This window comes from Somniosus microcephalus, chromosome 6 (genome assembly GCF_052327205.1).
Source record: "Somniosus microcephalus isolate GS21.2 chromosome 6, FLI_Smic_1.0, whole genome shotgun sequence".
Taxonomy (NCBI): Eukaryota; Metazoa; Chordata; class Chondrichthyes; order Squaliformes; family Somniosidae; genus Somniosus; species Somniosus microcephalus.
The window spans coordinates 48,415,101-48,849,566 of NC_140992.1; the positions used below are offsets into that span (position 1 = coordinate 48,415,101).

Below are 434,466 nucleotides of genomic sequence, written 5' to 3' on the forward strand. Positions count from 1 at the left end.
CCCACTCACTTAACCTGGCTATACCCCTTTACAGGCTTTTTGTGTCCTCCTCACATCTTACTTTCCTACCTAGCTTTGTATCGTCAGAAAACTTGGATATATTACACTTGGTCCCTTCATGTAAGTCATTAATATAGATTATAAGTAGCTGAGGCCCAAGCACTGATCCTTGCGGCACCCTCCTAGTTACAGCTTGCCAACCGGAAAATGGCTAGCTTATCCCTACTCTCTGTTTTCTGACCGTTAACCAATCCTCCATCCATGCTAATATATTACCCCCAACCCCATGAGCTCTTATATTGCGTAGCAACCTTTTATGTGGTACCTTATCGAATGCTTTTTGGAAATCCAAATATACTACATCCACTAGTTCCCCTTTATCTACCCTTCTAGTTACATCCTCCAAAAACTCTAATAAATTTGTTAAACATGATTTCTCTTCCATAAAACCATTTTGACTCTGCCTAATCATATTTTGATTTTCTAAGTGCCCTGTTACCACTTCCTTAATAATGGATTCCAGCATTTTCTAGACAGCTGATGTCAAGCTAGCTGGCCTGTAGTTCCCTGTTTTCTCTCTCCCTCCTTTCTTGAATAGCGGGGTTACATTTGCTACCTTCCAATCCACTGGGACCATTCTAGAATCTAGGGAATTTTGGAAGATCACCACCAGTGCATCCACTACCTCTACAGCCACCTCTTTTAGAACCCTCAGATGTAGGCTATCAGGTCCAGCGGATTTGTCAGCTTTTAGTCCCATTAGTTTCTCAAGTACTTTTTCTCGACCGATCTTAATTACTTTAAGTTCCCCACTCTCATTAGCCCCTTGGTTCCCCACTATTTTTGGTCTGCTTTTTGTGTCTTCTACTGTGAAGACAGGTACAAAATATTTGTTAAAAATCTCTGCCATTTCCTTATTCCCCATTATAATTTCTCCCATCTCGGCCTCTAAGGGACCAACGCTTACTTTTGCTACTCTCTTCCTTTTTACATACTTGTAGAAGCTCTTGCAGTCTGTTTTTATATTTCTTGCTAGTTTACTCTTTTTTCTCCCTTTTTATCAATTTTTTGGTCCTGTTGGGAATGCTGTGTGACCAGCCAACCCTTAAATGATAATAATATGGATACATGAGTTTATTGTTTTAATTATCATTTCACTTGACCGTGAAAATATCAACTTCAGTCTTGCAGTCTACATGATGTTTAACACAATGAAATGGTATTTTCAGCTCCAGGACTAGTCTGGAGTGTTCATTTTTAAAAAAAAACAGTAACCCTGATGGCTTACTCAGTAAATGTACCACACATTAAAGTAATAAATCACACAGACCAGCAGGTTTGATTCCCTTTCTGTCCTGAGTTAGCTGATTTCAGTCAGGGCACTAGCTACAATTGGCCTTCGCACCCCTTGCTCTTGGAAGGGCAGAAGTTAGCTAGGGTTCCGACTCTGGACTATCCAGTGACTCTTCCTGGAAAGTTCTGAACACTGCGTGACGACAGACCCAGCTTTGCTGTGACATCCTCCGCAGTCAGTGGTCATTGAGAAGCACAGTTTATGCTCTGGTGTAGCAGCTATTGGACTAACACAGAGTTGGGTAGGTTTCCCCTTGTGTAGTTTTCCGGCGGGAGCCACCAGATAGTGCCAACGGGAGGCCCAGTCCATTTATGGGGGCCGGACCTCATTAACATACTGCCAGTGGGCTGAAAACGAATGACTTGGGGCTCCAGCCACCGCAATATCGAGCGAGCCAGCCGGGTAGGTCTGGAGAGGGGGCTCTGTTCTCGGCATGGCATGGCTGTGGCACAGGTTATTCATGTGCAGTCCAGAGGAACACTCCTGCTCCTCCTGGTCCATCAAAAATAAATTAAAAGTTACCTTTCTGGGTACCTCTTCAGCTGAACCACTAACAGAAACTGTGCAGAGCATGCAATTGAGTCTTAAAATGTACCACATAGGATCCCGATTTACATATTAAAAGGGCTTGCCACCAGACTCCAGCAGGCACTCTGGCTGCCCAGCGGTAGGACCTTGAGTAAATAGCATTGGCCACACCGTCAGGGGGAGGTAAATCATTCCCCACCATTTTGGGCTGCTACTACCCTATTTCTGCCTGACAGGAGGCCTCAAAATCACAAATCCGTAAGTGCCCAACTATCTATCAAAACAATTCCCTGAAACAAAAACATACAGGTCAGAAAGGTCACTTTATGTATCCCACCATATGTTTTCTGGGAACAAAGAGGTTGAGGTGGTAAAAGCAATGGGCAGAAAGGATCCTAGCACTATGCCATAAATACATCTGCTACATTTTGTACCAAACAGTCATACATTGTGTTTATTAAAAAGTGAACTATTGATTGATGCACATTGACATTTATTTTTTAAATTACCCAAAATAATTTTAGGGTTATTCTATGTAGGTTCTGTTGAAATGTTCATCATGTTTTAATCTTTTTTTTATGATAACACCCTGGTGACTATATTTGCATAACATACAAAATGCACTTCATAAATAAAAACAGAAAGTGCTGGAAATACTCAGCAGGTCAGGCAGCATCTGTGGAGAGAGAAACAGAGTTAACGTTTCAGGTCAATGAAACTTCATAAATGTTTGCTATAATTTTAAAAGTTAACACCAAGACCACTGAAATACTACAGCATTACAGAGTTGTGTTAAGAGTTGTTTAATATAAAATAATGTTCTACAGTGGTGGTAAGCTCAGGAATATTGTTCTATTTTGTCATTTTTATAATCTTTTGTTGTTTAAGTGCTTACGTGACAGAGTGAGCAGTCTGCAGAATCTGCTGGATGAGGCACAACAAAATGATGCTCTGTACGTATCAGTTTAAACTAAATGTTGATACTTCTATCAGTTGCTTTAGATATCAGTCAGGAACCATCACAGAATTTAAACACATTCCTCTACCAGATTCAAGACCTATTACTACAATTCACTGTGCAAGCAAGTCAAATTGGAACAATGTATCAGAAACATTTGCATAAAACAACTTGCAGAAATTTAAACAATTATCGCAGTGTTTCAAACTTGAGGATATGGAATTTTTAAAAACTTTTTAGAAATATGCAGTAATTACATAAAATTGCAGCATATTTTGAAGACGTGTCTTCAGAACTGATTTGCAAAAAAATTACCAAAATATTATTCTCGACAAATTTCAAGTACTGCCACAGATTAAATACAGAATTTGTCAAACATACTGGGCTGGATTTTGCTACGGGGGCGGGTTGGGGTCGTGTTCCCCACATTTCGTGTTTCCCACACGAATCCTGAACGATGTGGGAAATTGATGCAATTTTGATTTTATAGCCCAATTGATTCCCCACGTGTGGGAACCCCTAGCCAGTGAGCTTTTCAGGTGGGAAGCTCGCCTCCGATGACATCATCACTGCTGCTTCATTTAAGGGCTTCCACAAGCCTTGCTCACTTCAGCAGACTGCCAAGCTTCTGGCCCTGGCAGCTGCTGCTACCATCATCAATCATGGCGACACATCGGAGTAAGGCATCCCCCAGATTTGACGAGGCAGCCCTCCAGGCATTGGTGGAGGGAGCGACAGAGAGCAGGGAGGTGCTCTTCCCCTCCTCGGGGAGCAAGAAGCCACCCCAGCAAACCAAGGCTGTGTGGCTGAGGGTGGCAGAGCAGGTGAACGCCAGCTCGAATACCAGCAGAACATGGATCCAGTGTCGGAAACGCTTCCATGACCTTCTGCGCACTGGAAAAGTGAGTATGATGTTCCCATCACTCTTAATCTGATCCCCATTGCCTTTCCTCACCAGATCTCAGCTTTACCAATCTCTTCCTCCACATCCCACTTGACACTGACATCCATGCACCCTTTCCCACTCCCTCTCTCTCTATGGTCACATTCACCTAACTAATGGACTATGCAGCCCTCACACTCCCTATCACTGTCATGCTATGAAAACAACTTACATCACATAGGGAGGGCCCTTGGTCTTGCCATCTCACTCCATCTTTCTCTCCTTCTAAGCATCTATGCCATCGATTCTCTACACTCACTCCTTCATTCTCGCTCAAACTCCACTTGTCTCCCCCATTGCAGGAAAAGAGAGCTCACAACCGAAGAGAGCGAGCCAGGACAGGTGGAGGGGCAGCCTCCTTAGCCCAGCTGACCCCATGGGAGGAGGCGATCCTGGAGATCGTCGGCATCCAGGACGACACACAAGTGGGGGATGGAGAGACCGGTGCAGCAGAGCAAGCTGGTGACAGAAGAGTTTTCCAACTCTCTCAATTGCATTGCATGACTCGCTGATAATGACTTGGAAGCTCTAGCAGATGGACCTCTGATCATCTGCAATAAGCACTGTGCAGGTAACCCTGGCCTCTCATCTCTGACACTTTCCTTTACTCCCCCACAGGACCATCGCAAGCTCCCGTCTCCAGGACGCAGGAGGAGGTTCAGCCTCAGCATCCAGACTCCTCAGAGGAAGCTGCAACCTCTGAGGGCGCAGCGTCAGCAGAAGGCAACGCACCCAGCACCAGCGCAGACACTCACACCTCGGTGGGACCTTCGGGACATAGAGTAGTGTTGTCACCTGGTGTATCACAGCTCACAAGTGAGCCTCCGCAATTGGTGGAGACAGGGACAGCAGTGGAGAGTCCTAGTCGGAGGGCGCAGCACTCCCAGCTCGGCTCAGCTGCATGTCGACCCATTGCCTCTGGGTCCATCCACAGTATCAGCGGTGATGGCACTCCAGGAAAATATGCAGGAGTCTCTGGCAGGTTTTGTCTCCAGGGTTGCTGCGAGTGTGGAGCGAATGGAGGAGTCCGTCGCTAACATGAGCAGAGCCTTTGTGGAGTCATTGGCGCATCAACGCATTACCACGGAAAGGATGGCAACCTCCGTGGAAAGGCTGGCTACGGCCATGGAGGAGATAAGTCGCGCGAGTGTTGAAAACATGGTGAGTGTTCAGACTAGACTGACATCTCTGGAGGAGCGATGGGCAGCTATTGAACAGAGAAACCAGACCTTCATGGCAGTCCCTCGGAGAAGGACTGCCAGTCCCGACACGGGTCCCCATGGCTCCCCTGATGTGCAGCAAGGTGCTCTCTCGCCACTTGCAAGCGCTGAGGGGGACCTGACCCATGAGAGGGATGATGGTGGCAGAGAACAAGGAGGTGGGGGCTCCTCTCCAAGCGCTCAAACTTCCATGCCACTGACAAGTCCTCGGTCAGAGCCCCACCTGAGTCAGCACCCAAGTGAGATCGGCGTCTCAACCCCTGCACAGCCGCAGGAGCAGCAGACTGTTGCGCAGCCCTTACAGGCTCGCAACCCCAGAGGACGCCCGCCAAAGGTGTCCAGACAGGAGCAGCAAGGAAGTGAGCAAGGGGCCTCCACATCTGCTGATGCCACTGGGGAACCACTACGTAGGAGCACACGTAAGAGAAAGAAACTGCACAAATAGTCACAAGGGTAGTCACTTGGGTGGAATTTAATGTGTTATGGTTGAAAGCCATCAGAATAATGTTAATAAATCATCTGTTGGCTACTGCTGTAGTTGTGGCGTGTGTCATTTCGCGAATGGGACTTTCACTTTGAGGTCAGTATGGTGGTCACATCGCTAGAAGTCAGCTGGTTCCTGGCTACTGTCAGTGCTCAGGTAAAAGGATGCGAGGCAATAGTCCCTCATGGGCGAGGCTCAGCAAATCTGCCCAATATGAGCGCGTTCCTTGCATGCCGGCCACCAATGTTCTCGCGCACTGTTGCTGCTGGTTGATGAGCCTCTGCAAGATGTTCGTCTTCACTCTCCTCCTCCCCCTCATCATCTGAGGAGGATATGTCAGGAGCCACTTGGTCCTCGGCCATCTGCAAGCCACGACGCTGTGCCATGTTGTGAAGCACACAGCAAACCACAATGATTCTGGAGACCCTGGCTGCTGAGTATTGCCGGGCTCCACCTGATCTATCCAGGCATCTGAAGCGCATCTTCAGCAGACCAATGGTCTGCTCGATCATGGCTCTGGTGGAAAGGTGGCTGGAGTTGTAGTTCTCCTCAGCTGCGTTGGATGGGCTCCTCAGCGGCGTCAATAGCCACGTCCTCAAGGGATAGTCCTTGTCTCCAAGTAGCCATCCGTTAAGTTGGTGTGGCGGACTGAATAGCGGAGGCACAGTAGACTGGCGCAGTATGAAGGAGTCATGGCAACTGCCAGGGTACTTGGCACAAACATGCAAAATTTCCTTCTTGTGGTCACACACCAGCTGAATGTTGAGGGAGTGGAAGCCCTTGCGGTTGACAAAAATACCAGGATTGCGATGGGGAGCCTTAAGGGCCACATGTGTGCAATCAACGATGCCCTGCACCCTTGGAAAGCCTGCAAGATTAGCAAATCCAACCGCTCTCGCCATGACACTTGCTCGATCCTTGGTGAAATGGATGTGATTGTGCGCGATGGCAAAGAGGGCATCGGTTACCCGCTTGATGCAGGTGTGTGCGGCCGCCTGCAAGATGCCGCTGATGTCTGCTGCTGATCCCTGGAATGAGCCTGAGGCAAAAAAGTTGAGTGCGATGGTGACATTGATGGCCACTGATAAGGGGTGTCCAGCTGCTCCTCTGGGCTCCAGGTCTTGCTGCAGCATTGCGCAGATGTCAGCCACTATCTCTCGCGAAAGTTGGAGCCGCCTTTGGCACTGCTGCTCAGACATGTTGAGGTAGCTGACCCTGCGTCTGTAGACCCTGTTTGGGGGGTATCTCCTGCGCCGACGGCCTTCCATACGCTGGCCCCTTCTGGCCTGTGCATCCTCGGGTGGGGCAGCAGCAGCTTGGCGCAACTGTTGTTGCTGCTGCTGTTGGGCGGCCTCATGTAATATCCAGAAGGGCAGGACAAAAATGGCTCAGTTGAGGAAGCGCTCAGTGAAGGTGGCGAGAGGGGTTTCCCAGGAGGTCACACTGGAGATGGTTGTCAGGCTCCAAACTTCCAGAGCTGTGGGTATGCCTTCTGAAAGATCCCCCAGACCTGAGAGAGCAAAGTTATGCCACCTGCAATTAAAGCCTGTTCAAATCTGCCATTTAATGGTTGAGCTGCAGCTGCTACTCCGCAAGCCAGTTGTGCTCCCGCCAGGTTTCAGATGTGTGTTTCCCACCAGGCGTGTTTCACGTGGGAAAACGAGTAAACTTGCAAGTGGTTAGGAAAATGGGATTATAGAGCCTTGTTAAGGGCCTTAAGGGCCTATCCCGCCTCCTGGAGGCGGGACGGAGTCGGGACCAGCAGACACGAATTTAGGAAAATTGCATGGAGGCGGGTTTGGGCCCGCACGCCAGTTTTGCGATTTTTATCCCCCACACGCCTCCAATCCCGCCTCCCCGGCCCTAGCAAAATCCAGCCCACTGTCTTTTTCCTCGCACATTTTGATTAAGGGCATGCGAGGTCAACTAAAAGTTTTTGCAAAGTAAAGCTGGCATAGTAAAATTGATGACCACTAAACGTGAACATTTACAGCAGTTATCATGCTCTGCTGTTCATTTGCCAATAATTTCTGATTTGTATCTTATATATATTTTCACCAAATCAGAAGAAATGCTTGGGAAGGTTTCTCTTACCGTGTTTAGACACAGAGGATCACCTGGGCAGAAGCATATAGAGGAAAATCGGCGGGGGGAGAGGATCAAATGCCTTATATAGCCCACCCATATTTTCTCCCACTTAAACTAATGGGTGGAACATTGAGTTTTGTATCTGATTTTCCTCTATGTTCTCTGCCAAGTGTTTGGTGGTTTGTTATTTTGTTTGAAGCTGTTGAAGTCTCCAGGGAGTGGTGTGGCAGGTGACTTCAAGGCTTCTGCTCAGACCAGTTGCTCCCAGACATGGGTGCAGTAGTTTGTATCCCCCTTGGCCTGCAGCATGACGGGGAGAATGAACAGAGGCGACACAGAGGAGGACAAGCTGCTCGAAGAGGGAGGAGGAGGAAGTGGAGAAGGGCTCTCAGCAGGAGTCCATATTCACCCAGGGTCTTCAGGGAGCAATTCTCCTACCTCGACCTCAGCGAAGAACAGTGTATGTGACGTCTCCACTTCGCTAAGGAGGTGCTCACTGAAATCTGCCACCTGTTGCAGGCAGAAATGCAGCCTCAGAGCGGGGCGAGGATGGCATTGCCAGTGGCTGTGAAGGTGAGTGTTGCCGTGAATTTTTATTCGTGGGCTTCTTCCAGGCTGCAGCAGGTTTGCAACATCTCACAGTTCACCGTTGCATAAGGGAGGCCACTGAGGCTCTGTATGCAAAGAGAGGTGAATACATTTCATTCTCTCTTGCCAGAGAGAAGCAGGCGGAGCAAGCTTGCGGCTTCCCCATGGTGCAGGCCATTGACTGCACACACTTTGCTTTGCGGGCACCGCATGTTCTCGCTCAGGCCAACATCCCCAGCATCGAAGCTTTGACCACGCTCGATCAGCTCCGATGGACGGGTCACATCGTCCGCATGCCCGATACGAGACTCCCAAAACAAGCGCTCTACTCGGAGTTCCGACATAGCAAGAGAGTTCCAGGTGGGCAGAGGAAATGCTTCAAGGACACCCTCAGAGCCTCCTTGAAAAAGTGCATCATCCCCTCCGACACCTAGGAATCCCTGGCCCAAGACGGCTCAAAGTGGAAGAGAAGCATCCGGGAAGGCGCCGAACACCTCGAATCTCTTCGCCAGGAGCAAGCGGAAGCCAAGTGCAAACAGTGGATGGGGCGCACGTCAACCCAAGCACCCCACCCACCTGCCCCTTCAACCACCGTCTGCCCCACTTGTGACTGAGACTGTAGGTCCCGCATTGGACTCATCAGTCACCTGAGAACTAATTATTAGCATGGAAGCAAGTCATCCTCGATTCCGAGGGACTGTCTAAGAGGAAGAAGAAGACACTTTGCTTTGCGGGCGCCGCATGTGAAGTCGGAGATGTACCGCAACCGGAAGGGATTCCACCCCCTCAGTGTCCAGCATGAAGTCTGCATGCTGCCTGCATCAGAAGGAATAGGTGCAAGGTGCAATTTCTAGTCCCTTGGGTCACCCGTGAATTTGGATGAATGTCTGAACAATATAATGTACTTTATTTACTTTTTAAATAAAGGCAGTCTCCCATATTGGCTTAGCGTCCCTCTAAAGTAATTGACCCTCATTCCACATCACTTGAAGTGACAGGTGCGATTGTAAGCATGTTGTTGTGTGAAACTGGATTAATCTGGTCAAGAATGTTCACTTGCAGTTTGCTTAGATAGCTTACATTTGAATCGATGGCTGTGGCAGGGTAGCAGGAGTGCTGTTTTACTTGAATGTAATTAGCAAAAGAAATTGGCAGACATTTCGTGGTTGAAAAATAGGGTTGAATTTTAATGGGTGGGGCCGTGAGGTGGTCGGGAAACCCGGAAGGACAGGTTTCCCGCAGGCCCTGCTGAATTTAACGGAAGGGCCTGATTTGAATGGGAAGCCTCTGTTTCCCACCTGCAGTCAGCCAGATGGAGAGGCTGGCTGGCTGCGGGCTGGTAGGCCTGTGGCAGTAGGCCGCAGAGAGGTCAGAGGGAGGGATCGGGTGGGGGCTGGAGGAGGATCGGGGAGTGGGGGAGAGAGGATCAAGGCCAGAGCATCGGTGGGGTGGGTGGTGAGGGAGGAATGGATCAGGGCTGGACTCTGGCGCACCGGGGGTGGGGGAGGGGGGTGGTGGGGGAGGGAAGAATGGATCAGGGCCGGACTCTGGAGGATTGGGGGGGTCGGGTGGAGGGAAGCATGGGTTGGGGCTGGAATCAAAACAGAATGATTTGTCTTGAAGATCTCGCTGATCTATGAGCTGAATTGCGCCAAGATCTGGGACCAATCACCAGTTAACCCCTTTCTTATCCATAGCTGCAAAGTTGCCAGATGCCAAGGGGCAGGGGCTTCCAGCAGAAGAAGGGAGAAAAGGTGGCGAACTGGAGAAAAATAGAGAGAATGCGAGATGACAGGAGGTTACCCAAAAAAAGTTTTGGGAGGGATGCAGCTCTCTGGTCTGAAATCAGCACCAATTGGTACTAAAAGGGAGATTTTCTGTTTTGGGAACCTTCACTTCCCTAGCCTGTAATTTTCTATCCATTAAATTAAGCAGAAATCTCCCTTTAAATTCAGAGTGAAGGGAAAATAGAATGTGCATATGCTCCTTACTACTCCAGTGGTATAGTAAGGAGTATTCTTCCAAGGTTCATTGTTGATGTAAACCTGTGTTTGGGAGCAAGATGAAGATTCAAAAAAGGCAACCAAAGATTTCAAAGGCAACTCTTTGGTGAAGTTTATTGATGCGGTTTTAGCCAATCACAGCATTGAGTTTAATCTCTCTTTGATCTGCTGTACCACTGTACATTGCTGTAGTGTAAGACACAGTTCGCACACAATGGCAGAACAGAGAATCTCATTGATAACTGTTCAATGATACTCAGCCTCCAGGATTAACCCTAATCACCAGCACATTTCACCCTGACTGATGTGGATTTAATTGGCTTGAGATGTCATTTTCTGCAGCGAGATTAGATAAGTGTTTCGTTGTTTGCAAGGATGCTTGGCTCCGGATAAGTACCTCACCCAGGCATGAGTCTAATCCAAGTATATAATGGCAGATCAATTCATTTCTAACTCATTCTCATTAAAGGGGCTATTATTGAATTGCACTGCTGGCTTAAATTTCAGAAAGGGAGCTATTGGCTACAACCACCGTAGGTGTAGGGAGGGATCGGGGAGTGGTTGGGGGCCGGAGGAGGATCGGGGTCGGAGCATCGGTGGGGGGTGGGGAGGAAGAGAGGATCGGGGCTGGACTGAGGATCATCGTGCGGGGGTGGTGGTGGAGAGAGAGGAACGGGGCCGGACAGGATCATCGGGGGGGGGGGGTTCGGAGGCCTCATGGCGGGGGGCGGGGGGGTCTCTGATCGCGGGGGGGTGGGTTAGGCAGGGACCCTGGATCCAGGAGGTTAGTGTAAAGGCACCTACCTCCTGGATCCAGCAGTACTCGCCTTGCTGTAGCTGGCGAGTTTTACGAAGTGTGCACAACCTGACCAGCAACAGTTAAACACATTATAATATTTAAATAGATAGCCCGCCTCCTGGCAGCGGGTTGGCTGTCCGCCCTTGTCCCGCCCCACCTCCCGCCTCCGTTAAAACCAGAAATGGGCGGATTGGAAGCAGGTTCAGGTCGGGATAACAACAGAAATTGCTGGAAAAACTCAGCAGGTTAGGCAACATCCGGGTTGAAACCCTTCTTCAAAACTGGAAAGAAAATAAAATAGATCGAAGGCAGGGCTGCGATCGAACAAAAGAAGTAAAAGAGACAATAAAAGGTATTCGAAACCAGACGAGATGGTAATAGGCCAGAGGAGACAAAAGACAGCTGAGATTAGGTGTGAAGTGTACTGGCAGGTTAGGAAACAGCAGCTAGGTGGGAGAGAGAAACAAAAGGAAAGGGGGGGGGGACAGGAAGACCTAAAACAAAGGGGTGGAAAAAATTATAAGTAAAAAAGTAATAGGGGCCGAGGTTATGATCTGAAATTGTTGAACTCGATATTGAGTCCGGAAGGCTGCAAAGTGCCTAATCGGAAAATGAGTTGCTGTTCCTCGAGTTTACGTTGAGCTTCCGTGGAACAATACAAGAGGCCAAGGACGGTGAGGTCCGAGTGGGAATGGAGCGGTGAATTAAAATGACAGGCGACCGGAAGCTCGGGGTCACCCTTACGGACTGAATGGAGGTGTTCCGCAAAGCGGTCACCCAATCTGCGTTTGGTCTCCCCAATGTAGAGGAGACTGCATCATGAGCAGCGAATACAGTATACTAGATTGCAAGAAGTACAAGTAAATCGCTGTTTCACCTGGAAGGGGTGTTTGGGGCCCTGGGAAGGGGGGAGGTATAGGGGCAGGTGTTACATCTCCTGCGCTTGCACGGGAAGGTGCCAGGCGAAGGGGAAGGGCTGTTTGGGGTGATAGAGGAGTGGACTAGGGTGTCTCGGAGGGAGCGGTCCCTACGGAATGCTGAAAGGGGAGGGGAGGGGAAGATGCGTTTGGTGGTGGGATCACTTTGGAGGTAGTGGAAATGGCGGCGGATGATCCATTGAATGTGGAGGCTGGTGGGGTGAAAGGTGAGGACAAGGGGAACCCTATCGTTGTTCCGGGAGGGTGAGGCAGGGGTGAGGGCAGAAGTGCGGGAGATAGAGTGGACACGGTTGAGGGCCGTGTCAACCACGGTAGAGGGGAATCCTCGGTTGCGGAAAAAGGAAGACATGTCGGAAGCATTGGTGTGGAAGGTGGCATCGTCGGAGCAGATACGGCGGAGACGGAGAAACTGGGAGAATGGAATAGAGTCCTTACAGGAGGCAGGGTGGGAGGAAGTGTAGTCCAGGTAGCTGTGGGAGTCAGTGGGCTTGTAGTGAATATTGGTCGATAACCTATCCCCAGAGATGGAGACGGAGAAGTCGAGGAAGGGAAGGGAAGAGTCAGAGATGGACCATGTGAAGGTGAGGGAAGGGTGGAAATTGGAGGCAAAGTGAATGAAATTGGAGGCAAAGTGAATGAAATTGTCTAGTTCGGGGCGAGAGCAGGAAACGGCACCGATACAGTCATCAATGTATCGGAAAAAGAGGTGAGGGAGGGGACCTGAGTAGGATTGGAACAAAGATTATTCCACATAGCCCACGAAAAGGCAGGCATAGCTAGGACCCATGCGGGTACCCATAGCAACACCTTTGATTTGGAGGAAATGAGTGGAGTTAAAGGAGAAGTTGTTCATTGTGAGAACAAGTTCAGCCAGGTGGAGGAGGGTGGTGGTGGATGGGGACTGGACAGGCCTCTGTTCAAGGAAGAAGCGGAGCGCCCTCAGGTCATCCTGGTGGGGGATGGAGGTGTAGAGGGATTGTACGTCCATGGTGAAAAGGAAGCGGCTGGGGCCAGGAAACTGGAAACTGTTAAAGTGGCGGAGGGCGTCCGAAGAGTCGCGGATGTAGGTGGGAAGAGACTGGACAAGGGGAGAAAAGATAGTCGAGATAGGAAGAGATAAGTTCCGTGGGGCAAGAACAGGCTGAAATGATGGGTCTACCAGGGCAGTCCTGTTTGTGGATCTTGGGAAGGAGGTAGAAGTGGGCTATGCGGGGTTGGGTAACTATGAGGTTGGTGGCAGCGGGGGGAAGATCTCCAGAGGAGATGAGGTCAGTGACAGTCTTGGAAACGGTGGTTTGATGTTCAGTAGTGGGGTCATGGTCCAGGTGGAGGTAGGAGGAGGTGTCGGAGAGTTGGCGTTCAGCTTCCGCTAGGTAGAGGCCAGTTTGCCAAACAACAACAGCACCACCCTTGTCAGCGGGTTTAATGACAATGTCAGGGTTGGATCTAAGAGAATGGAGTGCTGCAAGTTCAGAGGGAAGTAGGTTGGAGTGAGTGAGGGGAGCAGAGAAATGGAGACGGCCGATGTCACGGCGACAGTTAGCGATGAAAAGATCTAGAGAGGGTAAGAGGCCAGGGGGAGGGGTCCAGGTAGAACGGGAATTCTGCAAGCGGGAGAAAGGGTCAGTCGTGCGGGGGGAAGACTCCTGGCCAGAGAAGTGGGCACGGAGATGAAGGTGGCGGAAAAAGAGCTCAACATCGTGCCGAGCTCGAAATTCATTGAGGTGGGGGTGTAAGGGGATGAAGCTCAGGCCTTTGCTGAGGACTGATCGTTCGGGGTCAGAGGGTGGAAGGTCAGAGGGGATAGTGAAAACGCGGCGGGGGTGAGATTGGGAGAAGGGGGGTCAGAGGAAAGTGAAGGGGAAGAAGGTTCCGGAGGGGCGTTGTGTCCAAGAGTTGATGAAGCTTGCGATCCTTGACATCGGAAAGGAAGAAAAAAAGTTTTTTGAAGCGTCGGATGAGTTGAAGGATGAAATGGAACTGTGGACCCGGACAGCTTTGAGATAGAGTGCGCCGGTGTTGCTGAAGAGAGAGGTCGAGAGTGTTCATGTGGCGCCACATGGCGTTGAGTGTGGATCTCAGGATGCGGCGAGAGCAGTAGTCCGAGGAATGATGAATATCTTGGAGATATTTGTAATCCTGGGTGGATCCGAAACATGAAGGGTGGAAGTTTAGTTGGAATCCACGTGGAATAAGTCGGAACCGGAGACAGTTGCTGAGGAAAATGATGTGGCTGTGAAACCGAGTCTTGGCAGATACCTGATCAAACACGAGAAGGGAAACTGAAAGTAATGAAGATGAACAAGGTTGAAGAGCCAAACGGAGATCCCGTCGAAGAGAAGAGCAGAACTTCTTCAAGGTAGGCATTCCTAGAAGAGGTGTGGCAGTGAACCAAACACTAGTACGATCGCAAAATACTGCAGATGCTGGAAATCCGAATTCCGGGATTCTGGTTTTTAACACTTTAACTACCCCCATGCCCCTAACCCACCTGTTTTTCTTAGGTTAAAATTCCCCCATTGTATCAGCACAACTCAAGTCAGTCAGTAAACAGGAGGTAAGTTATTCACAGAAAAACTCTCATAGCTGTCTTATCACATGATAGAATATATTGTCAGTTTCTACAATTTAATAGCATGTTCAGTGTTGTGCCATATTACAGATTTAGTGGATCTATGTTAACATATTTCAGTATTTTGCTTTTACAGATGCATTGTGAATTGTACATCATAAGTAAATAATTCACTTTTTAATATATTGAAATCACCTTCCTAAATAGATTTTTGACATAGCAAACACAACACCTTGTTGAGCTGGCTACATGAAGTAGAATACATTTTATGGAACAGATTTTAATACATTTGTACTGAATTCCACAGCCAAAGATTATATACTGAGGAAAAGAAAATCATCAACCCATTAGTCATGAGTTCAGGGATCAGTAACTCCCTTTATAATGAAATAGCAGAAACTGGAGAGGTAATTAACAGTTTTGATGTTGTATCTGTGAAATGTCAAAATGAAATGTCAAAAACATATCTGCAAATAATTTATGAGCTAATGAATGTGTTGCCTTGCAAAATTAGTTCTGGCAAGCTTTGCCAGTGGACTTATTCCACTGCTGTCCATGTTTTATTTTAAATGCTATTTAAAATACATATGCTTAAAATGCAATTTTAATAGGTATAAGGTACCTCTTAATGTTGGTTCTAAGTTTTTAACATAAATGGTTTTAGCTCGAAGTTGACAGCCCGAGTTGGCAATCCAGGGTTATTAGTGCAGAAAGCATGAGTAGCTGGGACTGTATGGTGCATCAGCCGCTGGACTGTGGTAGAAATAGGCAAGGGGAAATAAACGCCATGGGGAGGAAAGGAATGTACAAAAATGGGAGGTAACAGAATGCAAAGAGGATGGGGGAGGCCCAGAATACAACAGTAGAGCACAAGTTGAATGCAAGGGAGAGGGCAGAATGCAAGACAGAAAATGGGTGGGGAATGCATGGCAAAGGGGGAAATGGACTTGGATGGTGAGAGAGGAAATGATAGGGAAGCGATGACATTGAAAGAAGTTAAGAATGGAGACAATGGGAACATTGATGGCAATGAATGGCTACACAAGTGGCACTAGAGGGAAAGGGAAAATGGTAATGAATGGAAGAGGGAAGGGGAGAAGATGGGAGTGGTGCTTTGGATGGGGGAGAAAAGAGAGTGCCAACATGTTTGCGGATGATGTTGCCAAAAGGCAGCATTTAGATGACGAAGAGGAGGGGGCCTAAGTAAGAGATTCCGAAGCTAATAGTGTAGGGGAAAGAAAAGAAGCCATTGCTGGCTACGATTGGATAGGTAAGAGGGAAACCAAGCAAAGACCGTCTCACTGAGCTGGACAATGGAGAGAGGAGATGGTGTGGTCAATCATATCAATGGCTGCAGAGAGGACAAGACGGATAGTGCACCATGATAACAATCACAGAGAATGTGACTTTGGTCAGGGCTATTGTGGTGCTGTAGCAGGGGCGTAATTCTTTGCAAAACCATCTGCCTGTGGCTTGCCTGTAAATGAGAGTGGGTGGGAGCAGCCAATCTCTGTAGTTTCCCCCGTTAGCATGCCTAACCCGACCACAGTATGAGCATCCCTGAGACAGGTACCGGATCGTGAAGTCCATTGTTGGGAAATTTTATTGCATCTTTGTGGAGCATTACTGGAACATTTTGCTGGCCAGAAATTGGATATTCTGTCCACCCTCAGTCAGGATATTGATGGTCATTTAGAGTCATAAAATCATGCAAATTTATGGCACAGAAGGAGGCAATTTCAGCCCACTGTGTCTGTGCCGGCCGAAGAAGAACTATCCAGCCTAATCCCACTTTCCAGCTCTTGGTCCATAGCCCTGTAGGTTTTCAGGTGCATATCCAAGTACTTTTTAAATGCGATGAGAGTTTCTGCCTCTACCACCCTTTCAGGCAGTGAGTTTCAGACCCCCACCACCTGCTGGGTGAAAACATTTCTCCTCAACTCCCCTCTAATCCTTCTACCAATTACTTTAAATCTATGCCCGCTGGTTATTGACCTCTCTGCTATGCGAAGCTGGGAAATGCATATCCTCCCCCCTGCCCCCCGGCGATCTCTCCCACCGCCCCCCCTCCACCGCGATCACTTCCCCCCGCGACCTCTTCCCTCCCCCCCCCACGCGACCTCTTCCCTCCCCCCCCACGCCACCTCTTCCCTCCCCCCCGCGCCACCTCTTCCCTCCCCCCCGCGCCACCTCTTCCCTCCCCCCCGCGCCACCTCTTCCCTCCCCCCCCGCGCCACCTCTTCCCTCCCCCCCCGCGCCACCTCTTCCCTCCCCCCCGCGCCACCTCTTCCCTCCCCCCCCGCGCCACCTCTTCCCTCCCCCCCCGCGCCACCTCTTCCCTCCCCCCCCGCGCCACCTCTTCCCTCCCCCCCCGCGCCACCTCTTCCCTCCCCCCGCGCCACCTCTTCCCTCCCCCCACGCCACCTCTTCCCTCCCCCCGCGCCACCTCTTCCCTCCCCCCGCGCCACCTCTTCCCTCCCCCGCGCTATATCAAGAGGGCGTCTCTATGAACTGTGGGCGAAGAGAGTGCCTCTGAGAACTCTATAAAATGGCAGAGAGGAATTTGGTACGAGTGCTGGTAAGATACCTTCACCACCAATAATTTGTGCTCTTGTATGTCCTTTTGAATTTTGTAAAATTACATTTTTTTATATTTTGTCTTCGCCGTTTTGCAGATTCCACAAGGCGTAGATAAAATCTGCACAGATGAAATTAACATAGCAGTTGATGTGAATGAGCACAAATACATTGAGAAAAGGTAGGTTGTAGTTTGGTGAATGCTGCCATTTCCTGTGTGCCATTAATTTGCTATTATACAATGAATGCCAATAGAACAACTTGCATTTATATAGCGCCTTAATGTAGAAAAATGTCCCAAGGCACTTCACGGAGGCATAATAAAAAAAAAACGGATGCCTAGCCAAAGAAGGATATTAGGAGGGATGACCAAAAGCTTGGTCAAAGAGCTGGGTTTTAAGGAGGGTCATTAAGGAGAGGTGGAGGGGTTTAGGACGGGAATTCCAAAGTGTGGAGCCTTTGTGCCAGAATGGAGATTATGAGGGTTGTAAGAAATAGCTGTTAGATTCAAAGATGGGTTTTAATTCTTAGAACAGAGACTGACAACATGCAACCGGGAACAGACAGCATAAATGCCAGTAAAGTCGAATATCACACATCAAAAGACAAATAGAAGTGATAAGGGAATTGTAAAATGCAAGGAAACAGGGAGGATAGCACCTGCTAGATAACAAGGAGCCACGAAGCCATAAAATGCCCTTGAAGAAACTTGTCAAAACATTCCTCAGAAAGATAAGAGGGAGGCCTCGTCAGTCATGCAGAAAGGGACGGCGAGGGGTGCCTTCCCGCTTCACAATTGGACAATAGGATGGGGGTCAAATGATTGACACCAGGTGATTACCAGCCCACCGAAATAACTATAAATATAGACGACCGAGAGAGGAAATCAGGCAGTCAGGGGCGAAGGCTTCCCCAAGGTGGCTACGGCCTAACACCTTGGTTAAGTTTAGCCTCTGAGGTGGCTGATGGCCTCATACCTCCAACAGCTTGAGAGATGACCCAACGGAAGTGACCACTGCAGCAGACTGCAGGAATCCATCTAATCCGAGACCACCGTACTGCCTCCCTGTCCATCCGGTCGTGGCATTCCGATTCGGGAGTCGTAGATCGCTCCTACTGTCACGGGTTGTATGTCTATTATACTCGGCTTAAACCATATGTAATATCTGATTATGCTTTAAAACTGTAGCTCTTTAATAAAAGCCTTGCAACTTCTAAAACCCTGTTGGGTAATCTGTGTGAGCCTGTGATCCTAAATCTTACAGGGTAGCTGTAGGGCTGGAGGAAGTTACAGATATAGAGAGGGTCCAGGATATGGAGGAATTTAAACACAAGAATAAGAATTTTAAATGTGAGGCATAGGAGGAACCGAGAGCCAATGTAGATTGACAAGGACAAGAGTGAGATGTGATGCGGGATAGAATATGGACAGCAGAGTTTTGGATGAGCTGAAGTGTACGGAGGGTGGAGGATTGGTGGAACAGTTGGTGGTAATTTTAACTTTTGCTGATAGTGTAAAACAGGTGGTATTGGATCAGCTGCCCGTTATATATTCCTCCCAATTTTCCTTGAAATCAATGGAAAGGAAAATCGGGAGCGGTGTATAACGGGCGGCTGATCCAATATCGCCTGTTTAACAAAATCATCAAAAGTTAAAATGACCCCTGCTGAGTCTGGAGGCGACTAAAGCAAGGATGAGGGTTTCAGTAACTGATGGGCTGAGGTAGGGGTGGAGGCAGGTACGTTTCCATCCAGAAAAGCTTTTCATTAAAATGTTACAAAACTGTCACGTCGTTGCTCTGTTCACAGATTAGATGATACCTCAGAGAAGATAAACCAGTTGTGGCTACAAGGACCAAGATGCAGAAGAATAATTCGGTCATCTGCTGCCATTATGCTGGTGTTAGGATTGCCCCTGAGTCTTGTAAACTCTTTTTCACACGTATCGATCAGTGACTCTGCATTGCATCTTTGTAGTGCCTCATTCTGGTCTACTCTTCGACAAACCTTTTTACCCTGTTGGGGCCTATGGCACCTGACTCCCCCACCCGTGTGATTTCACAGCTTTACTGGTTTCAGATTTGTCACAAAGATAGCAACAAATGTTAAATGAAACATATTATCCTAAAAGCTCTAATTTAATTAAATTAGTTCTATTTCACTTACGTTTTGAAAATACATTCTGCCAACATTTATCCCTTATAAAATCACAAATGGAGTTTTGAATCATGTAGTTATGTCAGTACTGTTTAGCATTTGTAACTTCTTATTTTTGTGTGTTTTTTGTTCTTTTTATAAATAGAGTTTATTAACATCTTTTTAGGTGTCTTTCCCTTTATTTTTCCTGTTTAAACTGCTCTGGGTGCTCAGTTTGTAGAAGTGGATCCTTCGAGATCACCTAGTGAGTAGTTGAGCCATACAGACCAGGAAGGTATAGTGTTGAATCCTCAGTATGTGCTGAGATAGGAAATATCAGCTGCAGTACAAATGCTACAGTTGGCTTCAATGTCTTGTTTAGGGAGGTACAATAAACCAGAGTTCTTGCTCCTGACTGTTATCCAGTGACCCTCACTGGAAATGTACATATGCAGTCCCTGCCCCCATTTTTCATGCAGTATGATTTTGCCATTCCCATTTGCAACATTTTCACAGCATGTTCTTTCAATTCCTTCCTCCCCTCCTAAACCCCAACCCCCTGTCTCTGCACCTGCTTAATATGTTACAGTTACAGCTTTTTCCAGTTCTGATGAAGGGTCCCAGACCTGAAACATTTTTCTCTCCCCACGGATGCTGCCTGTCCTGCTGAATATTTCCAGCATTTTCTGTTGTTATATGCAGTCATTAGGTGGTGACACAACTGCAGTTGAATAGCCTGCTAAAAATTGAGTATCTAGGGTCACCCATGAGGTAAGGGAGCAGCTGGCGCCAATGGAACTATACCCCAGCAAGGAGTCAACATCTTCAGGAGGGGAGAGGAGAAAATTGGTGCAAAAAGGAAGGAAAATTATTTTTAAAAACCAGTATTTTAACATCAGTGGTTTTCAGAGGGAGTGAACCCTGAGGCAATTGTAAATTATTCTGTCCCACTCACTGTTATATAAGTTCTCTACTCAAAGTATTGCCATTGAGGATGTTGTATTGTAAATAATTTAAAACCAGCTCACAGGCAATACTGTTGATTTTTTTTTTAGTTAATTTTTAAGTGAATGCCAGCCTATGCCTGGCATGTGAACCCAATTAAAAGTTTACTATACGTTTACATTTACTCCCTTGTTGAAAACAATCAAAGCAGTTATGACTGAACGACTGCCCTATACAAAAGTGCTTGCTGTGAAACTTGTTCATTCAGTGTATAACATTGACTTTCCATCCATTTTTTCCACAGGCAGAAGGTGCGCCTAGAAATAATAATATATGAGCAAAGCAGTTTTGCATATTTGAAGCTCTGCTTTTCTGAAGCGGAATGAATATTCTAGTCTTTCATTTAACTATTTAAAATATCAGGGCTGCAAGGGATAGTTGAAAAATTTTCCATTTGGAATGGGGAAAGAAAGGGAAATGGGGAACAATTTAGTGAAATACTAGCCTATCACCTGTGGCATTTCTCCTCAATAGTCTCTGATCTGGAGCACGGCTCTTAGGTTTTGCTGCTAAGCTGCAGCTGTGTTTACTTGTCCTGTAAGTTTAAGGCCACTGCTCGGGTACTCGGTGAGGAAATTGGCATTTTCTGAGGTCAGTTAGAGGCTTATTGTTGAGGGAAGTTCCTATACATCAGCAGCTGCAATGTAAATCTTCAGCTCCTGCCCTTCTGAAGTCAGACTATCAAGGTCAGAAAAAAAAGTTGCAAATTGCTTTTTTCTCTTAAATATTTTTGATAATTTTAACGATGTCTGATATGTAACAAATTCATGTTAGACCCAAGTATGTTGAGCAGGTAAAGCATAAGAGTGTGATCTACTGAATTTACATTTTGAATTTTATGCTTCTCTCGGAGTTCCACTCTGATATTGCTACTTGGAGATAGGATTGTTTTATAATTGCTAAGGGGACCTGGGCTGTGAAGGCAATTTCATCCAAGCCTACTAATGGTATAATTGTAGTTGTTCAAATGGCCACTGGAGGGCTATATTGTCAAATAGTAAAATGCGTATCATTATGGAGCAGCCAATCCTAAAGGTTTTTAAGCACCCACTCGGAAAAAGTACCTAGTCCAGTAGTAATATCTTTGTTAATATCACTGTAGAGGGATATTAATTGGTTTCCAACATAATTTTTAAACCAGTTTACTCAAGAAAATGGAGGATCCAATTTTTTTTAAGGGTTTCATTTGCAGAATAATTCACTAGGATTAAAAGGTATGAAGGAGAATACATTTAAATTTACTGTCACTTATTAGATGTAGTGCATTAATATTTAATCAAAGCAAAAACAGAGTGTGCTGATGGCAGATATGAATTTTTTGCTGTTTTGCTCAATGTTCCTCATCTTTTAAGTCTCTGGAAAAGTACAGTCTGTTAATGACCTTTTTCTACAGAAATGCTTTAAAATGCAGCATTAGAGTCAGAGGGCTAGATTTTCAGTCGCTTGCGCCAGCAGTTAGCGCCTTAAGAGAAGTGATTTCCGGGCGCTATGCGTGTAGCGCCCGGGCGCAGCGCAGTTTGCACCCCGCCCCAAATTAAGTTGCCCGTTAGCGCCGGCGCAAAGTTTAGCGCCCGCCCGGATGCGCGCGCAGAAAATGACGTCACATCCTCGTGCAACGCCCTTTGGCCGCCCCGATTCCAAACTTCAGTCGGACCGCCCCATTGTGCGGCGGGCGGCCGGAGCGTTTGGAAAAAGGAACGCAACACAACCAGCGCAGGCCCCGGGGGGCGCTAGTTAAAGGGAACGTCCTCTCCAGTATAAAGGCCAGCCTTTTTTCAGAAAACAGTCTTGTGCAACGCATTTCTGGAGACACAACAAGGAGGATAGCTAACTGGTTTCAAGCAGCAAGAGCCAGGTATTTTTGGACTCAGGCCATAGCGCTGCAAGTGGCCATTTGGAAATTAGACTGTTTGCCAGGATTTGATGGGGCCTGCATGGGGTGCCAACGCGGAGCTGCAGCGCCATGTCCGTAGGGCTCGCAGACGCATTGTGAGAGGGGCAGCCCTGGCTAGAGGCAGAGGGGGCTACAGGCGTCGGCCACGTAGGCCTTACCCAGTCAGGCTATACCGCCAGCAGCGCTCCTACCTAAACATGAGTGCCGCGCGATGTGTTAAAAGGCTCCGATTCCGAAAGGAGGTGATTGCAGAGATCTGCCACCTGCTTCGCCGAGATCTGCGGCCAAAGCTCAGGTGCAGGACGTCTCTGTCGGTGGAAGTGAAGGTGACGGTGGCATTGAACTTCTATGCCACCGGCTCCTTCCAATACGCTGCTGGGGACATAGCAAACATCTCCCAGTATGGCGCGCATCGCTGCATCCGCCAGGTGACTGAAGCACTGTTCAGAAGGAGAAGCCAATTCATCTCCTTCCCCATGGCCCTCGAGAGCCAGCATCAGCGCGCATTGGGATTTGCCAGACTCGGGGAATTCCCCTTGGTGCAGGGCGCCATTGACTGTACGCATGTGGCTTTGCGGGCCCCTCTGGAGCATGGCGAGCAGTATCACAACAGGAAGGGCTACCATTCTCTGAATGTGCAGCTGGTATGTGACCACAAGCAGCGCATCATGGCAGTCAATGCCAGCTTCCCAGGCAGCAGCCACGATGCCTTTATCCTGCGGCAGAGTACTGTGCATGACATGTTCCAGACACAGCCTCCCCCAAGAGGATGGCTCATCGGGGACAAAGGCTATCCTTTGTGCACCTGGCTCATGACCCCGCTCCGCGCGCCCAGGACCGCTGCTGAAGAGGCCTACAACGAGAGCCATCAAACCACCCGCAACATCATCGAGCTAACTATTGGGGTCCTCAAGCAGCGGTTCCGCTGCCTTGATCGCTCTGGAGGAGCTCTCCAGTATTCGCCGGACCGGGTCTCCCAATTTGTGGTGGTTTGCTGCATGCTACACAACCTGGCTATCCGCAGGACTCAGGCACTGCCACCTGACGTTGGACCTGCACCTCAGGAGGAGGAGCAGGAGGAGCATGAGGAGGAGGAGCAGGAGTACGTTCCCAGGAGGGAGCGACCAGGGCCAAGGGCCGCCGACGCCACCTTATTACACGGTACTTCTAAGCCCCCTGTCAGGGAATGGCCAGGGGCCATGAGGGAAGATGAATGCAGCCGCTCCGCAAGCCCTCAGCCGGCGAAGCCAACAAACACTAAGAACAACCATGGAGACTGCATGAATAAAGATAATTTTTTATTGCACAAAAATGAAAAGCCCTTCCCACATGAATCCCCAAAAACAATAAACGGGCCCCACAAAAAGCCCAACAAACGACTCACTCCCACAAACTGGGGAGGAGTCACTCCACCTTTCTTCAAACCGGGCCTCAACGTCGGCCTAACGCAAAAAATAAGCCCTCCAGCAACACAACCATGGGCAAAATAAAGATGGCCACCGCCATATTAAAGGAAAGCTGCCCACACCCTCTGCTGAGTGGCCCGTGAGGGCGAGACCTTGGCCAGCCTTTTGCCTCCCCTGCCCGGCCTGCTGCTCCTTCGCAAGCTCTGCCCAGTGGCTGCTGCGAGGCTGGGGGAAGGCGCCTGAGGCTCAGATGCCCTTCCGCCAGATGCCGCTGGGGGGCGGCCTACACGGCGTTTGGGCCTCGAGGGGCCGTCTGTTGAGTGGCGCACCTGAGCCTGGCCACCATCAGCTGCAGCCGCTTGCCCTTGATGCCCCAGTGGGGGAATGGCGGCGACGGATGGCGCAATGTGGGCCAGCTGGCGTCTGGGATGCGCTGGCTGGTGCTGTGGCGCGGTGGCACTCGGCTGGGCCCGCACTACAGGATCTGCAGCAATCAGCCGAGGGGCGGCTTGCTGGGATGGTCCAGCGCGGCGGCTGCCCTGGCGATGCCTGCCTGAGACAGCGCATGTGGCAGCAGTGAGTGCCCCTGTGGTCCTGGTGTGCGCGCGCATCACAGCCGCCAGGGTCTTGACGGCATCAGTCAGCATGCGGCCACTCGCGGCAGTTGCTGCCCCGAACTCGCGCACACTGGTCGCCAGCGACTCGATGGCCTCAGGCATGCGCCCCACCACGCTCATGAGCTCCGTGTGGCGCCGGTCCGAGTCCTCGGCCATCTTATCCAGCTTCCGCACCTCCTCCGAAGTGAAGGTGTCCGGACTGGAGTCGCGACTCTCCCGCTGGGGAGGAGGGGGCCGAACTAGGGGACCCTTGCCGCGTTGGTGGCGGCGAGTGTGCCGAGCAGCAGCACTCCCCTCTGATCCTTCCCCCCTTTGGGGGGAAGGCCGCGGGCCACGCGCACGGCTGCTGGGTGGCTGGACGCCACTGGTCCCAGAAGCTGCATTGCCCTGCGACAGTTCCTCCAGGCACTCGTCCAGTGAGGAGGTGTCAAGCATTTCCTCCTCTCCTGCGGGACGTGACTGTTCCCCCGAAGGTCCGGCTTGCTCCTCCTCCTCCTCCTGGTCGGAGGTGCTGTCACTGGCAGCTTCAGGGTCCTGGTCGTCACCAGCTGAAAGCAGGAATGCACAAGAGTAGCTTCAGAGTGAGGAGACGGCGTCAGCGAGGGAGTTAGGACTGGTGGCATTCAGCGCATTGGTGGGACAGTGGCAAAGGAGGTAGCTCGGATGGGCCAGTGCGACGCGAGAGGGCCAAAAGGCGAGGTCCTTACCATTGCCGGGCAGTGGAGGGTCGGATACACCGCACGCTGTGGGAACAATCACACGGGCTCCCATGAGCACACACACGCGCTCCTCCAGCCGAGTGAGCTTCTGCAGCTTGGCGCGGCCACCCCTGGCACGGGCCTGGCGATTAAACGCTACTTTAGCCTGCAAGAGAAAGGACGGGCTGTAAGTGCGCAGTGAAGCCCTGATGTAGTGTGCACTGCCTCCCATGGTGGAATAGCTTGGACAGAGTGAAGCCCTGATGTAGAGTGCACTGCCTCCCATGGTGGAATAGCTTGGACAGAGTGAAGCCCTGATGTAGTGTGCAGTGCACTGCCTCCCATGGTGGAATAGCTTGGACAGAGTGAAGCCCTGATGTAGTGTGCACTGCCTCCCATGGTGGAATAGCTTGGACAGAGTGAAGCCCTGATGTAGTGTGCACTGCCTCCCATGTGGAATAGCTTGGCCAAAGTGTAGAGTGCCGAATGGCCATTTGATGCTCATGACTGTCCCAATGCTGCTGGCTGAGGGCTGGCCAATAGGACTTTCAGCTCCCTTTGCCCATCATGTCAGGTGTACATGCAAGAATGAGGAGGAGACTGGAAAGGCTACTCACCTTCACAATCCTGGTCAGATCGTTGTATTTTTTACGACATTGTTTGTGGGTCCTGGGGGCATCGCCGGTGAACGTCACCCTCTGGGCGATCTGCTTCCAGGCTTTGGTGTAGTCATGGTGGGTTGGATTCCTCCCACTCTCTGGAAACAAGATCTTGCGCCTCACCTCCAGAGCTGTGACCATTATGTCCAGATCACCCTCTGAGAAGCGCAGGGCACGCTGACGGGCCTTCTCTGGCGTTGCCATGACTCCCTGGGGCTGAGCAGCAGTGTTGAGGCCTCTTTGCAAGGCTGCAGTGTGCAGGGCGTGGCAGCAGACCAATTCGTCCCTTCCCCCTTTAACAGCTGGTCGGCACCACGGGGTCTGCTGTCAGTGCAAAAATGACCGCACCCGTGCTGCGCCCCGCCTGGGCGCTATCCCTCTGGACCGCCGGCTTAGCGCCTAAAGGTAGGAGTGGAACGCCTCTTTTAGCGCTCCACCACTCTCTTAGGGCGAAGCCACTGAATTTCCGGCAACGGGGCGCTACTTTGGGGCGGGCGCTAACTTCGGGCGGGCGCTAAGGTTAGCGCCCCAAAACTGTCTATACTGAAAATCTAGCCCATAGAGTTTTACAGCACAGAAAGAGGCCCTTCGGCCCATCGTGTCTGCGCCGCCCATCCATCCCTGTCCAGTCTAATCCCATTTTCCAGCATTTGGTCCATAGCCTTGTATGCAATGGCATTTCAAGTGCTCATCCAAATGCTTCTTGAATGTTGTGAGGGTTCCTGCCTCTACCACCCTTTTAGGCATTGAGTTCCACATTCCAACCACCCTCTGGGTGAAAAAGTTCCTCCTCAAATCCCCTCTAAATCTCCTGCCCCTTACCCTGAATCTATGCCCCCTTGTTATTGACCCCCCTACTAAGGGGAAAAGTTCCTCTTTGTCTACCCTATCTATGCCCCTCATCATTTTGTACACCTCAATCAGGTCCCCCCTCAGCCTTCTTTGCTCCAAGGAAAACAACCCCAGCCTGTTTAGTCTTTCTTCATAGCTGAGGCGCTCCATCCCAGGTAACATTCTGGTGAATCTTCTCTGCACCCTCTCCAAAGCAATCACATCCTTCCTATAGTGAGGCGACCAGAACTGCACACAGTACTCCAGCTGTGGCCTCACCAGCGTTTTGTACAGCTCCATCATAACCTCCCTGCTCTTATATTCTATGCCTCGGCTAATGAAGGCAAGTATCCCATATGCCTTTTTAACCACCTTATCTACCTGTTCCGCTGCCTTCAGGGATCTATGTACATGTACACCAAGGTCCCTCTGACCCTCTGTACTTCCTAGGGTCCTACCACTCATTGTGTATTCCCTTGCCTTATTTGTCCGTCCAAAATGCATCACCTCACACTTTTCAGGGTTAAATTCCATTTGCCACTTTTCCGCCCATCTGACCAACCCGTTTATATCGTCCTGTAGCCTGAGGCTTTCCTCCTCGCAATTTACCACCCCACCAATTTTCGTGTCATCTGTGAACTTACTGATCATACCTTTTACATTCTCATCCAAATCATTTATGTAGATCACAAACAAGGGACCCAGCACCGATCCCGGAGGTACCCCACTGGACACAGGCTTCCAGTCACAAAAGCAACCTTCGACCATCACCCTCTGCCTCCTGCCACTCAGCCAGTTTAGGATCCAACGCGCCAAGGCTCCCTGGATCCCATGGGCTCTTACCTTCTTGACCAGTCTCCTATGCGGGACTTTGTCAAAAGCTTTACTGAAGTCCATGTAAACCACATCCACAGCATTTCCCTCATCCACCCCCCCGAAAAATTCAATCAGATTTGTCAGACATGATTTACCCTTGACAAAGCTATGCTGACTATCCCCGATTAATCCTTGCCTCTCCAAGTGGAGACTAATTTTGTCCCTCAGAATTTTTTCCAATAATTTCCCTACCACAGATGTTAGGCTCACTGGCCTGTAATTCCCTGGTTTATCCCTGCTACCCTTCTTGAATAATGGTACTACGTTAGCTGTTCTCCAGTCCTCTGGTACATCCCCTGTGGCCAGAGAGGTTCTGAAAATTTGTGTCAGAGCCCCTGCAATCTCCTCCTTTGCCTCCCACAGCAGCCTGGGATACATCTCGTCCGGGCCTGGGGATTTATCCACTTTTTGGCCTGCTAAAACCGCTAGCACCTCCTCCCTCTCGATGCTAATATGTTCAAGTATGTCACAGTCCCCTTGCCCGATTTCTATGTCTGCATCGTCTTTCTCCATAGTGAACACAGATGCAAAAAATTCATTTAAAACCCCGCCTACATCATCTGGCTCTACACACAGATTGCCACTTTGGTCCCTAATGGGCCCTACCCTTTCCCTGGTTATCCTCTTGCCCTTAATATACTTATAAAACATCTTAGGATTTTCCTTTATTTTGCTCGCCAGTGTCATTTCATGGCCCCTCCTCGCCCTCCTAATTTCTTTTTTAAGTATGCCCCTGCACTTTTTATACTCCTCTAGGGCTTCTTCTGTCTTTAGTCTTTTGTAACTGCCAAAAGCCCCCCTTTTATTTCTAATGCATTTTTGTATATCCCTTGTCATCCAAGGTTCCCTTTGCTTGTTGGTCCCACCCTTGACCTTTACAGGAACATGTTGGCGTTGTACTCTCTCTATTTCCCTTCTGAAAGTCTCCCACTGTTTTGATGTGGATTTTCCTATAAGTAGCTGCTCCCAGTCCACTTTGGCCAGATCCTGCCTTATCATATTAAAATCGGCCTTCCCCCAATTTAGAACCCTTATTTCCGGGCCGTCTTTGTCTTTTTCCATGACCACCTTAAATCCCACCGAATTATGGTCACTGTCGCCAAAATGCTCTCCCACTGATACTTCCACCACTTGCCCGGCTACATTCCCCAGAATTAGGTCCAGTACCGCCCCCTCTCTTGTAGGACTTTCTACATGTTGGCTCAAAAAGCTCTCCTGGATGCACTTTAAGAATTCTGCACCCTCTAAGCCTTTCACACTCTATCCCAATTTATATTGGGGAAGTTGAAATCCCCCACTATTATTACCCTATTATTTTCGCACTTCTCTGAGATTTGCCTACATATCTGTTCCTCTATCTCCCCCTGACTGTTTGGGGGCCTATAGTACACTCCCAGCAAAGTGCTTGCCCCCTTTTTGTTTTTAAGTTCTACCCATATGGCCTCATTAGAGGAACCCGCTAATATATCATCCCTCCTTACAGCAGTAATTGACTCCTTAATTAATATTGCAACACCCCCTCCCCTTTTACACCCCCCTCTGTCTCGCCTGAAGATTCTATACCCCGGAATATTGAGCTGCCAGTCCTGACCCTCCCTCAACCATGTCTCCGTGATAGCAACAATATCGTACTCCCATGTGTTCAACAACAACTTCAGTTCATCCACCTTATTTGCAAGACTCCTTGCATTAAAATAAATGCCTTCCAGCCCTGCCATATTCCCTTTTGCCTTCACAAGCATTCTGACTTTACATGCAACAGCAGGAACTGTGTGCATTAGAACGAGCCTGGAACCAACCTCACAATATCTTTGGATGGCAAAAAATATTCTTCAGTAACCAACACAGTGAGATTGTAAGACATTCAGAGTGTTTTATTAATGTGTATATAAATTCTGCTTTAATGCCACTCTACATTGATGTTTCCACAGAAACTGAAGCAATCAACAATCTTTTCATGATAATAAGGCTTTTCTGACAGCATGACATTTTCAAAAAGAAACTGGTTGGATTCAAAGATTAGTTGCCCAAAGAGATAGTGTAGATTAAAGATTTGGAGCACACAACTCAATGTCTCAACTATTAGTGTGACAGTGAATCAGACTAATGAGACATTCTAAACTGACAGCATGTCTTGGGTTCCAGATTTAAATAGAAATAACACTGTTAAAATCAGGTGTATCATCACAATACATGCATTTCAAAAACAGTGGTATAAAATTTAGTGGTAATTTTACGACTTCATGCTCTCAATGGGAAGCTCATAGTGGAAACTTGGGCAATTTTGGCAAGCAGTATTCCCTGCTCGAGCACCAAGTCAGAAACCCTTATGTGCCATTATTCTAATCTTGAGATAAATCAAAAACTTCTGTAGAAAAGAAAACAATGACGGTATGAAAAGAATAATATTCGGCTTAAAGCTTGTTAATGTAATCCAAGGTTCATGATTTTTTATCTAGTCAATTTCGACTTTAAAACAATTGCTTAACCCAAGTCTTTCAATTATATAATTTTTCAAAAGCCGCTCAAATACTTTGTAAAACTTATTATTGAACGTTTAGTGTGCTAACAAATAACATCGTTGTACTGCACTTGTGCACTAACAATGACAATAAAGTTGATTATTATTATTTGAAAGAAAGATTGGCTGTTTCAGACATTGATCTCAACCAGTAAATGTTAAGCAGCACAAAGTAATAGTTACTAGATTTTGTATGAAAATACTAAACTTTTATAAATACAACTATTGAATCAATGTTTTACATTTAACCTGTTTATTGCATAAAATATTGATGAGTAGAAATGATCATCTGTTGTAATAATACTTTTTTCAGATTTCTGACAATCATGGCCATTCCTATTGAATATTGTACTTGGGAAAGCAGGAATTCATGAACCTGAATACATTTTAGGGTGGAAATTCCAGCCATCAGGGGACAAAACTGGAGCATAATTCCATGGGAAGAGGGCCACAGCTGAAATGGATTCCAGGTCCACCAGGTTTTTGCCCCAAATATCTACCCTGACAAATTGCACTGGGGAGTTGGGGGCAGGGCAGGCTGTTCTATTAAAAACCAATTTTAGTGGTTATGTTTGGGGCATTGCCAAGCTACCTTGGGAATTACACCCAACTTATTCCTGATAGCCTCAGCAAGGCCAACAGCCGTTGAACAGAGACACAGGTTTCATTGTGGTCTTAATAAAGACCCCAAAAAGGAAAAAGTACAAGGCTGTCCCTCTGGTCCGGGGGGGCGATGAGGGCGCCTGTTTTTACTTCGGCGCAATTGGGGCCTTGGGTACCTCCTTTCAGAACTGTCGGCCGCCGCTCTGCCCCATTAGTGGTCCTCCTCAAAGGGGCGGGCAGAATTTCCACCCTATTATGTAGAATGAATGTCTGGGGTAAATTATAGACTTTTAGGTAATCTTGGGGTCAGCATCAAATCAACATGCAAGCCAAAAATCATTGAGGGCTTCTCTGTGTCCTCACAGTATTGAAATCAAAACTTACTGCAGTAACTCGGTCTTTGTTTTATTAAGATCTGCTTATAATCCCTCAGTCTTTTCTTCCTCCTTCAAATTCACAATTTAACTACCACGTTTGGTGTAACTTAATAATTACTTTATGATTGAACTCCTACTCTTTTCAGCTTTGGTGGTACTCTGCATTATATGTACATTGGTCCTTCACCTATATTTCTCAATTTTTAAGAAAATGTGTTTACTGCATTCTTGATGATTGATTATTTTTGCACAATAAATGCATTTATTTTAACCTCTTGTTCACGAAGAGTCCCTAATTTTCCATGGTGGTGAATTGTTTACAAATAAAGTAAGCACTTGATGAAACAGAATGGTCAGGTAACATCGCAGTAGAGACTTGTTGGATGTGTAAAAATATAAGGGTATAAATCCCCCAAAAAAGCACAAATTGGAACATTTATGTGTGTGCATCTATAATCAACTAGAAAAAATGTACTTTATTGGCCCTTAAGGCAAAGTAGCACAGTGCATTGATGCCCAGCTGTACTGTGGAGTTGTATGATTTGCACCAACAGTCCTCTACAAGCTCAGTTCCTGGTCTTAGCTGTGCTATTATGGAGAGGTTCCAGGTAGAGACAAGACATTTTCCTGCAAAGAGGAGGGGGAAAATAGCAAGATTCACCCTGAAAAGCCTTTCTGCATTTCTTGACGGCTTACTTTAAATTGGCAGAGGTGGAGAAGCAGACTGCTTGCTTTCTCCTAAATGGTGTAAAGAGCGATGAGACTTAAAGTGCAAGGGGAGGCAAAATCTCTTAAAAAGTTAGAAGTCTCAGCTTTAAAAATTAGACCTCTTAAAGCAGAGTGGTCCTTCAAAGAAAAATTATCCTCCAGACATAATGGTATTGGTAGTCAATATAAACAGGAAATCACACAGGATATCCCTTTAAGGAACTTAATATCCTGAATTTAAATTACACGTTCTCAGCCCTCTACTATTCCTCTGACCAAAGCAGCCAATCGGTATGAAGTAGTATGTCTTTGGTTTTATGAAGTAAACTTTTGACAGAAAAGGCAATTACATAATTAGCCATGATCTTAAAATAATTAACATTAAACATTATAGACTTGATAACCAAGACAGTGGGCCAGTAATACCTGATGAACAACTATAAGTTAAATCTCTACAGCCACGGTCAGAAGGGAAGGAGGATAGGCAATATAGTATGTGAAGGATAATATAATTGAATAAAGGATAATTCTGCCCAAAACATAGAAACATAGATGATAGGAGCAGGCCATTCGGCCCGTCGAGCCCACTCCGCCATTTAATGAGATCATGGCTGATCATCCAAATTCAGTACCCTGTCCCTACTTTCTCCCCATATCCCTTTAGGATCAAGAAATATATCCAACTCCTTCTTGAATATATTTAATGAATTGGCCTCAACTGCCGTCTGTGGTAGAGAATTCCACAGGTTCACCACTCTCTGGGTGAAGAAGTTCTTCATCTTTGTCCTAAATGGCTTATCCTTAGGCTGTGACCCCTGGTTCTGGAATCCCCCGCCATCGGGAACATCCTGCATCTAGTCTGTCTAGTCCTGTTAGAATTTTTTAAGTTTTGATGAGATCCCCTCTCATTCTTCTAAACTCCAGCGAGTACAAGCCCAATCGACCCAATCTCTCCCCATACGTTATTCCTGCCATCCCAGGTATCAGCCTGATGAATCTTCGCTGAACTCCCTCCATGGCAAGAACATCCTTCCTCAGATAAGGCGACCAAAACTGCACACAATACTCAAGGTGTTGTCTAGTTAAGTAAGATCAACTGTTTTAAGTTCAAGCTTAAACTTAACATTTTTAAGTTTCTTCAGGCTAAAGCAGAGACAAAGAAGCAAGATCTCCTGCTGGAGAGCTGCGGTAGTCAGTTAATTAGCTAAATGGATTAAATTGGTTCCTGAAACAGTAGCAGAGCAGTGGTGACTCATCTGAGTCACAAACAGTATAATTACAGGGGCCTGTGAGTGCAGCCATCACTAAGTGCAGCGAACACAGTGTGAACAACTGGGAGTTTGGTAAGTGTGCGAGTTCAGTGAAGTGGAGGAAGGAGTTGCTTGCTTTTCCTAACTTCTGCAGAGCGGCGGTGGACCTGAACGGGAGTAGACCGAGGCCCGAGAGTGGGGATAAAAGCAGCAACAGACCTTTCCAATCTTTACTCACGACTCTCCATATTTCATGGGTAAGTCACATAATGGTACTGTATTAAGAGGAAGAGCGGACCAATATATCTCAGCTCTAATGTAGAGATGAAGACCGCTCTAACAAGCTGTGTGCATTAACAGCCAGATCTAAGCAGTAATGTAAAAGACAGTGGATTAATCAAAAAAGCATTTCTCACAGTACAAGTGGTAACCACTGCATAACTATCTTTGGGCTTGTGGAAAAAAAAAATCAATAATGTAGTTATACAATATGCTGTACGTTTTTCACATCTACCACCTAGGTATCGCTTTTAAATTACTTACTTTGAACCATCTTCCTAATGAGGGTCTACAAATCCAGAATGGCAATGTAATTTTTATCTTTATCAACTCCCTGTAATTTCAAAAGTAGCTGCTTTCTTGCAGTGCCTTTTTCTAACATCATCTGACCTTCTTTAAGATGGAAATCTGCCTGGCCAATAAGATAGATGTTCCAGAGATGCGAATCAACACACTATCATGAAGTGCTGCATAGAACACCTCAGGCGATAATTGGTGATACCCACTCATAGTGTAGGGTGTGATTGAAGAGCAGCTCTGGGTAGCAAAGCAAAGTAAAATTCATATTTTCCATTGTGTTTTAATTTTTCCATTCAGTTTGGTCTCCTTGCATATTGTTATTATAATGCCAATCAGTCTCTGTTGCCTTCTACTGTTCATAATCTTTTTTCCATGATCTTCCTTACAACTTAACATTACAGGATTCTTCAAAGATTCAGTTATTTTGATTGCCTTTCAATCTTTAATATTTTTTTCATATAGCATTTAATTTAAAGTGAGATTATTACTTAGCAAAGATTAAGGTGACGTTTTAGCTATTTCTGTGATTATTAATTTATTTGCTTTTGACAATGTTAAGAATTTCTTACTTCACTTTGGATACAAAGTGTGCCTGTCTTTCATTTAATTACAGAATTCTCTTTTCTACTGTTTATCACAATCTGAATTTGAGCACACATACACAAATTTCTACAGTGATGCAAACTACCAGTATAACTTGGTCTCCCTGCCTGCTCTGTTACAGTATTAGCAAGGCTGATATAATAAAGCCAAAGTGGGTTTCAGTACCTAAGCTTCAGTACCACTGCAAACAATAGATGATACAAAATAAATTATCATGATGGGCTAAGATGGTTATTCAGTTTCGAAATGTTTGCCATAATATCTAATTCACAAGGACCAAGTACTATTTATTTTCAAGTTATTTGGGGCAATTTTGTTTTTGCGTGGCACTGTAGAAATAGACTTAAGACTTAACACAGAATATTACAAAATCTACCCCTAAGTGTGCCAATCAACAGGCTACAATTTTCAATTGATGGTACTAAAAAACCACGGCTTCAAGGTATTCTGTAATGATATGGACACTGTCACTCTGCATGGGAAACAAGCATGGATCTACAACCCATACCCTGGATCATGTAGATCTTCTAGAACACAACAAAATATTTCACCCTTATCTCCTTAGAAAGAAGCTATAGATTGTTCTACCGTATTAAGAGGTTAGGTTTTGTGCACCACAGGCTAGTGAAACACACAGACATGTACTATGTATTTTTAACATTTAATAATCTTAACATCTGTGGTACAAAAAAGTGCGTGATATAATGTATGTTTTCTTAGGTCAGTGTTTCAGTATATTTTTTCAATTTGCTGTGAAAACTATCCAGTGTAAAGTTCCATCGTTAGGACATCCACAACTACCACACTTCACATTGCTTTCCAGGATTCATTGGGGTCCCCACGGGACAACTGAAATGTTCAGCAAAGTCTTTGGAATTTGATAATGTTCCAATAACCCGAAATTTGGCTGGGCTGTGTGGATCTGTAATAAGGCCTTCATGTGCGCTCTCTGGTGTACGCACTGAGCACCACACCTGTTAGGTAATAGAAATTAAATCCATCAGTGTTACATCTCTATAATAACTTAAAAAATCAAAAGTGCAAATGAAATAATTCAGGAAACTCTTTTTTATCCGGCACCGGCGTGGTGCCGGTTGATCAAAAAGTCCGGATTACAGCGAGGTATATTTACTATGGTACGAGAGCCCCGTACACGGCCACAGATCCGGGCGTCCCTGCTGCATGGGCAACAGGTGCAGGAACCACGGTTACACGGCCACTAATATGAAGTAAAACTTACCTGAACCTACTCCTGAATTTTGCCGGTTAAGAGATTTCCGGTTATTTAGGTGCCGGTAAAGAGAGTTTCCTGTATAAGTACTATCACCTTGTATAACAAAACTTTTAACATTTAAAATGCCTATGAACCCAATTTCACTACAGCAATGTTACAATAGTCCACTGAGTTTAACTAATTTCTATCATACTTTCCTTGAAATTATACTGTATGAACATTAGTACAGTGATTATGACTTTAGAAAGACTCAGGTATTTCTGTGATTGTTAACTGCTTTTAACAATAGTTAAGTTTATAACTTATATTTCTTACTTCACTTTGGATACTATCAAGTGTGCCTCAGTTTTTATTTAAGTACAGAATTCTATTCTGTTTTTAATCACGATATTCACTGTAGTGAAATGTCATACCTTTTTCAAATCCCTCTCCCTCATAGTTGAAAGTGGTAAGTGCTCTACAAATACCTTTCAAATGATCCTCCCTACCCCCATTAATAGTTGACAGAGCAATTGTATACATTATCTGGAGAACATAATTGTAAAGTGGTGTGATTTTTAAACAGGGTTTCAAAAAAAATATTCAATGTAAAGTTTAAAAAAACTCAATAACAGTACTTAAATGTGGAGAATAAAGTAAGTAAAGCAATTTTCTTGCAATTTATTGACTTCACAATTCTTACTTGTGCAAACCCTACAAAAAAGAGCTGGTGGTTGGTCAATTCAACAGCAGGCAATATTTTTTCTTCTCCATTCTGTTTCACCCAGGTTTTGTAGGCCTGAAATGTGTATAGAACATAGTTAAGCTTACAGCCAATTTACAAATTTATCAAACCACACTGATAACATAAAGATGTGCAGGAATGTAACTATTTAAGAAATTAAAAACTAGATCCATATTAGATTTCTCATCCCCTTCTCAAAAAACTCACGCTCAAGTCATCTGCCCTTTTCACTGCCAACTGTCTCCCATATCCCATTACTCTCTAAGATCCTTGGATGTTTCCTTGCCTCCAAGCTCTGTGCCAACCTCACCCAAAACTCCTTATATGAATCCCTTTAGTCTGGCTTCTAATCTGCTCACAGGTCACTATATACCAAGCAGTTGTCCTCACATTCTACTTTATGGATCGGAGTTGTTAATCTGCTACCGCCCTCACATCAAGTGACTTGATCTTTTCCACTTGTGCTATGATGTTTCATTGGCATCAATTGGCAGAACAGGGTGCATAACACTGATGTCTTCGAAAAGGTTCAGTTGCACCGGTCTGGACATGTCATTCACGCGCCTGAGCTGCAGTCCGTATATCGTAACAGGTGGGCAGATCAAATGCTGCAAATTCACATTAAAGACCACCCTAAAATCCTGCAATATTACTAAAGACACCTGGAAGACACAGCCACCAACAGACTGCAATGGCATCACATCTGCTAGGTCAGTTTGAATTAATTTGAGGCTGCAAAGTTACGAGATCTGGCTGTCAAGCGCCTGGCATGCAAGGCAACTCATCCCGTCGCCATATCTGGCTTTCAGTGCAATATATGTGGCCGTATATATACGTCCATGATTGAGCTCTACTCCTATCAGCACAGTCACAACCACTGAAACTCATCTATCAACTCAACTGTAGACTCCATCATCAGTCTTCTTGAAGAAGTAATCAGTGTCATAAACACTGGGAAAGGTTGGCCACTTGCAATAGCTCCCACAACCTCTGCTCTCCTAACCCTTTGGAGAAGAAAGCCTTGAAGCCTCTGGAGAGACAGAGAGGATGTGGGAGATGGGAAAGTCAGAGGGCAAGTGGCAACTGCAGTTCATTGTTACATTTAGCTTCTCTTCCTTCTCATGCTGATGCACCACATATAATGTGACGGTGAACTAGATAATTAAACCCAAATGTCATTCCTACTGCAAGTCACATGTCAACTTAGTTCCTCAACAACCCATTCTGATTTCTTCTTGCTCTAGATGTGCTAATCCAACAGGTGTTTTCTATCTCCGCTTCCAGCTTTAAAGATCTATGGGGTAGAAATTTGTCGTGGGTGGTAGCACTAAACAGGCGGTATCGCACCGGCCGCCTGTTAAATGCCCCTCTTGATATTTAGTTCTATTGAAGGCAATGGGGCTGAATATTGGGTGGGGAATATAATGGACAGCTGATACTATATAGTCTGTTTTGTGCTACTGCTCAAGAAGAATTTCTACCCCTGTGTGTCTGCTCTCTTTGCAAGATCTATTTCATCATGTTATTAAGAGTTTACTGTTCAGGATATACTTCCTTTCATTGTTCTTTCTCCCAAAAATGTAGTATTTCACATTACTCTGCAATGAACTGCATCTGAGACCTATCTGACCATTCCTTTAAGCTGTCTGTCTTTTTACACAACAGATGTCTTAGATGGTACTTTATCAAACACCTTCTGAAAATGAATTGTGTGTAAGCAATACTGGATATATTTACAAGGTATTATTTGTTTCACATTATGTGTAAAAATATATATATTTAATAAAAATGATCAACCTACATGATATGCAGCTTTGAGGCCACCATTGTCTGCAATGTTTTCGCCCAATGTCTGCTTTCCGTTGATATGTTCTCCATTTACTGTGTACTGGTTGTACTGGTTAACCATACATTCAGTTTTGTTCTTAAAAGTTTCAACTGAAGAATTTTGCCACCATGGTCGTAAATTACCATCTTTGTCATATTCTCTGCCTGCACAAGAAAACTTCTTGTTATATAGAAAAAATTAAGTTAACATTACACAACCATTACAACAAAATACTGTGGCCTAGAAATTCTGTTCTTTTATGTGGTGGAAATCATCGGAGTGGCAGGAAATTGGGGCAGAGGCATTTCTGCCGGATTTGGCTCCTTACTCGTTATGAGAACTTCCGACGGAGGGACACGTCTTCCGCTCACCCCCCTCTGTCCCAACATTACATATATAGGTGTGTCTGTTTGGCTACCCGGGCTGCTGGTCAGTTACACCTTTCATACAGCAAGCGACAAGTACATTTTCACAAAGCAGGTGTTCTTGCCATACAAGGCTGCATGTGGACCTCTCAATGCCATATCAAATGGTAATTAATTCCAGATAGATCCTTTGCCATTTGAATATGGGGCCCACCTCTAAGGGAGCAGCAGCAATGGATGATTTTATCATACAAGTCTTCTGTGAGCTTGGCCCGTGCCATCCCCAATGGAGAGGGATTGCACTGCTCCAAAACTATGCAGGTCCATAGTGCCAGTACTGGTACGGGTGACCACCCCTAATACTTCAATAATCGCGTCACTGGGATTTGGGATGGGGTCACGGCGAGGCCAGATGGGCGCCGCAAGTTCATGCCTGTAAAGTTCTGCCGGCGCCATTATGTTGCTGGAATTTCTGGGCTTGTATCTATTGCTGTACCTTGGTCATCAAAGGCATGTGTTAATTCATGACCCATCACCACGCCAATGCCACCAAAGTTCAGAGACCTATTGTTAAAAAGAAAAGAAATATTGGTTATTTGATCTGATCTTTATGTGATGGACGTTTAATGGAGATATGGCATGGGAAAAGACAAGGGGAAGTACTTACTTTGGACTGCTTCTGGCATAGAATGGTGCTTGCAAAATACCAGCAGGAAAGACGATCTCATTTTTCGTTGGCAGATAATAGGCATTTACAGTAGGAGGTGTCATGCTCCACCTATAGTCAAAAGGAAAGCATAGGATTAAGTATTTGAACCATCGTTAATTCCGGTTCATTAATGTACAATTACCAGTCACTTGCAAAGAAAGAAAGAACTTTATTTACATATTGCCTTATCACGTCTCTCAGAAATGTCCCAAAGGCACACAGAATTAATTACATTGTGCAGTTATCGTTATTATTTAGGTAAGTTCACTCTCGGTGCATTCTGAAAAAATATTGCTTGCAGTTCATTCTTCTAATTTTAGCCACATTTTCCCATGAGCAAATTCTGTATCAAAACTTTTTTTAAATTTCTTTCCAGCTCATACATTAGTTTAAATATTAATGCAAAACTTAAAACATTACTGATATCATAATTATAAAAGTTTCACAGAAAACATATTCAATATTTGAGTCGTTTCAATAAACATAAACATCTTAAACCTCTTACTTTTATCTGCATCTTTCAAAATGTACATGTAAGTGTACATTTTATGAATTTGTGCTCCTTGCCCCTAGAGTGCATACTGGGAACTCGGGCATGCATGTCAGTGGGCTCTACAGTAATTTCTGGCCATTAAAAGTGCAGAAAATCCTGCAGGGCCCACTGATCTCCACAGCTGAATTCTCAGTACAGGAAACTTTCGATTTACCAGCACCTAAATAACCGGAAATCTCAGTTAACCGGCAAAATTCAGGAGTAGGTTCAGGTAACTTTTATTACTTGCCTTCCTCCATTTGTTGCTGTGCAAGGGTGTGGCTGCAGCTGTTGCTAAGCTACAGAGACGCTTGCAACTTGTGGCCATTGTTCTGAAGCTGCTGCTAAGCAACACGGTTTGTTGCTTAATACGGAGCTCTCAGCTCCGTATCTTTTACTATAGCTTTCGGTTATCCGGAATTTTTGATGAACCGGCACCACGTCGGTCCCGTCCGTGCCGGATAAAAAAAAGTTTCCTGTATGTGCTCCCAGCATGTGAATGTGAAATCCACTCCCATAATATTCAACATAAATAAACAGCACACCATTAACCAGCATATTGAAATTCCTCAGCAACTTTTAAAATGGGCAATTTTATCAGAACATTTGCTGGAGAAAAAATTACAGAATTGTACATCACTTTTCTTTGTTTACAGTATTATCCAGGCAATTTGGTTAATTAAAACACCATTTTAAAAAAAGCTTACAAGCAAAAGGGAATCTCTTTACTGATAACATTCTTTACATGTTATTTTCTCCCTTTTTTATACATAAAGAAATAGTATTGCCATGTAAGGTGAACAGAAATTTCCAAACACCTACTGGTCTCGGTTAGGTGGTTTCCGAAGCTGGTCAGCCATAACCTTGGCTGAAAAGTTGTAGAAATTCAACATATTTTGAAAGAACGAATCCTCTGATACTTCATACTGGTGCAAAAATGGAAAGACGCAAATTATTGGAAGATGATAAGTGAATTTGAAGAATGTAGCATACTAAATTTACACGGAACTAACCTTAATTTGTAATTCACTGAATACCATTGACGATTCTTAAACAGTGGGATAGGTACAGTAATGTGCCCGATTGGAGCCACTGGGACGGCTGCTCCCCAGGTGATGCACGCACCTTCGCCCCAATGTGCTGATCTCGCACAATATTGCAGTTAGCTCATTTAAATATTTTTGTGGCACTTTGGTGCGCTATTGTGGTTGGGGGCTGGAAGGTGGTGCGCTATTGTGGTTGGGGGCTGGAAGGTTGGGCGCTATTGTGGTTGGGGGCTGGAAGGTGGTGCGCTATTGTGGTTGGGGGCTGGAAGGTGGTGCGCTATTGTGGTTGGGGGCTGGAAGGTGGTGCGCTATTGTGGTTGGGGGCTGGAAGGTGGTGCGCTATTGTGGTTGGGGGCTGGAAGGTGGTGCGCTATTGTGGTTGGGGGCTGGAAGGTGGTGCGCTATTGTGGTTGGGGGCTGGAAGGTGGTGCGCTATTGTGGTTGGGGGCTGGAAGGTGGTGCGCTATTGTGGTTGGGGGCTGGAAGGTGGTGCGCTATTGTGGTTGGGGGCTGGAAGGTGGTGCGCTATTGTGGTTGGGGGCTGGAAGGTGGTGCGCTATTGTGGTTGGGGGCTGGAAGGTGGTGCGCTATTGTGGTTGGGGGCTGGAAGGTGGTGCGCTATTGTGGTTGGGGGCTGGAAGGTGGTGCGCTATTGTGGTTGGGGGCTGGAAGGTGGTGCGCTATTGTGGTTGGGGGCTGGAAGGTGGTGCGCTATTGTGGTTGGGGGCTGGAAGGTGGTGCGCTATTGTGGTTGGGGGCTGGAAGGTGGTGCGCTATTGTGGTTGGGGGCTGGAAGGTGGTGCGCTATTGTGGTTGGGGGCTGGAAGGTGGTGCGCTATTGTGGTTGGGGGCTGGAAGGTGGTGCGCTATTGTGGTTGGGGGCTGGAAGGTGGTGCGCTATTGTGGTTGGGGGCTGGAAGGTGGTGCGCTATTGTGGTTGGGGGCTGGAAGGTGGTGCGCTATTGTGGTTGGGGGCTGGAAGGTGGTGCGCTATTGTGGTTGGGGGCTGGAAGGTGGTGCGCTATTGTGGTTGGGGGCTGGAAGGTGGTGCGCTATTGTGGTTGGGGGCTGGAAGGTGGTGCGCTAACAGTCAGTGAAGCGCTGCCGTTTTAGAAAAAAATACAATTAAGGGCATCCATCTCCTTTCAGGAATTGGCCATTGATGGCTAAATTAAGGTTGAGGTAGTAAAGAAAAGTGCTCCTATAACAAGGAGAAGGCCAACCAGGTCTAAAATTGTATTTTGTTTTATGCGAACCCAACCCCCCGCACAGTCATTCCAGCTACGCTCAGGTCTTGGTGGAGCATTCTATTGGGATGCTGAAACAAAGGTGTTGAGCCTTGCGTACAGTTGATGTGCAGGGTCTTAACACCTCAAGTGTTTCACAACTATTTTTCATTGCCTCAAATGCACAGTAGGCTTTAGGCCTTTGTACCCAACAATACAGGACCTTGGCAGTCGAAGTTCTAAAATATTATCAGATTCATTTTCCCTTTAAAATGGACAGAAAATCTTGTAGCACAATCAACATCACAATGTTCCTGAATTTTGAAAAAAAGCATGCAGAAGCAAAGGGACTACTTCTGAGACATGAAATAGTGTTTCTCACTTTTGTAATGATTTGTACACATAAAGCTTGGCTTTCCTGTGGTAGGCAGATGATAATTAAAAAAAGAACCATCAAATTTATATACAACAGGACCAGTACTGTGCAATTCTGGACCTGCTAACAATGTTCTTGTGTATCAATTCACATTTAGTTGAGTTTAACATGAATACAGATGGATATTCTAAATCACATTGACAGAGGTATCAGGAAATGCTCACGTATATCAATTTCTGGCAGTTTTTAAAAATTGTATATTTAGGTAGTAATTTTAAAATATCAAGTCATAGTTGGTGGAATAATGTAAATAAATGTAATTTTTAAAATACTTGTTTTTGTCCACGTATGTTTGTATGATCACTTGCAGTTACTAAGTGCAATCCATTGTTAACCATTGTACAAGGTAATAAGCAGTTTTGTATACAATGAGCATAACTGCCATTTTGTTCATTTCAAATCTTACAGAAACCTTACATTGGTTCTGACCTTTCTTTCCCCATCAGCTAATGGCCATTTTGGTTAGTGAAATTAAATTAAACATTCCTCATTCCTAAGGGCTATCAGACTGACTAACTGCTGCATTATATATGCAGAAGTCTTTTTTGGACAGACTCAAAAGTTTTGGACACAGCAAAGAAAAATGACAAATAAAACCAACAATAAAAAAAAATCGGTCAGTGTCTCAATCCTTTTAGGATATGTTTACTCACACCATCATAAACTTCATCCAGCTCCTTTGTATCTAAAATGAAATCTGGAAAACCAATCATGTCATAGATGGCATCAGCCTAACAGAAAAGAAAATTTAAAAAAACAAAATGCATTAGTTGAGTACTTGATAACATATACTGTAACGAAGTAACCATTTAAAACAAGTTAATAGCTGTGCTAAAACAACTGGATGGAAACTGAATTTCAGATAAATACCTGTATGCTAGTATTCCCGTGGCATAACTTCACAAGAAAACCATATTGTTTTCAAGAAATAAACAATTATTTCCCTTATGCCAATGGGTATTGTTAGTCATTGCCATCTATGGTAATATTAGTACCCAAAGCTAAGTCACTACAGTATGTAAGAAACAAATGACCCATTCTAATTTCTTCTGGTAACAGAATAGCTACTGTACTGATAGAAGCATTATAAAGGGCTCGATTTTGTCAATGGGGAGCTTTTGGAGGCGGGACTCCCACTTTTTATGTTGTAGTCCCACCTCCATCGACTTGTGGCCAACCCACGCTATTTTCCCTTGATTGACCTTGTTAAGCCCGCCCAGGGGGCTCAGCAGGCTAATTAAGGGACACCTGGTTACTGGTGACGTCAGCGATTGATGAAAAATCAGCGTTTGACAGCTCTGTGAAGCTGTCAAACACTGAATCTGTTTTCTAACTTGAGTCCTTCTACTCAGACTCAGTTAGAGATCTCTCCAGACCAGAAAGCAGAATGCTGCAGCTTTTGACATTTCAGCGGCCATTCTGCTTTCTGTGCCGGTGAACTGAGGGACTCCCGAGAACTGAAGGAAGGAAGCCTGCAGGAGAAAGTAAAGGTAAGTAAAACTTATTAAAACACTTTACACTTACCTCACACACTTACCTCTGCACACATGCACCCATCACTCACCTGCACAACGGACATCTCGACCCCTCCAACCCCTGCAGACCGACGGTCCGCCTCACTAACTTGGCGTGGTTCGGAGCCGTCGGACAGCCCACACTTCAGGGCTAAAAATAGGGATTAGGCAAAAAACTGCCGGTTAACTACCTGTTAACAGGCAGTTAATTGGCACTAATCCCCTTCCCGCCTCGGGGAGGCGGTTCCCAGCACAGGTCAGGTACCCGCCTCCTGGGACATTGGCACGGAGGTGGGTTGGGGGCGAGATGGGTTCCTGCCCCCCAATTCTGCAATTTTCCCACCACTCCCGCCTCCAAACCCGCCTCCTCGGGGCTTGGAAAATCGATCCAAAGTGTCTGCTGTAACAGTTTTCACTAAGCCAGACTGACGAGACACATGGGGTTCTTCCACGCAACAAGATATGTATTAAATTTCTCAGCCTACAGTTCACCATAGCATCATGTAGGTAATTTGTGTGGTATGCTGGGTTGAGTGACTTTATTAACATCCTTGTAGAAAACAGCCAGCAGCATAAAAGAGCCTTGCACTTTTACGAATGTTGGCTTTTCCAAAGTGCAGGGCATTATTGATGGCACATGTGTCCATTTGGGCTCCAGTGCTGTCAATCTTTATGAAAAAAAGGGCTTTTGTTCCATCAATGTGCAGCTCCATTAAATTATATCCGCCACAGGGTTCTTCCAAGCAACAAAAGGTGTTAAATCTCCCAACCTGAAATTCACAGGTGCAACATGCAAGTAACAGATGCCTTGCGTGACCACAGAGAATCATGTCCATTTACGCTTGCTACCCTGGTAGTTCTCATGATTTGTTCATTTTGTGATCAGTAATGGTGTCACCATTATTTGAAGGGCTAGTAAGACTGGATTGGTGGCCACTAGGAGACCACTGCCTGGCAAAATAATTCTTTGAAAAACACACGGACAAGAGCTGGGGAGAATGAGGCACATGCAGCCACTCAGGTCTTGGTGGAGCATACTATTGGGATGCTGAAACAAAGGTTTCTGTGTGCTGACAGATCTGAGGGTGTATCCAATGCAGCCTGGCCAAGGTCCAGGTTTATTATAGTCTGCTGTGTTTTACACAACTTCACCCTGCAAAGGGGCACTGCCCTGGAGCAGACTGAAGAGGAGAAGTAGGCTGAAGTAGTGACAGAAGAGGAGACTGACCAGGAAGCTGAAGCAATGCTTGCACAGCCACCCATATAGGGGGCAAGTGGAGGCTCAGTAACAGAATACCGTTTCAATGGTGCACCTTGGAAATGCAGCAAAAATAGTGGTCTTGATCTAAATGCCAGCTGCTACTCAGTAACTTTTAACAAATAAATTACAAGAACCTGCTCTTATTTAGCACATATAAATGTCTCAAAGTGCTTCACATGGGAGTGGAAGGGTGTGACAGAAGGCATGGTTAAAGGAGGAGGCAATGTTGAGGGGGTTAGGAAGAGAATTTCAGAATTCTCTTAATGAAGAGGCCAGGCACCAGGAGGAAAAGTTGGTAGAAGTCAATCCAGGCATCTCCCTGTGGCTAGCATTCTGCATTGTCTGTCTATTTTCTCAGCTAGCAAAAGAAATTGCCTGTACCTGATGGCTAAAGGTTCAGTCACTCAGTCACCACTGATAAAACAGGGTGCATGCTGGGATGCAAGGCTGGAGGATATGGTAGAGGTAGGGTGGGATGAAACATTCAACATTTAGAAGATTTTAAAAAAATGAGTAGGGTATTTTTCAATGAATAGTTAAGGATAAAGTCACTATTGGTATGTATCTTGGAGCATTCCTTTAACTTTCAGCAGGCTCTGATACAATAGTTCAAGGCTAAGCACATGTGTTATGTTAATTATTTGGAGAGCCATTTTTTATTTGCAGTTTACGTAAAAATGTCAAGTTGTCTGAAAGTTACTTTCTGCAAAATAGATTCATAATTGTATGGCAATCCACTGAATAATGACCAACTAGTTTGTTTAAAGCAAGTCTTTTGCTAGTTTAGCATTAGGGTAGTGTTTGGTTTAAACAAAATTAGGGAATAGTGAAATTAAATATCTACTGAAGCACCTGACCTTACCAAGAGTTTATCTTCTTCGCAGTAGTATTAATGTTCTAATTCTAATGCGATTTTACACAAATCAAGCTGCTGACATCTAGTGACAAAAAAAATGGTAAATGGAACATTCTGAAATAAACTACGATTGCTATAAGTTTGCTGATTTTTGTTGCATTTGCTGTTCCTGAATAAGATTTAAAATCAATTTTAAATTTTAGTGTCTGCAGATGAAAACAGAACCAATTAGTTCTTTCCTCTTTCAATCCTGCACCCCAGGTACATGCAATTGCTTTTGCTAGCTGCGAAGAGGCAGACAATGCAGCATGCTGGCCACAGGGAGCTGTCTGGATTGACTTCTACCAACTTTTCCTCCTGGTGCTTGGCCTCTTCGTCATGCCTCCCATGTTGCACAGCAGACATCAGAAATTTGCTATAATGAAATTTTGCAAAAATATCTTCATCAACAAACATAAAAACTAATAAATGATTAGGAAAAAAAAATAAAGCAACCATAACCACAGCGCTGAAGAAAACTAAAGTTGCTTTTCATTACCCAGAGCACAAATTAGGAGACTGAGAGCTTGGCTGCAATTATGAATCTTTTCCAATCACATCAGTGATGAAGCAAAGCAATTGTGACCTGTAGTGCTGTGCTCCCACGTTGGTGCGTTATTTATTTATTAGGAATCATGCTATACCCATCCGTTCAGCTGTGCTAGCAGCAACCTTCTGAAGCTAGTTAAAAAGCTGTGGTAATTCAGTTAGGTTTATGGTCAAGCTTTCCTCAAACGTTACTGTCAAATAGTGGAAAAAAAGGTTCCGTCTCTATCCCAGAGAAAGCAATTGATTTTGTAAGTTGACAGACAAAATACAATTTCCCATAAATACAGCAACAGATCAAAGAAAACTGAATAAACAAATGGAACAATATCAGAAAATATAGATTTAAGCAGATTGACAGACAGCATTTTCTCTCTCGGTACAGAACTTCCTCACTATAGTTTAATTTTTCAAACTAAATATCCATACAAATAAGAACTTCCAGAAGAAATTAAGACTTTTCTCTAAATATTTATGTACTCCACATGTGTGGTCCTGGAAACTACGATTTGCACACTAAGGACATCAATTATTCAACTACTGATGCCTACGGAACAAAATTTGGATCTGCAGCACCCATTTTGGGGCGCTATGAGTACCCTTGGGGTCCAAAATGGTGTCCATGGCACACGCACACATTTCTGGTGAGTCACGCTGGATGCCATATTAGTGAGGGCGTTAGTGTGCGCACATTGAGTGTCCGGCATAAGTATGCAGAGTAGGCAGATCATGACGTCAATCAGTGTTTAACGCTGATTTGACACCAGCTCTGCCATTTTGGAATACAGCATGACTGGGAGAATGAGCAGAGGCGACACAGAACAGGGCAAGTTGCTAGAAGAGGGAGGGGGAGAAGGGCTCTCAGCAGGAGGCCGTATCCACCTAGGCTGCTCAGGGAGCAATTCTCCTACCTGAATCTCAGTGAGGAACAATGCATCAGACGTCTGCGCTTCACTAAGGATATTGTATGGATTTGTATGGATATCTGTCATCTGCTGCAGCCACAACTGCAAAATCTGTTTCTCTCGCCACAGAGACTGCTTGACCTGAATATTTCCCGCATTTTCTGTTTTAATTTATGAACTTTTATGCGTCGGGCTCCTTCCAGGCTGGAGCTGGAGATATTTGCAACATGTTGCAGTTTGCCATCCACTGTTGCGTAAGGGAGGTCACTGAGGCTCTCTATTCCAAGAGAGCTGACTACATTTCCCTCTCTGGCCAGAGAGAAGCAGGTGGAGCAAGCACGTGGCTTCACGAGGATTGCAGGCTTCCCTATGGTGCAGGATGCCACTGACTGCACGCATGTCGCTTTGCGAGCATCGCATGTCAACTGAGATGTACCTCAACTTAAAGGGATTCCACTCCCTCAATGTCCAGCTGGTGTACGACCATACTCAGCACATCATGCAGGTCAATGTCCAGTATCCTGGCAGCAGTCATGATGCCTTCATTCTGCGGCAGTCTGTTGTGCTATCTGCATTTGAGCCACCACGACAAACCAGAGGGTGGCTACTGGGCGACAAGAGCTATCCATTGACGACATGGCTCATGACTCCAGTGCGCAATCCACACACACGTGGGTAGCATGCATACAATGAAAGCCATGTTGCCCCACGAAATGTGATAGAGTAGACCATTGGCATGCTGAAGCAATGCTTCTGCTGCCTGCACCGCTCTGGAGGAGCTCTGCAGTACTCGGCAGAGTGCGTGTCAAGATTTGTAGCGGTCTGCTGCATACTGCACAACCTCGCTGTTATAAGGGCACAGCCCTTGCCACCAGCAATACGGCGACCAGCTGAGGAACAGGAGTATGAGGAGGAGGGAGCGGAAGGGAGGAGGTAACCCAGAGAGTTCCTTTCTGGCCAGGCTGTTCCTGACCGACACATCCGACTACGATACTAGTAAACGCAACCCCAATTCCCCACCACCAACAGTGGCACAACTTATTTCCCCCGTCACTGAACATCGCTTGACCACAATGCAAAAATAAAAGCTTCTGCAAAATAAACATTCCAAATCAAATTTATAAATCATAACATGCCATATTGCATACAAACATCAACTAATCACCCTTGTGCATTCCCTTAGTGCCTGTCTTCCGTGTGCCTTTGCCTGTCCTAGTGCTCCTACGCAATGCTACCCCAATGGCTGCAGCATGGCTGGCGGAAGGCTGCTGACTTTCAGTGAGGGAGACTGCAGATGGCCTTGGAGGACGAGCTCGAACAGCTCTGGGCCTAGAAGGCCCAGCTTCGAATTGCACCACCTCAGCATAGGCGGCAGCAGTCTGGGCTGGCTGGCTAACTGGCAACAGTAAGAGCACTGGTGGAATGGCAGTGGTGGGAGGACGAATGCTGTCATCCTGAGAGAGGACAGCAGGTTCATGCTCCATGGAGCCACTGCCACTCCCCTGGGGCGGCGTCTCAGCAATCCTAGTAATCCGTTGGAGGACAGATTGTTGAACTACTGTGACACCCTGCAAGGCCCTTTGAACACTGGTATTCGCAGCCTTGATGGCAGCAAGCTGAGCTTGCATGACAGAAGTCTGAGCTTCCACTGCAGCACCCAGACGTTGGGTGGCTGCTGCTTGTGCTGCAATGGAAGCTGAGACCTCAGCCATCAGGCGGTGCATCATGGTTGGGTCCACAAGAGTGCTAATGGAGTTGGCTGCCATTTCAACGCTGGAAAGGATGAGTTCCAAGCTCTGCGCAAAGCCCTGTGCAAAGCTGGTGCCAAAGTCCTCCATGCTACTTGACATTGCACGCAGGCCTGCCAATGCACCAAGCATTTCATTGTGCATACTCATCAGCCTTCTACCTGACGACTCCCAGTGATGCAGAGACACAGAGTGCCCACAGCATCTGGTCTACACTCAAGGCCTCCATAATCAGCACCTGTGAAGAGGCGCTCGGTCACTCAACCAGGAAACATCAAGACTGGTTCGACGAGAATGACCAGGAGATCCAGGAGCTAATAAGCCGCAAGCGCAAGGCATTTCTGATCTGGAAACAGCAACAGAACTCGAGAGCAAGAAAGCAGCTCTACAGAAGCCTGAAGGCCGAGGTCCAACAAAAAACTTGCGACCTAAAGAACAGATGGTGGGTGGAGAAAGCGCAGGAGATCCAGCAGCTAGCTGACAACCACGACGTGCGTGGATTCTTTAGCGCAGTCAAGACCATCTACGGCCCAAGCACCCAAGGCCCTTCCCCACTGCGAGCCAAGAACGGAGAGGTACTCATCAAGGACAGGGAAGCAGTCAGTGCCCGCTGGAAGGAGCACTTTGAAGATCTCCTTAACCACGACTCTGTCTTCGACATGAGTGTCCTCAACTCCATCCCACAGCATGTTATCTGCCACCATCTCAGCACAACCCCAGTCCGGCATGAGGTTGAAAAGGCCATCCGACAACTGAAGAACAACAAGGCCTCAGGAGCAGATGGAATCCCCGCCGAGACACTAAAGCATGGCGGAGGAGCACTACTGGCGCGAATTCATGAACTCATTTCTCTTATCTGGAAGGAGGAGAGCATGCCAGGGGATCTCAGAGACGCCATAATTGTGACCATCTTCAAGAAAGGTGACAAGTCCGATTGCGGTAATTACAGAAGAGTTTCCCTGCTATCTGCCACAGGGAAAGTCATCGCAAGAATCCTCCTCAATCGCCTTCTCCCAGTGGCCGAAGAGCTCCTCCCAGAGTCGCAATGCGGATTCCGCCCACTAAGGGGCACAATGGACATGATCTTCACCGCACGTCAATTACAAGAGAAATGCAGGGAACAGCACCAACCACTACATGGCCTTCTTTGATCTCACAAAGGCCTTCGACGCTGTCAACTGTGAGGGATTATGGAGTGTCCTCCTCAAATTCGGCTGCCCTCAAAAGTTTGTCACTATCCTCCGCCTGCTTCACGACGACATGCAAGCCGTGATCCTGACAACGGTTACACCACAGACCCAATTCACGTACGAACCGGGGTCAAGCAAGGCTGTGTCATCGCACCAACGCTCTTCTCAATCTTCCTTGCTGCAATGCTCCATCTTACCCTCAGTAAGCTCCCCACTGGAGTGGAGCTAATTTACAGAACAAACGGGAAACTGTTCAACCTCCGATGCCTCCAGTCCCGATCCAAGGTCGTCCCATCCTCTGTCGTCGAATTACAGTATGCAGACGATGCTTGCGTCTGCGCTCACTCGGAGGTCGAACTCCAAACCATCGTAAACACCTTCACCGAAGCATACGAGAGCATAGGCCTTACACTAAACATCTGTAAGACAAAGGTCCTCTACCAACCTGCCCCCGCCACACAGTGCTGCCCCCCGATTATCAAAATCCACGACAAGGCCTTGGACAACGTGGACCACTTTCCATACCTCAGGAGCCTACTATCAACAAGGGCAGACGTCGACGACGAAGTCCAACACCGCCTTCAGTGTGCCAGTGCAGCCTTCGGTCGCCTGAGGAAGAGAGTGTTTGAAGACCAGGACCTCAAACCCGGCACTAAGCTCATGGTCTACAGGGCAGCAGTGATACCTGCCCTGCTGTATGCCTCAGAGACATGGACCATGTACAGCAGGCACCTCAAAGCACTGGAGAGGTACCGCCAACGCTGCCTCCGCAAGATCCTGCAAATCCATTGGCAGGATAGGCGCACCAACGTCAGTGTTCTTGCTCAGGCCAACATCCCCAGCATCGAAGCTCTGACCACGTTCAATCAGCTCCGATGGACGGGTCACATTGTCCACATGCCCGATACGAGACTCCCAAAACAAGCGCTCTACTCGGAGCTCCGGCACGGCAAGAGTGCCCCAGGTGGGCAGAGGAAACACTTCAAGGACACCCTCAAAGCCTCCTTGAAAAAGTGCAACATCCCCACCGACACCTGGGAATCCCTGGCCCAAGACCGCACAAAGTGGAGGAGAAGCATCCGGGAAGGTGCCGAACACCTCGAGTCTCTTCGCCGGGAGCAAGCGGAAGCCAAGCGCAAGCAGCGCACGTTTACCCAAGCACCCCACCCACCCGCCCCTTCAACCACCGTCTGCCCCACCTGTGACAGAGACTGTAGGTCCCGCATTGGACTAATCAGCCACCTGCGAGCACATTTTTCATGTGGAAGCAAGTCATCCTCAGTTCCGAGGGCGAGGGACTGCCTAAGAAGAAAAAGACTGTAGCCTGCCCCATCTAAGTACTCATCTGAGTCCTCTGCAGCAGAACTCATGTGCGACCTCGCCCTCCGGGGAGCTGGCACCCGTGCTACCCTTGACTCCTGCCCTGCCTGCGGGTCACTTGTGCCCAGTGTCTCACCAAGTGCCAATCCCGCCTCTAAGCTATCCTCTAAATTATGCGCAGTGGTTGTGAGTATGAAATGGAGTGACGGTGTTTCTTCATTATCACTGTCTTGCTCTTCCACTTGTTGCTCTACCACCAGTGCCTGGCCAGGTGGCAGTCTTTGGGTATCTGGGGTATGGTTGTGGTGAGGGGAGGGGGAGAAAGCAAGATATGCATGTTTACACCATCTGCAGCTTGTAAATCAGAAAAGATTGTGGGATGAGGGGAAGTGGGATGCGAGAAGGATTAGGTATGAGGATTCCGTCATCTTCTATCGTTTCAGCCCTGTCGCTGGCCACGGTCTCTTTACTGGCCAATGATGGCAAGCACCGTCTCCTCCAAGGGGGTAAGAACATGCAGGCGCGACCGTCCCCCACCGGTTAGCTCCTGCTGCCTCTGGTTGTGCGCCACCTTGTCCTGCAAGAGAGAGGGAAGTGTGTCAGTGAGTGTGGTGCAATCTGTTTGGATGATGCAGCTGTCATGGTTGAATAGCTGGCAGTGTGTGCATGCTGTGAGATGTGGATGTGAGGCTTGCAGCAGTGCTAAGTGTGTACGGGTGAGGTGAAGCTATGAATGTTCGGTACGAGTCCAGATTGATAGAGATTGTTGGTAGGTGAGTCTTCTTCTTAGGCAGTCCCTCGGAACTGAGGATGACTTGCTTCCACATGAAAAATGAGCTCGCAGGTGGCTGATTAGTCCAATGCGGGACCTACAGTCTCTGTCACAGGTGGGGCAGATGGTGGTTGAAGGGGCGGGTGGGTGGGGTGCTTGGGTTGACGTGCGCTCCTTGCGCTTGGCTTCCACTTGCTCACGGCGAAGAGACTCGAGGTGTTCGGCACCTTCCCGGATGCTTCTCCTCCAATTTGTGTGGTCTTGGGCCAGGGATTCCCAGGTGTCGGTGGGGATGTTGCACTTTTTCAAGGAGGCTTTGAGGATGTCCTTGAAGCGTTTCCTCTGCCCACCTGGGGCTCTCTTGCCGTGCCGGAGCTCCAAGTAGAGCGCTTGTTTTGGGAGTCTTGTATCGGGCATGCGGACAATGTGACCCGTCCATCGGAGCTGATTGAGCGTGGTCAGAGCTTCGATGCTGGGGATGTTGGCCTGAGCAAGAACACTGACGGTGCGCCTATCCTGCCAATGGATTTGCAGGATCTTGCGGAGGCAGCGTTGGTGGTACCTCTCCAGTGCTTTGAGGTGCCTGCTGTACATGGTCCATGTCTCTGAGGCATACAGCAGGGCAGGTATCACTGCTGCCCTGTAGACCATGAGCTTAGTGCCGGGTGTGATGGGGGTGTGGTGCATGGAGCATTTGCTGAGGCTAATGGTGCAGTTGGCAGAATATGGCATTTGAAGATACATTCACTGACCCTGACCACTCATGTGAGGTCATTGAACGTTTTGCGGCACTACATCCAGGTCCTCAGGGCTTGACTCCTGGCATTGACTGCCACGGCTATCTGGTCTCACTGCCTTCGCAAAGTTTGTCTGGAGGGCCTCCTGGGCCCCTGTGGATAGAGCACATCTCTCCTCCTCCTCCTCCACCAAGGCCTCCAGTGCAATGTCGGAAAACCTTTGAGCCCACCTGCTGCCCTGTTGTGCCATAATTATCCAGGTCAAAATATCTTCCAGCACCTGCTCCCACCACAATGCACCTCCCCTTTAAGAGGTGCAGGCTAACTTTAAGTAGTGCAGGCTAACTTTAAGTGGTGCTAGCCTTTCACAATTTTGCGCCCCCTGCTCAGGCATGCAGCCACTCAACAGCGCATTTAGCGCTGCTGCAATCATGTAAATTAGCAGGCAGCACAAAGTTTGTGCGCTGCCTGCATCGGAAGCAACAAGCGCGGGTTAATCCCACATCGAGATCCCCGTGCCTGTTTTCAGGCCCTGTTCAATTTAGCCTCACTACTTTCTTACTAGGCCAAGTTTCTTTTCTAGGACTCTGGCCAAGGCTCAATGTCCTGGGACTCTTGGGGGACCATTTTGAGGTCCAGGCCGTGTTAACATGCTCCAGTGAGCTGCGGACAGTAAACAACGCCCTGCTGCAGTTCGCTGGATCTGGATGGGAAGGAAATCGGTGGAAAGCTATGCTGAGCCAGCAGGCAGGATGGGCCTGAGGGGTCATTATCCATGGCAGCAAAGGGTACAGCTCATCATTGACAAGCCATCCGTTCACATAATTATCTTCTTTGAAGATCTCAGGCAGGATGATTGCATCATGCAAACTTCCAGCAAATCCTGCATTAACATGGAGGATTCTTCACATGTTGTCATACATGATCTGGACATTTAAAGAGTGGTTGCCCTTTCTGTTCAAGAAGTTGAGGGGGTGAACCACAGGAACTCACAAAGCAATGTGGGTGCCACCTACTGCTTCCTGCACCTTGGGAAACTCAACAATGCCATAAAACTGGATGGCCTACGTTACTGCTGCCTTTTTGTAATGCCAAATTGGATGAATTTCTCAGCTCTCTGGGGGGGTGTCAATTACAAGTACATGCCCTGATGGCACCATGGCTGATATTACACTGTACCCCCGTGGCTGCCTGAAAAGACACAGTGGCATAAAATTTGAATGCAGTTGTGACCTTCATCCTTCATGCAGTAGCTGGCACCGTTCCCCTATCGCCTCTTTGGTGATGCACATTTTCTAACTGACCTCCCCACTAAGGTCTTCATAGGACCTGTGTGGCTGATATTACACTGTAAATTCCTTGGGGAGGGTGATATCTTGAAGAGTGCATCCTCCTCATTCTGCCTCCCCTTCTTTCTCCCATCCTCTCCTGCTGCTCCACTTCCTCCATTATAACGACAAAGGAATGCCTATTGAGAATCCCATACCGGGTGTCCTCAGAACCTCTCACTGTGGGTGAGGGCAAAAATATCCTAGGGGTCTCATAGTCCCACAGTCCCACATTCAGTCAAAGGCCAGTCCTGCACTATCTAGGTGAAATGCCATTAATTCATAGTCAAAGTTTCTGCTCGCTTTAGGCTCAAATGTTCCTCACTTCCACCAGTTTCAGTTGATCCTGATAACAGGTACACCTTATATATCCTGTTCTAATTTACCCCTGCTGCATTGCGAGCTTACTTTGTGGGATTTCAGCACACCAATGCCACGGGCCCTTATTTACATACATTTAAAGCAGCTCCGTGGGAACTTGGCAGACAGATCGTGAGGCGGCCCAGACGGTGATCGGGCACTCGGGCAGAAAACTAGGGGAGATGGCTACTGCACCAATAAATCAGATTTCACCAATTCTGTGGCACAGGACTGTCGAAAGCAGCAAGGAATGTTGGGGCCAGAGTGTTTGGCTTTCGGATATCACCAGCTCCTCATGCATGGATCACATGCAGCCAGCAGCACATGAACAACATCAAAACAGCGCAAGTGTAAAGTTCAATGAAAACAAAGAAAACGACTTTCTTTTCCTCATTCAGGCAAAGTGAACAGTTGGCATGGTGCCATTACTACGAAGTATACAACAGGCCAACATTTCTGTAGGTTTTACAATTACAATATACTGGCCATGGATTTCAAAAGGTCTAAATTTTCTCTGAATTTAAGAAATATGAACCTTTTCCTCAGCAGCTTCTCGGGTCTTGTCATCCATCCATGTCAGCTTTTCCAAACCATCTTTAAATGCTGTTCGAATTTCATTAATCATTTCTTCCGCCTGGATGTCAAAACAGGAAGACAATTAATCAAAGTCATACAACAAGCTAAGTCGCCACTCAGTTTAACAGCTAAGCTTAGTTTACACTGAAACTGCAAATCTAGAGGACTTGGGCTAAAGCTGAAAGTGTAAATAGTGCAGAGCTATTTGTTTTTACCCTAGTTCACAGTCAGTTTCCAGTTACTGCACCAATCCAAATCCAACTAAATATTGTTGTTAATTAGAATTAAAATAGTGTAATCTGTCCACTTCAAATCCTTGCCACCTTTTGGCCCAAGGTGAATGCAAGACCCACAACTGCAGTGTATTCATCAAGCTTGTAACTAAACACTGTGTACTGCATTAAATGAGTCATGGCAAAAGTATATATATTGAGATATCACATTTAGGATTGAATGAAAGTCACAAATGACATCCTTTGTGATTGTGACAAAGGTAAACTATCCCTCCTCGTCCTTCTTGACTTGTCTGCAGCCTTTGATACGGTTGACCACTCCATCCTTCTCCAACGCCTCTCCACTGTCATCCAGCTGGGTGGGACTGCACTCACCTGGTTCCATTCTTATCTATCTAACCAGAGAATCACCTGCAATGGCTTCTCTTCCCACTCCCGCATCATTATCTCTGGTGTCCCCCAAGGGTCTATCCTTGACCCCCTATTTCTCATCTACTTGTTGCCCCTTGGCGACATCATCCAAAAACACTGGGTCAGTTTTCACATGTATGCTGACGACACCCAGCTCTACCTCTTCTCTTGACCCCTCCACGGTGTCTAAACTGTCAGACTGCTTGTCTGGCATACAGTTCTGGATGAGAAAACATTTTCTCCAATTATATATTGGGAAGACCGAAGCCATTGTTATCAGTCCTCGCCATAAACTCCGTTCCCTAGCTGTGAGCACAGTGAGTAGAAAATTAACCAGCCTCCAGTAAAGCAAAGCAGAGATTGGAATTTTTTTCTCCCCCACTAGCAGACTGCCAGAAAAAGCAGCTGAAGCAATGATTACAACAACAACTTGTGTTTATATAGCGCCTTTGATGTAGTAAACCATCCCAGGGCGCTTCACAGGAGTATTACAAGACACAAATTTGACACCGAGCCATATAAGGAGAAGTTAGGGCAGATGACCAAAAGTTTGGCCAAAGAGATAGTTTTTAAGGAGCGCCTTAAAGGAGGAAAGAAAGTTAGAGAGGCGGAGAGGTTTAGGCAGGGAATTCCAGTGCTTCGGGCCTTGGCAGCTGAGGGCACGGTGATCTATATAATCATAGCCAGGGAATCACCTGAAATGGCTTCTCTTCCCACTCCCGCATCGTTACCTCTGGTGTCCCCCAAGGATCTATCCTTGGCCCCCTCCTATTTCTCATCTACATGTTGCCCTTGGCGACGTCATCTGAAAACACAGCATCAGATTCCACATGTACGCTGACAACACCCAGCTCTACCTCACTAATTCTTCTCTCGACCCCTCCACGGTCTCTAAATTGTCAAGACTGCTTGTCCAGCATCCAGATCTGGATGAGCAGAAATTTTCTCCAATTAAATGTTGGGAAGACCAAAACCATTGTTTTCGGTCCATGCCACCAACTCCGTTCCCTAGCCACTGACTCCATCCCTCTCCCTAACATCTGTCTGAGGCTGAATCACACTGTTCGCAACCTTGGTGTCATATTTGACCCTGAAATGAGCTTCCAGCCACATATCCACAGCATAACAAAGACCACCTACTTCCACCTCCGTAACATTGCCCGTCTCTACCCTTGCCTCACCTCATCCGCTGCTGAAACTCTCATCCATGCCTTTGTTACCTCTAGACTTGACTATTCCAACGCACTCCTGGCTGGCCTCTCACATTCCACCCTACACTGGCTCCCGGTTAAGCAGCACCTCGATTTCTAAATTCTCATCCTTGTTTTCAAATCCCTCCATGACCTCGCCCCTTCCTATCTCTGTAATCTCCTTCAGCCCCACAACCCCTCATCTGCGCTCCTCCAATTCTGCCCTCTTGAGCATCCCTGATTATAATTGCTCAACTATTGGTGGCCGTGCCTTCTGTTGCCTAGGCCCTAAGCTCTGCAATTCCCTGCCTAAACCTCTCCGCCTCGCTACATAGAAACATAAAAGATAGGAGGAGTAGGCCATTCGGCCCCTCGAACCTGTTCCGCCATTCAATGAGATCATGGCTGATCATCCAAATTCAGTACCCTGTCCCCGCTTTCTCCCCATATCCCTTGATCCCTTTAGCCTTACGAAATATATCTAACTCCTTCTTGAATATATTTAATGAATTGGCCTCAACGCCCTTCTGTGGTAGAGAATTCCACAGGTTCACCACTCTCTGGGTGAAGAAATTCCTCCTCATCTCTGTCCTAAATGGCTTACCCCTTATCCTTAGACTGTGACCCCTGGTTCTGGACTCCCACGCCATCGGGATCATCCTTCCTGCATCTAGTCTGTCTAGTCCTGGTAGAATTTTATAAGTTTCAATGAGATCCCCTCTCATTCTTCTAAACTCTAGCGAATATAAGCCTAATCGACCCAATCTCTCTTCATACGTCATTCCTGTCATCCCAGGTATCAGTCTGGTGAATCTTCGCTGCACTCCCTCCATGGCAAGAACATCCTTCCTCAGATAAGATGACCAAAACTGCACACAATACTCAAGGTGTGGTCTCACCAAGGCCCTGTACAACTGCAGCAAGACATCCTTGCTCCTGTACTCGAATCCTCTCGCTATGAAGGCCAACATACCATTTGCCTTCTTAACCGCCTGCTGCACCTGCATGCTTACCTTCAGCGACTGGTGCACAAAGACACCCAGGTCTCGTTGCACTTCCCCTTCTCCCAATCTATTGCCATTCAGATAATAATCTGCCTTCCTGTTTTTGACACCAAAGTGGATAACCTCGCATTTATCCACATTATACTGCGTCTGCCATGCATCTGCCCATCACCCAACCTGTCCAAATCATACTGGAATTTCTCTGCCTCCTCCTCACAGCACACACGCCCACCCAGCTTTGTGTCGTCTGCAAACTTGGAGATATTACACCTAGTTCCCTCGTCTAGATCATTAATATATTTTGTGAATAACTGGGGTCCTAGCACCGATCCCTGCGGTACCCCACTAGTCACTGCCTGCCACTCGGAAAAAGACCCGTTTATTCCAACTCTTTGCTTCCTGTCTGCCAACCAGTTCTCTATCCAAGTCAGTACCTTACCCCCAATCCCATGTGCTTTAACTTTGCACGCTAATCTCTTATGTGGGACCTTATCGAAAGCCTTCTGAAAGTCCAAATACACCACATCCACTGGTTCTCCCTTATCTATTCTACCAGTTACCTCTCTTTCCTCCTTTAGGGCACTCCTTAAAACCTACCTCTTTGACCAAGCTTTTGGTCACCTGCCCTAATTTATCCTTGTGGCTCGGTGTCAAATTTTTTGTCTTAAAATACTCCTGTGCAGTGCCTTGGGACGTTTTTCTACGTTAAAGGCGCTATATAAATACAAGTTGTTGTTGAATCATTTGATTCCCTGGAGCAAAACACGTTTAATAACAATTCATTCAAAGTACTATACTAAAATATAAATCGGGAGACACAAGGTGGCACTTGTCAATTTCTGTTTGTTGTTCAGAGAAATGAACTCACACAATTTGTACTTTTTGTATTTTGCAGCCTGTCTATAGAAACTGTAAACAAGAAAACAAACACCAGTGGTGTTTTAAGGTTCTAATCATGCTGCTTATTCTTTTCGTTGCTTTTTTTTCACTAGTCAGGCTCTGCAAGGTCTAGCTAAAGCTGTTGCTTAGCTACAGAGACGCTTGCAAGCTACGGCCGACTGTTTAGAAGCTGTTTCAACAGGGTTTGTTGCTAGATACGGAGCTCAAAAGCTTCCGTATGTTTTAACATTAGCGCTGGTGTGTCCGGCAGTTTTGATGGGACGGCAACAGCTCGGTCCCGTCGGTGCCGGATAGCACAAAGTTTCCTGTAATGAGGTTTCTTTGATGAGATATTGCCTCTGTGTGCTATATTTAATAAAATAGTAATTTTTTTTAATAAAGAATGTTTGTGTTTCATATAGCTCATAGAGAAAACCTTTGCCTAACGTGTGTTGATTAAGTTTGAAACACAAGAACACTTACTATGACTTTGCTGTCTTTGTCAAATGTAACTTTTACAAACAAAGCTCCCAAGGCAAATCCTAGTGTGTCATCTGTGTTTCCAATGCAGGTCTGCCATCGAGGAGTACAGGACTGAAAAAGATCAGATGTTAGTAATGTAAGTGTTGCTTTAATTCATTTAATGAATGTAACCTGAAATGTATTTGAAGTGTTAAATAATATTTGAACCAATTCCTACAAAAAATGTAATAGTGCTATTTAGAACAGTCATTATAAAACGACGCCGAGATCTTCTGATGATAAAGATTTATTAAGATCTGTGTTTCTTTTTGAACCAATTAACTAACTCAGCTTAAACAGTTTGTGGTTTCTGAGCAATTCTACAATGCTTTTCATTCTGTTGTTTGTCAGTTTCCATGTTGACATATTTGGCGCTGTAAGACTGCTGTGGGCAGATATCCGGAGGCAGAAATTCCTGTCCACTAATTCTAGCAAAAAAATGGACATGAAATCCCGCTTTTAATTTACGTTTACTTTTTCACTAAAGCTAGCAAAAACAGGAATTTGAGCATTCTTGAGCAGCTAAGTTGCCAGCAGTGACATCAAAGTTCTCCTTCAGTAATATTCAGGAGGTCGCCACAGGGAAGTTTCTCACAAAATGGCCTCTTATAGATTAGCTCTGAGCAGTTTACAACATAAGCAAAGCAATGCCGAGAAACACCAACAACAGGTATCTGGCATTTAGGATTCATTTTAATTCTGATTAATTTTGTTCTTCTTACAAATCCTACTGTAAAGCAACAAAGGTCACTTAGCCTCTAATAAGTCAAGTGAATTTTCACCAAAGATATGATGGTACTTTAAGCAGACTTTGTATTCTTTGTATATAGTTCACATAGTAACTATGCTGTTAACTATGACATAAGGCATGAAAAGATAGGATAAGTCACTTGGTTTAAAACTGAAATATGGATGTGTTTATTTTATCCTATGGCCCCGATTTTAACTCCAGGTGGATTCCCCACTCAGGCCTGAGTTAAAATTACAGTCAGATCTCAATGATGTCATTGGGCTGCAACATGCATATGTAAAGAAGGATCCTGTTGGCTCCGGGCGTGTGTCCTTGCTGCCTGCTCAGGAGAGCAGGTTAAAATTGCAGATGCTGCGATCATGGCGGCTTTCGGACAGGTAAGAGCCAGGGCGATTTTAACTGCCCACCCGCCAGGTTTCTGCTGAGCGAGTAGGGTTAAAATCGTACAACTGTTTCTGTGCAGCATCAGACAAGTGACTCATGGTATCATTATCCAGCGACTTCTCTGAGGCTGAATCAGACATAACATGAAATGCAGCACTTTATCTCTGGAGAATTTGTAAACTCTATAACCAGCAGTCAAAACAAGGCAACTATGGGGAATGTTTTACATTTAAGAACAAAGAGTGCAGTAATAACATGGCGCACTTTGTAGCTTATTTCTCCAAACAGTTTTTGATTGAGAAAAAGCTAAATTTACTGTAGATTATTTTGAATAGTTTTCAGTTTCAATGGTTATTCTAATGAACAAGTCAAATTTTTTTAGTTGCATAAATAAACTAATGTTCAATTTAATAACGGACTCTTAAGCCTGTTTCCTGAAGTAGTGTGTGGGTGGTCTAGCACTTCCTTCAATATTCTACATTATATAGAGTAGATTTTGGAGAAAATGGTACATAATTTATGAAGCTTTTATATTAAAAAAAAATTGTATACATTTATTTTCTTTTTCATTGGTCAATTCTGAGAGTGTTGTCCTGGAAGTTTGTACATGAAGTACTGGTTGTGGTAATGTTCATTTTCCAATAATGTTTTATGAAAATTTGTGTGTGAACAATTACCAACACCAGTTAATTACCCACATAAGAGACTGGATTCAATTGGATCAAACAGAACCACAACAAATTAAAAAAAACAAAAAGGAATTTGTAAATGTAGTACTGTGTGCAGTAGATCCAGAATAATTGTTAACTGGGGACTATGTGCATAGTAGCACAGCCACAAGTACACACAGTAACTAAAAAGAAATGTCTTATTGCATAGAGATCTCAAATACAGATCTGAATATTCTGTAACTGTGTCCATATACAAGGTTATCTTTGTGCAGTATCCTGTTTAGAATAGCACCACTGCAAAGGTAGTATCAATAGTTGGATGGTATCTGAAGTGCAGTATAGAGTTTCCCCAAAGGGTATATGCACCACTTAGTAGCGAGTCATCCAGACCAGGAGGGTCCCAGGTTCAATGCTTGATTTGTGACTCGCCATCTCAGCCAAGGCAATAGTGGCGGTGCTGATATTAGCCTTGGTATTTGCAGACTTGGGAGAGTAAAAATTGGTCCGGTTTCCTGTTCCAGTTCATGTCCTAGATGTGTATATATGTGGATGTTGGGTGTGGATAGTATTGGGGTTGAGTATGAAGGCTTCTATAATTGAATAGCCGGCACTCACTGTACAAATTCACACATCAAAATCAGTCACATGCACAAAGCTGTTACAAATACAATTGCATAGAATCATAGAATGGTTACATTACGGAAGAAGGCCATTCGGCCCGTCAGGCCCGTGCCGGCTCTCTGCAAGAGCACTTCAGCTACTTTCACTCCCCCGCCCTTTCCCTGTAGCCCTGCAATTTTTTTTCCTTCAGGTATTTATCCAACTCCCCTATGAAAGCCAGAATTGAATCTGCCTCCACCACCCCTTCAGGCAGTGCATTCCAGATCCTTACCACTCGCTGAGTAAAATCGTTTCTCCTCATGTTGCCTTTGGTTCTTCTGCCAATCACCGTAAATCTGTGTCCTCAGGTTCTCGACCCTTCTGCCAATGGGAACAGTTTCTCTCTATCTACTCTGTCCAGACCCCTCATGATTTTGAATACCTCTATCAAATCTCCTCTCAACCTTCTCTGCTCTAAGGAGAACAACCCCAGCTTCTCCAGTCTATCCATGTAACTGAAGTCCCTCATCCCTGGAATCATTCTCGTAAATCTTTTCTGCAAAGGCCTTCACATCCTTCCCAAAGTGCAGTGCCCAGAATTGGACACAATACTCCAGTTGAGGCCGAACCTGTGTTTTATAAAGGGTCATCATAATTTCCACGCTTCTGTGCTCTATACCTCTATTCATGAAGCCCAGGATCCTGTAATCTTTTTTAACTGCTTTCCCAACCTGCCCTACCACCTTCAACGATTTGTGCACATATACCCCTAGGTCTCTCTGTTCATGCACCCCCTTTAGGATTGTACCCTTTAGTTTATATTTCCTCTCTTCATTCTTTCTACCAAAATGTATCACTTTGCACTTTTCTGCGTTAAACTTCATCTGACATGTGTCCGCTCATTCCACCAGCCTGTCTATGTCCTCTTGAAGTCTATCACTATCCTCCTCACTGTTCGCTATACTTCCAAGCTTTGTGTCATCTGCAAATCTTGAAATTGTGCCCTGTACACCCACATCCAAGTCATTAATATATATCAAGAAAAGCAGTGGTCCTAGAACAGACCCCTGGGGAACACCTCTGTATACCTTCCTCCAATCCGAAAAACAACCGTTCACCACTACTCTCTGTTTCCTATCACTTAGCCAATTCCGTATCCATGCTGCCACTGTCCCTTTTATTCCATGGGCTTCAACTTTGCTGGCAAGCCTATTATGTGGTACTTTGTCGAACGCCTTTTGGAAATCCACGTCAACCGCATTGCCCTCATCAACCCCCTCTGTTACCTCATCAAAAAACTCAATCATAGAAACATAAGATAGGAGCAGGAGTAGGCCATTCGGCCCCTTGAGCCTGCTCCGCCATTCAATCAGATCATGGCTGATCATCCAAATTCAGTACCCTGTTCCTGCCTTCTCTCCATATCCCTTGATCCCTTTAGCCTTAAAAAATATATCCAACTCCTTCTTGAACACATTTAATGAATTGGCCTCTACTGCCTTCTGTGGTAGAGAATTCCACAGGTTCACCACTCTCTGGGTGAAGAAATTCTTCCTCAACTGTCCTAAATGGCTTACCCCTTATCCTTAGACTGTGACCCCTGGTTCTGGACTCCCTGACCATCGGGAACATCCTTCCAGCATCAAGTCTGTCTAGTCCTGTTAGAATTTTTAAAGTTTCAATGAGATCCCCTCTCATTCTTCTAAACTCCAGCGAGTACAAGCCCAATCGACCCAATCTCTCCTCATACGTCATTCCTGCCATCCCAGGTATCAGCCTGGTGAATCTTCGCTGCACTCCTTCCATGGCAAGAACATCCTTCCTCAGATAAGGCAACCAAAACTGCACACAATACTCAAGATGTGGTCTCGCCAAGGCCATGTACAACTGCAGCAAGACATCCTTGTTCCTGTACTCAAACCCTCGCTACGAAGGCCAACATACCATTTGCCTTCTTAACCGCCTGCTGCACCTGCATGCTTACCTTCAGCAACTGGTGCACAAGGACGCCCAGGTCTCGTTGCACTTCCCCTTCTCCCAATCTATTGCCATTCGGATAATAATCTGCCTTCCTGTTTTTGACACCAAAGTGGATAACCTCGCATTTATCCACGTTATATTGCATCTGCCATGCCTCTGCCCAATCACCCAACCTGTCCAAATCATACTGGAGTTTCTCGGCATCCTCCTCACAGCATACACGCCCACCCAGCTTTGTGTCGTCTGCAAACTTGGAGAGATTACATCTAGTTCCCTCGTCCAGATCATTAATATATATTGTGAATAGCTGGGGTCTGATGTGCCAAATAACTGCCCGAATCCGAAGTTAAAGCTTAAGACTGAAGCCTTTTATTAAATAAGAATCATGGCAGAGTTAACAGAGTCCATCATCGACCGAGCCCTTGATAGAACATACCAGAAGAGCGGCGGAGCCAGGGAGGACCATTAGTGGTTCCCCCTAGTGGAACATTCCAGACATTACAAGTGCAAGTACAAATATCAGGACACAGTTATTTCATCACATTCACCCCCTGCTATAGATTCAGTCTGTCAGGTGGTCTGATAATCCTCTGGGAACGACGTAACTCTTGCTGAGGCTCCTCCCGGAGCACTAACTCCGGTTCATTCGAATTCCCAGAATCATCAGTATTTTCCACACTGAGGGTTTGTGTCTCTGAAGGTCCAATACCACGATTGAAAACTCTACTCTCAGAGTCGAACTCTTTTCGAGCTCCAGCAGGTGCAAGATCTTTAATAGAGACCGTATCCTCTCACCCATCCGAATATTGAATATACGCATACTGGGGATTAGCATGGAGGAGTTGTACTTCCTCCACCAGTGGATCAGTCTTGTGGCCTCGCACAGGTCTGCGCAACAACACAGGGCCCATGGTCGTCAACCATGTGGGTAACGATACTCCATTAGTAGCTTTTCTTGGAAAACTAAACATCCTTTCATGAGGGGTGGCATTCGTCGCTGTACACAAAAGAGACCTTATGGAATGCAGCACGTCTGGCAGGACATCCTGCCAGCGAGAGGTCGGCAGGCCTCGTGACTTCAGAGACAGTACGATAGCCTTCCACACTGTCACATTTTCTTTCTCGACCTGTCCATTACCACGAGGGTTATAGCTGGTAGTTCTACTCGTTGCAATCCCCTTCGATAACAAAAACTGTCGTAATTCTTCGCTCATAAAGGAAGAACCCCTATCACTATGTATATAGTTAGGCATGCCGAACAAGGAAAACAGTTGGCAGAGGCATTTAATTACAACAGCACTAGTCACATCCGGACAGGGGATAACAAAAGGGAACCGAGAGTACTCGTCTATAATTTAAAGAAAATAGACATTACGGGCGCTCGATGGAAGGGGACCTTTAAAATCGAGACTCAAACGCTCAAATGGTCGAGTTGCTTTAATAAGATGAGCTGGCTCGGACGGCTTATAGAAGCGGGGTTTGCATTCAGCACAAACATGACAGGTTCTGGTCATTGTCCGGACCTCCTCAATAGAATAGGGTAGATTGTGGGACTTAATGAAGTGGTTCATTCTGGTAACCCCAGGGTGGCAGAGTGCGTCGTGGAGACTTTGAAGCTTATCTGTACCTAGACTAGCACATACACCTCGTGACAAAGCATCCGATGGCTCATTAAATACTCCAGGCCTGTACTGAATATCATAGTCATATGTTGACAGTTCTATTCGCCATCTTAAAATCTTATCATTTTTGATCTTGCCTCTCTGCTTAGTGTTGAACATAAAGGTCAGTAATGAGCGTAAAACGTTGGCCAGCGAGATAATGTCTCCAATACCTGACTGCTTCAATAATTGCCTGTGCCTCCTTTTCCACTGAAGAATGTCGAACTTCTGGTCCTTGCAATGTACGAGGGAAGAAGGCTACTGGTCTACCAGCTTGGTTAAGAGTTGCTGCCAACGCAAAATCAGATGCATCACTTTCCACTTGAAATGGGATCTTCTCATCCGCGGCACATACCACTGCCTTCTCAATGTCCCGTTTGATATTAAGGAAAGCCTCCTGAGCTTCCGCCGATAGCGGAAAAGACGTCGACTTAATAAGAGGTCGGACTTTATCTGAGTAGCTAGCCACCCACTGGGCATAGTACGAGAAGAATCCCAGACACCTTCTTAAGGCTTTTACAGTGTGAGGTAAAGGTAATTCCTTAAGTGGGCGTAATCTTTCAGGGTCTGGCCCGATTACCCCATTCTCCACAATGCAACCAAGAATACACAAACGTGTAGTATTGAAGGTACACTTGTTTTCGTTGTAGGTCAGGTTTAACCTCTTTGCAGTCTCTAGGAACTTCGCGAGATTTTGATCATGCTCCCGTTGGTCACGCCCACAGATGGTAACATTGTCCAGGTACGGGAATGTTGCTTCCAATGCGTATTCATCCACCATACGATCCATCTCCCATTGGAAGACGGATACCCCATTCGTCACTCCAAAGGGCACCCGAAGGAATTGGAACAGGCGCCCATTAGCTTCGAAGGCCGTATAAGGTCGGTCTTCTATTTTGATGGGGAGTTGATGGTAGGCAGACTTTAAATCAATGGTGGAGAACACGCGGTACTGAGCTATCTGGTTCACCATCTCAGAAATACGAGGCAAAGGATAGGCGTCTAATTGGGTATACAAGTTTATAGTCTGGCTATAATCGACCACAAGTCTTTTCTTCTCATTCGTTTTAACCACCACCACCTGGGCACGCCACGGGCTACCACTGTGTTCGATGATTCCCTCCCGTTGAAGCCTTTCCACTTCCTCTTTTATAAATGTTTTATCTTCTGAACTATACCGTCGACTCTTAGTCACTATAGGTCTACAATTAGGAGCAAGGTTCGCAAACAAAGAAGGCGGGCTTACGTTTAAAGTAGAAAGGCCGCAGGCTGTGAGCGGAGGGAGGCTGGGATCCACCATACTTAAGGGTAACGCTCTCATGCTGACACTGGAAGTCCAAGCCTAATATTAAGTTCACACACAACTGAGGTAATATGAGGAGTTTAAAATCCTTATACTCCGTATCCTTAACGGTCAATGTGACTTTACAATATCCAGTTACCTCCGAAGTAAGGGATTTGGACGCCATCACAATTTCACTTCGAGTAGGATACACCTTCAATGAACAGGAGTTAACAAGGTTGGGGTGTATAAAACTTTCAGTACTGCCACAGTCTATCAAACACCCAGTAGGACGACCATTAATCTTAATGTCCATCATAGATTTTGACAAGGAACACGGTATGGTCTGGTCAACCGTAGCCGAGGCTAGAGTAAAACGATAGGCGGCAGCAGAGAAGACATCGGGTACAGGATTACCCTTACACACTTTACTAAAATGTCCCCGTTTCTTACATTTAAAACAGGTAGCCTCTCTGGCTGGGCAACTTTGCCTGGGGTGTTTAGATTGGCTACAAAAATAACACTTAGACCCATGGGGCACAGCCGCAACAATAGGATTAAGTGGGGGCTCCACTGGTGTTATGGATGCCTCCATACTCGGAACACACGAGGCTGAGAGAGATGCATGGGCTGATGCATACACTTCTGAATTCTTCTGGGCTACATCTAACGATCGAGCAGCAGCGACAACCGTTTTTAAAACTAACGAGTCGTTCTCGAGGAGTCTCTGTCTAATATAATTAGATCGGAGGCCAGATATGAAAGAATCGCGGATGGCTTCTTCCTGATACACTATGGCAGAGACAGCCTTGTAGTTGCAACCCTTAGCCAAAGCCTTAAGGTCCTGCAGGAAATCGTCCAGAGATTCCTCGGGTAATTGCCTGCGAGTAGACAGGAGATACCTGGCGTATACTTCGTTAACTGACTTAAGGTACTGGGCTTTAACAGCTGCGAGGGCCTCTTCATATGTAGTAATATCTTCAATTATAGAGTAAGTTTGATGACTTACCAAGTTGGTTAGAAGACCCAACTTGTTAACCGTCAGATCGGTCGATGATGCGATGAAGTGTTCAAAACATCGGAGCCAATGCGTAAATTTCTTCGACGCATCTGCCGAATGGGGATCGATATCCAGACGCTCTGGTTTCAAAAATCGATCCATCTTCCAAAAGTTGTTATTTAATAAAATTGATGTGCCAAATAACTGCCCGAATCCGAAGTTAAAGCTTAAGACTGAAGCCTTTTATTAAATAAGAATCATGGCAGAGTTAACAGAGTCCATCATCGACCGAGCCCTTGGTAGAACATACCAGAAGAGGGGCGGGGCCAGGGAGGAGCATTAGTGGTTCCCCCTAGTGGAACATTCCAGACATTACAAGTGCAAGTACAAATATCAGAACACAGTTATTTCATCACAGGGTCCAAGGACCGATCCCTGCGGTATCCCACTAGTCACTGCCTGCCACTCGGAAAAAGACCCGTTTATTCCAACTCTTTGCTTTCTGTCTGCCAACCAGTTCTCTATCCAAGTCAATACCTTGTCCCCAATCTGATGTGCCTTAACTTTATACGCTAATCTCTTATGCGGGACCTTATCGAAAGCCTTTTGAAAGTCCAAATACACCACATCCACTGGTTCTCCCTTATCTATTTTACCAGTTACATCCTCAAAAAATTCCCCAAAAAATCAAGTTGGTTAAACACGATTTGCCTTTAACAAATCCGTGCTGGCTTTTCATAATTAATCCACACTTGTCCAAGTGACTGTTAATATTGTCCCTGATTATTATTTATAAAAGCTTCCCCACTACCGAGGTTAAATTGACTGGCCTGTAGTTGCTGGGTTTATCTTTACACTAGTCCTCTGGCACTACCCCCATTTCTAAGGAGGTTTGGAAGATTATGGCCAGTACCTCCGCAATTTCTTCCTTCACTTCCCTCAGCATCGTAGGATGTATCCCATCTGGTCCTGGTGGCTTATCTTCTTTAAGTATAGCCAGCCTTCCTAGTACCTCCTCTATCATTTTTATTCCATTCAGTATCTCCTCCTTCACTATGTCTATGGCAGCATCTTCTTCCTTGGTGAAGACAGATGCCAAGTACTCATTCAGCACCTCAGCCATACCCTCTGCCTCCATGGTCCCTAATCGGCCTCACCCCTCCTCATACTACCCGTTTACTATTTATATGCCTATAGAATACATTTGGATTACCTTTTATGTTGGCTGCCATTCTATTCACATACCCTCTCTTTGCCTCTCTTATTTTCTTTTTCATTTCTCCTCTGAACTTTCTAAATTTAGTCTGATTCTCAGATGTATTCTCAACCTGACATCTCTCATATGAGCTCTTTTTCTGCTTCATCTTACTCTCTATTTCTTTCGTCATCCAGGGAGCTCTGGCTTTAGTTGCCCTACCTTTCCCCCCTCGTGATAATGTACCTCGACTGTACCCGAACGATTTCCTCTTTAAAAACAGCCCATTGTTCCATTACAGATTTGCCTGCCAATCTTTGATTCCAATTTACCGTGGCCAGATCTGTTCTCATCCCACTGAAATTGGCCTTCCTCCAATTAAGTATTTTTACTCTAGATTGCTCCCTGTTTTTTTCCATAGCTAATCTAAACCTTATGATACTATGATCACTGTTCCCTAAATGTTCACCTACTGACACTTACTCCACTTGACCCACCTCATTCCCCAGAACCAATTTCAGCAATGCCTCCTTCCTTGTTGGGCCGGAAACGTACTGATCAAGAAAGTTCTCCTGAACACATTTCAGAAATTCTTCCCCCTCTCTGCCCTTTACACTCTTACTGTCCCAGTCTATATTAGGATAGTTGAAGTCTCCCATTATCACTACTCTATAGTTCTTGCATATCTCTGTAATTTCGCTGCAAATTTGTTCCTCCATATTTTTCCCGCTATTTGGTGGTCTATAGAATATATCTAGTAGTGTAATGGCACCTCTATTATTTCTTAACTCTAGCCATATAGATTCTGTCCTTGACCCCTCCAGGGCATCCTCTCTCTCCAGCACTGTAACATTCTCCTTAACCAATACTGCCACACTACCTCCTATCTTTCCTTCCTTATCTTTCCTGAACATCTTATATCCAGGAATATTTAATACCCAATCCTGCCCTTTTTTGAGCCAGGTCTCCGTTATTGCCATGACATCATATTTCCATGTGGCTATTTGCGCCTGCAGCTCACCAACCTTGTTTACTATGCTTCGTGCATTCACATACATACACTGTAAACCTATCTTAGACCATCCTGTGTTCTCTCTTAGTCTGACCCCACCAAATATATTACTATTTCTTACTTTAGTGCTATCTGTCTCTCCCAATCCTTTATTTCTCCTTTCTAATGCTACATCCTGGTGCCCATCCCCCTGCCAACTTAGTTTAAACACTCCCCAACAGCACTAGCAAACCTCCCCGCGAGGATATTGGTACCAGCTCTGTTGAGGTGCAACCCGTCCGGCCTGTAGAGGTCCCACCTCCCCCAGAACTGGCCCCAATGCCCCAGGAATCTGAAGCCCTCCCTCCTGCACCATCTCACCAGCCACACATTCATCTGCTCTATCCTCCTATTTCTATACTCACTTGCGTGTGGCACCAGGAATAATCCAGAGATTACTACCTTTGAGGTCCTGCTTTTTAATCGCTTTCCTAGCTCCTTGAAATCTGCCTGCAGGACCTCTTCCCTCTTTCTACCTATGTCGTTGGTACCGATATGGATCACGACCTCTAGCTGTTCACCCTTCCCCCCTCAATGTTCTGCAGCCGCTCGGTGACATCTTTAACCCTGGGACCAGGGAGGCAACATACTATCCTGGAGTCACATCTGCGGCTGCAGAAACACCTGTCTGCTCCCCTAACTATCGAATCCCCTACCACTATTGCTTTCCCTATCAGCCTCCTCCCCCCTGTACAACTGAGCCACTCGTGGTGTCGTGGACTTGGCTTTGGCTGTACTCCCCAACGGAACCATCGCCCTTACCAGTACTCAGAACAGAATACTGGTTGGAGAGGGAAATGCACTCCGGGGACTCCTGCACTCCCTGCCTGGTCCTCCTCTTCTGTCTGGCGGTCACCCATTCCCTCTCTGTCTGCACACTCCTTAGCTGCAGGGTGGCCACCTCCTAAAATGTGCTATCCACGTAACTCACAGCCTCGCAGATGCACCGCAGTGACGCCAGCTGCTGCTCAAGCTCCGAAACCCGGAGCTCGAGCTCCTCCAGCTGACGACACTTCCTGCACACGTGGTTGTCCAGGACATGGGTAGCGTCCTGGATTTCCGCCCTGCCATGCCTTTATTTATTTGACTATTAACTAACTTTACAGAAACTTAAGACTAAGGTATACCTAATTCAAGTTATTAATAATATATTAAGTTACTAATTTAATGTATTTTTAACAGTTACCAATCTCCAAGCTCCTGCTTTATCCCTAACCAGCTATTTAACCCCGGCCCCTAACTTGAAGAGCCTCTCTCCGACCGCGCTCTTTAGCAGAACTTAGCAGAAATAAACTTAGAACTTAAAAAAAAAAAAGGGGGTGATTCGTGTATTACATAGTGGTTAGCACTGTTGCCTCACAGCGCCAGGGACCCGGGTTCGAATCCTGCCTCGGGCGACTGTCTGTGTGGAGTTTGCACATTCTCCCCGTGTTTGCGTGGGTTTTCTCCGGGTGCTCCTGTTTCCTCCCACAGTCCAAAGATGTGCGGGTTAGGTTGATTGGCTATGATAAATTGACCCTTAGTGTTAGGGGGATTAAAAACATGGGGTTACGGGGATAGGGTGGAATATGTGTTGGTGTAGGGGTTACGGGGATCGGGTGGGATATGTGTCGGTGCAGGCTCAATGGGCCAAAATGGCCTCTATCTGCACTGTGGGGTTTCTGTGTGATTTCTGTGTGTGTGAAAGGACGGTCAAGAAGAAAAGTCCTGGCAAGAAAAAAAATACATCACAATGCACAGCTAATGAAAATTCAAATGTATCAAAAAGTATGAACTTGTGTATTTCATTAATTTACATATGATATCACAAGTATAGTAAAAGAAAATTGAGTCAGATTATTTTCTGTGATACAGGAGGTAAGAATATTGGAAATGGGGTAAATTGACATAATTTTCTTAATGCTACTAACCAACACACTCTACAGGCAGTGCTACGTATTTTGCTGAGTGTATGGCTTATTTTGCTGAATTCAAACTGTTAACCTTTGACTAGTTACTTACCCTTGTTACCCTCACTGTGTGAGGCAAAGCAATTATATGATAAAAGAGGAACAAGAGCCTCAAAAAACAGAACAATAATCCAAAGATACTGATAATACTAGGACAATGATGAGATAGCTAAACAAGTGTGGTCAGACAAACTGGCCAGCTTGAAATACATCCTTGCAAAGATTTTGTGGGTAGATGAGTAATATTGAACAAGTTGACCATCTTGAATTCTTTGGAAAACAAGTTATTAATAAGGATCTTGTGAATAACAACCCCATTTCTGGTGTGAGGTTCCTGCCGGAGTTGGGGGGTATAAAAACCCAACGTCTTCTGAGGTTGTGGCAGAGGCATCAGTGAAGACCATCCAGCTGTCTGAAGAACACCTAACTGTCAGAAGACTACACAGCTGTTCGAAGAACACCCAACTATCGGAAGACTGCCTAGCTGTCAGAGAACTTGAAGTGACCACACCGCCACCTTGATTCCGACTTCTGTCCAGGGATCAAACGTTTTAATCTCTAATATTGGTGCGGGAGCCTAATGTTGTTTTGATTTCTGTGTTATTGTAATTGTCTTCTAATGTCTTGATACTTTTACATATTTGCTTTAACTATCAATTAATGAGACATTGATTACCATTTGGCATCATGTCCGAATCTGTTACAAGGATCAGCAGAAATTTACTAATTGAATAAAATTGGAAAAAACATCCATGCCAAACACTCATGCAAACACCGGAAATTATATTTCCAAAGGATGATTATATTTGTTGCAATCACCTAAGTGATCATGCAATTTAGTGTAAAGAGTGGAACTGCACCCTATGTCAAGACGTAACAGCTTATGAAAATGACAAACAGGCTCAAGTGACCAGTTCTAGGACACAAGACCACAGTAACTATGGAGATAAACTTTCACTCTCATATTTCGACTGTTTAATCTCTACACCTTATTAGTTGAAAACTCTCAACCTAGATTCTTAGGCCGGAATTTTGCGGGGGGTCAGCAGGCGCGATCGGTGGCAAGTCAGGTGGAAAAGTGTTTTTTTTTCCACAGCAGGTTGGGACCCCGCTGTGAACCCACCGCCACACTTCTTTCCCAATGTCGGGTCTGTCAGCACTGAGCAGTGGCAGGGAACCCAATTCAGGTAATTAGTGGCTTGTTTAGAGCCACTTAAGAATGATTTTCAGCTTACCTTTTGCATTTGACAGTTTGCCCATGGGGTCCATGCTGGTCGTGGGCCACTTCTGTCAAGCTGAGGCGGGAGTTCAGTGGCCATTGAATCAGCTGTTGAGTTGACAGCTTCAAATGTACAGTAAAAGCTCCCAATGTACAGAGATATCTTCCCTCAGCCACAAGCTCTTCCTCACTGCATTTCCACAACAGATTCACCATGCTGCAAGTCTTTACACAAGTCTTCATCCAGTCTGACCTCATTACCTCTCAACATTGACAATCACTTCAGTCATCTCTACTTCACCTGCCATCTATTCCATCAGCATAGGTGCCCTTTATACTCTCTCATCTTGGTCCTCAGAATCCCACCACGATCAGCCCCAACACCAGCAATACCAGGCACACCAGCAGCACCAACAACACCAACCTTCAACTGATACTGTACAGGACAGAGGGCAACAGTACCCGACCACATTGCTGCTCGGGAGGCCAGGGACGGCCTCACCATGGCCAGATTTACTTCACTTGACACTGTACACCCTGGCTGCCACATGATGCGCCAGGTTAGCACCACCCTAACACCATAAAGCATCCCTACAATGCTCAAGCCATTCCGTTCACACTCATCACCATTGCGGTGGGTACCGTTATGTCTCACCATTCACTGCAACTCACAAAAACACTTCCAAAGGTGAACACAGATCTATACAATAAGGCAAAGTGCTGAAAATAAAGGTTTCAATGTTGGACACCATATTAACAGAAAATTTACATGAACATTGCATAAAACACCCAAGTGCCTACTCTTGTGTGTTGTTAGTTGGTATGATTGCACTAGGATGAGGGTGAGTGTGAGGGGTGGCTAGTGAGATGGAGATGTGATAATATAGATAGAGAGGGATGGGTGGAGGTGCAAGGTAAGTTGGTGTGAGTAAGGATGTGCAGGAGTAGGGTAGGGAAGGCAGAGGCACAGCAGGGTGAAGTTGAGTGTAGCTTTGTATTAACGTTTTGTAATCTACTGAGATCACTGAAACGTCTGCGGCACTGCACCCAGGCCCTGACCACATCCCTGCTTGTGCCCTCCTCTGCAATGTGCAACCAGGCTGTGTTGGTGTCCTGGGGAGGTCTCTTCCACTCATGGGAAGGGAAGAGGACCTCCCTGCGTGCTGTGACTCCCTCCATAATCATATGGAGGGAGTCATGGGAGAGCCTGGGTGCAGTCCTGTGCCTTTGTGCGGTCATTGTCAGTGTTTGCAGCACCTCAATGCTGTAGAACACTGACAGCACAAATGTCAAAATAAAGTTGGCCATGGTCCCTTTAAGGAAACCGGCTGATGATGCGTCATCAAATGACATCACCAGACCCGCTTCCTCTAATTGGCTGGGAAACACGCTGGGCAGGCTTAACAAGCCCCATCAGGGGAAATTCATTTCACAGAGCGGGATGGAGCCAGCAGCGGGGTCGGGACCCGCCACAGGCCCTGCCGAAGTTAGTAAAATCCCAGCCTTTATCTCACCTTCTTTGTACCGTACAAAGTCTCCAGAAGTTTTTCCTGTGCATTTTCAAACCGCTGATCCAAGTTGGATGCTGTCTTCTGCACTAAATTCCACATCATGTAATTGTTCAAAATGCTAAGTGATTTAAAACATTGTTAAAAACTTAATGATTTAAGCTTTAGATACAATATATATCACAATCTAAATCACATAACTAAATGTTTCTTTTCTAAAGTACATCAAAATTTTCATCCAAGAGTGAAGTGCACAAGTATTATTTAAATATCTAATTTGAAGTATAATCATTTTAATTCAATTCTGTATTAATTTAAAACTCAGAATTCACATGACTCCTTCACTATTTGCCTTAATGAGCAAACCAAACACATAGACCATGCTCTAATATGCAGCATTTGTTCCACAAAATCTAACTTATATTTATTTACAACATAGTGTTTACTGCCATATGAACTGAATGATCTATTTACTGCAAAACCCAATAAAGGAACTGCTATTTACTAATTGATACTAAGAAAACATCTAAAATTTCATAAACAAGTAATTTTAATACAATTTTGAACACAATGTAAGATGAAGAAAAGAATAGTCACCCATCCACAAAAAAAATCAGCGTAGAAACATTCTTTATAGGCTGATAAACTGAAGTAATTTAATAGACCAGACTCTTGAGAAGTAATGGAAAAGTACAGTTGACACTTGTATTCTTGTTTTATAGTATATGACTCATGGCAGATTGCTAATAAGCTGTTCAAAGAAGGAATTTGGGGGCACGATAGTATACTGTCCTCACTTTGCTGAAGCCTGGGTTTAAAATCAAACTGGACCGATGAGCTCATCAGAATTAACTGAATGTCTTACTCAGCGAGGTCAGCAACAGAAGAGTCAGGCAGGACTGGGCCCCAACGCCCTCAAGTTGATAAACCTTCTGAGACTTGGGCCTCGATTCTAACCGCCATTCCATCTCCCCCCCACCCCCCCCCCCGGACCATTGCGCAGGAAAGGACTAGACAAGTGTTTAAAATCATAAAAATCTAAATCCTCCTACGTTCCTGGCTGGCGTAATATTTACTGCGGCGATTCAGGCCCTGGGTGAGGCTCCCACTAAAAGGTGGTCTACTCCCCCCCCCCCCCACCCCCTCCTGGGACACCCCAACCCCAGCATCCCCCGATCCTCGAGGAATCCTCAGCCCTCTCATCGTCCATCCAATCTCCAATCGCATTGCAAAGAAGAAATCCCCAGCCCTCGCAGTCTCAGCACAAACAGGGAATCCCCAGCCCTTCTGAATCTTGAACAGATGCCAAGGGAACCCCAGCCCATTGACTGGTGGGGACCGTTTCAACATGGCTAAATACCTGCTCCTGCCTGCTGGCCTGGTAGTGAATCTGGCCAGGTGTTGGGTGGGAGTCCAGGAAGTTTTATTTAAATGGTCTTAATGGCAGGGCCTCCACATTCCTGACCTGGCCAAGTGCACTACCGGGCTCGCACACACCCTTCCCGCCCCCCATAAAAATCGAGACCTAACTGTCTAAACATGGTCAAGAATGCATCAGCAAACAACCACTACCCATGGAACCATAACCCAGTGTAAGCTAGCAACTTCAAGAGAAGAGAAAAGCCCAAAAAAATCAGGGAGACAACTGTGTGTGTATAAAAGAGCATAAAAGTGTAAAAATCTTAATTGCTCAAGACAGGTAATGTAAAGATTAACCAAGGGAAGATTAAAAATGAGTCAAATGCAATACCGTCTTGGTAGAAAAGGCTAGGAATGACAACTATGCGCTATATACACATAAAATCTTAAATGATAGAACTGAGAAAAAAATGAATTAAAACAATGGTGTGCAACTTACAAATATTAGTTTTATATTTTGTAATGTAGATCAGTTTGGTTTCTTTTTTATATGTATTATTAAAATTGTTTGAATGCTGAGTTCTGAGGAACATTAAGAACACCCCAATCACAGTTTGCGTTGCTGCTTCAACTCCACTAAAACCAATTCAACTACATGGCTCAGAACTGAAGTATCTCTACGTCATCTGTAGTTTAATAGCTGGAGCTAAGACAGCACCAAGAAACCAATGTACACCATGGCATCAGAGTGAGAGGACATGCATTGAAATCATTTTGTCTACTTTAGTGTGTGAATCTGACCCTTTCCAAATACAGGAAACTTTGTGCTATCCGGCACTGAGCTGTTGCCGTTCCCTCAAAACTGCCGGACACACCAGCGTTAATGGTGAAGCATACGGAGCTTTTCATCTCCGTATCTGACAACAAACACTGTTGCTTAGCAACAGCTTCTAAACAGTCGGCCCGTACCTTGGAAGCGTCTCTCTGAAGCTGTTGCTAAGCTACAGAGGCTTTGCAGAGCCTGACTGTTGGAAAAAAAAAACTAACAAAACGGCTCCTGATTTTTGCCGGTGGCTCGAGCTTGCCGGACATTTAACCTCCGGATAACACAAAGTTTTCTGTATAGATAAACTTGTACATGTGGTGTATGTGCCTTTAAGAGCCCCCTGTGTACTGTAATGCCGGTAATGGCCACTCGGGCTATATAAGCCTGTATATTGTCTTGTATCTGTTATTGACCTCCAGACTTTGTTCAGTAAACACCTGTGAAACCAACTCCTGCCTTCCGTGTCTCCATTAACACACGGATACAACAGTGGCGACGAATTGGAAACGGACTTACCTGCAATTCGGCAGCACCTCAAGGAGATCGATTCCTCAGACGAAAGTCGAAGAAAAGCAAGCAAGAAAAAAAAAACACTGTGGTTTCACCAGCTAGCCGAGCTGGTGGCAGGTACTGCAATAATCCTTCCTGGGCGGCGGGTTGGGGCTCCATCGGCTGGCTCTGCAGCGGGGCCGAGCAGCGAAGGCAGAGGCAAACAGAAACAGAGGGGGGGAGCACTCGGGAGACGGCCGGCGCTGCAAAGCAGGTCGGCGTTCGGAACAAGCAGAGGGAGGGAAAAGTCTCAGAGAGTCCGGCGGGAACGAGTCTCCACCTGTAAATAAAAACCGCGGAAAACAGCGTTGTCAGCAGCAGCAGCGGCGGGAAAGTGCGGGAAGCGCCATTTTTTTCTGCAGGGAAGAAAGGAAAGCGTGGGAGGCGCCATTTTTTTTTCAGGATGCCTAAGGCTGGCAATATTAATGCTTTCGATAACGATATAGAGGATTGGACCACATATGTGGAAAAAGTGGAGGTATATTGCACAGCAAATGAAATAGAAAATGATAATCTAATGGGCGCAAGGACATAAGGGCTGTTACGAAACTTAATCACTCCAGCCAAACCAAAGGACAAGAATTTTAAGGAGATTGCTGATACCCTACAGGAGCACTTAAACCCAACACCGCTGCTGATAGCGGAATGATTCAAATTCTTCAAGAGGAATCAGCACAAGAATGAAAGTAACGCTGATTACCTCACCGAATTAAGGAAGCTATCAAAGCACTGCCAATTCGGGGCAGGACTGGCAGATTCTCTTCGAGACAAATTCGTCTGCGGTCTCCTAAGTGAAGGAACACAGAAAAGGCTACTTTCTGAGAAAGATTTGACACTGGACAAGGCTCAGTATGGCTGTATCATACGAAGCAGCCGCAAGAGGAGCTGCAGAGATGCAGCAAAAGCCACAGGACTTCGGCACCCATGAAATGACACAGGGTTTCGAGAGATGTTATTGTTGCGGCAGATCCACCCATGACCAGAGGGACTGCTGGTTCAAGGACAAAGCATGCAGGCAATGCAGAAAGATTGGACACATTGCACGTGTATGCCAATCTGGACACAAAAAATCCACGGACAGGAAAAAAATCAATAAGGAAAAGTACAGAAAGGTACAAATGATGACGGACAGTAGCTCCGAAGACCAGAAGAGCGATAGCGACTCCGGAAACAAGAGACTAAGCTGTCTCAAATTACATAATGTAATTGCCAAAGAAGATTACCAGACCATTTGGGTTACCCTCACGATAGCGGGGTCCCCAGTTAAAATGGAGCTAGATACAGGATCAGCTCTGACCGTCATAAGTCGACGGGATTACGAGCGGCTATTTCCGCATACACCTTTGAAAGACACATCCATTATCTTGAAAACATATACGGGGCATAAAGTATACCCCAAAGGGAAAATAAGGGTGCCTGTTGTATACAACGGCAAGGAAATACATAAGTTGTATTTATACATTCTGCAAAATGGTGGTCCACCGCTGTTGGGACGTGAATGGATCAGGAAGATACGTTTAGACTGGCACTCCATTCAGGCACTGACGGTGACCAGTAAGAAAAAAAATGATGAGGTCATACCTGAACGATTAAAAGACATCTTGGCCAACGCCAAGGAAGTGTTTCAACAGAAACTAGGAACCTTGAAAGGCATCACCGCCTCAATAAAAGTGGAAGATGCGGCAATTCCCAAGTTTTTTAAGGCAAGGCCGGTGCCATACGCAATTCGTCCAGCAGTCGAGGCAGAGCTGGAGAATTTGGAAAAGGCAGGCGTATTATCCAAGATAGATTGGAGCGAATGGGCAACACCCATCGTCCCGGTCATGAAGAAAACATTGAATAATTATAAATCTGAAGAACAGAGAAAAATTCGCATCTGTGGGGACTTCAAGGTGACTGTAAACCCGGTCCTTCACACGGTACAGTATCCTCTTCCGAGGATAGAAGATATTTTCGCCTCACTATCCGGAGGGAAACGTTTCACCAAATTGACTTGGCACAGGCATATCTACAGATGGAGGTTGAAGAGGCCTCTAAAAAGTATCTCACGATAAATACACACAAAGGCCTGTACCAGTACAATCGACTGGTTTTCGGAGTAGCATCAGCTCCAGCTATCTGGCAAAGAGCTATGGAGCAAGTCCTCCAAGGGATTCGGGGACTCAATGCTACCTAGACGACATCCTTGTAACAGGAGAAAACGACAACGAGCACCTTGCCAATTTGGAGCAGGTGCTCACTAGGCTGAGAGAACGGGGCCTACGAGCAAATCGCCCCAAGTGCGAATTTTTCCAGAAACAAATATCATATTGTGGCCACATAATTAACGAGGAAGGGTTGCATAAGTCACCTGAAAAAATTGAAGCGGTCATAAAAGCCCCAGCACCTGAAAATGTCTCACAATTAAGGTCGTTCCTGGGATTGATAAATTACTATCATAAATTTTTACCGAACTTGTCAACTCTTCTGCACCCTCTTAACGAACTGCTACAAACGGGAGTAATTTGGAAATGGAGCGAAGACTGTAAACGTGCCTTCCATAAATGCAAAGGCTTGATCACGTCCAAGGAAGTTTTGGCTCATTACAACCCATCACTGCCAATCAGACTGGTGTCGATGCATCCCCTTACGGCGTAGGAGCGGTATTATCGCATAGATTCCCTGATGGCTCGGAGCGGCCGATAGCTTTTGCGTCACGCTCATTGAACTCAGCTGAGCGTAACTATGCCCAGATCGACAGGGAAGCACTCAGCCTGGTATGGGGAGTGAAGAAATTCAACCATTACCTACACGGACAAAAATTTACCTTGTTGACTGACCATCAACCCCTCGTCTCCATATTCAATCCTAAAAAGGGTGTTCCCATTATGACAGCGCAAAGGCTACAGAGGTGGTCCCTTTTCCTAGGGGCACACCAATATGACACAGAATACAAAGGATCAAAACAGCATGGGAATGCTGACGGTTTATCGCGCCTACCGTTGCCAACGGTAGAAGAGGCACCTACAGTAGACCCAGTGGAGATGTTCCACTCAACCATAGTGGAATGTCTACCAGTAACAAATTCTGCCATTGAAAAGGAAACGAGAAATGACACGACTCTCTCACGAGTCTACGATTTAACGGTGAAGGGATGGCCAGCACATGGCGAACCACTGTTGCCTGCATTCTCGCAAAGAGGAGAACAGCTGTCAGTGTGCCGAGGAACCTTGATGTGTGGATCCAGAGTGGTGATTCCACCCAAACTCCAGGATAAAGTGCTAAAGGAGTTTCATGAGGGGCATCTGGGTGGAGTGAAAATGAAGAACCTAGCCAGAGCGTTTGTGTGGTGGCCAGGTATCGATGGAGACATCGAAGAAATGACCACGAGCTGCCTAGGATGCCAGAAGGTCCAAAACGCCCCACCACAAGCCCCTCTACATCCATGGGAGTGGCCCTCATCTCCATGGCAAAGGGTACATATTGACTTTGCTGGTCCATTTATGGACTCAATGTTCTTAATCGCGGTTGATGCACACTCCAAGTGGCCAGAGGTAATAAAGATGTCCTCCACCACCACGGAAAAAACCATCACAGTATTAAGGACCATATTTGCCAGGAATGGGCTGCCTGAACAGATCTGTTCTGATAATGGACCGCAATTTGTGTCCGAAAATTCAGGAAGTTCTTAAAAAACAATGGGGCTAAGCACTACACGTCCGCCCCATACCATCCCGCCACCAATGGATTGACTGAAAGGTTTGTCCAGACCTTCAAGAAGGCCATAAAGGCCATGGGTAATGAAGACATAAAACTTCAGCATAAGGTAGATAACTTCTTGTTTGCATACAGGAATGCAACACATATGGTTACAAACCAAACTCCCGCCATGATGTTCTTCAATAGAAGCCTAAGATGCCGGCTGGATTTGATCAAGCCAAACATCAGAAGGGACGTGGAGAACCGGCAATTTCAAGGCATGAATGAAAGGCCAACTAGAACCTTCCAGATAGGTCAACAAGTTTTGGCCCGGGACTACCGTACCAAGAAATGGCAGCCTGGAACTATTTGCACACAACTAGGACCGCTGATGTATACCGTGGACATTGGAGAAAGCATAATAAGGCGCCATGCTGACCAGATCATAGAGTCATCCGAAAAGGGACAACCTACACCACAACTCTATACGCCTAATGATGAAGTAGAGATACCCATAGTATCTACCTCCGATCCGGTGATACTGGAACCAGATGAACCCGACACTGGCATTCAAGCTGAATCAGCCTTGCCAAAAGAACCTACTACACCACCAGAAACTACTACACCACCGAGGCGTTATCCGGACCGAGTCAGGAAGCCTCCAGAGAGACTGACTTATAATTGATTAACTGCAGCAAATGTGTAGATTATTGTTATTGTAACATGTTAATTAATGATTACTTAAAATATTATGTACTGGTTGTCTAAAAGGGGAGGAATTGTGGTGTATGTGTCTTTAAGAGCCCCCTGTGTACTGTAATGCCGGTAATGGCCACTCGGGCGATATAAGCCTGTATATTGTCTTGTATCTGTTATTGACCTCCAGACTTTGTTCAGTAAACACCTGTGAAACCAACTCCTGCCTTCCGTGTCTCCATTAACACACGGATACAACAGTACAGGCAAGTTCACTGAAATGTGACTCTTTTAAAACAAGCCGCTGACACCTCTAAACGCAGATACTTTATTAAAATTCATTCACGGGATATGGACGTTACCGGCAAGTCCAGCATTTATTGCCCACCCATAATTGCCTTCTTGAATACAACTGAGTGGCTTGCTAGGTCATTTCAGAGGGCAGTTAACATTGCTGTGGTTCTGGAGTCACATATCAGCCAGACCGGGTAAGGACATTAGTGAACCAGATGTGTTTTTACGACTATCCGGTAGTTTCATGGTCACCTTGATACTGATACTAGCTTTTTATTCCAAATTTTTTATTTAATTGCATTTAAATTCCCCAGCTGCCATGGCAGGATTTGAACTCATGTTTCCTGATCATTAGTCCAGTTCTCTGGATTACTAGTCCAGTAATATAACCAGTATAAATTGTGTATCCCCGATCCTCCAGTGGCGAATTCACACCATAATTTGCTGGAAAACTAATTAGAATACACCACAGTGAACATAACAGCTAATCGGGAGCGACGTGGCCAATGTCTGATACACATTGAAAGTACCGGGGCACGACACAGAACGCAACAACAGGTTATTTAACAGCAATGCATTTAGGAGCAATTGCTGCGATCTGATAACGTGGGGATGGGTTGCAGATAGTACGGACAGAATGTCCAGGTTGGGCGTAATTTGATTGATGAGTTTATACTAAAACCATAGTATATATATATAACTATATAAATAAGCATTAAGAAGTGACCCATGTGCATAGGGTTGTCTCCCGAACTGCATGCAATCCTTAGCCATATTTCTTTACCGGTTGCAAAACACGCTTAGCGGGCTAGCGCACAAGCTGAAATATTAATATAAAAATACTATCAGTTGGGGGAAAATCAAAACATGCTTGGCTGCCAAAACATTTATTTTATTACTTAACTGAGATTTACGGTTTCAATTAAGTCCCTGGAACAAGTCAGTAAAAATCTTACCCTCGGGCAACCTGCTGAGCGATTGAATACTTTACTGATTCTGAGTTCTCTGGTGTCATTCTATACTGTTCTAAGTGGATCACAGTGGTGTCAATGCAGTTAACTCGATCTCACCATTGATTTTAATTGGGGGCGAAGCTAAGCGCAATAGTCCCTGCAATTTATGGCGTGACGCACGTAATGGCATAGGTCACTTGCGCCATAATTTGCTGGAATTTCTACACCATTACTAAGGTGCACATTTTCAGTATTTTCAGGTCAAATGTCATTGCACATTTCAACGGCAAACAAGGCAATACTGTACCTGGGCAATGTAACCGTGTAAGCACATATGAGGTGTTATTGTGTGATGTACTTCACTCATCATGAACCTTTAATTGTAACAAGAGCATTGTAAAGATAAAACCAAATTAATCGCAATTCCTTGTAATACTTATTTTTAAAGGGTTGCTGATGGCAGGTGAGCAGTTAAAATTGCAAAAATTCGACTTACCGTCCCGTTTCCAGCGACCACCATTTTAACTCAGCAGCTGATTCAGGTGGCAAATGCACCTGTTAGAAACAGGCAGGTGCCTCTTGAATAAATTCATATCAGGGTTCTATGATGTCATCAGGACCCCAACGCAATTTTAACTGGTCAGGTTTGAAGTCCCGCCAATTGGCACACCTGCTGAGTAAAACCTAGTGGTGTTGGCTTCACAAATGACTAATGATATGACTGGAAGCTGCATGTCATGAGGCAGTCACTTGCAGGCACTCAGGTCATTAGGATCTACGTGCTAGTGTAAAGGGAGTTCTGAGCTGGCAATTTGCTTCTTTCTGGCTTTTTCCCCTTAGTTACCCTCATTAAGCACTCACTGCTTATCATGGGTGCTTCATATGCTTCTTGCAAAGGAACATTGTAACAGGAGTGGGCCATTCAGCCCCTCGAGCCTGTTCCACCATTCAATTAGATCATGGTTGATCTATAACTTAACTCCATTTACCTGCCTTGGTTCCATATTCCTTAATACCCTTGCCTAACAAAAATCCATCAATCTCAGTTTTGAAATTTTCAATTGACCTAGCCTCAATGGCTTTTTTTGGGGCGGGGGGGGGGGGGGGGGGGGTGGGTGGGGGGGAGTTCCAGATTTCCACTACCCTTGGTGTGAAGAAGTACTTCCTGACATCACCCCTGGACAGCCGAGCTCTCATTTAAGGTTATGCCCCCTTGTTCTGGACTCCTCACCCATACTTTTAGCCGTAGTGCTGAAACTCCTTGCTTGGCCTTCCAATGCCTGATATAACTGCCTATGTGAAGCAAACAATTTTCTTCTCATTGCTGAGCCTCTTAAGTCCATATCTCCATCCTCCTCAGCAAAGCTGGGAGAGGACCTCACCACCAGCGCGCTGTCTCATGGGCCACCAGTACCTGCTGCTTCTCACCACATGCAGATCCCTCTAGCTTGCAGAAGGGAATGCAACTTTGCTTTAAGTGATGCAATGTCGCTTTAAATAGGCCTCTGCCGTTCTTAAAGTGAGCGGGTTTCCCATCGTGTCAGCCAATCAGGTGGGAAACCTACCTATGAGGTTATAATAACGCCAGGGAGTTAACATATCCCAGACCTGTTTTATGGAGTGTCGGCTGAGTTTATTCTCCCCTGCAACCCACCTCCCAAAAACCCGCCCAGAGTTAAAATCAGGTCCTTAATCTTAATGAAAACCTAAAAATGTTCTTTGTGGGGGTGCTTTATTTAGCAAGCTTTTGCTTTCAAAATCTAGTCTGGGGACATTTTATTTGTTATCAAGTAATTACACAACTACCTTGATAAGTTCAGTTGTCTTAATTCGTACAAGAAGGGGACAAAATGAACACAATTAAACAAAGCGCCAGGTACCAACTAACAAGTTATCTGCAATTACCTCTTGTCAGTATTATTAATAAGGTCAGACACCGACTGCAGATATTCCTTGGCATAGACAACTACAGGTTCTGTCTCATTCAGGTCCACAGGCGCCAGTCCAAATAATAAATAATCCAACCAATCAATGGCGGGCGCTAAATTCTGAGAAAAAAAACACAAGTAAGCCCCATATTTGAAAATGTATACACAATTTAAACAAGATCCATTCCATATTACCAAATTGGACCCAACAGAAGTGAGTTTATTGGAGTTGATAACTAAGTCATTTGAAACCATTTATTCTACTGTTAATAACTGTTAGTTAGTTTTTTCCATTAATATACTGTAGTTATGAACAAATCGTGTCAAATTATCCAAAACTCACATTATACCCAACTTCAGCAATTGCTGAACTCATTGGACTGTCTGCCAGAGAACTTCTAGAACATGTCAGAGGGTATTGTCGCATCCACTACCAACTTGTGTGTGTGGTTCCCACGAATACCATCAACACTCTGCAGTCAACCATGGAGCTTATCGTCACCTCAGTGGACAATGCCATTTACCCTGTTTGTCCAGGGGTTTCACCAATCTCACACCAAAGTTATATTGGGAAATTTGGAGAGTCCTTGCAGAATTTCCAGGCCTATATATTTTTTAAAGTACATTCAGATCTGGGGGAATCATCTAATTAAAAGGAATCCTGAGGCAAGGACAGACATGGGCTGGCAAACTGACAACCTAAAGGGTTTTATAATGGCTTGTTTCTGGCGACCCCAGGGGACATCCGTTACATCATGCAGTTCTCAATGCATTTGTATCGGGGAAGGGGCAAACTCCGTGTTTACAAGGTGCAACACCTTCATCAATTTCCTGTGGAAATGACAAAGCATCTGGACAGAACACACAGCTTTCACTGGATGGTAGTGTTTCATGAAGGCAAAAATGGTACTCATGTGGGCACCAGGGCTTACCCATCAATACCATGGCCTTCATGAAGCAAAAATGGTTTGCAATCAGTTAAAAGTGAGGTGGTATTTGTCCACAGAAACATTATCGTGCATGTCTGTAGTCATTATCCAGGAAACAGCCATGATGCTTTCACTGTCCACAGCGTCCACATTATTTGAAGCAGAAACACTGGTTGGGTGGCTCTTAGGAGATAAGAGCTATTCTTGGCATCCATGGTTGCTGACCCCACTGAGAAAACCCCTAACAGCAGAGAAGCACTTCAGTTTGGACCTGTCAGTACCTATTGGCTGATCCACAAGAAAAGTGTGCCATGCAGCACAAGCAAAATTAAAGATCATATGCAAAAGAGCAATGGTAGTGTGCAATGCTTGCAAAAGTACCTTTCAGAGAATGCAAAAGTTACAGGCATAGGTTTGAGCTCCACAAGAAATGTGAGCAAAATGGAGGAGTACAGTTATGTTCACCTTCCTCCAAATACCAATAAACTTCTTTCCCATTTGCGGCCAAGTATGATGGACCTGGGTAACTGCATTGACTGGATTGGCAATCTCACTTCATGGCAGCTACTATATATGCTTTTGCTGGAAGGTGCCCTTCAGCCCCAAATAGGATCCCTTCTTTGACGCACCTCCTACAGCAAAACCTTCAACTCTTCTGCATCAAATGGAGTAGTGTTGCCCACATATTGCTGCTGAACAATTAGTCAACTTTCCTGCCAGTACCACAATTTCACCTTTTATTGCGAGCAGCAGCATTCAGGAGATTTTTTATCCAATAATACAGGGCCCCATTGCTAGAAACACTGACATTTGGAGCACTTGACATAGCATTATCGGTTTAATACAATTAAACTGAAACTATGCATGACAAATGTGGAATAACACTTTAACTGTACTCTGTGTCATACTAGAATGGTTTTAGAATTGCTTTTCAAATACAGACTTTCCTGTAATTTTACTGTATCAATTTGATGCAATTGTTCCTTAGATTTCTAACTTATTGCTGTTGTTCGGCTATGTAACGTAAAATATCTCATTCAATCCAAAGCTATTGTATTTAGTGTACCTGTAAATCTGTAATGGTCATCTTGTGGTATATTTTCTCTTCGTCCCTACGTTCATCCTGGGGAACTGTGATATTTGCAAGAATAGTTTCAAACTCCAATATTTGCTGCATCTGAGTGTATGTTGAATTATATTCTCCTCCCAGAAGTACACACAGTTCAACCATGTAGTCCAGATATGCATTCAGTACCTATGAAACATTTGAGAAAGTGCAGCATTACAAGATAATCTGAAGGGAAATCGGGACATCGATACATCTGTATTTCATTTAGTCAATAATCTAGCAGTGGAGAAAAGCGGGGCTGGTAATTCCCTCGGAGCTGTTCTTGCTCCAACGCCGTAACTTTGCCGAAAGTGCAGCAGAAACCCTGTTTACAAATGGGGTTTCGGCTGTACTTCTGGCAAAGTTACGGCAGCAGAGCAGGAGCAGCTCCAAGGAAATTCTTGGCTCAGGATTACAGTAGTTTAGTGCAAGCAGCTGTCCCTTCCCCAAAAAAGATCAAACCGACTTGGAAGAAGTGGCAGATCCATGGCCATCTGCAGCATAACCCATCATGACAGAGGCCATGGTGACAACTCAGGCAGCTGCTATACAGGCCTAGGGCTGCAATCTGGCCTCCTCATTGGGCAGGGTAGCAGATGAGCTTGCCCAAAATGAAGTGCGACATTGGTAGGGACTTCCATGATATCACTGCTGCCATAGGATCTACTCACCCACAGCTCAGCGCATGCCTGCCCAGGAAAAGGGCCTCCGCGGGTGGAGAGTTCCACTTTCTGCACAACCTCCGCCCGCTGAAAGCCTTAAAAAATATTACGCCTGGTAAAAGCAGCGTAAGGCCTGCTTTTACCAGCATAAGAGTTTTAAAAAATTAAAAAATAATTTTTTTCCACTCATTTATAATTTAATACTTTTAAAAAAGGTACTTTTTTTAGCCCCGAAAAAACTTTAATTATTTTTTCAAAATTTAAATTGTTTAAAATATTTAATTTAATGTAATCTTAATTAATTTTAAATGTGATTTAAAAAAATGTTTTTAATGTTTAACTTTTTTTAAGTGCTCTTCATTCATACTTTTGACAGATCCGTGCGAAGAGAACTGTCAAGTGTGAAGGGGGATTCCCTTCGATTGGTTCCCCATGGCCCACGTGATCCCACGGACGCTTGCGAACCGCATGCGCCCCTGGGATACCTGGGCCTCTGTACATTTCGTAGAGCAGAGGCCCAGGATTGGAAGTATCGGGACCTACAGAGCCAGCAGGAAGCCTCCGATTGGAAATTCAGGCCCAATATTTAAATTGACGTCCCACCTCCTGGGAGCGGGCTGGTCGCCCGCCCCTGTCAAAACCAGAAGTGGGCAAATTGGTGGCGGGTTCACGTCAGTAATTCCATTTTTAACACTTTAACTATCCCCACGCCCCCAACCCACTCATTTTTTTTAGGCTAAAATTCCCCCCACTATGTCTGCGCCTAGACACTACAATCAGCCTTTTGATGGTCCATCATAGTTTCAACTCCCAGTAGTGCTTTCCTCCCCTTACTGAAAGCTCCAAATGGCACAGTGTGGCTGGTAAAATAAGAAATGGGAGCAGGAGTAGGCCATTTGGCCTCTCGAGCCTGCTCCGCCATTCAATTAGATCAAGGCTGACCTTCTACCTCATCTCCATTTTCCTGATCTATACCCATATCCCGTGATTCCCTTAATATTCAAAAATCTATCGATCTCTGTCTTGAATATACTCAATGACTGAGCCTCCACAGCCCTCTGGGGTAGAGAATTCCAAAGATTCACCACCCTCTGAGTGAAGAAATTTCTCCTCATCTCAGTCCTAAATGGCCGACCCCTTATTCTGAGACTGTGACCCCTGGTTCTAGACTCCCCAGCCAGGGGAAACATCCTCCCTGCATCTACCCTGCCAAGCCCTGTAAGAATTTTGTATGCTTCAATGAGATCACCTCTCATTCTTCTAAACTGTAGGGAATATAGGCCTAGTCTACTCAATCTGTCCCCATAGGATAATTCCCCCCATCCCAGGAATCAGTCTGGTGAACCTTTGTTGCACTCCCTCTATGGCAAGTATATCCTTCCTTAGGTAAGGAGACCAAAACTATACACAATACTCCAGGTGTGGTCTCACCAGGGCCCTATATAATTGCAGTAAGACGTCTTTAATCTTATACTCAAATCCTCTTGTATTAAAGGCCAACATACCATTTGCTTTCCTAATTACTTGCTGTACCTGCATGTTAACTTTCAGTGAATCATGCCCAAGGACACCCAGGTCCCTCTGAACACCAACATTTCCCAATCTCTCACCATTTAAAAAGTACTCTGCTTTTCTATTTTTCCTACCAAAGTGGATAACTTCACATTTCTCCACATTATATTCCATTTGCCATGTTTTTGCCCATTCACTTAGCCTGTCTATAGCCCCTTGAAGCCTCCTTGCATTTACCTTTTTTCTTTACTATTGCATATCAAGGTCTATTTTACAAATTAATACTCAAGGTAAGCTCATCCTGAAATACTTCTTCAACTGAATTTTCCAAGTCCAATTTTACATCACACTGGTCAGCTGAATCGTCCTACAATTATCTGTATACAATGGGCAGGATTTTCATTGGGCCATGGAGGCGGGATTGGAGGCGTGTGGGGGGTTAAAATTGCATAAACTGGTGGGCGGGCCCAAGCCCGCCTCCAAGCAATTTTAAATAATTCGTGTTTAGTGGTTCCGTCTTCATCCCACCTCCAAGAGGCAGGATAGGCCGTTAAGACCCTTAACAATCACTAAATTGGCTCTATAATGCCATTTTGAAAGGCCTTTGTGAGTTTAACCCTTTTCCCACATGAAACACGCCTGTTCTGAAACACGACGGTGAAACCTGGCGTGAGCACAAGTGCATTGCTGACTATCAGCTGCAGCTCAAACATTAAAGAGGAGATTTGATCAGCCATCATTTGCAGGTGGCAGGACTTAATTGTCTCAGGTCTGGGGGAACTTTTAGAAGGCATAACCACAGCTGTGGAAGTTTGGAGCCTGACACCAATCTCCAGTGTGACCTCCTGGGAAACCCCTCCCGCCACCTTCACTCAGCGCTTCCTCAACTGAGGCATACACCAGAAGCATGGGAGCCATTTATTTCCTTCCCTTTTGGACATCAGATGAGGACGAAGACCAGCATTGGCACCAGCAGAACCAGGAACAACAGCAGCACCAACAGCAGCAGCAGCAACAGGAGCGCCAAGCTGCTGCTCACCCAGCTGAAGCTGCACAGGCCAGAAGGGGCCAGCGCATGGAAGCCCGTCAGCGCAGGAGATACCCCCCAAACAGGGTCTACAGACACAGGGTCAGCTACAAAAACATGTCTGAGCAGCAGTGCCAAAGGCTTTCGCGAGAGGTAGTGGGTGACATCTGCGCAATGCTGCAGCAAGACCTGCAGCCCAGAGGACCAAGTGGACAACTCTTACCAGTGGCCGTCAAAGTCACCACCGCACTCAACTTTTTTGCCTCAGGCTCATTCCAGGGATCAGCAGCAGACATCAGCGGCATCTCCCAGGCGACCGCACACACTTGCATCACGCAGGTAACCGATGCCCTCTTTGTCATCGTGCACAATCATATCCATTTCACCAAGGATCAAGCATCACGGCGCGTGCGGTTGGATTAGCTCATCTGGCAGGCTTTCCAAGGGTGCAGGGCGTCGTTGACTGCACATATGTGGCCCTTAAGACACCCCATCGCAATCCAGCTTTTTTGTCAACCGCAAGGGCTTCCACTCCCCCCACTTCCTTGATGTCTGCCACCAACTTCCCTCTCATGGGTCAGGTCCCCCTCAGCGCTTGCAAGTGGCTTGAGAGCACCTTGCTGCACATCAGGGGGGCCATGGGGACCACAAGAAGGAAATTTTGCATGTTTGTGCCAAGTACCCTGGCAGTTGCCATGACTCCTTCATACTGCGCCAGTCTAGTGTGCCTCCACTCTTCAGTCCGTCAGACCAACTTAACGGATGGCTACTTGGAGACAAGGGCTATCCCCTGAGGACGTGGCTAATGACGCCATTGAGGAGGCCAGCCAATGAAGCTGAGGAGCGCTACAACTCCAACCACATGTCCACCAGATCCATTATCGAGCAAACCATCGGTTTGCTGAAGATGCGATTCAGATGCCTGGACAGATCAGGTGGAGCCCTGCAGTACTCAGCAGCCAGGGTCTCCAGAATCATCGTGGCTTGCTGTGCACTTCACAACATGGCACAGCGGCGTGGCTTGCAGATTCCTGAGGACCAAGTGGCTCCTCACTTATCCTCCTCAGATGAGGCGGAGGAGAGCGAAAACGAACATCTTGCAGAGGCCCATCAACCAGCGGCAGCAGTACGCGAGAACATAGCTGCCCGGGATGCAAGGAACGCACTCATCTTTGCCAGATTTGCTTAGCCTAGCCACTCAAGGACTTTTGCCTCGCATCTTCTTACCTGAGCATCGACAATGGCCAAGAACCAGCTGACTCCTAGTAATTTGACCACCATAATGACAATTCCAAGTAATCCTAAGCCCTCAATGTGAAAGTCCCATTCGCGAAATGACACACGCCACAACTACAGCAGTAGCCATCAGATTTTTTATTATTATTGATCTGATGGCTTTTTCACATAAAACATCAAATTTCACCCAAGTGACTACCTTTGTGACTATTTGTGCAGTATCTTTCTCTTACGCGTGCTCCTACGTGCTGCTTCCCCTGTGGCTTCAGCAGATGTGGAGGTCCCTTGCTCACTTTCCTGCTGCTCCTGTCTCGACACCTTTGGCGGGCGTCCTCTGGGGTTGCGAACCTGTGAGGGCTCGTCAACAGTCTGTTGCTCTTGCGGCTGTGCAGGGGTTGAGACGCCGATCTCAGCTGGGTGTGGACTCTGACCGAGGGTCTGCAGTGGCATGGAAGTGTGAGCGCTTGGAGAAGAGCCCCCACTTCCTTGATGTCTGCCACCAACTTCCCTCTCATGGGTCAGGTCCCCCTCAGCGCTTGCAAGTGGCTTGAGAGCACCTTGCTGCACATCAGGGGGGCCATGGGGACCCGTATCTGCACTGGCAGTCATACTCAGAAGGACTTCCATGAAGGTCTGGTTTCTCTGCACAATAGATGCCCATCGCTCCTCCAGAGATGTCATTCTATTCTGAGCACTCACCATGTTTTCTGCACTCTGGCGACTTATCACCTCCATGGAGGTTGCCATCCTTTCCATGATGATGCGTTCATGCGCCAATGACTCCACAAAGGCTCTGCTCATGTTCGCTATGGATTCCTCTATTCGCTCCACACTCGCAGCGACCCTGGAGACAAAACCTGCCAGAGACTCCTGCATCTGTTCCTGGAGTTCCAGCATCGCTGATCTTGTGGATGGACCCAGAGGCAGAGGGTCGACATGCAGCCGAGCCGGCAGAGTCCTGCGCCCTCCGACGAGGACTCTCCACTGCTGTCCCTGTCTCCACAATCTGCTGATGCTCACTTGTGAGCTGTGATACACCAGGTGACAACACTACTCTATGTCCCGAAGGTCCTACTGAGGTGTGAGTGTCTGCGCTGGTGCTGGGTGCGCTGAATTCTGCTGACGCTACGCCCTCAGAGGTTGCAGCTTCCTCTGAGGAGTCTGGAAGCTCAGGCTCTTCCTCCTGGACAGTGGGGACGGGGGCTCTCGATAGTCCTGTGGGGGAGTAAAGGAAAGAGTTGGAGATGTGAGGTCTAGGTTACATGCACATTGCATATTGCAGATGATCATAAGTCCATCTGTTAGAGCATCAGAATCATTATCAGCGACTCATGCAATGTCAATGAGAGAGATGGAAAACTGTTCTGTCACCAGCTTGCTGTGATGCACCCGTCTGTCCGTCCCCCACTTGCGCATCATCTTCCACTCCGACGATTTCCAGGACCGCCTCCTCCCAGGGGGTGGGCTGGGCTACTCCTGTCCTGGCTCTTTCCCTTTTATTGTGAGCTCTCTTTTCCTGCAATGAGGGAGACAAGTGGAGTTTGAGTGAGAATGAAGGAGTGAGTGTAGAGATTCCATAGCATAGATATTTAGAAGGAGACAAAGATGGAGTGAGGTGGCAAGACCAAGGGCCCTCCCTGTGTGTTGTCAGTTGTTTTCATAGCATCACAGTGATAGGGAGTGTGAGGGCTGCATAGTCGAATAGTTAGGTGAATTTGAGCATAGAGAGAAAGGGAATGGGTAAGGGTGCATGGATGTCAGTGTCAAGTGGGATGTGGAGGAAGAGATTGCTAAAGCTGAGTGCTGGTGAGGAAAGGCAATGGGGATCAGATTGAGGGTGATGGGAAATGCATACTCACTTTTTCAGTACACACAAGGTCATGAAATCTCTTCCTACACTTTATCCAGGTTCTGCGGGTAACCGTTAAAGAGTTGACCTCCTCTGCCACTTGCAGCCACACAGCCTTAGTCTGCTGGGGTGGCTTCTTCCTCCCTGATGAAGGGAAGAGCACTTCCTTATGAGATCTAGCTCCCTCAACCAGAGCCTGCAGGGCAACGTCGTCGAACCTGGGAGCAGCCCTAGGTCTGTCGCTGGCCATTGTGACTCCAGGTTCCTCTAACAGTAAATGCCAAAAGGTTGGCAGCCTGCAGAAGAAGCAAGGCTTGTTGCAGACCTTAAATGCAGCAGCAATGATGCCGTCATAAGATGCGACTTTCTGACTGGAAAAACTCATTTGCCATGGGTTCCCACACGCTGGAACTCAACTGGACAATTAAGTTAAAACAGCATCAATCTCCCACATCGATTTATATTCGTGTGGATAACACGAAATGCGGATTTCATGACACCAACCCACCCTAAATGAAAATCCAGCCCAATATATTCATTCATATACTTAATTTAAAAAAATAGATGGACCGGTTATTTGACACAAACTTTTTTTTAAAACTTCCCAATCACTTGCTTACACATTGTAACAGGAATCTTGTCAGTTAGTAATCAATTGGAAACTGCATGCCAATTAGTTAGACACAAGATAAGGTCACCAATATAATTAGACACATGGTCAGAACTATGTCTAACTTACACATTTAATCTTAAATCAAAGTAATTTTTTATTACTGCATGCATCCACCTCCTCCTTTCCCCACCCAAAAAACCTTCAAGATGAAACAAAAGAAAAAAAATAGAAATAATTTTGCACATTAAATTTGCTATGGTACATTACCTTTTCATTTGCTGTTTTGTTTAGATAGTAATCACGAGATGGAAGAAACAAGCCTGACTGATCAACCTGAAGGAGAAAATAAAAGCCACAACAATTTACCCACTTTAATGCTAAAAATGAACTTATGGTGGTATAAAAAAAGTCTAAAGGCAATTCTGTGACATGTCACTGCACTAACGGGATCTGGTACACAACAACTCATCATAATTGGGCTTCCCATGATGCCATTACACATCTCTTAATTTCCCCGTAAACTGAGACAGCTAATTTATTCCATGTTGAACTGCAGGCATAAATTCGCAGTCAAATATAACCATTCCAGTTAACCATCTCCATTGATTTGGTATTTATACTCAGATTAGTCTGAAAAGTTAACAGTATGATATCTTGTAGAGATTATACTATTGATAGAAAGTGTTCTGAAGTAGTTAATATGGGCAATAAATTCTTCTAGCATCCCTGTTAAAATGAAGAAAACATTTATAAAATGAGTTATATTTCTTGAAGTGATCGAGATTTATCTATAGACAAATTATTAGAAATTGCTGGAATAGGCATACAAGTAGCAATTATTGTTTTTTTGATCAAGAAATTTAAGTTAAAATCCCAGTCTGAAACTCACACTTGGCCTTTCCCATCAGCAGTGCTTGACAACCTGTGCCAGTTTACATAATATGGAAACAATCTGGGGTCGATTTTCCCGAAGCTGTCGGGAAGAAGGCGGGACTACAACTTTCGGGTTTTAGACCCGCCTACATCGACGTCCGGCCAATCCGCGTGATTTTCCCTTGATTGACCTTGTTGAGCCCACCCAGCGGGCTCAGCAGGCCGATTAAGAGCCACCCGGCAACAGGTGACGTCACAGACTGCAATTTCATCTGTCAAGAGTTCTTGACAGATGAAATATCAGTGTTTCACAGCTGTTTGAAGCTATCAAACACTGACAGTCTGAGTTCTAACATGAGTCCTTCTGCACAGACTCAGTTAGAACTCTCAGCAGCACTTAAAGCTGAAGGCTGTCACTTTTCACAGATCGCAGCCATTCAGCTTTAAGTGCCGGCTGAGTGATGCGCTCCCGACGCCTACAGGAAGAAAGGCTGTTAAGGTAAGTACAGGTAAGTAAAAGTTCTTTACACACTTTAGACACACCAAACACACTTACCTTTGCACTCATGCACCCATCACTCACCTGTTCACCGACATCGCGACCCCTCCAACTCCTTCAACCCGACGGCCCGCCTGCTCTAACCTGGCGTGGTTTGGAGCCATCGGGAATCCCACACGACACCCCTCAAAATAGGGATTAGGCTAAAAACTGCCTGTTAACGACCTGTTAACAGGCAGTTAATTGGCTCTAATCCCTTCCTGCCTGGCGTCGGCGGGTCCCTGCGCGGGGCAGGTACCCGCCACCCCTGAAACTTGCGTGGAGCGGGGTTTTGGGCGGGATGGTGTCGAGACCCCCGAATTCGGGATTTTCCTCCACCACACGCCTGAAACCCCGCCTGACGGCTCCAGGAAAATCGACCCCTCTGTCTTTATTCAATCAACCATTAACTTAAGATCTGCATTTATGAACAGTACACTGCTTCATGCAATGTCCCTCCAATGAGGAACCTGTTTTGAGAGATCACCTTTTCACGGCAGAATGGGTGGTCTTAAATGACAGGTTACATAAGAACATAAGAAATAGGAGCAGGAGTAGGCCAATCGGCCCCTCGAGCCTGCTCCGCCATTCAATAAGATCATGGCTGATCTGATCCTAACCGCCAATCTACTATCACAGAACCATCTCCTGAATCTAACAGAATTAGACACACGAAATAGGAGCAGGATCAGGCTACACGGCCCCTGGGCCCGCTCCGCTACCCACAGGGCCATGACCGATCCGAACCTAGACTCATGTCCATATTCCTGCCCACTCCCCGTAACCCTTAATTCCCTTTACTTCTAGGAAACTGTCTATTTCTGTTTTAAATTTATGTAATGATGTAGCTTCTACAGCTTTTTGGGGCAGCATATTCCATGGACCTACCACCCTCTGAGTGAAGTAGTTCCTCCTCATCTCAGTTTTGAAAGAGCAGCCCCTTATTCTAAGACTATGCCCCCTAGTTCTAGTTTCACCCATCATCGGGAACATCCTCCCCGCATCCACCCGATCCAACCCCTTCACAATCTTGTATGTTTCAATAAGATCGCCTCTCATTCTTCTGAACTCCAATGGGTAGAGTCCCAATCTACTCAACCTCTCCTCATATGTCCATCCCCTCATCCCTGGGATTAACCCAGTGAACCTTCTTTGTACTGACTCGAGAGCAAGTATGTCCTTTCTTAAGTATGGACACCAAAACTGTATGCAGTATTCCAGGTGCGGTCTCACCAGTACCTTGTACAACTGAAGCAATACCTCCCTATTTTTATATTCTATCCCCCTAGCAATGAAAGCCAACATGCCATTGGCCTTCTTAATCACTTGCTGCACCTGCATACTAACCTTTTGAGTTTCGTGCACCAGGACCCCCAGATCCCTTTGTACTTCAGTACTTTCCAGTTTCTTGCCATTAAGATAATAACTTGCTCTATGATTTTTCCTGCCAAAGTACATAACCTCACACTTTCCAGTATTGTATTCCATCTGCCAAATCTCTGCCCACTTACTTAGCCTGTCTATGTCCCCTTGCAGGTGTTTTATGTCCTCCTCACTCGCTACTTTCCCTCCCATCTTAGTATCATCTGCAAACTTTGATATGTTACACTCGGTCCCCTCCTCCAAATCGTTAATATAGATTGTAAAGAGTTGGGGACCCAGCACTGACCCCTGCGGAACACCACTAGTTACTGATTGCCTGTCTGAGAATGAACCATTTATCCCAACTCTCTGCCTTCTGTTAGATAGCCAATCCTCTATCCATGCCAGAATATTACCCCCAATCCCGTGATTTTTTATCTTAAGCAATAATCTTGTGTGGCACCTTGTCAAATGCCTTTTGGAAGTCTAAATACACTACGTCCACTGGTTCCCCTTTATCCACCCTATATGTTACTTCCTCAAAGAACTCCAGCAAATTTGTCAAACATGACTTCCCCCTTCATAAAACCATGCTGACTTTGTCCTATTAAATTATGATTATCCAAATGTCCTGTTACTGTCTCCTTAATAATGGACTCCAAAATTTTACCTACCACAGATGTTAGGCTAACCGGTCTATAGTTTCCAGCCTTCTGTCTACTGCCCTTTGGTGTGTTACATTAGCAGTTTTCCAGTCTGCCGGGACCTTTGCTGAGTCCAGGGAGTTTTGGAAAATTATTACCAATGCATCCACAATCCCTACCGCCACTTCCCTCAAGACCCTAGGATGTAAGCCATCAGGTCCAGGTGATTTATCCGCCTTGAGTCCCATTATTTTACCGAGTACCACTTCCTTAGTGATTTTGATCCACCGTATAGATTTATCAATAAATGCAAATATTGACAAATTTTGCATACTGAGTAATTTTGAACAGTCTCATACATTACTAACCTGGATGACATTGCTGTTGGAACTTTTGGAGTCTGCACTAACATAGACTGTGAAAAAAGGAACTGCTCTGTATGTCCCAGAGACTACTTTCAGCACTTCGATGAAGTTGTCTTTATCCCAAGGACCCGTGATATTCCAGCCACCTGTCTGTATTAAAGAGACAATATTATGAACTTGATTAGTAATACTGACTTCTCTAATATAGGGGATATTTTCTATTGTTTATCAGCAACGATGGAAGATGTGGGCTTTAAAATTAGCAGAAAAATTGAGAGATAAGTTGAACCCAATATTTTTTTCCCTTTAATACTCCATGTTTTCTGCTCAGAAAAAGTAAGAGTAAAATTGGCATTTTTTTCCCAAAAATCTTTTATTGCTGGTTAAGATCTTGTTAATGATCTTTTAGAGAAAGAGGCAACAGTCTTGCACTGTAGAAAATAAGAACAATCAGGTGGAATGAGCTCACACACTGAACTAAAGTTTATTTAACGCTGCAGCAGCTAAACCCTTTAGCCGGGTACTTGTTCAATATGGATTTTGTGTAATTGCTAAACTAACTGTTTCAGTACTGCTATTGGTGGAAGAGGGCTTCCGCCAGGACCGGCCAAATATTCCACCCTACAAATTGGCAAGCTGCTAGACAATGCTGTAAATGTGTGGACAGCTCGCCTACGAGATTCAAATGAGGCCCGACAATCAAAATCAACCCCCATGAGTGCACTGTGGAACACTGAGTGCAGGCACGCCTCTAACAGAATCCTATTAATCAGCCTCAGAAAGATATCTTCAAAGCAATCCCAACGTACTTATTGCACAGTAATTAATGAAACTCCATTTTTGGGATATTTCATATAAAGCAGATAAAAGTTCTAGCACAGAAGTTAATTTGTTTCTATTAAGTACCAACAAAGATCAAAGTGCTTAAAGCACCAAACAAAATATTTACTGATGTTAATAGTTAAAACTATTCTTCGACATAGGAAGAAAAGAAAAACAGGATGTGCTGTATTGGTCTTTCAGTAATGGGATAAAAAGGTTGAAAATTACATCTAAGGAAAGAATGCCTGAAGGCAACAGTGAGATAACATTTCTACTGTGCCCGCTCCTGCCTTGCTTCAGGGGTACATTTCACAAAATTGAGCACTCCCAACCCATAATCTTTTAATTATAGACACAAAATTGCAGCTGAAGGTGCACAGTTGAATTTTTACTCCAAACCTTTATGGGCTGGCATTCCTGTTGTTACCAACATTAATGAATCACTAATGTAATCTTGGGAACTCATTTTTGAAATGGCTAACAGTAAACTGGTCAGCTCTGTGGCAAATGTTAGAGGGAACTGTTAGAGGGACCAGAAAAGAAATGAGAATGTGTTGCATAACATAAACTCAAAGATAAAGCAGCAGTCCATATGCATGTGATGGAAAGGTGTAAGGTGTAAAACATATCTGCAACAAATGCTGTACTGACTAGGAGACAAGTTAATATAGCAAGGAAGGGATTAGAAATTAAAATAGGATTATGCAAACTATATTATACTTATGATAGCAGACAGAATGTACTGCAGGAAGCAATTTCTTGGGGTACTATCTGCTGTGAATCATGTTTCTCTTTACTCTCTGTGCTCCCAAGGCAACCTCTCCTCTTCTTGCTCCACTGCGATATATCTAATAATGGCCACAAAGGCCACTCTTTGACTAAAAAAAAATCTTTGTACTATTCACCTCTCAACATTTCCTGCTCACTAAGCTTAACAACAGCAGGTTTGATCTGCAGTAAAATGTTCACTTTTCACTTTAACTAGCTTCCTTTGGGAATGGGAGCCTCCACCTGCACTAAACTTCTGCCAAAGTGAGACACATTCACCTTTCTCTGCAGACATGAGCGTGTGGATATCACAGTGGATGGACACAGAGCACCTCTCGTGCACCTCTTGTTGCCCTCTGTTGTCTCCACTTTTCTTCTTCCAAACATGTCAGATAGAGGGATTCCCACTGGAAAACCCATTTGTGCCAGTAATAATGCAGGGGGAGGGGGAACAACTGGTACAGAGGCTCAGGGAAATCTAAGCACCAGCAGAAAAAACAAACCAGAAAGAGTGAAGTAAAATTATTAGGAAATGGATTTAAAACAGCAGAATCAATTTACTTACTGTGCACTTTAAATCAACCACTCACAACTGATCCCTTACCAATCCTGGACACCCATTTCAAAGGGGCATCATTTGGAAACAACAGCTGCATGTTAGAATGTCAGGAAATAGGATGCAAGACATCCCTGTTACATTTTTGGGTTTTACACCAAATATTCTACTCAGGCTCAGAGTCACCAACCACTCCCATAAACTGACCTTGTGCCCATATAATCCACAGTGGGTTTTTACCTGTCTAGGTAAATAATAGTGAGGCCCAAAGATCAAACATAGAACTTATTAGGGTGTACCACTTGCTGGCTTGCGATTGTCCTCACCTTCAGTAGGCAGACTGAGCCTTAACATAGACTAGGTAAATGTATCTATATATATATAAAAGGATACTTCTGTCTGTCATTCCGTCTGTCTTTCTGTCTGTCTGTCTTGATTTAACTCGAAAGTTATAGAGCGTACCTACACGTGCGTTACGTCGAAAGAAAGCTGACGATTCCAGAACCGTCCTAAGCGTATTTACGTTTCGGCTGGACAAAAATTGCGCCCGCGGTATCCAAAAAACGTTCAACATTCCGCTCATTAGCATCTCATTATCCGCTCATTAGCGACAGAGTGCCCTCGAGGTCGACCAATCGTACGCCGGGTTCCTGGCGCGTGCGGATGGGCCCTCCTACAGTCGAGTGACGGGACGATTGACCAATCCTACGCTTCGGACACCCGACGGTCGACCAATCGGTGCGTGTGTGGGCGGGCCTTATCGTTCTGAACCGAGGTGAGTCGCCGCCATCTTGATTCTAAACTTTTCATTTCTTTTTCCCGCTTTCTGCGTGTTTCTTTTCAAATCTACATTTCCAGCAAAAAAAAAGTTGCTTTTAAAACACAAATTGTTTTAAAAAAAAGTTAATTAATTTGTAAATCTTTTCTCTAACCTCTATAATTCTCCTACCTTTCACCGTTTTTCCAGGCCCGGGGCCTAGGCTTCTCCAACTGCCAGCAGTGCAACTCTAAACCCAGGCTCCCGGCCTAGGCAGAGACAAACACTGGCAGAGGAGAGAGGGTGTGCTGCCTCAGCTCCATTCCCAGGGTCAGTAGGTGGGGAGGCTTCATAAGCAACTGGGGTAGGTCGCAAGCCCCGAATAATAATCTGAAGATCCTGTTTGCAGCTGAGGAAATTTCTTCTGCAGACAGCCCCAGGTAAACGGCAGCCATCTTTGTCAAGGAGGGCGAAAAGTTTCAGTGCGACGCCATTTTGATTCAGTGTGTAACAGAGTGCCTGCGCGGCCATCTTAGTACAGGAACATAGAGTAGGTGGGGCTTCTGTGCTCCAAATCGGGTCCTGGTGACCGAGACAGACAATCGGCTGTGTGGGCGGGGCCTAATCTTTCCAACTGAAAAGCAAGCGGCGGCCATTGTTTGTGTTACAACACTGACAGGTGAGGACCCTTTTTTTAATAAAAAGATTGGTGAGGTTGTAAAGTGTATGTTATAGAAAGATTTACCAAAAATGTTTTATAAGTACAGGAAACTTTGTGCTATCCGGAGGTGAGCTATCCGGCAATCTGGAGCCACCACAAAAATCAGCAGCCGTTTTTTATTCTTTGTTTGTTTATTTTCCTTTGTTTGAACAGTCAAGCTGTGCAAGGTCTGTAGCTATAGCAACAGCTTTAGCTGCAGAGCTTTAGGGCCACACCCAGTGTTTAGAAGCTGTTGCTAAGCAACAGTGTTTGTTGTCAAATACGGAGATAAGAATCTCCGTATCTCTCAACATTAACTCTGGAGACGGTGGGTGCCGGATAGCACAAAGTTTCCTGTACTTTAAGTATATCTCCCCCCCTCCCTTTCCACCCCCCACCCCCGCCTCCCCTTCCCATCCCCTCTCTCCCCTTCCCCCCTCCCACTCTCTCTCTCTTCCCCCCAGTCACTCTCTCTCTTCCCCCCCAGTCGCTCACTCTCTTCCCCCCCAGTCGCTCTCTCTCTTCCCCCCCGTCGCTCTCTCTCTTCCCCCCCGTCGCTCTCTCTCTTCCCCCCCCCATCGCTCTCTCTCTTCCCCCCCAGTCGCTCTCTCTCTTCCCCCCCAGTCGCTCTCCCTCTTCCCCCCCAGTCGCTCTCTCTCTTCCCCCCAAGTCCCTCTCTCTCTTCCCCCCAAGTCCCTCTCTCTCTTCCCCCCAAGTCGCTCTCTCTCTTCCCCCCCCAGTCGCTCCCTCTCTTCCCCCCCCCAGTCGCTCCCTCTCTTTCCCCCCCAGTCGCTCCCTCTCTTTCCCCCCCAGTCGCTCCCTCTCTTCCCCCCCAGTCGCTCTCTCTCTTCCCCCCGTCGCTCTCTCTCTTCGCCCCCAGTCGCTCTCTCTCTTCCCCCCAGTCGCTCTCTCTCTTCCCCCCCAGTCGCTCTCTCTCTTCCCCCCCAGTCGCTCTCTCTCTTCCCCCCCAGTCGCTCTCTCTCTTCCCCCCCAGTCGCTCTCTCTCTTCCCCCCCAGTCGCTCTCTCTCTTCCCCCCCAGTCGCTCTCTCTCTTCCCCCCCAGTCGCTCTCTCTTCCCCCCCGTCGCTCTCACTCTTCCCCCCCCAGTCGCTCTCACTCTTCCCCCCCAGTCGCTCTCCCTCTTCCCCCCAGTCGCTCTCTCTCTTCCCCCCAGTCGCTCTCTCTCTTCCCCCCCAGTCGCTCTCTCTCTTCCCCCCCCAGTCGCTCTCTCTCTTCCCCCCCAGTCGCTCTCTCTTCCCCCCCCGTCGCTCTCACTCTTCCCCCAGTCGCTCTCACTCTTCCCCCCCAGTCGCTCTCCCTCTTCCCCCCAGTCGCTCTCTCTCTTCCCCCCAGTCGCTCTCTCTCTTCCCCGCTCTCTCTCTTCCCCCCCAGTCGCTCTCTCTCTTCCCCCCAGTCGCTCTCTCTCTTCCCCCCCAGTCGCTCTCTCTCTTCCCCCCCAGTCGCTCTCTCTTCCCCCCAGTCACTCTCTCTCTTCCCCCCCAGTCGCTCTCTCTTCCCCCCCAGTCGCTCTCTCTCTTCCCTCCGTCGCTCTCTCTTCCCCCCAGTCGCTCTCTCTCTTCCCCCCCAGTCGCTCTCTCTCGATCTTCCCCCCCAGTCGAGCTCTCTCTTCCCCCCCAGTCGCTCTCTCTTCCCCCCCAGTCGCTCTCTCTCTTCCCCCCGTCGCTCTCTCTCTTCCCCCCCAGTCGCTCTCTCTCTTCCCCCCCAGTCGCTCTCTCTCTTCCCCCCCAGTCGCTCTCCCTCTTCCCCCCCAGTCGCTCTCCCCTTCCCCCCGTCGCTCTCTCTCTTCCCCCCCAGTCGCTCTCTCTCGCTCTTCCCCCCCCAGTCGAGCTCGCTCTTCCCCCCAGTCGCTTTCTCTCTTCCCCCCCAGTCGCTCTCTCTCTTCCCCCCAGTCGCTCTCTCTCTTCCCCCCCGTCGCTCTCTCTCTTCCCCCCCGTCGCTCTCTCTCTTCCCCCCCAGTCGCTCTCTCTCTTCCCCCCCAGTCGCTCTCTCTCTTCCCCCCCCAGTCGCTCTCCCTCTTCCCCCCCAGTCGCTCTCCCCTTCCCCCCGTCGCTCTCTCTCTTCCCCCCCAGTCGCTCTCTCTCGCTCTTCCCCCCCCAGTCGAGCTCGCTCTTCCCCCCAGTCGCTTTCTCTCTTCCCCCCCAGTCGCTCTCTCTCTTCCCCCCAGTCGCTCTCTCTCTTCCCCCCCGTCGCTCTCTCTCTTCCCCCCCCGTCGCTCTCTCTTCCCCCCAGTCGCTCTCTCTCTTCCCCCCGTCGCTCTCTCTCTTCCCCCCCAGTCGCTCTCTCTTCCCCCCCAGTTGCTCCCTCTCTTTCCCCCCCCAGTCGCTCTCTCTCTTCCCCCCCAGTCGCTCTCTCTCTTCCCCCCCAGTCGCTCTCTCTTCCCCCCAGTCGCTCTCTCTCTTCCCCCCAGTCGCTCCCTCTCTTCCCCCCCAGTCACTCCCTCTCTTTCCCCCCAAGTTGCTCCCTCTCTTCCCCCCCAGTCGCTCCCTCTCTTCCCCCCGTCGCTCCCTCTCTTCCCCCACAGTCGCTCTCTCTCTTCCCCCCCAGTCGCTCTCTCTCTTCCCCCCGTCGCTCTCTCTCTTCCCCCCCAGTCGCTCTCTCTTCCCCCCCAGTCGCTCTCTCTGTTCCCCCCCAGTCGCTCTCTCTCTTCCCCCCCAGTCGCTCCCTCTCTTCCCCCCGTCGCTCCCTCTCTTCCCCCCAGTCGCTCGCTCTCTTCCCCCACAGTCGCTCTCTCTTCCCCCCCAGTCGCTCTCTCGCTTCCCCCCGTCGCTCTCTCTCTTCCCCCCCAGTCGCTCTCTCTTCCCCCCCAGTCGCTCTCTCTCTTCCCCCCCAGTCGCTCTCTCTCTTCCCCCCCAGTCGCTCTCTCTCTTCCCCCCCAGTCGCTCTCTCTTCCCCCCCAGTCGCTCTCTCTTCCCCCCCCGTCGCTCTCTCTTCCCCGTCGCTCTCACTCTTCCCCCCCAGTCGCTCTCTCTTCCCCCCAGTCGCTCTCCCTCTTCCCCCCCAGTCGCTCTCTCTCTTCCCCCCAGTCGCTCTCTCTCGCTCTTCCCCCCCAGTCGCTCTCTTCCCCCCCAGTCGCTCTCTCTCTTCCCCCCCAGTCGCTCTCTCTCTTCCCCCCCAGTCGCTCTCTCTTCCCCCCAGTCGCTCTCTCTTCCCCCCCAGTCGCTCTCTCTCTTCCCCCCCAGTCGCTCTCTCTCTTCCCCCCAGTCGCGCTCTCTCTTCCCCCCCATCGCGCTCTCTCTTCCCCCCCGTCGTGCTCTCTCTTTCCCACCCAGTCGCGCTCTCTCTTCCCCCCAGTCGTGCTCTCTTCCCCCCAGTCGCTCTCTCTCTCTCTCTCTTTCCCCCCAGTCGCTCTCTCTCTCTCTTCCCCCCCCAGTCGCTCTCTCTCTCTCTTCACCCCGTCGCTCTCTCTCTTCCCCCCCCCCGCCAGTCGCTCTCTCTCTTCCCCCCCCCCCCCGTCGCTCTCTCTCTTTCCCCCCCCCCCCCCAGTCGCTCTCTCTCTCTTCCAACAACAACATGCCCTCAAAAGTCCCTCGGCACCGCCGGGCACTTCAGCTAGTTCAATACAAATCAGTGTATTTAGAGTAATTTCAAAACTTTTCTATCCTTCATGATGTATCAAAACAACAAAGGCACTTCCTCTGAGCTATCGTTTAACATAATTAGATCCCTGAAAATTTTGTAGATGGGAAAAGACCATCATGCAGTCAAGCTAGCCCAGACTCTATGCTGGCTACAGGCTGTAGACTGACTAGCTGGGCTCAGGCAATTTCAGATACATCCACTACCAGAGGCGATAGCCACAGAGGGCTACAGTCTTCTCAAAACCTTCTCAGATCTCAGACACAACTACCAATCAAAACCACCATTCCAGGCTATCTTAGTTCTTTGATCTGCATCAGACAACTGGAAATATCTGATGAAAAGTCCTCAACCTGAAATGTTAACTCTGTTTCTCTCTCCACATGTGCTGCCGTACCTGCAGAGTATTTCCAGCATTTTCTGTTTTTATTTCAGACTTCCAGCATCTGCAGTATTTTGCTGTTGAACTGGAAATATCTGTTCAAGGACATGTGAAGACATGGCAGAGCAAATTACATGAACAAACTGTAGCACTTTTAATTACACGAACAAATTGGCTGTCATTTCCAATATTCAGAATATGCTTGCAAAACAAGTCTGAATTCGTCTGTGGTTCTGAAGCTTTTAAAATAAAAAGCTTGGCCATTTAAACAATTATCATAGTAACTTCTCTGTTATACAACACTAAAGAGAACTCAGATACATATTATTTGCCTACCAGCTTCCAGGATAAAGTGTATATTCCTGTACCTTGCAAAAACAGCCCACAGAAACCAATATTAGCCCTGTTTCTTAGACCCATGAGAAGGTTTTGAGAAGACTGTAGCCCTCTGTGGCCATGGCCTCTGGCTGTGGATGTATCTGAAATTGCCTGAACCCAGTTAGTCAGTCTACAGTCTGTAACCCACAATAAAAAACACAATTGATAAACTAATCCAGAAAAAATGCTTCCTTTTTCTCAGTGTCCACCCCAAGTAAATACTTAAATTAACCTCCAGCCTGTTTGACACTATTAATCTGTCAGCATTCCTCGCCCACAAGAAATTGTGTGCAACAAAAAGTGGGAGGACATCTGGTTTGATGGAACTCTGCCCAATTTTTTTGTTGGAAAATGCAGGCTTATTAATTCACTAACAAAAGAAATAAGACTAAAAAGTCTGTAATTTCATAGCTTATCCCTTTCTAAAAAAAGGAGTCACATTTGTCACACTCTAGTCCTTAGGCACAATTTGTGTTTCCAACTTTGTAAATTGCCAGGTGATTGTAAATTTCTGGCTTCAGGTCAGAAAAAAACATCATAGCCGGAATTTTCTGTGGTCTGTGCAGGTGCGCAATTAGAGGCGGGTCGGGAAGGAAATTTGAAATATCTTGCAGCGGGTCGGGAACCCGCCGTCATACACCTTTCGCTCGGGCGGTTTGCCGGCACGACAGCGACCCGAACGGCAGAGGCCGGCAAGCTAATTGAAATCATTATGAGGTATTTGTCAGACCCTTAAGTGCCTTTTTCATCCTACTTTTCACATTTCCCTGGATGAACACGGGAATCACGCAGCTCAGGAACCACGTCTGTGAACCTGAGGCAGAAGTTGAGTGTCTACTGATCCAGCTCATTCGTGCACAGCATGAAAAGTACAATAAAAACTCCCACCTCACAGCTGATCACTTTCCTAAGGCATATGCTGTTGCTGACTGCATTGTCAGCACAGATTTAGATTTCTAGAGGTTGCAAGTGTTTCCAGCAAAGTTGGCATCCATTATCACCTCATTGGTAGAACCTTTCACACATTGCTTCTGTCATCTCTACTTGACCTGCCATCTATTCCATCAGCATGCGTACCATTTATACTGTCTCACCCTGGTCCTCAGAATCAGACCACGATGATTCCCAACACCAGCAGCACCAACAACACCACCACCAACCTCAACCACCTGATGCTGCACAGGTCAGAGGGCATCAGCGCAGGGCTGCACCGTGCCAGAGGAGATACCCCCAACACAGGGAATACAGGCAAAGGATGAGTTTCCTCAACATGATGGAGCAGCAGTGCCAAAGGAGGCTCAGGCTATCACGCCAGGTCATCACAGACATTTACACATTGCAGGAACAAGACCTGCAGCCCAGAGGAGCGGGTGGACACGCCTTACCAGTGACTGTCAAAGTCACCGGTGCCCTCAACTTCTTCGCCTCAGGCTCCTTTCCAGGGATCTGCAGCAGACATTTGCAACATCTCGCAGTCGGCCGCCCACAGATGCATCACACAGATCACCGATGCCCTCTTTGACAAGTCAGCCAATTATATCAACTTTGCCACTGATGAAGCCAGTATTACTGAGCGGGTGCTTGGCTTTGCCACCGTGGCTGGCTTCCCACGGGTGCAGAGCATCATCGACTGCACACATGTGGCCATCAGGCACCCCATCATCACCCAGGAGTCTTTGTCAACCACAAGGGCTTCCACTCCCTCAATATGCAGCTCGTCTGCAACCATAGGAAGATCATCATGCATGTGTGCGACAAATTCCCTGGCAGCTGAGATGACTCTTTCGTCCTGCGCCAGTTCACCCTCCCTCAGCTCTTCGCTCCTCCGAACAGACTTTCCGGCTGGCTGCTTGGAGACTAGGGCTATCCACTGAAGACGTGGCTCATGACACCCTTGAGGAGGCTGACATGAATCTTGTCATTCATGTGGAAATGGCTTATGAAATGATACTGGGCGGCCTGCTGGTGGCGCTGTCCAGGGAGAGTATAAATAATCGGGCATGGGCCCAGCTTGCTCAGGACATTCTTTAACAGGAACTAGTGAAGGACACAACTAGATCTCCATGTTGTAAAACAGTTGATTAAAGCCTTGTTTAATACTCAGACCAAGTGCCTAGTAGTTTTCTTACGTCAGAGGCCACGTACTGAGGCCCAGGAGAGATATAGTGAAAGCCACATTTCCACCACATGGGTCATAGACCAAAAATAGGCATGCTGAAAATGCGCTTCAGATGCCTTGGCAGATCTGGAGGAGCCCTTCAGTACGCACCAGCCAGGATCTCCAGAATCGTCATGGTCTGCTGCGCCCTGCACAAAATAGCGCAGCAGCGAGGATTAGTGCTGCATGAGGAGCAAGGCACTGAGTGCACAGCCTCTTCAGAGGAGGGGGAGGAGGAGCATCAGCTGGAAGATGAGGAGGAGGAGGAGCAGGAGCTGGAGGAACCTGCGTTCCCGATCCCACCAGCACCTGAGCACATTGCTGCCTGGGAGACCAGGGATGGGCTCATCATGGCCAGATTCACTTAACTTTACATACATATGGCTGCCACATGCTACGCCAGATTGGCACCACCCCACAGCATGCCTACAATGACCAAGCCATTCCTTTCACACTGACCACCATTGCTGGAGGTAACATTATGTCTCACCATTCACTCCAACTCACTAAGCCACTTCCAAAGGTGCACATAAATTTGTCCATGACTGGAAAGTGGTGAAAATAAAGATTTTTATCCGTGACACCACAGTAACGGAAATTTTACAGAAACATTGAATAAACGACCCAAGTGGCTACCCGTGTGAATTCACTTGTGTGTCATCTTCCTCTTACATGTGTTTTTATAAGGTGCTATCCCTGTGGCTTCAGCAGAGGTAGAGGCAGCCTGCCAACTTCCCTACTTTTTAAAAAAAAATATTTGTTCCTGGGATGTGGGCGTCGCTGGCAAAGCCAGCATTTATTACTCATCCCTAATTGCCCTCGAGAAGGTGGTGTTGAGCTGCCTTCTTGAGCCGCTGCAGTCCGTGTGGTGAAGGTACTCCCATAGTGCTGTTAGGAAGTTCCAGGATTTTGACCCAGCGACTATGAAGGAATGGCGATATATTTCCAAGTCAGGATGGTGTGTGACTTGGAGGTGATAGTGTTCCCAAGTGCCTGCTGCCCTTGTCCTTCTAGGTGGAAGAGGTCACGGGTTTGGGAGGCGCTGCTGAAGAAGCCATGGCGAGTTGCTGCAGTGCATCTTGTAGATGGTACACACTGCAGCCACAGTACGCCGATGGTGAAGGCAGTGAATGTTTACGGTGGTGGATGGGGTGCCAATCAATTGGGCTACTTTGTCCTGGATGGTGTTGAACTTTTTGAGTGTTGTTGGAGCTGCACTCATTCAGGCAAGTGGAGAGTATTCCATCACACTCCTGACTTGTGCCTTGTAGATGGTGGAAAGGCTTTGGGGAGTCAGGAGGTGAAATACTCGCCGCAGAATACGCAGCCTCTGACCTGCTCTTGTAGCCACAGTATTTATGTGGCTGGTCCAGTTAAGGTTCTGGTCAATGGTGACCCTCAGGATGTTGATGTTGGGGGATTCGGCGATGGTAATGCCGTTGAATATCATGGGGCGGTGGTTAGACGCGCTCTTGTTGGAGATTGTCATTGTCTGGCAGTTGTGTGGCGCGAATGTTAGTTGCCACTTACGAGCCCAAGCCTGAATGTCATCCAGGTCTTGCTGTATGCGAATGGCACTGAACACTGTGCAGTCATCAGCGAACATCCCCAATTCTGACCTTATGATGGAGGGAAAGTCATTGAAGAAGCAGCTGAAGATGGTTGGGCCTAGGACACTGCCCTGAGGAACTTCTGCAGCAATGTCCTAGGGTTAAGATGATTGGCCTCCAACAACCTCAACCATCTTCCTTTGTGCTAGGTATGACTCCAGCCAGTGGAGTCTTTCCCGATTCCCATTGACTTCAAGGAGTTAGATATGTCATATGAAGAATCCATTATGTACATGATGAACATTCACTGGCTGCTGACATCAATCCCCATGTGAGTGACTGATGTATGCCAGTATGATATGTAATTCTGTCACCAGGTTGCCAAGATGTCCCCCTTTCTCTGCCTCCCACCTCCAGCTGCTCGACGACTCCAGAGACCTCCAAGGAAGCCTGTTCTGCTGATGTTCGGGTGGCCAATGATGGAGTGCCACCTCTGGTTCTCTCCTTCTCCCTCTTATTGTAGGCTCTCTTTTTCTGCAAGGAGGGAAATAAGAGAAAGTTGAGGGAGAGTGATGGAATGAGTGTAAGGAATGAATGGGTTACATCTGTAGAGGGTGACGATGATGAAGTGGGGTGGCAATGCCAAGTGGCCTCCTTGTGTTTTGTTAGTTTGGTATGATTGCATTAGGGTAAGGGTAAGTGTGAGGAGTGGCTAGTCAGATGGGAATGTGATAATCTAGATAGAGAGGGATGGGTGGGCGTGCAAGGTATGTTGGTGTGAGTAAGGATGTGCAGGAGCAGGGTTGGGAAGGCAGAGTGATGTGGCTGTGATGAGAGGCACAGCAGGATGAAGCTGAGTGTGGCTTTGCACTCACATTTCCTGATCTAATGAGATGATTTAAACGTTTGCGGCACTGCACCCAGGTCCTCCTGACCACATCCCTGCTGTTGACCTCCTCTGTAATTTGGAGCCAGGCTCGGTTTGTCTCCTGGGGCGGTCTCTTCCGCCCATTAGAAGGGAAGAGGACCTCCCTGCGTGCTCTCATTCCCTCCACAAGCATATGGAAGGAGTCATCGGAGCACCTGGGTGCAGCCCTCTGTCTCAGTGCAGTCATGTTTGGCACTCTTTGTAGCAGTCCAATTGTCCAGTGTGTTGCCTGCACACTCCGAGATGAACCTTCAAATGCAATGTGGCCATGGCTCCTTTACATATCCTGGCTGAAAATGTGTCATCAATGACGTCAGAGACCCACACCATTTAACAGGGCCGGGTAACGCGCAGGGCGGCCTTAAGAATGGGGTCGCGACCCACTACGGCATCCGCACGCAACCAGGTACAGAAAATTCCAGCCCATATCTTTTTTGACTTTCTTTAATACTTTAGACACTTTTAAGTGTGACATCTGAATTGTAATGGATGTTCTAAAAACATTTATACAAATACTAGTGCATCTCCTGTGGCATTACTCCTGATCGCAGAGCATGCACTATTTTATAAGGACAGGAAGATTGTACCATGTAAAATGCAATTATTATTCTGCTGTCAAAGTGCAAGTGTTTGTCTCTTTAAAGCTACAAAACCTAACCGATAGTTAAACACTGAGTGAGCTAACCCACTAGTCAGTTAAGAGGCAGCAGACATTGTGGCTCCAGTATTTTCAAATAATTCCAAATAATCTGTGCATTCCAAATGATTACTGACGTAAGAAAACTACAAGGCACTTGGTCAGAGTATTAAACAAGGCTTTAATCGACTGTTTCACAACATGGAAGTCTAGTTATCCTTCACTAGTTCCTGTTTACAAAATGTCCCTGAGCAAGCTGGGCCCGTGCCCGAGTATTTATACTCTCCCGGGACAGTGCCACCAGCAGGCCGCCCAGTATATTTCATAAGTCCTTTCTACATAAATGGTACGACTTATGTCAATTACCTTTGTTGCTTTATACTTTTATTAAGTGTGACATAGAAATTTACATTGGAGATGTGTAACATCTGAAGCATGATTAACAGGAAATGTCTGTATACATAAATGTCTTTAATATCCTGTGGCTTTGCAGGAAGCAGCAGGTAAATGGTTTTAAACCAAAGGATGGGACCAGATTTTTTAAAGAGCAGACAGAATTAGAAAAGTGGACAAAATATTGATTTTCAAGACAGGCAATATAGCAATTTCTGTGTAGTACAGGCTGAAGAGATGGGAGTCAGGAAACAGGAGGTAATACAGCAGCAGTGATGGGAGGCCTGTAACCAAACTGTGACAGTGAACATTTGACAGGGAAATTGCATTATAAATGTTAACACAGTAAGTTTATGTTGTAAATAGTGATATAAAAGCATAAGCAAAAATCATGACTACAGGAAGTAAGGACTGCGAGCAGGAAATGTGCTCACCCATTCAAGGTTTTAATATATTGGTAGGAGAAAGGCTTGCACCTGAGAGTTAATAGATTGACTGAATTGCCAGTGATCATTAGGAAGATTGGGTGAGAAAAAAATCCTGGTTGAAGATAGAAATATTTGTATTAATCTATAATAAAATAAATAACGACTCATGCTGTATTGCAGTTTTGTTTAACATCTGTGGCAAAAATTTAATTCAAACTAATTGTTAGGCTTTGAGGCCCAGCAGCACATATTAAATTGGCATAGAAGAAAAATTAAATTTCCTCAAGATGTTTGCAGTTTCTGCTAATCCTGATATTTGCATCCCTTTCTATATACCAAAATGATAATGAAGCAACATGTTTTTATTCATGTGTTATACCATCCACGCAAGTGATATAAAAACCAGCTTCTCAAGCAGTTTTGTAATGTACATGAAAAAGTGAATACACAAGGGTCATCAGAAAGCTTCTTACACAATGTGAGGGGGAAACTCTAATCTGACAAGTTAACACGCCTGACAATTCAGTTGGCATATTATACACTATTAAAAATAAAATCTCAAACCCATGTGTTACAAATTTTGAGTCTGCCTCACATATTCTCTCGGGTTCAGCAGTACCGTAAGCAAACACCATGGGGGGAATTTTACCAGTCTTGGGGAGGCGGGACTGCCGGAAAAATGACAGAAACTAGGAGCGGGTACCAAACCCACTCCCAACCCGCCTCCGTGCCATCTTCCCAGGAGTCGGGAAGGGGATTACAGCCAATTAACTGCCTGTTAGTTAAGAGGATTATCCCCATTTTACGCACACAAGTGCGGGCTTCCCGACGGCTGCGAACCTCACCAGGGTCAGTGAGGCGAGCAGTGGATCTGCGGGGGTGAGAGGGGTCGAAAAGTCCGCTTTGGAGGTGAGTGATCGGTGCAAGTGTGGAGAGGTTGAAAGGATATTTACTAGTCCTAGCCCCTTTGGGGCTATCCCAGATCGGGCGTATTTCTCAGATGTTCACTTTCAACTAAAGTTTGAGGTAGCCGAATCCTAAAGGCGCTTAACTGGGTCTAAAGGTCTGGGCTATCCCTCCCTAAAGGAAAAGAACCCGAGAATGCTACCATCCTCCAGATAGCTAGACTGTAACGTCCCGGATATTATGAGGGCCTGGAAAACTCCCCTCAGACATGTACCTCTCCACCAAAGAGTGTACAGAGATTGAGTTCGTGAGTTATTGATACAAAAGACTTATGTGAGACAATTCTAAAAATATATAGAGATTTATTAAAAGAACCGACATGCAATTTACAGTTGGTGAATCAGTCAATCGCAATGTTAACAGTTCTAAAAAGAGAAAAAATACAATCTTATTATTAACAGAGAATCTTACTTTTAAATCTTAACTTCACTACAGTATTGCAGTTCTTAAAGTTTTCTATACAGGATATCCATCAATATCAAATACCTTTGATCCCCGAGGTACAAAAAATGGAAGACCACAGAGCCGCCTCTGTAGTCGAGAATCGCTTTGCCCGATTAAAGCGAGTCTGCTATCTCAGTTGAGACTACAATATTTATACCCTTTTTCAGTTGTATTTCCTTTAAAGTTTCTGCTGATGCAAGTTCATTATCACTGTTCATCTTTCTGCTGACCTCTGTAATTCTTTACTGCCACATCAGCTTGTAATATTCCAGAATTTTGTCTCATCTCCAGGTGTTCTGGGTTCACCATATAAAACGGTGTGAAGGGCAGGTGTCCCTTATTTTATGCCATCTTTACGAGGGCAGATGTTCCTTATCTTATGTGCCATCTTTACGAAGTTTAAATTAGAACACCTTATCCAGGGTGGACCATTGTTTTTGTTCCCAAAATCTAGCCCCATGGTTCTTACATTCAGGAGTTTGTCTGCAACTGCCCAGTATCTAGTTATGTAATAACATGACCTGTTCTAGGAGATCACATGGGCCCTCATTCACAACACAGGGTACCTACCTCTTGTATGAGGTGATCTTCACGGCTTCATATAGTGACACCACTACTTCCGGCTAGAATGGAGATGATTGGGTAATTCCCCCGTCAATCACATCTGCAGACCACACTGCTATAAATGACTGGGATTGATTTTACGCACATAATTTGTATTATGTAACGACCCTCCACTCACTGAATTTTGCTGACGAAATCACCCTGCTTTTACCGAGAGATGTTGCTGTAGTTTTGGTCATAAGTTCTGTTTGCTGCTGTAGTTTGTAGAGACTTTTAAAATAGACTCTGCAGACTTTGCTGTAGTGCACTATTTAAATACTGTTTGCTGGGTAAATAGATTTTGTTTCCTATAAAATAGACTATTTGCTGCGAGTCCTGCCTTAAGTCCCATCCCGCCTCCGACTCATTGGCTGACACAGTGCAACACATTAGATTACACAGTGGTGATAATAGACACTCTGGATCTCCGCCTCAGCTCTCCCTCGAAGGAATACAGCAAATCAGAATTCACCGCACAAGCTGGCAACCTGTTCCACAAGTCCACTGTTCTCTGGAAAAAGATGAACCGCCTAACATCCAATCTAGTTCTGCCCTTACATAACTTGTAAGCATGACCCCTTGTCCTCCCTAACCTACTGAAATGAAATTCGCATCAAGTTCAATGGAAAGGGACATTTCAAACCCCTATGGTATGAATGTTAACTTGTTGCATCTAAGACAAGAAAACAACTCCCCTATTGTACCTAATTGTTATGGGTAACAGATTAAATGTGCAATCATGAACAAGCCCTCTGTCAGTACCTCCAGCATGCAGTTATAAGATGGCTTTTAAGCTTTTACAATCTCAAGTTAATTTAAAACTAACACTTTAACATGAATTATATCCAAATCCTTTCTGTGGTAAAATTGTCGAACATCCTGAACCACAACACCATGATAAAATCAATCTTAAAACAGAGTTCACTTCAGGATTTCTGATGGGTTATAGATGGTTACACTATCTTCAGACAGTAACAAAATTAATTGATGCTTTCAAAACTTTTCTTTAAAAAAAATTTAAACTGGAAGGAAAAAGTGGTTTACATGTAAAGCTTTAACAGACACTAAACAAAGCATTAATGTTTATGACCTTTCAAATACTCCCAAATAAGGCTTACCCTATTAATGAGGTCAATCAAAGGCTGTGCTCCCAGCTCTTCAATTCTTTGCTCATTCAAGCAGGACAGATAATAGTGTTGGGATTTCCGCTCTGCCTCACTGCTGGAGTTAAAGGTGGAGTTTTCTGTGAAAGATAAAAGGAACTGTCACAAATCTAAGGAATGGGCACTTAGTAGGTATGAAGACATGCTACTATCAGAAGGACTACAGTTTCCAGAAAATGTGTTAATACATTTCAAAAACTGAATAATTCAAAGCTTTAAAAAGAATTCAAAAAATACAAATGCCTAGTGTCAACTAACTTGCAATAAGCTGATACATTAGCATTAATTAAAGAAACAATACAGCAATTTTGGTCACATTCCCAAAATTGCTTTGAGTCCCAAACCTATTTAACAGACATTAACATACAGAGTCAACATTTTTTTAAGCACCAATTAAAAGGTGAACCTGCACCCACTATAAAGTTGCCAATAAAGCAACCGAGGTCCAGCAAGGAGCAGTACTTGAGACAATGTGAAGTGCAACTCAACTGCTTCAGGCCACACAACATATATATGACATGAGTAAGGCTTACTAATAATAGAGGTGGGCCAGGGGCATCTGAGATCATAGTAGAAAGACCACTAGAGTCCATAAGTACTGCAGATAACAGTTACATTGACCTCAATATGAGCAATGTGCATGAAGTTTACACTTCACCAAAGAAGCCACAGGTAACTTGTGCCATATCTTAGAATTAGACCTTCAAACGAAGAGCAACATAAGCAAGTAGTGTTAAAGATGACCAAGACAATTAACTGTTTTGCCACAGACCCCTTGCAAGCAATGGCAGGAGGCTTGGCAAGAAGGATACTGTAAGATCTTAATGGTCTCTCAGAGTTCTTGGACAAGACACAAATAGGCAGCAGCCAGTATGTTTGAGCAATAGATCAAGATTTATTAAGCTTACAGTAATACAGTATACTTAACAACAGGCGATAGTTCAACGAGTAGCTCGCAGCCCTTGGTCTCTAGACCATCTCTGACACAGGTGACGTCGCCTTCAGTCTGTTCCTTTGTTCTCGCAGTAGGTCTGTGTGAAGTTGTTCTTTGAGTATCGAGGTTTTAACCCTTTTCTTATCAAAAGTTCGTTTGGCCAGTGTCCATATATGGTCTTCAACAAAATCACCTTTTGACGATACCCATGTGATCCTTCAAGTACTTAAGCAACATTCATCGACAGAAAATTATACCATCCCATGATTATCTAAAAATGGTCTTCATAGAATAGTACTGCACAGAAAGAGAGCATTCGGTCCATCAAGTCTGCGCTGGCTCTTTCGAAGACCAATCCAGTTAGTCCCACTCCCCCACTCTTTCCCCATATCCCTACAACTTTTTTCTCCTTCAAATATTTATACAATTCCCTTTTGAAGGCTACTATTGAATCTGTATCCTCCACCCAATCAGGCAGTACATTCCAAATCTTAACCAGTCGTTGCGTAAAAAAGCTTTTCCTCATGTCGCCTCTGGTTCTATTGCCAATCACATAAAATCTGTGCCCGCTCGTTATCGACCCATCAGCCATTGGAAACAATTTCTCTTTATTTACTCTATCTAAACCCTTCATGATTTTAAACACTGCTATCAAATCTCCTCATAGCCTTCTCTGCTCCAAGGAGAACAACCCCAGCTTCTCTAGTCTATCCACCTAACTGTAACACGTAACCTCATCGCTGGAACCATTCTACTGAATCTCTTCTGTATCCTCTCCAAATCCTTCACATCCTTCCTAAATTGTGGTGCCCAGAATTGGGCAATACTCCAGATGGGGCCAAACTTGTGTTTTATATAGATTTAGCATAACTTCCTGGCTTTTGTACTATGTGCCTCCAATTATGAATCCCAGGATCCCATATGCTTTATTAACTGCTTTGTTAACCTGTCCTGCCACCTTCACGGATTTGTGCACAAACACTCCCAGGTCTCCCTGTTCTTGCACCCCCTTTAAAATTGTACCATTTACTGTGTACAGTTTATCCTCATTCTTCCTACCACAAGAGAACCTCACACTTCTCTGCGTTGAATTTCATCTACCATGTGTCTGCCCATCCCACCAGCCTGTCTATGTCTTCTGGAAGTCTATTACTATCTTCCTCACTATTTACTACACTTCCAAGTTTTGTGTCATCTGCAAATTTTGAAATTTGCCCTGAACCCCCAAGTCCAAGTTATTAATGTATATCAAATGTCTTCAAACACCACCAAATATTAATGCATATGAATATATGGTTCCTAGGGCTACTTGTGAGACCCATATCTGAAAACAATCGTGGTGAAGAGAAATTGAACAGCTGGCTCCTTCGAGATTGACTCAGTATGTGGCTCAAGATGCTGCTATGCCAACCTCACAGCCCCTAGCTAAGAACATAGAACAAAGTACATTTGAAAGACAGAAACAACAGTCTTGATGTTTGGACTGTATGAGGGCAGGGTTGTTCTACAACATGATTCCTGAGAAACTTAGCAGAACAAGTGCCATGCTGCATGCTTAAAACATAGCCGTGGAAAGACGCATAAATCTGCTTGCGGAATAAGAGCAGCAACAAGCTGAATCACATGAGAATGATGAGGGGCAGGTGAATGCTGAGGTACTAGCAGAAGCTCAGCAGCATGGGTTTACCAGGCTCTAACTGAACTGTTCTTTCCTTGAAACCTCTCTATACATAATGCATTAGCCTTTTTTTTCCCTAAGAGAGTATGAGAATAGACTGGCAGCTAACATAAAAAGGAATCCAAAAGTTTTCTATAGACATATATAAATAATAAACGGGTAGTAAGAGCAGGGGTGGGGCCGATGAGGGACCAAAAAGGAGGCCTATGCATGGAGACAGAGGTATGGCTGAGGTATTAAATGAGTACTTTGCATCTGTCTTTACCAAGGAAGAAGATACTGCTAAAGTCAGAGTGAAAGAGGAGGTCGTTGAGATACTGGATGGGCTAAAAATTGATTTAAAAAAAAGGGAGGTACTAGAAAGGCTGGCTGTACTTAAAGTAGATAAGCCACCAGGACCGGATGGGATGCATCCTAGGATGCTGAGGGAAGTAAAGGTGGAAATTGTGGAGATACTGGCCATAATCTTTCAATCCTCCTTAGATAAGGGGGGGGGGGGGGGTGGGGAGGTGCCAGAGGACTGGAGAATTTCAAATGTTACACCCGTGTTCAAAAAAGGTGTAAAGATAAACCCAGCAACCACAGGCTAGTCAGTTTAACCTCGGTGGTGGGGAAGCTATTAGAAACGATAATCTGGGACAAAATTAACAGTCACTTGGACAAGTGTGGATTAATTAAAGAAAGCCAGCACAGATTTGTTAAAGGCAAATCGTGTTTAACTAACTTGATTGAATTTTTTGATGAGGTAACAGAGAGGGTTGATGAGGGCAATGCGGTTGATGTGGTGTACATGGACTTCCAAAAGGTGTTTGATAACGTGCCACATAATAGGCTTGCCAGCAAAGTTGAAGCCCATGGAATAAACGGGACAGTGGCAGCATGGATACAAAATTGGCTAAGTGACAGAAAGTAGTTTAGAGGTGAACGGTTGTTTTTCGGACTGGAGGAAGGTATACAGTGGTGTTTCTCAGGGTTCAGTACTAGGACCACTGCTTTTCTTGATATATATTGATGACTTGGACTTGGCAAAATTTGCAGATGACACAAAATTTGGAAGTATAGTGAACAGTGAGGAGGATAGTGATCGACTTCAAGAGGACGTGGAAAGGTTGTTGGAATGGGCAGGCATGTGGTAGATGCAGAAAAGTGTGAAGTGATACATTTTGGTAGGAAGAATGAAGAGAGGCAATATAAACTAAAGGGTACAATTCTAAAGGGGGGTGCAGGAACAGAGAGACCTGGGGGTATATGTGCACAAATCATTGAAGGTGGCAGGACAGGTTGAGAAAGCGGTTTAAAAAGCATACGGGATCCTGGGCTTTATAAATAGAGGCATAGAGTATAAAAGCAAGGAGGTTATGATGAACCTTTAAAAAGCACCAGTTCGGCCTCAACTGGAGTATTGTGTCCAATTCTGGGCACCGCACTTTAGGAAGGATGTGAAGGCCTTAGGGAGGGTGCAGAAAAGATTTACATGGATGAGGGACTTCAGTTACGTGGATAGACTGGAGAAGCTGGGGTTGTTCTCCTTGGAGCAGAGAAGATTGAGCGGAGATTTAATAGAGGCGTTCAAGATCATGAGGGGTCTAGAGAAAGTAGATAGAGAAAAACTGTTCCCATTGACGGAAGGGTCGAGAACCAGAGGACACAGATTTAAGGTGATTGGCAGAAGAACCAAAGGCGACATGAGGAAAAGCCTTTTTGCGCAGCGAGCAGTTATGATCTGGAATACACTGCCTGAAAGGGTGGTGAAGGCAGATTAAATCGTGGCTTTCAAAAGGGAATTGGATAAGTACGTGAAGGAAATAAATTTGCAGAGCTACGGGGAAAGGGCGGGGGAGTGCTCTTGCAGAAAGCCGGCACAGGCTTGATGGGCCGAATGGCCTCCTTCTTCTGTGCTGCAACCGTTCTATGATTCTAAGTCAGCTATTCATCAGTAGTTCAGTTAATGTGGAAATTATTCATTCCAAAGGAAAGCAATGGCTGTAACGTTGGAGGGGATTGACAATAACAGTGAAGGATAAGCATGTTTTTTGTTTTGTGTGGTGTTTGAACCAGTGTGCCGTGATATTTCTACTCTACTACTCCTACTTGTACTACTGAAGGAGTAGGTATTCAAATTTCCTGAGAAGTCTGTTGTGAAACTGCTTGACATTTAACATATCCAGACCATCCTGCCTTACGCCATGAACGTTTTGTCCTATTCCAACTGTAGGGGCTAGCATCCTTTTGGGTGCTTCTGCTGTCAGCTATAGGCAAGAGACTGTCAGTAACTTGAAAGTCACCTGTTGTTCCTGTGCCTCTGGAGACTACGGGTTGGATTTTACCAGCCTTGAGGAGGCGGGTTTGGAGGCGGGACTGCTGGGAAAGTCAAAAAGAATGGGAGCGGGTCCCGAACCTGCTCCCAACCCGCCTCCAACCAATCCTTGCGGGAGTCGGGTCCCCGATTTGCGCAGGGACCCGACTCCTAGTGGCATGAAGAGCATTATAACCACTTAACGGCCTGTTAACAGGCTTTTTCCAATTTTTCGACTTCTGCTGCGGGCTTCCCGATGTCGGGGAACCCCGCCAGGGTAAGTGAGGTGTGTTGTGCGTCTGTTGTACTGTTGCTATACAGATGACAGCTGCAGAAGCGGTGTGAAGGATGCAATGGGACACTGGTGAGTATCAGAAGTAAGGAAATGTTGGGAAAGTCATTTTTAATGTGTTTAGATTTTTCTGTAGGTGACAAGTTTTGAAGTGTTTGTGTGGCCTCACCTCAATGGGAGAAGTGACAGATCGCTTCTGTACCCTCACCTGCAGCTGCAATCTGTTTTACCCTAAGGAGTCACTGGAGAGCCTGGGTGCAAGGGCTCACCTTTGTACAGTGATGGTCAGTGTTTGATAGCACCTCAATGCTGTCAAACTGTCAAATCATCTGTCAAAAATATATGGTTATTGTGCCTTTAAGAAAACCGGCAGATGAAGTGTCACCAACTGATGTCATCTCACACCGGCTTTCCCTTAATTGGCCAGCAAGCCCTTAGGGCGGGCTTAACAAGGCCAATCAGGGGAAAATAGCGTCTGTGCATCGGATGTCACTGAGGACGGGACTAGAACCTGGAAGGCAGCAGTCCTGCCCCCCAACTCGTCTCGGTGAGTAAAATTTAGCCCATGGTCTTCATAGCAGCCACTTATGTATTCAAACACATTGTGGAATGCAACAACGTCTTGGAATTTTTCATTCATGATTTCCTGGAGTCTATCTTCATGCATGTAGGAGCTGTCCATCAACAACATAACAAGCAGCGCACATCAACATAAATGTCTCAACATCATCAGTGGAACTATTCCTGAGAGATGCTCTAATTGTGCTCGTCACATGAATGCCTCAGGGCTCTCTTGCTGATGCTGCCAGTTAACTAATGGCAGACTGCAAAGCAGAAGTCCTTTGCTTCATAACAGAATCTGCAAATGTACAGAATCCAGTGTGCAGCATGGCCTCAAGAAAGCAAGTGGCTGAAGCACTGGTTCATGAAGTATCCTCCATTCATAGCTGAATTGAGGTTGGAATCACAAAACAACTCACCAGGGCCCAGATTGAAGCAATGTCTCGATCCAGCAGCAGCCAGTCCTTCTTCAACTTCTACTTCGACCAGTTCCACACCCATGTGAGTTGACTCACCTTGAAATCCTCTCCTAAATCTTTTATACCCGCAGGAGTGCTGGTGCCTGCTTCAATTGGTGATTATGTTGAGTGCTATGACGAGACCTGTTGCTAGCTGCTTCTTGGGTTATATTATACCAGTAACATGAGGATGGTACAAGATAAGTGTGTGTGTTGCTGCTGTGCAGACAGTACAATTAGTATTTCACACTGGAACACAGTCTCTGCCTTATACATCAGAACAGAGAAACTATGCAATTATAATGATGCTAACTTGGGAGTGTATACCTCTTCCTCAGCTTACACATTATCCATGCCATGTATGGCAGGTGAACTCCATGATAGCATCTTCAAAGGGGGTAAGGAGTCTGTACTGCTGAGACCCTCCAACCTTTGGGGCTGTATGCTTTATTGTTTATTAGGTGGGCTATTTTGGTAAAAGGATAAATATGCTCCAAATGAGTGAATAACTTGTGCAATGTATCTTAGTCAACAGTACAGTTTTATGACCTTAAGTGCGAATAATTCACAAGCTTCTTTGTCATTAAGATTGAGACTATCTGTTAGGCTGCCTCTGCCGCAGCCTTCATTTCCCCTCGCCCACCAAGACAAACTTCCCCAAAGATTTCCCAATGCCCCCAGCTCTAAACCCATATCTTCCTTTAGTTTCTCTTCTAGCTCCCCCCATGCTCAGCTTGTCCATGAGATCCACCTCCTGCTCTCTCAACCCTATTCCTACTAAAATGCTGATCACCTAACTTCTCTTCCTGGCTCTGAAGCTAGCTAACATTGTAAATGGTTCCCTCTCCTCAGATATTGTCCCCTGCCATTTCAAACCTGACATCATCCCCTTCTCAAAAAAAACATCTTTAACCCCATATCTTACAAACTACCGCTCCATTTCTAACCTCTCTTTCCTTTCCAAAGTCCTTGAATGTTCCATGTTTGAAGCCCTCTAATCAGAATCCACCCCTGCTCGATCACTAAAACGGCTCTAGTCAAAGTCACGAATGACATCCTCTGTGACCATGGTGCACTAACCCTCCTAGTTCTTCTCGACATCGCTGCAGCCTTTAACACGGTTGGCTGCACCATCCTCTTCCTACTCCTCTCCTCTACTGTTCAGCTGAGTATGACCGCCCGCACACTCATCTATCCAATTGTAGCCGGAGAATCTGCTGCAATGGCTTCTTTGCTCACCCCACACCGTTACCTCTGGAGTGCTCCAAGGATTGTCCTTGGCCCCCTTCTACTCCTCATCTACATGCTGTCCCTCAGCAACATCATCCTAAGACATGGCATTCGTTTCCACGTGTATAAGCCAGCATGCAGCTCTACCTCACCACCACCTCGCTTGACCCCTCCACTGCATCTGTGTTGTCAGATTGATTGTCCGAGATCCAGTCCTGGATGAGCCACAATTTTCGGCAATTAAACATTGAAAAGGCCAAAGCCATTATCTTTGGCTCCAGCCACAAACTCCATACCATTGTCACCGATCCTATGCCCCTCTCCGGCCACGGTCTCAGACTGAATCAGACTTTTTGCAGCGTCGGTATCCTATAAGATCCTGAGCTGAGCTTCCAACTTCATTACCTCCCCATCACAAAGACTGCCTACTTCTACCTCTGTCTCCACCTCTGGCGCAGCCCATTTGCTGCTGAAACCCTCATCCATGCTTTTGTTATCTACATAAATCGACTATTCCAATGCGCTCCTGGCTGGCTTCCCATACTCCACCCTCCATAAACTTTAGCTTATACAACATTCTGCTGTCCATATCCGCACCATGTCCTGTTCACCCATCACTCCTGTCCTTACTGACCTACAATGGACCACTTTCCATACCTCGGGAGCCTACTGTCAACAAGGGCAGACGTTGATGACAAAGTCCAACACCGCCTTCAGTGTGCCAGTGCCGCCTTCGGTCGCCTGAGGAAGAGCGTGTTTGAAGACCAGGACCTCAAACCTGGCACAAAGCTCATGCCTCAGAGACATGGACCATGTACAGCAGGCACCTCAAAGCACTGGAGAGGTACCACCAGCGCTGCCTTCGCAAGATCCTGCAAATCCATTGGCAGGATAGGCACACCAACTTCAGTGTTCTCGCTCAGGCCAACAATCCTAGCATCGAAGCTTTGACCACACTTGATCAACTCCGACGGACGGGTCACATCGTCCGCATGCCCGATACGAGACTCCCAAAACAAGCGCTCTACTCGGAGTTCCGACATGGCAAGAGAGCCCCAGGTGAGCAGAGGAAATGCTTCAAGGACACCCTCAAAGCTTCCTTGAAAAAATGCAACACCCCCACCGACACCTGGGAATCCCTGGCCCAAGACCGCACAAAGTGGAGAAGCATCCGGGAAGGCGCCGAACACCTCGAGTCTCTTCTCCGGGAGCAAGTGGAAGCCAAGTGCAAGCAGCGCACATCAACCCAAGCACCCCACCCACCCGCCCCTTCAACCACCATCTGCCCCACCTGTGACAGAGACTGTGGGCTCGATTTTGCCAGTGTGGGCGGGCTGAGGCGTGTCAGGTGGGAATCGTGTCAGGACCCCGACTCCGAAGTGAAATCTTGAAAATCTGTGATTTCCCCCTAATTAGGCAATTGATTTCCAGCGCGTGGGAACCCCTGGCCCAATGAGTCTTTTCATACAGAAAGTCACCTCCGACGACGTCATCAATGCTGCTGGATTTAAGACCTGCAAGCAGCCTTGCTTCTTCTGGAGACTGGAAACGCTTTGGAAATTGTATGAAGGACTTCATTTACCGACCATGTCCACCAGCAAGCAAAAGTGTGCACCACGCTTTGATGAGCCCGCCCTCCAAGCTCTGGTGCAGGGAGCAAGATCTAATAAGGAGATGTTCTTCCCTTCCTCAGGGAGAAAAAAGTCACCCCAGCAGACTAAAGCTGTGTGGCTGCAAGTGGCCAAGGAGGTCAACTCCATATCAATGAGCCGCAGAATCTGGCTGCAATGCAGGAAGAGGTTTCATGACCTTCTCCGCACAGGAAAAGTGAGTATGACTTTCCCATCACCCTCAATCTGATCCCCATTGCCTCTCATCACCAGCAATCTGCTTTGCCAACCTCTTCTTCCACATCCCACTTGACCCTTATATCCCTGCATCCTTACCCATTGCCTCTCTCTCTATAGTCACATTCACTTAACTATTCGACCACGTAGCCCTCACACTCCCTATCACTGTGATGCAACAACAACTTACAACACACAGGGAGGGCCCTTTGTCTCTTTCCAAGCATCAATGCTATGCATTCTCTACACTCAGTCCTTCATTCTCACTCAAACTCCACTTGTGTCTCTCATTGCAGGAAAAGATAACCCACAATAAGAGGGAAAGAGCCATGACAGGAGGAGGGCCACCCTCAGTAGCCCAGCTCACCAGCTGGGAGGAGGCGGCCCTGGAAATCGCCGGGATCGAGGAGGATTCCCAAGTGGGGGGCGGACAGACAGGCGCATCACAGCAAGCTGGTGACAGAATAGTTTGGCATCTCTCTCATTGACATTGCATGAGGCATCGATAATGAATCTGATGCTCTAACAGATTGACTTATGATCATCTGCACTATTCAATGTTCATGTAACCTTGACCTCACATCTCTAACACTTTCCTTTATTCCCCCATAGGACCATCGAAAGCCCCCCTCCCCACTGTCCAGGAGGAACAGCCTGAGCGCCCAGACTTCTCAGAGGAAGCTGCAACTTCTGAAGGTGCAGCGTCAGCAGAATTCAGCGCACCCAGCACCAGCGCAGACACTCACACCTCGGTGGGACTTTCAGGACATAGAGTAGAGTTGCCACCTGGTGTATCACAGCTCACAAGTGAGCATCAGCAGATGGTGGAGACAGGGACAGCAGTGGAGAGTCCTCGTCGGAGAGCGCAGGACTCTCCCAGCTCGGCTCCGCTGCATGTCAACCCTCTGCATCTGGGTCCATCCAGAAGGAGAGCGATGCTGGAACGCCAGGAACAGGTGCAGGAGTCTCTGTCAGGTTTTGTCTCCAGGGTCGCTGCGAGTGTGGAGCGAATGGAGGAGTCCATCGCGAACATGAGCAGAGCCTTTGTGGAGGCATTGGCGCATGAACACATCACCACGGAAAGGATGGCAACCTCCGTGGAAAGGATGGTTACGGCAGAGGAGAGGATGGCTATGGCCATGGAGGAGCCAAGTCAACAGAGTGTTGAAAACATGGTCATTGTTCAGAATAGACTGACATCTCTTGAGGAGCGATGGTCAGCTATTGAGCATAGAAACCAGACCTTCATAGAAGTTTTCTGGAGTAGAACTTGCAGTGCAGAAACGGGTCCTCACGGCCCCCCTGAAGTGCAGCCAGGTGCTGTCAAGCCACTTGCTAGTTCTGAAGTGGGGCTGACCCATGAGAGGGATGTTGGTTGCAGAGAACAAGGAAATGGGGGCTCCTCGCCAGGCGCTCACACGACCATGCCACTGCAAAGCCCTCAGTCAGAGCCCCACCAGAGACCTCACCCAACTGAGATGGGCGTCTCAACCCCTGCACAGCCGCAGGAGCAGCAGACTGTTGCCGAGCCCTCACAGGTTCGCAACCCCAGAGGACGGCCGCCAAAGGTGTTGAGACAGGAGCAGCAAGAAAGTGAGCAAGGGGCCTCCACATCTGCTGAAGCCACAGATATTGTGTTTATTTTTGAAATGCCATCAGTTGCTTGTTGTGATAAAAATTTCTGATGGTAAACTGTTGAAGTGTGGCCTGTGTCAGTTCGCAAACGGGACTTCCACATTGAGGGCTTAGAGCGACTTGCAATTGTCAGTATGGTGGTCAGAGTGATAGGAATCCGCAGGTTCTTGTCCATTGTCGATGCTCTGGTAAGAAGGTGCGAGGCAAAAGTGTTTAATTGTGCAGGTTATGCAAATCTGGCCAACATGAGTGTGTTCCTTGCATCCCGGGCAGCAATGTAGTCGTGCTCTGGCGCCTTCTGGCCTGTGCAGTTTCAGGTGGGTGAGCAGCAGCTTGGCGCTCCTGTTGTTGGTGCTGCTGTTGTTCAGGGTTCTGCTGCTGCTGCAGCTGGTCTTCGTCCGAATTGATGTCCAGGAGGAAAGGAAATAAATGGTTCCCCCATTCTTCTGGTATATACCTCGGTTGAGGAAGCGCTCAGTCAACATAAGAACATAAGAAATAGGAGCAGGAGTAGGTCAATCGGCCCCTCGAGCCTGCTCCGCCATTCAATAAGATCATGGCTGATCTGATCCTAACCTCAAATCTACTTCCACTCTCCATCCCACCCGAATCCATGTGATCTCCCGGGAGAGGCGAAAAACCAGATAAAAACCCAATGACCAATTTGGGAGAAAAAATCTGGGAAATTCCTCTCCGACCCGATCAAAACTCGTCCAGGAGATCACTCTGTCCTTGTATTTCCTGCAGTACTTACCTTCTGTAAAAGATGATCTCCACCCCAGCCAGGAACAGGCCCAATTTACTCTTGAAGGACTCCTAGCTGGCAGCCTGTTCCCGAGGTTTCCACTAATCCCTGTGAATAGAACCATCTCCTGAAATCTAACACAGAATTAGAACACAAGAAGTAGGAGCAGGACCAGGCTACACGGCCCCTGGGCCCGCTCCGCCACCCACAGGGCCATGACCGATCCGAACCTAGGCTCATGTCCAATTTCCTGCCCGCTCCCCGTAACCCCTAATTCCCTTACTTCTAGGAAACTGACTATTTCTGTTTTAAATTTATTTAATGATGTAGCTTCCACAGCTTTCTGGGGCAGCAAATTCCACAGACCTACTACCCTCTGAGTGAAGAAGTGTCTCCTCATCTCAGTTTTGAAAGAGCAGCCCCTTATTCTAAGATTATGCCCCCTAGTTCTAGTTTCACCCATCATTGGGAACATCCTCACCGCATCCACCCGATCAAGCCCCTTCACAATCTTATATGTTTCAATAAGATCGCCTCTCATTCTTCTGAACTCCAATGAGTAGAGTCCCAATCTACTCAACCTCTCCTCATATGACCACCCCCTCATCCCCGGGATTAACCGAGTGAACCTTCTTTGTACTGCCTCGAGAGAAAGTATGTCTTTACTTAAGTATGGACACCAAAACTGTAGGCAGTATTCCAGGTGCGGTCTCACCAATACCTTGTATAACTGCAGCAATACCTCCCTGTTTTTATATTCTATCCCCCTAGCAATAAAAGCCAACATTCCATTGGCCTTCTTGATCACCTGCATACTAACTTTTTGAGTTTCGTGCACCAAGACCCCCAGATCCCTTTGTACTACAGTACTTTCCAGTTTCTTGCCACTAAGATAATAGCTTGCTCTATGATTTTTCCTGCCAAAGTACATAACCTCACACTTTCCAGTATTGTATTCCATCTGCCAAATCGCTGCCCACTTACTTAGCCTGTCTATGTCCCTTTGCAGGTTTTTTATGTCCTCCTCACTCACTACTTTCCCTCCCATCTTTGTATCATCTGCAAACTTTTATATTTTACACTCGGTCCCCTCCTCCAAATCGTTAATATAGATTGTAAAGAGTTGGGGTCCCAGCACTGACCCCTGCGGAACACCACTAGTTACTGATTGCCAGTCTGAGAATGAACCATTTATCCCAACTTTCTGCTTTCTGTTAGATAACCAATCCTCCACCCATGCCAGAACATTACCCCCAATCCCGTGATTTTTTATCTTGAGCAATAATCTTTTGTGTGGCACCTTGTCAAATGTCTTTTGGAAGTCTAAATACACTACATCCACTGGTTCCCCTTTATCCACCCTGTATGTTACGTCCTCAAAGAACTCAAGCAAATTTGTCAAACATAAAACCATGCTGACTTTGTCCTATTAAATTATGTTTATCCAAATAACCCGCTACTGTCTCCTTAATAATGGACTCCAAAATTTTACCAACCACAGATGTTAGGCTAACTGGTCTATAGTTTCCAGCCTTCTGCCTACTACCCTTTTTAAATAAGGGTGTTACATTAGCAGTGTTCCAATCTGCCGGGACCTTTGCTGAGTCCAGGGAGTTTTGGAAAATTATTACCAATGCATCCACAATCCCTACCGCCACTTCCCTCAAGACCCTAGGATGTAAGCCATGTCAAGGTGGGGAGAGGGGTTTCCCAGGAGGTCACACTGGTGATGGGTGTCAGGCTCCAAACTTCCACAACAATGAGCAGACCTGCTAAAAGTTCCTCCGGACCTGAGACAACAAAGTTCTGCCACCTGCAAATGATAATTGCTGAAAACTCCTTTTTAATGGTGGAGCTGCAGCTGTTACTAAGCAATCCACTTATGAGGCCGCCAGGATTACCTGGCGTGTTCCAGAGGAGGCGTGTAGGATGGGGGAAATGTCTAAAAATCAGAAAGGCCTCTCAAAATGGGATTATAGAGGCAATTAAGTGGTTAAGGGCCTATCCCGCCTTTTGGAGGCGGGATGGAAACGGGGTCTGAAACCCCGATTCGGAGAAAATTGCTCGGAGGCAGGATGAAGGCGGGATCGGGTCCGCACGCCATTTTTTGCGATTTTAACACCCCACACGCCTCCAATCCCGCCTCCTCGGCCCTGGCAAAATGGAGCCCTGTAGGTCCCGCTTTGGACTCATCAGTCACCTGAGAACTCATTTTTAATGTGAAAGCAAGTCATCCTCGGTTCCGAGGGTCTGCCTAAGAAGAGAAGAACAATGGGTCCTGGTCCTCCAATGCCTCAAATTTAAAATTCTAATCCTTGTCTTCAAATCCCTACACGGCCTCGCCCCTCTGAATCTCCTGTAACCCCCTCCAGCCCTACAACCCTCCGAGAGCTTTGAGTTTCTCCAACACTGCCGTCATACGTATCCCTGACTACCTTTGACCCATGATTGGCAGCCATGTTTTCTGTCATCTAGACCCAACGCTCTGGAATTCCCTTCCTAACCTCTCCTCCATTAAGATCTTCCTTAAAACTTACCTCTTTGTCCAAGCTTTTAGCCAGCCCTCCTAACAGCTCCTTCTTTGGCCTGGTGCCAATTTTTTGTCTGATTATACTTTCTACATTAAAAGCGCTATATAAATGCAAATTGTTGTTGTTGTTCTTATGCATAGTTTACTCAAATCTAAAATATCTTGTGCTACAGCTTGAGAGCTGGCTGAGTGCATTCTACTTGTCACTGTGTGAATAATTATAGTCTGCCTTTAAATTTGCTGAAGTGTATTAGTCTAGGTTCTCCTCTTCTGGACCTACTGTACTAGTTCTCAACCTTCTTCATTACTTCCCTATGTATTGTATTTCGGGCGCATTACTGACTCAAGGCACTCAAATTAATACAATTGACACCAGTGACTTATTTTGATTGCAGCAGTGTCTACCTACATATAGGGCTGCCTCCATAGATGGCATGCTACAATTACTCATCCTCATCTCACCTTAGCAATTTTCTTCAAGGCTGAAATCATTCATAGTCTCTGCTGTGTTGACCTCTAGTGTGATGACCTTCCATGTCTAGATTAAAAAGATAAAGCGCTGCCATGTTCCTATGTGTGCTTCAGAATTAAAGCATCACATATTCCCTGGAAAACATGCATTGATGTTTATATTTTTCTGGCAGGGTTGCATACCATTCCATGATGATCAAATAATTGTCCTTTCGATTTTGTCAATTAGAGGGTTGACAGTGGGTGTGCAAATAATAACATATATACAATCGCCGATGCTCTATATCTAGGGGATGGCACAAATTTGGTAAAACTGTTGCTACTTGTGTTACTGTTTGCTCCTAAAGCTCATGTGGCAGGGTGCACGGTGAAACAGGGCTCATTTAACCTTCTTAGCGTAGTACAGGAAACTTTCTGGTATCCAGCACTGACGGGACCGAGCTGGTGCCGTACCATCAAAACTGCCGTAGAAACCAGCGCTAATGTTAAAACATACGGAGCTTTTGAGCTCCATGTGAATCAACAAACTCTGTTGCTTAGCAACAGCTTCAAAACAGTCGGCTGCTGCTTAAAAGCATCTCTGTAGCTAAGCAACAGCTAGACCTTGCAGAGCCTGACTGGAAAAAAAAAGCAACGAGAAGTAAAAAAACTTATAGGAAACGGCTCCTGAATTTTGCCGGTAGATAGAGCTTCCTCCGGTTAAACGAAAGTTTCCTGTACGTGGAAAAGGGGCTGGCTCCTGAGATGTCTCATATTTGTGCTTGGAAGTTTACTGCTGTATAAACATTGAGGTCAATGTTGACCTTCACTGCCACTGGTGGTGAAATGTGGATGGTTGACTCTCCATGCAAATCTTCTTGATTTGGATGGCACAGCCTCCAAGCAGAGCCTAAACCTCCTTGTGTACTGCTTCTCTGTCATGCTGAGGTAGCTAACTATGTTGTGACAGATTTGCTGCCAAAGTAATACCTGCTCCGAGCCGAGAGCTTCCTTCGCTCTTTGTGCTTCTGTGGCACCCGCTGCTTCTCTTCTTGCACTTCAAGAACCCTGGCCATGTCTACTGTACTCTTTCTTGAGCAGAAAACGCCACTGTTCTAGTCGCTTCTGTCTCTACTGTAATGCTATTTCAAACTCTTTCCCTTCAATAATTACACTGAGATGGTACAGCTATCTCTCACAGCTCGCTGCAATATAATTTAAGGATATAATTTTAGGAACTGTTCTCTCTTTCAACAGCCTTGCCCACTTCTTGTAACATGACCTTGTGTCCCCTACAAAGTAGAAGCTGCAGCCTCACATTTTTCTGCTTGTGCAGAAACCTTGTACCCTTAAGAACTCACATATTCCTGGATCACTAGTACCCACTGCACTTTATTTCTCTACAAGCCTCTCTGGAAGACCATAACATCAGCACATTGCATTCATACTTGGTTCAGGTTTCCAATTAACTGATTAGAATTATTTGCAGAAATTAAACAAGTAGAGCACATACAGAACAGCACAAGCTTATGTACAATGACAGCAGTAACTGACCTGAACTGTAAAACTATGCTTTGGCCCAAAAGAAATGAGAATGCATTAAGACTCTTTCCAACAGTTTCCCACACTTCCGTGGTTCAATCTCTCTCTCGCCAAAAGATTTTAATGTTCCATTAGCATTTACGCAGCAGCTTTAATTTTACACAATGAAATGCACCATTGTTTATTAAAGTCAGACATTTATTAGGGCTTTCTGATTTGCTCGACATGGTTTGAGAAGTAGTACTGTAGCAAATATGGTCTATACTGAAGGAATCTGGTGAAGTATTTCCAAGTCACTCAGAGGAGAGTGATGGAACATACAAGATTTAATTTGTCTTAGTACTGGCAGGTCTGCATAACTTTATTCAGGGCTCCTTCCAATGCACAACTGAAAGGCCAATCAGAACTTATCTGAAATAATGCTGCTAGGCCACTTTTTAAACTGCCAAATATGTGCTTAATAAGCTCAAACCTGCAAATATTAGCCAGGTTGAAATCGTATAATGTGCCTCAACAGGAGCTATGTTAGGAGTGAAAAAATCTATCCTCTGACACATAGAAAATGCAATGAAATATTTGAATGAAAAATCTGCAATTGTTGGAAATCTGAAATAAAAGGAAAAATGCTGAATGTACACAGCAGGTTCCTTATCATCTGAAAAGAGTAAAAAAGGTTTAATGTTTTGGGTAGATCCCTTTGCTGGTTCTGATGAAGTGTCTTCACCCAAGATGTTAATCTATCTTTTTGTTTTTCAGATGCTGGTTGGCCGGCTGTGCATTTCCAGCATTTCTACTTCTTTTCCAATGCAACTCAGTAGTGCAAGTTATAATGGGGATAGCTCCAAAACTCAGGTGCATATTCATAATGTCAATATTTTGCACTGTACATAATAGAAAAGTGATGAAGCACTTTTAAACTGTTCTTAAACAGGCAATAGTAGTAGCCAAGTTCTGTGCTTAATTCAGAAAGAGTCGTTTTGACACATCACAATCTGGAAATGCACTTGATGTTTTTCCGAACCTGAATTTGAATATGTATCTAGTTTGGAAAAAACATTCAATTTCAATTATGTCATGCTAACAAGTTAAATGTCAGCAGATGTAGTAGATTTTGTTGTCCCCATTAATAACATGCTGATCGCCAGTACATAATCCATCACAACGCAAATTTAACTTTTTAAACATAATTTTGTGCTGCTACTCTTTAGTTTTGCTTTCTCAAGTGCAGGTATGCTATATCACAATAACATAAATAAAGGCCCTAACATCAATGTCATCACTTGGCCTCTACATCCATATTGGGATGTTTGCAGCATGTGGAGTATATTGCCATTCCCGGAGGCTCTCTGCACTCTCCTTGCCACTCTATGCATTTAATTGTTTCACCACTGTCTCACACACTGATATGTCTGTTTCAGGTCACCCACCTTCCTGTTCCAACTGCTGCTGTAATGTCCCTTCCATTAAAAATCAAGGCTTAAGATTTTAGGAAGAAACTTTTCAAATACTCTTTAACAAGCCCTTATGAAGCAAACGGAGCATTAACATGCATTATACTTGTACAGGAAACTTTTTTTTATCCGGCACGGACGGGACCGACGTGGTGCCGGTTCATCAAAAATTCCGGATAACTGAACGCTATAGTAAAAGATACGGAGCTGAGAGCTCCGTATAAAGTAACAAACCCTAGCTTCAAAACAATGGCCACAAGTTGCAAGCGTCTCTGTAGCTTGGCAACAGCTGCAGCCACACCCTTGCACAGCAACAAATGGAGGAAGGCACGTAATAAAAGTTACCTGAACCTACTCCTGAATTTTGCCGGTTAACCGAGATTTCCGGTTATTTAGGTGCTGGTAAATCGAAAGTTTCCTGTACACTCACAGGGACAATTTTAGTAATGTGGGCAAAAGTTACTAAGTGTCATATTAACACTAACACACACAATTACTATACCTCAGCACACATTTAGTAAATGTGGTAGCTCTAATGCACAGAGCAAATGAACTCTAAAAATTTATCAAAATCATTGCAGTCTCCTCTATCAAAACCTTGTGAAAGATCATCACAAGGTGGAAATGGAGGAATATGTAGAAATGTTTTCCCCTCACAATTGTGATACCACTGCAGAATGCTTCTTAAATTAGTTGTCAGCCTGGTTTCCGCAACTGAGTCAGAAAGCAGAGATTGCAGTTCCAAGGGATCGTCAAAATCCGTTTTAGGATAAAACATTAAACAGAGGCTTCTTCTACCTGTTCCTTGGGTGCAGTGGACATTAAATCCCCATGATACTTTTCAAAAAAGAGCAGGGAATCCTCACTGCCATCTACATTCCTCCCTCAACCAGAACCACAATAACTTATTAAATAGAATTACATAGAGTCCACAACAAAGAATCAGGCCATTCCTGCCCCTCTTCATCTAATCTTAAAAGCATATCCTTCTATTCCTTTCTCCCTCATGTGTTTATCTAGCTTCCCCTTAAATGCATCTGTGTTAGTCGCCTCAACTATTCCTTGTGGTAGCGCGTTCCACGTTCTAACCACTCTGCGAATAAAGCTTCGCCTGAATTCCCTATTGGATTTATTAGTGGCTATCTTATATTTATGACCTGTAGTTTTAGACACCCCCGCCACACCCCACACCCACAAATGGAAACAATTTCTCTACACATACCCTATCAAACCCTTACATAATCTTAAAGACCTCTATCAGGTCACCCCTCAGCAATCTCTTTTCTAGAGAAAAGAACCCCAGCCTGTTCAGCCTTTCCTGACAAGTATATCATCTCAGTTCTGCCATCATCCTTATGAATCTTTTTTGTACCTTCTCCAGTGCCTCTATATCCTTTTTATAATATGGAGATCAGAACTGTTCCCAGTATTCCAAGTGTGGTCTATAAAAGTTTAATATAACTTCTCTGGTTTTCAGTTCTATCCTCTAGAAATGAAACCCAGTGCTTGGTTTGTTAATGTTGTTTGTGGGATCCTGCAGTGTGCAAAAAGGCTGTTAAATTTACCCACATAACAGTAACTGAATTACAAAGTAATTCATTTCATGGGGGCTGTTTAGAAATGGTTCTGAGAGATAATGGTAAGATGCTACATAAATTCTTTGTTAAATATATCCTGTTTGATACAGCTGAAGGTTGCCAGCTTCTTATTTTGGAAAGTAGCCATGGGATCCATTTCTGCTTAATACCATCTGTTAAACATCATGTATACTATGTCAAAACAAAAGCTATGTTCATGAGCTTGTACACAGTCACATACTGCAGGCCATAGATATTGAACAGAGATACTTTATAATGTTGACTTTCTCAATGTACACTCCAGGTGTAGAGGCTCGCCTTCTGGGAGCATATATCAGAAATTCGTGGCAAATCACGTGTGTAATTTCCCAATATGCGTTCCCAGTTGGTGATGCTCCTCGCCAGGAGGACACAATCAGAAAATCAGCCATTAAGGTCCTGTCACCCCAATACCACGTTTGTTGTCCCACCCAACAATAGATCCTGTACATTCCTTGACAGCTGAATTTGTTCCCCTTCTGGTAGTATGTCCAGTGTCAGGAGAGACATCTAAAATCAGTCACTGCTGGAATGTGGAAGTAAGAAGACAATGGAAGTGAGAAGACAATGGAAATGAGAATCCTCCTTATTAACTCCCAACATCACTGAACCTTTATGCTTCAGCCAAGTTATTCAAGGCTGAATGATGTCAAGAATTGTTGGAGTTGGACAAGGACAATGTCCACTTAAGTCAAATCTTGGTTCCACTGCGCAGACTTCCTTGGATCAATTCAGGACCCAAGCTGTAATGCACCTTAGATTCCCAACCCTCTGAACCCTTTTGTAAGCGGTGATTCTATCTGGTTCCCTGAGCTGGGTCATTGGAACACAGGGATGCAAGAGCTTTCATTAAGCAGCAAGCAACAGGCCACTTTAGGAGTAAGGTGCTCTTAAGATGATTTTTTCATCTTTCCAAAATTTTAAGCATGTCCTCAGCCTGATCCTTAAAGAGTTGCTTCCCATCATATTAATGATTTAATAGCTTTACCTTGAGCTTGACAGGTAGACCAGAGATTCTCAGCAGGCACATCTGCTGAGTAAGATGTTAGCTCCAGACTGTAATTGCAATTTGCAAGAATGGCTCAAGAACACGCTTCTACTTGCTTATCAATTTAAACTAAGAGTGGTTGGATCTTGTTAGTTTTGAATGGTACATATAATGAGATGAAAATGGTATGGCACAGACTATTGTAATTTAGTGTTTTATTGCCTTGTAAGCAGATCTAGTTCCCTACGATCATTTGGAAACTATAACTTTTCAATTATATAGCCCTGGAGAGTGCACAGACCAAGTATTAGCAATTATTCTATCTGTAATAATCTGTTCACTAGATCAAATGTAGGCTAGCAATATGTTGAATACTTTTTAAACTGGTGGATATTGTACAATGATCAGAGTTTTTACAAACTAAAATGATTAGTCATTTGCTTACCAGAAGTTTACAGCACAGGCGAAGGAAAACATTCAGCCTAGTCGATGCTGGCTCTTTGCTAGAGCAATCCCAAACTAGTCCCACTTCAATCCTCTCTCTCCATAGCCCTGTACCTTGCTTTGCATCAAATAGTTATCCACTTTTCCCTTAAAAGATGCAATAGTTTTTGCATCAACCATTCCGTGACAAGACTCTCAATGCTCCAAAAACCCTCATGTGTAAAGAAATTTCTCCTAACGTCACTCTTCATTGTTCTAGTGACAGATTTAAATTGATGACCCATTATCACAGATTCCCCAAATAGAGGATTCATATTTCTACTTAATTGGATAAACATGAAACATAAAAGAATTTGGCAAATACTACAGCAGAGAAATAGAATGAGCAATATCCATAAATTGGTTAATTACTCTTTTCAAGAAATGTCTTTGGATAGTAACAAATCTCTGGTTTGGCAAATCCCATCTGTTTTCAATCTCTCACCCCCTTTCAGTCTTGGTCTTGAATGGAACAGAAACATAATGTACGTTATGTGTGCTCACATTACTGAGTCCTCTGTTTTACCAAATCCCAGAATTGAGAATGAATTGCTGAACTTAACCTCAGAGCCCTTACAAAAAGAAAATACTGCAGATGCTGGAAATCTGAAATAAAAACAGAAAATGCTGGAGATACTCAGCAGGTCAGGCAGCATCTATGAAGAGAGAAACAGAGTTAACGTTTCAGGTCGATGACCTGTCGTCAGAACTGGAAAAAAGCAGGAGCCCTTAACCTGTTAAGCTTCAATAAGAAGCTTATGAGTGAATTCCCTGGTAAACAGATATTACTCAATGATATTATACTTCAAAAGTACTAAAGACAATCAATAATTCAAATACACACATAGGCATGTGTCAGCTCACAGGTTTCTGGATGTCAATAACAGATAAACGATTAGCTCATAAAAGGAAATTCTGCTGCTTTGCATCTAGGCAACATTAGCAATTCAGAAGTACCAGATTAACTTTATTTTATAAAAGCACGAGTAAGATCTATACTTTTGTAACAAAGATCCTAACTTCTCATAAAAGATTCTGAACTCAAAGATTTGGAAACTGAATAAATTGTGCTTAATAAAATGGCAAAGCAATATTTAACATCATAAAAAAAGTGTGAAAATGCCCAATGAATCAACCTTTTGCTGGACAAGAGTCTTAATTTTATAAAATGTCAGTGATGAAAGAGCAATTTAAAAAACATCCGACAGCTGGCTAGACGCCTAGTTAAAACATCTGAACATAAATTAGTAAGAGCTATTCAGTAAGGATCACATACTTATTATTCAGACACTGGCAAAATAGTAATTTTAACTTTATATATGCTGTTTTGTACAACTTCTCACTCTGCTTGTTTTTTCTTTAAATTTCAGTAAACAGTCTAAGTTTCTTTTCAAAGCTCCTAGAGATAATGTGAGCACAATTTCCAGAGGACGGGGTCAGCACTATGGCAATAAGCAGTGAAGATTTACCAAGATTTATTGCTTTCAAAGCCCCACAGAATGACAATTGTTATCGAAGCAGAAAGCAACATGAGCTCTCTTTTACTGTGTTATATAAAAAAGAGATGGGATTTGCCAATCCAGAGATTTGTTACTATCCAAAGACATTTCTTGAAAAGAGTAATTAACCAATTTATGAATTTTGCTCATTCTATTTCTGTGCTGTATTACCATTAAAAAATTACTACATTTAACATTACAATTACATTGGTCAGCCAAGTGTCTGACACACACAGGTCTTAAACACACCATGCATAAGAGTTTCCAAACCAAAATATTGAGAAAACCATATACAGTAATAGAGATTTTATTTGCTTGATATAGAATACACATACTTTCCCCAGCAGGACAAGCACCACTTGCCTAAGCCCAGAAAGCTTGTGCGCAGATTAGCAATAACCAAGGTAAATAGCAATGGAAATATTATAGGGAGGAAAAAAAACACTTTCCTGCAGAACTTGTACAGGCAGACCAGTGTGGTTCAGTTGGGATGCACTATACGAAGTATGTGGTGATAGCAATACAAGATCAACTGCAACACAGTTAGATTTATACTGTAGAACTATTTTAAACGTTGGCAAAAACATTTTGGGGGTGCACATTATTGAGACAAAAGAAATTACATTCCAAACTCTACTCAATACAGTCTAAATAGTTGCAATTATAGTTTTATGAACCAAGTTCCTCCATGAAAAACACAAATTTTATGATTATAATAATCATTTCTACAGTAGCATACATTTATGCCAATGTTTGATACAAATGTGAAATACAGAAGCTGCTATTAAAATGAGGCCGGCATAAAGTATTTACTTTAATTTGTTTTTCATGTGAACTTTATGTACAAGATCACATTTCCCACTGAAAATGATGCACTGAACTTTGGGGTTGTAGCAGCCTACATTTCTGGCTTCAGAACTTTATGATCACATATTCACTATTGCCAGGCGTTGAGAACAACGGTTCTGAAAAATAGTAAAAGCGTGGCGTGTGGGTGCACTAAAGTTAAAACACAGTTGTCGCACAGAATTTGGAAAATTCACATTCGTGAAGTGTTACATCTTCAAAATCAGTGCTCCAGTTCCACTGGGGTGAGAAATTGGTCTTGGGCAGTAGCACAAAATGGGCGACAGCGAATCGGCAGCCCGTTTTACACACCACCCGCGTTTCTTTTCCACTGAAGTCCTGTTTACTGATAGCACCTCTGCGGGGATATGAATCACATTATCTCAGTGAGCCTGAATTCTTAAAGTGCATCCAGGAGAGCTTTTTGTGCCAGCATGTAGGAAGTCCTACAAGAGAGGGGGCGGTACTGGACCTAATTCTGGGGAATGTAGCCGGGCAAGTGGTAGATGTGTCAGTAGGAGAGCATTTTGGTGACAGTAACTATAATTCGGTAAGATTTAAGGTAATCATGGAAAAGGACAAAGATGGACCGGAAATAAAGGTTCTAAATTGGGGGAAGGCCGATTTTAATATAAGGCAGGATCTGACCAAAGTGTATTGGGATAAGCTACTTGTAGGAAAATACACATCAGAGCAGTGGGAGTCTTTCAGAAAGGAAATAGAGAAGAGTACAACGCCAACATGTTCCCGTAAAGGTCAAGGGTGGGACCAACAAGCCCAGGAAACCCTGGATATCAAGGGATATACAAGAATGGATTAGAAAAAAAGGGAGGCTTTTGGCAGATACAAAGGACTAAAAACAGTGGAAGCCCTAGAGGAGTATAGAAAGTGCATGGAGGTACTTAAAAAATAAATTAGGGGAGCGAAGAGGGGGCATGAAAAAACACTGGCAGGCAAAATAAAGGAAAATCCCAAGGTGTTTTTATAAGTATATTAATGGCAAAAGGATAATCAGGGAAAGAGTAGGGCCCATTAGGGACCAAAGTGGCAATCTGTGTGTAGAGCCGGAAGATGTGGGTGAGGTTTTAAATGAATATTTTGCATCTGTGTTCACTACGGAGAAGGACGATGTAGGCATAGAAATCAGGCAGGGGGATTGTGATATACTTGAACAAATTAGTATTGAGAGGGGGGAGGTACTAGCGGTTTTAGCAGGCTTAAAAGTGGATAAATCCCCAGGCCCAGACGAGATGTATCCCAGGCTGCTGTGTGAGGCAAGGGAGGAGATTGCAGGGGCTCTGACACAAATTTTCAGAACCCCTCTGGCCATAGGGGAGGTGCCAGAGGACTGGAGGACAGCTAACATAGTACCATTATTCAAGAAGGGTAGTAGGGATAAACCAGGGAATTACAGGCCAGTGAGCCTAACATCAGTGGTAGGGAAATTATTGGAAAAAATTCTGAGGGACAGAATTAGTCTCCACTTGGAAAGGCAAGGATTAATCTAGGATAGTCAGCATGGCTTTGTCAAGGGGAGATCATGTCGAACCAATTTGATTGAATTTTTCGAGAGGATGACTAGGTGTGTGGATGAGGGTAGTGCAGTTGATGTAGTCTACATGGACTTCAGTAAGGCTTTTGACAAAGTCCTGCATGGGAGACTGGTCAAGAAGGTAAGAGCCCATGGGGACCAGGGCAATTTGGCACATTGGATCCAAAATTGGCTTAGTGGCAGGAAGCAGAGGGTGATGGTCGAAGGTTGTTTTTGTGACTGGAAGCCTGTGTCCAGTGGTGTACCGCAGGGACGGTGCTGGGTCCTTTGCTGTTTGTAGTGTACATTAATGATTTAGATATGAATGTAGGAGGCATGATCAGTAAGTTCGCAGATGACACAAAAATTGGTGGAGTGGTAAATAGTGAGGAGGGAAGCCTCAGGCTACAGGATGATATAGACGGGTTGGTCAGATGGGCAGAACAACCCTGAAAAGTGTGAGGTGATGCATTTTGTGAGGACTAACAAGGCAAGGGAATACACAATGAATGGTATGATCCTAGGAAGGACAGAGGATCAGAGGGATCTTGGTGTGCATGTACATAGATCCCTGAAGGCAGCAGGACAGGTAGATAAGGTGGTTAAAAAGGCATATGGGATACTTGCCTTCATTAGCCGAGGCATAGAATATAAGAGCAGGGAGGTTATGATGGAGCTGTACAAAATGCTAGTTAGGCCACAGCTGGAATACTGTGTGCAGTTCTGGTCATCACACTATAGGAAGGATGTGATTGCATTGGAGAGGGTGCAGAGGAGATTCACCAGGTTGTTACCTGGACTGGAGCACTTCAGCTATGAAGAGAGACTGGACGGGCTGGGGTTGTTTTCCTTAGAGCAGAGAAGGCTCCTGGGGGACCTGATTGAGGTGTACAAAATTATGAGGGGCATAGATAGGGTAGATAGAAAGGAACTTTTCCCCTTAATAGAGGGGTCAATAACCAGGGGGCATAGTTTCAAGGTAAGGGGCAGGAGATTAAGACGGGATTTGAGGAAAAACTTTTTCACCCAGAGGATGGTTGGAATCTGGAACTCACTGCCTGAAAGGGTGGTAGAGGCAGGAACCCTCACAACATTCAAGAAGCATTTAGATGAGTACTTGAAATGCCATAGCATACAAGGCTACGGACCAAGTGCTGGAAAATGGGATTCGAATAGATAGGGCTTGATGGCTGGTGCGGACACGATGGGCCTCTTTCTGTGCTGTATAAATCTATGACTCTATGAATCACATCATCTCAGTGAGCCTGTATGAATCCAATAAATTGTGGGCAAAATCTAATAGTTTACCTTTTGGTATTGTGTCTTTCATGTCTCATCCTAGCCCTGAAACCAATGGTAGTGGCAGCCAGTGATATTTTATCTAACTTTTAAGTGTCAGTTGATTAATTGAGCACCTGTTGTAGAGACACAATGTGACGTAATAAAACTCACTACGCACTTGGTTTGAGCATAAAGCAAGGCTTTAATCAACTTGTTTCAGAACATGGAGGTCTAGTTGTACTTCACTAGTTCCTTGTCTTACAAAATGTCTCTGGCAAGCTGGGCCCACACCCGAGTATTTATACTCCTTGGACGGCGCCACCAGCTGGCCGTCCAGCGTTATTTCACGAGTAGTTTCTTGAATGATGAGATTTATAACACATTGGTTCATCTTTTGTTTAGAAGACAAAATTGTAAATCAGCTAAGAAGCACAGCACAGGAGACTTTGGTTTATCCGGAGGTTGTATGTCCGGAAACCTCGATCTACCGGCAGAAATCAGGAGCCGTTTTGTTAGGTTTTTTTTCTTCTCGTAGGTTTTTTTTCTTCTCGTGGCTTTTTTTCCCAACAGTCAGGCTCTGGAAAGTCTCTCTGAAGCTGTTGCTAAGCTACAGAGACGCTTCCAAGGTACGGGCCAACTGTTTAGAAGCTGTTGCTAAGCAACAGTGTTTGTTGTCAGATACGGAGATGAAAACCTCCGTATGCCTCAACATTAACGCTGGTATGTCCGGCAGTTTTGATAGATCGGCAACAGCTCGGTCCCGTCGGTGCCAGATATAACAAAGTTTCCTGTATATAGATACATTTATAAAACTACAAACTTTATACCATCTTAGGTTAGTCCAGACTTAATCTATACTAACCGTTGAATTTTCTTCTTTGACAAAGTAAAGCTGCTTATTTGAAAAGAACATTGTGATGTCTATTCATCATCACAAAATGTCAATGGAGATGAAGGCAAAGGACACATCATGAGCTTTTGTAATGAACAGACGATACCCATGACCCACTTTTAGGTCCAATTAATTTCAAGAACCAAAGATACAGAATATAATTGGTTCCGAATCAATAAAAGACAAATCTAGGAACAAGTTCTTCTTTAATCTGGAGTCAGTCATTTAGTGGCTTCATGTCAATCTCCCAACATTCACAAGCCATAAATATAAGAGTTGCAGAAGTGTTGACATGAATAGTGCAGATCATCAATACCACGCAGTACACATAACTCAATTTCTCACCACAAATGAATGGTGTAAAAGGGTGAGGCAGCCACAAGAAAAGTTTTTCTATGCTAGTGGCTCCAAGGTGTAAGAAGCACAATTTTCAAAATGCAGGTCATCCTACAAAAAGCCTTCCTTTGAAGTTTACCAATTAAAGGGTGAAGCTTAGGGTTGTAATTTTGTTGTGATTAATTTTGGGAAAAACAATGACAAACCATGGTAAAAATGCCAAAAGTCAGGGAGATCATAGTAAAAGTCATCAACAGTCATGGAGGTGTTTTCTGTGGATGTTCTCTCTGGTGCTGTGCTTGGGGGCAGTGGATCCTGCTGCCTTCTGAGAGTTATGTTGGTTACTGACTAATGCATCTGGGGTTTGGTAGATGGGGTTGCTGGAGATACTTTTGTATACTGAGATGGAGGAGGGCCTTGTATGTCTCCAGGTTGGATTCAGAGGAGGGGGTATAATCATTCGGGATGTGGGGTGGGGGTACTGCCAGCATGCGGTTCAGCAGTACTACATGAATCCTGCGGGTGGTTTCTCAGGGCTACATTGCTGCTGAGGCCCAGTTCAGTGTAATTGATGCCTTTTTGGGGAGAAGGGAGGAATCAGGTGCTAAAGGATCACTATGTGCATTCCTGTTATAGGTGCCAGCTTTGCTTGAAATGGACTTATTCAAGTACACATGCTCGTACATAAATGTGAATTCAATTTGGACGCACTCAGCATTTCTAGATATTACACACACACACTCAATTCAATTCAATTCAATTCAAATCGCTTTATTGGCATGATAAGGTACATCTTATGTTGCCAAAGCATCAAAATACATTTATGGTTGAACACATAAACGCAGTTCTATTCATACAGTGTATAAACAGGTATATCCCTGAGTGTATAAATATACATTCGCATTATTTATATATACTCTTTTCTTAGGTTTACTGGTTGTCCCTCTGTTCATGGCAAGCTGTAACATAGTGTGCCGCCAGTGCTACACAGCTTCTCTCCCCCACTAGGTATGGGAGTTTTTGGTCGTTATTCAGATTTCTGGAATCAGGGCATATTTGTGAGAATTTTTGGTAGAAATTCTCCCTGATGTCCTGATATTTTCCACAGGCTGTGAGGAAGTGCATCTCTGTCTCCACTACTCCCTGACTGCAGTGAGAGCATATCCTGTCCTCTCTTGGCAGCCTGGTCTGCCTGTGTCTGCCTTTTTCGATCGCTAGGCTATGTTCGCTAAGTCTGTACCTTGTCAAGGTTTTTCTCAGTTTGTTATCCTTTACCATGGTCAGGTACGCAGCCATGTTGTATTGTCTGTTTAGGGTCAAGTAGCAATTGAGTTTGCTTTGGGTTTTTGTTGTTTCTGCCCAATATGACAGGTATTTTTCCTTTTGTTTAGTGACAATTGTGTTGGGTCGAATTCACACTCCTTAATATGAATTGTACAGCCTCAGCTGAGTGCTACAAATGGAAAGCATTGAATCTGCTGGCAGGGTTTTGCTATCGAACCACTTCTAGTTTATAGCACTGAGCTGAGCTTCAGAATTCACAATCAGAAGTACCATGTACAGATCGAATGTAGAAATTCTGTGTAAATGCAAATTACAAATGTACCCCAAAATATGCAATCTAAATTCAAATCTATGTCAGAGTTAGCGTACCCTTAGTATGCAACAACAGAGGCGGATTTCAAATCTGCTCGAGGAAAGTAAAATAGAACTGGAGGTTATAAAGGTCCCCAGAGAGTGAAAATCATGGCTTTTGGACACCCGTGACAAAGGTCATAGTCATGCCATAGCAAACTTTAATGCTGGTAGATAGTATAGCAGATTCCTGCCACCAGGTAGCATTATGTTAAATAAAACTAGGATTACAATGTTAAGTACTTGCTGCTTTTTGTACAACAGAACTCTGGTACAACAACAGAACTTTTAAGTAACTAACTCTGTTTCAGTGGCAATTATCCAGCATTGTAGCAATGTTTAAAAATTTGCAGCAAGACCTGAACAGCATCCAGGTTTGGGCTGATAACTGGGAAGTAAAATTTGCATCACACAAGTGCCAGGCAATGACCATCTCCCAACGATAGAGACTAACCACCTCCCCTTGATATTTAATCACATTATCACCAGACTCCCCACCATTAACATCCTGGAGGTCACCAGTGACCAGAAACTCAACTGGGCCAGCCACATAAATGCCGTGGCTACAAGAGCGGATCAGAGGCTGGGTATTCTGCGACAAATAGCTCACCTCCTGACCCCCCCACCACCAAAGCTTCTCCACCACCTACAAGGCAAGAGTGTTATTCTTGAGGCTAGAATACTGTTCTAGATTGGTGCAGCTGCAACAACACTCAAGAAGCTTGACACCATTCAAGACAAAGCATCCTACTTGATCGTCAGCCCATCCGCCACATGACGCACCCTGTCTGCAATGTGTACTATCCACAGGATGCACTACAGCAACTCACCAAGGCTTCGACAGCACCACCCAAACCCATGACCTCCATCACCTAGAAGGACAAGGGCAGCAGATGCATGGGAATACCATCACCTCCAAGTCACACACCATCCAAAGTTGGACATATATCACCATTCCTTCATCGTTGCTAGGTCAACAACCTGGAATTCCCTACCTGACAGCATTGTGGGAACACCTTTACCACACAGACTGCAATGGTTCAAGAAGACCCACCACCAGGTTCTCTGGGCGACTAGGGATGGGCAATAAACGACAGCGACGCCCACATCCCTGGAATTAATTTTTTTTAAACTTAAGAGAACTTTCTCATGGTTCAAAGTGAAAAGGAACAAAAAGGCAAAAGTGATGGGGAAAGGAGTTTAAAAAGTTGAAAAAGAAAATTATAGTGAAACAAATAAAATGAAAATTCATTCTTTATAAACATAGCAGGAAATTCCAAACTTTTATTGTAACTTTCCAACCAGTGACACAGCAACAAAGTTCGATTAACAGTTACATTTGGAAGGCAACCCAGCTACCAGCTTGGTCCAACCATAACCTTGTTTACTCACCAACATGTCAGAGGTATGAAAGACCTTTTAAAGTTATTCATAACGTCAACAATATGGGAGACTCATTCCATATCACCAGTATAATTTTATATGAAGTATACAGTTTAAGCTAAATTCAGTATCTCCCAACTTGGAAATGGATAAGAAACTTGATAAAGGGTAGAAATGAATGGGCACCTCCTTTACTCTCCAAAGTTCTTGAGTGTGTTGTTGCCTCCCAAATACAGGCCCATCTTTCCTGCAACTCCATGTTTGAATCCCTCCAATCAAGTTTCTGTCCCTGCCACAGTACAGAAACGGCTCTCATCAATGTCACAAATGACATCCTGTGACTGTGACAAAGGTAAACTATCCCTCCTCATCCTTCTCAACCTGTCTGCAGCCTTTGACACGGTTGACCTCTTTATCCTCATCCAACGCCTCTCCTCCATCGTCCAGCTGGATGGGACTGCCCTCGCCTGGTTCCATTCTTATCTATCCAGTCATAGCCATAGAATCTCCTGCAATGGCTTCTCTTCCCACTCCCGCACTGTTGCCTCTGGAGTCCCGCAAGGACCTATCCTTGGTCCCCTTCTATTTCTCATCTACATGCTGCCCCTTGACAACATCATCCGAAAACATAGCTTCCACATGCACAGCAATGACACCCAGCTCTACCTCACCACCACCTCTCAACCCCGCCACTGTCTCTGATGTGTCACAGTGCTTGTCCGACATCCAGTACTGGATGAGCAGAAATTTCCTCCAAATAAATATTGGGAAGACCAAAGCATTTGTCTTTGGTCCCCGCCACAAACTCCATTCCCCAGCCACCGACTGGCAACTGTCTGAGGCTGAACCAGACCGTTCGCAACCTTGGTGTCGTATTTAACCCCGAGATGAGCTTCCGTCCACATATCCACTCCATCACCAACACCGCCTACTTCCACCTCTGTAACGTCACTCTACTCCACCCCTGTCTCAGCTCATCAGCTGCTGAAACCCTCACCCATGCCTTTGTTACCTCTAGACTTGACTATTCCAAAGCTCTCCTGGCCAGCCTCCCATCTTCCACATTCCGTAAACTTGGAAGTCATCCAAAACTCTGCTGCCCGTGTCATAACTCGCACCAAATCCTGTTCACCCATCACCCCTGTGCTCGCTAACCTACATTGGCTCCCGGTCTGGCGACACCTCAATGTTTTCAAATCCCTCCATGGTCTTACCCCTCCCTATCTCTGTAACCTCCTCCAGCTCTACAACCCTCCGAGATCTCTGCAATCCTCTAATTATGGCCTCTTGTGCATCCCCAATTTTAATTGCTCCACCATTGGTGGTTGTGCCTTCAACTGCCGAGGCCCTAAGCTCTGGAATTCCCTCCCTAAACCTCTCCTCCTCTCTATCTTCCTTTAAGATGTGCCTTAACACCTATCTCTTTGACGAAGCTTTTGGTCATCTGTCCGAATATCTCCTTATGTTGCTCAGTGTCAAATGTTATTTGATAATGCTCTTGTGAAGCACCTTGAGACGTTTTACTACATTATCAGCGTGTTGTTGTTGTACCAGTTAGTGGGGTAATGTCAGGGTTGGGGAGGGTAATGCTAAGTTAGGGTGCCTCAAGGCTCAGTGTTGGGACTACTAGGCCTAGAAATTCGGTGGGCTGCGCCACCAGTTAGCGCCTAAAGAGGGCACTCAGTGGCTTTAGCGCCACTGGCCACGCCTCCCGCGATATTTAGCGGGGCGCTAATGGCGGCGTTAGCCTGTAGCGCTGCGCCGCCACCGATGACGTCATCGGTGTGCGCAGCGCCCCGCTACTGCCCCGAGCGCGATATTTGGTCGCGCCCGCCTCTGTAACGCCGGTCGCAAATCGCGACTGGTTCACAGGGCCTACCTGTGGCGGTAGTGGCGCAAATTAAGGTGGAGGTGCGGGGCGGCCATTTTTTCCGGTGGCTGCCTGCCAGCACCTCCTCGCGCCGCCCTCCCGATCCGCCCCCCCCCCCCCCGCAGGCAGTGCCGGCTGTGTCCCAAAAGCCCGGCACTTCTCCTCAGTGTCGGGCTCTTTTGCTGGCACTCGCGATCGGTGATCGCGCTGGTGCAGGCCCCTCCCCCTTAAGAAGGGGAGGAAGGCCTGCAGTACAGCAGCGCGCCATGCCGCAGCATGTGGCACTGCGGCACGTAGTGCTGTGATATTCAGTTTGAGCGCCCCAAGCGGGACGCGGGGAGCCTCGAGCAGCGCCCCGAGTCCCTCTTGGGGCGCTCCAACTGAATATCGGGAGGGCGCAAGCGGCTCTGCCCGGAGCACAAATTCCGGCGCCCAGGCGAGCTTGGCGCCCCAAACGCGGCGCCACCGAATTTTTAGCCCCTACTGTTTTAATTTACATCAATGACTTGGATTCTGAAGCTCAATTAGTTACATTTTCAGATACCACCAAACTCAGAGGGGCAGTGGAATTGAAGGAGGCGAGCCAGAAACTCAAATGAACTAAACAAAATATTCAATTGAGCCGAACAATGGTAGATTAAATTTAATGCACAAGTGTAAAGCATTGCACACATACAAGAAAAATGGACAACATGCATACTTTATGAATGATGGTAAACTAGCCAAGGATGAAGTTGGAAGAGACCCAGGCAAAGCCAATAAGAATGTTGAACTATATAGCCAAAACAGTAGAAAACAAGTCAGAGGAAGTCATGATCAAAATGTAGGTTGCTGGGCAGAACACACCTTGAATCGTGTGTCCAGTTCTGGTCACCAAGAAACAAGTGCTGGAAGCATTGCAGAGAAAAGCCACAAGACTGAGCTGGGGTCTAAGTCATAAGGAAAGACTGGAGAGGTTTGGAGGTAGATTTTCAACATGCTGCCTGAGTGTTAAAAACTGGTGTTGTGTTGCAGGTCAGCTGCGCATTATAGAAACCGGCCAATTTTCATTGAAGTCAACGGAAATGAAAATTGGGCGTTTTCTGTAAGGGACTGCTGATCTGCAACACCAGTTTTACACCTGGATGGCAAGTTGAAAATCTACCCCATGGATTTTTCAGCCTAGAATGATCTTAGCGATATGCAAGATATTAAATGGTATTGAAAAACTTAAGCCAAAATTCTACTTTAAACTGTGGGAGAAGGACAAGGGAACACAGGTTCAAACGAGTAAACGGTAACTTTAGGACTGATAGCAGGAGGTTCTTCCTCATGCAGTGATCAACCCTTGGATTGGGCTTCAAAGCAGATGGTGAAGGCAAAACCCCTGCAATCATTTAGATGAGGGGAGTGTAAGGTTGTTCTGGATGGATACATTACAATGGGCTAAATGGCCTAATTCATCCATAAGTACCTTGTGAGACAACAAAAGAAATGAAATGCAGACAGAAAGGTAAATGTTTCCTTCCCCCCCACATGAACAGGAAGTTAACAAGCTCCTGTCCCCAATAGGAAAGGGATATCAAATCGACAAAGGTTTTACTAAATATTAAGATAAAAGCACCAGTTTGAGTTAAACTTTCCTATGTCAACACTTCAACACCCACCTTGAATACAAATGCACACTCAGACAATTTAAACAAAAGTGCTTCTATATCTATTTTATTCCTCTTCTCACCAGAGAAGATGGCAAATTTACACAAACCCAGAGAATTTCATGAGGTGCTGTGTTTCTTTTTCCTATCCATGTTCAAGGCAAAAGTCGGCGCAAAATCAAGCACAAGGACCAATTATACTTTTTAGCCACACCCAGCAAAAAAAGAATTCCCTTAAGCAGCTCAATTCCATCTACACCGTGGAGTATGTACTACAATTTAGATCATTTCCAAGAAATTGCAGATGTGAAGTATCATTTGTTGACTTCTAGGAAGGCTGCATACTCACAAGGGGTTGCAGTCAGATGATGTGTATTGCAACATTACACTAGATATTCTTTACGCTGAGAGACTGGTGACAGGCTACTGCAACATCATACTCATGCATCCTATATAAAGGTAAGCTACAAGTGAGCAAGTGCTAGTAGAATTAGAAAGTACTGGAAGAAACTTTCTTTTTTCAAGTGTTTGTGGTAATGTATTACAGCTACAACCATCCTGCACTCTAATTTGAATTCTACAAAGCTCATACATTGGCTGATAGAAGCGCATTCAAAGGTCTGTTCAGTGAGTTAGCAACAACGACGAGCTCATTTGCACTTTACTGCTGCTAAATTACATCACAGCTACAACAGACAGATTTGCTTTCTGTCTTATTTATGTTTGAAGTGAATTAAAGCTGTGAAAAGTGCTAATTTCCCAGAAGGGTCAGCATTGGTATACATTCTAGATTTACACACTGTTGACCCCTTGCTTAATGGTGTTTGGGATTTATGCTTGGCATGATTAAAGCTTCCTGTTGCAAATAACAGTGGGAAGGAAACTGGAACAGCAGCAAAACAGGAAGATGGAAGTGAGCCAGGACAATACAGCACAGACAACGGTAGGACTGAGATATTAATCAGAACAGCTGGCACAAGGCAGATGAAAATGAAGACAAAACATAAAAAATAGCAGTGTATACTACAGTTCACAGCTGAGCCTACATTTAAAATAGTTATTGTTGCGAAAATTTTAAATGTGATGTGTCAAAAATGCAGTACAGAAACGGTGGTTCAAATACATAACCAGATAGTTTCATAGCTGCTCGATGTTATTTTCTGAGCAATAAAGTTTTGAAATACTTTGCTTGCAAGACCCAAAGGGTGAACTTTTCAGAGGCACCATGCCACCAGCAAGGACTCGCATGTAGCAGACAGCGCATCAGAAAATCACAGGGGCATTGCCTACGATTTTGCTCCCATCAATGTCAATGGATAGAAAATTGCAGCTAAACCACCTACAATTTTCCAATATCACCCACTGCATAGGGCCTCCAAAAGTTCCATGCATCATGTTTACCATTATATAATACAACGCCAAGGGGGAGAAATTCGGTATCACCCCGTTAGGGGCGCAATTATCGGCCGGGCGCAAAGTTTAGCGCCTGCCGCTAATTATCACCTCCGACTGCAAACTTGGCTTCTATTGCCCCTGGAGGTGATTGGAGTGCTAAATCAGGCGCTACACACCTCTCTTAAGGCGCTAACGCCGAGGAGCGAGGCGCTAACTCAGAGCGCTGGTGAAGCTCATGTGGTGTCAGTCAGCAATGGAACACAGACACACTGGCGCCATCCAGTTCTTAAAGGGGAGGGTCGATCTTGCTCTCCATCCACACCCTGCTCATTGCAGCCTTGAATCTCGGCCTGGAGAGACCTGCACATCAAATCTGCTGGAAAGAACAATGAAGAGATCCAGGGAAAGAGCTCAGAGTGCAGCCCCCATAGTCTCTTCTAAATCGATGCAAGAAAGGACAAATCAAAATGAACCTGCAATGTGCAGCTCATTACCCAAAACTCCTTCACACAGCGCTGAATCTCTCCAGAAGTCTCTCTCTCTCTCAGAATGCGTGGTGCAAAAATGTCGCTGACAAAAAAGTCAGGAAGCAGTCGCCTTTAAATAGCGCTCCCCCAGTCCCTTTCCAACTGCAAAACGTTCCCCTCAACCTGTCGTTGCTAGCGGCAGGCAGTAAGGCAGGGGGCGCCACTCAATATCCGTACAGGGCGCTACCGGGGTGATACACGCTCGACTGACGTCACAATCTGTGGGCGCAGGAGATCGTGACGGTAGTGTTTAGTGCTGCTGCAAAATGTCTGGTCAATTTCGCGAGCAGCGCAAAAATCGCCGTGCCCGGGCGCTAGTTTTGCTTTGCGACCCTAACGGGAAGCGCAAAGCAACCAAATTTCTCCCCCCTCCCCCCCCCCCCCCACACCCCAAGTACCTAGAGAGAAAATACTTGCTGAATAACGGCTAGGTTTAACACTAAGTGGGCCTGAAAATCCAGGGGGTTTTTTGGTACAAAAGTGGCATAGTTCTTGGTGCAGGGGATTAGAATTTGGGATTTAAATCAAATATACCAGAATTGCAACTGCCTTTAAATACATGCTAAATTCTGGTAAGATTGGCTGCTGGCAGATGTGCCCATCCCCACATTTTTGCATGATAATGAGGACAAAACCTGTTGTCCCAGGAATTCTGCCATTTACATCAGAAATGCACCTGACTTAAGTTATGCTGTAGAAGAGGGGTAAGTTACCTACATGACTATCAAACCAGAATGGCAAGGTTCACAGGCTTTAATGTCTGCAAACTTTGTCTGAAGCTGCAGCTTTGACTAAAGTGATTACAAAAAACTGTCTCAGCTTGCTGTTAAAATAGGATTGTGATAAGGTAAAGAAGAAAGACTTGCATTTATATAGCACCTTTCACAACCTCAGGACATCCCAAATTGCTTTACAAGCAATGACGTACCTTTTGGGAGTATAGTCACTGTTGTAATGTAGGAACGGCAGCAGCCGATTTGTGCACAGCAAGCTCCCACAAACCGCAATGAGATAATGACCAGATAATCTGTTATAATAATGGTGGTTGAGGGATAAATATTGGCCAGGACACCATGGAGAACTCCCCTGTTCTGCTTCCAATAGTGTCATGGGATCTTTTACGTCCACCTGAAGGCAGACAGGACCTTGGTTTAACATCTCATTTGAAAAACAGAGCCCCTGACAGTGCCGCACACCCACAGTACTGCACTGAAGTGTCGGCCTAGATTTATATGCTCAAGTCTTTGGAGTGGGACTGCAGCCTCCAGGAACCACATAAATCAGATGTTATTTTCTTCCACTGTTGGTTGCATACAAACTTGAAACAAAATGTTTTAAACTGAGCTGATGTTTCTAAGAGTCACAGTTAAAGGTATGTTTGTTTAGCATCTGTCCCTAAAGAAGTTGCTAAATAAAACCTTTTTTATTTTCTTCAAAAAGAACTTTGTGGGGAATTGTCAAATGGCCAACTAGTAACTATCCTCATTGGCGGGGGGGGGGGGGGGGGCGGCGGCAGGGGTGGTGAAAGAGAGGCAATTGGGATTTCTCTGAAGTTAATGGCCCTGAAATTAGATCGGGGGCTTGCCGTGCGTGCAAGCCCCCGATCTGCACTCACCCTGCGCGCCGACATCTGAAGCCCGGGCCTGCTTGCATTTCCTGTCACAGGCCCGGTTCAGCTGTCGGCGCGCTGTGCTAACCTGATCCAGCGGCATAGTTAGTGCGATGTGCCGGCTGGGATCAGGTGAGCACTGTGCAGCCAATCAGGGGAGGGGAAACTCATTCATGAGTTTGACAGTAAGAGCTGTCAAACTCATGAAAAGTATGGGCTGCCAAAACACTACTTTAACTTTAAATAAAATTTTTAAAAACATCCCACTGATTATAATAACTATAAATAAGTTTTTAAAAATGTTTTAAACAATTAATCAATTTTTTGAAAAAAATAAATTAAAAAAAAATAGGGTCTAAAACTAAAAACTTACCATCCTGTAAATTCTTTAAAAATAACAAACCTGTGGAAAAAAAATTTCTACATTGTACTAAAAGCCCACTTACCTGAAAAACTAAATACTTACGTCTTGTTTTTCCATGCGTAAAGACCAGAGGCCTTTACACGCGCGCAACTTTGAAAAAAAAAGGAATTTTACTGCGCACGCGCTGCCTGTGCAGTCGCGCGCGTTCTGCCTCTGAACCCCTTCGTTCAGAGGACAGGAAATGCCGGTTTTCCCCGCATGCGCTGTGCATGCTGAAAACCGGCATTTCCTCCGGCCAGACGCGTGAGTACCCCGACCGTACTCACGCGTTGGGACAGGAATTACTGGCCCAGTGTCTCCAAGATGATACACCTGGCAATGGTAGACTGGAACCATGTCATCCCTCTATATTTATCCTTCAATCAACAGCACTAAAACAGATTATCTGGTTATTATTACATTGCCGTTTGTGAGAGCTCTCTGTGTGCAAACTGGCTGCCGCATTTCCTACATTACAACAGTGACTACATCTCAAAAGCTCTTCGTTGGCTGTGAAGCGCATTGGGACGTCCGGAGGTCGTGAAAGGTGCTATATAAAAGCAAGTCTTTCTTCTTCTTTATGGCAGACTCAGTAATCCAATACCTGAGCCAAGAAGGTTTGCAGTACTCCAGGACACTTGATGATCGATCAGCTATCCTGGCTCATTAAGGGGATCTGGAAGGGTAAACTGGGGGCTGGGTTCTTCCTGCTCAGCTCCAGATCATCCTGTAAACCAATGCCTTAACACATAGGGTGTTCCTGGTAAAACAAGCAGCAGGAAGCTTACTGGTAAGCTACGTTATTTTAGCTGGTTAAACTCCAGCAGTACTCCTGTACAGAATTGGAAGTTCCTAATGTTTGGCAGTTGACAAACTGCACCCAAGCTCTCTGGACTCTCTGATAAGTGGTTGTGTCCCTATGAGGAGAGAGTGTGTATCTTACATCAAGCAAATGGAAATGCCATCTGTATGGTCTTCCTGGTAGCTTGTCTTGGAGTTTCTTATAGCCAACATTAAAACTCCAGAGATCCCATTTAATTTCCTCTCCCAAGGAGGATAATCACTAGTTATCATTTGACAATTGGCAACAGCCAGCCATCCCCCACAAAGTTCCTTTGAAGATAATAGAAAAAGGTTTTAAAAGCTGCATTTTAGCAACTTCTTTGCTGTATACAACCTCTTTGGGGACAAATGCTAAGTAAGCACAACTGCGACTCCACGTTATCAGCCACCCGGTTGAACAAATAAATGGTTCTCAGACTAACTCACCGTTACCAAGCAGGAATTTCAATTAATGCTTTCTTAGAGGAAATATAGCATTGCCAATAAAGGAATTGGATTTTTAAGCTAATCGGTTTCAACTTCCTCAATCAAAAAGTATAGCAGTTTAGTACCTAAAGCAGCATTACAAGCTAAGAAACACAAATAGCCCAAATGAAAAGTATGACAGTGTGTCTAAAAAATTAGATGAACAATATACAAATCAACACATCCCTGTTACTACTTTACAGGAAACTACACGATGAGACATCATACAAACCTTTTTGTTTTAAATGGGCTATTGTTGCTGTTAAAATAGTGGGCAAAGGAATTTGATATGAATGTGTTAAGCATTCATATGATAATATTACACAATGTATTTTCCAGGTCAAGACCACTACAAAGATCAACGACCATAGAACTCTTTTCCTGCCTTTGTTTACTACATCCCAAAACAATCATCTGTACATCCTTTTAAGGAATTAGCTTTTGACGTACTGGTAGCATTCCCACCCTAGTTGGAAGATGTTGGGTTTGAACCCCATTCCAGACAGCCACGGCAAGTGGAGACTAGAATATGGTCTCTCAATACTAGGTTGACAACCAGCAAGGTACTCGCATCCGGACAGAGTGACCACTGGCTCAGTGATAGTACTTCTGCCTCTGAGTCAAAAGGACTGACTTTTGCAAAATCACCAACTACAACGGTCGTGAAAAACTAACATGAAGCAAATAAAAGAGCTTGGATTAAATTAAGTTTGTGTTTTTCCAAGTAATCATAATTTTTTTTAAATGACAAGAAAATTCACTAATTTACTGTACCTTTGGGCTATTGGAATAACACTACTAGGTTTGCATAAATTCTTATTTCAAAGTACAACTTATAATTTATTAGGGTAAATTCAATGATCCCATGCTCCCAGTGCTTGAAGGGAGAATCGGTATTCCAGTATTATAGCTTATCTCCTACCAACGCTCTCTTCAAACACACAATTGCTGAATTTACCCCAATATGTGTTTTTTGAAACACATTTGTCAGAATGTAAAATACTTAAGAGGTACTAATGCAAGTTATAACAATGAAAGAATGTCAGCTTGTATAAAATCAAAACCTGACAAACTACAATGGTATTTAACAGACTTCAAACCTCAAGTACATATCAAAAGGGCTTTGGCACAGCTGGTAAAAGTTGTTACAGGTACAAAAAGTAATTTAAAAAAGGCTAATGGTATGTTGGCCTTTCTCTCAAGAGGCTTGGACTACAAAGGGGAGGAAGATATGCTTCAGTTGTGTAGAGGTTTGATAAGATTAATTAAGAAAGGGAAGATAGATTATGAAAGTAAACTAGCAAAAAATATAAAAACAGATAGCAAGAGTTTCTACAGCTATATAAAAAGAAAAAGGGTGGCTAAAGTGAACGTTGGTCCCTTAGAGGATGGGACTGGGAAACTAGTGGTGGGGAACATGGAGATGGCAAAGACGCTGAACAAAAATTTTGTATCAGTCTTTACAGTAGAGGACACTAAAAAATATCCCAACACGGGACAAACAGGGGGCAATTGGGGGGGGGGGGGGGGGGAGGAGCTAACAACGATTAAAATCACTAAGGAGGTGGTACTCGGTAAAATAATGGGACTTAAGGCGGATAAATCCCCCGGGCCTGATGCCCTACATCCAAGGGTCTTGAGAGAAGTAGCGGTAGGGATTGTGGATGCATTGGTGATTATTTTCCAAAACTCCCTGGACTCAGGAAAGGTCCCGGCAGATTAGAAAACTGCTAATGTAACACCCTTATTTAAGAAGTGAAGTAGACAAAAAGCTGGAAACTATAGACCAGTTAGCCTAACATCTGTGGTTGGTAAAATGTTGGAGTCCATTATTAAGGAAACAGTAACAGAGCATTTGGATAAACATAATTTAATAGGACAGAGTCAGCATGGTTTTATGAAGGGGAAGTCATGTTTTGACAAATTTGCTCTAATTCTTTGAGGACGTAACATACAGGGTGGATAAAGGGGAACCAGTGGATGTAGTGTATTTGGACTTCCAAAAGGCATTTGACAAGGCGCCACACAAAAGATTACTGATCAAGATAAAAAATCACGGGATTGGGGGTAATATACTGGCATGGGTGGAAGATTGGCTATCTAACAGAAAACAAAGAGTTGGGATAAATGGTTCGTTCTTGGGCTGGCAATCAGTAACTAGTGGTGTTCCGCAGGGGTCAGTGCTGGGACCCCAACCCTTTACAATCTATATTAACGATTTGGAGGAAGGGACCAAGTGCATCATATCCAAGTTTGCCGGTGTTACAAAGATGGGAGGGAAAGCAGTGAGTGAGGAGGACATAAAAAACCTGCAAAAGGACATAGACAGGCTAAGTGAGTGGGCAGAGATTTGGCAGATGGAATATAACATTGGAAAGTGTGAGGTTATGCACTTTGGCAGAAAAAAATCAAAGAGCCAGTTATTATCTAAATGGAGAGAAACTGCAAAGTGCTACAGTACAAAGGGATCTGGGGGTCCTGGTACATGAAACACAGAAGGTTAGTATGCAGGTACAGCAGGTGATCAGGAAGGCCAATGGAATCTTGGCTTTTATTGCAAGGGGGATGGAGTATAAAAACAGGGAAGTCTTGCTGCAGTTATACAGGGTATTGGTGAGGCCACACCTTGAATACTGTGTGCAGTTTTGGTTTCCATATTTAAGAAAAGATATACTTTGCTCTCGAGGCGGTTCAGAGAAGGTTCACTCGGTTGATTCCAGAGATGAGGGGGTTGACGTATGAGGAAAGGTTGAGTAGGTTGGGCCTCTACTCATTGGAGTTCAGAAGAATGAGAGGCGATCTTATCAAAACATGTAAGATTGTGAGGGGGATTGATCGGGTGGATGCGGTGAGGATGTTTCCACTGATGGGTGAGACTAGAACTAGGGGGCATAATCTTAGAATAAGGGGCTGCCCTTTCAAAACTGAGATGAGGAGAAGCTTCTTCACTCAGAGGGTGGTAAATCTATGGAATTTGCTATCTCAGAGAGCTGTGGAAGCTGCAACATTAAATAGATTTAAAACGGAGATAGACAGTTTCCTAGCAGATAAGGGAATTAGGGGTTACGGGGAGAGGGCAGGGAAGTGGATGTGAGTCTAGGTTCGGATCAGCCATGATGCTATTGAATGGCGGAGCAGGCCCGAGGGGCCGTATGGCCTACTCCTGCTCCTACTTCTTATGATCTTATGAAAGACAAAAAGAAAAACAGTGAATCCTGAAATTAAAATCAGAGGGGGCGAATTTGCCAGCCCTGGGGAGGCGGGTATAGAGGCGGGTATAGAGGCGGGTCTGCTGGGAAAATGGCAGAATTTGGGGGCGGGTGCCAAACCAGCCTCCATGCCATCTTCCCAGGAGGCGGGTAGCCATCCCGCACCAGGTCCTGTTTCCTTGGAGACGGGAGGGGATTAAAGCCTATTAACTGCCTGTTAACAGATAGTTAACAGGCAGAAAATAGGATTATCAAATCAATCAAATCAACCAAATCAAATCAAATCAAATCAACTTTTATTGTCATTGTAAGTGCACAAGTGCAGTACAACCAAATGTAGGCTTGCGGCTCCCGAGAGTGTACATTTAGATTAAGTCATTTAAACATTCAACATACATTTGGCTTGTAATACATTAACATAAACATAACCATAATAAAGTGCATTGGCAGATGTGCAGGCTTTAGAGTTTATTTGTGGAGTTCAGTAGGATGACAGCCCTGGGAAAGAAGCTGTTCCTAAATCTGGTCGTACGGGTGCGAATGCATCTGTAGCGTCTCCCAGATGGCAGGAGGGCGAACAGACTGTGGCTGGGGTGGGTAGGGTCTTTGATGATGGACTGTGACCTCCGTAAACAGCGTTTCTGGTATATGTGCTCTATGGTCGGTAGCCGGGTGCCGGTAATGCGTTGGGCAGTTTTGACTACCCGCTGCAGGGTTTTCCGGTCATAGTAGCTACAGCTGCCATACCATACTGTGATACAGTTCGTCAGGATGCTCTCTATTGTGCAGCGGTAAACGTTAGAGAGGATCAGGGGTGACAGGTTACATCCCTTCAGCCTCCTTAGGAAATATAGGCGCTGCTGGGCCTTCTTCACCAGAGAGGAGGTGTTGAGGGACCAGGAGAGGTCTTCCGTGATGTGGACTCCGAGGAACTTAAAGCTGTCCACCCTTTCCACCACAGCCCCCTTTCTGCCCTCACAAGTGCGGCCTTCCTGAAGGCTTCAAAACCCGCCAGCTCAGTGAGGCGAGTACTGGGTCTGCGGGGGTCGGGGGGGGTGCAAAAGTGTGGTGTGAAGGTAAGTGATGGGTGCAAGAGTGTAGAGGTGAGTATCTGAGGTAAATGCGAAGTGTTTTTAAAAGTGCACTTACTTTTGTTTCTTCCTGCAGGCTTCAGTCGGTTTGTATGCGGAGAGTCTCGCACCTCCGTGTTGCAGATGAGAGATGGCCGTTGCATTCTCAGATGCAACAAACATCTCATTTCTGTAAAAGAAAGAAGTTTGATGAGGTCTTGTATGCAAGACCTCATCAAACTACAGAGAATGTCACTGTTTGACAGCTTCACAGAGCTGTCAAACGATGACAATTCATTTGTCAAAAACTTTTGACAGATGAAACGTCATACGTTGACGTGCTCTGCAACCGGCTTTCCCTTGATTGGCCTAAGCCCGCTGGGCGGGCTTAACAAGGTCAATCAAGGGAAAATAGCGTGGGTTGGCCACAAATCGATGGAGGCGGGACATCGACCCGACAAGCAGCCAACCCACCTCCAACGCGCCCCCAGTCACAAAATCGCCCCCAGAGAATTTCCCCTCTCCACTTGGTTTCCTGGAAGGACTGCTATCTCCACAATACCTTCAATTACTTTTCCATCGTATCCACTGGCTACTCTTCCTGACGCACTTTTCCATGCATCCAGAGCAGATGCATCATGGCAATTCCCATACCACTGTCTGGCTCCCCTAACACTTGAGACAATGATCTACATGTACTTCCTATAGTCTAATATACAGTATCTGGTGCTCGTGGTGGTATTAAGCCCATTAACAGCCTGCTTATAATCGTTGTACTCAACTTTTTCTTTCCCATATTCTGTTTTGATTAGTGCTACAAGGGAAAACCTTTAACTAGTCCTTTCTCTTTTCAGATACTGATACACCTGCTGCATAGTACCAGAAATGTCTACATATTATGGTTGCCAACTCTAGTTGACATATGCCTGGAGGCCTGATCACATGACATTTGATCGCATGGCATTTGAGATAGGGAGTAAGGTGAGTGAGACCAAACCCTTATGACCTAGAGTTTGGAAGAGGAAAGTAACAAACACTGTAGTTGCAGTAAGATCAGGAATAAAAGTACTATTCTGTACCAGTAGTAAATACCAGCAGCATAGGTCATGGGTTGTTAGAGGACCATCATTGCTCAAAGCATCTAGCCTCTTTTCATGTCCCCCATTAGTCGGCACCTCGCTTCAATTACTACTGCCCTGTGATCAGACTATAAAGTTAGCAACACATGCACAAACAAAACCAGGCCAGGTCAGTGTTGTCCAGAATCACAGACCTGATTTTCAGTTCATTATTACAATTCTAAATTTTCAGTTATATTTAAAATACAACAGAATGAATTCTTATTTCACTGTTCTTAAGCTTACTAAAGTAGTGGCTGAGGTAAAGACTCTCAGGAATCTTTTGCTTTATATATTATCACTCCACCCACACTCCTTCCTCCAGATGTGCTTCTCTCAGTGAAACCGATCATGAAACACTCATTTTTCATTCCGTAGTTTATTTCTTTCAATGGAGGTGCACCCTATCCAGAATGCTTTGCTAGGCAGAATATGTCCTAGCTCTATTAGGCGAGTTCAGTGCTCAGGCATAGCTGAGGCTCATTGCCCGAGAGGGGAGAAGAGGGGGTGTGTCTTGACCATGTGCTGTGCGGACCGAAGGACACGGTAGGAGGGGAGATGCATCTGGAGCAGGAGACTATTAAGCGCCCATTCCGGGAGACTCCTGGACAATCCAGGTGTGTTGGTAACCCTAGTATATATGCACATCTATAAATATTAAATGTAGCACTCACTTTCTGTAAGTGTCACATTACTTCCTTTAACACTTTCCCTAGCACACTTTGTTGGTAACACCCCTATTGTTATAAAAAGCCAATAATCTAACTCAGTGAGAAATGCTGCAGGATATTTGTAGTATATACTCAGTACAAAATGCAGAGCTCTAATAATGAAAACAGATACAGATGTATTGATTGAGTTTGAGATCGTGGTCTTTTTCAACAGCTCTAAATTGAAAAGGCTGGATGAATATCAAGTGTTTGAGGGATTGTAAACATGAGGGTTGATGGTCTGTGCATATGCCCATTAATGTTACTCATGGTTTCCATGCACAAAGGGGAAAACCAGGCCAGTCTCATACTGTAAGAAAGGGGGGGGGGAAACTCATTAAGCACCCCATACATAATGCTTCATCTTTGAAAATGCTCGACAAAGTACAGCAGGAGGAAAGAAAGACTTAACGGACCTTGAAGAAATATCTAACACAAAATTACATAAATCTGCCTGGCCATGAATTAACCATTTACCCTCACTGGAATAGATTTTCATCAAGTCTCGTCTCCTTTAAAGTACAATGGATTTCTTATCTTCTGACATAAATGCCAAGGATTTTTTTTGGTTTTACTTTAACTTCATGAAAACACTTTTGCCAAGGTTGTTTTATTGTCAAGATAATTTCAGATCATTTTAGTAATTTTCCACATCATAATTACAAATATAAAAACGGACAATATGCCACATTCCTCACAGTAAATAAATTATTTCAAACCTTCAGTTTAAAAAAAAAACTTTAGAATAAACGTTTTTCATCGATAACAACTTTTTCTTAATTTGAAAATTAAGGAGAAAAATATTACGTTACACACAAACTGTAACAGTTAAAAATATTTTAAGATTCACGATCTTCTGTGTTAATTAGGCATAATAGTTTCCACTGAGCAAAAGTAATCCATGATATTGACAGGGCACAGACATTATACTGAGAACATGTGTTTACTTCCCATTCCATATGTTTATTGTTTGAAGCTTGATAGAAAAATATTCATGTTGCAGTATTTCCATAAGCTGCAATTACATAGCTTTTCGTTTAACTTTGAGATTTTTGCTGACAAATCTGCACTAAATGAAAATGAAAAAGTGGTGCAGCAGTGCACCAGTGCTGCACACCTACCAACCAGAGAACACTTATGCAGGTGAAGATGCAGTATTGTGCCAAAAGATGCAAGGCATAGTTCAATTAGCTAGGGATTCAGAGATTGCTTTGGGGCCCCAGCTTTGGATCACCACAAACTCTTCATCTATTCCATCTGATATATATATATACTTTTTATTCATTGATGGGATGTGGGCGTCGCTGGCTAGGCCTGCATTTAGTGCCCATCCCTAATTGCCCTCGAGAAGATGGTGGTGAGCCGCCTTCTTGAACCGCTGCAGTCCATATGGTGTAGGTACACCCACAATGCTGTTAGGAAGGGAGTTCCAGGATTTTGGCCCAGCGACAGTGAAGGAACGGCGATACAGGTCCAAGTCAGGATGGTGTGTGGCTTGGAGGGGAACTTGTAGGTGGTGATGTTCCCATGCGTCTGCTGCCCTTGTCCTTCTAAGTGGTAGAGGTCGCGGGTTTGGGAGGTGCTGTTGAAGGAGCTTTGGCGAGTTGCTGCAGTGCATCTTGTAGATGGTACACACTGCAGCCACAGTGCGCCGGTGGTGGAGGGAGTGAATGTTGAAGGTGGTGGATGGAGTGCCAATCAAGCGGGCTGCTTTATCCTGAATGGTGTCGAGCTTCTTGAGTATTGTTGGAGCTGCACTCATCCAGCCAAGTGGAGAGTATTCCATCACACTCCTGACTTGTGCCTTGTAGATGGTGGAAAGGCTTTGGGGAGTCAGGAGGTGAGACACTCGCCGCAGAATTCCCAACCTCTGGCCTGCTCTTGTAGCCACAGTATTTATATAGCTGGTCCAGTTCAGTTTCTGATCAATGGTAACCCCCAGGATGTTGATAGTGGGGGATTCAGCGATGGTAATGCCATTGAATGTCAAGGGGAGATGGTTAGAGTCTCGCTTGTTGGAGATGGTCATTGCCTGGCACTTGTGTGGTGCGAATGTTACTTGCCACTTGTCAGCCCAAGTCTGAATGTTGTCCAGGTCTTGCTGCATATGGACACGGACTGCGTCAGTATCTGACGAGTCTCGAATGGTGCTGAACAGTGTGCAATCATCAACGAACATCCCCACTTCTGACCTTATGATGGAGGGAAGGTCATTGATGAAACAGCTGAAGATGGTTGGGCCTAGGACACTGCCCTGAGGAACTCCTGCAGTGATGTCATGTGATTGAGATGAATGACCTCCAACAACCACAGCCAACTTCCTTTGTGCTAGGTATGATTCCAACCAATGGAGAGTTTTCCCCCCCGATTCCCATTGACTTCAGTTTTGCTAGGGCTCCTTGATGCCACACTCGATCAAATGCTGCCTTGATGTCAAGGGCAGTCACTCTCACCTCACGAGTTCAGCTCTTTTGTCCATGTTTGGACCAAGGCTGTAATGAGGTCAGGAGCTGAGTGGCCCTGGCGGAACCCAAACTGGGCGTCAGTTAGCAGGTTATTGCTGAGTAAGTGCCGCTTGATAGCACTGTCGACGACACCTTCCATCACTTTGCTGATGATTGAGAGTAGACTGATGGGACGGTTATTGGCCGGGTCGGATTTGTCCTGCTCTTTGTAGACAGGACATACTTGGGCAATTTCCCACATTGCCGGGTAGATGCCAGTGTTGTAGCTGTACTGGAACAGCTTGGCTAGGGGCGCAGCTAGTTCTGGAGCACAAGTCTTCAGTACTATTGCCAGAATGTTGTCAGGGCCCATAGCCTTTGCAGTATCCAGTGTCTTCAGCCGTTTCTTGACATCACGTGGAGTGAATTGAATGTAAGAAGTCACACGACACCAGGTTATAGTCCAACAGCTTTATTTGAAATCACAAGCTTTCGGAGCGCTGCTCCTTCTTCAGGTGAAGTGGAGAAATGCATAAAGACACAGCTTATATAGTCAGAGAATCATGTCAGATGTTTACAGGTAACCTTTCCAACTGCCATTTATCACACCTCGGCAGAGAGATAATCACAGCAGTCAAAGGTGTGAATGGTGTCCAAACAGGTCAGTCAGGGAAACATTACATCAAAGAACAATGAGGTGGGGTCGTGATAAATGGCAGTTGGAAAGGTTACCTGTAAACATCTGACATGATTCTCTGACTATATAAGCTGTGTCTTTATGCATTTTTCCACTTCACCTGAAGAAGGAGCAGCGCTCCGAAAGCTTGTGATTTCAAATAAAGCTGTTGGACTATAACCTGGTGTCGTGTGACTTCTTACATTTGTCCATCCCAGTCCAACTCCGGCATCTCCACACCATGAATTGAATGGGCTGAAGACTGGCATCTGTGATGCTGGGGACCTCAGGAGGAGGCCGAGATGGATCATCCACTCGGCACTTCTGGCTGAAGATAGTTGCAAATGCTTCAGCCTTGTGTTTTGCACTCACGTGCTGGGCTCCACCATCATTGAGGATGGGGATATTTTTGGAGCCTCCTCCTCCTGTTAACTGTTTAATTGTCCACCACCACTCACGACTGGATGTGGCAGGACTGCAGAGCTTTGATTTATAAAATATACCAGTCAGCTAAGTAATGATATAAGTGTATCTTTATATAATAAAATATTTGTGTCTGTATTGTCAATAATTTTTTTTTTTTTTTTTTTTTTTTTAAATGGTTCCTAATTTAAAAATTAAATGAACTAGATTTCCTGCCCGTTAGGCACTCAAGTGTGTTCTGCCTGAATCACTACTGCATTCTGGAACATCAAATCCTGGTCCCTATCCTCAGGAAGACAGCTCCAAGGTGAGTTAGCAATTTCCTGCACTGAACTCAAGGATCATTAGCCTCCCTGTCCTCTTTACCTACAGCAGCTTTTAATATTTCATCACAAATACCATCCAAATCTGCCACTCTACTGTTAGCTAGACGATACAGTATACAGTCCATTACCTTCCAGCAAGCTGGCTCGATAATGCTTTCACCTCCCACACACGTTTCCAACCTGCATGCAAATTGCACTCACTGGATGAAACACCAACTCATCATTAATGCTCTCTCCAGATCCTGAGAATGCCATTGTGCATTTGTTGAAGAGCCACAAACTAGTCAGCCATTGGCACTAGGCCAGAGAAACCTTTCCACCCATAAATTAATAAAGATTTTAGCCAAAGGAAAAATGATTTTGGATAATTTTTGTGGAATTACACACCCTTGCAGATGAACACAACCCACTGATCCCACTTCATTTCTTTAATGACTCTATTAGGTTCAAGACGTGCTGCATCATAATTTAACCTAGTAGCATCCTTTGATTGCTCTGAAGTGGCTTCAAGTATTACTTCAAACACTACTCTCCTTTCTCCCCCTCACCCCCCCACACAAAGAGCTCTCCTCCACTTCGGTTACCTTAACTGGACCCTGCTTACTGGAGGAACAGCAAACAGGATCTTGCTTCAGTTTGTTTACGACTTCAGTTGCAGAGGCATGCAAATGACTGGCTACATCATCTGCCATTGAATCTGCCCTATTATCAGTCATACAGACCAGGCTTTGTGTTGAAATTATCTTGGGATCATCTCTTTTAGCACAAAGGCCATCAGCCACTCCAACTTGGCAGGCATTGCTTGTCACAAGGCCAGTATCTTTTGCAATACAGATAGTCTACTGCAACCCAAAATGTTGAAGAGTTAGTTACTACTCTTATTTGGATCAACATTAAATGAAGTAGTTTAATAATGCCCACGCTGTAAGAAGACTTAAGAATGTCTTTTATATATGTGAATGATAGACTATAGTTGTATCAATCACATGACTAAATTCAAGACTTTAAAAATAAATCTCATTGTACATACAGGGTATTTTAATCATAAAACCTACTCTATTCATAATCTTCCTAAATACCATTTTCTATTTACAAACAATAAAAATCTTAGCTAAAAAGTCATAAAAAGTTTATAATGCTAAAATTAGTACAATTTTGTCAAGAAATTGCCATGTTAAATGCCTTTACAACTTATTTCTGTACTCTTAAACTTCACAGTATTATCTTAGAATTTCTGCTTTGCAGGAGGGAGTTTTACAAAACTTTGTTGTTTAATTATGCACTGGAGATTTTTTTTGAACATGTTTGCAATAGTTCAGTGCTGGAATCTAGTGCTGAAAACTGTACTGAAAATTGCCATGGAAACTGGACCTTTATTTAACATGTGCATTCTCGGCACCTTTCTGCTGGTTAGAAGTGTCACAATGACTTATAACCGAGTATGCTTTGCAGTTAGAGCTGCAGAAAATATTATAAAACCTAAAAGTAGCTTATGTTACTATCATAACTAAATCACATCAAAGTGATGCTTTAAATGGAAAAAGTGTCACTTGCTGTCGAGGTGAGCACAAAGAGTAAGGGAGGCCAAAAACCATATGCTTATTAAATTAATCTGTAATGAACATACATGCGAACAGGATATTGTTGCATATGTCCGCATGATACCTTGTCAAAACAACTTTCAGTAGTTAATTGTATCTGTTCCCTTTTACATACCCAACAGGTGCTTCATGATGGCCTGGTTCTGGTCCCATAGACTATTGAAAGTATTCCAACGTGACCTTCCATCTGGCAATGGATTTTTCTTTATCCATCCGCCACAGGCATATTGATAAAAGTCATTACAAGGGTCCACTGTACGGTCTAGGGATTCTGTTATCTTAGCAGCCACCATGATGCAAGTTTCTGAGAGACAAATTTTACGTGAAGGATCTGCAAAAAAAAAATACATATAGACTTTACTTTCATAATACAAATTTATAATGTAAAATAATAAATTAATCTTAAATTTTTGAGGTCTGGTCCTTTTTCCTGAGGTGACATTGTTAAACAGAATTGAAAAACTGTCCTCATGACCCTCATGCAATGCACCATTCAACTCAGCGAAATTGTAGATAAGGATGGAGCACGTAGTAAAAAGTGAAATTGAACTTAAAATAATGAAAGAGAGAGAATAGCAAAGATAAAATGAGATTTGAAAGATAGGTTAAGTAGTATTTGATTTTTTAAAATTATTTTGGGGTAATTTTTATAGTGTAATGTTCATATTACAATAAATCTAGACTGAAATTACTGTAATATTAATGTTTGTTTCAGCATTATTTCTGAGCTGAAACATCAACAAAGACTTAAATGTCCCTAGAATGCTGAAAGCCTAAGGATTAAAAGCAAGAAAGAAATGAACTTGCATTATATAGCATCTTTTATGACCTCAGGACATCTTAAGAGTGGTTCACAGCCAATAAAGTACTTCAGAAGTGTAGTCACTGTTGTAATACAGGAAACTTTGTGCTATCCGGAGGTAAGCTATCCGGCAATCTGGAGCCACCGGCAAAAATCAGCAGCCGTTTTTTATTCTTTTTGTTTGTTTTTTTTGCTTTGTTTGAACAGTCAAGCTGTGCAAGGTCTGTAGCTATAGCAACAGCTTCAGCTACAGAGCTTTAGGGCCACACCCGAGTGTTTAGAAGCTGTTGCTAAGCAACAGTGTTTGTTGTCAAATACGGAGATAAGAATCTCCGTATCTCTCAACATTAACTCTGGAGAGTACGGCACTTTTTAGGCAACGGCAGCAGCTCGGTCCCGTGGGTGCCGGATAGCACAAAGTTTCCTGTATAAGGAAACATGTTATCCAATTTTTCGCACAAACAGCAATGAGATAAATGACCAAATATTTTATTTTTAGTGGTGTTGGTTAAAGGATAAATGTTGGCCAGGACACCGGGAGAACTCCGCTGCTCTTCTTCGAATAGTGGATGTGGCATCTCATAAAGCGACCGAAGAGGGCAGACTGAGCCTCAGTTTAACACCTTATCCAAAAGATGACACCTTGGTCAGTGCAGTACTGAGCCACGGCTGAACTGGATTATTGGCTTGGTTACTTTATGATTGCAGGGAAGAAACTTTGTAAATGTGTTCTTAGCTTCCTATTGCAGGGAAGAAACTTTGTAAATGTGTTCTTAGCTTCATTGGTTGCAATTAACATTCTTCAGGAGATTAAATTTGTGAATCTGGCTGAGTGCGCTTCCCATTCTATCCTTTTGGAGTTTCTGGTCTACAGTGAGTACATGGAGGGAAACAGGTGGAGATGTGAAGAAGTCACAAATCTGCCATTATCTCGTACTTGAGAGTGAGGAATTGGCAGAAATGCTTTTTTGTCTGTTTTATAGAGAAAAGATGACAGTGGGACCGAAAATGGGTAAAGCATTCTACCCCATAATATTGTACTTAATGCGCATGAAGTAGGCCTCATGTATTATTCATATGCTTATATTGTAAATAAAAATTCTTGATTTGGATGTCCAATTTACCAAGGAAAGGAATAGGAAGAGTAAACCACTGACCATTCCATTTTTGGATTTTCAGTTACTAAAATGATTATATGGGCTCCCCCATGTAAATGAGGAACATTTTCAATTAAAAAAAAGTATTCATATGCATTATTGGTTAATCCCCAGATTTATCCTACACTAAACTTACCCTGGAATACACTGTTGCAAGTACATATGAAATCGCAATGGTGGAAAATGATTCCAGTTATAAGTAAACACTTTATAAGAGTCTAAGGCCGAGATTTTGTCAGCGCCTTCGCTATTTTCCAACATTTTCACTGGGATTCATGGCGTTTGGAGATCACGCCAGGTTAGTGTGTCAGGAGTATATGCGAGCTGCATAGTTCACAGCTGCAACTGCAGTATAAAAGCTGAACTCTCACATATGTTCACTTTCAAATGTCAGAGGTGTCTGATTTCAGGATTTGGATGACACATTTGATCTGTCTGGAGGCTGCAAATGTGAGGTGTTAACTCTATATGCACGGTCACCTCCTTGGAGCAAGCTCGCTCACCACTGACAGATCGCTTCTGCCATCTCAACTTCAGCTGCTATCTATTCCAGCAACATCAGTGCCCTTGAAAAAAATCTCACCTTAGTCCTCTGAATCCGTCCACGATCAGCCAACATCACCAAAAACATCTACCTTCTGCGCAATCACCTGATGCTGCACAGGACACGGCATCAGCAATCGACCATATTGCTGCCCGGGAGGCCAGGGATGGCATCACCATGGCCAGATTTACTTCACTTGACGCTGTACACCCTGGCTGCCACATGATGCGCCAGGTTAACACCACCCCACACCAGCACCATAATACATTCCTACAATGACCAAGCTGTTCCTTTCACACTCATCACCATTGCAGGGGGTTACCGTTATGTCTAACCATTCACTGCAACTCACTAAGACACTTCCAAAGGTGAACACAGATCTGTCCAATAAGGCAAAGTGTTAAAAATAAAGATTTCAATGTTTGACAACACATTAACAGAAACTTTACATGAACATTGCATAAAACACCCAAGTGCCTACCCTTGTGTGTTGTTAGTTGGTATGATTGCACTAATTGAGGGTGAGTGTGAGCGATGGCTAGTGAGATGGGGATGTGATAATATAGATAGAGAGGGATGGGTGGAGGTGCAAGGTAGGTTGATGTGAGTAAGGATGTGCAGGAGTAGGGTAGGGAAGGCAGAGTGATGGAGATATGATGAGTGGCACAGCAGGATGAGGTTGAGTGTGGCTTGGCAGTAACGTTTCGTGATCTACTGAGATTATTGAAAGGTTTGTGCCACTGCAGCCTGGTCCTCCTGACCACATCCCTGCTTTTGCCCTCCTGTGCAATGTGTAACCAGGCTGTGTTGGTGTCCTGGGGAGGTCTCTTCCGCCCTTGGGAAAGGAAGAGAACCTCCCTGCATGCTGTGACTCTCTCTATAAGCATATGGAGGGAGTGATGTGTGAGAGCCTGGGTGCAGCCGTGCACCTTTGTGCAGTGCTTGTCAGTGTTTACAGCACCTCAATGCTGTAGAACACAGACAGCACAACTGTCAAAATCTATGTGGCCATGGTCCCTTTAAGGAAACTGGCTGATGACACGGCATCAAATGACGTCATCAAATTGCTTCCTATTAATTGGCCGGGAACCCCACAGGGCGGGCTTAACAAGGCCAATCTACGGAAAATATTTTTCAGAGAGTGGGCTGCAGAAGGGAGCGGGACCGAACCCGCCAACCAACTCTCCAGCCGCCATCCCGCCTCCACAGGAAAAGTCCTGCCCTAAGACTCTGAATCCTGGATTTTCCACTGCAGTTCACTCTATTTTGGGGTGGTAATGGGGGGCCAGGAGCAGAAAGCAGTTGGGAGCTCCTACTCAGTTAGTACAGGAAACTCTTTTTTATCCGGCACCGACGTGTTGCCGGTTGATCAAAAAGTCCAGATTAAAGAGAGGTATACTTACCAAGGTACGAGAGCCCCATACACGGCCACAGGTGCAGGAGCCCCGGTTACACGGCACTTGTGCAGGAGTCCCAGTTACACGGCCACAGATCCAGGAGTCCCTGTTGCACGGCCATGGGTGCAGGAATCCCGGTTACACGGCCACTAATATATAGTAAAACTTACCTGAACCTACTCCTGAATTTTGCCGGTTAAGAGAGATTTCTGGATATTTAGGTGCCGGTTAAAAGAGAGTTTCCTGTATTTCATCCATTTTGCTCTCCAACAGTTTCCAGTGGGTGAGACCAGTAGCAGTGGAAAATGGCGATGTTACATTCAAATATTAGTTTGGGACACTGTCCTGGTGTGAACGACGTCAAAAATTTATAATTTCCATGACATGGGTTTCCAGGGTTTGGAGATAATGGTAATAATAATGGAGGTCATAAGAACATAAGAAATAGGAGCAGAAGTAGGCCATTCGGCCCTTCGAGCATGTTCCGCCATTCAATGAGATAATGGCTCATCTTTTGCCTCAACTCCATTCACCGGCCCTATCGCCATATCCCTTGATGCCCTTACTAGTCAGAAATCTATCGACTTCTGTTTTGAATATACCCAATAACTAAGCCGCCACAGCCCTCTGGGGTAGAGAATTCCAAAGATTCACCACCCTCTGTGTGAAGAAATTTCTTCTCATCTCAGTCCTGAATGGCCTACCCTTTATCCTGAGGCTATGGCCCCTGGTTCTAGACTCCCCAGCCAAGGGAAACGTTCTCCCAGCATCCACCCTATCAAGCCCTGTAATAATTTTCTATGCTTCAATGAGATCCCCTCTCATTCTTCTGAATTCAAGAAAATACAGGCCTAGTTTACTCAATCTCTTCTCATATGACAGTCCCGCCATCCCAGGAATCAATCTCATGAACCTTCGTTGCACTCCCTCTATGGCAAGTATATCCTTCCTTAGGTAAGGAGACCAAAATTGTACACAGTACTCCAGGTGTGATCTCACCAAGACCCTATAGAATTGGAGTAAGACTTCTTTACTCCTGTACTCAAATCCTCTTGTAATGAAGTCCAGCATACCGTTTGCCTTCCTAATGGCTTGCTGCACCTGCACATTCACTTTCAGTGACTCATGTACAAGGACACCCAGGTCCCTTTGAGCATCTGCATTCCCCAATCTTTCACCATTTAGGAAGTACACTGCCTTTCTGTTTTTTCTACCAAGTGGCTAACTTCACATTTCTCCACATTATATTCCATCTGCCATGTTCTCGCCCACTCACTGAGCCTGTCGAGCTCCTGGCACACCTACTTTGCAATGACTGTGGGAACTATGTTTTCGGGGTCAGCAGAGAAGCGGATGCGGAGCTGTACAATCTGCTGTAAGGACACTTATAACTATCATGTACCAAAAGACTGCCATATCCAGTGACCTGTAATGTCAGCTGTGATGTGAAACTTGGCTCCACCTCTTTGTTGGTACGCTGTAATTCTGCCCCATGAAGTGGCATAGAGGGCGGGCCACTGTCCTCAAAACCATCTCATGCAGCACCACCGCCATTTCAGTAACAAAACAGATTTGATGCTGTACTGCTCTGTCACCTGCTTGCACGTTAATGCCCGCGTCTTGGGTTTCTTTTCCCTTCATTTTTGCTTGTCTCTTCTCGAGTCCCCCATCCCTTCAGCTTTGGAAAAAGATATTGGCCCAAAAATTGCTGTCAAAATAACAGCTAGGTTAATAGTGCTCACCGTTATTTATGCGCAATGCCACAGCAACTTCAGACGAGGGCAGATGCGCAATTAAAAGCTGTTGTCAGAGATGCGCTGCTCCACCATTAGCTTCACGAAAACGGCATTTCAGTGTTTGGCTCCCCATTCAAATGCATTGAACGGTGTGAAGTCCCTGAACTGCATGGTAGATATGAAGTAAACTTGCCCTAGAAAGTCAAGTCATTTTAAGTCTAAGTACCAAGACCGCACAAAGTGGAGAAGCATCCCGGAAGGCGCTGAACACCTCAAGTCTCTTTGCCGGGAGCAAGCGGAAGCCAAGCGCAGGCAGCGCACGTCAACCCAAGCACCCCACCCACCCGCCCCTTCAACCACCGTCTGCCCCACCTGTTACAGAGACTGTAACAGTCCCGCATTGGACTCATCAGTCACCTGCGAACTCATTTTTAATGTGGAAGCAAGTCATCCTCGGTTCCGAGGGACTGCCTAAGAGAAGGAGGAAGTACCATTTTAACGGCGTGAGAAGTGTTATTTACTGCCAGTCAACCTCTGTAGCACAGAAAATTAACCGTTACAAGTGTGGTGTCTCATTCCTTCAGGTTTTAATAGTTGGAGATTTTTATTTTTATTTAAATTTAAAATTAAATTTTTTTCACTTTCTTTCAGTCGCTTTTCTCTCTCTTAATCCAGTCTTTCTTTCCTTCTCTTTATTTCTCTTTCTGTACCTGATTTGACATTGAATTCACTATTCTAATATAGACTTTCTTGTTCAGACTGTTCATAATCCTTCAATCTGATTGGTTAAGGAGTTTGCCCTGTTCACTCAGATCTCAGATACCCTGTAGAGGGCACCACGCTGTTTCCATCTCGCACTTCCAGCAACTTGCAGGGCAAAATATCATGGCAATTAAACAGGCACGGGCAAGTCTAACTAATGGCAGCCACCGTTCATTGGGCTGCTACAGCAATTTTTGAATCAATGTGTTGAGATGCTTTTTGAGGCACTTCAAAGACTTTCAGAATTTTTGCCACCCTATTGTGACACTCCCCTCTAACTGTCCCCATTCCGTTAAATTTTATTTGCACACATATTTTCACAGCAATGTTGAGCATGTTCCCTACACCTATCTGAATCTGCACCTAAAGTTATGCTGACCATGGAATTGAGTGTAAAAAGCACACTTTCATTTGCGTTTGTCTAAAAACCAATAGCCATTCAGGTCCAAACTATGACAAGAGTGAAAATTCTAGGCATAAGAGACTACACAGCATCAGCTGCTTGTACATGTTACTGTTTGGTAAAATAATTTGTGGCAATTCAGTTCTGTGCTTGTTTTTTGGCTTTTCTTCTTCCAGCGCAGAATGTGCCTAGGCGGGAGTCTTCAAAGTCCATTACCAAGAGAAGCTCAGTAGTACCACCACTGTCCAAGCCCTGAAGGACATAACTGCCAGACTAAGCTTGCAGCAGGTGGTGGGAGAACCAACACGAGGGAATAACCTACTTGACCTGGTCTTCATTATTCTACCTGTCGCAGATGCATCTGACAGGGCTGGTAGGAGTGACCATCGCACCATCCTTGTGAAGATCCGGTCCTGTCTTCAAATGTGGACACCCTCCATTGTGTCGTGTGGCACTTCCCACTATGCTAAATGGGACAGATTAACAACAGATCTAGCAACTCAGAACTAGGAATCCATGAGGCGCTGTGGGCCATCAGCAGCAGAATTGTATACAAACACAATCTGTAACCTCATGGCCTGGCATATCCCTCACTCCTCCATCATCAAGCCAGATGACCAACCCTGGTTCAATGAAGAATGCAGAAGAGTACTGCTAGGTCTACCTGAAAATAAGGTGCCAACCTAGTGAACCTACAACACAGGACTACATGCATTGCAAACAGTGAAAGCAGCAACTCTACTCCTGTATTACTCCGTTATCAGTTCACTCCGTGGTGTGCTCTCCACCCGAAATCCATGCAGAAACCTCTGTTTCAATAATATGCATTAACCCAAATTTAAGAAGCGCATCCTTAGTTGTCAATTTCTATTTCTTACTCTAGCCATCCTTGAGGTTTAATTTCCTGTGATGTGCAATGGTTAACACATTTACGTAAAATTCCATTGGGCTAATGAATCATAAAAATTGCAGCACAGGAAGCAGCCTTTTGGCCCATCATACCAGTGTCAATGCTAGCTCTTCAACTAGAGCTGCCCACTCTAATCCCATTTTAGCCACATTTCCTCATCATATTAAATTCTTCCTTTTCAAATCCTGAGAATGTAGAATAAAAAAAACATAACCCATTCCATTTAAAATAATGTTCTAAGGACTGAAAATCCTTCCCTTCCAGCGTACATCCATCAGAACTCCAGCAGGAGTGTGGCAAAAGACTCAAAATATTCCTCGTAAATTATGGACTTTCACCCACTAAGAACAGAGTTGGGGCTGCCCAACCCATTTCACTTATGATCTTCAGCCCAAGGCATAAAGTATATACTGTAAAAGCCAGTTTTACAGAAATTCTCATATATATCAATAATTGACAGAAACGTTACATCTGCCTTCCCATGTGGATGTAGAAAATCACATGGCACTATTCGAAGATGAACAGGGGAGTTATCCGGGTGTCCTGGCCAATATTTATCTCTCAGCCAACATTGCTAAAACTGATCATCTCGTCATATATCTCATTGCTATTTGTGGGACAGTGCTGTGTGCAAATTGGTTGCCGCATTTCCTACATTACAACAATGACTGCATTTCAAAACTACTTCATTGGCTGTAATGCGTTTTAGGATACCCCAAAGTTGTGAAAGGCACTATATAAATGCAAGTTTGGATTTTTTTTAATGTTAATGACATTTTTTTTTTTTTTTAAAAAGAAGTATCTTTAAGAATAGATGAAATGAAGGAGAAACAAAACTCATATTTCCAAAAACATTAGGTTGAAGTAACATTAGGTTGCCATTCAGACCAATGATCAGATAAAACTGAATGGATTACTCAATCTTTGCTTACCTTGGGTATTTTTTATTACCAGAGTAATAATACAACCAATCAGGGCCATGACCACAACCAAGAGGACTGCTAACAGGGTCAGTTCCAACTGTGTTCTTGTCCCAATTGGTCCCAGAGAAAGCGATTTACCTTTTCTGAAACCAACCTATTGAAAATACAGTTAAAAAAATTAAAGACAAATAGTATTTTTCCTTTCAACACAAATTGACTTAGTACCATATGTCAACAAGCCTTGAACAAAAGACTGGTTTTAAACTGGTTAGATGTTTTAAGAAGCACCAAGACTAAAAGTTAGTATAATTTAAACTAAAATTATACTTGTGAAAAAAGAATCAACATGTACATCACTTAAAAATGCCAATAAAAGCCACCACAGAAAAATTCACTTTACTGAGATTTCTTAATCTGAACCTGTCTACTAGGGAAGCTGCGGAGCAGAAATAACAAAGAGTCAGGAGAAAATTAAAAACTACAATATGTAAAGTATTTCATTGACAATAAATTAAACATTTCTGTCAGAGTTCATTTTAAGCCTGTATATACACACTCACACAAATAATTATTGAAAGATGTTAGTACTTAACAGTCTATCATATTACAGGTTTTTGAGCATTTAAAGGCTATTTAAAATTAAGAAATTAATAAAATAAACCCTCCTTCCCTTCTGCTTGTGTATTCAGTTCAGGAAACACATTGCCAAGACGGACAAGAGGAAATAATTCTAGCCTACATATTTCAAAAATTAGAAAAATATTGCTTATCATTGAACACCAGCCATCTTTAAATTTATGGGGAATTTCTGAATCGGGAAGAGATTAAACTGAGGAACAAATCCAAGTCATTAAAATGTTAACATGAAAGAACATGGGGTGAAAATTACTGGTTCATCCAGAACTATGCATTAATAATTATGGTGAATAATTGAACAAGTGTTTGTTCATGTTTGAGTTAGCTCTCTTACATTCCAACATAAACCTACTTAATAATTTACTATCAGTCAAATCAAGTAGGACGTTTCATGCTTGTAATGACAGTTTCACATGTTGTTCTTTCCGATATGTTCATCTGAACTCATGCACGTCCAACTAAAACCATCAACTGATTCAAAACAGACATTCTGGTATTGCTACCATCCTGTCAGCAAACTTATGTAATCTGATATAACACTTACTTTCCTGGAAACATCACTGGATCATTAACTGTAAAGGATACAGTCCGTGTTAGGTTAGATCTTCTCTCCGGGGAAAAAGGTAGTGGTGAACTTTGCGAGGAATGCATTAAAAGGCTAAGAGGATATGTAGTACAGGTTTTTTAAATTAGGAAGGGTTTTGAAAGATGGAATAGGGAAGGCAATTTCCTCTAGTTGGGGAATCACTGACCGGGGCCATCAATTCAAACTGTTACTAAGAGACTGGAGATAAAAGTTAGAAGAAATTTCTTTGCTTTGTCACAGGTAGTAGTTGAGGTAGTGACCACTGCATCTTTTAAAAGAAAGAGTAGATAAATATTTTGGAGCAGAGGAATACACGGTTATAGGAAGAGAGCAGGGCAGTGGGATTCAGTTTGGATTGCTCTAGCAAAGATGTCAGCCTTGGTGCAATGGTAGCATTCTCGCCTCGGAGTCACAAGGTTGTGGGGTCAAGTCCTACCCCAGAGAATTGAGCATATAATCTCGGCTGATACTTCAGTACAGTAGTGAGGGAGGGCTGCACTGTCGGAGGTACTGTCTTCTGGATGAGAAGTTAAACCAACTAAGGCTGCCCTCTCAGGTGGGCATAAAAGATCCCATGGCACTACTAAGAGCAGGGGAGTTCTCCCCAGTGTCCTGGCCAATGTTTATTCCTAAACCAACATCTCTAAAACAGACTATCTGGTCATTATCTCATGGTTGTTTGTGGGAGCTTGCTGTGCGTAAATTGGCTGCCGAGTTTCCTACATTACAACAGTGACTACACTTCAAAAAAGTACTCCATTGGCTGTAAAGTGCTTTGGGACGTACGGAGATCGAGAAAGGTGCTATATAAATGCAAAATCTTTCTTTCAAATAGTTGACACAGACCCGATTGTCCAAATGTCCTCCTTCTGTGCCGTAATCATTTATGGTTCTTTGGTGTTCGTATGCTAATATGCTAACCAGTAATTTCTAAGCTGTATTCTTTATTTTGTTGAACATCTTTAAATTTCAGGAAGTCATGATGTGGGAATTCATATTTTGGTGTATTTAGTGGTCAAAGTGAGGAATGTACATGTTGTGCAATATACAGGAAACTCTTTTTTATCCGGCACCAACGGGACCGCCATGGTGCCAGTTTATCAAAAAGTCCGGATTACAGAGAGTTACAGTTAAAAGGTACGAGAGCTCCGTACTCAGAACAAATCCAGGCTTCCCTGTTGCTTAGCAACAAGTGCAAGAAGCCCGGCCACAGACCAAGCGTCCCTGTTGCTTAGCAACAAGTGCAGGAACCCCCGATTACACAGCCAAGAATCAAGAAACGGCCATTAATATGAAGAAAAACTTAACTGAACCTACTCCTGCATTTTGCCGGTTAACCGAGATTTCCGGTTGTTTGGGTGCCGGTAAATCGAGAGTTTCCTGTAGTATTTTTTCCACTTTTAGCACCTAATGCAAGTTCCAAGTATCCTCACTAGTATGAGATTTTCTATTTCCCACACCAAATGATTTATGCCTCATTGAGTCAGTTTGCCAATTTAGTCTCAATTTGTGCAAAGTTTTATGTTTTATTTAAGTTTTTTGGAAAACAGTGACAGGATCGGACAAAGTCAACATGGATTTACAAAAGGTAAATCGTGCTTGACTAATCTACTGGAATTTTTTGAGGATGTAACTGGTAAAATAGATAAGGGAGAACCAGTGGATGTGGTGTATTTTGACTTTCAGAAGGCTTTTGGTAAGGTCCCGCATAAGAGATTAGCGTGTAAAGTTAAGGCACATGGGATTGGGGGCAAGGTATTGACTTGAATAGAGAACTGGTTGGCAGACAGAAAGCAAAGAGTTGGAATAAACGGGTCTTTTTCCGAGTGGCAGGCAGTGACTAGTGGGGTACCGCAGGGATCGGTCCTTGGACCCCAGCTATTCACAATATATATTTAAGATCTAGACAAGGGAACTAGATGTAATATCTCCAAATTTGCAGACGACACAAAGCTGGGTGGGCGTGTGTGCTGTGAGGAGGATGCCGAGAAACTCCAGGATGATTTGGACAGGTTGGGTGATTGGGCAAAAGCATGGCAGATGCAATATAACGTGGATAAATTTGAGGTTATCCACTTTGGTGGCAAAAACAGGAAGGCAGATTATTATCTGAATGGCAATAGATTGGGAGAAGGGGAAGTGCAACGAGACCTGGGTGTCCTTGTGCACCAGTCGCTGAAGGTAAGCATGCAGGTGCAGCAGGCGGTTAAGAAGGCAAATGGTATGTTGGCCTTCGTAGCGAGAGGGTTTGAGTACAGGAACAAGGATGTCTTGCTGCAGTTGTACAGGGCCTTGGTGAGACCACATCTTGAGTATTGTGTGCAGTTTTGGTCGCCTTATCTGAAGAAGGATGTTCAGCGAAGATTCACCAGGCTGATATCTGGGATGGCAGAAGTGACATATGAGGAGAGACTGGGACGATTGGGCTTGTACTCGCTGGAGTTTAGAAGAATGAGAGGGGATCTCATTGAAACTTATAAAATTCTGACAGGACTGGACAGACCAGATGCAGGAAGGATGTTCCCGATGGTCGGGGAGTACAGAACCAGGGGTCACAGTCTAAGGATAAGGGGTAGGCCATTTAGGACAGAAATGAGGAGGAATTTCTTCACCCAGAGAGTGGTGAGCCTGTGGAATTCTCTACCACAGAAGGCAGTAGAGGCCAATTCATTCAATATATTCAAGAAGGAGTTGGATATATTTCTTAAGGCTAAAGGGATCAAGGGGTATGGGGAGAAAGCAGGGACCGGGTACTGAATTTGGATGATCAGCCATGATTGCATTGAATGGCGGAGCGGGCTCGAGGGGCCGAATGGCCTACTCCTGCTCCTATCTTCTATGTTTCTTGCATTCACCATGAGCTGGATTACAAAGGTCTCTTACAAACAGGAGAAGAGATTTTCACTATCGGGATTTGAACTTAATATGATCAAAATGAAGCAGCTGTGTCTTATTTTAGCTTTATAGATGTTCCTTTAAATCAATCATTAATTATAAGCATTTTTTTAATATCTAGCTTCAGTCAGAATCTTGTCCCAAGCTTAACTTGATACACATGTTTTTAGGTTTTATTTATTTCTGCAAAGCTTTAAGTAGTAGCTAAGCTACTATGGAACAAACAGAGAGGAGTTTTCATGCTGCTGTGCGTGCGGGATTGGAGGCGGGTCGGGAATAAAATTCACAATAAATGAGAGTGCATTGGGACCCCGTCGTCATCCTGCCTTTAACTCGGGTGCGTTTGCCAGCGCGGCACGGATCTGAACAGCAGAGGCGGGCGACCTAATTTACTTCATTAATGCCTTGTTGTCAGACCTTTAACTGTGTTTTTAACCAAACCTTTGGATTTCACTGCATGACCACGGGATTCACACAGCTCGGGAACCACATCTGTCAAGCTGAGGTGGAAGTTCAGTGGCCATTGCTGGAGGTCATTACTGCAGAGCATGGAAAGCACAATAAATACTGCCACATGACACCTGCTTACTTGCCTAAGGGAAAGGCTCTTGCTGAGTGCATTTTGAGCACAGATTTAGGTGGTAAGAGATGTAGCAGTCATCCCATGTATTCTCCAGAAAACAATTTGCGATCAGAATTAGTTCGAAAGACCTGTGCTATGCTTACTTCAGCAGAGGCAGCCTGCTCACTTCCCTGCTGCAACTGTGTAAACACTTTTGGCAGACGTCCTCTGGGTTTTGGAGCCCGTGGATGGACCCGCCAAAGTCTGCTCCTCCTGCGACTGTGCAGGGGCAGACTCGACCATCGCAATCCAAGGAGGCATGTGGGGCTCTGACTGAGGGGGTCGCAAAGGGGGAGAAGTGTGAGCGCTTTGAGAGGAGCCCACACTTCCATGTCCCGCCTCACCATCATCCCTCTCATGGGACAGCTGCACTTCCCTGTTAGCAAGGAGCTGGAGAGCACCTTGCTGCACAGCAGTGGGGCCATGAGGACCCAAGTCTACACTGACATCCCTCCTAGAGAAGGAGGTCTATGAGCCTCTGCCATCTGCTCTCCTAGATAGCATGTGCTCATGTGAGTGCCGCATTAGCTGCTCCATGCAGGTGGCCATCCTTTCCAAAGAAGAGCCTACAGTCGCCATCGCCTATGGCACGGTGATGCTCAAGTTGGAGATGGACTCCTCCATTCTCTGTACATTTGCAGACATCGGGGTCGCAAAACCTGTCAGAGCCTCATGCACTTCTTGCTGCACCTCCAGGATCACCCTCTTTCTCAATGGCCCCCAAGGCGGAGCGTCTGCATGCAGCTCAGCAGAGCTGGGAGCATCCTGTGCCCTCCAGCGAGAAGTCTCCACTGCTGTCTCGGTCTCCACCATCTCCTCTTGCTCACTTGTGGCTTGCGAAACACCAGGTGGCAACACTACTCTATCTCGCATAGGACCCACCGGGGTGTGCGTATCTGCGCTGGTGCTGGGTGCGCTTAGGTCTGGTGTCGATGTACCCTCAGGAACTGGAGGCTCCTCTGAGGAGTCGTCTTCCTCCTCCACCTGGACAGTGTGGGGTGATCTTGATGGACCTGTGGGAGAGTAAAGAGATGATTTAGAAATGTTATATCAAGAATGGGTAACGATACCATTATGCACATGATGAGCATTCAGTGGCTGCTGACATCAGTCCCCATATGAGTGACCGCTGTATACCATGTGGCTGTATGAGATGTAATTCTGTCACCAGGCTGCTGAGAGGTTCCCCCTCTCTCTGTCTCCCACCGCCAGCTGCTCTGCAACTCCAGAGACCTCCAGGGTGACCTCCTCTGCTGCTATCAAAGTGGCGAAGGATGGAGGGTCCATGTTATTGTTGGCTCTCTTCTCCTGCAAGGAGGGGAAAAAAAGAGTGAGAGTGATGGCATGAGTGTAAGGAATGTGTGGGTTACATCTTGAGAGGGTGACTATGAGGGTGTGTGGTGCCAATGCCAAAGTGCCAATGCCAAATGGCCTCCTTGTATGGTGTTAGTTGGTATGATTGCATTAGGATGAGGGTGAGAGTGAGAGGTCTTTAGTCAGATAGGGATGTGAGTATGTAGATAGAGAGGGATGGATGGACGTGCACGTTATGTTGGTGTGAGGAATGATGTGCAGGAGTAGGCTTGGGAAGACAGAGTGATGGGGATGTGATGACAGGCACAGCGGGATGAAGTTGAGTGTGGTTTTGCACTCACCTTTCCTGATCTCATGAGATCATTGAAGCACTTCCGGCACTACACCCGGGTCAGCCTGAACACATCCCTGCTGTTGACCTCCTCTGCTATTTGGAGCCAGGCTCTTTTAGTCTCCTGGGGAGGTCTCTTGCACTCATCAGAAGGGAAGAGGACCTCCCTGCGTGCTCCGAGTCCTTCCACAATAATATATAGGAAGTCATCTGAATGGGTGCAGCTGTCTCTGTGAAGCCATCTCTGCAAGGCTCAGCAATAACCAGATGGTGATGTGTACTGCCTGTACATTCCTAGATGAACCTTTAAATGCAATGTGGCCAAGCCTGCTTTAAATATCCTCGCTGCAAATGAGTCATCGATGACATCATCAGACCTGCACCATTTAATAGGGCCGGGTAACGCGTAGGCCTGCCTTAATAGGCACCATTAACGGAAAGTCGCTCTAAGTGGGATGAAAAGAAGAACGGGGTTCCAAGCCGCCATGCCGACCGCCCGCGCCTGACCTGCCTAAGTAATGAAAATTCCGGCCAGAGTGTTATTTCTTTCGTTAGGTGTATGACAGCCAGATATTTTCAAATTCACTTGAAATTCAGGTAAGTGCTAACCAAATTAGAAGCGATTTACACCTGGGGGGTGAAAATCGTCCCGTGTGTTTTTTCTTGAGTTTGCCAAGAGGAACTGGGCAAATTAAGGACTTTTTTAAGCGGTTATTTCAGTTATTTATATCGTGTATCATCACTGTGCTATATGGTATTTTGCTTCTAATAATGATTTTTATTTGTAAATGAATCTGGACAGTATTGTAATCTGTACACAGTCGTCCAACAGTGTGAATATTTTCCACCTTCCAAGTTGGTAGGAAATGTAGCAGTCATCCCATGTATTCTCCAGAAAACAATTTGCGATCAGAATTAGTTTGAAAGACCTGTGCTATGCTAACTCAGTGCAGCAAGAGCAAAAGACACAGGTTTCAGTTCATAGGAGACTTGATCTGCTTGCAGAAACTATCAATCGGTTTACGTGAAGAAAAGACACTGGAAAAAACTTGAACCGTTAATGCCTGCACCCTGCTAATCCACAACACAGTGCAATGTATCACTTCAGAACTTTATTTCATTTGTGCAAGTTGAGTCAGTTCTGAGCTACAGCACAATATAAAATTTGGCATGGTAGTAATCCCATTTATAATAGAACACAGGGGTCATAACTGACCCAAAATTGAACCTCTGTTTACCACTATAGAACTGCTTGAATTACATATTCCAAAATTGGCACCAGTGTAATCCAAGTTCATCTCAGTTACAGGTTTCATGTTTGTGCCAATTCAAAATACTGCTCTATAAAGTGTCTACATACTTGCAAGCAGTACAACTCCTTTCTCCTCGGACACCACATCCCTGCACCCACTCCCCCATTCCTCTCCCCACCCCCCCCACCCCCAATTCCTCTCCCCACCGCCCCCTCCCCCCCAATGTCGGTTATCTATTGTTACAACATTGCCTACACATGGTTATTGGGTGGCACAGTTCATTAGAACACTGTCCTTTGGCCTAAGCCAAGAGCAACAGTTAAAAGTCTCCTCTCTGTCATCTTTGCCCTACTCTAGAATCATCTCCCTAAAACCCTGCATCTTGCTATTTCTCTCTGTACTTTTAAAAGCCTCTTAAAACCTTCCCTTTTCATCCATGCTTGGTCATCTCTCCTAGCTCACTTCTGTGAACCAATTGAGGATTACTATTACTACTACTACAGTAAAGGCACTATATGATACTGTGAAACTGACATCTACCCGACAATGTGGAAAATAGCCACGGTTAGACCCATCCACAAGAAACAGAACAAATCTAGTCTGGGAAACTGCTACTCTATCAACCTCTTCCCAAAGTGATGGAAGAAATCAATAATAGTGCCATCAAGTGGCATCTACTTACCACTAACCTGCTCACCAATGCTCAATTTCAGCTCCGCCAGAACCACTTGATTGCAAACTTCATCAAGGTGTTCCTCCAGATATGGATGCAAGAGCTGAGGTAGCAGTGGCAGGAGTGTAACTATAAAAGAGGTAATTTCAAAGAAATGAGGCAAAAACTAAAGCTACTGGATTGGAGGTGGAGCAGTTCACTACAAGACAAATGGAAAACTTGTAAAGGAATAATGCTGAGCATGTAGGACAAATATATATATGAAATATGCAAGATCAGCAAACTCAGTCTAAACAAGCATAACCCTAAATGAATTAGCAAGCAAGTTTAAAGTAACATTTAGGGTTTGCAAATACTTCAGGGAGAAAGGGGAAGGGGATCACTGGGATGAATACAGGAACATGCAGAAACATGTCAAAAAGGTGATCATAGGGGCAAAGAGAGAGGTAGAAAGAAGTATAACTACAGAGGCAAAACATAACAGTAAATAAATCCTGGAATACTACAATGGCTAGAGGGATGTCAAAGAAGAGATGCAAATATTAAAAGGTACAAATAGGCTTGAAACAAAGGATGAGCATGAAATAGTAAATACTGAAGTATTCACAAGGAAAGACATGAGCAGCATGCTCTCCACACCCCCCAAAAAGAATACAATGACAAAATTCTGACTTGAATATAAATGGGATGGAAATTCTACATAGGGCCAGGAGTAGTTGTTCAGCCCCTTGAACCTATTCCACCATTCAATTAGGTCATGGCTGAACTGCACCTCAACTCCATTTACACATATATAAGCTGAAAGGGCTTAAAGTTCCCATGGTTAGATGGTATTTAACACAAAAGTACTGAGAAAAACTATGGAGATTGGTGAAGCATTGACAATCATTAAGAGAGTCAATGGACACTGAGGATGTACAGGTAGATTGGAAATAGATTAATGCCGTGCCCATGTTCAAAAAAGGGCAACAAAACAAACACAGGCAGCTACAGACCTATTAGTTGTATTTCAATTCAGTGTCACAATAATGGAATCGATTATCAGGAGCAAACTTAAGCAGTATGTGTACAACAACCTAGTAACTACAGTCAACATAGCTTTAGACGGGATAAATCCTGCCTGACCAACCTCTTTGATTGCTTTGAGGAAGTCACAACCCAAGTGAACTGCAGTAAGGCCCATTATGTTGTGTGCTTAGCCTTCCATAAGGCATTTGATAAAGTTCCACATGAAAAGCTACTAGTTAAGCTCAAAGCTGTGGGGATTCAGGGAAAAACTTGGCAATGGATAAGAAATTGTGTGAAGGATAGCAAACAATGGGTACATGTTTAGAGAAGTCATGTTGAGGTGGTGGGGTGGGGAGTACTAAGTGAACTCCCAGGGCTCTGTGTTGGGATCAGAACTGTTTCTAACTTGCATCAGTGACTTGGATGCAGAAACTAAATTCAAATTGGTGAAATTTGCAGACAACGCTAAACTAGGAGAGGCAGTAAAATCTAAAGCGTTAACTTAGAAATTATAGAATGAATAAGTCAAACCAAATAGCTGAATGAGCCAAACAGTACATATGAAATTGAATGCAGACAAGTGTAAAGTATTGAGCATTGAAAGAAGAATGGACAATGTGTAGTCCATAAACAGTGTAGAAATAGCTACGGATAAAGTACAGAGACCTCGGAGTCTCAGTAGACTTAACCATCAACAAGTCCAACAATGCAGAACATTGATTAACAAAGTCAACACAATGTTGAACTATATAGACAACAGTAGAATACAGTCAGACAAAATCATCATCAAACTGTACAGTGCTCTGGTCTGACCACATCCTGTGTCTAGTTCTAGTCGCCAACAAACAAGGAAGATACTGAAGTGCAGAGAAGAACCTTAAGGCTGATCTGTGCTATCAGTGATCTGAGCTATGAAGAAAATCTGGAGAGTCTGGGACTTCTGAGCTTGAAAAAGAGATGTCTAAGATGTTATCTGATAGAGGTCAGTTTAACGTGAGTTGTGGGGAGGTTACTGAATATATCGTCAGGGACAGCATGACTGAGCAGTTCAAGTATGAGCCAACCAAAGAGAGTCAGCATGGATTTATGAAGGGTAACTAAAGGCTGACTAATCTAGTTGAATTTTGTGAGGCAGTCACTAGCATGGTGGATAGGGGAGTGTCTATGGATGTTGGCTTTATTGGATTTCCAGAAGACATTTTATAAGATCCCGCACAAGAGATTAGAAAAAATAAAAACACATGGGATGCGATCTTGCCAGTCCTGGGGAGGCAGGACTGCCAGGAAAATGGCAGAATTTGGGTGCGGATGTCCAACCCGCCTCCATGCCATCTTGCCAGGAGACAGGTAGCCATCCCACGCCGGGTCCCGTCTCCTTGGAGGTGGGAAGGGATTACATCCACTTATCTGCCTGTTAACAGGCAGAAATAGGATTATCCCCTTTTTGCCCACACAAGTGCGGGCTTCCCGAAGGCTCCGAACCCCGCCAGGTCACCGAGGCGAGTAGGGGGTCTGCGGGGTCCAAAAGTGTGCTGTGGAGGTGAGTGATGGGTGCAAGTGTGGAGAGTTGAGTAACTGTGGTAAGTGCAAAATGTTAGAAAAAGTGTACTTACCTTTGTTACTTCCTGCAGACTTCAGTCGGTGAGTATGGCGGAGAGTCTCGCACCTCTGCGGTAGAGATGACAGATGGCTGTTGCATTCTCCAATGCAACAACCATCTCATTTCTGCAAAAGAAAGAGGTTTGATGAGGTCTTGAATTCAAGACCTCATCAAACTACAGAGAATGTCACTGTTCACAGCTTCACAGAGCTGTTAAACGATGACAAATCATCTGTCAAAAAGTTGACAGATGAAAAGTCATACGTTGACGTTCTCTGCAACCGGCTTTCCCTTAATTGGCCTGCTAAGCCCGCTGGGCGGGCTTAACAAGGTTAATCAAGGGAAAATAGCGTGGGTTGGCCAGAAGTTGATGGAGGCGGGACTGAAACCCGACAAGTGGGAGTCCCGCCTCCAAAAGCTCCCCATCGAGAAAATCACCCCCATGGAATTGTGGAGGTAACCTTGTGACATGGGTTGGTAATTGTTTGAGAGATAGGATAGAGAGTCAGGGTAAAGGGAATGTACTCTGATTGGCGGGATGTGACAAATGGTGTTTCCCAGGGATCTGTACTGGGGCCTCAGCTTTTCACCATATATATTAATGACTTGGATGAAGGAAGAGACAGTTGTATATCCAAGTTTTTAGTTCTCTTGCAGACTTCAATAATTAGGAGGCACAGTAAGTTATGTAGATGAGAGCAGAAAGTTACAAAGGGGCATATACAGACTGACGTAATAAAACTCACTACGCACTTGGTTTGAGCATAAAGCAAGGCTTTAATCAACTTGTTTCAGAACATGGAGGTCTAGTTGTACTTCACTAGTTCCTTGTCTTACAAAATGTCCCTGGAAAGTTGGGCCCACGCCCGAGTATTTATACTCCTTGGACGGCGCCACCAGCTGGCCGTCCAGCGTTATTTCATGAGTAGTTTCTTGATGATGATGAGATTTATGACACAGACTAAGTGAGAGGACAAAAGAGGCAGATGTTGTTCAATGTGGGAAGTGTGAGGTCACCCACTTTGGATCTAAGAAAGACAAACTGGAATATTTTCTTAATGGCAAGAGATTCAAAACTGTGGCGGAGCAAAGGAATTTGGATGTCTGGGTACACAAATCACTAATGGAATGTTGGCCTTTATCTTAAGGGGGCTGGATTACAATGGTGAAGAAGTTATGCTTCAGTTGTACAGAGCCTTGGTCAGACCCCATCTGGAATACTGCATTCAGTTTTGGGCACCGAACCTCAGGAAGGGGTACAGCACAGATTCACCAGAATGATACCAGGGCTGAAAGGGTTAAATCGTGAGGACAGGTTGCATAAACGTGGGTTTAGACGGTTGAGGGGTGATCTAATTGAGGTGTTTAAAACATTAAATGGATTCGATAGGGTAGTGAAGCTATTTCCTCTGGTGGAGGAATCCAGAGCAAGGGAGCACAATCTCAAAATTCGAGCTAGGCCATTCAGGAGTGAAATCAGGAAGCAGTTCTTCACACAAAGGGTAGTGGATATCTAGTGGATATATTCACTACAAGCCCACTGACTCCCACAGCTACCTGGACTACACTTCCACCTCGCTTCCTGTAAGGACTCTATTCCATTCTCCCAGTTTCTCCGTCTCCACCGCATCTGCTCTGACGGTGCCACCTTCCATACCAGTGCTTCCGACATGTCTTCCTTTTTCCTCAACCGAGGATTCCCCTTTACTGTGGTTGACACGGCCCTTGACCGTGTCCGTTCTATCATCCGCACTTCTGCTGTCACCCCTGCCCCTCCCTCCCAGAACCACAATAGAGTTCCCCTTGTCCTCACCTTTCACCCCACCAGCCTCCACATTCAACGGATCATCCTCCGCCATTTCCACCACCTCCAACGTGATCCCACCACCAAACACATCTTCCCCTCACCTCCCCTTTCAGCAATCCAAAGGGACCGCTCCCTCCGCGACACCCTGGTCCGTTCTTCTATCACCCCCAACACCCCTTCCCCTGGCACCTTCCCGTGCAAGCGCAGGAGATGCAACACATGCCCTATACCTCCACCCTTCCCACTGTCCAGGGCCCCAAACACCCCATCCTGGTGAAACAGCGATTTACTTGTACTTCTTGCAATCTAGTATACTGTATTCGCTGCTCACGATGCAGTCTCCTCTACATTGGGGAAACCAAACTCAGATTGGGTGACCGCTTTGCAGAACACCTCTGTTCAGTCCGTAAGGGGGACCCCGGGCTCCCGGTCGCCTGTCACTTTAATTCTCCACTCCATTCCCACTCAGCCCTCACCGTCCTCGGCCTCTTGCATTGTTCCACTGAAGCTCAGCGTAAGCTCGAGGAACAGCACCTCATCTTTCGATTAGGCACTTTACAGCCTTCCGGACTCAACATAAGAGTTCAACAATTTCAGATCATAACCTCGGCCCCTATCATATATATATTTTTTATTATCCATACTTTTTGTTTGTGTCTTTTCTTCTCTCCTACATGGCAGCTGTGTTTCATTCTGCCAGCATAATTTACACTTCATCTAGAGCCATCTTTTGTTTCGTAACCTGTCCCATTACCACCTCCTTTTGCCTTGAATATCTCTTAATGTCTCTTAACCTCGCCTGCCTTCTATCCTATCACAGACCTTCCCTTTTGTTCTTTCATCCCCTCCCCCCCCTTTCCCGGCCCCTACACTTGCTTAAAAATCTGTTCCATTTCCTGCTTTTTTCCAGTTCTGACGAAACGTCATCGACCTGAAATGTTAACTCTGTTTCTCTCTTCACAGATGCTGCCTGACCTGCTGAGTATCTCCAGCATTTTCTGTTTTTATAGTTGATATCTAGGATTCTGTCCCAAAAGACTATCAATGCTGGGGTAATTGAAATTTTCAAGGCTGAGATCAACAGATTTTTAATAGGTAAGGATAGCAAGAGATATGGATCAAAGGCAGCTACATGTATTTGAGATACAGATCACCCATGATTTAATTGAATGGTGGGACAGGCTTGAGGGGACGAATGGGCTACTCATGTTCCCATGTAGGAAGAGACTGCATCAAACAGCACACCCCCTGACCCCCTCAAAGCCTCTTTGCCATCTATAAGTCTCAAGTCAGGATTGTGATGCAGTGCTCACCACTTGCCAATATGGGTGCCAACTGCAACAACTCAAGATGCTCAACACCGTCCAGGACACAGCAGTCCACTTGATCAACATCCCCCCTCTCCACCAACGACACACTGTGGCTGCAGTATACCATTTAGATAATCCACTGCAGCAACTCACCAAGCTTATTTTGACAGCCCCATGATCTCAAATACTGATAAGGACAATAGCAGCAATGTCATGGGAACATCATTACGTCCAAGTTCTTCAAGTTACACACCACCCTGACTTAGACATATCGCCATCATTACTGTTTGATCTGGATTCCAGAATTCCTTACCTAAAACCATCACAGGAGCACCATCACCACAGAACTGCAATAGTTTAAGAAAAAGGCCTACCACCACCTTCTCAAAGCAAGTATGCATAGACAATTACTTCAATGTTGCCAGCATTGCCAGTCATCCCCAAAAAATATATTTAAGTTGTTGTTGTTGTGTAATGTTCTCATTAAATCTCAACCCAGTTTCTCAAGGGATAAGTCCATAGTACCAAAATGCCTGTAATTCAGCACTAATATGTGACAGGCTCAATCAAGTGAGCCAAGAGTGACTGGCATACAGAATGGAAGTACCACTGGTGCATCTGGGGTTCTTCTGAGGCTGGGGCAGTATAGATCAAGCTTACGCAAGCATCTAATTTATGCCTGACCTGTAAATGATTGTGCTGCTACTGGGTGCTTAAAACAAGTTCAATTCACTAGCAATGAGGTCTTCATGATAATGTAAAAACCACTCCAAAGCAGTCAATAAAAAAGGGATGGCTTTATAGCTGAAAAACATAAAAAATTGTTCCGATATGCTGTTCATCTAGAACTAGAAAGCGCCAATTGCATGTTTTCAGTGGGGAACAGCACTCACAAAGAATGCATGGTGAGAAATCGTGAAGTATCACCTCAAACACAACATTAAAAACATCAGTCTATCAGGAATTTGCCCAATTTCAGAAGCAGATAGCAAACACTTCAAAAAGACTAGCTTCTCAAAGTGCACACATAGTACAGAAAAAGTCATAAATATATCAGCACTTAGGGACTTTGTTTTGCTTGTAAGGAAACATAATACATGTTACTGCTTTCTCCACCGGTAAACTATTATAATCAAGACTATTCCATCAGACATCACAAAGAAGAAATTGTTAGTCACTATCTTTTAAAACCAAAAGAAAACATAAAAACAAAGGATACAATGTGGCTGTTCTTGATTATGTTACAACAGTAACAGCACTTTCCTGTGTACATTGTTACTGAAGAAACTGGGACAGCGTGAATACCAAATCATAAAACAACTTCCTAAACATTCATCATTTATACAAATAAAGGAAATGAGCACTGGGTTAGACAAGAAACCATGATTTAAATAAAAATATCAGTTTAAATCAGTCAATTCTACAAACCTCCACACTTTCTGGTGAGGCATTGCCATCTGCTGCAGTATCTGTGACATCATCATCTTCAAAAGTTGCACGCTTGTAGTTTGACATCTGCGAGGTTAAGAATAAAAATGATTCTCTTGATTAAAGGTGATCGCGAATAACTTTCAGCTACCAGAAATGTTAGATATGGCTTCTTTATTTTATGGAATCTATACACAGCATTCATGAACCACAGTCAAAAACCTTGTAAACGACTGATTCTACTACGCGCAATGACAGAATTACTTAGAAAATTCTTCTTTTATTCACAAAGGGTTTACTTTCAAATCAGGCTGCACAAAATCAAAAGAAAGTGCCAGACATACACAGCAGGGCAGTCAGCATCTGTAGAGAGAAAAGACAGGTTAACATTTCAAGTAGAAGCCTTCTTCGGAACAGAGAACAGAAAGAGAAACAAGTGCAGAATTCCTGCAACTTGCTGAAAGGAAAAGCAGGACATTGTTTGATGAAATAAAAGATAATCTCAGTGGTGTAATGAAACAGCAAAAGAACATGCTAAAAGCTAAGATAGTGACAGGCCCATCCAAAGAAAATGGTGAGAAAATGAGGGAAATTGAGGGAGGGAAAACCCACCAAAAAAACTACAGGTGTAGATCGAAAATGAAAACTGAAATGCAGGAACACCAAGATAACAGTCCCCACTCTCAATATTCAGACCAGAGGGATGGCGAATGATCAGGAGTAAAATTAGGTTTAAGGGCCAATTCCCCAAACAGACACTCCTGAAGAACAGCAGCAGTTGCTGGAAATAGGAGAGTTAAAATGGTGAGCCACAGGGAGCGTGGAGTCACACTTGCAAACAGAATGTATATGTTCAAAGCAGATACCCCATTTGCATTTGGTCTCCCCAAGGTAGACGGAATCACATGATGGGCAGTAAATACAACATACTAGACTGGAGGGAGTACACATAAATTACATGTCTCACATGGAAGGAGTTTTTAGAGCCCTGGACAATAGTGTGAGTGAATGGGCAGGTGTTTCACCAGCTGCTGTTGAACAGGGAAATACCAGGAAAAGAAGTGGAACAAGAGTATGCTGGTATGAGCAGTCTCTCCAGAAAGCAGAGCAGGAACTACGACTGTGATACCGTGCTACCAGTCCAATGCTGGTAGCTAAACATCAACTTTCACTTGGTATTACTTAACTTACATTCCCTGCTGGAACCACACTTTTGTGGACAGCTCTCTGCAGGCATGCTTGTATCAGTGCATAAAGCTTCTCTCCCACCTGGGAGTAGGCGCAGGAGTGTACACATACTCAAAACATTGTTTTTTTAACTCTTAGGCTATAAAGTGCTCAAAATATCAAACGGCACTCTTTAAATGCTGTTTGGCAGTTTTGTACTCCAAGACAAAGTGGTGCGAGATGGTTTACCCATTGGGTATCACAGAGCTACTTTCTAGAGTCAGATCAAGACCTGACTCGAGAGTGATACCGTCATTTATTCATAGCTGTAAAGTGGTTTCCATGTCACATCAATGGAAAAGTGTCACTGTACCTGCATTCTAACAGAGAGACTATGGGGTCAATTTTTCTGAATGAGAGCTTGGGCAATACCTATTCCCCAGGTACAATAGTCAAGAAAGAGGGTAGAGATTTGTGATGCCAGATCTCTTCCCCTGGGATTTCCAGGGCTTCCTGCATGAGGTGGGAGAGGGCTTTCCCACCTAACTTTCCTGTGGTTTCCCTTTTGGGGAGGCAACAGAAGAAACAGGCCTAAAGACCTTGCCCCCAACACTTTCCAATCAATCAGAGAGTCTAACAGGAACAGGTAGTAGGTCTGTCGACAAGTCTCTTGTTTTTTTAGGAATGTCAGGCTAGGAATCGGCTGGAGGCCTTCTAGATGCTGTAGAAGGTGCTGACACCCCAGCAGCCAATTTTCCTGCCCCACTTCCTGGCACAGTGGGGTGATAATGACACAGTCCACCGAATTCAAGTGTTCCAGGGCCTCAACAGGTGCAAGGCCACCATGAAAATTGGAGTAAATTACTGAGGTCCACAGCCATTCTTTATTCCAACACGGTTACAGTAATCTCTATTAACAAGTTCCTTAAACACAATGCAGTGATTCAGCAACAGAAGTGCATTTTTAGAAACAATTCATTGTTTCCTAGTGTATACAGAACATGCAAGCAAATGGAAATCCAGTGTGTGTAAAGCTTATAGGAATCAAAACCTACTGGAACACTGAAGGTCCAAAAAGTGCTGAGATCTGCATTTTGACAACACCTCTACTTTGTGCAACCTACTGTAGGTGTTCACTGTAAACCTGTTTAAAATAGACTTGCATCTGAATAGAGCCAATAATTAGTAATAAAGCTAGTTCAAAGTCAATCCTGCCTTTTTTTAAATTCATTCATGGGATGTGGGCATTGCTGGCAAGGTCAGCATTTATTCTCCATTCCTAATTGCCCTCGAGAAGGTGGAGGTGAGCCGCTGCAGTCCTTGTGGTGAAGGTACTCCCACGGTGCTGATAGTAGGGAGTTCCAGGATTTTGATCCAGCGACGATAAAGGAACGGCGATATATTTCCAAGTCAGGGTGGTGTGTGACTTGGAGGTGATGGTGTTCCCATGCGCCTGCTGCCCTTGTCCTTCTAGGCGGTAGAGGGTCGTGGGTTTGGGGGGTGCTGTCGCAGAAGCCTTGGTGAGTTGCTGCAGTGCATCTTGTAAATAGTACACACTGCAGCCACGATGTGCCGGTGGTGGAGGGAGTGAATGTTTAAAGTGGTGGATGGAGTGGAAATCAAGTGGGCTGCTTTGTCCTGGATGGTGTCGAGCTTCTTGAGTGTTGCTGGAGCTGCACTCATCCAGGCAAGTGGAGAGTATTCCATCACACTCCTGACTTGGGCCTTGTAGATGGTGAAAAGGCTTTGGGAAGTCAGGAGGTGAGTCACTCACTGCAGAATACCCAGTCTCTGACCTGTTCCTGTAGCCACAGTATTTATGTGCCTAGTCCAGTTAAGTTTCTGACCCCCAGGATATTGATGGTGGAGGATTTGGCAATTGTAATGCTGTTGAATGATAAAGGGAGGTGGTCTGACTCTCTCTTATTGGAGATAGTCATTGCTTGGCATTTGTGTGGCACAAATGTTACTTGCCTCTTTTCAGCCCAAGCCTGAATGTTGTCCAGGTCTTGTTGCAGGCGGGCACAGACTGCTTCATTATCTGAGGAGTTGCGAATGGAACTGAACACTGTGCAGTCATCAGCGAACATCCCCACTTCTGACCTGATGATGAAGGGAAGGACATTGATGAAGCAGCTGAAGATGGTTGGGCCTAGGACACTGCCCTGAGCCATGCCTGCAGCAATGTCCTGGGGCTGAGATGATTGGCCTCCAACAACCACCTTCCTTTGTACTAGTTATGACTCCAGCCAGTGGAGAGTTTTCTTTCCGATTCCCATTGACTTCAATTTTACTAGGGCTCCTTGATGCCACACTCAGTCAAATGCTGCCTTGATGTCAAGGGCAGTCATTCTCATCTCACCTCTGGAATTCAGCTCCTTTGTCCTTGTTTGGACCAAGGCTGTAACGAGGTCTGAAGTCGAGTGGTCCTGGCAGAACCCAAAGTGAGCATCAGTGAGCAAGTTATTGGTAAGTGCTGCTTGATAGCACTGTCAACGACACCTTCCATCATTTTGCTGATGATTGAGAGTAGACTGATGGGGCGGTAATTGGCTGGATTGGATTTGTTCTGTTGTTGTGGACAGGAAATACCTGGGCAATTTTCTACTTTACTGGGCAGATGCCAGTGTTGTAGCTATACTGCAACAGCTTGGCTAGAGGCACAGCTAGTTCTGGAGCACAAGTCTTCAGCACGACAGCCGGGATGTTGTCAGGGCCTTTGCCATATCCAGTGCACTCAGCCATTTCTTGATATCACATGGAGTGAATCGAATTGGCTGAAGACTGGCATCTGTGATGGTGGGGACCGCAGGACGAGGCCGAGAGGAATCATCCACTCGGCACTTCTAGCTGAAAATGGTTGCAAACGCTTCAGCCTTGTCTTTGGCACTCACGGGCTGGGCTCCGTCATCATTGAGGATGGTGGTATTCAGGGAGCCTCCTCCTCCCATTAGTTGTTTAATGGTCCACCACCATTCACAACTGGATGTGGCAAAACTGCAGAGCTTTGATCTGATCCGTTGGTTGTGGGTTCACTTAGCTATGTCCATAGCATGCTGCTTCCGCTGTTTAGCATGTATTCCTGTGTTGTAGCTTCACCAGGTTGGCATCTCATTTTTAGATACACCTGGTGCTGCTCCTGGCATGCTCTTCTCAAATCAAATCAAATCAACTTTTATTGTCATTGTTAGTGCACAAGTGCAGTACAACGAAATGTAGGCTTGCGGCTCCCAAGAGTGTACATTTAGATTAAGACATTTAAACATTCAACATACATTTGGCTTGTAATACATTAACATAAGCATAACCATAATAAAGTGCATTGACAGATGTGCAGGCTTTAGAGTTTATTTGTGGAGTTCAGTAGGATGACAGCCCTGGGAAAGAAGCTGTTCCTAAATCTGGTCGTACGGGTGCGAATGCATCTGTAGCGTCTCCCAGATGGCAGGAGGGCGAACAGACTGTGGCTGGGGTGGGTAGGGTCTTTGATGATGGACCGTGACCTCCGTAAACAGCGTTTCTGGTATATGTGCTCTATGATCGGTAGCCGGGTGCCGGTAATGCGTTGGGCAGTTTTGACTACCCGCTGCAGGGCTTTCCGGTCTTCATTGAACCAGGGTTGGTCCCCTGGCTTGATGGTAATGGTAGAGTGAGGGATATGCCGGGCCATGAGGTTATAGATTGTGGTGGAATACAATTCTGCTGCTGATGGAACCACAGCATCTCATGGATGCCCAGTTTTGAGCTGCTAGATCTGTTCTAAATCTATCCCATTTAGCACAATGGTAGTGCCAAACAACATGATGGAGGGAGTCCTCAGTGTGAAGTTGGGACTTTGTCTCCACAAAGACTGTGCGGTGGTCACTCCTACCAATACGGTCATGGACAGGTGCATCTGCGACAGGTAGATTGGTGAGGACAAGGTCAAGTAGGTTTCTCCCTCGCGTTGGATCCCTCACCACCTGTCGCAGGCCCAGACTGGCAGTTATGTCCTTCAGTACTCGGTTAGTAGTGGTGCTACCGAGCCACTCTTGGTGATGGTCATTGAAGTCCCCCACCAGAACAGTACTTAATGATACTAGCATTTTATTTAATTAACTGAATTCAAATTTACTAGCTGCTGTGGTGGGATTTGAACTCATGTCCCCAGATCATTATTCCAGGCCTCTAGATTACTAGTATCCAGTATCATAACCATTATGCTACCGTACCCTGACAGCAGCTCTCTGTAGGCTTTGAATGCAGCACTGATAAATACTGGGATATCAGTTGTCTTAACTGTCCACTGTGTCTAAATTGTCAGACTGCTTGTCCGACATACAGTTCTAAATGAGCAAAAATGTTCTCCAATTAAATATTGGGAAGACCAAAGCCATTGTTTTCGGTCCCTGCCACAAACTCCATTCCCTAGCCACTGACTCCATCCCTCTCCCTAATATCTGTCTGAGGCTGAACCACACTGTTTGTAACCTTGGTGTCATATTTGACCCTGAAATGAGCTTCAACCCACATATCCGCAGCATAACAAAGACCACCTACTTCCACCTCCATAACATCGCCCATCTCCGCCCTTGCCTCAGCTCATCCACTGCTGAAAGCCTCATCCATGCCTTTGTTACCTTTAGACTTGACTATTCCAAAGCACTCCTGGATGGCCTCCCGCATTCCACCCTACGTAAACTTGAGGTCAACCAAAACTCACTCGGCTGCCCATGTCCTAACTCGCACCAAGTCCCGTTCGCCCATCACCCCTGTGCTCGCTGACCTACATTGGCTCCCGGTTAAGCAGTGCCTCCATTTCAAAATTCTCATCTTTGTTTTCAAATCCCTCCATGGCCTCGCCCCTTCCTATCTCTGTAATCTCCTTCAGCCCCACAACCCGCACCCACCGCTATATAAATACAAGCTGTTGTTGTTGTTGTTATTATGAACATAAATTTTCCATTCAGTTGTAAATTTATACATACAATTGAATGAAAATGTAAGCTTTTTTGTAAAAATATTTTGAGAGTATTTTCAAGAGTGCTATGTTACAGTATCTCCTACATCATTTTTATACTTGTAGATGGAAATAGTATTCCTCCACATTTTCCTTCTTTAATGGAAAGTGTTTTTTCTAAAGTTTTAAGTATTTTTTGTTTTAAGAGAGATTGCCCTTTAGATTGATTTTGTTTGGCCTAAAAATGGACCTCGCAAGACTTTTCTGGTAAGGATGCTCATGATGAAGTATATATCATAAATCTTATATAATAGTCTTCTTCTTACTTCTTAGGCAGTCCCTCGGAACCGAGGATGATTTGCTTCCACATTAAAAATGAGGTCGCAGGTGACTGATGAGTCCAATGCGGGACCTACAGTCTCTGTCACAGGTGGGGCAGACGGTGGTTGAAGGGGCGGGTGGGTGTGGTGCTTGGGTTGACGTGCGCTCCTTGCGCTACCTGCGCTTGGCTTCCGCTTGCTCCCGGTGAAGAGACTCGAGGTGTTCGGCGCCTTCCCGGATGCTTCTCCTCCACTTTGTGTGGTCTTGGGCCAGGGATTCCCAGGTGTCGGTGGGGATATTACACTTTTTCAAGGAGGTTTTGAGGGTGTCCTTGAAGCGTTTCCTCTGCCCACCTGGGACTCTCTTGCCGTGCCGGAGCTCCGAGTAGAGCTATATAATAGTAAGGCTTCAGCAAGATGACTAAATCAATATTCCGTTTCAAAAGACTTTTTTGCGGAAGTGATCGAAAATGGTATTGCATTTAGTTCTTCACTCTGTTCCTCACTCCACAAAAAGTTTGTTCTCTTGCAGACTTCCATAACTTTGACTTAGCAAATAATCAACTGACACAATGAGCTGAATGGCCTTCTTCTGTGCTCTAAACTTCTATGGTTACCTGCATTATTTTTCTCTAGCCATGAGACTTTGAAGTTTAGGTTGTAGATTTCTCTATACAACAAAAACTTGCATTTATATAACACCTTTAATGTAGAAAAACAACCCATGGCACTGCACAGAGGTGCAACCAGAATAAAATGGACATTGAGTCAGAGAAGGAGGTATTAGGGCAGATCAAAAGCTTGGTCAAAGAGGAAGGTTTTTTTTAAAGAGGGTCTTAAAAGGAGAGGGATGTGAAGAGACAGAGGAGTTTGGGGATGAGAGAGCTGGGGGTTTAGGCAGTTAAAGGCATCACTGCCAATGGAAGGGGGTATGCACAAGAGGTCAGAGAAATGAAGAGTTTGGAATAGGGAGAACTATCGGGCTGGAGGAGCTTGCAGAGATAGGGAGGAGCAAGGTCATAAAGGGATTTAAACACAAGGATGAGAATTTTAAATTTTGAGGCATCAGGGGATGGAGAGCCAATGTAGGCCAGAAAGGACAAGGGTGATGGGTGAATTGAATTTAGTGTGGTATAGGATACAGGCAGCAGAATTTTGTGATGAGCTGAAGTTTGTCAATGTGGCTCTTTATTGAGTAGATATGCAGTTGAGTTCAAGTGGCATGAGCCACATAAGATTAGACTAGTCTCTTGTCCCCAAATATGATGGATAACTTTGCTTTCATCTGATGCACCATCAAATAAACTAGTTAAGGAAGTTTTCTGAATTATCAGTTACAGCAAAATAAGACTGTTACACTATGCTGAGACAAGAATGATAAAAACAACCCTGCGAAAGATTAAATGTGTTTCTCCATATTGTGTTCCAAGAGACAGGGGAAAAACCATGCACACAACATACCAACAAATTCCCTACAAAGGTTCCATGGTCACAAAGACAAGACAGAGTTATATTTTTGCCAGACATAGGCAAAGAACAAGAAAGACTTGCATTTATATAGCGCCTTTCATGATCACCGGACATCTCAAAGCGCTTTACAGCCAACAAAGTACTTTTGAAGTGGAGTCACTGTTGTAATGTGGGAAAACTAAATGCACACCACTGTCAAATAAGTATGTCCCCACCACAAGAAGAACAAAATGCACTACTGTACAGGAAAGTGCCCAATGGCTCCAGCTTTAGGCCAGTGTAATCTGCATGAGAGCACCATAAGTGGTCTGCTAATTTATGAATTCTCAGGAGCTGAAAATGGCCATCCATTCGCATTTTGCATGAAAGCCTTAACAGACCAGACTTATAGATTCCTGCCCAACTGCAACTTTGTTGCAATTTGACTCCATTTTCCAGGCTGTAGATGCTACATTTCCAGGCAGAATATTAGCATCGTTGATCTTGCAGACTGGGTGTTGGAAGGCTGGATCAGGTGGATTATTGTGGCGTTGATTCTTTAGCTAACTTTTTACTTAAAGATATAAAATTAATTTCTAAAGATTTTTAATCGCACTTTTGTAAGAAAACATTACGTTTACATATTAAAATTAAAAGATGCTTAACAACTCACGCGTTATTAAATCATTATAAACAAATGCATCTCCGTCAAAAGTTCCAACAAACTTTAAAGCGCGATTACGCAGTATTTGTCACTGACTGTTTTGCAAACAAATAACCAGTGTGTTTTTAACTTTGAAATATCATCAAAACGTCAATGTTAGCAGCAGAGATAGAAAGACGAAATCCTGATGGGAATTTCGGAGCACGGCCGATATTTTTGCACAAGATTGCATTACTCGCGAAATACTTGAAATCGAAAACGATTAAAAGTTTATTATTACCATAAGCGGTTCTACAAAACTTTCCTCTGAAGACAGCTGCATCCGGAATACTGCAAATGAGCAAGAAAGGATTGACACCGCACAGCTGCTAATTACCCCTTTCCCGCCGTCTTCATCGGTGCCTGTCAGGGCGGGCTCGAAAAAAATCAATTTGATGCGATGGTGGAGATTTTTAACCCTCGAATTATCTCGAACTGTACATCGTTCTGCACGACGAAGACAAGTCCTCCCCCCCCCAAAACAGGTTTTGCGAAAATGAAAGGCAACCCGCCAGGCGTATTTATTTGTGTGTGTGTTTGTGTGAGAGAAAGACAGCCACCCATTCGCTGGTGCCAAAAGCAGATCACACGCTTGCAGACACCAACTGCATTCCATAAACATCCTTCCTGTTGCCGCATGTTTATAGAGGGAAAAAAACCTGTACAATCTGCGCCCAGAGCCACTAACCCAGCCAATCTCATTCAAATGATTAGGGAAGCAATACCTTGGCGTACAGCAGCTGTCCCCAGGCTGCGTGGTCCGAAAACACGGCACTATAAACAGTCTCAACACAAATACAGCCCACTTAAAGCAGCAGACACAATGCATCACCTTGCTTTTCTGTACGGATTTGTTATTTGCATAGAGCTCGACACAACTTGGTGGAATTTTAAGATAAATCCAAATGTTGCAAATACACAGCAAGTCAGCCGGTATCCTGGGGTTTTCACATCATTTCGCGCCGGGCGCTTTTTTTTTTATTGTTCCCGCTGGGACAAAGCTCGCGGCTATTTACCCCCGGGGGAGGAACAGGCGACCGATTCATGGATTGTAAGGGGTATTCCACCGCTGAGGATATATGCGAAGAAATATGCAAGAATATAAGTAGACGGGAAAAGTGTTTCAAAATAAATATGTCTAAAATACAAGCATTTGGCCCCGGCAACCCTTCGCGAGCTGGCTGTTCTGGACTCCCGAAACACGTGCAGCGTCCGACTCTCCCGTTATCGCCGGGGAGCCTGCAGCCAGACACCCCGCGGAAACCAGCACAGGAAGAACATGCTTTCTTTACAATCCATCCTCTGCCCGGTAGTCTTCATTCAGTACATGCCGATGAATGTTAAATATCTACAGGCAAACCATGCTCCCTTGCAAAGCAAAATAGAAATGTCCCCAGTGTTTTATTTTTTAAATCGACGCTTGTACAAATGACACAATCTGCTGTTAATGAGAAGGTTCGACACTCATTGCATAACTGTGTTTTATTATCTTATATAAGGGTGACAAGTTAGCAATAAATGTAGGCGAGTGAATGTTCCCAGTGACAGGTAGGAGGTGATCGCTCCACTTACCATCTCGAACTGTCTGCGAGGAACTCCGGGTGCTGCAAATGTTCTTACTTCACTCTTGCTCCAGGTATACTGACACGAGGGGAAAATTAACAAATTCCTAGCACCCAGCTATTCTTTCGAAATAAGTCACACTGGTCCCAAAAGAGTATGTGGGTTTGGTTTGGCCCAATGCCTTTCATTAGCTTAATGCAAGCAACAGTAGGAGAGGAAACCCTTCCCTTTTCCCGGCTCCTCGGACTTATCCAATGGGCTGCGAAGTGGCGTGCAGCACTGCAAACTATTTCTTGTCTTAAAGGGAGAATGCACTCTTGGGAGCGGGAAGCACGCAGTGACTCCTTGTGCAGTCGAGTGATGAGTAATTCAGAAGTCCGCAGAGACGTCTCGTAGAATGTACTATTTTGCACCACAAAATAAGCTGAAACGTCTAAACTCGAAGTAAAGTTTTGGAGATCTTGTACATTAAAACTGTCCAACCTGGGAGGTGAAATTAACCTGTTAGTATTTTTACCACTATGATGAAGCATGAAGCTTATCAAATGTGATAATATTGCATATATTAAAGGTGAAACTATTTCCTCCTCTTAGAATTCTTAAGAAAATGTTACTGTTATGGTGGTAGTACAACACTGGTGGCAGTGAGCTCTGGAGATCTTGTACATTAAAATTGTCCAACCTGGGAAGTGAAATTAACCTGTTAGTATTTTTAACACTTTATTATATTATAATATTCCTCTGTGCACTTTTTAAGGGAAGCATATATTTTAACTGTTGGTACTCTAAAACTACCAACAGTCATTTAAAATCACCATTTCTTTTGTGAGCTTATGTAGGAGAGCATGAGTATGAAACTTAGGTCATTCTCGGTACCAAGTTTATTGGCCTATTGGTCATGAGAGAGGGCATGAGAAAAGTACTGTAGAAGTCATACAGACTATATGCTTGGCGCAGAGAAGGTACCACGAGGAACAATGCAATGCCCAATTTAATCCATGCAAGAAAAGACAAATAGCCAACTAGAGAGGGAGTTGAGAAGGATTTTGCCAGCAGTAGAATAAACTGGGTATCCAATTGTTCCCCCACCCTGTACAATATGAGGATAATTATTTTTGAAAACTGCTCTAATGGGAATCGTGGCAGTCCTCATGCTCTCCGACATAAGCTCACAAAAGAAACGGTGATTTTAAATGACTGTTGGTAGTTTTAAAGTGCCAACACTTAAAATATATGATTCCCTTAAAAAGTGCACAGAAGAATATTATAATAAAGTGTTAAAAATTCCATCAGGTTAATTTCACTTCCCAGGTCGGAAAATTTTAATGTACAAGATCTCCAGAGCTCACTGCCACCAGTGTTGTACTACCACCATAACAGTAACATTTTCTTAAGAAGTCTAAGAGGAGGAAATAGTTTCACCTTTAATATATGCAATATTATCACATTTGATAAGCTTCATGCTGAATGCAGTGCATCCAAAAAGTGTTGTACAAATACATAAACACTTTCAGACTACAACAATTTATATTTATATATCACCTTTAACATAGAAAAATGTTCCAAGGTGCTTGAAGACTAATACTTACATAAAGTTAACAAATCGTTTTCACTACAGAACCCCATCTGCAAGCATCCTGAAGAAAAAAATTGCAGGGCGATGGGGAAAGGGCGGGGGAGTGGGACTAGCTGAAGTGTTCTTGCAGAGAGCTGGCATGGGCTCGATGGGCCAAATGGCCTCCTGTTCTGCAACCATTCTATGATTCTATAGCCAAAATGTTGCTCTCCGTGGCGCGTCCCGACCCCGTTGCTGGCTCCATCCTGCTCTGTGAAATGATTTTCCATTGATAGGGCTTGTTAAGCCCTCCCAGCGCATTTCCTGGGCCAATTAGAGGAAGCGGGTCTGGTGACATCATTTCATGAAACGCCATCAGCCGGTTTCCTTAAAGGGACCATAGCGAACTTTCTTTTTAACATATGTGCTGTCAGTGTTCTACAGCATTGAGGTGCTGCAACCCCTGACAATCACTACACAGAGGCGAAGGGCTACACCCAGGTTCTCCCATGACTCCCTCCATATGCTTATGGAAGGAGTCACAGCACACAGGGAGGTCCTCTTCCCTTCCCATTGGCAGAAGAGACATCCCCAGGACACCAACACAGCCTGGTTGCACATTGCACAGGAGGTCACAAACAGGGATGTCGTCAGGATGGAATGCAGTGGTGCAAACCTTTTAATGATCTCAGTAAATCACGAAATGTTAGTACAAATCCACACTCACCTTCATCCTGCTGTGCCTCTCATCACATCCCCATCATTCTGCCTTCCCTACCCTACCCCTGCACATCATTACTCACACCAACTTACCTTGCACCTCCACCCATCCCTCTCTATCTACATTATCACATCCCCATCTCACTAGCCACCCCTCACACTCACCCTCATCCTAGTGCAATCATACCGACTAACAACACACAAGGGTAGCCACTTGGGTGCTTTATCCAATGTGCATGTAAACTTTTTGTTAATGTGGTGTCAAACATTGAAACCTTTTTTTCAACACTTTGCGTTCTTGGACAGATTTGTGTGCACCTTTGGAAGTGGCTTAGTGAGTTGCAGTGAATGGTGAGACATAATGGTACCCCCCTCCCCCGTAATGGTGGTGAGTGTGAAAGGAATGGCTTGGACATTGTAGGGATGCTTTATGGTGTTGGTGTGGGGTGGTGCCAACCTGGCGCATCATGTAACAGCCAGGGTGCACAACGTCAAGTGAGAGGGCTTTAAACTAACTAGTGGGGGGGAGGTTCCTAGAGAGCAAATAATAAAAATGATGACAACAGAGAAGGTCATAGACTTAGGTAGCAGTGGGGAAATTAAAAACCAGAGCGTGTCAGGAAGGGGCAGAAGGTATGGAGTAAAAGGTAAAGTAATAAAAAGGGCAAAAGCAGGAACTAATTGTCACAAAACATATTTGAAAGTTCTCTATCTGAATACACGTAGCGTTCGTAACAAAATAGACGAGTTAATGGCACAAATAACTACATATGGGTATGATCTTGTGGCCATTACAGAAACATGGCTGCAGGGTGACAATGCCTGGGAATTAAACATACCAGGTTATTTAACAATCAGGAAGGACAGGCAGGAAGGAAGGGGAGGTGGAGTGGCTATGTTAATAAAAGAAGGAATCACTGTAATACAGAGAAATGATATTGGGTCAAAAGATCAGGATAATGAAACAGTTTGGGTGGAGATAAGGAATAATAAGGGGGAAAAAACACTAGTGGGCGTAGTCTATAGGCCTCCAAACAGTTGCAACTCTGTTGGACGGAGTATCAATCAGGAAATAGTTGAGGCTTGTAATAAGGGAACATCTATAATTATGGGGGATTTTAACTATCATATTAATTGGACAAATCAAATTGGGCAGGGCTGCCTTGAGTGTTCATTGAGTGTATTAGGGATGGGTTTCTTGAGTAGTATGTAACTGAACCGATCAGGGGGCAAGCAACCTTAGATCTGGTCCTGTGTAACGAGACAGGATTAATTAAAAATGTCCTAGTAAAGGATCCCCTTGGAATGAGTGACCATAACATGGTTGAATTCCATATTCAATTAGAGGGTGAGAAGGTTGGATCAAACAAGCGTGCTAAGCTTGAATAAAGGAGATTATGAAGGTATGAGAGCGGAACTGAGTAGAGTGGATTGGGAAAATAGATTAAAGGGTAAGACGATACATGATCAGTGGTGTACATTTAAGGAGTTATTTTACAACTTCCAAAAAATATATATTCCACTGAGAAAAAAAGGTGTAAAAGAAAAGACAGCCATCCGTGGCTAAGTAAAGAAATTAAGGATAGTATTCGACTAAAAACAAGGGCATATAAGGTAGCCAAATTAGTGGGAGGATAGAGGATTGGGAAAACTTTAAAAGACAGCAAAAAATAACAAAAAGATTGATTAAGAAAGGGAAGATAGATTATGAAAGTAAATTAGCAAAAAATATAAAAACAGATAGTAAGAGTTTTTATAGTTATATAAAAAGAAAAAGGGTGGCTAAAGTAAATGTTGGTCCCTTAGAGGATGAGACCGGGAAATTAATGGTGGGAAATATGGAGATGGCAAAAACACTGAATGAATATTTTGTATCAGTCTTTACAGTAGAAGACACTAAGAATATCCCAACACTGGACAAACAGGGGGCTATAGGAGGGGAGGAGCTAAACACAATCAAAATCACTAAGGAAGTGGTACTCGGTAAAATAATGGGACTCAAGGCGGATAAATCACCTGGACCTGATGGCTTACATCCTAGGGTCTTGAGGGAAGTGGCGGTAGGGATTGTGGATGCATTAGTAATAATTTTCCAAAACTCCCATGACTCAGCAAAGGTCCCGGCAGACTGGAAAACTGCTAATGTAACACCCTTATTTAAAAAGGGCAGTAGACAGAAGGCTGGAAACTATAGACCGGTTAGCCTAACATCTGTGGTAGGTAAAATTTTGGAGTCCATTATTAAGGAGACAGTAACAGGACATTTGGATAATCATAATTTAATAGGACAAAGTCAGCATGGTTTTATGAAGGGGAAGTCATGTTTGACAAATTTGCTGGAGTTCTTTGAGGAAGTAACATATAGGGTGGATAAAGGGGAACCAGTGGACGTAGTTTATTTAGACTTCCAAAAGGCATTTGACAAGGTGCCACACAAAAGATTATTGCTTAAGATAAAAAATCACGGGATTGGGGGTAATATTCCGGCATGGATAGAGGATTGGCTATCTAACAGAAGGCAGAGAGTTGGGATAAATGGTTCATTCTCAGACTGGCAATCAGTAACTAGTGGTGTTCCGCAGGGGTCAGTGCTGGGTCCCCAACTCTTTACAATCTATATTAACGATTTGGAGGAGGGGACCGAGTGTAACATATCAAAGTTTGCAGATGATACTAAGATGGGAGGGAAAGTAGTGAGTGAGGAGGACATAAAAAACCTGCAAGGGGACATAGACAGGCTAATAAGTGGGCAGAGATTTGGCAGATGGAATACAATACTGGAAAGTGTGAGGTTATGCACTTTGGCAGGAAAAATCGTAGAGCAAGTTATTATCTTAATGGCAAGAAACTGGAAAGTACTGAAGTACAAAGGGATCTGGGGGTCCTGGTGCACGAAACTCAAAAGGTTATTATGCAGGTGCAGCAAGTGATTAAGAAGGCCAATGGAATGTTGGCTTTCATTGCTAGGGGGATAGAATGTAAAAATAGGGAGGTATTGCTTCAGTTGTACAAGGTATTGGTGAGACCGCACCTGGAATACTGCATACAGTTTTGGTGTCCATACTTAAGAAAAGACATACTTGCTGTCGAGTCAGTACAAAGAAGGTTCACTCAGTTAATCCGGATGAGGGGATGGACATATGAGGAGAGGTTGAGTAGATTGGGACTCTACTCATTGGAGTTCAGAAGAATGAGAGGCGATCTTATTGAAACATATAAGATTGTGAAGGGGTTGGATCGGGTGGATGCAGGGAGGATGTTCCCGATGATGGGTGAAACTAGAACTAGGGGGCATAGTCTTAGAATAAGGGGCTGCTCTTTCAAAACTGAGATGAGGAGGAACTACTTCACTCAGAGGGTGGTAGGTCCATGGAATATGCTGCCCCAAAAAGCTGTAGAAGCTACATCATTACATAAATTTAAAACAGAAATAGACAGTTTCCTAGAAGTAAAGGGAATTAAGGGTTATGGGGAGCGGGCAGGAATTTGGACATGAGTCTAGGTTCGGATCGGACATGGCCCTGTGGGTTGCGGAGTGGGCCCAGGGGCCGTGTATCCTGATCCTGCTCCTATTTCGTGTGTCTAATTCTGTTAGATTCAGGAGATGGTTCTGTGATAGTAGATTGGCGGTTAGGATCAGATCAGCCATGATCTTATTGAATGGCGGAGCAGGCTCGAGGGGCCGATTGGCCTACTCCTGCTCCTATTTCTTATGTTCTTATGTTCTTAAGTTAATCTGGCCATGGTGAGGCCATCCCTGGCCTCCCAGGCAGCAATGTGCTCGGGTGCTGATGCCCTGTGTCCTGTGCAGCTTCAGGTGATTGCGGAGAAGGTTGGTGTTGTTGTTGGTGCTACTGGTGTGCCTGGTGCTGCTGGTGTTGAGGCTGATTGTGGTGGGATTCTGAGGACCAAGGTGAGACAGCATAAAGGGCACCCATGTTGATGGAATAGATGGCAGGTGAAGTACAGATGACAGAAGCGATCTGTCAATGGTGAGAGAGTTCTTCCAAAGAGGTGATACTGGATGGAGAGTAGAAAGTGGAAAGCCTGCAGAATTTGTGCTGGAAATGGACTGAGAAACAGCTTGTGGCCGAGGAAATTCAAGATCTGTCAGGTGGGAGCTTTTACTGTACATTTGAAGCTGTTAAGAAATCAGCTGGAGCAATGGCCACTGAACCATCGTCTCAGGTTGACAGGCGTGGTCCCCGAACAGTGTGGTTCCCATGGCCAGGAAGTTAAAGTGAAAAGGTAAGTTTAAAAAGCTGTTAAGTAAGCAATAATGAGATTAATTGGGTCACCCGCCACTGCCTGTCGGGTCTGCTCAGAGCTGACAGATCCAACATTGGGAAAGGCGCGTGGCAGCAGGTTGATAGTGGGGTCCCGACCCGCTGTATTAAAAAACACTTTCCCACCTGACCTACCACCGATCACGCCCGCTGACTCCCCGCAAAATTCCGGCCTATGATTCTAATAGCCTTCAGTGAGGGGCATTTGTGGGGAACACAAGAAAGGCTGTTTACCCTTAGATTATGGAATTAATTGAGATTGCGTATTAAAGTTCTCAGCCTTGGGCTTTGGTTGTCATAATAAATTATTTCTGTGACTCTCAGGATGATAGTTTACTGTTATTGCTCTGAGCTGCAGTCGGTATTTATATATATATATACTAGCTGAAGTGCCCGGCGGTGCCGAGGGTTTTTTGAGGGCATGTTGTTGTTGGAAGAGAGAGAGAGAGCGACTGGGGGAAGAGAGAGAGCGACTGGGGGGAAGAGAGAGAGCGACTGGGGGGAAGAGTGAGCAACTGGGGGGGAAGAGAGAGAGCGACTGGGGGGAAGAGAGAGCGACTGGGGGGAAGAGAGAGTGACTGGGGGAAGAGAGAGAGCGACTGGGGGGAAGAGAGAGCGACTGGGGGGAAGAGAGAGAGCAACTGGGGGGAAGAGAGAGAACGACTGGGGGGAAGAGAGAGCGACTGGGGGGAAGAGAGAGAGAGAGAGACGGGGGGAGAGAGAGAGAGAGAGACTGGGGGGAAGAGAGAGAGGGGGAGAGAGACAGAGACAGGGGGAAGGAGAGAGGGAAGGAGAGAAAGGGAAAAGGGGTGGGGTGGAAAGGGGTGGGGGGAAACAGGTGGGGGGGAAGGGGTGGGGGGGAAAGGGGTGGGGGGGAAGGGGTGGGGGTGAAGGGGTGGGGGAAAGGGGGGAGGGGAGGGGGAGGAGGGAAGGGGGTGTGTGGGGGGGAAGTGGGTGTGTGGGAGGGGGGAAAGGGGGGGTGGGAAGGGGGTGTGGGGGGGAAGGGTGGGGGAAGGAGGGGAAGGAGGGGGGAGCCAGCAGACCCTCTCCCCTCTGCCAGTGTTGAGAGTTGCGCTGCCGGCGGCGGTTGGAGAAGGCAAGGCCCCGGGGCCTCGGGCACCCGCACTGACATGGCCCAGCCGAGCGCCCCGGTCAGCCCGAGCTCCGCAGCCGCCGTTCGGCCGCAGGCCACAAAGCACCCGAGCCCAGCGTCGGCGATGGCTCCGCGGAGCTCCGTGCCGCCCCCCCAGGCTTTAGAAAGATGGCGGCGGTGGCTACGCTCGGCTCAGACCCGCCCAGCCCACAAAGCACCCGAGCCCAGCGCCGGCAATTGCTCCGCGGAGCTCCGTGCTGCCCCACCAGCCTTTAGAAAGATGGCGACGGTGGCTACGCTCGGCTCAGACCCACCCGGCCAGCCTTTAGAAAGATGGCGGCGATCGCGGGCCGCTTGTTGAGTGGGACAGGAGGTGCCTAGCTTGGGCGTGGCTGGGGAACAGAGGCCGAGGCTTCGAAGCCTGGAAAAACGGTGAAAGGTTGGAAAATTAATGAGGTTAGAGAAAAGATTTACAAATTAATTAACCTTTTTAAAAAACAATTTGTGTTTTAAAAGCAACTTTTTTTTAGCTGGAAATCTAGATTTGAAAATAAACACGCAGAAAGTCGGAAAAAGAAATGAAGAGTTAGGAATCAAGATGGCGGCCACTCACCTCAGCTCAGAAGGATTAGGCCCGCCCACACACGTACCGATTGGTCAACCATCAGGTCACTGAACTGTAGGATTGGTCAATCATCACGTCACTCATCTCTAGGATGGCCCGCCCGCACACGCAATGAACCCGCCCCCATGACGCAGCGATTGGTCAACCGTCAGGCCGCTCGACTTTCCGATTGGTCAACCTTCACATCACTCAATGCTAATGAGCGGATAATGAGTGGAATTTTCAACGTTTTTTGTATACCGTCTGAACAATTTTTGTCTGACCAAAAAGTAAATACGCTTATGACCATTCCGGAATCATAAGCTTTCTTTTGATATAACACATGTGTAGGTACGCTCTATAACTTTTGAGTGTATGGAGGACATACAGACAGACGGAAGGACAGACAGACAGACAGACAGACGAGCACTTTTATATATATAGAATGCTGGCTGGAGTGCCCGGCAGTGCCGAGGCTTTTTCGAGGGCATGTTGTTGTTGGAAGAGAGAGAGAGAGAGAGCGCGACTGGGGGGAAGAGAGAGCGCGACTGGGGGGAAGAGAGAGCGCGACTGGGGGGAAGAGAGAGCGACTGGGGGGAAGAGGGGGAAAGGAAGGGGGGAAAGGGGAGGGGGAAGGGGGAGGGGGAAGGGGGAGGGGGAAAGGGGGGAAGAGAAGGGGAAGGGGGGAAGAGAAGGGGGAGAAGGGGAGGGGGGAAAGGGGAGGGGGGAAAGGGGAGGGGAGTGGGGGGAGGGGGGAAGGGGAGGGGGGGAAAGGGGGGGAGTGGGGGGAAAGGGGAGGGGCGGAAAGTGGAGGGGGGAGGGGGGGAAAGGGGAGGGAAGAGGGGAGGGAGGGAGAGAGGGGAGGAAGGGAGAGGGGGGGCAGGGAAGAGGTGGGGGGGAGGGAGAGAGAGGGAGGGGAGAGAGGGGGGAGAGAGAGGGAGGGAGGGGGAAGGAGAGAGGGAAGGATGAAGAAACCGGGCAGCCCAGATTAAAGATGGCGCTGTTCAGGCCCACATTGAAGTTCCGCCATGATCAAAGATGGCGTCACGAGGAAATTGTCGTGCCGCCAGGGTCAAATATGGCGCTGTGGTGTCGCTGCATTGAACTGCTGCCAGGATGAAAGATGGCCGGGCCCAGTTGCCGGGGTAACCCTCCTCCCCTCCCGATCTCCAGAGCCGGTTGCCGGGTTAACCCTTGAGAGGGGGGGGACCGAGGAGAGGGGATAGGGGGCAGGGGCAGAAAGAAAAAAAAGCTGTCTGCCAGCCTTCAGGGCGGGTGCGGCCAGCCTTGAAGGTGCGTGAAGAAGCCGGCGGCCATTTTCTCATGTCGGTTGGAAGCACGGAAGAAAAAAAAATTCTTAATAAAAACTGCAAAATTTCTTTACTTTTAAAAAAAGTAGCTGCAAAGTACAAAATCGGAAATCTTCTAACTTTATATCTTCTTTCCTTAAAAAACTTTCGCCTTTTGAAAACCGAAAGTTTTTTAAGGAAAGAAGATATAAAGTTAGAAGATATACAAAAGCTGAAAGTTTTTAAGGAAAGAAGATATAAAGTTAGAAGATATAAAAACTGAATTATTTATTCTCTCTCTCTTCACTTACGTTGCAATAGTTGCTGCAGTCACTCCAGTGCTCGCAAAGACTAAAGTAACTTTTATTTATTCTGTCTTATTAAGCATCAGGCCCCGCCCACACACGCCATAGGATTGGTCAACCATCATGTGATGGGGGAGACCGAAGGGGGGGGTGAGGGGTGGGAGGAGCTTGCCACAAACCAATTGCCGAGGGTCCAGCATGGCTGGCAACAGACGCCCAGGCTTAGAGGCCTACCTGCAAAAACTGGGAAAGGTAGGAAAATTAATGAGATTAGATAAAAGATTTAGAAAGTAATTAACTTTTTTTAAAAACAATTTCTGAAAGTAATTAACTTTTTTTTTAAAGAATTTCTGTTTTAAAAGGAACTTTTTTTTTAAAGATGCAGAAAGCGGGAAAAAGAAATGAAAAGTTTAGAATCAAGATGGCGGCGACTCACCTCGGCTCGGAACGATAAGGCCCGCCCACACCCGCACCGATTGGTGGACCGTCAGGTCACCGAAGCATAAGATTGGTCAATCGTCCCGTCACTCGACCGTAGGAGGGCCCGCCCGCATGCGCCAGGAACCCGCCGTACGATTGGTCGACCTCGACGTCACTCGATGCTAATGAGCGGATAATGAGCGGAATGTTGAACGTTTTTTGGATACCGCGGGCGCAATTTTTGTCCGGCCGAAACGTAAATACGCTTAGGACGGTTCTGGAATCGTCAGCTTTCTTTCGACGTAACACACGTGTAGGTACGCGCTATAACTTTCGAGTTTATTCAATACAGACAGACAGACGGAATGACAGACAGACAGAAGTATCCTTTTATATATATAGAAGATAGATAGACTAGCTGGGGGAGCCCGGCTTTGCCAGGGCTGTTTTGGGCCGGGCGGTTTAAATCGAGTCCCAGGCTTTGGGGCCTGTCCGTCTGTCCCTGTGTGAATCTGCTGCCGGGCAACGTTTTAAATCGAGTCCCAGGCTTTGGGGCCTGTCTCTGTGTCCCTTTGTGAATCTGCTGCCGGGCAACATTTCTACCTTTTAATAGCTTCAAAGATGAAAGTGAAAGTACTTATAAAACGTTTTTGGTAAATGTGATGTTATTTTTAAAAGAGATACTAACTTTTTAGAAGCTGGATTAGCAGATTTTGAGCTGGAAGTAGTGAAGCAATGGCTGCCCGATGCCTGAGTTGAAATGCATTAGTCCCACCCACAGGCGCAGCGATTGGCCAACCATCAGGCGACTGAACTGTAGGATTGGTCAATCGTGACGGCACAGGATTGGTCGACCTTGATGTCAGTCAATCAATGGTAATTAGCAGATAATGAGTTTAATTTTGAACGTTTTTTGCATAACGCGCGAAAAATTTTCGTCCGACCGAAAAGTAAATACGCTTATGACGGTTCTGGAATCGTAAGCTTTGTTTCGACGTAACACACGTGTAGGTACGCTCTATAACTTTCGAGTTTATTCAATACAGACAGACGGAATGACAGACAGGCAGATGTATCCTTTTATATATATAAATATATTATAGTCGTATACTAAACTTTCATGGGGTTTAAACTATAAGGAACAGAATATGTTATTTGTTGTTGTAAAATGTTTCATTATAAAGATACTGTCCACATGGGAGCTTTATGATCCTTCTGTAGAAGGAAATTATCAGAAGATATACCAAAAATGTGTTGCATATAAAAATGTCATCTCAAAGCCTTAACGGTAATTTAAACCTGCATCAGCTCCTTTTTTTCAAGATGCTGGGGTAGATTTTCAGCTCATGACTGCACTTTAGTTCTGGTAAATGGGCACCAAGCCTCCATATTTTGCGTGGGGATCTCTCGTACCTGATGTCCACTGGTAGTGTGCCTGACACCATTTTGAGTTGGGCACGTTTAGTCATCCAGGGCGCCCACCCAGAAATGAGGGCCCTGCACCTGTTTCAGGACCCTTCTGCCACATTTGACTTCTTGAGCACTGGATTCACCTATTCTAAAACCACCCTGTAGGCTGTACCAGTGCTATTTAAAGCCATCCTCAGCTGCAGTTAGGTAAGTTTTGACGAACGGTCATCGACTTGAAACATTAACTCTGTTTCTCTCTCCACAGATGCTGCCTGACCTGCTGAGTGTTTCCAGCATTTTCTGTTTTTATTTCAGATTTCCAGCATCCGCAGTATTTTGCTTTTGCAGTTAGGTAAGTACCTGGTTAGTCGTTTTAGACTGCAGATGGCTTTTATGCCTATTTCTGGCTGTGTTGGCTGCTGTAGCTAATTGGAAAAATTGTGGCAAGTTGTTTTTTTGAAGCTGGGGGACAATTTCAGCCCAGGGCTCTGCACAAATGTCCTCTGGCAACATGGGTGTGCTACTCGGTCTTCCATTGTGGCTTGAGGAGAAAGAGCTGCAAGCAAGAGACCTGCAGCTGCTGGGAGAAGAGAGTGAATGAGGGGAGGACGCAGGAGGCCTTACGCCACATGAGTTTACAGGAGATGAACATTGTACCTCCAGTTAAGTGAGGAGCAATGCACTTGGTGGACCTGCTTCACCAGAAAAACTGTTACAATGCCATGTCACCTGTTGCAGCATCAACTGCGGTCCAGCTCCAGGTCACACACTTCATTGCCCTAGGCTCTGAAGGTAACTATGGCCTTGAATTTCTACACCTTGAGGTCATACCAGGCTGCAACAAGTGACATAAGCAACATTAGTTAATTTGTAGTGGATGCGCTCTTGCCCAAAACAGATAACTTCATCTTCTTCCCTATGGAGGCAGAAAAACAGGAAGACCTGGAGGACAATTTCTGTCCCAGGATTGCAGGATTCCCTTAGGCACAGGGCATAATTGACTGCACCCACATAGCCTTGCATGCTCCATATAAAGACCCTGGATTATACACAGACATGCTTCCACTCGCTAAATGTGCAGCTAGTGTACGATGACAGGCAGCGCATCATGCAGGTCTGCACCTAGTTTCCTGGCAGTTGTCATGATGTCTTTATCCTGCAGCAGTCCTCAATTCCCCAATCTCTTCCATACAGACCATCAGGTGTTAGGCTGGCTGCTTGAGGACACGGGGTATCCCTTGAGTGCATGTTTCATGACGCCTGTCAGGAACCCACACAGACACAGAGCAGCATTACCATCAGAGCCACGACTCTACCAGAGCTCTGATTGAGCAAACCATCGGCATCCTGAAATAGAGGTTCCACTGCCTAATAGGTCTGGAGGCGGCTGCAAAGTAACTCTGAGAGATTTTCCAGATTCGCTGTTGCATACTCCATAACTTTGCACTGCAAAGGGGAAAACCTGAGCGCCATCTGTGGAGGAAGATGTAGAGGTGTAGGGGCAGGAAGAACAGCAGGGTGCTGAGGGGAAGCAAGGGCCACCAATCTTCAGCTGCCAGCATGGGTATTTCTGTCACATCACATGGCACGGTTAACAAACACCAAAGAAACTGCACAACAAGAATTTGGTGTAAAACAGTGATTTTAAATTGCCATCAAACAAATTCAAAAGCTATAGGTCACCCTTGTGCAAACCCCTAGTGCTTGTCTTGGGTGCTTTCCTGCCTAGTCTAGTGCTCCCGTGTTTATCTCAGTGGTTACAACACTGGAGGTGGAAGGCTGGTGTTCAAAGACATCTGGCCTGAGAGGGCCTGGTTACAGACTGCAGCATCTTGGCTACAGCTAGGGCATCCTGACCCAGCTGACTTCTGGCACCAACACATGCACTGCTTGAGGAGATGGAAGGGGAGCTGGCACGCTGTCATCCCGAAAGAGGATAGCATGTGCCTCTCTCGTGGCACCACTGCCACTCACATGGGACTGCACTTCAGTAATTCTATTGTTCTGTGTGAGAACAGAGTGTAGAAGTGAGGTGATGGTTTGGAAGATGATATCCATGCTTTCCTTCCCACAGAGCAAGCTGGAGGAGATGATGGAACCCAATGGCAGCAGTCTGCGCTTCCAAGGCTGTTTCCATTGGCTCCATAACTGAGGGCCCTGCTGCAGTGTGCATAGAACTAACCACACGTTCCATGGTTAACTGCATTGATTCAATACCATGCGCACTGACCACACACATGTTGCAGGTAGACTCCTTCACACTGTTCGACATTGTGCGCAACCTCCTTGCAAGCAACCTAATGCAGTGAGCAGTTGGTGGTGCACAGCCATCAGTCTTCTTTTACAGGCTGGGCCATGGAGGTTTCTTCAGTACCATCTGCAGCAGAGCTAGAATGCAAGCTCACCCTCTGACAAGCTATTTCTTGAGCTGTCCTTTCTCCCTGCCCTTACTCCTGCACACTTATGCTCCATGAATCTCCCAGTGCAGACCTTTCTAGCTGACTTTCTACATTAAATCCCATCCATTTTATTATGAGTACTTGGACAATGATGCCAGCTTTCGACATTGGTGATTATCATGATGATTCTTTCTATCTTACTTTGTTATGTTTCTTCTAGCTCTTCAGAATAGACTGCTAAATATCTTAGCTTTGTGGCCTCCAAGTTATGTAGCACTGCCTTGTACACTGTTTTCAAAGCAAATAAATAGCTAATTAATAGTATGTAGCATGACATTACCATTGTATTTGATAGACCAGACCAATTAACAGACAGTACTAAAAGTTCAAAGACTTTTTGATAAGTTTCAACAAATCAGTTGAGCAGACTTTAGATGTTAATATTTTCACTACAACCATCAATAGAATTTTATTTTATTCAAGAATAGCAAATAATGATGCGTGCTCCTGACTTGTTTTTTCCATTAAAAGTTCAGACTTCCAGAGTATTGCAGTTTTAATTTCATTGTAGAGTACGAATTAAGCTTTAATGACCAAATTTTTTTTTTTTTAACTTTATGCTGCCAGATATATGGGCTACAGTATAGATATGTGCATCAATACATTTTGGGTTTTCCACAATAGTCGATTTTTTTTTGCTTGTTTGCAAAAAAGAAAGACTTGCATTTACAGCTGCACATGTGTATGCTAGTCTCACACAGAACATAAATAGGGTGGAAGTAAGAACATAACCTATGTCAGCGATGTATGCATTGTAATAAAGGGGAAGAGTTGGCTCTAGGCCCTAAGATTGTGATGGAGTGCCAAAATGTGTAACTTAAGTGGCTATGGGACTGTGAGTGAGAGAACAAAGGGACACAATGTACATTTTGGTGTTTCAAAACTTGAATTTATTGTGGCAGAGGTTAAAGAAACAAAAAGCATTATTAGGCAGCAATAATGGATGGCCAGAATAAAATGTATAATCACAATTTTACTGAACTATCCCCACAAATTTGCTCTGATGTGTTTGAGAAGGGGATGGATGAGGTAGCACTACAAAAAATGGAATGACCTGAAGTAGAGGAACAGCCTATGTAAACAAAAATATGTCTGGATTTGTGTTGGGTGTGAAGGGCCATATCCCTCTATCAAATAGCACAGAAGGAAAGGAATGGGCAATATTTTGTTCTTGGTCTGGAACAAAAAGAGGGAATTTGTGGGCCTAATACATCAGCAGTGCTTGCCACAGGGGTCAAACCAAAACATATTCACATGACCCCTTTGCTTATGATGCTTAAATTGCTCCAGGCATGTCATAACTGGCTTAGTAGCTTGGTAAGGGGATACTGAGGAAGTCATTACCATGACAGGATCTTTAATCAGGTGCAAGATGAGAATATGTAATCAGAATGTCTATGACCTAGAAATTCGGTAGCCCCCAAAAACGGGCGCAGGGATCGCGAAGCGATAGGAACCTGCGCCTGTTTGGAGGACTGCAGGCAACATGTAAAATTCATGCTGCCTGCTACTTTGCGTGATTGTAGCATTCAGCCGATGCTGAACGCGCTGCTGAATGGCTGAACGCTCAGCAGGGGGCCCAAGTTCATGTGAGGCTAGCACCAATTAAAGCTAGCCTGCACGACTTAAAGGCAGTCTGCACCTATTAAAGTGGAGGTGTTTTCTGCCTGCAAAAGGTGGTGGAAGTGTTTGTGAAGGCAGCTATCAGAAAACGAATATTGAGTAACGGCTCAACAGGCCAGATAAAGTGCTGCAAGATTCTCTGATGCAGCACTGGAGGCGTTGGTCCAGGAGGTCAACTTTAGGACTTAGTGCAGGAAGAACTTTAATGACCTCACATGCGTGGTCACAGTCAGTGAATTTATCTTCATATGCCATATTCCGCCATCTGCACAACCAGCCTCACACACTGTTCAATGCACTACACCCCCATCACTCACCTACCAACAATCTCTACCAAGCATGACTCATACCTCACATTCATAGCTTCACCTCACCCGCACATATTTACCGCTGCTGTAAGAGTAACACCCACAACTCACAGCTTGAACACACTGTCAGCTATTCAGCCATGACAGGCACATCACCTAAACACATTGCACCACACTCGCTGACACACTTCCCTTTCTCTTGCAGGAAAAGGTGGTGCATAACGGACCAACAGCAGACATTAACCGGTGGGGGACAGGCTCGCCTGCATCACCTCACCCCCTTGGAGGAGATGGTGCTGGCCATTCTTGGCAGGGGCATGGCTGAGCCCATGGCCAGCGGCGGGGCTGAAGGAATTCAAGATGCCAGTACCCTTATACGTTATCCCCCTTCTCGCATCCCACTTCCCCCTCATCCCACAATCTCTTCTGATTTACAGTCTGCACATGGTGTAAGCATGCAGCTATTGCTTCCCCCACACCCTCACCACAGCCCTACTCTTGTGCCTTTCTCATTTCAGACGCCCAAGAATTGCAGCCTGCCCAGCCAGTGGTCGAAGAACAAGAGGGAGAGGAGAGTCCAGATGTAATATTGGATGGATATATGGAAAAAGTATGATTGGAAAGTTTGCATTGTGGTGGCTTTTATTTCGGCACTGTGGCCAAGATGACACTGTGATGGGTCAGTAACAGAGGGAAGGTAAGTTGTGGAGCTAATATTGAATGAGGAAAAGGGGTTGCGTTCAATCGTAGTGCAGGCGGATGATTCAATCCCGGATATCCTGGCCAGAAAGGGGCTGTCTGGATTGCCTTCTTCCTTCCGCTTCCACCTCCTCCTCCTCCTCTTCCAACTCCTCCTCCTCCTCTTCCTCCTTCTGCTGCCGCTGAGCTGGTGGCTGTGCCCTCATGATGGCCAGGTTGTGGAGGATACCACAGACCACCACGAATCAGGACACACGCTCCGGTGAGTACTGTAGGGCCCCTCCACAGCGATGCCAATGGTCTGCTCTGTGAACTTTTATGTGGCAACATGGCTCTCGTTGTATGCATGCTGCCCACATGTGGTTGAATTGCGGAGCAGAGTCATGAGGCAGGTGGTCAAGGGATAGCCCTTGTCACCCAGTAGCCACCCTCTGGTTTGTCTTGGTGGCTCAAAGACTGAGGCAACAGCGTACTGGCACAGAATAAAAGCATCATAACTGCTGCCAGGATACTGGGCATTCACCATCATGATGTGCTGAGCATGGCCGCACACCAACTGCACACTCAGCGAGAGGCAACCTTTGCAGTTGCAGTACAACTCAGCATTTATATACAGTGCTCGCAAAGCCACGTGTGCAGTCAATGGTGCCCTGGACCATGGGGAAGGCCGCTATCCTGGCAAAGCCACGTGTGCAGTCAATGGCGCCCTGGACCATGGGGAAGGCCGCTATCCTGGCAAAGCCACGTGTGCAGTCGATGGCGCCCTGGACCATGGGGACGTCCGCTATCCTGGCAAAGCCACGTGCATGCTCCGTCTGCTTCTCTCTAGCCAGAGAGAAGACAATGAAGTCCCCTCTCCTGGCATAAAGAGCTTCTGTCACCTCTCTTATGCAGCAGTGGACAGTGAACTGGGAGATGTTACAGGTGTCGCCTGCTCCAGCCTGGAAGGATCTCGGCATAAGGAAATTCAGGGCCACAGTCATATTCAGACACTGGCAGCACTGTCCTTGCCCTGGTGTGAGGCTGCAGGTCTGGTTGCAAGAGGTGGCAGAGTTTTGTGAGCACCTCCTTCGTAAATCGCAGGTGCCTCAGACACTGCTCCTGGCTCTGGTTGAGGTAAAAGAGTTGCTCTCAGAAGACCCTAGATGGGTAAGGCCTCCTGCTGAGAGCCCTTCTCTCCCTCCTCCTCCCTCTGCAAGCAGCTTGTCCTTTTCTTTGCTGCCTCTGCTCCATCTCTCTGTCATGCTACAGGCCAAGGGGGGATGACAACTAGAGCACCCATGACTGGGAGCAAGTGGTCTGTCCAGAACCCTTGAATTAAGAAGCAAGGCCTTCTCCACTTGCAGCACCACTCCCTGTCACCTCACCAACATTAAATAATTCTAGAAAGCTCCAAACAGTTCCACAAACTTACATAGAGCCAGTAGAAATCAAAAAGCAAGTTACCTGAAAGTTGTTGATGATCCCTTTAAATATCGCTGGTGGTCAGTTCTCCCTGCTGCTGAACGCATGTTTAGCTATGCGAGAGGGCAATAGTTCCAGCAATTATGACGAAAATGGCATTGCTAGCTTTAAATCAGCATTGCACGCTGATTGACGTCACGATCTGCCTACTTACCATACTTCTAGTGCATGCTCCTAATGGCCGCCCTACCGCCCTCACACCAGAAGTGTGCGCACGCTGCTCAGAAGCCATTTGGTCCCAATTCGGCACTCAACGGGCACTATGGAACCAAATTTTTAGGTCTATATTTTGTACATTTAAAAGTTGTTTAAGACCTTGTTTCGGCCTCATTTAGAATACAATGTTCAATTTTAGTCCCCTCACATGATGGATGATATGGAAGCCACAGAAATGGGTCAAAGGAGGACCACTAGATTGATATGAGGCTAAAAAGCCATTAGTTACCAGGATAAACTTAGAGAGCAGGAACTTTTTACTCTAGAAAAGTTTAGACTTCAAGGAGATTTAATTGAGGTCTTTAAAATACTGAAGGGACTAGACTGCGACCATATGGATAGAACATTTTAATTAGATAAGTTAAGGAGAACTAGGTGACGTGTATAAGTTATGTAACCATAGAACTAGGTTACGATGTCAGGAGGTTTTCTTTTCATAGAGGGTATTAAACCTTTGGAACAAGTTGCCAGTGCACTGAATACAGATTCACTACAAGCATTCAAAAAAGTGCTGGATGAGTTCCTGATATCATAGCATACAAAACGTAAGTGAGGTATTGGGTGATGTGCCTCATGGTTATTGTGGTATTCTCAAACTCATTTCCATTACTTTCAGGGGTCATAGAGGAATTTCCCAGATTTCCTCCCACCCCGAATTGGCCTTGGGTTTCTCATCTGGTTTATCAGTTTTTTTGCCTCTCTCGGGAGATTACGTGTCTTCAGGTGGGTTGGGGGGGGGGTGTTAAAAATGATGATGCTCAGTTGCACAATGTCTGTATGGAACAGTTTGATGAATCAGCTGGTCTTTTCTTGCCCATCATTTTTGTGTTTTCTTGTTTACCCTCGCCCCCACCCCACCCATTCTCCATTCCTATCTTTTAGTTCTTTTATTTTACTGTTCACAGAGTTACAGGTACAGCCTGTTGTCAACTAGCAGGGGACTCAACATTCTGAGAAATAATTTGAGCCACATGTGACAGTTGTATTCAATCACCCTCATGAAAATTATTGTATATTACAGCTGTAGGATAGGGTGTATCTGTATGATTTAGTCAACATTTTTGTATAACTATAATATGTGAAATTGTATGTTAAAAACCTAAAAGCCTGTATAAAATGGCAAATGGCTGAGAGAAAAGCAGGATGGGAAATTATGTCAACCTGACTGAAACTGCTGTGTTTTCAATTACTGAAGTAACGGAATGTAGTGCTAAGTTTATGGAGACTGTCAGGGACGTGGTATTCGGTAATGTTATGGAAAAGAGATAAGAGTTAGAGAAGAGAGATCGGAATTGGAGGCATCCCTCAGTGATACCACTATAAAATGGACAGACTGTTTAGACAACATCTTGAGAAATGGTCTTTGAAAAGAGAACATCTAAAGATAAGGGCACTTTGTTATGCACAATGGGAGACCTAGTGGAATCAACAAGGTCATAAAATGTCATGAGGTGACTGACGAGGAAAGGAGGGACATTTACCAGGTGTCAGAGAGCTGATTATTGTCACATAGGCAAAGGAAGAGAAAGAGTATAAAGATACAGATATTGAACACTGAAAGCAGCGCATACATGTAATCAGAGTTGAAGGAGCTTCAGTCAACAGAACACAGCAAGGACCCAGAGAAGTGAGCTTCAGTCAACAGAACACAGCAAGAGAATAAAGAGACCACGCCACAGTCACTCGGAAGGAATGCCGGGGTTCGAACGAACAGACTGTGACTATCTCCTTGTTAAGTATTACTTCTTTGTACTGGATGCTTAATGCTTAATATGCTTAATGAACCTGTTTTACTGATACACAATATACCTGGACCCAGAGTGGTTTGTGTAGTCACGGACAAATTATTATATGAGCTTTTGAAAGCTACAAATTGGCGCCCAACGTGGGGCATACGCGACTATTAACTGAAACCAGATCTGTTGTGCATAAAGCAGGCGTTTGGATTTTCGCTTGGATTTTCGTCTGATCAACGAGGATCCTCGTGGAAAGTGAGGTTTTCTAACAGATAGTGTCTCTTTAATGTACAGCAGAATGTCGAGTGAGAATTTTCTTGTAGACTATAAAGCGAAGTTAATGAAGAAGTGCGATGAGGCACAGTTACAGACGTTAGTAGAATGTCTAACAAAGGATACGAAGCTACTTTTCGAGGACGTTGTGGAAAAGGAAAAGAAACGGAAGCCGGATAGGGCAGCGCAGCTAATGGCCTATGCCGCAGTGTATTGTGTAGAACAAGATAAAGAAGCCTTCCTAGAGATGGAAGATGATCAGGATAAATTAGAAAATGACAAACTACGGCTTATACAAGCGAATCTAACGTTACAGGGTGAAAAGTCAAAATTATAACGTCTTATAGAAGAGAATCTAACGTTACAGGGTGAGAAATTAAAATGGGAAAAAGAAGCTGTAGAATTAAACAATAAACAAGAAGTCCTTCAAGGGCAAATCAGTGCTGCAACAGCAATAATACAACAGCAGAGTATTAATGCAGTGCATGCCGGCGCTGCAATACAGAATCTTGAGGAGGCTAAAAGCTGTTGCGTCCGTGTATAATAAGACACAGACTGCGGAGAACGGTACAACAGGTGTTTACTCAACGTGGCTCACACTGCAACTGATCTGTACAGATTACTACTCAGGGCTATATACAGGTGTGGTCACTGCCGGTACTGCAGTATACATGAGCTGTAAAAGATAGTTCCCCCCTTAAAGGTATATACATTACAATTCCTCCCCTTTTAGATTAACAGTACCATAACACTCATTTAACAATTAAATATCAAACTAATTACAATTAACACTTTTAACATGCAACATTAGCTGAAAATAGTCTATTTATATATTCAGTCTTTGGGGAGGCTTCCTGATCCGTTCTGGATAGCGCCTTTCCCGAGTGTCTTGCTCTTGGTGCGGAGGCGATTCTGGCCCCCTGTCATCGGTTGGTTCATCAGCTTCCGATGCTACTGTTTCTGGGGTAGATGTGACCTGTACGTCAAGTTCATCACCAGGTACGTATGGGCAAGGCATGGGGTTGACTTGTTCCTGTGACTCTAGGATCTGGTCAGCATGGCATCTCACGATGCTCTCCCCAACGTCCACTGTGTACATTAGTGGGCCCTGCCGTTTGCATATCGTTCCTGGCTGCCATTTTTCTGTTCGGTAGTCGCGGGCCAAGACTGGTTGCCCTACATTGAAGCTCCTTGTTGGCTTCTCATGGATGTGCTGGAATTGCTTACTCTCAACATCTCTTCGTACGTTTGGTCTGAGCAAATCCAGGCGAGATCTTAACCTTCGGTTAAAGAGCATCATGGCTGGGGCCTGGTTGGTGACTGCATGTGTCGCATTCCGGTAGGCGAACAGGAAATTGTCCACCTTGTGCTGCAGCGGAATGTTGTCATTGTACATAGCCTTTATTGCCTTCTTAAAGGTTTGTACGAACCTCTCAGCCAATCCATTTGTGGCTGGATGATACGGGGCGGATGTGTAATGCCTTACCCCATTCTTTTTCAAGAACCTCCGGAACTCTTCGGACACAAACTGTGGTCCGTTGTCGGAGCAAATCTGTTCTGGCAATCCATTCCTGGCAAAAATGGTCCGTAGGACTGCAATAGTTTCCTCCGTGGTGGTGGAGGACATTTTGATGACCTCAGGCCATTTTGAGTGCGCATCCACGGCTATTAAAAACATTGAGTCCATGAATGGACCAGCAAAATCAATATGCACCCGTTGCCATGGAGATGAGGGCCACTCCCATGGGTGTAGAGGGGCCTGTGGTGGTGCATTTTGGACTTTCTGGCATCCTGAGCAGCTCTTGGTCAGGTCCTCGATTTGTTTATCGATTCCCGGCCACCACACATAAGCCCTGGCTAGGCTTTTCATTTTTACCCCTCCCAGATGACCCTCATGAAGCTCATTGAGCACTCTATCCCTTAACTTGGGTGGAATTACCACTCGGGATCCACACATCAAGGTCCCCCGGCACACTGACAGCTGTTCTCTCCTTGTCGAGAATGCTGGCAACAGTGAGTCGCCATGCGCTGGCCATCCCTTCACCGTCAAATCATATACCCGAGACAGTGTCGGGTCATTTCGGGTTTCCTTTTCGATACAAGCGTTAGTTACCGGTAGGTATTCAACTATAGTCGAATGGAATATTTCGACAGGATCCACTGCTGGTGCTTCCACCGCAGTCGGCAGTGGCAGGCGTGATAGCCTATCAGCATTTCCATGCTGTTTCGTGCCATTATATTCAATCTCATAGTGGTGCGCCCTAGAAAAAGTGACCATCTTTGTAGTCGTTGCGCAGTCATCACCAGAACGCCCTTCTTCGGATTAAAAATGGAGACAAGAGGCTGGTGATCAGTCAGCAAGGTGAATTTCTGCCCGTGCAGATAGTGATTGAACTTTTTCACTCCCCACACTAGGCTGAGGGCCTCCCTGTCAATCTGGGCGTAGTTACGCTCGGCTGAGGTTAGTGATCGTGACGCGAAGGCTATTGGCCTCTCTGACCCGTCCGAGAATTTGTGCGACAGCACCGCTCCAATGCTGCAGGGTGACGCATCACATGCCAACCGAATTGGTAATGCCGGGTTGTAATGGGCCAATACCTCTTTCGATGTGATTAGTGTTTTGCTCTTCTGGAAAGCTCGTCTACATTCGTCACTCCACTTCCATGGCACCCCAGTTTGCAGTAGGGTGTTCAGTGGGTGTAGTATTGTAGACAAATTTGGCAAGAACTTATGGTAGTAGTTTACCAGCCCGAGGAACGACCTCAGTTGTGACACATTTTCCGGTGCTGGAGCCTTGACTACTGCCTCAATCTTCTCTGGGGACTTATGTAACCCCTCTTTATCGATAACGTGGCCACAATACGAGATCTGTTTTCTAAAAAACTCGCATTTGGGGCGGTTAGCTCGGAGCCCATGTTCCTGCAATCTAGTGAGCACCTGCTCCAGGTTGGCAAGGTGATCACTGTCATTTTCGCCCGTGACCAGGAGGTCGTCCAAATAACACTGGGTCCCTGGGATCCCTTGCAGGACTTGTTCCATTGCCCTCTGCCAAATAGCCGGAGCTGATGCTACCCCGAATACCAGACGGTTGTATTGGTAGAGACCTTTATGGGTGTTGATTGTGAGGTATTTTTTTGATGCTTCTTCTTCCTCCATTTGCAGATACGCCTGGGCCAGATCAATCTTAGTGAAGCGTTTCCCTCCAGATGGCGAGGCGAAAATATCTTCAATCCGCGGAAGTGGATATTGTACGGTGTGAAGGACCGGGTTCACTGTTACCTTAAAGTCCCCACAGATGCGAACCTTCCTTGGTTCCCCAGGCGTGCTGCTCAACGACTTTTTCATCACAGGGACGATGGGAGTAGCCCACTCGCTCCAGTCTACCTTGGACAGTACACCTGAACGTTCCAGACTCTCCAGCTCTGCTTCGACGGCTGGGCGGATCGCATAAGGTACCGGTCTGGCCTTAAAAAATGTTGGGCTTGCGTTTTCTTCAATTTTAATCGTTGCTGTCATGCCTTTTAGTGTTCCGAGTCCTTGCTGGAACACTTCTTTCGCATCAGTTAGGATCTTTGACAGTCGTCCAGGTGTGACGTCGTCATCCTTTTTTCAGCCACAGTCAGTGCCTGTATGGAATGCCAATCCAGTTGTATTTTCCGGGTCCATTCACGTCCCAGTAATGGTGGTCCTCCATCTTGCAATACATACAGGTCTAGTTTTGGTGTTTCCTTACCGTTATATATAACGATCACCCTTATTTTTCCTTTGGGGTAGACTTTTTGCCCCGTGTACGTCTTCAAAATAATTTTTGTGTCTCTCAAGGGTATGTGTGAGAATAGCCGCTCGTAGTCCCGTCGGTTTATGACTGTTAGGGCTGATCCTGTGTCCAATTCCATCTTTACCTGGACTCCTGCTATCTTGAGAGTGACCCAAATGGTTCGGTGATCCTCCGTTGTGATCACATTATGTAGTTTCAGACAACTCAGTTCCCTGCTTTCGGAGTCGTTATCACTCTTTTGTTCGTCTGAACTAATCTCCGTCATCTTATGTACCTTCTTGTACTTTTCTTTGATAGGTTTCTTATTGCTGGTTTTCTTTCCCGACCTGCAGACTCGTGCTATGTGTCCTACTTTTCCACACTGTCTGCACACTTTGTCTTTGAACCAGCAATCATTCTGGTCGTGTGTTGTTCTGCCGCAGCGATAGCACTTCTCTGTTCTGCATGACATTTCGTTTGTGCCATATTCTTGCGGTCTCTGTTGTATCTCTGCAGTGCCCCGTGCTGCTGCTTCATATGATACCGCAATGCTGAAAGCCTTTTCCAGCGTAAGGTCCTTTTCAGATAAAAGCCGTTTCTGGGTTCCTTCACTTTGAAGCCCACACACAAACTTGTCCCTTAAGATATCTGCCAGTCCCGCTCCAAACTGGCAGTGTTTCGATAGTTTGCGCAGTTCTGTTAAATAATCAGCATTGCTTTCATCCTTATGCTGGTTCCGTTTGTGAAACTTGAATCTTTCTGCAATCAGCAGCGGTGTGGGGTTTAAATGTTCCTTTAGTATCGTTACTATGTCTTCAAAACTCTTTTCCATTGGCTTCGTTGGGGTTACTAGATTTCGTAATAAACTATACGTCTTTGCACCCATTAAATTTAACAATACAGACGATTTCTTGTATCTGACACCTCATTTGCCTTGCAGTACACCTCTATTCATTCGACATATGTCGTCCAATCTTCGACTTCATTGTCAAATGCGGTGATACTGCCACTCTTCGGCATTTTGGGTATGGTTTAAAATGGCGTCTCCCAATGGCTTAAAATGGCGTCTCCCGCGCTTTCCTTCCTCCCCCGCTGCTGCCAACGCCTCTCCCGGCGGTTCTCATGGCAATGGCGGCGCCCTGTAGGTTTTGCGCGCTTCTCCTGCGCTGCTGCCAACGCCGCTCTCGGCGGTCCTCGTGGCAATGGCGGCGCCTCGCAGGTTTCTGCGCGTCTCTCTCTCCCTCTCTCCGACGCTGCTCGGCCCCTGAACACCGGCTGCGCCCTGTGCGCTCTGCCCTCTCTCTCCCCCGTCGACGCTGTTCGGCCCTTTGCTGTGCCGCTCGGTCGGGCTCTAGCCCGCCGCTGTCTGGGAAGGGTCTGCGCACTACCTGTTGCCAGCCTGTTTCGCTGGACCACCTCGACTGGAAAGCCAAGCCTGGCTCTCGACAGCCTCCCCCGCAATTCTCGAGTCTCTGCTGGATGACTGGGTGGTTGCCCGTGGTCGACACCCGAGTCTCTGGCCTTGACCTCCAATCCACTGATCTCCAGGAACGAATCCCCGGGAGGTGATGCAGAGTTGCAGGTAGGTTCGAACTTGCCTCGTCGTCAATGTTGCGTCCGTGTATAATAAGACACAGGCTGCGGAGAACGGTACAACAGGTGTTTACTCAACGTGGCTCACACTGCAACTGATCTGTACAGATTACTACTCAGGGCGATGTACAGGTGTGGTCACTGCCGGTACTGCAGTATACATGAGCTGTAAAAGATAGTTCCCCACTTAAAGGTATATACATTACAAAAGCCAAGTAGCCTTCTTAACAAAAGATAATGACCGTCTGATCAGCCAACTAAATGATTCACGAGGGGCCCTGAGAGAGGCTCTTCAGCGCCCCCACAGGGAGTTAGACCACAAGCAATGTCAGAATACTATACAACAGTTAGAAAACCAGCTGGGTAAACAACGGGCTGTAATAGCGGCAGTCATGGGAATAGACCCCCCCACAAGTTGTGATAAACAATGCGAGGGGTTAAGCGAGGAGCTATATTCTCCCATGATATTCCCTTCCCGTGAGGCCCCCGTCTCATATGCCACCATCGACCTGGCTGAAAGACCACCAGCCTATGCTAATAACAATATCATCAAAACCTCAGCGGACGAACTTGCGCCCGTTAGAGCTCCGGTTAATGTCCTGACTTGTACCCAAGTGATTCTTAACGCGCCACCAGCTGTTGAGGGGGACCAGCCACAAGTAGGAGCACAACCAGCGGCACCTCCAGGAATACCGTGGGCAGGTACTTATGAAAAGTCCCAGAATTATGCAGAACTACAGGCATGTGCCCAACAATTCGGACCAGTTAACCCACAAACATGCCCTTTAGAGCTGAGGAAACGTATAGTGGCATTCCAGAATTACCATCCTAATTTTGAGGACAATGACATGAAGAATGTTGTACTGTCTGTCCTGACTCCGGACATACGGACTAGTCTCCCCTTTTTGGCCTTTAATGTGGGGAACACTCTTGAGTATCTTAATCACATATATACAAACAGCTTTAGGCTTGGATACTGTAGTGTATGTGCCTTTAAGAGCCCCATGTGTACTGTAATGCCGGTAATGGCCACTCGGGCTATATAAGCCTGTATATTGTGTTGTATCCGTTAGTTCCCCTCCAGACTTTGTTTAGTAAACACCTATGAAACCAACTCCTGTCTTCAGTGTCTCTATCAACACACAGACACAACAGTGGCGACGAAGTGGAAACGGACTTACCTGCAATTCGGCAGCACCTCAAGGACATCGATTCCTCTGGCATCCAGAAGAATCAAGAAAGTGAAAGAATCTGTGGTTTCACCAGCTGGCCAAGCTGGTGGCAGGTACTGCGCGAATCCTTCCTGGGCGTCAGGCTGGGGCTCCAGCGGCTGGCTCTACAGCTGGGCCAAGCAGCGAAAGCGGAAGCAAGCGGTAACAGACGGGGAGGGAACACTCGGGAGATGGCCGGCGCCGCAAGCAGGTCGGCGTTCAGACCTAGAGAGAAAGTCCGGCGGGAACGAGTCTCCAACTGTAAATAAATAAATTTAAAAAAAGAACGGAAACCGCGGGAAACAGCGTTGTCATCGGCAGCAGCGGCGGGAAAGCGCGGGAAGCGCCATATCTTTTCTGCAGAAAAGAAAGAAAAGCGCGGGAAGCACCATATCATTTCTAAGATGCCTAAGTCTGGCAATATTGATGCTTTTGATAACGAGATAGAGGATTGGACCACATATGTGGAAAGAGTGGAGGTATATTGCATTGCAAATGGAATAGAAGATGAAAAGAAAGCTTCAGTACTGCTGAATCTGATAGGCGCAAAGACATACGGGCTGTTACGAAATTTAATCACTCCAGCCAAACCAAAGGACAAGAATTATAAAGAAATTGTTGATACCCTACAGGAGCACTTAAACCCAACACCGCTGCTGATAGCGGAACGATTCAAATTCTTCAAGAGAAATCAACACAAGAATGAAAGTAACGCTGATTACCTCACCGAATTAAGAAAGCTATCAAAACACTGCCAATTTGGGGCAGGACTAGCAGATTATCTTCGAGACAAATTCGTCTGCGGTCTCTTAAGTGAAGGAACACAGAAAAGGCTGCTTTCTGAAAAAGATTTAACACTGGACAAGGCTTTCAGTATGGCTGTATCATACGAAGCAGCCACAAGAGGAGCTGCAGAGATACAACAAAAGACACAGGACTTCGGCACCCATGAAATGACACAGGGTTTCGAGAGATGTTATCGCTGCGGCAGATCCACCCATGAACAGAGGGACTGCTGGTTCAAGAACAAAGCATGCAGGCAATGCGGAAAGATTGGACACATTGCACGGGTATGCCGATCTGGACAAAATAAATCCACAGACAGGAAAAAAAAAATCAATAAAGAAAAGTACAGAAAGGTACAAATGATGACAGACAGTAGCTCCGAAGACCAGAAGAGCGATAGCGACTCCGAAAACAAGAGACTAAGCTGTCTCAAATTACATAATGTACTTGCCAAAGATGATTACCAGACCATTTGGGTTACCCTCACGATAGCAGGGTCCCCAGTTAAAATGGAGCTAGATACAGGATCAGCTCTGACCGTCATAAATCGACGGGATTACGAGCGGCTATTTCCGCATATACCTTTAAAAGACACATCCATTATCTTGAAAACATATACGGGGCAGAAAGTATACCCCAAAGGAAAAATAAGGGTGCCTGTTGTATACAACGGCAAGGAAATACAAAAGTTGTATTTATACATTCTACAAGATGGTGGCCCACCGCTGTTGGGACGTGAATGGATCAGGAAAATACGTTTAGACTGGCACTCCATTCAGGCACTGACGGTGACCAGTAAGAAAAAAAACGATGATGACGTCATATCTGAACGATTAAAAGACATCTTGGCCAACGCCAAAGAAGTGTTTCAAGAGAAACTAGGAATCTTGAAAGGCATCACCGCCTCAATAAAATTGGAAGATGCAGCAATTCCCAAGTTTTTTAAAGCAAGACCGGTGCCATACGCAATTCGTCCAGCAGTCGAGGCAGAGTTGGAGAATTTGGAAAATGCAGGCGTATTATCCAAAATAGATTGGAGCGAGTGGGCAACACCCATCGTTCCAGTCATGAAGAAAGCATTGAATAATGATAAATCTGAAGAACAGAGAAAAATTCGCATCTGTGGAGACTTCAAGGTGACGGTAAACCCGGTCGATCACACGGTACAGTATCCTCTTCCGAGGATAGAAGATATTTTCGCCTCACTATCCGGAGGGAAACGTTTCACCAAATTGACTTGGCACGGGCATATCTACAGATGGAGGTTGAAGAGGCCTCTAAAAAAATATCTCACGCTAAATACACACAAAGGTCTGTACCAGTACAATCGACTGGTTTTCGGAGTAGCATCCGCTCCAGCTATCTGGCAAAGAGCTATGGAGCAAGTCCTCCAAGGGATTCCGGGGACTCAATGCTACCTAGACGATATCCTTGTAACAGGAGAAAACGACAACGAGCACCTTGCCAATTTGGAGCAGGTGCTCACTAGGCTGAGAGAACGGGGCCTACGAGCAAATCGCCCCAAGTGCGAATTTTTCCAAAATCAAATATCATATTGTGGCCACATAATTAATAAGGAAGGGTTGCATAAGTCACCTGAAAAAATTGAAGCGGTCATAAAAGCCCCAGCACCTGAAAATGTTTCACAATTAAGGTCGTTCCTGGGATTAATAAATTACTATCATAAATTTTTACCGAACTTATCAACTCTTCTACACCCTCTTAATGAACTGCTACAAACAGGAGTAATTTGGAAATGGAGCGAAGACTGTAAACGTGCCTTCCATAAATGCAAAGACTTAATCACGTCCAAAGAAGTTTTGGCTCATTACAACCCATCACTGCCAATCAGACTGGCGTGCGATGCATCCCCTTACGGCATTGGAGCAGTATTATCGCATAAATTCCCTGATGGCTCGGAACGGCCGATAGCTTTTGCGTCACGCTCATTGAACTCAGCTGAGCGTAACTATGCCCAAATCAACAGGGAAGCACTCAGCCTGGTATGGGGAGTGAAGAAATTCAACCATTACCTACACGGACAAAAATTTACCTTGTTGACTGACCATCAACCCCTCATCTCCATATTCAACCCTAAAAAGGGTGTTCCCATTATGACAGCGCAAAGGCTACAGAGGTGGTCCCTTTTTCTAGGGGCACACCAATACAACATAGAATACAAAGGATCAAAACAGCATGGGAATGCTGACGGTTTATCGCGCCTACCGTTACCAACGATAGAAGAGGCACCTACAGTAGACCCAGTGGAGATGTTCCACTCAACCATAGTGGAATGTCTACCAGTAACAAATTCTGCCATTGAAAAGGAAACGAGAAATGACCCGACTCTCTCACGAGTCTATGACTTAACGGTAAAGGGATGGCCAGCACATGGCGAACCACTGTTGCCAGCATTCTCACAAAGAAGAGAACAGCTGTCAGTATGCCGAGGAACATTGATGTGTGGATCCAGAGTGGTGATTCCACCCAAACACCAGGATAAAGTGCTAAAGGAGCTTCACGAGGGGCATCTGGGTGGAATGAAAATGAAGAACCTAGCCAGAGCATTTGTATGGTGGCCAGGTATCAATGGAGACATAGAAGAAATGACCAAGAGCTGCCTAGGATGCCAGAAGGTCCATATTTGCCAGGAATGGGCTGCCGGAACAGATCTGTTCTGATAATGGACCGCAATTTGTGTCCGAAGAATTCAGGAAGTTCTTAAAAAACAATGGGGTTAAGCACTACACGTCCGCCCCATACCATCCCGCCACCAATGGATTGGCTGAAAGGTTTGTCCAGACCTTCAAGAAGGCCATAAAGGCCATGGGTAATGAAGACATAAAACTTCAGCACAAGGTGGATAACTTCTTGTTCGCATACAGGAATGCAACACATATGGTTACAAACCAAACTCCCGCCATGATGTTCTTCAATAGAAGCCTAAGATGCCGGCTGGATTTGATTAAGCCCAACATCAGAAGGGACGTGGAGAACCGGCAATTTCAAGGCATGAATGAAAGGCCAACTAGAACCTTCCAGATAGGTCAACAAGTTTTGGCCCGGGACTACCGTACCGAGAAATGGCAGCCTGGAACTATCTGCACACGACTAGGACCGCTGATGTATACCGTGGACATCGGAGAAAGCATAATAAGGCGCCATGCTGACCAAATCATAGAGTCATCTGAAAAGGGACAACCTACACCACAACTCTATACGCCTAACGATGAAGTAGAGATACCCATATCTACCTCCGATCCGGTGATACTGGAATCCAATGAACCCGACACTGGCATTCAAGCCGAATCAGCCTTGCCACAAGAACCTACTACACCACCAGAAACTACTACACCACCGAGGCATTATCCGGACCGAGTCAGGAAGCCTCCAGAGAGACTGACTTATAATTAATTAACTGCAGCAATGTGTATATTATTTTTCTTATAACATGTAATTAATAATTACTTAAAATATTATGTACTGGTTAGCTAAAAGGGGAGGAATTGTAGTGTATGTGCCTTTAAGAGCCCCATGTGTACTGTAATGCCGGTAATGGCCACTCGGGCTATATAAGCCTGTATATTGTGTTGTACCCATTAGTTCCCCTCCAGACTTTGTTTAGTAAACACCTATGAAACCAACTCCTGTCTTCAGTGTCTCTATCAACACACAGACACAACAGATACTATTGATTTGGTCCAGAAATTAAACCAAACCCAACAAGGGCCTCATGAGACCCCTGCTGCTTTCGGAGATCGGTTGTACACTATTTATTCAATGACGCAAGCATGCCCCAATGCTGATGCATTGAACGGGAAGGATGAAGCGGCATTTAAGAAAATATATTTAAAGAATATTCAAACCTCACTACGAGCAGCTTTAGGGCACACGGTCAGCCACAACTTGCAATGGACAGCCCTTTTATGAGACGCTATTTCTGCATGGGCCTATGCTAAAACTCAGGTCCAGGCATCAACAACAGAAACGCCAGTAAGTGTAGTTGAGGGACCCTGGGCTTCTCCAGTGTCAAACCCCCGTAGACAATTGTTCATGTGTTACAACTGCGGCAAGATGGGACACTTTGCGAAAGATTGCCGAAGTCCTAGACAAACAGGCTCGGGAGGCAGGAGGAATAACAATAATTACCCGCGATATGGTCCGTCCCGTTCACCTCATCCAGTGGATAGCAGACTGGACGCCATGGACTCACGTACTGAGAGAATGTCATGTATGATGCAGACACTTAAAGGAACCCAGATGTCGGGGAGTCCTGTGGCCCCAACTATGAGTTCGAATCCGACTCCCCCTATGAGCTCATTATTCTCACCCCCACCACTGCAACAACCCAATGGCCCACAATGACGGGATCCGGCTCCACCGGCCTGGTCTGAAGTGGGGTTCAGACGAGATGGCCATGTTCGACCAGTTGTCTCAGCTTTGCTGCCTGGGGGCTAACAGCAGACAATGCTAATAGACACTGGGTCATTTGTTACAATCCTGCATTCCCCAGACCCAGAACGCCAACTGGATATAGGCAAAAGTAGCTTCGTCATAACGGGAGTCACTGGGGCACAAGCACCCATATATCCAGGGGAGGAACTTAATATTTCCCTCGAGGAATTCCCCGTAAAAATGACCAATCCATTGTACATATGTATGACAAACAGAATGGGGATACTTGGGAATGATACCCTAAGGGGAATGACAGCCATTATAGATTACAATCAGAATTGTTTGTGGGTTGAGTCTAAACCGGGAGATGTAGTGCAAATCTCAGACGCTCACTCGGTGTTTGCTATAAAGAAGCCTGAGCAGATAGTACTGCCGACACATTCTCTGCTTGCTGTTAACTCCTTAGTGACTAAATATGCAGCAGCCTTCGCTAAATCTAAACACAACTGCGGGAGGATGGAAAGGGAGACGCGAATTAATGGGCCACCCCATCGCGCATGTAAACAATATCCGATTCCCCGAGAAAGTATTCCGTATTTGCGAACAGTCATTGCCTCATTGGAAGGACAGGGAGTAATGCGCAAAGGTCCATTTATTACCAATTCCCCTGCATGGCCAGTTAGGAAGCCGGATGAATCTTGGAGCCTTACTATTGATTACCGTGCCTTAAATAAAGCTTCCCCACGTCAAAGCCCGACTGTTAGTCAAGCCCCTTCGCTACTGACATCCATACCCCCCAAGGCCACTGTCTTCTCCACCTTAGACATAGCGAACGGTTTTTGGAGTATTCCAGTTGCTCAGGAGGACCAGTACAAATTTGCTTTCACATTTGAAGGGCAGGGCTACACATTTACATGTCTACCGCAAGGGTTTCATAACTCGCCATCGATCTTTCATCAGTATATCGCACGATCAGTTAAAGACTTTTCTAAACCTTCAGCCCTTCTACAGTATGTTGACGATCTACTTTTGGCTACTGAAACAATGGAAGAACACCTGGAACTCGTAGATGAGCTGATAGGACTAGTACAAAAGGCAGGGCTGGAAATAAATCCAAAAAACGTTCAGCTCGCAAAAGATGAGGTTACCTTTCTGGGAGTAAAAATTTCAGCGACTGGCCTTAGTCCGGACCATAAGAAGATAGAGACTATTCAGCGACTCCCAGTACCAGTTTCAAAGACTGCATTGCGATCCTTTTTTAGGTTTGGTCGGATACCAGCAAAAATTTATTCCGAACTTTGCAGACTTGGCTAAACCTTTGTATGATCTTTTAAAGAGAGATACGGAAGAGATACAACCCGTATGGGGAGACCACCATACTGCTGCGGTTAGTGCTTTGAAACATGCCACAATACAGGCAACTGCTCTCATCTCCCCGGATCACGGTCAGCCCTTTCACCTTGAAGTAGGCTCCACCCCTACCAGCCTAACTGTCATTTTGAGTCAGAAACAGGCAATCAGCGAGATACTACATCCTATTGCGTATGCCTCACGTATCCAACGAGGGGTGGAAAGTACATTCTCAGCGTGTGAATGCCATCTGTTGGCCACATTTTGGGCAGTCAATCATTTCACCTACATTACCGGACTGCAGAAAGTCATTTTGCATTCACCACACACATCCCTTAATCTGCTGTTAAAACCAAGTGAGACCAAGGTATTCTCTCAGCGAATAAGTAAATGGACGCTCGAATTGTTACAGCGTGAGCTGGACATTACGCCTAAATGAACCACGCTGTTACCCCTTATGCTTGCCTATGAGGAAAGCCCACAACAGTGTCCATTACCAGTGCTAGATATGGAACCAAACCCAGTAAAGGCGAACGCCATACCGGAGCTCGAAATGTGTACGTTGACGGGTCATCATACTATGTAGACGGCCATCCTAGAACTGGATGTGCCCTTATTGATATCGACGCTCACGATTGGTCAGAGGGATGTCAAGTTCCCGTCCACTCCTCACAACAGGCAGAACTGATTGCTGTAATTCTAGCCGTACATTACACGACTATGGATGAAACAAATATCTGGTCCGACAGCAGTTACGTTTGTAACACAGTTATGGCACTTCTCCTCTATAATACAAATGAGTTTTGCTCATCAGATGGTAAATCTTTATTACATTCTGGTCTCCTCCGTAAGCTATGGAATGTGCTCCAGGAATGAGTCGCCCCCTTGTCACGTGGGTAAGGTAGCAGCCCATCAGAAAGATTCATCCCCCCATTCCCGAGGTAACCAAATGGCCGATCGTTTTGCTAAGGAGGTGGCCGAGAACGGAAGGTTACTACTTGGGTGGGTGATGAATGATACTCAGACACCCGTAGTGGGGATGGTGACTAAGACTAAAACCATTGAACTTTTGGCCCTACAGGATTCATATGCTCCCTATGCGCAAGTAATAGCCTGGCATCAACAGGGATGCTCACTACCAGCACCCACCCTATGGGCAGACTCCACTGTAATGCAACAAGGTGTAGATAAAAACCTTCCCCTACTAATGGTTAGGAATAAAAAGGGAGACCTAGTAGTTTGTATTCCTCCTCAGTTAAAGGAAGAAATTCTAGTTCTCTTTCATTCTCACCTGACAGCGGGAGATTACTCAGTGGCCTCTACACTACAAAAGTTATTACCTGTTTGTTGGTGGCCTGAAATGGAGCAGCATGTGGAACAATAGCCCAGAAATTCGGGTCTCCACGGGTGAGTACGCGCTGGGTACTCACCCGTAAGCCCAATGGAAGTGCCGGTTTCCTGCATGCACTGCGCATGCGCGGGAAACCGGCACTTCCGTTCCCCTGAAAGAAGGGGTTCAGAGTTCGAACGTGTGCGCAGGAGAGGCTGCGCGTGCGCATCGAACTTACGTTTTTTTTACAGGTTTTCCTGGGAGGGTAGGTCTCCAGAAGTTACACATTTAAAAAGCAGGCGTAAGGCCTGCCTTTTACAAGGTAAGTGGTGAATTCATTAAAATTAAAACATTTTTTCCACAGGTTTATTATTTTTAAATACTTAAAAGGGTAAGTTTATTTTTAGCCCCATTAGAAAATAAAAATATTTTTTTCAAAAATTTAAATTATTATTTAAAATAGTTATTTCATGTAATTTATAGTTTATTTTAAAAATGTGACTTTAAAAAAAATTATTTGAAGATTTAGTGATGTTTTGGGGCCCGTAGTATTTATGGCCTAGAAATTCGGTTGTTTGCACCAGCGGTTAGCGCCTAAAGAGACCGAGAATTGGGGCGTTACCTAATGTTGGGGCGGGCGCAATGAAGATAGCGACAACTCCCATATTGACTATACATTTAACGCCTGCGCTAAGTGTTTGCGCGCGCCCGCTAGCGCAAGCAGATCATGACGTCATTTCATTGTGCAACGCCTTTTAGGGGCACCTGAGCGGATATTGGGTGGCGCCCGGAGCCTTTACGCCTAGCGCTATTAGTGACAGTTCGAAGGAGCGTTAGCAGGCCCTTCTCGGAGTCGGGGGGCGCTATTTAAAGGGGACAGCTTTAGTATAGAAGCTTCAGCCACCTGGCCTGTTCATTGCGATCGTTGGTGGAGAGAGTTGGTGAGCTACTGTGGAGCAGAGTTTTTGGAATTTAGCATTAGAGTACTTGGGACCCTCAAACCTGTCCGGAGCAGTTGGAGCACTAGACCTAACAGCCTTTTGACCAACTGGCATCGGAATGGGAGAGGCTTTGGAGGGCGACGGCCTCATGGCCGAACACTATGAAGGGGCAGAGAGACGGCGGGAGAGAGGGCCGGAATTGGCCAGAAGGAGGAGGGGCAATGGAGGTCGGCCAATCCGAGGGTATGCTGCGAGGGTCTTTAGGCAGCAGGTGTCATACCTTGACATGTCGGAGGAGCAGTGTGTGCGAAGGCTCCGAATCGGGAGGGACGTTGTTACTGAGCTGTGCCACCTGCTTGCTGAGGATCTGCAGCCGCGTCTACGGTGCAGGACCTCTCTGTCGGTGGCCGTTAAACTGACTGTTGCCCTCAATTTTTATGGCAACGGATCCTTTCAGTCAGCCATTGGGGACATTGCGAATATCTCTCAGGTTGCAGTGCACTGTTGCATCTGGCAAGTTACAGCTGCCCTTTATAGGCGAAGGCGTCAATTCATCACCTTCCCTCTGACCCTGGAGAAGCAGGCGGAGGAGGAGGAGGAGCATGCGGACGAGGAGGAGGAGGAGGAAGATGGAAGGGCTCCTGAAAGTGGAAGGGCCATCCGTCAGAGGCTCATCAGGACTCATATCGAGGCCCCTCTGGCGGAATGATGAGTGTCTTTACTCCTGCGCACTTTGGATGTTTGAAAGCCTCTGAAGGCCAGCATCACTGTAATTAGTCACGTGCACCATAGCACATTAAAACTTCTCTTTATTGTCACAAAAGTCTTTCATTACAGCAAAACAACGTCATGTCAACAGAAACCATAACTAACAAAATAACAGTTAACTCTTCGGCAAAGCCGCAAAACTAAACAAACCATTTCCAACAATTACAACAGGTGAGGGTGTCCTTGAATTTGGCCAAAGAAACGTCTCAGCACCTCCCTCTACTGCTGGCCCCTTGATGGAGAATGACTTCTCTTTCGCGGTCGGCCCCTTCCCTCCCTGCTGCTCCTACGTAATTGAACCCCAGTGGCGGGGTGAAGGCTGGGGGACGCCTGCTGACTGTGTGGAAGCGCAGAAGCCCCTAAGGGACGGCCTGGCCGACCTCTGGGCTTGGAGGGTGCGGACGCAGGATGCTTGATCTGAGCATGGCTGGAAGCAGTGTGGTGGCAGCTGCACTGCAGACGTACCAGCGCTGGCATGTGCAATGGTCACCTGCCGAGAGAGGACACCTGCACCATGGTCGGTCGGCACACTGGCTCTCTGAGGGGACCGGCTCGGCTCATCCGCCACAATCGCATGCTCCGCTGATTCCTGGCCTTGTATGGGACTGGAAGGGGCCGAGGTGATCCTAGCTGATGCAGATAGGGTGGCTGCAGTGAGAGTTTGCGTTGCCTCAATCTGGGTGTGGACGAGGCCGGCAAGTGACTGCGTGGCAGCAGTGAGGACCTGTGAGCCAGGTGCCAGTGCTTCGGAGAAGCCCTGGACAGTTCTTTCCATTGCTTCGGACAAGGCCGGTGCTGACCGCTCCACTGCCTCGGACAAGCCCTGGACAGACCTTTCCAGGGATTGTCCGAAGCCCTGAACAGTCCTTTCCATAGCGGCCTCGAAGCCCTGCACAGTCCTCTCCATTGTTGGCCCGAAGCCCTGGTCAGTCCTCTCCACTGTTGCCCCGAAGCCCTCGAGAGTCCGCTCCATTGATGGCCCGAAGCCCTGGATAGTCCTCTCCATTGTTGCCCTGAAGCCCTCGAGAGTCCTGTCCACTGTTGCCCCGAAGCCCTGGAGAGTCCTCTCCATTGTTGCCCCGAAGTCCAACACACTCTTTGCCAGTGTATCTATTGACTGAGGCATCCTCCCCACTGCAGCCATCAGCTCAGTGTGCCTGAGCCGGGCCTGGGTGCTCATTTCAGCCAGGCGATGCACCTCCTCTGCACTCTGTGCAGCAGTCATCACTACCTGCCTTGCCCTCCGGGGAGACGGTGGCCGAACTTGCCTACCCTCCCTTGCGTTGCTGCATGCCGCTTGTTCCGGCAACTGGCTGATCCTCAGAGCCGCCCCCCCCCTCCCCTCCAGGGAACTACTATCCCCAGTCTGTAGATGTGTGTGCCCCCCTGAGATTGGAACGGATGGTCCGGCTTCCTCCTGATCCTCGCCTCCGGAGGCACTGGCACTGGCAGCTTCAGGGCGTTGAGCCCGAGTTGGTGATGCATCATCTGAAAGCAGGGAGGTGGAAGAGTGGCTTTAGCAAAAGGACAGGTTGGCGGAAAGGCATGCCAGATTGCGGCAAGGCTCTGACATGGCTGCACACTGAGGAAGCATGCTGGCGGGGGGACCAAGTGGAAGGAAACAGCTGAAAAAGGAGAGAGCCTTACCCTCGCTGTCGGAAATGGGGTCGGCAGCTGCAGTGGTAACAGGACCAGACAGACGTCCTCCAAGAATCTGGTGCACTCTCTCCTCGAGATCCGTCAGAGTGACGACTTGTGGAGGCCCGCCACCGGTTCGAGTCTGGTCCTTTCGTCTCGCCGCCAGCTTGGACTGCAGGGGAAAGAAGGGGAAGTTCTGTAACATGATGCCTTGAGAGATCATCTCATGCCCCCCATGGTGCAAGAGCCCTTACATGAGGCCTTGAGAGATCATCGCATGCCCCCCATGGTGCAAGAGCCCTTACATGAGGCCTTGAGAGATCATCGCATGCCCCCCATGGTGCAAGAGCCCTTACATGAGGCCTTGAGAGATCATCGCATGCCCCCCATGGTGCAAGAGCCCTTACATGTGGCCTTGAGTGAAATGTCCATGTGTGTGCCCAGAAAGGGCCATGGGTGCTTGCTGACAGATGGCCATTGGGGCATCATGGCAACAGGGTGCTCGAAGTCAGGTGCAGATGGAGGGAATCAGAAGTTTGCATAACCAGCACTCACCCTAACGACCCGAGTGAGGTCGTTGAATTTCTTCCTGCACTGAACAGGGGTCCTGGTCGCCATGCTGTTGGAGTTGACCCTCTGAGAAACCTCCCTCCAAGATCGCCGGTAAGCCTTTTGATTCGGCCTCTTGCCATTGTCAGGATACAGAACATCTCGACGGCGCTCAACTGCAGACACCAACTGGTCCAGAGCCTCAGTGCTGAAGCGCTCTGCTCTCTGTCTCACCTTCTCCATCCTGACCAAGTTTCTTGCGCCAGAGAAGGGCGAGCGCCGATTCTGAGGCCTACAGGGCGTTGAGTGTGGCAGCTCAGGCTGACTGACCCGCCCCTTTAAGAGCCGGCCGGCGCCTGGAAGTCTCGTGGTTTCCGGTAATTGAGATCACCTGCGCTGCGCCCGTCCGCGCCGATATTGGGTAGGGCCTGAACTTTTGCGCCTTGGGAGCCCTGTGCAACGTCTGAGTTCGCGCCTCAATCCCCTTTGGGGGCGATGCAACCCAATATCTCGCCAGGCAGCGATAAGTTTCGTCTGGCTATAAACTTTGCGCAGCGCCAGTTCTAACGCCTCAAGCGGGGCTATACCCAATTTCTAGGCCTATAAGTTTTGACAGCTCTTCCTGTCAAAATTATGAATGGAGCATTCCCTGCTCCGATTGGCTCCCCATGGCCCACGTGATCCCAGAGGACGCATCGAACTAACTGCGCCCCTGGGATACGCAAGCACTGCGCGCCGGCAGTTGGAGCAGGCCCAGGATCGGAATTCCACGCGGGCCCACAGCTCAAAGGCCGGCGCGCAAGGTAAGTGCAGGCCGAGGGCTTACACCCGCGGGAAGCCTCCGACCCGAATTTCTGGTCATTATGTTAATCGCTGCCTGCCATACCTACAGACAAACCCCCCTTCATGTTTAAATCGCGCTTTACTTGGGTCACAGCCCCCTCCTGAGGGACCATGGACACACTTACAGATTTACTTTATTGGTCCACTAACAAAATCCAAGGGAAACGATGAGTACACACTTGTGATAATCGATCAGTTCACTAAATGGATAGAGACTTTTCCCACGAGAAATAACACAGCATGCACCGCAGCTCGAATTTTCCTGAGTGAGGTGTTCTGTAAGTGGGGATTGCCATTACAGGGGCAGTTTTCACAACTCTGCAAGAAATGTTACAGATAAAACATAAATTGCACATTGCGCAATATCCACAATCATCAGGGATTGTGGAGAGGGGGAATTGAACTTTAAAGACAATGTTGCAGAAGTTTTGTACAGAACACCCCACTCAGTGGACTGACATGTTGCCTTTGTGTCTAATGGCAATATGCTCTACCCTACACGGGACTACGAGGGTAAGTCCATATGAGGCTATGACTGGGAGACAAATGCGATACCAGGACATGTAACATTGGGAAATAACACACCATTAAAACTTCAACCATGTAGCCAAAAATGGTTGCAAACCTTGATAGATCATATGGAAGAGGTGAACAGGCCATTAACATAGGCAAATCGCGTGAACAAATCAAGCGATATTATGATAAGAGGGTAAAACCATTTGAGTATGATGTTGGAGACCGAGTAATGTTACAAAACTTCTCTCCAAAAAAACACTCATTCGAGATAAAATGGACGAGTCCTCATACCATAGTAGATAAACTAAATCCAGCTGTGTATCTACTGAATGTCCCATATGGTCCGAAGGGAGAACCTAAACTGAAATGGTTTCATATCAATCAGATGAAAACTGTTAAGAATTAAGATGTTACATTTTGGTTTACCCACAGGTTAAAGATGTGGCTCTGTATGCTGATACTGATAATTGGATGTGCAGTGAGCTCTCCGGAGGTAACAAAATCTTTTGACATTACCATTAACATTTGTACACCGGACGAAGGAGGCGAATGCGCCCCACTCCCCATCTATGGAACGGAACCTCGAATTGTTGGGGGCCATAAACAATCAAAGAACCATAACAAATCACCCGAGATGTATGGGGGGGATGTTCCAGTTTGGATCAGAAATAGTACAAAAGATAATATAACAACACCATACGTTGTGGTACATTACAAGGAAAGGTGTATAATTGGGAAATAAAAGAAGGATATGGTGTGTGTATCAGGTGCGGGATAAGGAACAGGAAAGGCCCAAATGTGTGGAAATTCCTAAGGAAAAGAATGGAATCTGGGAACAGGTACAAAAATCAAACCAGGGACCAGTAGCTTCGGAAAGTAAGGGATATATACAATTATGCTGGCCTCGGTGGTGGAAGAAACATACCGGCCAGTATTCTTGTATTGGGTCGAATATTATCATGGGCTTTAAAAATAAGGATGATGATTGGCCTCCTATTCCTGAATATAATGTAAAGATTACCTCAGCAGGATATGAGATTCCCAGAGACGATATAAAGACCACTGCGGCAGAAAATAAACCCTTTATGATAACCTTTAAACGTTGGTGAAATTATAGCCTTTCTGGGAATAAAGATAACAGAATAGAATTCAAAAATGCGATAACTGGATGCGTAAGGGAAGATGGGTATGTCTATAGCGTTAAGCTCACACCCTATGAGAAAGCAAGTCATTCAGAACCACGAGAGGGTGTACCCGAGGAACAATGTCCCCAACTAACTGGGAACGGTTTTGTAATTATACCCACCTATAAAGCAGTGTATCATCAAGTAATACTGGAAGTGGCCCTTGTTATCCTAAATTTAACAGAACTAACACTACCAAAGTGGTGCCCTGACAAAACAGCTCAACTAACTCAAAAAATGCTGCAGCAGGTTTTTAATCAGTACTGGGAAAAGGCGACCTTATCTATAAGCATAGAGAAAACAGAAGGGACCTTTCGTCACGAGCTTAGTACCACTAAAGAGAGCAGCCAGGGAAAGAGTAGACAGAAAAGAGGATTGATAAACGATGGACTCACAGGTTTCAACACAGTGACATCGGTAATTAACTCAATGGACTCTGCAGATTTACAAAAACAATTACAAACGGTAAGGGAAAAGTTGAAGGAGATACTTAGTAGGGAAAACAACATAGTAAGCGAGGAGCTAAGGGAGGATCAGGTAATGACCATATACCTGCGGGACATCATACATGAAATAGAGGATCATGCCAAAACAATTAATGATCTGATTAGAGAAAACAGAAATGCCTCTGATCAAGCAGCCCATAACGACGTATGCGTTATGTATGGGAATTAGCTGATTGAGCAAACTAGGGAAAAGCTTCAGACCATCAATAAGGAACGTCTCCCCACTTGGGTCACTAATAAACACTTATCAGGGCTATCCAGTTATTACGATGATGCAGAACTATGTAAGATCAGGAGTTTGATTAGGATCCACCCTGTCAAACACGAATGCCACGAGGTAGGGAGTCAAAGGTTGATGGGACTAATACTACAAATTCCTAGTCTAATGAATCGAACTAGGCCCAACCCCTTATTTAGGATAGAAAATATAGGAGTAGCACAAGGGAATACTATTACCCGATTTATCACGGCACCACAATGGTTAGTACAATTGGGAAAACTAACATGGATTGAACCAAACCTCCAGGGATGCAATACAAATGAGGATGCCTTTGTCCGTCCATACAGTTTATATGAACATTCAAAGGATACCTGTGGATATGGTTGGAATGAAGAAAGGTTAAACTGTACCATGGAAGTGACAGGCCCCTCAGATGTAAGAACTAGAACAGCCTATGTACAAGAAGGGAGGTATTGTTTTACCACTTTAGAAAACTCCTATAGTCATGGAACACTTGAATGTTCAATAACCCCAGGGACCTACTGTATTACCCCTACAAAGACTACAGTAATAGGAGGAACAATTCTCCTTGTATTAGCCTCACATGGCCATCAAGTACAGGTTGACTATCCCTTATCCGAAAACCTTGGGACCAGCTGTGTTTCGGTTTTCAGAAATTTTCGGATTTCAGAAGGTATTATTTCAGGCTGGGAAACTCTGAACATTAAATTAATTTGGTAATTAGTATTTGTATTTAATATAAATTTTAAAAGTTCAGGCTACCTCTTGCGACTGTTCCGTGTCTCATTCCCCTTCCTGCTTCCCTGTGCTGCCGCTCACAGTCTGTTCACAGCTCCCCCTGCTCCGTATCTGAATTCCTTGACTTAGCGGGGGTCTGGGGCTCGACTGCCGCCGCCAGTTGTGGGAAAGCCGGATATCGGCTGACTCTTACGCTAAGCTGGCCCGCAAATCAGGTCAGAAAAGCATCGGCCGCGTCGGGTCATGTTTGGCGCCACTCGGGTTATGTCGTGCGCACGACTTACGCTCCACAAAAAAACTTTCGGTTTTCAGAGGTTTTCGGTTTTCAGAAGTGCGGATAAAGGATAGTCTACCTGTACTACAAGTAGAAGATGATTTAAAAATAAATCTAGAAGATTATGTCACAAGATTCAGATATGACATCCCTGAGTTACCTGAAGCATTAACCGAGCTAATAAGTCAAGTGAGCACCTCTCAACGCCATTATTATACCTTGGTGCAAGGAAATAAAGACATAGCCGAGGAAATTCCAGACATCGAGATTCAGACCCACTGGTGGGATATAGGAACAAATATGGAAATTTCTCCTTGGATTAGAATAATTTCCCATGTACTGGTCATAGCCCAACTCATAGTACTAATATGCTTACTACTATACACCTGCTACCTGAAACACCTGGGCCTAGAAATTCAGTTGGGCGCAGCAGCCGTTAGCGCCTTAGGAGGAGTAGATTTCGAGCGCTAGGCGCTTAGCGGCCGGGCGCAGCGCGATCTGCGCCTCGCCCCAACTTCAGTACACATTTAGCGCCGGCGCAAACTCTTAGCGCGCGCCCTGCTGCGCATGCACATCATGACGTCATTTGCTAGTGCAACGCCTTTTGTGTGCCCTGAACCGGAACTTCACTCGCGCCGGCCCATTGTGCGCCGGGCGGCCCGAGCGACTGTGAAGTGGAACGGTACACAGCCCAGCCGGGCCGCGGGGAGCGCAAATTAAAGGGCACTTACCCAGCAGTATAAAGGCCAGCCATTTTGCAGCATTCACTCTTGTGCAACGGTTTTTTGGACAGAGACCAAGGAGGAGAGTTTACTGGTTTGGACCAACACTTGGACAGGTATTTTTGGCTCAGGCCAGAGCTTACCAATTATCTTTGCCTTCATTCAGAGCTCAGTGTTTGTCAGCATATAATGGGGGCTGCATTGGGTGGCAACGCTGAATTTCAGCGTTATGCCAGAAGGGCTTACAGACGCCGTGAGAGAGTGGCAGCCCTGGCTAGACGCAGAGTGGGCAACAGGCGTCGCCAACTGAGGCCTTACCCACGCAGGGTATACCGCCAGCAGACCTCCTATCTGACCATGTCTGCCGCGATGTGTGTTAGGAGGCTGCGATTCCGAAGGGAGGTGGTTGCAGACATCTGCCGGCTGCTTCAGAGAGATCTGCAGCCACAGCTGATGCGCAGGACGTCTCTGTCGGTGGCAGTGAAGGTGACGGTGGCTCTCAACTTCTATGCCACCGGCTCCTTCCAATCCGCTACTGGGGACATCGCTAACATCTCCCAGTTCGCCGTGCATTGCTGCATCCGCCAGGTGACCGAAGCCCTTTTCAGAAGGAGACATCAATTCATCTCCTTCCCCATGACCCTGGACAAGCAGCAGCAGCGTGCAGTGGGGTTTGCAAGAATAGCGGGCTTCCCCATGGTGCAGGGCGCCATTGACTGCACGCATGTGGCTTTGCGGGCACCTCTTGAGCATGCCGAGGATTACCGCAACCGGAAGGGCTACCATTCCCTCAACGTACAGCTGGTGTGTGACCACAGGCAGCGCATCCTAGCTGTCAATGCCCGCTTTCCAGGCAGCAGCCACGATGCCTTTATCCTGCGACAGACAACTGTGGCTGACATGTTCCAGGCACAGCCTCCCCCAAGAGGATGGCTTATCGGGGACAAAGGCTATCCTTTGTGTACCTGGCTCATGACCCCGCTCCGCGCGCCCACGACCCCTGCTGAAGAGGCATACAACGAGAGCCATCAAGCGACGAGGAACCTCATAGAACAAACAATCGGCGTGCTCAAGCAACGGTTCCGCTGTCTCGATCGCTCCGGGGGAGCCCTCCAGTGTTCGCAGGATCGAGTCTCCCAATTTGTCGTTGTTTGCTGCATGCTGCACAACCTGGCTATCCGCAGGACTCAGGCACTGCCACCTCACGTTGGACCACCACCTCAGGAGGAGGAGCAGGAGGAGCATGAGGACGACGAGGACGAGGAGTACCAGCCCAGGAGGGACGCACAAGGTCCAAGGGCCGCCCGTCGGCGGCTTATTGAACGTCACTTCTAGGCCCCCTGTCAGGGAATGGCTTGTGCCAATGATAGAACATGATTGCAGCCGCTCTGCAAGCCCTCAGCCGGTTAAGGCAACAAACACTTCAAAGATCAAACATGGACAATGTGAATAAATAAAATGGTTTATTGTACAAACTCTGGGCCCTTCCCACATGAAAACCAAAAACAGACGAAACCCCCAAAAAACACTCAAACACATTACTCGCTCCCACAACCTGGAGAGGATTAACAAAATAGGGCAACTAAAATGGCCGTCATTCTCGGCCTTCGACAAAAGCAAACATCACATCATCGGCCTTCAAAAAACAAACATCTAATTCTCGGCCTCAAGAAACAAACACAAATGGCCACACATTCGACTATTTGGCCCGCTGGGGCGATGCCTTGGCCATCTTTGGGTGGCCCCTGCCCGCCCTGCTGCTCCGCCTCAAAGTAAGGCCATTGGCTGCTGCAAGGCTGGGGGCAGGCTCCTGAGGGGCACATGTCGTGACGGCAGATGCCCTTGGGGGTCGGCCTAGTCGAGGTCTGGCCGTCGAGCGGGCGGCTGTTGATTGCTGCAGCTGTGGCTGGCCAGCATCAGTCGCTGCAGCAGCTCCTGGCAGCTCCACTGGGGGACTGGCAGTGGCGGCTGGAGGAATGGCGGCAAGCTGGCGGATGGCAGGCGCTCGCTGGTCGCCTGAGACACTGGCACTCGCCCGGGCCAGCACTGCAGCATGCGCACCAATCTGCCGAGGGACAGACCGATGTGCTGCTGCAGCGCGCCGGGTGCCCTGGCGATGCCTGGCTGACACAGCGAGTGTGGCAGCAGTGAGTGCCCGTGTTAACCTGTTCACTGACCGCATCAGAGCAGCCAGTGGCTGGACGGCACCACTGATCACCTGGCCAGTCGCTGACAGAGCTGCCCCGAATTCCGCCCGACTCGCTGCCTGATCTGCCCGGTATTCCGCCCGACTGGTGGCCTCTGAGGGCCCGAACTCGGCCACACTCTGACAGAGGGAATCGATGGACTCAGGCAACCGTGCCACTGCCACCATGAGCTCTGTGTGCCGGCACTCCGAGTCCGCGGACAAGTCTTCGAGGCGTTCCATCTCCTCGGCGAAGAGCATCTCCTGACTGGAGGCCGGACTCTCCCTCTGGGGAGAAGGCCGCCGAGCTGGCCGACCCTTCCTGCGTTGCTGGAGGCCGCTGGGCCCAGCAATTGGACTCCCCTCCGACGCTTCCCCCCTCTGGGGAGAAGGCCGCCGAGCTTCCACCCCCCTCCCGCCTTTCTGCAGCCCGCAGGTCCCAGGAGCTCCCCTCCCCTTCGACACTTCCGCCACGCTGCCCTCCAGGGAAGACGTGTCCCCTACATTGGCCTGGGTGGCCGCGGCTGAGGGTTCCCCTGATGGGCCGCCTTCCTCTTGCTCCTCCTCCTGCTCCTCTTCGGAGGGTCTGTCACTGGCAAGTTCAGGGACCTCCTCTTCACCATCTGAAAGCAGGAAGGCACAAGAGTAGCTTTAGAGTGAGGAGAGGGCGTCAGTGCGGGATGCATGAGTGGTGGCATTCAGCGCATTGGTCGGACAGTGGCAAAGGATGTAGCTCTGATGCGCAAGTGGGACGAGAGAGGTGCAAAAGGTCATGTCCTTAGCATTGCTGCCCAGAACAGGGTCGGCATCTCCACATGCAACGGGCCCAATCACCCGGCCACCCATGAGGCGCTCCACGCAATGTTGCAGGTCGGTGAGTGGCTGGATATGGGGTCGGCCTCCCCCGGTCGCAGTCCGGCTCTTGCGATTATTCGCCAGCTTGGCCTGCAAGAGAAAGGACGGCCTCTAAGTACAGTGTGTCGCCGTGATCTTGTGTGCACTGCCTCCCATGGTGGAATAGCTTGGCCAGTGTGTCGCCATGATCTGGTGTGCACTGCCTCCCATGGTGGAATAGCTTGGCCAGTGTGTTAAGTGCAGAATGTGCAATTGATGCTCATGCCTGTCCCATAGCTGCTGGATGAAGGCTGGCCATTAGAGCTTTCAGGTCCCTTTGCCCATAATGTGAGGTGCACATGCAAGGATGAGGAGGTCACTGGAAAGGGTACTCACCCTGACAATGCGTGTGAGGTCATTTAACTTTTTGCGGCATTGGGCACCGCTCCTGGGGACGTCGCTGTTGGCTGACAGCTTGGTGGCGACATGCCTCCAGGCTCTCCTGTAGACGCGGACCGTCGCCTTCTTGCCATTGTCCGGGTACAAAACATGGCGCCTCTTCTCCACAGCAGCAATCAGCACACTCAGATCACGCTCTGAGAAGCGCTGCGCACGTTCACGGGCCTTCTCCATGTCTTCAGGCGCTATTTGGGTCCAGCAGCAGTGTTCAGGCCTAGTCGGAGGGCTCCACTATCCAGGGCGTGGCAGCAGACACAGTCGACCCTTCCCCCTTAAGAGCTGGCCGGCGCAAGGGTGTCTGCTGTCAATCATGAGATGGCCACACCTGCGCTGCACCCGGCCTCGGCGCTATCGATCACCACCTCCGGCTTAGCGCCCAAAGAGAGGCGTCCAGCAGCAGTTTTAGCGCTCGCCCGAACTCCTAGGGCGAAGCTAATGAATATCGGAGAAGTGGCATCGATTTGGCAGCGGCCGCAAACTTTAGCGGACGCCCCACTTTAGCGCCCCAAAAGTGGCGTCAATGAATTTCTAGGCCCTGATGCCTAATACCCAATCACGTTTAAATATGATCACAACCCAAAATACCTTAGAGTTACACAAATGAAAGAGAACTAATCCATATGTAAGATTTTAGTTTTGAGGGGTCGGCAAATGCCTCGTCCTCAAGGTAGGGATTTGTAGGATAGGGTGTATTTAGTAAACATTTTTGTGTAACTATAATATGTGAAAGTGTATGTTAAAAACCTAAAAGCCTGTATAAAATGGCGAATGGCTGAGAGAAAAGCAGGATGGGAAATTATGCCAACCTGACTGCAACTGCTGTGTTTTCAATTACTGAAGTAACGGAATGTAGTGCTAAGTTTATGGAGACTGTCAGGGACGTGGTATTCGGTAATGTTATGGAAAAGAGATAAGAGTTAAGAGAAGAGAGATCGGAATTGGAGGCATCCCTCAGTGATACCACTATAAAATGGACAGACTGTTTAGACAACATCTTGAGAAATGGTCTTTGAAAAGAGAACATCTAAAGATAAGGGCACTTTGTTATGCACAAAGGGAGACCTAGTGGAATCAACAAGGTCATAAAATGTCATGAGGTGACTGACAAGGAAAGGAGGGACATTTACCAGGTGTCAGAGAGCTGATTATTGTCACGTAGGCAAAGGAAGAGAAAGGGTATAAAGACACAGATATTGAACACTGAAAGCAGCGTGCACCAAGTAATCAGAGTTGAAGGAGCTACAGTCCACAGAACACAGCAAGAACCCAGAGAAGTGAGCTTCAGTCAACAGAACACAGCAAGAGAATAAAGAGAACGCGCCACAGTCACTCGGAAGGAACGCCGAGGCTCAAACGAACAAGACTGTGACTATCTCCTTGTTAAGTATTACTTCTTTGTACTGGATGTTTAATGCTTAATAAACCTGTTTTACTGATACACAATATACCTGGACCCAGAGTGGTTTGTGTAGTCACGGACAAATTATTATAAGAGCTTTTGAAAGCTACACAGCATTACGTACATTGCTGGCAGCCGATCTTTACTGGGGCGGGATTGCCAAGCCTGATTGACAGGCATCACTCCCTGTCCAGAAGGGAGGGGGTGTGGGGTGGTGGCGGGGGGAACGCTGCAGCAAAGGCCACAGCCCAGGAGGAGGTAAGTTCCTGCTACTCGGTAAGAGATTGCGGGGGGTGGCGGGTGGGTACAGAGTGGTTTAGAGGGTCGGGGTGTGATCACAGGGGGTCGGAGACAGATCGGGGGCAGTGATGCGGGGATGGGGGGGGGCGGTGTCGGTGATTGTGGATAGGGTCCGTTCGCATCTAGGAGGGTCCAATCGCATGGGAGGGAGGGGATCTGATCTCGGAGAGGGAAGCAGGTTAGATTGGGGGGCTGGGAGGAAGCACTCCTGCTCCTCTTGGCCCACAAGCTGTGCTGGAAAGGCATTTACCTCTTCCACGCAGCAGTCCTCACCTCTGTTTAGCTACCGGGTTTCCCAAGGAGGCACGTAGCCTCATTAAAATATTTAAATGAGCAACCTGCTTCCTGGAAGCCGGTTGGTTGCCTGCGCCCCCATCCCGTCTCCATTAAAACTGGAAGTGGGTGGGTTCGAGATGGGCTGGGTTCAGTTTTGAGATTTAAACATTTTTTACATCACACCCAACCCAAACCTACCCGTTTTGGGGGGTTAAAATTACCCTCATGGTCTCACTTGAATATACATTCCTTGGTCATTTACTTCTACTGTCCATCTTTGCTTGCCTCTGACATCTCAGTGTTGCCCCCGCCATGTTATTTTTTTTGATCAGCCAGGTCACAGATAAAAACCCATCACCATGTTTGAGTCCCCAAATGAAGCTACTGAAAAATCTATGTAGCTAGAGTTTCATTTCAATCAAAACAGAGTGGTGAATGAATTTTAAATTGGAGGCGTTGGGGGACTGGAAGCTAATATAGGTCAACAAGGACAGGGGTGAATGCTGAGTGAGACTTGGTGGACGTATCCCACTTAACTACATTCAGAGAGCTTAGACGCAGGATGGCAACAGCGAAGGCCGAGGGACATTACCCATAGGACATTGGCTTGCAGGATTATTCGGAGGCAATGGATCTTAATTCCCTGTGACAGGTCCACCTCTCCAGGCTTCATGAATGAGCCAGGCTGGTTTGCTAATCTTGCCATATTAGCCTGAAGTACTGCATGCATGCTTGGGCTAGATATTGGATTACCAGGTCTGAGGGTTGATTTTGTTGCAATCTTCCATCAGCAGTTATTTCATCTTGAACCAACTTGACCCAAAGAGACGCCATTTACCTTGCTCCACCCAAGGGGGATTGTCACAAGTTGGTCATATTAGTAAGATGCAGCAAAGAATATACAGACCTTTCCAGGACTCCATTTTGATCTACTGCCTGAAAAATCTAAGGGCTAGAAATTCGTTATAGCCAAGGAATGGGCGGTGTTTAGACTAAAAATGGTTAAGTAGTGCCAGTTGATAATCGTTTAGACTGCACGCAAAATTCGTCCTCACTCCTCATTAAAATGATTACAGTTGATGCGCCTCAATAATTCCGAGACTCGATGTTAGCGAAACAAAACAAGGCTTTTATTAACTTAGAAGGTAACACGTAGTGGAGAGAGGTATCTTCCATCCGGAGGGCTGCAGTACTGGATATGAGGCCAGACTGAGCTTGCTTACATAGGGGCCAGGTATGGGCGGAGCCCGACACACAACACATTCCAATATACAATACAATGGTGAGGAAACGGAGCTGGGGGAAGGGAAATGAAACTGAAACCGACCACAGTCACAGGCAGTGATGAATGGAATATTTCATCACATTCACCCCTTCTATAGATTTAGTCTGTTCGGGGGTTTGATAGTCCTCTGCGACCGACGTGGCTGTTGCGGTGCCGCGGGTGTCGGCTGGGTGTCCCCGGTAGCCTCCTGGGTCTCTGCCGGGGGTGCCGCCAGGGTTGTTGAAGGGGTAGTTGGTGGGGGTGCCGTTGGTCGATCTTCTTCCGGGGGTGATGAAAGAGTAGTGGGTGGGTAAGAGTCGCTGCGATCGTTGTCGCTGCTATCGCCGTGGTTGTTGTCGTTACCGGCTGGGGCGACGTCTTTTATGGACACGGTGTCCTCCCTTCCGTCGGCGTGCCGGACATATGCGTATTGGGGGTTGGCGTGGAGTAGGTACACTGGCTCCACGAGAGGGTCCGTCTTGTGGCCCCTCACATGCCTTCGCACGAATACTGGACCTGGGGTGGAGAGCCATGACGGCATGGATACGCCTGAGGTGGATTTCCGGGGAAAGACAAACATTTGTTCATGAGGCGTGGCATTAGTGGCAGTACACAATAGCGACCGTATCGAATGGAGCACATCCAAGAGGACTTCCTGCCAGCGGGAGATAGGGAGGCCCTTGGTCCTTAGAGCTAGAGTGACTGCTTTCCATACTGTCCCGTTCTCTCGCTCCACTTGGCCGTTACCCCGGGGGTTGTAGCTGGTGGTACGGCTCGTGGCGATCCCCCTGGACAGCATGTACTGGCGTAGCTCTTCACTCATGAAGGACGCCCCCCTATCCGTATGGATGTAGCTCGGCATACCGAACAGGCAGAACAGGCTGTTGAGGCATTTAATGACCGTGGCGCTGGTCATGTCTGGGCAGGGGAAGGCGAATGGGAACCGGGAGTTTTCGTCCACAATGTTCAGGAAGTAAACATTGCGGTCGACGGACGGAAGGGGGCCCTTGAAATCTAAGCTGAGCCGCTCAAAGGGCCGTGTGGCTTTGATTAAGTGGGCTCTATCTGGGCGGTAGAACCGAGGCTTGCACTCAGCGCAAGTGCGGCAGTTCCTGGTCAGAGACCGAACTTCCTCAATCGAGTAGGGTAAGTTACGGGACTTTATGAAGTGGAACAGCCGCGTGACCCCTGGGTGGCAGAGGTCGTTGTGGAGGGTCTGTAGCCGATCCCCGGTGGCGCTGGCACACATCCCTCGTGAGAGGGCGTCAGGGGATTCGTTAAGGGCCCCTGGCCGGTAAATGATGTCATACTCGAAGGTGGAGAGCTCGATCCGCCACCTAAGAATCTTATCATTTTTAATCTTCCCCCTCTGTTTATTATTGAACATAAACGCTACTGACCGCTGGTCGGTAAGTAGGGTGAAGCGTTTGCCGGCTAGGTAGTGGCGCCAGTGGCGCACTGCCTCCACGATGGCTTGGGCCTCCTTTTCCACGGAGGAGTGTCTGATCTCGGGCCCTTGGAGGGTCCTCTAGAAGAAAGCTACGGGCCGCCCCGCCTGGTTGAGGGTGGCCGCCAAGGCGAAGTCAGACGCATCACTTTCCACTTGAAATGGAGTGTTCTCATCCACTGCCTGTAGCGTGGCCCGCTCAATATCCTGCTTAATGCTTTTGAAGGCGGCGTGGGCCTCAGCAGAGAGCGGAAAAGAGGATGCTTTCAAGAGGGGGCGGGCTTTGTCGGAGTAGTTGGGGACCCATTGGGAATAATAGGAAAATAACCCCAGGCACCTTTTCAGGGCTTTGGGAGTGTTGGGCAGGGGCAGCTCCCGTAGGGGGCGCAATCGGTCGGGGTCTGGTCCGATTTCCCCATTCTCCACCACGCTGCCTAGTATGCAGAGGCGCGTGGTGTTGAAAACGCACTTGTCCTCGTTGTAGGTGAGGTTGAGTTTTTGTGCGGTTTCCAGGAACCTCTCGAGGTTCGAGTCGTGATCCTGCTGGTTGTGACCGCAGATGGTGACGTTGTCGAGGTAGGGGAAGGTTGCCTGCAAGTGGTGGTCATCGACCATGCGGTCCATCTCCCTCTGGAAGACCGAGACCCCATTCGTCACCCCAAAGGGGACTCTGAGGAATTGGTAGAGGCGTCCGTTCGCCTCGAAGGTGGTGTACGGGCGGTCCTCTGGTCTGATAGGGAGCTGGTGGTACGCTGACTTAAGGTCGATGGTGGAGAACACCCGGTATTGGGCGATTTGGTTCACCATTTCTGATATGCGGGGTAGCGGGTAGGCGTCTAGTTGGGTGTACCTGTTGATCGTTTGGCTATAGTCGATCACCATCCGTTTCTTCTCGCTACCCCTTACCACTACCACTTGGGCGCGCCACGGGCTGTTGCTGCGTTCAATAATGCGCTCTTTCAGGAGCCTGTCTACCTCGGTCGCGATAAACCGCCTGTCCTCCCAGCTGTACCTCCTGCTTTTGGTCGCTATTGGCCGGCAGTTAGGGGTAAGGTTCGCGAATAGCGAAGGCGGCTTTACCTTCAGGGTAGCCAGACCGCACACTATGAGGGGCGGCTGGGACCCACCGTACTTGAGCGTGATGCTTTGGTGGTTGCACTGGAAATCCAGGCCCAAGATCACGCTCGCACATAGATTCTTCATGATTAATACTTTAAAATTATCATATACAGTTCCGTTAACGGACAATTGTACCGTGCAGTAACCCAGAATGGTCGATGCCTGGGTTTTATCAGCCATAGAGATGGTACCCTGAGTAGGGACCACCTTTAGGGAGAGTTGTTGTGCCAGTTCAGGGTGGATAAAACTCTCCGTGCTTCCACTGTCAATTAAACATTTAACCCTGCACCCGTTTACCTCGATGTCCACCATTGATTTGGATAGCGGGTGCGGCCTGGTCTGGTCCACTGTGACCGATGCCACTGTAGGGCCCTGATCGAGACAAGATGGCGTCCACGCTGTCTGCTCATAAGATGGCGGACCCCACGAGGTCGGGCAAGATGGCATCCAAGATGGCCGCTCCCACGGCGCGCACGCTGCGGTGGCGGGTTTTCCGGCGGTTGGTTTTCCGGCGGGGTTCCCTCTGCACACCTTCCCGAAGTGCCCCTTCTTACCGCACTTAAAGCAGGTGGTGCCTTTCGCCGGGCACAGGTTTCTGGTGTGATTTGGCTGCCCGCAGAAGTAGCAGTTGGGTCCCCGACGCGTCGCGGCTGTCGTAGGGCTTCTGGGGGGAGAGCGGGGCCCCGACGGTGTCGGGCTGCCGGGCGGGGAAGATGCCTTCCAAGATGGCAGCGCCCTTGGTGCACACGTGGCGGCGTGGACGGCGCGGGCTGAAGAGTAGGCGTCCGAGTTTCTCTGGGCCACATCCAGGGATCGCGCGGTGTCCGCAGCCTGTTTCAGGTCCAATCCCGTTTTTTCCAGCAGTCTTTGCCGGATGTAAGTGGAGCTGAGGCCTGTGATAAAGGCATCGCGAACAAGCTCGTCGGTGTACACTGCGGCTTTTACATCTCGGCACTTGCAGTCTTTGCCAAGCATTTTCAGGGTGCCTAGGAACTCCTCCACCGATTCCCCAGGTCGCTGTGCGCGAGTAGCGAGCAGATGCCTAACATACACCTCATTCGTAGGCTGCTGGTAATGCGCCTTTAAGATGTCGCAGGCGGCCAGGTACGTGCCGGCGTCTTGGATGAGGGGGTAAACCCGGTGGCTTACCCAATTCCGCAGAATTCCGAGTTTCATACTCGCAGCATCCGTAGCGTCTTTGACGGCTGCGGAATTGTCCAGGAAGAATTCCATACACATAAACCAGTGTCCGAAGCGTGCTGATGCGTCCGGAGCATGCTGATCCAAATCCAAACGTTCGGGTTTCAGGAGTTGATCCATTGTGTTGAAAAATAAGTTAATAAAATTGATGTGCCTCAATAATTCCGAGACTCGATGTTAGCGAAACAAAACAAGGCTTTTATTAACTTAGAAGGTAACACGCAGTGGAGAGAGGTATCTTCCATCCGGAGGGCTGCAGTACTGGATATGAGGCCAGACTGAGCTTGCTTACATAGGGGCCAGGTATGGGCGGAGCCCTACACACAACACATTCCAATATACAATACAATGGTGAAGAAACGGAGCTGGGGGAAGGGAAATGAAACTGAAACCGACCACAGTCACAGGCAGTGATGAATGGAATATTTCATCACAACAGTCATGATTCTAGTCTAAAAACCCAAGCTCATTGGTGTATACTGAACAGATGGACCAATATTGGGTGTAGTCTAAACGCAAGTAATTATTGCCACAGGCTTTTTTCACTGCTTAAAGGGGAAGACCATTGATGCTGCAGCACCTCATTCTCAGCATTGTTGGGTGTGCAGCTGCCTCAACAACCATAAGAAGAAGGACAAAGAGAAGGAGCACTTATTTACAAATCCTGAGAGAGCCCGGGGGTTTTCCGATGACGCTTTGGAGGCATTGGTTTTAGTGGTGGAGAGAAGGTGGGCGGTCCTGTACCAACTGGCAGGAGGCCCTCGCCTGGACTATGTGGAGGGAGGTGGCACACCACGTCACGGGCAGCACTGTGGTCCCTAGGTCCCACACCCAGTACAGGAGGAAGTTTAACGAGCTCACACGGGTGGTCAGGGTGAGTGAAGGCTTCAACAAATGCTACATACCACCATCTGTACCACAAGCTTCACACACTACTCAATGCACCACAACCCCAGCATTCACCCACCAACAATCTCTACCTATCAACACTGACACCCACATCTCACACCTTGCACACAATGACAGCTATTCAACTATGGCAGGCACAAGGGTCATTAGTTATTAGAATTCATGTCATATGTGTGATATGTTTCTAGATACATTTATTAATGGTGTTTGGAATACTTTGTGGTCTCTCTCATTTCACCTTTGCGCCCATGAGGACGCTGTGATACGCCATGAGACAGGGATTGTATGATGGGGATGTGGTGCGCTATGGGGATCTGAGGCTTCATTCATGTGAATCGGAGTCTGATGAGCCAGCCACGGACAGCCCGTCCAGAACACCGATTGTCTCGCTGTCTCAACACTCCCTCCTGTTCCTCCTCCTCCTCCTCGTCCTCTTCCTCTTCGTTCTCCTCCTCCTCGTCCTTTTCCTCCTCATGCTCCTCTGCCTCGTTGTCCTCCAGAAGTGATCCCACAGCCCCCATGACTCTGAGGAATTGTTGTGAGCAGAAGCCTTTAAAAAATAAGTGACTTCTGCACTTGAAGGAACATTCCCTGTCACCAACATACTTAAAATAACAAAAGAAAGCTGTTCAGTTGCAGGAAGTAGCAAACAGGCACTGAAACTGCAAAACCCTGTCAGGTACAGCTGATTGTGGATGGTGCCTTTAAATATCACTGCTGCAGCCTGCTTTCTGCTTGTAAACGCCAGCTCTCCCTGTCGTTGTTCTGCGCTGCCGTTAAGATAAGTGGCTAAATCCAGTGTTGGAGATCAGGCATCCAGTGAGCGTTGCACACTCACTGACATCACGATCTCCATCATGGCGAGCTCCCTGGTGATCGAGGTTACCTGCAGCGCTACCATAATATGGCGTGCGCCGCTGGAACTGGCATCAGCTTTCGTTACAGTTGTCAACAGCATTTTAGCACCATCTCCTGGTGCTAACATGTGAACGAATTTCTCCCCGTTGGCATTCAAGTCTCATAGAGTGCACTTTTTAATTATCCTTGCGATAGTGCATGGTGCATTATACCTCCTCTTGTTTAGTTTTCAGTTTTGGCATTTATAGGGTGAACTAGTTGCCAAGGACTGAGTTACACAAAGTTAAAGGAAGACTCCAGAATAATGGCCTATCGGGTACTTGTAAGGGAAGTGATATTAGGGTGGGGAGAATTGCTGAGTGAAGTGCCCAGGGATTGGTATCATGGTCCCTACTGTTTTCAATTTAAATTAACAACTTTGATTCAGAAGCTCAATGCAAACTAGTCATATTTGCAGATGATACCAAAATGGTGCAAAAGAGGCAGTCTTATCTGAACAAGGAACCAAATCCGACAAAACAAGTTGGATAGAATATGTAAATGGCATGATCAGTGGTACATGGAATTCAGTATGGATAATTATAAATAAATGCATGTAAGAAGAAAAATTGCATCATACATATTTTATGAATAGTGTTGAGTTAGCTAAGGGGGAAGCTGAAAGAGATATGGGGGGAGAAATTCAGTTGTTAGCGCCAGCTGTTAGTGCCTTAAGAGGGCGATAAGTAGGGCGCGAAGCGGCTAGCGCCCGGGCGCGGCGAGACCCGCGCCTCTCGCGAAATTGAGCGGACATTTAGCGGTGGTGCAAAACCGCAACGCCCACTCAGCTGCGCGCGCAGATCCTTACGTCATTTCATGGTGCAACTCCCTTGGTGCGCCCCGAACCGGAACTTCAGTGGCGCCCCCCTTCTTTCCGCCTGGCGCTCCCAGCGACTAGTTGACTGGTTGACTGGAACGGTTCCCAGTCGCTGTGGGGTTGGGGGGATGCTATTTAAAGGGGGCTCTTCCTGGCTTCTTAGTGGTAGCCATTTTGGACCACTCCTTCTGTGTGAGAGAGAGAGAGATTTGCAGAGAGACAAAGGGAGAGAGCTTTCTGCATTGACTCAGCGCTCGCACAGGTACTTCTGGCTTCAGCCCAGAACTTTGTAGTTGGATTGATTTTTCAGTGGCATAGCCTTGAGTGGCCACATATTATGGGGGCTGCACTGGGTGAAAACGTTGGGTTTCTCCATTGCATTGAGAGGGCTCAGAGACGCCGAGAGAGAGTGCCAATCATGGCCAGACGGAGGAGGGCCAACAGGCGTCGGCACAGGAGACCTTACCCTCCCAGGGTATACCGCCAGCAATTCTCCTACCTCAACATGTCTGAGGAGCAGTGTATTCGGAGGCTTCGATTCAGCAGGGAGGTGGTCACTGAGCTCTGCCACCTGCTTCAGACAGATCTGCAGCCTCAGCTCAGGAGCAGGGCGTCTCTGTCGGTGGCAGTGAAGGTGACAGTGGCTCTCAACTTCTATGCCACCAGCTCCTTCCAATCCGCTACTGGGGACATTGGCAATGTCTCCCAGTTTGCGGTGCATTGCTGCATCCGCCAAGTCACGAATGCCCTCTTCAAAAGGAGACGTCAGTACATTTCCTTCCCCATGACCCTGGACAAGCAGCAAGAGCGCACAATGAGATTTGTAAGAATAGCGGGCTTCCCCATGGTCCAGGGCGCCATTGACTGCACGCATTTGACTTTGCGGGCGCCTCAAGAGATTGCCGAGGATTACCGCAACCGGAAGGGGTTCCATTCGTTGAACGTGCAGTTGGTGTGTGACCACAGACAGCTGAACTAGCTGTCAATGCCCGCTTTCCAGGCAGCAGCCACGACGCCTTCATCCTGAGCCAGACTTCTGCGGCAGATCTTTTCGAAGCCCCGGCTCACCCAGGAGGCTGGCTTCTTGGGGACAAGGGCTATCCTTTGTGCACCTGGCTGATGACCCCGCTCCATGCACCCAGCACCCCTGCTGAAGAACGATACAATGACAGCCATCAAGCGACCAAGAACATCATTGAGCACACAATCGGCGTGCTAAAGCAACGGTTCCGCTGTCTGGACCATTCCGGGGGAGCCCTTCAGTACTCGCCTGAGCGAATCTCCCATTTCGTTGTAGTGTGCTGCATGCTGCATAACCTGGCTATCCTCAGGACTCAGCCACTGCCAGCAGACATTGGAGAACCACCAGAGGAGGAGGAGGAGGAGGAGGAGGAGGAGCACCAAGGTGGGAGGGAGGCACAAAGTTCAAGGGCCGTCCGTCAGTGGCTTACTGCAAGTCGGTTCTAGGCCCCCTCTGAGGGAATGGCTTGTGCCATTGAAAGAACATGAATGGAACGGTTCCACAGACCCTGAGCCGGTCAAGGCAACAAATAGTTCAAAGAGCAAACATGCACAATCTGAATAAAGACAATTATTTATTTAACAAACTGTGTGCCCTTCCCGCATGACAAAGAAATATAGAGAAACCCCAAAAAACACAGTCAGACACATAACTGGCTCTCACAACCTGGAGACAATGAACAAAAGAGTTAACCAAAAATGACCATGATCCTCAGCCTTCACTAGAAAAATTAACAGCATTTTGCCACACCTCCTACTTTTTGGCCTGCGAGGGTGATCTGCTTCGCTTGCGAGATTGGCCCCTTCCCACCCTGCAGCTCCTCCGCAATGGGACCCCAGTGGCTGCAGTAAGGCTGGGGGAAGGCTGCTGAGTGTCAGAAACTGAGACTGCAGATGCCCTTGAGGTACGGCCTGGACCAGCTCTGGGCCTGGAGGGCCCGGATGCTGACTGCTCCAACTCTGCATGGGCGGCAGCAGTCTGTCCTTCGGGTGGTGGCAGCTGCAGTGGAGGAGTGACAGTGTTGGCAGCAGGAATGCTGCCATTCTGACAGAGGACAGGCACTCCCTGGTCGGACGATACACTGGCACTCCCACGGGGTAACACTGCAGCATGCGGAGCAATCTGCTGAAGCACAGACTGCTGGCCTTCTGCAGCACGGCGAGGGCCCCGGCGATTCGTGCCCGATGCAGCGAGGGTGGCAGCAGTCACTGCTCGTGTGGCCTCAATCTGTGTCTGCATCAGACCAGCCACTGACTGCATTGCACCATTAAGCACTTGTGTGGAAGCCGCCTCTGCTGTCTGTGCTGCACCGAGTTCCTGCAGACTCCTTGCCAGTGCTGTATCGAATTCCTGCAGATTCCTTGCCTGTGCTGCCCCGAAGTCCTGGACACTCCTTGCCAGTGACTCTTTGGAGTCGGGCATCCTTGCCACTGCAGCCATGAGCTCAGTGTGCCTCTGCTCCGCCTGAGCGCCCATTTCAGCGAGGAGCCGCACCTCTTTTGCGCTCACTGTAGCAGGACTGGAGGCCAGACTCTCCCTCCGGAGAGAAGGCCACCGAGCTTCCAAACCCCCCCCCCCCGCGTTGCTGCAGCCCGCTGGGCCCCGGAGCTTCACCCTCCTCAGACCCTTCCCCCCTGCTCCCCTCCAGGGAAGACGTGTCCCCATTATGGCCATGGGCTGCCTCGGCTGAGGGTGGCACTGATGGTCCGGCTTCCTCTTCCTCCTCGCCTTCAGAATCACTCACAGTGGCAGCTTGAGGGCCCGCCTCCTCACCTGGCGAATCAGCATCTGAAAGTAGGGAGGTACAAGAGTTGCTTTAGCGTGAGGACAGGGCGGCAGCGAGGGAGGCACGAGTGCTGCGATGCACTGTATTGGTTCGATAGTCGCAAAGGATGCTGGTGTGAGGCACAAGTGGAAGAAGAGGTCAAAAAGGTGATGACCTTACCATTGCTGTCCAGAACGGGGTCGGCATCTCCAGTGGCAACGGGGCCAATCATCCGGCCTGCCTTAATCCGCTCCACTCGCTGCTCCAGATCGCTGAGGTTTTTAAGGTCAGGCCGGCCTCCCCCGGTCCGTTGCTGCTGCCTCCTATTGTGGGCCAGCTTGCCCTGCAAGAGAAAGGACGGGCTCTGAGTACAGTGTGAAGCCCTGGTCTTGGCTGCACTGCCTCCCATGGTGAAATAGCCCTTACAGTGTGAAGCCCTGATCTTGGTTGCACTGCCTCCCATGGTGGAATAGCCCTCACGGTGTGAAGCCCTGATCTTGGCTGCACTGCCTCCCATGGTGGAATAGCCCTTACAGTGTGAAGCCCTGAGCTTGGCTGCACTGCCTCCCATGGTGGAATAGCCCTTACAGTGTGAAGCCCTGATCTTGGCTGCACTGCCTCCCATGGTGGAATAGCCCTTACAGTGTGAAGCCCTGATCTTGGCTGCACTGCCTCCCATGGTCGAATAGCCCTTACAGTGTGTAAAGTGGTGAATGTGCGTGTGAGTTTCATGAGAGGCCCATAGGTGTTGGATGAGGGCTGGGCATTGGGGCTTTCAGGACCCTTTGGACATAAAGTGAGGTGCACATGCAGGGATGAAGAGGATACTGAAAAGGGTACTCACCCTGACAACCCGAGTGAGGTCGTTGAACTTCTTCCTGCATTGCACAGGGGTCCTAGGTACCATGCTGCTGGAGGTCACCTCCCTCCAAGCTTTTCGATATTCGTTGGGCAGCGGCCTCCTGCCACTGTCCGGAAACAGGATAGATCGCCTGCGCTCCACTGCGCCAACCAGAACCTTCAGGGCCCCCTCACTGAACCGCTGCGCTCGCTCCCTGGCCCTCTCCATGGTCCTAGGCGTTAGAATGTGGCAGCAGCTCTGTCCAGGCCAAGAATCAGGGCTCCAATCTGCAGGGCGTGGCTGCAGTCCAAATCGACCCACCCCCTTTAAGAGCTGACCGGCGCCAGCGTGTCTGCCTGCAATCGCTAACTGGCCGCACCTGCGCTGCGCCTGCCCTCGGTGGTAGCGCCTCGCTTCTCCGGCTTAGCACCATAGGACAGTCGTGCAGCGCCTGCTTTAGCGCTCCAAGCACCTCTTGGGGCAAAGCAGGTCAATTTCGCTGAAGGTGGCGATAATTTGCGCCGGACGCTAAATTTAGCGCCCGCTCAACTATAACGCCCCAAACGTGGCGATACTGAATTTCTAGGCCATGAGCCCTGAAATTATGCTGTCAGGTACGAATGTAGAAAAGCTTGATGTGTTTGTATCCAATTCCTCTCGCCACTACTTTAGCAGAGGTGTTAAACTATTTGGTTTAACCTGGTCAATGTTTTCACCAAAATATTAGAGAGAGGAATTTCAGACAAACACTCTAAGCATTCCCACATTAATATTCCAAGGTATCCTTTCAGGGCCCTGGGATATTAGTACTGTAGTCTCAGCATTTACTATGTCCAGTCACTGTGGAGCAGCAATCAGCAAGAAAATAGAATGCTAAACAATATTGCCAAAACAGTACAAGTTAAAGAATGTAATGCTAAAACTGTATAGTACTCTGGTAAGACTTGAGTTTGTTTTATGTTTTGGTCCTAGAGGCATGACGGTGATATTTAAGCCCTGGAAGCGATGCAGAGAAGAGCCAAGAAGCTGATCCCTATTCTCAGAGAACTGAATTATAAGGAAAGCCTGGGCTATTCAATCTTAAAGGGAACAACTAAGAGGGAGTTCTACGAACATGTTTAAGTTATGGCCCAGAAATTCGGGTCCCAACGTGTGGACCCGATGGAAGTGCCGGTTTCTTGCATGCACTGCGCATGCGCGGGAAACCGGCACTTCCGTTCCTCTGAACAAAGGGGTTCAGAGGTCGAACGCGTGTGCGCGGGAGTCTGCGCGGCGCTTTGAACTTACGTTTTTTTTACAGGTTTTTCCGTGAGGGTAAGTCTTTAGATTTTAGAAATGTAAAAACCAGATGTAAGGCCTGCATTTTAAAAGGTAAGTGGTCAATTAATTAAAATTAAAACATTTTTTCCACAGGTTTATTATTTTTAAATACTTTAAAGCAAGGTAAGTTTATTTTTAGCCCCGTTTTTTTATAAAATTAGTTTTTCAAAAATTTAAATTATTGTTTAAAATAGTTATTTAATGTAATTTATAGTTTATTTAAAAAGTGTGATGATCTTTTTAATTTTATTTGAAGGTTTACTACTATTTTGGGGCCGGAGTATTCATAAGTTTAGACAGGTCTTCCTGTCAATCTTATGAATGGGCTTTTCCCTCCTCCAATTGGCTGCCCGTGGCTCACGTGATCCCAGGGGACGCATCGCACTAACTACGCCCCTGGGACACGCAAGCACAGCGCGCCGGCAGCTGAGCCAAGGCCCGGAGCGGAATTCCACGGGAGCCCAGAGCTCAACTGCCGGCGCGCAAGGTAAGTGCAGGTCGGGGGCTTGCACCCGCAGGAAGCCCCCGACCCGACTTTCTGGGCCATTAAGCAGATAGAAAAGCTAAGTCTGGAACACCATCTCAAGTCTTTCATTCATAGTTTCAGCTGTGGCTCAGTTGGTAGCACACTTGCCTCTGAGTCAGAAGGTTGTGGGTTCAAGTCCTATACCAGGGATTTTGAGCCCACAAAGATTGGCTGGTACTTCAGTGGAGTGCTATACTGTTGGAGGTGCTGTCTTTTGGATAAGACATTAAAACTAAGGCCTGGTCTGCTCTTTCAGGTGGATGTAAAAGATTCCATGGCACTATTTCGAAGAAGAGCAGGGGAGTTATCCCTGGTGTCCTGGCCAATATTTATCCCTCAACCAACAAAGCAAAAACAGATTATTTGGTCATTATCACATTGCTGTTTGTGGGACCTTGCTGTGCACAAATTGGCTGCCTTGTTTCCTACATTACAACAGTGACTCCACTTCAAAAGTACTTCATTGGCTGTAAAGCTCTTTGAGACGTCCGGTGGTCATGAAAGGCGCTATATAAATGCAAGTCTTTTTAGCTTGTTGCTTTTTTGCTCCAAAACTGCAGCCAGGATCTGGTGTTGTCATTTATCTCAAATAGTTCTTCAGGAGTACAAGATGTTGACAGGGGACACTGCATCAGGTGGTGTTCAAGTGTTTGCTTAGGCTCTTCACACTCACATCAGTGAGGTAGAAGGCCTTCAGTAAAAAGGAGAGACAAGAACAGGTGTATGGTCCTGGACACTCACTGCATGGACAAAATCCACCACCCAAGAATCTGAAGTCCAGTAAGAGTTTTGCCTCTGGGTATCCCCTAACCCAAAATATCACCGTGGAAGGCCACAGAGTAACAAAATGACAGGAAATGTCGATGATCTTGGCGAATTTGGTTCCTTCAGATTAACCATCAGTAATACAAGGAGCCACAAGTTCAAATGAGTGAAAAGCAAATTTAAGACTTTGGCCTCCAGCAGTCTCTTTAAGGGATATTACAAAATGTTGCACTCCTAGTAGGTATATCTGCAGTAGTGTGCTTTTCCAGAGGCTAATGTGACAGCCATTTTAGGAAATGAAACTTTTGAAAAGGTCCTTTCCCTCCCCTTCCAAGAAAACGCTGCCACTTTAATCAACAAAAAAAGCATAAATCAGCAACATTTTGATCATTAGTTTCTGAATTGATTTGTGCTACTAAATTGCTGTTTAAACATAAAAATTCTCAGAGGTGAAAACACAGACATTTCAGACACCAATAAATGTTTCTTCAAAGTCTATCTACACAAACCAAACCAGAACTTTACTGTCATTACTTAGATTCTGTTTTATTTCTAATAACCATCAGCTCAGCCATCCTGCTCCTTACCATACCAATTCCTTTTCCTCGCTACACCAATTTCATCTTTCTGTTACAAATATCACTTTATCAATCACAGATATGTAAATCAGCTCACTTACTCAATGTTCTCTTCTCCTACAGTTCCATGTATTACTGTGTCATCTGCTCACTGCGTTATCTTTACCTTCTTAACATTCACTTTTAATTGCTCTGTCTTCCTTCCTTGTTAACTCTTATCAGAAACTTTTTTGCAACTTCTGGATTCCTGTTGAACAAATATCACCCGCACACAGTTTGTTATTTTACAACTCCTATATTTCAATGCTAGAAAATCTTCTCATCACATCCTAAGGATATGCATTAATTTATAAGACACGAGATGAAAGGATTTGTTTAATTCCTTTATAAATCCTGCTTAATTCTGATGCATACATATCTCAACGTAACTGCTGTCTCTTGTAGTTAGAGTACCCAGTGAAATAGTCCTGACAAATACATAGAAAAGCTCATTTTAAGCAGGATTTTGAAAATGTTCACATGCCTCACAAAATCAAATTCTTTTGGCAATCAGTAAACATTGTTTCATTCATTCCTGTGGTCTTCTCAATTAGTAGCTTTAGACAAACAATGATGTCTCTTGTTCTTATTCCTCATCTAAATTCTGCTTGTTCCTCAGCAAGCAATTTTACTCCTCACTTTTATCTTCAGCTTTCCAAGAATCACATTCATTAGCATTTCGCTTGCATGACTAATCAAGCTAATTGTTCAGCAATTTTTTGAATTCTGTGAGACCCTTCTCATCCAATTCATGCAACACTGTGGAACATCCAAAGAGATTACCATCCTTGCAGTTTTGATTTCTGTAACTTGTACTGCAGCAGTAATATGAAAAGATTCCAGAAAATATTGTTTTAGCAATCTGAAGGCTTCAACAAAAAGGCAAAACTGTAGAGGGAATAGAAGTATGCAAGATGTTCAATGCTTAAGTAGAGAAATGCTTACTGCCAAAACATGAAACAACAGCAAGCTTGCTTTAAGAGACACTCCAGCGTAGGCCAGGCCTGTTTGTCTGTAATGCATCCATTTACATGCTGATAGCAGAACTTCACCTGAACTCGTGACATTCTATGAGACCTGATTTACAGAATTTACATAAGGAAACGCGGAAAATTAGCTGCACCACAAGCAGAGACATGCAAAATTTACCTTATGATTTCACTTTTAGGAGCCCTTGCTTCGTTTAGTCGATTGTCATTCCATCAACACAATCAATTTTCCTCTCATTCAGCTTCTATCCATCAATTTGTCCAGGAACAGAACTGGTTCCTGACCATGTTTAAACATCAAGTGTTATAAAATAAAACAAAATAAAATAAAAACATCTGGGAGGCACCATTGCAGTGCCTTTCCCTGACTGAAGCTCCTTCTAGCAGCAAATCATTGCATTTCCAGCAGGCGAAAAACAAATGCTGCTAATCTCATATTAGTACAAGTATACTGGCTAATTATAGAACTGCAACAGAAGCAGTCATGGAAAAAACTGCAGCCTGAAGATTAAGGGGTAATTTTATGACTCCATATTGTGCACTAAAGGTTTATTAACTTGCAGTCGATTTTAACTCCGGGCCAGTTTTAGGCGGGTGAGTAGTGATGTGAGTTAGAAACTCACCTGATGGTCCAGAAATGAGGCCTAGGGTATTTTAACTCATAGGCCTCATTGAAATTCTGCCAGCTAACTTCCCACCCATTGGTGGAAAGCAGCGGAAAATCATGTGGTCTGGAGACCGCCTGCCGAGACCAAGTAGGTAGTGGGATTGGCTGGCGGAGTTGCGCCAAGGGGGTCTCGCAATCAAGAAGGGAGGGCGGTGTTGTGTATGTACCTTTAAGAGAGAACTGATTTTATACTGCAGTACCGGCAGTGACCACACCTGTATATAAAGCCATAGCAGGCTTCTGTACTTCAGTTTAAGCTTACCCTCTGTTCAGTAAATACCTGTTATTATTGTTCTCCTGCAGTCCGTGTGTTATTGATACTCGGACACTACACTGGCGACGAGCAGGTTCAAACTCACCTGCAGTACTGCATCACCTCACGGGGATCTTTCCCTGGGAAGAAGCTTCTTGGAGGTTGAAGTCAGAGCAACGGGCGTCGACCGCGGGCACCCGCCCAGGGATCCATTGGAGTTCGGAGAATTGCAGGGGAGGCTGTGGAGAGCTGGGCTTGGCTCCCCAGTCAAGGTGTTCCAGCAAATCGTGCTGGTAGCAGGTAGTGCGCTGACCCTTCCGGACTGCGGCGGGCTCGAGCTCGATCGAGCGGCTCTGCAAAAGGGGCCGTGCAACGTCGTCGGGAGGAAAAGAGAGAGAGGGTGGAGCGCACAGGGCGCGGTCTGTGCTCAAGAACCGGGCAGCGTAGAGAAAATAAAACGAGGGGAAGGAAAAGTGAGACGCGCCGAAGCCGCGGGTCGCCGCCATTACCCTGTAGAACGCTAGGAGCAGCGTGGCAGCAAGGGGAAGAAGGAAAAGCGCGGGAGGCACCATTTTATTCCATTGGGGAAGAAGGAAAAGCGCGGGAGGCGCCATTTTAATCCATTGGGGAAGAAGAAAAAGCGCGGGAGGCGCCATTTTAAACCACCCAAGATGCCGAAGAGTGGCAGTATCACTGCTTTCGACAACGAGGTAGAAGACTGGACCACGTATGTGGAAAGAATTGAAGTGTACTGCAAGGCAAATGAGGTGGCCGATGGAAAGAAGGCGGCGGTATTATTAAATTTGATGGGCGTGAGAACGTACGGCCTATTGCGGAATTTAATTACCCCAGCTAAACCAATGGAGAAAAGTTTTGAAGAGATTGTTAATATCTTACAGGAACACCTAAACCCTACACCGCTGCTGATAGCAGATTCAAGTTCCGTAAAAGAAACCAGCACAAGGATGAGAGCAATGCTGACTATCTTACGGAACTACGCAAGTTATCGAAGCACTGCCAGTTCAGAGCAGGACTGGCAGACACCTTAAGGGATAAGTTTGTCTGCGGGCTCCAGAGTGAAGGAACCCAGAAACGACTACTTTCAGAAAAGGACCTGACGCTAGAACAGGCTTTCAGTGTGGCAGTATCCTACGAAGCAGCAGCACGGGGAGCTGCGGAAATACAACAGAAACAACAAGAATACAGCACTAACGAAATGGCATATGGAGCAGAAAAGTGCTATCGCTGCGGCAGAACAACCCATGATCAGAAGGACTGCTGGTTTAAGGACAAAGTATGCAGGCAATGTGGGAAAATGGGACACATATCAAGAGTCTGCAGGTCGGGAAAGAAAACCAACACTAAAAGAACTACTAAGGAGAAGTACAAGAAAGTAAAAAAAATGACAGACAGTAGTTCGGAAGATCAGGAGAGTGATAATGACTCTGGGAGCTGGAGACTAAGTTGTCTAAAGTTACACAACGTGATCGCAAAGGAGGATCACCGAACCATTTGGGTCACCCTCATGATAGCAGGGTCCCAAGTAAAGATGGAATTGGACACAGGATCAGCCCTGTCATGAATCAACGAGACTATGAGCGGCTATTCTCACACATACCCTTGAAGGACACGTCCATTGTATTGAAGACATACACGGGGCAAAAAGTCTACCCCAGAGGAAAAATAAGGGTGCCAGTTAAATACAATGGCAAGGAAACACAGAAACTGTATCTATATATACTACAAGATGGAGGACCACCATTATTGGGACGTGAATGGATCCAAAAAATACAATTGGATTGGCATTCCATTCAGGCGCTAACTGTGACTGATAAAAAGGATGATGACGTCACACCTGGATGACTGTCAAAAATTCTAACTGACGCGAAAGAGGTGTTCCAACAAGGACTTGGGACTCTAAAAGGAGTAACAGCAACGATAAAAATCGAAGATAACGCAAACCCAAAATTTTTTAAGGCCAGACCGGTACCATACGCGATCCGCCCAGCCGTTGAAGCAGAGCTGGAGAGTCTGGAGCGTTCGGGTGTGCTGTCCAAGGTGGACTGGAGCGAGTGGGCCACACCCATCGTTCCTGTAATGAAGAAATCATTGAGCAGCACGCCTGGGGAGCCGAAGAAGGTTCGCATCTGTGGGGACTTCAAGGTAACTGTGAACCCAGTCCTGCACACAGTACAATATCCACTTCCACGGATAGAAGATATTTTCGCCTCACTATCTGGAGGGAAACACTTTACGAAGATTGATCTGGCCCAAGCGTATCTACAAATGGAGGTGGAAGAAGCATCTAGGAAATACCTCACGATAAACACTCACAAAGGTCTTTACCAGTACAACCGACTGGTATTCGGGGTAGCATCAGCCCCGGCTATTTGGCAGAGGGCGATGGAACAAGTCTTGCAAGGGATCCCGGGGACCCAGTGTTATTTGGACGACATCCTGGTTACGGGCGAAAATGACAGTGAACACCTTGCCAACCTGGAGCAGGTGCTCACGAGATTACAGGAATATGGGCTACGAGCCAACCGCCCCAAATGCGAGTTCTTCAGGAGACAAATCTCGTATTGTGGCCACATGATTGATGGGGAAGGGTTGCATAAGTCTCCAGACAAGATTGAGGCTGTAGTCAAGGCTCCAGCACCGGAAAATGTGTCGCAACTGAGGTCGTTTCTCGGGTTGGTGAACTACTACCATAAATTCTTGCCGAATTTATCTACAATTCTGCACCCACTGAACGCCCTGCTGCAAACTGGAGTAACATGGAAATGGAGTGATGAGTGTAAGCATGTCTTTCAGAAATGTAAATGCCTAATCACTTCAAAAGAAGTATTGGCCCACTACAATCCAACACTACCAATTCGGTTGGCATGTGATGCGTCTCTGTTGTATCCGTGTGGTAATGGAGACACGGAATGCAGGAGCTGGTTTAACAGGTGTTTACTGAACAAAGTCTGGAGGTGAACTAAAAGATACAAGACACTATACAGGCTTATATAGCCCGAGTGGCCACTACCGGCATTACAGTACACAGGGGCTCTTAAAGGCACATACACCACAATTCCTCCCCTTCGAGACAACCAGTACATAACATTTTTAAGTAATCATTAATTAACATGTTTACAAGAACAATAATCTACACATTTGCTGCAGTTAATCAATTATAAGTTAGTCTCTCTGGAGGCTTCCTGACTCAGTCCGGATAACGCCTCGGTGGTGTAGTAGTTTTCGGTGGTGTAGTAGGTTCTTTTGGCAAGGTCGATTCGGCTTGAATGCCAGTGTCGGGTTCATCTGGTTCCAGTATCACCGGATCGGAGGTAGATACTATGGGTATCTCTGCTTCATCATTAGGCGTATAGAGTTGTGGTGTAGGTTGTCCCTTTTCGGATGACTCTATGATCTGGTCAGCATGGCGCCTTATTATGCTTTCTCCAATGTCCACAGTATACATCAGCGGTCCTAGTTGTGTGCAAATAGTTCCAGGCTGCCATTTCTCGGTACGGTAGTCCCGGGCCAAAACTTGTTGACCTATCTGGAAGGTTCTAGTTGGCCTTTCATTCATGCCTTGAAATTGCCGGTTCTCTACGTCCCTTCTGATGTTTGGCTTGATCAAATCCAGCCGGCATCTTAGTCTTCTATTGAAAAACATCATGGCGGGAGTTTGGTTTGTAACCACATGTGTTGCATTCCTGTATGCAAACAAGAAGTTATCTACCTTATGCTGTATTTTTATGTCTTCATTACCCATGGCCTTTATGGCCTTCTTGAAGGTCTGGACAAACCTTTCAGCCAATCCATTGGTGGCGGGATGGTATGGGGCAGACGTGTAGTGCTTAATCCCATTGTTTTTTAAGAACTTCCTGAATTCTTCGGACACAAATTGCGGTCCATTATCAGAACAGATCTGTTCAGGCAGCCCATTCCTGGCAAATATGGTCCTTAATACTGTGATGGTTTTTTCCGTGGTGGTGGAGGACATCTTTATTACCTCCGGCCACTTGGAGTGTGCATCAACCGCGATTAAGAACATTGAGTCCATAAATGGACCAGCAAAGTCGATGTGTACCCTTTGCCATGGAGATGAGGGCCACTCCCATGGATGTAGAGGGGCTTGTGGTGGGGCGTTTTGGACCTTCTGGCATCCTAGACAGCCCTTGGTCATTTCTTCGATGTCTCCATCGATACCTGGCCACCACACAAACGCTCTGGCTAGGTTCTTCATTTTCACTCCACCCAGATGCCCCTCGTGAAGCTCCTTTAGCACTTTATCCTGGAGTTTGGGTGGAATCACCACTCTGGATCCACACATCAAAGTTCCTCGGCACACTGACAGCTGTTCTCTTCTTTGCGAGAATGCTGGCAACAGTGGTTCGCCATGTGCTGGCCATCCCTTCACCGTTAAATCGTAGACTCGTGAGAGAGTCGGGTCATTTCTCGTTTCCTTTTCAATGGTAGAATTTGTTACTGGTAGACATTCCACTATGGTTGAGTGGAACATCTCCACTGGGTCCACTGTAGGTGCCTCTTCTACCGTTGCCAACGGTAGACGCGATAAACCGTCAGCATTTCCATGCTGTTTTGATCCTTTGTATTCTATGTCATATTGGTGTACCCCTAGGAAAAGGGACCACCTCTGTAGCCTTTGCGCTGTCATAATGGGAACGCCCTTTTTAGGGTTGAATATGGAGACGAGGGGCTGATGGTCAGTCAACAAGGTAAATTTTTGTCCGAGTAGGTAATGGTTGAATTTCTTCACTCCCCATGTCAGGCTGAGTGCTTCCTTGTCGATCTGGGCATAGTTACGCTCAGCTGAGTTCAATGAGCGTGACGCAAAAGCTATCGGCCGCTCCGAGCCATCAGGGAATCTATGCGATAATACCGCTCCTACGCCGTAAGGGGATGCATCGCACGCCAGTCTGATTGGCAGTGATGGGTTGTAATGAGCCAAAACTTCCTTGGACATGATCAAGCCTTTGCATTTATGGAAGGCACGTTTACAGTCTTCGCTCCATTTCCAAATTACTCCCGTTTGTAGCAGTTCGTTAAGAGGGTGCAGAACAGTTGACAAGTTTGGTAAGAATTCATCATAGTATTTTATCAATCCCAGGAACGACCTTAATTGTGAGACATTTTCAGGTGCTGGGGCTTTTATGACCGCTTCAATTTTTTCAGGTGACTTATGCAACCCTTCTTCGTTAATTATGTGGCCACAATATGATGTTTGTTTCTGGAAAAATTCGCACTTGGGGCGATTTGCTCGTAGGCCCCGTTCTCTCAGCCTAGTGAGCACCTGCTCCAAATTGGCAAGGTGCTCGTTGTCGTTTTCTCCTGTTACAAGGATGTCGTCTAGGTAGCATTGAGTCCCCGGAATCCCTTGCAGGACTTGCTCCATAGCTCTTTGCCAGACAGCTGGAGCTGATGCTACTCCGAAAACCAGTCGATTGTACTGGTACAGGCCTTTGTGTGTGTTTATCGTGAGATACTTTTTAGAGGCCTCCTCAACCTCCATCTGTAGATATGCCTGTGCCAAGTCAATTTTGGTGAAACGTTTCCCTCCGGATAGTGAGGCGAAAATATCTTCTATCCTCGGAAGAGGATACTGTACCATGTGAAGGACCGGGTTTACAGTCACCTTGAAGTCCCCACAGATGCAAATTTTTCTCTGTTCTTCAGATTTATCATTATTCAACGTTTTCTTCATGACCGGGACGATGGGTGTTGCCCACTCGCTCCAATCTATCTTGGATAACACGCCTGCCTTTTCCAAATTCTCCAGCTCTGCCTTGACTGCTGGACGAATTGCGTATGGCACCAGCCTTGCCTTAAAAAACTTGGGAATTGCCGCATCTTCCACTTTTATTGAGGCGGTGACGCCTTTCAAGGTTCCTAGTTCCTGTTGAAACACTTCTTTGGCGTTGGACAAGATGTCTTTTAATCGTTCAGGTATGACCTCATCATCATTTTTTTTCTTACTGGTCACCATCAGTGCCTGAATGGAGTGCCAGTCTAAACGTATCTTCCTGATCCATTCACGTCCCAACAGCGGTGGACCACCATCTTGCAGAACGTATAAATACAACTTCTGTATTTCCTTGCCGTTGTATACAACAGGCACCCTTATTTTCCCTCTGGGGTATACTTTCTGCCCCATATATGTTTTCAAGATAATGGCTGTATCTTTCAAAGGTATATGCGGAAATAGCCGCTCGTAATCCCGTCGACTTATGATGGTCAGAGCTGATCCTGTATCTAGCTCCATTTTAACTGGGGACCCCGCTATCGTGAAGGTAACCCAAATGGTCTGGTAATCTTCTTTGGCAATTACATTATGTAATTTGAGACAGCTTGGTCTCTTGTTTCCGGAGTCGCTATCACTCTTCTGGTCTTCAGAGCTACTGTCCGTCATCATTTGTACCTTTCTGTACTTTTCCTTATTGATTTTTTTTCTGTCAGTGGATTTTTTGTTTCCAGATTGGCATACACGTGCAATGTGTCCAATCTTTCTGCATTGCCTGCATGCTTTGTCCTTGAACCAGCAGTCCCTCTGGTCATGGGTGGATCTGCCGCAGCAATAACATCTCTCGAAACCCTGTGTCATTTCATGGATGCCGAAGTCCTGTGGCTTTTGCTGTATCTCTGCAGCTCCTCTTGCTGCTGCTTCGTATGATACAGCTACACTGAAAGCCTTGTCCAGTGTTAAATCTTTCTCAGAAAGTAACCTTTTCTGTGTTCCTTCACTTAGGAGACCGCAGACGAATTTGTCTCGAAGAGAATCTGCCAGTCCTGCCCCGAATTGGCAGTGCTTTGACAGCTTCCTTAATTCGGTGAGGTAATCAGCGTTACTTTCATTCTTGTGCTGATTCCTCCTGAAGAATTTGAATCGTTCCGCTATCCGCAGCGGTGTTGGGTTTAAGTGCTCCTGTAGGGTATCAACAATCTCCTTAAAATTCTTGTCCATCGGTTTGGCTGGAGTGATTAAGTTTCGTAACAGCCCATATGTCCTTGCGCCCATCAGATTTAGAAGTACCGATGCCTTTTTATCAGCCTCTATTTAATTCGCTGTGCAATATACCTCCACTCTTTCCACATATGTGGTCCAATCCTCTACATCACTATCGAAAGCAGTAATATTGCCAGTCTTAGGCATCCTGAAAAAAAATGGCGCCTCCTGCGCTTTCCCACCGCTGCCGCTGCTGACAACGCTGTTCTCCGCGGTTTTTATTTATACAGATATTTTTAATAGTTGGAGACTCGTTCCCGTCGGACTCTCTGGGACTTTTCCCTCCCTCTGCTTGGTCCGAACGCCGACCTGCTTTGCAGCGCTGGCCGTCTCCCGAGTGCTCCACCCTCCGTCTCTGTTTGCCTCCGCCTTCGCTGCTTGGCCCCGCTGCAGAGCCAGCCGATCGAGCCACAGCCCGCCACCCAGGAAGGATTATTGCAGTACCTGCCACCAGCCCGGCTAGCTGGTGAAACCACAGTTTTTTTTCTGTTTCTTTTCTTCTTCGACTTTCGTCTGAGGAATCGATCTGCTTGAGGTGCTGCCGAATTGCAGATAAGTCCGTTTCCAATTCGTCGCCACTGTTGTATCCGTGTGTTAATGGAGACACGGAATGCAGGAGTTGGTTTAACAGGTGTTTACTGAACAAAGTCTGGAGGTGAACTAAAAGATACAAGACACTATACAGGCTTATATAGCCCGAGTGGCCACTACCGGCATTACAGTACACAGGGGCTCTTAAAGGCACATACACCACAGTCTCCCTACAGCATTGGAGCGGTGCTGTCACACAAATTCCTTGACGGTTCAGAGAGGCCAATAGCCTTTGCGTCGCGCTCGTTAACCTCAGCCGAGCATAACTATGCCCAGATTGACAGGGAGGCCCTCAGCCTGGTGTGGGGGGTGAAGAAGTTCAATCACTATCTGCACGGGCAGAAATTCACCCTACTGACTGATCATCAGCTCCTGGGCTCCATTTTTAACCCAAAGAAGGGCGTTCCGGTGATGGCGGCGCAACGGCTGCAAAGATGGTCACTTTTTCTAGGGGCACATCAGTACGACATAGAGTACAAGGGTACGAAACAGCATGGAAACGCTGATGGGCTGTCGCGCCTACCGTTGCCTACGGTGGAGGAAGCACCTGCAGTGGACCCTGTTGAGATATTCCATTCGACCATAGTCGAATGTCTACCTGTTACAAACTCAAGTATAGAGAAGGAAACCCGAAATGACCCGACACTCTCTCGGGTCTATGATTTGATGGTGAAGGGATGGCCAGCACATGGCGACTCACTGTTGCCAGCATTCTCGCCAAGGAGAGAACAGCTGTCAGTGTGCCGGGGGACCTTGATGTGTGGATCCCGAGTGGTAAGTCCACCCAAGTTGAGAGATAGAGTGCTCAATGAGCTTCATGAGGGTCATCTGGGAGTGGTAAAAATGAAGAGCCTAGCCAGGGCGTTTGTGTGGTGGCCGGGAATCGATAAAGAAATCGAGGATATGACCAAGAGATGCACAGGATGCCAGAAGGTCCAAAACGCTCCACCACAGGCCCTGCTACACCCATGGGAGTGGCCCTCATCTCCATGGCAATGGGTACACATTGATTTTGCTGGTCCATTTATGGACTCAATGTTTCTAATCGCCGTGGATGCCCATTCGAAATGGCCAGAGGTCATCAAAATGTCCTCCACCACCACGGAGAAAACTATTGTAGTCCTACGGACCATTTTCGCCAGGAATGGCTTGCCAGAACAGATTTGCTCCAACAATGGGCCACAGTTTGTGTCCGAGGATTTCCGGAGGTTTCTGAGGAATAATGGGGTGAAACATTACACATCTGCCCCATATCATCCAGCCACAAATGGATTGGCTGAGAGGTTTGTTCAGACCTTTAAAAAGGCAATAAAGGCGATGTATAACGACGACATACCACTACAACACAAGGTGGATAATTTCTTGTTTGCTTACCGGAATGCGACACATGCAGTCACCAACCAAGCTCCAGCCATAATGTTCTTCAACCGAAGGCTAAGATGTCGCCTGGATTTGCTCAAACCAAACATAAGACGAGATGTTGAGGATAAGCAATTCCAGCACATCAATGAGAAGCCAACCAGGAGCTTCAAGATAGGGCAACCAGTCTTGGCCCGCGACTACCGAACAGAAAAATGGCAGCCAGGAACGATATGCACACAGCAGGGACCACTAATGTACACAGTGGACGTTGGAGAGAGCATTGTGAGACGCCATGCTGACCAGATTCTAGAGTCACAGGAACAAGCCAAACCCATACCACGAGCATGTGCACCTGGTAATGAACCCGAAGTACAGATTGCGTCTACCTCAGAATCAGTGGTATTGGAAGCTGACGAACCAACCAATGACAATGAGCCAGAATCGACTCCGCCGCAAGAACAGGATACTCGAGAAAGGCGCTATCCAGTCAGGATCAGGAAGCCTCCTCAAAGACTGAACTTATAAATGATTATTTCAGTTGATGTATATAGTACAGAGAAAATTGTAATTAGTTATTATTTAGTTGTTAAATGAATGTTATGTACTGTTTATCTAAAAGGGGAGGAATTGTTGTGTATGTACCTTTAAGAGAGAACTGATTTTATACTGCAGTACCGGCAGTGACCACACCTGTATATAAAGCCATAGCAGGCTTCTGTACTTCAGTTTAAGCTTACCCTCTGTTCAGTAAATACCTGTTATTATTGTTCTCCTGCAGTCCGTGTGTTATTGATACTCGGACACTACAGGCGGGTCCGTGGCAGTGCCAGCCTAAGCTTTCATTATGGGGCCTAGAGCAGCAATCTTGCTCCTCCTAGCTGCACAGGTAAAGTTTTTTTTTAAAGTACCTTTTTGGGCCTCTTCGGGACCTGATCGCCTTCGCTGCTATGGTGGCTGAGCAGACAACTCACTACAAATTCCCACTCAGACCGCCAAGTTAAAATTGTAGTCAGGTCCCGATGATGTCATCGGGACCTGACGTGCATATGTAAAAATGGATCCCACTGGCTTTGGGCAGATGTCCTTGCCACCTGCTTGGTTAAGCAGGTTAAAATTGCGAACCGTAAGTTTTCCAGAGTCTTGAGGGCAGGTAAGTAACTTGGGTGATTTTAACTATCTACTCATCCAGTTTCCACTGGGCGGGTAAGGTTAAAATCTCCTCCTTGTTTTCAGTTTTCAGCTTTTAAATCCTACCTCAACAAATGGTACTCTATAAAGAAGGATATAGTTGCAGCAGTCTCTTATTCTACATGTTATAAGAATAATTCTGCACTCCAAGAGAGAAACCCCACCTGAAGGGAGCGTGGGTTGGAGATGAGCTGCAGAAAGAAAAACTGATTACTTTAATTAAATGGTTTTATGTTATTACTGCAAACATGAAATGGGTTTAGATTATGAATTTTCTTCGAGCTATTTCTTTAGAATTATTGATTTAATCAAAAATATGGGGAGGGGTTTCTGGGGGTCAGCGGGCACATTTGATGGCGGTTCGGGCGGGAAAATAATTTTTTTTGACAGCGGGTCGGGATCCCACTGTCATCCCGCTGCCACACGACCTTCCCAAATGTCGGGTCTGTTAGGGGTGAACAGACACGACACGCAGCGGCGGGATAGGCAATTCAGGCCATTATGACCTTGTTAACAGCCCATTAAAAAGTATTGTGAGCTCACCTTACCATTATAGGAAGTTGCCCACGGGGTCCACGCTGTTCGGAGGTCGGGAGTTGTATGACCATGGGATCACAACATAAGAACATAAGAAATAGGAGCAGGAGTAAGCCATTTGACCATTCGAGCCTACCAGCCATTCAATAAGATCATGGCTGATCTTCTACCTCAACTCCACTTTCCTGCACTAACCCCATATCCCTTGATTCCATTAATATTCAAAAATCTATCGACCTCTGTCTTGAATATACTCAACGACTGAGCCTCCACAGCCTTCTGGGGTAGAAAATTCCAAAGATTCACCACCTGTTGAGTGAAGACATTTCTCCTCATCTCAGTCCTAAATGGCCTTATTCTGAGACTGTGACCCATGGTTCTAGATTCCCCAGCCAGGGGAAACATCCTCCCTGCATCTACTCTGTCAAGCCCTATAAGAATTTTGTATGTTTCAATGAGATCACCACTCATTCTTCTAAACTCTAGAGAATATAGGCCTAGTCTACTCAATCTCTCCTCATAGGACAATCCCCCCATCCCAGGAACCAGTCTGGTGAACGTTTGTTGCACTCCCTCTATGGCAAGTATATCCTTCCTTAGGTAAGGAGACCATGGGGGAAAAATTCAGTTGATTGCGCCTCCCGTTAGTGCTTTCAGAGGGCACCAATTGGGGCGCAAAGCAACTAGAGGCCGGGTGCGGCGATGTTTGTGTCGCTCGCGAAATTAACTAGACATTTTGCGGCAGCGCTAAACACTGCCGCCACGATCTCCTGCGCCGGCAGATTGTGACGTCAGTTGAGTGCGCAACGCCCTGTTAGCGCCCTGGACCGGATATTGAGTGGCGCCCCCTCCCTTACCGCCTGCCGCTAGCAACGGCAGGTTGAGGGGAGCGTTATGCTGTCAAAAAGGGACTAGGGGAGCACTATTTAAAGGTGACCGCTTCCTGCCTTTTTTTGTCGGTGACATTTTTGCACCACACATTCTGAGAGAGAGAGAGAGAGACTTCTGGAGAGATTCAACGCTGTGTGAAAGAGTTTTGAGTACTGAGCAGCACTTTGCAGGTTTATTTTGATTTGCCCATCCTTGCTTCACCAGCACTCTGAGGTAGCGCCTCACTCCTCGGCCTTTTCGCCTTAAGACAGGTGTGAAGCGCCTGATTTAGTGCTCCAATCACCTCCAGAGGCGATAAAAGCCAAGTTTGCTGTCGGAGGCGATAATTAGCGACAGGCGCTAAACTTTGCGCTCGGCCGATAACGGCACCCCAAATGGGGCAATACCGAATTTTTCCCCCCATAACTGTACACAATACTCTGTGAAGGAATAAACCATATTCAGAAAAATACACCATCCTATGAAAGAATTTTGACTTTATTAAAACATGACATACTGGGCTTGAAAAATCTAAAAGCCTCAACAATGGAAAAGCTGTAAACAGCATACAGGGTATTGAGATAAGATAAGTTGTTGACACTGAATCAATAGCCTTATTGAAGCAGAAGGTTAAAGGTTCCAGAAAGTTTGAAGCCTTGGAAAGAACACAATGGTATACCCTGTTAAAGTGTCTTAAACCAACACTTTGGAAAGAAACACATAAATTAAAGAAACATATGCCTTCGTAAAAATGACATCAAATGAAACACGGAGACACGAACCAGTGTTACAAACAGTTGAGGTAACTAAGAAGACAATGGTGCATCCAATTGAGGTGTTTTTAATTTACACGTTGTAAAAAGATACAAACAGAAGACTTTGGTAAGAATGACATCAAATAGATGCACCAGCCATCACATTGTTTTTATGATGAGCTTCGAACACCTAGGGTAGAGACATGAGTCTGCATGCTACAAGCTGATCTGACTGTAAGAATAGCAGAAGTCAGCAGAAAAATGACTAGAGATAATTAGCTTACATCAGCAGAAAACTTGAAAGGAAATACCACTGAGAAAGGGTATAAAAATTGAACATTCAAATGGGAAGATAGATTCGCTGTAAAGGGGCAAAGCGATTCTCAGCTTCAGAGGCAAGCTCTGTAAGTCTACAACTCTTTGAGTCTAGGGGATCAAAAAGGTACTGTATTTGATTTTGGTGGATATCCTGGAATAAGATTAAGAAATGTAAAAATGTAACGAAGTTAAGATTTGAGAAAAAGGATCTCTGATAATAAGATTGTAAAAGCTTTTTGTATTTGGAACTGTTAATGTTGCGATTGAAACACCTACTGTAATTACATGTCAGTTCTTTAATAAATCTATATATTTTTAGAATTGTCTCACATAGTACTTCTGTATCAAACTCGCAAACGTAATCTCTGTACACTATTTGGTGAGGAGTTGCAGAATTCTGGGGGAGTTTTCCGGACCCTCATAATATCCGGAAGGTTACATTCTAGCTAAACTTATTAAAAGTGCTATCTGGAGGACGGTAATAACTTCAGGCTGTTCCTTTCCTTTAGGGAGAGATCGTCTGGACCTTTAGATCCAATTAAGCGTCTTTAGGATTCGGCTACCTCTAACTTTAGTTGAAAGTGAACATCTGGGGAATACACCTGATCCGGGGTAGCCCTAAAGGGGCTAGGACTAGTAATAATCCCTTCAACTCCACGTGTGGACTCACCATGGCCCTATATAATTGCAGTAAGACGTCTTTACTCTTATACTCAAATCCTCTTATAATAAAGGCCAACATACCATTTGCTTTCTTAATTGCTTGCTGTACCTGCATGTTAACTTTCAGTGATTTGTGTACAAGGGCACCCAGGTCCCTCTGAACACCAGCATTTTCCAATCGCTCACCATTTAAAAAATACTCTGCTTTTCTATTTTTCCTACCAAAGTGGATAACTTCACATTTCTCCACATTATATTCCATTTGCCATGTTCTTGCCCCTCACAACTTACATTCCACCTAGCTTTGTATCATCAGCAAACATAAATATATTACATTTGTTCCCCTCATTCAAATCATTGATATAGATTGTGAATAGCTGAGGCCCAAGCTTTGATCCTTGCTGTACCCCACTAGTTACAGCCTGCCAACCCGAAAATGACCCGTTTATTCCTACTCTCTGTTTTCTGTCCATTAACCAATCCTCAATCCATGCTAGTATATTACCCCCAATCCCATGAACCCTAATTTTGTTTAATAACCTCTTGTGTGGCACCTTCTGAAAATCCAAATACACCACATCCACTGGTTCCCCCTTATCTATTCTGCTCGTTACAACCTCAAAAAACTCTAACAGATTTGTCAAACACGATTTCCCTTTCATAAATCCATGTTGACTCTGCCCAATCCTATTATTATTTTCTAAGTGCCCTGTTACCACGTCCTTAATAATAGATTTGAGCATTTTCCCTACTACTGATGTCAGGCTAACTGGTCTATAGTTCCCCATTTTCTCTCTCCCTCCTTTCTTAAATAGTGGAGTTACATTTGCTACCTTCCAATCTGCGGGAACCTTTCCAGAAACTATGGAATTTTGGAAAATGACAACCAATGCATCCACTATCTCTACAGCCACCTCTTTCAAAACCCTAGGATGTAGGCCATCAGGTCTAGGGGATTTATCGGCTTTCAGTCCCATTAATTTCTCCAGTACTATTTTTTTACTAATACAGGTGCACGATCCCTTATCCGAAACCCTTGGGGCCAGCTGTGTTTCAGAATTCGGAATTTTTCAGATTTCAGAACGGATAATGCTTTTTTGCAGGCCGCCTGCCTGCACCTCCTCGCGCCGCCGTCCCCGGCCTCCTGAGCCCCTCCCTCGGGCAGTGCCGGCTGTGTCCCAAGAGCCCGGCACTTCTCCTCGGTGCCGGACTCTTTTGCCGGCACTCGCGATCTCCGATCGCGCTGGTGCAGGCCCCTCCCATGCAAGCTGCTCAAGCTTTTACACTGGAAATACCGAGAGACGCTCCACGAAAAAAAATTTGGTTTTTGGAGCTTTTCGGTTTTCGGAAGTGCAGATGAGGGGTTGTGCACCTGTACTTATTTCCTCATTCTCGCTAGACCCTTGGTTCTCCACTATTTCCAGGAAGTTTTTTGCGTCTTCTTCCGTGTAGACAGACACAAAATATTTGTTTAATTTCTCTGCCATTTCCTTATTCCCCATTATAACTTCTCCTGTCTCAGCCTGTAAGGGACCCACATTTATTTTAGCTAATCTTTTTCTTTTTACATACTTATAGAAGCTTTTACAGTCTGTTTTTATGTCCCTCGCGAGTTTACTCTCATTTTCTATTTTCCCTTTCTTTATCAATTTCTTGGTCCTCCTTTGCTGAGTTCTAAAATCCTCTCAATCCTCAGGCTTACTACTCTTTTTGGCAAAATTATAAGCCTCTTCCTTTGATCTAATACTATCTTTAATTTCTCTTGCTAGCCATGGTTGGACTACTTTTCCTGTGGGGTTTTTTATGCCTTAAAGGAATGTATATTTGTTGTAAATTATGTATTAATTCTTTAAATGCTAGCCATTGCTTGTTTACCATCATACCTTTTAATGTAGTTTCCCAATCTACTGTAGCCAACCCGCTCCTCATACCTACATAGTTTGCTTTGTTTAGATTAAAGACCCTAGTTTCTGATTTAAATAATCACTTTCAAACTGAATATAAAATTATATCATATTATGGTCACTCTTCCCTAAAGGCCCCTTTACTAGAAGGTTATTAATTAACCCTTCCTCATTGCAGAATACGAGATCTAAAATAGCCTGTTCCCTAGTTGGTTCCTCAACATACTGATCTAGAAAACCATCTTGCAAACATTCCATGAATTCGTCCTCCACACTATTACTGCAAATTTGGTTTGTCCAGTCTATATATAGATTAAAGTCCCCCATGATCACTGTATTACCCTTGTTAAATGCTAATTTCCTGATTTATACTCTGCCCTACATTACAACTACTGTTTGGGGGCCTATAAACAACTCCCACCAATGTTTTCTGCCCCTTGCTGTTTCTTAGCTCCACCCAAACTGATTCTACTTCTTGATTTTCAGATCTAAGATCCTTTCTCTCTTCTGTCTTTATCCCATCCTTTATTATCAAGGGGTACCTCCTTTTCCATTTTGCCTATCTCTTCTAAAAGTTAAATATCCTGGAATATTTAGGTCCCAACCTGGGCCACTTTGCAACCACGTCTCTGTTATGGCTATTAGATCAAACCTGTTCATTTCTATCTGCGCTATTAATTCATCTATTTTGTTGCGAGTGCTTCATGCATTCAGATATAGTGCCTTTAGCTTTGACTTATTGCTATTTTTCCCTGATGTCACCTTAGTCACTGATGCCTTATTACCTTTGTTACTCTCTGTGTCCCTTCCTGACCCACTCTGCTTGTTTTTACCCAACACTCTACTCTGCTCTAGAGCCTTGGCATTTCTCTCGCTGCTTTTAAATTTACTCTTTCCTAAATCCTCCCACCACCCCTTCATTAGTTTAAAGCCCTGTCTCTACTGCTCTAGTTATTCGGTTCACCAGGACACTGGTCCCAGCCCGGCTTAAGTGGAGCCTGTCCCAATGGAACAGTTCCCTCTTTCCCCAGTACTGGTGCCAGGGCCCCATGAAATGAAACCCCTTCCTCCCACACCACTCTTTAAGCCACGCATTTAAACCTCTAATCTGTTTGTCCCTATGCCAATTTGTGCGTGGCTCAGGTAACAATCCAGAGATTATTACCTTTGAGGTCCTGCTTTTTAATTTGGATCCTAGCTCCTCAAACTCCCTCAGCAGAACCTCATTCCTAGTTCTAACTATGTTGTTGGTTCCGACATGGACCACGACAAGTGGATCCTTCCCCTCCCACTCCAAGTTCTTCTCCAGCCATGAGGAGATGTCTTTAACCCTGGCACCGGCCAGGCAACACAGCCTTTGGAACTCTCGGTCGTGGCTGCAGAGAACAGTGTCTATCCTCTTGACTATACTGTCCCCTACCACAATTACATTCCCTTTCACTCCCCCCACTTGAATGACCTCCTGCACCATGGTGCCATGGTCAGCTTGCTCATCCATCCTGCAGACTTTTTCCTCATACACACAGGCAGCAAGAACCTCATACCTTGTTGGACAAGGGCAAAGGCTGAGGCTCCTCCAGCACTGCACCTGGGGTCCCCTTACCTGCCTGAGTTGCAGTCACACCCTCCTGTCCCTGACCACTAACCAGACCTGTACCACTACCTATCCTAACGGGTGTGACTGCCTCCTGGATCAAAGTGTCCAGGTGAACCTTAGACTCCAGCTCAAAAACTCTGAGCTGAAGTTCTTCACTTTCTGCAAACGTGTTTGTCCAGGATCGCGATGCTCTCCACAAACTCCCACATGCTGTAGTTGCGGCACACCACCTGCACTGGCATCCCTATATGACCTTGTTTTATTTAATTAAATTTGTATTTAGGTAACTTATTTTACAGTGTAGTTTCTTGACTACTTACTTGATCTAGCTTAAGTTAAGGGTACTGAAATTAAATATCTACCTGTAACACAAAGCACTACAAGTAGTGTAGGCAAAAAGCAACAACTCCTTCCCCCTCTTCTCCAAATTCCCACTCTTTCCAAATTCCCAAATAAAGCACTCTTTTTTTTTTTTAATTAATTGATGGGATGTGGGCGTCGCTGGCTAGGCCTGCATTTAGTGCCCATCCCTAATTGCCCTCGAGAAGATGGTGGTGAGCCGCCTTCTTGAACCGCTGCAGTCCATATGGTGTAGGTACACCCACAATGCTGTTAGGAAGGGAGTTCCAGGATTTTGGCCCAGCGACAGTGAAGGATCGGCGATACAGTTCCAAGTCAGGATGGTGTGTGGCTTGGAGGGGAACTTGTAGGTGGTGATGTTCCCATGCGTCTGCTGCCCTTGTCCTTCTAAGTAGTAGAGGTCGCGGGTTTGGAAGGTGCTGTTGAAGGAGCTTTGGCGAGTTGCTGCAGTGCATCTTGTAGATGGTACACACTGCAGCCACAGTGCGCCGGTGGTGGAGGGAGTGAATGTTGAAGGTGGTGGATGGAGTGCCAATCAAGCGGACTGCTTTATCCTGAATGGTGTCGAGCTTCTTGAGTGTTGTTGGAGCTGCACTCATCCAGGCAAGTGGAGAGTATTCCATCACACTCCTGACTTGTGCCTTGTAGATGGTGGAAAGGCTTTGGGGAGTCAGGAGGTGAGACACTCGCCGCAGAATTCCCAGCCTCTGGCCTGCTCTTGTAGCCACAGTATTTATATGGCTGGACCAGTTCAGTTTCTGATCAATGGTAACCCCCGGGATGTTGATAGTGGGGGATTCAGCGATGGTAATGCCATTGAATGTCAAGGGGAGATGGTTAGAGTCTCGCTTGTTGGAGATGGTCATTGCCTGGCACTTGTGTGGTGCGAATGTTACTTGCCACTTGTCAGCCCAAGTCTGAATGTTGTCCAGGTCTTGCTGCATATGGACATGGACTGCGTCTCTCTGTTCAAGTCCACTCTGTTTAATCCCGCTCTGTGCAGACCACATGATGTGCAGATCATCTCATTACTTGACAGCTGCAAGTGTGCTATAAAAGCACCCATCTCACAGCTGTGCACTTTCCAAGCTCATAAGCTGTTGCTTACTGCATTTGGATGACAGATTGAGCTTTATGCAGGTTGCAAGTGTTTGGAGCAAACTCTCTATCCAGTGTCATCTCATTAGAACAACCTCTCTCACCATTGACAGATCGCTTCTGTCATCTCAAGTTCACCTGCCATCTATTACATCAGCATCAGTGCCCTTGAAACTATCTCACCTTGGTCCTCAGAATCCCACCACGATCAGCCCCAACACCAGCAGCACCAGCAACAACACCAACCTTCTCTGCAATCAACTGATGCTGCACAGGACACAGGGCATCAGCACCTGACCACTTGCTGCCCGGGAAGCCAGGGATGGCCTCACCATGGCCAGATTTACTTCATTTGGTGCTGTACACCCTGGCTGCCATATGATGCATCAGGTTGGCACCACCCCACACCAACACCATAAAGCATCCCTACAATGACCAAGCCATTCTTTTCACACTCCTCACCATTGCGGGCGGTACCGTTATGTCTCACCATTCACTGCAACTCACAAAGCCACTTCCAAAGGTGCGCACAGATCTGTCCAAGAACGCAAAGTGTTGAAAATAAAGGTTTCAATGTTTGACAGCACATTAACAGAAACTTTACATGAACATTGTAGAAAACACCCAAGTGCCTACCCTTGTGTGTTGTTAGTTGGTATGATTGCACTAGGATGAGGGCGAGTGTGAGGGGTGGCTCGTGAGATGGGGATATGATAATGTAGATAGAGAGGGATGGGTGGAGGTCCAAGGTAAGTTGGTGTGAGTAAGGATGTGCAGGAGTAGGGTAGGGAAGGCAGAGTGATGGGGATGTGATGAGAGGCACAGCAGGATGAGGTTGAGTGTGGCTTTGCAGTAATGTTTTGTGATCTACTGAGATCATTGAAAGGTTTGCGCCACTGCAGCCTCATCCTAGGGTCTTAAAAGAAGTGGCTGCAGAGATAGTAGATGCGTTGGTTGTAATCTACGTAAATTCCCTGGATTCTGGAAAGGTCCCAGTGGATTGGAAAACCGCAAATTTAACGCCACTATTCAAGAAAGGAGGGAGACAGAAAGCAGGAAACTATAGGCCAGTTAGCCTAACATCTGTCATTGGGAAAATGCTGGAATCCATTATTAAGGAGGTAATAGCAGGACATTTAGAAAATCATAAGACAATCAAGCAGAGTCAACATGGTTTTAGGAAAGGGAAATCGTGTTTGACAAATTTGCTAGAGTTCTTTGAGGATATAACAAACAGGGTGGATTAAGGGGAACCAATGGATGTGGTGTATTTGGATTTCCAGAAGGCATTCAATAAGGTGCCACATAAAAGGTTACTGCACAAGATAAGAGCGCACGGGGTTGGGGGTAATATTTTGGCATGGATAGGGGATTAGCTAACTAACAGAAAACAGAGAGTCAGGATAAATGGGTCATTTTCAGGTTGGCAACCAGTAACTAGTGGGGTGCCACAGGGATCAGTGCTGGGGCCTCAGCTATTTACAATCTATATTAATGACTTGGATGAAGGGACTGAGTGTACTGTAGCCAAATTTGCTGATGATACAAAGATAGGTGGGTTAGCAAATTATGAGGAGGACACAAAGGCTCGGTTTTACCAGGCCCGAGGAGGCGGGTTTGGAGGCGTGAGTTGTCAAAATCGAAAAAAATGGTGGGTGGGTCCGATCCCGCCTCCATCCCGCCTCTGAGCAACTTTCCCACATTCGTGGTTTCTGACCCCATTTCCATCCCGTTTCCAAGAGGCGGGATAGGCCCTTAACAACCAGTTAATTGCCTCTATAATCCCATTTTGAGAGGCCTTTCTGATTTTAACATTTCCCCCATTCTGCATGTCTCCTCTGGAACATGCCAGTTAATCCTGGCAGCCTCATAAGTGGATTGTTTACTCACAGCTGCAGCTCCACCATTAAAAAGGAGTTTTCACCAATGATCATTTGCAGGTGGCAGAACTTTGTTGTCTCAGGTCTGGGGGAACTTTTAGCAGGCCTACTCATTGTTGTGGAAGTTTGGAGCCTGACACCCATCTCCAGTGTGACCTCCTGGGAAACCCCTCTCCCCACCTTGACTGAGCGCTTCCTCAACTGAGGTATATACCAGAAGCATGGGAACCATTTATTTCCTTTCCTCCTGGACATCACATTCGGATGAAGACCAGCCGCGGCAGCAGCAGAACCCTGAACAACAGCACCACCAACAGCAGGAGCAACAACAGGAGCGCCAACCTGCTGCTCACCCACCTGAAGCTGCACAGGCCAGAAGGCGCGAGCACGCAACCACATTGCTGCCCGGGATGCAAGGGACGCACTCATGTTGGCCAGATTTGCTTAGCCTGCACAATCAAACACTTTTGCTTCGCACCTTCTTACCAGAGCATCGACAATGGACAAGAAACTGCAGATCCCTATCGCTCTGACCACCATACTGACAATTGCAAGTCGCCCTAAGCCCTCAATGTGGAAGTCCCATTTGCGAAATGACACAGGCCACAACTTCAACAGTTTGCCATCAAATCTGTTTATCATAACAATTCAAGAATGGCTTGTCAAAAATCAATACAACAGAATACCCAAGTGACTATACTTGTGCTTTATCTTCCTCATACGCGTGCTCCTACGTGGTGCTTCCCCTGTGGCTTCAGCAGATGTGGAGGCCCCTTGCTCACTTTCTAGCTGCTCCTGTCTCGACACCTTTGCCGGCCGTCCTGAGGAGAGATTGGGTCGATTGGGCTTGTACTCGCTGGAGTTTAGAAGAATGAGAGGGGATCTCATTGAAACTTATAAAATTCTGACAGGACTGGACAGACTAGATGCAGGAAGAATGTTCCCGATTGTCGGGGAGTCCAGAACCAGGGGTCACAGTCTAAGGATAAGGGGTAGGCCATTTAGGACAGAAATGAGGAGGAATTTCTTCACCCAGAGAGTGGTGAACCTGTGGAATTCTCTACCACAGAAGGCAGTAGAGGCCAATTCATTAAATATATTCTAAAAGGAGTTGGGTATATTTCTCAAGGCTAAAGGGATCAAGGGGTATGGGGAGAAAGCAGGGACCGGGTACTGAATTTGGATGATCAGCCATGATCGCATTGAATGGCGGAGCAGGCTCGAGGGGCCGAATGGCCTACTCCTGCTCCTATCTTCTATGTTTCTTTGTTTCTATGTCCTCTGGGGTTGTGAACCTGTGAGGGCTCGGCAACAGTCTGCTGCTCCTGCGGCTGTGCAGGGGCTGAGACGCCCATCTCAGTTAGGTGAGGACTCTGGTGAGGCTCTGACCGAGGGCTTTGCAGTGGCATGGTCGTGTGAGCGCTTGGCGAGGAGCCCCCACTTCCTTGTTGTCTGCCACCAACATCCCTCTCATGGGTCAGCCCCACTTCAGAGCTAGCAAGTGGCTTGACAGCACCTTGCTGCACTTCAGGGGGGCCATGAGGACCTGATTCTGCACTGGAAGTCCTACTCCAGAGGACTTCCATGAAGGTTTGGTTTGTATGCTCAATAGCTGACCATCGCTCCTCAAGAGATGTCGGTCTATTCTGAACAATGACCATGTTTTCAATTCCCAGCCAACTAAGCTCCTCCATGGCCGTAGCCATCCTCTCCTCTACCGTAGCCATCCTCTCCTCTACGGTAGCCAGCCTTACCACGGAGGTAGCCATCCTTTCCACGGAGGTTGCCATCCTTTCTGTGGTGATGCGTTCATGCGCCAATGCCTCCACAAAGGCTCTGCTCATGTTAGCGATGGACTCCTCCATTCGCTCCATACTCGCAGCGACCCTGGAGACAAAACCTGTCAGAGATTTCTGCACCTGTTCCTGGAGTTCCAGCACCGCTCTCCTTCTGGATGGACCCGGAAGCACAGGGTCGACATGCAGCTGAGCCAAGCTGGCAGAGTCCTGCGCCCTCCGACGAGGACTCTCCACTGCTGTCCCTGTCTCCACCATCTGCTGATGCTCACTTGTGATCTGTGATACACCAGGTGACAACACTACTCTATCTCGCGAAGGCCCCACCGAGGTGTGAGTGTCTGCGCTGGTGCTGGATGCGCTGAGGTCTGCTGACGCTACGCCCTCAGAGGTTGCAGCGTCCTGAGGAGTCTTGAGGCTCAGGTTGTTCCTCGTGGACAGTGGGGACGGAGGCTCTCGATGGTCCTGTGGGGGAGTAAAGGAAAGTGTTAGAGATGTGAGGTAAAGTTTGCATGCACATTGAATTGTGCAGATGATCATAAGTCAATCTGTTAGAGCATCAGAATCATTATCAGTCACTCATGCAATGTCAATGAGGTGCAAAACTATTCTGTCACCAGCTTGCTGTAATGAACCCGTCTGTCCGTCCCCCACTTGCGAATCGTCCTCCACTCTGGCGCTCTCCAGGGTCGCCTCCTCCGAAGTGGTGAGCTGGGCTACTGAGGGTGGCCCTCCTCCTGTCGTCGCTCTTTCCCTCTTATTGTGGGCTCTCTTTTCCTGCAATGAGGGAGACAAGTGGAGTTTGAGTGAGAATGAAGGAATGAGTGTAAAGAATCCATAGCATAGATGCTTAGAAGGAGACAAAGGGCCCTCCCTGTGTGTTGTAAGTTGTTGTCATTGCATCACAGTGATAGGGAGTGTCAGGGCTGCATGGTCGAATAGTTAAGTGAATGTGACCATAGAGAGAGAGGGAATGGGTAAGGGTGCAGGAATGTAAGGGTCAAGTAGGATGTGGAGGAAGAGGTTGGCAGAGTGCTGGTGATGAGAGGCGATGGGGATCAGATTGAGGCTGATGGGAATGTCATACTCACGTTTCCTGTGCGGAGAAGGTCATGAAACCTCTTCCTGCACTGCAGCCAGGTTCTGCTGCACATAGAAATTGCGTTTACCTCTTAGGCCACTTGCAGCCACACAGCTTTAGTCTGCTAGGGAGGCTTTTTCCTCCCTGAGGAAGGGAAGAGCACCTCCTTATTTGCTCTTGCTCCCTCCACCAGAGCTTGGAGGGGGGCCTCATTGAATCTTGGAGCACACTTTGGTCTACTGGTGGACATAATTGCTGAAAAAAGCGCTCAGAACAATGGGCATAAAGTTTAAAGGATGAGAAAGAAGCAAGGCTGCTTGCAGGCCTTAAAGCCAGCAGCATTGATGACATCATCGGAGGCGACTTTCTGTATGAAAAGGCTCATTGGGCCAGGGGATCCCACACGCTGGAAATCAAGTGCCCAATTAGGGCAAAAATCGCACTTTTGTCCCACTTCACATCGGAGTTGGGATCCTGACACGACGACCACCTGACACGCCCCCCAGCCCGCTCCCAATGACAAAATCGAGCCCAAACAGTCTGCAAAGGGATATAGATAGGCTAAGTGAGTGGGCAAAAATTTGGCAGATGGAGTATAATGTGGGAAAATGTGAGGTTATCCACTTTGGAAGGAAGAATGAAAAAGCATATTATTATTTAAATGGAGTGAGACTACAAAATGCTGCGGTACAAAGGGATGTGGGGGTCCGAGTACATGAAACACAAAAACTTAGCATGCAGGTACAGCAAGTAATTAGGAAGGCTAATGGAATGTTGGCCTTTATTGCAAGGGGTATGGAGTATAAAAGTAGGGAAGTTTTGATGCAACTTTACAGGGCGCTGGTGAGACCGCACCTGGACTACTGCGTACAGTTGTGGTCTCCATATTTAAGGAAGGATATACTTGCATTGGAGGCAGTACAGAGAAGGTTCACTAGGTTGATTCCTGGGATGAAGGGGTTGACTTATGATGAAAGGTTGAGCAGGTTGGGCCTATACTCATTGGAGTTTAGAAGAATGAGAGGTGATCTTATTGAAACATATAAGATTCTGAGGGGGATTGACAGGGTGGCTGCTGAGAGGATGTTTCCCCTAGTGGGGGTATCTAGAACTAGGGGGCATAGTTTAAGAATAAGGGATCGCCCATTTAAGACGGAGATGAGGAGGAATTTCTTCTCTCAGAGGGTCGTGCATCTTTGGAATTCTCTACCCCGGAGAGCTGTGGAGGCGGAGTCACTGAATATATTCAAGGCGGAGATTGGCAGATATTTGAACTACAAGGGAGTCAAGGGGCATGGGGAGAGAGCGGGAAAGTGGTGTTGAGGCCAAGATTGGATCAGCCATGATCTTATTGAATGGCGGCGCCGGCTCAAGGGGCTGATTGGCCGACTCCTGTTTCTTATGTCTCTTCCGCCCATTGGAAGGGAAGAGAATCTCCCTGCGTGCTGTGACTCCCTCCATAGGCATATGGAGGGAATCATGGGAGCGCCTGGGTGCAGCCCTTTGCCTTTGTGCAGTGCTTGACAGTGTTTGCGGCACCTCAATGCTGTGGAACACTGACAGCACAACTGTCAAAATCAATTTGCACATAGTCCCTTTAAGGAAACCGGCTGATGACGCGTCATCAAATGACGTCATCAAACCCACTTCCTTCAATGGGCCGGCAAACGTGCTGGGCGGGCTTAACAAGCCCAATCAACGTAAAATCATTCTACACAGCGGGCTGGAGCCAGCAGCGGGGTCGGGACCCGCCACCAACATCGCCCGCCATGGACCCGCCGAGGTAGGGGAAATCACGGCCATGGAGTCAGGCAGATGAAATTCAACTTTGGTAGGTGCACAAAACAGGCGGTAGCAAATCGCGCCCCCGCTCTACACGCCACCCAATTTTCCTTTCCATTGTCTTAGCAAGGAGATAACCATTTATTAGTATATTCTGTCAGCAGATTGTTACAGAATCGTGACCGGACTGAATAGACTGACCAATCAATAGTCTGTTAGCTAATAGACAATGGTGTTTTTTCAATAGTCGCTCAATTGAATGTCACAGCTATTAAGAATCAGAGAATGGTTACAGTACAGAAGGAGGCCATTTGGCCTGTTGAGCCTGTGTAATTTGTTTTTATTCAGTACATTTATATGTATTGGACATATTGACATTTTTCCTACACAGATGTATGTTTCATGCAATAAATAAATACAAAGCACGTTGATCTTTCCCGGGGCCATTTGCTACACCTGCTTGGCATGAAATGTTTGTAGCACGTATAACCACTTCTATAAACAACAGATGAAATACTGCATGTTTAGCACATACTATTGCATGTTATAATAGTAGGAGATTTTAATTATCCAAAATAAGTTAGGACAGGGAAAATGTTTAAAGGATTGCCATCCTTGCAGCTTTGATTTCTGTAACATGATTGGTCTGAAGAGCAGCCTCTACAATAACTCCAGCCCGACCCTCACTGACTGCATAAAGGCAGCTCATGCTATCAAGCACCAGTCCAGATACACCCATTCAGGGAGATTTAAAAAAAGCAAGAAAAAAGGCATATCGCATGGTGACACACAGAGCACCAGTGAGCAGGAGGACCCAGCCATGGCTCTCCAAAGAGGGCGGGGGAAAATTAACTGCTCTCAGCTAAGGAGCATGGATACTCGAATCTCAGAGGTCCAGTTTTAAGGACAAACAATCAGGGGGTCATCAATCTAATGTCCTAGCAGTGGAGCTGATTTCCATGCACGTGGTGGCGATGGTGCATACGTTGGAGGAGTCCACAAGTTGCATCTGCAACATTATGCAAGACATCTGCAGTACCTTGCAGAACAGCCTGAAGAGTGCAGCAGTTTAGGTGTCCGCGGTAACGAGGCATTTTGGGGGAGGGAGGGGGTTCTCAGGCCAATTGTTCCTTCCAGAGTGGCAGCTATGACTCTTAAATAGATTCCTTGCAAGACACTCGAATATCACCATAGTTCAGAGCTTTCAAGACTTAATTAGAACTATTTGATCTGTTTCCCGATGATAGTATTTTGGGGAACCAGTCAGCATGTCAGCAGGTCTCTCTTCTCTCAGTGCTGCTCCTATGAAAGTCCTGCAGCTAAAGGAAGGGACCCAGCCACTCCATACTGTAGGCAGGGATTTTCTCAAGAACAGAAGATTCTGCCTATAGTATGCTACAAGTAGATATATTTCCACAGCAGCACTTAGGTAGGGACAGTGCTAAATGGAGAGGAAGATTCATTCAATTAACAAATTCAAGAAAGTTTCAGTCACCTCTAGCCCAGAAAATATATTGAGTTTTAACAAAGATAGCAGAGTAAACATCATTATAGCTGCATATCTTCTCTTTCTTCCTCCTGCAGGTACAGCTCATTAGCAAATCCCAGAGCCTCACCAGTGCTCAAACAATGTGCAATCTTTTCTCAACTGACAGCCATGACGTGCTGGGTACAGCAGGCAATATTTGTTTTATCTCCCTGTGGATCTTTTTGGCATCATCAAATTATCTCTGGTGAGATTTGAGCTGTGTTTAAAAAATCTCAATATAAATGTGTTGAACCCTCCTGTCTGGGCTAGCCCTTTGACTAGTTGCTTGCAAAATTACTCTTTTTGCTAAAATTACAGAATGTTTGTGATCATAGAAAGTGAGTAGTTCTCTTGTGGGCATTTTAAGTCACCATCTCACTATCATAAACTCCATGTGATTGCAGTAGATACAATGGCCTAGAAATTCAGTATCGCCACGTTTGGGGCGCTATAGTCGAGCGTGCGCTAAATTTAGCGCCCGGCGCAAATTATTGCCACATTCAGCGAAATTGAGTTGCTTCACCCCAAGAGGTTGTTGGTGCGCTAAATCAGGCGCTGCGCGACTATCCTAAGGCGCTCAGCCGGAGAGGCGAGGTGCTACCACCAAGGGCGGGCGCAGCGCAGGTGCGGCCAGTTAGCGATTGCAGGCAGGCATGCTGGCGCCGGTCACCTCTTAAAGTGGAGTGTCGATTTGGCTTGCAGCCACGCCTTGCACATTGGAGCCCTGATTCTCGGCCTGGACAGACCTGCTGCGACATTGTAACGCCTACGACCATGGAGAGGGCCAGGGAGCGAGCGCAGCGGTTCAGTTCTAGTTGGCGCAGTGGAGCGCAGGCGACCTATCCCCTTTACGGACAGTGGCAGGAGGCCGCTGCCCAACGAATATCGAAAAGCTTGGAGGGAGGTGGCACACAGAGTGACCTCCAGCAGCATGGTACCTAGGACCCCGACGCAATGCAGGAAGAAGTTCAATGACCTCACTCGGGTTGTCAGGGTGAGTACCCTTTCCAGTATCCTCTTCATCCCTGCATGTGCACCTCACTTTATGGCCAAAGGATCCTGAGAGCCCCAATGCCCAGCCCTCATCCAACACCTATGGGCCTCTCATGAAACTCACATGCACATTCAGCACTTTACACACTGTAAGGGCTATTCGACCATGGGAGGCAGTGCAGCCAAGATCAGGGCTTCACACTGTAAGGGCTATTCCACCATGGGAGGCAGTGCAGCCAATATCAAGGCTTCACACTGTACGGGCTATTCCACCATGGGAGGCAGTGCAGGCAAGATCAGGGCTTCACACTGTACTGAGAGCCCGTCCTTTCTCTTGCAGGGCAAGCTGGCGCACAATAGGAGGCAGCAGCAACGGACCGGGGAGGCCGTCCTGAACTTAAAGACCTCAGCGATCTCGAGCAGCGAGTGGAACGGATTATGGCAGGCCGGATGATTGGCCCCGTCGCCACTGGAGATGCCGACCCCGTTCTGGACAGCAATGGTAAGGTCATCACCTTTTTGACCTCTCTCCTTCCACTTGTGCCTCACACCAGCATCCTTTGCCACTATCGAACTAATGCAGTGCATTGCAGCACTCATGCCTCCCTCGCTGCCGCCCTGTCCTCACGCTAAAGCAACTCTTGTACCTCCCTGCTTTCAGATGCTGATTCGCCAGCTGAGGAGGCGGGCCCTCAAGCTGCCACTGTGAGTGATTCGGAAGGCGAGGAGGAGGAAGAGGAAGCCGGACCATCAGTGCCACCCTCAGCCGAGGCAGCCCATGGCCATAATGGGGACACGACTTCCCTGGAGGGGAGCAGGGGGGAAGGGTCTGAGGAGGGTGAAGCTCCGGGGCCCAGCGGGCTGCAGCAATGCGGGGGGCGGGGGGGTAGGGAAGCGCGGCGGCCTTCTTCCCGGAGGGAGAGTGTGGTCTCCAGTCCTGCTACAGTGAGCGCAGAAGAGGTGCGGCTCCTCGCTGAAATGGGCGCCCAGGCGCACTGAGCTCATGGCTGCTGTGGCAAGGATGCCTGACTCCATAGAGTCACTGGCAAGGAGTGTACAGGAATTCGGCGCAGCACAGGCAAGGAGTCTGCAGGACTTCGGTGCAGCGCAGGCAAGGAGTCTGCAGGACTTCGGTGTAGCACAGGCGGCTTCCACGCAAGTGCTTAGTTGTGCCATGCAGTCACTAGCTGGTCTGATGCAGACACAGATCAGGGCCACACGAGCACTAACTGTTGCCACCCTCGCTGGATCGGGCAGGATTCGTCGGGGCCCTCGCCGCGCCGCAGCAGGCCAGCAGTCTGTGCTTCAGCAGATTGCTGCGCATGCTTCAGTGCTGCCCCGTGCGAGTGCCAGTGTCTCGTCCGACCAGGGAGTGCCTGTGCTCTGTCAGGTTGGCAGCATTCCTGCTGCCAACACTGTCACTCCTCCACTGCAGCTGCCACCACCCATAGGACAGACTGCTGCTGCCCATGCAGAGTTGGAGCAGTCAGCAGCCGGGCCCTCCAGGCCCAGAGCTGGTCCAGGCCGTCCCCCAAGAGCATCTGCTGACTCACTATCTGACACTCAGCAGCCTTCCCCCAGCCTTGCTGCAGCCACTGGGGTCCCATTGCGGAGGAGCTGCAGGGTGGGAAGGGACCAATCTCGCAAGCGAGGCAGATCACCCTCGCAGACCAACAAGTAGGAGGTGTGGCAAAATGCTGTGATTTTTTTTTAGTGAAGGCCGAGGATCATGGTCATTTTTGGTTAAGTCTTTTGTTCATTGTCTCCAGGTTGTGAGAGCCAGTTATGTGTCTGACTGTTTTTTTGGGGGTTTCTCTGTATTTGTTTGTCATGCAGGAAGGGCACAGAGTTTGTTAAATAAATAATTGTCTTTATTCAGATTGTGCATGTTTGCTCTTTGAACTATTTGTTGCCTTGACTGGCTCAGGGTTTGCGGCCCGGTTCCATTCTTGTTCTTTCAATGGCACAAGCCATTCACTCAGAGGGGGCCTAGAACCGACTTGCAATAAGCCGCTGACGGACGGCCCTTGCACTTTGTGCCTCCCTCCCGTCTTGGTGCTCCTCCTCCTCCTCCTCCTCCTCTGGTGGTCCTCCAATGTCTGCTGGCAGTGGCTGAGTCCTGAGGATAGCCAGTTTGTGTAGCATGCAGCACACTACAACGAAATGGGAGACTCGCTCAGGCGAGTACTGAAGGGCTCCCCCGGAATGGTCCAGACAGCGGAACCGTTGCTTTAGCACACCGATTGTGTGCTCAATGATGTTCCTGGTCGCTTGATGGCTGTCATTGTATCTTTCTTCAGCAGGGGTGCTGGGCGCACAGAGCGAGTCATCAGCCAGGTGCACAAAGGATAGCCCTTGTCCCCGAGAAGCCAACCTCCTGGGTGAGCCGGGGCTTCGAAAAGATCTGCCGCAGAAGTCTGGCGCAGGATGAAGGCGTCGTGGCTGCTGCCTGGAAAGCGGGCATTGACAGCTAGTATCAGCTGTCTGTGGTCACACACCAACTGCACGTTCAACGAATGGAACACCTTCCGGTTGTGGTAATCCTCGGCATTCTCTAGAGTCACCCGCAAAGCCACATGCGTGCAGTCAATGGCACCCTGGACCATGGGGAAGCCCGATATTCTTGCAAATCCCATTGCGCGTTCTTGCTGCTTGTCCAGGGTCATGGGGAAGGAAATGTACTGACGTCTCCTTTTGAAGAGGGCATTCGTGACTTGCGGATGCAGCAATGCACCGCAAACTGGGAGACATTGTCAATGTCCCCAGTAGCAGCTTGGAAGGAGCCGGTGGCATAGAAGTTGAGAGCCACTGTCACCTTCACTGCCACTGACAGAGACGTCCTGCTCCTCAGCTGAGGCTGCAGATCTGTCTGAAGCAGGTGGCAGAGCTCAGTTACCACCTCCCTTCTGAATCGAAGCCTCCGAATACACTGCTCCTCAGACACGTTGAGGTAGGAGAACTGCTGGCGGTATACCCTGGGAGGGTAAGGCCTCCTGTGCTGACGCCTGTTGGCCCTCCTCCGTCTGGCCATGATTGGCACTCTCTCTCGGCGTCTCTGAGCCCTCTCAATGCAATGGAGAAACCCAACGTTTCCACCCATTGCAGCCCCCATAATATGTGGCCACTCAAGGCTATGGCACTGAAAAATCAATCCACCTGCAAAGTTCTGGGCTGAAGCCAGGAGTACCTGTGCGAGCGCTGAGTCAATGCAGAAAGCCCTCTCCCTTTGTCTCTCTGCAAATCTCTCTCTCTCTCACACAGGAGTCGTCCAAACATGGCTACCACTAAGAAGCCAGGAAGAGCCCCCTTTAAATAGTCCCCCCCAGCCCCACAGCGATTGGGAACCGTTCCACTCAACCAGTCGCTGGGAGCGCCAGGCGGAAAGAAGGGGGGCTCCACTGAAGTTCCGGTTCGGGGCGCACCAAGGGCGTTGCACCATGAAATTATGTCAGGATCTGCGCGCGCAGCTGAGCGGGCGTTGCAGTTTTGCGCCGCCGCTAAATGTCCGCTCAATTTCGCGAGAGGCACAGGTCGCGCCGCGCCCGGGCGCTAGCCGCTTCGCGCCCCACTTATCACTCTCTTAAGGTGCTAGCAGCTGGCGCTACCAACTGAATTTCTCCCCCAATGAGTAAAACCCCCGTTACAAGTTTAGGGTCTCGCCTCACTCGCATAAGTGGTCTGAGCTTTTTATGTTTATAGGTCAGAGGCTAGGTATTCTATGGCGAGTGTCTCACCTCCTGACTCCCCAGAGCCTTTCCACCATCTACAAGGCACAAGTCAGGAGTGTGATGGAATACTCTCCCTTTGCCTGGATAAGTACAACTCCAGCAACACTGAAGCTCAACACTGAAGAAGCTCGACACCATCCAGGACAAAGCAGCCCGCTAGATTGGCACCCCATTCACCACCTTAAACATTCATTCCCTCCACCACTGGTGCACCGTGGCTGCAGTTTGTACCATCTGCAAGATGCACTGCAGCAACTCACCAAATCTTCTTCGACAGCACATCCCAAACCCACGACCATTACCACCTAGAAGGACAAGGGCAGCAGGCGCATGGGAGCACCATCACCTCCAAGTTCCCCTCCAAGTCACACACCATCCTGACTTGGAAATATATCGCGTTCCTTCATCGTCGCTGGGTCAAAATCCTGGAACTCCCTCCCTAACAGCACTGTGGGAGTACCTTCTCCGCACACACCACAGCGGTTCAAGAAGGCGGGTCACCACCACCTTCTCAAGGGTAATTAGGGATGGGCAATAAATGCTGGTCTTGCCAGCAAGGCCCACATCCCAGGAACAAATTTTTTAAAAGGTGTGTCCGTACTGCCCAATATTTAACTATACAGTAGTGTAACAATGGTATCACCTTGTGATCTGCACTGGAAATTTGTGTTTTTCACACACGCTCCTTCAATCTCTGTAACAGCAGATTGAGAAAACATTTGATGAGACGTGGCCAGATTGAATCGTTTAGCCCCTTTATCATTTATATATTTATATTTGTTCTCAGGATATGTGCAATGCTGGCAAGGCTGCATTTATTGCCCGCCCTAGTTGCCCTGAGAAGGTGGTGGTGGGCATTCTCCTTGAACTGATGCAGTCCTTGTGGTGATGGTGCTCGCACAATGGTGTTAGGTAGGGAATTTCAGAATTCTGATCCAGCGATTAGGAAGGAATAGTAATAGATGTCCAAGTCAGGATGGTTTGTAACTTGGAGTGGAACTTGGAGCTGATAGTGTTCCCTTGACTCGTGTTAAAATCCCTTCACGGCCTTACAAGCCCCTAGGTTCTCTGAAGCCTTCCAAGCATCCTGGTGGAAGAGGTGAAGAAGGAGGGAACTTCTCTTTCCGATCCATGGAAAGAAGAAACTTTCCAGGAGCATCACTCCCAGGATATCACCAGGATAAAGCAGGAAACATTTCAATGTCCTGACAAGAGCAGCGAAGGTGAGTACAGCTCTTAATTTCTCCTCTCTCTCAATAACAACTGGCAACAGTCCATTCTCCCCCCTCCCACAGCACTCCAAACAATTCCCTACCCTATATCACATCCTTCACCACTATATCACCTCTTATTCTCAGTCCAAACACTCACAGCAACCTGTTCTCTATTCTCACATCACAGTTAATGCCAATCATAGAAATCCTCTGATGACTCCTTCCTCACTTCACATTCCAGCCACTTGCTTTCCATTCAACACCGTCCAATCATACTTGCATCTTGCTTCTCCCTCTCAGTATATGCACAACAAGCAGAAGCCTCACACATGCACTCATCTTTTCAGTAGCTACTCACTAACTCCACTCTCTCTTTCTGCAGGAGAGAAATTTGCACAACACAAGGGAGAGGAGTAAGACTGGGAGAGGAACACCCAGCACCATGATCCTCTCCGAGCTGGATCAGCAAGCTCTCAAGATCAGTGGCCCCCTTGAGAGCTGTCTGCATTAGAGATTTTGAGGATAGGGGCTTATCGGAACAGGTTCTAACTATTACCTGTACCCTTCAAGTAACTCAGAAAAATGCACATTCAACCTGCTTGGCAACATGAAACTGCATTGTGAAGCCTGTCATCTGCAACTGTGCAGCCTGTCAGTGCCAGGCTAACTGTTGTCCTTTTTCTCTTTCCTTTATATCCTTCTCAGCAGCAAGGCCCTGCAGAAGAACAGACATCGGAGGAGGAGAATCCTTCTGCAGAAGCACAGTATTATGCTGCATCACTCCCAAGCACCAGCACAAAGATTGGCACCCCGGCTGGGTTAGAGAGTAAGTTAGAAACATAGAAATATAGAAGATAGGAGCAGGAGTAGGCCATTCGGCGCCTCGAGCCTGTTCCGCCATATAATGAGATCATGGCTGATCATTCAAATTCAGTACCCTGTCCCTGCTTTCTCCCCATATCCCTTGATCCCTTTAGCCTTAAGAAATATATCTAACTCCTTCTTGAATATATTTAATGAATTGGCCTCAACTGCCTTCTGTGGTAGAGAATTCCACAGGTTCACCACTCTCTGGGTGAAGAAATTCCTCCTCATCTCTGTCCTAAATGGCTTACCCCTTATCCTTAGAGGGTCTGCATGTGGTGAAGCACCCAGCAGTAGTGAGCAGCAGCAAGTACTAGCGGTAGGGACAGCCCAGAAAACAGCTCGTATAGGGTCAGGTCCTCTCCTAGCTCTGTTGAGCAGGACAGAGATGAGGATTTTATGGGTCCTGCTATGAGAAGAAAACTACTTGCCTTACACAAGCATTATATCAGGTACTGGAAGTCCTGCCAAGGTGTTACAGCATCATGGCTAAAAGTACAGAGCCATCCATCAATTTTTTATGGTGCATACCAGAGAAGTGCCAGAAAGGTTTGGTTACAAGTGAAGGGTCTCCTCATTGCTCAGCAGCACATGTGAACTCTGTTCCCTAGGTGGCATGTCATCATTAGCTGATGTCAGTTTGTCTTTGCCAGAGGATTCAACATACTCTGTGCCTCATCAATGTTATCTTTTGATTATAACCTCAGGCTGGATGCAGTGGAGTTGAATGAGAATGCCTCCTCAATGAAGATGTAAATGACATTGTTTCATTAATGGCTTTGTGTTACACATGCACTGGAAAAGCAGGACTGCTGCATGCACCACAGAATTACAAGATAATTTATGCATTTCTAGTGCATCTGATGGAACACAAATATGGAACTTTATTCATGAACACAAGAAAATACTCATGCACATCAGTGACTTTGCAAACTGCCTCCAAAAGGCTGGTACAATTAAACATCTGATCAGTCTAAACATCTCACTACCACCTTCTCAAGGGCAACTGGGATGGGCAATACATGCTGGCCTTGCCAGCGACGCCCAGATCCCATGAACGAATATTTTTTAAAAAACACTTATTTCTGGGAATATTATTTAATATACACTCTATTTCATACTTAACCAACTGCGGTGACTCATGGAGTGGTTGAAGAAGCTTGGAGATCATGCAATCAAACCAAATCATTGTTTCTTTGATATTTCATGGCTTCCCTATAATGTTTTAAATCTTTGTTTATTTTATTCCACTTTTTCTCCCCCACCCTCTTTAAGGCCGTTAATTCGCTCCCTACGTTCCTGTAGGGCTCATGGAATTTTGATTTGAGATATCACAGTCCATGCACGTATTCAATCTTCCACTGTTTGAAGTGGACTCCACCCCTGCCTCAGCTGAAACCCTCATCCATGCCTTTGTTACCTCTAGACATGACTATTCCAATTCTCTCCTGGCCACCCTCCCACCTTCCAACCTATATAAACTTAAGCTCACCCAAAACTCTGCTGCCCGTATCCTAACTCGCACCAAGTCCCGTTCACCCATCACCTCTTTGCTCGCTGACCTACACTGGCTGCCTGTCCGGCAAAGCCTGGATTTTAAACTTCTCATTCTTGTTTTCAAATCCCTCCATGGCCTCACTCCTCCCTATCTCTGTAACCTCCTTCAGCCCTATAACCTTTCGGGATCTATGCACTCTTCCAATTCTGGCCTCTTAATCTTCTATACTCAAGGGAATACAAGCCTAGTCTATGCAACCTGCCCATATAATTTAACCCTTTAGCCCCGGTATCGTTTTGGTGAATCTGTGCTGCATCTCCTCCACCTTGAGGTGCAGTACCCAGAACTGAATGCTGTACTCCAGATGCAGTCTAATGGAGGTGACGACCAAATTGAAAAGACAATCGCATGTTACTGAATCAGAATAATTTATATTTTGGACATGAAATTGAGACTAGAACAACAACACCACCTAGTGCCTAGTTTGATATAATGCCTAGAAATTCAGTTGCTTGCACCAGCCGCTAGCGCCTTAGGAGGAGGAGAAGTGGGGTGCTAAGCGGCTAGTGCCCGGGCGCGACGCGATCTGCGCCTCTCGCGAAATTCAGTTAAGATTTAGCGGCAGCGCAAAGCCTTTGCACGCGCTCAGCTGCGCGCGCAGATCCTGACGCCATTTCATGGTGCAACGCCCTTTGTGCGCCCCGAACCGGAAATTCAGTGGCGCCGGCCTATTGTGCGCCTGGTGCCCCCCGCGACTGGTAGAGGGGAACGGTTCCCAGTCGCTGCAGGGGGCGGGGGGCGCAAATTAAAGGGGACTCCTCCTGCAGTATAAATGGCAGCCATTTTGCTCCACTCCTTCTTTGTGAGAGACGGATATTTGGAGAGAGACAAAGGTAGAGAGCTTTCTGGTTTGGCTAAACACTCACACAGGTACTTGTGGCTTCAGGCCAGAGCTTTGCACTTGTATTTAACTTTCAGTGCCATAGCATTGATTCGATATATCTAATGGGGGCTGCAATGGGTGGAGACGTTGGCTTACTGCATTGCATTCAAAGGGCTCAGAGACGCCGTGAGAGAGTGCCAGTCATGGCCAGACAGAGAAGGGCCAACAGGCGTCAGCACAGGAGGCCTTACCCACCCAGGGTATACCGCCAGCAGTTCTCATATCTGAACATGTTTGAGGAGCAGTATGTTTGGAGGCTGCGATTCAGAAGGGAGGTGGTCACTGAGATCTGCCACCTGCTTCGCAGAGATCTGCAGCCACAGCTCAGGAGCAGGACGTCTCTGTCAGTGGCAGTGAAGGTGACGGTGGCTCTCAACTTCTATGCCACCGGCTCCTTCCAATTCGCTACTGGTGGGGACATTTCCAACATCTCCCAGTTCGCGGTACATTGCTGCATCCGCCAGGTGACCAATGCCCTTTTCAGAAGGAGACGTCAGTTCATCTCCTTCCCCATAACCGTGGACAAGCAGCAAGAGCGTGCAATGGGATTTGCAGCATTAGCGGGCTTCCCCATGGTTCAGGGCGCCATTGACTGCACGCATGTGGCTTTGCGGGCACGTCTAGAGAATGCCGAGGATTACCGCAACTGGAAGGGCTGGAAGGGCTACCATTCGCTCAACGTGCAGTTGGTGTGTGGCCACAGGCAGTTCATACTAGCTGTCAATGCCCGCTTTCCAGGCAGCAGCCACAATGTCTTCATCCTGCGCCAGACTTCTGTGGCAGACATTTTCGAGGCCCAGCCTCACCCACGAGGATGGCTTATCGGGGACAAAGGCTATCCTTTGTGCACCTGGCTGATGACCCCACTCCGTGTGCCCAGCACCCCTGCTGAAGAGCGATACAATGACAGCCATCAAGCAACCAGGAACATCATTGAGCACACAATCGGCGTGCTGAAGCAACGGTTCCGCTGTCTGGATCGTTCCGGGGGAGCCCTACAGTACTCGCCTGAGCGAGTCTCCCATTTCGTTGTCGTGTGCTGCATGCTGCACAACCTGACTATCCGCAGGACTCAGCCACTGCCAGCAGACATTGGAGGACCACCAGAGGAGGAGAAGGAGGAGGAGGAGGAGCACCAGCACGGGAGGGAGGCAGAAAGTGCAAGGGCCGTCCGTCAGTGGCTTATTGCAACTCGGTTCTAGGCCCCCTCTCAGGGAATGGCTTGTGCCAATGAAAGAAGATGAATGTAGCCGCTCCACAAGCCCTCAGCCGATCAAGGCAACAAATACTTCCAAAAGCAAACATGGACAGTGCGATTAAAGAAATGTTTTTAATGTGATACCTCAGTGCCCTTCCCGCATGACAAACTAATTCAGAGAAACCCCCCAAAAAAAACCAAAGACACCAGTCTCGGCCTTCATATATAAAACACATACACCAGTCTTGGCCTTCATATATAAAACAAATACACCAGTCTCGGCCTTCATATATAAAACAAAGACACCAGTCTCGGCCTTTATATATAAAACAACACATTTGGACACACCTTCTACTCTTTCCCCTGCGAGGGTGATCCGTCTCGCTTCCGTGACTGGCCCCTATCCGCCCTGCAGCTCCTCCTCAATGGGACCCCAGTGGCTGCAGCAAGGCTGGGGGAAGGCTGCTGAGGGTCAGATGGTGAGACGGCAGATGCCCTTGGGGGTCGGCCTGGACCAGCTCTGGGCCTGGAGGGGCCGTCTGCTGACTGCTCCAACTCTGCTTGGGCGGCAGCAGTCTGTCCTACGGGTGGTGGCAGCTGCAGTGGAGGAGTGACAGTGTTGGCTGCAGGAATGCTGCCAACCTGACAGAGCACATGCACTCCCTGGTCGGCTGATGCACTGGCACTCACACGGGCCAGCACTGCAGCATGCGCAGCAATCTGCTGAAGCAGACTGCTGGGCTGCTGCGGCGCGGCGAGTGCCCCGGCGATGCCTGGCCAATCCAGCGAGGGTGGCAGCAGTTAGTGCCCATGTGGCCCTGGTCTGTGTCTGCATGACACCAGCCAGTGAATGCACGGCACGACTGAGCACTTGGCTGGAGGCCGCCTGTGATGCAGCGAAGTCCTGCAGACTCCTAGCCTGTGCTGCCGCGAAGTCCTGCAGACTCCTGGCCTGTGCTGCACTGAATTCTTGCAGACTCCTGGCCTGTGCTGCCCCGAATTCCTGTACACTCCTTGCCAGTGACTCTATGGAGTCAGGCATCCTTGCCACTGCAGCCATGAGCTCAGTGTGCCTGCGCTCAGCCTGGGCACCCATTTCCGCAAGGAGCCGCACCTCCTCTGCGCTCACCGTAGCAGGACTGGAGGCCGCACTCACCCTCCGGGGAGAAGGCCGCCGAGCTTCCCCACCCCTCCCGCGTTGCTGCAGCCTGCTGGGCCCCGGAGCTTCACTCTCCTCCGACCCTTTCCCCCTGCTCCCCTCCAGGGAAGACGTGTCCCCATCATGGCCATGGGCTGCCTCGGCTGAGGGTGTCCCTGATGGGCCGGCTTCCTCTTCCTCCTCCTCCTCTATTTCTGACTCCGAGACAGTGCCAGCTTGAGGGGCCGCCTCCTCACCTGGCGATTCACCATCTGAAAGCAGGGAGGCACAAGAGTTGCTTTAGAGTGAGGACAGGGCAGCAGCGAGGGAGGCATGAGTGCTGCTATGCACTGCATTGGTTCGATAGTGGCAAAGGATGCTGGTGTGAGGCGCAAGTGGAAAGAGAGAGGTAAAAAAGGTGATGACCTTACCATTGGTGCCCAGAACAGGGTCGGCATCTCCAGTGGCGACGGGGCCAATCAGCCGGCCTGCCATGATCCGCTCCACTCGCTGCTCTAGGTCACTGAGCTGTTTCAGGTCAGGACAGCCTCCCCCAGTCTGTCGCTGCTGTCTTCGGTTATGCACCAGCTTGCCCTGCAAGAGAAAGGACGGCCTCTAAGTACAGTGTGAAGCCCTGATCTTGCCTGCACTGCCTCCCGTGGTGGAATAGCCCTGACAGTGTGAAGCCCTGATCTTGCATGCACTGCCTCCCATGGTGGAATAGCCCTGACAGTGTCAAGCCCTGATCTTGCCGGCACTGCCTCCCATGGTGGAATAGCCCTGAGTGTCAAGCCCTGATCTTGCCTGCACTGCCTCCCATGGTGGAATAGCCCTGACAGTGTCAAGCCCTGATCTTGCCTGCACTGCCTCCCATGGTGGAATAGCCCTGACAGTGTCAAGCCCTGATCTTGCCTGCACTGCCTCCCATGGTGGAATAGCCCTGACAGTGTCAAGCCCTGATCTTGCCTGCACTGCCTCCCATGGTGGAATAGCCCTGACAGTGTCTAAAGTCCTGAATGTGCAAGTGCTTTTCATGACAGTCCCATAGCTGCTGGATCAGGGCTGGGCATTAGGGCTTTCAGGTCCCTTTGGCCATAAAGTGAGGTGCACATGCAGGGATGAGGAGGATACTGGAAAGGGTACTCACCCTGACAACCCGAGTGAGGTCGTTGAATTTTTTCCGGCATTGGGCTGGAGTCCTGCCAACCACGCTGTTGGAGGTGACCCTGTTTGCCACCTCCCTCCAGGCTTTCCGATAATTGGCGGGCAGCGGCCTCCTGCCACCCTCAGGGAAGAGGACATGGCGCCTGCGCTCCACTGCGCCAACCAGCAGCCTCAGGTCACCCTCGCCGAAGCGCTGCGCTCTCTCCCTGGCCTTCTCCATTCTCCTGGGCGTGGAACAGTTCAATCAGCAGTGGTCAGGCTTGCTTTAGGGCTGCAGTGTGCAGGGCGTGGCAGCCAAACAATTCCACCCTCCCCCTTTAAGTGCTGACTGGCGCCTGACTGTCTGCCTTCAATGAGCAACTCGCCACACCTGCGCTGCGCCCGCCCTCGGTGTTAGCGCCCCGGTTCGCCGGCTTAGCGCCTAATGATAGTCGTGCATCGTCTGCTTTAGCGCAGCAGCAACCTCTTGGGGCGATGCAACTGAATATCGGCGAAGGTGGCGCTAAGTTGCGCTGGGCGCAAAATTTAGCGACCGCCCGACTGTAGCGCCCCAAACGTGGCTATACTGAATTTCTAGGCCAATGCCTTTAACATAGTAACATGTTCCAAGGTGCTTCACTGGAGTGTTATCAAACAAAATTTGGCACCGAGCCGCATAAGGAGATATTAGGACAGGTGACCGAATGCTTGATCAATGAAGTAGGTTTTAAGAAGCATCTTAAAGGAGGTGAGAGCGGTAGAGAGCTTTAGGGAGAGAACTCCAGAGATTAGGGCCTAGGCAGTTGAAGGCACAGCTGCCAAGGGTGGAACGATGAAAATCGGGGAGGCGCAAGAGGCCAGAATTGGAGGGGTGCAGTGATCTCGGAGGGTTATAAGGCTGGAGGAGGTTACAGAGATAGGAAGGGGCAAGGCCATGGAAGGATTTGAAAATGACGGTGAACATTTTAAAATCGAGGCGTTGCTGGATCGGGAGCCGATGTCGGTCAGCGAACACAGGGGTGATGGGTGAACTGAACTTGGTGCAAGTTAGGATGTGAGTACCTGTAGTAGAGTTTTGGATGAGCTGAAGTGTATGGAGGGTGCAAGATGGGAGGCCGGCCAGGAGAGTATTGGAATAGTTGAGTCTAGCGGTGACAAAGGGCATCCACCAACGTGGCGAAGAAGCATTACCCTGTGAATTGTCACAAGTTGCTGAACGATTTGCGCCACTCCGCCGTTAGACTCATGAAAACGGCAGCTCACCCTCAACCTCCCCGTGATTTACATGAAATTGCTGCATTTGCGCATTAATTGCCAATTAAACTCACAGCGGAAAGTTAGGGGTGCTACTTTTTAATGAGAAAATTAAGTTTGTGCAATGCCACTCAACCTCTCTGCAATTTAAACTGTGGTGTCTCATTCCTGCAGGTAGTAAATTGTTGTTAGAGATTTTTTTTTAATTTCATGTTTTCTTACTTTTCCTTTGTCTCTTTTTACTCTCTCCCTTAATCCAATATTTCATTCCCTCTCTTTATTTCTCTTTCTGTACCTGATTTGACTCTAATTTATGCTTCTCCATTGTTCCTCTGTTACTTTCTCAATCCTTAAATCTCATTTTTTAAGGAAATAAACTGTTGGTCCCGTTGTACACCAAGGTCCCAGATGCCCTGTTGCTCTCGTCGCGCCATTATCAGCTTGCACTTCCAGCTACAGGGCAAAAATCATTTCGAGCTGAGGGGTTGGGAAAAGTCTAACATTTGGGGCATACCGCAAGATGCCCCACTCCAGCAAAATCTGGGCCAATATTTACTATTGCGCATTTATGCTAATCGTAAGAAACAAATGCACACTGAAAATCTCTTCCATGGAGGCCCAGAGCATAAGAGAATAAACTCTAGGGTTAATCTCTTTGTAATCCAGAGGCATTCAAACTGGAGTCTCTGGACACTAGAAATTCTGTAAGTGTATCCCAAGTGGTCTATAAGGTAATTAGATTTCTATCCAGCCCAAAACTCAATCGCCCCGCCCCCCCCCATCAGATTCCTGTATTTTTCTGAATTTGTTGACTTACTGTCATATTATTTCTATAGCTGTGTACTAACAAAACATGTTTCTGCAAAGATAGCACTGTTTTCCTTTGGGTAGTTGACGTTCGAAAATTAAGGTGAAGGTATCCAGAAGTGTATCAATATTTGCAGATGCCCCCCTACACAAAAAGTTTCAAAACCACTGCTCTAGTTACAATCACTATTATGCCAAGAGAATCAACTACAGTGTTCTGAATTACAATCAATAGCTTATTTGCATTCTTATTGTTCAGCAGCTAAGAAAACAGCAATCTTAATGCAATGGAAATGCCTCTCTTCTGGTGTAATAGATCGTTTGGCATTGCTTGCTAAGCCAAGAAATAGGGTAGATAAAATATTTAATGCAACGAGATTCTGATGAGTTTATTAGAACTGGGTTTAGACTGCAATGTACACTGCCTAGCCTTGATGGCCTTGAGAATATATCAAAGATTAAATAACTGACAAGCCACCCAGGCATATGGAGTTATTTTCATTCTGCCAATAAATATCTCTGCAAAGTATGCATTTAGATTCCGAGATGAAATTTCAATTTATGTAGTATGCTTACTTTATGTATTATAAGTGCATTTTATGTATTAGAAGTATATTGTATATGTTGTGTTATTCTGCATATGCACTTTTTGTTGTTCTTTTAAGCATATATGATTCCTAGTAATAACACTAAATCCCTCATTTTCATATCTTTCTTGTGTAAACATGCTTTATTAAGCTGTTTCATATATATTTCAGTTCTTAAACAAGGAATGTATTCACATATACTTTTCTCTGACTGGTTAAATCTCAGCCTATATGAAATTAATTAAGTATACAGAACCTTATTAGCATAGATATCGTAGAAATATATTTCTCTTTGCTTAGTACAATCATTGTATTCTTAGTACAAATTCCCTATTGCCGATAATGTTGGGGGAAATCCCTCATTACACATAAATTAAACAGCTTGTTCATTCTTTTCGTGTACTGGTATTTAATAGTCCATATGGTCTCTGATGCGGAACTATCATGTCAATAAAATAAAGCATAAACTAACACATATATAATGAAAAACATCTATTTTGCATCTACTGTTGCGGGATTCATACACCTTACTTCCAGGCTGTTTCTTTTCATGGAATGATGCGATCTTATGACCTGCCTCATATGTGTCTCCAGTGACCTATAGATTTACAGAATGGAGCTCCATCCTCTCTTCTGTGTGTAAAGTACATTTAACCATTTAATTCATAAAGGACACTTGGTGTTTTCCAGCTTAACACCATAATTATTTTTGGCATTAAGGTTAATCAAATAACCATCTCCTCTGATAATTTTGAATCTGTATTATGTCATCACATAGACTCTGAAACAATATGTTACTAAAGTACCTATTATTGTAATATACAGATGTTTTGTGAGGGGAGGAGGATTGGTAGGAATAGCACCAACTCTCAAAAGCTATTAATGATAGTGAGAGGGAAAACCACAATTTATCCAGTACTAAATTCTCCTCAATCTGATATTCCCAGTATTGCTGATTGCTTTGAGAAGTTGTGTTATGTAGTTCGCACAAATACAAAATAAATTCTGCCCACTAATTTCAGCTGAACGTCAAACATTTTTGGCAATGATATTGCGTTAATCAATATCTTTTTTCCAAGGCAATAAAATAGTATAATGTTTATCATTTATATATTGCCATGATAGCATGTGACGTGGTACTTGTTAAGAACACTGGTCTATAGGAACACAGGAATGTACAGGACTAATGCAATCCCAAAATCTAGAAAATATCATAAGCCACCTCGCATACCTTTTATTGGTATATTGTTTCCAAGTCTGTATCTTAGCTGTATTGTTTATAGGGTAAATAAATATTTTTTGCAATAAGTAGATGTTTATTTACTAACTCAAGATACCCTCACTGAAGTGCATATCAATTAAGGTATGGAAAGGAGTAATAAATGAAATATTGATTTGCAACATGTTATGTATTCAAAATTTAGCAGGGAAAGTACAGAAGTCCCAAAGCCTGTATAATTTATATAACCCAGCCAGTACTATTCTGTAGTCCTGAAACAAACAGTTAACCAAAACATATTGATAATAATACATATCAAGTTAGAATATATTTATGTTACAGATTTGGTTCTGTGCTTACAAAAAAGTACAAAAAACTGGCAACTATGGAAACGGCAACCTGTTACACGGATTATTAATGTAAGTGATTTCTGGTTCCACCCTTCACATATTATACGAGTTTACTTTGATCCCGGAGTACATATATGATCTGGTCGCGGAAGAGGGGAGCAGATAGCTTCCACAACGTTAAGGCAAAATAAATGTAATGTTAAGCTGACCGGTGTTTCTGTTGGAATGGATCTCGTCAGTTTACACGGAGCTTATTGCATAACCCCCATACTATCTCACCGGGGTAGCTTGTACACAGACGGGGATTCATGGAATGAAGATGTCTGTTTGAAAGTGCTTATTCTCATCTCGAACGTTTGGATTAGGAGTTGTATTGATTTGGGTGAAGGAAAATTGCCACTAAACCTTAGTTTTTTAATTTCTACATCAGCTCAATATTGATCTGTTTTACATAAAACAATTATCTCTGCGGTCTGACGAAATGAACTACGGCCCACTTTACAACTGTAAATAAATAAACCGTGCGACGGACACATTCTTCCTGTTTGTACAAAGATCGACAACAATGCCGCATATCATTTTTGTAAAAGATAATTGAAAGCATTTCAAAATGAAACCAAGACACATAACGGTCCCTCTTCATACCCAAAGCACAAACAACAGACCCCCGTGTTCAGTACTTTTCCATTAAATCTTATTGACACCTTTTTGTAATTAACTGGTACTGCAAACTGTATTTATGGGAACCGTGTAATCATACGGCTTGCAGTTTCTATTTCAAACAAATAAGCAAAAGCTTCTTTAGAAGCGGGAAAGGCGCTTTATTTCTCGTGTTATTTTCACTAAGTGAATTGCTCTCCAATATGCACGATCACACAACGAATATGACTTGCTCCGCTCACATTGTCTATCACTATACATGTTTGTGTCAACAAAGCCGGGTTAGAACTTACGTTATTGCTGAGATTTTGTAGAGCCACGTTCATCCTGGTAAATGTATTTTGGTCTATCACGCCACAAACATTTCAGCGCTGAAAGCATCAGTAAGTGACATGGCTTATCGGATAATCGCAGCCGACGGAAAGCTGTCCAGAATTTATTATATATACAGAAATAAATGGGGATTTTTTTGGAAAACCGGCGACGTGCTGCTGATAAATGAAAAGGCGGATGCAAAGAATGAGGATGGCCGCGCCTCGGAGGCCGAGCAGTCTGCTGAGGTGCTCTTCCAATCACATATTGCGCACTGGTTACTATGACAAGAAATCTATTGTAGCTGGGAGATAGCCGGCAACATCAGGTGTGGCAAAAGCATTTGCAGTTTAATCTGTATTCTCTGGTCATGATTTATTCAAATGCAAACGCAGCTGAATTTCCATTTCATTTCTAGTTCTGCGAGCATGCAGCTTTCATGCAGATGAGACTAAGACATGCAAGTGGAAGTGGTCAGCAGCCAAACACTGACACCCTGTCGCCAGTAGGGCTAATGACGGAGATCATTCAGACCGGCCAAAACTCAGGCATGGGCTCAGGAGCTCATTTATCAGCAACTGGTCAGTGACTTGGAGCATGGTTGGTGCTTTAGAATATTCAATTGACAAACGACAAAGTTCAATCTGACTCTGTTAGACCTATCGCAATGACATTGACACCACCCCCCCCCCCCCCACTTCCCCTCCCCAAAGTAATGGGTATTTTTATTCGGAAAAAGCTGACTAAACATATATTAAAACTAGATGTTGAAGTTTAAAGAACCATTCTTTATAGGCAAAGAATGCGCAGTTTTAAAAACTGGGAAAATGGAACAAATTATGGAAATACAAAACTCAGAACTTAGAAAGTGAGCGCTTTTAGAATAGGTGTTGCAGTAAGATATCTTTCCTTCCATGTTACAACAAGGCTAACTTCGAGACAAAAAAGTGGAAAAACGTAAATACCTGAATTAGCATCTCAGTGAAAAATAGGTTAACTTTCAGGTTGGAACCCTACAGCAGAACTCAGGATTGTGTCCCACTGGAAATATTAGTCTTTATTATTTTCTCTTTCAAATTCTGACTGGCCCGTTGTGCATTTTCCACAAAAAATTGAAATGTAGAGAATTGGGAATGAAAGGCGATGAGAAAGATAGTATGGAAATTGTAAGTAATCAATGAAGGCCTTTACAAGTTAGTGACATTTAAATGACGCAGTTTTAAAATGGAAAACTATTACTGAATTTAGCAGCAGAGGGCTAAGTGGAAGATACACGTTGACCCGGAGGCAATTCAGATCAGAACAACTGGGTATTAGTATTGCAGTTTAACAGTACTCTTCTGTACTGTAAATCTATAAAATAGTCAGAACAACGATGACTGTTTTAGTTTCGACGTGTTAGAATATGGTACAGAAGTTATAGACAATATAATAAAAGGTTTTATGCATTGTGTAGGTTCATAATAATTGGGCATAAAAATTGGGCGTGCGAGTAGTGACTGGAAATTGCATTATGTTCATATTGATTTCAATGTTATAAGGAAAGTCATACATTTGAACAAACTACATGAACAGGATATCGAGTATAATTTTAACTGATGCATGAAATCGTAATCATATGTGAAATAAATTGCAAACGTGTTTGGAAACGATTAGTCAAGCTGTGGGTGCAAAAAAAGAAGTCAGTAAGTATCCAACAAGCACAATTGGATGTCATATTTCATCTGGCATCAGTCGTTGCTTCAGCATTTCAATTTTACTTTTAGCATGATCTTTACTAGCGTAACCTTTTGTTCAGTAAGTAACCAGTAGCGCCTTGCAACTTGACAAATCTTAAAATTTATGCACAGCGAGCCAAGATTTTCCACACATACAGTAATCGTAAAGGGGACCATGTTTGGAATCAAACTATTAAAGAGAACTTACCATTTTTAGAAGGTCAGTCACCTCTGCGCAAAGTTGTTTTTGGATGTCTTATCCTCTTGTTATTCTCAGCAAGACAAATATAGGTTCAAAGACGTTGTTGATATTTATCATGATTTATAATCAAACATGTTTTCCTCTCGTCTAGTATTGTGTCACTTTTCCTCTTCAACTGCGGAGTATTATATAGATTATTATGACTTTTATCTACGGTCAAAGTATGCCATGGGCCTTCATGCGTTTGGAAAAACGTTCTTTCCTTTCATTTACAACAAAAGTGCAGCTTTTGGAAATAGTATTCAAGGTGAAGAATCAGAGCGACACCGTGAGGACATTTCCGGAATATGAAATATAATAGTAAAATGCTGCGGATGCTGGAAATCTGAAGTAACAACAGAAAGTGCTGGAAACACTCAGCAGGTCAGGCAACATCGAAGTGAAGAGAAACAGAGTTGTGACGGAGGGTTTGCCCCGAAACGTTAACTCTGTTTCTCCTCTCTTCAATGCTGCCTGACCTGCTGTGTTTCCAGCACTTTCTGTTGTTACTCCGGAATATGAAAGTTCTACTCTCACCAAATCGAAGACGTCCAAATTATTTCAGTAACGATACAAAATAAATTGGATCTGATTGAGTCTCTTTACACAGATCTGAACAATTAAGTATTTTAAGTAGGGTACGGTAGCATAGTGGTTATGTTACTGGACAAGTAACCCTAGAAGTCTGGACTAAATAGATACACAGGACAGGAGTTCGAATCCCACATACTGGCAACATAGGGAATTTAAGTTGAGTTAATTAAATAAATTGGAATAAAAAGCTACTATCATAGACCATAAAACTACCACCTGACAGGAAACCTACTGGTCTTGCCTATATGTGACTACATCAGCAACGTGGTTGACTCTTAACTGCCCTCTGAAATGGCCTAGCAAGCCACACAGTTGTATCCAAGAAGGTAGCTCACCACCTCCTTCTCAAGGGCAATTAGGCCTTGCTGGCAATGTCCACAGCCTGTGAATGAATTTTTAAAAAGTAATTGATTTAGGGGCTATTCAGTTTATATATACTTCCTCAGCTGTGAAAACGCATCCTTGTTTCAGTAAAGGCTGCAAAATATTAATGAAAGAACAAACTTGTATTTACATAACACCTTTCATGAAGTTAGGGCATCCCAAACTATGTTTGAAGTGTAGATATTGTTGCAATGCAGGGAAACCCAGCAACCAAGTTGCCTACACCAAAAGTGGTATCACTGAGCCAAAGTTGCCTACACCAAAAGTGGTATCACTGAGCCAAAGTTGCCTACACCAAAAGTGGTATCACTGAGTCAAAGTTGCCTACACCAAAAGTGGTATCACTGAGCCAAAGTTGCCTACACCAAAAGTGGTATCACTGAGTCAAAGTTGCCTACACCAAAAGCCAAAAGTGGTATCACTGAGTCAAAGTTGCCTACACCAAAAGTGGTATCACTGAGCCAAAGTTGCCTACACCAAAAGTGGTATCACTGAGCCAAAGTTGCCTACACCAAAAGTGGTATCACTGACCCAAAGTTGCCTACACCAAAAGTGGTATCACTGAGTCAAAGTTGCCTACACCAAAAGTGGTATCACTGAGCCAAAGTTGCCTACACCAAAAGTGGTATCACTGAGTCAAAGTTGCCTACACCAAAAGTGGTATCACTGAGCCAAAGTTGCCTACACCAAAAGTGGTATCACTGAGTCAAAGTTGCCTACACCAAAAGTGGTATCACTGAGCCAAAGTTGCCTACACCAAAAGTGGTATCACTGAGCCAAAGTTGCCTACACCAAAAGTGGTATCACTGAGCCAAAGTTGCCTGCACCAAAAGTGGTATCACTGAGCCAAAGTTGCCTACACCAAAAGTGGTATCACTGAGCCAAAGTTGCCTACACCAAAAGTGGTATCACTGAGTCAAAGTTGCCTACACCAAAAGTGGTATCACTGAGCCAAAGTTGCCTACACCAAAAGTGGTATCACTGAGCCAAAGTTGCCTACACCAAAAGTGGTATCACTGAGCCAAAGTTGCCTACACCAAAAGTATCACTGAGCCAAAGTTGCCTACACCATTGTCGCACAAACAGCAATGAAATAAATGACTAGATGTGATGTTGGTTGAGGGTTAAATGTTGGCCAGGACACCAGGAAATCCTCCAGCTCTTCTTTGAAAAGTACCATGGGATCTTTTATGCCCACCTCATGGCACATTGGACAGTGCAACACTCCCTCAGTACTGCACTTGAAGTGTCAGCCTAGATTATGTGCTCAAATTTCTGGAGTAGAGCTTGTACCCACAACCTTCTGACTCCAAACCAAAAGTGATATCACTGAGCCAAAGGTGACACCTAAATAGCCAAAAGCTCTTCTCCCTGAGGTTAGCTGTATATCATTAATATTGATGAGACACAGCTGGATTAAAGAATTGTAGAGCAACAAAACAGAAGATGGAGGTCAGTTATCAACTGGATATAATCCAACAGATGGAGTTGACCAATAATTTTTCAGTCACAAAGACATCATTAATTTTATTATTGTCAGTTAAATTTGTTTATATCATAGATAGAAACTGAAATTATGAATTTCATATAAGAGAAAAAGTAATAAATAACATCTTAATAAAATTGACGGTAAAATTATTATAGATGTATAGTAATGTTACAACATTTGGCACATTTGTTATAGTACATTTTTCATACTGGAAGTGTGCTGACATGTGCTGAAGTCAGTACCAAATGTCTATTATAATAGTCCCAGTTCTGACCCAGCTTCATGGGTGAAAGTGGAATGAGACTAGCAGAAAAAGGCTAAGACCCCAGATATATTGGAGATAGTAATGATCCTAAAATTATCAGAGCTCTGATGCCGGGGACCATTCGTATTACCTAGCTTGTTTCTTTCCAATACTGTGTTGTTTGATGGCAGTGGCGCAGAGTGCCACCTCCCTGACCCCAAGGACAGCAGACCAATACCACAAGACCTGACCAGGGGAGTCAAGGTAAGAGAGCTGCAATCTTCCTCTTCTCACTTTGGCATTGTGGAACCCTGTTCATTGATCATCCAAACTTCTAAAATAGAATGACAAGTCTTCATTCACAGCACTCACTGGCTTTATAACTCTTACACCTGGAACTACTTTTTGGAACTCCCCAGACAAGCCCTTCTTGCAAACGGTCCCTTGCAACTCAAATGTCTCATGCTACAGGATATTTCTAACACTTGGTCATTTCAATGACATCAGCTGTCTGCTGCCAGCTGGGAGATTCTCCTCATATGATTGCCTTCACCTACTGCTGTTGATATTGTTCCAGGAGAAACTGGTATAGAATGCCTGGGAATAGCAGTGGGGGGACTCCATACATAAGTGAGCTGACATACATAAAGAACAGGGCTATTGAGCTCCAAGGAAAGCAGGCAGCTGTGGAGTCAGAGAAGCGAGATTCGTGGGCCAGCTGCAGGTGAATGGGTGCGGTGCAGTATCTGTTCCTGCTGCAACACTTTAAAGGAAAAAAGGCTTCAATAGAGCTCCAGGTTAGCTCTGTCTTATCGCCCTCTCTTGGTGCTGTGCACCAATACTTACCTCATATCCTCTTTAGCATATCGTGCACAGTAAGCTGGAAGAAGAGGAAGATGATGATAATTAAGAGGAGGAAGGAGGTCCTTACCTATTGTGTGATGAAGAACACCATCCTTCTCCTTGCCGCTCTGCTGCCCCTGCCTCCTTTACCTCTATTACACCACCCTCATGACCTGCCTTATCTGTCCCATGCACCATCTCAGAGACTTTCATCTAGAGGGGATCTAGATAATGGGGATGATATTGCACTGGGTAATTCACATAACAAGAAGGAACAAAAACAACAGCCATCTCTAATTAACTCATACCTTTCTAAGTGTTCTGTTAGTATGATCTATAGCACTTTGCCTACTGCTGACATGAAACTAACTGGTCTACAGTTAGCTGGACAATCCATTCCCCCTTTTTGAACAGTGGTGTAATATTTGCACTCTCTAGTCCTTTTGTGCAATTCCTGTTTCCAAAGAATTTTGGAAAATTCTACTTAGTGCCTGATATGAATCTTGCCATTCATGTAGAAATGACTTATGAAATAATACTGGGTGGCCTACTGGTGGCGCTGTCCAGGGAGAGTATAAATACTCAGGCACGGGCCCAGCTTGCTCAGGACATTTTGTAAACAGGAACTAGTGAAGGACAACTAGACTTCCATATTGTGAAACAGTTGATTAAAGCCTTGTTTAATACTCAGAACAAGTGCCTAGTAGTTTTCTTACGTCAATTTAATCAACTGGACCTGCTCCACACTCTGAGTGGTTTTGGGAACAGACGGCTACGACTTAAAAGGTAGAAGGGAACCAAAGGTAGTAATCAATCCATCATGGAGAAACTACTCCGACCCGCCCGTTTTGACCTGGACCCAAATTCACCTACAACTGCTAAGAAACATAGAAACATAGAAGATAGGAGCAGGAGTAGGCCATTCAGCCCCTCGAGCCTGCTCCGCCATTCAATGCGATCATGGCTGATCATCTGAATTCAGTACCCTGTCCCTGCTTTCTCCCCAAATCCCTTGATCCCCTTAGCCTTAAGAAATATATCTAACTCCTTCTTGAATATATTTAATGAATTGGCCTCAACTGTCTTCTGTGGTAGAGAATTCCACAGGTTCACCACTCTCTGGCTGAAGAAATTCCTCCTCATCTCAGTCCTAAATGGCTTACTCCTTATCCTTAGGCTGTGACCCCTGGTTCTGGACTCCTCGACCATCGGGAACAGCCTTCCTGCATCTAGTCTGTCTAGTCCTGTTAGAATTTTATAAGTTTCAATGAGATCCCCTTTCATTCTTCTAAACTCTAGTGAATATAAGCCTAATCGACCCAATCTCTTTTCATACGTCATTCCTGCCATCCCAGGTATCAGTCTGGTGAATCTTCGCTGCACTCCCTCCATGGCAAGAACATCCTTCCTCAGATAAGGTGACCAAAACTGCACACAATACTCAAGATGTGGCCTCACCAAGGCCCTGTACAACAGCAGCAAGACATCCTTGCTCCTGTACTCGAATCCTCTCGCTATGAAAGACAGCATACCATTTGCCTTCTTAACCGCCTGCTGCACCTGCATGCTTATCTTCAGTGACTGGTGCACAAGGACACCCAGGTCTCGTTGCACTTCCCCTTTTCCCAATCTATTGCCATTCAAATAATAATCTGTCTTCCTGTTTTTGCCACCAAAGTGGATAACCTCGCATTTATCCACATTATACTGCATCTGCCATGCATCTGCCCAATCGCCCAACCTGTCCAAATCGTACTGGAGTTTCTCTGCATCCTCCTCACAGTGAATAACTGGGGTCCTAGCACCGATCCCTGCGGTACCCCACTAGTCACTGCCTTCCACTCAGAAAAAGACCCGTTTATTCCAACTCTTTGCTTCCTGTCTGCCAACCAGTTTTCTATCCAAGTCAGTACCTTACCCCCAATCCCATGTGCTTTAACTTTAAGAACATAAGAACATAAGAAATAGGAGCAGGAGTAGGCCAATCGGCCCCTCGAGGCTGCTCCGCCATTCAATAAGATCATGGCTGATCTGATCCTAACCGCCAATCCACTATCACAGAACCATCTCCTGAATCTAACAGAATTAGACACACGAAATAGGAGCAGGATCAGGCTACATGGCCCCTGGGCCCGCTCCGCTACCCACAGGGCCATGACCGATCCGAACCTCGACTCATGTCCAAATTCCTGCCCGCTCCCCATAACCCTTAATTCCCTTTACTTCTAGGAAACTGTCTAATTCTGCTTTAAATTTATGTAATGATGTAGCTTCTACAGCTTTTTTGGGCAGCAGTAGTTCCTCCTCATCTCAGTCTTGAAAGAGCAGCCCCTTATTCTAAGACTATGCCCCCTAGTTCTAGTTTCACCCATCATCGGGAACGTCCTCCCCGCATCCACCCGATCCAACCCCTTCACAATCTTATATGTTTCAATAAGATCGCCTCTCATTCTTCTGAACTCCAATGAGTAGAGTCCCAATCTACTCAACCTCTCCTCATATGTCCATCCCCTCATCCCCGGGATTAACCGAGTGAACCTTCTTTGTACTGACTCGAGAGCAAGTATGTCCTTTCTTAAGTATGGACACCAAAACTGTATGCAGTATTCCAGGTGCGGTCTCACCAATACCTTGTACAACTGAAGCAATACCTCCCTATTTTTATATTCTATCCCCCTAGCAATGAAAGCCAACATTCCATTGACCTTCTTAATCACTTGCTGCACCTGCATACTAACCTTTTGAGTTTCGTGCACCAGGACCCCCAGATCCCTTTGTACTTCAGTACTTTCCAGTTTCTTGCCATTAAGATAATAACTTGCTCTACGATTTTTCCTGCCAAAGTGCATAACCTCACACTTTCCAGTATTGTATTCCATCTGCCAAATCTCTGCCCACTTACTTAGCCTGTCGATGTCCCCTTGCAGGTTTTTTATGTCCTCCTCACTCACTACTTTCCCTCCCATCTTAGTATCATCTGCAAACTTTGATATGTTACACTCGGTCCCCTCCTCCAAATCGTTAATATAGATTGTAAAGAGTTGGGGACTCAGCACTGACCCCTGCGGAACACCACTAGTTACTGATTGCCAGTCTGAGAATGAACCATTTATCCCAACTCTCTGCCTTCTGTTAGCTAGTCTCTTATGCGGGACCTTATCGAAAGCCTTCTGAAAGTCCAAATACACCACATCCACTGGTTCTCCCTTATCTATTCTACCAGTTACACCCTCAAAAAATTCCAGTAGATTAGTCAAGCATGATTTACCTTTTGTAAATCCATGTTGACTTTGTCCGATTCTGTCACTGTTTTCCAAGTGCTCTGCTATTACATTTTTTATAATGGACTCCAGCATTTTCCCCACTACCGATGTCAGGCTTACCGGTCTATAATTCCCTGTTTTTTCTCTACCACCTTTTTTAAATAGTGGGGTTACATTAGCTACCCTCCAACCCATGGGAACTGTTCCAGAGTCTATAGAATTTTGGAAGATGACCAGCAATGCATCTATTATTTCTAGGGCCACTTCCTTAAGTACCCTAGGATGTAGATTGTCAGGCCCTGGGGATTTATCGGCCTTCAATCCCGTCAATTTCCCTAACACCATTTCCCTACAAATACTGATTTCATTCAGTTCCTCCCTCTCATTAGACTCTATGTTCCCCGACATCTCTGGGAGTTTATTTGTGTCCTCCTTTGTGAAGACAGAACCAAAGTATGTATTTAATTGGTCTGCCATGTCTTTGTTCCCCATTATAAATTCCCCTGATTCTGACTGCAAGGGACCTACGCTTGACTTTACCAATCTTTTTCACTTCACATATCTATAGAAGCTTTTACAGTCAGTTTTTATGTTCCCTGAAAGCTTACTCTCATACTCTATTTTCCCCCTCTTAATTAATCCCTTTGTCCACCTTTGCTGAATCCTAAACTGCTCCCAACCCTCAGGTTTGCTGCTTTTTCTGGCCAATTTATATGTCCTCTCCTTGGATCTTATGCTATCCCTAATTTCCCTTGTTAGCCAATGTTGAGTCACCTTTTTTGTTTTATTTTTATGCCAAACAGGGATGAACAAATTCTGTAGTTCATCATCGATCTTTAAATGTTTGCCATTGCCTATTCACCATCAACCCTTTAAGTAACATTCCCTAATCCATCCTAGCCAACTCGCACCTCATACCATCGTAGTTTCCTTTATTTAAATTCAGTACCCAAGTCTCTGAATCAACTACTTCACTCTCCATCTTAATGAAGAATTCCATCATATTATGATCGCTCCTCCCCAAGGGGGCTCGCACAACAAGATTGCTAATTAATCCTTTCTCATTACATAATACCCAGTCTAAGATGGCCTGATCTCCAGTTGGTTCCTCGACATATTGGTCCAGGAAACCATCCTGTATACACTCTAGGAATTCCTCTTCCACAGTATAGTTACTAATTTGGTTAGGCCAATCTATATGTAGATTAAAGTCACCCATGATAGCTGCTGTGCCCTTATTGTACGCATCTCTAATTTCCCGTTTAATGCCATCCCCAACCTCAGCATTACTGTTTGGGGGTCTGACGTAATAAAGACTCACTACGCACTTGGTTGTACATAAAGCAAGGCTTTAATCGACTTGTAACAAAGCATGGAGGTCTAGTTAGTAGTCACTAGCTTCCTGTTTCCAGACTGTCTCTGGCCAAGGTGGGCCCACGCCCGAGTATTTATACTCCTCGGGCGGCGCCCTCAGCTGGCTGTTCAGTAGTACTTCTTGTAGAAGTTGCGATTTATGACAGGGTCTGTATACAACTCCCACTAACATTTTCTGCCCCTTGGTATTTCTCAGCTCTACCCATACAGATTCCACATCATCAGAGCTAATATCCTTCCTTACTATTGTGTTAATCTCCTCTTTAACCAGCAATGCTACCCCACCGCCTTTTCCTTTTTGCCTGTCCTTCCTGAATATTGAATACCCCGGATGTTGAATTCCCAGCCTTGGTCACCCTGGAGACATGTCTCCGTAATTCCAATTATATCATATCCATTTACATCTATTTGTGCAGCTAATTCATCCACCTTATTACGAATGCTCCTTGCATTAAGACACAAAGTTTTCAGGCTTCTTTTTTTAACACTCTTAGACCTTTTAGAATTATTGTTTACTGCGGCCATGTTTGATTTACACCCTTGATTTCTCTGAATTCCACTTTTGCTTTTCTCCTTCCTGCCTTTTGCTTCTATCCTTGCTTCCCTTTCCTCTGTCTCCCTGCACAGGTTCCCAACCCCCTGACATTTTAGTTTAAACCCTCCCCGACAGCACTAGCAAACACTCCCCCTAGGACATCGGTCCCAGTCCTGCCCAGGTGCAAACCGTCCAGTTTGTACTTGTCCCACCTCCTCCAGAACCGCTTCCAATGTCCCAGGAATTTGAATCCCTCCCCCTTGCACCATTCTTCTAGCCACGTATTCATCTGAAATATCCTTCTATTTCTACTCTGACCAAGGCCCTGTACAACTGCAGCAAGACATCCTTGTTCCTGTACTCAAGCCTTCTCGCTACGAAGGCCAACATACCATTTGCCCTCTTAACCGCCTGCTGCACCTGCATGCTTACTTTCAGCGACTGGTGCACAAGGATGCCCAGGTCTCATTGCACTTCCCCTTTTCCCAATCTATTGCCATTCAGATAATAATCTGCCTTCCTGTTTTTGACACCAAAGTTGATAACCTCGCATTTATCCACGTTATATTGCATCTGCCATGCTTCTGCCCAATCACCCAACCTGTCCAAATCATACTGGAGTTTCTCGGCATCCTCCTCACAGCACACACACCCACCCAGCTTTGTGTTGTCTGCAAACTTGGAGATATTGCATCTAGTTCCCTCGTCCAGATCATTAATATATAATGTGAATAGCTGAGGTCCAAGGACCGATCCCTGCGGTACCCCACTAGTCACTGCCTGCCACTCGGAAAAAGAGCCGTTTATTCCAACTCTTTGCTTTCTGCCTGTCAACCAGTTCTCCATCCAAGTCAATACCTTGCCCCCAATCCCATGTGCCTTAATTTTACATGCTAATCTCTTATGCGGGACCTTATCGAAAGCCTTTTGAAAATCCAAATACACCACATCCACTGGTTCTCCCTTATCTGTTTTACCAGTTACATCCTCAAAAAATTCCAGTAGATTAGTCAAGCATGATTTACCTTTTGTAAAGCCATGTTGACTTTTTCCGATCCGGTCACTTTTTTCCAAGTGCTCTGCTATTACATCCTTTATAATGGACTCTAGCATTTTCCCCACTACCGATGTCAGGCTTACCGGTCTGTAATTCCCCGTTTTCTCTCTACCACCCTTTTTGAACAGTGGGGTAACATTAGCTACCCACCAATCCATGGATACTGTTCCAGAGTCTATCGAATTTTGGAAGATGACCAGCAATGCATCTACTATTACTAGGGCCACTTCCTTAAGTACCCTAGGATGTAGATTATCAGGCCCTAGGATTTATTGGCCCTCACTCCCATCAATTTCCCTAACACCATTTCCCTACAAATACTGATTTCTATCAGTTCCTCCCTTTCATTAGACCCTATGTTCCCCGACATCTTTTGGAGGTTATTTGTGTCCTCCTTTGTGAAGACAGAACCAAAGTATGTATTTAATTGGTCTGCCATTTCTTTGTTTCCCATTATAAATTCCCCTGATTCTGACTGCAAGGGACTTACGCTTGACTTCACCAATCTTTTTCTCTTCACATATCTATAAAAGCTTTTACAGTCAGTTTTTATGTTCCCTGCAAGCATACTCTCATACTCTATATTCCCCCTCTTAATTAATCCCTTTGTCCTCCTTTGTTGGATCCTAAACTGCTCCCAATCCTCAGGTTTACTGCTTTTTCTGGCCAATTTATATGTCCTCTCCTTGGATCTTATGCTATCCCTAATTTCCCTTGTTAGTCACGGTTGAGTCACCTTTTTTTATTTATTTTTATGCCAAACAGGGACGAACAAATTCTGTAGTTCGTCCATACGATCTTTGAATGTTTGCCATTGCCCATCCACCATCAACCCTTTGAGTGACATTCCCCAATCAATCCTACCCAACTTGCACCTCATACCATCGTAGTCTCCTTTATTTAAATTCAGGACCCTAGTCTCTGAGTCAACTATTTCACTCTCCATCTTAATGAAGAATTCTATCATATTATGATCGCTCCGACCCAAGGGGCCTCGCACAACAAGATTGCTAATTAATCCTTTCTCATTACATAATACCCAGTGTAAGATGGCCTGATCTCTAGTTGGTTCCTCAACACATTGGTCCAGGAAACCATCCCGTATACACTCCGGGAATTCCTCCTCCACAGTATTGTTACTAATTTGGTTAGCCCAATCTATATGTAGATTAAAGTCACCCATGAAAACTGCTGTGCCCTTATTGTACGCTTCTCTAATTTCCCGTTTAATGCCATCCCCGACCTCTGCATTACTGTTTGGAGGTCTATATACCACTCCCACTAACGTTTTCTGCCCCTTGGTATTTCTTAGTTCTACCCATACAGATTCCACATCATCAGAGCTAATATCCTTCCTTTCAATTGTGTTAATCTCCTCTTTAACCAGCAATGCTACCCCACCTCCTTTTCCTTTCTGCCTATCTTTCCCGAATATTGAATACCCCTGGATGTTGAGTTCCCAGCCTTGGCCACCCTGGAGCCATGTTTCCGTAATCCCAATCATATCATATTCGTTTACCTCTATTTGCACAGCTAATTCATCCACCTTATTACGAATGCTCCTCGCATTAAGACACAAAGCCTTCAGGCTTGTTTTTTTAATGCTCTTAGATCTTTTAGAATTATTATTTACTGTGGCCATGTTTGATTTAAACCCTTGATTTCTCTGCCTGTCACTTTTGTTTATCTCCTTCCTGTACTTTGCTTTTATCCTTGTTTCCCTTTCCTCTGTTTCCCCGCTCAGGTTCCCAACCCCCTGCCATTTTAGTTTAAACCCTCCCCCAGAGCATTAGCAAACACTCCCCCTAGGACATCGGTCTCGGCCCTGCCCAGGTGCAAACCATCCGTTTTGTACTGGTCCCAGCTCCCCCAGAACCGGTTCCAATGTCCCAGGAATTTGAATGCCTCCCCCTTGCACCATTCCTCTAGCCATTCATCTGAAATATCCTTCTATTTCTACTCTGACTAGCACATGGCACTGGTAGCAATCCTGAGATTACTACCTTTGAGCTTCTATTTTTTAATTTACCTCCTAACTCCCTATATTCAGCTTTTAGGACCTCATCCCGGTTTTTACCTATATCGTTGGTACCTATATGCACCACAACAACTGGCTGTTCACCCTCCCCCTCCAGAATGCCCTGCAGCCGCTCCGAGACATCCTTGACCCTTGCACCAGGGAGGCAGCACACCATCCTGGAGTCTTGATTGCGGCCGCAGAAACGCCTATCTATTCCCCTTACAATAGAATCCCCTATTACTATAACTCTCCCCCTCTTTTTCCTCCCGTCCTGTGCAGCAGAGCCACCCCTGGTGCCAGGAAGTTGGCTGCTGCTGCCTTCCCCTGGTAAGCCATCCCCCCCCATCAGTATCCAAAGCGGTACATCTGTTTGAGAGGGGGATGGCCACAGGGGACCCCTGCACTACCTGCCTGCGCCTACTACTCTGCCTGTTGGTCACCCATTCCCTTTCTGCCTGTGCCACCTTTATCTGCGGTGTGACCAACTGATTAAACATGCTATTCACGACATCCTCAGCATCGCGAATGGTCCAGTATGTAGCCAATCGCTGCTCCAGCGCTGCAATGCGGTCTGCCAGTCGCTGCAGCTGGACACACTTCCTGCACACATGGTTGTCAGGGACAGAGGAAGTGTCCCTGAGTTCCCACATAGCGCAGGAGGAGCATACCACGGCACCGGGCTGTCCTGCCATGACTTACCCTTTAATTAATTGAAATTAAATTAAACAAATCAATCCCACCAATTACACTACAGATAAATGATATATTTTAGGGCCCTGGTTTACCAACAGTCCCCGCTACACCACAGAGACCGTAGAAACTATAAACCACAGAGTTAGAGTTTAAAAAAGAGAGAAATACTCACCAACCAATCACTTACCTGCTTTCTGGTGACTTCACACTTCGATTACTTTTTACTTCTCTCCCTCTCTGAGATTGGAGATTAGTAAACCTACCTGGTCTCTGGGGGCCTTTTAAAGCCTCGCCGCTCGCGTTTCCCGCCGCCACCGCTGCCACTGCCGCTGCCGCTGTGAGGCCTGCCTGGTCTCTGGGGGCCTTTTAAAGCCTCGCTGCTCACGTTTCCCACCGCCACTGCTGCCGCTGCTGCTGTGAGGCCTACCTGGTCTCTGGGGGCCTTTTAAAGCCTCGCCACTCGCGTTTCCTGCCGCCACCGCTGCCACTGCCGCTGCCGCTGTGAGGCCTGCCTGGTCTCTGGGGGCCTTTTAAAGCCTCACTGCTCGCGTTTCCCACCACCACCGCTGCCGCTGTGAGGCCTACCTGGTCTCTGGGGGGCTTTTAAAGCCTCGCCGCTCACGTTTCCCGCCGCCGCCGCTGCCGCGGCTGCTGTGAGGCATACCTGGTCTCTGGGGGCCTTTTAAAGCCTCGCCGCTCGCGTTTCCCGCCGCCGCCACTGCTGCTGCCGCTGAGGAGGAATTAATTTGTGATTCTTTTATCAATGGAATTGCTTCTCCCTTCATATGCCAGCGTCTGTTGGAGAATAAAACCCTCAAGTTACAAGCTGCCTATGACCAGGCATGTTCTCTGGACTTAGCAAAAAAAAATGCAGATGCCTATCTTTTACCGCGTGCACGGACTGCTGCTATCACTTTTGGTGACTCCTCCAATGGGCCTCGGGCGGAAGCCCTCACTGATGACGACTCTATCCTAGCTGATGACGACCCTACTCTAGAAGCCCTCACTGAAGACGACCCTGCCCTAGCGGCATCTTGGCAATCTGGAAGGAAGTGTTTCTTCTGTGGAGGTGCATTCCACTGTAGGAAATTTTGTCCTGCTCGTAAATCAACCTGCAATCATTGCAGCAAGAAAGGTCACTTTTCTAAGGTATGCCAGTCAAGAGCCTCTGTTAGTAAGAAAGGCCACTTTTCTAAGGTATACCGGTCGAGAGCTCCTGTTAGTTTTGCAGCTACTATCTATAAAACTGCTCCTCCCCCAAGAGCCACTACTAAGGTTACAGCTGTCAAGGGTAAAACTGCTCCTCCTCCCATCACAGCTGTTTTTCCCCAAAGTCTGTCCCATGCAGCCCCAAAAGTTTCGGTAAATGGACACATTTTGAGTGCATTAATCGACTCATGCAGCTCTGACAGCTTCATTAGTGAGCGGGCTGTCAGTAAGTTAAAACTGCGTATTTACCCTCCGGACAGGGAAATTGCAATGGCTCTGACAACACTGACCACCAACTCTTCCGGCTTTTGTCTTGTCGACCTTATTCTCAATGGCCGCACTTATTTCTCCACCCGGCTCAGGGTGCTCAAAAACCTATGCAGTGATGTGCTCCTGGGACAGGATTTCCAGAAACAACACAAAAGACTCACTTTCGAGTTTGGAGGGTCAAAGCCGGAGCTTACTATTTCCAAAGTACCATTTTGTGCGCTTTCGGCGGCTACGCTCGACGAGCCCTCCTTGTTTGCCAATCTTTCCCCCCGATGTAAGCCCATAATCACTAAATCACGACGTTTCAGCCAAGACGATCTATCCTTTATCGAGGCAGAGATCTCTCACCTTCTAGCTGACGGTATCATTGAGCCATGTTCATCTTCCTGGCGGGCTCAAGTCGTCGTTGTTAAAAATCCTCTGAAGCAACACAAGAAACGTCTTTGCATCGATTACTCGCAAACTATTAACCAGTATACTGACCTGGGTGCCTACCCACTACCACGCATCGATGACATGGTCAATAACCTTACCAACTACAAGGTATTTTCAACTTTTGACTTAAAGAGCGCATACTATCAAGTACCGTTAAAGGACTCTAACAAAAATTATACGGCCTTTGAGGCCAATGGTCAGCTTTACCAGTTTTGTCGCCTTCCATTTGGGGTTACCAATGGAGTGGCTTTCTTCCAACGGGCAATGGATAGCTTAGTCAAACAGGAGAACTTAATGGACACTTTTCCATATCTGGATAGTATCACCATTGCTGGTCATGACCAGAAGGAGCATGATGCCAACCTCCAGAAATTTCTTGACGTTCTCCATCATCGCAACTTAAACTTAAATGAGTCCAAATCTGTGAAATCAGTACCATCAGTCAACATCCTTGGCTACTGGGTGGGCAATGGTGTCATCAAACCGGATCCGGAGCGACTTCGTCCGCTTCAGGAGCTCCCTGCTCCTACGAATCTCAGCTCTCTTCGTCGGGCCCTCGGCATGTTCGCCTATTATGCGAAGTGGATACCCCACTTTTCCAACAAGATCCAGCCCCTGCTTCACGGGAAGTCATTCCGTTGGAGGCAATGGCTATTTCGGCTTTCGACCTCCTCAAGCAACAACTGGAAAAAGCCACGCTTCGTTCCATCGATGAAAATCTCCCTTTCGTGGTCGAGTGCAATGCATCGGAGGTGGCGATCTCAGCTATCTTGAATCAAGGTGGTCGACCCCTTGCATTTCTGTCCAGAACTTTACAGGGTAGCGAGCTCCATTATCCTCCTGTCGAGAAGGAGGCTACGGCTATCATTGAAGCAGTACGTAAATGGAGTCATTTTCTCGCTCGTCGCCATTTCACGCTTATAACCGATCAGCGCTCCGTGGCCTTTATGTTGGATAACCGGAAATGCACTAAGGTCAAGAATAACAAAATACAGCTCTGGAGGATGGAATTGGCCGCCTTTGGCTACACCATACATTATCGACCCAGCAAAGAGAAGGTGGCCCCGGATACTCTCACACGTGCATTCTGCTCTTCCATGTCAACTTTGACTCTTGCGGATCTTCATACTGACTTATGCCATCCTGGCGTTACCCGTATGTTACACTTTGTGCGATCTAAAAATCTCCCATTTTCTACGGAAGACGTGAAAAGAACATGCTCCACTTGTAGAATTTGTGCGGAATTAAAACCGCAATTCTTCCGTCTGTCGGATGGCTCGCTCATACACGCTACACAGCCTATGCGCAACTTGAGCCGTCTCGAGGAAATACCCTCCGTGCCTTTTCATTCCGCGCAGAGGGGTTTCCTGTACGGGCTGCTCCTGCACACTCTCCACTTTGCCATCTTCGTCTGCTGTCCGGACATGCCTTGGCGTGGCATCTTGCCGACCGGCGGTGGCGGAGGTCCCCAATGGAGGGCTCTCTACGCGGGAGTCCTCCCTTGTTCCATCGGGGACTTGGCCTGGAGGGTGTTGCACGAAGCGATCCCGTGCAATATGGTTTTAAATAGGTTCACGGACTCCCAGGCCGCCTGTATTTTCTGCGGCCTGGAGGAGTCAATATTTCACGTTTACATAGAATGTGAGAGGTTGCAGCCCCTCTTTCATTACCTGAAGGGGCTGCTCCTCGATTTTTGGTTGCACTTCAGTCCCACGCTCCTGATCTACGGTCACCCGGTGCGGAGGGGAGCGGGCAGGTTGGAGGACCTCCTTGTAGGCCTGCTCCTGGGCCTGGCTAAAAAAAACATCAATTGGTCCAGGCAGCGGGCGATCGAGGGGGTCGTTCAGCCAGATTGCCTGCCTCTCTTCCACGGCCATGTTCGCACCCGGGTGGCCCTGGAGATGGAGCACGCGGTGTCCGCCGGCACGCTTGAGTATTTCCGCGACCGGTGGGCGCCGCGGGGACTGGAGTGCATCATCAACCCGGCCAACACAATTTTAATTTGATTTGTTTAAGTTTCATTTGAAGTTTGTTTAATTTACAGTCAAGTTTGTTTAAAGTACCCACCAAAAGAGTACACAGCCTATGCAGCGACTCTGCATTGACTTTAAAGGGCAACTGCCTTCCTCAATGCGAAACACCTACTTACTGACTATGGTGGACGAATATTCACACTTTCCCTTTGCTTTCCCCTGTCCCAACATGCTTACTTCCACAGTTATCAAATGCCTCGATCAGGTCTTTTCCCTTTGTGGTACGGCCAATTTCATCCACACTGATCGGGGTCCCTCCTTCATGTCAAGCGAACTCAAAAGTTATCTTTCTCAACGGGGAATCACCACAAGTAGAATGACACCGTATCATCCTATTGGAAACAGACAGGTTGAGAGATGCAACGCTATCATTTGGAACGCTGTTCGTCTTGCACTGAGGTCACACAACCTATCAGACCAGCAGTGGGAAACTATGCTCCCTGGCGCATTGCATTCCATGAGGTCTCTTCTTTCTACATCCACCAACGCTACTCCTCACGAACGATTCTTCGGGTTCCAGCGTCGCTCCACTCATGGGACGTCCCTACCATCATGGTTGGCAGCTCCTGGTCCCGTGCTGCTCCGAAGATTTGTTCAATCCTCTAAGAGTGATCCCCTCGTCGACGAAGTGGAACTGACAGATGTCAATCCCACGTACGCATACGTGCGGTACCCTGATGGCCGGGAATCCGCAGTGTCACTTCTAGCTCCCTGCCCAACCGGTCCCACGGACCCAATCAATGGTGGGATCCGTATTAATGACGCCGATACCCTGCGCTCCTCTGAGGATGATGCCCTACCTGGGATGTCAAGCGATCTGCCAGCTATTCCGCCGGATCAACCCAGGGAACAGAGCGCTCCCCGCGGGAAGGCCACCTGAAGCCAGGACGCCGGTCAGTCACCGACTACTGGGCAGGGTGAAGCCAGCTCTGCGCCTGTGGGGGCCCGCATCTGGAGCCACGATCTCCCCAGTCCCCCTCAGGTCGATCAAGACGACACGGACTCTGCCAGCCCGCCGGTACGAACTAAGCGACCCAGGGACCAAAACACGGTCTGAGGAGACGTGCCTTCCGGCCACCAACGGAGATCCAAACGCACCCGGAGCCACGATCTCCCCAGTCCCCCTCAGGTCGATCAAGGCGACACGGACTCTGCCAGCCCGCCGGTACGAACTAAGCAACCCAGGGACCAAAACACAGTCCGAGGAGACGTGCCTTCCGACCACCGATGGAGATCCAAACGACTGCATCTATCCTTAGTCCGATTAATTCAGTAGAAAGAAGCTGCCGGACTTCCAATCTTTCAGATGGGAAGAATGACATGAATCTTGCCATTCATGTAGAAATGACTTATGAAATAATACTGGTCGGCCTGCTGGTGGCACTGTCCAGGGAGAGTATAAATACTCGGACATGGGCCCAGCTTGCTCAGGACATTTTGTAAATAGAAACTAGTGAAGGACAACTAGACCTCCATGTTGTGAAACAGTTGATTAAAGCCTTGTTTAATACTCAGACCAAGTGCCCAGTAGTTTTCTTATGTCGGTACCACTGTTATCAATAACCTTCCTCAGTATTTTCAAGTGTTTGCCATCCATGCTTGGCGACTTCTCAATGTACTTCTATTAACCCTTTTAATACAATTTTCTTTTTAATATTTATATCTATTGGTGTTTCTTTGCATCATCCCCAGAAGTCCTACAGATTTTTCTTCATCCTCCTCTGCAAATACAGAGGTAAAATATTTGTTAAGCATCTCTACCATTCTTTTCTTTTCAATTATAAAATTGCTTTCATCATCCCTCAGTTTTTTTTTACCAGTGTTTTGGAGATCACATTACATGATTCATCCAACTCCAGTGAAACTGTGATCTTTCTCATAGCCCTTCATACTTGGGATCAGTCTTGTGCTCTTCTCTGTACTCGCTCCAATGGTTTTTTGTTGTGTGGTGCCAAGAACACGATACTCCAAGTATGGTCTCACTGGTGCCTTGTAGAGCTGTAACCTAAACTCTGGAGACTTGTACCCTACTCGTGTTGCCTGTTCTGACTTCCTAATGTTATGTCTGATTCTTCTTGATTTTAAAAATAACTGAACAAGTATCCAGTTCAGAATGGGTTTGAAATTTATCGAGATAAATAGTGAGATAACCAAATATTACATGAAATATACATTTCCTGAGTTGGCAGCAAAGAATTATCATCTGTGGAATGAAACTAATCAGAGTTCAGTAGTGACAATAAATATTCTAGTCTTCTACTTGATTACCCTAGAGATAAGAGGAACTTTCTCTCAGAAAATTAAATTGGTGAGATAGAATACATGATAGGATAGATTGTGCCTGGCTAGCAGGGGTAGGCTTGATGGAATGAATAGCCATTTCAATCATTCTTATGTTGTGCTACCTTTCATCTAAAGAACTGCTAAAGTTCTGAGCTCTTCTTGACTATTCAAAATGACAGATTTTTGACATGTAACTTTGTGTTAGTAAGTAAAAGTAGCTTTCATCAAGCCCAAAACTGAACAGGTCAGTGGTTGGGACCATTACATAGAATATACAGCACAGAAACAGGCCATTCGGCCCAACTAGTCTATGTTGATGTTTATACTCCACACGAGTCTCCTCCCATTCCATCTACCTCATCTCAGCCTTTCAGCATATCATTCTATTCCCTTTTCTCTCATGTACTCATCTAGTTTCCTTTTGAAAGCATCTAAGCTATTTGCCTCAACCACTTCCTGCGGTAGCAAGTTCCACATTCTAACCACTCTCTGAGTAGAGAAATTTCTCCTTATTTCCCTATTGGGTTTATTAGTAACTATCTTTTACTTATGGCCTATAATATAGTATTTATGGCCCCTAGTTTTGGATTCTCCCACAAGTGGATACATTCTCTCCCCATCTACCCTGTCCAACCCATTCATAATTTTAAAGACCTCTTATCAGGTCTTTTCTAAAGAAAAAAGCCCCAACCTGTTCAATCTTTCCCGATAGCTGTAATCTCAGTTCTGCTACCAGCCTTGTAAATCTTTTTTGCACTTTCTCCAGTGCTTCTGTATCCTTTTTATAGTATGGAGATCAAAACTGTGCACAGTACTGTAAGTGCAGCCTGACCAGGGTCCTATATAAGTTTAACATAACTTCACTAATTTTGAATTCTATATCCCTAGAAATAAATCCCAGTGCTTAGTTAGCACTTCTAATTGCTTTGCTGACTTGTGATGCTGCTTTTAATGATTTGTTCACCTGTATCCCGAGATCCATTTCCTCTTCTACCCCGTTCAGTTTCTTATTTTCTAAGGTGTAAATGATGTTTCTGTTTTTCCTACCAAAGTGCATCACCTCACATTTATCTATGTTAACGTTCATTTGCCACTTAACTGCCCAGTCATAAATGTTCTCATGTCTTCTTGTATTATGTTGCATTCTTCCTCAGTGTCAGCAGTACCCCCTCACCCCCCAGTTTGGTATCATCTGCAAATTTTGATATTGAGTTACTTATTCCTAAATCCAAATCATTAATGGAGATTATGAATAACAGTGATACCAGCACTGATCCTTGTGGAACAGGAGAATCCCAAGGTGTTTTATAAGTATATTAAGGGCAAGAGAATAACCAGGGAAAGAGTAGGGTCCATTAGGGACCAAAATGGCAATCTGTGTGTAGAGCCGGAAGATGTAGGTGAGGTTTTAAGTGAATATTTTGCATCTGTGTTCACTATGGAGAAGGACAATGTAGGCTTAGAAATCAGGCAGGGGGATTGTGATATACTTGAACAAATTAGTATTGAGAGGGAGGAGGTACTAGAGGTTTTAGCGGGCTTAAAAGTGGATAAATCCCCAAGCCCAGACGAGATGTATCCCAGGCTGCTGTGTCAGGCAAGGGAGGAGATTGCAGGGGCTCTGACACAAATTTTCAGAACCTCTCTGGCCACAGGGGAGGTGCCAGAGGACTGGAGGATAGCTAACGCAGTACCATTATTCAAGAAGGGTAGTAGGGATAAACCAGGGAATTACAAGCCAGTGAGCCTAACATCAGTGGTAGGGAAATTATTGGAAAAAATTCTGAGGGACAGAATTAGTCTCCACTTGGAGAGGCAAGGATTAATCAAGGATAGTCAGCATGGCTTTGTCAGGGGGAGATCATGTCTAACCAATTTCATTGAATTTTTCGAGGGGGTGACTAGGTGTGTGGATGAGGGTAGTGCAGTTGATGTGGTCTACATGGACTTCAGTAAGGCTTTTGACAAAGTTCCGCATGGGAGACTGGTCAAGAAGGTAAGAGCCCATGGGATCCAGGGCAATTTGGCACATTGGATCCAAAATTGGCTTAGTGGCAGGAGGCAGAGGGTGATGGCCGAAGGTTGTTTTTGTGACTGGAAGCCTGTGTCCAGTGATGTACCGCAGGGATCGGTGCTGGGTCCTTTGCTGTTTGTAATGTACATTAATGATTTAGATATGAATGTAGGAGGTATGATCAGTAAGTTCGCAGATGACATGAAAATTGGTGGAGTGGTAAATAGTGAGGAGGGAAGCCTCAGGCTACAGGATGATATACCTGTCGATGGGTTGGTTAGATGGGCAGAACAGTGGCAAATGGAATTTAACCCTGAAAAGTGTGAGGTGATGCATTTTGTGAGGACTAACAAGGCAAGGGAATACACAATGAATGGTAGGACCCTAGGAATGACAGAGGATCAGAGGGACCTTGATGTACATGTACATAGATCCCTGAAGGCAGCAAGACAGGTAGATAAGGTGGTTAAAAAGGCATATGGGATACTTGCCTTCATTAGCTGAGGCATAGAATACAAGAGCAGGGAGGTTACGATGGAGATGTACAAAATGCTAGTTAGGCCACAGCTGGAATACTGTGTGCAGTTCTGGTCGCCACACTATAGGAAGGATGTGATTGCATTGGAGAGGGTGCAGAGGAGATTCACCAGGGCTGGAGCGCTTCAGCTATGAAGAGAGACTGGACAGGCTGGGGTTGTTTTCCTTAGAGCAGAGAAAGTTGAGGGGGGGCCTGATTGAGGTGTACAAAATTATGAGGGGCATAGATAGGGTAGATAGAAAGGAACTTTTCCCCTTAGTAGAGGTGTTGATAACCAGGGGGCATAGTTTCAAGGTAAGGGGCAGGAGGTTTAGAGGGGATTTGAGGAAAAACTTTTTCACCCAGAGGGTGGTTGGAATCTGGAACTCCCTGCCTGAAAGGGTGGTAGAGGCAGGAACCCTCACAACATTCAAGAAGCATTTAGATGAGCACTTGAAACGCCATAGCATACAAGACTATGGACTAAGTGCTGGAAAATGGAATTAGAATAGACAGGGCTTGATGGCTGGCATGGACACAATGGGCTGAAGGGCCTCTTTCTGTGCTGTATAACTCTATGACTCTATGACTATGACTCTATAACGTTTTCTACCTTCCTCCAATCTGAATAACTACCATCTCTCTGCTTTCTATTTTTTTAGCCAATTTGCTATCCATTCAGCTATTTGTCCCCTGACATCACATGCCCTAACCTATGTCATGAGCCATGGGGCAAAAATTCAGTCGCGCCCCCTTTGGGGCGCTAACTTCGCTAGGGTGCTACTTTTAGCGCCCTGAACAGTTAGCGCCCCCGCGCCCAAAATTCAATAGTAGCGCCCTAAGAAGGAGGCGGGGCACTACTGGAAGTGCTCCCCCTCCCTCTTGGGGCGCTCCCAAGGAATATCGCAGCGCTACGTGCCACAGCGCCACGCCCGCCAGCACTTCGCAGTACTGCTGGCTTTCCTCCCCTTATTAAAGGGGAGGGGCCTTGTGCAGCACGACCCGGGGCCCAGCCGGGCCACCAGGGATCGGGATGCTGGCAAAAGAGCCCAGCAATCAAGAGGAGTGCTGGGCTACCCGATCGCGGCCGGCACTCCGCAGGGGGACGGCAGAGGGTGCAGGTGCTGGCAGGTGGCTAGCAAAAAAAAAAAGGCCACCCAGCACCGCCCCTTTACATATTGCTGCCCCGACCGCATGTACGCCCCCCTGACCCTGTCGGACATAGCGTCCGGTGGTAAGTCAGGGGGCGCGACCGAAGTTTGCAGCCGGGGCACGAACGGAGCGCTGTGCACAGCGATGAAGTCATCGCCGGAAGCGCAGCGCCGCGGGGCGCTCCCGGCTACCGCCACCACTAACCTTCCTCTGCATTTCACGGGAGGCGTTAGCGGTGCTGCGCCCAGGCGTTAGTTGCTTTGTGCTCCATAGGGCGCTAACGGGAGCGCAAAGCAACCAAATTTTGCCCCCGTGGTACCTTATCAAAGGCTTTTTGAAAATCCAAGTATATGACATCTATTGCATTACCCTTGTTTACTCTTTCTGTTACCTCTTCAAAGAATTCTACCAGGTGCGGGCTCAATGGGTTGAATGGCCTCCTTCTGTGCTGTAACCATTCTATGTCACGGAAGACCTCTCCTGGTCCCTCAACACCTCCTCTCTGGTGAAGAAGGCCCAGCAGCGCCTATATTTCCTAAGGAGGCTGAAGGGATGTAATCTGTCACCCCTGATCCTCTCTAACTTCTACCGCTGCACTATAGAGAGCATCCTGACAAACTGTATCACAGTATGGTATGGCAGCTGTAGCCACTATGACCGGAAAGCCCTGCAGCGGGTAGTCAAAACTGCCCAACGCATTACCGGCACCCGGCTACCGACCATAGAGCACATATACCAGAAACGCTGTTTACGGAGGTCACGGTCCATCATCAAAGACCCTACCCACCCCAGCCACAGTCTGTTCGCCCTCCTGCCATCTGGGAGACGCTACAGATGCATTCGCACCCGTACGACCAGATTTAGGAACAGCTTCTTTCCCAGGGCTGTCATCCTACTGAACTCCACAAATAAACTCTAAAGCCTGCACATCTGCCAATGCACTTTATATGGTTATATTTATGTTAATATACTACAAGCCAAATGTATGTTGAATGTTTAAATGTCTTAATCCAAATATACACTCTCGGGAGCCGCAAGCCTACATTTCGTTGTACTGCACTTGTGCACTAACAATGACAATAAAAGTTGATTTGATTTGATTTGATTTGATTTGATGATTCTAGGTTAGTTAAGCATGACATAGCCTTTCGGAATCCATGCTGACTATTTTTTATTATATTTTCTGTCACTAGATGCTTTTCCATCACTTCTTTTAGTACAGATTCCAGTATCTTTTCTATCACTGACGTTTAGCTGACTGTCTATAGTTCCCAGGTTTTGTTCTAATTCACTTTTTGTACAAATGAACAACATTAGCCATCCGCCAGTCCTCTGGCACTACCCTGTCTTCTATGGAACTTTTGTATTTATAAACTATTGCTGCTGCTATCTTCTCCCTAGTTCCTTTGAGTATGCATGGGTGCATACCATCGGACCTGGGGTTTTATCCTCTTTTAGTTTTGCTAGTTTGTCAATTATTTTCTCCCTTTCTATCCCAACAGTATTAATATTCTTTTTAAGCTCATCCTCTAGTGAAGTGTATATTTTGTTATCTTCTTTAGTAAAAACTGAGGCAAAGTAGTTATTCAATACTTTTTTTAAATTATTCGTTCATGGGATGTGGGCGTCGCTGGCAAGACCAGCATTTATTACCCATCCCTAATTGCCCTTGAGAAGGTGGTGGTGAGCTGCCTTCTTGAACTGCTGCAGTCCATGTGACGAAGGTACTCCCACAGTGCTGTTAGGGAGGGAGTTCCAGGATTTTGACCCAACGACGAAGAAGGAACGGTGATATACTTCTAAGTCAGGATGGTGGGCGACTTGGAGGGGAACTTGGAGGTGGTGGTGCTCCCATGTGCCTGCTGCCCTTGTCCGTCTAGGTGGTAGAAGTCGCGGGCTTGGGAGGTGCTGCCGAAGAAGTCTTGGTGAGTTGCTGCAGTGCATCTTATAGATGGTACACACTGCAGCCACAGTATGCCGGTGCTGGAGGGAGTGAATGTTTAAGGTGGTGTATGGGGTGCCAATCAAGCGGGCTGATTTGTCCTGGATGGTGTCGAGCTTCTGCCATTTCTCTGTCATTACCTGCAAATTTATCTTGCTCATCCTTTAGTGGTCCTATCCCTACTTTAATTTTCATTTTGTTACTTATGTGTCTATAGGACACTTTATTATTTCTTTATATATTCCTTGATAATTTAATTTTGTAATTTCTCTTTGCCTTCCTAATTTTTTTTTTAAGTCCTAAGTTCTTCATATTCCCTTTGTCCTCTTTTACTTTAGTATCTAAGTATGTCTTCTATGTCTTTTTCTTTAGATTCACTGTTTTCTTTAGTTCTTTATTCATCCACATTGCCCCTTATATATTTCCTACATTATAACAGTGACTACACTTCAAAAGTACTTCATTGGCTGTAAAGTGCTATGGGACGTCCGGTGGTCATGAAAGGCGCTATTTAAATTAAAGGCTGTTTATCTGAATGCACAAAGCATTCGTAACAAGATAAACGAACTAGTGGCACAAATTGAGATGAATGGGTTTGATTTAATAGACATTACAGAGATGTGGTTGTAAGGTGATCAAGGTTGGGAACTAAATGTTCCAGGGTACTTGATGTTTCGAAAAGACAGACAGAATGGAAAAGGAGGGGGAGTAGCCCTGATAATAAAGAATGACATAAGGACAGCAGAGAGAAAGGATCTCGGCTCGGAAGATCAGGAAGTAGAATTAGTATGGGTGGAGATAAGGAATAACAAGGGGCAGAAAACACTGGTTGGAGTAGTATATAGGCCCCTAACAGTAGCTATTCCGTTGGACAGAATATTAATCAAGAAATAGTAGGAGCTTGTAACAAAGGTAATGCAATAATCGTGGTGGACTTTAATCTTCATATAGACTGGATAAATCAAATTGGCAAAGGTAGTCTGGAGGATGAGTTCATGGAATGCATTTGGGACAGTTTCGTAGAAAAATACGTCATGGAACCAACCAGGGAACAGGCTATTTTAGACCTTGTATTGTGTAATGAGACAGGGTTAATTAGCAATCTCATAGTAAAGGATCCTCTGGGGTAGAGTGATCATAATATGATAGAGAGTGACTTGCCTAAGTCCAAAATTAGAGCCTTAAACTTAAATAAAGCCAATTACATAGGTATGAGGGGCGAGTTGGCTAAGGTAGATTGGAAAAATAGATTAAAAGGTATGGTGGTAGATAAGCAGTGGCTAGCATTTAAAGGAATATTTCATAATTCTCAACAAAAATACATTCCATTGAGAAACAAAAACTCCACGGGAAAAGTGATCCAACCGTGGCTAACTACAGAAGTTAAGGATAGAATTAGATTCAAAAAAGAAGCTTATAATGTTGTGAAGAATAGTAGAAAGCCTGAGGATTGGGAGAGTTTCAGAAACCAGCAAAGGATAGCCAAAAGATTGATAAAAAGGGAATAAATAGAATGAGAGAAAACTAGCAAGTAATATAAAAACAAGTATGTAAAAAGGAAGAGAGTAGCAAAAGTAAACGTTGGTCCCTTAGAGGCTGAGACAGAAGAAATTATTATGGGGAATAAGGAAATGGCAGAAACGTTAAACAAATATTTTATATCTGTCTTCACAGTAGAAGACACAAAAAGCATTCCAAAAATGATGGGGAACCAAGGATCTAATGAGGGTGAGGAAGTTAACGTAATTAATATATGTAGAGAAAAAGTATTAGAGAAACTAATGGGACTAAAAGCCGACAAATCCCCTGGGCCTGACGGCCTACATCCCTAGGGTTCTAAAAGAGGTGGCTGAAGAGATAGTAGATGCATTTTTGATCTTCCACAATTCCCTAGATTCTAGAACGGTCCTAGCGGATTGGAAGGTCGCAAATGTAACACTACTATTCAAGAAAGATGGGAGAGAAAACAGGGAACGACAGGCCAGTTAGCCTGACATCAGTCGTCGGGAAAATGCTGGAATCCACTGTTAAGGATGTGGTAACAGGGCACTTAGAAAATCATAATATGGTTAGGCAGAGTCAACATGGTTTTATGAAAGGGAAATTGTGTTTGACAAATTTATTAGAGTTTTTTGAGGATGTAACTAGCAGGGTAGATAAAGGGGAACCAGTGGATGTAGTATATTTGGATTTCCAAAAGGCATTCAATAAGGTGCCAGATAAAAGTTTATTACACAAGATTAGGGCTCATGAGGTTGGGGGTAATATGGTAGCATGGATAGAGGATTGGTTAACGGACAGAAAACAGAGAGTAGGGATAAACGGATCTTTTTCAGGTTGGCAGACTGTAGCTAGTGGGGTGCTGCAAGGATCAGTGTTGGGACCTTAGCTATTCGCAATCTATATTAACGACCTAGATGAAGGGACCAAGTGTAATGTATCCAAGTTTGCTGACGATACAAAGCTAGGTGGGACAGTAAGCTGTGAGGAGAACACAAAGAGTCTGCAAAGGGATATAGATAAAGTAAGTGGGCAGTAAGGTGGCAGATGGGGTATAATGTAGGGAAATGTGAGGTTATTCACTTTGGTAGGAAGAATAGAAAAACAGAATATCTTTTAAATTGTGAGAAACTTTCAAATGTTGGTGCTCAGAGAGATTTGGGTGTCCTCGTGCAAGAAACACAGAAAGCTAGTATGCAGGTACAGCAAGCAATAAGGAAGGCAAATGGCATGTTGGCAAGGGGGTTGGAGTATAAGAGTAAGGAAGTCTTGCTACAATTGTACAGGGCCTTGGTGAGACCATACCTGTACAGTTTTGGTCTCCTTATCTAAGGAAGGATATACTTGTCTTGGAGGCGGTGCACCGAAGGTTCACTAGATTGATTCCTGGGATGAGAGGGGTGTCCGATGATGAAAGATTGTGTAGAATGGGCCTATACTCTCTGGAGATTAGAAGAATGAGAGATGATCTCATTGAAACATACAAGCTTCTGAAGGGGATTGACAGGGTAGATGCTGAGAGGTTGGTTCCCCTGGCTGGAGTGCCTAGAACTAGGGAGCATAGTCTCAGGATAAGGGGTAGGCCAGTTATGATCGAGATGAGGAGGAATTTCTTCACTCAGAGGGTTGTGAATCTTTGGAATTCTCTGCCCCAAAGGGCTGTGAATGCTGAGTCTTTGATTATATTCAAGGCTGAGATAGATAGATCTTTGGACTCTAGGGGAATCAAGGGATATGGAGATCAGGCGGGGAAGTGGAGTTGAGGTCCATGATCAGCCATGATCTTATTGAATGGCGGAGCAGGCTTGAGGGGCCGTATGGCCTACTCCTGCTCCTATTTCTTACATAGAAACATAGAAGATAGGAGCAGGAGTAGGCCATTCGGCCCCTCGAGCCTGCTCTGTCATTCAATGAGATCATGGCTGATCATCCAAACTACTCGTTCTTGAATATATTTAATGAATTGGCCTCAACTGCCTTCTGTGGTAGAGAATTCCACAGGTTCACCACTCTCTGGGTGAAGAAATTCCTCATCATCTCTGTCCTAAATGGCTTACCCCTTATCCTTAGACTGTGACCCCTGGTTCTGGACTCCCCCGCCATCGGGAACATCCTTCCTGCATCTAGTCTGTCTAGTTCTGTTAGAATTTTATAAGTTTCAATGAGATCCCCTCTCATTCTTCTAAACTCCAGCAAGTATAAGCCCAGTCGACCCAATCTCTCCTCATACGTCATTCCTGCCATCCGAGGTATCAGTCTGGTGAATCTTCGCTGCACTCCCTCCATGGCAAGAACATCCTTCCTCAGATAAAGTGACCAAAACTGCACACAATACTCAAAGTGTGGTCTCACCAAGGCCCTGTACAACTGCAGCAAGACATCCTTGTTCCTGTACTCAAACCCTCTCGTTACGAAGGCCAACATACCATTTGCCTTCTTAACCGCCTGCTGCACCTGCATGCTTACCTTCAGCGACTGGTGCACAAGGACACCCAGGTCTCATTGCACTTCCCCTTCTCCCAATCTATTGCCGTTCAGATAATAATCTGCCTTCCTGTCTTTGACACCAAAGTGGATAACCTCGCATTTATCCACATTATACTGCATCTGCCCAATCACCCAACCTGTCCAAATCATACTGGAGTTTCTTGGCATCCTCCTCACAGCACACACGCCCACCCAGCTTTGTGTCGTCTGCAAACTTGGAGATATTACATCTAGTTCCCTCGTCTAGACCATTAATATATATTGTGAATAGCTGGGGTCCTAGGACCGATCCCTGCGGTACCCCACTAGTCACTGCCTGCCATTTGGAAAAAGACCCGTTTCGTCCAACTCTTTGCTTCCTGTCTGCCAACCAGTTCTCTAAGTCAGTACCTTGCCCCCAATCCCATGTGCCTTAACTTTACACGCTAATCTCTTATGCGGGACCTTATCGAAAGCCTTCTGAAAGTCCAAATACACCACATCCACTGGTTCTCCCTTATCTATTCTACCAGTTACATCCTCAAAAAATTCCAGTAGATTAGCCAAGCACGATTTACCTTTTGTAAATCCATGTTGACTTTGTCCGATCCTGTCACTGTTTTCCAAGTGCTCTGCTATTACATCTTTTAAATAATGGACTCTAGCATTTTCCCCACTACCGATGTCAGGCTTATATTCTTATCTTATGTTCTTAAATGCAAGTCTTTCTTCCTCTTCTTCTTCCTGCTTGCTTTTGGCTTTTAGTGGAATACATTTCTCGTGAACTCTATTGATTACCTTTTTAACCGTTTTTCACTGTTATTCTGTCTCTTTGCTTTTCAAACTTTTCTCCCAGTTTACCTTCTTTTAATTCCACCCTCATCTGCTCATAATTTTCTCTTTTCCAATCTACGACCTGAGTCGTCGTCCTACTTCTGTTGCTCTCCATCTTAATCTTACTATGTTGTGACCGGTTTTTAATGAATGGACCGTGTTTTTTTCGAGTTTGGTGCTGTAAGAACGAGGTTTGTTGCCGGCGGGGTGACGATGGAGAGGGGCGGTGTTTCCCGGCATTCAGCGGGTGTGGCGAGCGCTACCCAAGCTGCTGCGCGCGGTTATGGAGGACTCGAAGTCGTCGAAGAAAGGCCAGCAGGCGCCGCGGAAAGGCGAGGAGAAGCCGGCGGCCGGCAAGGACAAGGACAAGAACAAGAAGGAGAATGGCGACAAGGAGCAGGAGCTGGTAATGTAATTTTCTGGCGTGGGTGGGAGGGAAATGGCGACCCGGGGAGTTTCGGGAGCCGGAGAGTGAGTTTGCTGTGTCACCGCCAACACAATGCCGGTTCCTGCAGAGTCACTGAGGCTCGGGGGGCCGAGAGTAGGGCTGAGGCTTGCCCCGGGCCCTGGCCGGCCTTCTCTCCTGCTCTCGCTCTCTCTTCCCCCCCACCATCTTATTTCAAATACAAACTACCACCGCGGCGCGATGAGGGGTTTCTGAGCAGGGCTCGGGCTGCCCGCAGAAGTTAGGCCGCGGAACTTTAACTGCGACTTACATCGTGGTAAATAATTGATCCCGGTTGACCGTTTCCTTTATTTGAGACCAAATTCGCCTAGTTTAATCGAGTCGTCTTTGCGGTTTATGTTTAGGATGGTTCCCCGATGATTCGGCACGAATGTTCGCAGCGTACAGTAACGTTTCTTTTAAGAAATTAAATATACCTGAACCTGTTTCAAACCGAGAAATTTGTTCAAGGTGGTATAATGTCTGGAAGCGTTTCACCAGCTTTACTTTCTGCGCCCCACTGACATTTCTAGGAGGTATAAAATTCGCTTTTAAATCGCCTTGCCTTTCTCTGTACTAGTTTGTCACCGCCTCTTTTTAATAAGTCATAAATACAGTTTATAAACTGTTTCATTCGGAACGTATGTGAAATCTGCAGCCTGACGAAGGCCATGTAAAAGATGCTTGTAGTGTGATAGGTGTGAATTTCAAATTCAACGGGCTACCTTCAGTAGTTGTTATGAGGGTTTTGCCCTCCAGTCTAAGTGTTGTATAGTTTTACTGCAACGATTTATTCCCACTGAGTTTTACATTAGCTTTCAATAGAATACTTTGTTTTGGTGTCAAGTTAGAGCATCCTGGTTTAAATAAAATGAGTAGCTCTGCTAGCTAGGGCAAATCAATTGGCATGGGGGTTTCATGTATTGGTAATTATATGTAAATTACACTTCTCGATCACTAACAATATCCTTTAATGTGTGATCTGAATCGTATAATACAGTTAAGCTGCTTTTATATTGCATTTGCTGCTGTGCTAATAGCACTGGCTCTCGGTATTGTGGGTTACATGTAACTGGCAGAAACAGAGCATAAACTTGCCAGATTTGCTAAGATTAGCAGCCAGGAAGACCTGGTTTTTAGTTAACTGTTAGTCAAAGCAACTTTATCAAGCTTACTTTGCTGCAGTCTCAGGAGTTGGCTGCACTAGAACAATATAAATTGCTCTCATTGCCATTCTGAATAACAGACCAATAACCAGCAGTATTTTTTCCTGAGTGTGAAATTTCAAATCTTGTGGATGATACAAAACTTGGCAACGTAATAAATAGTGAGAAGGATAGTAGCAGACTTCAGGGGGACATAGACAAACTGGTGAAATGGGCAGACATAATTTAATGTGGATAAGTGTGAAGTGATGCACTTTGGGAGAAACAACATGGAGGGGCAGTACAATCTGAAGGTTACTATTTTGAGGGGGTGTAAGAGCAGAGGGACCTGGTGGTGCATATTCACAAATCTTTGAAGGAGGCAGGGAAAGTTGATAAGGCGGTTAAGAAAGTGTATGGAATACTTGCCTTTATAAATGGGGGGCATTGAATGCAAAACCAAGGAAGTCATGCTAAACATTTACAAATCATTGGTTAGACCTCAGCTGGAGTATTGTGAACAGCTCTGGCCACCACACTTTAGGAAGGATGTCAACATCTTGGAAAGAGTACAGAGGAGGTTTACCAAGGGATGAGGGACTTGAGTTATGTGGAGTGATTGGAGAAACTGGGATTGTTTTCCTTTTGAGCAGAGAAGGTTAAAGGGAGACCTTATAGAGGCATTTAAATTATATGGGGTTTTGATAGAGCAAGTAGGGAGAAACTGTTTCCTCTGGCAAGTGGGTCGGTAACCACAGGTCATAGATTTAAAATAATTCGCAAAAGAACTAGAGGAGCAACCTTTTCACATAGAGGGTTGTTAAGGTCTGGAACGCACTACTGAAAGGGTGGTGGAATCAGATTCCATAGGAACTTTCAAAAGGCAGTTGGACATGTACTTGAAAAGGACCAATTTGTAGAGTTATGTGGAAAAAGCTGGGGTGTGGGACTAAATGGGACAGCTCTTTCAAAGAGCCAGCACAGACACGACTGGCCAAATGTGCTCCTTCTGTGCTGTAAGATTCTATGATTCTAAACAGCTCAAAGTCCAGTGCTGTCAGATTGTATGAGCTAAATAGCTCAAGTCCAGGCACAACCTAAGATGGAAGACAGCACTTGTAGGTGCTTTTACTTTAATATTTTTTGCTCCAGTCAAGGGAGAGTAACATCTGTGTTCATCATTTCAAGTTTTACATTAACTATGCTTGCATGCAGAATTCTGTAGGCCTTTTGGGGACTGATATGCACATTAGTCCTATGCAGGAGAAGCTCCATGTATTTGACTTACTGCAATGGGGTGCTTAATCTCATGGAGTCATCGTCATAGAGTTATACAGCACAGAAAGAGGCCCATCGTGTCCACACCAGCCATCAAGCCCTATCTATTCTAATCCCATTTTCCAGCACTTGCCATAGCATACAAGGCTACGGACCGTTTCAAGTGCTCATCTAAATGCTTCTTGAATGTTGAGGGTTCCTGCCTCTACTGCCCTTTTCAGGCAGTGAGTTCTAGATTCCAGCCACCCTCTGGGTGAAAAAGTTTTTCCTCAAATCCCTTCTAAACCTCCTGCCCCTTACCTTGAAACTATGCCCCCTGGTTATTGACCCCTCTACTAAGGGGAAAAGTTCCTTTCTATCTATGCCCTTCATAATTTTGTACACCTCAATCAGGTCCCCCCTCAGCCTTCTCTGCTCTAAGGAAAACAACCCCAGCCTGTCCAGTCTCTCTTCATAGCTGAAATGCTCCAGCCCAGGTAACATCCTGATGAATCTCCTCTGCACCCTCTCTAATGCAGTCACATCCTTCCTATAGTGTGGCGACCAGAACTGCACACAGTATTCCAGCTGTGGCCTAACTAGCGTTTTGTACAGCTCCATCATAACCTCCCTGCTCTTATATTCTATGCCTCGGCTAATAAAGGCAAGTATCCCATATGCCTTCTTAACCACCTTATCTACCTGTCCTGCAGACAAATCTGGCTGCAGACACTTGGTTCTCTGTTGGCCATTTATATTTGTGTGGATGAGAACCACCCATGTCTAAACTCGAGTAAAAGCGCCTTATAATACTGCTGGGTGCGTTTTGCAGTTCAAGTGGATACAGTACTATGAAAATTTCATACATCCACCACGAGTTTAATAAATCAGTTATGACACAAATTAGCATATTTATGGCATTTTAGCTTTTGAGTAGATTTGAATTTGTTGTGCCATTCTCATGAAATTTTGAGACAAGTCTCTGGTTATTTACCTTTTAAAGCAGAGGCTTTTATGATTGCATTCACTACACTTGGTTATATCCCTTTATCCTCTTACCATCCCAATTTTCCACTTGAAAAATGAAACGGCACACGTTATTTTAATTCATGGGCCCAGCACTATGAACTAGTCACTAAAACTGAAAATGTTTCATAAGATTTGAAGATTTACTGTAAATATTATTTCCAGATCATGTCTTTCTAAAAAATCTTTAACTTTAAAATGCTCAGCAACATTCTGAAATTGTTACAATCTTGTGCAATATTTTAATGTTAATTCAACTTCATAAATGCCCTAATCAGACACCCTTTTCAGCTGTCCCAAGTATTTCACCTTTGAGCAGCAAAGTACAATTTCTGCAAAAAACAAAATTTGGTTGTGGGTTGCCGGTGGATGAAATGCTTAATGGGTTTAGTTGACCTCTGCTATAATAGGTTTGTTTTGTTCGTGCAAGACTGGCAAGTATTAATTGCCGACCACTAGTTGTCCTGATGGCTTTGAGTCAGCCAGATAGGGTGGCACGTCAGTTACATGTAGCCCAAACCAGGAAGGTTGTTTATAAAAATTGCAAAGAGTAATGGACCCAAAACTGAACCTTGGTGAACACCACTGCAAAGCACCTCCCAGTCTGGGAAAACATCCATCCACCACTATCCTTTGCTTCCTGTCACTGAGCCAATTTTGTATCCATGCTGCCACTTTCCCCTTAATTCTACAGGATTCCATCTTAATCAGTCTCCATACCGAAGAAAGGTAAATGGACCGTGGCTGCTCCTGGAAAGCAGAGATAAAAAGAAAGCAACTTCCATCATGGGGAAAGAAGTGCTCATTGACACAAGCTAGCAGGTGTGTCAGGCCAACATGAGTTACAGATAGGCGGGCAATACGAGTTCCCAGTAATGGGACATAACTATACAGCTACATGGTGATTTGCAAAAGGAAGCATTGGAAACAATTGCTAAGTTTGGGCACCTGATTCCACCTTTTATCTTTTCATTTATGCAGAAAGCAAAGAGTTGGAATAAACAGGTCTTTTTCCGAGTGGCAGGCAGTGACTAGTGGGGTACCGCAAGGATCGGTCCTAGGACCCCAGCTGTTCACAATATATATTAATATATATTAATGATCTGGACGAGGGAATTGGATGTAATATCTCCAAATTTGCAGACGGCACAAAGCTGGGTGGGAGGTAAGCTGTGAGGAGGATGTCGTGAAACTCCAGTACGATTTGGACAGGTTGGGTGATTGGGCAGAAACATGGCGAATGCACTATAATGTGGATAAATGTGAGGTTATCCACTTTGGTGGCAAAAACAGGAAGGCAGATTATTATTTGAATGGCAATAGATTGGGAGAAGGGGAAGTGCAAAGAGACCTGGGTGGTGGTGTGCAGCAGTCGCTGAAGGTAAGCATGCAGGTGCAGCAGGCGGTTAAGAAGGCAAATGATATGTTGGCCTTTGTAGCAAGAGGGTTCGAGTACAGGAACAAGGATGTCTTGCTACAGTTGTACAGGGCCTTGGTGAGGCCGCACCTTGAGTACTGTGTGCAGTTTTGGTCACCTTACCTGAGGAAGGATGTTCTTGCCATGGAAGGAGTGCAGCGAAGATTCACCAGGCTGATACCTGGGATGGCAGGAATGACGTATGAGGAGAGATTGTGTCGATTGGGCTTATACTCACTGGAGTTTAGAAGATTGAGGGGATCTCATCGAAACCTATAAAATTCTGTCGGGCCTGGACAGACTAGATGCAGGAAGGATGTTTATGATGGCCGGGGAGTCCAGAACCAGGGGTCATAGTCTAAGGATAAGGGGTAAGCCATTTAGGACTGAAATGAGGAGGAATTTCTTCACCGAGAGTGTGGTGAACCTGTGGAATTCTCTGCCACAGAGGGCGGTGGAGGCCAGTTCATTAAATATATTCAAGAAAGAGTTGGATATATTTCTTGAGGCTAAAGGGATCAAGGGACAGGGTACTGAATTTGGATGATCTGCCATTCAATGAGATCATGGCTGAACAGGCTCGAAGGGCCGAATGGCCTACTCCTGCTCCTATCTTCTATGTTTCTATGTTCTCCAACGAGGGGTCACAACACAAAAACATCTGGTAAAGATGAAGAAGGATAATGGGGGCATCACATCTCGGCAGATTTATTGAATTCAGTTTCACATCTTGCCATGGATTTGAACTGACGACCACTGGATTCTCGACCAGTACCACAACGAGGGTACAATGCCCTTTCGTGGAAAAAAGAATGTCCGATGTAGGTGTGTTGAACACTATGAAGTAAGAGGTGTTTCTTCGATGTGTTTTTTAATTTCATTAATAATTAATAAAGCATATGGGATCCTGGGCTTTATAAATAGAGGCATAGAGTATAAAAGCCAGGAAGTTATGCTAAACCTTTGTAAAACACTAGTTCGGTCCCAGCTGGAGTATTGAGGAAAGAGGTGAAGGCTTTGGCGAGTGTACAGAACAGATTTATTAGAATGGTTCCAGGGATGAGGGATTACAGTTACGTGGATAGACTAGAAAAGATGGGGTTGTTCTCTGAGCAGAGAAGGCTATGAGGAGATTTGACAGCAGTGTTTAAAATCATGAAGGGTTTAGATAGAGTAAATAAAGAGAAATTGTTTCCAATGGCTGAAGGGTCAATAATCAGAGGGCACAGATTTAAGTTGATTGGCAAAAGAACACGAGCCGACATGAGGGAAAACTTTTTTACACGACAAGTGGTTAGGATTTGGAATGCACTGCCTGATAGGGTGATGGATACAGATTCAATAATAGTCTTCAAAGGGGAATTACAGTATTTTTTTCTCCTTCAATACTTGGAGAAAAAATTGCAGGGATATTGGGGGAGGGGTCTTTGAACTAGCCAGCACAGACTCAGTGGGCCAAATGGCTGTACTATTCTATGATTTCAGAAGCAACTTGCTACACAATATCTTAAGCAGCATTCGTCTATATTTTCCATTTAGGGTTCTGACATCATAGGCCAATGCAGCCTGAAACTCCAATTACATTAAAGCTTTGTGAAGGTTTAATGTTTGTAGCGCACACGGCAAGACTAAGGAAAGTGCAAGTGGCCACAATGGAGCGACGGTGAAGCTTTACAGGTGTTCAATCTTTTTGAAAATGAACACAATACCATCCATATGCCATGTTCGAATGTTACATTTACAACACTTGTACAATTGTTAATCCAGGAAGGATATCAGAAATGGTTTTTAAAACTTTTTAGATTACATAAAACTCATTTTACATTTAGTTGAAAATACTGAAACATTTTGACCAGCCTTGGCAAAACCTACTCGAGTATGCAGCATTTAGTAACTTGATCTCCTTTGTGAATTTTAATGAAACATAAATTCTTTTAATCGTATTTTGCTTTTCTTTTGGAAAACACCATAGGAACCATGGGCTGATGTGTAAATGTTTTTGAAGTGACATGTTCAACACTTAATCAATTTTTTTTTTTAAAGGCATTTTTATTTCTCGGCCAACTTTTCAAGTCATTAAGTGGAACTAGAACCCACAGCCTCTGACTCAGAGGCAAATGTATACCAATTAAAAATACAAAATCTGCAAGCTAGATAGTTTCAAACTGCCTTAGTTGTATTCGATAACTTATTCTGCATCAAGATACTGGCCCAGTTTTAGCGTGAAGAGATTTATTTATCCCTGAAACCAAGCTGTTCCAAAAACCAATCACTCTGTCTGAATATCTTTTTGTCTCAGTTTATACTCGTGGCCCTTCATTCTGTTGTCCCATGGCAATACAAGATGCTGAGCCTCATTCTTGCACTCTATTAATTTGAAAGCCTCAAATTAGGTCCTGTTCTCCTCTCTTTCTCTCTCTTTCCCCCCCCCCCCCCCCCCCCCCCCCCCACACACCCCCAACACGGTCTTCCCCTCTTCCAAGAAAGAACAAAGTAGTAATACAGGAAACTTTTTTTTTTATCCAGGACCGGCGTGGTGCCGGTTAATCAAAAAGTCCGGATTACAGAGAGGTATACTTACTAAGGTACGAGAGCCCCGTACACGGCCACAGATCCAGGCGTCCCTGTTGTATGGCAACAGGTGCAGGAACCCCGGTTACACGGCCACAGATCCAGGAACCCTGGTTACACGACCACTAATATGAAGTAAAACTTACCTGAACCTACTCCTGAATTTTGCCGGTTGGGAGATTTCCGGTTATTTAGGTGCTAGTAAAGAGAGTTTCCTGTATTGGGTGATTTTAACTATTGTAAGATAGACTAATGGTGATGTGTGTGGTCAAAGTGGGGTGCACTTTTTACAATTTATCTAGGACTACCAAGATCATCGAAAGCCCCAGACCTGAAAAGTTAACTCCTCTGTTCTCTCCAGATCATGCTGATCTGGGTACTTTCAGAAATTTCTGGTTCCTAGACAAGTTAGTTTGTAGTCCAGCAAGGAAAGAAGCCTTGAAATTAAAACCAAAAATGGTGGACATTGAGGTCAGTCAGTATTTGCAAAAAGTAAAGGCAGGTTATGATTTTCCATAACACGTTTTCTCTCTACTGTATTTCTGGCATTTTCTGGTTTTATCAGTATGTGCAGTTTTTCCTTCTGATTTTTACTAAGGATAGAGTGCTTTGTGATTTTTGTCTGGAAAATAAAGTGGGACAAGTAAGAGTAGGAAAACAAATAGCAACCACACATAGTAAGTTCATTGTAAGGACAGAAAATAATGATGACTGGAAAAAGACACAACTCAGCAAAATAAGAAATAAAAACTGAAAATGCTGGAGAAACTCAGCAGGTCAGGCAGCATCTGTGAAGAGAGAAACAGAGTTAATGTTTCAGGTCGATGACCTTTCGCCAGTTCTGACGAAAGGTCATCGACCTGAAACGTTAACTCATTCTCTCTTCACAGATGCTGCCTGACCTGCTGAGTTTCTCCAGCATTTTCAGTTTATTATGTCAGATTTCCAGCATCTGTAGTATTTTCTTTTTGTATCAGCAAAATAAGATCTGGGCCAAATTAATTGGGTAGAAAAGGGTCAGCAGTTCAGATTTGGGTACTCTTCAAATGTGAGATGGGTGAATGGGACTTGGTGCGAGTTTAGATACAGGCAGCAGAGTTTTGGATGAGCTTGTGGGGTGTGGAAGAGGGTAGCTCGGCCAGGAGAGCATTGGAATAGTAGAGTCTGGAGGCGTTGGAGTGGTCAACAGTGTCGAAGGCTGCAGACAGTTTGAGAAAGGTGAGGAGGGATAGTGCACCATGGTCGCAGTTACATAGGATGTCATTTGTAAATTTGATTCATGGTTGTTTCAGAGCTGTGGCAAGGTGAAAACCTGATTGGAAAGGTTCAAACAATGAATTGTGGAAAAGATGGGCAAGGATTTGGGAGGCAACAACGTGTTCAAAGACTAGAGGAAAGGAAGGTTGGAGATGGGGAGGTAGTTTGCAAGGACATAGGGGTGAAGGGTGGGTTTTTTGAGGAGAAGGGTGATGATGTCAGGTGGGAAAGGGACAGTACCTGAGGAAAGCAATTGGTTTACAATATCAGCTAGCATAGCCAGGAAAGGAAGTTGGGTGGTCAGAAGTTTCGTGGGAATAGTAACAGGAGAGGAGGTCGGTCTCGTGGACTAGATGAGCTTGGTGCAGGCATGAGAGGAGATAGGAGAGAAGCTAGAGAAAGATGCTAGTTTCAGGCTAGGGCAAGGGGGGGGGGGGGGCTTCGACTTGGTGGGGAAGGGAGGAATGCGGCAGTGGCAGCTGAATGGTTGTTCTCAGTCTTCGTGACAAAGAAGTCCATGAGCTTTTCGCACTTGTTGAAGGTGAGGGGAGAAAGATTTAAGGAGACTTTTGGTAGTGGGGAAACATAGAAGATAGGAGCAGGAGTAGGCCATTCGGCCCCTCGAGCCTGCTCCGCCATTCAATGCGATCATGGCTGATCATCCAATTTCAGTACCCGGTCCCTGCTTTCTCCCCATACCCCTTGATCCCTTTAGCCTTAAGAAATATATCCAACTCCTTCTTGAATATATTTAATGTATTGGCCTCTACTGCCTTCTGTGGTAGAGAATTCCACAGGTTCACCACTCTCTGGGTGAAGAAATTCCTCTTCATTTCTGTCCTAAATGGCCTACCCCTTATTCTTAGACTGTGACCCCTGGTTCTGGACTCCCTGACCATTGGGAACATCCTTCCTGCATCTAGTCTGTCCAGTCCTGTTAGAATTTTGTAAGTTTCAATGAGATCCCCTCTCATTCTTCTAAACTCCAGCGAGTACAAGCCCAATCGACCCAATCTCATACGTCATTCCTGCCATCCCAGGTATCAGCCTGGTGAATCTTTGCTGAACTCCTTCCATGAAAATAAGCAAGGGGTTATCTTTGCATTCCATGGTGATCCTGGAGCACTGAGCAGTATTGGCAGAGAAGAGCTGAGCACGATGGTGCTTGAAGTCCAGCCAGATCTGGGGATGAATGGCTAAACCAGCAGTAAGAATATAGATAGTATAGTCAGGAGATTAGAAGGGCTAAAAGGAATCTGAAAAAATCTAGCAGATAATATAAAAAGAAATAGGGATATTATAAATATTTAAAAGTATAGTTAGAGAGGGTAGCACTGCTCAGGGATGAAGGGTGAGTCTAATTGTGTTAGATGAAGGTATATTTTGTGTTATTTACAAATGATGGTGGTGGTGGTGGAAATCTAGATGCACTAGAGAAGGCTATGGAACAATTGTTGGAGATAATTGTAGAAACCAATTTGGTTTCTAAAAGAAAATTCATGTAACTCGAGGTGAATAAATCACTAGCCTGATTTGTGTGCATGTAGGCTGTTGACAGAAGTCGGAGAGGAGATGGCTTCAAAATGCAAGTTGTGCTATTGGACTGGAGAGCAGCCAGTGTAATGTCGTAATGTCTTTAAGAAAGGGAAAAATGATGAATTAATCAAGGACAGCCAGAACTGAAATGTAGTACAATGGGTTTGAAAAATGTCACTTTTTTTGAAATTATAATTGGCTAGATAAAGGGACTGCAGTAGATGTAATGTATATGAACTATCAAGGGTAAATCATGTCTGACCAATCTGATTGAATTTTTCGAGGGGGTGACTAGGTGTGTGGATGAGGGAAATGCTGTGGATGTGGTATACATGGACTTCAGTAAGGCTTTTGACAAAGTCCCGCATAGGAGACTGGTCAAGAAGGTAAGAGCCCATGGGATCCAGGGTGCCTTGGCACGTTGGATCCTAAACTGGCTGAGTGGCAGGAGGCAGAGGGTGATGGTCGAAGGTTGCTTTTGTGACTGGAAGCCTGTGTCCAGTGGGGTACCTCAGGGATCGGTGCTGGGTCCATTGCTGTTTGTGATCTACATAAATGATTTGGATGAGAATGTAAAAGGTATGATCAGTAAGTTCGCAGATGACACGAAAATTGGTGGGGTGGTAAATTGCGAGGAGGAAAGCCTCAGGCTACAGGACGATATAAACAGGTTGGTCAGATGGGCGGAAAAGTGGCAAATGGAATTTAACCCTGAAAAGTGCGAGGTGATGCATTTTGGACGGACAAATAAGGCAAGGGAATACACAATGAGTGGTAGGACCCTAGGAAGTACAGAGGGTCAGAGGGACCTTGGTGTACATGTACATAGATCCCTGAAGGCAGCGGAACAGGTAGATAAGGTGGTTAAAAAGGCATATGGGATACTTGCCTTCATTAGCCGAGGCATAGAATATAAGAGCAGGGAGGTTCTGATGGAGCTGTACAAAACGCTGGTAAGGCCACAGCTGGAGTACTGTGTGCAGTTCTGGTCGCCTCACTAAAGGAAGGATGTGATTGCTTTGGAGAGGGTGCAGAGCAGATTCGCCAGGATGTTACCTGGGATGGAGCGCCTCGGCTATGAAGAAAGACTAAACGGGCTGGGGTTGTTTTCCTTGGAGCAAAGAAGGCTGAGGGGGGACCTGATTGAGGTGTACAAATTGATGAGGGGCATAGATAGGGTAGACAAAGAGGAACTTTTCCCCTTAGTAGGGGGGGGTCAATAACAAGGGGGCATAGATTCAAGGTAAGGGGCAGGAGGTTTAGAGGGGATTTGAGGAGGAACTTTTTCACCCAGAGGGTGGTTGGAGTCTGGAACTCACTGCCTGAAAGGGTGGTAGAGGCAGGAACCCTCACAACATTCAAGAAGCATTTGGATGAGCACTTGAAATGCCATTGCATACAAGGCTATGGACCAAATGCTGGAAAATGGGATTAGATTGGACAGGGCTTGATGGACGGCGCAGACGCGATGGGCCGAAGGGCCTCTTTCTGTGCTGTATAACTCTATGACTCTAGGCATTTAATAAGGTGCCTCAAGGTTTGTTAAATTCGGGTATATGGTACAAGAGGAAACATAGCCACATGGATAGATTAGCTGAAGGGAAATGAAAAGTTAGGATGAATGGGTGTTTCCCAGATTGGAGAAGGGTTGGTATGTACCCAGGAGTCGGTGCTGGGTTCAGTTTTGTTCTCAAAGATTTGAACTTGGGCATTGGGAGCAAAATTTGCTGACGACACACTAGTAGGCAGCAAGGCAGATTGTAAAAGACTCCAGGAAGGCATGGGCAGATTAGTGGAGTGGAAAGATTTGATGTGGTTAAATGTCAGGTAATACATTTTGGGAGGGAAAATCAAGGAATGGTGTATAGACTCCGTGTAAGGAGACACTGAAGGATGTGGATGAACAAGGAAACTTAGGGGCTCAAAAAAAAACTCCCAGAAGCATGAGTACATGTAAAGTCATAAAGAGCCAATAGAATGTATAGTGTTCTATAAATAGGGGCACAGAGTGCTGATAGTGAACAGAGAAAGACTATTCCATCTTGTTGAGTCAGTGATAAGGGGATCAGCTATTTAAAATTGTCAATGGGGGTAGAGACTAGGATAAATTTATTTAGGCAAAGGGTTGTTAGGAGCATGGAAAGCTTTGGTGCGATGAGTGATTGAGGCAGATACCATTGCATCTATTCAGGGAAAATTGGATAAATATTTGAAGCAGAGGACGGTGCAGGGGTAAGGAGAATGGAGTTATCTTTGGATTGCTTTAGCAAAGAGCCAGCACAAACCGTGTGGGCTAAATGGTGGCCTTCTGTGCTGTAAACGTCTATGGATAATCCTTTTTTTGAGTATATCAATGTTTTATACTCTTGCCCCCTTATCATCTTAGTAGCTCTTCACTATATCTTATCTAGTTCAGCTGCACCATTCAGTCCTTGAACGTGTTGTCGCCTCCTAAATCCTTGCCTATCTTTCCCGCAATTCCATGTTTGAATCCCTCCAATCAGGTTTCTGCCCTTGCCACAGTACCGAAACGGTTCTCATCAAAGTCACAAATGACTCGACCGGTAGCGTAGTGGTAATGTCACTGGGCTTGTAATCCAGAGGCCTGGACTTATGATCCAGAGAGGAGAGTTCAAATCCCACCGTGGCAGCTGGGGAATTTAAATTCAATTAAATAAATCTGGAATAATTACAAGTACCATGAAACTATCAGATTGTCGTAAAAACCCATCTGGTTCACTAATGTCCTTTAGGGAAGGAAATCTGCCGTCCTTACCCAGTCTGGCCTATGTGTGACTCCAGACCCACAGCAATGTGGTTGACTCTTAACTGCCCTCTGAAATGGCCTAGCAAGCCACTCGGCTGTAACAAACTGCTACGAAAAACAATAAAATGAATGAAACCGGGTGGACCACCCACCATTGACCTCGGCTACAGAAATGGCAACGGCACACCCAACCCAGTCGACCCTGCAAAGTCCTCCTCACCAACATCTGGGGACTTGTGCCAAAATTGGGAGAGCTGGCCCACAGAACAGTCAAGCAACAGCATGACATAGTCATACTCACAGAATCATATGTTTCAGCCAATGTTCCAAACGCCTCTATCACCATCCTTGGGTATGTCCTGACCCACTGGCAGGACAGACCCACCAGCGGTGGCGGCACAGTGGTATACAGTCTGGAAGGAGTGCCCTGGAAGTCCTCAACATTGACTCCGGACCCCATGAAGTCTCATGGCTTCAGGTCAAGCATGGGCAAGGAAACCTCCTGCTGATTACCCCCTACTGCCCTCCCTCAGCTGATGAATCAGTACTCTTCCATGTTGAACACCACTTGGAAGAAGCACTGAGAGTAGCAAGGGCACAGAATGTACTCTGGGTGGGGGACTTCAATGTCCACCACCAAGAGTGGCTCGGTAGCACCACTTGTCCTCGCCAATCTACCTGACGCAGATGCATCTGTCCATGACAGTCTTGGTGCAGTGACCACCTCACAGTCATTGTGGAGACGAAGTCCCATCTTCACACTGAGGACACCATCGTGTTGTGTGCTAAGTGGGATTGATTCAGAACAGATCTAGCAGCTCAAAACTGGGCATCCATGATGCGTTGTGGGCCATCAGCAGCAGCAGAATTGTATTCCACCACAATCTGTAACCTCATGGTCCGGCACGCTACCATTACCATCAAGCCAGGGGACTAACCCTGGTTCAACAACGACTGTAGAAGGGCATGCCAGGAGCAGCACCAGGCGTACCTAAAAATGCAGTGCCAACCTGGGGAAGCTGCAACACAGGACTACATGCATGCTAAAAAGTGGAAGCAGCATGCTATAGATGAGGCTAAGCGATCAGATCAAAGCACTTCAGTCCTGCCACATCCAGTCATGAATGGTGATGGACCATTAAAGAACTAACGGGAGGAGGAGGTTCCATGAGTATCCCCATCCTCAATGATGGTGGAGCACAGCACGTGAGTGCAAAAGACAAGGCTGAAGCGTTTGCAACCATCTTCAGCCAGAAGTGCCAAGTGGATGATCCATCTCGGCCTCCTCCTTAGGTCCCCACCATCACAGAAGTCAGTCTTCAACCAATTTGATTCACTCCACGTGATATCAAGAAACGGTTGAGTGCAAAGGCTATGGGCCCCGACAACATCCCGGCTGTAGTGCTGAAGACTTGTGCTGCAGAGCTAGCCGCGCCTCAAGCCCAGCTGTTCCAGTACAGCTACAACACTGGCATCTATCTGACAATGTGGAAAACTGCGCAGGTATGTCCTGTCCACAAAAAGCAAGACAAATCCAACCCAGCCAATTACTGCCCTATCAGTCTATTCTCAATCATCAGCAAAGTGATGGAAGGTGTCATCAACAGTGCTATCAAGTGGCACTTACTCACCAATAACCTGCTCACTGAGGCCCAGTTTGGGTTCCGCCAAGACCACTCTGCTCCCAACCTCATTACAGCCTTAGTCCAAACATGGACAAAGGAGCTGAATTCGAGAGCTGAGAGTGACTGCCCTTGACATCAAGGCAGCATTTGACCGAGTGTGGTATCAAGGAGCCCTAGTAAAACTAAAGTCAATGGGAATCGGGGTGGGGGGGGTTGGGGGAAGAAACACTCCACTGGCTGGAGTCATACCTAGCACAAAGGAAGATGGTTGTGGTGGTTGAAGGTCAATCATCGCTGCAGGAGTTCCTCAGGGCAGTGTCCTAGGCCCAACCATCTTCAGCTGCTTCATCAATTACCTTCCCTCCAACATAAGGTCAGAAATGGGAATGTTCGCTGATGACTGCACAGTGTCCCACGCCATTCGCAACTCCTTAGATAATGAAGCAGTCCATGCCCGCATGCAACAAGACCTGGACGACGTTCAGGCTTGGGCTGATAATTGGCAGGTAACATTCGTGCCACAGGAGTGCCAGGCAATGACTATCTCCAACAAGCGAGAGTCTAACCACCTCCGCATGACATTCAACAGCATTACTATCGCCGAATCCCCCATCAACATCCTTTGGGTCACCATTGACCAGAAACTTAACTGGACCAGCCACATAAATACTGTGGCAACAAGAGCAGGTCAGAGGCTGGGTATTCTGCGGCGAGTGTCTCGCGCCCCCCCCCCCCCGACTCCCCAAAGCCTTTCCACCATCTACAAGGCACAAGTAAGGAGTGTGATGGAATACACTCCACTTGCCTGGACGAGTGCAGTTCCAACGACACCCGAGAAGCTCAACACCATCCAGGACAAAGCAACCCGCTTGATTGGCACCCCATCCACCACCTTAAACAATCACTCCCTCCACCACCGACGTACCGTGGCTGCAGTGTGTACCATCTACAAGATGCACTGCAGCAACTCGCCAAGGCTTCTTCGGCAGCACCTCCCAAACCCGCGACCTCTTCCACCTAGAAGGACAAGGGCAGCAGGCACATGGGAACACCACCACATCCAAGTTCCCCTCCGCGTCGCACACCATCCTTACTTAGAAATATATTGCTGATCCTTCATCGTTGCTGGGTCAAAATCCTGGAACTGCCTACCTAACAGCACTGTGGGAGTACCTTCACTACACGGATTGCAGCGGTTCAAGAAGGTGACTCACCACCACCTTCTCGAGGGCAATTAGAGATGGGCATTAAATGCTGACCTACCCAACAACACCCACATCCCATAAAACGAATTAAAAAAAAAAAAAAAATCCCTTTGTGACAAAGGTAAACTATCCCTCCTCATCCTCCTTGACTTGTCTGCAGCCTTTGACACAGTTGACCACTCCATCCCTTTCCGACACCTTTCCACCGTCGTCCAGCTGGGTGGGACTGCACGGACCTGGTTCCATTCTTATCTATTTAATCGTAGCCTGCGAATCACCTGCAACGGCTTCTCTTCCCACTCCCGCATCGTTACCTCTGGTGTCCCCCCAAGGATCTATCCTTGGCCCCCTTCTATTTCTCATCTACATGTTGCCCCTTGGTGACATCATCCATGTCAGTTTCCACATGTATGCTGATGACACCCAGCTCTACCTCACCACCACTTCTCTCAACCCGTGCACAGTCTCTAAATTGTCAGACTGCTTGTCTGACATCCAGTTCTGGATGAACAGAAATTTTCTCCAATTAAATATTGGGAAGACTGAAGCCATTGTTTTCGGTCATTGCCATAAACTCCGTTCCCTGGCCACTGACTCCATTTCTCTCCCTAGCATCTGTCTGAGGCTGAACCACACTGTTTGCAACATTGGTGTCATATTTGACCCTGAAATGAGCTTCCGACCACACATCCGCAGCATAACTAAGAGCGCCTATTTCCACCTCCGTAACATCGCCCGCCTCCGCCCTTGCCTCAGCTTATCCGCTGCTGAACCCCCTCATCCATGCCTTTGTTACCTCTAGACTTGACTATTCCAATGCACTCCTGGCTGGCCTCCCACATTCTACCCTATGTAAACTTGAGGTCATCCAAAACACAGCTGCCCGTGTCCTAACTCGCACCAAGTCCTGTTTCCCCCATCACCCCTGTGCTCGCTGACCTACATTGGCTTCCGGTTAAGCAACGCCCCGATTTCAAAATTCTCATCCTTGTTTTCAAATCCCTCCATGGCCTCGCCGCTCCCTATCTCTGTAATCTCCTTCAACCCCACAACTGCCCCCCCCCCCCCCCCCCCAAACCCCCCGAGATATCTGCGCTCCTCTAATTCTGCCCTCTTGAGCATCCCCGATTATAATCGCTCAACCATTGTTGGCCATGCCTTCTGTTGCTTAGGCCCTAAGCTCTGGAATTCTCTGCCTCGCTACCTCTCTTTCCTCCTTTAAGACCCTCCTTTAAAACCTACCTCTTTGACCACGCTTTTGTTCATCTGCCCTAATTTCTCCTTATTTGGCTCGGTGTCAAATTCTTTCTTATAATACTCCTGAAGCGCCTTGGGACGTTTTACTATGTTAAAGGCGCTATATAAATGCAAGTTGTTGTATGGTTTCCAGAACTGCGCACAGTACTCGTAGGGCCTGAACAATGCTGTATATAATGGCAACATTGCTTCCTTGATCTACAGTCCACTCCTCTCTCTATGCAACTTAATATCTCCTTAGCCTTTTTGACAGCAGCCAGCTAATGTCTTGATGTCTTGAAGGATCTATATTATGATTCCCAGATCGCTTTCCTGGTCCATCTTGGTCAGTACTTTTCCATTAACCTTATAATCCATCTCCTTAAATGCATGACTTTATACTTACCTACATTAGATTAAATCTGTTAATTTTGATTGTTTTGTCCACCATCCCAAACAGTCCAAGTTCTTCTGTAGCTTGTCCTCATTCTGCACCATGTTAACTAGTCCTGCTATTTTGGTATCATCTGAAAATTGTGAAATTAAGTTATTGGTGTACTCTTCCAAATATTTGATATTGTAGAAAATTACTGGTCCCACCAATGAGCCTTGTGGAAATGCACTTTTTTTGCACTCCTCCATCTTGAATGCTCTGCATTCACACAGACCCCCTGGCCCCCATCCTCTAGTCACTGTTCGATCTGTCTCAACACGCTGCTGGGAATACTATGCCTGTTCATTTTCTATAAGGTACCTTATCAAAAGCATTACTAAAATTCAACTGTCACATCTACATTCTCTTATTTATATAACTATGAAAAATTCTATTCATTTGCAATGGCATGACTTTCTTTTTGTAAATCCATGCTGACTCTCTTGTCAGTTAGTCTTTATATCTCTGTGCTGTGCTACTTTATCCTTGATAATGTGTCTAGAATAGTCCCTGGTACTAATAATAGTAAATGATCTACAGTTACCTGGATCCTCCAGATCAATTTTTAAAAAAGAAGGGCACTACATTGCCATTCTATGATATCATACCTTTTTAAACAAATCTCTAAATATTTCTGCTAGTGGTCCTGTTAGCAAGTGCTTGAGTTCCATAAGAACTCTTGGGTGAATCCCATCTGGCCAAGTATTCAGTTAATTTTATGACCCCCTCGATCTGACTGTTTTGGAACATTCACAATTGAACAAAGCAGACATTGTCTCTATTTTTGGAAATGTATTAAACCTTGATGCTTTTGCTATGTAATTTTCATGAGCAGTGCTCCTATTCTGATATTTTATTTTGAAGCAAAATTGACGTGCACGTGATTCTGGATCTAATCCTAATGGAATAAGGGAAATGTTAACGATAAATTTGTGACTCATCTTAAAATAGCAGTCAGAAGGAAACTGCCAACTTTAGATTCCATTTGCCAGTTTTTTTTATATTTTCTCTCTATGACAAAGCAGTTGACTTGCATTCAGCACCTACCCTGATGGCATATCTGAGATCAGAAGCTCTTCAGTGAACTCTGCCCAATCATTGTGCTTGAACCCAACTTAAGAAGGGTATTACCAGTGTAATTTTCTTTCAATAGACACACTAGCCATTAGTATCTCTGGATGTGAATGCGGTCATTGAATACAAATAGCGACTTAATATTGTGGCCACAATATGCCAATTAGCCACATTGAAAATGTCCAAACTTACTTCATGCGAAGTACTTTACAACAGGAGAGAATGGAGTCATTCGGCCCTATTGGCTTGGGTAGATTTAAATCAAAGTCTTGAGTATGAAGCAACAGTGTGCCAACCTGCTAAACCATCCAATTCCCATGGCAAATTTAAACACACATCTGAGGATTGAAATAATTTAAATAGAAGAATTGCTGATCTCTCTTGGCATTGCACCTGGAGAGTCAAGACTAAGAGCACTATTCGGGGCAAGCAGGGTTAGAGGGCTGCAGGATAATTGGGCCGGCAATGGGGAGGAAAGCTGAAAAATCATTTGGGGAGGCAAAGGCATGCTTATCTTCTGTCTGTCTGGTACAGTTGTATTTCTAATGGCAGGATGCTCATCTTCCTTTAAAGACCAGCGGGGGGGGAAGGGGGGTTATACATTATTTTTCTTTGGTGCTGAAAAACACCCAAATATGTTGGGGGAAGGGGGATAATCTTGGGTTTCAGTTCTCCGCTTCACTTTTTCAGCAGGAACTTGGGCTGCAATTAACCTTCAGACCTGAAACGTTAACTCTGTTCTCTCTCCATGGATGCTGCCTGACCTGCGTGTTTCCAGCATTTTCTGTTGTTGTTTTTGCAATTAACCTTGTTTGATAAGTCACTACACGTGCACCAGACATGATTCAAGAACGTATGCCTAAATCTACAACCAGGATCGTTCCTGAGAAAGCCATTTTTACTCCGTTTTCAGTTAATACTTGCAAATTCAGAGAAGAACAAAATAAATAGGCTTTGTGATCCACTGATCGCATTGGTGTAGAGCCAGTGTCTGGAAGCCAAGGCAGATTCGAATGATCATTATATATTTGCTGCTATTTTGAAAGCTTGTAACGTTGTTACATTTTACATTGAAAAACCCCATTACAGTGCCACCTACAGGCATAACAGGTATTGTATAGAATTTGGTGACCTACCTACAGATTTTAATATTTGTAATGGACCAGAGAAGTGAAAGAATGCTTTAATAGTGAAATCTTGTCTGCAAGTTCTAATAGTAACAGCTGTCGAAGTAAGTAATACCTTGCATTTCTGTAGTGCTTCTTGAGCAGAGAGATGTCTGGGTGGAAACCAAGCCGGAGCAGAAAGGCAAAGGGGAGAGAGGTTAAAGTAGCATCAAAGGGGAAGGTCTTGGGGCTTTTGAAGCAATATGTTTTTCTTCTCTTAGGCAGTCCCTCGGAACCGAGGATGACTTGCTTCCACACTAAAAATGAGTTCTGAGGTGACTGATGTGTCCAATGCGGGACGGGTGGGTGGGGTGCTTGGGTTGACGTGCGCGCCTTCCGCTGTTTGTGCTTGGCTTCCACTTGCTCCCGGCGAAGAGACTCGAGATGTTCGGCGCCTTCCTGGATGCTTCTCCTCCACTTTGTGCGGTCTTGGGCCAGCGATTCCCAGGTGTCGGTGGGGATACTACACTTTTTCAAGGAGGCTTTGGGGGTGTCCTTGAAGCGTTTCCTCTGCCCACCTGGGGCGCTCTTGCCGTGTTGGAGCTCCGAATAGAGCACTTGTTTTGGGAGTCTCGTATCGGGCATGCGAACGATGTGGCCCGTCCATCGGAGCTGATCGAGCGTGGTCAGCTTCGATGCTGGGGATGTTGGCCTGAGCAAGAACACTGACGGTGCGCCTATCCTGCTAATGGATTTGCAGGATCTTGCGGAGGCAGCGTTGGTGGTACCTCTCCAGTGCTTTTGAGGTGCCTGCTGTACATGGTCCATGTCTCTGAAGGACACAGGAGGGTGGGTATCACTACTGTTCTGCAGACCATGAGCTTGGTGCTGGGTTTGAGGTCCTTGTCTTCAAACACACTCTTCCTCAGGTGACAGAAGGCTGCACTGGCACACCTGAAGGCGGTGTTGGACTTCGTCATCGACGTCTGCCCTTGTTGACTGTAGGCTCCCGAGGTATGGAAAGTGGTCCATGTTGTACAAGGTCTCGTCATGGATTTTGATAATTGGGGAGCAGTACTATGTGGTGGGGGCATGTTGGTAGAGGACTTTTGTCTTACGGATGTTTAGTGTAAGGCCTATGCGCTCATACGCTTCGGTGAAGGTGTTGACGATGGTTTGGAGTTCGACCTCAGTGTGTGCAGATGCAAGCGGCATCTGCATACTGTAATTCGATGACAGAGGATGGGACGACCTTGGATCTGGACTGGAGGCGGTGGAGGTTGAACAATTTCCCGTTTGTTCTGTGGATTAGCTCCACTCCAACGGGGAGCTTACTTGAGGGTGAGATGGAGCATTGCAGCCCGGAAGATCGAGAAGAGCATTGGTGCGATGACACAGCCTTGCTTGACCCCGGTCCGTACGTGAATTGGGTCTGTGATGGATCCGTTGGTCAGGATCATGGCTTGCATGTCGTCGTGAAACAGGCGGAGGATGGTGACAAACTTTTGAGGGCAGCCGAATTTGAGCAGGACACTCCATAATCCCTCGCGGTTGACGGTGTCGAAGGCCTGTGTGAGGTCAAAGAAGGCCATGTACAGCGGTTGGTGCTGTTCCCTGCATTTCTCTTGTAGTTGACGTGTGGTTGAAGATCATGTCCATTGTGCCCCTTCCGGATTGCGACTCTGGGAGGAGCTCTTCAGCCACTGAGGAGGATTCTTGCGATGACTTTCCCTGTGGCAGACAGCAGGGAGACTCCTCTGTAATTACCGCAATCGGACTTGTCACCTTTCTTGAAGATGGTCACAATTACGGCATCTCTGAGATCCTCTGGCATGCTCTCCTCCTTCCAAATAAGAGAAATGAGTTCATGTATTTGTGCCAATAGTGCTTCTCCGCCATGTTTTAGCACCTCGGGGATTCTATCTGCTCCTGAGGCCGCCTTGTTCTTCAGTTGTCGGATGACCTTTTCAACCTCGTGCCGGGCTGGGGTTGTGCGGAGGTGGTGGCGGGTAACATGCTGCGAGATGGAGTTGAGGACACTTGTATCGAAGACAAAGTCTCGGTTAAGGAGATCTTCGAAGTGCTCCTTCCAGCGGGCACTGACTGCCTCTCTGTCTTTGAGTACCTCTCCGTTCTTGGCCCGCAGTGGGGTAGGACCATGGGTGCTTGGGCCGTAGGTGCTCTTGAATGCGCTAAAGAATCCACGCACGTCGTGGTTGTCAGCTAGCTGCTGGATCTCCTGTGCTTTCTCCACCCACCATCTGTTCTTTAGGTCGAGATTTTTGGTTGGACCTCGGCCTTCAGGCGTCTGTAGAGCTGCTTTCTTGCTCTCGAGTTCTGTTGCTGTTTCCAAATCAGGGATGCCTTGCGCTTGCGGCTTATTAGCTCCTGGATCTTCTGGTCATTCTCGTCGAACCAGTCTTGGTGTTTCCTGGTCGAGTGACCGAGTGTCTCTTCACAGGTGCTGATTATGGAGGCCTTGAGTGCAGACCAGGCGCTGTGGACACTCTGTCTCTGAATCACTGGGAGTCGTCAGGTTGGTTGTGAGGCGCAGGCTGAATAGGGCTTTCTTAGCAGGGTCTTTGAGTGCTCCAGCGTTGATTTTCCTGCGGCATTGCTTCTGTTGCCGCCGCTGTTTTGGGGCTATGTTGATGGAGATGACCGAGCGGATTAGGCGGTGGTCTGTCCAGCAGTCGTCAGCTCCTGTCATGGCGCGGGTGATGCGGACGTTTTTGTGATCCCTCGCTCGGACGATGATGTAGTCCAGCAGATGCCAGTGCTTGGAGTGAGGGTGTTGCCTTGAAGCCTTGTACTTGTCTCTCTGACGGAACAAGGTGTTGGTTATGATAAAGCCATGTTCTATGCATTTCATCAGGAGGAGGGTACCGTTGGAGTTGCCTTTCCCGACCCCCTCTTTGCCGATCACATCTCCCCAGAGGTCTGTGTCCTTTCCAACTCTGGCATTAAAGTCGCCAAGGAGGATCAGCTTGTCACCCGTTGGGACTCGGGACGGGGATTGTTCGAGGCTGGAGTAGAATTCCTCTTTGGTCTCATCTGTGGCTTCCAGGGGCGTATGCACTGATGACCATAGCGCACTGGTTCCGGGCTAGTGTGAGCTGTAGAGTCATGAGGCGCTCGTTTATTCCACAAGGGGAGTCTCAGACGTTCAACTAGCTCATTTTTTATGGCGAAGCCCACCCCATGGAGGCGGCGTTCTTCAGGTGTGCCTTTCCAGAAGAAGGTGTCCCCATCGCCTTGCTCATTGAGCTGGCCTTCCCCTGCCCGCCGGGTCTCGCTTAGGGCGGTGATGTCTGTCGAAACATCTGAGCTCCCGGGCAATGATAGCAGTGTGTTGCTGTTGGGGTTGTCCATGATGGACCTGACGTTCGAGGTCCTGAACTTCATTTTAAAGGGTGGAAGATGCCTGTGTGTGAATTCTTTTAACGTGGGGTGGCTGTTGCCCACCAGCTACCACATGGGCTTGACAGAGCAAGGTCTTGGTCCAATGGCAAGGGGATCCAAGGCGCTTGGAGACCAGGCTCTGCTACATTGGCCTAGCACACTCTGTCTCTCTGTAATTCATCCTGTGTAATCTATCTTCCTGTGTAATCTATCAACAAAATGCTTTCTCTTTGCAATTAATCCAATGCATGGGATAGTCAATAGGTAAACTGTTGCCCTGCAGCCATCAAAATGTTTGCATACCAACTTTCCGTCTTTGTTTTCATTACTTTTTCAGTCTGATGAAGATAAGCAGCTGCAGGAAGAGCTGGAGATGCTTGTGGAAAGGCTGAGTGTAAGTCCTGTTTTTCTCTTTCTCCCCCTTTGTGTGAGGTTGGTTCTCTAATAGTGAATTATGTGTCCATTTTCAATTTTTTGTAAAAGATGTAAGTGGAGATACCCCAGATATTAGGTATTAATTAATTAGTTTAATGTTTCAGATGAGTGCAAAAAAAACTCTTTTTGCTGAAATTTGCAAAAAGTCTTTTGTTCACCAAGTAACCTTCTCCAATGCATTCCTTTATCTTAAAAAATAAAAATTTTAAACAAAAATGTTTCTAGGTACTGTGGCTACTATAAATGTTTTTGATACTTCTTTTCTCTGATGCTTTGCCATTGTGTATATTTTGTAACCTGGGGTTGAAGTCAACTTGAGTAGAACTGTAAATAGTTTAAAACAACATTTGTTACATCTTTCGTGGCTCCTAAATCTGGGCATTTTAACTTCTTTCTAGGAACAGGACATACAACTTTATCATGCTGCTCTAGAGGAACTCCGGAGGCAGATTCGTTCCTCCACCACCTCCATGACATCTGTCCCTAAACCACTTAAATTCCTTCGACCACATTATGACAAACTTAAAGAAGTCTGTGAGAAAATGCCATCTGGAGAAAATAAGGTAACTTTTTGTGTAATAGTGACTACCAGATCTCATCTTTTGATACAACAATTCATTTGTAAGTTATTTCCATGACTTGAGTGTTGCAAACTTGTGACACTTTCAAGTACATGTGTTGTAATATCATTAACTGTCCTGATCATTTTGAAATTTGAGTATGAAGCTTTCAGTGTATTTTCAAAGCACTACTTTCATATGAGAGCTATGATAGCATTGTTAGACATTTTTTAGGGCAAGGTATGACTGAAGACATGTATCTTGTATTAGTAATGATGACCCATGAGATTATTAATGCATCAAAGTGATTTACTGACTTTTAGATCTGAGTGTAAGTGAATTCAGCTATCTTGTTCTCAATGCTGTGAGCCAGTTAACTCATCCATGTGCTGTCTGGTTGCAGTGGTCGCAAGTACATCCACTTGTTCCGCACATCCTAGTTTTGCGTGATTTTTTGTGTCAAACACTGACCTGGTTGCTGATGCTGACTGGTCACCTCATGTGACTGACTCCCATTCCTATGTCCATTGCTTCCATACCCTGGAGATGATTTCCCTATAGCTCCCAGAGCTAGGAATACCCCCCTCAAATGCTAGCACAAACTGAAACTCCCACCCCTATATCAAAAAAATGTTAGAGATACACAGCAGGTCCATCAGCAACGGTGTAGAGGTTAATGTTTCAGATACAACCTTTTGTGCGAGCTCAGTTTTCTATATTTCATATTAAATTAACTCATTCATTCCTAAACCTTTACAGTGATATAAAAGCCTTTTTAATGTTTCATCTTTTTCAAAATTAATTTAATTTCCATTTCTGTAAATGCTCTACCTTTTTTTAACCAACGTTATCTTTAATCCCATCAACTAATCAAAAAAACATATCCTCCAACTTTCATAAGCATTGTTGCAGGAAATCCATCAGTAACATTTAATAGATTAAAAACTATGGGGTAGATTTTCCACTTGTCACCCAGGCGTAAAACTGACTTTACAGATTGGCTACCCATTATAGAAACTCTGATTTTCATTTCCATTGGAATTAAGTTTTACACCTGGGTGGCAATTTGAAGACCTAACCACATATGTTGGTGTGCATGACGCCAAACTTTTACAGATGCAAAGCTATCTTTAAAAATCTGCCTGATTATAACTTGAAGCTGAAATTGAGAAGCACTTGACGATTCATGAAGGTCCATGACCAAGCAACAGTTAAACTGTGATCTGACCATCTGACAACTCAGCCAAAATTAGACACTGTTGCTTTAAAGGGACAGACATGCACAGTTATGTCTGTCAATTGTGAGCACACTCTTAGAATCCATAATTGGAGATAAAATCAGTAAGCATTTAGAAATACATGGACTAATCAAGGACAGACAGCATGATTTGTTAAAGGCAAATCGTGACTTTTTTTGAAGAATTGCATAGATAAAGGGAGTGCAGTGGGTATAGCGTTTATGGATTTTCAGAAGGCATTTGATATGCTGTCTCACAAAAGACTTAGAAAATTTAGGCATATGGTATAGGAGAGAATTTATTAACATGGATAGTGAGTTAGTTGATGAACAGGAAACGGTGTTGCTTGGAATTGAAAGTGGTGTACTCCAGGAATCAGTGATGGTCCACTTTTGATCTTGGTGTATATATAGAAGATTTGGACTTTGAGTATAGGGAAAAGTAGAAGATTTGAAAATAGCGATGAAGACTCAGACTTCAGAAAGGCATGGACAGGTTAATGGAATGAGTAGGCAGGTAGTAGATGTAAGGGTATAGATGAACAAGGGCATCAAGGGGTTCAAATACATAATTGTGAAAGTGGATGTAGAAAAGGCCATTAGAAATTTGAGTTTTAAAAATAGGGGCATATGGTATAAGAATAAAGAAATATTGATTAATTCATGCAAAATGTTGGTTAGGCCAGTTATAGAGCAATGTGTGCAGTTCTGGGTGTCCCATTATAGAAAGAGCCATTAAGAGGGTACAACATAGAATCACAATGATGCCAGGGATCAGAAACTATTGTTTAAGGAGCTCCTTGAGATACTGGGATTATTTCCATTGAGCGGAGGAGATTTAAGAGGTTTTAAAAACTATGAAGAACTTTGATATAAGGAAAGACTATATCCTCTGGTGGGCAGTCATTAACTTAAAATGATCACAAAGTAAAGGGAGAGGTTACAAGAAATTTTGTTACATAAAGAATGGCTGGAGCATGCGAGGCTCTGGTGCAATGGTTGAGTTGGAGAATGTTGCATCTTTTAAGGCAAAAGTGGATAAATATTTGAAGCAGAGGAAGATACACGGCTATGAGGAGAGAGCAGGGTAGTGGGATTAGTTTTAAGTCTAGGAAAGAGCAAGTGCAGACATGAGCAAAAAGACAACCTTCTGTGCTGTATACATCTAGCCACATCAGCACAGACCACTTGGGCCAAGTGGCCTGTTTCTGTGCTGTAAATTCTGTGTGTCTATGACATCACTGCAGAATAATGCATTGTTATAAAATAGCAGAACATGAGATTTGCAATGAGCAATGGCTAGTCATTAGTATATAATGTGTTTCAAAATGTATGTCATCCTTAAAGATGTTACATTTGCAAAACGACCTTAAAATGCTGGGTGTTTCTGACCTGTGCTTTTGAGCTGCAGCCTAAAACTGTTGTTCCAAACTTCAAAGTTCTCTGACCAAACGGCAATTAAATACTGACCTCAGTATATCTTCACTTACAACAAAGGACAGGCAGCTTTTAAACACAATTGCCATAGCAGAATAATACACTGTGTTCCTGTTTTGTTATAAAACACCCTGTTGTTGCACTTGGTGAGCAATGACCGGGGAAGATCCACTAATGTGCTAAAACATTGCTGACCTTTTGATTTAATTTCCTTACTTTGGGACATTGTGCTTCATGTTTAAATCCCATCTTAGGAAACACTATAGCAGAAATGTGATTAAAGAACTTGCACAGAACCATTTTTTGCAGTTGGGGAAAAAAGTACTGTTTTTCTGGTTGGTTAATTTAAATTTCCTTTATGATAGTAGAAAATAACATATAGTAGTACATAATCCCATGATTAAGTTTGTTATATTCTAGAGATTGTTCATTTTCTTCCTTTTTGCGCCCACCCCTCAAGGTATTCACTCCCTGCTAGATATAGTTCCACAGGCACTGGTGGTGCTTTGGTATTTTGTCTAAGTGACATTCTACACATGTGATCCTAGACAATCAGTACTGACAATTTATGTGACTGTGGGCAGGGGCATGATATGAGAGTCAGATCCTGCCCTCAACCAATGTCAACACACAAACCCTTTGGGAGTGGCTGGATCAGAGCTATAAACCTGGCTGACATATATTTATTTTTCCCACTATAATGTCAAGGGCGCTGGCACCAGTTTTAATGCACTTACTCTTTCCCCAGGTGAAATCTACTCATTGTGCACAACAATATTGATCCTGGGGACTTTCTGGACTGTACAGTTTTAACTGCTAACTATTTTCACCAGCTGAGCTATAGGGGGAGTCTCTTAAATGGTAACTATTTAATTCTGCAGAGCTGTACCTGTTCTGGAAGCTGAGACAAACTTAACACAGAAATCAACCGATATATCATTCAAGGAGCGACTTTAACTGTATAAATTATAAGGGAAAAGTGCAAATGTTCAGTAAAGTAGAAGCCTTATTTCTCTTACAGCGATTCTGCGCTGACATAGTGTCAGTATTAGCCATGACAATGAGTGGAGACCGGGAATGTCTGAAATACAGACTTCAAGGATCTCAGGAAGAACTGGCTTCATGGGGGCATGAATATGTCAGGTGTGTCAACAAAATAACCCTAAACGTTACTTTTTACATTTGTTCTGTTCTTTGTGTTGTGGTTATTGCATGGGATTGTTTGCCAGAGAGCATAAATTATTTTAAAAGGGGTTTACGTAATTGCTTGAAAAAGAGGAATATTAAAGGGTATGGCGAGCAAACAGGAAAGTGGGATTAAATTAGGTAGCTCATGAGGAAAAACACAGGCACAGACTAAATTGGCCAGGTGATTTTGTTTCTGTATGGTAACATTCTAGAAACATAGAAGATAGGAGCAGGAGTAGGCCATTTGGCCACTCGAGCCTGTACCACCATTTAATGAGATCATGGCTGATCATCAAAATTCAGTGCCCCGTCCCTGCTTTCTCCCCATATCCCTTGATCCCGTTAGCCTTAAGAAATATATCTAACTCCTTCTTGAATATATTTAATGAATTGGCCTCTACTGCCTTCTGTGGTAGAGAATTCCTCAGGTTCACTACTCTCTGGGTGAAGAAATTCCTCCTCACCTCTGTCCTAAATGGCTTACCCCTTATCCTTAGACTGTGACCCCTGGTTCTGGACTTCCCTGCCATCGGGAACATCCTTCCTGCATCTAGTCTGTCTAGTCCTGTTAGAATTTTATAAGTTTCAATGAGGTCCCCTCTCATTCTTCTAAACTCCAGCGAATATAAGCCCAATCTCTCCTCGTATGTCATTCCTGCCATCCCAGGTATCAGTCTGGTGAATCTTCGCTGAACTCCCTCCATGGCAAGAACATCCTTCCTCAGATGAGGTGACCAAAACTGCACACAATACTCAAGATGTGGTCTCACCAAGGCCCTGTACAATTGCAGCAAGACATCCTTGCTCCTGTACTCGAATCCTCTCGCTATGAAGGCCAACATACCATTTGCCTTCTTAACCGCCTGCTGCACCGACATGCTTACTTTCAGCGACTGGTGCACAAGAACATCCAGGTCTCATTGCACTTCCCCTTCTCCCAATCTATTGCAGTTCAGATAATCTGTCTTCCTGTTTTTGCCACCGAAGTGGATAACCTTGCATTTATCCACATTATACTGCATCTGCCCAATCACCCAACCTGTCCAAATAATACTGAAGTTTCTCTGCATCCTCCTCGCAGCACACACACCCACCCAGCTTTGTGTCATCTGCAAACTTGGAGATATTTCATCTAGTTCCCTCGTCTAGATCATTAATATATATTGTGAATAGCTGGGGTCCTAGCACCGATCCCTGCGGTACCCCACTAGTCACTGCCTGCCACTCGGAAAAAGACCCGTTTATGCCAACTCTTTGCTTCCTGTCTGCCAACCAGTTCTCTATCCAAGTCAGTACCTTAACCCCAATCCCATGTGCTTTAACTTTGCACGCTAATCACTTATGCAGGACCTTATCAAAAGCCTTCTGAAAGTCTAAATACACCACATCCACTGGTTCTCCCTTATCTATTCTACCAGTTACATCCTCAAAAAATTGCAGTAGATTAGTCAAGCATGATTTACCTTTTGTAAATCCATGTTGACTTTGTCCAATCCTGTCACTGTTTTCCAAGTGCTCTGCTATTACATCTTTTATAATGGACTCTAGCATTTTCCCCACTGCTGATGTCGGGCTTACCAGTCTATAATTCCCCGTTTTCTCTCTACCACCTTTTTTAAATAGTGGGGTTACATTAGCTACCCTCCAATCCATGGGAACTGTGCCAGAGTCTATAGAATTTTGGAAGATGACCAGCAATGCATCTACTATTTCTAGGGCCACTTCCTTAAGTACCCTGGGATGTAGATTATCAGGCCCTGGGGATTTATCGGCCTTCAATCCTGTCAATTTCCCTAACAATACTGATTTCATTCAGTTCCTCCCTCTCATTAGACCCTATGTTCCCTGACATCTCTGGGAAGTTATTTGTGTCCTCCTTTTGAAGACAGAACCAAAGTGTGTATTTAATTGGTCAGCCATTTCTTTGTTCCCAGTTATAAATTCCCCTGCTTCTGACTGCAAGGGACCTATGCTTGACTTCACCAATCTTTTTCTCTTCACATATATCTATAGAAGCTTTTACAGTCAGTTTTTATGTACCCTGAAAGCTTACACTCATACTCTCTTTTCCCCCTCTTAATTAATCCTTTTGTCCTCCTTTGTTGAATCCTAAACTGCTCCCAATCCTCAGGTTTGCTGCTTTTTCTGACCAATTTATATGTTGTCTCCTTGGATCTTATGCTATCCCTAATTTCCTTTGTTAGCCACGGTTGAATCACCTTTTTTGTTTTATTTTTATGCCAGTCAGGGATGAACAAATTCTGTAGTTCATCCATGCAATCTTTAAATGTTTGCCATTGCCTATCCACCGTCAACCCTTTGAGTAACATTCCCCAATCAATCCTACCCAACTCGCACCTCATACCATCATAGTGTCCTGAATTTAAATAAAGGACCCTAGTCTGAGTCAACTACTTCACTCTCCATCTTAATGAAGAATTCGATCATATTATGATCGCTCCTCCCCAAGGGGCCTCGCACAACAAGATTGCTAATCAATCCTTTCTCATTACATAATACCCAGTCTAAGATGGCCTGATCTCCAGTTGGTTCCTCAACATATTGGACCAGGAAACCAACCCGTATACACTCTAGGAATTCCTCCTCCACAGTATTGTTACTAATTTGGTTAGCCCAATCTATATGTAGATTAAAGTCACCCATGATAACTGCTGTGCCCTTATTGCACGCGTCTCTAATTTCCCGTTTAATGCCATCCCCAACCTCGGCATTACTGTTTGGGGGTCTGTATACAACTCCCCTTGGTATTTCTCAGCTCTACCCATACAGATTCCACATCATCAGAGCTCATATCCTTCCTTACTATTGTGTTAATCTCTTTAACCAGCAATGCTACCCCACCTTCTTTTCCTTTTTTGCCTGTCCTTACTCAATATTGAATACCCCTGGATGCCTTGGTCACCCTGGAGCCATGTCTCCGTAATCCCAATTATATCATATCCGTTTACATCTATTTGCGCAGCTAATTCATCCACCTTCTTACGAATGCTCCTCACGTTAAGACACAAAGCCTGCAGGCTTGTTTTTTTAACACTTAGTCCTTTTAGAATTATTATTTACTGTGTCCCTATTTGATTTACACCCTTGATTTCTCTACCTTCCACGTTTTGCTTTTCTCCTTCCTGTCTTTTGCTTCTATCCTTGCATCCCTTTCCTCTGTTTCCCTGCACGGGTTCCCAACCCCCTGCCATTTTAGTTTGAACCCTCCCCAACAGCAGTAGCAAACACTCCCCCCTAGGACACCGGTCCTGGTCCTGCCCAGGTGCAAACCATCCAGTTTGTAGTGGTCCCACCTCCCCCAGAACCAGTTCCAATGTCCCAGGAATTTGAATCCCTCCCCCTTGCACCATTCCTCTAGCCACATATTCATCTGAAATATCCTTACATATTGTCTGAATCCAGCTATACCAAGATACGAGGTTTAATCAAAAATGCTAACTTACTTTAAGCCTACACAACTAACCTAATAGTGTTGGGACAAACAAGGTGGGGTTTGGAATGGTAAAGTTTAAGTAAGCTGCTTACAACAGTATTAACCTACTTTTAAATTCCCTTCATTCATGTAAAATTGCACTTAATAGCACAAAGCTGCCTTATGTTTACTGAATAAAAGTTTGCACCAACACTGCTTTCAAAAAATAGTTTAACTGGTCATTCATTTTATTGCTGTTCGTGTGCAAAATAGCTGCAATATTTGCCTTGTATAAAAACAGTGACCTCACTTCAAAGTGAAGCTCTTGGAATATTTTTGGGTGGTGTGATAATGTGCTATATAAATGTAACTACTTTTAAGGGGGGGGGGGAGGAAAGGAACTAAATCTCTAAAATATTCAGGACTTTTATTTTGCAGACTAGAGGGTAAAACAGTTGAGGGTCAACATTCAGTTTCCAGATATTGCACATCTGAAACAAAACACTGATCATTGGAAATTGTGCTACAACAATAAATGCAGAAAATCTTGGACTGGGAGCAAACTTATTCTTCAAAGATACATGTTCTTAAGTGCACTAGCATGGGAGGAAAAATAATTTTACTTAAGCAATGTTGTATACTCGTGTTGTTAACAAGGTGTGTTGGCTCATCTTTCTGCAGCTGTTGTAACATGAGTTATAGCAGTTTAACCTTTTCTTTTGGCTTCACCTATGTTTCTTTCCTTTCCTCTTTCATGTCCTATGATTTTTTTGTTGTTGCTTTTATTTTTTTAAATCTAACTCTATTCCTGATGGTTAGCATTTGTTGAATTAATAGCGGAGATAGAAATTAATAGGTTTGATCTAATAGCCATTGCGAAGACATGGTTGCAAAGTGACCACGGTTGGGAACTAAATATTCCAGGATACTTAACTTTTAGAAGAGATAGGCAAAATGGAAAATGAGGGGTAGCCCTGATAATAAAGGATGGGATAAAGACAGTGGAGAGATAGGATCTTGGCTCTGAAAATCAAGAAGTAGAATCAGTTTGGGTGGAGCTAAGAAACAGCAAGGGGCAGAAAACATTGGTGGGAGTTGTTTATAGTCCCCCAAACAGTAGTTGTAATGTAGGGAAGAGTATAAATCGGGAAATTAAGGCGCATGTAACGAGGGTAATACAGTAACCATGGGGGATTTTAATCTAGACTGGGCAAACCAAATTTGCAGTAATAGTGTGGAGGACAAATTCATGGAATATGTACAAGATAGTTTTCTAGATCAGTATGTTGAGGAACCAACTAGGGAACAGGCTATTTTAGATCTCGTATTGTGCAATGAGAAAGGATTAATTAATAACCTTTATAGTAAAGTGGCCTTTAGGGAAGAGTGACCATACTATAAGGAAATGGCAGCGAAATTAAACAAATACATTGTGTCCGTCTTCACGGAAGACGGACACAACAAAACCTCCCGGAAAAAGTGGCGAACCAAGGGTCTAGCAAGAATGAGGAACTGAAAGAAATTAGTATTTGTAATAAAAAAAAGTACTGGAGAAATTAATGGGACTGAAAGCTGATAAATCCCCTGGACCTGATGGCCTACATCCTAGGGTTTTGAAAGACGTGGCTATAGAGATAGTAGATGCATTGGTTGTCATCTTCCAAAATTCCATTAATTCTAGAACGATTCCTGCGGATTGGAAGGTAGCAAATGTAACTCCACTATTTAAGAAAGGAGGGAGAGAGAAAATGGGGAACTACAGACCAGTTAGCCTGACATCAGTAGTAGGGTAAATGCTAGAATCTATTATTAAGGACGTGGTAACAGGGCACTTAGAAAATAATAATAGGATTCGGCAGAGTCAACATGAACTTGTGAAAGGGAAATCGTGTTTGACAAATCTGTTGGGGAGTTTTTTGAGGTTGTAACTAGCAGAATAGATAAGGGGGAACCAGTGGATGTGGTGTATTTGGATTTTCAGAAGGCATTCGATAAGTTGCCATACAAGAGGTTATTAGGGCTCATGGGATTGGGGGTAATATATTAGCATGGATTGAGGATTGGTTAACGGACAGAAAACAGAGTAGGAATAAATGGGTCATTTTCGGGTTGGCAGGCTGTAACTAGTGGGGTACCGCAAGGATCAGTGCTTGGGCCTCAGCTATTCACAATCTATATCAATGATTTGGATGAGGGGACCAAATGTAATATATCCAAGTTTGCTGATGATACAAAGCTAGGTGGGAATGTAAGATGCGAGGAGGATGCAAAGAGACTTCAAGGGGATATAGACAGGCTAAGTGAGTGGGCAAGAACATGGCAAATGGAATATAATGTGAAGTTATCCACTTTGGTAGGAAAAATAGAAAAGCAGAGTATTTTTTAAATGGTGAGAAATTGGGAAATGGTGTTTAGAGGGACTTGGGTGTCTTTGTACACAAATCACAAAGTTAACATGCAGGTACAGCAAGCAATTAAGAACGCAAATGGTATGTTGGCCTTTATTACAAGAGAATTTGAGTATAAGAGTAAAGATGTCTTACTGCAAATATATAGGGCCCTGGTGAGACCACACCTGAAGTATTGTGTACAGTTTTGGTCTCCTTAACTAAGGAAGGATATACCTGCCATAGAGGGAGTGTAACGAAGGTTCACCAGACTGATTCCTGGGATGGGGGGGATTGTCCTATGAGGAGAGATTGAGTAGACTAGGCCTATATTCTCTGGCGTTTAGAAGAATGAGGTGATTGCATTGAAACATACAAAATTCTTACAGGGCTTGACCGGGTCGATGCAGGGAGGATGTTTCCCCTGGCGGGGGAGTCTAGAACCAGAGGTCGCAGTCTCAGAATAAGGGGTCAACCATTTTAGGACTGAGATGAGGAGAAATTTCTTCACTCGGAGGGTGGTGAATCTTTGGAATTCTCTACCCCAGAGGACACTGGAGGCTCAGTCATTGAGTATATTCAAGACAGAGATCGATAGATTTTTGGCTATTAAGGGATATGGGGATAGTGCAGGAAAGTGGAGATGAGGTAGAAGATCAGCCATGATATTGAATGGCAGAGCAGGCTCGAGAGGCCATATAGCCTACTCCTATTTCTTATGTTCTCATCCATGCTACTAATGCAGAATATCAGATTATCCAGCCCACGGATATGACCGTTTTCTGCGGCCGTGGTTGGGTGGTGTAGCGAGTGACATCATCAATTTGCCCAGGTGAAGTACAGCTGGCTTTCAAATCGGAATGTCCCTGTATGCCATTTAGCCTTTCCCTGTTCTTCATTTTATTTTTATTTGCTCACATGTCTGGGTTTGATTAGAGTGTATTTTTCATAATTGAAAATGTTGTTTGCTGCTTCGTGTTCCCAATTAAACAGTTGTTTTCGTAAGGATTTATAATTGGTGCAGTAATATTTAAATACAGTCTGGCAGTTTGTTTGATTATGTATTTTTAGGTATATTAAAATTATTTTCCTCTTCTAGGCATCTGGCAGGTGAGGTTGCAAAAGAATGGCAGGAGGTAGACGAGAATGATAAAGCTAAACATGAGATACTGCTTGCTCTGGTAAAAGAGGTGGTTCCCTATAATATGGCTCACAATGCTGAGCATGAGGCATGTGATCTCCTCATGGAAATTGAACATCTCAATATGCTGGAAGATTATATTGATGAAAATGCATATTCTAAAGTCTGCTTATATTTAACAAGGTGTGTTTTCATCTTTCTGCAGTTGTTGTAACATGAATTATCTAGCCGTTGAAAATTAAGATTCTTTTGTAGCTTTAGGTATGTCCTGAGTTTGGATATATCTGGTACAATTTCAACTTTTGACTGCTTTTTGCCCTTGTTGGAAAGATGAAGGATCCACTGGCTGGATAGAAAAGCTGTTAAAATGTTGAAAATGAATGTTATGTATAGAATTTTCAATTCTAACATCTATTAAAAAATCTTCTGTCCTTCCTGTTAATTTTTGCATTATAAATGTCTTTGTCCAGTTATAATGGAAACAATTTAAACTGATCACACTAGTTATGCCATTCAGCCAATGGAGATGCTGCAACACCACAGTGTTGCATCTTCCAGCTCCTCGGCCTATACTGCAAAGAAACCGCTATGCTCCAACCAAGTTCTCTTCTGTGTTTCCCAAATTGCCTTGAGATTTGTTAACGTTTTAAAAATGTAAAATCAAAGTATATAGGTCAGATGTGTGACTTGGAAATGGGGGCTGTAATTGTCAGCACACTCTGGACTGATTATCCCCCCACCCTCTAGCCCTACTTCACTTGAAGGCTGCACTTGGTCTTGACTCGCTGTGTATAATGTGTGTCTATGTAAAATTATAAACCCAAATTCGTCTCCCTCCTATATGGTTAAGAAATTCAGCTTCAGCTGCATGCCCAGCTGTCACATAGTGGCTGAGTGGGAACTTGGTGTATGAGGAATTGTACTGTCTCGACTCTGGAGCAGGGGTTCTGAACCTTTTTGCTGCTGCTGTGTTATAAAAATTTCATGGGCCCCCAATAACACCGCACACATTTTTTCTGTATAAAAATTAAACTTAAATATTTATTATTTTTGTTTTACTTGTATCCTGGACCATCCCCTGTATTATGACCTGGTTCAGTACATTCCCCTGTGGTTTATAGAGTCATAGTTATACAGCACAGAAAGGCCCTTCGGCCCATCGTGTCCGGCCATCAAGCCCTGTTTATTCTAATCTCATTTTCCAGCACTTGGTCCGTAGCCTTGTATGCTATGGCGTTTCAAGTGCTCATCTAAAATATCCCGGACTATCCCCTGTATTATGACCTGGCTCAGTACATTCCACGTGATCTGATGTGTGTTCCTGCCAGTCCCAGTTTAATAAATTAAATGGCCTCCCGTGGAACTGAAAAATGATTGTAGAGCCTGGAACAGGATCACAGATGGTAAAACCAGGCTGATGAGTGAACATTAAACGGACAGGCGGCTCCAATTTCTGCTCTGCAGAGCTTGGTCCTGCTCTCAAAACTGTTACTGTTGCATTTTTAAAGTCACTTCCTGTTTGTGATATAATATATTAGAGCTGAACACCCACGCTGTCAGTCGTGTCCTGAATAGAATGGAGTTCACTCAGCAACAGAGTGCGACCCCTGTAACCCGGGGAATGATCCTGTTTCTTACCGTCACTGGCAGATCGGCCCGCGCCACCCGTCACGAGGCAAACTGACTCGCCACTAGGAATCCCTGGATTAATAACAGGGAGCAACACGATTCTGCCTGCTATCATCCAAGACTTATTTCTAGCGAACCCCTTAAAACCTTTTTTCAGATCCCTGGTTGAGAACGCGTACTCGAGAGTTGATGCAGGAAATGTTGGATTACTAAACCTTAGTACAACCTATTAAAGATTGTGAACCTTACCAATAAATTCTATCAATCTAATCTTAATTTTTTTTGTACTTTGTAGCATTATTTCACAGAATCACAGAAACCCCACAGTGCAGATAGAGGCCATTTTGGCCCATCGAGCCTGCACCGACACATATTCCACCCGATCCCCGTAACCCCACGTATTTAATCCCCCTAACACTAAGGGTCAATTTATCATAGCCAATCATCCTAACCCGCACATCTTTGGACTGTGGGAGGAAACCGGAGCACCCGGAGGAAACCCACGCAAACACGGGGAGACTGTGCAAACTCCACACAGACAGTCACCCGAGGCCGGATTCGAACCCGGGTCCCTGGCGCTGTGAGGCAACAGTGCTAACCACTATGCCACCGTGCATTATACCGTGATTTATACCATCATTGCTTGTTTTATGTTTGCAGATAGAATTTACTGGAAAGTTAGCTTCACAAAATGCAGATTTTAACTGTGATTAGGTATTTAAATCTTCAAGATGTATGATTTTTGTGCTTTCAAACTTGTGCTTCAAATGATTTTTTTTCCAATTTTTCAGCTGTGTCAGTTATGTTCCTGAACCAGAGAATTCTGCTCTGCTTCGATGTGCTCTTAGTATTTTCCGAAAATTCAATCGCTACCCTGAGGCTCTGCGACTTGCACTGATGCTAAATGACATGGAATTAGTCGAAGATATTTTTACTTCCTGTAAAGATGTGTATGTAATCACTTTACATCACTTTACATCAATGCACATTTGATCAATTGTTAATGTACCATGCAAGGTCTTTAATTGTGTAGAAACTAGGAAGTTACGCTTTCTACTCTCTCTTGATTTTGTTAATCCATCAAGTACATTTATATTTTCGTTTTTTTTTGAGGCAGTGGCTTTTGCTGAGCTGTGGCTCCCTGGGTGCTGGTAGTCTTCGAGTACCTTGTCCTAGTGATCTTTCATTTTTTTAAATCCAGACAATAATAGTATTGAGTACTGAGATCAGTTGTAGCATCCAAACTGCTGCCCCAGCTGGAATCGGTTAACAGCACAGACCGAGAACCCTCTGATTTGTATTGCTTATTGCTACACAGAGCAGTGCTTTTACTCATTAGGACATTTGGAGAGGAGAGACCGAGAAAATGTTTTTCTCCAAAGATGACAGCTTTAATGAGTAGGGAAACCTGTTTGGAACTACATTGAAGATGATCCTAATTGTACTTTAGATATCATTATGCAAAAGTATAGGTTGTGGAATGATATGTAATTGTACTCCTTTAGTAAGTTTCCTTTAGTACAGTCTGATGTAATGAGCACGTAATGTCCCCCAAAGCTTTTGATTGCAGTAGCAGTGCTCACTACTGTGATAATTAATCGTCAATTTATTGCCTCATTCTGTTTAACTAATTGAACTTATGCCAACACACATCATTGGAATTCAATGTGACTGAACTGACCAGTAATGGCTGTAGTTAGCACTGTGACTGCAGCTGAAAACTTGATGATGGGACAAGACTTGTTTGTGCTATACTTGCAGTCAGATCAATCTCTTACTGCTCAACCTTTCCTCCCCAATTCACTAAAATGCCAATAAGAGCACACTGTTGAAAGTACTGCAATTATCTAATGAACAGTGTCAGCTTGACTTCATTGGTAGAGCTCACTTAAGTCCGACAGTTCTGGATTCAAGCCCTACTCTGGTACGAACTCCTAATCGAGGCTGACGTTTCAGTGCAATAGTAAGAGAGTGCTGCATTGTTTGAGGTGCTGTCTTGAGATGTTACACCAAGGCCCTGTATGCTTTTTCAGTTGGATATAAAAAAAATTCCAGGCACTACTTGAAGAGTGAGGGATTCTCCTGCTATCCTGACCAATAATCCTCCTTCGACCAACATGGCTATTGTGGGATTTTACTGTGTGCGAAAATGTCTGTCACATTTGCTTACAGAACGATCATTGCATTTCAAAATAATTCACTGTAGCATTTTAGGGTATTTGAGAAATGTGCTATGGTAATGTACTAAAGCAATGCAACTGCTGTTTTCCTCACTGCTCTAAAGCATTGCCATTAGGGAGGAAATACTAAGGAGCTTTGTTCCTGTCTTGTATGAGAACTTAGCATTAAAAGTGGTAAAATATTAGAAGCTACTCAGCTTTTCCTTATCTAGCTGTTTAAATTATTTAACAAGCCTAGCAAATAATTTTTTTTCTCAGCGACAGGCTATCTTTATGTTGAAAAAGTACAAATCTTCCCTGCACTGTCATGTCACCATATAGAGGGCACTATTAAATTTCAATTTTTTTTAGAAAGTTAAATTACAGTACAATGATTCAGTCCTATTTAGTACTTGCATTTATAACAGACATTTGATGATGCCAAACACACTTCTTATGAGTGTATCTTTATTAAATTTTACAGAATGCCAAAAAAATGCTGCATTTTTGCTAAACTTGCACACGGGAAGTTTTGAATCCATTCCTCTTTTAGAAATGAAGCTTTTTTTCTTTCATTTGCAAAAAGTTTCAAGTAAAGGCTTAGAGACTGTGCCATGGATCACATGAGTGTGCCATGGAGCTGGGGGGGGGGGGGGTGCAGGGGGTAACAAAGAATTTAAATCCATGTTTCCATTCATTTCCATTTATCTCAAGTTGCTGGTACAAACAGCTCTTGGTCCCTGATTTATGTATATCTATCAATGAGACAGCGATGCTAAGAACATCACTTTCCAAACATCCAGGTTCTCAAAAAACAGGCCATCAAATAAGCAATATATAAACGCAAATAGGACCTAGTTTCCAGGCTTTTGAAGGCCAGATGACCATGGCTCAAGGACCACAAGTAGATGATGCTGGCTATACAGAATGGATCTCTACTATACCAAGTGGTACTGGGTCGTTTGCGGAGTATAAAAGATGAGATGTGTCCCGCTTCTCTCCTTTGTTTTCCCCCCCCCCCCCCCCCCCCCCACCAATTATGAAAATGAGTTACAAGCCATTTATGGGATGTAGCAATGTTTAACACGATCCATATACACCTGCCACTTGAAACTTAAGTGTTTTATCAAAGAAAATGGATAGAAAGTATAGTAAATGTTTTCAGCTTTTTTGGTGGAATTCATAAATGTCGAAAGTGTCTTCCTCGCAGTAGATCCTGTTGTATGTCCTGTTTACACATGTATCGTTACTTCTTGGTAATCTGCAGTTTATCTTGTAAAACACCCTTCTAGCCAGTCGTCTTCCCATGTCATTTAATGGTGTTGATTCCTTCCTGTATGCTCTACCCCCTATGATAATTCGCTTAAGTGGTTATTATTCGTGTCAGCAATCTATTTCACAGGAGGCTGAAACAGCTGAGCCAGATGGTGGCTTAGCTGACATTCTTATACTTTTTAGGAGGGCTTGCTGAATAGTGGTCAAGAGTGGGAGCCATTGCTAATTTTTCATCCCTAACTTAGGGTCCCACTGGCATATTGTTAGGCTCCTACCACTGCTCCAGCACAGGTCAATTGACTTGGCACAAACTAGGGATCCAACCCGGAACCAATATTAGTTAGCTACTTGCTGGATATTACTTAGCCAGCAGGGAAACCCTCCATGCAGCAAACTTACTTTAATGATGTAATAAATAGACGATCAAACTGGAGGATTTGCAGTTGTCTAATTCTGGGTTTTTTTAAAGAAGAAAAATATCACTTTTTTAAAAAAAAAACTTAATTTTGGAAGAAAACTTGAATGATTAGAAGGCTGGAGGCATGTCTAATCATGTGAAAATGACTTTGCATTGTAAATTTTAAAATCATAGATGAACCTCTACTTCTAGGCCCACAATTTTGGTTATTTTCACAGGGCAGATTGCAACAATTTATTTTACCGGTTCTGTAGTTCAGATGATGAATGTAAATCTCAAAATACTCTCTAATTCATGACATCATCTGAATCTTCAAGATGTCTGTCTTGTAGCTCCTCCTGTCATGCCTGTTGTATATCTGCAGTATCTTCTGAAGTGTTGACTACAGCCTGATTAAAATAGCTACAGTAATGTTTAAGTACAGAATATTCAACTAATTTGAGGGTATGATTCCTACAAGCATGAAGTATATTGCTTCTACTATTCATTATAGTATTTTGAACGTATAGTTATTACTTGAAAACTTCATCTTTCTGTAGTTCCCTGTTGGTGAGTTAGCTGATGGTTGACAACGGATGGTGATATGTTCCTACCATTTGCTTCCATTAAACTAAGAATGAGAAAAATCAGCCTTGATAATGATTGAGATCAGTCACTCTTGATCATTAGCTAGTCACTCTTCTATGTGTAGACAAAGTGAAGACAACTTTGGACTTGACTGATGGCTCATCTGATCGAGGAGCCTACCAACACCGTGTACAGCTCTCTCAAACAATTGCCACTTGAGGTGCTGGAGGCTGTGGAACCATACCTGGCATTTTCTGGAGAGGAGAACCTTGGTTTTTCTAATGCTAAACAAATAGTGGCACTAAACTACTATAACTCTTGTTTGGTATGATCTTTGTTTAATACTGTTCCTTTAACTTGATCCACAGTGTTATTCAGAAGCAGGTAGCATTTATGTTGGGTCGCCACGGTGTATTCTTGGAGCTAAATGAGGATGTGGAGGACTATGAGGATCTGACAGAGATAATGTCAAATGTCCAATTGAACAGCAACTTCTTGGCCCTTGCACGAGAGGTAAGCTGCATTTGAATTTAGCAAAAACATCTGTGAATTGGGCTGTAGACAAGACTAAATGTGTTCTGCAGTGTTTCCGACTGATGCTATGTTGAACTTGAACAAAAGTGAAATGTTTTATGTTTGGATTATAGAAAATATTTGATCCACATGAATCCTACAGATTGACAGAAAAACACTTTAATAAACATATATTCTTTACTGTTTTGTGACTGAGATCAAACCAACTTTGGTATTGTGCACACTCAACATAGCCATATTAAATTGATGGGAACTGGTGAAAGTGCGAAGACATTTTAAAGAGAAAAGAAAACTGCATGCAGTAATTGGGCATGATATTCTGTTCATAATGTTGGTGTGCTGTCAGCCGGAGTTGTTAGAGGACAAATGCTAGCATCCCTTAATTGGAGGCAAAATTGACTGGCAAGTCCTTTTAAGGCCAAACTTTAGAAACTTTGCAGGCAGTTAGGTGCTGTGATGGAGGAGAGAAATCACAGGCTTCTATGGTGGGTTGAATGATGTGTCTCAATTGCAGTTATCTTTGACCAACAGACTGGAACTGAAGATCACCAGTACCATGTAGTTCTAAAGATTTGACTTCTGTCGATGCTGTGATATGCCAGCACTGACTAATGGCCAGGACTCTTGCTGGGGATGCACTAGGACCATTTGGCAACACAAGAATGTCAGCACTGATTCTATAAATATCAAGGACAGGTTGCAGTGATCCCTCCTAGGAATTAATTCAGTCTAGTGACACAAGGATTCTCCTGAAGTGGTAACCTCTTGGATCAAATGTCTCGGCATCACACAGGACAGTATCACTGAAGCAAACCCAATGCTAGTTGACACTAGGTAGTCTTAGAGCTACACAAAACAAAGTGCAAATATTGTTTGGAGGTACATTCTGGGGCTTCCCAAACCATAATCCAAGAATGTCTCAGAACAAACTTGGCTGTGTGCTCCCAAAGCCAGGTTTGTTTTGAGAATTTCCTGCAAAGCCCATCTATACCAAGTAAGCCTAATTGGTCCTTCAATCCATTCATCTGACATGCTGCGGAAATGAGCAGAGACGGGGTATGATTGCCTCAGAGGCATCTACTCTCCTAAGGCAGTCAGTAAAATATTGCTTCTGAACCAAGAGAAATTATGGTTTATGGCCTGGTTATTGAAAGACAATGACCAGTGGTAGATACCTTTACTAGTCCATGCAGGGCATCCACTGATGGTGCTTATAACACACATGGGAAATGTTTGTACTGTCAGTCCTATCTTGTGATGTCCACGAATATCTCCCAATATATTTGACTGATTTAAAACATAGTTCAGTTTGAGTTCACATTGCAATCATTTCAGCCTTCCATAACCAGGTGCATTTTGATCAACAGGGGATCACCAATTAATTCCCCTTATGTAGGCTTTGTGGAAATTATGCCCAGTAATGTCCTCACTAGTTCCTAATTAGGACACCACTTTAGTTCTTAAAGTTCTAACTACTTGGAATGTGAGACTTTGTTTCTCTATGTTGGAAACCTACACTATTCGTATTAATGCCTCCCCACCACCTCTCATCCACACCTCTGCTATTTCTGGCGATGGACTATTCTTCAATCAGAAGCTGCTTGGTCGACTGTTTCAAATCATGAAAACTGTCATGTTAGGCCTGTGGCCCAATTGTTGGACAACCCTAAATTAGACTATACACCTATTGCATGATTATGCATGTCAGCAATAGCCTGCATTTATACAGTGGTTTACCATAGAAAAATACTGCAAGGTGGTTCACAGGCATCAGAAAAAATTGCCACTGACCCAAAGCAAGAGGATTAGGAGAGGTGACCAAAAGCCGGATAAAGGAGGTGGGTCTTAAGGAGGGCCTTAAAGGAGGATAGTGAGGTAGAGTTTGTGTGGAGCCTATGTGCTGAAGGCACGGTCACCAACAGTGAAGTGAAAAAAGGAAGAATGCACAAGAGGCCAAAGTGAGGAGGTTGAAGAACTTGTAGAGGTTACAGAGATAGGGAAGGGCAAGGTCAAAGTTATTCAGAACAAAGGAAACCCATTGGGCAGGTAACCTATCTTTACTTTACTAATATAGAGAAGCTAAAATCTATGAAAATTTGCAATTATACAATAAGACATAAATGTGTTTTCTCTCCAGCTGGACATTATGGAGCCTAAAGTACCAGAGGATATTTACAAGACACATTTAGAAAACAACCGTAAGTTTATATGCATTAGTTTAGAAGCGGGGATGTTATAGTCACCACTATCTCTCTTTCTCCTAATAGTATAGGTTAGCATGTTTACAAAGTAGTAATATATTCAGTTCAGGTGGTATCTCAAACTGTAAGTGAAACTTAAGTCGTTTATCAATGGCTAATCCCCAGATATTTCCTTGTAACCTGCCTCCTCGTGTGATATTCTTTAGAATAACATGCATTTATATATAAAAATTTAATAGAAAAAGGAATAGTGCCAAAGGACTGGCAAACAGCAATTGTAATTCCCATGTTCAACAAGTGAGATAGAAATGGAATCATAGAATGGTTACAGCACAGAAGGAGGCCATTTGGCCATCGAGCTTGCGCTGGCTTCTGCAAGAGCACTTCAGCTAGTCCCACTCCCCCAAACTTTCTCCGTAGCCCTGCAAATTTTTTTCCTTCAGGTATTTATCCAGTCCTCTTTTGAAAGCCACGATTGAGCCTGCCTCCACCACTCTTTCAGGCAGTGCATTCCAGATCCTAACCACTCGCTGCGTAAAAAAAGTTTTCCCTCGTGTCGCCTTTGGTTCTTTTGCCAATCACCTTGAATCTGTCTTATGATTCTCGACCCTTCTGCCAATGGGAACAGTTTCTCTCTGCTCTGTCCAGACCCCTCATGATTTTGAATACCTCTATCAAATCTCCTCTCAACCTTCTCTGCTCTAAGGAGAACAACCCCAGCCCCTCTCGTCTGTCCACGTAACTGAAGTCCCTCATCCCTGGAATCATTGTCGTAAATTTTTTCTGCACGCTCTCTAAGGCCTTCACATCCTTCCTAAAGTGTGGTGCCCAGAATTGGACACAATACTCCAGTTGAGGCTGAACCAGTGTTTTATAAAGGTTTATCATAACTTCCTTGCTTTTGTACTCTATGCCTCTATTTATGAAGTCCAGTATCCTGTATGCTTTTTTAACTGCTGTCTCAACCTGCCCTGCCACCTTCAACGATTTGTGCACACATACCCCCAGGTGTCTCTGTTCATGCACCCACTTTAGGATTGTACCCTTTAGTTTATATTGCCTCTCCTCATTCTTCCTACCAAAATGTATCACTGCACTTTTCTGCATTAAATTTCATCTGCCACATGTCTGCCCATTCCACTGGCCTGTCTGTCGTCTTGAAGTCTATCACTATCCTCCTCACTGTTCACTATACTTCCAAGTTTTGTCTCATCTGCAAGTTGTAAAATTGTGCCCTGTACTCCCAAGTCCAAGTCATTAATATATATCAAGAAAAGCAGTGGTCCTAGTACCAACCCCTGGGGAACACCACTGTATACCTCCAGTCTGAAAAACAACCGTTCACCACTACTCTGTTTCCTCTCACTTAGTCTATTTCGTATCCAAACTGCCACTGTCCCTTTTATTCTATGGGCTTAAACTTTGCTGGTAAGCCTGTTTATGTGACAATTTATCAAATGCTTTGGCAGTCCATATACACCACGTCAACCACATTGCCCTCATCAACCTTCTCTGTTCCCTCATCAAAAGACTTGATCAAGTTAGTTAAATACGATTTGCCTTTTACAGATCTGTGCTAGCTTTCCTTAATTAATCCACACTTGTCCAAGTGACAATTAACTTTGTCCCTGATTATCGTTTCCAAAAGCTTCCCCACTATCGAAGTTAAACTGACTAGCCTGTAGTTGCTGGGTTTATCCTTACACCCTTTTTTTTGAACAAGGATGTAACATTTGCAATTCTCCAGCCCTCTGCCACCACCCCCGTATCTAAGGAGGATTGGAAGATTATGGCGAGTACCTCCGCGATTTCCTCCTTCGCCTCCCTCGGCATCCTAGGATGCATCCCATCTGGTCCTGATGACTTATCAAATTCAAGTACAGCCAGCCTTTCTAGTACCTCCTCTTTATCAATTCTTATCTCATCCAGTAACTCCACTACCTCTTCTTTCACTGACTTTGGTAGCATCTTCCTTGGTGAAGACAGATGCAAAGTACTCATTTAGTACCTCAGCCATGCCCTCTGCCTCCATGCTTAGGTCTCCTTTTTGGTCCCAATCAGCTCCACCTCTCCTCTTACTACCCGTTTATTATTTATATGCCTATAGAAGACTTTTGAATTCCCTTTTATGTTGGCTGCCAATCTATTCTCATACTCTCTCTGCCCCTCTTATTTTCTTTTTCACTTCCCCTCTGAACTTTCTATATTCAGCCTGATTCTCACTTGTATTCTCAACCTGACATCTGTCATAGGCGCTCTTTTTCTGCTTCATCTTACTCTCTTTCGTCATCCAGGGAGCTCTGGCTTTAGTTGCCCTACCTTTCCCCCTCATGGGAATGTACCTCGACTGTACCTGAACCATCTCTTTAAAGGCAGCCCATTGTTCGATTGCAGTTTTGCCTGCCAATCTTCGATTCCAATTTACTCGGGCCAGATTCGTTCTCAACCCACTGAAATTTGCCTTCCTCCAATTAAGTATTTTTACTCTAGATTGCTCCCTGTCCTTTTCCTTAACTAGTCTAAACCGTATGATACTATGACCACTGATCCTTTAACATTCCCCTATTGACACTTGTTCCACTTGACCCACCTCATTTCCCCAGAACCAGATCCAGCAATGCCTCGTTCCTCATTGGGCCGGTAAACGTTCTGATCAAGAAAGTTCTCCTGAACACACTTCAGAAATTCCTCCCCAGCTCTGCCTTTTACTATCCCAGTCTATATTAGGTTAATTGAAGTCCCCCATTATCACTACTCTATAGTTCTTGCACCTCTCTGTAATTTCCCTGCAAATTTGCTCCTCTATATTTTTGCCACTAGTTGGTGGCCTAATACACCTAGTAGTGTAATGGCACCTCTATATTATTTCTTAACTCTAACCAAATAGATTCTGTCCTCTTCCTCTAGCACTGTAACATTCTCCTTAATCAATACTGCCACCCCACCTCCTTTCTTTCCTTCCCTGCCTTTCCTGAACACCACCTATCCAGGAATATTTAAAACCCAATCCTTCCCTTTTTTGAGCCAGGTCTCCGTTATCACCACGACATCATATTCCCATGTGGCTATTTGCACCTGCAACTCCCCAACCTTATTTACCACACTTCGTGCATTTACACACATGCACTGTAAACCAGTCTTAGACCTTCTTGTATTCTCTTAGTCTGACCCCACCTAATACCTTACTATTTCTTACTCTAGTACTGTCTGTCTCTCCCCGTCCTTTGTGCACCTTGTTTCTCCTTTCTAATGCTACATCCTGGTGCCCATCCCCGTGGCAAATTAGTTTTATCCCTTCCCAACAGCACTAGCAAACCCCCCCACAGCGACAACATTGGTTTCAGCTTTGTTGAGGTGCAACCCATCCGGTTTGTACAGGTCCCACCTCCCCAGAACCGGTCCCAATGTCCCAGGAATCTGAAGCCCTCCCTCCTGCACCATCTCTCCAGCCATGCATTCATCTGCTCTATCCTCCTATTTCTATACACACTAGCTTGTGGCACAGGGAATAATCCAGAGATTACTACCTTTTTGAGATCCTGCTTTTTAATCTCTTTCCTAGCTCCCTAAAATCTGCCTGCAGGACCTCCTCTCTCTTTCCACCTATGTCGTTGGTCCACGACCTCTGGCTGTTCACTCTCCCCCCCCCCCTCAATGTTCTACAGCCACTCAGTGACATCTTTGACCCTGGCACCAGGGAGGCAACGTCCCATCCTGGAATCACGTCTGTGGCCGCAGAAACGCCCTGTCTGTCCCCTAACTATTGAATCTCCTACCACTATTGCCTTCCCGATCTTCCTCCTTACCCCCCCACCCCGTACAGCTGAGCCACCTGTGGTGCTGTGGACTTGGCTCTGGCTGTAATCCCAGGAGGAACCATCGCCCTCACCAGAACTGGTTAGAGAGTGCGATGCACTCTGGACTCCTGCACTACCTGCCATAGTCCTCCTTGTCTGCTGACAGTCACCCTTTCCCTCTGCCTGCACACACTAACGCTGTGGCGTGACCACTTCCTGAAACGTGCTCTCCACGTAGCTCACAGCCTCAGATGCACCACAAAGTTGAGCTCCTCCAGCCGACGACACTTCCTGCACACGTGGTTGTCCAGGACACAGGAAGAGTCCTGGATTTCCCACGTGGCGCAGGATGTGCATTCCGTGGGACTGAGGTGTCCTGCCATGCCTCTATTTATTCGACTATTAACTAACTTACAGAAATAAACTTAAGACTAAGAATCTTAAAAGTCGGGCCTATCTTTATCTCCGGCCACTTCTCTCGCTCTTAGTTAAAGTCTTTATTCACACAATTATTTAATTATATTACTTAGTTTATCTAGTTACGTTAGAGAGAATAAAACACTAATACTCACCCACCAATCCCCTGTCTGCAGTCCTGTGAAGTCACTCCTTGATTTTGCTGTTCTCTTGGAATTCGGCAGATGCCGCCTCCTTCCAGGTCCGCTGTCCTCGGCCTCCCGCGCTCTTTATTTTCTGCTGCTGCCCCAGATGCCTCCTCCTTCCAGGGAATTGCAGACAGCATTGTGTAGCTTGAACGTTGGTGGTAGGAAAGATACTAGAATCTTTGTTAGTAGCTCGGATAACAAAACATAGAGACAGAGAATATAATAAAAATAGTCAGCATAGATTTCTAAAAGGAAGGTCATGTTTAACCAACCTTACCGAATTCTTTGAAGAAGTAACAAAGTAGTCAAGGGCAATGCAGTGGATGGTTATACATGGACTTTCAGAAGATTGTTCATAAGGCCCACATAAGAGATTCATGACAAAGGTCAGGGCGGGTGGAGTCGGGGGCCAGGTAGCAGATTGAAAGATGGCTACAAAACAGAAAATAGAGGATAGGAGTTAAGAGAAGTTTCTCGGGTGGAAAGTGGTGTCCCACAGGTAGCCATGATGGGACCATTGTTTCCCATGTACATAAATAATTTGGACTCGGAAATTGGAGGTATGGCGTCAAAATTTGCAAATGATACTAAATTGGGGGTACAGCTAATTATATTGCTGACTGCACCAAAACACAGGAAGGCATAAACAGGCTTGCAGAGAGGGTGATAAATGACGAATGAAGTTCAATATAGCAAAGTGTGAGGTGGTTCATTTTGGTAGGAAGAATAAGGAGGCCATTTATTCCTTGGAAATTAAGAAACTAAATGGGGTAGAGGAGCAAAGAGAACTGGGAATACAGATGCATAAATCACAAAGTAGCAAAACCAGTTGATATGGCTGTAAAGAGTGCAAACAAAGTTCATCATGAGCAATAGAATGCAAAAGCAAGGAAGTAATGTTAAATGTATATAGAACTTTGGTTAAACCATACTTGGAATGCTATGTGCAGTTCTGGCCTCCATACTATGAAAAGGATATTGAAGCACTGGAGTAAGTACCGAAGAGATTTACAAGGATTTTACCAGAATTGAAAGGCTGCAACCATCAGGAAAGATTGTGCAGGCTGGGACTCTTTTTTTCCTCTGGAAACGAGAAGACCTGATAGAGGTCTTCAAAATTATGATGGGGTGGATGTAGAGAAACTGTTTCCACTTGTGGTTGAGTTCAGAACAAGGAGGCATAAAAAAGAGAGACACTTACTGATCAAAAAGAATTTAGGAGGAAAATATTTACACACAGTGTTAATGTGGAACTCACTGCTATATGGAATTGGTTGAAGCAGATAGGATTGATGCATTTAAATGAAGTCTTAATGCATACATGAGGGAGAAGGGAATAGAGGGATACCAGGGCAGGATGAGAAGGAGACTTGTGTGGAGTATAAACACCGGCATAGACCAGTTGACCCGAATTGCCTATTTCTGTGCTGCAGATTCTGTTTCTGTGTAAGTTACTGGGAGCCAGTGAATGACTCTGATGACTAGAATATGGGCAACATAATTTTGGATGAACTGAAGTTTATGAAGGATGGGAGGCTGCTAGGAGAGCATTGGCATAATCTAGTCTAGACATGACAGAAGCATGAATGATACTTCAGCGGCAGATGGGCTGAGGTAGGGTGACCTTTTGTGATGGAGAGGAAAGTAGGCTGTTAAAGATGCTGTGGCAATGATTGGATAGATGAGAATGGAACCAAGCGAGAGCAGTCCCATGGAGTTAGATAACAGGAAAGGTGTTGGTCAACCACACCATCCTCCTTCGTGTTGAATGTTAGAGAACACAAAGTAAGAGAATTTACCGTGGTCACAGTCATTGTTGTTTGTGACTTTGATTAGGGCTGTTTTGGTGTAGTGAGAGGGGTGGTAATCTGATTGGATGGATTTAGAGACTTGGATGAGAAATAGCATTGATCCTTTTGAGGACCTTGGTGAGGTTGGATATGGGATGGTAGTTAATGAGGACAGAGGGGTCAAGGTCAATGTTTCCTTCAAGCTGCGTGACCGCGCATCGTTCTTGAATCCCACGCAGCCGGTGAGCCAGCTTTTAAGTAGAAAAACCGCGCATACGTGGAATTTTGAATGGCCGCGCAGCCCATTAATGGGGCCAGGCAGGCCAAAAAAAATGAGGGAACGTTGGTCATGGGTGGGGGTTTTTTTTGGTGGTGATGAGTTTGGAAAAAGAGCAGGTCAAGGCATGAGAAGAGGAACCATTTACAATATCAGCTTGCATGGAGGCCCTAGAAGGGAAATTGGGTGCAAGGTATAAAAGCACATTTATTAAAAAGGGATTATGGAACAAAAACTTATACAATTCTTTCTCGCCCATTATATGATTCATTGCTGCATTATGGGGGGAAAAAAGGCAATTAAAGTTGCATTGCATTACTTAACTCCATTTGCAACGATTACTCTGAGTTTTCCTGAAGCCGTTCAACATTGAACATTAGTTTTGTAAAGGATAATATTGTTTTGACTGCAATGTAGCAAGCTCTGTCATATCTGATTTCACAATTGTGGAACTTGATAGAGGAGGAAAATCAAACTGATACACTACAAGCATTAAACAGTAGGCTTATATAAAACTGATTTATTGTTACTGACAGCAAGAAAAGACTTTATACTTGCTGTCAGTAAAATAAAATCTCTCTCTCAAACCTACTAATTCATACCAGTCAGATATCTTGTCATACATTTGGTCATAGTACACCATCCTTATGGACAAATCAGGTTCAACCCACTGGATATGCCTGAACTTGGAAAATTGTTATTTAAGGTATGTATACACATTACATTCACCGATATATCAATTATCAACATACCAACAGAAATTAGTCTTAACTTTTTTTTACAGAAGCTGTTCGGTGTTGACTCACGAGAAAAAATTACCAACTGAAATGAATTTACATTGTTTACAACTTTCCTATTTGTTACAATTTTATGTTACTTTGATAGAAATCTATAGTATATGCATGCTAGTTCTCTGTTAATATTCCTTAAAACCATTTCAAATAAGTGGTTATACTATTGTTTTAAAGAGAAGGCTTCATGAATATCCCCATCCCATTTAATAACGGCCAAAATGTAAATGCAAGTGACGAGGTTGACCTGTTTTCAAGCATCTTCAACCAAAAATGCTGAATTGATCCTATTCGGCCTCCTCCTAAAGTCACCACCATCACACAACCAGTGTCCAGCCAATTTGATTCACTCCATGCACGTAGCAAAAGTTGTCTGCTCTAACGACGTCCCAGCTGCTCGCTAAATGCCTTGTTGGCCAAGCTGTTGAAGTGCAACTATGCAGCACGTATCCAGGAACAATCTAACATGGCCAATTACTGCCCTATCGGCCTCCTCCCAATCGTCAACAAGATGACGGAAGAAGTCTGCAGCAGTGACATCAAGTGGCACATAATCTCACCAAAAATCTTCTGTAAAATGTATGTGTGGATGTTGTGAAAGGACAGGATTGTGCTATTGTGTGTGATGCTCTCCTAATTTAATAGGCTGCTAACGCTTGATGGGTTTGCATATGAAAGATGTTCATTTGAGCAAGGCGCTAGAAGGTCGTCGCTGTGTGGAACAGCAGCACATCAACAGTTGGCCCTTGAAGGAAGGAAGGAAGGAAAGCTAGGGGATGCAGTAAAAGGGCAACATATTGGAATATTTAGCATCTTTTTGTTACAAAATACTAATGCATTATTAGTGATATGCAGTATGAGTATTGCAATGTGCTTCAGAAGAAAAAATGTCAAACGAAATTTTACATTTGGTAATATTTAAGTACATTGTTTAGAAATTAAAGTGTAAGCTTATTCTTGCTGTGTTTTTTTTTTAATTACAGGTTTTGGTAGCACTGGCTCTCAGATTGATTCTGCTCGTATGAACCTTGCTTCTTCATTTGTTAACGGTTTTGTGAATGCTGCATTTGGACAAGATAAACTGTTGACAGAAGATGGTAATAAATGGCTATACAAAAACAAAGACCATGGTGAGTATCTCCTGAAAGCTGTTAAAATATCATGTGATGTATTGGCTGGTTAATTGATCCATTTTATTTTGTTTGTTACTAGGCATGCTAAGTGCTGCAGCTTCGTTGGGGATGATACTACTCTGGGATGTTGATGGTGGTTTGACACAAATTGACAAGTATTTGTACTCTTCAGAAGACTACATTAAGGTGTGCCATGTATTTCATATGCTTAACCTTATTTGACAAGTTCAGGTGGAGCAGAAAAGAATGACCTTGTGTAGCTTTTTCATAGTTTTGTAATTAGGGACATCATTGTGAAAAACATTCCACTTAATGAATCCAATAAACAATACAGTAGTTTGCTAGTTCGCAAACATGAATTCACTATGTACTGCCATTTCCTAGTTAGAATGTTTTGAAAAGGCGGTAGTCTGATAGACTATTGTGCTAGAAGAAAAGGAATTTAATCATTTTTTGCCAATAATGTTGATTCCATGGTTACTCGAGTATAGTCATTTTGCTGCTAATTGAATTATTTCTTTCCCAGAAATTTGTTAACATTCCTAGTTTTCAGGCCCACCATTTATTCCCTCCCAGTTCTGTGGAACAATTTATGTATCTAATAAAGATCCATATCGTGTATATCTGTATATATTATGTCCTAAAGATTTTATGCCTTGTGACCATTACATAATCTATCCCAGATGCAGTAAGTTGTTACTATGTAGGAGGTTGTATTTTTCTCCCAGTTCATTTTTTGATTAGAAAGGCATTGTGTGTACATAATTTAAAATTTGTAGTGAATAAAGTGAGTACTTCTAAAATGCAGTCTGAAATAAAGGCAAGTGCTTTAATTTCTTAAACTTGAACTCTGCTTCCATCAACTGCTTATAAACACTTTGCCAACAATTGCATGTGCTGCTAAAAAAAAATTCAGATTAACATTTGGATAAAGACTTTATAGGCCCTTATTTTAGTGCTAAAATATTGCTCCTGTTTATTTATTTCATGCATTGAACAGAAATGCCATGTTGAATATTTTAATGGTGTGGCAGTCTTCTTCTTTCGTATGGTAATAGCAAAGCAAATCAAGTGTCAATATCTAAGTTGGATATCCAGGCCAAAGCCTCTGGTGTAACAGCGTGGATATCTTGTAGGCTGCCTGGAAGTTTCCTCTGAGGGCAATGCTCAATGATGTGCTCCAGGGTCTGATTAGGAGTGCCACAGTCGCATGATGGGGATGCTTTAATCTTCCATCTATGGAGCAGGTGGCAGCATCTACCATGACTGGTTCTGAGGCAGTTGATGGTTGTTCACTGTTTGCAAGGAAGGTTTGATCCTTCAGTTGGTACTATGGGGTCCTCTATGAGGAATCCATTCCGTATGTCGCAGTTCTTCCAAGCGTTTCTCCATCGGTCATCAAGGTTGAGGGGAGATCGCTGAAGGGCTTCAGCGATGGTCCGAAATGGCCTTCTAGATTTGAGACGGGTTGGTGGTAGGATGTTCAAGTCAGCCTGGATCGGCATGTCTTTGCTGGTGTTGCGGTTGTAATCTCTGGAGTGGTGTGGCAGTTGAAATGTTTTTTTATATTCCTAATGCACTTTTTGATCAGTAGTAAAACTGTAAATGCAAAGATCTACCTAGGTTATTTTTTATTCTGACCATTCTGGAACAAGCTCATTTAAGTTCAGTTTTCGAGTCTGTTGCGTTCAACTGACATACCAGACAAAAATAATGACCCAAAAATTGCTGTCCGCAGTGTACATCCAGAGTACGCCGTAGACCTGCGAAAAGAATACACACCTACCTGATGACTGCCCTCCTATGTAAACTTGTGCTCTGACGCTGCGTGCTGGAGGGCAGCGTAATGGCCCAGGGGTGCAGACTGTGCGAAAGGGTACATGGACCTGGTCATCCAGTTGGGGAAGAGAATTAGATTTTACATCATTTCAGAAGGGAATCCCATAATCAGATTTAATGGCATCCCATAATCAGATTTAATTACAATTTACAGGATTGGAATTTAATTCCTAATTAGCTTCATTCCACCAACTTCATTACATCTGAGTTGGTAAAAAAATATATAATTTTGTTGATAATTATCGACATCATTAAAACTCCAATCTTTGCAGAACAAAAACTCATTTGATACTATTAAACTATCCAATATCCGAGATGAAAATGGTTAAAACATCCTGAGGTATGGCCCTGTGCCTGTTTGCATCAACCGTAACATTTTCTTACACAATTGTTGGGCAAACTCTGCGCCAGCAATTGGTTTTTCTTTGGCTGTGCGAATGATCGGTCAACGTGTACATTGACAGATTGCCAGTTCGGGATTTAGCTCATGCGGAAATCTCGAACTTGCGGGCCATTTCAAAGGTGATATGATGGCGTACTCTGAGCACGCCTTTATACCCACCGTAAATTCTGGCCCATTGTTTTGGTTTAAAACACTTTCTGAACAAGATTTGTCCAATAGTAATATCTGATTGTTTTCAATTCAGATATTTCAGATGTAACCACATTAGATGGCTACTGCAGAGAAAAACATGGTGCAAATACTTTAAGTACTGTAATAGTTTCTCCAGTAACTTTATTCAGAGTGAATTGCAATGCTCTCCTTTAACAAGCAATGCTTGGAAAAAGTACAACTCCTGAGTGAAACTGTTTAAGTCAGTTTTTATCATTTGTATCCATTTGATCAAACTGCTAATCACCATTGTCCTCTCTTCCAGTCTGGTGCCTTGCTTGCTTGCGGTATTGTAAATTCTGGTGTCCGGAATGAGTGTGATCCAGCTCTTGCTCTTCTCTCAGACTACGTTCTACACAGCAGTAATACAATGAGAATTGGAGCCATCTTTGGGTGAGCACTGTCTTCATTTGAACAAAGGAAATAATTATTTAATCAAGTAAACTATCCATCTAAATAGTATTGATAGACATGCACTGCATCATTAAATGGCAAACAGATTTTTCAAATGTACTGGATTAGGAAATGTCATTCTGGAGCTGCATTCAGCATATTGCAAATTTATGGTAGTTTTATTTTGAATTGTGGCATAAAGAAATGAAATAACATATTGGTTCTAATGAATGAGCTCTATTTTGTATGCACTTATTTCCTTTATAAGAAAAGAACATAATGGAAAAATGGCATTTAATAAAAACTCAAAAGCCACAAACTGAATCAGTTGCTTAGTGGTGCGATATTGTATCCCCAACCAAAAGCTTTATAAAATAAGGGATTGACAGTGGGAAAATTAAAATCAGAAATAATAAAGTATAAATGTGAGACGACCACAAATGTACATTGCTGGTCCTAGGAGACTGGAATTTCCATGAACCAGTCTCCTAGGGCCAGATTTATTTTTAATTTTTCAGCTCTGCGTTCCTGAAATGAACATTATTACAGCAATATGGTGTCTTAAAATAGCTTTATTGTAATAACTCTGCTGCAAAAAATTTAAAACTTTTCACTTCCTCTTCTATTTTTATAATTTTACCTCACTTTTAACATTCTATTCTGTGCCTTATCTTTAATTTCTGTTAAATTTAAAATACTCTTCCTGTCTTATCTTCTGTCTCCAGCATCCTACATCTTTTAGAGATGGGACCCAAATTGAAAAAATTGTCCCCTTGCTGCAAAATGTTTATTGGAGAAATTGGCTGGTTTTCTAGCCAGTTGAGTGTTTGGAATTCTAGACATTAGAGATCATTTTGACTGTTTTACATGTCAAGCAAGTGCGTGCTGCTGCAGGATTAGTTATCTTATTTGCAGGGCTAACATCCTAATTGTGCATAGACAAGTTCTCTTGTCCAAGCCGCAGTAAGGATTCATGGGGAACATACTTTCTGTTACTACAATATACTGCAGCATCTTCATTTTAAAAATCACTTGCCCAGAAGGATGAATTGTAGAATAAAGAATTCTAACCTATACAGGGTTTCTCTTAATATATTTTAAACTTTTATAGTGTCAACTCTAGATGTTTATTTGAGAAAATACAGAACTGTAGAACATACAGATAGATATAAAACTATTAAGGTGTGCACAGTTTTTTCCCCCCCCCCCCCTTTCTGATAATTGTATATCGTTTGTGTAAACAGTGTCTTTGTATAATTTCTTTAACTTTTTGGTTGGCAGACTTGGGCTTGCTTATGCAGGCTCTAATCGGGAAGATGTCCTTGCTCTGCTTCTTCCTGTGACGCGAGACTCTAAATCCAGCATGGAGGTATGAAAAGAGAAACTGCCAATGTTGAAAATCTGAATTAAAACAGAAAATGGTGAAAGTATGCAGCGCATCAGTTGGCACCTGAATAAAATAGATAGGTTGAGATCCTTTTTCAGAATCTTGGTCAATCGCTACCCAAAGTAACTTCCAGGAAAAAAATGAATTTTTTTATTTTCAGATATTGCCATACATTCTTTATTTCTCGTATTTTCTGTTTTGAGGGAAACATTTGCAGGGATGTGTTAATAATTGGATAGCTCTTTCAAAAATCCGGCATAGACAGGATGGGCCAAATGGTGCCATATGTGCTGTAAGATTCAATGATTTGAGGTATGAAAAGTTGAATTCTGGATGACCACAGATAACAACAACATGTATTTATATAGCGTCTTTAATGTAGTAAAACGTCCCAAGGTGCTTCGCAGGAGTATTATAAGACAAAGAATTTGACACCAAACCACATAAGGAGAATTTAGGGCAGATGACCAAAAGCTTGGTCAGAGGTAGGTTTTAAGGAGGGTCTTAAAAGAGGAAAGAGAGGCGGAGAGGTTTAGGCAGGGAATTCCAGAGCTTAGGACCTAGGCAACCGAAGGCACGGCCACCAATGGTTGAGCGATTTATTATTAGGGTTTCTGAAGAGGGCAGAATTAGAGGAGTGCAGATATCTCGGGGGTGGGTGGAGGAGATTACAGAGATAGGGAGGGGCGAGGCCATGGAGGGATTTGAAAACAAGGATGAGAATTTTGAAATTGAGGCGTCGTTTAACCAGGAGCCAATGTAGGTCAGCGAGCACAGGAGTGATGGGTGAACGGGACTTGGTGCGAGTTAGGACACGAGCAGCTGAGTTTTGGATGACCTAGTTTACGTAGGGTAGAATGCGGGAGGCCAGCCAGGAGTGCGTTTGCATAGTCAAGCTTAGAGGTAACAAAGGCATGGATGAGGGTTTCAGCAGCGGATGAGCTGAGGCAAGGGTGGAGACGGGTGATGTTACGGAGGTGGAAATAGGCATTCTTAATTATGCCGCAGATATGTGGTTGGAAGCTCATTTCAGGGTCAGATATGACGCCAAGGTTGCAAACCATGTGAGTCAGCCTCAGACAGATGTTAGTAAGAGGGATGGCGTCAGTGGCTCGGGAACTAAGTTTGTGGCGGGGACTGAAAACAATGGCTTCGGTCTTCTCAATATTTCATTGAAGAAAATTTCTGCTCATCCAGAACTGGATGTCGGACAAGCAGTCTGACAATTTAGAGACCGTGCACGGGTCGAGAGAAATGGTGGTGAGGTAGAGCTGGGTGTAGTCAGCGTATATGTAGAAACTGACGCTGTGTTTTCGGGTGATGTCGTCAAGGGGCAACATGTAGATGAGAAATAGGAGGGGGGTGAGGATAGATCCTTGGGGACACCAGAGGTAATAGTGCGGGAGCGGGAAGAGAAGCCATTGCAGGTGATTCTCTGGCTACGATTAGATAGATAAGAATGGAACCAGTCGCGTGCAATCCCACCCAGCTGGACGACGGTGGGGAGGTGTTGGAGAAGGATGGAGTGGTCAACCGTGTCAAAGGCTGCAGACAAGTCAAGAAGAACGAGGAGGGATAATTTACCTTTGTCACAGTCACAAAGGATGTCATTTGTGATTTTGAGAGCCATTTTGGTACTATGGCAGTTTATTTATACCTGGAATGGTTTTTTGGATAGGATAGTGAAGGAAGGCAAAAACTTCAGTTATTCAATAGTCAGTTACAGGCTGTGATGGCAGATGTCAAGTTTCTATGGAGCAATGAGCTAGATGAATTGAATGGCCTCCCTTATCTGTATTTGATTCTTTAAATTTATTTTTAAATTTTACAATGAAATTAGTATGCTTTTATTACATTATGCTCTGATGCTTTTACATATTTGATTTTTTTTGTTTTACAACAAGGTAAAGCACAAATTTTCTAACCCAGAACAAATAGAAGTACATAATATTTAAACCATTAAATTTGTGAAGATGTACAATAAAGCAAAATAGAGGAACAATTCAAAAGCAAGGAAAAATGGACTGGAATAATAAAGCATAGGGAAAAGATGAATAGGCTTTGGGTAATGGGCATATCCCACTTGAAAACTGTATAGAAATGCAAATAAGAAAATAAATATTTTTGTTTTGAACAGTAGGAGGGTTTATGTTTAAAACAAAATTGCTGCATGGTAAATAATATACTATTTAATGAATAAATTGCTTTTTTGAAATTTTACTTTTCCTGAAAAATTTAAAACCATAGAAATAGCAAAATTGCTGTCATGTACAACACTTCAAAGATCTTTAGAAATGTGTAGCTTAAGCAGTGATGGAATACATGTCAATTTGGCTTTGGATGTAGAAAAACATTTCAACTGTAGTACAATTGTAAATGTGAAGCCACTCAACCACTGCTTTGTTTTGTAGATGTAGTAAATCTGTGTGCTTTAAATCGATTAATAGGAACAAATGTTGCTATTCCTTCATTAGTCTGTTACATGCCAAATAAATTAATCACTGTCAGCATGTGTGCTGCTCATTTGTGTTCTGTGATTTGGTATGATTCTGCTTTTGGCAATGAAGGCTAAATTAGAGTGGTGTAAACCAAAAATGACAATCATTGAGTTGGTCACCGCAAGTAGTTGAGTAAGTCTACCTCTAAATTGTAGTTTTTAATCTGTTTAAGATTCTGCGTATTAACATGAAATGGTGCAAGTATATTTACAGAACTAATCTGAATATTTCTTCCTAAATTTATTAATATTTTGTTTACATTTTGAACTCTAAGTGAGAATATTAATTCTATAGAACAGAACACACTCTTGCTTTTGGCATCTATTGTTTGCATCAAGAATTCCCAGAGAAGCTTTAGCATAAGTCAAATGTTCAGTCATGCTCTCTCGTTTTCCCTAACAGTTGAAGCTTCATCCCTATCGTTTTTTTTTTAAAGCACAACTTCTTCCACCAGTGTCCAACCAACATCACAATGAGATTGTCAATTTGTCACATAGTAGGCAGCCTGTACTCTGGCCTTATGCCTGCTAGGATCCAAGTTTAAATTGATCTAATATTGTAAAGTGAAAAAATAATGTGCCAACCTACTGTACCACCCATTTCTTCCCCTCAGGCTCTGAGCTTTTATAGCTTAGTATTCCTGTGATTAACTCCATGCATTTGATGTAGTGCTGTATCGTAACTACAGTTATGTGGTGTTGGCCAATTGACCCAGATAAGGGATCCAACTTTAAATTCTTATCTTGACTGATATTTGGGTTTGATCTGGTTGTGGGAAAAGGAACTTTCTTGAATACTTCTTTTTGATAAGTGGATGGAGTGACCTGGATTTTCCCACCTAACTGAAGAGAGATTTGGGGGGTTACAGCAAATGACCACCTTTTGCAAATAATGTAGACCACCTTTTGCAAATAATGTAGACATGGGTCCTAATATTGCATTAAATAAAATGCTTACCTGTTGTATACAACTTGTATTATTGAAAGTAGGTTTTTTAGCTGCTGCCCATTCCTTTATTCCAATTCAACCATATGTGCTAAATCATTGATATCAGCATATTTTGAGCAGTTGTCTAATTGGTTTCAAATTTAACCTCCAGGTGATAGGTGTGACTGCTCTGGCATGTGGTATGATTGCAGTGGGCTCATGCAACGGAGAAGTCACTTCCACCATCTTGGAAACTATAATGGAGAAATCTGAGCAGGAGCTGAAGGACACTTATGCCAGGTGGCTACCCTTAGGCCTAGGTCTCAACCATTTGGGTAAGAATAGTGCTGCAAAACAAGTACAGGAAACTTTGGTTTATCCGGAGGTTGTATGTTCGGAAACCTCGATCTACCGGCAGAAATCAGGAGCCGTTTTGTTAGGTTTTTTTTCTTCTCGTGGCTTTTTTTTCCCCAACAGTCAGGCTCTAGAACGTCTCTCTCAAGCTGTTGCTAAGCTACAGAGCCGCCTCCAAGGTACGGGCCGACTGTTTAGAAGCTGTTGCTAAGCAACAGTGTTGTCAGATACGGAGATAAAAAACCTCCGTATGCTTCAACATTAACGCTGGTATGTCCGGCAGTTTTGATAGATCGGCAACAGCTCGGTCCCGAATATAACAAAGTCTCCTGTACTAGTTTTATGAAGTGACTTGCTTTTAATTTGATAGTACTTTTAGTTTCTGCTGCTTTGTTCAGGGCTTCTCAAAAACTGGGTAGTTTCAGCAAATTTACTGGTGGTCTGGCCTTGGCAACACATGGGTTAAATGCTGTATACATGCAGTCACTATTGTGTTGCATTGTATTTCAGATTTTAAATAACTGACCAATAAGGTTTCAGATTAGTGCTCTGCTTAATTAATTGCTCTCAACTGGAACAACAGCTGGCTTTGCTATCCCTGGGCTAAGGAGGGAAAAGTCATTTTTGTTCCTGATTGCTATCCATTAACCCTTGTTGCTAAGTGTGAGAGAATGGTTTAGAATAGGATGCCTCCCATGGTGGATATGCTTGCTGGAAGTAGGGTTATATATGGAGAATAATTTTAGCACAGTGCTGAAGAACTCCTAGTGCTTATCTCAGCTTGAGTCACCAACTACAGAAGGGGGGGATGAAATCGGGGGAAATTAATTGCTCTTAAATTAGTCATTTACTTTGATTAAATCATTTGAGCTTTGCTTTTGTCTTCGCGTGAGGTGAAAGGAGAATTTGGCATGCAGGCCTGTAGAGCAATAGTAGATTTTTTTTTAAATTTTTTTTAATAAAATGCGTGCAAAGTTACAAAATAAGTACAGGTGTATTCATTTTTAAAAAAAGAAAGCAAAACTACTAGTCGTTGGGATGCTGTGGATAAATAGAGATTAGAAATCAATTAAAATTGAAGAGGGCCAATAAGAATTAATGAAAAAAACTAAAGGAGAATTAAAATTAAGATAAAAAATTAAAAGTGGGATAAAGAAAGCTAAGAGGAGGTATGAGGAAAATTTTCAAAAAAATCAATGTATTTTACAAGTATAGTAGTAAAAGGAGAATTGTTATAGGCAAGGTGGGACCTTGAGAGGATTGTCAATTTATAGATGATAAAAATGGCGGTGGCATTTAATAGGTACTTCGCATGAGTCTTTACTGAAGAGAAGGATATCAGCGAAGAGGTGAATCCTGAAGTGGTTGAGAGCGAGGTGAGCAACATTGACAGATAAAAGGAACATTTTTTAGGGACGGTAGTTAAGTTAAAGGATGGCACAGCATTGAGAGCTGATTGTATACATACAAGGATTTAGAGGAAAATAGGGGAAGAAATAGCAGAGGCCCTAGAAATTGTATTTTGGGGCACTGTTGAATCATAGAAATTTACAGCACAGAAGGAGGCCATTTGGGCCCATCTTGTCCGTGCCGGCCGACAAAGCTATCCACCCTAATCCCACTTTCCAGCACTTGGTCTGTAGCCTTGTAGGTTATGGCACTGCAAGTGCATATCCAAGTACTTTTTAAATGTGATTAGGGTTTCTGCCTCTACCACCCTTTCAGGCAGTGAGTTCCAGACCCCCACCACCCTCTGGTGAAAACATTTCTCCTCAAATCCCCTCTAAACCTCCGACCAATTACTTTAAATCTATACCCCCTGGTTATTGACCCTTCTGCTAAGGGAAATAGATCCTTCCTATCCACTCTTATCTAGGCCCCTCATAATTTTATACATCTCAATTAGGTCTCCCCTCATCCTCCTCTGTTCCAAAGTGAACAACCCCAGCCAACCAATCTTTCCTCATAGCTAAAATTCCCCAACCCAGGCAACATCCTTGTAAATCTCCTCTGCACCACCTCTGGTGCAATCACATCCTTCCTGTAATGTGGAGACCAGAACTGCACACAGTATTCTAGCTGCGGCCTAACTAGTGTTTTATACAGTTCAAGCATAACCTCCCTGCTCTTATATTCTGTGCCTTGGCTAATAAAGGCAAGTATCCCGTATGCCGCCTTAACCACCTTATCTACCTGTCCTGCTAACTTCAGTGATCTGTGGACATGCACTCCAAGGTCCCTCTGATCTTCCGCACTTCTCAGTGTTATACCATTTGTAGTGTATTCCCTTGCCGCCTTAGCCTCCCCAAATGCATTACCTCACACTTCTCTAGATTGAATTCCATTTGCCACTGTTCTGCCCACCTGACCAGTCCATTGATATCTTCCTGCAGTCTGCAGCTTTCTTCTTCATTATCTACCACATGGCCAATTTTTGTATCATCTGCAAGCTTAATCATACTTCCTACATTCAAGTCCAAATCATTGATATATACTACAAAAAAGCAAAGGACCCAGTACTGAGCCCTGCAGAACCCCACTGGAAACAGCCTTCCAGTCACAAAAACACCCTTCGACCATTGCTCTTTGTTTCCTGCCTCTGAGCCAATTTTGGATCCAACTTGCCACTTTGCCTTGGATCCCATGGGCTTTTACTTTCGTGACCAGTCTGCCATGCGGGACCTTATCAAAAGCCTTGCTAAAATCCATATAGACTACATCAAACACACTCCGTATTGACCCTCCTTGTTACCACCTCAAAATACTTGTGTGCGTGCCGGAGGACTGGAGGGTTGTCAATGTAGAGCCCATTTTTTAAAAAGGAGATGGCGCTAATCTGGGTAATTATAGGCCAGTTATCTTAATGTCTATGGTAGGGAAGATTTTACAGTCTTTTTAAGGATGAAATTGCTACGTATCTAGATGGAGAAAATAGTTAGATGTAGCCAGCACAGATTTCAAAAAGGATAACCATGTTTGCTAACCCTCATAGAATTCTTTGAGCAGGTAACAGCCATGATGGATGGTTGACTACAATGGATGTGGTGTACTTGGACTTTAGAAAACCCTTTGATGGGATACCACCTGGGAGATTATTAGAGAAAATTAAGGGATATGGGATGCTACCCGGCATGAGGAAATAAAAATATGAAGACAGACTTGGAAAAATTGGGGCTTTTTTTATTAGAACAACACACATTATGGGGTGATATAATAGAAATGTTTACAATTATCAAAGAATGGGACAGGGTAGATGGAAGCAGACTCTAGTACTTGAGAAGTCTAGAATGAGGGCCTGTAAATGCAAGATTAAATGTAAGAGATTTGGAAACAGTGAGAGAAACTTCTTTAGAGTGGTGAGGCTGTGAAATTCACTCGGGTTAAGGATTGAGGTAGAAACGATCAACAATCAAGATTAGATTGGATAAGCGAATGAAGGAAAGTTGGAGGGGTTAAAGGGATATGGGAACAAGGTGGGTAAATGTGATTAAATTATTTGCTCACATGGCAGGTAAATGGTGGCATGGACTGGTTGGGCCAAATAGCCTGTTTGTGTTGCAAGTCCTGTGTATTTCTATGTCTCTGAACTCTTATTGCGGTCTAATGAAGGTTCTCGCCCAATACATAAACCTGTCTTTCCCTTTTAAAATGCTGATTAACCAGCTGTGTATTCCAGCATTCAGATTTACTGCCTTTTTTTCCTGTGATTTCCATTGTAATTTTAGATTAGCCATTTTTGCCTTTTTGTGTATATATAAAATCTGTGTGTATTACATGCTTCAAAATATAGTTAGCACTATCTGCAAAGCAGTTGACATAATGTATTTGTGGTTCACAGGAAAAGGTGAGGCCATTGAGGCTATTTTGGCTGCCCTAGAAGTGGTTTCCGAGCCTTTCCGTAGTTTTGCCAATACTTTGGTAGATGTCTGTGCATACGCAGGTTAGTACGGTTACATAACTCTAACTAATGTAATTTGAATGCCATCCTTTCAGGCTGAAATGCGTTAAGCTTGGGTAATATATTTTTGTCCACCAAACAGCATTCTATTTTTCTATTTGAGAGAATAGAATAAACAACATTGTTCTAATGAGTTCCAATTCTAACCTTGTGGTTTGATCTCTCAACTTTGCACAATGGAGTTTTCTATACATATCCATGCTAAGCTTATTTAAAAGCTTCTGTTCTGTAATTAATTGCAAACATAGAAGATAGGAGCAGGAGTAGGCCATTCGGCCCCTCGAGCCTGCTCCGCCATTCAATGAGATCATGGCTGATCATCCAAACTCAGTACCCTGTCTCTGCCTTCTCCCCATATCCCTTGATCCCTTTAGCCTTAAAAAAAAAAAAAGTATATCTAACTCCTTCTTGAATATATTTAATGAATTGGCCTCAACTGCCTTCTGTGGTAGAGAATTCCACAGGTTCACCACTCTCTGGGTGAAGAAATTCCTCCTCATCTCTGTCCTAAATGGCTTACCCATTATCCTTAGACTGTGACCCCTGGTTCTGGATTCCCCTGCCATTGGGAACATTCTTCCTGCATCTAGTCTGTCTAGTTCTGTTAGAATTTTATAAGTTTCAATGAGATCCCCTCTCATTCATCTTAACTCCAGCGAGTATAAGCCCAATCGACCCAATCTCTCCTCGTACGTCATTCCTGCCATCCCAGGTATCAGTCTGGTGAATCTTCGCTGCACTCCCTTCATGGCAAGAACATCCTTCCTCAGATAAGGCGACCAAAACTGCACACAATACTCAAGGTGTGATCTTACCAAGGCCCTGTACAACTGCAGCAAGACATCCTTGTTCCTGTACTCGAATCCTCTCGCTACGAAGGCCAACATACCATTTGCCGCCTTAACCGCCTGCTGCACCTGCATGCTTACCTTCAGCGACTGGTACTCAAGGTCTCGTTGCACTTCCCCATCTCCCAATCTATTGCCGTTCAGATAATCTGCCTTCCTGTTTTTGCCACCAAAGTGCATTTATCCACATTATACTGCATCTGCCCAATCACCCAACCTGTCCAAATCATACTGGAGTTTCTCGGCATCCTCCTCACAGCACACACACCCACCCAGCTTTGTGTCGTCTGCAAACTTGGAGATATTACATCTAGTTCCCTCGTCTAAATCATTAATATATATTGTGAATAGCTGGGGTCCAAGGACCGATCCCTGCGGTACCCCACTAGTCACTGCCTGCCACTCGGAAAAAGACCCGTTTATTCCAACTCTTTGCTTCCTGTCTGCCAACCAGTTCTCTATCCAAACCTGCAGGGTTTACCGAGACACAATTCTTATGGTGTTTTTATCATTATAGTGTTGAGACTATAAGGCTTATCTTCCAGCGTGCTGTCCCCAGCGTGATCCCAACCCATCTTCCTGGACTGTGACTCATTACTCATGCAGGGCAGGCTAACAGCAGAACTTTCACTGCAGCACCAGAAAAGGGAGGAACCAACGTTAAAAGGGGCAGGAGCAGCCTTTATTCTCCCACATTGAAAGAAAGGCTATGATCTGTGGTCATCCAGCTGAAGTTAAGGGCTTGTAGAGAGGATGAGGTGCTCAGTACAGGGCCCTCCCACTCCAGCAGTGGCCATAGTTGGATGCCCACCACTACCCCAGGGTGTACCATTGCCCCTCTCCTGGTGGTCCATCGTGTCAGCGGCACTTGAGGCTATAGGCAATAAAATCGCCCAGTTTCCTGCCCCTCCACCACCGCTGTCATTTAAATGTGATGTGGCAGGAATCTGACTTCACAGCTTGTGGGGGTGGAGAGTTTAGGAAGATTACTGGTGGCGCTGGCCAGGCAGGAATCCAGCAGTAGGGACCCATATCCCTTCCTTCTCTACTGCTATACTGCCTGATTGTTGGGCAGTATAGAACTGCAAAATCCAGTCCCCTTCGAAAAGGAAATGGCATACAAACACGTGCTGTGGATTGGTTTCACATCCACAATCCAGTGTACACTAACTTTCTAATTTCAATATTCATAAGAATGGCAATCAAATGCTTTCCTGCAGAAAAAATAATAATTAGTAGACCGAGTTACCCCAGGCCACGCTTAAGCTTAAGAATTCCTAATGATTAACCAGTCATAGGCCTGAGAGCAGATCTCCTGGCTGCTATTTTGGTGGAGAGATGTGTGTTGCAAGACTAGGAAAGGAGGAAAACTGGAAGTCATTTTCAGAAAATGAAATAGGAATTGAAGATTTTAATAGATTTGCAGGCGATAGTCTATATTTCCTTTATCACATTTATAATTCTCTAGGTTCTGGTAATGTACTGAAAGTCCAGCAGTTACTCCATATTTGCAGCGAGCACTATGATTCAAAAGAGAAAGAAGATGATAAAGACAAAAAGAAAGAGAAAGATAAGGACAAAAAAGAGAATGCAGCAGATATGGGAGCACATCAGGTATGATGCAAAATAGTAGAAAATACTGGAAATCTAATTGGAAAAATAACTATAATCAACATCTAATGGCTAATGTTTACGGTTACTTGGTGAAAATCCATTGTTTGTGAAAGACCCGGGCATTGTGCTGAAATGGGAAATTGACAAATTATTTCCATTACAGTTTCATTTTTTACATGTGTTGAATTTAGGAAATATAACATTGTTTATATTTTGTAGCCAAGTCGTTTGTTTATAACTACCCATTTTTGAATCATTTGTAAATGGAATGGGTCCAATTGCAATGCAAGCAAGGGAATCAGTCAGTTTGCAGTTCTGCAATTTTTTCTCTTAAAGTCTATTACGTTACCCCACCTCAGAGGTGCGAAACTGTAAATTGGATATTTTTCTTGGTATTTTCATTGACATAAATTTCATTAATTTATGTGGCCTATCTACCAACAGAAATGTCGCTTTCTAAATAAGATGCCCATGCGATTGCTCGTTAGCAGCTAGACTCTGAAATTATAATGAGTTTCCCAATCTTAATTTGGTTCAGGGCAAATGTTGCAATACATATTCCAAAAAGATTATGTTTTGGCAAATTTTGATTCTAACTACGCAAGTTCATTTTAAAATATTATCCTATTTAGAGATGAAAGTAATTAAATAGAAAAATGTAATATTTGCAAGTATACTGGTAAACTTTACATTATAATAACCTTAACGACCAGTAACGATTAACAACCAAAATCAAAAAGAATTTGTTTAGTTATGATTTGTAATTTTTAGGGAGTAGCAGTGCTCGGTATTGCTTTAATTGCCATGGGAGAAGAGATTGGAGCAGAAATGGCTCTGCGTACATTTGGACACCTGGTAAGTTCTATAATGAGATTGAAAAATGCAGGTTTTCAAAATTACTTTGTCATAGGGTCCCAGCAACTACTTGTCATTCTGAAATTGTAGTTATAGTACCATATTTGCTATTCAAATATTAGCATAGCCTACAAGGAGAAACTGACCCTGCTACAGTCAAGAATTGAACAGAACTGTATTTTTGTAGTACTGGTAGTTAAACAATTTGATGTTCTTGGGACTTGCCTTCCTAAAAACTGTCCGTGCAATATTTAATTCAAATCCCTCCATGGCCTTGCTCACCATATCTCTGCAACTCCCTCCGATCTTAAGTCTCCTCCCACACTCTTTGGAACTCTTAACCCGACCCTTTTGTGTACCCCTCGTCCCTTCAGCTACATTGGCTCCACTCTCTGGAATTCCCTCCCTGAGCAACTCTGCTACACCACTTTTTCTCTGCTCCATTAAAACATTATGTTCTCACGACAAGAAAGGCTATCTGGACCATATGCGTTTTCCCCATTTCTTATTGGACTCATCCCACCTCCTAGGAGAGGCAAAAAGAAGAACTGAGACCTGTTGCCAATTCAGGAACCTCTGTTTAAAAATCCTGTCTGATCCCTCAAAGGTGATCAGGCAAGCCCCAGTAGGCTCCAGACTTGTTAGTTATTACCCAAAATCTTACTTTCCTTATGCCATGATCCTGTAGTTTTACATAAATAAGCATGACGCTTTCTTGAAGCAAGGATTCACTGCTACCTCTGGAATACTTTTCCACACATCAATCGCCCTCTGAGGGGGGAAAAAAAGGCTTCCACACATCCAACCTCACTTCCTGCTCTCTGAATTCAAATGGATAGCCCCTAGTTCTATCTGACCCTATTAACTCAATCAATCTTATCTGTTAGTAATTTTGAAGACCTGAATCCGATCCCCTCTGTCTGCGGCTCTCCTGTAAATTCAAATCCAGGCACAAACTCATGATAGCTCAATGCCCTTTAGGCCAGGGGTCATCCGTGTTGTCCTTCTCCGTATCTTCTCTAGAGCCAAGATCATCTCAAAATGAACCTTTTTCCATCAAGCTTTTGGTCATCTCTCCCTCCCCGACACAGCATCCCTACCTATTTCCATTTGTGAAGTGCCCTTTGCACTTCGCTTTAACATTAAAGGCTTTATACAAATGCACATTGTTATGCCAATCTGATGATTAATTGATATTCGTGTGCAATTAGTGGTTAGATGTGAAAATTCAGTCCCTCTTTTGGCAGAGGAAGAAGAAAGTTCCATCATTCTCACTGCAGTTTCCTGAGAAACCACAGTATCTGTTAGCTAGCTTGTATGTAGTACTTAATCAAATGTATTAATGTTTTTCTTAAATGCTGCTGAGCTGTTAGGTATTAGACTTTGGCCATTGAAGGATAGCATTTCTTTACATAGAAAGTTAAGTGATTATTCAGACATCATTGTATATAACATCATTCTAAAGTCTATTAAAGTACTGCCCATAATTAGGATGGATAGTTATAATGTTCTAAAACTACACCATATATAGCAATTTAATAATATAAAGCTTTTTAACACCATGAGAATTATTTTGAATTCTTTTTGTGGCAGTTACGGTATGGTGAGCCTACTTTAAGACGTGCTGTACCACTGGCACTGGCATTGATTTCAGTCTCTAATCCACGGTTGAGTATACTGGACACTTTGAGCAAGTTCTCTCATGATGCTGACCCAGAGGTGTCTCATAATTCTATCTTTGCAATGGGCATGGTTGGAAGTGGTGAGTAATGTATAGTAATGTTGGACAAGGAAATATTTTCCGTTTCTGTTTTCAGTAATTGCAAAATTAGGTTTTTAGTAAGCCTGCATATCATGAAACTGCATGTTTGTATGTGTTGAGATAAGCAGAGTAATTAATTGTGTAAAATTCTGGTCCTATACCATTGCTCTTAATGTTCTTAACATTATTTAGATGCTTATTATTAAAAATCCTAATACTTGGCAACACACTACTTCGCTGTATACTTAAGATTCTTCATTCACATCCTGAGAGCACCACTAGGCTAAATTCAGTTTACCAATCGGAAGTCACAGAAGCAGTAACCTTTTAAGACGCTAAGTACAGTACTGGTGACATAACTTCCAAAATATCTACCATGCAGTACATAAGCCATTTTTCTTGATCGATTATTTTCCCTGTTATCAATTCAGACCATAGCTCTGCAGTGTTATATGCCATTAAATCTCATTGCTTGGATTTTTTTCTTAATGTTTCACTTTTTATTCCTTGAAATGTCTAGATGCCTTCTGGATTCAGACAATAACTAAGTGCTAACAAATCAGCTCAGTTATTGACACCAGTCACTGAAAGCAAACATGCAGGTGCAGCAAGCAGTTAGGATACTTGCCATAGAGGGAGTGCAGCGAAGGTTCACCAGACTGATTGCTGGGATGGCAGGACTGTTGTATGAGGAGAGATTGGGTCGACTAGGCCTGTATTCACTAGAGTTTAGAAAAATGAGAGGGGGTCTCATTGAAACGTATAAAATTCTGCCGGGACTAGACAGACTGGATGCAGGGAGGATGTTTCCCCTGACTGGGGGGTCTAGAACAAGGGGTCACAGTCTCAGGATACGGGATAGGACATTTAGGACTGAGATGAAGAGAAATTTCTTCACTAAGAGGGTGGTGAACCTGTGGAATTCTCTACCACAGAAGGCTGTGGAGGCCAAGTCGCTTAATATATTTAAGAAGGAGATAGATAGATTTCTAGACACAAAAGGCATCAAGGAGTATGGGGAGAGAGCGGGAATATGGTATTGAGATAGAGGATCAACCATGATCATATTGAATGGCGGAGCAGGCTTGAAGGGCCGAATGGCCTACTCCTATTTTTCTCTGTTTTCTAGAAGGGACCTTCCAATATCTCCTCCTTTGGCTTGGCCTCCATTTTTGTTTGATTACATCTGATGCGCCTTCACAGAATCACAGAAACCCCACAGTGCAGATAGAGGCCATTTCGGCCCATCGAGCCTGCACCGACACATATCCCACCCGATCCCCGTAACCCCAACACATATCCCACCCTATCCCTGTAACCCCACCTATTTAATCCCCCTAACACTAAGGGTCAATTTATCATAGCCAATCAACCTAACCCGCACATCTTTGGACTTGTGACATTGTTCTACGTTAAGGGTGCTATATAAATGCAAGTTATCATGCAAAGAGACTGTACTGCTATTCAAGATGTAGCCAAGGACCCTTGCGTTAAGTCGGTGAATATTTCAGTGGGTGGTTTAGATCTTCCCTTGACCACCTACAAGTTGATAGTGGAGATCTAGTAAAGTTTTTTTCTGGCAAATGTTGTTCTACTGCTTCAGAATCCAAGACACTCCACCAGATAGTACCAAAGAGTTTCAAAGAAAAAAGGCTTAAAATCATGGTACCCACAAAATCCAAAGAATAGCTTTTTCATAGGTTAAAACCTTGAAACAGCCAGCTTCAAGATTCAAGATCATTTTATTGCCATATGTAACTAGTACAATGGAATGCTTACTCCCCACTCACTCCCACAATACAAGCATATAATATAAAAGCAAAAAAATAAAAACAAGTATAAATAAAAACAATAAGCAAAAAGTATAGCAATAACAGTCCAAGTTGCAGGATAGGATGAATAGTACAATAAAGCCTCAATTACCACTGGAAATAATAGTAATGTAATATGATAAATATATGGTAATATGAATATAATATATATATTTACATAAACATAATATAATAATATATGGGGCAGTGCGATTAGCAGTTCAGTAGGCGCACTGCCTGTGGATAGAAACTGTTCTTAAACCTGCTGGTCCTGGTTCGGATGCTGCGGTACCGACGTCCGGACCGCAGGAGGGAGAACAGTTTGTGCCCAGGGTGATTGGGGTCCTGGATGATGGAGCGGGCCTTGTTCCGGCACCTGGTCTGGAAGATCTCCTCGATGGACGGAAGTGCGCACCCGATGATCTTTTCTGCCGTATTCACAACACTCTGGATGGCTTTCTTGTTCTGTGCAGTGGTGTTACCATACCACACATTGACACCACTCGTCAAGACACTCTCTATGGTGCCGCGGTAAAAGTTCACAAGCCACTGTGTGCTTATGCTGCATTTCCTCAGGCACCGTAGAGGGTAAAGGCGCTGGTGTGCCGCCTTCAGCATAGCCTCAGTATTATGGTTCCAGGCCAGGTCATCAGAGATCTGCAGACCCAGGAATCGGAAGCAACTGACGACTTCCACTGGTGTCCCGTCTATGCTGATGGGGCAATGGTTCCCTCGGTGGCTTCTGAAGTCCACGATGAGCTCCTTAGTTTTGCCAACGTTCAGGGCAAGGTTGTTGTCATTGCACCATCTCATCAGCTGGACTATCTCATCTCTGTACTCCGTCTCGTCATCGTTGCTTATCAGGCCAATTACTGTGGTGTCGTCGGCATACTTGATAATCCGGTTATTGCTGTGTATGGCTGTACAGTCATGTGTAAACAGAGAGTACAGCCAAGGACTGAGGCAGCAGCCTTGTGGTGCTCCGGTGTTGAGAACCAGAGTGGATGAGGTGTTGTTCCCTATTTTCACCACTTGAGGCCTACCAGTCAGGAAATCCAGAATCCAATTGCAGATGGGGGTGCCTAGGTCCCTCGGTTTCAGGACCAGCTTGGAGGGAATAATAGTATTAAATGCAGAACTGTAGTCAATGAACAACAGTCTGACATAAGTGTCCCTCCTGTCTAGGTGTTCCAGGGCAGTGTGTAGTGTTAGGGAGATGGCATCGTCTACAGACCTGTTCGCCCTATATGCGAACTGGAACGGGTCCAAGGAATCGGATATGATGCTGCTTATGTGTGTCATGACCAGCTTTTCCAGGCACTTCATGGCTATGGATGTTAGAGCCACGAGACGATAGTCATTGAGGCCTGTTACCTTGGTCTTCTTAGGTAATGGCACAATGGTTGTCTCCTTGAAGCACACTGGTACAACAGACTGCTACAATGAGATGTTAAAAATGTCTGTGAACACAGGAGCCAGCTGGTCTGCGCAGGTCTTGAAGACACTGGGTAAAACCCCGTCTGGGCCGGCTGCCTTCCGTGCTTTCACCCTCCTGAAGGTTCTCCGGACCTCGGATTCAGTCAGCTGTAATGTGTAATCCTCTGGGTGGCTGGGGGTTTTGATGGCCGGCTCAGTGTTCTCCCTCTCAAAGCGAGCATAAAAAGTATTCTGGTAGGGAGGGATCGGTGTTGGTGACTCCCGCTGAGCTCCCCTTGTAGTTGGTGATGGCCCTTAGTCCCTGCCACATGCGTCTGGCGTCAGAGCCCCTGCCATACTGAGACTTAGTTTGTTCTTATAGTCTCTTTTTGCTGCTTTGATAGCCTTTGAGGTCATACTTGGCCGCCTTGTAGAGTTCGGTGTCCCCTGATTTGAAAGCGGTACGCCGTTCTCTTAGTTTGTTGCGGATGTCTGAGTTCATCCATGGTTTGCAGTTAGGAAATAAACGGACAGTCTTGAAGGAACAGAAGGAATCCCTGGGGCTGCACCGCCTCATCAGGTATCATCTGCTTCATAAGTGTTGGTTCTGTCTTACGGGAAGTTCCACAGTTGGATACAACTCCTTGGCACTGGCTCATATTCGGACTCTAGCACGGAATCTACATTTGAGACAATGACATTTGAACCTTTTTAAAAAATTAACTGAGGTAGAAGTGATGCTTTCAGAGTTGACAGCCACTGACAGCTTTGAAAGCTATTATAGAAACTCAAGACACCATCATGTAACTTGCATTCTGCTTTTTAGTTGGTTGGTTATCCTTGCCACAATTTCAGTATCAAATTGTGATCAAAGATATCCGTATTCCTGTTGTGACTGGTGAACCTCTCGCTGTACATAGAGCTGACAAATCTGCAGCATCTTCAGACGAAATGAAGCCTGGATTTGTGCCTGTAGCATCAATTAAGGATTTAGCAAATTGTATCTGCTAACTTATTACAGGTATAGGAATCTCGGCATTCTTGGTAATACATTGGAACCATGTTATACTGATCACTAATAATCAGTCACTAATGAGGGCCCTTAGTCCTCTGATCCAGTGGAACTTGGTGCTTGCTGCTCAATTTCTTTGTTTTCATTCCCCAAACAATTCCCCCCCCATTTTAACCAATCCCTGATATACTGGTATAAAAACAGAAAATGCTGGAAATACTCAGCAGGTCAGGCAGCATCTGTGGAGAGAGAAACCGTTAATGTTTCAGGTCGATGACCTTTTGTCAGAACTGGAAAAGTTAAAGATGTAACAGATTTTAAGTAAGTGCAGGGAAAGGGGGAGGGGAGGAAAGAACAAAAAGCCAGGTCTGTGATGGGGTGGAAGGCAGGAGTGATTAAATGACAGAAGGTATGATAGTACAAAGCAAAAGGAGATAGTGCTTGGTGGCCTGATTCCAAATGATTTTAGATGATGCCAGTCTTCCCCTGCCTACCTTATTAATGTGCATCTCCTTTATCCCTGTGCATTTCACACCTTGCGCAATCCACCTGCGGTGTGAAATACATGGAAGTTATGTACTATAATGCAGTTGATTTCAGTTACTTAATCAGATGCCTTTCCAGAACCTCCGAGTCCCATTTTAGTGCCTGTAAGTGCTGAGCAGTGCACATCACAGATAATGGGATCATTAGTACACATCAGTGATCCACTGTAACTGCTCCTTGTTTATTTGAGCTGGCTTGAAAAGAGGAGGATAAACCCTTGAGCAGTCAGATTTTGTTGAATTTATTGATTTAGAACCTTCAGATGCTCTCTCCCTTTGTGCCATTTTGACAGAGGCTAAAGATTTGAACAGCTTGGACTAAACTGTGTCTGAACCTAACATCTCTGAATCCTTTGAACTATTTAATGTCAAATTCCCTAAAGCCTGAAACGATCCATTTTTTCCATTCTCTAGAGGGGAAGTTGTCCTCTGTGGTATCCATAAGCCTCAGCTCTTGTTCCTGGGATTCCTTATGGTTAGGACAAGTGATTCAATATGGCATGACTTCCTGTGATAAATGCAGTAATTGCTACACTTAGCACAGTTTGCTGCCCAAACACAAAATTTAGATAAAGTCCTGAGACAGTGAAAGTATCAGTGGAGCCAGACAATAACAAATTACTTGTCCTACTTGTGGTCATGAGCACACAAATCCTGTTACGGCCAGTAACAAAAATAAGTATAATAGCAAAATGCTGGAAATCTGAAATAACAACAGAAAATGCTGAAAACACTCAGGCCAGGCAGCATCTGTGGAGAGAAAAAGAGTTAACGTTTCAGGTCTGTGACCCTTCATCAGAACTGGAAAAAGTTAGAGATGTAACAGATTTTAAGCAGGTGCAGGTGGAAAGAACAAAAGGGACGGTCTGTAGTAGGGTGGAAGGCAGGAATGATTAAATGTTGCAAATGTGGATGGCAGAATCATCAACAGTTGCTGCCTGAAAAAATAGGGGCAGAGGTTATAGTCCGAAATTGTTGAACTCGAGTCCAGAAGGCGGTAAAGTGCCTAATCGAAAGATGAGGTGCTGTTCCTCGAGCTTATGTTAAGCTTCATTGGAACAGTGCAAGAGGCCGAGGTCAGAGTGGGAGTGGAGTGGAGAATTAAAGTGACAGGCGACCGGAAGCTCAGGGTCACCCTTACGGACTGAACGGAGGTGTTCTGCAAAGCAATCACCCAATCTGCGTTTGGCCCCCCCAATGTAGAGGAGACTGCATCGTGAGCAGCGAATACAGTATCTAAAATTGCAAGAAGTAAAATAAATCGCTGTTTCACCTTTTAATAATCCCAAAATTAAGTATACCTTGCTGGTCAAAAGAAAGCAATCCCCAATGTATATAATTTGTTCTGAAGCACGGTTCCACGGGTGCCAATAGCCCTCTAGTATCTTGATTTAAGTAATAATTTTTCATGTATAAGGCTTCTTGCTGGCAGCCTGGCCCCGCCTTCAATAGAGATCAAGATTGTGAACTCAAGCCATTTTTATTTCATTATCTCCCTAGTCCTGGGACACTGATGCTAATTGTAGTATGCTAAATTGGCCCGTTTGAAATCAGCTAATTTTGCACAGACCAAGGTTGGATCATCTTGGTGTGTATAATTGAGTACCACACCAAGCAATGATTTATCCACTCTGGTTTTGCTACTGATGACATATACAAACCTACCATGGTATTGGGGACATTTCTGATTATAATAACAAACTTATAGATGCGACTGTAGTAACTCCTTGTGCACAATTCTTCTGCTTAGTTGTTCCATTGTTACCCTATTGTGTATACCAAGGGAATGGACACCCATTATGGAACTCACTGAAAATAGTTCTCTAGAATAAAGGCGAGGCATCTGTTAATAGTGGCACATTGCAAATCACAATGTGAAAAATTACGTGTATACCACATACTGAAGGGAGTAAAATTTATGTTACTGCTTTAACTTTTTTAGCTTGTCTCAGTTGAACTCTTCCATCTAAATCAAAAGGTTGTTTGCTCAATTCCCACTATGGGCTTGGACACAATCTAGGTGACACTTTATTGGAGTGCTGCATTGTCAGAGGTGCTATCTTTCAGGTGAGGTGTTAAAATGAGGCTCCATCTGCCTGTTTAGGTGAATGTAAAAGATCTCCTGGCACTATTCAAGAAGAAGCAATGAGTTGTGCCAGTGTCCTTGCCAACATTCCTCCTTCAACCAACATCACTGGAACCAAATTATCTGGTTATTTATTCATTGGCTGTATGCAAATTGACTTGTCAAGTTTTCCAACAAATAATTGCATTTCAAAAGTAATTCACTGTGGGACATCTTGAACATATGATACAATGCTATATAAACACAAGCTCATTCATGATTTAAGTTAATGAATCTTTCTATTTACAGGGACTAACAACGCCAGGTTGGCAGCCATGCTGAGGCAATTAGCACAGTACCATGCCAAGGATCCAAATAATCTCTTCATGGTTAGAATAGCACAGGTGGGTGCACAGTTCTTAAACATAATTGTGAATTACTGATTTAAGACAATGTATGAAGGTTTAAAGTGATAAAATGACATCTAAATGTTGAAATGCAATTTCAGTTTAAAGAACCTGTACTCTTTAATCCCTTCATCAATCCTGAGATCTATTTATTTTTAAAATGTTAGTGTCCCTCAACCTAGCCAGTGCCACCCTGTAATTTATTTGAAGATCAGGTAGACCGGTTCAAAATTGTGCCCATCATATTGGTGTATTTTGCATTTTATGGGAATCGAGGTGTAAGTGAAGGCAAATTGCTGCTCATGCTAGAAGTATATGCTTGTGCATGTCCTGGCAGGGGAGTGGAAGGTGAGGAGGTTGGGAGCTCAGCTTTGAAGCTCCCTGTGGTCAAATGGTTGCCAACACTCATTCACAAATCTCTCATGTGAATAATAGCCATTTGATCAAGGTACAGCAGGGGTCTAGAGCCAGTGAAACTACAGCAGCAAAAAACATAATGCCTTCAGGAAGGGGGAAAATTGTCCGGGGTGGGGAGGTGAAAAAGCCATAGACTCTTGTGCTAGTGTGGATTAAATTTTCCAAATTGTTAGTGATAAGTGAATTACAAAATTAATTCTATGGTAAGCGATGCACCATAATAGCCATCTGGGTGGTTTTTCCACAATCTGTTGGGTTGTATGTTTGAGCTCAGGGGCTATGATGCTGTTTATTTTCAATTGCAATGGTTTATCCATTCTTATTTGAGACACTAGGTGGAGCAGCTTGATTCACTGGAAGGGGAAAGTGACAGTGGCCATCTTGTCCAACTGCAAGCCAACGCAGCACTTGGCAGCTGTTTGTGGAACTGCATTAGTGGCCATTTAAAAAATTTTAAGACATGAATATTTCTGGTTTGACTAAAGATGAAATTGGGTTCATTGCCAATATTGTACTACTTTGACATACAGGAATATATGATCAAAAGCAAAGTCATCAGGTACTTGGAACTTGAATTTGTTTTGTGTTCCTGTGATTAGGGTTTGACTCACCTTGGAAAAGGAACACTCACATTGTGTCCATATCACAGTGACAGACAACTAATGAGCCAAGTAGCGGTGGCTGGCCTTCTCACTGTACTGGTCTCTTTCCTTGATGTGAAGAACAGTAAGTTTTGTTCAGTTTAATTTACAAAGCTCTGTAATGCATGGTTGATTGCATCAGTACTAACATGTTAATGACTGCCATGTATTCAAAGAATATATATTTTTAGCATGTGTTTATAAAAAAAAAATTAAACTCTTGAATCTTTGTAGTTGAAATTAGGGTTCAATGTTAACACTTCTTGGCAACTTTTTAAAATCTTCTCAATCTCTTCCTTTTTGAATCTGCTTTAAATCAAAATTCAGAAAAAATTCCATCAGTGCAGGAGATTAAACCTAATGATCTGAGCCCATGTCGAGCCTGATATAACCTGGTTTGATGTGATCAGGATCACCATTTAATTAGTAAAGCACTTTAAAAAAAAATCTCTTGTATGGACATCACACTCACCTAATGCACATTTGAGTGAACATCATTTTCAGTTCTCAATAGTATTCTCAAAGCATTTTGTATTAGCAACAGCAGAGTTCCAGTGGAATTTTACATACTCTGTTAATTTTCTGTTTAAAAGTAGATTTGGGATCTCCTCAATACATAAATGCTCTGTTGGTTTTGCACTAAACTGCAGAGCTTAGCTATCGGGTCTGTTAACAGTGGGGCCATACAATTGGCCCTAGCCCTGAGCTAAGGAGTGGAAATTGGTCAGGGTTCTTCTTGATCACTACCAAGAATAAGAAGCTGGATCAGCAACCCCTGGTGAAAATATTACTGCAATATATGGGCTTCCCGATGGGAGTATAATAATGAAAGTGGAGTGGAAGCAGCGAAAGGAAGTTCATATATAGTGTATAATTGGTGGTTCATAATGTCATAGTATCCCTTAACTATATTATAGCAATATCCAGTCCCTAGCATCTGTCGATATTTAACGACCTCTGTTTAAAAAAACATTTGTGAAAATCTTGATTCTGTAAGTAGCATTACGTGCTAAGATTGGCTCGTGTAATACAGTGCAAAACAGTTAAATGAATAATGATTATGGCAAGTAAATTTATTCACTTAACCGTTCTATTTTAATAAAAACAGAAAATGCAGAAAACACTCAGCCGGTCAGGCAGCATTTGTGGAGAGAGAAACAGTTAACCTTTCATTAGAAACCTGAAACGTTATCACCCTTTTTCTCTCTCCATAGATGCTGCCTGATTTGCTGAGTGTTTCCAGCATGTTCTGTTTTTATTTCAGATTTCTTGCATCTGCAGTATTTTGCTTTTTGTTCTACTCTTTTATCCGTTTTAACTGTTGTATCAAGTTTGGCAAGAAGCTAACAAACTGGATTGCAATTACAGTACAGGAAACTTTCGTTTAACCGGAGGTTAAATGTCCGGAAAGCTCTATCTACCGGCAAAATTCAGGAGCCGTTTCCTATAAGTTTTTTTTACTTCTCGTTGCTTTTTGTTTTCCAGTCAGGCTCTGCAAGGTCTAGCTGAAGCTGTTGCTTAGCTACAGAGACGCTTTTAAGCTGCGGCCGACTGTTTTGAAGCTGTTGCTAAGCAACAGGGTTTGTTGATTCACACTGAGCTCAAAAGCTCCGTATGTTTTAACATTAGTGCTGGTTTCTACGGCAGTTTTGATGGTACGGCACCAGCTCAGTCCCGTCAGTGCCGGATACCAGAAAGTTTCCTGTACTGTGTAAACGGTCCCACAGTTGTTATGAATAACAAGTATATTTGTCATTTGCTTCATTAAAATACACATATTACAATGCAAAACAGTAAATCTTTTTGTAAAAAGGTCCTTTAAAAACAGATCTAGCATGAATAAATTTTGAGCATCACAAGACTTGAGCATTAACATCTAATGACATGTTTTTTACACCCAAGCAAGAGCACTTGTTACATTGTCAAAATGCTTGAGCCCCAGCACCTCCTAGGGTGAAAAGATTCTGTAACATCACTGAATTGGTTACTAGGCAATGTTCACACCTAGAGGCAGTACAATGCTTAAATCCAGACTTCTGCAATTCATTTAAGCATTTTATTCATTTAGCAGGGACAGCTATCATTGGAAAAGCTAGAAAAGGGATTAGTGCATGGAGATTTTATTAGTAATTCATTTAAGTGGACTTGACTGTAACAAAAGCTTTGTGGTAATGGGAAACCTACCTCTTTGACCAAGCTTTTGGTCATCCGTCCTAATATCTCTCTGCGGCTTGGTGTCAAATTTTGTTTCATAATGCTCCTGTGAAGCACCTTGGGACGTTTTACTATGTCAAAGGTGCTATATAAATACAAGTTGTTGTTGGGAAAACTTAACCTGTACAAAGTTAGAAAATGTTGCAGTAAATAAAAATAAAAATACACCAGTAGAATTGGTGTGTGAATAGTCTAAAAATGTATCTCTTTATTTACAGTAATTCTTGGAAAGTCCCATTATATTCTCTATGGGCTGGTTGCTGCAATGCAGCCTCGTATGCTCGTTACGTTTGATGAAGAGCTCCGACCATTGCCAGTGTCGGTCCGTGTTGGCCAGGTATGAAAGTGTATGCTGGTGTGTCAAATTAATTAAAGCAGTAAACTTTATTTCAAAATCATCTCCAAAAATGCAAACTTCAAAATCTCTGCTTCCAAAATGCTTAGCTTTATTATGAAGGGTCTGTTTAGTCTATGCAAAATGCTACAGAACATTATTGAATTATCTGCACTTGCAAGAATTCTGATGCAATGCATTGGTCCTGCACCATCTGTATTAGAATTGTAGGGTATGACTTCACATCCCTAGAGCGTTCCTGACTACATCTGTGTCCATCTAAGGAAAATCAGATGGTAAGCTGTCTGCACAGCATTACCACCTGAAGAGTCTTCCAAAAAGGGAAGGTGAGAAAATTGAAAAATTGGCAATTTCAGAAGGCTAAAGTCTTAAATATTCATTACTACAGAACGTGTGGAATGAGACATAGCAATGCCAATCTCCATCGATAAAGCTTAATTAAAGGTTAAAACGTTTGGAAAAACTCTCATTCCAAGAAAAGCAGAACTTAAAATATGTACCCATTTTGTTAGACAGAGCTTATTTGTGCAAGACAGTTCATGTGCAGCTTTGAGTTATGACCACATTCAATAGAAAGAGTTGCTTATGCTGTAGATTTAGGCACAGTTTAAACACTTATAATTACTATTAATTCAAACTGCTTTTCTTCCTACATGATTTAATTTAATATCATGTACCTTGTACAGTGGCGTACCTGTCAGCTATGCCATATAGTAATAAGATCCAAGCTTTGCTTCCACAATTCATCATAGCAAGCTTAAAGTCTCGGCTGATGTCAGTGGGAGATGTCCTTTTCTATCCCTCCTTCTGGTGGGTGGGGTTAGGTGAAGCTTGGAAAATTTTAGGGCTCACATCACCTTTCACAGAATTTTTTCACAGATTCACAGAAACCCCACCGTGCAGATAGAGGCCATTTCGGCCCATCGAGCCTGCACCGACACATATCCCACCCGATCCCCGTAATCCCTACACCAACACATATCCCACCCTATCCCCGTAACCCCACGTATTTAATCCCCCTAGCACTAAGGGTCAATTTTTATCATAGCCAATCAACCTAACCCGCACATCTTTGGACTGTGGGAGGAAACCGGAGGAAACCCACGCAAACACGGGGAGAATGTCTGTGTGGAGTTTGCACAGTCACCCGAGGCCGGATTTGAACCCAGGTCCCTGGCGCTGTGAGGCAACAGTGCTAACCACTATGCCACCGTGCTGCCCTGTTACCTGTGCCAGTAACATTGGTAGAAGCATTGGAGCAGGTGGCTTGACTGATTTAACTAGGGAATGGTGCAGAGCTGGTAGTCTAAAGTGAGAATTAAATTGTTGGAAAAGATCTCTTAACTCTTTCTGGCTTTGTTGCAGGCTGTGGATGTTGTAGGCCAAGCAGGCAAGCCCAAGACCATCACAGGATTCCAGACACACACGACACCTGTGTTATTAGCACATGGTGAAAGAGCAGAGTTGGCAACCGAAGAGTACATACCTCTAACCCCAATCCTTGAGGGGTTTGTCATTTTGCGCAAAAATCCCAATTATAGTGTGTAATTTGTGGTTAATACTTGCCCCTTTGTACATGGTGTTTCTTTTAGCAAATAGTCACCATCCATGCCCAAAAAGTACTGCTGGCCCATTGGTAAAATATGATCATCAGCCTACTCTTGAGCCGGTTTTGAATATTGGTTCAGAGCTTCTATATTTTATATTACTTTACCGCATGATGGATGTACTTCATTAAATTTTGTTATAATGCTACAATATCTAAATAAAGTTATTTCTGGTCCACAAATACAGGTTTGTTTGCAATGTTAGTCTTTTACAGCGATTGCTCATGTTTACATTCCCTTTTAAAATATTGTTACTACAGGAAACTTCGCGATATCTGGCACCGACTGGACCGGCGTGATGCGGATCTATGAAAACTTCTGGACAGACCAACGCTAATGTTGAAGGATACGGAGGTTTTCATCTCTGTATCTGACAACAAACACTTGCTTAGCAACAGCTTGTAAACAGTCGGCCCGTACCTTGGAAGCGTCTCTGTAGCTTAGCAACAGCTTCAGAGAGGCTTTCCAGAGACTGACTATTTATAAAAAAAAACCAAAATGCTAGAAGTAAAAAAAAAAAAAAAAATGCTAGGAGAAGAAAAAAAACCTAACAAAACGGCTGCTGATTTCTGCCGTTAGATCGAGGTTTCCGGACATACAACTTCCGGATAAACCAAAGTTTCCTGTAATATATTGTACATGGTGTGTAAAATAACCATTTTAAACTACATTATCATGACTACTAGTTTGCCTATTGAATTCATTATCAAAAGGATAGGACATTTAGATTAGAAAAAAGCTTTTAAAAGGAAGTTTGTGCAAACTGAACAAATTAATTTTGCAGGATTTTCCTGCTCCTGATCACTAACCTGATCCCTGGTGGAACAAATTTGGGTACAAGTGAATATCAGTTGAGGAAAGGATTGAGCTCGACTGCAATGGCCTCTCTTCCTCCTATCGCCATCCTCGGGATCAAATGCCCTGTCTACATTCATTAGTGAGGTTCTTGCATGAAGAATGTCCAATTGGGAGATACTGAAGGGCCGTCAGCACTCTGAATGTAGTTTAGCATGAGTTGCCATCTTCATAGAAGAAAAGAACAGAAAACTAGCAAAGTAAGCTATTAATTTTCTATACCTAATAAAATCTGAGCCTAATATTCTCAATACTATTTCAAATTCTTTGTGCCATTCCAAATTGTTGATTAGTTACACAAAGAAAATACAGCTTTAATATCAGCTGTGAACTTTGCACAAGTTATCAACTATGTTCAATTTTAACCCAAATTAAAAGTGATCTTGAATTGTCTTCATCTGGTTCAGTATACTTCTTTGAATATTCATTCAGGTCAGTTTGAGCACAGTGTGTATATATGTTTGATTCATATTGGTGCTGCATAATCTTTCCAATTTGTGAAAGCTACATTCTTGGTGTGTGATTACTAATTTAGCCACGTTATTTTAATACAGTACATTAAAATGTCCAAAACCGACTTAATTTTGCATTGAAACAGAAATTAAAGATTCATAATTCTATGTTCTGATTCCAGAGAAACTATTCTCATCTTCTGGAAATTACTATTTGCCCATATGTGCTGTTAAAACAAATTAAACTTGCCACAGAAAGTTAGGGCTGGTACTTAACGACGCAAGGACCCTTTTAATGATGTGATTTATGCTCCTGGAATGCCACTCAACCTTTCCAGCCCAGAATGGGACCAATTGAAACTGTGGAGACTCATTCCTGCAGATAGTAAATTGTTCCTAGAGGTTTTTTAAAATAAATCTTTTTTTATCTTAATCCAATCTTTCTTTTCCCTCTTTCTATCTAATTTGACTCTAATTCACCCTAGTTTCTTCCCCCTCATTCTTCTGTTTCTTTCTCTTAATTCTAATTTGTTAAGGAGATGGACTGTTGGTTCCGTTATTCACCTAGGCCCCACATGCCCTGTTGACCTCGCCGCACCATTATCACCTCACACTTCCAAACACCGCAAGCTGCCTCGTTCCCTGGGCCAATATAACTGTAGGCAAAGGTGGGACTTCATATCAAAACACAAAATCTGAATTTTCATGTCAGAAGCCACAACATTAGGTTAAAGGATACTGATGGTGCCCTATCCACATATAATTTATAGGTGATGGGCTGATTTTCAAAGATGCACAAAGCTAGCAAAGATACTCGGCTTGTGTGTTGTGCTTAAAAAATTTATTGAATAAGAATGGCTTGCTTCTTCCACAGACCATGTGCAATCCACCTAACATGAATTGCACTCCACATATTAATGCACTGAGGGAATATTCTGTGCGGATACTCCTTTATGATCAGCTGAAACTAGAATATTAATTGTCTCAATTTTATTATTCCGCCCCGGCCAGCTGCTCCTAATAATAGACTGGCCTTCACCTGCCTCGGTGAGAAACAAACTCATGTGCTTCATGGAGAATTTGATATCAGTCTGTCTTGGCATATTACGATAAATGATTTAGCTGGGCAACTGTTTCACATATCCACCACTAATTCTTCATAAGTAATCCATAACTGGAGAGCATCATAGCTGCCTGATCCAGTTCCAATCTAGGGTCCACATTTGTACTTTCCAGTAGGAGTTATTGGGAGCAGGCTGTTTCTTGCCCCCTCTTTAGCCCAACAATGCTAAGGCTAATTATATCTTACAACTGCTGTTGAATATAGTTAATCCAGCGCAAGCCACTGTTCAAACCTGGGCCCTTCTGTTTAGCATGACTTAGTAGTTAAGGGCACCTTCCAATACAAAGTCATATGGGGAAATCTACATCTATGTTTGTCTATCAGCATTTTTTAAATCCCGATTCTTGTCTTCCTCTCAGTTTCACCTCTCCTGGAATTGCATGATCATTTTTCCAGTAAAATAAAACAATTCAGGTCTGATCCTCTTTGTAACTTAGAGGCCCAAGTCTGGGTGTTATCGTTGCAGCTCTGCTTTGAACCCCCATCCACCCATCCCTCGGTGCCCTTTTGATGGACACAATATTTCAAATGTAGCCTCAAGTATGATCTGTCCAAGGTTAGAATAACTTGTTTTGACTTGTGCTCAAATGCCCTTGAGACACATCCTAGTATTTAATTAGCTATGTTGATAACAGCTATACATTGACTGGAAAATTTCAATGAATAATAAATTGCAACCAAATTCTTTTCCTTTTACACATTTGCTAATTAACATTTTATATTATTTCTTCTTCCAATGTGCATTGCCTTAAATTTATCCACCGTAAAACCTATTATTATTTCTTCAGCTTTCAAATTAATTGGTCCACATATTTTTGAATGTTCTTAATCTCTCATTTTGTCAGCCATATAGTTTTGTGTCAAGACTAACTACATTGCTCCTGTCTGTGTCCATTTTTAACAAGGATTCTGTACATCCTTCATTTTAACCTTGCAGTGAAATGAGGAATGGCCTCAATAACCTAGGATAAGCAAGGGAAAAAATGGACATTGTTCCTGCTCTTCATTGCTAACCTCTGCTGGAAAGTGAATATATAATGGGCAAGAGCAGGGTTGGGCTGATGGATACATCCCTCCTCCCTCTCCCCACCCCCCAATTAATTAGGAACCAACACTGTCTAGCTCATGTTTGGGGAAAAATAACCATTCGAACAAGGTATCAGTGTTTTGCTGCACTTGAGCCATACCCTAATGAGTTATTAGCTTCATAATGTGGGGGGGGGGGGGGGTGGTAGGTAAAGAGAAATTGTGAACTAGCTTTTTTTCACAAGAATATTCCTTTGCCTATTCCTCTGAAAAGCATATTGTAAACAAATGACTTTGCCACCTATTTTCCCCTCTTCTGAAAGTGTTGATTCTTTAATAGGGTACAGTTTCACAGTAACCAGTTGATGGCTCTTTAATTCCCATAACAGATAAAGCATCAGTGGGGGGAATGAAATGCTGTTCCAAGATTTTCAGGCTTGGTTTTCATGGAATTTTACAGCACAAAAGGAGGCTATTGTACCTATGTCGGCTCTGTGAAAAGGCTATCCACTTAATTCCATTCCCCGCTCTTTCCCTATACCCTTTTAAATTTGTTTTTCTAAATATTTATCCACTTCTCTTTTGAATACTATTATGAATTCTGCTTCCACCACTGTTTTTGATGGGGGCCTTCCCTGTCCTAGCATCCCATCCTCCAATATCAACCATTCCAGAAAAAACAATTGGCATTTTAACTTCTGATAATGAATGAAATCTATAATCTGAAGAAAACACTAAATTAATTATAAAATGGATGAATTGCAAGTCATATTAACAACTAGAAAAGTGAATTCTCATTAGATTAAACCAGTTTCTTCAAATTTACTGAGCAATTCAGGCTGCCTTTATTTTTGTCAGCCAGCTATCTGATTTTTCACAAAAATAACCACTTTTAAAAGTCTCCAGACCATGCTACTGGGAAATCCACAAGTTAAGTTTGTTTCCCTGATATAGAATGTACATTCCCTGAGACGCACCCCACTTGCATAATTACAGAGAAGGTTGGTAACAGTCAAGGCTTAGGAACTCCCACGTGTGCACAGGGGTACTGCTGAAGTTTAACCAATTAAAAACCATGCAGCTTACCAGCACAGCACACTGGTAGGAGGGAAGTGTCTCAATCACCTAGTCTACAACTTCAGGTCCCATTAATAGCTTGACACCTAGACATTAACACCCCACCCCAAGGTAGAGGAAATGTCAAAAGATTGCTATAATGTGAGAGAATTCCTATTGCAGCCAATCCATGCAGATTACTTGTATTTTTAGTTCTCATTTGGAGTGTATTGGGAATTTGTGTGTCAGTTCAACTCAATTGCTAGTACTCGCCTCCGAGTTAAGGTTAAAGCCCATAGAATCATTGAATGGTTACAGCACGGAAGAAGGCCATTCGGCCCGTCAAGCCTGTGCTGACTCGCCGCTAGTCCCACTCCCCTGCCCTTTCCCTGTAGCCGTGCAAATTTTTTTCCTTCAGATACTTATCCAACTCCCCTTGTGAAAGATAAGATTGAGTCTGCCTCCATCACCCTTTTGGGCAGTGCATTCCAGATCCTAACCACTCGCTGTGTAAAAAAAAGTTTTTCTTACATCGCCTTTGCTTCTTTTGCCAATCGCCTTAAATCTGTGTCCTCTGGTTTTTGACACTTCTGCCAGTACAGCTGCAACACTGGCATCTATCCAACAATGTTGAAAACTGCCTAGGTATATCCTGTCTACAAAAGGCAGGACATATCCAATCTGGCCAATCACCACCCCATCAGTCTACTCAATCATCAGCAAAATGATGGAAGGTGTCATCGACAGTGCTATCAAGCGGCACCTGCTCACTGATGCCCAGTTTGGGTTCTGCCAAGACCACTTGGCTCCTGACCTCGTTACAGCCTTGGTCCAAACATGGAAAAAGGAGCTGAATTCCAGAGGTGAGAGTGACTGCCCTTGACATCAAGGCAGCATTTGACCGGGTGTGGCATCAAGGAGCCCTCGTCAAACTGAAGTCAATGGGAATCGGGGGGGGGGGGGAACTCTCCACTGGCTGGAGTCATACCTAGCACAAAGGAAGATGGTTGTGGTGGTTGAAGGTCAATCATCACAGCCCCAGGACATCACTGCAGCAGTTCTCAGGGCAGTGTCCTAGGCCCAACCATCTTCAGCTGCTTCATCAGTGACTTTTCCTCCAACATAAGGTCAGAAATGAGGATGTTTGCTGATGACCACACTGTTCAGTGCCATTCACAACTCTTCAGATAATGAAGCAGTCCATGCTCGCATGCAGCAAGAGCTGGATGACGTTCAGGCTTGGGCTTATAAGTGGTAGGGTAACATTTGCGCCACAGAAGTGCCAGGCAATGACTATCTCCAACAAGTGAGAATCTAACTGCCACCCCTTGACATTCAATGGCATTACCATTGCCAAATCCCCCACCATCAACATCCTAGGGGTCACCATTGACCATAAACTTAACTGGACCAGCCACATAATTACTGTGGCAACAAGAGCAGGTCAAGAGGCTAGGTATTCTGTGGCGAGTGTCTCATCTGACTCCCTAAAGCCTTTCCACCATCTACAAGGCACAAGTAAGGAGTGTGATGGAATACTTTCCACTTGCTTGGATGAGTGCAGCTCCAACAACACTGAAGAAGCTCGACACCATCCAGGACAAAGTAGCCGCTTGATTAGCACCCCATCCACCACCTTAAACATTCACTGCCTTCACCACCGGCGTACCGTGGCTGTAGTGTGTACTATCTGCAAGATGCACTGCAGCAACTCACCAAGGCTTCTTCGACAGCACCTCTTCCACCTAGAAGGACAAGGGCAGCAGGCGCATGGGAACACCACCACCTCCAAATCCCCCTCCAAGTCACACACCATCCTGACTTGGAAATATATCGCCGATCCTTCATCGTCGCTGGGTCAAAATCCCAGAACTCCCTATCAGCACTGTGGGAGTAAATTCACCACACGGACTGCAGCAGTTCAAGAAGGCAGCTCACCACCACCTTCGCAAGGGCAATTAGGGATGGGCAATAAATGCTGGCCTTGCCAGCACTGCCCACAGCCCAAAAACAATTTTTTTTTTTAATGGGAACGGTTTCTCTCTATCTGTCCAGACCCCTCATGATTTTGAACACCTCTTATCAAATCTCCTCAAATCTTCTCTGCTCCAAGGAGAACAACCCCAGCTTCTCTAGTCTATCAACATAACTGAAGTCCCTCATTCCTGGAATCATTCTCGTAAATCTTTTCTGCACCTTCTCTCAGGCCTTTACATCCTTCCTAAAGTGTGGTGCCCAGAATTGGACACAGTACTCCAGTTGGGCCGAACCAGTGTTTTATACAGGTTCATCATAATTTCCACACTTTGCACTTTTCTGCATTAAATTTCATCTGCCACATGTCCGCCTATGTCTTTCTGAAGTCTATCACTCTCCTCCTCACTGTTCACTATACTTCCAAGTTTTGTGCCACTCCAGGACTTGTGCATAAGATCTCGGCTGACATTAAGTGTAGTACTGAGGGAGTACTGTATGGTCACAAATGCCATCCTTTGGATAAGATTTTAAAGTGAGGCCGCTGCTTGTTCCAGTGGCTCAGACAAAAGTTAAAGAGCCTATGGTACTGTTCTAAGAGCAACAGGAAGTTCTCCTGGTGTCCTGGGCATTCAGTTCTCCCTGCTTCTAAGGTGTCAGCCTTGGCTCAGTGGTACACTCTCACCTCTGAGTCAGAAGATTGTGGGTTCAAATCCCACTCCGGAGACTTGAGCACATAATCTAGGCTAACACTTCACTGCAGTAGTGAGGGAGTGCAGCACTATTGGAGGTGCTGTCCTTTGGATGAGAGGTTAAACCGAGGCCCTGGTAGACGTACAAGATCCCATGGCCCTATTTGAAAAAGAGCTGGGGAGTTCTCCTGGTGTCCTGGCCATTATTTATCCTTCAACCAACATCACTAAAACATATTCTCTGGTCATTTATCTCATTGTTGTTTGTGAGTTCTTGTGTTTGAACTGGCTGCTGTGTAATGTCTCCCAACATTACAACAGTGACTACACTTCCAAAGTACTTTTCCCCATAAAATGTGTAAGTGCATTGCCACTACTATTTCTGACTGCAGCACAGACACGCACCATATCCCACAGAATGATAGCTCCACCAGTTGGAGGTGAAGGGCTTCAGCAGCAGCTGCTTACCTCACAGGAACCCAGTCATGCTAGGAATCAAATGCTGGATCTATAAGAATGTGGTCTCATACTCAGCTTCCAGCTGCGCCTTCCAACCACTATTGTGCCAAACCTTAGAGTTTCCACATCAGTGACACACCTAAATCTGCCATCAACATTGTGGAAGAGCCTAAATAGGACTGCATATGATATTCCTGCCATCCAAGTCGAATGCTGCATACATAATTTAAGTCCTCAACTGCTTAATCCAGACTTTTAATGCCTGCTGTGCAGCTCATCCATCTGAACAACATGCCAGTGTAGGCTGGAGCCTCCTTCCTTACAGCTATTTTTCCAACAAATAAAGCCTGCAACTTGATCTTAGATTTCACATATGGACCAGAAGAAGACCTTCCATTGCCTGGGTGTTCCAAAGCATGAAGGAGAACTCGTCAGACAAACATTTTATACATTGCCAGCTTAATCTGCATATCAGTATCCTCCTGCTGGTTCACAAATGCACTATCTTCCACATCCTAAATTATCAACAGATTGATATATCATATAACAACTGATGAAGAAATGGAATAGGGATCTGTACTGGGGCCTCAACTTTTCACCATATTTACACACTGACTTGAATGAAGGAATAGAGTGTCGTATATCCAAGTTTGCAGATGACACTAAGTTATGAGGCATAGTAACTACAGATGGGAGCAGGAAGTTACAAAGGTACATAGACAGATTAAGTGAGTGGATAAAACTGTGGCAAATGGAGTTCAATGTGGGCAAGTGTGAGGTTATCCACTTTGGATCCAAGAAAGACAAATGGGAGTATTTTCTAAATTGGAGACACTAAGAAATGTGGAGGAGCAAATAGATTTTGGTGTCTATGTACAAAAATCACTACAGGCTAGTGGACAGGTACAAAAAGGCATCCTTACCCAATCTGGCCTATATATGACTCCAGTCCCACACCAATGTGATTGATTCTTAATTACCCGCTGAAGTGGCCTAGCAGGCCACTTAGTTGGGTCAAACCGCCACAAAGAATAAGAATAAAACCAGACGGACCACTCGGCTGCGACCAAGGCATCGAATCAGGATATGACAAAGACATACCCAACCCAGTCGAATCTGCACTGTCCTCCTCACTATCATCTGGGGACTTGTGCCAAGGTTGGGTGAGCTGTCTCACAGACTAGTCAAGCAAAAGCCTGACATAGTCATATTTACAGAATCATACCTATCAGCCAACATTCCAGAACCTCCATCACCAGCCTTGGATATGTCCTGTCCCACCGGGCAGGACAGTCCCACTAGAGATGGTGGCCAAGTGGTATACAGTTGGGTGGATGTGACCCAGGGAATTCTTAACATTGCCTCTGGACTCCATGAAGTCTCATGGATTCGGGTCAAACATGGGCAAGAAACTTCCTGCTGATTACCACCTAAAGCCCTCCTTCAGATGATGAATCAATACTCCTCTAAGTTGAACACCACTTGGAGGAAGCATGGAGGGTAGAAAGGTGACAGAATGTACTCCGGGTGCGGGATCTCAATGTCCATCACCAAGAATGGCTCAGTAGCACAACTACTGACCGAGCTGGCCGAGTCCTGAAGGACATAGCTGCCAGACTGGGATTGCACCAGGTAGCGAGAGAACCAACATGAGGGAATAACCTACTTGACCTTGTCCTCACCGATCTATCTCTCGCAGATTCATCCATCCATGACAGCATTGGGAGCAGTGACCACCGCACAGTCATTGTGGAGACCAAGTCCTGTCTTCATACTGAGGATACCCTCCATCATGTCATGTGGCACTACCACCATGCTAAGTGGGATAGATTAAGAGCAGATCTAGCAGCTCAAAATTGAGCACCCATGAGGTGCTGTGGGCCCTCAGCAGCAGCAGAATTGTATTCCACCACAATCTGTAACCTCATGGCCCGGCATATCCCTCAATCCTCCATAATCAGCAAGCCAGATGACCAACCTTGGTTCAATGAGGTGTGTAGAAGAGCATGCCAGGAGCAGTACCTGAAAATGAGCTACCTACCTGTAGTGTATGTGCCTTTAAGGGGAGAACTACTTTTTACAGCTCCTGTATACTGTAGTACCGGCAGTGACCACACCTGTATATAACCCTGAGTAGGGATCTGTACTGTTTTAGTTTTAGAGCAACCCTCATCCAGTAAACACCTGTTGATTGTTCCTCTGCAGTCTCTGTTGATTATTGAAGGACACACTACCTAAAGATTCACGGCTTCAACACAACCTGGTGAAACTACAGCAAAGGCGTACATGCACATTAAACAGCGGAAGCAGCATGAGATAGAGCAAAGAAATCCCAAAACCAACAAATTCTATCAAAGCTCTGCAGTCCTGCCACATCCAGTCGCGAATGGTAATGGACAATTAAACAACAGCAGGAGGAGGAAGCTCCCTGAACATCTCCATCTTCAGTGATGGTGGAGTCCAGCATATGAGTGCAAAGGACAAGGCTGAAGTGCTCTCAACTATCTTCAGTCAGAATTGGCAAGTTGATGATCCTTCTCAGCCTCCTCTTGAGGTCCCCACCATCTCAGATGCCAGTCTTCAGCGAATTCGATTCACTCCATGTGACATTCAGAAATGGCTGAGAGCACTAGACGTAGTAAGGATTATATGCCCCGACTGTAGTGCTGAAGACCTGTCCTCCAGAACTAGCACCCCAGCTAAGCTGTTCTAGCACAGCTACAACACTGGCACCTACCCAACAATGTGGAAAACTCCCCAGCTATGTCCTGTTCACAAAAAGCAGGACAAATCCAACCCAACCAAATACAGCCCCATCAGCCTACTCCCAATCATTAGAAAAGTGGTGGAAGGAGTCACCAACAGCACTATCAAGCGACACTTACCTGCTCACCAAAGCTCCGTTTGAGTTCCACCAGAACCACTCGACTCCAGACCTCATTACAGCCTTGGTCCAAACGTGGACAAAAAAGCTGAATTCCAGAGGTGAGATGAGAGTGACTGCCCTTGACATCAAGGCAGCATTTGAGCGAGTGCCACAAACTACAGTGAGGTAAATGTCAGTCAAACTCTTTTTGGTGGTGGTGTTTGGGGGATAAATATTGATTCAGGACACCAGGAGAATTACCCTGCTCCTCTTAAAATAGATTTTGTACATCCACCTGAACAGTGTTTCACTGTAGCGTCAGCCTAGATTGTGTGCAGGATCTCACAAAATTAATCTATTTTGCAACCTTTTTGATCTTCCATTGGTCCAACTATTTTCTTTTTTAACTGCTTGCTGTGAATATCAATATATATTATTACATTTCTTGTGTATGTGTCTATTTTCTGTCCAGCTTCCAGTTGTTAAGAGGGGTCAAAAGAGGTGGTGGAGAGACAAGACTGGGTGCCATAGTGCACATGTGAAAGCTGACCCCATGTTTTGGATGGTGTTGGCCAAAGGCAACATGTAGATGAGAAAGAGGAGGGTCATTGATTCTATCCAGGCTGTGTGCAGCCTTGGCCTCCCATTTGAGCTGAGCTGATTTTCATACCCTATATCCTTTCCACCACAAAAACTAGCTTACTTCCACCTCTGCAACATTGCCCTTCTCCGTGTCTATCTTAGTCCCTTCACTGCTGAAACTCATACACATGCCCTTCATCACCTCCAAACTCAACTAATGATCTCCCTGCTGGCCTCCCATCCTCTACATTCAGTAAACTCCAAGTTGTCCAAATCTCCTATCCTGCACTAAGTCCCACTTGCCTAGTACCCCTGATCTTGCTGACCTACTTTGGCTCCTCATCCCCCAATGCATTAAATTTAAAATCATTGGCCCGTCATTTACGATAGGAGGCTTCCTGCGTGCGGATGCCGCCTATCGGAAAAAAAATCTACGAACTTACCTGAGGGCAGCCGAGGTCTGGACACTTCCTCTCCTGGGCCTCTCCAAACTCGAAATGCGCAGGGCCCACGTATCCCAGAGGCGCAGGCAGTCCGCAAGCGTCCCTGGGATCACGTGAGCCAGGCGAGCCAATAGGAGAAGGGAATCTCCCTTCATACACTTGACAGATAGGCCTGTCAAATATATGAATGGAGATTAGCCCAAAAAGACACTGAAACGTTAAATAATTTTTTTTAAACCATCACGTTTTTAAAATGAGTTAAAATTACATTAAATTTTATATTTTAAACAAAAATTTAATTTTTTGAAAAAAATTATTAAAGTTTTTTACAGGGGTAAAAATAAACTAACCTTTTTAAAAAAGTATTTTTATTCATTTATAAATGAGAGAAAAAATATTTT

The 434,466-nt window shown here is 45.2% G+C and overlaps 3 protein-coding genes across 9 annotated transcripts in view; 2 read left to right on the top strand and 1 right to left on the bottom strand.

Annotated features, from left to right (window-relative positions):
- LOC147115689 (inositol 1,4,5-triphosphate receptor associated 2-like) overlaps positions 1-19,369 on the top strand; it is a 92,947-nt gene extending 73,578 nt beyond the window's left edge. For all 3 annotated transcript variants that reach the window (XM_085990156.1, XM_085990157.1, XM_085990158.1), the window contains 4 exons: positions 2,771-2,835; positions 14,783-14,882; positions 17,151-17,233; positions 18,862-19,369. In XM_085990156.1, the coding sequence (XP_085846282.1) occupies positions 2,771-2,835; positions 14,783-14,882; positions 17,151-17,233; positions 18,862-19,108 (495 nt within the window). In that variant the 3' untranslated portion in view covers positions 19,109-19,369. The remainder of the gene's footprint in view (positions 1-2,770; positions 2,836-14,782; positions 14,883-17,150; positions 17,234-18,861) is intronic.
- A 9,664-nt stretch (positions 19,370-29,033) lies between these two features.
- Positions 29,034-309,829, bottom strand: ece2b (endothelin converting enzyme 2b). Of its 5 annotated transcripts, XM_085990179.1 has the most exons (20): positions 309,375-309,829; positions 237,727-237,889; positions 189,348-189,434; positions 173,894-174,038; positions 165,366-165,581; positions 114,744-114,868; positions 97,562-97,708; positions 94,044-94,109; positions 86,836-87,024; positions 84,818-84,960; positions 74,564-74,678; positions 59,268-59,378; positions 55,027-55,125; positions 42,569-42,646; positions 40,030-40,133; positions 38,634-38,744; positions 38,463-38,530; positions 37,575-37,765; positions 35,732-35,827; positions 29,034-34,789 (listed from the first exon to the last, which is right to left on the bottom strand). In XM_085990179.1, exons 3-20 carry the CDS (start codon positions 189,432-189,434, stop codon positions 34,613-34,615), a joined length of 2,268 nt encoding a protein of 755 aa, XP_085846305.1. In that variant the 5' UTR covers positions 237,727-237,889; positions 309,375-309,829; the 3' UTR covers positions 29,034-34,612. The 5 variants fall into 5 exon arrangements, with proteins under 5 accessions (XP_085846305.1, XP_085846304.1, XP_085846303.1 ...); XM_085990178.1 differs by lacking the exons at positions 237,727-237,889; positions 309,375-309,829 and adding an exon at positions 264,401-264,633; XM_085990177.1 differs by lacking the exons at positions 237,727-237,889; positions 309,375-309,829 and adding an exon at positions 199,498-199,759.
- A 30,911-nt stretch (positions 309,830-340,740) lies between these two features.
- Positions 340,741-422,719, top strand: psmd2 (proteasome 26S subunit ubiquitin receptor, non-ATPase 2). The gene is made up of 21 exons (XM_085990159.1): positions 340,741-340,909; positions 364,343-364,399; positions 364,839-365,003; positions 368,696-368,817; positions 375,782-376,006; positions 378,244-378,402; positions 382,240-382,384; positions 384,543-384,603; positions 392,850-392,996; positions 393,079-393,185; positions 395,717-395,844; positions 397,126-397,213; positions 400,829-400,991; positions 404,849-404,950; positions 407,285-407,430; positions 408,202-408,285; positions 409,879-410,047; positions 417,206-417,300; positions 418,320-418,446; positions 420,794-420,912; positions 422,296-422,719. The coding sequence occupies exons 1-21, from the start codon at positions 340,787-340,789 to the stop codon at positions 422,476-422,478; spliced, it is 2,715 nt and encodes a 904-aa protein (XP_085846285.1). The 5' UTR covers positions 340,741-340,786; the 3' UTR covers positions 422,479-422,719.
- Positions 422,720-434,466: the final 11,747 nt, after the last annotated feature.

What these genes read in the sequence shown, in the direction of transcription:
- ece2b (XM_085990175.1), bottom strand. Translation starts at nt 198,208, where the DNA reads ATGCAGCTGTCTTCAGAGGAAAGTTTTGTAGAACCGCTTATG. An exon ending in CCAACAGCAATGTCATCCAG is followed by an intron (nt 94,110 to 97,561) that starts GTTAGTAATGTA and finishes TTTCTCCTTCAG; the next exon opens with GTTGATCAGTCAGGCTTGTT. An exon ending in TGGATGAAGTTTATGATGGT is followed by an intron (nt 40,134 to 42,568) that starts GTGAGTAAACAT and finishes TTTTTGCACCAG; the next exon opens with TATGAAGTATCAGAGGATTC.
- psmd2 (XM_085990159.1), top strand. Translation starts at nt 340,787, where the DNA reads ATGGAGGACTCGAAGTCGTCGAAGAAAGGCCAGCAGGCGCCGCGGAAA. An exon ending in GACACATTTAGAAAACAACC is followed by an intron (nt 384,604 to 392,849) that starts GTAAGTTTATAT and finishes TTTTAATTACAG; the next exon opens with GTTTTGGTAGCACTGGCTCT. An exon ending in TTTCCTTGATGTGAAGAACA is followed by an intron (nt 418,447 to 420,793) that starts GTAAGTTTTGTT and finishes CTTTATTTACAG; the next exon opens with TAATTCTTGGAAAGTCCCAT.